General features: G+C 41.9%; 1 long non-coding RNA gene across 4 annotated transcripts; it reads right to left on the bottom strand.

Moving 5' to 3' along the window:
* Positions 1-303,453: 303,453 nt before the first annotated feature.
* Positions 303,454-571,297, bottom strand: LOC120363017 (uncharacterized). 4 transcript variants are annotated; one of them, XR_012512243.1, is made up of 9 exons: positions 569,228-569,305; positions 568,147-568,285; positions 563,453-563,552; positions 562,818-563,013; positions 550,650-550,829; positions 535,830-536,622; positions 309,345-309,382; positions 304,083-304,182; positions 303,454-303,643 (listed from the first exon to the last, which is right to left on the bottom strand). It is a non-coding gene; the product is annotated as an uncharacterized LOC120363017 (long non-coding RNA). The 4 variants fall into 4 exon arrangements; XR_012512242.1 differs by lacking the exons at positions 309,345-309,382; positions 569,228-569,305 and adding an exon at positions 571,034-571,297; XR_012512241.1 differs by lacking the exon at positions 309,345-309,382.
* Between the last annotated feature and the right edge of the window lie 5,419 nt (positions 571,298-576,716).

Genomic DNA, 576,716 nt, shown 5'->3' with positions numbered 1-576,716 from the left:
TTTTGTGTGTTAACTTCCAGGAGAGGTAATAGAATCAATCCAAAATCAAAGATGTATTCAACTCCAGATTGACAAGTCAAATCAAGAAAGCAGGCACTGAGTCAGAAGAGGTATCTTTTCCCAGTAGGCCTTAAGGCCCACATAAATCCCTGTGAAGGAATCGGGAAACAGAGACAGAAAGGGACTCGCCTAAGGCTTGTCACTTGAAAGGGCCTGGCAGACTGACTGGCAGAGGGCTGGAAATCAAATCGAAATCTTCGGTCGTGTAATTCCACAGGGTACACCGCCTCCCCCAAGCCCAATGTGACACTTCAATGGCTTAAGGAGAGCTTGAAGTGATGGATGTCAACATGAAGAGACATTAGATTCCATCGGACCTGTCTTTGGCTCATTGTCTCTAAGGAGAATGTGCCTGGTTCAAATTCTCACTTTGCTTCTCACCTGAGAGATGTGACCTCAGTGGTCAATGGGAAATGAGCTGGTTTCAGTCACCACCCTCTCACTCTTCATCAAGAAAATTTCCTTCAACCATACATTTATAGTGTTTTCAGGAGTGCTGGGCTTCATCCACAGTTCTGAGTAACATGCTAAAAGAGGAAAGAAGATTTGCTGCTCAGGAATGGAGACAGAAACACAGACACACAGACCCTCAGACAGACAGACACACACACACACACACACACACACACACACACATGACACAAAAATCACCCAAACACAGGCCGCACACACAACTGCTCGTGTTCAGCAAAATACTTAGTGGTATGAGGTGGGATTTGAACCCGTCCATGTTCCAAAGGAAGACACACCTTTTGCTATTTCACCCGTCTATTCTCGTAGGGAATGTGAATAATTCTTTCAGACATGGCTCATGATGACAGGGACCACTCTCATTTCACCCTCAGAGGCAGACAAGAGGACTGCAAAGGACTCAGGTGTCGTCCCTGCTGACTGAAGAGGACTCCCATTTCCCCTCGAACCCAGAGACACAGCAAAAGTAGCTTTCTCTTTGAAGAGCACACAACTTTTTCAAAATACACAGCTAAAACGGTCCCCGCTTTAAGTGCTAAAGCACTTAAATCGGGGACCGTTTTAGCTGTGTATTCTGAAAAACATGTCTAGCATTCGAAGCACGGACAGTTTTAGCTGTGTATTTTCAAAAAGTTGTCTCTACCTGCCATAGCTCATGAAGTCAAAACGAGTGAGCTGTGTCCCCTTGATTTGAGCATTCTTTTAGTAAGAAAGGATTAAGTTCAATTTGAATTTTGGAAAACTGCTTCTCATCTTGTCAATCAGCTGTCAGTTTTTTGTGTTAATTTCTAGGAGAGGTAATAGAGTCAATCCAAAACCAAAGGTGTATTCAAGTCCAGAGTGACAAGTCAAACCAAGAAAGCAGGCACTGAGCTGGCAGAGGGATCTATTCCCAGTGGGCGTTAAGGCCCACATAAATCCCTGTGAAGGAATCGGGAATCAGAGACAGAAAGGGACTCGCCTAAGGCTTGTCACATGAAAGTGCCTGGCAGACTGACTGGCAGAGGGCTGGAAATCAAATCCAAATCTTCGGACGTGTAATTTCACAGGGTGCACCGCCTCCCCCAGGCCCAATGTAACACTTCAATGGCTTAACGAGGGCTTGACGGGATGGATGTCGACATGAAAAGACATTCGATTCCATCGGAAATGTCTTTGGCCCATTGTCTCTAAGGAGAATGTGCCTGGTTCAAATTCTCACTTTGCTTCTCACTTGAGAGATGTGACCTCAGTGGTCAATGGGAAATGAGCTGGTTTCAGTCACCAACTTCTCACTCATCACCAAGAAAATTTCCTTCAACCATACATGGATTGTGTTTTCAGGAGTGCTGGGCTTCATCCACAGTTGTGAGTAACATGCTAAAAGAGGAAAAAAGATTTGCTGCTCAGGAATGGAGACAGAAATACAGACACACACACACAGACACACACACACACACACACACACACGACACAAAAATCACCCAAACACAGGCCGCACACACAACTGCTCGTGTTCAGCAAAATACTTAGTGGTATGAGGTGGGCTTTGAACCCGTCCATGCTCCAAAGGAAGACACACCTTTTGCTATTTCACCCGTCTATTCTCGTAGGGAATGTGAATAATTCTTTCAGACATGGCTCAGGATGACAGGGACCACTCTCATTTCACCGTCAGAGGCAGACAAGAGGACTGCAAAGGACTCAGTTGTCGTCCCTGCTGACTGAAGAGGACTCCCATTTCCCCTCGAACCCAAAGACACAGCAAAATTAGCTTTCTCTTTGAAGAGCACACAACTTTTTCAAAATACACAGCTAAAACGGTCCCGCTTTAAGTGCTAAAGCACTGAAAACTGAAAAACATGTCTAGCATTCAAAGCACGGACAGTTTTAGCTGTGTATTTTCAAAAAGTTGTCTCTACCTGCCATAGCTCATGAAGTCAAAACGAGTGAGCTGTGTCCCCTTGATTTGAGCATTCTTTTAGTAAGAAAGGATTAAGTTCAATTTGAATTTTGGAAAGCTGCTTCTCATCTTGTCAATCAGCTGTCAGTTTTGTGTGTTAATTTCTCGGAGAGGTAATAGAGTCAATCCAAAACCAAAGGTGTATTCAAGTCCAGATTGACAAGTCAAACCAAGAAAGCAGGCACTGAGCTGGCAGAGGGATCTATTCCCAGTGGGCGTTAAGGCCCACATAAATCCCTGTGAAGGAATCGGGAATCAGAGACAGAAAGGGACTCGCCTAAGGCTTGTCACATGAAAGTGCCTGGCAGACTGACTGGCAGAGGGCTGGAAATCAAATCCAAATCTTCGGACGTGTAATTTCACAGGGTGCACCGCCTCCCCCAGGCCCAATGTGACACTTCAATGGCTTAACGAGGGCTTGACGGGATGGATGTCGACATGAAAAGACATTCGATTCCATCGGACCTGTCTTTGGCCCATTGTCTCTAAGGAGAATGTGCCTGGTTCAAATTCTCACTTTGCTTCTCACTTGAGAGATGTGACCTCAGTGGTCAATGGGAAATGAGCTGGTTTCAGTCACCAACCTCTCACTCATCACCAAGAAAATTTCCTTCAACCATACATGGATTGTGTTTTCAGGAGTGCTGGGCTTCATCCACAGTTGTGAGTAACATGCTAAAAGAGGAAAAAAGATTTGCTGCTCAGGAATGGAGACAGAAATACAGACACACACACACAGACACACACACACACACACACACACACACACACGACACAAAAATCACCCAAACACAGGCCGCACACACAACTGCTCGTGTTCAGCAAAATACTTAGTGGTATGAGGTGGGCTTTGAACCCGTCCATGCTCCAAAGGAAGACACACCTTTTGCTATTTCACCAGTCTATTCTCGTAGGGAATGTGAATAATTCTTTCAGACATGGCACATGATGACAGGGACCACTCTCATTTCACCCTCAGAGGCAGACAAGAGGACTGCAAAGGACTCAGGTGTCGTCCCTGCTGACTGAAGAGGACTCCCATTTCCCCTCGAACCCAAAGACACAGCAAAAGTAGCTTTCTCTTTGAAGAGCACACAACTTTTTCAAAATACACAGCTAAAACGGTCCCCGCTTTAAGTGATTTAGCACTTAAAGCGGGGACCGTTTTAGCTGTGTATTCTGAAAAACATGTCTAGCATTCAAAGCACGGACAGTTTTAGCTGTGTATTTTCAAAAAGTTGTCTCTACCTGCCATAGCTCATGAAGTCAAAACGAGTGAGCTGTGTCCCCTTGATTTGAGCATTCTTTTAGTAAGAAAGGATTAGGTTCAATTTGAATTTTGGAAAAATGTTTCTCATCTTGTCAATCAGCTGTCACTTTTGTGTGTTAATTTCTAGGAGAGGTAATAGAGTCAATCCAAAACCAAAGGTGTATTCAAGTCCAGATTGACAAGTCAAACCAAGAAAGCAGGCACTGAGCTGGCAGAGGGATCTTTTCCCAGTGGGCGTTAAGGCCCACATAAATCCCTGTGAAGGAATCGGGAATCAGAGACAGAAAGGGACTCGCCTAAGGCTTGTCACATGAAAGTGCCTGGCAGACTGACTGGCAGAGGGCTGGAAATCAAATCCAAATCTTCGGACGTGTAATTTCACAGGGTGCACCGCCTCCACCAGGCCCAATGTGACACTTCAATGGCTTAACGATGGCTTGACGGGATGGATGTCAACATGAAAAGACATTCGATTCCATCGGACCAGTCTTTGGCCCATTGTCTCTAAGGAGAATGTGCCTGGTTCAAATTCTCACTTTGCTTCTCACCTGAGAGATGTGACCTCAGTGGTCAATGGGAAATGAGCTGGTTTCAGTCACCAACCTCTCTTTCATCACCAAGAAAATTTCCTTCAACCATACATGGATTGTGTTTTCAGGAGTGCTGGCCTTCATCCACAGTTGTGAGTAACATGCTAAAAGAGGAAAAAAGATTTGCTGCTCAGGAATGGAGACAGAAATACAGACACACACACACACACACACACACACACACACACACACTCACACACACACACATATTACACAAAAATCACCCAAACACAGGCCGTACACACAACTGCTCGTGTTCAGCAAAATACTTAGTGGTATGAGGTGGGCTTTGAACTCGTCCATGCTCCAAAGGAAGACCCAACTTTTGCTATTTCACCCGTCTATTCTCGTAGGGAATGTGAATAATTCTTTCAGACATGGCTCATGATGACAGGGACCACTCTCATTTCACCCTCAGAGGCAGACAAGAGGACTGCAAAGGACTCAGGTGTCGTCCCTGCTGACTGAAGAGGACTCCCATTTCCCCTCGAACCCAAAGACACAGCAAAAGTAGCTTTCTCTTTGAAGAGCACACAACTTTTTCAAAATACACAGCTTCAACGGTCCCGCTTTAACTGCTAAAGCACTTAAAACTGAAAAACATGTCTAGCATTCAAAGCACGGACAGTTTTAGCTGTGTATTTTCAAAAAGTTGTCTCTACCTGCCATAGCTCATGAAGTCAAAACGAGTGAGCTGTGTCCCCTTGATTTGAGCATTCTTTTAGTAAGAAAGTATTAAGTTCAATTTGAATTTTGGAAAACTGCTTCTCATCTTGTCAATTAGCTGTCAGTTTTGTGTGTTAATTTCTCAGAGAGGTAATAGAGTCAATCCAAAACCAAAGGTGTATTCAAGTCCAGATTGACAAGTCAAACCAAGAAAGCAGGCACTGAGCTGGCAGAGGGATCTTTTCCCAGTGGGCGTTAAGGCCCACATAAATCCCTGTGAAGGAATCGGGAATCAGAGACAGAAAGGGACTAGCCTTAGGCTTGTCACATGAAAGTGCCTGGCAGACTGACTGGCAGAGGGCTGGAAATCAAATCCAAATCTTCGGACGTGTAATTTCACAGGGTGCACCGCATCCCCCAGGCCCAATGTGACACTTCAATGGCTTAACGAGGGCTTGACGGGATGGATGTCAACATGAAAAGACATTCGATTCCATCGGACCTGTCTTTGGCCCATTGTCTCTAAGGAGAATGTGCCTGGTTCAAATTCTCACTTTGCTTCTCACCTGAGAGATGTGACCTCAGTGGTCAATGGGAAATGAGCTGGTTTCAGTCACCAACCTCTCACTCATCACCAAGAAAATTTCCTTCAACCATACATGGATTGTGTTTTCAGGAGTGCTGGGCTTCATCCACAGTTGTGAGTAACATGCTAAAAGAGGAAAAAAGATTTGCTGCTCAGGAATGGAGACAGAAATACAGACACACACACACAGACACACACACACACACACACACACACACACGACACAAAAATCACCCAAACACAGGCCGCACACACAACTGCTCGTGTTCAGCAAAATACTTAGTGGTATGAGGTGGGCTTTGAACCTGTCCATGCTCCAAAGGAAGACACACCTTTTGCTATTTCACCCGTCTATTCTCGTACGGAATGTGAATAATTCTTTCAGACATGGCTCATGATGACAGGGACCACTCTCATTTCACCCTCAGAGTCAGACAAGAGGACTGCAAAGGACTCAGATGTCGTCCCTGCTGACTGAAGAGGACTCCCATTTCCCCTCGAACCCAAAGACACAGCAAAAGTAGCTTTCATTTTGAAGAGCACACAATTTTTCAAAATACACAGCTAAAACGGTACCCGCTTTAATTGCTAAAGCACTTATGCGGGGACCGTTTAAGCTCTGTATTCTGAAAAACATGTCTAGCATTCAAAGCACGGACAGTTTTAGCTGTGTATTTTCAAAAAGTTGCCTCTACCTGCCATAGCTCATGAAGTCAAAACGAGTGAGCTGTGTCCCCTTGATTTGAGCATTCTTTTAGTAAGAAAGGATTAAGTTCAATTTGAATTTTGGAAAACTGCTTCTCATCTTGTCAATCAGCTGTCACTTTTGTGTGTTAATTTCTAGGAGAGGTAATAGAGTCAATCCAAAACCAAAGGTGTATTCAAGTCCAGATTGACAAGTCAAAGCAAGAAAGCAGGCACTGAGCTGGCAGAGGGATCTTTTCCCAGTGGGCGTTAAGGCCCACATAAATCCCTGTGAAGGAATCGGGAATCAGAGACAGAAAGGGACTCGCCTAAGGCTTGTCACATGAAAGTGCCTGGCAGACTGACTGGCAGAGGGCTTGAAATCAAATCCAAATCTTCGGACGTGTAATTTCAAAGGGTGCACCGCCTCCCCCAGGCCCTATGTGACACTTCAATGGCTTAACGAGGGCTTGAGGGGATGGATGTCAACATGAAAAGACATTCGATTCCATCGGACTTGTCTTTGGCCCATTGTCTCTAAGGAGAATGTGCCTGGTTCAAATTCTCACTTTGCTTCTTACCTGAGAGATGCGACCTCAGTGGTCAATGGGAAATGAGCTGGTTTCAGTCACCAAACTCTCACTCATCACCAAGAAAATTTCCTTCAACCATACATGGATTGTGTTTTCAGGAGTGCTGGGCTTCATCCACAGTTGTGAGTAACATGCTAAAAGAGGAAAAAAGATTTGCTGCTCAGGAATGGAGACAGAAATACAGACACACACACACAGACACACACACACAGACACACACACACACACACACACATGACACAAAAATCACCCAAACACAGGCCGCACACACAACTGCTCGTGTTCAGCAAAATACTTAGTGGTATGAGGTGGGCTTTGAACCCGTCCATGCTCCAAAGGAAGACACACCTTTTGCTATTTCACCCGTCTATTCTCGTAGGGAATGTGAATAATTCTTTCAGACATGGCTCATGATGACAGGGACCACACTCATTTCACCCTCAGAGGCAGACAAGAGGACTGCAAAGGAATCAGGTGTCGTCCCTGCTAACTGAAGAGGACTCCCATTTCCCCTCGAACCCAAAGACACAGCAAAAGTAGCTTTCTCTTTGAAGAGCACACAACTTTTTCAAAATACACAGCTAAAACGGTCCCCGCTTTAAGTGCTTTAGCACTTGAACCGGGGACCGTTTTAGCTGTGTATTCTGAAAAACATGTCTAGCATTCAAAGCACGGACAGTTTTAGCTGTGTATTTTCAAAAAGTTGTCTCTACCTGCCATAGCTCATGAAGTCAAAACGAGTGAGCTGTGTCCCCTTGATTTGAGCATTCTTTTAGGAAGAAAGGATTAAGTTCAATTTGAATTTTGGAAAACTGCTTCTCATCTTGCCAATCAGCTGTCAGTTTTGTGTGTTAATTTGTCAGAGAGGTAATAGAGTCAATCCAAAAGCAAAGGTGTATTCAAGTCCAGATTGAACAAGTCAAACCAAGAAAGCAGGCACTGAGCTGGCAGAGGGATCTTTTCCCAGTGGGCGTTAAGGCCCACATAAATCCCTGTGAAGGAATCGGGAATCAGAGACAGAAAGGGACTTGCCTTAGGCTTGTCACATGAAAGTGCCTGGCAGACTGACTGGCAGAGGGCTGGAAATCAAATCCAAATCTTCGGACGTGTAATTTCACAGGGTGCACCGCCTCCCCCAGGCCCAATGTGACACTTCAATGGCTTAACGAGGGCTTGACGGGATGCATGTCAACATGAAAAGACATTCGATTCCATCGGACCTGTCTTTGGCCCATTGTCTCTAAGGAGAATGTGCCTGGTTCAAATTCTCACTTTGCTTCTCACCTGAGAGATATGACCTCAGTGGTCAATGGGAAATGAGCTGGTTTCAGTCACCAACCTCTCACTCATCACCAAGAAAATTTCCTTCAACCATACATGGATTGTGTTTTCAGGAGTGCTGGGCTACATCCACATTTGTGAGTAACATACTAAAAGAAGAAAAAAGATTTGCTGCTCAGGAATGGAGACAGAAATACAGACACACACACACAGACACACAGACACACACACACACAACGACACACACACACAAACATCACACAAAAATCACCCAAACACAGGCCGCACACACAACTGCTCGTGCTCAGCAAAATACTTAGTGGTATGAGGTGGGATTTGAACCCGTCCATGCTCCAAAGGAAGACACACCTTTTGCTATTTCACCCGTCTATTCTCGTAGGGAATGTGAATAATTCTTTCAGACATGGCTCATGATGACAGGGACCACTCTCATTTCACCCTCAGAGTCAGACAAGAGGACTGCAAAGGACTCAGATGTCGTCCCTGCTGACTGAAGAGGACTCCCATTTCCCCTCGAACCCAAAGACACAGCAAAAGTAGCTTTCTCTTTGAAGAGCACACAATTTTTCAAAATACACAGCTAAAACGGTAACCGCTTTAATTGCTAAAGCACTTATGCGGGGACCGTTTAAGCTGTGTATTCTGAAAAACATGTCTAGCATTCAAAGCACGGACAGTTTTAGCTGTGTATTTTCAAAAAGTTGCCTCTACCTGCCATAGCTCATGAAGTCAAAACGAGTGAGCTGTGTCCCCTTGATTTGAGCATTCTTTTAGTAAGAAAGGATTAAGTTCAATTTGAATTTTGGAAAACTGCTTCTCATCTTGTCAATCAGCTGTCAGTTTTGTGTGTTAATTTCTAGGAGAGGTAATAGAGTCAATCCAAAACCAAAGGTGTATTCAAGTCCAGATTGACAAGTCAAAGCAAGAAAGCAGGCACTGAGCTGGCAGAGGGATCTTTTCCCAGTGGGCGTTAAGGCCCACATAAATCCCTGTGAAGGAATCGGGAATCAGAGACAGAAAGGGACTCGCCTAAGGCTTGTCACATGAAAGTGCCTGGCAGACTGACTGGCAGAGGGCTTGAAATCAAATCCAAATCTTCGGACGTGTAATTTCAAAGGGTGCACCGCCTCCCCCAGGCCCTATGTGACACTTCAATGGCTTAACGAGGACTTGAGGGGATGGATGTCAACATGAAAAGACATTCGATTCCATCGGACTTGTCTTGGGCCCATTGTCTCTAAGGAGAATGTGCCTGGTTCAAATTCTCACTTTGCTTCTTACCTGAGAGATGCGACCTCAGTGGTCAATGGGAAATGAGCTGGTTTCAGTCACCAAACTCTCACTCATCACCAAGAAAATTTCCTTCAACCATACATGGATTGTGTTTTCAGGAGTGCTGGGCTTCATCCACAGTTGTGAGTAAAATGCTAAAAGAGGAAAAAAGATTTGCTGCTCAGGAATGGAGACAGAAATACAGACACACACACACAGACACACACACACAGACACACACACACACACACACACATGACACAAAAATCACCCAAACACAGGCCGCACACACAACTGCTCGTGTTCAGCAAAATACTTAGTGGTATGAGGTGGGCTTTGAAACCGTCCATGCTCCAAAGGAAGACACACCTTTTGCTATTTCACCCGTCTATTCTCGTAGGGAATGTGAATAATTTTTTCAGACATGGCTCATGATGACAGGGACCACACTCATTTCACCCTCAGAGGCAGACAAGAGGACTGCAAAGGAATCAGGTGTCGTCCCTGCTAACTGAAGAGGACTCCCATTTCCCCTCGAACCCAAAGACACAGCAAAAGTAGCTTTCTCTTTGAAGAGCACACAAATTTTTCAAAATACACAGCTAAAACGGTCCCCGCTTTAAGTGCTTTAGCACTTGAACCGGGGACCGTTTTAGCTGTGTATTCTGAAAAACATGTCTAGCATTCAAAGCACGGACAGTTTTAGCTGTGTATTTTCAAAAAGTTGTCTCTACCTGCCATAGCTCATGAAGTCAAAACGAGTGAGCTGTGTCCCCTTGATTTGAGCATTCTTTTAGTAAGAAAGGATTAAGTTCAATTTGAATTTTGGAAAACTGTTTCTCATCTTGTCAATCAGCTGTCAGTTTTGTGTGTTAATTTCTAGGAGAGGTAATAGAGTCAATAAAAAACCAAAGGTGTATTCAAGTCCAGATTGACAAGTCAAACCAAGAAAGCAGGCACTGAGCTGGCAGAGGGATCTTTTCCCAGTGGGCGTTAAGGCCCACATAAATCCCTGTGAAGGAATCGGGAATCAGAGACAGAAAGGGACTCGCCTAAGGCTTGTCACATGAAAGTGCCTGGCAGACTGACTGGCAGAGGGCTGGAAATCAAATCCAAATCTTCGGACGTGTAATTTCACAGGGTGCACCGCCTCCCCCAGGCCCAATGTGACACTTCAATGGCTTAACGAGGGCTTGACGGGATGGATGTCAACATGAAAAGACATTCGATTCCATCGGACCTGTCTTTGGCCCATTGTCTCTAAGGAGAATGTGCCTGGTTCAAATTCTCACTTTGCTTCTCACCTGAGAGATGTGATCTCAGTGGTCAATGGGAAATGAGCTGGTTTCAGTCACCAACCTCTCACTCATCACCAAGAAAATTTCCTTCAACCATACATGGATTGTGTTTTCAGGAGTGCTGGGCTTCATCCACAGTTGTGAGTAACATGCTAAAAGAGGAAAAAAGATTTGCTGCTCCGGAATGGAGACAGAAATACAGACACACACACACACACACACACACACACACACACACACTCACACACACACACATGACACAAAAATCACCCAAACACAGGCCGCACACACAACTGCTCGTGTTCAGCAAAATACTTAGTGGTATGAGGTGGGTTTTGAACCCGTCCATGTTCCAAAGGAAGACACACCTTTTGCTATTTCACCCGTCTATTCTCGTAGGGAATGTGAATAATTCTTTCAGACATGGCTCATGATGACAGGGACCACTCTCATTTCACCATCAGAGGCAGACAAGAGGACTGCAAAGGACTCAGGTGTCGTCCCTGCTGACTGAAGAGGACTCCCATTTCCCCTCGAACCAAGAGACACAGCAAAAGTAGCTTTCTCTTTGAAGAGCACACAACTTTTTCAAAATACACAGCTAAAACGGTCCCCGCTTTAAGTGCTAAAGCATTTAAAGCGGGGACCGTTTTAGCTGTGTATTCTTAAAAACATGTCTAGCATTCAAAGCACGGACAGTTTTAGCTGTGTATTTTCAAAAAGTTGTCTCTACCTGCCATAGCTCATGAAGTCAAAACGAGTGAGCTGTGTCCGCTTGATTTGAGCATTCTTTTAGTAAGAAAGTATTAAGTTCAATTTGAATTTTGGAAAACTGTTTCTCATCTTGTCAATCAGCTGTCAGTTTTGTGTGTTAATTTCTAGCAGAGGTAATAGAGTCAATCCAAAACCAAAGGTGTATTCAAGTCCAGATTGACAAGTCAAACCAAGAAAGCAGGCACTGAGCTGGCAGAGGGATCTTTTCCCAGTGGGCGTTAAGGCCCACATAAATCCCTGTGAAGGAATCGGGAATCAGAGACAGAAAGGGACTCGCCTAAGGCTTGTCACATGAAAGTGCCTGGCAGATTGACTGGCAGAGGGCTGGAAATCAAATCCAAATCTTCGGACGTGTAATTTCACAGGGGGCACCGCCTCCCCCAGGCCCAATGTGACACTTCAATGACTTAACGAGGGCTTGACGGGATGGATGTCAACATGAAAAGACATTCGATTCCATCGGACCAGTCTTTGGCCCATTGTCTCTAAGGAGAATGTGCCTGGTTCAAATTCTCACTTTGCTTCTCACCTGAGAGATGTGACCTCAGTGGTCAATGTGAAATGAGCTGGTTTCAGTCACCAACCTCTCACTCATCACCAAGAAAATTTCCTTCAACCATACGTGGATTGTGTTTTCAGGAGTGCTGGGCTTCATCCACAGTTGTGAGTAACATGCTAAAAGAGGAAAAAAGATTTGCTGCTCCGGAATGGAGACAGAAATACAGACACACACACACAGACACACACACACAAACACACACACACACTCACACACACACACATGACACAAAAATCACCCAAACACAGGCCGCACACACAACTGCTCGTGTTCAGCAAAATACTTAGTGGTATGAGGTGGGATTTGAACCCGTCCATGTTCCAAAGGAAGACACACCTTTTGCTATTTCACCCGTCTATTCTCGTAGGGAATGTGAATAGTTCTTTCAGACATGGCTCATGATGACAGGGACCACTCTCATTTCACCCTCAGAGGCAGACAAGAGGACTGCAAAGGACTCAGGTGTCGTCCCTGCTGACTGAAGAGGACTCCCATTTCCCCTCGAACCCAGAGACACAGCAAAAGTTGCTTTCTCTTTGAAGAGCACACAACTTTTTCAAAATACACAGCTAAAACGGTCCCCGCTTTAAGTGCTTTAGCACTTAAAGCGGGGACCGTTTTAGCTGTGTATTCTGAAAAACATGTCTAGCATTCGAAGCACGGACAGTTTTAGCTGTGTATTTTCAAAAAGTTGTCTCTACCTGCCATAGCTCATGAAGTCAAAACGAGTGAGCTGTGTCCGTTTGATTTGAGCATTCTTTTAGTAGGAAAGGATTAAGTTCAATTTGAATTTTGGAAAACTGCTTCTCATCTTGTCAATCAGCTGTCAGTTTTGTGTGTTAATTTCTAGGAGAGGTAATAGAGTCAATCCAAAACCAAAGGTGTATTCAAGTCCAGATTGACAAGTCAAACCAAGAAAGCAGGCACTGAGCTGGCAGAGGGATCTTTTCCCAGTGGGCGTTAAGGCCCGCATAAATCCCTGAGAAGGAATCGGGAATCAGAGACAGAAAGGGACTCGCCTAAGGCTTGTCACATGAAAGTGCCTGGCAGACTGACTGGCAGAGTACTGGAAATCAAATCCACATCTTCGGACGTGTAATTTCACAGGGGGCACCGCCTCCCCCAGGCCCAATGTGACACTTCAATGGCTTAACGAGGGCTTGACGGGATGGATGTCAACATGAAAAGACATTCGATTCCATCGGACCTGTCTTTGGCCCATTGTCTCTAAGGAGAATGTGCCTGGTTCAAATTCTCACTTTGCTTCTCACCTGAGAGATGTGACCTTAGTGGTCAATGGGAAATGAGCTGGTTTCAGTCACCAACCTCTCACTCATCACCAAGAAAATTTCCTTCAACCATACATGGATTGTGTTTTCAGGAGTGCTGGGCTTCATCCACAGTTGTGAGTAACATGCTAAAAGAGGAAAAAAGATTTGCTGCTCAGGAATGGAGACAGAAATACAGACACACACACACAGACACACACACACACACACACACACACACACAAACATGACACAAAAATCACCCAAACACAGGCCGCACACACAACTGCTCGTGTTCAGCAAAATACTTAGTGGTATGAGGTGGGCTTTGAACCTGTCCATGCTCCAAAGGAAGACACACCTTTTTCTATTTCACCCATCTATTCTCGTACGGAATGTGAATAATTCTTTCAGACATGGCTCATGATGACAGGGACCACTCTCATTTCACCCTCAGAGGCAGACAAGAGGACTGCAAAGGACTCAGGTGTCGTCCCTGCTGACTGAAGAGGACTCCCATTTCCCCTCGAACCCAAAGACACAGCAAAAGTAGCTTTCTCTTTGAAGAGCACACAACTTTTTCAAAATACACAGCTAAAACGGTCCCCGCTTTAGCTGTGTATTCTGAAAAACATGTCTAGCATTCAAAGCACGGACAGTTTTAGCTGTGTATTTTCAAAAAGTTGTCTCTACCTGCCATAGCTCATGAAGTCAAAACGAGTGAGCTGTGTCCCCGTGATTTGAGCATTCTTTTCGGAAGAAAGGATTAAGTTCAATTTGAATTTTGGAAAACTGCTTCTCATCTTGTCAATCAGCTGTCAGTTTTGTGTGTTAATTTCTAGGAGAGGTAATAGAGTCAATCCAAAACCAAAGGTGTATTCAAGTCCAGATTGACAAGTCAAACCAAGAAAGCAGGCACTGAGCTGGCAGAGGGATCTTTTCCCAGTGGGCGTTAAGGCCCACATAAATCCCTGTGAAGGAATCGGGAATCAGAGACAGAAAGGGACTCGCCTAAGGCTTGTCACATGAAAGTGCCTGGCAGACTGACTGGCAGAGGGCTGGAAATCAAATCCAAATCTTCGGACGTGTAATTTCACAGGGTGCACCGCCTCCCCCAGGCCAATGTGACACTTCAATGGCTTAACGAGGGCTTGACGGGATGGATGTCAACATGAAAAGACATTCGATTCCATCGGACCTGTCTTTGGCCCATTGTCTCTAAGGAGAATGTGCCTGGTTCAAATTCTCACTTTGCTTCTTACCTGAGAGATGTGTCCTCAGTGGTCAATGGGCAATGAGCTGGTTTCAGTCACCAACCTCTCACTCATCACCAAGAAAATTTCCTTCAACCATACATGGATTGTGTTTTCAGGAGTGCTGGGCTTCATCCACAGTTGTGAGTAACATGCTAAAAGAGGAAAAAAGATTTGCTGCTCAGGAATGGAGACAGAAATACAGACACACACACACAGACACACACACACACACACACACACACACACACACACACACGACACAAAAATCACCCAAACACAGGCCGCACACACAACTGCTCGTGTTCAGCAAAATACTTAGTGGTATGAGGTGGGCTTTGAACCCGTCCATGCTCCAAAGGAAGACGCACCTTTTGCTATTTCACCCGTCTATTCTCGTAGGGAATGTGAATAATTCTTTCAAACATGGCTCATGATGACAGGGACCACTCTCATTTCACCCTCAGAGGCAGACAAGACGACTGCAAAGGACTCAGGTGTTGTCCCTGCTGACTGAAGAGGACTCCCATTTCCCCTCGAACCCAAAGACACAGCAAAAGTAGCTTTCTCTTTGAAGAGAACACAACTTTTTCAAAATACACACCTAAAACGGTCCCCGCTTTAAGTGCTTTAGCACTTAAAACTGAAAAACATGTCTAGCATTCAAAGCACGAAAAGTTTTAGCTGTGTATTTTCAAAAAGTTTTCTCTACCTGCCATAGCTCATGAAGTCAAAACGAGTGAGCTGTGTCCCCTTGATTTGAGCATTCTTTTAGTAAGAAAGGATTAAGTTCAATTTGAATTTTGGAAAACTGCTTCTCATCTTGTCAATCAGCTGTCAGTTTTGTGTGTTAATTTCTAGGAGAGGTTATAGAGTCAATCCAAAACCAAAGGTGTATTCAAGTCCAGATTGACAAGTCAAACCAAGAAAGCAGGCACTGAGCTGGCAGAGGGATCTTTTCCCAGTGGGCGTTAAGGCCCACATAAATCCCTGTGAAGGAATCGGGAATCAGAGACAGAAAGGGACTCGCCTAAGGCTTGTCACATGAAAGTGCCTGGCAGACTGACTGGCAGAGGGCTGGAAATCAAATCCAAATCTTCGGACGTGTAATTTCACAGGGTGCACCGCCTCCCCCAGGCCCAATGTGACACTTCAATGGCTTAACAAGGGCTTGACGGGATGGATGTCAACATGAAAAGACATTCGATTCCATCGGACCTGTCTTTGGCCCATTGTCTCTAAGGAGAATGTGCCGGGTTCAAATTCTCACTTTGCTTCTCACCTGAGAGATGTGATCTCAGTGGTCAATGGGAAATGAGCTGGTTTCTGTCACCAACCTCTCACTCATCACCAAGAAAATTTCCTTCAACCATACATGGATTGTGTTTTCAGGAGTGCTGGGCTTCATCCAGAGTTGTGAGTAACATGCTAAAAGAGGAAAAAAGATTTGCTGCTCAGGAATGGAGACAGAAATACAGACACACACACACAGACACACACACACACACACACACTCACACACACACACATGACACAAAAGTCACCCAAACACAGGCCGCACACACAACTGCTCGTGTTCAGCAAAATACTTAGTGGTATGAGGTGGGCTTTGAACCCGTCCATGCTCCAAAGGAAGACACAAATTTCGCTATTTCACCCATCTATTCTCGTAGGGAATGTGAATAATTCTTTCAGACATGGCTCATGATGACAGGGACCACTCTCATTTCACCTTCAAAGGCAGACAAGAGGACTGCAAAGGACTCAGGTGTCGTCCCTGCTGACTGAAGAGGACTCCTATTTCCCCTCGAACCCAAAAACACAGCAAAAGTAGCTTTCTCTTTGAAGAGCACACAACTTTTTCAAAATACACAGCTAAAACGGTCCCGCTTTAAGTGCTAAAGCACTTAAAACTGAAAAACATGTCTAGCATTCAAAGCACGGACAGTTTTAGCTGTGTATTTTCAAAAAGTTGTCTCTACCTGCCATAGCTCATGAAGTCAAAACGAGTGAGCTGTGTCCCCTTGATTTGAGCATTCTTTTAGTAAGAAAGGATTAAGTTCAATTTGAATTTTGGAAAATTGCTTCTCATCTAGTCAATCAGCTGTCAGTTTTGTGTGTTAATTTCTTGGAGAGGTAATAGAGTCAATCCAAAACCAAAGGTGTATTCAAGTCCAGAGTGACAAGTCAAACCAAGAAAGCAGGCACTGAGCTGGCAGAGGGATCTTTTCCCAGTGGGCGTTAAGTCCCACATAAATCCCTGTGAAAGAATCGGGAATCAGAGACAGAAAGGGACTCGCCTAAGGCTTGTCACATGAAAGTGCCTGGCAGACTGACTGGCAGAGGGCTGGAAATCAAATCCAAATCTTCGGACGTGTAATTTCACAGGGTGCACCGCCTCCCCCAGGCCCAATGTGACACTTCAATGGCTTAACGAGGGCTTGACGGGATGGATGTCAACATGAAAAGACATTCGATTCCATCGGACCTGTCTTTGGCCCATTGTCTCTAAGGAGAATGTGCCTGGTTCAAATTCTCACTTTGCTTCTCACCTGAGAGATGTGACCTCAGTGGTTAATGGGAAATGAGCTGGTTTCATTCACCAACCTCTCACTCATCACCAAGAAAATTTCCTCCAACCATACATGGATTGTGTTTTCAGGAGTGCTGGGCTTCATCCACAGTTGTGAGTAACATGCTAAAAGAGGAAAAAAGATTTGCTGCTCAGGAATGGAGACAGAAATACAGACACACACACACAGACACACACACACACAAACACACACACACACGCACATGACACAAAAATCACCCAAACACAGGCCGCACACACAACTGCTCGTGTTCAGCAAAATATTTAGTGGTATGAGGTGGGCTTTGAACCCGTCCATGCTCCAAAGGAAGACACACCTTTTGCTATTTCACCCGTCTATTCTCGTAGGGAATGTGAATAATTCTTTCAGACATGGCTCATGATGACAGGGACCACTCTCATTTCACCCTCAGAGGCAGATAGGAGGACTGCAAAGGACTCAGGTGTCGTTCCTGCTGACTGAAGAGGACTCCCATTTCCCCTCGAACCGAAAGACACAGCAAAAGTAGCTTTTTCTTTGAAGAGCACACAACTTTTTCAAAATACACAGCTAATAAAGCACTTAAAGCGGGGACCGTTTTAGCTTTGTATTCTGAAAAACATGTCTAGCATTCAAAGCACGGACAGTTTTAGCTCTGTATTTTCAAAAAGTTGTCTCTACCTGCCATAGCTCATGAAGTCAAAACGAGTGAGCTGTGTCCCCTTGATTTGAGCATTCTTTTAGTAAGAAAGGATTAAGTTCAATTTGAATTTTGAAAAACTGCTTCTCATCTTGTCAATCAGCTGTCAGTTTTGTGTGTTAATTTCTAGGAGAGATAATGGAGTCAATCCAAAACCAAAGGTGTATTCAAGTCCAGAGTGACATGTCAAACCAAGAAAGCAGGCACTGAGCTGGCAGAGGGATCTTTTCCCAGTGGGCGTTAAGGCCCACATAAATCCCTGTGAAGGAATCGGGAATCAGAGACAGAAAGGGACTCGCCTAAGGCTTGTCACATGAAAGTGCCTGGCAGACTGACTGGCAGAGGGCTGGAAATCAAATCCAAATCTTCGGACGTGTAATTTCACAGGGTGCACCGCCTCCCCCAGGCCCAATGTGACACTTCAATGGCTTAACGAGGGCTTGACGGGATGGATGTCAACATGAAAAGACATTCGATTCCATCGGACCTGTCTTTGGCCCATTGTCTCTAAGGAGAATGTGCCTGGTTCAAATTCTCACTTTGCTTCTCACCTGAGAGATGTGACCTCAGTGGTCAATGGGAAATGAGCTGGTTTCAGTCACCAACCTCTCACTCATCACCAAGAAAATTTCCTTCAACCATACATGGATTGTGTTTTCAAGAGTGCTGGGCTTCATCCACAGTTTTGAGTAACATGCTAAAAGAGGAAAAAAGATTTGCTGCTCAGGAATGGAGACAGAAATACAGACACACACACACAGACACACACACACACACACACACACACACACGCACATGACACAAAAATCACCCAAACACAGGCCGCACACACAACTGCTCGTGTTCAGCAAAATACTTAGTGGTATGAGGTGGGCTTTGAACCCGTACATGCTCCAAAAGAAGACACACCTTTTGCTATTTCACCCGTCTATTCTCGTAGGGAATGTTAATAATTCTTTCAAACATGGCTCATGATGACAGGGACCACTCTCTTTTCACCCTCAGAGGCAGACAGGAGGACTGCAAAGGACTCAGGTGTCATCCCAGATGACTGAAGAGGACTCCCATTTCCCTTCGAACCCAAAGACACAGCAAAAGTAGCTTTCTCTTTGAAGAGCACACAACTTTTTCAAAATACACAGCTAAAACGGTCCCCGCTTTAGCTGTGTATTCTGAAAAACATGTCTAACATTCAAAGCACGACAGTTTTAGCTGTGTATTTTCAAAAAGTTGTCTCTACCTGCCATAGCTCATGAAGTCAAAACGAGTGAGCTGTGTCCCCTTGATTTGAGCATTCTTTTAGTAAGAAAGGATTAAGTTCAATTTGAATTTTGGAAAACTGATTCTCATCTTGTCAATCAGCTGTCAGTTTTGTGTGTTAATTTCTAGGAGAGGTAATAGAGTCAATCCAAAACCAAAGGTGTATTCAAGTCCAGATTGACAAGTCAAACCAAGAAAGCAGGCACTGAGCTGGCAGAGGGATCTTTCAAAGTGGGCGTTAAGGCCCACCTAAATCCCTGTGAAGGAATCGGGAATCAGAGACAGAAAGGGACTCGCCTAAGGCTTGTCACATGAAAGTGCCTGGCAGACTGACTGGCAGAGAACTGGAAATCAAATCCAAATCTTCGGACGTGTAATTTCACAGGGTGCACCGCCTCCCCTAGGCCCAATGTGACACTTCAATGGCTTAACGAGGGCTTGACGGGATGGATGTCAACATGAAAAGACATTCGATTCCATCGGACCTGTCTTTGGCCCATTGTCTTTAAGGAGAATGTGCCTGGTTCAAATTCTCACTTTGTTTCTCACCTGAGAGATGTGACCTCAGTGGTCAATGGGAAATGAGCTGGTTTCAGTCACCAACCTCTCACTCATCACCAAGAAAATTTCCTTCAACCATACATGGATTGTGTTTTCAGGAGTGCTGGGCTTCATCCACAGTTGTGAGTAACATGCTAAAAGAGGAAAAAAGATTTGCTGCTCAGGAATGGAGACAGAAATACAGACACACACACACAGACACACAGACACACACACACACACACACACACACAAACATCACACAAAAATCACCCAAACACAGGCCGCACACACAACTGCTCGTGTTCAGCAAAATACTTAGTGGTATGAGGTGGGCTTTGAACCCGTCCATGCTCCAAAGGAAGACACACCTTTTGCTATTTCACCCGTCTGTTCTCGTAGGGAATGTGAATAATTCTTTCAGACATGGCTCATGATGACAGGGACCACTCTCATTTCACCCTCAGAGGCAGACAAGAGGACTGCAAAGGACTCAGGTGTCGTCCCTGCTGACTGAAGAGGACTCCCATTTCCCCTCGAACCAAAACACACAGCAAAATTACCTTTATCTTTGAAGAGAACACAACTTTTTCAAAATACACAGCTAAAACGGTCCCCGCTTTAAGTGCTTTAGCACTTTAAGCGGGGACCGTTTTTGCTGTGTATTCTGAAAAACATGTCTGGCATTCAAAGCACGGACAGTTTTAGCTGTGTATTTTCAAAAAGTTGTCTCTACCTGCCATAGCTCATGAAGTCAAAACGAGTGAGCTGTGTCCCCTTGATTTGAGCATTCTTTTAGTAAGAAAGGATTAAGTTCCATTTGAATTTTGGAAAACTGCTTCTCATCTTGTCAATCAGCTGTCAGTTTTGTGTGTTAATTTCTAGGAGAGGTAATAGAGTCAATCCAAAACCAAAGGTGTATTCAAGTCCAGATTGACAAGTCAAACCAAGAAAGCAGGCACTGAGCTGGCAGAGGGATCTTTTCCCAGTGGGCGTTAAGGCCCACATAAATCCCTGTGAAGGAATCGGGAATCAGAGACAGAAAGGGACTCGCCTAAGGCTTGTCACATGAAAGTGCCTGGCAGACTGACTGGCAGAGGGCTGGAAATCAAATCCAAATCTTCGGACGTGTAATTTCACAGGGTGCACCGCCTCCCCCAGGCCCAATGTGACACTTCAATGGCTTAACGAGGGCTTGACGGGATGGATGTCAACATGAAAAGACATTCGATTCCATCGGACCTGTCTTTGGCCCGTTGTCTCTAAGGAGAATATGCCTGGTTCAAATTCTCACTTTGCTTCTCACCTGAGAGATGTGACCTCAGTGGTCAATGGGAAATGAGCTGGTTTCAGTCACCAACCTCTCACTCATCACCAAGAAAATTTCCTTCAACCATACATGGATTGTGTTTTCAGGAGTGCTGGGCTTCATCCACATTTGTGAGTAACATGCTAAAAGAGGAAAAAAGATTTGCTGCTCAGGAATGGAGACAGAAATACAGACACACACACACAGACACACACACACACACACACACACACACACACAAACACACATGACACAAAAATCACCCAAACACAGGCCGCATACACAACTGCTCGTTTTCAGCAAAATACTTAGTGGTATGAGGTGGGCTTTGAACCCGTCCATGCTCCAAAGGAAGACACACCTTTTGCTATTTCACCCGTCTGTTCTCGTAGGGAATGTGAATAATTCTTTCAGACATGGCTCATGATGACAGGGAACACTCTCATTTCACCCTCAGAGGCAGACAAGAGGACTGCAAAGGACTCAGGTGTCATCGTGCTGACTGAAGAGGACTGCCATTTCCCCTCGAACCCAAAGACACAGCAAAAGTAGCTTTCTCTTTGAAGAGCACACAACTTTTTCAAAATACACAGCTAAAACGGTCCCCGCTTTAAGTGCTTCAGCACTTAAAGCGGGGACCGTTTTAGCTGTGTATTCTGAAAAACATGTCTAGCATTCAAAGCACGGACAGATTTAGCTGTGTATTTTCAAAAAGTTGTCTCTACCTGCCATAGCTCATGAAGTCAAAACGAGTGAGCTGTGTCCCCTTGATTTGAGCATTCTTTTAGGAAGAAAGGATTAAGTTCAATTTGAATTTTGGAAAACTGCTTCTCATCTTGTCAATCAGCTGTCAGTTTTGTGTGTTAATTTCTAGGAGAGGTAATAGAGTCAATCCAAAACCAAAGGTGTATTCAAGTCCAGATTGACAAGTCAAACCAAGAAAGCAGGCACTGAGCTGGCAGAGGGATCTTTTCCCAGTGGGCGTTAAGGCCCACATAAATCCCTGTGAAGGAATCGGGAATCAGAGACAGAAAGGGACTCGCCTAAGGCTTGTCACATGAAAGTGCCTGGCAGACTGACTGGCAGAGGGCTGGAAATCAAATCCAAATCTTCGGACGTGTAATTTCACAGGATGCACCGCCTCCCCTAGGCCCAATGTGACACTTCAATGTCTTAACGAGGGCTTGACGGGATGGATGTCAACATGAAAAGACATTCGATTCCATCGGACCTGTCTTTGGCCCATTGTCTCTAAGGAGAATGTGCCTGGTTCAAATTCTCACTTTGCTTCTCACCTGAGAGATGTGAACTCAGTGGTCAATGGGAAGTGAGCTGGTTTCAGTCACCAACCTCTCACTCATCGCCAAGAAAATTTCATTCAACCATGCATGGATTGTGTTTTGAGGAGTGCTGGGCTTTATCCACAGTTGTGAGTAACATGCTAAAAGAGGAAAAAAGATTTGCTGCTCAGGAATGGAGACAGAAATACAGACACACACACACAAACACACACACACACACACACACACACACACACACACATGACACAAAAATCACCCAAACACAGGCCGCACACACAACTGCTCCTGTTCAGCAAAATACTTAGTGGTATGAGGTGGGCTTTGAACCCGTCCATGCTCCAAAGGAAGACACACCTTTTGCTATTTCACCCGTCTATTCTCGTAGGGAATGTGAATAATTCTTTCAGACATGGCTCATGATGACAGGGACCACTCTCATTTCACCCTCAGAGGCAGACAAGAGGACTGCAAAGGACTCAGGTGTCGTCCCTGCTGACTGAAGAGGACTCCCATTTCCCCTCGGACCCAAAGAAACAGCAAAAGTAGCTTTCTCTTTGAAGAGCACACAACTTTTTCAAAATACACAGCTAATAAAGCACTTAAAGCGGGGACCATTTTAGCTGTGTATTCTGAAAAACATGTCTAGCATTCAAAGCACGGACACTTTTAGCTGTGTATTTTCAAAAAGTTGTCTCTACCTGCCATAGCTCATGAAGTCAAAACGAGTGAGCTGTGTCCCCTTGATTTGAGCATTCTTTTAGTAAGAAAGGATTAAGTTCAATTTGAATTTTGGAAAATTGCTTCTCATCTAGTCAATCAGCTGTCAGTTTTGTGTGTTAATTTCTAGGAGAGGTAATAGAGTCAATCCAAAACCAAAGGTGTATTCAAGTCCAGAGTGACAAGTCAAACCAAGAAAGCAGGCACTGAGCTGGCAGAGGGATCTTTTCCCAGTGGGCGTTAAGTCCCACATAAATCCCTGTGAAAGAATCGGGAATCAGAGACAGAAAGGGACTCGCCTAAGGCTTGTCACATGAAATTGCCTGGCAGAGTGACTGGCAGAGGGCTGGAAATCAAATCCAAATCTTCGGACGTGTAATTTCACAGGGTGCACCGCCTCCCCCAGGCCCAATGTGACACTTCAATGGCTTAACGAGGGCTTGACGGGATGGATGTCAACATGAAAAGACATTCGATTCCATCGGACCTGTCTTTGGCCCATTGTCTCTAAGGAGAATGTGCCTGGTTCAAATTCTCACTTTGCTTCTCACCTGAGAGATGTGACCTCAGTGGTTAATGGGAAATGAGCTGGTTTCATTCACCAACCTCTCACTCATCACCAAGAAAATTTCCTCCAACCATACATGGATTGTGTTTTCAGGAGTGCTGGGCTTCATCCACAGTTGTGAGTAACATGCTAAAAGAGGAAAAAAGATTTGCTGCTCAGGAATGGAGACAGAAATACAGACACACACACACAGACACACACACACACACACACACACACACGCACATGACACAAAAATCACCCAAACACAGGCCGCACACACAACTGCTCGTGTTCAGCAAAATATTTAGTGGTATGAGGTGGGCTTTGAACCCGTCCATGCTCCAAAGGAAGACACACCTTTTGCTATTTCACCCGTCTATTCTCGTAGGGAATGTGAATAATTCTTTCAGACATGGCTCATGATGACAGGGACCACTCTCATTTCACCCTCAGAGGCAGATAGGAGGACTGCAAAGGACTCAGGTGTCGTTCCTGCTGACTGAAGAGGACTCCCATTTCCCCTCGAACCGAAAGACACAGCAAAAGTAGCTTTCTCTTTGAAGAGCACACAACTTTTTCAAAATACACAGCTAATAAAGCACTTAAAGCGGGGACCGTTTTAGCTTTGTATTCTGAAAAACATGTCTAGCATTCAAAGCACGGACAGTTTTAGCTCTGTATTTTCAAAAAGTTGTCTCTACCTGCCATAGCTCATGAAGTCAAAACGAGTGAGCTGTGTCCCCTTGATTTGAGCATTCTTTTAGTAAGAAAGGATTAAGTTCAATTTGAATTTTGGAAAACTGCTTCTCATCTTGTCAATCAGCTGTCAGTTTTGTGTGTTAATTTCTAGGAGAGATAATGGAGTCAATCCAAATCCAAAGGTGTATTCAAGTCCAGAGTGACAAGTCAAACCAAGAAAGCAGGCACTGAGCTGGCAGAGGGATCTTTTCCCAGTGGGCGTTAAGGCCCACATAAATCCCTGTGAAGGAATCGGGAATCAGAGACAGAAAGGGACTCGCCTAAGGCTTTTCACATGAAAGTGCCTGGCAGACTGACTGGCAGAGGGCTGGAAATCAAATCCAAATCTTCGGACGTGTAATTTCACAGGGTGCACCGCCTCCCCCAGGCCCAATGTGACACTTCAATGGCTTAACGAGGGCTTGACGGGATGGATGTCAACATGAAAAGACATTCGATTCCATCGGACCTGTCTTTGGCCCATTGTCTCTAAGGAGAATGTGCCTGGTTCAAATTCTCACTTTGCTTCTCACCTGAGAGATGTGACCTCAGTGGTCAATGGGAAATGAGCTGGTTTCAGTCACCAACCTCTCACTCATCACCAAGAAAATTTCCTTCAACCATACATGGATTGTGTTTTCAAGAGTGCTGGGCTTCATCCACAGTTGTGAGTAACATGCTAAAAGAGGAAAAAAGATTTGCTGCTCAGGAATGGAGACAGAAATACAGACACACACACACAGACACACACACACACACACACACACGCACATGACACAAAAATCACCCAAACACAGGCCGCACACACAACTGCTCGTGTTCAGCAAAATACTTAGTGGTATGAGGTGGGCTTTGAACCCGTCCATGCTCCAAAAGAAGACACACCTTTTGCTATTTCACCCGTCTATTGTCGTAGGGAATGTTAATAATTTTTTCAAACATGGCTCATGATGACAGGGACCACTCTCTTTTCACCCTCAGAGGCAGACAGGAGGACTGCAAAGGACTCAGGTGTCATCCCAGATGACTGAAGAGGACTCCCATTTCCCTTCGAACCCAAAGACACAGCAAAAGTAGCTTTCTCTTTGAAGAGCACACAACTTTTTCAAAATACACAGCTAAAACGGTCCCCGCTTTAGCTGTGTATTCTGAAAAACATGTCTAACATTCAAAGCACGACAGTTTTAGCTGTGTATTTTCAAAAAGTTGTCTCTACCTGCCATAGCTCATGAAGTCAAAACGAGTGAGCTGTGTCCCCTTGATTTGAGCATTCTTTTAGTAAGAAAGGATTAAGTTCAATTTGAATTTTGGAAAACTGCTTCTCATCTTGTCAATCAGCTGTCAGTTTTGTGTGTTAATTTCTAGGAGAGGTAATAGAGTCAATCCAAAACCAAAGGTGTATTCAAGTCCAGATTGACAAGTCAAACCAAGAAAGCAGGCACTGAGCTGGCAGAGGGATCTTTCACAGTGGGCGTTAAGGCCCACATAAATCCCTGTGAAGGAATCGGGAATCAGAGACAGAAAGGGACTCGCCTAAGGCTTGTCACATGAAAGTGCCTGGCAGACTGACTGGCAGAGGGCTGGAAATCAAATCCCAATCTTCGGACGTGTAATTTCACAGGGTGCACCGCCTCCCCTAGGCCCAATGTGACACTTCAATGGCTTAACGAGGGCTTGACGGGATGGATGTCAACATGAAAAGACATTCGATTCCATCGGACCTGTCTTTGGCCCATTGTCTCTAAGGAGAATGTGCCTGGTTCAAATTCTCACTTTGTTTCTCACCTGAGAGATGTGACCTCAGTGGTCAATGGGAAATGAGCTGGTTTCTGTCACCAACCTCTCAATCATCACCAAGAAAATTTCCTTCAACCATACATGGATTGTGTTTTCAGGAGTGCTGGGCTTCATCCACAGTTGTGAGTAACATGCTAAAAGAGGAAAAAAGATTTGCTGCTCAGGAATGGAGACAGAAATACAGACACACACACACAGACACACAGACACACACACACACACACACACACACGAACATCACACAAAAATCACCCAAACACAGGCCGCACACACAACTGCTCGTGTTCAGCAAAATACTTAGTGGTATGAGCTGGGCTTTGAACCCGTCCATGCTCCAAAGGAAGACACACCTTTTGCTATTTCACCCGTCTATTCTCGTAGGGAATGTGAATAATTCTTTCAGACATGGCTCATGATGACAGGGACCACTCTCATTTCACCCTCAGAGGCAGACAAGAGGACTGCAAAGGACTCAGGTGTCGTCCCTGCTGACTGAAGAGGACTCCCATTTCCCCTCGAACCAAAACACACAGCAAAATTACCTTTATCTTTGAAGAGCACACAACTTTTTCAAAATACACAGCTAAAACGGTCCCCGCTTTAAGTGCTTTAGCACTTTAAGCGGGGACCGTTTTTGCTGTGTATTCTGAAAAACATGTCTGGCATTCAAAGCACGGACAGTTTTAGCTGTGTATTTTCAAAAAGTTGTCTCTACCTGCCATAGCTCATGAAGTCAAAACGAGTGAGCTGTGTCCCCTTGATTTGAGCATTCTTTTAGTAAGAAAGGATTAAGTTCCATTTGAATTTTTGAAAACTGCTTCTCATCTTGTCAATCAGCTGTCAGTTTTGTGTGTTAATTTCTAGGAGAGGTAATAGAGTCAATCCAAAACCAAAGGTGTATTCAAGTCCAGATTGACAAGTCAAACAAAGAAAGCAGGCACTGAGCTGGCAGAGGGATCTTTTCCCAGTGGGCGTTAAGGCCCACATAAATCCCTGTGAAGGAATCGGGAATCAGAGACAGAAAGGGACTCGCCTAAGGCTTGTCACATGAAAGTGCCTGGCAGACTGACTGGCAGAGGGCTGGAAATCAAATCCAAATCTTCGGACGTGTAATTTCACAGGGTGCACCGCCTCCCCCAGGCCCAATGTGACACTTCAATGGCTTAACGAGGGCTTGACGGGATGGATGTCAACATGAAAAGACATTCGATTCCATCGGACCTGTCTTTGGCCCGTTGTCTCTAAGGAGAATATGCCTGGTTCAAATTCTCACTTTGCTTCTCACCTGAGAGATGTGACCTCAGTGGTCAATGGGAAATGAGCTGGTTTCAGTCACCAACCTCTCACTCATCACCAAGAAAATTTCCTTCAACCATACATGGATTGTGTTTTCAGGAGTGCTGGGCTTCATCCACAGTTGTGAGTAACATGCTAAAAGAGGAAAAAATATTTGCTGCTCAGGAATGGAGACAGAAATACAGACACACACACACAGACACACACACACACACACACACACACACACAAACACACATGACACAAAAATCACCCAAACACAGGCCGCACACACAACTGCTCGTTTTCAGCAAAATACTTAGTGGTATGAGGTGGGCTTTGAACCCGTCCATGCTCCAAAGGAAGACACACCTTTTGCTATTTCACCCGTCTGTTCTCGTAGGGAATGTGAATAATTCTTTCAGACATGGCTCATGATGACAGGGAACACTCTCATTTCACCCTCAGAGGCAGACAAGAGGACTGCAAAGGACTCAGGTGTCATCGTGCTGACTGAAGAGGACTCCCATTTCCCCTCGAACCCAAAGACACAGCAAAAGTAGCTTTCTCTTTGAAGAGCACACAACCTTTTCAAAATACACAGCTACAACGGTCCCCGCTTTAAGTGGTTTAGCACTTAAAGCGGGGACCGTTTTAGCTGTGTATTCTGAAAAACATGTCTAGCATTCAAAGCACGGACAGTTTTAGCTGTGTATTTTCAAAAAGTTGTCTCTACCTGCCATAGCTCATGAAGTCAAAACGAGTGAGCTGTGTCCCCTTGATTTGAGCATTCTTTTAGTAAGAAAGGATTAAGTTCAATTTGAATTTTGGAAAACTGCTTCTCATCTTGTCAATCAGCTGTCAGTTTTGTGTGTTAATTTCTAGGAGAGGTAATAGAGTCAATCCAAAACCAAAGGTGTATTCAAGTCCAGATTGACAAGTCAAACCAAGAAAGCAGGCACTGAGCTGGCAGAGGGATCTTTCAAAGTGGGCGTTAAGGCCCACCTAAATCCCTGTGAAGGAATCGGGAATCAGAGACAGAAAGGGACTCGCCTAAGGCTTGTCACATGAAAGTGCCTGGCAGACTGACTGGCAGAGGGCTGGAAATCAAATCCCAATCTTCGGACGTGTAATTTCACAGGGTGCACCGCCTCCCCCAGGCCCAATGTGACACTTCAATGGCTTAACGAGGGCTTGACGGGATGGATGTCAACATGAAAAGACATTCGATTCCATCGGACCTGTCTTTGGCCCATTGTCTCTAAGGAGAATGTGCCTGGTTCAAATTCTCACTTTGTTTCTCACCTGAGAGATTTGACCTCAGTGGTCAATGGGAAATGAGCTGGTTTCAGTCACCAACCTCTCACTCATCACCAAGAAAATTTCCTTCAACCATACATGGATTGTGTTTTCAGGAGTGCTGGGCTTCATCCACAGTTGTGAGTAACATGCTAAAAGAGGAAAAAAGATTTGCTGCTCAGGAATGGAGACAGAAATACAGACACACACACACAGACACACAGACACACACACACACACACACACACACACAAACATCACACAAAAATCACCCAAACACAGGCCGCACACACAACTGCTCGTGTTCAGCAAAATACTTAGTGGTATGAGGTGGGCTTTGAACCCGTCCATGCTCCAAAGGAAGACACACCTTTTGCTATTTCACCCGTCTATTCTCGTAGGGAATGTGAATAATTCTTTCAGACATGGCTCATGATGACAGGGACCACTCTCATTTCACCCTCAGAGGCAGACAAGAGGACTCCAAAGGACTCAGCTGTCGTCCCTGCTGACTGAAGAGGACTCCCATTTCCCCTCGAACCCAAAGACAGAGCAAAAGTAGCTTTCTCTTTGAAGAGAACACAAATTTTTCAAAATACACAGCTAAAACGGTCCCCGCTTTAAGTGCTTTAACACTTAATGCGGGGACAGTTTTAGCTGTGTATTCTGAAAAACATGTCTAGCATTCAAAGCACGGACAGTTTTAGTTGTGTATTTTCAAAAAGTTGTCTCTACCTGCCATAGCTCATGAAGTCAAAACGAGTGAGCTGTGTCCCCTTGATTTGAGCATTCTTTTAGGAAGAAAGGATTAAGTTCAATTTGAATTTTGGAAAACTGCTTCTCATCTTGTCAATCAGCTGTCAGTTTTGTGTGTTAATTTCTAGGAGAGGTAATAGAGTCAATCCAAAACCAAAGGTGTATTCAAGTCCAGGTTGACAAGTCAAACCAAGATAGCAGGCACTGAGCTGGCAGAGGGATCATTTCCCAGTGGGCGTTAAGGCCCACATAAATCCCTGTGAAGGAATCGGGAATCAGAGACAGAAAGGGACTCGCCTAAGGCTTGTCACATGAAAGTGCCTGGCAGACTGACTGGCAGAGGGCTGGAAATCAAATCCAAATCTTCAGACGTGTAATTTCACAGGGTGCACCGCCTCCTTCAGGCCCAATGTGACACTTCAATGGCTTAACGAGGGCTTGACGGGATGGATGTCAACATGAAAAGACATTCGATTCCATCGGAACTGTCTTTGGCCCATTGTCTCTAAGGAGAATGTGCCTGGTTCAAATTCTCCGTTTGCTTCTCACCTGAGAGATGTGACCTCAGTGGTCAATGGGAAATGAGCTGGTTTCAGTCACCAACCTCTCACTCATCACCAAGAAAATTTCCTTCAACCATACATGGATTGTGTTTTCAGGAGTGCTGGGCTTCATCCACAGTTGTGAGTAACATGCTAAAAGAGGAAAAAAGATTTGCTGCTCAGGAATGGAGACAGAAATACAGACACACACACACAGACACACACACACACACACACACACACTCACACGACAAAAAAATCACCCAAACACAGGCCGCACACACAACTGCTCGTGTTCAGCAAAATACTTAGTGGTATGAGGTGGGCTTTGAAACCGTCCATGCTCCAAAGGAAGACACACCTTTTGCTATTTCACCCGTCTATTTTCGTAGGGAATGTGAATAATTCTTTCAGACATGGCGCATGATGACAGGGATCACTCTCATTTCACACTCAGAGGCAGACAATAGGACTGCAGAGGACTCAGGTGTCGTCCCTGCTGACTGAAGAGGACTCCCATTTCCCCTCGAACCCAAAGACACAGCAAAAGTAGCTTTCTCTTTGAAGAGCACACAACTTTAAGTGCTTTAGCACTTAAAGAGGGGACCGTTTTAGCTGTGTATTCTGAAAAACTTGTCTAGCATTCAAAGCACGGACAGTTTTAGCTGTGTATTTTCAAAAAGTTGTCTCTACCTGCCATAGCTCATGAAGTCAAAACGAGTGAGCTGTGTCCCCTTGATTTGAGCATTCTTTTAGGAAGAAAGGATTAAGTTCAATTTGAATTTTGGAAAACTGCTTCTCATCTTGTCAATCAGCTGTCAGTTTTGTGTGTTAATTTCTAGGAGAGGTAATAGAGTCAATCCAAAACCAAAGGTGTATTCAAGTCCAGATTGACAAGTCAAACCAAGAAAGCAGGCACTGAGCTGGCAGAGGGATCTTTTCCCAGTGGGCGTTAAGGCCCACATAAATCCCTGTGAAGGAATCGGGAATCAGAGACAGAAAGGGACTCGCCTAAGGCTTGTCACATAAAAGTGCCTGGCAGACTGACTGGCAGAGGGCTGGAAATCAAATCCAGATCTTCGGACGTGTAATTTCACAGGGTGCACCGCCTCCCCCAGGCCCAATGTGACACTTCAATGGCTTAAAGAGGGCTTGACGGGATGGATGTCAACATGAAAAGACATTCGATTCCATCGGACCTGTCTTTGGCCCGTTGTCTCTAAGGAGAATGTGCCTGGTTCAAATTCTCACTTTGCTTCTCACCTGAGTGATGTGACCTCTGTGGTCAATGGGAAATGAGCTGGTTTCAGTCACCAACCTCTCACTCATCACCAAGAAAATTTCCTTCAACCATACATGGATTGTGTTTTCAGGAGTGCTGGTCTTCATCCACAGTTGTGAGTAACATGCTAAAAGAGGAAGAAAGATTTGCTGCTCAGGAATGGAGACAGAAATACAGACACACACACACACAGACACAGACACACACACACACACACACCCCCACACACGACACAAAAATCACCGAAACACAGGCCGCACACACAACTGCTAGTGTTCAGCAAAATACTTAGTGGTATGAGGTGGGCTTTGAACCCGTCCATGCTCCAAAGGAAGACACACCTTTTGCTATTTCACCCGTCTATTCTCGTAGGGAATGTGAATAATTCTTTCAGACATGGCTCATGATGACAGGGACCGCTCTCATTTCAACCTCAGAGGCAGACAAGAGGACTGCAAAGGACTCAGGTGTCGTCCCTGCTGACTGAAGAGGACTCCCATTTCCCCTCGAACCCAAAGACACAGCAAAAGTAGCTTTCTCTTTGAAGAGCACACAAATTTTTCAAAATACACAGCTAAAACGGTCCCCGCTTTAAGGGCTTTAACACTTAAAGCGGGGACCGTTTTAGCTGTGTATTCTGAAAAACATGTCTAGCATTCAAAGCACGGACAGTTTTAGCTGTGTATTTTCAAAAAGTTGTCTCTACCTGCCATAGCTCATGAAGTCAAAACGAGTGAGCTGTGTCCCCTTGATTTGAGCATTCTTTTAGTAAGAAAGGATTAAGTTCAATTTGAATTTTGGAAAACTGCTTCTCATCTTGTCAATCAGCTGTCAGTTTTGTGTGTTAATTTCTAGGAGAGGTAATAGAGTCAATCCAAAACCAAAGGTGTATTCAAGTCCAGGTTGACAAGTCAAACCAAGAAAGCAGGCACTGAGCTGGTAGAGGGATCATTTCCCAGTGGGCGTTAAGGCCCACATAAATCCCTGTGAAGGAATCGGGAATCAGAGACAGAAAGGGACTCGCCTAAGGCTTGTCACATGAAAGTGCCTGGCAGACTGACTGGCAGAGGGCTGGAAATCAAATCCAAATCTTCGGACGTGTAATTTCACAGGGTGCACCGCCTCCTTCAGGCCCAATGTGACACATCAATGGCTTAACGAGGGCTTGACGGGATGGATGTCAACATGAAAAGACATTCGATTCCATCGGACCTGTCTTTGGCCCATTGTCTCTAAGGAGAATGTGCCTGGTTCAAATTCTCACTTTGCTTCTCACCTGACAGATGTGACCTCAGGGGTCAATGGGAAATGAGCTGGTTTCAGTCACCAACCTCTCACTCATCACCAAGAACATTTCCTTCAACCATACATGGATTGTGTTTTCAGGAGTGCTGGGCTTCATCCACAGTTGTGAGTAACATGCTAAAAGATGAAAAAAGATTTGCTGCTCAGGAATGGAGACAGAAATACAGACACACACACACAGACACACACACACACACACACCCACACACGACACAAAAATCACCCAAACACAGGCCGCACACACAACTGCTAGTGTTCAGCAAAATACTTAGTGGTATGAGGTGGGCTTTGAACCCGTCCATGCTCCAAAGGAAGACACACCTTTTGCTATTTCACCCGTCTATTCTCGTAGGGAATGTGAATAATTCTTTCAGACATGGCTCATGATGACAGGGACCACTCTCATTTCACCCTCAGAGGCAGACAAGAGGACTGCAAAGGACTCAGGTGTCGTAACTGCTGACTGAAGAGGACTCCCATTTCCCCTCGAACCCAAAGACACAGCAAAAGTAGCTTTCTCTTTGAAGAGCACACAACTTTAAGTGCTTTAGCACTTAAAGAGGGGACCGTTTTAGCTGTGTATTCTGAAAAACATGTCTAGCATTCAAAGCACGGACAGTTTTAGCTGTGTATTTTCAAAAAGTTGTCTCTACCTGCCATAGCTCATGAAGTCAAAACGAGTGAACTGTGTCCCCTTGATTTGAGCATTCTTTTAGTAAGAAAGGATTAAGTTCAATTTGAATTTTGGAAAACTGCTTCTCATCTTGTCAATCAGCTGTCAGTTTTGTGTGTTAATTTCTAGGAGAGGTAATAGAGTCAATCCAAAACCAAAGGTGTATTCAAGTCCAGATTGACAAGTCAAACCAAGAAAGCAGGCACTGAGCTGGCAGAGGGATCTTTTCCCAGTGGGCGTTAAGGCCCACATAAATCCCTGTGAAGGAATCGGGAATCAGAGACAGAAAGGGACTCGCCTAAGGCTTGTCACATAAAAGTGCCTGGCAGACTGACTGGCAGAGGGCTGGAAATCAAATCCAGACCTTCGGACGTGTAATTTCACAGGGTGCACCGCATCCCCCAGGCCCAATGTGACACTTCAATGGCTTAAAGAGGGCTTGACGGGATGGATGTCAACATGAAAAGACATTCGATTCCATCGGACGTGTCTTTGGCCCGTTGTCTCTAAGGAGAATGTGCCTGGTTCAAATTCTCACTTTGCTTCTCACCTGAGTGATGTGACCTCTGTGGTCAATGGGAAATGAGCTGGTTTCAGTCACCAACCTCTCACTCATCACCAAGAAAATTTCCTTCAACCATACATGGATTGTGTTTTCAGGAGTGCTGGTCTTCATCCACAGTTGTGAGTAACATGCTAAAAGAGGAAGAAAGATTTGCTGCTCAGGAATGGAGACAGAAATACAGACACACACACACACAGACACAGACACACACACACACACACACCCCCACACACGACACAAAAATCACCGAAACACAGGCCGCACACACAACTGCTAGTGTTCAGCAAAATACTTAGTGGTATGAGGTGGGCTTTGAACCCGTCCATGCTCCAAAGGAAGACACACCTTTTGCTATTTCACCCGTCTATTCTCGTAGGGAATGTGAATAATTCTTTCAGACATGGCTCATGATGACAGGGACCGCTCTCATTTCACCCTCAGAGGCAGACAAGAGGACTGCAAAGGACTCAGGTGTCGTCCCTGCTGACTGAAGAGGACTCCCATTTCCCCTCGAACCCAAAGACACAGCAAAAGTAGCTTTCTCTTTGAAGAGCACACAAATTTTTCAAAATACACAGCTAAATCGGTCCCCGCTTTAAGGGCTTTAACACTTAAAGCGGGGACCGTTTTAGCTGTGTATTCTGAAAAACATGTCTAGCATTCAAAGCACGGACAGTTTTAGCTGTGTATTTTCAAAAAGTTGTCTCTACCTGCCATAGCTCATGAAGTCAAAACGAGTGAACTGTGTCCCCTTGATTTGAGCATTCTTTTAGTAAGAAAGGATTAAGTTCAATTTGAATTTTGGAAAACTGCTTCTCATCTTGTCAATCAGCTGTCAGTTTTGTGTGTTAATTTCTAGGAGAGGTAATAGAGTCAATCCAAAACCAAAGGTGTATTCAAGTCCAGATTGACAAGTCAAACCAAGAAAGCAGGCACTGAGCTGGCAGAGGGATCTTTTCCCAGTAAGCGTTAAGGCCCACATAAATCCCTGTGAAGGAATCGGGAAACAGAGACAGAAAGGGACTCGCCTAAGGCTTGTCACATGAAAGTGCCTGGCAGACTCACTGGCAGAGGGCTGGAAATCAAATCCAAATCTTCGGACGTGTAATTTCACAGGGTGCACCGCCTCCCCCAGGCCCAATGTGACACTTCAATGGTTTAACGAGGGCTTGACGGAATGGATGTCAACATGAAAAGACATTCGATTCCATCAGACCTGTCTTTGGCCCATTGTCTCTAAGGAGAATGTGCCTGGTTCAAATTCTCACTTTGCTTCTCACCTGAGAGATGTGACCTCAGTGGTCAATGGGAAACGAGCTGGTTTCAGTTACCAACCTCTCACTCATCACCAAGAAAATTTCCTTCTACCAAACATGGATTTTGTTTTCAGGAGTGCTGGGCGTCATCCAGAGTTGTGAGTAACATGCTAAAAGAGGAAAAAAGATTTGCTGTTCAGGAATGGAGACAGAAATACAGACACACACACACAGACACACACACACACACACACACACACACACTCACACACACACACATGACACAAAAATCACCCAAACACATGCCGCACACACAACTGCTCGTGTTCAGCAAAATACTTAGTGGTATGAGGTGGGCTTCGAACCCGTCCATGCTCCAAAGGAAGACACACGTTTTGCTATTTCACCCGTCTATTCTCGTAGGGAATGTGAATAATTCTTTCAGACATGGCTCATGATGACAGGGACCACTCTCATTTCACCCTCAGAGGCAGACAAGAGGACTGCAAAGGACTCAGGTGTCGTAACTGCTGACTAAAGAGGACTCCCATTTCCCCTCGAACCCAAAGACACAGCAAAAGTAGCTTTCTCTTTGAAGAGCACACAAATTTTTCAAAATACACAGCTAAAACGGTCCCCGCTTTAGCTGTGTATTCTGAAAAACATGTCTAGCATTCAAATCACGAACAGTTTTAGTTGTGTATTTTCAAAAAGTTGTCTCTACCTGCCATAGCTCATGAAGTCAAAACGAGTGAGCTGTGTTCCCTTGATTTGAGCATTCTTTTAGTAAGAAAGGATTAAGTTCAATTTGAATTTTGGAAAACTGCTTCTCATCTTGTCAATCAGCTGTCAGTTTTGTGTCTTAATTTCTAGGAGAGGTAATAGAGTCAATCCAAAACCAAAGGTGTATTCAAGTCCAGATTGACAAGTCAAACCAAGAAAGCAGGCACTGAGCTGGCAGAGGGATCTTTTCCCAGTGGGCGTTAAGGCCCACATAAATCCCTGTGAAGGAATCGGGAATCAGAGACAGAAAGGGACTCGCCTAAGGCTTGTCACATGAAAGTGCCTGGCAGACTGACTGGCAGAGGGCTGGAAATCAAATCCAAATCTTCGGACGTGTAATTTCACAGGGTGCACCGCCTCCCCCAGGCCCAATGTGACACTTCAATGGCTTAACGAGGGCTTGACGGGATGGATGTCAACATGAAAAGACATTCGATTCCATCGGACCTGTCTTTGGCCCGTTGTCTCTAAGGAGAATGTGCCTGGTTCAAATTCTCACTTTGCTTCTCACCTGAGAGATGTGACCTCAGTGGTCAATGGGAAATGAGCTGGTTTCAGTCACCAACCTCTCACTCATCACCAAGAAAGTTTCCTTCAACCATACATGGATTGTGTTTTCAGGAGTGCTGGTCTTCATCCACAGTTGTGAGTAATATGCTAAAAGAGGAAAAAAGATTTGCTGCTCAGGAATGGAGACAGAAATACAGACACACACACACACAGACACACACACACACACACCCACACACGACACAAAAATCACCCAAACACAGGCCGCACACACAACTGCTAGTGTTCAGCAAAATACTTAGTGGTATGAGGTGGGCTTTGAACCCGTCCATGCTCCAAAGGAAGACACACCTTTTGCTATTTCACCCGTCTATTCTCGTAGGGAATGTGAATAATTCTTTCAGACATGGCTCATGATGACAGGGACCACTCTCATTTCACCCTCAGAGGCAGACAAGAGGACTGCAAAGGACTCAGGTGTCGTCCCTGCTGACTGAAGAGGACTCCCATTTCCCCTCGAACCCAAAGACAGAGCAAAAGTAGCTTTCTCTTTGAAGAGCACACAAATTTTTCAAAATACACAGCTAAAACGGTCCCCGCTTTAAGTGTTTTAACACTTAAAGCGGGGACCGTTTTAGCTGTGTATTCTGAAAAACATGTCTAGCATTCAAAGCACGGACAGTTTTAGCTGTGTATTTTCAAAAAGTTGTCTCTACCTGCCATAGCTCATGAAGTCAAAACGAGTGAGCTGTGTCCTGTTGATTTGAGCATTCTTTTAGTAAGAAAGGATTAAGTTCAATTTGAATTTTGGAAAACTGCTTCTCATCTTGTCAATCAGCTGTCAGTTTTGTGTGTTAATTTCTAGGAGAGGTAATAGAGTCAATCCAAAACCAAAGGTGTATTCAAGTCCAGGTTGACAAGTCAAACCAAGAAAGCAGGCACTGAGCTGGCAGAGGGATCTTTTCCCAGTGGGCGTTAAGGCCCACATAAATCCCTGTGAAGGAATCGGGAATCAGAGACAGAAAGGGACTCGCCTAAGGCTTGTCACATGAAAGTGCCTGGCAGACTGACTGGCAGAGGGCTGGAAATCAAATCCAAATCTTCGGACGTGTAATTTCACAGGGTGCACCGCCTCCTTCAGGCCCAATGTGACACTTTAATGGCTTAACGAGGGCTTGACGGGATGGATGTCAACATGAAAAGACATTCGATTCCATCGGAACTGTCTTTGGCCCATTGTCTCTAAGGGGAATGTGCCTGGTTCAAATTCTCACTTTGCTTCTCACCTGAGAGATGTGACCTCAGTGGTCAATGGGAAATGAGCTGGTTTCAGTCACCAACCTCTCACTCATCACCAAGAAAATTTCCTTCAACCATACATGGATTGTGTTTTCAGGAGTGCTGGGCTTCATCCACAGTTGTGAGTAACATGCTAAAAGAGGAAAAAAGATTTGCTGCTCAGGAATGGAGACAGAAATACAGACACACACACACAGACACACACAGACACACACACACACACACACACACACACACGACACAAAAATCACCCAAACACAGGCCGCACACACAACTGCTCGTGTTCAGCAAATTACTTAGTGGTATGAGGTGGGCTTTGAACCCGTCTATGCTCCAAAGGAGGACACACCTTTTGCTATTTCACTCGTCTATTCTCGTAGGGAATGTGAATAATTCTTTCAGACATGGCGCATGATGACAGGGACCACTCTCATTTCACCCTCAGAGGCAGACAAGAGGACTGCAAAGGACTCAGGTGTCGTCCCTGCTGACTGAAGAGGACTCCCATTTCCCCTCGAACCCAAAGACACAGCAAAAGTAGCTTTCTCTTTGAAGAGCACACAACTTTAAGTGCTTTAGCACTTAAAGAGGGGACGGTTTTAGCTGAGTATTCAGAAAAACATGTCTAGCATTCAAAGCACGGACAGTTTTAGCTGTGTATTTTCAAAAAGTTGTCTCTACCTGCCATAGCTCATGAAGTCAAAACGAGTGAGCTGTGTCCCCTTGATTTGAGCATTCTTTTAGGAAGAAAGGATTAAGTTCAATTTGAATTTTGGAAAACTGCTTCTCATCTTGTCAATCAGCTGTCAGTTTTGTGTGTTAATTTCTAGGAGAGGTAATAGAGTCAATCCAAAACCAAAGGTGTATTCAAGTCCAGATTGACAAGTCAAACCAAGAAAGCAGGCACTGAGCTGGCAGAGGGATCTTTTCCCAGTGGGCGTTAAGGCCCACATAAATCCCTGTGAAGGAATCGGGAATCAGAGACAGAAAGGGACTCGCCTAAGGCTTGTCACATAAAAGTGCCTGTCAGACTGACTGGCAGAGGGCTGGAAATCAAATCCAGAACTTCGGACGTGTAATTTCACAGGGTGCACCGCCTCCCCCAGGCCCAATGTGACACTTCAATGGCTTAAAGAGGGCTTGACGGGATGGATGTCAACATGAAAAGACATTCGATTCCATCGGACGTGTCTTTGGCCCGTTGTCTCTAAGGAGAATGTGCCTGGTTCAAATTCTCACTTTGCTTCTCACCTGAGTGATGTGACCTCTGTGGTCAATGGGAAATGAGCTGGTTTCAGTCACCAACCTCTCACTCATCACCAAGAAAATTTCCTTCAACCATACATGGATTGTGTTTTCAGGAGTGCTGGTCTTCATCCACAGTTGTGAGTAACATGCTAAAAGAGGAAAAAAGATTTGCTGCTCAGGAATGGAGACAGAAATACAGACACACACACACACACAGACACAGACACACACACACACACACACACACACACACGACACAAAAATCACCGAAACACAGGCCGCACACACAACTGCTCGTGTTCAGCAAAATACTTAGTGGTATGAGGTGGGCTTTGAACCCGTCCATGCTGAAAAAGAAGACACACCTTTTGCTATTTCACCCGTCTATTCTCGTAGGGAATGTGAATAATTCTTTCAGACATGGCTCATGATGACAGGGACCGCTCTCATTTCACCCTCAGAGGCAGACAAGAGGACTGCAAAGGACTCAGGTGTCGTCCCTGCTGACTGAAGAGGACTCCCATTTCCCCTCGAACCCAAAGACACAGCAAAAGTAGCTTTCTCTTTGAAGAGCACACAAATTTTTCAAAATACACAGCTAAATCGGTCCCCGCTTTAAGGGCTTTAACACTTAAAGCGGGGACCGTTTTAGCTGTGTATTCTGAAAAACATGTCTAGCATTCAAAGCACGGACAGTTTTAGCTGTGTATTTTCAAAAAGTTGTCTCTACCTGCCATAGCTCATGAAGTCAAAACGAGTGAACTGTGTCCCCTTGATTTGAGCATTCTTTTAGTAAGAAAGGATTAAGTTCAATTTGAATTTTGGAAAACTGCTTCTCATCTTGTCAATCAGCTGTCAGTTTTGTGTGTTAATTTCTAGGAGAGGTAATAGAGTCAATCCAAAACCAAAGGTGTATTCAAGTCCAGATTGACAAGTCAAACCAAGAAAGCAGGCACTGAGCTGGCAGAGGGATCTTTTCCCAGTGGGCGTTAAGGCCCACATAAATCCCTGTGAAGGAATCGGGAATCAGAGACAGAAAGGGACTCGCCTAAGGCTTGTCACATAAAATTGCCTGTCAGACTGACTGGCAGAGGGCTGGAAATCAAATCCAGAACTTCGGACGTGTAATTTCACAGGGTGCACCGCCTCCCCCAGGCCCAATGTGACACTTCAATGGCTTAAAGAGGGCTTGACGGGATGGATGTCAACATGAAAAGACATTCGATTCCATCGGACGTGTCTTTGGCCCGTTGTCTCTAAGGAGAATGTGCCTGGTTCAAATTCTCACTTTGCTTCTCACCTGAGTGATGTGACCTCTGTGGTCAATGGGAAATGAGCTGGTTTCAGTCACCAACCTCTCACTCATCACCAAGAAAATTTCCTTCAACCATACATGGATTGTGTTTTCAAGAGTGCTGGTCTTCATCCACAGTTGTGAGTAACATGCTAAAAGAGGAAAAAAGATTTGCTGCTCAGGAATGGAGACAGAAATACAGACACACACACACACACAGACACAGACACACACACACACACACACACACACACGACACAAAAATCACCGAAACACAGGCCGCACACACAACTGCTCGTGTTCAGCAAAATACTTAGTGGTATGAGGTGGGCTTTGAACCCGTCCATGCTGAAAAAGAAGACACACCTTTTGCTATTTCACCCGTCTATTCTCGTAGGGAATGTGAATAATTCTTTCAGACATGGCTCATGATGACAGGGACCACTCTCATTTCACCCTCAGAGGCAGACAAGAGGACTGCAAAGGACTCAGGTGTCGTAACTGCTGACTAAAGAGGACTCCCATTTCCCCTCGAACCCAAAGACACAGCAAAAGTAGCTTTCTCTTTGAAGAGCACACAAATTTTTCAAAATACACAGCTAAAACGGTCCCCGCTTTAGCTGTGTATTCTGAAAAACATGTCTAGCATTCAAATCACGAACAGTTTTAGCTGTGTATTTTTAAAAAGTTGTCTCTACCTGCCATAGCTCATGAAGTCAAAACGAGTGAGCTGTGTCCCCTTGATTTGAGCATTCTTTTAGGAAGAAAGGATTAAGTTCAATTTGAATTTTGGAAAACTGCTTCTCATCTTGTCAATCAGCTGTCAGTTTTGTGTGTTAATTTCTAGGAGAGGTAATAGAGTCAATCCAAAACCAAAGGTGTATTCAAGTCCAGATTGACAAGTCAAACCAAGAAAGCAGGCACTGAGCTGGCAGAGGGATCTTTTCCCAGTGGGCGTTAAGGCCCACATAAATCCCTGTGAAGGAATCGGGAATCAGAGACAGAAAGGGACTCGCCTAAGGCTTGTCACATAAAAGTGCCTGTCAGACTGACTGGCAGAGGGCTGGAAATCAAATCCAGAACTTCGGACGTGTAATTTCACAGGGTGCACCGCCTCCCCCAGGCCCAATGTGACACTTCAATGGCTTAAAGAGGGCTTGACGGGATGGATGTCAACATGAAAAGACATTCGATTCCATCGGACGTGTCTTTGGCCCGTTGTCTCTAAGGAGAATGTGCCTGGTTCAAATTCTCACTTTGCTTCTCACCTGAGTGATGTGACCTCTGTGGTCAATGGGAAATGAGCTGGTTTCAGTCACCAACCTCTCACTCATCACCAAGAAAATTTCCTTCAACCATACATGGATTGTGTTTTCAGGAGTGCTGGTCTTCATCCACAGTTGTGAGTAACATGCTAAAAGAGGAAAAAAGATTTGCTGCTCAGGAATGGAGACAGAAATACAGACACACACACACACACAGACACAGACACACACACACACACACACACACACACACGACACAAAAATCACCGAAACACAGGCCGCACACACAACTGCTCGTGTTCAGCAAAATACTTAGTGGTATGAGGTGGGCTTTGAACCCGTCCATGCTGAAAAAGAAGACACACCTTTTGCTATTTCACCCGTCTATTCTCGTAGGGAATGTGAATAATTCTTTCAGACATGGCTCATGATGACAGGGACCGCTCTCATTTCACCCTCAGAGGCAGACAAGAGGACTGCAAAGGACTCAGGTGTCGTCCCTGCTGACTGAAGAGGACTCCCATTTCCCCTCGAACCCAAAGACACAGCAAAAGTAGCTTTCTCTTTGAAGAGCACACAAATTTTTCAAAATACACAGCTAAATCGGTCCCCGCTTTAAGGGCTTTAACACTTAAAGCGGGGACCGTTTTAGCTGTGTATTCTGAAAAACATGTCTAGCATTCAAAGCACGGACAGTTTTAGCTGTGTATTTTCAAAAAGTTGTCTCTACCTGCCATAGCTCATGAAGTCAAAACGAGTGAACTGTGTCCCCTTGATTTGAGCATTCTTTTAGTAAGAAAGGATTAAGTTCAATTTGAATTTTGGAAAACTGCTTCTCATCTTGTCAATCAGCTGTCAGTTTTGTGTGTTAATTTCTAGGAGAGGTAATAGAGTCAATCCAAAACCAAAGGTGTATTCAAGTCCAGATTGACAAGTCAAACCAAGAAAGCAGGCACTGAGCTGGCAGAGGGATCTTTTCCCAGTAAGCGTTAAGGCCCACATAAATCTCTGTGAAGGAATCGGGAAACAGAGACAGAAAGGGACTCGCCTAAGGCTTGTCACATGAAAGTGCCTGGCAGACTCACTGGCAGAGGGCTGGAAATCAAATCCAAATCTTCGGACGTGTAATTTCACAGGGTGCACCGCCTCCCCCAGGCCCAATGTGACACTTCAATGGTTTAACGAGGGCTTGACGGAATGGATGTCAACATGAAAAGACATTCGATTCCATCAGACCTGTCTTTGGCCCATTGTCTCTAAGGAGAATGTGCCTGGTTCAAATTCTCACTTTGCTTCTCACCTGAGAGATGTGACCTCAGTGGTCAATGGGAAACGAGCTGGTTTCAGTTACCAACCTCTCACTCATCACCAAGAAAATTTCCTTCTACCAAACATGGATTTTGTTTTCAGGAGTGCTGGGCGTCATCCAGAGTTGTGAGTAACATGCTAAAAGAGGAAAAAAGATTTGCTGCTCAGGAATGGAGACAGAAATACAGACACACACACACAGACACACACACACACACACACACACACACACTCACACACACACACATGACACAAAAATCACCCAAACACATGCCGCACACACAACTGCTCGTGTTCAGCAAAATACTTAGTGGTATGAGGTGGGCTTCGAACCCGTCCATGCTCCAAAGGAAGACACACGTTTTGCTATTTCACCCGTCTATTCTCGTAGGGAATGTGAATAATTCTTTCAGACATGGCTCATGATGACAGGGACCACTCTCATTTCACCCTCAGAGGCAGACAAGAGGACTGCAAAGGACTCAGGTGTCGTAACTGCTGACTAAAGAGGACTCCCATTTCCCCTCGAACCCAAAGACACAGCAAAAGTAGCTTTCTCTTTGAAGAGCACACAAATTTTTCAAAATACACAGCTAAAACGGTCCCCGCTTTAGCTGTGTATTCTGAAAAACATGTCTAGCATTCAAATCACGAACAGTTTTAGTTGTGTATTTTCAAAAAGTTGTCTCTACCTGCCATAGCTCATGAAGTCAAAACGAGTGAGCTGTGTTCCCTTGATTTGAGCATTCTTTTAGTAAGAAAGGATTAAGTTCAATTTGAATTTTGGAAAACTGCTTCTCATCTTGTCAATCAGCTGTCAGTTTTGTGTCTTAATTTCTAGGAGAGGTAATAGAGTCAATCCAAAACCAAAGGTGTATTCAAGTCCAGATTGACAAGTCAAACCAAGAAAGCAGGCACTGAGCTGGCAGAGGGATCTTTTCCCAGTGGGCGTTAAGGCCCACATAAATCCCTGTGAAGGAATCGGGAATCAGAGACAGAAAGGGACTCGCCTAAGGCTTGTCACATGAAAGTGCCTGGCAGACTGACTGGCAGAGGGCTGGAAATCAAATCCAAATCTTCGGACGTGTAATTTCACAGGGTGCACCGCCTCCCCCAGGCCCAATGTGACACTTCAATGGCTTAACGAGGGCTTGACGGGATGGATGTCAACATGAAAAGACATTCGATTCCATCGGACCTGTCTTTGGCCCGTTGTCTCTAAGGAGAATGTGCCTGGTTCAAATTCTCACTTTGCTTCTCACCTGAGAGATGTGACCTCAGTGGTCAATGGGAAATGAGCTGGTTTCAGTCACCAACCTCTCACTCATCACCAAGAAAGTTTCCTTCAACCATACATGGATTGTGTTTTCAGGAGTGCTGGTCTTCATCCACAGTTGTGAGTAATATGCTAAAAGAGGAAAAAAGATTTGCTGCTCAGGAATGGAGACAGAAATACAGACACACACACACACAGACACACACACACACACACCCACACACGACACAAAAATCACCCAAACACAGGCCGCACACACAACTGCTAGTGTTCAGCAAAATACTTAGTGGTATGAGGTGGGCTTTGAACCCGTCCATGCTCCAAAGGAAGACACACCTTTTGCTATTTCACCCGTCTATTCTCGTAGGGAATGTGAATAATTCTTTCAGACATGGCTCATGATGACAGGGACCACTCTCATTTCACCCTCAGAGGCAGACAAGAGGACTGCAAAGGACTCAGGTGTCGTCCCTGCTGACTGAAGAGGACTCCCATTTCCCCTCGAACCCAAAGACAGAGCAAAAGTAGCTTTCTCTTTGAAGAGCACACAAATTTTTCAAAATACACAGCTAAAACGGTCCCCGCTTTAAGTGTTTTAACACTTAAAGCGGGGACCGTTTTAGCTGTGTATTCTGAAAAACATGTCTAGCATTCAAAGCACGGACAGTTTTAGCTGTGTATTTTCAAAAAGTTGTCTCTACCTGCCATAGCTCATGAAGTCAAAACGAGTGAGCTGTGTCCTGTTGATTTGAGCATTCTTTTAGTAAGAAAGGATTAAGTTCAATTTGAATTTTGGAAAACTGCTTCTCATCTTGTCAATCAGCTGTCAGTTTTGTGTGTTAATTTCTAGGAGAGGTAATAGAGTCAATCCAAAACCAAAGGTGTATTCAAGTCCAGGTTGACAAGTCAAACCAAGAAAGCAGGCACTGAGCTGGCAGAGGGATCTTTTCCCAGTGGGCGTTAAGGCCCACATAAATCCCTGTGAAGGAATCGGGAATCAGAGACAGAAAGGGACTCGCCTAAGGCTTGTCACATGAAAGTGCCTGGCAGACTGACTGGCAGAGGGCTGGAAATCAAATCCAAATCTTCGGACGTGTAATTTCACAGGGTGCACCGCCTCCTTCAGGCCCAATGTGACACTTTAATGGCTTAACGAGGGCTTGACGGGATGGATGTCAACATGAAAAGACATTCGATTCCATCGGAACTGTCTTTGGCCCATTGTCTCTAAGGAGAATGTGCCTGGTTCAAATTCTCACTTTGCTTCTCACCTGAGAGATGTGACCTCAGTGGTCAATGGGAAATGAGCTGGTTTCAGTCACCAACCTCTCACTCATCACCAAGAAAATTTCCTTCAACCATACATGGATTGTGTTTTCAGGAGTGCTGGGCTTCATCCACAGTTGTGAGTAAAATGCTAAAAGAGGAAAAAAGATTTGCTGCTCAGGAATGGAGACAGAAATACAGACAAACACACACAGACACACACAGACACACACACACACACACACACACACACACGACACAAAAATCACCCAAACACAGGCCGCACACACAACTGCTCGTGTTCAGCAAATTACTTAGTGGTATGAGGTGGGCTTTGAACCCGTCTATGCTCCAAAGGAAGACACACCTTTTGCTATTTCACTCGTCTATTCTCGTAGGGAATGTGAATAATTCTTTCAGACATGGCTCATGATGACAGGGACCACTCTCATTTCACCCTCAGAGGCAGACAAGAGGACTGCAAAGGACTCAGGTGTCGTCCCTGCTGACTGAAGAGGACTCCCATTTCCCCTCGAACCCAAAGACACAGCAAAAGTAGCTTTCTCTTTGAAGAGCACACAACTTTAAGTGCTTTAGCACTTAAAGAGGGGATGGTTTTAGCTGTGTATTCAGAAAAACATGTCTAGCATTCAAAGCACGGACAGTTTTAGCTGTGTATTTTCAAAAAGTTGTCTCTACCTGCCATAGCTCATGAAGTCAAAACGAGTGAGCTGTGTCCCCTTGATTTGAGCATTCTTTTAGGAAGAAAGGATTAAGTTCAATTTGAATTTTGGAAAACTGCTTCTCATCTTGTCAATCAGCTGTCAGTTTTGTGTGTTAATTTCTAGGAGAGGTAATAGAGTCAATCCAAAACCAAAGGTGTATTCAAGTCCAGATTGACAAGTCAAACCAAGAAAGCAGGCACTGAGCTGGCAGAGGGATCTTTTCCCAGTGGGCGTTAAGGCCCACATAAATCCCTGTGAAGGAATCGGGAATCAGAGACAGAAAGGGACTCGCCTAAGGCTTGTCACATAAAAGTGCCTGTCAGACTGACTGGCAGAGGGCTGGAAATCAAATCCAGAACTTCGGACGTGTAATTTCACAGGGTGCACCGCCTCCCCCAGGCCCAATGTGACACTTCAATGGCTTAAAGAGGGCTTGACGGGATGGATGTCAACATGAAAAGACATTCGATTCCATCGGACGTGTCTTTGGCCCGTTGTCTCTAAGGAGAATGTGCCTGGTTCAAATTCTCACTTTGCTTCTCACCTGAGTGATGTGACCTCTGTGGTCAATGGGAAATGAGCTGGTTTCAGTCACCAACCTCTCACTCATCACCAAGAAAATTTCCTTCAACCATACATGGATTGTGTTTTCAGGAGTGCTGGTCTTCATCCACAGTTGTGAGTAACATGCTAAAAGAGGAAAAAAGATTTGCTGCTCAGGAATGGAGACAGAAATACAGACACACACACACACACAGACACAGACACACACACACACACACACAGACACACGACACAAAAATCACCGAAACACAGGCCGCACACACAACTGCTCGTGTTCAGCAAAATACTTAGTGGTATGAGGTGGGCTTTGAACCCGTCCATGCTGAAAAAGAAGACACACCTTTTGCTATTTCACCCGTCTATTCTCGTAGGGAATGTGAATAATTCTTTCAGACATGGCTCATGATGACAGGGACCACTCTCATTTCACCCTCAGAGGCAGACAAGAGGACTGCAAAGGACTCAGGTGTCGTAACTGCTGACTAAAGAGGACTCCCATTTCCCCTCGAACCCAAAGACACAGCAAAAGTAGCTTTCTCTTTGAAGAGCACACAAATTTTTCAAAATACACAGCTAAAACGGTCCCCGCTTTAGCTGTGTATTCTGAAAAACATGTCTAGCATTCAAATCACGAACAGTTTTAGCTGTGTATTTTCAAAAAGTTGTCTCTACCTGCCATAGCTCATGAAGTCAAAACGAGTGAGCTGTGTTCCCTTGATTTGAGCATTCTTTTAGTAAGAAAGGATTAAGTTAAATTTGAATTTTGGAAAACTGCTTCTCATCTTGTCAATCAGCTGTCAGTTTTGTGTCTTAATTTCTAGGAGAGGTAATAGAGTCAATCCAAAACCAAAGGTGTATTCAAGTCCAGATTGACAAGTCAAACCAAGAAAGCAGGCACTGAGCTGGCAGAGGGATCTTTTCCCAGTGGGCGTTAAGGCCCACATAAATCCCTGTGAAGGAATCGGGAATCAGAGACAGAAAGGGACTCGCCTAAGGCTTGTCACATGAAAGTGCCTGGCAGACTGACTCTCAGAGGGCTGGAAATCAAATCCAAATCTTCGGACGTGTAATTTCACAGGGTGCACCGCCTCCCCCAGGCCCAATGTGACACTTCAATGGCTTAACGAGGGCTTGACGGGATGGATGTCAACATGAAAAGACATTCGATTCCATCGGACCTGTCTTTGGCCCGTTGTCTCTAAGGAGAATGTGCCTGGTTCAAATTCTCACTTTGCTTCTCACCTGAGAGATGTGACCTCAGTGGTCAATGGGAAATGAGCTGGTTTCAGTCACCAACCTCTCACTCATCACCAAGAAAGTTTCCTTCAACCATACATGGATTGTGTTTTCAGGAGTGCTGGTCTTCATCCACAGTTGTGAGAAACATGCTAAAAGAGGAAAAAAGATTTGCTGCTCAGGAATGGAGACAGAAATACAGACACACACACACACAGACACACACACACACACACCCACACACGACACAAAAATCACCCAAACACAGGCCGCACACACAACTGCTAGTGTTCAGCAAAATACTTAGTGGTATGAGGTGGGCTTTGAACCCGTCCATGCTCCAAAGGAAGACACACCTTTTGCTATTTCACCCGTCTATTCTCGTAGGGAATGTGAATAATTCTTTCAGACATGGCTCATGATGACAGGGACCACTCTCATTTCACCCTCAGAGGCAGACAAGAGGACTGCAAAGGACTCAGGTGTCGTCCCTGCTGACTGAAGAGGACTCCCATTTCCCCTCGAACCCAAAGACAGAGCAAAAGTAGCTTTCTCTTTGAAGAGCACACAAATTTTTCAAAATACACAGCTAAAACGGTCCCCGCTTTAAGTGCTTTAACACTTAAAGCGGGGACCGTTTTAGCTGTGTATTCTGAAAAACATGTCTAGCATTCAAAGCACGGACAGTTTTAGCTGTGTATTTTCAAAAAGTTGTCTCTACCTGCCATAGCTCATGAAGTCAAAACGAGTGAGCTGTGTCCTGTTGATTTGAGCATTCTTTTAGTAAGAAAGGATTAAGTTCAATTTGAATTTTGGAAAACTGCTTCTCATCTTGTCAATCAGCTGTCAGTTTTGTGTGTTAATTTCTAGGAGAGGTAATAGAGTCAATCCAAAACCAAAGGTGTATTCAAGTCCAGGTTGACAAGTCAAACCAAGAAAGCAGGCACTGAGCTGGCAGAGGGATCCTTTCCCAGTGGGCGTTAAGGCCCACATAAATCCCTGTGAAGGAATCGGGAATCAGAGACAGAAAGGGACTCGCCTAAGGCTTGTCACATGAAAGTGCCTGGCAGACTGACTGGCAGAGGGCTGGAAATCAAATCCAAATCTTCGGACGTGTAATTTCACAGGGTGCACCGCCTCCTTCAGGCCCAATGTGACACTTTAATGGCTTAACGAGGGCTTGACGGGATGGATGTCAACATGAAAAGACATTCGATTCCATCGGAACTGTCTTTGGCCCATTGTCTCTAAGGAGAATGTGCCTGGTTCAAATTCTCACTTTGCTTCTCACCTGAGAGATGTGACCTCAGTGGTCAATGGGAAATGAGCTGGTTTCAGTCACCAACCTCTCACTCATCACCAAGAAAATTTCCTTCAACCATACATGGATTGTGTTTTCAGGAGTGCTGGGCTTCATCCACAGTTGTGAGTAACATGCTAAAAGAGGAAAAAAGATTTGCTGCTCAGGAATGGAGACAGAAATACAGACACACACACACAGACACACACACACACACACACACACACACACACACACACACACACGACACAAAAATCACCCAAACACAGGCCGCACACACAACTGCTCGTGTTCAGCAAATTACTTAGTGGTATGAGGTGGGCTTTGAACCCGTCTATGCTCCAAAGGAAGACACACCTTTTGCTATTTCACTCGTCTATTCTCGTAGGGAATGTGAATAATTCTTTCAGACATGGCTCATGATGACAGGGACCACTCTCATTTCACCCTCAGAGGCAGACAAGAGGACTGCAAAGGACTCAGGTGTCGTCCCTGCTGACTGAAGAGGACTCCCATTTCCCCTCGAACCCAAAGACACAGCAAAAGTAGCTTTCTCTTTGAAGAGCACACAACTTTAAGTGCTTTAGCACTTAAAGAGGGGACCGTTTTAGCTGTGTATTCAGAAAAACATGTCTAGCATTCAAAGCACGGACAGTTTTAGCTGTGTATTTTCAAAAAGTTGTCTCTACCTGCCATAGCTCATGAAGTCAAAACGAGTGAGCTGTGTCCCCTTGATTTGAGCATTCTTTTAGGAAGAAAGGATTAAGTTCAATTTGAATTTTGGAAAACTGCTTCTCATCTTGTCAATCAGCTGTCAGTTTTGTGTGTTAATTTCTAGGAGAGGTAATAGAGTCAATCCAAAACCAAAGGTGTATTCAAGTCCAGATTGACAAGTCAAACCAAGAAAGCAGGCACTGAGCTGGCAGAGGGATCTTTTCCCAGTGGGCGTTAAGGCCCACATAAATCCCTGGGAAGGAATCGGGAATCAGAGACAGAAAGGGACTCGCCTAAGGCTTGTCACATAAAAGTGCCTGGCAGACTGACTGGCAGAGTGCTGGAAATCAAATCCAGAACTTCGGACGTGTAATTTCACAGGGTGCACCGCCTCCCCCAGGCCCAATGTGACACTTCCATGGCTTAAAGAGGGCTTGACGGGATGGATGTCAACATGAAAAGACATTCGATTCCATCGGACGTGTCTTTGGCCCGTTGTCTCTAAGGAGAATGTGCCTGGTTCAAATTCTCACTTTGCTTCTCACCTGAGTGATGTGACCTCTGTGGTCAATGGGAAATGAGCTGGTTTCAGTCACCAACCTCTCACTCATCACCAAGAAAATTTCCTTCAACCATACATGGATTGTGTTTTCAGGAGTGCTGGACTTCATCCACAGTTGTGAGTAACATGCTAAAAGAGGAAAAAAGATTTGCTGCTCAGGAATGGAGACAGAAATACAGACACACACACACACACAGACACAGACACACACACACACACACACCCACACACGACACAAAAATCACCGAAACACAGGCCGCACACACAACTGCTCGTGTTCAGCAAAATACTTAGTGGTATGAGGTGGACTTTGAACCCGTCCATGCTGAAAAATAAGACACACCTTTTGCTATTTCACCCGTCTATTCTCGTAGGGAATGTGAATAATTCTTTCAGACATGGCTCATGATGACAGGGACCACTCTCATTTCACCCTCAGAGGCAGACAAGAGAACTGCAAAGGACTCAGGTGTCGTCCCTGCTGACTGAAGAGGACTCCCATTTCCCCTCGAACCCAAAGACAGAGCAAAAGTAGCTTTCTCTTTGAAGAGCACACAAATTTTTCAAAATACACAGCTAAAACGGTCCCCGCTTTAAGGGCTTTAACACTTAAAGCGGGGACCGTTTTAGCTGTGTATTCTGAAAAACATGTCTAGCATTCAAAGCACGGACAGTTTTAGCTGTGTATTTTCAAAAAGTTGTCTCTACCTGCCATAGCTCATGAAGTCAAAACGAGTGAGCTGTGTCCCCTTGATTTGAGCATTCTTTTAGGAAGAAAGGATTAAGTTCAATTTGAATTTTGGAAAACTGCTTCTCATCTTGTCAATCAGCTGTCAGTTTTGTGTGTTAATTTCTAGGAGAGGTAATAGAGTCAATCCAAAACCAAAGGTGTATTCAAGTCCAGATTGACAAGTCAAACCAAGAAAGCAGGCACTGAGCTGGCAGAGGGATCTTTTCCCAGTGGGCGTTAAGGCCCACATAAATCCCTGTGAAGGAATCGGGAATCAGAGACAGAAAGGGACTCGCCTAAGGCTTGTCACATGAAAGTGCCTGGCAGACTGACTGGCAGAGGGTTGGAAATCAAATCCAAATCTTCGGACGTGTAATTTCACAGGGTGCACCGCCTCCCCCAGGCCCAATGTGACACTTCAATGGCTTAACGAGGGCTTGACGGGATGGATGTCAACATGAAAAGACATTCGATTCCATCGGACCTGTCTTTGGCCCATTGTCTCTAAGGAGAATGTGCCTGGTTCAAATTCTCACTTTGCTTCTCACCTGAGAGATGTGACCTCAGTGGTCAATAAGAAATGAGCTGGTTTCAGTCACCAACCTCTCACTCCTCACCAAGAAAATTTCCTTCAACCATACATGGATTGTGTTTTCAGGAGTGCTGGGCTTCATCCACAGTTGTGAGTAACATGCTAAAAGAGGAAAAATGATTTGCTGCTAAGGAATGGAGACAGAAATACAGACACACACACACACACACACATACACACACACACACACACACAAGACACAAAAATCACCCAAACACAGGCAGCACACACAACTGCTCGTTTTCAGCAAAATACTTAGTGGTATGAGGTGGGCTTTGAACCCGTCCATGCAACAAAGGAAGACACACCTTTTGCTATTTCACCCGTCTATTCTCGTAGGAAATGTGAATAATTCTTTTAGACATGGCTGATGATGACAGGGACCACTCTCATTTCACCCTCAGAGGCAGACAAGAGGACTGCAAAGGACTCAGGTGTCGTCCCTGCTGACTGAAGAGGACTCCCATTTCCCCTCGAACCCAAAGACACAGCAAAAGTAGCTTTCTCTTTGAAGAGCACACAACTTTTTCAAAATACACAGCCAAAACGGTCCCCGCTTTAAGTGCTTTAGCACTTAAACAAGTTACCGTTTTAGCTGTGTATTCTGAAAAACATGTCTAGCATTCAAAGCACGGACAGTTTTAGCTGTGTATTTTCAAAAAGTTGACTCTACCTGCCATAGCTCATGAAGTCAAAACGAGTGAGCTGTGTCCCCTTGATTTGAGCATTCTTTTAGTAAGAAAGGAATAAGGTCAATTTGAATTTTGGAAAACTGCTTCTCATCTTGTCAATCAGCTGTCAGTTTTGTGTGTTAATTTCTAGCAGAGGTAATAGAGTCAATCAAAAACCAAAGGTGTATTCAAGTCCAGATTGACAAGTCAAACCAAGAAAGCAGGCAATGAGCTGGCATAGGGATCTTTTCTCAGTGGTCGTTAAGGCCCACATAAATCCCTGTGAAGGAATCGGGAATCAGAGACAGAAAGGGACTCGCCTAAGGCTTGTCACATGAAAGTGCCTGGCAGACTGACTGGCAGAGGGCTGGAAATCAAATCCAAATCTTCGGACGTGTAATTTCACAGGGTGCACCGCCTCCCCAAGGCCCAATGTGACACTTCAATGGCTTAACGAGGGCTTGACGGGATGGATGTCAACATGATAAGACATTCGATTCCATCGGACCTGTCTTTGGCCCATTGTCTCTAAGGAGAATGTGCCTGGTTCAAATTCTCACTTTGCTTCTCACCTGAGAGATGTGACCTCAGTGGTCAATGGGAAATGAGCTGGCTTCAGTCACCAACCTCTCACTCATCACCAAGAAAATTTCCTTCAAACATACATGGATTGTGTTTTCAGGAGTGCTGGGCTTCATCCACAGTCGCGAGTAACATGCTAAAAGAGGAAAAAAGATTTGCTGCTCAGGAATGGAGACAGAAATACAGACACACACACACAGACACACACACACACACACACACACACACAGACACATGACACAAAAATCACCCAAACACAGGCCGCACACACAACTGCTCGTGTTCAGCAAAATACTTAGTGGTATGAGGTGGGCTTTGAACCCTTCCATGCTCCAAAGGAAGACACATCTTTTGCTATTTCACCCGTCTATTCTCGTAGGGAATGTGAATAATTCTTTCAGACATGGCTCATGATGACCGGGACCACTCTCATTTCACCCTCAGATGCAGACAAGAGGACTGCAAAGGACTCAGGTGTCGTCCCTGCTGACTGAAGAGGACTCCCATTTCCCCTCGAACCCAAAGACACAGCAAAAGTAGCTTTCTTTTTGAAGAGCACACAACTTTTTCAAAATACACAGCTAAAACTGTCCCCGCTTTAAGTGCTTTAACACTTAAAGCGGGGACTGTTTTAGCAGTGTATTCTGAAAAACATGTCTAGCATTCAAAGCACGGACAGTTTTGGCTGTGTATTTTCAAAAATTTGTCTCTACCTGCCATAGCTCATGAAGTCAAAACGAGTGAGCTGTGTCCCTTTGATTTGAGCATTCTTTTAGTAAGAAAGGATTAAGTTCAATTTGAATTTTGGAAAACTGCTTCTCATCTTGTCAATCAGCTGTCAGTTTTGTGTGTTAATTTCTAGGAGAGGTAATACAGTAAATCCAAACCAAAGGTGTATTCAAGTCCAGGTTGAGAAGTCAAACCAAGAAAGCAGGCACTGAGCTGGCAGAGGGATCTTTTCCCAGTGGGCATTAAGGCCCACATAAATCCCTGTGAAGGAATCGGGAATCAGAGACAGAAAGGGACTCGCCTAAGGCTTGTCACATGAAAGTGCCTGGCAGACTGACTGGCAGAGGGCTGGAAATCAAATCCAAATCTTCGGACGTGTAATTTCACAGGGTGCACCGCCTCCCCAAGGCCCAATGTGACACTTCAATGGCTTAACGAGGGCTTGACGGGATGGATGTCAACATGAAAAGACATTCGATTCCATCGGACCTGTCTTTGGCCCATTGTCTCTAAGGAGAATGTGCCTGGTTCACATTCTCACTTTGCTTCTCACCTGAGAGATGTGACCTCAGTGGTCAATGGGAAATGAGCTGGTTTCAGTCACCAACCTCTCACTCATCACCAAGAAAATTTCCTTCAACCATACATGGATTGTGTTTTCAGGAGTGCTGGGCTTCATCCACAGTTGTGAGTAACATGCTAAAAGAGGAAAAAAGATTTGCTGCTCAGGAATGGAGACAGAAATACAGACACACACACACAGACACACAGACACACACACACACACACACACACACACACATGACACAAAAATCACCCAAACAGAGGCCGCAAACACAACTGCTCGTGTTCAGCAAAATTCTTAGTGGTATGAGGTGGGCTTTGAACCCGTTCATGCTCCAAAGGAAGACACACCTTTTGCTCTTTCACCCGTCTATTATCGTAGGGAATGTGAATAATTCTTTCAGACATGGCTCATGATGACAGGGACCACTCTCATTTCACCCTCAGAGGCAGACAAGAGGACTGCAAAGGACTCAGGTGTCATCCCTGCTGACTGAAGAGGACTCCCATTTCCCCTCGAACCCAAAGACACAGCAAAAGTAGCTTTCTCTTTGAAGAGCACACAACTTTTTCAAAATACACAGCTAAAACGGTGCCGCTTTAAGTGCTAAAGCACTTAAAACTGAAAAACATGTCTAGCATTCAAAGCACGGACAGTTTTAGCTGTGTATTTTCAAAAAGTTGTCTCTACCTGCCATAGCTCATGAAGTCAAAACGAGTGAGCTGTGTCCCCTTGATTTGAGCATTCTTTTAGTAAGAAAGGATTAAGTTCAGTTTGAATTTTGGAAAACTGCTTCTCATCTTGTCAATCAGCTGTCAGTTTTGTGTGTTAATTTCTAGGAGAGGTAATAGAGTCAATCCAAAACCAAAGGTGTATTCAAGTCTAGATTGACAAGTCAAACCAAGAAAGCAGGCACTGAGCTGGCAGAGGGATCTTTTCCCAGTGGGCGTTAAGGCCCACATAAATCCCTGTGAAGGAATCGGGAATCAGAGACAGAAAGGGACTCGCCTAAGGCTTGTCACATGAAAGTGCCTGGCAGACTGACTGGCAGAGGGCTGGAAATCAAATCCAAATCCTCGGACGTGTAATTTCACAGGGTGCACCGCCTCCCCCAGGCCCAATGTGACACTTCAATGGCTTAACGAGGGCTTGACGGGATGGATGTCAACATGAAAAGACATTCGATTCCATCGGACCTGTCTTTGGCCCATTGTCTCTAAGGAGAATGTGCCTGGTTCAAATTCTCACTTTGCTTCTCACCTGAGAGATGTGACCTCAGTGGTCAATGGGAAATGAGCTGGTTTCAGTCACCAACCTCTCACTCATCACCAAGAAAATTTCCTTCAACCATACATGGATTGTGTTTTCAGGAGTGCTGGGCTTCATCCACAGTTGTGAGTAACATGCTAAAAGAGGAAAAAAGATTTGCTGCTCAGGCATGGAGACAGAAATACAGACACACACACACAGACACACAGACACACAAACACACACACACACACACATGACACAAAAATCACCCAAACACAGGCCTCACACACAACTGCTCGTGTTCAGCAAAATACTTAGTGGTATGAGGTGGGTTTTGAACCTGTCCATGCTCCAAAGGAAGACACAACTTTTGCTATTTCACCCGTCTATTCTCGTAGGGAATGTGAATAATTCTTTCAGACATGGCTCATGATGACAGGGACCACTCTCATTTCACCCTCAGAGGCAGACAAGAGGACTGCAAAGGACTCAGGCGTCATCCCTCCTGACTGAAGAGGACTCCCTTTTCCCCTCGAACCCAAAGACACAGCAAAAGTAGCTTTCTCTTTGAAGAGCACACAACTTTTTCAAAATACACAGCTAAATCGGTCCCGCTTTAAGTGCTAAAGCACTTAAAACTGAAAAACATGTCTAGCATTCAAAGCACGGACAGATTTAGCTGTGTATTTTCAAAAAGTTTTCTCTACCTGCCATAGCTCATGAAGTCAAAACGAGTGAGCTGTGTCCCCTTGATTTGAGCATTCTTTTAGTAAGAAAGGGTTAAGTTCAATTTGAATTTCGGGAAAACTGCTTCTCATCTTGTCAATCAGCTGTCAGTTTTGTGTGTTAATTTCTAGGAGAGGTAATAGAGTCAATCCAAAACCAAAGGTGTATTCAAGTCCAGATTGACAAGTCAAACCAAGAAAGCAGGCACTGAGCTGGCAGAGGGATCTTTTCCCAGTGGGCGTTAAAGCCCACATAAATCCCTGTGAAGGATTCAGGAATCAGAGACAGAAAGGGACTCGCCTAAGGCTTGTCACATGAAAGTGCCTGGCAGACTGACTGGCAGAGGGCTGGAAATCAAATCCAAATCTTCGGACGTGTAATTTCACAGGGTGCACCGCCTCCCCCAGGCCCAATGTGACACTTCAATGGCTTAACGAGGGCTTGACGGGATGGATGTCAACATGAAAAGACATTCGATTCCATCGGACCTGTCTTTGGCCCATTGTCTCTAAGGAGAATGTGCCTGGTTCAAATTCTCACTTTGCTTCTCACCTGAGAGATGTGACCTCAGTGGTCAATGGGAAATGAGCTGGTTTCAGTCACCAAACTCTCACTCATCACCAAGAAAATTTCCTTCAACCATACATGGATTGTTTTTTCAGGAGTGCTGGGCTACATCCACAGTTGTGAGTAACATGCTAAAAGAGGAAAAAAGATTTGCTGCTCAGGAATGGAGACAGAAATACAGACACACACACACAGACACACACACACACACACACAAACACACACACACGACTCAAAAATCACCCAAACACAGGCCGCACACACAACTGCTCGTGTTCAGCAAAATACTTAGTGGTATGAGGTGGGCTTTGAAACAGTCCATGCTCCAAAGGAAGACAAAACTTTTGCTATTTCACCCGTCTATTCTCGTAGGGAATGTGAATAATTCTTTCAGACATGGCTCATGATGACAGGGACCACTCTCATTTCACCCTCAGAGGCAGACAAGAGGACTGCAAAGGACTCAGGTGTCGTCCCTGCTGACTGAACAGGACTCCCATTTCCCCTCGAATCCAACGATACAGCAAAAGTAGCTTTCTCTTTGAAGAGCACACAACTTTTTCAAAATACACAGCTAAAACGGTCCCCGCTTTAGCTGTGTTTTCTGAAAAACATGTCTAGCATTCAAAGCACGGACAGTTTTAGCTGTGTATTTTCAAAAAGTTGTCTCTACCTGCCATAGCTCATGAAGTCAAAACGAGTGAGCTGTGTCCCCTTGATTTGAGCATTCTTTTAGTAAGAAAGGATTAAGTTCAATTTGAATTTTGGAAAACTGCTTCTCATCTTGTCAATCAGCTGTCAGTTTTGTGTGTTAATTTCTAGGAGAGGTAATAGAGTCAATCCAAAACCAAAGGTGTATTCAAGTCCAGATTGACAAGTCAAACCAAGAAAGCAGGCACTGAGCAGGCAGAGGGATCTTTTCCCAGTGGGCGTTAAGGCCCACATAAATCCCTGTGAAGGAATCGGGAATCAGAGACAGAAAGGGACTCGCCTAAGGCTTGTCACATGAAAGTGCCTGGCAGACTGACTGGCAGAGGGCTGGAAATCAAATCCAAATCTTCGGACGTGTAATTTCACAGGGTGCACCGCCTCCCCCAGGCCCAATGTGACACTTCAATGGCTTAACGAGGGCTTGACGGGATGGATGTCAACATGAAAAGACATTCGATTCCATCGGACCTGTCTTTGGCCCATTGTCTCTAAGGAGAATGTGCCTGGTTCAAATTCTCACTTTGCTTCCCACCTGAGAGATGTGACCTCAGTGGTCAATGGGAAATGAGCTGGTTTCAGTCACCAACCTCTCACTCATCACCAAGAAAATTTCCTTCAACCATACATGGATTGTGTTTTCAGGAGTGCTGGGCTTCATCCACAGTTGTGAGTAACATGCTAAAAGAAGAAAAAAGATTTGCTGCTCAGGCATGGAGACAGAAATAAAGACACACACACACAGACACACACACACACACACATGACACAAAAATCACATAAACACAGGCCGCACACACAACTGCTCGTGTTCAGCAAAATACTTAGTGGTATGAGGTGGGCTTTGAACCCGTCCATGCTCCAAAGGAAGACACACCTTTTGCTATTTCACCCGTCTATTCTCGTAGGGAATGTGAATAATTCTTTCAGACATGGCTCATGATGACAGGGACCACTCTCATTTCACCCTCAGAGGCAGACAAGAGAACTGCAAAGGACTCAGCTGTCGTCCCTGCTGACTGAAGAGGACTCCCATTTCCCCTCGAACCCAAAGACATAGCAAAAGTAGCTTTCTCTTTGAAGAGCACACAACTTTTTCAAAATACACAGCTAAAACGGTCCCGCTTTAAGTGCTAAAGCACTTAAAACTGAAAAGCATGTCTAGCATTCAAAGCACGGACAGTTTTAGCTGTGTATTTTCAAAAAGTTGTTTCTACCTGCCATAGCTCATGAAGTCAAAACGAGTGAGCTGTGTCCCCTTGATTTGAGCATTCTTTTAGTAAGAAAGGATTAAGTTCAATTTGAATTTTGGAAAACTGCTTCTCATCTTGTCAATCAGCTGTCAGTTTTGTGTGTTAATTTCTAGGAGAGGTAATAGAGTCAATCCAAAACCAAAGGTGTATTCAAGTCCAGATTGACAAGTCAAACCAAGAAAGCAGGCACTGAGGTGGCAGAGGGATCTTTTCCCAGTGGGCGTTAAGGCCCACATAAATCCCTGTGAAGGAATCGGGAATCAGAGACAGAAAGGGACTCGCCTAAGGCTTGTCACATGAAAGTGCCTGACAGACTGACTGGCAGAGGGCTGGAAATCAAATCCAAATCTTCGGACGTGTAATTTCACAGGGTGCACCGCCTCCCCCAGGCCCAATGTGACACTTCAATGGCTTAACGAGGGCTTGACGGGATGGAAGTCAACATGAAAAGACATTCGATTCCATCGGACCTGTCTTTGGCCCATTGTCTCTAAGGAGAATGTGCCTGGTTCACATTCTCACTTTGCTTCTCACCTGAGAGATGTGACCTCAGTGGTCAATGGGAAATGAGCTGGTTTCAGTCACCAACCTCTCACTCATCACCAAGAAAATTTCCTTCAACCATACATGATTTGTGTTTTCAGGAGTGCTGGGCTTCATCCACAGTTGTGAGTAACATGCTAAAAGAGGAAAAAAGATTTGCTGCTCAGGAATGGAGACAGAAATACAGACACACACACACAGACACACACACACTCATAACACACACACACACACACACGACACAAAAATCACCCAAACACAGGCCGCACACACAACTGCTCGTGTTCAGCAAAATACTTAGTGGTATGAGGTGGGCTTTGAACCCGTCCATGCTCCAAAGGAAGACACACCTTTTGCTATTTCACCCGTCTATTCTCGTAGGGAATGTGAATAATTCTTTCAGACATGGCTCATGATGACAGGGACCACTCTCATTTCACCCTCAGAGGCAGACAAGAGGACTGCAAAGGACTCAGGTGTCGTCCCTGCTGACTGAAGAGGACTCCCATTTCCCCTCGAACCCAAAGACACAGCAAAAGTAGCTTTCTCTTTGAAGAGCACACAACTTTTTCAAAATACACAGCAAAAACGGTCCCCGCTTTAAGTGATTTAGCACTTAAAGCGGGGACCTTTTTAGCTGTGTATTCTGAAAAACATGTCTAGCATTCAAAGCACGGACAGTTTTAGCTGTGTATTTTCAAAAAGTTGTCTCTACCTGCTATAGCTCATGAAGTCAAAACGAGTGAGCTGTGTCCCCTTGATTTGAGCATTCTTTTAGTAAGAAAGGATTAAGTTCAATTTGAATTTTGGAAAACTGCTTCTCATCTTGTCAATCAGCTGTCAGTTTTGTGTGTTAATTTCTAGGAGATGTAATAGAGTCAATCCAAAACCAAAGGTGTATTCAAGTCCAGATTGACAAGTCAAACCAAGAAAGCAGGCACTGAGCTGGCAGAGGGATCTTTTCCCAGTGGGCGTTAAGGCCCACATAAATCCCTGGGAAGGAATCGGGAATCAGAGACAGAAAGGGACTCGCCTAAGGCTTGTCACATGAAAGTGCCTGGCAGACTGACTGGCAGAGGGCTGGAAATCAAATCCAAATCTTCGGACGTGTAATTTCACAGGGTGCACCGCATCCCCCAGGCCCTATGTGACACTTCAATGGCTTAACGAGGGCTTGACGGGATGGATGTCAACATGAAAAGACATTCGATTCCATCGGACTTGTCTTTGGCCCACTGTCTCTAAGGAGAATGTGCCTGGTTCAAATTCTCACTTTGCTTCTCACCTGAGAGATGCTACCTCAGTGGTCAATGGGAAATGAGCTGGTTTCAGTCACCAACCTCTCACTCATCACCAAGAAAATTTCCTTCAACCATACATGGATTGTGTTTTCAGGAGTGCTGGGCTTCATCCACAGTTGTGAGTAACATGCTAAAAGAGGAAAAAAGATTTGCTGCTCAGGAATGGAGACAGAAATACAGACACACACTCACAGACACACAGACACACACACACACACACACACACACAAACATCACACAAAAATCACCCAAACACAGGCCGCACACACAACTGCTCGTGTTCAGCAAAATACTTAGTGGTATGAGGTGGGCTTTGAACCCGTCCATGCGCCAAAGGAAGACACACCTTTTGCTATTTCACCCGTCTATTCTCGTAGGGAATGTGAATAATTCTTTCAAACATGGCTCATGATGACAGGGACCACTCTCATTTCACCCTCAGAGGCAGACAAGGCGACTGCAAAGGACTCAGGTGTTGTCCCTGCTGACTGAAGAGGACTCCCATTTCCCCTCGAACCCAAAGACACAGCAAAAGTAGCTTTCTCTTTGAAGAGAACACAACTTTTTCAAAATACACAGCTAAAACGGTCCCCGCTTTAAGTGCTTTAGCACTTAAGTGCTTTAGCACTTAAAGCGGGGACCGTTTTAGCTGTGTATTCTGAAAAACATGTCTAGCATTCAAAGCACCGACAGTTTTAGCTGTGTATTTTCAAAATGTTGTCTCTACCTGCCATAGCTCATGAAGTCAAAACGAGTGAGCTGTGTCCCCTTGATTTGAGCATTCTTTTAGTAAGAAAGGATTAAGTTCAATTTGAATTTTGGAAAACTGCTTCTCATCTTGTCAATCAGCTGTCAGTTTTGTGTGTTAATTTCTATGAGAGGTAATAGAGTCAATCCAAATCCAAAGGTGTATTCAAGTCCAGATTGACAAGTCAAACCAAGAAAGCAGGCACTGAGCTGGCAGAGGGATCTTTTCCCAGTGGGCGTTAAGGCCCACATAAATCCCTGTGAAGGAATCGGGAATCAGAGACAGAAAGGGACTCGCCTAAGGCTTGTCACATGAAAGTGCCTGGCAGACTGACTGGCAGAGGGCTGGAAATCAAATCCAAATCTTCGGACGTGTAATTTCACAGGGTGCACCGCCTCCCCCAGGCCCAATGTGACACTTCAATGGCTTAACGAGGGCTTGACGGGATGGATGTCAACATGAAAAGACATTCGATTCCATCGGACCTGTCTTTGGCCCATTGTCTCTAAGGAGAATGTGCCTGTTTCAAATTCTCACTTTGCTTCTCACCTGAGAGATGTGACCTCAGTGGTCAATGGGAAATGAGCTGGTTTCAGTCACCAACCTCTCACTCATCACCAAGAACATTTCCTTCAACCATACATGGATTGTGTTTTCAGGAGTGCTGGGCTTCATCCACAGTTGTGAGTAACATGCTAAAAGAGGAAAAAAGATTTGCTGCTCAGGAATGGAGACAGATATACAGACGCACACACACAGACACACACACACACACACACACACACACACAAACATGACACAAAAATCACCCAAACACAGACCGCACACACAACTTCTCGTGTTCAGCAAAATACTTAGTGATATGAGGTGGGCTTTGAACCCGTCCATGCTCCAAAAGAAGACACACCTTTTTCTATTTCACCCGTCTATTCTCGTAGGGAATGTGAATAATTCTTTCAGACATGGCTCATGATGACAGGGACCACTCTCATTTCACCCTCAGAGGCAGACAAGAGGACTGCAAAGGACTCAGGTGTCGTCCCTGCTGACTGAAGAGGACTCCCATTTCCCCTCGAACCCAAAGACACAGCAAAAGTAGCTTTCTCTTTGAAGAGCACACAACTTTTTCAAAATACACAGCTAAAACGGTCCCCGCTTTAAGTGCTTTAGCACTTAAAGCGGGGACCGTTTTAGCTGTGTATTCTGAAAAACAAGTCTAGCATTCAACGCACGGACAGTTTTAGCTGTGTATTTTCAAAAAGTTGTCTCTACCTGCCATAGATCATGAAGTCAAAACGAGTGAGCTGTGTCCCCTTGATTTGAGCATTCTTTTAGGAAGAAAGGATTAAGTTCAATTTGAATTTTGGAAAACTGCTTCTCATCTTGTCAATCAGCTGTCAGATTTGTGTGTTAATTTCTAGGAGATGTAATAGAGTCAATCCAAAACCAAAGGTGTATTCAAGTCCAGATTGACAAGTCAAACCAAGAAAGCAGGCACTGAGCTGGCAGAGGGATCTTTTCCCAGTGGGCGTTAAGGCCCACATAAATCCCTGGGAAGGAATCGGGAATCAGAGACAGAAAGGGACTCGCCTAAGGCTTGTCACATGAAAGTGCCTGGCAGACTGACTGGCAGAGGGCTGGAAATCAAATCCAAATCTTCGGACGTGTAATTTCACAGGGTGCACCGCATCCCCCAGGCCCTATGTGACACTTCAATGGCTTAACGAGGGCTTGACGGGATGGATGTCAACATGAAAAGACATTCGATTCCATCGGACTTGTCTTTGGCCCACTGTCTCTAAGGAGAATGTGCCTGGTTCAAATTCTCACTTTGCTTCTCACCTGAGAGATGCTACCTCAGTGGTCAATGGGAAATGAGCTGGTTTCAGTCACCAACCTCTCACTCATCACCAAGAAAATTTCCTTCAACCATACATGGATTGTGTTTTCAGGAGTGCTGGGCTTCATCCACAGTTGTGAGTAACATGCTAAAAGAGGAAAAAAGATTTGCTGCTCAGGAATGGAGACAGAAATACAGACACACACTCACAGACACACAGACACACACACACACACACACACACACAAACATCACACAAAAATCACCCAAACACAGGCCGCACACACAACTGCTCGTGTTCAGCAAAATACTTAGTGGTATGAGGTGGGCTTTGAACCCGTCCATGCGCCAAAGGAAGACACACCTTTTGCTATTTCAAACGTCTATTCTCATAGGGAATGTGAATAATTCTTTCAAACATGGCTCATGATGACAGGGACCACTCTCATTTCACCCTCAGAGGCAGACAAGGCGACTGCAAAGGACTCAGGTGTTGTCCCTGCTGACTGAAGAGGACTCCCATTTCCCCTCGAACCCAAAGACACAGCAAAAGTAGCTTTCTCTTTGAAGAGAACACAACTTTTTCAAAATACACAGCTAAAACGGTCCCCGCTTTAAGTGCTTTAGCACTTAAGTGCTTTAGCACTTAAAGCGGGGACCGTTTTAGCTGTGTATTCTGAAAAACAAGTCTAGCATTCAACGCACGGACAGTTTTAGCTGTGTATTTTCAAAAAGTTGTCTCTACCTGCCATAGCTCATGAAGTCAAAACGAGTGAGCTGTGTCCCCTTGATTTGAGCATTCTTTTAGTAAGAAAGGATTAAGTTCAATTTGACTTTTGGAAAACTGCTTCTCATCTTGTCAATCAGCTGTCAGTTTTGTGTGTTAATTTCTAGGAGAGGTAATAGAGTCAATCCAAAACCAAAGGTGTATTCAAGTCCAGATTGACAAGTCAAACCAAGAAAGCAGGCACTGAGCTGGCAGAGGGATCTTTTCCCAGTGGGCGTTAAGGCCCACATAAATCCCTGTGAAGGAATCGGGAATCAGAGACAGAAAGGGACTCGCCTAAGGCTTGTCACATGAAAGTGCCTGGCAGACTGACTGGCAGAGGGCTGGAAATCAAATCCAAATCTTAGGACGTGTAATTTCACAGGGTGCACCGCCTCCCCCAGGCCCAATGTGACACTTCAATGGCTTAACGAGGGCTTGACGGGATGGATGTCAACATGAAAAGACATTCGATTCCATCGGACCTGTCTTTGGCCCATTGTCTCTAAGGAGAATGTGCCTGGTTCAAATTCTCACTTTGCTTCTCACCTGAGAGATGTGACCTCAGTGGTCAATGGGAAATGAGCTGGTTTCAGTCACCAACCTCTCACTCATCACCAAGAAAATTTCCTTCAACCATACATGGATTGTGTTTTCAGGAGTGCTGGGCTTCATCCACAGTTGTGAGTAACATGCTAAAAGAGGAAAAAAGATTTGCTGCTCAGGAATGGAGACAGAAATAAAGACACACACACACACACACACACACACACACATGACACAAAAATCACCCAAACACAGGCCGCACACACAACTGCTCGTGTTCAGCAAAATACTTAGTGGTATGATGTGGGCTTTGAACCCGTCCATGCTCCAAAGGAAGACACACCTTTTGCTATTTCACCCGTCTATTCTCGTAGGGAATGTGAATAATTCTTTCAGACATGGCTCATGATGACAGGGACCACTCTCATTTCACCCTCAGAGGCAGACAAGAGGACTGCAAAGGACTCAGGTGTCGTCCCTGCTGACTGAAGAGGACTCCCATTTCCCCTCGAACCCAAAGACACAGCAAAAGTAGCTTTCTCTTTGAAGAGCACACAACTTTTTCAAAATACACGCTAAGAAAGCACTTAAAGCGGGGACCATTTTAGCTGTGTATTCTGAAAAACATGTCTAGCATTCAAAGCACGGACAGTTTTAGCTGTGTATTTTCAAAAAGTTGTCTCTACCTGCCATAGCTCATGAAGTCAAAACGAGTGAGCTGTGTCCCCTTGATTTGAGCATTCTTTTAGTAAGAAAGGATTAAGTTCAATTTGAATTTTGGAAAACTGCTTCTCATCTTGTCAATCAGCTGTCAGATTTGTGTGTTAATTTCTAGGAGAGGTAATAGAGTCAATCCAAAACCAAAGGTGTATTCAAGTCCAGAGTGACAAGTCAAACCAAGAAAGCAGGCACTGAGCTGGCAGAGGGATCTTTTCCCAGTGGGCGTTAAGGCCCACATAAATCCCTGTGAAGGAATCGGGAATCAGAGACAGAAAGGGACTCGCCTAAGGCTTGTCACATGAAAGTGCCTGGCAGACTGACTGGCAGAGGGCTGGAAATCAAATCCAAATCTTCGGACGTGTAATTTCACAGGGTGCACCGCCTCCCCCAGGCCCAATGTGACACTTCAATGGCTTAACGAGGGCTTGACGGGATGGATGTCAACATGAAAAGACATTCGATTCCATCGGACCTGTCTTTGGCCCATTGTCTCTAAGGAGAATGTGCCTGGTTCAAATTCTCACTTTGCTTCTCACCTGAGAGATGTGACCTCAGTGGTCAATGGGAAATGAGCTGGTTTCATTCAACAACCTCTCACTCATCACCAAGAAAATTTCCTCCAACCATACATGGATTGTGTTTTCAGGAGTGCTGGGCTTCATCCACAGTTGTGAGTAACATGCTAAAAGAGGAAAAAAGATTTGCTGCTCAGGAATGGAGACAGAAATACAGACACACACACACACACACACACACACACACAAACACACACACACACACACGCACATGACACAAAAATCACCCAAACACAGGCCGCACACACAACTGCTCGTGTTCAGCAAAATATTTAGTGGTATGAGGTGGGCTTTGAACCCGTCCATGCTCCAAAGGAAGACACACCTTTTGCTATTTCACCCGTCTATTCTCGTAGGGAATGTGAATAATTCTTTCAGACATGGCTCATGATGACAGGGACCACTCTCATTTCACCCTCAGAGGCAGATAGAAGGACTGCAAAGGACTCAGGTGTCGTCCCTGCTGACTGAAGAGGACTCCCAATTCCCCTCCAACCGAAAGACACAGAAAAAGTAGCTTTCTCCTTGAAGAGCACACAACTTTTTCAAAATACACAGCTAATAAAGCACTTAAAGCGGGGACCGTTTTAGCTTTGTATTCTGAAAAACATGTCTAGCATTCAAAGCACGGACAGTTTTAGCTGTGTATTTTCAAAAAGTTGTCTCTACCTGCCATAGCTCATGAAGTCAAAACGAGTGAGCTGTGTCCCCTTGATTTGAGCATTCTTTTAGTAAGAAAGGATTAAGTTCAATTTGAATTTTGGAAAACTGCTTCTCATCTTGTCAATCAGCTGTCAGTTTTGTGTGTTAATTTCTAGGAGAGGTAATAGAGTCAATCCAAAACCAAAGGTGTATTCAAGTCCAGAGTGACAAGTCAAACCAAGAAAGCAGGCACTGAGCTGGCAGAGGGATCTTTTCCCAGTGGGCGTTAAGGCCCACATAAATCCCTGTGAAGGAATCGGGAATCAGAGACAGAAAGGGACTCGCCTAAGGCTTGTCACATGAAAGTGCCTGGCAGACTGACTGGCAGAGGGCTGGAAATCAAATCCAAATCTTCGGACGTGTAATTTCACAGGGTGCACCGCCTCCCCCAGGCCCAATGTGACACTTCAATGGCTTAACGAGGGCTTGACGGGATGGATGTCAACATGAAAAGACATTCGATTCCATCGGACCTGTCTTTGGCCCATTGTCTCTAAGGAGAATGTGCCTGGTTCAAATTCTCACTTTGCTTCTCACCTGAGAGATGTGATCTCAGTGGTCAATGGGAAATGAGCTGGTTTCAGTCACCAACCTCTCACTCATCACCAAGAACATTTCCTCCAACCATACATGGATTGTGTTTTCAGGAGTGCTGGGCTTCATCCACAGTTGTGAGTAACATGCTAAAAGAGGAAAAAAGATTTGCTGCTCAGGAATGGAGACAGAAATACAGACACACACACACACACACAGACACACACACAAACACACACACACACACACGCACATGACACAAAAATCACCCAAACACAGGCCGCACACACAACTGCTCGTGTTCAGCAAAATATTTAGTGGTATGAGGTGGGCTTTGAACCCGTCCATGCTCCAAAGGAAGACACACCTTTTGCTATTTCACCCGTCTATTCTCGTAGGGAATGTGAATAATTCTTTCAGACATGGCTCATGATGACAGGGACCACTCTCATTTCACCCTCAGAGGCAGATAGGAGGACTGCAAAGGACTCAGGTGTCGTCCCTGCTGACTGAATAGGACTCCCATTTCCCCTCGAACCGAAAGACACAGAAAAAGTAGCTTTCTCCTTGAAGAGCACACAACTTTTTCAAAATACACAGCTAATAAAGCACTTAAAGCGGGGACCGTTTTAGCTTTGTATTCTGAAAAACATGTCTAGCATTCAAAGCACGGACAGTTTTAGCTGTGTATTTTCAAAAAGTTGTCTCTACCTGCCATAGCTCATGAAGTCAAAACGAGTGAGCTGTGTCCCCTTGATTTGAGCATTCTTTTAGTAAGAAAGGATTAAGTTCAATTTGAATTTTGGAAAACTGCTTCTCATCTTGTCAATCAGCTGTCAGTTCTGTGTGTTATTTTCTAGGAGAGGTAATAGAGTCAATCCAAAACCAAAGGTGTATTCAAGTCCAGAGTGACAAGTCAAACCAAGAAAGCAGGCACTGAGCTGGCAGAGGGATCTTTTCCCAGTGGGCGTTAAGGCCCACATAAATCCCTGTGAAGGAATCGGGAATCAGAGACAGAAAGGGACACGCCTAAGGCTTGTCACATGAAAGTGCCTGGCAGACTGACTGGCAGAGGGCTGGAAATCAAATCCAAATCTTCGGACGTGTAATTTCACAGGGTGCACTGCCTCCCCCAGGCCCAATGTGACACTTCAATGGCTTAACGAGGGCTTGACGGGATGGATGTCAACATGAAAAGACATTCGATTCCATCGGACCTGTCTTTGGCCCATTGTCTCTAAGGAGAATGTGCCTGGTTCAAATTCTCACTTTGCTTCTCACCTGAGAGATGTGACCTCAGTGGTCAATGGGAAATGAGCTGGTTTCAGTCACCAACCTCTCACTCATCACCAAGAAAATTTCCTTCAACCATACATGGATTGTGTTTTCAGGAGTGCTGGGCTTCATCCACAGTTGTGAGTAACATGCTAAAAGAGGAAAAAAGATTTGCTGCTCAGGAATGGAGACAGAAATACAGACACAGACACACAGACACACACACACACACACACACACACACACACACACACGACACAAAAACCACCCAAACACAGGCCGCACACACAACTGCTCATGTTCAGCAAAATACTTAGTGGTATGAGGTGGGCTTTGAACCCGTCCATGCTCCAAAGGAAGACACACCTTTTGCTATTTCACCCGTCAATTCTCGTAGGGAATGTGAATAATTCTTTCAGACATGGCTCATGATGACAGGGACCACTCTCATTTCACCCTCAGAGGCAGACAAGAGGACTGCAAAGGACTCAGGTGTCGTCCCTGCTGACTGAAGAGGACTCCCATTTCCCCTCGAACCCAAAGACACAGCAAAAGTAGCTTTCTCTTTGAAGAGCACACAACTTTTTCAAAATACACAGCTAAACGGTCCCCACTTTAAGTGATTTAGCACTAAAAGCGGTGACCGTTTTTGCTGTGTATTCTGAAAAACATGTCTAGCATTCAAAGCACGGACAGTTTTAGCTGTGTATTTTCAAAAAGTTGTCTCTACCTGCCATAGCTCATGAAGTCAAAACGAGTGAGCTGTGTCCGCTTGATTTGAGCATTCTTTTAGTAAGAAAGGATTAAGTTCAATTTGAATTTTGGAAAACTGCTTCTCATCTTGTCAATCAGCTGTCAGTTTTGTGTGTTAATTTCTAGGAGAGGTAATAGAGTCAATCCAAAACCAAAGGTGTATTCAAGTCCAGATTGACAAGTCAAACCAAGAAAGCAGGCACTGAGCTGGCAGAGGGATCTTTTCCCAGTGGGCGTTAAGGCCCACATAAATCCCTGTGAAGGAATCGGGAATCAGAGACAGAAAGGGACTCGCCTAAGGCTTGTCACATGAAAGTGCCTGGCAGATTGACTGGCAGAGGGCTGGAAATCAAATCCAAATCTTCGGACGTGTAATTTCACAGGGTGCACCGCCTCCCCCAGGCCCAATGTGACACTTCAATGTCTTAACGATGGCTTGACGGGATGGATGTCAACATGAAAAGACATTCGATTCCATCGGACCTGTCTTTGGCCCATTGTCTCTAAGGAGAATGTGCCTGGTTCAAATTCTCACTTTGCTTCTCACCTGAGAGATGTGACCTCAGTGGTCAATGGGAAATGAGCTGGTTTCAGTCACCAACCTCTCACTCATCACCAAGAAAATTTCCTTCAACCATACATGGATTGTGTTTTCAGGAGTGCTGGGCTTCATCCACAGTTGTGAGTAACATGCTAAAAGAGGAAAAAAGATTTGCTGCTCAGGAATGGAGACAGAAATACAGACACACACACACAGACACACACACACACAAACACACACACACACACACGCACATGACACAAAAATCACCCAAACACAGGCCGCACACACAACTGCTCGTGTTCAGCAAAATACTTTGTGGTATGAGGTGGGCTTTGAACCCGTCCATGCTCCAAAGGAAGACACACCTTTTGCTATTTCACCCGTCTATTCTCGTAGGGAATGTGAATAATTCTTTCAGACATGGCTCATGATGACAGGGACCACACTCATTTCACCCTCAGAGGCAGACAAGAGGACGGCAAAGGACTCAGGTGTCGTCCCTGCTGACTAAAGAGGACTCCCATTTCCCCTCGAACCCAAAGACACAGCAAAAGTAGCTTTCTCTTTGAAGAGCACACAACTTTTTCAAAATACACAGCTAATAAAGCACTTAAAGCGGGGACCGTTTTAGCTGTGTATTCTGAAAAACATGTCTAGCATTCAAAGCACGGACAGTTTTAGCTGTGTATTTTCAAAAAGTTGTCTCTACCTGCCATAGCTCATGAAGTCATAACGAGTGAGCTGTGTCCCCTTGATTTGAGCATTCTTTTAGTAAGAAAGGATTAAGTTCAATTTGAATTTTGGAAAACTGTTTCTCATCTTGTCAATCAGCTGTCAGTTTTGTGTGTTAATTTCTAGGAGAGGTAATAGAGTCAATCCAAAACCAAAGGTGTATTCAAGTCCAGATTGACAAGTCAAACCAAGAAAGCAGGCACTGAGCTGGCAGAGGGATCTTTTCCCAGTGGGCGTTAAGGCCCACATAAATCCCTGTGAAGGAATCGGGAATCAGAGACAGAAAGGGACTCGCCTAAGACTTGTCACATGAAAGTGCCTGGCAGACTGACTGGCAGAGGGCTGGAAATCAAATCCAAATCTTCGAACGTGTAATTTCACAAGGTGCACCGCTTCCCCAGGCCCAATGTGACACTTCAATGGCTTAACGAGGGCTTGACGGGATGGATGTCAACATGAAAAGACACTTGATTCCATCGGACCTGTCTTTGGCCCATTGTCTCTAAGGAGAATGTGCCTGGTTCAAATTCTCACTTTGCTTCTCACCTGAGAGATGTGTCCTCAGTGGTCAATGGGAAATGAGCTGGTTTCAGTCACCAACCTCTCACTCATCACCAAGAAAATTTCCTTCAACCATACATGGATTGTGTTTTCAGGAGTGCTGGGCTTCATCCACAGTTGTGAGTAACATGCTAAAAGAGGAAAAAAGATTTGCTGCTCAGGAATGGAGACAGAAATACAGACACACACACACAGACACACACACACACACACACACACGACACAAAAATCACCCAAACACAGGCCGCACACACAAATGCTCGTGTTCAGCAAAATACTTAGTGGTATGAGGTGGGCTTTGAACCCGTCCATGCTCCAAAGGAAGACACACCTTTTGCTATTTCACCCGTCTATTCTCGTAGGGAATGTGAATAATTCTTTCAGACATGTCTCATGATGACAGGGACCACTCTCATTTCACCCTCAGAGGCAGACAAGAGGACTGCAAAGGACTCAGGTGTCGTCCCTGCTGACTGAAGAGGACTCCCATTTCCCCTCGAACCCAAAGACACAGCAAAAGTAGCTTTCTCTTTGAAGAGCACACAAATTTTCAAAATATACTGCTAAAACGGTCCCCGCTTTAAGTGCTTTAGCACTTAAAGCGGGGACCGTTTTAGCTGTGTATTCTGAAAAACATGTCTAGCATTCAAAGCACGGACAGTTTTAGCTGTGTATTTTCAAAAAGTTGTCTCTAACTGCCATAGCTCATGAAGTCAAAACGAGTGAGCTGTGTCCCCTTGATTTGAGCATTCTTTTAGGAAGAAAGGATTAAGTTCAATTTGAATTTTGGAAAACTGCTTCTCATCTTGTCAATCAGCTGTCAGTTTTGTGTGTTAATTTCTAGGAGAAGTAATAGAGTCAATCCAAAACCAAAGGTGTATTCAAGTCCAGATTGACAAGTCAAACCAAGAAAGCAGGCACTGAGCTGGCAGAGGGATCTTTTCCCAGTGGGCGTTAAGGCCCACATAAATCCCTGTGAAGGAATCGGGAATCAGAGACAGAAAGGGACTCGCCTAAGACTTGTCACATGAAAGTGCCTGGCAGACTGACTGGCAGAGGGCTGGAAATCAAATCCAAATCTTCGAACGTGTAATTTCACAGGGTGCATCGCTTCCCCAGGCCCAATGTGACACTTCAATGGCTTAACGAGGGCTTGACGGGATGGATGTCAACATGAAAAGACATTCCATTCCAGCGGACCTGTCTTTGGCCCATTGTCTCTAAGGAGAATGTGCCTGGTTCAAATTCTCACTTTGCTTCTCACCTGAGAGATGTGACCTCAGTGGTCAATGGGAAATGAGCTGGTTTCAGTCACCAACCTCTCACTCATCACCAAGAAAATTTCCTTCAACCATACATGGATTGTGTTTTCAGGAGTGCTGGGCTTCATCCACAGTTGTGAGTAACATGCTAAAAGAGGAAAAAAGATTTGCTGCTCAGGAATGGAGACAGAAATACAGACACACACACACAGACACACACACACACACACACACGACACAAAAATCACCCAAACACAGGCCGCACACACAACTGCTCGTGTTCAGCAAAATACTTAGTGGTATGAGGTGGGCTTTGAACCCGTCCATGCTCCAAAGGAAGACACACCTTTTGCTATTTCACCCGTCTATTCTCGTACAGAATGTGAGTAATTCTTTCAGACATGGCTCATGATGACAGGGACCACTCTCATTTCACCCTCAAAGTCAGACAAGAGGACTGCAAAGGACTCAGGTGTCGTCCCTGCTGACTGAAGAGGACTCCCATTTCCCCTCGAACCCAAAGACACAGCAAAAGTAGCTTTCTCTTTGAAGAGCACACAATTTTTCAAAATACACAGCTAAAACGGTACCCGCTTTAAGTGCTAAAGCACTTATGCAAGGACCGTTTAAGCTGTGTATTCTGAAAAACATGTCTAGCATTCAAAGCACGAAAAGTTTTAGCTGTGTATTTTCAAAAAGTTTTCTCTACCTGCCATAGCTCATGAAGTCAAAACGAGTGAGCTGTGTCCCCTTGATTTGAGCATTCTTTTAGTAAGAAAGGATTAAGTTCAATTTGAATTTTGGAAAACTGCTTCTCATCTTGTCATTCAGCTGTCAGTTTTGTGTGTTAATTTCTAGGAGAGGTAATAGAGTCAATCCAAATCCAAAGGTGTATTCAAGTCCAGATTGACAAGTCAAACCAAGAAAGCAGGCACTGAGCTGGCAGAGGGATCTTTTCCCAGTGGGCGTTAAGGCCCACATAAATCCCTGTGAAGGAATCGGGAATCAGAGACAGAAAGGGACTCGCCTAAGGCTTGTCACATGAAAGTGCCTGGCAGACTGACTGGCAGAGGGCTGGAAATCAAATCCAAATCTTCGGACGTGTAATTTCACAGGGTGCACCGCCTCCCCCAGGCCCAATGTCACACTTCAATGGCTTAACGAGGGCTTGACGGGATGGATGTCAACATGAAAAGACATTCGATTCCATCGGACCTGTCTTTGGCCCATTGTCTCTAAGGAGAATGTGCCTGGTTCAAATTCTCACTTTGCTTCTCACCTGAGAGATGTGACCTCAGTGGTCAATGGGAAATGAGCTGGTTTCAGTCACCAACCTCTCACTCATCACCAAGAAAATTTCCTTCAACCATACATGGATTGTGTTTTCAGGAGTGCTGGGCTTCTTCCAGAGTTGTGAGTAACATGCTAAAAGAGGAAAAAAGATTTGCTGCTCTGGAATGGAGACAGAAATACAGACACACACACACAGACACACACACAGACACACACACACACACACACACACGACACAAAAATCACCCAAATACAGGCCGCACACACAACTGCTCGTGTTCAGCAAAATACTTAGTGGTATGAGGTGGGCTTTGAACCCGTCCATGCTCCAAAGGAAGACACACCTTTTGCTATTTCACCCGTCTATTCTCGTAGGGAATGTGAATAATTCTTTCAGACATGGCTCATGATGACAGGGACCACTCTCATTTCACCCTCAGAGGCAGACAGGAGGACTGCAAAGGACTCAGGTGTCGTCCCTGCTGACTGAAGAGGACTCCCATTTCCCCTCGAACCCAAAGACACAGCAAAAGTAGCTTTCTCTTTGAAGAGCACACAACTTTTTCAAAATACACAGCTAAAACGGTCCCCGCTTTAAGTGCTAAAGCACTTAAAACTGAAAAACATGTCTAGCATTCAAAGCACGAAAAGTTTTAGCTGTGTATTTTCCAAAAGTTTTCTCTACCTGCCATAGCTCATGAAGTCAAAACGAGTGAGCTGTGTCCCCTTGATTTGAGCATTCTTTTAGGAAGAAAGGATTAAGTTCAATTTGAATTTTGGAAAACTGCTTCTCATCTTGTCAATCAGCTGTCAGTTTTGTGTGTTAATTTCTAGGAGAGGTAATAGAGTCAATCCAAATCCAAAGGTGTATTCAAGTCCAGATTGACAAGTCAAACCAAGAAAGCAGGCCCTGAGCTGGCAGAGGGATCTTTTCCCAGTGGGCGTTAAGGCCCACATAAATCCCTGTGAAGGAATCGGGAATCAGAGACAGAAAGGGACTCGCCTAAGGCTTGTCACATGAACGTGCCTGGCAGACTGACTGGCAGAGGGCTGGAAATCAAATCCAAATCTTCGGACGTGTAATTTCACAGGGTGCACCGCCTCCCCCAGGCCCAATGTGACACTTCAATGGCTTAACGAGGGCTTGACGGGATGGATGTCAACATGAAAAGACATTCGATTCCATCGGACCTGTCTTTGGCCCATTGTCTCTAAGGAGAATGTGCCTGGTTCAAATTCTCACTTTGCTTCTCACCTGAGAGATGTGACCTCAGTGGTCAATGGGAAATGAGCTGGTTTCAGTCACCAACCTCTCACTCATCACCAAGAAAATTTCCTTCAACCATACATGGATTGTGTTTTCAGGAGTGCTGGGCTTCATCCACAGTTGTAACATGCTAAAAGAGGAAAAAAGATTTGCTGCTCTGAAATGGAGACAGAAATACAGACACACACACACAGACACACACACACACACACACACACGACACAAAAATCACCCAAACACAGGCCGCACACACAACTGCTCGTGTTCAGCAAAATACTTAGTGGTATGAGGTGGGCTTTGAACCCGTCCATGATCCAAAGGAAGACACACCTTTTGCTATTTCACCCGTCTATTCTCGTAGGGAATGTGAATAATTCTTTCAGACATGGCTCATGATGACAGGGACCACTCTCATTTCACCCTCCGAGGCAGACAAGAGGACTGCAAAGGACTCAGGTGTCGTCCCTGCTGACTGAAGAGGACTCCCATTTCCCCTCGAACACAAAGACACAGCAAAAGTAGCTTTCTCTTTGAAGAGCACACAAATTTTTCAAAACACACAGCTAAAACGGTCCCCGCTTTAAGTGCCAAAGCACTTAAAGCGGGGACTGTTTTAGCTGTGAATTCTGAAAAACATGTCTAGCATTCAAAGCACGGACAGTTTTAGCTGTGTATTTTCAAAAAGTTGTCTCTACCTGCCATAGCTCATGAAGTCAAAACGAGTGAGCTGTGTCCCCTTGATTTGAGCATTCTTTTAGTAAGAAAGGATTAAGTTCAATTTGAATTTTGGAAAACTGCTTCTCATCTTGTCAATCAGCTGTCAGTTTTGTGTGTTAATTTCTAGGAGAGGTAATAGAGTCAATCCAAATCCAAAGGTGTATTCAAGTCCAGATTGACAAGTCAAACCAAGAAGGCAGGCCCTGAGCTGGTAGAGGGATCTTTTCCCAGTGGGCGTTAAGGCCCACATAAATCCCTGTGAAGGAATCGGGAATCAGAGACAGAAAGGGACTCGCCTAAGGCTTCTCACATGAACGTGCCTGGCAGACTGACTGGCAGAGGGCTGGAAATCAAATCCAAATCTTCGGACGTGTAATTTCACAGGGTGCACCGCCTCCCCCAGGCCCAATGTGACACTTCAATGGCTTAACGAGGGCTTGACGGGATGGATGTCAACATGAAAAGACATTCGATTCCATCGGACCTGTCTTTGGCCCAGTGTCTCTAAGGAGAATGTGCCTGGTTCAAATTCTCACTTTGCTTCTCACCTGAGAGATGTGACCTCAGTGGTCAATGGGAAATGAGCTGGTTTCAGTCACCAACCTCTCACTCATCACCAAGAAAATTTCCTTCAACCATACATGGATTGTGTTTTCTGGAATGCTGGGCTTCATCCACAGTTGTGAATAACATGCTAAAAGAGGAAAAAAGATTTGCTGCTCTGGAATGGAGACAGAAATACAGACACACACACACAGACACACACACACACACACACACACACTCACACACACACACATGACACAAAAATCACCGAAACACAGGCCGCACACACAACTGCTCGTGTTCAGCAAAATACTTAGTGGTATGAGGTGGGCTTTGAAGCCGTCCATGCTCCAAAGGAAGACACACCTTTTGCTATTTCACCCGTCTATTCTCGTAGGGAATGTGAATAATTCTTTCAGACATGGCTCATGATGACAGGGACCACTCTCATTTCACCCTCCGAGGCAGACAAGAGGACTGCAAAGGACTCAGGTGTCGTCCCTGCTGACTGAAGAGGACTCCCATTTCCCCTCGAACCCAAAGACACAGCAAAAGTAGATTTCTCTTTGAAGAGTACACAACTTGTTCAAAATACACAGCTAATAAAGCACTTAAAGCGGGGACCATTTTAGCTGTGTATTCTGAAAAACATGTCTAGCATTCAAAGCACGGACAGTTTTAGCTGTGTATTTTCAAAAAGTTGTCTCTACCTGCCCATAGCTCATGAAGTCAAAACGAGTGAGCTGTGTCCCATTGATTTGAGCATTCTTTTAGGAAGAAAGGATTAAGTTCAATTTGAATTTTGGAAAACTGCTTCTCATCTTGTCAATCAGCTGTCAGTTTTGTGTGTTAATTTCTAGGAGAGGTAATAGAGTCAATCCAAAACCAAAGGTGTATTCAAGTCCAGATTGACAAGTCAAACCAAGAAAGCAGGCACTGAGCTGGCAGAGGGATCTTTTCCCAGTGGGCGTTAAGGCCCACATAAATCCCTGGGAAGGAATCGGGAATCGGAGACAGAAAGGGACTCGCCTAAGGCTTGTCACATGAAAGTGCCTGGCAGACTGACTGGCAGAGGGCTGGAAATCAAATCCAAATCTTCGGACGTGTAATTTCACAGGGTGCACCGCCTCCACCAGGCCCAATGTGACACTTCAATGGTTTAACGAGGGCTTGACGGGATGGATGTCAACATGAAAAGACAATCGATTCCATCGGACCAGTCTTTGGCCCATTGTCTATAAGGAGAATGTGCCTGGTTCAAATTCTCACTTTGCTTCTCACCTGAGAGATGTGACCTCAGTGGTCAATGGGAAATGAGCTGGTTTCAGTCACCAACCTCTCACTCATCACCAAGAAAATTTCCTTCAACCATACATGGATTGTGTTTTCAGGAGTGCTGGGCTTCATCCACAGTTGTGAGTAACATGCTAAAAGAGGAAAAAAGATTTGCTGCTCAGGAATGGAGACAGAAATACAGACACACACACACAGACACACTCACACACACACACACTCACACACACACACATGAAACAAAAATCACCCAAACACAGGCCGCACACACAACTGCTCGTGTTCAGCAAAATACTTAGTGGTATGAGGTGGGCTTTGAACCTGTCCATGCTCCAAAGGAAGACACACCTTTTGCTATTTCACCCGTCTATTCTCGAACGGAATGTGAATAATTCTTTCAGACATGGCTCATGATGACAGGGACCACCCTCATTTCACCATCAGAGGCAGACAAGAGGACTGCAAAGGACTCAGGTGTCGTCCCTGCTGACTGAAGAGGACTCCCATTTCCCCTCGAACCCAAAGACACAGCAAAAGTAGCTTTCTCTTTGAAGAGCACACAAATTTTCAAAATACACTGCTAAAACATGTCTAGCATTCAAAGCACGGACAGTTTTAGCTGTGTATTTTCAAAAAGTTGTCTCTACCTGCCATAGCTCATGAAGTCAAAACGAGTGAGCTGTGTCCCCTTGATTTGAGCATTCTTTTAGGAAGAATTGATTAAGTTCAATTTGAAATTTGGAAAACTGTTTCTCATCTTGTCAATCAGCTGTCAGTTTTGTGTGTTAATTTCTAGGAGAGGTAATAGAGTCAATCCAAAACCAAAGGTGTATTCAAGTCCAGATTGACAAGTCAAACCAAGAAAGCAGGCACTGAGCTGGCAGAGGGATCTTTTCCCAGTGGGCGTTAAGGCCCACATAAATCCCTGGGAAGGAATCGGGAATCAGAGACAGAAAGGGACTCGCCTAAGGCTTGTCACATGAAAGTGCCTGGCAGACTGACTGGCAGAGGGCTGGAAATCAAATCCAAATCTTCGGACGTGTAATTTCACAGGGTGCACCGCATCCCCCAGGCCCAATGTGACACTTCAATGGCTTAACGAGGGCTTGACGGGATGGATGTCAACATGAAAAGACATTCGATTCCATCGGACTTGTCTTTGGCCCATTGTCTCTAAGGAGAATGTGCCTGGTTCAAATTCTCACTTTGCTTCTCACCTGAGAGATGCGACCTCAGTGGTCAATGGGAAATGAGCTGGTTTCAGTCACCAACCTCTCACTCATCACCAAGAAAATTTCCTTCAACCATACATGGATTGTGTTTTCAGGAGTGCTGGGCTTCATCCACAGTTGTGAGTAACATGCTAAAAGAGGAAAAAAGATTTGCTGCTCAGGAATGGAGACAGAAATACAGACACACACACACAGAAACACACACACACACACACACACACACACACATGACACAAAAATCCCCCAAACACAGGCCGCACACACAACTGTTCGTGTTCAGCAAAATACTTAGTGGTATGAGGTGGGCTTTGAACCCGTCCATGCGCCAAAGGAAGACACACCTTTTGCTATTTCACCCGTCTATTCTCGTAGGAAATGTGAATAATTCTTTCAGACATGGCTCATGATGACAGGGACCACTCTTATTTCACCCTCAGAGGCAGACAAGAGGACTGCAAAGGACTCAGGTGTCGTCCCTGCTGACTGAAGAGGACTCCCATTTCCCCTCGAACCCAAAGATACAGCAAAAGTAGCTTTCTCTTTGAAGAGCACACAACTTTTTCAAAATACACAGCTAAAACGGTCCCCGCTTTAAGTGCTTTAGCACTTAAAGCGGGGACCGTTTTAGCTGTGTATTCTGAAAAACATGTCTAGCATTCAAAGCACAGACAGTTTTAGCTGTGTATTTTCAAAAAGTTGTCTCTATCTGCCATAGCTCATGAAGTCAAAACGAGTGAGCTGTGTCCCCTTGATTTGAGCATTCTTTTAGTAAGAAAGGATTAAGTTCAATTTGAATTTTGGAAAGCTGCTTCTCATCTTGTCAATCAGCTGTCAGTTTTGTGTGTTAATTTCTAGGAGAGGTAATAGAGTCAATCCAAAACCAAAGGTGTATTCAAGTCCAGATTGACAAGTCAAACCAAGAAAGCAGGCACTGAGCTGGCAGAGGGATCTTTTCCCAGTGGGCGTTAAGGCCCACATAAATCCCTGTGAAGGAATCGGGAATCAGAGACAGAATGGGACTCGCCTAAGGCTTGTCACATGAAATTGCCTGGCAGACTCACTGGCAGAGGGCTGGAAATCAAATCCAAATCTTTGGACGTGTAATTTCAAAGGGTGCACCACCTCCCCCAGGCCCAATGTGACACTTCAATGGCTTAACGAGGGCTTGACGGGATGGATGTCAACATGAAAAGACATTCGATTCCATCGGAACTGTCTTTGGCCCATTGTCTCTAAGGAGAATGTGCCTGGTTCAAATTCTCACTTTGCTTCTCACCTGAGAGATGTGACCTCAGTGTTCAATGGGAAATGAGCTGGTTTCAGTCACCAACCTCTCATTCATCACCAAGAAAATTTCCTTCAACCATACATGGATTGTGTTTTCAGGAGTGCTGGGCTTCATCCACAGTTGTGAGTAACATGCTAAAAGAGGAAAAAAGATTTGCTGCTCAGGAATGGAGACAGAAATACAGACACACACACACAGACACACACACACACACACACACACACACACACACACGACACAAAAATCACCCAAACACAGGCCGCACACACAACTGCTCGTGTTCAGCAAAATACTTAGTGGTATGAGGTGGGCTTTGAACCTGTCCATGCTCCAAAGGAAGACACAACTTTTGCTATTTCACCCGTCTATTCTCGTAGGGAATGTGAATAATTCTTTCAGACATGGCTCATGATGACAGGGACCACTCTCATTTCACCCTCAGAGGCAGACAAGAGGACTGCAAAGGACTCAGGTGTCGTCCCTGCTGACTGAAGAGGACTCCCATTTCCCCTCGAACCCAAAGACACAGCGAAAGTAGCTTTCTCTTTGAAGAGCACACAACTTTTTCAAAATACACAGCTAAAACGGTCCCCGCTTTAAGTGCTTTAGCACTTAAAGCGGGGACCGTTTTAGCTGTGTATTCTGAAAAAAATGTCTAGCATTCAAAGCACGGACAGTTTTAGCTGTGTATTTTCAAAAAGTTGTCTCTACCTGCCATAGCTCATGAAGTCAAAACGAGTGAGCTGTGTCCCCTTGATTTGAGCATTCTTTTAGGAAGAAAGGATTAAGTTCAATTTGAATTTTGGAAAACTGCTTCTCATCTTGTCAATCAGCTGTCAGTTTTGTGTGTTAATTTCTAGGAGAGGTAATAGAGTCAATCCAAAACCAAAGGTGTATTCAAGTCCAGATTGACAAGTCAAACCAAGAAAGCAGGCACTGAGCTGGCAGAGGGATCTTTTCCCAGTGGGCGTTACGGCCCACATAAATCCCTGGGAAGGAATCGGGAATCAGAGACAGAAAGGGACTCGCCTAAGGCTTGTCACATGAAAGTGCCTGGCAGACTGACTGGCAGAGGGCTGGAAATCAAATCCAAATCTTCGGACGTGTAATTTCACAGGGTGCACCACATCCCCCAGGCCCAATGTGACACTTCAATGGCTTAACGAGGGCTTGACGGGATGGATGTCAACATGAAAAGACATTCGATTCCATCGGACTTGTCTTTGGCCCATTGTCTCTAAGGAGAATGTGCCTGGTTCAAATTCTCACTTTGCTTCTCACCTGAGAGATGCGACCTCAGTGGTCAATGGGAAATGAGCTGGTTTCAGTCACCAACCTCTCACTCATCACCAAGAAAATTTCCTTCAATCATACATGGATTGTGTTTTCAGGAGTGCTGGGCTTCATCCACAGTTGTGAGTAACATGCTAAAAGAGGAAAAAAGATTTGCTGCTCAGGAATGGAGACAGAAATACAGACACACACTCACAGACACACAGACACACACACACACACACACACAAACATGACACAAAATTCACCCAAACACAGGCCGCACACACAACTGCTCGTGTTCAGCAAAATACTTAGTGGTATGAGGTGGGCTTTGAACCCGTCCATGCTCCAAAGGAAGACACACCTTTTGCTATTTCACCCGTCTATTCTCGTAGGGAATGTGAATAATTCTTTCAGACATGGCTCATGATGACAGGGACCACTCTCGTTTCACCCTCAGAGGCAGACAAGAGGACTGCAAAGGACTCAGGTGTCGTCCCTGCTGACTGAAGAGGACTCCCATTTCCCCTCGAACCCAAAGACACAGCAAAAGTAGCTTTCTCTTTGAAGAGCACACAACTTTTTCAAAATACACAGCTAAAACGGTCCCCGCTTTAAGTGCTTTAGCACTTAAAGCGGGGACCGTTTTAGCTGTGTATTCTGAAAAACATGTCTAGCATTCAAAGCACGGACAGTTTTAGCTGTGTATTTTCAAAAAGATGTCTCTACCTGCCATAGCTCATGAAGTCAAAACGAGTGAGCTGTGTCCCCTTGATTTGAGCATTCTTTTATTCAGAAAGGATTAAGTTCAATTTGCATTTTGGAAAACTGCTTCTCATCTTGTCAATCAGCTGTCAGTTTTGTGTGTTAATTTCTAGGAGAGGTAATAGAGTCAATCCAAATCCAAAGGTGTATTCAAGTCCAGATTGACAAGTCAAACCAAGAAAGCAGGCACTGAGCTGGCAGAGGGATCTTTTCCCAGTGGGCGTTAAGGCCCACATAAATCCCTGTGAAGGAATCGGGAATCAGAGACAGAAAGGGACTCGCCTAAGGCTTGTCACATGAAAGTGCCTGGCAGACTGACTGGCAGAGGGCTGGAAATCAAATCCAAATCTTCGGACGTGTAATTTCACAGGGTGCACCGCCTCCCCCAGGCCCAATGTCACACTTCAATGGCTTAACGAGGGCTTGACGGGATGGATGTCAACATGAAAAGACATTCGATTCCATCGGACCTGTCTTTGGCCCATTGTCTCTAAGGAGAATGTGCCTGGTTCAAATTCTCACTTTGCTTCTCACCTGAGAGATGTGACCTCAGTGGTCAATGGGAAATGAGCTGGTTTCAGTCACCAACCTCTCACTCATCACCAAGAAAATTTCCTTCAACCATACATGGATTGTGTTTTCAGGAGTGCTGGGCTTCTTCCAGAGTTGTGAGTAACATGCTAAAAGAGGAAAAAAGATTTGCTGCTCTGGAATGGAGACAGAAATACAGACACACACACACAGACACACACACAGACACACACACACACACACACACACACGACACAAAAATCACCCAAACACAGGCCGCACACACAACTGCTCGTGTTCAGCAAAATACTTAGTGGTATGAGGTGGGCTTTGAACCCGTCCATGCTCCAAAGGAAGACACACCTTTTGCTATTTCACCCGTCTATTCTCGTAGGGAATGTGAATAATTCTTTCAGACATGGCTCATGATGACAGGGACCACTCTCATTTCACCCTCAGAGGCAGACAGGAGGACTGCAAAGGACTCAGGTGTCGTCCCTGCTGACTGAAGAGGACTCCCATTTCCCCTCGAACCCAAAGACACAGCAAAAGTAGCTTTCTCTTTGAAGAGCACACAACTTTTTCAAAATACACAGCTAAAACGGTCCCCGCTTTAAGTGCTAGAGCACTTAAAACTGAAAAACATGTCTAGCATTCAAAGCACGAAAAGTTTTAGCTGTGTATTTTCCAAAAGTTTTCTCTACCTGCCATAGCTCATGAAGTCAAAACGAGTGAGCTGTGTCCCCTTGATTTGAGCATTCTTTTAGGAAGAAAGGATTAAGTTCAATTTGAATTTTGGAAAACTGCTTCTCATCTTGTCAATCAGCTGTCAGTTTTGTGTGTTAATTTCTAGGAGAGGTAATAGAGTCAATCCAAATCCAAAGGTGTATTCAAGTCCAGATTGACAAGTCAAACCAAGAAAGCAGGCCCTGAGCTGGCAGAGGGATCTTTTCCCAGTGGGCGTTAAGGCCCACATAAATCCCTGTGAAGGAATCGGGAATCAGAGACAGAAAGGGACTCGCCTAAGGCTTGTCACATGAACGTGCCTGGCAGACTGACTGGCAGAGGGCTGGAAATCAAATCCAAATCTTCGGACGTGTAATTTCACAGGGTGCACCGCCTCCCCCAGGCCCAATGTGACACTTCAATGGCTTAACGAGGGCTTGACGGGATGGATGTCAACATGAAAAGACATTCGATTCCATCGGACCTGTCTTTGGCCCATTGTCTCTAAGGAGAATGTGCCTGGTTCAAATTCTCACTTTGCTTCTCACCTGAGAGATGTGACCTCAGTGGTCAATGGGAAATGAGCTGGTTTCAGTCACCAACCTCTCACTCATCACCAAGAAAATTTCCTTCAACCATACATGGATTGTGTTTTCAGGAGTGCTGGGCTTCATCCACAGTTGTAACATGCTAAAAGAGGAAAAAAGATTTGCTGCTCTGAAATGGAGACAGAAATACAGACACACACACACAGACACACACACACACACACACACACGACACAAAAATCACCCAAACACAGGCCGCACACACAACTGCTCGTGTTCAGCAAAATACTTAGTGGTATGAGGTGGGCTTTGAACCCGTCCATGATCCAAAGGAAGACACACCTTTTGCTATTTCACCCGTCTATTCTCGTAGGGAATGTGAATAATTCTTTCAGACATGGCTCATGATGACAGGGACCACTCTCATTTCACCCTCCGAGGCAGACAAGAGGACTGCAAAGGACTCAGGTGTCGTCCCTGCTGACTGAAGAGGACTCCCATTTCCCCTCGAACCCAAAGACACAGCAAAAGTAGCTTTCTCTTTGAAGAGCACACAAATTTTTCAAAACACACAGCTAAAACGGTCCCCGCTTTAAGTGCCAAAGCACTTAAAGCGGGGACTGTTTTAGCTGTGAATTCTGAAAAACATGTCTAGCATTCAAAGCACGGACAGTTTTAGCTGTGTATTTTCAAAAAGTTGTCTCTACCTGCCATAGCTCATGAAGTCAAAACGAGTGAGCTGTGTCCCCTTGATTTGAGCATTCTTTTAGTAAGAAAGGATTAAGTTCAATTTGAATTTTGGAAAACTGCTTCTCATCTTGTCAATCAGCTGTCAGTTTTGTGTGTTAATTTCTAGGAGAGGTAATAGAGTCAATCCAAATCCAAAGGTGTATTCAAGTCCAGATTGACAAGTCAAACCAAGAAGGCAGGCCCTGAGCTGGTAGAGGGATCTTTTCCCAGTGGGCGTTAAGGCCCACATAAATCCCTGTGAAGGAATCGGGAATCAGAGACAGAAAGGGACTCGCCTAAGGCTTCTCACATGAACGTGCCTGGCAGACTGACTGGCAGAGGGCTGGAAATCAAATCCAAATCTTCGGACGTGTAATTTCACAGGGTGCACCGCCTCCCCCAGGCCCAATGTGACACTTCAATGGCTTAACGAGGGCTTGACGGGATGGATGTCAACATGAAAAGACATTCGATTCCATCGGACCTGTCTTTGGCCCAGTGTCTCTAAGGAGAATGTGCCTGGTTCAAATTCTCACTTTGCTTCTCACCTGAGAGATGTGACCTCAGTGGTCAATGGGAAATGAGCTGGTTTCAGTCACCAACCTCTCACTCATCACCAAGAAAATTTCCTTCAACCATACATGGATTGTGTTTTCTGGAGTGCTGGGCTTCATCCACAGTTGTGAATAACATGCTAAAAGAGGAAAAAAGATTTGCTGCTCTGGAATGGAGACAGAAATACAGACACACACACACAGACACACACACACACACACACACACACACTCACACACACACACATGACACAAAAATCACCGAAACACAGGCCGCACACACAACTGCTCGTGTTCAGCAAAATACTTAGTGGTATGAGGTGGGCTTTGAAGCCGTCCATGCTCCAAAGGAAGACACACCTTTTGCTATTTCACCCGTCTATTCTCGTAGGGAATGTGAATAATTCTTTCAGACATGGCTCATGATGACAGGGACCACTCTCATTTCACCCTCCGAGGCAGACAAGAGGACTGCAAAGGACTCAGGTGTCGTCCCTGCTGACTGAAGAGGACTCCCATTTCCCCTCGAACCCAAAGACACAGCAAAAGTAGATTTCTCTTTGAAGAGTACACAACTTGTTCAAAATACACAGCTAATAAAGCACTTAAAGCGGGGACCATTTTAGCTGTGTATTCTGAAAAACATGTCTAGCATTCAAAGCACGGACAGTTTTAGCTGTGTATTTTCAAAAAGTTGTCTCTACCTGCCCATAGCTCATGAAGTCAAAACGAGTGAGCTGTGTCCCATTGATTTGAGCATTCTTTTAGGAAGAAAGGATTAAGTTCAATTTGAATTTTGGAAAACTGCTTCTCATCTTGTCAATCAGCTGTCAGTTTTGTGTGTTAATTTCTAGGAGAGGTAATAGAGTCAATCCAAAACCAAAGGTGTATTCAAGTCCAGATTGACAAGTCAAACCAAGAAAGCAGGCACTGAGCTGGCAGAGGGATCTTTTCCCAGTGGGCGTTAAGGCCCACATAAATCCCTGGGAAGGAATCGGGAATCGGAGACAGAAAGGGACTCGCCTAAGGCTTGTCACATGAAAGTGCCTGGCAGACTGACTGGCAGAGGGCTGGAAATCAAATCCAAATCTTCGGACGTGTAATTTCACAGGGTGCACCGCCTCCACCAGGCCCAATGTGACACTTCAATGGTTTAACGAGGGCTTGACGGGATGGATGTCAACATGAAAAGACAATCGATTCCATCGGACCAGTCTTTGGCCCATTGTCTATAAGGAGAATGTGCCTGGTTCAAATTCTCACTTTGCTTCTCACCTGAGAGATGTGACCTCAGTGGTCAATGGGAAATGAGCTGGTTTCAGTCACCAACCTCTCACTCATCACCAAGAAAATTTCCTTCAACCATACATGGATTGTGTTTTCAGGAGTGCTGGGCTTCATCCACAGTTGTGAGTAACATGCTAAAAGAGGAAAAAAGATTTGCTGCTCAGGAATGGAGACAGAAATACAGACACACACACACAGACACACTCACACACACACACACACACAAATATGACACAAAAATCACCCAAACACAGGCCGCACACACAACTGCTCGTGTTCAGCAAAATACTTAGTGGTATGAGGTGGGCTTTGAACCTGTCCATGCTCCAAAGGAAGACACACCTTTTGCTATTTCACCCGTCTATTCTCGTACGGAATGTGAATAATTCTTTCAGACATGGCTCATGATGACAGGGACCACCCTCATTTCACCATCAGAGGCAGACAAGAGGACTGCAAAGGACTCAGGTGTCGTCCCTGCTGACTGAAGAGGACTCCCATTTCCCCTCGAACCCAAAGACACAGCAAAAGTAGCTTTCTCTTTGAAGAGCACACAAATTTTCAAAATACACTGCTAAAACGGTCCCCGCTTTAAGTGCTTTAGCACTTAAAGCGGGGACCGTTTTAGCTGTGTATTCTGAAAAACATGTCTAGCATTCAAAGCACGGACAGTTTTAGCTGTGTATTTTCAAAAAGTTGTCTCTACCTGCCATAGCTCATGAAGTCAAAACGAGTGAGCTGTGTCCCCTTGATTTGAGCATTCTTTTAGGAAGAATTGATTAAGTTCAATTTGAAATTTGGAAAACTGTTTCTCATCTTGTCAATCAGCTGTCAGTTTTGTGTGTTAATTTCTAGGAGAGGTAATAGAGTCAATCCAAAACCAAAGGTGTATTCAAGTCCAGATTGACAAGTCAAACCAAGAAAGCAGGCACTGAGCTGGCAGAGGGATCTTTTCCCAGTGGGCGTTAAGGCCCACATAAATCCCTGGGAAGGAATCGGGAATCAGAGACAGAAAGGGACTCGCCTAAGGCTTGTCACATGAAAGTGCCTGGCAGACTGACTGGCAGAGGGCTGGAAATCAAATCCAAATCTTCGGACGTGTAATTTCACAGGGTGCACCGCATCCCCCAGGCCCAATGTGACACTTCAATGGCTTAACGAGGGCTTGACGGGATGGATGTCAACATGAAAAGACATTCGATTCCATCGGACTTGTCTTTGGCCCATTGTCTCTAAGGAGAATGTGCCTGGTTCAAATTCTCACTTTGCTTCTCACCTGAGAGATGCGACCTCAGTGGTCAATGGGAAATGAGCTGGTTTCAGTCACCAACCTCTCACTCATCACCAAGAAAATTTCCTTCAACCATACATGGATTGTGTTTTCAGGAGTGCTGGGCTTCATCCACAGTTGTGAGTAACATGCTAAAAGAGGAAAAAAGATTTGCTGCTCAGGAATGGAGACAGAAATACAGACACACACACACAGAAACACACACACACACACACACACACACACACACATGACACAAAAATCCCCCAAACACAGGCCGCACACACAACTGTTCGTGTTCAGCAAAATACTTAGTGGTATGAGGTGGGCTTTGAACCCGTCCATGCTCCAAAGGAAGACACAACTTTTGCTATTTCACCGGTCTATTCTCGTAGGGAATGTGAATAATTCTTTCAGACATGGCTCATGATGACAGGGACCACTCTCATCTCACCCTCAGAGGCAGACAAGAGGACTGCAAAGGACTCAGGTGTCGTCCCTGCTGACTGAAGAGGACTCCCATTTCCCCTCGAACCCAAAGACACAGCAAAAGTAGCTTTCTCTTTGAAGAGCACACAACTTTTTCAAAATACACAGCTAAAACGGTCCCGCTTTAAGTGCTAAAGCACTTAAAACTGAAAAACATGTCTAGCACTCAAAGCACGGACAATTTTAGCTGTCTATTTTCAAAAAGTTGTCTCTACCTGCCATAGCTCATGACGTCAAAACGAGTGAGCTGTGTCGCCTTGATTTGAGCATTCTTTTAGTAAGAAAGGATTAAGTTCAATTTGAATTTTGGAAAACTGCTTCTCATCTTGTCAATCAGCTGTCAGTTTTGTGTGTTAATTTCTAGGAGAGGTAATAGAGTCAATCCAAAACCAAAGGTGTATTCAAGTCCAGATTGACAAGTCAAACCGAGAAAGCAGGCACTGAGCTGGCAGAGGGATCTTTTCCCAGTGGGCGTTAAGGCCCACATAAATCCCTGTGAAGGAATCGGGAATCAGAGACAGAAAGGGACTCGCCTAAGGCTTGTCACATGAAGTGCCTGGCAGACTGACTGGCAGAGGGCTGGAAATCAAATCCAAATCTTCGGACGTGTAATTTCACAGGGTGCACCGCCTCCCCCAGGCCCAATGTGACACTTCAATGGCTTAACGAGAGCTTGACGGGATGGATGTCAACATGAAAACACATTCCATTCCATCGGACCTGTCTTTGGCCCATTGTCTCAAAGGAGAATGTGCCTGGTTCAAATTCTCACTTTGCTTCTCACCTGAGAGGTGTGACCTCAGTGGTCAATGGGAAATGAGCTGGTTACAGTCACCAAACTCTCACTCATCACCAAGAAAATTTCCTTCAACCATACATGGATTGTGTTTTCAGGAGTGCTGAGCTTCATCCACAGTTGTGAGTAACATGCTAAAAGAGGAAAAAAGATTTGCTGCTCAGGAATGGAGACAGAAATACAGACACACACACACAGACACAAACACACACACACACACACACACACGACACAAAAATCACCCAAACACAGGCCGCACACACAACTGCTCGTGTTCAGGAAAATACTTAGTGGTATGAGGTGGGCTTTAAACCCGTCCATGCTCCAAAGGAAGACACACCTTTTGCTATTTCACCCGTCTGTTCTCGTAGGGAATGTGAGTAATTCTTTCAGACATGGCTCATGATGACAGGGACCACTCTCATTTCACCCTCAGAGGCAGACAAGAGGACTGCAAAGGACTCAGGTGTCGTCGCTGCTGACTGAAGAGGACTCCCATTGCCCCTCGAACCCAAAGACACAGAAAAAGTAGCTTTCTCTTTGAAGAGCACACAAATTTTTCAAAATACACAGCTAATAAAGCACTTAAAGCGGGGACCATTTTAGCTGTGTATTCTGAAAAACATGTCTAGCATTCAAAGCATGGACAGTTTTAGCTGTGTATTTTCAAAAAGTTGTCCTACCTGCCATAGCTCGTGAAGTCAAAACGAGTGAGCTGTGTCCCCTTGATTTGAGCATTCTTTTAGTAAGAAAGGATTAAGTTCAATTTGAATTTTGGAAAACTGCTTCTCATCTTGTCAATCAGCTGTCAGTTTTGTGTGTTAATTTCTAGGAGAGGTAATAGAGTCAATCCAAAACCAAAGGTGTATTCAAGTCCAGATTGACAAGTCAAACCGAGAAAGCAGGCACTGAGCTGGCAGAGGGATCTTTTCCCAGTGGGCGTTAAGGCCCACATAAATCCCTGTGAAGGAATCGGGAATCAGAGACAGAAAGGGACTCGCCTAAGGCTTGTCACATGAAAGTGCCTGGCAGACTGACTGGCAGAGGGCTGGAAATCAAATCCAAATCTTCGGACGTGTAATTTCACAGGGTGCACCGCCTCCCCCAGGCCCAATGTGACACTTCAATGGCTTAACGAGGGCTTGACGGGATGGATGTCAACATGAAAAGACATTCGATTCCATCGGACCTGTCTTTGGCCCATTGTCTCTAAGGAGAATGTGCCTGGTTCAAATTCTCACTTTGCTTCTCACCTGAGAGATGTGACCTCAGTGGTCAATGGGAAATGAGCTGGTTTCAGTCACCAACCTCTCACTCATCACCAAGAAAATTTCCTTCAACCATACATGGATTGTGTTTTCAGGAGTGCTGGGCTTCATCTACAGTTGTGAGTAACATGCTAAAAGAGGCAAAAAGATTTGCTGCTCAGGAATGGAGACAGAAATACAGACACACACACACAGACACACACACACACACACACACACACACACGACACAAAAATCACCCAAACACAGGCCGCACACACAACTGCTCGTGTTCAGGAAAATTCTTAGTGGTATGAGGTGGGCTTTGAACCCGTCCATGCTCCAAAGGAAGACACACCTTTTGCTATTTCACCCGTCTATTCTCGTTGGGAATGTGAATAATTCTTTCAGACATGGCTCATGATGACAGGGACCACTCTCATTTAACCCTCAGAGGCAGACAAGAGGACTGCAAAGGACTCAGGTGTCGTCCCTGCTGACTGAAGAGGACTCCCATTTCGCCTCGAACCCAAAGACACAGCAAAAGTAGCTTTCTCTTTGAAGAGCACACAACTTTTTCAAAATACACAGCAAAAACGGTCCCCACTTTAAGTGATTTAGCACTTAAGGCGGGGACCGTTTTAGCTGTGTATTCTGAAAAACATGTCTAGCATTCAAAGCACGGACAGTTTTAGCTGTGTATTTTCAAAAAGTTGTCTCTACCTGCCATAGCTCATGAAGTCAAAACGAGTGAGCTGTGTCCCCTTGATTTGAGCATTCTTTTAGGAAGAAAGGATTAAGTTCAATTTGAATTTTGGAAAACTGCTTCTCATCTTGTCAATCAGCTGTCAGTTTTGTGTGTTAATTTCTAGGAGAGGTAATAGAGTCAATCCAAAACCAAAGGTGTATTCAATTTCAGATTGACAAGTCAAACCAAGAAAGCAGGCACTGAGCTGGCAGAGGGATCTTTTCCCAGTGGGCGTTAAGGCCCACATAAATCCCTGTGAAGGAATCGGGAATCAGAGACAGAAAGGGACTCGCCTAAGGCTTGTCACATGAAAGTGCCTGGCAGACTGACTGGCAGAGTGCTGGAAATCAAATCCAAATCTTCGGACGTGTAATTTCACAGGGTGCACCGCCTCCCCCAGGCCCAATGTGACACTTCAATGGCTTAACGAGGGCTTGACGAGATGGATGTCAACATGAAAAGACATTCGATACCATCGGACCTGTCTTTGGCCCATTGTCTCTAAGGAGAATGTGCCTGGTTCAAATTCTCACTTTGCTTCTCACCTGAGAGATGTGACCTCAGTGGTCAATGGGAAATGAGCTGGTTTCAGTCACCAACCTCTCACTCATCACCAAGAAAATTTCCTTCAACCATACATGGATTGTGTTTTCAGGAGTGCTGGGCTTCATCCACAGTTGTGAGTAACATGCTAAAAGAGGAAAAAAGATTTGCTGCTCAGGAATGGAGACAGAAATACAGACACACACACACACACACACACACACAAAGACACACACACACACACGCACATGACACAAAAATCACCCAAACACAGGCCGCACAAACAACTGCTCGTGTTCAGCAAAATACTTAGTGGTATGAGGTGGGCTTTGAACCCGTCCATGCTCCGAAGGAAAACACACCTTTTGCTATTTCACCCGTCTATTCTCGTAGGGAATGCGAATAATTCTTTCAGACATGGCTCATGATGACAGGGACCACTCTCATTTCACCCTCAGAGGCAGACAAGAGGACTGCAAAGGACTCAGGTGTCGTCCCTGCTGACTGAAGAGGACTCCCATTTCCCCTCGAACCCAAAGACACAGCAAAAGTAGCTTTCTCTTTGAAGAGCACATAACTTTTTCAAAATACACAGCTAATAAAGCACTTAAAGCGGGGACCGTTTTAGCTGTGTATTCTGAAAAACTTGTCTAGCATTCAAAGCACGGACAATTTTAGCTGTGTATTTTCAAAAAGTTGTCTCTACCTGCCATAGCTCATGAAGTCAAAACGAGTGAGCTGTGTCCCCTTGATTTGAGCATTCTTTTAGTAAGAAAGGATTAAGTTCAATTTGAATTTTGGAAAACTGCTTCTCATCTTGTCAATCAGCTGTCAGTTTTCTGTGTTAATTTCTAGGAGAGGTAATAGAGTCAATCCAAAACCAAAGGTGTATTCAAGTCCAGATTGACAAGTCAAACCAAGAAAGCAGGCACTGAGCTGGCAGAGGGATCTTTTCCCAGTGGGCGTTAAGGCCCACATAAATCCCTGTGAAGGAATCGGGAATCAGAGACAGAAAGGGACTCGCCTAAGGCTTGTCACATGAAAGTGCCTGGCAGACTGACTGGCAGAGGGCTGGAAATCAAATGCAAATCTTCGGACGTGTAATTTCACAGGGTACACCGCCTCCCCCAGGCCCAATGTGAAACTTCAATGGCTTAACGAGGGCTTGACGGGATGGATGTCAACATGAAAAGACATTCGATTCCATCGGACCTGTCTTTGGCCCATTGTCTCTAAGGAGAATGTGCCGGGTTCAAATTCTCACTTTGCTTCTCACCTGAGAGATGTGACCTCAGTGGTCAATGGGAAATGAGCTGGTTTCAGTCACCAACCTCTCACTCATCACCAAGAAAATTTCCTTCAAACATACATGGATTGTGTTTTCAGGAGTGCTGGGCTTCATCCACAGTTGTGAGTAACATGCTAAAAGAGGAAAAAAGATCTGCTGCTCAGGAATGGAGACAGAAATACAGACACACACACACAGACACACACACACACACACTCACACACACACACATGACACAAAAATCACCCAAACACAGGCCGTACACACAACTGCTCGTGTTCAGCAAAATACTTAGTGGTATGAGGTGGGCTTTGAACCCGTCCATGCTCCAAAGGAAGACCCAACTTTTGCTATTTCACCCGTCTATTTTCGTAGGGAATGTGAATAATTCTTTCAGACATGGCTCATGATGACAGGGACCACTCTCATTTCACCCTCAGAGGCAGACAAGAGGACTGCAAAGGACTCAGGTGTCGTCCCTGCTGACTGAAGAGGACTCCCATTTCCCCTCGAACCCAAAGACACAGCAAAAGTAGCTTTCTGTTTGAAGAGCACACAAATTTTTCAAAATACACAGCTAATAAAGCACTTAAAGCGGGGACCATTTTAGCTGTGTATTCTGAAAAACATGTCTAGCATTCAAAGCACGGACAGTTTTAGCTGTGTATTTTCAAAAAGTTGTCTCTACCTGCCATAGCTCATGAAGTCAAAACGAGTGAGCTGTGTCCCCTTGATTTGAGCATTCTTTTAGTAAGAAACGATTAAGTTCAATTTAAATTTTGGAAAACTGCTTCTCATCTTGTCAATCAGCTGTCAGTTTTGTGTGTTAATTTCTAGGAGAGGTAATAGAGTCAATCCAAAACCAAAGGTGTATTCAAGTCCAGAGTGACAAGTCAAACCAAGAAAGCAGACACTGAGCTGGCAGAGGGATTTTTTCCCAGTGGGCGTTAAGGCCCACATAAATCCCTGTGAAGGAATCGGGAATCAGAGACAGAAAGGGACTCGCCTAAGGCTTGTCACATGAAAGTGCCTGGCAGACTGACTGGCAGAGGGCTGGAAATCAAATCCAAATCCTCGAACGTGTAATTTCACAGGGTGCGCCGCCTCCTCCAGGCCAAATGTGACACTTCAATGGCTTAAAGAGGTCTTGACGGGATGGATGTCAACATGAAAAGACATTCGATTCCATCGGACCTGTCTTTGGCCCATTGTCTCTAAGGAGAAAGTGCCTGGTTCAAATTCTCACTTTGCTCTCACCTGGGAGACGTGACCTCAGTGGTCAATGGGAAATGAGCTGGTTTCATTCACCAACCTCTCACTCATCACCAAGAAAATTTCCTCCAACCATACATGGATTGTGTTTTTAGGAGAGCTGGGCTTCATCCACAGTTGTGAGTAACATGCTAAAAGAGGAAAAAAGATTTGCTGCTCAGGAATGGAGACAGAAATACAGACACACACACACAGACACACACACACACAAACACACACACACACACACGCACATGACACAAAAATCACCCAAACACAGGCCGCACACACAACTGCTCGTGTTCAGCAAAATATTTAGTGGTATGAGGTGGGCTTTGAACCCGTCCATGCTCCAAAGGAAGACACACCTTTTGCTATTTCACCCGTCTATTCTCGTAGGGAATGTGAATAATTCTTTCAGACATGGCTCATGATGACAGGGACCACCCTCATTTCACCCTCAGAAGCAGATAGGAGGACTGCAAAGGACTCAGGTGTCGTCCCAGCTGACTGAAGAGGACTCCCATTTCCCCTCGAACCGAAAGACACAGCAAAAGTAGCTTTCTCTTTGAAGAGCACACAACTTTTTCAAAATACACAGCTAATAAAGCACTTAAAGCAGGGACCGTTTTAGCTTTGTATTCTGAAAAACATGTCTAGCATTCAAAGCACGGACAGTTTTAGCTGTGTATTTTCAAAAAGTTGTCTCTACCTGCCATAGCTCATGAAGTCAAAACGAGTGAGCTGTGTCCCCTTGATTTGAGCATTCTTTTAGGAAGAAAGGATTAAGTTCAATTTGAATTTTGGAAAACTGCTTCTCATCTTGTCAATCAGCTGTCAGTTTTGTGTGTTAATTTCTAGGAGAGGTAATAGAGTCAATCCAAAACCAAAGGTGTATTCAAGTCCAGAGTGACAAGTCAAACCAAGAAAGCAGGCACTGAGCTGGCAGAGGGATCTTTTCCCAGTGGGCGTTAAGGCCCACATAAATCCCTGTGAAGGAATCGGGAATCAGAGACAGAAAGGGACTCGCCTAAGGCTTGTCACATGAAAGTGCCTGGCAGACTGACTGGCAGAGGGCTGGAAATCAAATCCAAATCTTCGGACGTGTAATTTCACAGGGTGCACCGCCTCCCCCAGGTCCAATGTGACAATTCAATGGTTTAACGAGGGCTTGACGGGATGGATGTCAACATGAAAATACATTCGATTCCATCGGACCTGTCTTTGGCCCATTGTCTCTAAGGAGAATGTGCCTGGTTCAAATTCTCACTTTGCTTCTCACCTGAGAGATGTGACCTCAGTGGTCAATGGGAAATGAGCTGGTTTCAGTCACCAACCTCTCACTCATCACCAAGAAAATTTCCTTCAACCATACATGGATTGTGTTTTCAGGAGTGCTGGGCTTCATCCACAGTTGTGAGTAACATGCTAAAAGAGGAAAAAAGATTTGCTGCTCAGGAATGGAGACAGAAATACAGACACACACACACGGACACACACACACACACACACACACACACACACACGCACATGACACAAAAATCACCCAAACACAGGCCGCACACACAACTGCTCGTGTTCAGCAAAATACTTAGTGGTATGAGGTGGGCTTTGAACCCGTCCATGCTCCAAAGGAAGACACACCTTTTGCTATTTCACCCGTCTATTCTCGTAGGGAATGTGAATAATTCTTTCAGACATGGCTCATGATGACAGGGACCACTCTCATTTCACCCTCAGAGGCAGACAAGAGGACTGCAAAGGACTCAGGTGTTTTCCCGGCTGACTGAAGAGGACTCCCATTTCCCCTCGAACCCAAAGACACAGCAAAAGTAGCTTTCTCTTTTAAGAGCACACAACTTTTTCAAAATACACAGCTAATAAAGCACTTAAAGCGGGGACCGTTTTAGCTGTGTATTCTGAATAACTTGTCTAGCACTCAAAGCACGGACAATTTTAGCTGTGTATTTTCAAAAAGTTGTCTCTACCTGCCATAGCTCATGACGTCAAAACGAGTGAGCTGTGTCCCCTTGATTTGAGCATTCTTTTAGTAAGAAAGGATTAAGTTCAATTTGAATTTTGGAAAACTGCTTCTCATCTTGTCAATCAGCTGTCAGTTTTCTGTGTTAATTTCTAGGAGAGGTAATAGAGTCAATCCAAAACCAAAGGTGTATTCAAGTCCAGATTGACAAGTCAAAGCAAGAAAGCAGGCACTGAGCTGGCAGAGGGATCTTTTCCCAGTGGGCGTTAAGGCCCACATAAATCCCTGTGAAGGAATCGGGAATCGGAGACAGAAAGGGACTCGCCTAAGGCTTGTCACATGAAAGTGCCTGGCAGACTGACTGGCAGAGGGCTGGAAATCAAATCCAAATCTTCGGACGTGTAATTTCACAGGGTGCACCGCCTCCCCCAGGCCCAATGTGACACTTCAATGGCTTAACGAGGGCTTGACGGGATGGATGTCAACATGAAAAGACATTCGATTCCATCGGACCTGTCTTTGGCCCATTGTCTCTAAGGAGAATGTGCCTGGTTCAAATTCTCACTTTGCTTCTCACCTGAGAGATGTGACCTCAGTGGTCAATGGGAAATGAGCTGGTTTCAGTCACCAACCTCTCACTCATCACCAAGAAAATTTCCTTCAACCATACATGGATTGTGTTTTCAGGAGTGCTGGGCTTCATCCACAGTTGTGAGTAACATGCTAAAAGAGGAAAAAAGATTTGCTTCTCAGGAATGGAGACAGAAATACAGACACTCACACACAGACACACACACACACACACACACACACGACTCAAAAATCACCCAAACACGGGCCGCACACACAACTGCTCGTGTTCAGCAAAATACTTAGTGGTATGAGGTGGGCTTTGAACCCGTCCATGCTCCAAAGAAAGACACACCTTTTGCTATTTCACCCGTCTATTCTCGTAGGGAATGTGAATAATTCTTTCAGACATGGCTCATGATGACAGGGACCACTCTCATTTCACCCTCAGAGGCAGACAAGAGGACTGCAAAGGACTCAGGTGTCGTCCCTGCTGACTGAAGAGGACTTCCAATTCCCTTCGAACCCAAAGACACAGCAAAAGTAGCTTTCTCTTTGAAGAGCACACAACTTTTTCAAAATACACAGCTAAAACGGTCCCCGCTTTAAGTCCTAAAGCACTTAAAGCGGGGACCGTTTTAGCTGTGTATTCTGAAAACCATGTCTAGCATTCAAAGCACGGACAGTTTTAGCTGTGTATTTTCAAAAAGTTGTCTCTACCTGCCATAGCTCATGAAGTCAAAACGAGTGAGCTGTGTCCCCTTGATTTGAGCATTCTTTTAGTAAGAAAGGATTAAGTACAATTTGAATTTTGAAAAAACTGCTTCTCATCTTGTCAATCAGCTGTCAGTTTTGTGTGTTAATTTCTAGGAGAGGTAATAGAGTCAATCCAAAACCAAAGGTGTATTCAAGTCCAGATTGACAAGTCAAACCAAGAAAGCAGGCACTGAGCTGGCAGAGGGATCTTTTCCCAGTGGGCGTTAAGGCCCACATAAATCCCTGTGAAGGAATCGGGAAACAGAGACAGAAAGGGACTCGCCTAAGGCCTGTCACATGAAAGTGCCTGGCAGACTGACTGGCAGAGGGCTGGAAATCAAATCCAAATCTTCGGACGTGTAATTTCACAGGGTGCACCGTCTCCCACAGGCCCAATGTGACACTTCAATGGCTTAACGAGGGCTTGACGGGATGGATGTCAACATGAAAAGACATTCGATTCCATCGGACCTGTCTTTGGCCCATTGTCTCTAAGGAGAATGTGCCTGGTTCAAATTCTCACTTTGCTTCTCACCTGAGAGATGTGACCTCAGTGGTCAATGGGAAATGAGCTGGTTTCAGTCACCAACCTCTCACTCATCACCAAGAAAATTTCCTTCAACCATACATGGATTGTGTTTTCAGGAGTGCTGGGCTTCATCCACAGTTGTGAGTAAAATGCTAAAAGAGGAAAACAGATTTGCTGCTCAGGAATGGAGACAGAAATACAGACACACACACACAGACACACACACACACACACACACACACACACACATGACACAAAAATCACCCAAACACAGGCCGCACACACAACTGCTCGTGTTCAGCAAAATACTTAGTGGTATGAGGTGGGCTTCGAACCCGTCCATTCTCCAAAGGAAGACACACCTTTTGCTATTTCACCCGTCTATTCTCGTAGGGAATGTGAATAATTCTTTCCGACATGGCTCATTATGACAGGGACCACTCTCATTTCACCCTCAGAGGCAGACAAGAGGACTGCAAAGGACTCAGGTGTCGTCCCTGCTGACTGAAGAGGACTCCCATTTCCCCTCGAACCCAAAGACACAGCAAAAGTAGCTTTCTCTTTGAAGAGCACACAACTTTTTCAAAATACACAGCTAAAACGGTCCCCGCTTTAGCTGTGTATTCTGAAAAACATGTCTAGCATTCAAAGCACGGACAGTTTTAGCTGTGTATTTTCAGAAAGTTGTCTCTACCTGCCATAGCTCATGAAGTCAAAACGAGTGAGCTGTGTCCCCTTGATTTGAGCATTCTTTTAGTAAGAAAGGATTAAGTTCAATTTGAATTTTGGAAAACTGCTTCTCATCTTGTCAATCAGCTGTCAGTTTTGTGTGTTAATTTCTAGGAGAGGTAATAGAGTCAATCCAAAACCAAAGGTGTATTCAAGTCCAGATTGACAAGTCAAACGAAGAAAGCAGGCACTGAGAAGGCAGAGGGATCTTTTCCCTGTGGGCGTTAAGGCCCACATAAATCCCTGTGAAGGAATCGGGAATCAGAGACAGAAAGGGACTCGCCTAAGGCTTGTCACATGAAATTGCCTGTCAGACTGACTGGCAGAGGGCTGGAAATCACATACACAGACACACACACACACACACACATGACACAAAAATCACCCAAACACAGGCCGCACACACAACTGCTCGTGTTCAGCAAAATACTTAGTGGTATGAGGTGGGCTTTGAACCCGTCCATGCTCCAAAGGAAGACACACCTTTTGCTATTTCACCCGTCTATTCTCGTAGGGAATGTGAATAATTCTTTCAGACATGGCTCATGATGACAGGGACCACACTCATTTCACCCTCAGAGGCAGACAACAGGACTGCAAAGGACTCAGGTGTCGTACCTGCTGACTGAAGAGGACTCCCATTTCCCCTCGAACCCAAAGACACAGCAAAAGTAGCTTTCTCTTTGAAGAGCACACAACTTTTTCAAAATACACAGCTAAAACGGTCCCCGTTTTTAAGTGCTTTAGCACTTAATGCGGGGACCGTTTTAGCTGTGTATTCTGAAAAACATGTCTAGCATTCAAAGCACGGACAGTTTTAGCTGTGTATTTTCAAATAGTTGTCTCTACCTGCCATAGCTCATGAAGTCAAAACGAGTGAGCTGTGTCCCCTTGATTTGAGCATTCTTTTAGTAAGAAAGGATTAAGTTCAATTTGAATTTTGGAAAACTGCTTCTCATCTTGTCAATCAGCTGTCAGTTTTGTGTGTTAATTTCTAGGAGAGGTAATAGAGTCAATCCAAAACCAAAGGTGTATTCAAGTCCAGATTGACAAGTCAAACCAAGAAAGCAGGCACTGAGCTGGCAGAGGGATATTTTCCCAGTGGGCCTTAAGGCCCACATAAATCCCTGTGAAGGAATCGGGAATCAGAGACAGAAAGGGACTCGCCTAAGTCTTGTCACATGAAATTGCCTGGCAGACTGACAGGCAGAGGGCTGGAAATCAAATCCAAATCTTCGGACGTGTAATTTCACAGGGTGCACCGCCTCCCCCAGGCCCAATGTGACACTTAAATGGCTTAACGAAGGCTTGACGGGATGGATGTCAACATGAAAAGACATTCGATTCCATCGGACCTGTCTTTGGCCCATTGTCTCTAAGGAGAATGTGCCTGGTTCAAATTCTCACTTTGCTTCTCACCTGAGAGATGTGACCTCAGTGGTCAATGGGAAATGAGCTGGTTTCAGTCACCAACATCTCACTCATCACCAAGAAAATTTCCTTCAACCATACACGGATTGTGTTTTCAGGAGTGCTGTGCTTCATCCACAGTTGTGACTAACATGCTTAAAGAGGAAAAAAGATTTGCTGCTCAGGAATGGAGACAGAAATACAGACACACACACACACACACACACACACACACACACAAACACACTGGACACAAAAATCACCCAAACACAGGCCGCACACACAACTGCTCGTGTTCAGCAAAATACTTAGTGGTATGAGGTGGGCTTTGAACCCGTCCATGCTCCAAAGGAAGACACACCTTTTGCTATTTCACCCGTCTATTCTCGTAGGGAATGTGAATAATTCTTTCAGACATGGCTCATGATGACAGGGACCCCTCTCATTTCACCCTCAGAGGCAGACAAGAGGACTGCAAAGGACTCAGGTGTCGTCCCTGCTGACTGAAGAGGACTCCCATTTCCCCTCGAACCCAAAGACACAGAAAAAGTAGCTTTCTCTTTGAAGAGCACACAACTTTTTCAAAATACACAGCTAAAACGGTCCCCGCTTTAAGTGCTTTAGCACATAAAGCGGGGACCGTTTTAGCTGTGTATTCTGAAAAACATGTCTAGCATTCAAAGCACGGACAGTTTTAGCTGTGTATTTTCAAAAAGCTTTCTCTACCTGCCATAGCTCGTGAAGTCAAAACGAGTGAGCTGTGTCCCCTTGATTTGAGCATTCTTATAGTAAGAAAGTATTAAGTTCAATTTGAATTTTGGAAAACTGCTTCTCATCTTGTCAATCAGCTGTCAGTTTTGTGTGTTAATTTCTAGGAGAGGTAATAGAGTCAATCCAAAACCAAAGGTGTATTCAAGTCCAGATTGACAAGTCAAACCAAGAAAGCAGGCACTGAGCTGGCAGAGAGATCTTTTCCCAGTGGGCGTTAAGGTCCACATAAATCCCTGTGAAGGAATCGGGAATCAGAGACAGAAAGGGACTCGCCTAAGGCTTGTCACATGAAAGTGCCTGGCAGACTGACTGGCAGAGGGCTGGAAATCAAATCCAAACATTCGGACGTGTAATTTCACAGGGTGCACCGCCTCCCCCAGGCCCAATGTGACACTTCAATGGCTTAACGAGGGCTTGACGGGATGGATGTCAACATGAAAAGACATTCGATTCCATCGGACTTGTCTTTGGCCCACTGTCTCTAAGGAGAATGTGCCTGGTTCAAATTCTCACTTTGCTTCTCACCTGAGAGATGTGACCTCAGTGGTCAATGGGAAATGAGCTGGTTTCAGTCACCAACCACTCCCTCATCACCAAGAAAATTTCCTTCAACCATACATGGATTGTGTTTTCAGGAGTGCTGGGCTTCATCCACAGTTGTGAGTAACATGCTAAAAGAGGAAAAAAGATTTGCTGCTCAGGAATGGAGACAGAAATACAGACACACACACACAGACACACACACACACACACACATGACACAAAAATCACCCAAACACAGGCCGCACACACAACTGCTCGTGTTCAGCAAAATACTTAGTGGTATGAGGTGGGCTTTGAACCCGTCCATGCTCCAAAGGAAGACACACCTTTTGCTCTTTCACCCGTTTATTCTCGTAGGGAATGTGAATAATTCTTTCAGACATGGCTCATGATGACAGGGACCACTCTCATTTCACCCTCAGAGGCAGACAAGAGGACTGCAAAGGACTCAGGTGTCGTCCCTGCTGACTGAAGAGGACTCCCATTTCCCCTCGAACCCAAAGACACAGCAAAAGTAGCTTTCTCTTTGAAGAGCACACAACTTTTTCAAAATACACAGCTAAAACGGTCCCCGTTTTTAAGTGCTTTAGCACTTAAAGCGGGGACCTTTTTAGCTGTGTATTCTGAAAAACATGTCTAGCATTCGAAGCATGGACAGTTTTAGCTGTGTATTTTCAAAAAGTTGTCTCTACCTGCCATAGCTCATGAAGTCAAAACGAGTGAGCTGTGTCCCCTTGATATGAGCATTCTTTTAGGAAGAAAGGATTAAGTTCAATTTGAATTTTGGAAAACTGCTTCTCATCTTGTCAATCAGCTGTCAGTTTTGTGTGTTAATTTCTAGGAGAGGTAATAGAGTCAATCCAAAACCAAAGGTGTATTCAAGTCCAGATTGACAAGTCAAACCAAGAAAGCAGGCACTGAGCTGGCAGAGGGATCTTTTCCCAGTGGGCGTTAAGGCCCACATAAATCCCTGTGAAGGAATCGGGAATCAGAGACAGAAAGGGTCTAGCCTAAGGCTTGTTACATGAAAGTGCCTGGCAGACTGACGGGCAGAGGGCTGGAAATCAAATCCAAATCTTCGGACGTGTAATTTCACAGGGTGCACCGCCTCCCCCAGGCCCAATGTGACACTTCAATGGCTTAACGAGGGCTTGACGGGATGGATGTCAACATGAAAACACATTCCATTCCATCGGACCTGTCTTTGGCCCATTGTCTCAAAGGAGAATGTGCCTGGTTCAAATTCTCACTTTGTTTCTCACCTGAGAGATGTGACCTCAGTGGTCAATGGGAAATGAGCTGGTTTCAGTCACCAACCTCTCACTCATCACCAAGAAAATTTCCTTCAACCATACATGGATTGTGTTTTCAGGAGTGCTGGGCTTCATCCACAGTTGTGAATAACATGCTAAAAGAGTAAAAAAGATTTGCTGCTCAGCAATGGAGACAGAAATACAGACACATACACACAGACACACACACACACACACACACACACACATGACACAAAAATCACCCAAACACAGGCCGCACACACAACTGCTCGTGTTCACCAAAATACTTAGTGGTATGAGGTGGGCTTTGAACCCTTCCATGCTCCAAAGGAAGACACACCTTTTGCTATTTCACCCGTCTATTCTCGTAGGGAATGTGAATAATTCTTTCAGGCATGGCTCATGATGACAGGGACCACTCTCATTTCACCCTCAGAGGCAGACAGGAGGACTGCAAAGGACTCAGGTGTCGTCCCTGCTGACTGAATAGGACTCCCATTTCAACTCGAACCCAAAGACACAGCAAAAGTAGCTTTCTCTTTGAAGAGCACACAACTTTTTCAAAATACACAGCTAAAACGGTCCCCGCTTTAAGTGTTTAACACTTAAAGGGGGGACCGTTTTTGCTGGGTATTCTGAAAAACATGTCTAGCATTCAAAGCACGGACAGTTTTGGCTGTGTATTTTCAAAAATTGTCTCTACCTGCCATAGCTCATGAAGTCAAAACGAGTGAGCTGTGTCCCCTTGATTTGAGCATTCTTTTAGTAAGAAAGGATTAAGTTCAATTTGAATTTTGGAAAACTGCTTCTCATCTTGTCAATCAGCTGTCAGTTTTGTGTGTTAATTTCTAGGAGAGGTAATAGAGTCAATCCAAAACCAAAGGTGTATTCAAGTCCAGATTGACAAGTCAAACCAAGAAAGCAGGCACTGAGCTGGCAGAGGGATCTTTTCCCAGTGGGCGTTAAGGCCCACATAAATCCCTGTGACGGAATCGGGAATCAGAGACAGAAAGGGACTCGCCTAAGGCTTGTCACATGAAAGTGCCTGGCAGACTGACTGGCAGAGGGCTGGAAATCAAATCCAAATCTTCGAACGTGTAATTTCACAGGGTGCACCGCCTCCCCCAGGCCCAATGTGACACTTCAATGGCTTAACGAGGGCTTGACGGGATGGATGTCAACATGAAAAGACATTCGATTCCATCGGACCTGTCTTTGGCCCATTGTCTCTAAGGAGAATGTGCCTGGTTCAAATTCTCACTTTGCTTCTCACCTGAGAGATGTGACCTCAGTGGTCAATGGGAAATGAGCTGGTTTCAGTCACCAACCTCTCACTCATCACCAAGAAAATTTCCTTCAACCATACATGGATTGTGTTTTCAGGAGTGCTGAGCTTCATCCACAGTTGTGAGTAACATGCTAAAAGAGGAAAAAAGATTTGCTGCTCAGGAATGGAGACAGAAATACAGACACACACACACACACACACACACACACACACACACACACATGACACAAAATTCACCCAAACACAGGCCGCACACACAACTGCTCGTGTTCAGCAAAATACTTAGTGGTATGTGGTGGGCTTTGAACCCGTCCATGCTCCAAAGGAAGACACACCTTTTGCTATTTCACCCGTCTATTCTCGTAGGGAGTGTGAATAATTCTTTCAGACATGGCTCATGATGACAGGGACCACTCTCATTTCACCATCAGAGGCAGACAAGAGGACTGCAAAGGACTCAGGTGTCGTCCCTGCTGACTGAAGAGGACTCCCATTTCCCCTCGAACCCAAAGACACAGCAAAAGTAGCTTTCTCTTTGAAGAGCACACAACTTTTTCTAAATACACAGCTAAAACGTTCCCTGCTTTAAGTGCCTTAGCACTTAAAGCGGGGACCGTTTTAGCTGTGTATTCTGAAAAACATGTCTAGCATTCAAAGCACGGACAGTTTTAGCTGTGTATTTTCAAAAAGTTGTCTCTACCTGCTATAGCTCATGAAGTCAAAACGAGTGAGCTGTGTCCCCTTGATTTGAGCATTATTTTAGTAAGAAAGGATTAAGTTCAATTTGAATTTTGGAAAACTGCTTCTCATCTTGTCAATCAGCTGTCAGTTTTGTGTGTTAATTTTTAAGAGAGGTAATAGAGTCAATCCAAAACCAAAGGTGTATTCAAGTCCAGATTGACAAGTCAAACCAAGAAAGCAGGCACTGAGCTGGCAGAGGGAACTTTTCCCAGTGGGCGTTAAGGCCCACATAAATCCCTGTGTAGGAATCGGGAATCAGAGACAGAAAGGGACTAGCCTAAGGCTTGTCACATGAAAGTGCCTGGCAGACTGACTGGCAGAGGGCTGGAAATCAAATCCAAATCTACGGACGTGTAATTTCACAGGGTGCACCGCCTCCCCCAGGCCCAATGTGACACTTCAATGGCTTAACGAGGGCTTGACGGGATGGATGTCAACATGAAAAGACATTCGATTCCATCGGAACTGTCTTTGGCCCATTGTCTCTAAGGAGAATGTGCCTGGTTCAAATTCTCACTTTGCTTCTCACCTGAGAGATGTGACCTCAATGGTCAATGGGAAATGAGCTGGTTTCAGTCACCAACCTCTCACTCATCACCAAGAAAATTTCCTTCAACCATACATGGATTGTGTTTTCAGGAGTGCTGGGCTTCATCCACAGTTGTGAGTAACATGCTAAAAGAGGAAAAAAGATTTGCTGCTCAGGAATGGAGACAGAAATAAAGACACACACACACACACACACACACACACACACACACACACGACACAAAAATCACCCAAACACAGGCCGCACACACAACTGCTCGTGTTCAGCAAAATACTTAGTGGTATGAGGTGGGCTTTGAACCCGTCCATGCTCCAAAGGAAGACACAACTTTTGCTATTTCACCCGTCTATTCTCGTAGGGAATGTGAATAATTCTTTCAGACATGGCTCATGATGACAGGGACCACTCTCATTTCACCCTCAGAGGCAGACAAGAGGACTGCAGAGGACTCAGGTGTCGTCCCTGCTGACTGAATAGGACTCCCATTTCCCCTCGAACCCAAAGACACAGCAAAATTAGCTTTCTCTTTGAAGAGCACACAACTTTTTCAAAATACACAGCTAAAACGGTCCCCGCTTTAAGTGTTTTAGCTGTGTATTCTGAAAAACATGTCTAGCATTCAAAGCACGGCCAGTTTTAGCTGTGTATTTTCAAAAAGTTGTCTCTACCTGCCATAGCTCATGAAGTCAAAACGAGTGAGCTGTGTCCCCTTGATTTGAGCATTCTTTTAGGAAGAAAGGATTAAGTTCAATTTGAATTTTGGAAAACTGCTTCTCATCTTGTCAATCAGCTGTCAGTTTTGTGTGTTAATTTCTAGGAGAGGTAATAGAGTCAATCCAAAACCAAAGGTGTATTCAAGTCAAGATTGACAAGTCAAACCAAGAAAGCAGGCACTGAGCTGGCAGAGGGATCTTTTCCCAGTGGGCGTTAAGGCCCACATAAATCCCTGTGAAGGAATCGGGAATAAGAGACAGAAAGGGACTCGCCTAAGGCTTGTTACATGAAAGTGCCTGGCAGACTGACTGGCAGAGGGCTGGAAATCAAATCCAAATCTTCGGACGTGTAATTTCACAGGGTGCACCGCCTCCCCCAGGCCCAATGTGACACTTCAATGGCTTAACGAGGGCTTGACGGGATGGATGTCAACATGAAAACACATTCCATTCCATCGGACCTGTCTTTGGCCCATTGTCTCAAAGGAGAATGTGCCTGGTTCAAATTCTCACTTTGCTTCTCACCTGAGAGTTGTGACCTCAGTGGTCAATGGGAAATGAGCTGGTTTCAGTCACCAACCTCTCACTCATCACCAAGAAAATTTCCTTCAACCATACATGGATTGTGTTTTCAGGAGTGCTGGGCTTCATCCACAGTTGTGAATAACATGCTAAAAGAGGAAAAAAGATTTGCTGCTCAGGAATGGAGACAGAAATACAGACACATACACACAGACACACACACACACACACACACACACACATGACACAAAAATCACCCAAACACAGGCCGCACACACAACTGCTCGTGTTCAGCAAAATACTTAGTGGTATGAGGTGGGCTTTCAACCCTTCCATGCTCCAAAGGAAGACACACCTTTTGCTATTTCACCCGTCTATTCTCGAAGGGAATGTGAATAATTCTTTCAGGCATGGCTCATGATGACAGGGACCACTCTCATTTCACCCTCAGAGGCAGACAGGAGGACTGCAAAGGACTCAGGTGTCGTCCCTGCTGACTGAAGAGGACTCCCATTTCCCCTCGAACCCAAAGACACAGCAAAAGTAGCTTTCTCTTTGAAGAGCACGCAACTTTTTCAAAATACACAGCTAAAACGGTCCCCGCTTTAAGTGTTTAACACTTAAAGGGGGGACCATTTTAGCTGGGTATTCTGAAAAACATGTCTAGCATTCAAAGCACGGACAGTTTTGGCTGTGTATTTTCAAAAATTGTCTCTACCTGCCATAGCTCATGAAGTCAAAACGAGTGAGCTGAGTCCCTTTGATTTGAGCATTCTTTTAGTAAGAAAGGATTAAGTTCAATTTGAATTTTGGAAAACTGCTTCTGATCTTGTCAATCAGCTGTCAGTTTTGTGTGTTAATTTCTAGGAGAGGTAATAGAGTCAATCCAAAACCAAAGGTGTATTCAAGTCCAGATTGACAAGTCAAACCAGGAAAGCAGGCACTGAGCTGGCAGAGGGATCTTTTCCCAGTGGGCGTTAAGGCCCACATAAATCCCTGTGAAGGAATCGGGAATCAGAGACAGAAAGGGACTTCCCTAAGGCTTGTCACATGAATGTGCCTGGCAGACTGACTGGCAGAGGGCTGGAAATCAAATCCAAATCTTCGGACGTGTAATTTCACAGGGTGCACCACCTCCCCCAGGCCCAATGTGACACTTCAATGGCTTAACGAGGGCTTGACGGGATGGATGTCAACATGAAAAGACATTCGATTCCATCGGACCTGTCTTTGGCCCATTGTCTCTAAGGAGAATGTGCCTGGTTCAAATTCTCACTTTGCTTCTCACCTGAGAGATGTGACCTCAGTGGTCAATGGGAAATGAGCTGGTTTCAGTCACCAACCTCTCACTCATCACCAAGAAAATTTCCTTCAACCATACATGGATTGTGTTTTCAGGAGTGCTGGGCTTCATCCACAGTTGTGAGTAACATGCTAAAAGAGGAAAAAAGATTTGCTGCTCAGGAATGGAGACAGAAATACAGACACACACACACAGACACACACACACACACACACTCACACACACACACATGACACAGAAATCACCCAAACACAGGCCGCACACACAACTGCTCGTGTTCAGCAAAATACTTAGTGGTATGAGGTGGGCTTTGAACCCGTCCATGCTCCAAAGGAAGACACACCTTTTGCTATTTCACCCTTCTATTCTCGTAGGGAATGTGAATAATTCTTTCAGACATGGCTCATGATGACAGGGACCACTCTCATTTCACCCTCAGAGGCAGACAAGAGGACTGCAAAGGACTCAGGTGTCGTCCCTGCTGATTGAAGAGGACTCCAATTTCCCCTCGAACCCAAAGACACAGCAAAAGTAGCTTTCTCTTTGAAGAGCACACAACTTTTTCAAAATACACTGCTAAAACGTTCTTCCCTTTAAGTGCTTTAGCACTTAAAGCGGGGACCGTTTTAGGTGTGTATTCTGAAAAACATGTCTAGCATTCAAAGCACAGACAGTTTTAGCTGTGTATTTTCAAAAAGTTGTCTCTACCTGCCATAGCTCATGAAGTCAAAACGAGTGAGCTGTGTCCCCTTGATTTGAGCATTCTTTTAGTAAGAAAGGATTAAGTTCAATTTGAATTTTGGAAAACTGCTTCTCATCTTGTCAATCAGCTGTCAGTTTTGTGTGTTAATTTCTCGGAAAGGTAATAGAGTCAATCCAAAACCAAAGGTGTATTCAAGTCCAGATTGACAAGTCAAACCAAGAAAGCAGGCTCTGAGAAGGCAGAGGGATCTTTTCCCAGAGGGCATTAAGGCCCACATAAATCACTGTGAAGGAATCGGGAATCAGAGACAGAAAGGGACTCGCCTAAGTCTTGTCACATGAAAGTGCCTGGCAGACTGACTGGCAGAGGGCTGGAAATCAAATCCAAATCTTCGGACGTGTAATTTCACTGGGTGCACCGCCTCCCCCAGGCCCAATGTGGCACTTCAATGGCTTAACGAGGGCTTGACGGGATGGATGTCAACATGAAAAGACATTCGATTCCATCGGACCTGTCTTTGGCCCATTGTCTCTAAGGAGAATGTGCCTGGTTCAAATTCTCACTTTGCTTCTCACCTGAGAGATGTGACCTCAGTGGTCAATGGGAAATGAGCTGGTTTCAGTCACCAACCTCTCACTCATCACCAAGAAAATTTCCTTCAACCATACATGGATTGTGTTTTCAGGAGTGCTGGGCTTCATCCACATTTGTGAGTAACATGCTAAAAGAGGAAAAAAGATTTGCTGCTCAGGAATGGAGACAGAAATACAGACACACAGACACACACACAAACACACACACACACACACACACATGACACAAAAATCACCCATACACAGGCCGCACACACAACTGCTCGTGTTCAGCAAAATACTTAGTGGTATGAGGTGGGCTTTGAACCCGTCCATGCTCCAAAAGAAGACACACATTTTGCTATTTCACCCGTCTATTCTCGTAGGGAATGTGAATAATTCTTTAAGACATGGCTCATGATGACAGGGACCACTCTCATTTCACCCTCAGAGGCAGACAGGAGGACTGCAAAGGACTCAGGTGTCGTCCCTGCTGACTGAAGAGGACTCCCATTTCCCCTCGAACCCAAAGACACAGCAAAAGTAGCTTTCTCTTTGAAGAGCACACAACTTTAAGTGCTTTAGCACTTAAAGAGGGGACCGTTTTAGCTGTGTATCCTGAAAAACATGTCTAGCATTCAAAGCACGGACAGTTTTAGCTGTGTATTTTCAAAAAGTTGTCTCTACCTGCCATAGCTCATGAAGTCAAAACGAGTGAGCTGTGTCCCCTTGATTTGAACATTCTTTTAGTAAGAAAGGATTAAGTTCAATTTGAATTTTGGAAAACTGCTTCTCATCTTGTCAATCAGCTGTCAGTTTTGTGTGTTAATTTCTAGGAGAGGTAATAGAGTCAATCCAATCCAAAGGTGTATTCAAGTCAAGATTGACAAGTCAAACCAAGAAAGCAGGCACTGAGCTGGCAGAGGGATCTTTTCCCAGTAAGCGTTAAGGCCCACATAAATCCCTGTGAAGGAATCGGGAATCAGAGACAGAAAGGGACTCGCCTAAGGCTTGTCACATGAAAGTGCCTGGCAGACTGACTGGCAGAGGGCTGGAAATCAAATCCAAATCTTCGGACGTGTAATTTCACAGGGTGCACCGCCTCCCCCAGGCCCAATGTGACACATCAATGGCTTAACGAGGGCTTGACGGGATGGATGTCAACATGAAAAGACATTCGATTCCATCGGACCTGTCTTTGGCCCATTGTCTCTAAGGAGAATGTGCCTGGTTCAAATTCTCACTTTGCTTCTCACCTGAGAGATGTGACCTCAGTGGTCAATGGGAAATGAGCTGGTTTCAGTCACCAACCTCTCACTCATCACCAAGAAAATTTCCTTCAACCATACATGGATTGTGTTTTCAGGAGTGCTGGGCTTCATCCACAGTTGTGAGTAACATGCTAAAAGAGGAAAAAAGATTTGCTGCTCAGGAATGGAGACAGAAATACAGACACACATACACAGACACACACACACACACACACACACACACACACACACACACACGACACAAAAATCACCCAAACACAGGCCGCACACACAACTGCTCGTGTTCAGCAAAATACTTAGTGGTATGAGGTGGGCTTTGAACCCGTCCATGCTCCAAAGGAAGACACACCTTTTGCTATTTCACCCGTCTGTTCTCGTAGGGAATGTGAATAATTCTTTCAGACATGGCTCATGATGACAGGGACCACTCTCATTTCACCCTCAGAGGCAGACAAGAGGACTGCAAAGGACTCAGGTGTCCTCCCGGCTGACTGAAGAGGACTCCCAATTCCCCTCGAACCCAAAGACACAGCAAAAGTAGCTTTCTCTTTAAAGAGCACACAAATTTATCAAAATACACAGCACTTAAAGCGGGGACCGTTTTAGCTGTGTATTCTGAAAAACATGTCTAGCATTCAAAGCACGGACAGTTTTAGCTGTGTATTTTCAAAAAGTTGTCTCTACCTGCCATAGCTCATGAAGTCAAAACGAGTGAGCTGTGTCCCCTTCATTTGAGCATTCTTTTAGTAAGAAAGGATTAAGTTCAATTTGAATTTTGGAAAACTGCTTCTCATCTTGTCAATCAGCTGTCAGTTTTGTGTGTTAATTTCTAGGAGAGGTAATAGAGTCAATCCAAATCCAAAGGTGTATTCAAGTCCAGATTGACAAGTCAAACCAAGAAAGCAGGCACTGAGCTGGCAGAGGGATCTTTTCCCAGTGGGCGTTAAGGCCCACATAAATCCCTGTGAAGGAATCGGGAATCAGAGACAGAAAGGGACTCGCCTAAGGCTTGTCACATGAAAGTGCCTGGCAGACTGACTGGCAGAGGGCAGGAAATCAAATCCAAATCTTCGGACCTGTAATTTCACAGGGTGCACCGCCTCCCCCAGGCCCAATGTGACACTTCAATGGCTTAACGAGGACTTGACGGGATAGATGTCAACATGAAAAGACATTCGATTCCATCGGACCTGTCTTTGGCCCATTGTCTCTAAGGAGAATGTGCCTGGTTCAAATTCTCACTTTGCTTCTCACCTGAGAGATGTGACCTCAGTGGTCAATGGGAAATGAGCTGGTTTCAGTCACCAACCTCTCACTCATCACCAAGAAAATTTCCTTCAACCATACATGGATTGTGTTTTCAGGAGTGCTGGGCTTCATCCACAGTTGTGAATAACATGCTAAAAGAGGAAAAAAGATTTGCTGCTCAGGAATGGAGACAGAAATACAGACACATACACACAGACACACACACACACACACACACACACACACACACACATGACACAAAAATCACCCAAACACAGGCCGCACACACAACTGCTCATGTTCAGCAAAATACTTAGTGGTATGAGGTGGGCTTTGAACCCTTCCATGCTCCAAAGGAAGACACACCTTTTGCTATTTCACCCGTCTATTCTCGTAGGGAATGTGAATAATTCTTTCAGGCATGGCTCATGATGACAGGGACCACTCTCATTTCACCCTCAGAGGCAGACAGGAGGACTGCAAAGGACTCAGGTGTCGTCCCTGCTGACTGAATAGGACTCCCATTTCAACTCGAACCCAAAGACACAGCAAAAGTAGCTTTCTCTTTGAAGAGCACACAACTTTTTCAAAATACACAGCTAAAACGGTCCCGGTTTCTAAGTGCTTTAGCACTTAAAGCGGGGACCGTTTTAGCTGTGTATTCTGAAAAAACATGTCTAGCATTCAAAGCACCGACAGTTTTAGCTGTGTAATTTCAAAAAGTTGTCTCTACCTGCCATAGCTCATGAAGTCAAAACGAGTGAGCTGTGTCCCCTTGATTTGAGCATTCTTTTAGTAAGAAAGGATTAAGTTCAATTTGAATTTTGGAAAACTGCTTCTCATCTTGTCAATCAGCTGTCAGTTTTGTGTGTTAATTTCTAGGAGAGGTAATAGATTCAATCCAAAACCAAAGGTGTATTCAAGTCCAGATTGACAAGTCAAACCAAGAAAGCAGGCACTGAGCTGGCAGAGGGATCTTTTCCCAGTGGGCGTTAAGGCCCACATAAATCCCTGTGAAGGAATCGGGAATCAGAGACAGAAAGGGACTCGCCTAAGGCTTGTCACATGAAAGTGCCTGGCAGACTGACTGGCAGAGGGCTGGAAATCAAATCCAAATCTTTGGACGTGTAATTTCACAGGGTGCACCGCCTCCCCCAGGCCCAATGTGACACTTCAATGGCTTAACGAGGGCTTGACGGGATGGATGTCAACATGAAAAGACATTCGATTCCATCGGACCTGTCTTTGGCCCATTGTCTCAAAGGAGAATGTGCCTGGTTCAAATTCTCACTTTGCTTCTCACCTGAGAGATGTGACCTCAGTGGTCAATGGGCAATGAGCTGGTTTCAGTCACCAACCTCTCACTCATCACCAAGAAAATTTCCTTCAACCATACATGGATTGTGTTTTCAGGAGTGCTGGGCTTCATCCACAGTTGTGAGTAACATGCTAAAAGAGGAAAAAAGATTTGCTGCTCAGGAATGGAGACAGAAATACAGACACACACACACACACACACATACACACACACACACACACAAGACACAAAATTCACCCAAACACAGGCCGCAAACACAACTGCTCGTGTTCAGCAAAATACTTAGTGTTATGAGGTGGGCTTTAACCCGTCCATGCTCCAAAGGAAGACACACCTTTTGCTATTTCACCCGTCTATTCTCGTAGGGAATGTGAATAATTCTTTCAGACATGGCTCATGATGACAGGGACCACTCTCATTTCACCCTCAGAGGCAGACAAGAGGACTGCAGAGGACTCAGGTGTCGTCCCTGCTGACTGAAGAGGTCTCCCATTTCCCCTCGAACCCAAAGACACAGCAAAAGTAGCTTTCTCTTTGAAGAGCACACAACTTTTTCAAAATACACAGCTAAAAAGGTCCCCGCTTTAAGTGCTTTAGCACTTTAAGCGGGGACCGTTTTAGCTGTATATTCTTAAAAACATGTCTAGCATTCAAAGCACGGACAGTTTTAGCTGTGTATTTTCAAAAAGTTGTCTCTACCTGCCATAGCTCATGAAGTCAAAACGAGTGAGCTGTGTCCCCTTGATTTGAGCATTCTTTTAGTAAGAAAGGACTAAGTTCAATTTGAATTTTGGAAAACTGCTTCTCATCTTGTCAATCAGCTGTCAGTTTTGTGTGTTAATTTCTAGGAGAGGTAATAGAGTCAATCCAAAACCAAAGGTGTATTCAAGTCCAGATTGACAAGTCAAAGCAAGAAAGCAGGCACTGAGCTGGCAGAGGGATCTTTTCCCATTGGGCGTTAAGGCCCACATAAATCCCTGTGAAGGAATCGGGAATCAGAGACAGAAAGGGACTCGCCTAAGGCTTGTCATATGAAAGTGCCTGGCAGACTGACTGGCAGAGGGCTGGAAATCAAATCCAAATCTTCGGACGTGTAATTTCACAGGGGGCACCGCCTCCCCCAGGCCCAATGTGACACATCAATGGCTTAACGAGGGCTTGACGGGATGGATGTCAACATGAAAAGACATTCGATTCCATCGGACCTGTCTTTGGCCCATTGTCTCTAAGGAGAATGTGCCTGGTTCAAATTCTCACTTTGCTTCTCACCTGAGAGATGTGACCTCAGTGGTCAATGGGAAATGAGCTGGTTTCAGTCACCAACCTCTCACTCATCACCAAGAAAATTTCCTTCAACCATACATGGATTGTGTTTTCAGGAGTGCTGGGCTTCATCCACAGTTGTGAGTAACATGCTAAAAGAGGAAAAAAGATTTGCTGCTCAGGAATGGAGACAGAAATACAGACACACATACACAGACACACACACACACACACACACACACACACACACACACGACACAAAAATCACCCAAACACAGGCCGCACACACAACTGCTCGTGTTCAGCAAAATACTTAGTGGTATGAGGTGGGCTTTGAACCCGTCCATGCTCCAAAGGAAGACACACCTTTTGTATTTCACCCGTCTGTTCTCGTAGGGAATGTGAATAATTCTTTCAGACATGGCTCATGATGACAGGGACCACTCTCATTTCACCCTCAGAGGCAGACAAGAGGACTGCAAAGGACTCAGGTGTCCTCCCGGCTGACTGAAGAGGACTCCCAATTCCCCTCGAACCCAAAGACACAGCAAAAGTAGCTTTCTCTTTAAAGAGCACACAAATTTATCAAAATACACAGCACTTAAAGCGGGGACCGTTTTAGCTGTGTATTCTGAAAAACATGTCTAGCATTCAAAGCACGGACAGTTTTAGCTGTGTATTTTCAAAAAGTTGTCTCTACCTGCCATAGCTCATGAAGTCAAAACGAGTGAGCTGTGTCCCCTTCATTTGAGCATTCTTTTAGTAAGAAAGGATTAAGTTCAATTTGAATTTTGGAAAACTGCTTCTCATCTTGTCAATCAGCTGTCAGTTTTGTGTGTTAATTTCTAGGAGAGGTAATAGAGTCAATCCAAATCCAAAGGTGTATTCAAGTCCAGATTGACAAGTCAAACCAAGAAATCAGGCACTGAGCTGGCAGAGGGATCTTTTCCCAGTGGGCGTTAAGGCCCACATAAATCCCTGTGAAGGAATCGGGAATCAGAGACAGAAAGGGACTCGCCTAAGGCTAGTCACATGAAAGTGCCTGGCAGACTGACTGGCAGAGGGCTGGAAATCAAATCCAAATCTTCGGACGTGTAATTTCACAGGGTGCACCGCCTGCCCCAGGCCCAATGTGACACTTCAATGGCTTAACGAGGGCTTGACGGGATGGATGTCAACATGAAAAGACATTCGATTCCATCGGACCTGTCTTTGGCCCATCGTCTCTAAGGAGAATGTGCCTGGTTCAAATTCTCACTTTGCTTCTCACCTGAGAGATGTGACCTCAGTGGTCAATGGGAAATGAGCTGGTTTCAATCACCAACCTCTCACTCATCACCAAGAAAATTTCCTTCAACCATACATGGATTGTGTTTTCAGGAGTGCTGGGCTTCATCCACAGTTGTGAGTAACATGCTAAAAGAGGAAAAAAGATTTGCTGCTCAGGAATGGAGACAGAAATACAGACACACACACACACACAGACACACACACACACACACACACACACACACACACATGACACAAAAATCACCCAAACACAGGCCGCACACAGAACTGCTGGTGTTCAGCAAAATACTTAGTGGTATGAGGTGAGCTTTGAACCCATCCATGCTCCAAAGGAAGACACACCTTTTGCTATTTCACCCGTGTATTCTCGTAGGGAATGTGAATAATTCTTTCAGACATGGCTCATGATGACAGGGACCACTCTCATTTCACACTCAGAGGCAGACAAGAGGACTGCAAAGGACTCAGGTGTCGTCCCTGCTGACTGAAGAGGACTCCCATTTCCCCTCGAACCCAAAGACACAGCAAAAGTAGCTTTCTCTTTGAAGAGCACACAACTTTTTCAAAATACACAGCTAAAACGGCCCCCGCTTTAAGTTGTTTAGCACTTAAAGCGGGGACCGTTTTAGCTGTGTATTTTGAAAAACATGTCTAGCATTCAAAGCACGGACAGTTTTAGCTGTGTATTTTCAAAAAGTTGTCTCTACCTGCCATAGCTCATGAAGTCAAAACGAATGAGCTGTGTCCCCTTGATTTGAGCATTCTTTTAGTAAGAAAGGATTAAGTTCAATTTGAATTTTGGAAAACTGCTTCTCATCTTGTCAATCAGCTGTCAGTTTTGTGTGTTAATTTCTAGGAGAGGTAATAGAGTCAATCCAAAACCAAAGGTGTATTCAAGTCCAGATTGACAAGTCAAACCAAGAAAGCACGCTCTGAGCTGGCAGAGGGATCTTTTCCAAGTGGGCGTTAAGGCCCACATAAATCCCTGTGAAGGAATCGGGAATCAGAGACAGAAAGGGACTCGCCTAAGTCTAGTCACATGAAAGTGCCTGGCAGACTGACTGGCAGAAGGCTGGAAATCAAATCCAAATCTTCAGACGTGTAATTTCACAGGGTGCACCGCCTCCCCCAGGCCCAATGTGACACTTCAATGGCTTAACGAGGGCTTGTCGGGATGGATGTCAACATGAAAAGACATTCGATTCCATCGGACCTGTCTTTGGCCCACTGTCTCTAAGGAGAATGTGCCTGGTTCAAATTCTCACTTTGCTTCTAACCTGAGAGATGTGACCTCAGTGGTCAATGGGAAATGAGCTGGTTTCAGTCACCAACCTCTCACTCATCACCAAGAAAATTTCCTTCAACCATACATGGATTGTGTATTCAGGAGTGCTGGGCTTCATCCACAGTTGTGAGTAACATGCTAAAAGAGGAAAAAAAGATTTGCTGCTCAGGAATGGAGACAGAAATACAGACACACACACACAGACACACACAGACACACACACACACACACACACTCACACACACACACATGAAACAAAAATCACCCAAACACAGGCCGCACACACAACTGCTCGTGTTCAGCAAAATACTTAGTGGTATGAGGTGGGCTTTGAACCCGTCCATGCTCCAAAGGAAGACACACCTTTTGCTATTTCACCCGTCTATTCTCGTAGGGAATGTGAATAATTCTTTCAGACATGGCTCATGATGACAGGGATCACTCTCATTTCACCCTCAGAGGCAGACAAGAGGACTGCAAATTACTCAGGTGTCGTCCCTGCTGACTGAAGAGGACTCCCATTTTCCCTCGAACCCAAAGACACAGCAAAAGTAGCTTTCTCTTTGAAGAGCACACAACTTTTTCAAAATACACAGCTAAAACGGTCCCCGCTTTAAGTGCTACAGCACTTAAGGCGGGGACCGTTTTAGCTGTGTATTCTGAAAAACATGTCTAGCATTCAAAGCACGGACAGTTTTAGCTGTGTATTTTCAAAAAGTTGTCTCTACCTGCCATAGCTCATGAAGTCACAACGATTGAACTGTGTCCCCTTGATTTGAGCATTCTTTTCGGAAGAAAGTATTAAGTTCAATTTGAATTTTGGAAAACTGCTTCTCATCTTGTCAATCAACTGTCAGTTTTGTGTGTTAATTTCTATGAGAGGTAATAGAGTCAATCCAAAACCAAAGGTGTATTCAAGTCCAGATTGACAAGTCAAACCAAGAAAGCAGGCACTGAGCTGGCAGAGGGATCTTTTCCCAGTGGGCGTTAAGGCCCACATAAATCCCTGTGAAGGAATCGGGAATCAGAGACAGAAAGGGACTCGCCTAAGGCTTGTCACATGAAAGTGCCTGGCAGACTGACTGGCAGAGGGCTGGAAATCAAATCCAAATCTTCGGACGTGTAATTTCACAGGGTGCACCGCCTCCCCCAGGCCCAATGTGACACTTCAATGGCTTAACGAGGGCTTGACGGGATGGATGTCAACATGAAAAGACATTCGATTCCATCGGACCTGTCTTTGGCCCATTGTCTCTAAGGAAAATGTGCCTGGTTCAAATTCTCACTTTGCTTCTCACCTGAGAGATGTGACCTCAGTGGTCAATGGGAAATGAGCTGGTTTCAGTCACCAACCTCTCACTCATCACCAAGAAAATTTCCTTCAACCATACATGGATTGTGTTTTCAGGAGTGCTGCGCTTCATCCACAGTTGTGAGTAACATGCTAAAAGAGGAAAAAAGGTTTGCTGCTCAGAAATGGAGACAGAAATACAGACACACACACAGAGACACACACACACACACACACAAACACACACCCACGACACAAAAATCACCCAAACACAGGCCGCACACACAACTGCTCATGTTCAGCAAAATACTTAGTGGTATGAGGTGGGCTTTGAACACGTCCATGCTCCAAAGGAAGACACACCTTTTGCTATTTCACCCGTCTATTCTCGTAGGGAATGTGAATAATTCTTTCAGACACGGCTCATGATGACAGGGACCACTCTCATTTCACCCTCAGAGGCAGACAAGAGGACTGAAAAGGACTCAGGTGTCGTCCCTGCTGACTGAAGAGGACTCCCATTTCCCCCCGAACCCAAAGACACAGCAAAATTAGCTTTCTCTTTGAAGAGCACACAACTTTTTCAAAATACACAGCTAAAACAGTCCCGCTTTAAGTGCTAAAGCACTTAAAACTGAAAAACATGTCTAGCATTCAAAGCACGGACAGTTTTAGCTGTGTATTTTCAAAAAGTTGTCTCTACCTGCCATAGCTCATGATGTCAAAACGAGTGAGCTGTGTCCCGTTGATTTGAGCATTCTTTTAGTAAGAAAGGATTAAGTTCAATTTGAATTTTGGAAAACTGCTTCTCATCTTGTCAATCAGCTGTCAGTTTTGTGTGTTAATTTCTAGGAGAGGTAATAGAGTCAATCCAAAACCAAAGGTGTATTCAAGTCCAGATTGACAAGTCAAACAAAGAAAGCAAGCACTGAGCTGGCAGAGGGATCTTTTCCCAGTGGGCGTTAAGGCCCACATAAATCCCTGTGAAGGAATCGGGAATCAGAGACAGAAAGGGACTCGCCTAAGGCTTGTCACATGAAAGTGCCTGGCAGACTGACTGGCAGAGGGCAGGAAATCAAATCCAAATCTTCGGACGTGTAATTTCACAGGGTGCACCGCCTCCCCCAGGCCCAATGTGACACTTCAATGGCTTAACGAGGACTTGACGGGATAGATGTCAACAAGAAAAGACATTCGATTCCATCGGAACTGTCTTTGGCCCATTGTCTCTAAGGAGAATGTGCCTGGTTCAAATTCTCACTTTGCTTCTCACCTGAGAGATGTGACCTCAGTGGTCAATGGGAAATGAGCTGGTTTCAGTCACCAACCTTTCACTCATCACCAAGAAAATTTCCTTCAACCATACATGGATTGTGTTTTCAGGAGTGCTGGGCTTCATCCACAGTTGTGATTAACATGCTACAAGAGGAAAAAATATTTGCTGCTCAGGAATGAAGACAGAAATACAGACACACACACACAGACACACACACAAACACACACACACACGACACAAAAATCACCCAAACACAGGCCGCACACACAACAGCTCGTGTTCAGCAAAATACTTAGTGGTATGGGGTGGGCTTTGAACCCGTCCATGCTCCAAAGGAAGACACACCTTTTGCTATTTCACCCGTCTATTCTCGTAGGGAATGTGAATAATTCTTTCAGACATGGCTCATGATGACAGGCACCACTCTCATCTCACCCTCAGAGGCAGACAAGAGGACTGCAAAGGACTCAGGTGTCATCCCTGCTGACTGAAGAGGACTCCCATTTCCCCTCGAACCCAAAGACACAGCAAAAGTAGCTTTCTCTTTGAAGAGCACACAAATTTTTCAAAATACACAGCTAAAACGGTCCCCGCTTTAAGTGCTTTAGCACTTAAAGCGGGGACCGTTTTAGCTGTGTATTCTGAAAAACATGTCTAGCATTCAAAGCACGGACAGTTTTAGCTGTGTATTTTCAAAAAGTTGTCTCTACCTGCCATAGCTCATGAAGTCAAAACGAGTGAGCTGTGTCCCCTTGATTTGAGCATTCTTTTAGTAAGAAAGGATTAAGTTCAATTTGAATTTTGGAAAACTGCTTCTCATCTTGTCAATCACCTGACAGTTTTGTGTGTTAATTTCTAGGAGAAGTAATAGAGTCAATCCAAAACCAAAGGTGTATTCAAGTCCAGATTGACAAGTCAAACCAAGAAAGCAGGCACTGAGCTGGCAGAGGGATCTTTTCCCAGTGGGCGTTAAGGCCCACATAAATCCCTGTGAAGGAATCGGGAATCAGAGACAGAAAGGGACTCGCCTAAGTCTAGTCACATGAAAGTGCCTGGCAGACTGACTGGCAGAGGGCTGGAAATCAAATCCAAATCTTCGGACGTGTAATTTCACAGGGTGCACCGCCTGCCCCAGGCCCAATGTGACACTTCAATGGCTTAACGAGGGATTGACGGGATGGATGTCAACATGAAAAGACATTCGATTCCATCGGACCTGTCTTTGGCCCATTGTCTCTAAGGAGAATGTGCCTGGTTCAAATTCTCACTTTGCTTCTCACCTGAGAGATGTGACCTCAGTGGTCAATGGGAAATGAGCTGGTTTCAATCACCAACCTCTCACTCATCACCAAGAAAATTTCCTTCAACCATACATGGATTGTGTTTTCAGGATTGCTGGGCTTCATCCACAGTTGTGAGTTACATGCTAAAAGAGGAAAAAAGATTTGCTGCTCAGGCATGGAGACAGAGATACAGACACACACACACAGACACACACACACACACACATGACACAAAAATCACCCAAACACAGGCCGCACACACAACTGCTCGTGTTCAGCAAAATACTTACTGGTATGAGGTGGGCTTTGAACCCGTCCATGCTCCAAAGGAAGACACACCTTTTGCTATTTCACCCGTCTATTCTAGTAGGGAATGTGAATAATTCTTTCAGACACGGCTCATGATGACAGGGACCACTCTCATTTCACCCTCAGAGGCAGGCAAGAGGACTGCAAAGGACTCAGGTGTCGTCCCTGCTGACTGAAGAGGACTCCCATTACCCCTCGAACCCAAAGACACAGCAAAAGTAGCTTTCTCTTTGAAGAGCACACAACTTTTTCAAAATACACAGCTAAAACGGTCCCGCTTTAAGTGCTAAAGCACTTAAAACTGAAAAGCATGTCTAGCATTCAAAGCACGGACAGTTTTAGCTGTGTATTTTCAAAAAGTTGTCTCTACCTGCCATAGCTCATGAAGTCAAAACGAGTGAGCTGTGTCCCCTTGATTTGAGCATTCTTTTAGTAAGAAAGGACTAAGTTCAATTTGAATTTTGGAAAACTGCTTCTCATCTTGTCAATCACCTGACAGTTTTGTGTGTTAATTTCTAGGAGAAGTAATAGAGTCAATCCAAAACCAAAGGTGTATTCAAGTCCAGATTGACAAGTCAAACCAAGAAAGCAGGCACTGAGCTGGCAGAGGGATCTTTTCCCAGTGGGCGTTAAGGCCCACATAAATCCCTGTGAAGGAATCGGGAATCAGAGACAGAAAGGGACTCGCCTAAGTCTAGTCACATGAAAGTGCCTGGCAGACTGACTGGCAGAGGGCTGGAAATCAAATCCAAATCTTCGGACGTGTAATTTCACAGGGTGCACCGCCTGCCCCAGGCCCAATGTGACACTTCAATGGCTTAACGAGGGATTGACGGGATGGATGTCAACATGAAAAGACATTCGATTCCATCGGACCTGTCTTTGGCCCATTGTCTCTAAGGAGAATGTGCCTGGTTCAAATTCTCACTTTGCTTCTCACCTGAGAGATGTGACCTCAGTGGTCAATGGGAAATGAGCTGGTTTCAATCACCAACCTCTCACTCATCACCAAGAAAATTTCCTTCAACCATACATGGATTGTGTTTTCAGGATTGCTGGGCTTCATCCACAGTTGTGAGTTACATGCTAAAAGAGGAAAAAAGATTTGCTGCTCAGGCATGGAGACAGAGATACAGACACACACACACAGACACACACACACACACACATGACACAAAAATCACCCAAACACAGGCCGCACACACAACTGCTCGTGTTCAGCAAAATACTTACTGGTATGAGGTGGGCTTTGAACCCGTCCATGCTCCAAAGGAAGACACACCTTTTGCTATTTCACCCGTCTATTCTAGTAGGGAATGTGAATAATTCTTTCAGACACGGCTCATGATGACAGGGACCACTCTCATTTCACCCTCAGAGGCAGGCAAGAGGACTGCAAAGGACTCAGGTGTCGTCCCTGCTGACTGAAGAGGACTCCCATTACCCCTCGAACCCAAAGACACAGCAAAAGTAGCTTTCTCTTTGAAGAGCACACAACTTTTTCAAAATACACAGCTAAAACGGTCCCGCTTTAAGTGCTAAAGCACTTAAAACTGAAAAGCATGTCTAGCATTCAAAGCACGGACAGTTTTAGCTGTGTATTTTCAAAAAGTTGTCTCTACCTGCCATAGCTCATGAAGTCAAAACGAGTGAGCTGTGTCCCCTTGATTTGAGCATTCTTTTAGTAAGAAAGGACTAAGTTCAATTTGAATTTTGGAAAACTGCTTCTCATCTTGTCAATCAGCTGTCAGTTTTGTGTGTTAATTTCTAGGAGAGGTAATAGAGTCAATCCAAAACCAAAGGTGTATTCAAGTCCAGATTGACAAGTCAAACCAAGAAAGCAGGCACTGAGCTGGCAGAGGGATCTTTTCCCATTGGGCGTTAAGGCCCACATAAATCCCTGTGAAGGAATCGGGAATCAGAGACAGAAAGGGACTCGCCTAAGGCTTGTCACATGAAAGTGCCTGGCAGACTGACTGGCAGAGGGCTGGAAATCAAATCCAAATCTTCGGACGTGTAATTTCACAGGGGTAACCGCCTCCCCCAGGCCCAATGTGACACTTCAATGGCTTAACGAGGGCTTGACGGGATGGATGTCAACATGAAAAGACATTCGATTCCATCGGACCTGTCTTTGGCCCATTGTCTCTAAGGAGAATGTGCCTGGTTCAAATTCTCACTTTGCTTCTCACCTGAGAGATGTGACCTCAGTGGTCAATGGGAAATGAGCTGGTTTCAGTCACCAACCTCTCACTCATCACCAAGAAAATTTCCTTCAACCATACATGGATTGTGTTTTCAGGAGTGCTGGGCTTCATCCACAGTTGTGAGTAACATGCTAAAAGAGGAAAAAAGATTTGCTGCTCAGGAATGGAGACAGAAACACAGAAACACACACACAGACACAGACACACACACACACACACACACACGACACAAAAATCACCCAAACACAGGCCGCACTCAGAACTGCTGGTGTTCAGCAAAATACTTAGTGGTATGAGGTGAGCTTTGAACCCGTCCATGCTCCAAAGGAAGACACACCTTTTGCTATTTCACCCGTGTATTCTCGTAGGGAATGTGAATAATTCTTTCAGACATGGCTCATGATGACAGGGACCACTCTCATTTCACACTCAGAGGCAGACAAGAGGACTGCAAAGGACTCAGGTGTCGTCCCTGCTGACTGAAGAGGACTCCCATTTTCCCTCGAACCCAAAGACACAGCAAAAGTAGCTTTCTCTTTGAAGAGCACACAACTTTTTCAAAATACACAGCTAAAACGGCCCCCGCTTTAAGTTGTTTAGCACTTAAAGCGGGGACCGTTTTAGCTGTGTATTCTGAAAAACATGTCTAGCATTCAAAGCACGGACAGTTTTAGCTGTGTATTGTCAAAAAGTTGTCTCTACCTGCCATAGCTCATGAAGTCAAAACGAGTGAGCTGTGTCCCCTTGATTTGAGCATTCTTTTAGTAAGAAAGGATTAAGTTCAATTTGAATTTTGGAAAACTGCTTCTCATCTTGTCAATCTGCTGTCAGTTTTGTGTGTTATTTTCTAGGAGAGGTAATAGAGTCAATCCAAAACCAAAGGTGTATTCAAGTCCAGATTCACAAGTCAAAGCAAGAAAGCAGGCACTGAGCTGGCAGAGGGATCTTTTCCCAGTGGGCGTTAAGGCCCACGTAAATCCCTGTGAAGGAATCGGGAATCAGAGACAGAAAGGGACTCGCCTAAGGCTTGTCACATGAAAGTGCCTGGCAGACTGACTGGCAGAGGGCTGGAAATCAAATCCAAATCTTCGGACGTGTAATTTCACAGGGTGCACCGCCTCCCCCAGGCCCAATGTGACACTTCAATGGCTTAACGAGGGCTTGACGGGATGGATGTCAACATGAAAAGACATTCGATTCCATCAAACTTGTCTTTGGCCCATTGTCTCTAAGGAGAATGTGCCTGGTTCAAATTCTCACTTTGCTTCTCACCTGAGAGATGCGACCTCAGTGGTCAATGGGAAATGAGCTGGTTTCAGTCACCAACCTCTCACTCATCACCAAGAAAATTTCCTTCAACCATACATGGATTGTGTTTTCAGGAGTGCTGGGCTTCATCCACAGTTGTGAGTAACATGCTAAAAGAGGAAAAAAGATTTGCTGCTCAGGAATGGAGACAGAAATACAGACACACACACACAGACACACACACACAGACACACACAGACACACACATACATGACACAAAAATCAACCAAACACAGGCCGCACACACAACTGCTCGTGTTCAGCAAAATACTTAGTGGTATGAGGTGGGCTTTGAACCCGTCCATGCTCCAAAGGAAGACACACCTTTTGCTATTTCACCCGTCTATTCTCGTAGGGAATGTGAATAATTCTTTCAGACATGGCTCATGATGACAGGGACCACACTCATTTCACCCTCAGAGGCAGGCAAGAGGACTGCAAAGGAATCAGGTGTCGTCCCTGCTAACTGAAGAGGACTCCCATTTCCCCTCGAACCCAAAGACACAGCAAAAGTAGCTTTCTCTTTGAAGAGCACACAACTTTTTCAAAATACACAGCTAAAACGGGGACCGTTTTAGCTGTGTATTCTGAAAAACATGTCTAGCATTCAAAGCACGGACAGTTTTAGCTGTGTATTTTCAAAAAGTTGTCTCTACCTGCCATAGCTCATGAAGTCAAAACAAGTGAGCTGTGTCCCCTTGATTTGAGCATTCTTTTAGTAAGAAAGGATTAAGTTCAATTTGAATTTTGGAAAACTGCTTCTCATCTTGTCAATCAGCTGTCAGTTTTGTGTGTTAATTTCTAGGAGAGGTAATAGAGTCAATCCAAAACCAAAGGTGTATTCAAGTCCAGATTGACAAGTCAAACCAAGAAAGCAGGCACTGAGCTGGCAGAGGGATCTTTTCCCAGTGGGCGTTAAGGCCCACATAAATCCCTGTGAAGGAATCGGGAATCAGAGACAGAAAGGGACTCGCCTTAGGCTTGTCACATGAAAGTGCCTGGCAGACTGACTGACAGAGGGCTGGAAATCAAATCCAAATCTTCGGACGTGTAATTTCACAGGGTGAACCGCCTCCCCCAGGCCCAATGTGACACTTCAATGGCTTAACGAGGGCTTAACGGGATGGATGTCAACATGAAAAGACATTCGATTCCATCGGACCTGTCTTTGGCCCATTGTCTCTAAGGAGAATGTGCCTGTTTCAAATTCTCACTTTGCTTCTCACCTGAGAGATGTGACCTCAGTGGTCAAAGGGAAATTAGCTGGTTTCAGTCACCAACCTCTCACTCATCACCAAGAAAATTTCCTTCAACCATACATGGATTGTGTTTTCAGGAGTGCTGGGCTTCATCCACAGTTGTGAGTAACATGCTAAAAGAGGAAAAAAGATTTGCTGCTCAGGAATGGAGACAGAAATACAGACACACACACACAGACACACACACACAGACACACACACACACACACACACATGATACAAAAATCAACCAAACATAGGCCGCACACACAACTGCTCGTGTTCAGCAAAATACTTAGTGGTATGAGGTGGGCTTTGAACCCGTCCATGCTCCAAAGGAAGACACACCTTTTGCTATTTCACCCGTCTATTCTCGTAGGGAATGTGAATAATTCTTTCAGACATGGCTCATGATGACAGGGACCACTCTCATTTCACCCTCAGAGGCAGACAAGAGGACTGCAAAGGACTCAGGTGTCGTCCCTGCTGACTGATGAGGACTCCCATTTCCCCTCGAACCCAAAGACACAGCAAAAGTAGCTTTCTCTTTGAAGAGCACAGAATTTTTCAAAATACACAGCTAAAACGGTACCCGCTTTAAGTGCTAAAGCACTTATGCGGGGACCGTTTAAGCTGTGTATTCTGAAAAACATGTCTAGCATTCAAAGCACGGACAGTTTTAGCTGTGTATTTTCAAAAAGTTGCCTCTACCTGCCATAGTTCATGAAGTCAAAACGAGTGAGCTGTGTCCCCTTGATTTGAGCATTCTTTTAGTAAGAAAGGATTAAGTTCAATTTGAATTTTGGAAAACTGCTTCTCATATTATCAATCAGCTGTCATTTTTGTGTGTTAATTTCTAGGAGAGGTAATAGAGTCAATCCAAAACCAAAGGTGTATTCAAGTCCAGATTGACAAGTCAAAGCAAGAAAGCAGGCACTGAGCTGGCAGAGGGATCTTTTCCCAGTGGGCGTTAAGGCCCACATAAATCCCTGTGAAGGAATCGGGAATCAGAGACAGAAAGGGACTCGCCTAAGGCTTGTCACATGAAATTGCCTGGCAGACTGACTGGCAGAGGGCTTGAAATCAAATCCAAATCTTCGGACGTGTATTTTCAAAGGGTGCACCGCCTCTCCCAGGCCCAATGTGACACTTCAATGGCTTAACGAGGGCTTGACGGGATGGATGTCAACATGAAAAGACATTCGATTCCATCGGACTTGTCTTTGGCCCATTGTCTCTAAGGAGAATGTGCCTGGTTCAAATTCTCACTTTGCTTCTCACCTGAGAGATGCGACCTCAGTGGTCAATGGGAAATGAGCTGGTTTCAGTCACCAAACTCTCACACATCACCAAGAAAATTTCCTTCAACCATACATGCATTGTGTTTTCAGGAGTGCTGGGCTTCATCCACAGTTGTGAGTAACATGCTAAAAGAAAAAAAAAGATTTGCTGCTCAGGAATGGAGACAGAAATACAGACACACACACACAGACACACACACACAGACACACACACACACACATGACACAAAAATCAACCAAACACAGGCCGCACACACAAATGCTCGTGTTCAGCAAAATACTTAGTGGTATGAGGTGGGCTTTGAACCCGTCCATGCTCCAAAGGAAGACACACCTTTTGCTATTTCACCCGTCTATTCTCGTAGGGAATGTGAATAATTCTTTCAGACATGGCTCATGATGACAGGGACCACACACATTTCACCCTCAGAGGCAGACAAGAGGACTGCAAAGGACTCAGGTGTCGTCCCTGCTAACTGAAGAGGACTGCCATTTCCCCTCGAACCCAAAGACACAGCAAAAGTAGCTTTCTCTTTGAAGAGCACACAACTTTTTCAAAATACACAGCTAAAACGGTCCCGCTTTAAGTGCTAAAGCACTTAAAACTGAAAAACATGTCTAGCATTCAAAGCACGGACAGTTTTAGCTGTGTATTTTCAAAAAGTTGTCTCTACCTGCCATAGCTCATGAAGTCAAAACGAGTGAGCTGTGTCCCCTTGATTTGAGCATTCTTTTAGGAAGAAAGGATTAAGTTCAATTTGAATTTTGGAAAGCTGCTTCTCATCTTGTCAATCAGCTGTCAGTTTTGTGTGTTAATTTCTAGAAGAGGTAATAGAGTCAATCCAAAACCAAAGGTGTATTCAAGTCCAGATTGACAAGTCAAACCAAGAAAGCAGGCACTGAGCTGGCAGAGGGATCTATTCCCAGTGGGCGTTAAGGCCCACATAAATCCCTGTGAAGGAATCGGGAATCAGAGACAGAAAGGGACTCTCCTAAGGCTTGTCACATGAAAGTGCCTGGCAGACTGACTGGCAGAGGGCTGGAAATCAAATCCAAATCTTCGGACGTGTAATTTCACAGGGTGCACCGCCTCCCCCAGGCCCAATGTGACACTTCAATGGATTAACGAGGGCTTGACGGGATGGATGTCAACAAGAAAAGACATTCGATTCCATCGGACCTGTCTTTGGCCCATTGTCTCTAAGGAGAATGTGCCTGGTTCAAATTCTCACTTTGCTTCTCACCTGAGAGATGTGACCTCAGTGGTCAATGGGAAATGAGCTGGTTTCAGTCACCAACCTCTCACTCATCACCAAGAAAATTTCCTTCAACCATACATGGATTGTGTTTTCAGGAGTGCTGGGCTTCATCCACAGTTGTGATTAACATGCTAAAAGAGGAAAAAATATTTGCTGCTCAGGAATGGAGACAGAAATACAGACACACACACACAGACAGACACACAAACACACACACACACGACACAAAAATCACCCAAACACAGGCCGCACACACAACTGCTCGTGTTCAGCAAAATACTTAGTGGTATGGGGTGGGCTTTGAACCCGTCCATGATCCAAAGGAAGACACACCTTTTGCTATTTCACCCGTCTATTCTCGTAGGGAATGTGAATAATTCTTTCAGACATGGCTCATGATGACAGGGACCACTCTCATCTCACCCTCAGAGGCAGACAACAGGACTGCAAAGGACTCAGGTGTCGTCCCTGCTGACTGAAGAGGACTCCCATTTCCCCTCGAACCCAAAGACACAGCAAAAGTAGCTTTCTCTTTAAAGAGCACACAAATTTATCAAAATACACAGCACTTAAAGCGGGGACCGTTTTAGCTGTGTATTCTGAAAAGCATGTCTAGCATTCAAAGCACGGACAGTTTTAGCTGTGTATTTTCAAAAAGTTGTCTCTACCTGCCATAGCTCATGAAGTCAAAACGAGTGAGCTGTGTCCCCTTGATTTGAGCATTCTTTTAGTAAGAAAGGACTAAGTTCAATTTGAATTTTGGAAAACTGCTTCTCATCTTGTCAATCAGCTGTCAGTTTTGTGTGTTAATTTCTAGGAGAGGTAATAGAGTCAATCCAAAACCAAAGGTGTATTCAAGTCCAGATTGACAAGTCAAAGCAAGAAAGCAGGCACTGAGCTGGCAGAGGGATCTTTTCCCATTGGGCCTTAAGGCCCACATAAATCCCTGTGAAGGAATCGGGAATCAGAGACAGAAAGGGACTCGCCTAAGGCTTGTCACATGAAAGTGCCTGGCAGACTGACTGGCAGAGGGCTGGAAATCAAATCCAAATCTTCGGACGTGTAATTTCACAGGGTGCACCGCCTCCCCCAGGCCCAATGTGACACTTCAATGGCTTAACGAGGGCTTGACGTGATGGATGTCAACATGAAAAGACTTTCGATTCCATCGGACCTGTCTTTGGCCCATTGTCTCTAAGGAGAATGTGCCTGGTTCAAATTCTCACTTTGCTTCTCACCTGAGAGATGTGACCTCAGTGGTCAATGGGAAATGAGCTGGTTTCAGTCACCAACCTCTCACTCATCACCAAGAAAATTTCCTTCAACCATACATGGATTGTGTTTTCAGGAGTGCTGGGCTTCATCCACAGTTGTGAGTAACATGCTAAAAGAGGAAAAAAGATTTGCTGCTCAGGAATGGAGACAGAAATACAGACACACATACACAGACACACACACACACACACACACACACACACACACGACACAAAAATCACCCAAACACAGGCCGCACACACAACTGCTCGTGTTCAGCAAAATACTTAGTGGTATGGGGTGGGCTTTGAACCCGTCCATGATCCAAAGGAAGACACACCTTTTGCTATTTCACCCGTCTATTCTCGTACGGAATGTGAATAATTCTTTCAGACATGGCTCATGATGACAGGGACCACTCTCATCTCACCCTCAGAGGCAGACAAGAGTACTGCAAAGGACTCAGGTGTCGTCCCTGCTGACTGAAGAGGACTCCCATTTCCCCTCGAACCCAAAGACACAGAAAAAGTAGCTTTCTCTTTGAAGAGCACACAACTTTTTCAAAATACACAGCTAAAACGGTCCCCGCTTTAAGTGCTTTAGCACTTAAAGCGGGGACCGTTTTAGCTGTGTATTCTGAAAAACATGTCTAGCATTCAAAGCACGGACAGTTTTAGCTGTGTATTTTCAAAAAGTTGTCTCTACCTGCCATAGCTCATGAAGTCAAAACGAGTGAGCTGTGTCCCCTTGATTTGAGCATTCTTCTAGGAAGAAAGGATTAAGTTCAATTTGAATTTTGGAAAACTGCTTCTCATTTTGTCAATCAGCTGTCAGTTTTGTGTGTTAATTTCTAGGAGAGGTAATAGAGTCAATCCAAAACCAAAGGTGTATTCAAGTCCAGATTGACAAGTCAAACCAAGAAAGCAGGCACTGAGCTGGCAGAGGGATCTTTTCCCAGTGAGCGTTAAGGCCCACATAAATCCCTGTGAAGGAATCGGGAATCAGAGACAGAAAGGGACTCGCCTAAGGCTTGTCACATGAAAGTGCCTGGCAGACTGACTGGCAGAGGGCTGGAAATCAAATCCAAATCTTCGGACGTGTAATTTCACAGGGTGCACCGCCTCCCCCAGGCCCAATGTGACACTTCAATTGCTTAACGAGGGCTTGACGGGATGGATGTCAACATGAAAAGACATTCGATTCCATCGGACCTGTCTTTGGCCCATTGTCTCTAAGGAGAATGTGCCTGGTTCAAATTCTCACTTTGCTTCTCACCTGAGAGATGTGACCTCAGTGGTCAATGGGAAATGAGCTGGTTTCAATCACCAACCTCTCACTCATCAGCAAGAAAATTTCCTTCAACCATACATGGATTGTGTTTTCAGGAGTGCTGGGCTTCATCCACAGTTGTGAGTAACATGCTAAAAGAGGAAAAAAGATTTGCTGCTCAGGCATGGAGACAGAAATACAGACACACACACACAGACACACACACAAACACACATGACACAAAAATCACCCAAACACAGGCCGCACACACAACTGCTCGTGTTCAGCAAAATACTTAGTGGTATGAGGTGGGCTTTGAACCCGTCCATGCTCCAAAGGAAGACACACCTTTTGCTATTTCACCCGTCTATTCTCGTAGGGAATGTGAATAATTCTTTCAGACATGGCTCATGATGACAGGGACCACTCTCATTTCACCCTCAGAGGCAGACAAGAGGACTGCAAAGGACTCAGGTGTCGTCCCTGCTGACTGAAGAGGACTCCCATTTCCCCTCGAACCCAAAGACACAGCAAAAGTAGCTTTCTCTTTGAAGAGCACACAACTTTTTCAAAATACACATCTAAAACTGTCCCGCTTTAAGTGCTAAAGCACTTAAAACTGAAAAGCATGTCTAGCATTCAAAGCACGGACAGTTTTAGCTGTGTATTTTCAAAAAGTTGTCTCTACCTGCCATAGCTCATGAAGTCAAAACGAGTGAGCTGTGTCCCCTTGATTTGAGCATTCTTTTAGGAAGAAATGACTAAGTTCAATTTGAATTTTGGAAAACTGCTTCTCATCTTGTCAATCAGCTGTCAGTTTTGTGTGTTAATTTCTAGGAGAGGTAATAGAGTCAATCCAAAACCAAAGGTGTATTCAAGTCCAGATTGACAAGTCAAACCAAGAAAGCAGGCACTGAGCTGGCAGAGGGATCTTTTCCCAGTGGGCGTTAAGGCCCACATAAATCCCTGTGAAGGAATCGGGAATCAGAGACAGAAAGGGACTCGCCTAAGGCTTGTCACATGAAAGTGCCTGGCAGACTGACTTTCAGAGGGCTGGAAATCAAATCCAAATCTTCGGACGTGTAATTTCACAGGGGGCACCGCCTCCCCCAGGCCCAATGTGACACTTCAATGGCTTAACGAGGGCTTGACGGGATGGATGTCAACATGAAAAGACATTCGATTCCATCGGACCTGTCTTTGGCCCATTGTCTCTAAGGAGAATGTGCCTGGTTCAAATTCTCACTTTGCTTCTCACCTGAGAGATGTGACCTCAGTGGTCAATGGGAAATGAGCTGGTTTCAGTCACCAACCTCTCACTCATCACCAAGAAAATTTCCTTCAACCATACATGGATTGTGTTTTCAGGAGTGCTGGGCTTCATCCACAGTTGTGAGTAACATGCTAAAAGAGGAAAAAAGATTTGCTGCTCAGGAATGGAGACAGAAATACAGACACACATACACAGACACACACACACACACACACACACACACACACACGACACAAAAATCACCCAAACACAGGCCGCACACACAACTGCTCGTGTTCAGCAAAATACTTAGTGGTATGAGGTGGGCTTTGAACCCGTCCATGCTCCAAAGGAAGACACAACTTTTGCTATTTCACCCGTCTGTTTTCGTAGGGAATGTGAATAATTCTTTCAGACATGGCTCATGATGACAGGGACCACTCTCATTTCACCCTCAGAGGCAGACAAGAGGACTGCAAAGGACTCAGGTGTCGTCCCTGCTGACTGAAGAGGACTCCCAATTCCCCTCGAACCCAAAGACACAGCAAAAGTAGCTTTCTCTTTAAAGAGCACACAAATTTATCAAAATACACAGCACTTAAAGCGGGGACAGTTTTAGCTGTGTATTCTGAAAAACATGTCTAGCATTCAAAGCACGGACAGTTTTAGCTGTGTATTTTCAAAAATTGTCTCTACCTGCCATAGCTCATGAAGTCAAAACGAGTGAGCTGTGTCAGCTTGATTTGAGCATTCTTTTAGTAAGAAAGGATTAAGTTCAATTTGAATTTTGGAAAACTGCTTCTCATCTTGTCAATCAGCTGTCAGTTTTGTGTGTTAATTTCTAGGAGAGGTAATAGAGTCAATCCAAATCCAAAGGTGTATTCAAGTCCAGATTGACAAGTCAAACCAAGAAATCAGGCACTGAGCTGGCAGAGGGATCTTTTCCCAGTGGGGGTTAAGGCCCACATAAATCCCTGTGAAGGAATCGGGAATCAGAGACAGAAAGGGACTCGACTAAGGCTTGTCACATGAAAGTGCCTGGCAGACTGACTGGCAGAGGGCAGGAAATCAAATCCAAATCTTCGGACGTGTAAATTCACAGGGTGCACCGCCTCCCCCAGGCCCAATGTGACACTTCAATGGCTTAACGAGGACTTGACGGGATAGATGTCAACAAGAAAAGACATTCGATTCCATCGGACCTGTCTTTGGCCCATTGTCTCTAAGGAGAATGTGCCTGGTTCAAATTCTCACTTTGCTTCTCACCTGAGAGATGTGACCACAGTGGTCAATGGGAAATGAGCTGGTTTCAGTCACCAACCTCTCACTCATCACCAAGAAAATTTCCTTCAACCATACATGGATTGTGTTTTCAGGAGTGCTGGGCTTCATCCACAGTTGTGATTAACATGCTAAAAGAGGAAAAAATATTTGCTGCTCAGGAATGGAGACAGAAATACAGACACACACACACAGACACACACACAAACACACACACACACGACACAAAAATCACCCAAACACAGGCCGCACACACAACAGCTCGTGTTCAGCAAAATACTTAGTGGTATGGGGTGGGCTTTGAACCCGTCCATGATCCAAAGGAAGACACACCTTTTGCTATTTCACCCGTCTATTCTCGTAGGGAATGTGAATAATTCTTTCAGACATGGCTCATGATGACAGGGACCACTCTCATCTCACCCTCAGAGGCAGACAAGAGGACTGCAAAGGACTCAGGTGTAATCCCTGCTGACTGAAGAGGACTCCCATTTCCCCTCGAACCCAAAGACACAGCAAAAGTAGCTTTCTCTTTGAAGAGCACACAACTTTTTCTAAATACACAGCTAAAACGGTCCCCGCTTTAAGTGCTTTAGCACTTAAAGCGGGGACCGTTTTATCTGTGTATTCTCAAAAACATGTCTAGCATTCAAAGCACGGACAGTTTTAGCTGTGTATTTTCAAAAAGTTGTCTCTACCTGCCATAGCTCATGAAGTCAAAACGAGTGAGCTGTGTCCCCTTGATTTGAGCATTCTTTTAGTAAGAAAGGATTAAGTTCAATTTGAATTTTGGAAAACTGCTTCTCATCTTGTCAATCACCTGACAGTTTTGTGTGTTAATTTCTAGGAGAGGTAATAGAGTCAATCCAAAACCAAAGGTGTATTCAAGTCCAGATTGACAAGTCAAACCAAGAAAGCAGGCACTGAGCCGGCAGAGGGATCTTTTCCCAGTGGGCGTTAAGGCCCACATAAATCCCTGTGAAGGAATCGGGAATCAGAGACAGAAAGGGACTCGCCTAAGGCTTGTCACATGAAAGTGCCTGGCAGACTGACTGGCAGAGGGCTGGAAATCAAATCCAAATCTTCGGACGTGTAATTTCACAGGGTGCACCGCCTCCCCCAGGCCCAATGTGACACTTCAATGGCTTAACGAGGGCTTGACGGGATGGATGTCAACATGAAAAGACATTCGATTCCATCGGACCTGTCTTTGGCCCATTGTCTCTAAGGAGAATGTGCCTGGTTCAAATTCTCACTTTGCTTCTCACCTGAGAGATGTGACCTCAGTGGTCAATGTGAAATGAGCTGGTTTCAATCACCAAACTCTCACTCATCACCAAGAAAATTTCCTTCAACCATACATGGATTGTGTTTTCAGGAGTGCTGGGCTTCATCCACAGTTGTGAGTAACATGCTAAAAGAGGAAAAAAGATTTGCTGCTCAGGCATGGAGACAGAAATACAGACACACACACACAGACACACACACACACACACATGACACAAAAATCACCCAAACACAGGCCGCACACACAACTGCTCGTGTTCAGCAAAATACTTAGTGGTATGAGGTGGGCTTTGAACCCGTCCATGCTCCAAAGGAAGACACACCTTTTGCTATTTCACCCGTCTATTCTCGTAGGGAATGTGAATAATTCTTTCAGACATGGCTCATGATGACAGGGACACTCTCATTTCACCCTCAGAGGCAGACAAGAGGACTGCAAAGGACTCAGGTGTCGTCCCTGCTGACTGAAGAGGACTCCCATTTCCCCTCGAACCCAAAGACACAGCAAAAGTAGCTTTCTCTTTGAAGAGCACACAACTTTTTCAAAATACACAGCTAAAACGGTCCCGCTTTAAGTGCTAAAGCACTTAAAACTGAAAAGCATGTCTAGCATTCAAAGCACGGACAGTTTTAGCTGTGTATTTTCAAAAAGTTGTCTCTACCTGCCATAGCTCATGAAGTCAAAACGAGTGAGCTGTGTCCCCTTGATTTGAGCATTCTTTTAATAAGAAAGGACTAAGTTCAATTTGAATTTTGGAAAACTGCTTCTCATCTTGTCAATCAGCTGTCAGTTTTGTGTGTTAATTTCTAGGAGAGGTAATAGAGTCAATCCAAAACCAAAGGTGTATTCAAGTCCAGATTGACAAGTCAAAGCAAGAAAGCAGGCACTGAGCTGGCAGAGGGATCTTTTCCCAGTGGGCGTTAAGGCCCACATAAATCCCTGTGAAGGAATCGGGAATCAGAGACAGAAAGGGACTCGCCTAAGGCTTGTCACATGAAAGTGCCTGGCAGACTGACTGGCTGAGGGCTGGAAATCAAATCCAAATCTTCGGACGTGTAATTTCACAGGGGGCACCGCATCCCCCAGGCCCAATGTGACACTTCAATGGCTTAACGAGGGCTTGACGGGATGGATGTCAACATGAAAAGACATTCGATTCCATCGGACCTGTCTTTGGCCCATTGTCTCTAAGGAGAATGTGCCTGGTTCAAATTCTCACTTTGCTTCTAACCTGAGAGATGTGACCTCAGTGGTCAATGGGAAATGAGCTGGTTTCAGTCACCAACCTCTCACTCATCACCAAGAAAATTTCCTTCAACCATACATGGATTGTGTTTTCAGGAGTGCTGGGCTTCATCCACAGTTGTGAGTAACATGCTAAAAGAGGAAAAAAGATTTGCTGCTCAGGAATGGAGACAGAAATACAGACACACATACACAGACACACACACACACACACACACACACACACACGACACAAAAATCACCCAAACACAGGCCGCACACACAACTGCTCGTGTTCAGCAAAATACTTAGTGGTATGAGGTGGGCTTTGAACCCGTCCATGCTCCAAAGGAAGACACACCTTTTGCTATTTCACCCGTCTATTCTCGTAGGGAATGTGAATAATTCTTTCAGACATGGCTCATGATGACAGGGAACACTCTCATTTCACCCTCAGAGGCAGACAAGAGGACTGCAAAGGACTCACGTGTCGTCCCTGCTGACTGAAGAGGACTCCCATTTCCCCTCGAACCCAAAGACAGAGCTAAAGTAGCTTTCTCTTTGAAGAGCACACAAATTTATCAAAATACACAGCACTTAAAGCGGGGACCGTTTTAGCTGTGTATTCTGAAAAACATGTCTAGCATTCAAAGCACGGACAGTTTTAGCTGTGTATTTTCAAAAAGTTGTCTCTACCTGCCATAGCTCATGAAGTCAAAACGAGTGAGCTGTGTCCCCTTGATTTGAGCATTCTTTTAGTAAGAAAGGATTAAGTTCAATTTGAATTTTGGAAAACTGCTTCTCATCTTGTCAATCAGCTGTCACTTTTGTGTGTTAATTTCTAGGAGAGGTAATAGAGTCAATCCAAAACCAAAGGTGTATTCAAGTCCAGATTGACAAGTCAAAGCAAGAAAGCAGGCAATGAGCTGGCAGAGGGATCTTTTCCCAGTGGGCGTTAAGGCCCACATAAATCCCTGTGAAGGAATCGGGAATCAGAGACAGAAAGGGACTCGCCTAAGGCTTGTCACATGAAAGTGCCTGGCAGACTGACTGGCAGAGGGCTGGAAATCAAATCCAAATCTTCGGACGTGTAATTTCAAAGGGTGCACCGCCTCCCCCAGGCCCTATGTGACACTTCAATGGCTTAACGAGGGCTTGACGGGATGGATGTCAACATGAAAAGACATTCGATTCCATCGGACTTGTCTTTGGCCCATTGTCTCTAAGGAGAATGTGCCTGGTTGAAATTCTCACTTTGCTTCTTACCTGAGAGATGCGACCTCAGTGGTCAATGGGAAATGAGCTGGTTTCAGTCACCAAACTCTCACTCATCACCAAGAAAATTTCCTTCAACCATACATGGATTGTGTTTTCAGGAGTGCTGGGCTTCATCCACAGTTGTGATTAACATGCTAAAAGAGGAAAAAATATTTGCTGCTCAGGAATGGAGACAGAAATACAGACACACACACACAGACACACACACACAGACACACACACACACACACACACACATGACACAAAAATCAACCAAACACAGGCCGCACACACAACTGCTCGTGTTCAGCAAAATACTTAGTGGTATGAGGTGGGCTTTGAACCCGTCCATGCTCCAAAGGAAGACACACCTTTTGCTATTTCACCCGTCTATTCTCGTAGGGAATGTGAATAATTCTTTCAGACATGGCTCATGATGACAGGGACCACACTCATTTCACCCTCAGAGGCAGACAAGTGGACTGCAAAGGATTCAGGTGTCGTCCCTGCTAACTGAAGAGGACTCCCATTTCCCCTCGAACCCAAAGACACAGCAAAAGTAGCTTTCTCTTTGAAGAGCACACAATTTTTCAAAATACACAGCTAAAACGGTCCCCGCTTTAAGTGCTTTAGCACTTGAACCGGGGACCGTTTTAGCTGTGTATTCTGAAAAACATGTCTAGCATTCAAAGCACGGACAGTTTTAGCTGTGTATTTTCAAAAAGTTGACTCTACCTGCCATAGCTCATGAAGTCAAAACGAGTGAGCTGTGTCCCCTTGATTTGAGCATTCTTTTAGTAAGAAAGGATTAAGTTCAATTTGAATTTTGGAAAACTGCTTCTCATCTTGTCAATCAGCTGTCAGTTTTGTGTGTTAATTTCTAGGAGAGGTAATAGAGTCAATCCAAAACCAAAGGTGTATTCAAGTCCAGATTGACAAGTCAAACCAAGAAAGCAGGCACTGAGCTGGCAGAGGGATCTATTCCCAGTGGGCGTTAAGGCCCACATAAATCCCTGTGAAGGAATCGGGAATCAGAGACAGAAAGGGACTCGCCTAAGGCTTGTCACATGAAAGTGCCTGGCAGACTGACTGGCAGAGGGCTGGAAATCAAATCCAAATCTTCGGACGTGTAATTTCACAGGGGGCACCGCCTCCCCCAGGCCCAATGTGACACTTCAATGGCTTAACGAGGGCTTGACGGAATGCATGTCAACATGAAAAGACATTCGATTCCATCGGACCTGTCTTTGGCCCATTGTCTCTAAGGAGAATGTGCCTGGTTCAAATTCTCACTTTGCTTCTCACCTGAGAGATGTGACCTCAGTGGTCAATGGGAAATGAGCTGGTTTCAGTCACCAACCTCTCACTCATCACCAAGAAAATTTCCTTCAACCATACATGGATTGTGTTTTCAGGAGTGCTGGGCTTCATCCACAGTTGTGAGTAACATGCTAAAAGAGGAAAAAAGATTTGCTGCTCAGGAATGGAGACAGAAATACAGACACACACACACAGACACACAGACACACACACACACACACACACACAAACATGACACAAAAATCACCAAAACACAGGCCGCACACACAACTGCTCGTGTTCAGCAAAATACTTAGTGGTATGAGGTGGGCTTTGAACCTGTCCATGCTCCAAAGGAAGACTCACCTTTTGCTATTTCACCCGTCTATTCTCGTACGGAATGTGAATAATTCTTTCAGACATGGCTCATGATGACAGGGACCACTCTCATTTCACCCTCAGAGGCAGACAAGAGGACTGCAAAGGACTCAGGTGTCGTCCCTGCTGACTGAAGAGGACTCCCATTTCGCCTCGAACCCAAAGACACAGCAAAAGTAGCTTTCTCTTTGAAGAGCACACAACTTTTTCAAAATACACAGCTAAAACAGTCCCGCTTTAAGTGCTAAAGCACTTAAAACTGAAAAACATGTCTAGCATTCAAAGCACGGACAGTTTTAGCTGTGTATTTTCAAAAAGTTGTCTCTACCTGCCATAGCTCATGAAGTCAAAACGAGTGAGCTGTGTCCCCTTGATTTGAGCATTCTCTTAGTAAGAAAGGATTAAGTTCAATTTGAATTTTGGAAAACTGCTTCTCATCTTGTCAATCAGCTGTCACTTTTGTGTGTTAATTTCTAGGAGAGGTAATAGAGTCAATCCAAAACCAAAGGTGTATTCAAGTCCAGATTGACAAGTCAAAGCAAGAAAGCAGGCACTGAGCTGGCAGAGGGATCTTTTCCCAGTGGGGGTTAAGGCCCACATAAATCCCTGTGAAGGAATCGGGAATCAGAGACAGAAAGGGACTCGCCTAAGGCTTGTCACATGAAAGTGCCTGGCAGACTGACTGGCATTGGGCTGGAAATCAAATCTAAATCTTCGGACGTGTAATTTCAAAGGGTGCACCGCCTCCCCCAGGCCCTATGTGACACTTCAATGGCTTAACGAGGGCTTGACGGGATGGATGTCAACATGAAAAGACATTCGATTCCATCGGACTTGTCTTTGGCCCATTGTCTCTAAGGAGAATGTGCCTGGTTCAAATTCTCACTTTGCTTCTTACCTGAGAGATGCGACCTCAGTGGTCAATGGGAAATGAGCTGGTTTCAGTCACCAAACTCTCACTCATCACCAAGAAAATTTCCTTCAACCATACATGGATTGTGTTCTCAGGAGTGCTGGGCTTCATCCACAGTTGTGAGTAACATGCTAAAAGAGGAAAAAAGATTTGCTGCTCAGGAATGGAGACAGAAATACAGACACACACACACAGACACACACACACAGACACACACACACACACACACACGACACAAAAATCAACCAAACACAGGCCGCACACACAACTGCTCGTGTTCAGCAAAATACTTAGTGGTATGAGGTGGGCTTTGAACCCGTCCATGCTCCAAAGGAAGACACACCTTTTGCTATTTCACCCGTCTATTCTCGTAGGGAATGTGAATATTTCTTTCAGACATGGCTCATGATGACAGGGACCACACTCATTGCACCCTCAGAGGCAGACAAGAGGACTGCAAAGGAATCAGGTGTCGTCCCTGCTGACTGAAGAGGACTCCCATTTCCCCTCGAACCCAAAGACACAGCAAAAGTACCTTTCTCTTTGAAGAGCACACAACTTTTTCAAAATACACAGCTAAAACGGTCCCCGCTTTAGCTGTGTATTCTGAAAAACATGTCTAGCATTCAAAGCACGGACAGTTTTAGCTGTGTATTTTCAAAAAGTTGTCTCTACCTGCCATAGCTCATGAAGTCAAAACGAGTGAGCTGTGTCCCCTTGATTTGAGCATTCTTTTAGTAAGAAAGGATTAAGTTCAATTTGAATTTTGGAAAACTGCTTCTAATCTTGTCAATCAGCTGTCAGTTTTGTGTGTTAATTTCTAGGAGAGGTAATAGAGTCAATCCAAAACCAAAGGTTTGTTCAAGTCCAGATTGACAAGTCAAACCAAGAAAGCAGGCACTGAGCTGGCAGAGGGATCTTTTCCCAGTAAGCGTTAAGGCCCACATAAATCCCTGTGAAGGAATCGGGAATCAGAGACAGAAAGGGACTCGCCTAAGGCTTGTCACATGAAAGTGCCTGGCAGACTGACTGGCAGAGGGCTGGAAATCAACTCCAAATCTTCGGACGTGTAATTTCACAGGGTGCACCGCCTCCCCCAGGCCAATGTGACACTTCAATGGCTTAACGAGGGCTTGACGGGATGGATGTCAACATGAAAAGACATTCGATTCCATCGGACCTGTCTTTGGCCCATTGTCTCTAAGGAGAATGTGCCTGGTTCAAATTCTCACTTTGCTTCTTACCTGAGAGATGTGTTCTCAGTGGTCAATGGGAAATGAGCTGGTTTCAGTCACCAAACTCTCACTCATCACCAAGAAAATTTCCTTCAACCATACATGGATTGTGTTTTCAGGAGTGCTGGGCTTCATCCACAGTTGTGAGTAACATGCTAAAAGAGGAAAAAAGATTTGCTGCTCAGGAATGGAGACAGAAATACAGACACACACACACAGACACACACACACACACACACACACACACACACACACACACACGACACAAAAATCACCCAAACACAGGCCGCACACACAACTGCTCGTGTTCAGCAAAATACTTAGTGGTATGAGGTGGGCTTTGAACCCGTCCATGATCCAAAGGAAGACACACCTTTTGCTATTTCACCCGTCTATTCTCGTAGGGAATGTGAATAATTCTTTCAGACATGGCTCATGATGACAGGGACCACTCTCATTTCACCCTCAGAGGCAGACAAGAGGACTGCAAAGGACTCAGGTGTCGTCCCTGCTGACTGAAGAGGACTCCCATTTCCCCTCGAACCCAAAGACACAGCAAAAGTAGCTTTCTCTATGAAGAGCACACAAATTTTTCAAAATACACAGCTAAAACGGTCCCCGCTTTAAGTGCCAAAGCACTTAAAGCGGGGACCGTTTTAGCTGTGTATTCTGAAAAACATGTCTAGCATTCAAAGCACGGACAGTTTTAGCTGTGTATTTTCAAAAAGTTGTCTCTACCTGCCATAGCTCATGAAGTCAAAACGAGTGAGCTGTGTCCCCTTGATTTGAGCATTCTTTTAGTAAGAAAGGATTAAGTTCAATTTGAATTTTGGAAAACTGCTTCTCATCTTGTCAATCAGCTGTCAGTTTTGTGTGTTAATTTCTAGGAGAGGTAATAGAGTCAATCCAAAACCAAAGGTGTATTCAAGTCCAGATTGACAAGTCAAACCAAGAAAGCAGGCACTGAGCTGGGAGAGGGATCTTTTCCCAGTGGGCATTAAGGCCCACATAAATCCCTGTGAAGGAATCGGGAATCAGAGACAGAAAGGGACTCGCCTAAGGCTTGTCACATGAACGTGCCTGGCAGACTGACTGGCAGAGGGCTGGAAATCAAATCCAAATCTTCGGACGTGTAATTTCACAGGGGGCACCGCCTCCCCCAGGCCCAATGTGACACTTCAATGGCTTAACGAGGGCTTGACGGGATGGATGTCAACATGAAAATACATTCGATTCCATCGGACCTGTCTTTGGCCCATTGTCTCTAAGGAGAATGTGCCTGGTTCAAATTCTCACTTTGCTTCGCACCTGAGAGATGTGACCTCAGTGGTCAATGGGAAATGAGCTGGTTTCAGTCACCAACCTCTCACTCATCACCAAGAAAATTTCCTTCAACCATACATGGATTGTGTTTTCTGGAGTGCTGGGCTTCATCCACAGTTGTGAGTAACATGCTAAAAGAGGAAAAAAGACTTGCTGCTCCGGAATGGAGACAGAAATACAGACACACACACACAGACACACACACACACACACACACACACTCACACAAACACACATGACACAAAAATCACCCAAACACAGGCCGCACACACAACTGCTCGTGTTCAGCAAAATACTTAGTGGTATGAGGTGGGATTTGAACCCGTCCATGCTCCAAAGGAAGACCCAACTTTTGCTATTTCACTCGTCTATTCTCGTAGGGAATGTGAATAACTCTTTCAGACATGGCTCATGATGACAGGGACCACTCTCATTTCACCCTCAGAGGCAGACAAGAGGACTGCAAAGGACTCAGGTGTCGTCCCTGCTGACTGAAGAGGACTCCCATTTCCCCTCGAACCCAAAGACACAGCAAAAGTAGCTTGCTCTTTGAAGAGCACACAACTTTTTCAAAATACACAGCTAAACGGTCCCGCTTTAAGTGCTAAAGCACTTAAAACTGAAAAACATGTCTAGCATTCAAAGCACGAAAAGTTTTAGCTGTGTATTTTCAAAAAGTTGTCTCTACCTGCCATAGCTCATGAAGTCAAAACGAGTGAGCTGTGTCCCCTTGATTTGAGCATTCTTTTAGTAAGAAAGGATTAAGTTCAATTTGAATTTTGGAAAACTGCTTCTCATCTTGTCAATCAGCTGTCACTTTTGTGTGTTAATTTCTAGGAGAGGTAATAGAGTCAATCCAAAACCAAAGGTGTATTCAAGTCCAGATTGACAAGTCAAAGCAAGAAAGCAGGCACTGAGCTGGCAGAGGGATCTTTTCCCAGTGGGCGTTAAGGCCCACATAAATCCCTGTGAAGGAATCGGGAATCAGAGACAGAAAGGGACTCGCCTAAGGCTTGTCACATGAAAGTGCCTGGCAGACTGACTGGCAGAGGGCTGGAAATCAAATCCAAATCTTCGGACGTGTAATTTCAAAGGGTGCACCGCCTCCCCCAGGCCCTATGTGACACTTCAATGGCTTAACGAGGGCTTGACGGGATGGATGTCAACATGAAAAGACATTCGATTCCATCGGACTTGTCTTTGGCCCATTGTCTCTAAGGAGAATGTGCCTGGTTCAAATTCTCACTTTGCTTCTTACCTGAGAGATGCGACCTCAGTGGTCAATGGGAAATGAGCTGGTTTCAGTCACCAAACTCTCACTCATCACCAAGAAAATTTCCTTCAACCATACATGGATTGTGTTCTCAGGAGTGCTGGGCTTCATCCACAGTTGTGAGTAACATGCTAAAAGAGGAAAAAAGATTTGCTGCTCAGGAATGGAGACAGAAATACAGACACACACACACAGACACACACACACAGACACACACACACACACACACACGACACAAAAATCAACCAAACACAGGCCGCACACACAACTGCTCGTGTTCAGCAAAATACTTAGTGGTATGAGGTGGGCTTTGAACCCGTCCATGCTCCAAAGGAAGACACACCTTTTGCTATTTCACCCGTCTATTCTCGTAGGGAATGTGAATAATTCTTTCAGACATGGCTCATGATGACAGGGACCACACTCATTTCACCCTCAGAGGCAGACAAGAGGACTGCAAAGGACTCAGGTGTCGTCCCTGCTGACTGAAGAGGACTCCCATTTCCCCTCGAACCCAAAGACACAGCAAAAGTAGCTTTCTCTTTGAAGAGCACACAACTTTTTCAAAATACACAGCTAAAACGGTCCCCGCTTTAAGTGATTTAGCACTTAAATCGGGGACCGTTTTAGCTGTGTATTCTGAAAAACATGACTAGCATTCAAAGCACGGACAGTTTTAGCTGTGTATTTTCAAAAAGTTGTCTCTACCTGCCATAGCTCATGAAGTCAAAACGAGTGAGCTGTGTCCCCTTGATTTGAGCATTCTTTTAGTAAGAAAGGATTAAGTTCAATTTGAATTTTGGAAAGCTGCTTCTCATCTTGTCAATCAGCTGTCAGTTTTGTGTGTTAATTTCTAGGAGAGGTAATAGAGTCAATCCAAAACCAAAGGTGTATTCAAGTCCAGATTGACAAGTCAAACCAAGAAAGCAGGCACTGAGCTGGCAGAGGGATCTATTCCCAGTGGGCGTTAAGACCCACATAAATCCCTGTGAAGGAATCGGGAATCAGAGACAGAAAGGGACTCGCCTAAGGCTTGTCACATGAAAGTGCCTGGCAGACTGACTGGCAGAGGGCTGGAAATCAAATCCAAATCTTCGGACGTGTAATTTCACAAAGTGCACCGCCTCCCCCAGGCCCAATGTGACAATTCAATGGCTTAACGAGGGCTTGACGGGATGCATGTCAACATGAAAAGACATTCGATTCCATCGGACCTGTCTTTGGCCCATTGTCTCTAAGGAGAATGTGCCTGGTTCAAATTCTCACTTTGCTTCTCACCTGAGAGATGTGACCTCAGTGGTCAATGGGAAATGAGCTGGTTTCAGTCACCAACCTCTCACTCATCACCAAGAAAATTTCCTTCAACCATACATGGATTGTGTTTTCAGGAGTGCTGGGCTTCATCCACAGTTGTGAGTAACATGCTAAAAGAGGAAAAAAGATTTGCTGCTCAGGAATGGAGACAGAAATACAGACACACACACACAGACACACAGACACACACACACACACACACACACAAACATGACACAAAAATCACCCAAACACAGGCCGCACACACAACTGCTCGTGTTCAGCAAAATACTTAGTGGTATGAGGTGGGCTTTGAACCTGTCCATGCTCCAAAGGAAGACTCACCTTTTGCTATTTCACCCGTCTATTCTCGTACGGAATGTGAATAATTCTTTCAGACATGGCTCATGATGACAGGGACCACTCTCATTTCACCCTCAGAGGCAGACAAGAGGACTGCAAAGGACTCAGGTGTCGTCCCTGCTGACTGAAGAGGACTCCCATTTCGCCTCGAACCCAAAGACACAGCAAAAGTAGCTTTCTCTTTGAAGAGCACACAACTTTTTCAAAATACACAGCTAAAACGGTCCCGCTTTAAGTGCTAAAGCACTTAAAACTGAAAAACATGTCTAGCATTCAAAGCACGGACAGTTTTAGCTGTGTATTTTCAAAAAGTTGTCTCTACCTGCCATAGCTCATGAAGTCAAAACGAGTGAGCTGTGTCCCCTTGATTTGAGCATTCCTTTAGCAAGAAAGGATTAAGTTCAATTTGAATTTTGGAAAACTGTTTCTCATCTTGTCAATCATCTCTCAGTTTTGTGTGTTAATTTCTAGGAGAGGTAATAGAGTCAATCCAAAACCAAAGGTGTATTCAAGTCCAGATTGACAAGTCAAACCAAGAAAGCAGGCACTGAGCTGGCAGAGGGATCTTTTCCCAGTAAGCGTTAAGGCCCACATAAATCCCTGTGAAGGAATCGGGAATCAGAGACAGAAAGGGACTCGCCTAAGGCTTGTCACATGAAAGTGCCTGGCAGACTGACTGGCAGAGGGCTGGAAATCAACTCCAAATCTTCGGACGTGTAATTTCACAGGGTGCACCGCCTCCCCCAGGCCAATGTGACACTTCAATGGCTTAACGAGGGCTTGACGGGATGGATGTCAACATGAAAAGACATTCGATTCCATCGGACCTGTCTTTGGCCCATTGTCTCTAAGGAGAATGTGCCTGGTTCAAATTCTCACTTTGCTTCTTACCTGAGAGATGTGTCCTCAGTTGTCAATGGGAAATGAGCTGGTTTCAGTCACCAACCTCTCACTCATCACCAAGAAAATTTCCTTCAACCATACATGGATTGTGTTTTCAGGAGTGCTGGGCTTCATCCACAGTTGTGAGTAACATGCTAAAAGAGGAAAAAAGATTTGCTGCTCAGGAATGGAGACAGAAATACAGACACACACACACAGACACACACACACACACACACACACACACACACACACACACGACACAAAAATCACCCAAACACAGGCCGCACACACAACTGCTCGTGTTCAGCAAAATACTTAGTGGTATGAGGTGGGCTTTGAACCCGTCCATGATCCAAAGGAAGACACACCTTTTGCTATTTCACCCGTCTATTCTCGTAGGGAATGTGAATAATTCTTTCAGACATGGCTCATGATGACAGGGACCACTCTCATTTCACCCTCAGAGGCAGACAAGAGGACTGCAAAGGACTCAGGTGTCGTCCCTGCTGACTGAAGAAGACTCCCATTTCCCCTCGAACCCAAAGACAGAGCAAAAGTAGCTTTCTCTATGAAGAGCACACAAATTTTTCAAAATACACAGCTAAAACGGTCCCCGCTTTAAGTGCCAAAGCACTTAAAGCGGGGACCGTTTTAGCTGTGTATTCTGAAAAACATGTCTAGCATTCAAAGCACGGACAGTTTTAGCTGTGTATTTTCAAAAAGTTGTCTCTACCTGCCATAGCTCATGAAGTCAAAACGAGTGAGCTGTGTCCCCTTGATTTGAGCATTCTTTTAGTAAGAAAGGATTAAGTTCAATTTGAATTTTGGAAAACTGCTTCTCATCTTGTCAATCAGCTGTCAGTTTTGTGTGTTAATTTCTAGGAGAGGTAATAGAGTCAATCCAAAACCAAAGGTGTATTCAAGTCCAGATTGACAAGTCAAACCAAGAAAGCAGGCACTGAGCTGGGAGAGGGATCTTTTCCCAGTGGGCGTTAAGGCCCACATAAATCCCTGTGAAGGAATCGGGAATCAGAGACAGAAAGGGACTCGCCTAAGGCTTGTCACATGAACGTGCCTGGCAGACTGACTGGCAGAGGGCTGGAAATCAAATCCAAACCTTCGGACGTGTAATTTCACAGGGGGCACCGCCTCCCCCAGGCCCAATGTGACACTTCAATGGCTTAACGAGGGCTTGACGGGATGGATGTCAACATGAAAAGACATTCGATTCCATCGGACCTGTCTTTGGCCCATTGTCTCTAAGGAGAATGTGCCTGGTTCAAATTCTCACTTTGCTTCTCACCTGAGAGATGTGACCTCAGTGGTCAATGGGAAATGAGCTGGTTTCAGTCACCAACCTCTCACTCATCACCAAGAAAATTTCCTTCAACCATACATGGATTGTGTTTTCAGGAGTGCTGGGCTTCATCCACAGTTGTGAGTAACATGCTAAAAGAGGAAAAAAGATTTGCTGCTCAGGAATTGAGACAGAAATACAGACACACACACACAGACACACACACACACACACACACACACACAAACACACTCACACACACACACATGACACAAAAATCACCCAAACACTGGCCGCACACACAACTGCTCGTGTTCAGCAAAATACTTAGTGGTATGAGGTGGGCTTTGAACCCGTCCATGCTCCAAAGGAAGACACAAATTTCGCTATTTCATCCGTCTATTCTCGTAGGGAATGTGAATAATTCTTTCAGACATGGCTCATGATGACAGGGACCACTCTCATTTCACCTTCAGAGGCAGACAAGAGGACTGCAAAGGACTCAGGTGTCGTCCCTGCTGACTGAAGAGGACTCCTATTTCCCCTCGAACCCAAAGACACAGCAAAAGTAGCTTTCTCTTTGAAGAGCACACAACTTTTTCAAAATACACAGCTAAAACGGTCCCGCTTTAAGTGCTAAAGCACTTAAAACTGAAAAACATGTCTAGCATTCAAAGCACGGACAGTTTTAGCTGTGTATTTTCAAAAAGTTGTCTCTACCTGCCATAGCTCATGAAGTCAAAACGAGTGAGCTGTGTCCCCTTGATTTGAGCATTCTTTTAGTAAGAAAGGATTAAGTTCAATTTGAATTTTGGAAAACTGCTTCTCATCTTGTCAATCAGCTGTCAGTTTTGTGTGTTAATTTCTAGGAGAGGTAATAGAGTCAATCCAAAACCAAAGGTGTATTCAAGTCCAGATTGACAAGTCAAACCAAGAAAGCAGGCACTGAGCTGGCAGAGGGATCTTTTCCCAGTGGGCGTTAAGGCCCACATATATCCCTGTGAAGGAATCGGGAATCAGAGACAGAAAGGGACTCGCCTAAGGCTTGTCACATGAAAGTGCCTGGCAGACTGACTGGCAGAGGGCTGGAAATCAAATCCAAATCTTCAGACGTGAAATTTCACAGGGTGCACGGCCTCCCCCAGGCCCAATGTGACACTTCAATGGCTTAACGAGGGCTTGACGGGATGGATGTCAACATGAAAAGACATTCGATTCCATCGGACCTGTCTTTGGCCCATTGTCTCTAAGGAGAATGTGCCTGGTTCAAATTCTCACTTTGCTTCTCACCTGAGAGATGTGACCTCAGTGGTCAATGGGAAATGAGCTGGTTTCAGTCACCAAAATCTCAATCATCACCAAGAACATTTCTTTCAACCATACATGGATTGTGTTTTCAGGAGTGCTGGGCTTCATCCACAGTTGTGAGTAACATGCTAAAAGAGGAAAAAAGATTTGCTGCTCAGGAATGGAGACAGAAATACAGACACACACACACAGACACACACACACACACACACACACACACACACGACCCAAAAATCACCGAAACACAGGCGGCACACACAACTGCTCGTGTTCAGAAAATACTTAGTGGTATGAGGTGGGCTTAGAACCCGTCCATGCTCCAAAGGAAGACACACCTTTTGCTATTTCACCCGTCTATTCTCGTAGGGAATGTGAATAATTCTTGCAGACATGGCTCATGATGACAGGGACCACTCTCATTTCACACTCAGAGGCAGACAAGAGGACTGCAGAGGACTCAGGTGTCGTCCCTGCTGACTGAAGAGGACTCCCATTTCCCCTCGAACCCAAAGACACAGCAAAAGTAGCTTTCCCTTTGAAGAGCACACAACTTTTTCAAAATACACAGCTAAAACGGTCCCCGCTTTATGTGCTTTGGCACTTAAAGCGGGGACCGTTTTAGCTGTGTATTCTGAAAAACATGTCTAGCATTCAAAGCACGGACAGTTTTAGCTGTGTATTTTCAAAAAGTTGTCTCTACCTGCCATAGCTCATGAAGTCAAAACGAGTGAGCTGTGTCCCCTTGATTTGAGCATTCTTTTAGTAAGAAAGGATTAAGTTCAATTTGAATTTTGGAAAACTGCTTCTCATCTTGTCAATCAGCTGTCAGTTTTGTGTGTTAATTTCTAGGAGAGGTAATAGAGTCAATCCAAAACCAAAGGTGTATTCAAGTCCAGGTTGACAAGTCAAACCAAGAAAGCAGGCACTGAGCTGGCAGAGGGATCATATCCCAGTGGGCGTTAAGGCCCACATAAATCCCTGTGAAGGAATCGGGAATCAGAGACAGAAAGGGACTCGCCTAAGGCTTGTCACATGAAAGTGCCTGGCAGACTGACGGGCAGAGGGCTGGAAATCAAATCCAAATCTTCGGACGTGTAATTTCACAGGGTGCACCACCTCCTTCAGGCCCAATGTGACACTTCAATGGCTTAACGAGGGCTTGACGGGATGGATGTCAACATGAAAAGACATTCGATTCCATCGGAACTGTCTTTGGCCCATTGTCTCTAAGGAGAATGTGCCTGGTTCAAATTCTCACTTTGTTTCTCACCTGAGAGATGTGACCTCAGTGTTCAATGGGAAATGAGCTGGTTTCAGTCACCAACCTCTCACTCATCACCAAGAACATTTCCTTCAACCATACATGGATTGTGTTTTCAGGAGTGCTGGGCTTCATCCACAGTTGTGAGTAACGTGCTAAAAGAGGAAAAATGATTTGCTGCTCAGGAATGGAGACAGAAATACAGACACACACACACAGACACACACACACACACACACACACACACACGACAAAAAAATCACCCAAACACAGGCTGCACACACAACTGCTCGTGTTCAGCAAAATACTTAATGGTATGAGGTGGGCTTTGAAACCGTCCATGATCCAAAGGAAGACACACCTTTTGCTAATTCACCCGTCTGTTTTCGTAGGGAATGTGAATAATTCTTTCAGACATGGCTCATGATGACAGGGACCACTCTCATTTCACCCTCAGAGGCAGACAAGAGGACTGCAGAGGACTCAGGTGTCGTCCCTGCTGACTGAAGAGGACTCCCATTTCCCCTCGAACCCAAAGACACAGCAAAAGTAGCTTTCTCTTTGAAGAGCACACAACTTTAAGTGTTTTAGCACTTAAAGAGGGGACCGTTTTAGCTGTGTATTCTGAAAAACATGTCTAGCATTCAAAGCACGGACAGTTTCAGCTGTGTATTTTCAAAAAGTTGTCTCTACCTGCCATAGCTCATGAAGTCAAAACGAGTGAGCTGTGTCCCCTTGATTTGAGCATTCTTTTAGTAAGAAAGGATTAAGTTCAATTTGAATTTTGGAAAACTGCTTCTCATCTTGTCAATCAGCTGTCAGTTTTGTGTGTTAATTTCTAGGAGAGGTAATAGAGTCAATCCAAAACCAAAGGTGTATTCAAGTCCAGATTGACAAGTCAAACCAAGAAAGCAGGCACTGAGCTGGCAGAGGGATCTTTTCCCAGTGGGCGTTAAGGCCCACATATATCCCTGTGAAGGAATCGGGAATCAGAGACAGAAAGGGACTCGCCTAAGGCTTGTCACATGAAAGTGCCTGGCAGACTGACTGGCAGAGGGCTGTAAATCAAATCCAAATCTTCAGACGTGAAATTTCACAGGGTGCACGGCCTCCCCCAGGCCCAATGTGACACTTCAATGGCTTAACGAGGGCTTGACGGGATGGATGTCAACATGAAAAGACATTCGATTCCATCGGACCTGTCTTTGGCCCATTGTCTCTAAGGAGAATGTGCCTGGTTCAAATTCTCACTTTGCTTCTCACCTGAGAGATGTGACCTCAGTGGTCAATGGGAAATGAGCTGGTTTCAGTCACCAACCTCTCAATCATCACCAAGAACATTTCTTTCAACCATACATGGATTGTGTTTTCAGGAGTGCTGGGCTTCATCCACAGTTGTGAGTAACATGCTAAAAGAGGAAAAAAGATTTGCTGCTCAGGAATGGAGACAGAAATACAGACACACACACACAGACACACACACACACACACACACACACACACACGACCCAAAAATCACCGAAACACAGGCGGCACACACAACGGCTCGTGTTCAGAAAATACTTAGTGGTATGAGGTGGGCTTAGAACCCGTCCATGCTCCAAAGGAAGACACACCTTTTGCTATTTCACCCGTCTATTCTCGTAGGGAATGTGAATAATTCTTGCAGACATGGCTCATGATGACAGGGACCACTCTCATTTCACACTCAGAGGCAGACAAGAGGACTGCAGAGGACTCAGGTGTCGTCCCTGCTGACTGAAGAGGACTCCCATTTCCCCTCGAACCCAAAGACACAGCAAAAGTAGCTTTCCCTTTGAAGAGCACACAAATTTTTCAAAATACACTGCTAAAACGGTCCCCGCTTTAAGTGCTTTGGCACTTAAAGCGGGGACCGTTTTAGCTGTGTATTCTGAAAAACATGTCTAGCATTCAAAGCACGGACAGTTTTAGCTGTGTATTTTCAAAAAGTTGTCTCTACCTGCCATAGCTCATGAAGTCAAAACGAGTGAGCTGTGTCCCCTTGATTTGAGCATTCTTTTAGGAAGAAAGGATTAAGTTCAATTTGAATTTTGGAAAACTGCTTCTCATCTTGTCAATCAGCTGTCAGTTTTGTGTGTTAATTTCTAGGAGAGGTAATAGAGTCAATCCAAAACCAAAGGTGTATTCAAGTCCAGATTGACAAGTCAAACCAAGAAAGCAGGCACTGAGCTGGCAGAGGGATCTTTTCCCAGTGGGCGTTAAGGCCCACATAAATCCCTGTGAAGGAATCGGGAATCAGAGACAGAAAGGGACTCGCCTAAGGCTTGTCACATGAAAGTGCCTGGCAGACTGACTGGCAGAGGGCTGGAAATCAAATCCAGATCTTTGGACGTGTAATTTCACAGGGTGCACCGCCTCCCCCAGGCCCAATGTGACACTTCAATGGCTTAACGAGGGCTTGACGGGATGGATGTCAACATGAAAAGACATTCGATTCCATCGGACCTGTCTTTGGCTCGTTGTCTCTAAGGAGAATGTGCCTGGTTCAAATTCTCACTTTGCTTCTCACCTGACAGATGTGACCTCAGTGGTCAATGGGAAATGAGCTGGTTTCAGTCACCAACCTCTCACTCATCACCAAGAAAATTTCCTTCAACCATACATGGATTGTGTTTTCAGGAGTGCTGGTCTTCATTAACAGTTGTGAGTAACATGCTAAAAGAGGAAAAAAGATTTGCTGCTCAGGAATGGAGACAGAAATACAGACACACAAACACACAGACACACACACACACACACACACCCACACAGGACACAAAAATCACCGAAACACAGGCCGCACACACAACTGCTAGTGTTCAGCAAAATACTTAGTGGTATGAGGTGGGCTTTGAACCCGTCCATGCTCCAAAGGAAGACACACCTTTTGCTATTTCACCCGTCTATTCTCGTAGGGAATGTGAATAATTCTTTCAGACATGGCTCATGATGACAGGGACCACTCTCATTTCACCCTCAGAGGCAGACAAGAGGACTGCAAAGGACTCAGGTGTCGTCCCTGCTGACTGAAGAGGACTCCCATTTTCCCTCGAACCCAAAGACACAGCAAAAGTAGCTTTCTCTTTGAAGAGCACACAACTTTTTCAAAATACACAGCTAATAAAGCACTTAAAGCGGGCACCGTTTTAGCTGTGTATTCTGAAAAACATGTCTAGCATTCAAAGCACGGACAGTTTTAGCTGTGTATTTTCAAAAAGTTGTCTCTACCTGCCATAGCTCATGAAGTCAAAACGAGTGAGCTGTGTCCCCTTGATTTGAGCATTCTTTTAGGAAGAAAGGATTAAGTTCAATTTGAATTTTGGAAAACTGCTTCTCATCTTGTCAATCAGCTGTCAGTTTTGTGTGTTAATTTCTAGGAGAGGTAATAGAGTCAATCCAAAACCAAAGGTGTATTCAAGTCCAGGTTGACAAGTCAAACCAAGAAAGCAGGCACTGAGCTGGCAGAGGGATCATATCCCAGTGGGCGTTAAGGCCCACATAAATCCCTGTGAAGGAATCGGGAATCAGAGACAGAAAGGGACTCGCCTAAGGCTTGTCACATGAAAGTGCCTGGCAGACTGACGGGCAGAGGGCTGGAAATCAAATCCAAATCTTCGGACGTGTAATTTCACAGGGTGCACCACCTCCTTCAGGCCCAATGTGACACTTCAGTGGCTTAACGAGGGCTTGACGGGATGGATGTCAACATGAAAAGACATTCGATTCCATCGGAACTGTCTTTGGCCCATTGTCTCTAAGGAGAATGTGCCTGGTTCAAATTCTCACTTTGCTTCTCACCTGAGAGATGTGACCTCAGTGTTCAATGGGAAATGAGCTGGTTTCAGTCACCAACCTCTCACTCATCACCAAGAACATTTCCTTCAACCATACATGGATTGTGTTTTCAGGAGTGCTGGGCTTCATCCACAGTTGTGAGTAACATGCTAAAAGAGGAAAAATGATTTGCTGCTCAGGAATGGAGACAGAAATACAGACACACACACACAGACACACACACACACACACACACACACACACACGACAAAAAAATCACCCAAACACAGGCCGCACACACAACTGCTCGTGTTCAGCAAAATACTTAATGGTATGAGGTGGGCTTTGAAACCGTCCATGATCCAAAGGAAGACACACCTTTTGCTAATTCACCCGTCTGTTTTCGTAGGGAATGTGAATAATTCTTTCAGACATGACTCATGATGACAGGGACCACTCTCATTTCACCCTCAGAGGCAGACAAGAGGACTGCAGAGGACTCAGGTGTCGTCCCTGCTGACTGAAGAGGACTCCCATTTCCCCTCGAACCCAAAGACACAGCAAAAGTAGCTTTCTCTTTGAAGAGCACACAACTTTAAGTGTTTTAGCACTTAAAGAGGGGACCGTTTTAGCTGTGTATTCTGAAAAACATGTCTAGCATTCAAAGCACGGACAGTTTTAGCTGTGTATTTTCAAAAAGTTGTCTCTACCTGCCATAGCTCATGAAGTCAAAACGAGTGAGCTGTGTCCCCTTGATTTGAGCATTCTTTTAGTAAGAAAGGATTAAGTTCAATTTGAATTTTGGCAAACTGCTTCTCATCTTGTCAATCAGCTGTCAGTTTTGTGTGTTAATTTCTAGGAGAGGTAATAGAGTCAATCCAAAACCAAAGGTGTATTCAAGTCCAGATTGACAAGTCAAACCAAGAAAGCAGGCACTGAGCTGGCAGAGGGATCTTTTCCCAGTGGGCGTTAAGGCCCACATAAATCCCTGTGAAGGAATCGGGAATCAGAGACAGAAAGGGACTCGCCTAAGGCTTGTCACATGAAAGTGCCTGGCAGACTGACTGGCAGAGGGCTGGAAATCAAATCCAGATCTTTGGACGTGTAATTTCACAGGGTGCACCGCCTCCCCCAGGCCCAATGTGACACTTCAATGGCTTAACGAGGGCTTGACGGGATGGATGTCAACATGAAAAGACATTCGATTCCATCGGACCTGTCTTTGGCTCGTTGTCTCTAAGGAGAATGTGCCTGGTTCAAATTCTCACTTTGCTTCTCACCTGAGAGATGTGACCTCAGTGGTCAATGGGAAATGAGCTGGTTTCAGTCACCAACCTCTCACTCATCACCAAGAAAATTTCCTTCAACCATACATGGATTGTGTTTTCAGGAGTGCTGGTCTTCATTAACAGTTGTGAGTAACATGCTAAAAGAGGAAAAAAGATTTGCTGCTCAGGAATGGAGACAGAAATACAGACACACAAACACACAGACACACACACACACACACACACACCCAAACAGGACACAAAAATCACCGAAACACAGGCCGCACACACAACTGCTAGTGTTCAGCAAAATACTTAGTGGTATGAGGTGGGCTTTGAACCCGTCCATGCTCCAAAGGAAGACACACCTTTTGCTATTTCACCCGTCTATTCTCGTAGGGAATGTGAATAATTCTTTCAGACATGGCTCATGATGACAGGGACCACTCTCATTTCACCCTCAGAGGCAGACAAGAGGACTGCAAAGGACTCAGGTGTCGTCCCTGCTGACTGAAGAGGACTCCCATTTTCCCTCGAACCCAAAGACACAGCAAAAGTAGCTTTCTCTTTGAAGAGCACACAACTTTTTCAAAATAAACAGCTAATAAAGCACTTAAAGCGGGGACCGTTTTAGCTGTGTATTCTGAAAAACATGTCTAGCATTCAAAGCACGGACAGTTTTAGCTGTGTATTTTCAAAAAGTTGTCTCTACCTGCCATAGCTCATGAAGTCAAAACGAGTGAGCTGTGTCCCCTTGATTTGAGCATTATTTTAGTCAGAAAGGATTAAGTTCAATTTGAATTTTGGAAAACTGCTTCTCATCTTGTCAATCAGCTGTCAGTTTTGTGTGTTAATTTCTAGGAGAGGTAATAGAGTCAATCCAAAACCAAAGTTGTATTCAAGTCCAGATTGACAAGTCAAACCAAGAAAGCAGGCACTGAGCTGGCAGAGGGATCTTTTCCCAGTTGGCCTTAAGTCCCACATAAATCCCTGTGAAGGAATCGGGAATCAGAGACAGAAAGGGACTCGCCTAAGGCTTGTCACATGAAAGTGCCTGGCAGACTGACTGGCAGAGGGCTGGAAATCAACTCCAAATCTTCGGACGTGTAATTTCACAGGGTGCACCGCCTCCCCCAGGCCAATGTGACACTTCAATGGCTTAACGAGGGCTTGACGGGATGGATGTCAACATGAAAAGACATTCGATTCCATCGGACCTGTCTTTGGCCCATTGTCTCTAAGGAGAATGTGCCTGGTTCAAATTCTCACTTTGCTTCTTACCTGAGAGATGTGTCCTCAGTTGTCAATGGGAAATGAGCTGGTTTCAGTCACCAACCTCTCACTCATCACCAAGAAAATTTCCTTCAACCATACATGGATTGTGTTTTCAGGAGTGCTGGGCTTCATCCACAGTTGTGAGTAACATGCTAAAAGAGGAAAAAAGATTTGCTGCTCAGGAATGGAGACAGAAATACAGACACACACACACAGACACACACACACACACACACACACACACACACACACACGACACAAAAATCACCCAAACACAGGCCGCACACACAACTGCTCGTGTTCAGCAAAATACTTAGTGGTATGAGGTGGGCTTTGAACCCGTCCATGATCCAAAGGAAGACACACCTTTTGCTATTTCACCCGTCTATTCTCGTAGGGAATGTGAATAATTCTTTCAGACATGGCTCATGATGACAGGGACCACTCTCATTTCACCCTCAGAGGCAGACAAGAGGACTGCAAAGGACTCAGGTGTCGTCCCTGCTGACTGAAGAAGACTCCCATTTCCCCTCGAACCCAAAGACAGAGCAAAAGTAGCTTTCTCTATGAAGAGCACACAAATTTTTCAAAATACACAGCTAAAACGGTCCCCGCTTTAAGTGCCAAAGCACTTAAAGCGGGGACCGTTTTAGCTGTGTATTCTGAAAAACATGTCTAGCATTCAAAGCACGGACAGTTTTAGCTGTGTATTTTCAAAAAGTTGTCTCTACCTGCCATAGCTCATGAAGTCAAAACGAGTGAGCTGTGTCCCCTTGATTTGAGCATTCTTTTAGTAAGAAAGGATTAAGTTCAATTTGAATTTTGGAAAACTGCTTCTCATCTTGTCAATCAGCTGTCAGTTTTGTGTGTTAATTTCTAGGAGAGGTAATAGAGTCAATCCAAAACCAAAGGTGTATTCAAGTCCAGATTGACAAGTCAAACCAAGAAAGCAGGCACTGAGCTGGGAGAGGGATCTTTTCCCAGTGGGCGTTAAGGCCCACATAAATCCCTGTGAAGGAATCGGGAATCAGAGACAGAAAGGGACTCGCCTAAGGCTTGTCACATGAACGTGCCTGGCAGACTGACTGGCAGAGGGCTGGAAATCAAATCCAAACCTTCGGACGTGTAATTTCACAGGGGGCACCGCCTCCCCCAGGCCCAATGTGACACTTCAATGGCTTAACGAGGGCTTGACGGGATGGATGTCAACATGAAAAGACATTCGATTCCATCGGACCTGTCTTTGGCCCATTGTCTCTAAGGAGAATGTGCCTGGTTCAAATTCTCACTTTGCTTCTCACCTGAGAGATGTGACCTCAGTGGTCAATGGGAAATGAGCTGGTTTCAGTCACCAACCTCTCACTCATCACCAAGAAAATTTCCTTCAACCATACATGGATTGTGTTTTCAGGAGTGCTGGGCTTCATCCACAGTTGTGAGTAACATGCTAAAAGAGGAAAAAAGATTTGCTGCTCAGGAATTGAGACAGAAATACAGACACACACACACAGACACACACACACACACACACACACACACACACAAACACACTCACACACACACACATGACACAAAAATCACCCAAACACTGGCCGCACACACAACTGCTCGTGTTCAGCAAAATACTTAGTGGTATGAGGTGGGTTTTGAACCCGTCCATGCTCCAAAGGAAGACACAAATTTCGCTATTTCACCCGTCTATTCTCGTAGGGAATGTGAATAATTCTTTCAGACATGGCTCATGATGACAGGGACCACTCTCATTTCACCTTCAGAGGCAGACAAGAGGACTGCAAAGGACTCAGGTGTCGTCCCTGCTGACTGAAGAGGACTCCTATTTCCCCTCGAACCCAAAGACACAGCAAAAGTAGCTTTCTCTTTGAAGAGCACACAACTTTTTCAAAATACACAGCTAAAACGGTCCCGCTTTAAGTGCTAAAGCACTTAAAACTGAAAAACATGTCTAGCATTCAAAGCACGGACAGTTTTAGCTGTGTATTTTCAAAAAGTTGTCTCTACCTGCCATAGCTCATGAAGTCAAAACGAGTGAGCTGTGTCCCCTTGATTTGAGCATTCTTTTAGGAAGAAAGGATTAAGTTCAATTTGAATTTTGGAAAACTGCTTCTCATCTTGTCAATCAGCTGTCAGTTTTGTGTGTTAATTTCTAGGAGAGGTAATAGAGTCAATCCAAAACCAAAGGTGTATTCAAGTCCAGATTGACAAGTCAAACCAAGAAAGCAGGCACTGAGCTGGCAGAGGGATCTTTTCCCAGTGGGCGTTAAGGCCCACATATATCCCTGTGAAGGAATCGGGAATCAGAGACAGAAAGGGACTCGCCTAAGGCTTGTCACATGAAAGTGCCTGGCAGACTGACTGGCAGAGGGCTGGAAATCAAATCCAAATCTTCAGACGTGAAATTTCACAGGGTGCACGGCCTCCCCCAGGCCCAATGTGACACTTCAATGGCTTAACGAGGGCTTGACGGGATGGATGTCAACATGAAAAGACATTCGATTCCATCGGACCTGTCTTTTGCCCATTGTCTCTAAGGAGAATGTGCCTGGTTCAAATTCTCACTTTGCTTCTCACCTGAGAGATGTGACCTCAGTGGTCAATGGGAAATGAGCTGGTTTCAGTCACCAAAATCTCAATCATCACCAAGAACATTTCTTTCAACCATACATGGATTGTGTTTTCAGGAGTGCTGGGCTTCATCCACAGTTGTGAGTAACATGCTAAAAGAGGAAAAAAGATTTGCTGCTCAGGAATGGAGACAGAAATACAGACACACACACACAGACACACACACACACACACACACACACACACACGACCCAAAAATCACCGAAACACAGGCGGCACAGACAACTGCTCGTGTTCAGAAAATACTTAGTGGTATGAGGTGGGCTTAGAACCCGTCCATGCTCCAAAGGAAGACACACCTTTTGCTATTTCACCCGTCTATTCTCGTAGGGAATGTGAATAATTCTTGCAGACATGGCTCATGATGACAGGGACCACTCTCATTTCACACTCAGAGGCAGACAAGAGGACTGCAGAGGACTCAGGTGTCGTCCCTGCTGACTGAAGAGGACTCCCATTTCCCCTCGAACCCAAAGACACAGCAAAAGTAGCTTTCCCTTTGAAGAGCACACAACTTTTTCAAAATACACAGCTAAAACGGTCCCCGCTTTAAGTGCTTTGGCACTTAAAGCGGGGACCGTTTTAGCTGTGTATTCTGAAAAACATGTCTAGCATTCAAAGCACGGACAGTTTTAGCTGTGTATTTTCAAAAAGTTGTCTCTACCTGCCATAGCTCATGAAGTCAAAACGAGTGAGCTGTGTCCCCTTGATTTGAGCATTCTTTTAGTAAGAAAGGATTAAGTTCAATTTGAATTTTGGAAAACTGCTTCTCATCTTGTCAATCAGCTGTCAGTTTTGTGTGTTAATTTCTAGGAGAGGTAATAGAGTCAATCCAAAACCAAAGGTGTATTCAAGTCCAGGTTGACAAGTCAAACCAAGAAAGCTGGCACTGAGCTGGCAGAGGGATCATATCCCAGTGGGCGTTAAGGCCCACATAAATCCCTGTGAAGGAATCGGGAATCAGAGACAGAAAGGGACTCGCCTAAGGCTTGTCACATGAAAGTGCCTGGCAGACTGACGGGCAGAGGGCTGGAAATCAAATCCAAATCTTCGGACGTGTAATTTCACAGGGTGCACCACCTCCTTCAGGCCCAATGTGACACTTCAATGGCTTAACGAGGGCTTGACGGGATGGATGTCAACATGAAAAGACATTCGATTCCATCGGAACTGTCTTTGGCCCATTGTCTCTAAGGAGAATGTGCCTGGTTCAAATTCTCACTTTGCTTCTCACCTGAGAGATGTGACCTCAGTGTTCAATGGGAAATGAGCTGGTTTCAGTCACCAACCTCTCACTCATCACCAAGAACATTTCCTTCAACCATACATGGATTGTGTTTTCAGGAGTGCTGGGCTTCATCCACAGTTGTGAGTAACATGCTAAAAGAGGAAAAATGATTTGCTGCTCAGGAATGGAGACAGAAATACAGACACACACACACAGACACACACACACACACACACACACACACACGACAAAAAAATCACCCAAACACAGGCTGCACACACAACTGCTCGTGTTCAGCAAAATACTTAATGGTATGAGGTGGGCTTTGAAACCGTCCATGATCCAAAGGAAGACACACCTTTTGCTAATTCACCCGTCTGTTTTCGTAGGGAATGTGAATAATTCTTTCAGACATGGCTCATGATGACAGGGACCACTCTCATTTCACCCTCAGAGGCAGACAAGAGGACTGCAGAGGACTCAGGTGTCGTCCCTGCTGACTGAAGAGGACTCCCATTTCCCCTCGAACCCAAAGACACAGCAAAAGTAGCTTTCTCTTTGAAGAGCACACAACTTTAAGTGTTTTAGCACTTAAAGAGGGGACCGTTTTAGCTGTGTATTCTGAAAAACATGTCTAGCATTCAAAGCACGGACAGTTTCAGCTGTGTATTTTCAAAAAGTTGTCTCTACCTGCCATAGCTCATGAAGTCAAAACGAGTGAGCTGTGTCCCCTTGATTTGAGCATTCTTTTAGTAAGAAAGGATTAAGTTCAATTTGAATTTTGGAAAACTGCTTCTCATCTTGTCAATCAGCTGTCAGTTTTGTGTGTTAATTTCTAGGAGAGGTAATAGAGTCAATCCAAAACCAAAGGTGTATTCAAGTCCAGATTGACAAGTCAAACCAAGAAAGCAGGCACTGAGCTGGCAGAGGGATCTTTTCCCAGTGGGCGTTAAGGCCCACATATATCCCTGTGAAGGAATCGGGAATCAGAGACAGAAAGGGACTCGCCTAAGGCTTGTCACATGAAAGTGCCTGGCAGACTGACTGGCAGAGGGCTGTAAATCAAATCCAAATCTTCAGACGTGAAATTTCACAGGGTGCACGGCCTCCCCCAGGCCCAATGTGACACTTCAATGGCTTAACGAGGGCTTGACGGGATGGATGTCAACATGAAAAGACATTCGATTCCATCGGACCTGTCTTTGGCCCATTGTCTCTAAGGAGAATGTGCCTGGTTCAAATTCTCACTTTGCTTCTCACCTGAGAGATGTGACCTCAGTGGTCAATGGGAAATGAGCTGGTTTCAGTCACCAACCTCTCAATCATCACCAAGAACATTTCTTTCAACCATACATGGATTGTGTTTTCAGGAGTGCTGGGCTTCATCCACAGTTGTGAGTAACATGCTAAAAGAGGAAAAAAGATTTGCTGCTCAGGAATGGAGACAGAAATACAGACACACACACACAGACACACACACACACACACACACACACACACACGACCCAAAAATCACCGAAACACAGGCGGCACACACAACTGCTCGTGTTCAGAAAATACTTAGTGGTATGAGGTGGGCTTAGAACCCGTCCATGCTCCAAAGGAAGACACACCTTTTGCTATTTCACCCGTCTATTCTCGTAGGGAATGTGAATAATTCTTGCAGACATGGCTCATGATGACAGGGACCACTCTCATTTCACACTCAGAGGCAGACAAGAGGACTGCAGAGGACTCAGGTGTCGTCCCTGCTGACTGAAGAGGACTCCCATTTCCCCTCGAACCCAAAGACACAGCAAAAGTAGCTTTCCCTTTGAAGAGCACACAAATTTTTCAAAATACACAGCTAAAACGGTCCCCGCTTTAAGTGCTTTGGCACTTAAAGCGGGGACCGTTTTAGCTGTGTATTCTGAAAAACATGTCTAGCATTCAAAGCACGGACAGTTTTAGCTGTGTATTTTCAAAAAGTTGTCTCTACCTGCCATAGCTCATGAAGTCAAAACGAGTGAGCTGTGTCCCCTTGATTTGAGCATTCTTTTAGGAAGAAAGGATTAAGTTCAATTTGAATTTTGGAAAACTGCTTCTCATCTTGTCAATCAGCTGTCAGTTTTGTGTGTTAATTTCTAGGAGAGGTAATAGAGTCAATCCAAAACCAAAGGTGTATTCAAGTCCAGATTGACAAGTCAAACCAAGAAAGCAGGCACTGAGCTGGCAGAGGGATCTTTTCCCAGTGGGCGTTAAGGCCCACATAAATCCCTGTGAAGGAATCGGGAATCAGAGACAGAAAGGGACTCGCCTAAGGCTTGTCACATGAAAGTGCCTGGCAGACTGACTGGCAGAGGGCTGGAAATCAAATCCAGATCTTTGGACGTGTAATTTCACAGGGTGCACCGCCTCCCCCAGGCCCAATGTGACACTTCAATGGCTTAACGAGGGCTTGACGGGATGGATGTCAACATGAAAAGACATTCGATTCCATCGGACCTGTCTTTGGCTCGTTGTCTCTAAGGAGAATGTGCCTGGTTCAAATTCTCACTTTGCTTCTCACCTGAGAGATGTGACCTCAGTGGTCAATGGGAAATGAGCTGGTTTCAGTCACCAACCTCTCACTCATCACCAAGAAAATTTCCTTCAACCATACATGGATTGTGTTTTCAGGAGTGCTGGTCTTCATTAACAGTTGTGAGTAACATGCTAAAAGAGGAAAAAAGATTTGCTGCTCAGGAATGGAGACAGAAATACAGACACACAAACACACAGACACACACACACACACACACACACCCACACAGGACACAAAAATCACCGAAACACAGGCCGCACACACAACTGCTAGTGTTCAGCAAAATACTTAGTGGTATGAGGTGGGCTTTGAACCCGTCCATGCTCCAAAGGAAGACACACCTTTTGCTATTTCACCCGTCTATTCTCGTAGGGAATGTGAATAATTCTTTCAGACATGGCTCATGATGACAGGGACCACTCTCATTTCACCCTCAGAGGCAGACAAGAGGACTGCAAAGGACTCAGGTGTCGTCCCTGCTGACTGAAGAGGACTCCCATTTTCCCTCGAACCCAAAGACACAGCAAAAGTAGCTTTCTCTTTGAAGAGCACACAACTTTTTCAAAATACACAGCTAATAAAGCACTTAAAGCGGGGACCGTTTTAGTTGTGTATTCTGAAAAACATGTCTAGCATTCAAAGCACGGACAGTTTTAGCTGTGTATTTTCAAAAAGTTGTCTCTACCTGCCATAGCTCATGAAGTCAAAACGAGTGAGCTGTGTCCCCTTGATTTGAGCATTCTTTTAGTAAGAAAGGATTAAGTTCAATTTGAATTTTGGAAAACTGCTTCTCATCTTGTCAATCAGCTGTCAGTTTTGTGTGTTAATTTCTAGGAGAGGTAATAGAGTCAATCCAAAACCAAAGGTGTATTCAAGTCCAGGTTGACAAGTCAAACCAAGAAAGCAGGCACTGAGCTGGCAGAGGGATCATATCCCAGTGGGCGTTAAGGCCCACATAAATCCCTGTGAAGGAATCGGGAATCAGAGACAGAAAGGGACTCGCCTAAGGCTTGTCACATGAAAGTGCCTGGCAGACTGACGGGCAGAGGGCTGGAAATCAAATCCAAATCTTCGGACGTGTAATTTCACAGGGTGCACCACCTCCTTCAGGCCCAATGTGACACTTCAGTGGCTTAACGAGGGCTTGACGGGATGGATGTCAACATGAAAAGACATTCGATTCCATCGGAACTGTCTTTGGCCCATTGTCTCTAAGGAGAATGTGCCTGGTTCAAATTCTCACTTTGCTTCTCACCTGAGAGATGTGACCTCAGTGTTCAATGGGAAATGAGCTGGTTTCAGTCACCAACCTCTCACTCATCACCAAGAACATTTCCTTCAACCATACATGGATTGTGTTTTCAGGAGTGCTGGGCTTCATCCACAGTTGTGAGTAACATGCTAAAAGAGGAAAAATGATTTGCTGCTCAGGAATGGAGACAGAAATACAGACACACACACACAGACACACACACACACACACACACACACACACACGACAAAAAAATCACCCAAACACAGGCCGCACACACAACTGCTCGTGTTCAGCAAAATACTTAATGGTATGAGGTGGGCTTTGAAACCGTCCATGATCCAAAGGAAGACACACCTTTTGCTAATTCACCCGTCTGTTTTCGTAGGGAATGTGAATAATTCTTTCAGACATGGCTCATGATGACAGGGACCACTCTCATTTCACCCTCAGAGGCAGACAAGAGGACTGCAGAGGACTCAGGTGTCGTCCCTGCTGACTGAAGAGGACTCCCATTTCCCCTCGAACCCAAAGACACAGCAAAAGTAGCTTTCTCTTTGAAGAGCACACAACTTTAAGTGTTTTAGCACTTAAAGAGGGGACCGTTTTAGCTGTGTATTCTGAAAAACATGTCTAGCATTCAAAGCACGGACAGTTTTAGCTGTGTATTTTCAAAAAGTTGTCTCTACCTGCCATAGCTCATGAAGTCAAAACGAGTGAGCTGTGTCCCCTTGATTTGAGCATTCTTTTAGTAAGAAAGGATTAAGTTCAATTTGAATTTTGGCAAACTGCTTCTCATCTTGTCAATCAGCTGTCAGTTTTGTGTGTTAATTTCTAGGAGAGGTAATAGAGTCAATCCAAAACCAAAGGTGTATTCAAGTCCAGATTGACAAGTCAAACCAAGAAAGCAGGCACTGAGCTGGCAGAGGGATCTTTTCCCAGTGGGCGTTAAGGCCCACATAAATCCCTGTGAAGGAATCGGGAATCAGAGACAGAAAGGGACTCGCCTAAGGCTTGTCACATGAAAGTGCCTGGCAGACTGACTGGCAGAGGGCTGGAAATCAAATCCAGATCTTTGGACGTGTAATTTCACAGGGTGCACCGCCTCCCCCAGGCCCAATGTGACACTTCAATGGCTTAACGAGGGCTTGACGGGATGGATGTCAACATGAAAAGACATTCGATTCCATCGGACCTGTCTTTGGCTCGTTGTCTCTAAGGAGAATGTGCCTGGTTCAAATTCTCACTTTGCTTCTCACCTGAGAGATGTGACCTCAGTGTTCAATGGGAAATGAGCTGGTTTCAGTCACCAACCTCTCACTCATCACCAAGAACATTTCCTTCAACCATACATGGATTGTGTTTTCAGGAGTGCTGGGCTTCATCCACAGTTGTGAGTAACATGCTAAAAGAGGAAAAATGATTTGCTGCTCAGGAATGGAGACAGAAATACAGACACACACACACAGACACACACACACACACACACACACACACACACGACAAAAAAATCACCCAAACACAGGCCGCACACACAACTGCTCGTGTTCAGCAAAATACTTAATGGTATGAGGTGGGCTTTGAAACAGTCCATGATCCAAAGGAAGACACACCTTTTGCTAATTCACCCGTCTGTTTTCGTAGGGAATGTGAATAATTCTTTCAGACATGGCTCATGATGACAGGGACCACTCTCATTTCACCCTCAGAGGCAGACAAGAGGACTGCAGAGGACTCAGGTGTCGTCCCTGCTGACTGAAGAGGACTCCCATTTCCCCTCGAACCCAAAGACACAGCAAAAGTAGCTTTCTCTTTGAAGAGCACACAACTTTAAGTGTTTTAGCACTTAAAGAGGGGACCGTTTTAGCTGTGTATTCTGAAAAACATGTCTAGCATTCAAAGCACGGACAGTTTTAGCTGTGTATTTTCAAAAAGTTGTCTCTACCTGCCATAGCTCATGAAGTCAAAACGAGTGAGCTGTGTCCCCTTGATTTGAGCATTCTTTTAGTAAGAAAGGATTAAGTTCAATTTGAATTTTGGCAAACTGCTTCTCATCTTGTCAATCAGCTGTCAGTTTTGTGTGTTAATTTCTAGGAGAGGTAATAGAGTCAATCCAAAACCAAAGGTGTATTCAAGTCCAGATTGACAAGTCAAACCAAGAAAGCAGGCACTGAGCTGGCAGAGGGATCTTTTCCCAGTGGGCGTTAAGGCCCACATAAATCCCTGTGAAGGAATCGGGAATCAGAGACAGAAAGGGACTCGCCTAAGGCTTGTCACATGAAAGTGCCTGGCAGACTGACTGGCAGAGGGCTGGAAATCAAATCCAGATCTTTGGACGTGTAATTTCACAGGGTGCACCGCCTCCCCCAGGCCCAATGTGACACTTCAATGGCTTAACGAGGGCTTGACGGGATGGATGTCAACATGAAAAGACATTCGATTCCATCGGACCTGTCTTTGGCTCGTTGTCTCTAAGGAGAATGTGCCTGGTTCAAATTCTCACTTTGCTTCTCACCTGAGAGATGTGACCTCAGTGGTCAATGGGAAATGAGCTGGTTTCAGTCACCAACCTCTCACTCATCACCAAGAAAATTTCCTTCAACCATACATGGATTGTGTTTTCAGGAGTGCTGGTCTTCATTAACAGTTGTGAGTAACATGCTAAAAGAGGAAAAAAGATTTGCTGCTCAGGAATGGAGACAGAAATACAGACACACAAACACACAGACACACACACACACACACACACACCCAAACAGGACACAAAAATCACCGAAACACAGGCCGCACACACAACTGCTAGTGTTCAGCAAAATACTTAGTGGTATGAGGTGGGCTTTGAACCCGTCCATGCTCCAAAGGAAGACACACCTTTTGCTATTTCACCCGTCTATTCTCGTAGGGAATGTGAATAATTCTTTCAGACATGGCTCATGATGACAGGGACCACTCTCATTTCACCCTCAGAGGCAGACAAGAGGACTGCAAAGGACTCAGGTGTCGTCCCTGCTGACTGAAGAGGACTCCCATTTTCCCTCGAACCCAAAGACACAGCAAAAGTAGCTTTCTCTTTGAAGAGCACACAACTTTTTCAAAATAAACAGCTAATAAAGCACTTAAAGCGGGGACCGTTTTAGCTGTGTATTCTGAAAAACATGTCTAGCATTCAAAGCACGGACAGTTTTAGCTGTGTATTTTCAAAATGTTGTCTCTACCTGCCATAGCTCATGAAGTCAAAACGAGTGAGCTGTGTCCCCTTGATTTGAGCATTATTTTAGTAAGAAAGGATTAAGTTCAATTTGAATTTTGGAAAACTGCTTCTCATCTTGTCAATCAGCTGTCAGTTTTGTGTGTTAATTTCTAGGAGAGGTAATAGAGTCAATCCAAAACCAAAGTTGTATTCAAGTCCAGATTGACAAGTCAAACCAAGAAAGCAGGCACTAGGCTGGCAGAGGGATCTTTTCCCAGTTGGCCTTAAGTCCCACATAAATCCCTGTGAAGGAATCGGGAATCAGAGACAGAAAGGGACTCGCCTAAGGCTTGTCACATGAAAGTGCCTGGCAGACTGACTGGCAGAGGGCTGGAAATCAAATCCAAATCTTCGGACGTGTAATTTCACAGGGTGCAGCGCCTCCCCCAGGCCCAATGTGACACTTCAATGTCTTAACGAGGGCTTGACGGGATGGATGTCAACATGAAAAGACATTCGATTCCTTCGGACCTGTCTTTGGCCCATTGTCTCTAAGGAGAATGTGCCTGGTTCAAATTCTCACTTTGCTTCTCACCTGAGAGATGTGACCTCAGTGGTCAATGGGAAATGAGCTGGTTTCAGTCACCAACCTCTCACTCATCACCAAGAAAATTTCCTTCAACCATACATGGATTGTGTTTTCAGGAGTGCTGGGCTTCATCCACAGTTGTGAGTAACATGCTAAAAGAGGAAAAAAGATTTGCTGCTCCGGAATGGAGACAGAAATACAGACACACACACACAGACACACACACACAGACACACACACACACACACACACTCACACACACACACATGACACAAAAATCACCCAAACACAGGCCGCACACACAACTGCTCGTGTTCAGCAAAATACTTAGTGGTATGAGGTGGGATTTGAACCCGTCCATGTTCCAAAGGAAGACACACCTTTTGCTATTTCACCCGTCAATTCTCGTAGGGAATGTGAATAATTCTTTCAGACATGGCTCATGATGACAGGGACCACTCTCATTTCACCCTCAGAGGCAGACAAGAGGACTGCAAAGGACTCAGGTGTCGTCCCTGCTGACTGAAGACGAATCCCATTTCCCCTCGAACCCAAAGACACAGCTAAAGTAGCTTTCTCTTTGAAGAGCACACAACTTTTTCAAAATACACAGCTAAAACGGTCCCGCTTTAACTGCTAAAGCACTTTAAACTGAAAAACATGTCTAGCATTCAAAGCACGGACAGTTTTAGCTGTGTATTTTCAAAAAGTTTTCTCTACCTTCCATAGCTCATGAAGTCAAAACGAGTGAGTTGTGTCCCCTTGATTTGAGCATTCTTTTAGTAAGAAAGGATTAAGTTCAATTTGAATTTTGGAAAACTGCTTCTCATCTTGTCAATCAGCTGTCAGTTTTGTGTGTTAATTTCTAGGAGAGGTTATAGAGTCAATCCAAAACCAAAGGTGTGTTCAAGTCCAGATTGACAAGTCAAACCAAGAAAGCAGGCACTGAGCTTTCAGAGGGATCTTTCCCCAGTGGGCGTTAAGGCCCACATAAATCCCTGTGAAGGAATCGGGAATCAGAGACAGAAAGGGACTCGCCTAAGGCTTGTCACATGAAAGTGCCTGGCAGACTGACTTGCAGAGGGCTGGAAATCCACTCCAAATCTTCGGACGTGTAATTTCACAGGGTGCACCGCCTCCCCCAGGCCCAATGTGACACTTCAATGGCTTAACGAGGGCTTGACGGGATGGATGTCAACATGAGAAGACATTCGATTCCATCGGACCTGTCTTTGGCCAATTGTCTCTAAGGAGAATGTGCCGGGTTCAAATTCTCACTTTGCTTCTCACCTGAGAGATGTGTTCTCAGTGGTCAATGGGAAATGAGCTGGTTTCTGTCACCAACCTCTCACTCATCACCAAGAAAATTTCCTTCAACCATACATGGATTGTGTTTTCAGGAGTGCTGGGCTTCATCCACAGTTGTGAGTAACATGCTAAAAGAGGAAAAAAGATTTGCTGCTCAGGAATGGAGACAGAAATACAGACACACACACACAGACACACACACACACACACACACACACACACACACACGACACAAAAATCACCCAAACACAGGCCGCACACACAACTGCTCGTGTTCAGCAAAATACTTAGTGGTATGAGGTGGGCTTTGAACCCGTCCATGATCCAAAGGAAGACACACCTTTTGCTATTTCACCCATCTATTCTCGTAGGGAATGTGAATAATTCTTTCAGACATGGCTCATGATGACAGGGACCACTCTCATTTCACCCTCAGAGGCAGACAAGAGTACTGCAAAGGACTCAGGTGTCGTCCCTGCTGACTGAAGAGGACTCCCATTTCCCCTCGAACCCAAAGACACAGCAAAAGTAGCTTTCTCTTTGAAGAGCACACAAGTTTTTCAAAATACACAGCTAAAACGTTCCCCGCTTTAAGTTCTTTAGCACTTAAAGCGGGGACCGTTTTAGCTGTGTATTCTAAAAAACATGTCTAGCATTCAAAGCACGGACAGTTTTAGCTGTGTATTTTCAAAAAGTTGTCTCTACCTGCCGTAGCTCATGAATCAAAACGAGTGAGCTGTGTCCCCTTGATTTGAGCATTCTTTTAGTAAGAAAGGATTAAGTTCAATTTGAATTTTGGAAAACTGCTTCTCATCTTGTCAATCAGCTGTCAGTTTTGTGTGTTAATTTCTAGGAGAGGTAATAGAGTCAATCCAAAACCAAAGGTGTATTCAAGTTCAGATTGACAAGTCAAACCAAGAAAGCAGGCACTGAGCTGGCAGAGGGATCTTTTCCCAGTGGGCGTTAAGGCCCACATAAATCCCTGTGAAGGAATCGGGAATCAGAGACAGAAAGGGACTCGCCTAAGGCTTGTCACATGAAAGTGCCTGGCAGACTGACTGGCAGAGTGCTGGAAATCAAATCCAAATCTTCGGACGTGTAATTTCACAGGGTGCACCGCCTCCCCCAGGCCCAATGTGACACTTCAATGGCTTAACGAGGGCTTGACGGGATGGATGTCAACATGAAAAGACATTCGATTCCATCGGACCTGTCTTTGGCCCATTGTCTCTAAGGAGAATGTGCCTGGTTCAAATTCTCACTTTGCTTCTCACCTGAGAGATGTGACCTCAGTGGTCAATGGGAAATGAGCTGGTTTCAGTCACCAACCTCTCACTCATCACCAAGAAAATTTCCTTCAACCATACATGGATTGTGTTTTCTGGAGTGCTGGGCTTCATCCACAGTTGTGAGTAACATGCTAAAAGAGGAAAAAAGATTTGCTGCTCCGGAATGGAGACAGAAATACAGACACACACACACAGACACAAACACACACACACACACACACTCACACACACACACATGAAACAAAAATCACCCAAACACAGGCCGCACACACAACTGCTCGTGTTCAGCAAAATACTTAGTGGTATGAGGTGGGCTTTGAACCCGTCCATGCTCCAAAGGAAGACACAAATTTCGCTATTTCACCCATCTATTCTCGTAGGGAATGTGAATAATTCTTTCAGACATGGCTCATGATGACAGGGACCACTCTCATTTCACCTTCAGAGGCAGACAAGAGGACTGCAAAGGACTCAGGTGTCGTCCCTGCTGACTGAAGAGGACTCCTATTTTCCCTCGAACCCAGAGACACAGCAAAAGTAGCTTTCTCTTTGAAGAGCACACAACTTTTTCAAAATACACAGCTAAAACGGTCCCGCTTTAAGTGCTAAAGCACTTAAAACCGAAAAACATGTCTAGCATTCAAAGCACGGACAGTTTTAGCTGTGTATTTTCAAAAAGTTGTCTCTACCTGCCATATCTCATGAAGTCAAAACGAGTGAGCTGTGTCCGCTTGATTTGAGCATTCTTTTAGGAAGAAAGGATTAAGTTCAATTTGAATTTTGGAAAACTGCTTCTCATCTTGTCAATCAGCTGTCAGTTTTGTGTGTTAATTTCTAGGAGAGGTAATAGAGTCAATCCAAAACCAAAGGTGTATTCAAGTCCAGATTGACAAGTCAAACCAAGAAAGCAGGCACTGAGCTGGCAGAGGGATCTTTTCCCAGTGGGATTTAAAGCCCACATAAATCCCTGTGAAGGAATCGGGAATCAGAGACAGAAAGGGACTCGCCTAAGGCTTGTCACATGAAAGTGCCTGGCAGATTGACTGGCAGAGGGCTGGAAATCAAATCCAAATCTTTGGACGTGTAATTTCATAGGGGGCACCGCCTCCCCCAGGCCCAATGTGACACTTCAATGACTTAACGAGGGCTTGACGGGATGGATGTCAACATGAAAAGAAATTCGATTCCATCGGACCTGTCTTTGGCCCATTGTCTCTAAGGAGAATGTGCCTGGTTCAAAATCTCACTTTGCTTCTCACCTGAGAGATGTGACCTCAGTGGTCAATGGGAAATGAGCTGGTTTCAGTCACCAACCTCTCACTCATCACCAAGAAAATTTCCTTCAACCATACATGGATTGTGTTTTCAGGAGTGCTGGGCTTCATCCACAGTTGTGAGTAACATGCTAAAAGAGGAAAAAAGATTTGCTGCTCAGGAATGGAGACAGAAATACAGACACACACACACAGACACACACACACACAAACACACACACACACACACGCACATGACACAAAAATCACCCAAACACAGGCCGCACACACAACTGCTCGTGTTCAGCAAAATACTTAGTGGTATGAGGTGAGCTTTGAACCCGTCCATGCTCCAAAGGAAGACACACCTTTTGCTATTTCACCCGTCTATTCTCGTAGGGAATGTGAATATTTCTTTCAGACATGGCTCATGATGACAGGGACCACTCTCATTTCACCCTCAGAGGCAGACAAGAGGACTGCAAAGGACTCAGGTGTCGTCCCTGCTGACTGAAGAGGACTCCCATTTCCCCTCGAACCCAAAGACACAGCAAAAGTAGCTTTCTCTTTGAAGAGCACACAACTTTTTCAAAATACACAGCTAATAAAGCACTTAAAGCGGGGACCGTTTTAGCTGTGTATTCTGAAAAACTTGTCTAGCATTCAAAGCACGGACAATTTTAGCTGTGTATTTTCAAAAAGTTGTCTCTACCTGCCATAGCTCATGAAGTCAAAACGAGTGAGCTGTGTCCCCTTGATTTGAGCATTCTTTAAGTAAGAAAGGATTAAGTTCAATTTGAATTTTGGAAAACTGCTTCTCATCTATTCAATCAGCTGTCAGTTTTGTGTGTTAATATCTAGGAGAGGTAATAGAGTCAATCCAAAACCAAAGGTGTATTCAAGTCCAGAGTGACAAGTCAAACCAAGAAAGCAGTCACTGAGCTGGCAGAGGGATCTTTTCCCAGTGGGCGTTAAGTCCCACATAAATCCCTGTGAAGGAATCGGGAATCAGAGACAGAAAGGGACTCGCCTAAGGCTTGTCACATGAAAGTGCCTGGCAGACTGACTGGCAGAGGGCTGGAAATCAAATCCAAATCTTCGGACGTGTAATTTCACAGGGTGCACCGCCTCCCCCAGGCCCAATGTGACACTTCAATGGCTTAAAGAGGGCTTGACGGGATGGATGTCAACATGAAAAGACATTCGATTCCATCGGACCTGTCTTTGGCCCATTGTCTCTAAGGAGAATGTGCCTGGTTCAAATTCTCACTTTGCTTCTCACCTGAGCGATGTGACCTCAGTGGTTAATGGGAAATGAGCTGGTTTCATTCAACAACCTCTCACTCATCACCAAGAAAATTTCCTCCAACCATACATGGATTGTGTTTTCAGGAGTGCCGGGCTTCATCCACAGTTGTGAGTAACATGCTAAAAGAGGAAAAAAAGATTTGCTGCTCAGGAATGGAGACAGAAATACAGACACACACACACAGACACACACACACACAAACACACACACACACGCACATGACACAAAAATCACCCAAACACAGGCCGCACACACAACTGCTCGTGTTCAGCAAAATATTTAGTGGTATGAGGTGGGCTTTGAACCCGTCCATGCTCCAAAGGGAGACACACCTTTTGCTATTTCACCCGTTTATTCTCGTAGGGAATGTGAATAATTCTTTCAGACATGGCTCATGATGACAGGGACCACTCTCATTTCACCCTCAGAGGCAGACAAGAGGACTGCAAAGGACTCAAGTGTCGTTCCTGCTGACTGAAGAGGACTCCCATTTCCCCTCGAACCGAAAGACACAGCAAAAGTAGCTTTCTCTTTGAAGAGCACACAACTTTTTCAAAATACACAGCTAATAAAGCACTTAAAGCGGGGACCGTTTTAGCTTTGTATTCTGAAAAACATGTCTAGCATTCAAAGCACGGACAGTTTTAGCTGTGTATTTTCAAAAAGTTGTCTCTACCTGCCATAGCTCATGAAGTCAAAACGAGTGAGCTGTGTCCCCTTGATTTGAGCATTCTTTTAGTAAGAAAGGATTAAGTTCAAATTGAATTTTGGAAAACTGCTTCTCATCTTGTCAATCAGCTGTCAGTTTTGTGTGTTAATTTCTAGGAGAGGTAATAGAGTCAATCCAAAACCAAAGGTGTATTCAAGTCCAGATTGACAAGTCAAACCAAGAAAGCAGGCACTGAGCTGGCAGAGGGATCTTTTCCCAGTGGGCGTTAAGGCCCACCTAAATCCCTGTGAAGGAATCGGGAATCAGAGACAGAAAGGGACTCGCCTAAGGCTTGTCACATGAAAGTGCCTGGCAGACTGACTGGCAGAGGGCTGGAAATCAAATAGAGATCTTCGGACGTGTAATTTCACAGGGTGCACCGCCTCCCCCAGGCCCAATGTGACACTTCAATGGCTTAACGAGGGCTTGACGGGATGGATGTCAACATGAAAAGACATTCGATTCCATCGGACCTGTCTTTGGCCCTTTGTCTCTAAGGAGAATGTGCCTGGTTCAAATTCTCACTTTGCTTCTCACCTGAGAGATGTGACCTCAGTGGTCAATGGGAAATGAGCTGGTTTCAGTCACCAACCTCTCACTCATCACCAAGAAAATTTCCTTCAACCATACATGGATTGTGTTTTCAGGAGTGCTGGGCTCCATCCACAGTTGTGAGTAACATGCTAAAAGAGGAAAAATGATTTGCTGCTCAGGAATGGAGACAGAAATACAGACACACACACACAGACACACACACACACACACACACACACACGACACAAAATTCACCCAAACACAGGCCGCACACACAACTGCTCGTGTTCAGCAAAATACTTAGTGGTATGAGGTGGGCTTTGAACCCGTCCATGCTCCAAAAGAAGACACACCTTTTGCTATTTCACCCATCTATTCTCGTAGGGAATGTTAATAATTCTTTCAAACATGGCTCATGATGACAGGGACCACTCTCTTTTCACCCTCACAGGCAGACAGGAGGACTGCAAAGGACTCAGGTGTCATCCCAGATGACTGAAGAGGACTCCCATTTCCCTTCGAACCCAAAGACACAGCAAAAGTAGCTTTCTCTTTGAAGAGCACACAACTTCTTCAAAATACACAGCTAAACCGGTCCCCGCTTTAGCTGTGTATTCTGAAAAACATGTCTAACATTCAAAGCACGGACAGTTTTAGCTGTGTATTTTCAAAAAGTTGTCTCTACCTGCCATAGCTCATGAAGTCAAAACGAGTGAGCTGTGTCCCCTTGATTTGAGCATTCTTTTATTAAGAAAGGATTAAGTTCAATTTGAATTTTGGAAAACTGCTTCTCATCTTGTCAATCAGCTGTCAGTTTTGTGTGTTAATTTCTAGGAGAGGTAATAGAGTCAATCCAAAACCAAAGGTGTATTCAAGTCTAGATTGACAAGTCAAACCAAGAAAGCAGGCACTGAGCTGGCAGAGGGATCTTTTCCCAGTGGGCGTTAAGGCCCACATAAATCCCTGTGAAGGAATCGGGAATCAGAGACAGAAAGGGACTCGCCTAAGGCTTGTCACATGAAAGTGCCTGGCAGACTGACTGGCAGAGGGCTGGAAATCAAATCCAAATCTTCGGACGTGTAATTTCACAGGGTGCACCGCCTCCCCCAGGCCCAATGTGACACTTCAATGGCTTAACGAGGGCTTGACGGGATGGATGTCAACATGAAAAGACATTCGATTCCATCGGACCTGTCTTTGGCCCATTGTCTCTAAGGAGAAAGTGCCTGGTTCAAATTCTCACTTTGCTTCTCACCTGAGAGATGTGACCTCAGTGGTCAATGGGAAACGAGCTGGTTTCAGTCACCAACCTCTCACTCCTCACCAAGAAAATTTCCTTCAACCATACATGGATTGTGTTTTCAGGAGTGCTGGGCTTCATCCACAGTTGTGAGTAACATGCTAAAAAGGGAAAAAAGATTTGCTGCTCAGGAATGGAGACAGAAATACAGACACACACACACACACAGACACACACACACACACACACGCACACACACACAAACACACAGGACACAAAAATCACCCAAACACAGACCGCACACACAACTGCTCGTGTTCAGCAAAATACTTAGTGGTATGAGGTGGGCTTTGAACCCGTCCATGCTCCAAAGGAAGACACACCTTTTGCTATTTCACCCGTTTATTCTCGTAGGGAATGTGAATAATTCTTTCAGACATGGCTCATGATGACAGGGACCACTCTCATTTCACCCTCAGAGGCAGACAAGAGGACTGCAAAGGACTCAGGTGTCGTCCCTGCTGACTGAAGAGGACTCCCATTTCCCCTCGAACCCAAAGACACAGAAAAAGTAGCTTTCTCTTTGAAGAGCACACAACTTTTTCAAAATGCACAGCTAAAACGGTCCCCGCTTTAAGTGCTTTAGCACATAAAGCGGGGACCGTTTTAGCTGTGTATTCTGAAAAACCTGTCTAGCATTCAAAGCACGGACAGTTTTAGCTGTGTATTTTCAAAAAGTTGTCTCTACCTGCCATAGCTCGTGAAGTCAAAACGAGTGAGCTGTGTCCCCTTGATTTGAGCATTCTTTTAGTAAGAAAGGATTAAGTTCAATTTGAATTTTGGAAAACTGCTTCTCATCTTGTCAATCAGCTGTCAGTTTTGTGTGTTAATTTCTAGGAGAGGTAATAGAGTCAATCCAAAACCAAAGGTATATTCAAGTCCAGATTGACAAGTCAAACCAAGAAAGCAGGCACTGAGCTGGCAGAGGGATCTTTTCAAAGTGGGCGTTACGGCCCACCTAAATCCCTGTGAAGGAATCGGGAATCAGAGACAGAAAGGGACTCGCCTAAGGCTTGTCACATGAAAGTGCCTGGCAGACTGACTGGCAGAGGGCTGGAAATCAAATCCAAATCTTCGGACGTGTAATTTCACAGGGTGCACCGCCTCCCCCAGGCCCAATGTGACACTTCAATGGCTTAACGAGGGCTTGACGGGATGGATGTCAACATGAAAAGACATTCGATTCCATCGGACCTGTCTTTGGCCCATTGTCTCTAAGGAGAATGTGCCTGGTTCAAATTCTCACTTTGCTTCTCACCTGAGAGATGTGACCTCAGTGGTCAATGGGAAATGAGCTGGTTTCAGTCACCAACCTCTCACTCATCACCAAGAAAATTTCCTTCAACCATACATGGATTGTGTCTTCAGGAGTGCTGGGCTTCATCCACAGTTGTGAGTAACATGCTAAAAGAGGAAAAAAGATTTGCTGCTCAGGAATGGAGACAGAAACACAGACACACACACACACAGACACACACACACACACACACACACACACACCCATGACACAAAAATCACCCAAACACAGGCCGCACCCACAACTGCTCGTGTTCAGCAAAATACTTAGTGGTATGAGGTGGGCTTTGAACCCGTCCATGCTCCAAAGGAAGACACAACTTTTGCTATTTCACCCGTCTATTCTCGTAGGGAATGTGAATAATTCTTTCAGACATGGCTCATAATGACAGGGACCACTCTCATTTCACCCTCAGAGGCAGACAAGAGGACTGCAAAGGACTCAGGTGTCGTCCCTGCTGACTGAAGAGGACTCCCATTTCCCCTCGAACCAAAAGACACAGCAAAATTAGCTTTCTCTTTGAAGAGCACACAACTTTTTCAAAATACACAGCTAAAACGGTCCCCGCTTTATGTGCTTTAGCACTATAAGCGGGGACCGTTTTAGCTGTGTATTCTGAAAAACATGTCTAGCATTCAAAGCACGGAGAGTTTTAGCTGTGTATTTTCAAAAAGTTGTCTCTACCTGCCATAGCTCATGAAGTCAAAACGAGTGAGCTGTGTCCCCTTGATTTGAGCATTCTTTTAGTAAGAAAGGATTAAGTTCAAATTGAATTTTGGAAAACTGCTTCTCATCTTGTCAATCAGCTGTCAGTTTTGTGTGTTAATTTCTAGGAGAGGTAATAGAGTCAATCCAAAACCAAAGGTGTATTCAAGTCCAGATTGACAAGTCAAACCAAGAAAGCAGGCACTGAGCTGGCAGAGGGATCTTTTCCCAGTGGGCGTTAAGGCCCACATAAATCCCTGTGAAGGAATCGGGAATCAGAGACAGAAAGGGACTCGCCTAAGGCTTGTCACATGAAATTGCCTGGCAGACAGACTGGCAGAGGGCTGGAAATCAAATCCAAATCTTCGGACGTGTAATTTCACAGGGTGCACCACCTCCCCCAGGCCCAATGTGACACTTCAATGGCTTAACGAGGGCTTGACGGGATGGATGTCGACATGAAAAGACATTCGATTCCATCGGACCTGTCTTTGGCCCATTGTCTCTAAGGAGAATGTGCCTGGTTCAAATTCTCACTTTGCTTCTCACCTGAGAGATGTGACCTCAGTGGTTAATGGGAAATGAACTGGTTTCATTCACCAAACTCTCACTCATCACCAAGAAAATTTCCTCCAACCATACATGGATTGTGTTTTCAGGAGTGCTGGGCTTCATCCACAGTTGTGAGTAACATGCTAAAAGAGGAAAAAAGATTTGCTGCTCAGGAATGGAGACAGAAATACAGACACACACACACAGACACACACACACACAAACACACACACACACGCACATGACACAAAAATCACCCAAACACAGACCGCACACACAACTGCTCGTGTTCAGCAAAATATTTAGTGGTATGAGGTGGGCTTTGAACCCGTCCATGCTCCAAAGGAAGACACACCTTTTGCTATTTCACCCGTCTATTCTCGTAGGGAATGTGAATAATTCTTTCAGACATGGCTCATGATGACAGGGACCACTCTCATTTCACCCTCAGAGGCAGATAGGAGGACTGCAAAGGACTCAGGTGTCGTTCCTGCTGACTGAAGAGGACTCCCATTTCCCCTCGAACCCAAAGACACAGCAAAAGTAGCTTTCTCTTTGAAGAGCACACAACTTTTTCAAAATACACAGCTAATAAAGCACTTAAAGCAAGGACCGTTTTAGCTTTGTATTCTGAAAAACATGTCTAGCATTCAAAGCACGGACAGTTTTAGCTGTGTATTTTCAAAAAGTTGTCTCTACCTGCCATAGCTCATGAAGTCAAAACGAGTGAGCTGTGTCCCCTTGATTTGAGCATTCTTTTAGTAAGAAAGGATTAAGTTCAATTTGAATTTTGGAAAACTGCTTCTCATCTTGTCAATCAGCTGTCAGTTTTGTGTGTTAATTTCTAGGAGAGATAATGGAGTCAATCCAAAACCAAAGGTGTATTCAAGTCCAGAGTGACAAGTCAAACCAAGAAAGCAGGCACTGAGCTGGCAGAGGGATCTTTTCCCAGTGGGCGTTAAGGCCCACATAAATCCCTGTGAAGGAATCGGGAATCAGAGACAGAAAGGGACTCGCCTAAGGCTTGTCACATGAAAGTGCCTGGCAGACTGACTGGCAGAGGGCTGGAAATCAAATCCAAATCTTCGGACGTGTAATTTCACAGGGTGCACCGCCTCCCCCAGGCCCAATATGACACTTCAATGGCTTAACGAGGGCTTGACGGGATGGATGTCAACATGAAAAGACATTCGATTCCATCGGACCTGTCTTTGGCCCATTGTCTCTAAGGAGAATGTGCCTGGTTCAAATTCTCACTTTGCTTCTCACCTGAGAGATGTGACCTCAGTGGTCAATGGGAAATGAGCTGGTTTCAGTCACCAACCTCTCACTCATCACCAAGAAAATTTCCTTCAACCATACATGGATTGTGTTTTCAGGAGTGCTGGGCTTCATCCACAGTTGTGAGTAACATGCTAAAAGAGGAAAAAAGATTTGCTGCTCAGGAATGGAGACAGAAATACAGACACACACACACAGACACACACACACACACACACACACACACACATGCACATGACACAAAAATCACCCAAACACAGGCCGCACACACAACTGCTCGTGTTCAGCAAAATACTTAGTGGTATGAGGTGGGCTTTGAACCCGTCCATGCTCCAAAGGAAGACACACCTTTTGCTATTTCACCCGTCTATTCTCGTAGGGAATGTGAATAATTCTTTCAGACATGGCTCATGATGACAGGGACCACTCTCATTTCACCCTCAGAGGCAGACAAGAGGACTGCAAAGGACTCAGGTGTCGTCCCTGCTGACTGAAGAGGACTCCCATTTCCCCTCGAACCCAAAGACACAGAAAAAGTAGCTTTCTCTTTGAAGAGCACACAACTTTTTCCAAATACACAGCTAAAACGGTCCCCGCTTTAGCTCTGTATCCTGAAAAACATGTCTAGCATTCAAAGCACGGACAGTTTTAGCTGTGTATTTTCAAAAAGTTGTCTCTACCTGCCATAGCTCATGAAGTCAAAACGAGTGAGCTGTGTCCCCTTGATTTGAGCATTCTTTTAGGAAGAAAGGATTAAGTTCAATTTGAATTTTGGAAAACTGCTTCTCATCTTGTCAATCAGCTGTCAGTTTTGTGTGTTAATTTCTAGGAGAGGTAATAGAGTCAATCCAAAACCAAAGGTGTATTCAAGTCCAGATTGACAAGTCAAACCAAGAAAGCAGGCACTGAGCTGGCAGAGGGATCTTTTCCCAGTGGGCGTTAAGGCCCACATAAATCCCTGTGAAGGAATCGGGAATCAGAGACAGAAAGGGACTCGCCTAAGGCTTGTCACATGACAGTGCCTGGCAGACAGACTGGCAGAGGGGTGGAAATCAAATCCAAATCTCCGGACGTGTAATTTCACAGGGTGCACCGCCTCCCCCAGGCCCAATGTGACACTTCAATGGCTTAACGAGGGCTTGACGGGATGGATGTCGACATGAAAAGACATTCGATTCCATCGGACCTGTCTTTGGCCCATTGTCTCTAAGGAGAATGTGCCTGGTTCAAATTCTCACTTTGCTTCTCACTTGAGAGATGTGAACTAAGTGGTCAATGGGAAATGAGCTGGTTTCAGTCACCAACCTCTCACTCATCACCAAGAAAATTTCCTTCAACCATACATGGATTGTGTTTTCAGGAGTGCTGGGCTTTATCCACAGTTGTGAGTAACATGCTAAAAGAGGAAAAAAGATTTGCTGCTCAGGAATGGAGACAGAAATACAGACACACACACAGACACACACACACACACACACACACACACACAAACATCACACAAAAATCACCCAAACACAGGTTGCACACACAACTGCTCGTGTTCAGCAAAATACTTAGTGGTATGAGGTGGGCTTTGAACCCGTCCATGCTCCAAAGGAAGACACACCTTTTGCTATTTCACCCGTCTCTGCTCGTAGGGAATGTGAATAATTCTTTCAGACATGGCTCATGATGAGAGGTACCACTCTCATTTCACACTCAGAAGCAGACAAGAGGACTGCAAAGGACTCAGGTGTCGTCCCTGCTGACTGAAGAGGACTCCCATTTCCCCTCGAACCCAAAGACACAGCAAAAGTAGCTTTCTCTTTGAAGAGCACACAACTTTTTCAAAATACACAGCTAAAACATGTCTAGCATTCAAAGCACGGACAGTTTTAGCTGTGTATTTGCAAAACGTTGTCTCTACCTGCCATAGCTCATGAAGTCAAAACGAGTGAGCTGTGTCCCCTTGATTTGAGCATTCTTTTAGTAAGAAAGGATTAAGTTCAATTTGAATTTTGGAAAACTGCTTCTCATCTTGTCAATCAGCTGTCAGTTTTGTGTGTTAATTTCTAGGAGAGGTAATAGAGTAAATCCAAAACCAAAGGTGTATTCAAGTCCAGATTGACAAGTCAAACCAAGAAAGCAGGCACTGAGCTGGCAGAGGGATCTTTTCCCAGTGGGCGTTAAGGCCCACATAAATCCCTGTGAAGGAATCGGGAATCAGAGACAGAAAGGGACTCGCCTAAGGCTTGTCACATGAAAGTGCCTGGCAGACTGACTGGCAGAGGGCTGGAAATCAAATCCAAATCTTCGGACGTGTAATTTCACAGGGTGCACCGCCTCCCCCAGGCCCAATGTGACACTTCAATGTCTTAACGAGGGCTTTACGGGATGGATGTCAACATGAAAAGACATTCGATTCCATCGGACCTGTCTTTGGCCCATTGTCTCTAAGGAGAATGTGCCTGGTTCAAATTCTCACTTTGCTTCTCACCTGAGAGATGTGACCTCAGTGGTCAATGGGAAATGAGCTGGTTTCAGTCACCAACCTCTCACTCATCACCAAGAAAATTTCCTTCAACCATACATGGATTGTGTTTTCAGGAGTGCTGGGCTTTATCCACAGTTGTGAGTAACATGCTAAAAGAGGAAAAAAGATTTGCTGCTCAGGAATGGAGACAGAAATACAGACACACACACAGACACACACACACACACACACACACACACACAAACATCACACAAAAATCACCCAAACACAGGTTGCACACACAACTGCTCGTGTTCAGCAAAATACTTAGTGGTATGAGGTGGGCTTTGAACCCGTCCATGCTCCAAAGGAAGACACACCTTTTGCTATTTCACCCGTCTCTGCTCGTAGGGAATGTGAATAATTCTTTCAGACATGGCTCATGATGAGAGGTACCACTCTCATTTCACACTCAGAAGCAGACAAGAGGACTGCAAAGGACTCAGGTGTCGTCCCTGCTGACTGAAGAGGACTCCCATTTCCCCTCGAACCCAAAGACACAGCAAAAGTAGCTTTCTCTTTGAAGAGCACACAACTTTTTCAAAATACACAGCTAAAACATGTCTAGCATTCAAAGCACGGACAGTTTTAGCTGTGTATTTGCAAAACGTTGTCTCTACCTGCCATAGCTCATGAAGTCAAAACGAGTGAGCTGTGTCCCCTTGATTTGAGCATTCTTTTAGTAAGAAAGGATTAAGTTCAATTTGAATTTTGGAAAACTGCTTCTCATCTTGTCAATCAGCTGTCAGTTTTGTGTGTTAATTTCTAGGAGAGGTAATAGAGTCAATCCAAAACCAAAGGTGTATTCAAGTCCAGATTGACAAGTCAAACCAAGAAAGCAGGCACTGAGCTGGCAGAGGGATCTTTTCCCAGTGGGCGTTAAGGCCCACATAAATCCCTGTGAAGGAATCGGGAATCAGAGACAGAAAGGGACTCGCCTAAGGCTTGTCACATGAAAGTGCCTGGCAGACTGACTGGCAGAGGGCTGGAAATCAAATCCAAATCTTCGGACGTGTAATTTCACAGGGTGCACCGCCTCCCCCAGGCCCAATGTGACACTTCAATGTCTTAACGAGGGCTTTACGGGATGGATGTCAACATGAAAAGACATTCGATTCCATCGGACCTGTCTTTGGCCCATTGTCTCTAAGGAGAATGTGCCTGGTTCAAATTCTCACTTTGCTTCTCACCTGAGAGATGTGACCTCAGTGGTCAATGGGAAATGAGCTGGTTTCAGTCACCAACCTCTCACTCATCACCAAGAAAATTTCCTTCAACCATACATGGATTGTGTTTTCAGGAGTGCTGGGCTTTATCCACAGTTGTGAGTAACATGCTAAAAGAGGAAAAAAGATTTGCTGCTCAGGAATGGAGACAGAAATACAGACACACACACAGACACACACACACACACACACACACACACACAAACATCACACAAAAATCACCCAAACACAGGTTGCACACACAACTGCTCGTGTTCAGCAAAATACTTAGTGGTATGAGGTGGGCTTTGAACCCGTCCATGCTCCAAAGGAAGACACACCTTTTGCTATTTCACCCGTCTCTGCTCGTAGGGAATGTGAATAATTCTTTCAGACATGGCTCATGATGAGAGGTACCACTCTCATTTCACACTCAGAAGCAGACAAGAGGACTGCAAAGGACTCAGGTGTCGTCCCTGCTGACTGAAGAGGACTCCCATTTCCCCTCGAACCCAAAGACACAGCAAAAGTAGCTTTCTCTTTGAAGAGCACACAACTTTTTCAAAATACACAGCTAAAACATGTCTAGCATTCAAAGCACGGACAGTTTTAGCTGTGTATTTGCAAAACGTTGTCTCTACCTGCCATAGCTCATGAAGTCAAAACGAGTGAGCTGTGTCCCCTTGATTTGAGCATTCTTTTAGTAAGAAAGGATTAAGTTCAATTTGAATTTTGGAAAACTGCTTCTCATCTTGTCAATCAGCTGTCAGTTTTGTGTGTTAATTTCTAGGAGAGGTAATAGAGTCAATCCAAAACCAAAGGTGTATTCAAGTCCAGATTGACAAGTCAAACCAAGAAAGCAGGCACTGAGCTGTCAGAGGGATCTTTTCCCAGTGGGCGTTAAGGCCCACATAAATCCCTGTGAAGGAATCGGGAATCAGAGACAGAAAGGGACTCGCCTAAGGCTTGTCACATGAAAGTGCCTGGCAGACTGACTGGCAGAGGGCTGGAAATCAAATCCAAATCTTCGGACGTGTAATTTCACAGGGTGCACCGCCTCCCCCAGGCCCAATGTGACACTTCAATGTCTTAACGAGGGCTTTACGGGATGGATGTCAACATGAAAAGACATTCGATTCCATCGGACCTGTCTTTGGCCCATTGTCTCTAAGGAGAATGTGCCTGGTTCAAATTCTCACTTTGCTTCTCACCTGAGAGATGTGACCTCAGTGGTCAATGGGAAATGAGCTGGTTTCAGTAACCAACCTCTCACTCATCGCCAAGAAAATTTCCTTCAACCATACATGGATTGTGTTTTCAGGAGTCCTGGGCTTCATCCACAGTTGTGAGTAACATGCTAAAAGAGGAAAAAAGATTTGCTGCTCAGGAATGGAGACAGAAATACAGACACACACACACACACACACACACACACACACACACACACACAAACACACGACGCAAAAATCACCCAAACACAGGCCGCACACACAACTGCTCGTGTTCAGCAAAATACTTAGTGGTATGAGGTGGGCTTTGAACCCGTTCATGTTCCAAAGGAAGACACACCTTTTGCTATTTCACCTGTCTATTCTCGTAGGGAATGTGAATAATTCTTTCAGACATGGCTCATGATGACAGGGACCACTCTCATTTCACCCTCAGAGGCAGACAAGAGGACTGCAAAGGACTCAGGTGTCGTCCCTGCTGACTGAAGAGGACTCCCATTTCCCCTCGAACCCAAAGACACAGCAAAAGTAGCTTTCTCTTTGAAGAGCACACAACTTTTTCAAAATACACAGCTAAAACGGTCCCCGCTTTAAGTGCTTTAGCACTTAAAGCGGGGACCGTTTTAGCTGTGTATTCTGAAAAACATGTCTAGCATTCAAAGCACGGACAGTTTTAGCTGTGTATTTTCAAAAAGTTGTCTCTACCTGCCATAGCTCATGAAGTCAAAACGAGTGAGCTGTGTCCCCTTGATTTGAGCATTCTTTTAGTCAGAAAGGATTAAGTTCAATTTGAATTTTGGAAAACTGCTTCTCATCTTGTCAATCAGCTGTCAGTTTTGTGTGTTAATTTCTCGGAGAGGTAATAGAGTCAATCCAAAACCAAAGGTGTATTCAAGTCCAGATTGACAAGTCAAACCAAGAAAGCAGGCACTGAGCTGGCAGAGGGATCTTTTCCCAGTGGGCCTTAAGGCCCACATAAATCCCTGTGAAGGAATCGGGAATCAGAGACAGAAAGGGACTCGCCCAAGGCTTGTCACATGAAAGTGTCTGGCAGACTGACTGGCAGAGGGCTGGAAATCAAATCCAAATCTTCGGACGTGTAATTTCACAGGGTGCACCACCTACCCCAGGCCCAATGTGACACTTCAATGGCTTAACGAGGGCTTGACTGGATGGATGTCAACATGAAAAGACACTCGATTCCATCGGACCTGTCTTTGGCCCATTGTCTCTAAGGAGAATGTGCCTGGTTCAAATTCTGACGTTGCTTCTCACCTGAGAGATGTGTCCTCAGTGGTCAATGGGAAATGAGCTGGTTTCAGTCACCAACCTCTCACTCATCACCAAGAAAATTTCCTTCAACCATACATGGATTGTGTTTTCAGGAGTGCTGGGCTTCATCCACAGTTGTGAGTAACATGCTAAAAGAGAAAAAACGATTTCCGTCTCAGGAATGGAGACAGAAATAAAGACACACACACACACACACACACACACACACACACACACACAAACACACATGACACAAAAATCACCCAAACACAGGCCGCACACAATTGCTCGTTTTCAGCAAAATACTTAGTGGTATGAGGTGGGCTTTGAACCCGTCCATGCTCCAAAGGAAGACACACCTTTTGCTATTTCACCCGTCTGTTCTCGTAGGGAATGTGAATAATTCTTTCAGACATGGCTCATGATGACTGGGACCACTCTCATTTCACCCTCAGAGGCAGACAAGAGGACTGCAAAGGACTCAGGTGTCATCCCTGCTGACTGAAGAGGACTCCCATTTCCCCTCGAACCCAAAGACACAGCAAAAGTAGCTTTCTCTTTGAAGAGCACACAACTTTTTAAAATACACAGCTAAAACGGTGTTCGCTTTAAGTGCTTTAGCCCTTAAAGCGGGGACCGTTTTAGCTGTGTATTCTGAAAAACATGTCTAGCATTCAAAGCACGGACAGTTTTAGCTGTGTATTTTCAAAAAGTTCTCTCTACCTGCCATAGCTCATGAAGTCAAAACGAGTGAGCTGTGTCCCCTTGATTTGAGCATTCTTTTAGTAAGAAAGGATTAAGTTCAATTTGAATTTTGGAAAACTGCTTCTCATCTTGTCAATCAGCTGTCAGTTTTGTGTGTTAATTTCTAGGAGAGGTAATAGAGTCAATCCAAAACCAAAGGTGTATTCAAGTCCAGATTGACAAGTCAAACCAAGAAAGCAGGCACTGAGCTGGCAGAGGGATCTATTCCCAATGGGCGTTAAGGCCCACATAAATCCCTGTGAAGGAATCGGGAATCAGAGACAGAAAGGGACTCGCCTAAGGCTTGTCACATGAAAGTGCCTGGCAGACTGACTGGCAGAGGGCTGGAAATCAAATCCAAATCTTCGGACGTGTAATTTCACAGGGTGCACGGCCTCCCCCAGGCCCAATGTGACACTTCAATGGCTTAACGAGGGCTTGACGGGATGGATGTCAACATGAAAAGACATTCGATTCCATAGGACTTGTCTTTGGCCCATTGTCTCTAAGGAGAATGTGCCTGGTTCAAATTCTCACTTTGCTTCTCACCTGAGAGATGTGACCTCAGTGGTCAATGGGAAATGAGCTGGTTTCAGTCACGAACCTCTCACACATCACCAAGAAAATTTCATTCAACCATACATGGATTGTGTTTTCAGGAGTGCTGGGCTTCATCAACAGTTGTGAGTAACATGCTAAAAGAGGAAAAAAGATTTGCTGCTCAGGAATGGAGACAGAAATACAGACACACACACACAGACACACACACACACACACACACACACACACACACACACACGCACATGACACAAAAATCACCCAAACACAGGCCGCACACACAACTGCTCGTGTTCAGCAAAATACTTAGTGGTATGAGGTGGGCTTTGAACCCGTCCATGCTCCAAAGGAAGACACACCTTTTGCTATTTCACCCGTCTCTGCTCGTAGGGAATGTGAATAATTCTTTCAGACATGGCTCATGATGAGAGGGACCACTCTCATTTCACCCTCAGAAGCAGACAAGAGCACTGCAAAGGACTCAGGTGTCGTCCCTGCTGACTGAAGAGGACTCCCATTTGCCCTCGAACCCAAAGACACAGCAAAAGTAGCTTTCACTTTGAAAAGCACACAACTTTTTCAAAATACACAGCTAAAACATGTCTAGCATTCAAAGCACGGACAGTTTTAGCTGTGTATTTTCAAAAAGTTGTCTCTACCTGCCATAGCTCATGAAGTCAAAACGAGTGAGCTGTGTCCCCTTGATTTGAGCATTCTTTTAGTAAGAAATGATTAAGTTCAATTTGAATTTTGGAAAACTGCTTCTCATCTTGTCAATCAGCTGTCAGTTTTGTGTGTTAATTTCTAGGAGAGGTAATAGAGTCAATCCAAAACCAAAGGTGTATTCAAGTCCAGATTGACAAGTCAAACCAAGAAAGCAGGCACTGAGCTGGCAGAGGGATCTTTTCCCAGTGGGCGTTAAGGCCCACATAAATCCCTGTGAAGGAATCGGGAATCAGAGACAGAAAGGGACTCGCCTAAGGCTTGTCACATGAAAGTGCCTGGCAGACTGACTGGCAGAGGGCTGGAAATCAAATCCAAATCTTCGGACGTGTAATTTCACAGGGTGCACCGCCTCCCCCAGGCCCAATGTGACACTTCAATGGCTTAACGAGGGCTTGACGGGATGGATGTCAACATGAAAAGACATTCGATTCCATCGGACCTGTCTTTGGCCCATTGTCTCTAAGGAGAATGTGCCTGGTTCAAATTCTCACTTTGCTTCTCACCTGAGAGATGTGACCTCAGTGGTCAATGGGAAATGAGCTGGTTTCAGTCACTAACCTCTCACTCATCACCAAGAAAATTTCCTTCAACCATACATGGATTGTGTTTTGAGGAGTGCTGGGCTTCATCCACAGTTGTGAGTAACATGCTAAAAGAGGAAAAAAGATTTGCTGCTCAGGAATGGAGACAGAAATACAAACACACACACACAGACACAAACACACACACACACACACAAACATGACACAAAAATCACCCAAACACAGGCCGCACACACAACTGCTCGTGTTCAGCAAAATACTTAGTGGTATGAGGCGGGCTTTGAACCCGTCCATGCTCCAAAGGAAGACACACCTTTTGCTATTTCACCCGTCTATTCTCGTAGGGAATGTGAATAATTCTTTCAGACATGGCTCATCATGACAGGGACCACTCTCATTTCACCCTCAGAGGCAGACAAGAGGACTGCAAAGGACTCAGGTGTCGTCCCTGCTGACTGAAGAGGACTCCCATTTCCCCTCGAACCCAAAGACACAGCAAAAGTAGCTTTCTCTTTGAAGAGCACACAACTTTTTCAAAATACACAGCTAAAACATGTCTAGCATTCAAAGCACGGACAGTTTTAGCTATGTATTTTCAAAAAGTTGTCTCTACCTGCCATAGCTCATGAAGTGAAAACGAGTGAGCTGTGTCCCCTTGATTTGAGCATTCTTTTAGTAAGAATGGATTAAGTTCAATTTGAATTTTGAAAAAACTGCTTCTCATCTTGTCAATCAGCTGTCAGTTTTGTGTGTTAATTTCTAGGAGAGGTAATAGAGTCAATCCAAAACCAAAGGTGTATTCAAGTCCAGATTGACAAGTCAAACCAAGAAAGCAGGCACTGAGCTGGCAGAGGGATCTTTTCCCTGTAGGCGTTAAGGCCCACATAAATCCCTGTGAAGGAATCGGGAATCAGAGACAGAAAGGGACTCGCCTAAGGCTTGTCACATGAAAGTGCCTGGCAGACTGACTGGCAGAGGGCTGGAAATCAAATCCAAATCTTCGGACGTGTAATTTCACAGGGTGCACCGCCTCCCCCAGGCCCAATGTGACACTTCAATGGCTTAACGAGGGCTTGACGGGATGGATGTCAACATGAAAAGACATTCGATTCCATCGGACCTGTCTTTGGCCCATTGTCTCTAAGGAGAATGTGCCTGGTTCAAATTCTCACTTTGCTTCTCACCTGAGAGATGCGACCTCAGTGGTCAATGGGAAATGAGCTGGTTTCAGTCACCAACCTCTCACTCATCACCAAGAAAATTTCCTTCAACCATACATGGATTGTGTTTTCAGGAGTGCTGGGCTTCATCCACAGTTGTGAGTAACATGATAAAAGAGGAAAAAAGATTTGCTGCTCAGGAATGGAGACAGAAATACACACACACACACACAGACACACACACCACACACACACACACACACCCACACGACACAAAATTCACCCAAACACAGGCCGCACACACAACTGCTCGTGTTCAGCAAAATACTTAGTGGTATGAGGTGGGCTTTGAACCCGTCCATGCTCCAAAAGAAGACACAACTTTTGCTATTTCACCCGTCTATTCTCGTAGGGAATGTTAATAATTCTTTCAGACATGGCCCATGATGACAGGGAACACTCTCTTTTCACCCTCAGAGGCAGACAGGAGGACTGCAAAGGACTCAGGTGTCATCCCAGATGACTGAAGAGGACTCCCATTTCCCTTCGAACCCAAAGACACATCAAAAGTAGCTTTCTCTTTGAAGAGCACACAACTTTTTCAAAATACACAGCTAAAACGGTCCCCCTTTAGCTGTGTATTCTGAAAAACATGTCTAACATTCAAAGCACGGACAGTTTTAGCTGTGTATTTTCAAAAAGTTGTCTATACCTGCCATAGCTCATGAAGTCAAAACGAGTGAGCTGTGTCCCCTTGATTTGAGCATTCTTTTAGTAAGAAAGGATTAAGTTCAATTTGAATTTTGGAAAACTGCTTCTCATCTTGTCAATCAGCTGTCAGTTTTGTGTGTTAATTTCTAGGAGAGGTAATAGAGTCAATCCAAAACCAAAGGTGTATTCAAGTCCAGATTGACAAGTCAAACCAAGAAAGCAGGCACTGAGCTGGCAGAGGGATCTTTTCCCAGTGGGCGTTAAGGCCCACATAAATCCCTGTGAAGGAATCGGGAATCAGAGACAGAAAGGGACTCGCCTAAGGCTTGTCACATGAAAGTGCCTGGCAGACTGACTGGCAGAGGGCTGGAAATCAAATCCAAATCTTCGGACGTGTAATTTCACAGGGTGCACCGCCTCCCCCAGGCCCAATGTGACACTTCAATGGCTTAACGAGGGCTTGACGGGATGGATGTCAACATGAAAAGACATTCGATTCCATCGGACCTGTCTTTGGCCCATTGTCTCTAAGGAGAATGTGCCTGGTTCAAATTCTGACTTTGCTTCTCACCTGAGAGATGTGACCTCAGTGGTCAATGGGAAATGAGCTGGTTTCAGTCACCAACCTCTCACTCATCACCAAGAAAATTTCCTTCAACCATACATGGATTGTGTTTTCAGGAGTGCTGGGCTTCATCCACAGTTGTGAGTAACATGCTAAAAGAGGAAAAAAGATTTGCTGCTCAGGAATGGAGACAGAAATTCAGACACACACACACACACAGACAAACACACAAACACACACACACACACACACACAAACACACATGACACAAAAATCACCCAAACACAGGCCGCACACACAACTGCTCGTTTTCAGCAAAATACTTAGTGGTATGAGGTGGGCTTTGAACCCGTCCATGCTCCAAAGGAAGACACACCTTTTGCTATTTCACCCGTCTGTTCTCGTAGGGAATGTGAATAATTCTTTCAGACATGGCTCATGATGACAGGGAACACTCTCATTTCACCCTCAGAGGCAGACAAGAGGACTGCAAAGGACTCAGGTGTCATCCCTGCTGACTGAAGAGGACTCCCATTTCAACTCGAACCCAAAGACACAGCAAAAGTAGCTTTCTCTTTGAAGAGCACACAACTTTTTCAAAATACACAGCTAAAACGGTCCCCGCTTTAAGTGCTTTAGCACTTAAAGCGGGGACCGTTTTAGCTGTGTATTCTGAAAAACATGTCTAGCATTCAAAGCACGGACAGTTTTAGCTGTGTATTTTCAAAAAGTTGTCTCTACCTGCCATAGCTCATGAAGTCAAAACGAGTGAGCTGTGTCCCCTTGATTTGAGCATTCTTTTAGTAAGAAAGGATTAAGTTCAATTTGAATTTTGGAAAACTGCTTCTCATCTTGTCAATCAGCTGTCAGTTTTGTGTGTTAATTTCTACGAGAGGTAATAGAGTCAATCCAAAACCAAAGGTGTATTCAAGTCCAGATTGACAAGTCAAACCAAGAAAGCAGGCACTGAGCTGGCAGAGGGATCTTTTCCCAGTGGGCGTTAAGGCCCACATAAATCCCTGTGAAGGAATCGGGAATCAGAGACAGAAAGGGACTCGCCTAAGGCTTGTCACATGAAAGTGCCTGGCAGACTGACTGGCAGAGGGCTGGAAATCAAATCCAAATCTTCGGACGTGTAATTTTACAGGGTGCACCGCCTCCCCCAGGCCCAATGTGACACTTCAATGTCTTAACGAGGGCTTGACGGGATGGATGTCAATATGAAAAGACATTCGATTCCATGGGACCTGTCTTTGGCCCATTGTCTCTAAGGAGAATGTGCCTGGTTCAAATTCTCACTTTGCTTCTCACCTGAGAGATGTGACCTCAGTGGTCAATGGGAAATGAGCTGGTTTCAGTCACCAACCTCTCACTCATCACCAAGAAAATTTCCTTCAACCATACATGGATTGTGTTTTCAGGAGTGCTGGGCTCCATCCACAGTTGTGAGTAACATGCTAAAAGAGGAAAAAAGATTTGCTGCTCAGGAATGGAGACAGAAATACAGACACACACACACAGACACACACACACACACACACACACACACAAACATGACACAAAAATCACCCAAACACAGGCCGCACACACAACTGCTCGTGTTCAGCAAAATACTTAGTGGTATGAGGTGGGCTTTGAACCCGTCCATGCTCCAAAGGAAGACACACCTTTTGCTATTTCACGCGTCTCTGCTCGTAGGGAATGTGAATAATTCTTTCAGACATGGCTCATAATGAGAGGGACCACTCTCATTTCACCCTCAGAAGCAGACAAGAGGACTGCAAAGGACTCAGGTGTCGTCCCTGCTGACTGAAGAGGACTCCCATTTCCCCTCGAACCCAAAGACACAGCAAAAGTAGCTTTCTCTTTGAAGAGCACACAACTTTTTCAAAATACACAGCTAAAACATGTCTAGCATTCAAAGCACGGACAGTTTTAGCTGTGTATTTTCAAAAAGTTGTCTCTACCTGCCATAGCTCATGAAGTCAAAACGAGTGAGCTGTGTCCCCTTGATTTGAGCATTCTTTTAGTAAGAAAGGATTAAGTTCAATTTGAATTTTGGAAAACTGCTTCTCATCTTGTCAATCAGCTGTCAGTTTTGTGTGTTAATTTCTAGGAGAGGTAATAGAGTCAATCCAAAACCAAAGGTGTATTCAAGTCCAGATTGACAAGTCAAACCAAGAAAGCAGGCACTGAGCTGGCAGAGGGATCTTTTCCCAGTGGGCGTTAAGGCCCACATAAATCCCTGTGAAGGAATCGGGAATCAGAGACAGAAAGGGACTCGCCTAAGGCTTGTCACATGAAAGTGCCTGGCAGACTGACTGGCAGAGGGCTGGAAATCAAATCCAGATCTTCGGACGTGTAATTTCACAGGGTGCACCGCCTCCCCCAGGCCCAATGTGACACTTCAATGGCTTAACGAGGGCTTGACGGGATGGATGTCAACATGAAAAGACATTCGATTCCATCGGACCTGTCTTTGGCCCATTGTCTCTAAGGAGAATGTGCCTGGTTCAAATTCTCACTTTCCTTCTCACCTGAGAGATGTGACCTCAGTGGTCAATGGGAAATGAGCTGGTTTCAGTCACCAACCTCTCACTCATCACCAAGAAAATTTCCTTCAACCATACATGGATTGTGTTTTCAGGAGTCCTGGGCTTCATCCACAGTTGTGAGTAACATGCTAAAAGAGGAAAAAAGATTTGCTGCTCAGGAATGGAGACAGAAATACAGACACACACACACAGACACACACACACAGACACACACACACACACACACATGACACAAAAATCACCCAAACACAGGCCGCACACACAACTGCTCGTGTTCAGCAAAATACTTAGTGGTATGAGGTGGGCTTTGAACCCGTCCATGCTCCAAAGGAAGACACACCTTTTGCTATTTCACCCGTCTGTTCTCGTAGGGAATGTGAATAATTCTTTCAGACATGGCTCATGATGACAGGGAACACTCTCATTTCACCCTCAGAGGCAGACAAGAGGACTGCAAAGGACTCAGGTGTCATCCCTGCTGACTGAAGAGGACTCCCATTTCCCCTCGAACCCAAAGACACAGCAAAAGTAGCTTTCTCTTTGAAGAGCACACAACTTTTTCAAAATACACAGCTAATAAAGCACTTAAAGCGGGGACCGTTTTAGCTGTGTATTCTGAAAAACATGTCTAGCATTCAAAGCACGGACAGTTTTAGCTGTGTATTTTCAAAAAGTTGTCTCTACCTGCCATAGCTCATGAAGTCAAAACGAGTGAGCTGTGTCCCCTTGATTTGAGCATTCTTTTAGTAAGAAAGGATTAAGTTCAATTTGAATTTTGGAAAACTGCTTCTCATCTTGTCAATCAGCTGTCAGTTTTGTGTGTTAATTTCTAGGAGAGGTAATAGAGTCAATCCAAAACCAAAGGTGTATTCAAGTCCAGATTGACAAGTCAAACCAAGAAAGCAGGCACTGAGCTGGCAGAGGGATCTTTTCCCAGTGGGCGTTAAGGCCCACATAAATCCCTGTGAAGGAATCGGGAATCAGAGACAGAAAGGGACTCGCCTAAGGCTTGTCACATGAAAGTGCCTGGCAGACTGACTGGCAGAGGGCTGGAAATCAAATCCAAATCTTCGGACGTGCAATTTCACAGGGTGCACCGCCTCCCCCAGGCCCAATGTGACACTTCAATGGCTTAACGAGGGCTTGACGGGATGGATGTCAACATGAAAAGACATTCGATTCCATCGGACCTGTCTTTGGCCCATTGTCTCTAAGGAGAATGTGCCTGGTTCAAATTCTCACTTTGCTTCTCACCTGAGAGATGTGACCTCAGTGGTCAATGAGAAATGAGCTGGTTTCAGTCACCAACCTCTCACTCATCACCAAGAAAATTTCCTTCAACCATACATGGATTGTGTTTTCTGGAGTGCTGGGCTTCATCCACAGTTGTGAGTAACATGCTAAAAGAGGAAAAAAGATTTGCTGCTCTGGAATGGAGACAGAAATACAGACACACACACACAGACACACACACACACACACACACACTCTCACACACACACACATGACACAAAAATCACCCAAACACAGGCCGCACACACAACTGCTCGTGTTCAGCAAAATACTTAGTGGTATGAGGTGGGCTTTGAACCCGTCCATGATCCAAAGGAAGACACACCTTTTGCTATTTCACCCGTCTATTCTCGTAGGGAATGTGAATAATTCTTTCAGACATGGCTCATGATGACAGGGACCACTCTCATTTCACCCTCAGAGGCAGACAAGAGGACTGCAAAGGACTCAGGTGTCGTCCCTGCTGACTGAAGAGGACTCAAATTTCCCCTCGAACCCAAAGACACAGCAAAAGTAGCTTTCTCTTTGAAGAGCACACAACTTTTTCAAAATACACAGCTAAAACGGTCCCGCTTTAACTGCTAAAGCACTTAAAACTGAAAAACATGTCTAGCATTCAAAGCACGGACAGTTTTAGCTGTGTATTTTCAAAAAGTTTTCTCTACCTGCCATAGCTCATGAATTCAAAACGAGTGAGCTGTGTCCCCTTGATTTGAGCATTCTTTTAGTAAGAAAGGATTAAGTTCAATTTGAATTTTGGAAAACTGCTTCTCATCTTGTCAATCAGCTGTCAGTTTTGTGTGTTAAATTCTAGGAGAGGTTAAAGGGTCAATCCAAAACCAAAGGTGTATTCAAGTCCAGATTGACAAGTCAAACCAAGAAAGCAGGCACTGAGCTGGCAGAGGGATCTTTTCCCAGTGGGCGTTAAGGCCCACATAAATCCCTGTGAAGGAATCGGTAATCAGAGACAGAAAGGGACTCACCTAAGGCTTGTCACATGAAAGTGCCTGGCAGACTGACTGGCAGAGGGCTGGAAATCAAATCCAAATCTTCGGACGTGTAATTTCACAGGGTGCACCGCCTCCCCCAGGCCCAATGTGACACTTCAATGGCTTAACGAGGGCTTGACGGGATGGATGTCAACATGAAAAGACATTCGATTCCATCGGACCTGTCTTTGGCCCATTGTCTCTAAGGAGAATGTGCCGGGTTCAAATTCTCACTTTGCTTCTCACCTGAGAGATGTGATCTCAGTGGTCAATGGGAAATGTGCTGGTTTCAGTCACCAACCTCTCACTCATCACCAAGAAAATTTCCTTCAACCATACATGGATTGTGTTATCAGGAGTGTTGGGCTTCATCCAGAGTTGTGAGTAACATGCTAAAAGAGGAAAAAAGATTTGCTGCTCAGGAATGGAGACAGAAATACAGACACACACACACAGACACACACACACACACACACACACACACACACGACACAAAAATCACCCAAACACAGGCCGCACACACAACTGCTCGTGTTCAGCAAAATACTTAGTGGTATGAGGTGGGCTTTGAACCCGTCCATGATCCAAAGGAAGACACACCTTTTGCTATTTCACCCATCTATTCTCGTAGGGAATGTGAATAATTCTTTCAGACATGGCTCATGATGACAGGGACCACTCTCATTTCACCCTCAGAGGCAGACAAGAGGACTGCAAAGGACTCAGGTGTCTTCCCTGCTGACTGAAGAGGACTCCCATTTCCCCTCGAACCCAAAGACACAGCAAAAGTAGCTTTCTCTTTGAAGAGCACACAACTTTTTCAAAATACACAGCTAATAAAGCACTTAAAGCGGGGACCGTTTTAGCTTTGTATTCTGAAAAACATGTCTAGCATTCAAAGCACGGACAGTTTTAGCTGTGTATTTTCAAAAAGTTGTCTCTACCTGCCATAGCTCATGAAGTCAAAAAGAGTGAGCTGTGTCTTCTTGATTTGAGCATTCTTTTAGTAAGAAAGGATTAAGTTCAATTTGAATTTTGGAAAACTGCTTCTCATCTTGTCAATCAGCTGTCAGTTTTGTGTGTTAATTTCTAGGAGAGGTAATAGAGTCAATCCAAAACCAAAGGTGTATTCAAGTCCAGAGTGACAAGTCAAACCAAGAAAGCAGGCACTGAGCTGGCAGAGGGATCTTTTCCCAGTGGGCGTTAAGGCCCACATAAATCCCTGTGAAGGAATCGGGAATCAGAGACAGAAAGGGACTCGCCTAAGGCTTGTCACATGAAAGTACCTGGCAGACTGACTGGCAGAGGGCTGGAAATCAAATCCAAATCTTCGGACGTGTAATTTCACAGGGTGCACCGCCTCCCCCAGGCCCAATGTGACACTTCAATGGCTTAACGAGGGCTTGACGGGATGGATGTCAACATGAAAAGACATTCGATTCCATCGGACCTTTCTTTGGCCCATTGTCTCTAAGGAGAATGTGCCTGGTTCAAATTCCCACTTTGCTTCTCACCTGAGAGATGTGACCTCAGTGGTCAATGGGAAATGAGCTGGTTTCAGTCACCAACCTCTCACTCATCACCAAGAAAATTTCCTTCAACCATACATGGATTGTGTTTTCAGGAGTGCTGGGCTTCATCCACAGTTGTGAGTAACATGCTAAAAGAGGAAAAAAGTTTTGCTGCTCAGGAATGGAGACAGAAATACAGACACACACACACACAGACACACACACACACACACACACACACACACGACACAAAAATCACCGAAACACAGGCCGCACACACAACTGCTAGTGTTCAGCAAAATACTTAGTGGTATGAGGTGGGCTTTGAACCCGTCCATGCTCCAAAGGAAGACACACCTTTTGCTATTTCACCCGTCTATTCTCGTAGGGAATGTGAATAATTCTTTCAGACATGGCTCATGATGACAGGTACCAATCTCATTTCACCCACAGAGGCAGACATGAGGACTGAAAAGGACTCAGGTGTCGTCCCTGCTGACTGAAGAGGACTCCCATTTCCCCTCGAACCCAAAGACAGAGCAAAATTAGCTTTCACTTTGAAGAGCACACAAATTTTTCAAAATACACAGCTAAAACGGTCCCCGCTTTAAGTGCTTTAGCAGTTAAAGCGGGGACCGTTTTAGCTGTGTATTCTGAAAAACAAGTCTAGCATTCAAAGCACGGACAGTTTTAGCTGTGTATTTTCAAAAAGTTGTCTCTACCTGCCATAGCTCATGAAGTCAAAACGAGTGAGCTGTGTCCCCTTGATTTGAGCATTCTTTTAGTAAGAAAGGATTAAGTTCAATTTGAATTTTGGAAAACTGCTTCTCATCTTGTCAATCAGCTGTCAGTTTTGTGTGTTAATTTCTAGGAGAGGTTATAGGGTCAATCCAAAACCAAAGGTGTATTCAAGTCCAGATTGACAAGTCAAACCAAGAAAGCAGGCACTGAGCTGGCAGAGGGATCTTTTCCCAGTTTTCGTTAAGGCCCACATAAATCCCTGTGAAGGAATCGGGAATCAGAGACAGAAAGGGACTCGCCTAAGGCTTGTCACATGAAAGTGCCTGGCAGACTGACTGGCAGAGGGCTGGAAATCAAATCCAAATCTTCGGCCGTGTAATTTCACAGGTGCACCGCCTACCCCAGGCCCAATGTGACACTTCAATGGCTTAACGAGGGCTTGACGGGATGGATGTCAACATGAAAAGACATTCGATTCCATCGGACCTGTCTTTGGCCCGTTGTCTCTAAGGAGAATGTGCCTGGTTCAAATTCTCACTTTGCTTCTCACCTGAGAGATGTGACCTCAGTGGTCAATGGGAAATGAGCTGGTTTCAGTCACCAACCTCTCACTCATCACCAAGAAGGTTTCCTTCAACCATACATGGATTGTGTTTTCAGGAGTGCTGTTCTTCATCCACAGTTGTGAGTAACATGCTAAAAGAATAAAAAAGTTTTGCTGCTCAGGAATGGAGACAGAAATACAGACACACACACACACAGACACACACACACACACACACACACACACACGACACAAAAATCACCGAAACACAGGCCGCACACACAACTGCTAGTGTTCAGCAAAATACTTAGTGGTATGAGGTGGGCTTTGAACCCGTCCATGCTCCAAAGGAAGACACACCTTTTGCTATTTCACCCGTCTATTCTCGTATGGAATGTGAATAATTCTTTCAGACATGGCTCATGATGACAGGTACCACTCTCATTTCACCCTCAGAGGCAGACATGAGGACTGCAAAGGACTCAGGTGTCGTCCCTGCTGACTGAAGAGGACTCCCATTTCCCTTCGAACCCAAAGACACAGCAAAAGTAGCTTTCACTTTGAAGAGCACACAAATTTTTCAAAATACACAGCTAAAACGGTCCCCGCTTTAAGTGCTTTAACACTTAAAGTGGGGACCGTTTTAGCTGTGTATTCTGAAAAACATGTCTAGCATTCAAAGCACGGACAGTTTTAGCTGTGTATTTTCAAAAAGTTGTCTCTACCTGCCATAGCTCATGAAGTCAAAACGAGTGAGCTGTGTCGCCTTGATTTGAGCATTCTTTTAGTAAGAAAGGATTAAGTTCAATTTGAATTTTGGAAAACTGCTTCTCATCTTGTCAATCAGCTGTCAGTTTTGTGTGTTAATTTCTAGGAGAGGTAATAGAGTCAATCCAAAACCAAAGGTGTATTCAATCCAGATTGACAAGTCAAACCAAGAAATCAGGCACTGAGCTGGCAGAGGGATCTTTCCCCAGCGGGCGTTAAGGCCCACATAAATCCCTGTGAAGGAATCGGGAATCAGAGACAGAAAGGGACTTGCCTAAGGCTTGTCACATGAAAGTGCCTGGCAGACTGACTGGCAGAGGGCTGGAAATCAAATCCAAATCTTCGGACGTGTAATTTCACAGGGTGTACCGCCTCCCCCAGGCCCAATGTGACACTTCAATGGCTTAACGAGGGCTTGACGGGATGGATGTCAACATGAAAAGACATTCGATTCCATCGGACCTGTTTTTGGCCGATTGTCTCCAAGGAGAATGTGCCTGATTCAAATTCTCACTTTGCTTCTCACCTGAGAGATGTGACCTCAGTGGTCAATGGGAAATGAGCTGGTTTCAGTCACCAAACTCTCACTCATCACCAAGAAAATTTCCTTCAACCATACATGGATTGTGTTTTCAGGAGTGCTGGGCTTCATCCACAGTTGTGAGTAACATGCTAAAAGAGGAAAAAAGATTTGCTGCTCAGGAATGGAGACAGAAATACAGACACACACACACACACACACACACACACACACACACACACACATGACACAAAAATCACCCAAACACAGGCCGCACACACAACAGCTCGTGTTCAGCAAAATACTTAGTGGTATGAGGTGGGCTTTGAACCAGTCCATGCTCCAAAGGAAGACCCAACTTTTGCTATTTCACCCGTCTATTCTCGTAGGGAATGTGAATAATTCTTTCAGACATGGCTCATGATGACAGGGACCACTCTCATTTCACCCTCAGAGGCAGACAAGAGGACTGCAAAGGACTCAGGTGTCGTCCCTGCTGACTCAAGAGGACTCCCATTTCCCCTCGAACCCAAAGACACAGCAAAAGTAGCTTTCTCTTTGAAGAGCACACAACTTTTTCAAAATACACAGCTAAAACGGTCCCCGCTTTAGCTGTGTATTCTGAAAAACATGTCTAGCATTCAAAGCACGGACAGTTTTAGCTGTGTATTTTCAAAAAGTTGTCTCTACCTGCCATAGCTCATGAAGTCAAAACGAGTGAGCTGTGTCCCCTTGATTTGAGCATTCTTTTAGTAAGAAAGGATTAAGTTCAATTTGTATTTTGGAAAACTGCTTCTCATCTTGTCAATCAGCTGTCAGTTTTGTGTGTTAATTTCTAGGAGAGGTAATAGAGTCAATCCAAAACCAAAGGTGTATTCAAGTCCAGATTGACAAGTCAAACCAAGAAAGCAGGCACTGAGCTGGCAGAGGGGTCTTTTCCCAGTGGGCGTTAAGGCCCACATAAATCCCTGTGAAGGAATCGGGAATCAGAGACAGAAAGGGACTCGCCTAAGGCTTGTCACATGAAAGTGCCTGGCAGACTGACTGGCAGAGGGCTGGAAATCAAATCCAAATTTTCGGACGTGTAATTTCACAGGGTGCACCGCCTCCCCCAGGCCCAATGTGGCACTTCAATGGCTTAACGAGGGCTTGACGGGATGGATGTCAACATGAAAAGACATTCGATTCCATCGGACTTTTCTTTGGCCCATTGTCTCTAAGGAGAATGTGCCTGGTTCAAATTCTGACTTTGCTTCTCACCTGAGAGATGTGACTGCAGTGGTCAATGGGAAATGAGCTGGTTTCAGTCACCAACCTCTCACTCATCAAAAAGAAAATTTCCTTCAACCATACATGGATTGTGTTTTCAGGAGTGCTGGGCTTCATCCACAGTTGTGAGTAACATGCTAAAAGAGGAAAAAAGATTTGCTGCTCAGGAATGGAGACAGAAATACAGACACACACACACACAGACACACACACACACACAGACACACACACAAACAAACAGGACACTAAAATCACCCAAACACAGGCCGCACACACAACTGCTCGTGTTCAGCAAAATACTTAGTGGTATGAGGTGGGCTTTGAACCCGTCCATGCTCCAAAGGAAGACACACCTTTTGCTATTTCACCCGTCTATTCTCGTAGGAAATGTGAATAATTCTTTCAGACATGGCTCATGATGACAGGGACCACTCTCATTTCACCCTCAGAGGCAGACAAGAGGACTGCAAAGGACTCAGGTGTCGTCCCTGCTGACTGAAGAGGACTCCCATTTCCCCTCGAACCCAAAGACACAGCAAAAGTAGCTTTCTCTTTGAAGAGCACACAACTTTTTCAAAATACACAGCTAAAACGGTCGCCACTTTAGCTGTGTATTCTGAAAAACATGTCTAACATTCAAAGCACGGACACTTTTAGCTGTGTATTTTCAAAAAGTTGTCTCTACCTGCCATAGCTCATGAAGTCAAAACGAGTGAGCTGTGTCCCCTTGATTTGAGCATTCTTTTAGTAAGAAAGGATTAAGTTCAATTTGAATTTTGGAAAAATGCTTCTCATCTTGTCAATCAGCTGTCAGTTTTGTGTGTTAATTTCTAGGAAAGGTAATAGAGTCAATCCAAAACCAAAGGTGTATTCAAGTCCAGATTGACAAGTCAAACCAAGAAAGCAGGCACTGAGCTGGCAGAGGGATCTTTTCCCAGTGGGCGTTAAGGCCCACATAAATCCCTGTGAAGGAATCGGGAATCAGAGACAGAAAGGGACTCGCCTAAGGCTTGTCACATGAAAGTGCCTGGCAGACTGACTGGCAGAGGGCTGGAAATCAAATCCAAATCTTCGGACGTGTAATTTCACAGGGTTCACCGCCTCCCCCAGGCCCAATGTGACACTTCAATGGCTTAACGAGGGCTTGACGGGATGGATGTCAACATGAAAAGACATTCGATTCCATCGGACCTGATTTTGGCCCATTGTCTCTAAGGAGAATGTGCCTGGTTCAAATTCTCACTTTGCTTCTCACCTGAGAGATGTGACCTCAGTGGTCAATGGGAAATGAGCTGGTTTCAGTCACCAACCTCTCACTCATCACCAAGAAAATTTCCTTCAACCATACATGGATTGTGTTTTCAGGAGTGCAGGGCTTCATCCAGAGTTGTGAGTAACATGCTAAAAGAGGAAAAAAGATTTGCTGCTCAGGAATGGAGACAGAAATACAGACACAAACACACAGACACACACACACACACACACACACACACACACACACACACAAACACACAGGACACAAAAATCACCCAAACACAGGCCGCACACACAACTGCTCGTGTTCAGCAAAATACTTAGTGGTATGAGGTGGGCTTTGAACCCGTCCATGCTCCAAAGGAAGACACACGTTTTGCTATTTCACCCGTCTATTCTCGTAGGGAATGTGAATAATTCTTTCAGACATGGCTCATGATGACAGGGACCACTCTCATTTCACCCTCAGAGGCAGACAAGAGGACTGCAAAGGACTCAGGTGTCGTCCCTGCTGACTGAAGAGGACTCCCATTTCCCCTCGAACCCAAAGACACAGCAAAAGTAGCTTTCTCTTTGAAGAGCACACAACTTTTTCAAAATACACAGCTAAAACGGTCCCCGCTTTAAGTGCTTTAGCACATAAAGCGGGGACTGTTTTAGCTGTGTATTCTGAAAAACCTGTCTAGCATTCAAAGCACGGACAGTTTTAGCTGTGTATTTTCAAAAAGTTGTCTCTACCTGCCATAGCTCGTGAAGTCAAAACGAGTGAGCTGTGTCCCCTTGATTTGAGCATTCTTTTAGTAAGAAAGGATTAAGTTCAATTTGAATTTTGGAAAACTGCTTCTCATCTTGTCAATCAGCTGTCAGTTTTGTGTGTTAATTTCTAGGAGAGGTAATAGAGTCAATCCAAAACCAAAGGTGTATTCAAGTCCAGATTGACAAGTCAAACCAAGAAAGCAGGCACTGAGCTGGCAGAGGGATCCTTTCAAAGTGGGCGTTAAGGCCCACATAAATCCCTGTGAAGGAATCGGGAATCAGAGACAGAAAGGGACTCGCCTAAGGCTTGTCACATGAAAGTGCCTGGCAGACTGACTGGCAGAGGGCTGGAAATCAAATCCAAATCTTCGGAAGTGTAATTTCACAGGGTGCACCGCCTCCCCCAGGCCCAATGTGACACTTCAATGGCTTAACGAGGGCTTGACGGGATGGATGTCAACATGAAAAGACATTCGATTCCATCGGACCTGTCTTTGGCCCATTGTCTCTAAGGAGAATGTGCCTGGTTCAAATTCTCACTTTTCTTCTCACCTGAGAGATGTGACCTCAGTGGTCAATGGGAAATGAGCTGGTTTCAGTCACCAACCTCTCACTCATCACCAAGAAAATTTCCTTCAACCATACATGGATTGTGTTTTCAGGAGTGCTGGGCTTCATCCAGAGTTGTGAGTAACATGCTAAAAGAGGAAAAAAGATTTGCTGCTCAGGAATAGAGACAGAAACACAGACACACACACACACAGACACACACACACACACACACACACACACACACACACATGACACAAAAATCACCCAAACACAGGCCGCACACACAACTGCTCGTGTTCAGCAAAATACTTAGTGGTATGAGGTGGGCTTTGAACCCGTCCATGCTCCAAAGGAAGACACACCTTTTGCTATTTCTCCCGTCTATTCTCGTAGGGAATGTGAATAATTCTTTCAGACATGGCTCATGATGACAGGGACCACTCTCATTTCACCCTCAGAGGCAGACAAGAGGACTGCAAAGGACTCAGGTGTCGTCCCTGCTGACTGAAGAGGACTCCCATTTCCCCTCGAACCCAAAGACACAGCAAAATTAGCTTTCTTTTTGAAGAGCACACAACTTTTTCAAAATACACAGCTAAAACGGTCCCCGCTTTAAGTGCTTTAGCAGTTAAAGCGGGGACCGTTTTAGCTGTGTATTCTGAAAAACAAGTCTAGCATTCAAAGCACGGACAGTTTTAGCTGTGTATTTTCAAAAAGTTGTCTCTACCTGCCATAGCTCATGAAGTCAAAACGAGTGAGCTATGTCCCCTTGATTTGAGCATTCTTTTAGTAAGAAAGGATTAAGTTCAAATTGAATTTTGGAAAACTGCTTCTCATCTTGTCAATCAGCTGTCAGTTTTGTGTGTTAATTTCTAGGAGAGGTAATAGAGTCAATCCAAAACCAAAGGTGTATTCAAGTCCAGATTGACAAGTCAAACCAAGAAAGCAGGCACTGAGCTGGCAGAGGGGTCTTTTCCCAGTGGGCGTTAAGGCCCACATAAATCCCTGTGAAGGAATCAGGAATCAGAGACAGAAAGGGACTCGCCTAAGGCTTGACACATGAAAGTGCCTGGCAGACTGACTGGCAGAGGGCTGGAAATCAAATCCAAATCTTCGGACGTGTAATTTCACAGGGTGCACCGCCTCCCCCAGGCCCAATGTGACACTTCAATGGCTTAACGAGGGCTTGACGGGATGGATGTCAACATGAAAAGACATTCCATTCCATCGGACCTGTCTTTGGCCCATTGTCTCTAAGGAGAATGTGCCTGGTTCAAATTCTCACTTTGCTTCTCACCTGAGAGATGTGACCTCAGTGGTCAATGGGAAATGAGCTGGTTTCAGTCACCAACCTCTCACTCATCACCAAGAAAATTTCCTTCAACCATACATGGATTGTGTTTTCAGGAGTGCTGGGCTCCATCCACAGTTGTGAGTAACATGCTAAAAGAGGAAAAAAGATTTGCTGCTCAGGAATGGAGACAGAAATACAGACACACACACACACACACACACCCACACACACACACACACACATGACACAAAAATCACCCAAACACAGGCCGCACACACAACTGCTCGTGTTCAGCAAAATACTTAGTGGTATGAGGTGGGCTTTGAACCCGTCCATGCTCCAAAGGAAGACACACCTTTTGCTATTTCACCCGTCTATTCTCGTAGGGAATGTGAATAATTCTTTCAGACATGGCTCATGATGACAGGGACCACTCTCATTTCACCCTCAGAGGCAGACAAGAGGACTGCAAAGGACTCAGGTGTCGTCCCTGCTGACTGAAGAGGACTCCCATTTCCCCTCGAACCCAAAGACACAGCAAAAGTAGCTTTCTCTTTGAAGAGCACACAACTTTTTCAAAATACACAGCTAAAACGGTCCCCGCTTTAGCTGTGTATTCTGAAAAACATGTCTAGCATTCAAAGCACGGACAGTTTTAGCTGTGTATTTTCAGAAAGTTGTCTCTACCTGCCATAGCTCATGAAGTCAAAACGAGTGAGCTGTGTCCCCTTGATTTGAGCATTCTTTTAGTAAGAAATTGATTAAGATCAATTTGAATTTTGGAAAACTGCTTCTCATCTTGTCAATCAGCTGTCAGTTTTGTGTGTTAATTTCTAGGAGAGGTAATAGAGTCAATCCAAAACCAAAGGTGTATTCAAGTCCAGATTGACAAGTCAAACCAAGAAAGCAGGCACTGAGTGGCAGAGGGATCTTTTCCCAGTGGGCGTTAAGGCCCACATAAATCCCTGTGAAGGAATCGGGAATCAGAGACAGAAAGGGACTCGCTTAAGGCTTGTCACATGAAATTGCCTGGCAGACTGACTGGCAGAGGGCTGGAAATCAAATCCAAATCTTCGGACGTGTAATTTCACAGGGTGCACCGCCTCCCCCAGGCCCAATGTGACACTTCAATGGCTTAACGAGGGCTTGACGGGATGGATGTCAACATGAAAAGACATTCGATTCCATCGGACTTTTCTTTGGCCCATTGTCTCTAAGGAGAATGTGCTGGTTCAAATTCTGACTTTGCTTCTCACCTGAGAGTTGTGACCTCAGTGGTCAATGGGAAATGAGCTGGTTTCAGTCACCAACCTCTCACTCATCACCAAGAAAATTTCCTTCAACCATACATGGATTGTGTTTTCAGGAGTGCTGGGCTTCATCCATTGTTGTGAGTAACATGCTAAAAGAGGAAAAAAGATTTGCTGCTCAGGAATGGAGACAGAAATACAGACACACACACACACAGACAGACACACACACACAGACACACACACAAACACACAGGACACAAAAATCACCCAAACACAGGCCGCACACACAACTGCTCGTGTTCAGCAAAATACTTAGTGGTATGAGGTGGGCTTTGAACCCTTCCATGCTCCAAAGGAAGACACACCTTTTGCTATTTCACCCGTCTATTCTCGTAGGAAATGTGAATAATTCTTTCACACATGGCTCATGATGACAGGGACCACTCTCATTTCACCCTCAGAGGCAGACAAGAGGACTGCAAAGGACTCAGGTGTCGTCCCTGCTGACTGAAGAGGACTCCCATTTCCCCTCGAACCCAAAGACACAGCAAAAGTAGTTTTCTCTTTGAAGAGCACACAACTTTTTCAAAATACACAGCTAAAACGGTCACCGTTTTTAAGTGCTTTAGCACGTAAAGCGGGGACCGTTTTAGCTGTGTATTCTGAAAAACATGTCTAGCTTCAAAGCACGGACAGTTTTAGCTGTGTATTTTCAAAAAGTTGTCTCGACCTGCCATAGCTCATGAAGTCAAAACGAGTGAGCTGTGTCCCCTTGATTTGAGCATTCTTTTAGTAAGAAAGGATTAAGTTCAATTTGAATTTTGGAAAACTGCTTCTCATCTTGTCAATCAGCTGTCAGTTTTGTGTGTTAATTTCTAGGAGAGGTAATAGAGTCAATCCAAAACCAAAGGTGTATTCAAGTCCAGATTTACAAGTCAAACCAAGAAAGCAGGCACTGCGCTGGCAGAGGGATCTTTTCCCAGTGGGCGATAAGGCCCATATAAATCCCTGTGAAGGAATCGGGAATCAGAGACAGAAAAGGACTCGCCTAAGGCTTGTCACATGAAAGTGCCTGGCAGACTGACTGGCAGAGGGCTGGAAATCAAATCCAAATCTTCGGACGTGTAATTTCCCAGGGTGCACCGCCTCCCCCAGGCCCAATGTGACACTTCAATGGCTTAACGAGGGCTTGACGGGATGGATGTCAACATGAAAAGACATTCGATTCCATCGGACCTGTCTTTGGCCCATTGTCTCTAAGGAGAATGTGCCTGGTTCAAATTCTCACTTTGCTTCTCACCTGAGAGATGTGACCTCAGTGGTCAATGGGAAATGAGCTGGTTACAGTCACCAGCCTCTCACTCATCAACAAGAATATTTCCTTCAACCATACATGGATTGTGTTTTCAGGAGTGCTGGGCTTCATCCACAGTTGTGAGTAACATGCTAAAAGAGGAAAAAAGATTTGCTGCTCAGGAATGGAGACAGAAATACAGACACACACACACAGACACACAGACACAAACACACACACACACACACACACACACACAAACATCACACAAAAATCACCCAAACACAGGCCGCACACACAACTGCTCGTGTTCAGCAAAATACTTAGTGGTATGAGGTGGGCTTTGAACCCGTCCATGCTCCAAAGGAAGACACACCTTTTGCTATTTCTCCCGTCTATTCTCGTAGGGAATGTGAATAATTCTTTAAGACATGGCTCATGATGACAGGGACCACTCTCATTTCACCCTCAGAGGCAGACAAGAGGACTGCAAAGGACTCAGGTGTCGTCCCTGCTGACTGAAGAGGACTCCCATTTCCCCTCGAACCCAAAGACACAGCAAAAGTAGCTTTCTTTTTGAAGAGCACACAACTTTTTCAAAATACACAACTAAAACGGTCCCCGCTTTAAGTGCTTTAGCAGTAAAAGCGGGGACCGTTTTAGCTGTGTATTCTGAAAAACAAGTCTAGCATTCAAAGCACGGACAGTTTTAGCTGTGTATTTTCAAAAAGTTGTCTCTACCTGCCATAGCTCATGAAGTCAAAACGAGTGAGCTATGTCCCCTTGATTTGAGCATTCTTTTAGTAAGAAAGGATTAAGTTCAAATTGAATTTTGGAAAACTGCTTCTCATCTTGTCAATCAGCTGTCAGATTTGTGTGTTAATTTCTAGGAGAGGTAATAGAGTCAATCCAAAACCAAAGGTGTATTCAAGTCCAGATTGACAAGTCAAAACAAGAAAGCAGGCACTGAGCTGGCAGAGGGATCTTTTCCCAGTGGGCGTTAAGGCCCACATAAATCCCTGTGAAGGAATCGGGAATCAGAGAGAGAAAGGGACTAGCCTAAGGCTTGTCACATGAAATTGCCTGGCAGACTGACTGGCAGAGGGCTGGAAATCAAATCCAAATCTTCGGACGTGTAATTTCACAGGGTGCACCGCCTCCCCCAGGCCCAATGTGACACTTCAATGGCTTAACGAGGGCTTGACGGGATGGATGTCAACATGAAAAGACATTCGATTCCATCGGACCTGTCTTTGGCTCATTGTCTCTAAGGAGAATGTGCCTGGTTCAAATTCTCACTTTGCTTCTCACCTGAGAGATGTGACCTCAGTGGTCAATGGGAAATGAGCTGGTTTCAGTCACCAACCTCTCACTCATCACCAAGAAAATTTCCTTCAACCATACATGGATTGTGTTTTCAGGAGTGCTGGGCTTCATCCACAGTTGTGAGTAAAATGCTAAAAGAGGAAAAAAGATTTGCTGCTCAGGAATGGAGACAGAAATACAGACACACACACACAGACACACAGACACACAGACACACACACACACACACACACAAACATCACACAAAAATCACCCAAACACAGGCCGCACACACAACTGCTCGTGTTCAGCAAAATACTTAGTGGTATGAGCTGGGCTTTGAACCCGTCCATGCTCCAAAGGAAGACACACCTTTTGCTATTTCACCCGTATATTCTCGTAGGGAATGTGAATAATTCTTTCAGACATGGCTCATGATGACAGGGACCACTCTCATTTCACCCTCAGAGGCAGACAAGAGGACTGCAAAGGACTCAGGTGTCGTCCCTGCTGACTGGAGAGGACTTCCATTTCCCCTCGAACCAAAAGACACAGCAAAATTAGCTTTCTCTTTGAAGAGCACACAACTTTTTCAAAATACACAGCTAAAATGGTCCCCGCTTTAAGTGCTTTAGCACTTTAAGCGGGGACCGTTTTTGCTGTGTATTCTGAAAAACATCTCTGGCATTCAAAGCACGGACAGTTTTAGCTGTGTATTTTCAAAAAGTTGTCTCTACCTGCCATAGCTCATGAAGTCAAAACGAGTGAGCTGTGTCCCCTTGATTTAAGCATTCTTTTAGTAAGAAAGGATTAAGTTCAAATTGAATTTTGGAAAACTGCTTCTCGTCTTGTCAATCAGCTGTCAGTTTTGTGTGTTAATTTCTAGGAGAGGTAATAGAGTCAATCCAAAACCAAAGGTTTATTCAAGTCCAGATTGACAAGTCAAACCAAGAAAGCAGGCACTGAGCTGGCAGTGGGATCTTTTCCCAGTGGGCGTTAAGGCCCACATAAATCCCTGTGAAGGAATCGGGAATCAGAGACAGAAAGGGACTCGCCTAAGGCTTGTCACATGAAATTGACTGGCAGACTGACTGGCAGAGGGCTGGAAATCAAATCCAAATCTTCGGACGTGTAATTTCACAGGGTGTACCGCCTCCCCCAGGCCCAATGTGACACTTCAATGGCTTAACGAGGGCTTGACGGGATGGATGTCAACATGAAAAGACATTCGATTCCATCGGACCTGTCTTTGGCCCATTGTCTCTAAGGAGAATGTGCCTGGTTCAAATTATCACTTTGCTTCTCACCTGAGAGATGTGACCTCAGTGGTCAATGGGAAATGAGCTGGTTTCAGTCACCAAACTCTCACTCATCACCAAGAAAATTTCCTTCAACCATACATGGATTGTGTTTTCAGGAGTGCTGGGCTTCATCCACAGTTGTGAGTAACATGCTAAAACAGGAAAAAAGATTTGCTGCTCAGGAATGGAGACAGAAATACAGACACACACACACAGACACACACACACACACACACACACACACACACAAACATGACACAAAAATCACCCAAACACAGGTCGCACACACAACTGCTCGTGTTCAGGAAAATACTTAGTGGTATGAGTGGGCTTTGAACCCATCCATGCTCCAAACGAAGACACACCTTTTGCTATTTCACCCGTCTCTGCTCGTAGGGAATGTGAATAATTCTTTCAGACATGGCTCATGATGAGAGGGACCACTCTCATTTCACCCTCAGAAGCAGACAAGAGGACTGCAAAGGACTCAGGTGTCGTCCCTGCTGACTGAAGAGGACTCCCATTTCCCCTCGAACACAAAGACACAGCAAAAGTAGCTTTCTCTTTGAAGAGCACACAACTTTTTCAAAATACACAGCTAAAACATGTCTAGCATTCAAAGCACGGACATTTTTAGCTGTGTATTTTCAAAAAGTTGTCTCTACCTGCCATAGCTCATGAAGTCAAAACGAGTGAGCTGTGTCCCCTTGATTTGAGCATTCTTTTAGTAAGAAAGGATTAAGTTCAATTTGAATTTTGGAAAACTGCTTCTCATCTTGTCAATCAGCTGTCAGTTTTGTGTGTTAATTTCTAGGAGAGGTAATAGAGTCAATCCAAAACCAAAGGTGTATTCTAGTCCAGATTGACAAGTCAAACCAAGAAAGCAGGCACTGAGCTGGCAGAGGGATCTTTTCCCAGTGGGCGTTAAGGCCCACATAAATCCCTGTGAAGGAATAGGGAATCAGAGACAGAAAGGGACTCGCCTAAGGCTTGTCACATGAAAGTGCCTGGCAGACTGACTGGCAGAGGGCTGGAAATCAAATCCAAATCTTCGGACGTGTAATTTCACAGGGTGCACCGCCTCCTCCAGGCCCAATGTGACACTTCAATGGCTTAACGAGGGCTTGACGGGATGGATGTCAACATGAAAAGACATTCGATTCCATCGGACCAGTCTTTGGCCCATTGTCTCTAAGGAGAATGTGCCTGGTTCAAATTCTCACTTTGCTTCTCACCTGAGAGATGTGACCTCAGTGGTCAATGGGAAATGAGCTGGTTTCAGTCACCAACCTCTCACTCATCGCCAAGAAAATTTCCTTCAACCATACATGGATTGTGTTTTGAGGAGTGCTGGGCTTCATCCACAGTTGTGAGTAACATCTTAAAAGAGGAAAAAAGATTTGCTGCTCAGGAATGGAGACAGAAATACAGACACACACACACAGACACAAACACACACACACACACACACACACATGACACAAAAATCACCCAAACACAGGCCGCACACACAACTGCTCGTGTTCAGCAAAATACTTAGTGGTATGAGGTGGGCTTTGAACCCGTCCATGCTCCAAAGGAAGACACACCTTTTGCTATTTCACCCGTCTATTCTCGTAGGGAATGTGAATAATTCTTTCAGACATGGCTCATGATGACAGGGACCACTATCATTTCACCCTCAGAGGCAGACAAGAGGACTGCAAAGGACTCAGGTTTCGTCCCTGCTGACTGAAGAGGACTCCCATTTCCCCTCGAACCCAAAGACACAGCAAAAGTAGCTTTCTCTTTGAAGAGCACACAACTTTTTCAAAATACACAGCTAAAAAGGTCCCCGCTTTAAGTGCTTTATCACTTAAAGCGGGGACCGTTGTAGCTGTGTATTCTGAAAAACATGTCTAGCATTCAAAGCACGGGCAGTTTTAGCTGTGTATTTTCAAAAAGTTGTCTCTACCTGCCATAGCTCATGAAGTCAAAACGAGTGAGCTGTGTCCCCTTGATTTGAGCATTCTTTTACTAAGACAGGATTAAGTTCAATTTGAATTTTGGAAAACTGCTTCTCATCTTGTCAATCAGCTGTCAGTTTTGTGTGTTAATTTCTAGGAGAGGTAATAGAGTCAATCCAAAACCAAAGGTGTACTCAAGTCCAGATGGACAAGTCAAACCAAGAAAGCAGGCACTGAGCTGGCAGAGGGATCTTTTCCCAGTGGGTGTTAAGGCCCACATAAATCCCTGTGAAGAAATCGGGAATCAGAGACAGAAAGGGACTCGCCTAAGGCTTGTCACATGAAAGTGCCTGGCAGACTGACTGGCAGAGGGCTGGAAATCAAATCCAAATCTTCGGACGTGTAATTTCACAGGGTGCACCGCCTCCTCCAGGCCCAATGTGACGCTTCAATGGCTTAACGAGGGCTTGACGGGATGGATGTCAACATGAAAAGACATTCGATTCCATCGGACCTGTCTTTGGCCCATTGTCTCTAAGGAGAATGTGCCTGGTTCAAATTCTCACTTTGCTTCTCACCTGAGAGATGTGACCTCAGTGGTCAATGTGAAATGAGCTGGTTTCAGTCACCAACCTCTCACTCATCACCAAGAAAATTTCCTTCAACCATACATGGATTGTGTTTTCAGGAGTGCTGGGCTTCATCCACAGTTGTGAGTAACATGCTAAAAGAGGAAAAAAGATTTGCTGCTCAGGAATGGAGACAGAAATACAGACACACACACACAGACACACACACACACACACACACACACACGACACAAAATTCACCCAAACACAGGCCGCACACACAACTGCTCGTGTTCAGCAAAATACTTAGTGGTATGAGGTGGGCTTTGAACCCGTCCATGCTCCAAAGGAAGACACACCTTTTGCTATTTCACCCGTCTATTCTCGTAGGGAATGTGAATAATTCTTTCAGACATGGCTCATGATGACAGGGACCACTCTCATTTCACCCTCAGAGGCAGACAAGAGGACTGCAAAGGACTCAGGTGTCGTCCCTGCTGACTGAAGAGGACTCCCATTTCCCCTCGAACCCAAAGACACAGCAAAAGTAGCTTTCTCTTTGAAGAGCACACAACTTTTTCAAAATACACAGCTAAAACGGTCCCCGCTTTAGCTGTGTATTCTGAAAAACATGTCTAGCATTCAAAGCACGGACAGTTTTAGCTGTGTATTTTCAGAAAGTTGTCTCTACCTGCCATAGCTCATGAAGTCAAAACGAGTGAGCTGTGTCCCCTTGATTTGAGCATTCTTTTAGTAAGAAATTGATTAAGATCAATTTGAATTTTGGAAAACTGCTTCTCATCTTGTCAATCAGCTGTCAGTTTTGTGTGTTAATTTCTAGGAGAGGTAATAGAGTCAATCCAAAACCAAAGGTGTATTCAAGTCCAGATTGACAAGTCAAACCAAGAAAGCAGGCACTGAGTGGCAGAGGGATCTTTTCCCAGTGGGCGTTAAGGCCCACATAAATCCCTGTGAAGGAATCGGGAATCAGAGACAGAAAGGGACTCGCTTAAGGCTTGTCACATGAAATTGCCTGGCAGACTGACTGGCAGAGGGCTGGAAATCAAATCCAAATCTTCGGACGTGTAATTTCACAGGGTGCACCGCCTCCCCCAGGCCCAATGTGACACTTCAATGGCTTAACGAGGGCTTGACGGGATGGATGTCAACATGAAAAGACATTCGATTCCATCGGACTTTTCTTTGGCCCATTGTCTCTAAGGAGAATGTGCTGGTTCAAATTCTGACTTTGCTTCTCACCTGAGAGTTGTGACCTCAGTGGTCAATGGGAAATGAGCTGGTTTCAGTCACCAACCTCTCACTCATCACCAAGAAAATTTCCTTCAACCATACATGGATTGTGTTTTCAGGAGTGCTGGGCTTCATCCATTGTTGTGAGTAACATGCTAAAAGAGGAAAAAAGATTTGCTGCTCAGGAATGGAGACAGAAATACAGACACACACACACACAGACAGACACACACACACAGACACACACACAAACACACAGGACACAAAAATCACCCAAACACAGGCCGCACACACAACTGCTCGTGTTCAGCAAAATACTTAGTGGTATGAGGTGGGCTTTGAACCCTTCCATGCTCCAAAGGAAGACACACCTTTTGCTATTTCACCCGTCTATTCTCGTAGGAAATGTGAATAATTCTTTCACACATGGCTCATGATGACAGGGACCACTCTCATTTCACCCTCAGAGGCAGACAAGAGGACTGCAAAGGACTCAGGTGTCGTCCCTGCTGACTGAAGAGGACTCCCATTTCCCCTCGAACCCAAAGACACAGCAAAAGTAGTTTTCTCTTTGAAGAGCACACAACTTTTTCAAAATACACAGCTAAAACGGTCACCGTTTTTAAGTGCTTTAGCACGTAAAGCGGGGACCGTTTTAGCTGTGTATTCTGAAAAACATGTCTAGCTTCAAAGCACGGACAGTTTTAGCTGTGTATTTTCAAAAAGTTGTCTCGACCTGCCATAGCTCATGAAGTCAAAACGAGTGAGCTGTGTCCCCTTGATTTGAGCATTCTTTTAGTAAGAAAGGATTAAGTTCAATTTGAATTTTGGAAAACTGCTTCTCATCTTGTCAATCAGCTGTCAGTTTTGTGTGTTAATTTCTAGGAGAGGTAATAGAGTCAATCCAAAACCAAAGGTGTATTCAAGTCCAGATTTACAAGTCAAACCAAGAAAGCAGGCACTGCGCTGGCAGAGGGATCTTTTCCCAGTGGGCGATAAGGCCCATATAAATCCCTGTGAAGGAATCGGGAATCAGAGACAGAAAAGGACTCGCCTAAGGCTTGTCACATGAAAGTGCCTGGCAGACTGACTGGCAGAGGGCTGGAAATCAAATCCAAATCTTCGGACGTGTAATTTCCCAGGGTGCACCGCCTCCCCCAGGCCCAATGTGACACTTCAATGGCTTAACGAGGGCTTGACGGGATGGATGTCAACATGAAAAGACATTCGATTCCATCGGACCTGTCTTTGGCCCATTGTCTCTAAGGAGAATGTGCCTGGTTCAAATTCTCACTTTGCTTCTCACCTGAGAGATGTGACCTCAGTGGTCAATGGGAAATGAGCTGGTTACAGTCACCAGCCTCTCACTCATCAACAAGAATATTTCCTTCAACCATACATGGATTGTGTTTTCAGGAGTGCTGGGCTTCATCCACAGTTGTGAGTAACATGCTAAAAGAGGAAAAAAGATTTGCTGCTCAGGAATGGAGACAGAAATACAGACACACACACACAGACACACAGACACAAACACACACACACACACACACACACACACAAACATCACACAAAAATCACCCAAACACAGGCCGCACACACAACTGCTCGTGTTCAGCAAAATACTTAGTGGTATGAGGTGGGCTTTGAACCCGTCCATGCTCCAAAGGAAGACACACCTTTTGCTATTTCTCCCGTCTATTCTCGTAGGGAATGTGAATAATTCTTTAAGACATGGCTCATGATGACAGGGACCACTCTCATTTCACCCTCAGAGGCAGACAAGAGGACTGCAAAGGACTCAGGTGTCGTCCCTGCTGACTGAAGAGGACTCCCATTTCCCCTCGAACCCAAAGACACAGCAAAAGTAGCTTTCTTTTTGAAGAGCACACAACTTTTTCAAAATACACAACTAAAACGGTCCCCGCTTTAAGTGCTTTAGCAGTAAAAGCGGGGACCGTTTTAGCTGTGTATTCTGAAAAACAAGTCTAGCATTCAAAGCACGGACAGTTTTAGCTGTGTATTTTCAAAAAGTTGTCTCTACCTGCCATAGCTCATGAAGTCAAAACGAGTGAGCTATGTCCCCTTGATTTGAGCATTCTTTTAGTAAGAAAGGATTAAGTTCAAATTGAATTTTGGAAAACTGCTTCTCATCTTGTCAATCAGCTGTCAGATTTGTGTGTTAATTTCTAGGAGAGGTAATAGAGTCAATCCAAAACCAAAGGTGTATTCAAGTCCAGATTGACAAGTCAAAACAAGAAAGCAGGCACTGAGCTGGCAGAGGGATCTTTTCCCAGTGGGCGTTAAGGCCCACATAAATCCCTGTGAAGGAATCGGGAATCAGAGAGAGAAAGGGACTAGCCTAAGGCTTGTCACATGAAATTGCCTGGCAGACTGACTGGCAGAGGGCTGGAAATCAAATCCAAATCTTCGGACGTGTAATTTCACAGGGTGCACCGCCTCCCCCAGGCCCAATGTGACACTTCAATGGCTTAACGAGGGCTTGACGGGATGGATGTCAACATGAAAAGACATTCGATTCCATCGGACCTGTCTTTGGCTCATTGTCTCTAAGGAGAATGTGCCTGGTTCAAATTCTCACTTTGCTTCTCACCTGAGAGATGTGACCTCAGTGGTCAATGGGAAATGAGCTGGTTTCAGTCACCAACCTCTCACTCATCACCAAGAAAATTTCCTTCAACCATACATGGATTGTGTTTTCAGGAGTGCTGGGCTTCATCCACAGTTGTGAGTAAAATGCTAAAAGAGGAAAAAAGATTTGCTGCTCAGGAATGGAGACAGAAATACAGACACACACACACAGACACACAGACACACAGACACACACACACACACACACACAAACATCACACAAAAATCACCCAAACACAGGCCGCACACACAACTGCTCGTGTTCAGCAAAATACTTAGTGGTATGAGCTGGGCTTTGAACCCGTCCATGCTCCAAAGGAAGACACACCTTTTGCTATTTCACCCGTATATTCTCGTAGGGAATGTGAATAATTCTTTCAGACATGGCTCATGATGACAGGGACCACTCTCATTTCACCCTCAGAGGCAGACAAGAGGACTGCAAAGGACTCAGGTGTCGTCCCTGCTGACTGGAGAGGACTTCCATTTCCCCTCGAACCAAAAGACACAGCAAAATTAGCTTTCTCTTTGAAGAGCACACAACTTTTTCAAAATACACAGCTAAAATGGTCCCCGCTTTAAGTGCTTTAGCACTTTAAGCGGGGACCGTTTTTGCTGTGTATTCTGAAAAACATCTCTGGCATTCAAAGCACGGACAGTTTTAGCTGTGTATTTTCAAAAAGTTGTCTCTACCTGCCATAGCTCATGAAGTCAAAACGAGTGAGCTGTGTCCCCTTGATTTAAGCATTCTTTTAGTAAGAAAGGATTAAGTTCAAATTGAATTTTGGAAAACTGCTTCTCGTCTTGTCAATCAGCTGTCAGTTTTGTGTGTTAATTTCTAGGAGAGGTAATAGAGTCAATCCAAAACCAAAGGTTTATTCAAGTCCAGATTGACAAGTCAAACCAAGAAAGCAGGCACTGAGCTGGCAGTGGGATCTTTTCCCAGTGGGCGTTAAGGCCCACATAAATCCCTGTGAAGGAATCGGGAATCAGAGACAGAAAGGGACTCGCCTAAGGCTTGTCACATGAAATTGACTGGCAGACTGACTGGCAGAGGGCTGGAAATCAAATCCAAATCTTCGGACGTGTAATTTCACAGGGTGTACCGCCTCCCCCAGGCCCAATGTGACACTTCAATGGCTTAACGAGGGCTTGACGGGATGGATGTCAACATGAAAAGACATTCGATTCCATCGGACCTGTCTTTGGCCCATTGTCTCTAAGGAGAATGTGCCTGGTTCAAATTATCACTTTGCTTCTCACCTGAGAGATGTGACCTCAGTGGTCAATGGGAAATGAGCTGGTTTCAGTCACCAAACTCTCACTCATCACCAAGAAAATTTCCTTCAACCATACATGGATTGTGTTTTCAGGAGTGCTGGGCTTCATCCACAGTTGTGAGTAACATGCTAAAACAGGAAAAAAGATTTGCTGCTCAGGAATGGAGACAGAAATACAGACACACACACACAGACACACACACACACACACACACACACACACAAACATGACACAAAAATCACCCAAACACAGGTCGCACACACAACTGCTCGTGTTCAGGAAAATACTTAGTGGTATGAGTGGGCTTTGAACCCATCCATGCTCCAAACGAAGACACACCTTTTGCTATTTCACCCGTCTCTGCTCGTAGGGAATGTGAATAATTCTTTCAGACATGGCTCATGATGAGAGGGACCACTCTCATTTCACCCTCAGAAGCAGACAAGAGGACTGCAAAGGACTCAGGTGTCGTCCCTGCTGACTGAAGAGGACTCCCATTTCCCCTCGAACACAAAGACACAGCAAAAGTAGCTTTCTCTTTGAAGAGCACACAACTTTTTCAAAATACACAGCTAAAACATGTCTAGCATTCAAAGCACGGACATTTTTAGCTGTGTATTTTCAAAAAGTTGTCTCTACCTGCCATAGCTCATGAAGTCAAAACGAGTGAGCTGTGTCCCCTTGATTTGAGCATTCTTTTAGTAAGAAAGGATTAAGTTCAATTTGAATTTTGGAAAACTGCTTCTCATCTTGTCAATCAGCTGTCAGTTTTGTGTGTTAATTTCTAGGAGAGGTAATAGAGTCAATCCAAAACCAAAGGTGTATTCTAGTCCAGATTGACAAGTCAAACCAAGAAAGCAGGCACTGAGCTGGCAGAGGGATCTTTTCCCAGTGAGCGTTAAGGCCCACATAAATCCCTGTGAAGGAATAGGGAATCAGAGACAGAAAGGGACTCGCCTAAGGCTTGTCACATGAAAGTGCCTGGCAGACTGACTGGCAGAGGGCTGGAAATCAAATCCAAATCTTCGGACGTGTAATTTCACAGGGTGCACCGCCTCCTCCAGGCCCAATGTGACACTTCAATGGCTTAACGAGGGCTTGACGGGATGGATGTCAACATGAAAAGACATTCGATTCCATCGGACCAGTCTTTGGCCCATTGTCTCTAAGGAGAATGTGCCTGGTTCAAATTCTCACTTTGCTTCTCACCTGAGAGATGTGACCTCAGTGGTCAATGGGAAATGAGCTGGTTTCAGTCACCAACCTCTCACTCATCGCCAAGAAAATTTCCTTCAACCATACATGGATTGTGTTTTGAGGAGTGCTGGGCTTCATCCACAGTTGTGAGTAACATCTTAAAAGAGGAAAAAAGATTTGCTGCTCAGGAATGGAGACAGAAATACAGACACACACACACAGACACAAACACACACACACACACACACACACATGACACAAAAATCACCCAAACACAGGCCGCACACACAACTGCTCGTGTTCAGCAAAATACTTAGTGGTATGAGGTGGGCTTTGAACCCGTCCATGCTCCAAAGGAAGACACACCTTTTGCTATTTCACCCGTCTATTCTCGTAGGGAATGTGAATAATTCTTTCAGACATGGCTCATGATGACAGGGACCACTATCATTTCACCCTCAGAGGCAGACAAGAGGACTGCAAAGGACTCAGGTTTCGTCCCTGCTGACTGAAGAGGACTCCCATTTCCCCTCGAACCCAAAGACACAGCAAAAGTAGCTTTCTCTTTGAAGAGCACACAACTTTTTCAAAATACACAGCTAAAAAGGTCCCCGCTTTAAGTGCTTTATCACTTAAAGCGGGGACCGTTGTAGCTGTGTATTCTGAAAAACATGTCTAGCATTCAAAGCACGGGCAGTTTTAGCTGTGTATTTTCAAAAAGTTGTCTCTACCTGCCATAGCTCATGAAGTCAAAACGAGTGAGCTGTGTCCCCTTGATTTGAGCATTCTTTTACTAAGACAGGATTAAGTTCAATTTGAATTTTGGAAAACTGCTTCTCATCTTGTCAATCAGCTGTCAGTTTTGTGTGTTAATTTCTAGGAGAGGTAATAGAGTCAATCCAAAACCAAAGGTGTACTCAAGTCCAGATGGACAAGTCAAACCAAGAAAGCAGGCACTGAGCTGGCAGAGGGATCTTTTCCCAGTGGGTGTTAAGGCCCACATAAATCCCTGTGAAGAAATCGGGAATCAGAGACAGAAAGGGACTCGCCTAAGGCTTGTCACATGAAAGTGCCTGGCAGACTGACTGGCAGAGGGCTGGAAATCAAATCCAAATCTTCGGACGTGTAATTTCACAGGGTGCACCGCCTCCTCCAGGCCCAATGTGACGCTTCAATGGCTTAACGAGGGCTTGACGGGATGGATGTCAACATGAAAAGACATTCGATTCCATCGGACCTGTCTTTGGCCCATTGTCTCTAAGGAGAATGTGCCTGGTTCAAATTCTCACTTTGCTTCTCACCTGAGAGATGTGACCTCAGTGGTCAATGTGAAATGAGCTGGTTTCAGTCACCAACCTCTCACTCATCACCAAGAAAATTTCCTTCAACCATACATGGATTGTGTTTTCAGGAGTGCTGGGCTTCATCCACAGTTGTGAGTAACATGCTAAAAGAGGAAAAAAGATTTGCTGCTCAGGAATGGAGACAGAAATACAGACACACACACACAGACACACACACACACACACACACACACACGACACAAAATTCACCCAAACACAGGCCGCACACACAACTGCTCGTGTTCAGCAAAATACTTAGTGGTATGAGGTGGGCTTTGAACCCGTCCATGCTCCAAAGGAAGACACACCTTTTGCTATTTCACCCGTCTATTCTCGTAGGGAATGTGAATAATTCTTTCAGACATGGCTCATGATGACAGGGACCACTCTCATTTCACCCTCAGAGGCAGACAAGAGGACTGCAAAGGACTCAGGTGTCGTCCCTGCTGACTGAAGAGGACTCCCATTTCCCCTCGAACCCAAAGACACAGCAAAAGTAGCTTTCTCTTTGAAGAGCACACAACTTTTTCAAAATACACAGCTAAAACGGTCCCGCGTTAAGTGCTAAAGCACTTAAAAATGAAAAACATGTCTAGCATTCAAAGCACGGACAGTTTTAGCTGTGTATTTTCAAAAAGTTGTCTCTACCTGCCATAGCTCATGAAGTCAAAACGAGTGAGCTGTGTCCCCTTGATTTGAGCATTCTTTTAGTAAGAAAGGATTAAGTTCAATTTGAATTTTGGAAAACTGCTTCTCATCTTGTCAATCAGCTGTCAGTTTTGTGTGTTAATTTCTAGGAGAGGTAATAGAGTCAATCCAAAACCAAAGGTGTATTCAAGTCCAGATTGGCAAGTCAAACCAAGAAAGCAGGCACTGAGCTGGCAGAGGGATCTTTTCCCAGTGGGCGTTAAGGCCAACATAAATCCCTGTGAAGGAATCGGGAATCAGAGACAGAAAGGGACTCGCCTAAGGCTTGTCACATGAAAGTGCCTGGCAGACTGACTGGCAGAGGGCTGGAAATCAAATCCAAATCTTCGGACGTGTAATTTCACAGGGTGAACCGCTTCCCCAGGCCCAGTGTGACACTTCAATGGCTTAACGAGGGCTTGACGGGATGGATGTCAACATGAAAAGACATTAGATTCCATCGGACCAGTCTTTGGCCCATTGTCTCTAAGGAGAATGTGCCTGGTTCAAATTCTCACTTTGCTTCTCACCTGAGAGATGTGACCTCAGTGGTCAATGGGAAATGAGCTGGTTTCAGTCACCAACCTCTCACTCATCACCAAGAAAATTTCCTTCAACCATACATGGATTGTGTTTTCAGGAGTGCTGGGCTTCATCCACAGTTGTGAGTAAAATGCTAAAAGAGGAAAAAAGATTTGCTGCTCAGGAATGGAGACAGAAATACAGACACACAAACACAGACACACAGACACACACACACACACACACACACGACACAAAAATCACCCAAACACAGGCAGCACACACAACTGCTCGTGTTCAGCAAAATACTTAGTGGTATGAGGTGGGCTTTGAACCCTTCCATGCTCCAAAGGAAGACACACCTTTAGCTATTTCACCCGTCTATTCTCGTAGGGAATGTGAATAATTCTTTCAGACATGGCTCATGATGACAGGGACCACTCTCATTTCACCCTCAGAGGCAGACAAGAGGACTGCAAAGGACTCAGGTGTCGTCCCTGCTGACTGAAGAGGACTCCCATTTCCCCTCGAACCCAAAGACACAGCAAAAGTAGCTTTCTCTTTGAAGAGCACACAACTTTTTCAAAATACACAGCTAAAACGGTCCCGCTTTAACTGCTAAAGCACTTAAAACTGAAAAACATGTCTAGCATTCAAAGCACGGACAGTTTTAGCTGTGTATTTTCAAAAAGTTTTCTCTACCTGCCATAGCTCATGAATTCAAAACGAGTGAGCTGTGTCCCCTTGATTTGAGCATTCTTTTAGTAAGAAAGGATTAAGTTCAATTTGAATTTTGGAAAACTGCTTCTCATCTTGTCAATCAGCTGTCAGTTTTGTGTGTTAAATTCTAGGAGAGGTTATAGGGTCAATCCAAAACCAAAGGTGTATTCAAGTCCAGATTGACAAGTCAAACCAAGAAAGCAGGCACTGAGCTGGCAGAGGGATCTTTTCCCAGTGGGCGTTAAGGCCCACATAAATCCCTGTGAAGGAATCGGGAATCAGAGACAGAAAGGGACTCACCTAAGGCTTGTCACATGAAAGTGCCTGGCAGACTGACTGGCAGAGGGCTGGAAATCAAATCCAAATCTTCGGACGTGTAATTTCACAGGGTGCACCGCCTCCCCCAGGCCCAATGTGACACTTCAATGGCTTAACGAGGGCTTGACGGGATGGATGTCAACATGAAAAGACATTCGATTCCATCGGACCTGTCTTTGGCCCATTGTCTCTAAGGAGAATGTGCCGGGTTCAAATTCTCACTTTGCTTCTCACCTGAGAGATGTGATCTCAGTGGTCAATGGGAAATGTGCTGGTTTCAGTCACCAACCTCTCACTCATCACCAAGAAAATTTCCTTCAACCATACATGGATTGTGTTATCAGGAGTGTTGGGCTTCATCCAGAGTTGTGAGTAACATGCTAAAAGAGGAAAAAAGATTTGCTGCTCAGGAATGGAGACAGAAATACAGACACACACACACAGACACACACACACACACACACACACACACACACGACACAAAAATCACCCAAACACAGGCCGCACACACAACTGCTCGTGTTCAGCAAAATACTTAGTGGTATGAGGTGGGCTTTGAACCCGTCCATGATCCAAAGGAAGACACACCTTTTGCTATTTCACCCATCTATTCTCGTAGGGAATGTGAATAATTCTTTCAGACATGGCTCATGATGACAGGGACCACTCTCATTTCACCCTCAGAGGCAGACAAGAGGACTGCAAAGGACTCAGGTGTCTTCCCTGCTGACTGAAGAGGACTCCCATTTCCCCTCGAACCCAAAGACACAGCAAAAGTAGCTTTCTCTTTGAAGAGCACACAACTTTTTCAAAATACACAGCTAATAAAGCACTTAAAGCGGGGACCGTTTTAGCTTTGTATTCTGAAAAACATGTCTAGCATTCAAAGCACGGACAGTTTTAGCTGTGTATTTTCAAAAAGTTGTCTCTACCTGCCATAGCTCATGAAGTCAAAAAGAGTGAGCTGTGTCTTCTTGATTTGAGCATTCTTTTAGTAAGAAAGGATTAAGTTCAATTTGAATTTTGGAAAACTGCTTCTCATCTTGTCAATCAGCTGTCAGTTTTGTGTGTTAATTTCTAGGAGAGGTAATAGAGTCAATCCAAAACCAAAGGTGTATTCAAGTCCAGAGTGACAAGTCAAACCAAGAAAGCAGGCACTGAGCTGGCAGAGGGATCTTTTCCCAGTGGGCGTTAAGGCCCACATAAATCCCTGTGAAGGAATCGGGAATCAGAGACAGAAAGGGACTCGCCTAAGGCTTGTCACATGAAAGTACCTGGCAGACTGACTGGCAGAGGGCTGGAAATCAAATCCAAATCTTCGGACGTGTAATTTCACAGGGTGCACCGCCTCCCCCAGGCCCAATGTGACACTTCAATGGCTTAACGAGGGCTTGACGGGATGGATGTCAACATGAAAAGACATTCGATTCCATCGGACCTTTCTTTGGCCCATTGTCTCTAAGGAGAATGTGCCTGGTTCAAATTCCCACTTTGCTTCTCACCTGAGAGATGTGACCTCAGTGGTCAATGGGAAATGAGCTGGTTTCAGTCACCAACCTCTCACTCATCACCAAGAAAATTTCCTTCAACCATACATGGATTGTGTTTTCAGGAGTGCTGGGCTTCATCCACAGTTGTGAGTAACATGCTAAAAGAGGAAAAAAGTTTTGCTGCTCAGGAATGGAGACAGAAATACAGACACACACACACACAGACACACACACACACACACACACACACACACGACACAAAAATCACCGAAACACAGGCCGCACACACAACTGCTAGTGTTCAGCAAAATACTTAGTGGTATGAGGTGGGCTTTGAACCCGTCCATGCTCCAAAGGAAGACACACCTTTTGCTATTTCACCCGTCTATTCTCGTAGGGAATGTGAATAATTCTTTCAGACATGGCTCATGATGACAGGTACCAATCTCATTTCACCCACAGAGGCAGACATGAGGACTGAAAAGGACTCAGGTGTCGTCCCTGCTGACTGAAGAGGACTCCCATTTCCCCTCGAACCCAAAGACAGAGCAAAATTAGCTTTCACTTTGAAGAGCACACAAATTTTTCAAAATACACAGCTAAAACGGTCCCCGCTTTAAGTGCTTTAGCAGTTAAAGCGGGGACCGTTTTAGCTGTGTATTCTGAAAAACAAGTCTAGCATTCAAAGCACGGACAGTTTTAGCTGTGTATTTTCAAAAAGTTGTCTCTACCTGCCATAGCTCATGAAGTCAAAACGAGTGAGCTGTGTCCCCTTGATTTGAGCATTCTTTTAGTAAGAAAGGATTAAGTTCAATTTGAATTTTGGAAAACTGCTTCTCATCTTGTCAATCAGCTGTCAGTTTTGTGTGTTAATTTCTAGGAGAGGTTATAGGGTCAATCCAAAACCAAAGGTGTATTCAAGTCCAGATTGACAAGTCAAACCAAGAAAGCAGGCACTGAGCTGGCAGAGGGATCTTTTCCCAGTTTTCGTTAAGGCCCACATAAATCCCTGTGAAGGAATCGGGAATCAGAGACAGAAAGGGACTCGCCTAAGGCTTGTCACATGAAAGTGCCTGGCAGACTGACTGGCAGAGGGCTGGAAATCAAATCCAAATCTTCGGCCGTGTAATTTCACAGGTGCACCGCCTACCCCAGGCCCAATGTGACACTTCAATGGCTTAACGAGGGCTTGACGGGATGGATGTCAACATGAAAAGACATTCGATTCCATCGGACCTGTCTTTGGCCCGTTGTCTCTAAGGAGAATGTGCCTGGTTCAAATTCTCACTTTGCTTCTCACCTGAGAGATGTGACCTCAGTGGTCAATGGGAAATGAGCTGGTTTCAGTCACCAACCTCTCACTCATCACCAAGAAGGTTTCCTTCAACCATACATGGATTGTGTTTTCAGGAGTGCTGTTCTTCATCCACAGTTGTGAGTAACATGCTAAAAGAATAAAAAAGTTTTGCTGCTCAGGAATGGAGACAGAAATACAGACACACACACACACAGACACACACACACACACACACACACACACACGACACAAAAATCACCGAAACACAGGCCGCACACACAACTGCTAGTGTTCAGCAAAATACTTAGTGGTATGAGGTGGGCTTTGAACCCGTCCATGCTCCAAAGGAAGACACACCTTTTGCTATTTCACCCGTCTATTCTCGTATGGAATGTGAATAATTCTTTCAGACATGGCTCATGATGACAGGTACCACTCTCATTTCACCCTCAGAGGCAGACATGAGGACTGCAAAGGACTCAGGTGTCGTCCCTGCTGACTGAAGAGGACTCCCATTTCCCTTCGAACCCAAAGACACAGCAAAAGTAGCTTTCACTTTGAAGAGCACACAAATTTTTCAAAATACACAGCTAAAACGGTCCCCGCTTTAAGTGCTTTAACACTTAAAGTGGGGACCGTTTTAGCTGTGTATTCTGAAAAACATGTCTAGCATTCAAAGCACGGACAGTTTTAGCTGTGTATTTTCAAAAAGTTGTCTCTACCTGCCATAGCTCATGAAGTCAAAACGAGTGAGCTGTGTCGCCTTGATTTGAGCATTCTTTTAGTAAGAAAGGATTAAGTTCAATTTGAATTTTGGAAAACTGCTTCTCATCTTGTCAATCAGCTGTCAGTTTTGTGTGTTAATTTCTAGGAGAGGTAATAGAGTCAATCCAAAACCAAAGGTGTATTCAATCCAGATTGACAAGTCAAACCAAGAAATCAGGCACTGAGCTGGCAGAGGGATCTTTCCCCAGCGGGCGTTAAGGCCCACATAAATCCCTGTGAAGGAATCGGGAATCAGAGACAGAAAGGGACTTGCCTAAGGCTTGTCACATGAAAGTGCCTGGCAGACTGACTGGCAGAGGGCTGGAAATCAAATCCAAATCTTCGGACGTGTAATTTCACAGGGTGTACCGCCTCCCCCAGGCCCAATGTGACACTTCAATGGCTTAACGAGGGCTTGACGGGATGGATGTCAACATGAAAAGACATTCGATTCCATCGGACCTGTTTTTGGCCGATTGTCTCCAAGGAGAATGTGCCTGATTCAAATTCTCACTTTGCTTCTCACCTGAGAGATGTGACCTCAGTGGTCAATGGGAAATGAGCTGGTTTCAGTCACCAAACTCTCACTCATCACCAAGAAAATTTCCTTCAACCATACATGGATTGTGTTTTCAGGAGTGCTGGGCTTCATCCACAGTTGTGAGTAACATGCTAAAAGAGGAAAAAAGATTTGCTGCTCAGGAATGGAGACAGAAATACAGACACACACACACACACACACACACACACACACACACACACACACATGACACAAAAATCACCCAAACACAGGCCGCACACACAACTGCTCGTGTTCAGCAAAATACTTAGTGGTATGAGGTGGGCTTTGAACCAGTCCATGCTCCAAAGGAAGACCCAACTTTTGCTATTTCACCCGTCTATTCTCGTAGGGAATGTGAATAATTCTTTCAGACATGGCTCATGATGACAGGGACCACTCTCATTTCACCCTCAGAGGCAGACAAGAGGACTGCAAAGGACTCAGGTGTCGTCCCTGCTGACTGAAGAGGACTCCCATTTCCCCTCGAACCCAAAGACACAGCAAAAGTAGCTTTCTCTTTGAAGAGCACACAACTTTTTCAAAATACACAGCTAAAACGGTCCCCGCTTTAGCTGTGTATTCTGAAAAACATGTCTAGCATTCAAAGCACGGACAGTTTTAGCTGTGTATTTTCAAAAAGTTGTCTCTACCTGCCATAGCTCATGAAGTCAAAACGAGTGAGCTGTGTCCCCTTGATTTGAGCATTCTTTTAGTAAGAAAGGATTAAGTTCAATTTGTATTTTGGAAAACTGCTTCTCATCTTGTCAATCAGCTGTCAGTTTTGTGTGTTAATTTCTAGGAGAGGTAATAGAGTCAATCCAAAACCAAAGGTGTATTCAAGTCCAGATTGACAAGTCAAACCAAGAAAGCAGGCACTGAGCTGGCAGAGGGGTCTTTTCCCAGTGGGCGTTAAGGCCCACATAAATCCCTGTGAAGGAATCGGGAATCAGAGACAGAAAGGGACTCGCCTAAGGCTTGTCACATGAAAGTGCCTGGCAGACTGACTGGCAGAGGGCTGGAAATCAAATCCAAATCTTCGGACGTGTAATTTCACAGGGTGCACCGCCTCCCCCAGGCCCAATGTGACACTTCAATGGCTTAACGAGGGCTTGACGGGATGGATGTCAACATGAAAAGACATTCCATTCCATCGGACCTGTCTTTGGCCCATTGTCTCTAAGGAGAATGTGCCTGGTTCAAATTCTCACTTTGCTTCTCACCTGAGAGATGTGACCTCAGTGGTCAATGGGAAATGAGCTGGTTTCAGTCACCAACCTCTCACTCATCACCAAGAAAATTTCCTTCAACCATACATGGATTGTGTTTTCAGGAGTGCTGGGCTTCATCCACAGTTGTGAGTAACATGCTAAAAGAGGAAAAAAGATTTGCTGGTCAGGAATGAAGACAGAAATACAGACACACACACACACACACACACCCTCACACACACACACACACATGACACAAAAATCACCCAAACACAGGCCGCACACACAACTGCTCGTGTTCAGCAAAATACTTAGTGGTATGAGGAGGGCTTTGAACCCGTCCATGCTCCAAAGGAAGACACACCTTTTGCTATTTCACCCGTCTATTCTCGTAGGGAATGTGAATAATTCTTTCAGACATGGCTCATGATGACAGGGACCACTCTCATTTCACCCTCAGAGGCAGACAAGAGGACTGCAAAGGACTCAGGTGTCGTCCCTGCTGACTGAAGAGGACTCCCATTTCCCCTCGAACCCAAAGACACAGCAAAAGTAGCTTTCTCTTTGAAGAGCACACAACTTTTTCAAAATACACAACTAAAACGGTCCCCGCTTTAGCTGTGTATTCTGAAAAACATGTCTAGCATTCAAAGCACGGACAGTTTTAGCTGTGTATTTTCAGAAAGTTGTCTCTACCTGCCATAGCTCATGAAGTCAAAACGAGTGAGCTGTGTCCCCTTGATTTGAGCATTCTTTTAGTAAGAAAGGATTAAGTTCAATTTGAATTTTGGAAAACTGCTTCTCATATTGTCAATCAGCTGTCAGTTTTGTGTGTTAATTTCTAGGAGAGGTAATAGAGTCAATCCAAAACCAAAGGTGTATTCAAGTCCAGATTGACAAGTCAAACCAAGAAAGCAGGCACTGAGCTGGCAGAGGGATCTTTTCCCAGTGGGCGTTAAGGCCCACATAAATCCCTGTGAAGGAATCGGGAATCAGAGACAGAAAGGGACTCGCCTAAGGCTTGTCACATGAAAGTGCCTGGCAGACTGACTGGCAGAGGGCTGGAAATCAAATCCAAATTTTCGGACGTGTAATTTCACAGGGTGCACCGCCTCCCCCAGGCCCAATGTGGCACTTCAATGGCTTAACGAGGGCTTGACGGGATGGATGTCAACATGAAAAGACATTCGATTCCATCGGACTTTTCTTTGGCCCATTGTCTCTAAGGAGAATGTGCCTGGTTCAAATTCTGACTTTGCTTCTCACCTGAGAGATGTGACTGCAGTGGTCAATGGGAAATGAGCTGGTTTCAGTCACCAACCTCTCACTCATCAAAAAGAAAATTTCCTTCAACCATACATGGATTGTGTTTTCAGGAGTGCTGGGCTTCATCCACAGTTGTGAGTAACATGCTAAAAGAGGAAAAAAGATTTGCTGCTCAGGAATGGAGACAGAAATACAGACACACACACACACAGACACACACACACACACAGACACACACACAAACACACAGGACACTAAAATCACCCAAACACAGGCCGCACACACAACTGCTCGTGTTCAGCAAAATACTTAGTGGTATGAGGTGGGCTTTGAACCCGTCCATGCTCCAAAGGAAGACACACCTTTTGCTATTTCACCCGTCTATTCTCGTAGGAAATGTGAATAATTCTTTCAGACATGGCTCATGATGACAGGGACCACTCTCATTTCACCCTCAGAGGCAGACAAGAGGACTGCAAAGGACTCAGGTGTCGTCCCTGCTGACTGAAGAGGACTCCCATTTCCCCTCGAACCCAAAGACACAGCAAAAGTAGCTTTCTCTTTGAAGAGCACACAACTTTTTCAAAATACACAGCTAAAACGGTCGCCACTTTAGCTGTGTATTCTGAAAAACATGTCTAACATTCAAAGCACGGACACTTTTAGCTGTGTATTTTCAAAAAGTTGTCTCTACCTGCCATAGCTCATGAAGTCAAAACGAGTGAGCTGTGTCCCCTTGATTTGAGCATTCTTTTAGTAAGAAAGGATTAAGTTCAATTTGAATTTTGGAAAAATGCTTCTCATCTTGTCAATCAGCTGTCAGTTTTGTGTGTTAATTTCTAGGAAAGGTAATAGAGTCAATCCAAAACCAAAGGTGTATTCAAGTCCAGATTGACAAGTCAAACCAAGAAAGCAGGCACTGAGCTGGCAGAGGGATCTTTTCCCAGTGGGCGTTAAGGCCCACATAAATCCCTGTGAAGGAATCGGGAATCAGAGACAGAAAGGGACTCGCCTAAGGCTTGTCACATGAAAGTGCCTGGCAGACTGACTGGCAGAGGGCTGGAAATCAAATCCAAATCTTCGGACGTGTAATTTCACAGGGTTCACCGCCTCCCCCAGGCCCAATGTGACACTTCAATGGCTTAACGAGGGCTTGACGGGATGGATGTCAACATGAAAAGACATTCGATTCCATCGGACCTGATTTTGGCCCATTGTCTCTAAGGAGAATGTGCCTGGTTCAAATTCTCACTTTGCTTCTCACCTGAGAGATGTGACCTCAGTGGTCAATGGGAAATGAGCTGGTTTCAGTCACCAACCTCTCACTCATCACCAAGAAAATTTCCTTCAACCATACATGGATTGTGTTTTCAGGAGTGCAGGGCTTCATCCAGAGTTGTGAGTAACATGCTAAAAGAGGAAAAAAGATTTGCTGCTCAGGAATGGAGACAGAAATACAGACACAAACACACAGACACACACACACACACACACACACACACACACACACACACAAACACACAGGACACAAAAATCACCCAAACACAGGCCGCACACACAACTGCTCGTGTTCAGCAAAATACTTAGTGGTATGAGGTGGGCTTTGAACCCGTCCATGCTCCAAAGGAAGACACACGTTTTGCTATTTCACCCGTCTATTCTCGTAGGGAATGTGAATAATTCTTTCAGACATGGCTCATGATGACAGGGACCACTCTCATTTCACCCTCAGAGGCAGACAAGAGGACTGCAAAGGACTCAGGTGTCGTCCCTGCTGACTGAAGAGGACTCCCATTTCCCCTCGAACCCAAAGACACAGCAAAAGTAGCTTTCTCTTTGAAGAGCACACAACTTTTTCAAAATACACAGCTAAAACGGTCCCCGCTTTAAGTGCTTTAGCACATAAAGCGGGGACTGTTTTAGCTGTGTATTCTGAAAAACCTGTCTAGCATTCAAAGCACGGACAGTTTTAGCTGTGTATTTTCAAAAAGTTGTCTCTACCTGCCATAGCTCGTGAAGTCAAAACGAGTGAGCTGTGTCCCCTTGATTTGAGCATTCTTTTAGTAAGAAAGGATTAAGTTCAATTTGAATTTTGGAAAACTGCTTCTCATCTTGTCAATCAGCTGTCAGTTTTGTGTGTTAATTTCTAGGAGAGGTAATAGAGTCAATCCAAAACCAAAGGTGTATTCAAGTCCAGATTGACAAGTCAAACCAAGAAAGCAGGCACTGAGCTGGCAGAGGGATCCTTTCAAAGTGGGCGTTAAGGCCCACATAAATCCCTGTGAAGGAATCGGGAATCAGAGACAGAAAGGGACTCGCCTAAGGCTTGTCACATGAAAGTGCCTGGCAGACTGACTGGCAGAGGGCTGGAAATCAAATCCAAATCTTCGGAAGTGTAATTTCACAGGGTGCACCGCCTCCCCCAGGCCCAATGTGACACTTCAATGGCTTAACGAGGGCTTGACGGGATGGATGTCAACATGAAAAGACATTCGATTCCATCGGACCTGTCTTTGGCCCATTGTCTCTAAGGAGAATGTGCCTGGTTCAAATTCTCACTTTTCTTCTCACCTGAGAGATGTGACCTCAGTGGTCAATGGGAAATGAGCTGGTTTCAGTCACCAACCTCTCACTCATCACCAAGAAAATTTCCTTCAACCATACATGGATTGTGTTTTCAGGAGTGCTGGGCTTCATCCAGAGTTGTGAGTAACATGCTAAAAGAGGAAAAAAGATTTGCTGCTCAGGAATAGAGACAGAAACACAGACACACACACACACAGACACACACACACACACACACACACACACACACACACATGACACAAAAATCACCCAAACACAGGCCGCACACACAACTGCTCGTGTTCAGCAAAATACTTAGTGGTATGAGGTGGGCTTTGAACCCGTCCATGCTCCAAAGGAAGACACACCTTTTGCTATTTCTCCCGTCTATTCTCGTAGGGAATGTGAATAATTCTTTCAGACATGGCTCATGATGACAGGGACCACTCTCATTTCACCCTCAGAGGCAGACAAGAGGACTGCAAAGGACTCAGGTGTCGTCCCTGCTGACTGAAGAGGACTCCCATTTCCCCTCGAACCCAAAGACACAGCAAAATTAGCTTTCTTTTTGAAGAGCACACAACTTTTTCAAAATACACAGCTAAAACGGTCCCCGCTTTAAGTGCTTTAGCAGTTAAAGCGGGGACCGTTTTAGCTGTGTATTCTGAAAAACAAGTCTAGCATTCAAAGCACGGACAGTTTTAGCTGTGTATTTTCAAAAAGTTGTCTCTACCTGCCATAGCTCATGAAGTCAAAACGAGTGAGCTATGTCCCCTTGATTTGAGCATTCTTTTAGTAAGAAAGGATTAAGTTCAAATTGAATTTTGGAAAACTGCTTCTCATCTTGTCAATCAGCTGTCAGTTTTGTGTGTTAATTTCTAGGAGAGGTAATAGAGTCAATCCAAAACCAAAGGTGTATTCAAGTCCAGATTGACAAGTCAAACCAAGAAAGCAGGCACTGAGCTGGCAGAGGGGTCTTTTCCCAGTGGGCGTTAAGGCCCACATAAATCCCTGTGAAGGAATCAGGAATCAGAGACAGAAAGGGACTCGCCTAAGGCTTGACACATGAAAGTGCCTGGCAGACTGACTGGCAGAGGGCTGGAAATCAAATCCAAATCTTCGGACGTGTAATTTCACAGGGTGCACCGCCTCCCCCAGGCCCAATGTGACACTTCAATGGCTTAACGAGGGCTTGACGGGATGGATGTCAACATGAAAAGACATTCCATTCCATCGGACCTGTCTTTGGCCCATTGTCTCTAAGGAGAATGTGCCTGGTTCAAATTCTCACTTTGCTTCTCACCTGAGAGATGTGACCTCAGTGGTCAATGGGAAATGAGCTGGTTTCAGTCACCAACCTCTCACTCATCACCAAGAAAATTTCCTTCAACCATACATGGATTGTGTTTTCAGGAGTGCTGGGCTCCATCCACAGTTGTGAGTAACATGCTAAAAGAGGAAAAAAGATTTGCTGCTCAGGAATGGAGACAGAAATACAGACACACACACACACACACACACCCACACACACACACACACACATGACACAAAAATCACCCAAACACAGGCCGCACACACAACTGCTCGTGTTCAGCAAAATACTTAGTGGTATGAGGTGGGCTTTGAACCCGTCCATGCTCCAAAGGAAGACACACCTTTTGCTATTTCACCCGTCTATTCTCGTAGGGAATGTGAATAATTCTTTCAGACATGGCTCATGATGACAGGGACCACTCTCATTTCACCCTCAGAGGCAGACAAGAGGACTGCAAAGGACTCAGGTGTCGTCCCTGCTGACTGAAGAGGACTCCCATTTCCCCTCGAACCCAAAGACACAGCAAAAGTAGCTTTCTCTTTGAAGAGCACACAACTTTTTCAAAATACACAGCTAAAACGGTCCCCGCTTTAGCTGTGTATTCTGAAAAACATGTCTAGCATTCAAAGCACGGACAGTTTTAGCTGTGTATTTTCAGAAAGTTGTCTCTACCTGCCATAGCTCATGAAGTCAAAACGAGTGAGCTGTGTCCCCTTGATTTGAGCATTCTTTTAGTAAGAAATTGATTAAGATCAATTTGAATTTTGGAAAACTGCTTCTCATCTTGTCAATCAGCTGTCAGTTTTGTGTGTTAATTTCTAGGAGAGGTAATAGAGTCAATCCAAAACCAAAGGTGTATTCAAGTCCAGATTGACAAGTCAAACCAAGAAAGCAGGCACTGAGTGGCAGAGGGATCTTTTCCCAGTGGGCGTTAAGGCCCACATAAATCCCTGTGAAGGAATCGGGAATCAGAGACAGAAAGGGACTCGCTTAAGGCTTGTCACATGAAATTGCCTGGCAGACTGACTGGCAGAGGGCTGGAAATCAAATCCAAATCTTCGGACGTGTAATTTCACAGGGTGCACCGCCTCCCCCAGGCCCAATGTGACACTTCAATGGCTTAACGAGGGCTTGACGGGATGGATGTCAACATGAAAAGACATTCGATTCCATCGGACTTTTCTTTGGCCCATTGTCTCTAAGGAGAATGTGCTGGTTCAAATTCTGACTTTGCTTCTCACCTGAGAGTTGTGACCTCAGTGGTCAATGGGAAATGAGCTGGTTTCAGTCACCAACCTCTCACTCATCACCAAGAAAATTTCCTTCAACCATACATGGATTGTGTTTTCAGGAGTGCTGGGCTTCATCCATTGTTGTGAGTAACATGCTAAAAGAGGAAAAAAGATTTGCTGCTCAGGAATGGAGACAGAAATACAGACACACACACACACAGACAGACACACACACACAGACACACACACAAACACACAGGACACAAAAATCACCCAAACACAGGCCGCACACACAACTGCTCGTGTTCAGCAAAATACTTAGTGGTATGAGGTGGGCTTTGAACCCTTCCATGCTCCAAAGGAAGACACACCTTTTGCTATTTCACCCGTCTATTCTCGTAGGAAATGTGAATAATTCTTTCACACATGGCTCATGATGACAGGGACCACTCTCATTTCACCCTCAGAGGCAGACAAGAGGACTGCAAAGGACTCAGGTGTCGTCCCTGCTGACTGAAGAGGACTCCCATTTCCCCTCGAACCCAAAGACACAGCAAAAGTAGTTTTCTCTTTGAAGAGCACACAACTTTTTCAAAATACACAGCTAAAACGGTCACCGTTTTTAAGTGCTTTAGCACGTAAAGCGGGGACCGTTTTAGCTGTGTATTCTGAAAAACATGTCTAGCTTCAAAGCACGGACAGTTTTAGCTGTGTATTTTCAAAAAGTTGTCTCGACCTGCCATAGCTCATGAAGTCAAAACGAGTGAGCTGTGTCCCCTTGATTTGAGCATTCTTTTAGTAAGAAAGGATTAAGTTCAATTTGAATTTTGGAAAACTGCTTCTCATCTTGTCAATCAGCTGTCAGTTTTGTGTGTTAATTTCTAGGAGAGGTAATAGAGTCAATCCAAAACCAAAGGTGTATTCAAGTCCAGATTTACAAGTCAAACCAAGAAAGCAGGCACTGCGCTGGCAGAGGGATCTTTTCCCAGTGGGCGATAAGGCCCATATAAATCCCTGTGAAGGAATCGGGAATCAGAGACAGAAAAGGACTCGCCTAAGGCTTGTCACATGAAAGTGCCTGGCAGACTGACTGGCAGAGGGCTGGAAATCAAATCCAAATCTTCGGACGTGTAATTTCCCAGGGTGCACCGCCTCCCCCAGGCCCAATGTGACACTTCAATGGCTTAACGAGGGCTTGACGGGATGGATGTCAACATGAAAAGACATTCGATTCCATCGGACCTGTCTTTGGCCCATTGTCTCTAAGGAGAATGTGCCTGGTTCAAATTCTCACTTTGCTTCTCACCTGAGAGATGTGACCTCAGTGGTCAATGGGAAATGAGCTGGTTACAGTCACCAGCCTCTCACTCATCAACAAGAATATTTCCTTCAACCATACATGGATTGTGTTTTCAGGAGTGCTGGGCTTCATCCACAGTTGTGAGTAACATGCTAAAAGAGGAAAAAAGATTTGCTGCTCAGGAATGGAGACAGAAATACAGACACACACACACAGACACACAGACACAAACACACACACACACACACACACACACACAAACATCACACAAAAATCACCCAAACACAGGCCGCACACACAACTGCTCGTGTTCAGCAAAATACTTAGTGGTATGAGGTGGGCTTTGAACCCGTCCATGCTCCAAAGGAAGACACACCTTTTGCTATTTCTCCCGTCTATTCTCGTAGGGAATGTGAATAATTCTTTAAGACATGGCTCATGATGACAGGGACCACTCTCATTTCACCCTCAGAGGCAGACAAGAGGACTGCAAAGGACTCAGGTGTCGTCCCTGCTGACTGAAGAGGACTCCCATTTCCCCTCGAACCCAAAGACACAGCAAAAGTAGCTTTCTTTTTGAAGAGCACACAACTTTTTCAAAATACACAACTAAAACGGTCCCCGCTTTAAGTGCTTTAGCAGTAAAAGCGGGGACCGTTTTAGCTGTGTATTCTGAAAAACAAGTCTAGCATTCAAAGCACGGACAGTTTTAGCTGTGTATTTTCAAAAAGTTGTCTCTACCTGCCATAGCTCATGAAGTCAAAACGAGTGAGCTATGTCCCCTTGATTTGAGCATTCTTTTAGTAAGAAAGGATTAAGTTCAAATTGAATTTTGGAAAACTGCTTCTCATCTTGTCAATCAGCTGTCAGATTTGTGTGTTAATTTCTAGGAGAGGTAATAGAGTCAATCCAAAACCAAAGGTGTATTCAAGTCCAGATTGACAAGTCAAAACAAGAAAGCAGGCACTGAGCTGGCAGAGGGATCTTTTCCCAGTGGGCGTTAAGGCCCACATAAATCCCTGTGAAGGAATCGGGAATCAGAGAGAGAAAGGGACTAGCCTAAGGCTTGTCACATGAAATTGCCTGGCAGACTGACTGGCAGAGGGCTGGAAATCAAATCCAAATCTTCGGACGTGTAATTTCACAGGGTGCACCGCCTCCCCCAGGCCCAATGTGACACTTCAATGGCTTAACGAGGGCTTGACGGGATGGATGTCAACATGAAAAGACATTCGATTCCATCGGACCTGTCTTTGGCTCATTGTCTCTAAGGAGAATGTGCCTGGTTCAAATTCTCACTTTGCTTCTCACCTGAGAGATGTGACCTCAGTGGTCAATGGGAAATGAGCTGGTTTCAGTCACCAACCTCTCACTCATCACCAAGAAAATTTCCTTCAACCATACATGGATTGTGTTTTCAGGAGTGCTGGGCTTCATCCACAGTTGTGAGTAAAATGCTAAAAGAGGAAAAAAGATTTGCTGCTCAGGAATGGAGACAGAAATACAGACACACACACACAGACACACAGACACACAGACACACACACACACACACACACAAACATCACACAAAAATCACCCAAACACAGGCCGCACACACAACTGCTCGTGTTCAGCAAAATACTTAGTGGTATGAGCTGGGCTTTGAACCCGTCCATGCTCCAAAGGAAGACACACCTTTTGCTATTTCACCCGTATATTCTCGTAGGGAATGTGAATAATTCTTTCAGACATGGCTCATGATGACAGGGACCACTCTCATTTCACCCTCAGAGGCAGACAAGAGGACTGCAAAGGACTCAGGTGTCGTCCCTGCTGACTGAAGAGGACTCCCATTTCCCCTCGAACACAAAGACACAGCAAAAGTAGCTTTCTCTTTGAAGAGCACACAACTTTTTCAAAATACACAGCTAAAACATGTCTAGCATTCAAAGCACGGACATTTTTAGCTGTGTATTTTCAAAAAGTTGTCTCTACCTGCCATAGCTCATGAAGTCAAAACGAGTGAGCTGTGTCCCCTTGATTTGAGCATTCTTTTAGTAAGAAAGGATTAAGTTCAATTTGAATTTTGGAAAACTGCTTCTCATCTTGTCAATCAGCTGTCAGTTTTGTGTGTTAATTTCTAGGAGAGGTAATAGAGTCAATCCAAAACCAAAGGTGTATTCTAGTCCAGATTGACAAGTCAAACCAAGAAAGCAGGCACTGAGCTGGCAGAGGGATCTTTTCCCAGTGGGCGTTAAGGCCCACATAAATCCCTGTGAAGGAATAGGGAATCAGAGACAGAAAGGGACTCGCCTAAGGCTTGTCACATGAAAGTGCCTGGCAGACTGACTGGCAGAGGGCTGGAAATCAAATCCAAATCTTCGGACGTGTAATTTCACAGGGTGCACCGCCTCCTCCAGGCCCAATGTGACACTTCAATGGCTTAACGAGGGCTTGACGGGATGGATGTCAACATGAAAAGACATTCGATTCCATCGGACCAGTCTTTGGCCCATTGTCTCTAAGGAGAATGTGCCTGGTTCAAATTCTCACTTTGCTTCTCACCTGAGAGATGTGACCTCAGTGGTCAATGGGAAATGAGCTGGTTTCAGTCACCAACCTCTCACTCATCGCCAAGAAAATTTCCTTCAACCATACATGGATTGTGTTTTGAGGAGTGCTGGGCTTCATCCACAGTTGTGAGTAACATCTTAAAAGAGGAAAAAAGATTTGCTGCTCAGGAATGGAGACAGAAATACAGACACACACACACAGACACAAACACACACACACACACACACACACATGACACAAAAATCACCCAAACACAGGCCGCACACACAACTGCTCGTGTTCAGCAAAATACTTAGTGGTATGAGGTGGGCTTTGAACCCGTCCATGCTCCAAAGGAAGACACACCTTTTGCTATTTCACCCGTCTATTCTCGTAGGGAATGTGAATAATTCTTTCAGACATGGCTCATGATGACAGGGACCACTATCATTTCACCCTCAGAGGCAGACAAGAGGACTGCAAAGGACTCAGGTTTCGTCCCTGCTGACTGAAGAGGACTCCCATTTCCCCTCGAACCCAAAGACACAGCAAAAGTAGCTTTCTCTTTGAAGAGCACACAACTTTTTCAAAATACACAGCTAAAAAGGTCCCCGCTTTAAGTGCTTTATCACTTAAAGCGGGGACCGTTGTAGCTGTGTATTCTGAAAAACATGTCTAGCATTCAAAGCACGGGCAGTTTTAGCTGTGTATTTTCAAAAAGTTGTCTCTACCTGCCATAGCTCATGAAGTCAAAACGAGTGAGCTGTGTCCCCTTGATTTGAGCATTCTTTTACTAAGACAGGATTAAGTTCAATTTGAATTTTGGAAAACTGCTTCTCATCTTGTCAATCAGCTGTCAGTTTTGTGTGTTAATTTCTAGGAGAGGTAATAGAGTCAATCCAAAACCAAAGGTGTACTCAAGTCCAGATGGACAAGTCAAACCAAGAAAGCAGGCACTGAGCTGGCAGAGGGATCTTTTCCCAGTGGGTGTTAAGGCCCACATAAATCCCTGTGAAGAAATCGGGAATCAGAGACAGAAAGGGACTCGCCTAAGGCTTGTCACATGAAAGTGCCTGGCAGACTGACTGGCAGAGGGCTGGAAATCAAATCCAAATCTTCGGACGTGTAATTTCACAGGGTGCACCGCCTCCTCCAGGCCCAATGTGACGCTTCAATGGCTTAACGAGGGCTTTACGGGATGGATGTCAACATGAAAAGACATTCGATTCCATCGGAACTGTCTTTGGCCCATTGTCTCTAAGGAGAATGTCCCTGGTTCAGATTCTCACTTTGGTTCTCACCTGGGAGATGTGACCTCAGTGGTCAATGGGAAATGAGCTGGTTTCAGTCACCAACCTCTCACTCATCACCAAGAAAATTTCCTTCAACCATACATGGATTGTGTTTTCAGGAGTGCTGGGCTTCATCCACAGTTGTGAGTAACATGCTAAAAGAGGAAAAAAGATTTGCTGCTCAGGAATGGAGACAGAAATACAGACACACACACACAGACACACACACACACACACACACACACACACGACAAAAAAATCACCCAAACACAGGCCGCACACACAACTGCTCGTGTTCAGCAAAATACTTAGTGGTATGAGGTGGGCTTTGAAACCGTCCATGCTCCAAAGGAAGACACACCTTTTGCTATTTCACCCGTCTATTCTCGTAGGGAATGTGAATAATTCTTTCAGACATGGCTCATGATGACAGGGACCACTCTCATTTCACCCTCAGAGGCAGACAAGAGGACTGCAAAGGACTCAGGTGTCGTCCCTGCTGACTGAAGAGGACTCCCATTTCCCCTCGAACCCAAAGACACAGCAAAAGTAGCTTTCTGTTTGAAGAGCACACAACTTTTTCAAAATACACAGCTAAAACGGTCCCCGCTTTAGCTGTGTATTCTGAAAAACATGTCTAGCATTCAAAGCACGGACAGTTTTAGCTGTGTATTTTCAAAAAGTTGTCTCTACCTGCCATAGCTCATGAAGTAAAAACGAGTGAGCTGTGTCCCCTTGATTTGAGCATTCTTTTAGTAAGAAAGGATTAAGTTCAATTTGTATTTTGGAAAACTGCTCCTCATCTTGTCAATCAGCTGTCAGTTTTGTGTGTTAATTTCTAGGAGAGGTAATAGAGTCAATCCAAAACCAAAGGTGTATTCAAGTCCAGATTTACAAGTCAAAGCAAGAAAGCAGGCACTGAGCTGGCAGAGGGATCTTTTCCCAGTGGGCGTTAAGGCCCACATAAATCCCTGTGAAGGAATCGGGAATCAGAGACAGAAAGGGACTCGCCTAAGGCTTGTCACATGAAAGTGCCTGGCAGACTGACTGGCAGAGGGCTTGAAATCAAATAGAAATCTTCGGACGTGTAATTTCACAGGGTGCACCGCATCCCCCAGGCCCAATGTGACACTTCAATGGCTTAACGAGGGCTTGACGGGATGGATGTCAACATGAAAAGACATTCGATTCCATCGGACCTGTCTTTGGCCCATTGTCTCTAAGGAGAATGTGCCTGGTTCAAATTCTCACTTTGCTTCTCACCTGAGAGATGTGACCTCAGTGGTCAATGGGATATGAGCTGGTTTCAGTCACCAACCTCTCACTCATCACCAAGAAAATTTCCTTCAACCATACATGGATTGTGTTTTCAGGAGTGCTGGGCTTCATCCACAGTTGTGAGTAACATGCTAAAAGAGGAAAAATGATTTGCTGCTAATGAATGGAGACAGAAATACAAACACACACACACAGACACACACACTCACACACACACACACACACGACACAAAAATCACCCAAACACAGGCCGCACACACAACTGCTCATGTTCAGCAAAATACTTAGTGGTATGAGGTGGGCTTTGAACCCGTCCATGCTCCAAAAGAAGACACACCTTTTGCTCTTTCACCCGTCTATTCTCGTAGGAAATGTGAATAATTCTTTCAGACATGGCTCATGATGACAGGGACCACTCTCATTTCACCCTCAGAGGCAGACAAGAGGACTGCAAAGGACTCAGGTGTCGTCCCTGCTGACTGAAGAGGACTCCCGTTTCCCCTCGAACCCAAAGACACAGCAAAAGTAGCTTTCTCTTTGAAGAGCACACAACTTTTTCAAAATACACAGCTAAAACGGTCCCCGCTTTAAGTGCTTTAGCACTTAAAGCGGGGACCGTTTTAGCTGTGTATTCTGAAAAACATGTCTAGCATTCAAAGCACGGACAGTTTTAGCTGTGTATTTTCAAAAAGTTGTCTCTACCTGCCATAGCTCATGAAGTCAAAACGAGTGAGCTGTGTCCCCTTGATTTGAGCATTCTTTTAGTAAGAAAGGATTAAGTTCAATTTGAATTTTGGAAAACTGCTTCTCATCTTGTCAATCAGCTGTCAGTTTTGTGTGTTAATTTCTAGGAGAGGTAATAGAGTCAATCCAAAACCAAAGGTGTATTCAAGTCCAGATTGACAAGTCAAACCAAGAAAGCAGGCACTGAGCTGGCAGAGGGATCTTTTCCCAGTGGGCGTTAAGGCCCACATAAATCCCTGTGAAGGAATCGGGAATCAGAGACAGAAAGGGACTCGCCTAAGGCTTGTCACATGAAAGTGCCTGGCAGACTGACTGGCAGAGTGCTGGAAATCAAATCCAAATCTTCGGACGTGTAATTTCACAGGGGGCACCGCCTCCCCCAGGCCCAATGTGACACTTCAATGGCTTAACGAGGGCTTGACGGGATGGATGTCAACATGAAAAGACATTCGATTCCATCGGACCTGTCTTTGGCCCATTGTCTCTAAGGAGAATGTGCCTGGTTCAAATTCTCACTTTGCTTCTCACCTGAGAGATGTGACCTCAGTGGTCAATTGGAAATGAGCTGGTTTCAGTCACCAAACTCTCACTCATCACCAAGAAAATTTCCTTCAACCATACATGGATTGTGTTTTCAGGAGTGCTGGGCTTCATCCACAGTTGTGAGTAACATGCTAAAAGAGGAAAAAAGATTTGCTGCTCAGGAATGGAGACAGAAATACAGACACACACACACAGACACACACACACACACGCACACACACACACACACAAGACACAAAAATCACCCAAACACAGGCCGCACACACAACTGCTCGTGTTCAGCAAAATACTTAGTGGTATGAGGTGGGCTTTGAACCCGTCCATGCTCCAAAGGAAGACACACCTTTTGCTATTTCACCCGTCTATTCTCGTAGGGAATGTGAATAATTCTTTCAAACATGGCTCATGATGACAGGGACCACTCTCATTTCACCCTCAGAGGCAGACAAGAGGACTGCAAAGGACTCAGGTGTTGTCCCTGCTGACTGAAGAGGACTCCCATTTCCCCTCGAACCCAAAGACACAGCAAAAGTAGCTTTCTCTTTGAAGAGCACACAACTTTTTCAAAATACACAGCTAAAACGGTCCCGCTTTAAGTGCTAAAGCACTTAAAACTGAAAAACATGTCTAGCATTCAAAGCACGAAAAATTTTAGCTGTGTATTTTCAAAAAGTTTTCTCTACCTGCCATAGCTCATGAAGTCAAAACGAGTGAGCTGTGTCCCCTTGATTTGAGCATTCTTTTAGTAAGAAAGGATTAAGTTCAATTTGAATTTTGGAAAACTGCTTCTCATCTTGTCAATCAGCTGTCAGTTTTGTGTGTTAATTTCTAGGAGAGGTAATAGAGGCAATCCAAATCCAAAGGTGTATTCAAGTCCAGATTGAAAAGTCAAACCAAGAAAGCAGGCACTGAGCTGGCAGAGGGATCTTTTCCCAGTGGGCGTTAAGGCCCACATAAATCCCTGTGAAGGAATCGGGAATCAGAGACAGAAAGGGACTCGCCTAAGACTTGTCACATGAAAGTGCCTGGCAGACTGACTGGCAGAGGGCTGGAAATCAAATCCAAATCTTCGGACGTGTAATTTCACAGGGTGCACCGCCTCCCCCAGGCCCAATGTGACACTTCAATGGCTTAACGAGAACTTGACGGGATGGATGTCAACATGAAAAGACATTCAATTCCATCGGACCTGTCTTTGGCCCATTGTCTCTAAGGAGAATGTGCCTGGTTCAAATTCTCACTTTGCTTCTCACCTGAGAGATGTGACCTCAGTGGTCAATGGGAAATGAGCTGATTTCAGTCACCAACCTCTCACTCATCACCAAGAAAATTTCCTTCAACCATACATGGATTGTGTTTTCAGGAGTGCTGGGCTTCATCCAGAGTTGTGAGTAACATGCTAAAAGAGGCAAAAAGATTTGCTGCTCAGGAATGGAGACAGAAATACAGACACACACACACAGACACACACACACACACACACACACACACACACACACGACACAAAAATCACCCAAACACAGGCCGCACACACAACTGCTCGTGTTCAGCAAAATACTTAGTGGTATGAGGTGGGCTTTGAACCCGTCCATGATCCAAAGGAAGACACACCTTTTGCTCTTTCACCCGTCTATTCTCGTAGGGAATGTGAATAATTCTTTCAGACATGGCTCATGATGACAGGGACCACTCTCATTTCACCCTCAGAGGCAGACAAGAGGACTGCAAAGGACTCAGGTGTCGTCCCTGCTGACTGAAGAGGACTCCCATTTCCCCTCGAACCCAAAGACACAGCAAAAGTAGCTTTCTCTTTGTAGAGCACACAACTTTTTCAAAATACACAGCTAAAACGGTCCCCGCTTTAAGTGCTTTAGTACTTAAAACGGGGACCGTTTTAGCTGTGTATTCTGAAAAACATGTCTAGCATTCAAAGCACGGACAGTTTTAGCTGTGTATTTTCAAAAAGTTGTCTCTACCTGCCATAGCTCATGAAGTCAAAACGAGTGAGCTGTGTCCCCTTGATTTGAGCATTCTTTTAGGAAGAAAGGATTAAGTTCAATTTGAATTTTGGAAAACTGCTTCTCATCTTGTCAATCAGCTGTCAGTTTTGTGTGTTAATTTCTAGGAGAGGTAATAGAGTCAATCCAAAACCAAAGGTGTATTCAAGTCCAGGTTGACAAGTCAAACCAAGAAAGCAGGCACTGAGCTGGCAGAGGGATCTTTTCCAAGTGGGCGTTAATGCCCACATAAATCCCTGTGAAGGAATCGGGAATCAGAGACAGAAAGGGACTCGCCTAAGGCTTGTCACATGAAAGTGCCTGGCAGACTGACTGGCAGAGGGCTGGAAATCAAATCCAAATATTCGGCCGTGTAATTTCACAGGGTGCACCGCCTCCCCCAGGCCCAATGTGACACTTCAATGGCTTAACGAGGGCTTGACGGGATGGATGTCAACATGAAAAGACATTCGATTCCATCGGACCTGTCTTTGGCTCATTGTCTCTAAGGAGAATGTGCCTGGTTCAAATTCTCACTTTGCTTCTCACCTGAGAGATGTGACCTCAGTGGTCAATGGGAAATGAGCTGGTTTCAGTCACCAACCTCTCACTCATCACCAAGAAAATTTCCTTCAACCATACATGGATTGTGTTTTCAGGAGTGCTGGGCTTCATCCACAGTTGTGAGTAACATGCTAAAAGAGGAAAAAAGATTTGCTGCTCAGGAATGGAGACAGAAATACAGACACACACACACAGACACACACAGACACACACACACATGACACAAAAATCACCCAAACACAGGCCGCACACACAACTGCTCGTGTTCAGCAAAATACGTAGTGGTATGAGGTGGGCTTTGAACCCGTCCATGCTCCAAAGGAAGACACACCTTTTGCTATTTCACCCGTCTATTCTCGTAGGGAATGTGAATTATTCTTTCAGATATGGCTCATGATGACAGGGACCACACTAATTTCACTCTCAGAGGCAGACAAGGGGACTGCAAAGGACTCAGGTGTCGTCCCTGCTGACTGAAGAGGACTCCCATTTCCCCTCGAACCAAAAGACACAGCAAAAGTAGCTTTCTCTTTGAAGAGCACACAACTTTTTCAAAATACACAGCTAAAACGGTCCCGCTTTAAGTGCTAAAGCACTTAAAACTGAAAAACAGGTCTAGCATTCAAAGCACGGACAGTTTTAGCTGTGTATTTTCAAAAAGTTGTCTCTACCTGCCATAGCTCATGAACTCAAAACGAGTGAGCTGTGTCCCCTTGATTTGAGCATTCTTTTAGTAAGAAAGGATTAAGTTCAATTTGAATTTTGGAAAACTGCTTCTCATCTTGTCAATCAGCTGTCAGTTTTGTGTGTTAATTTCTAGGAGAGGTAATAGAGTCAATCCAAAACCAAAGGTGTATTCAAGTCCAGATTGACAAGTCAAAGCAAGAAAACAGGCACTGAGCTGGCAGAGGGATCTTTTCCCAGTGGGCGTTAAGGCCCACATAAATCACTGTGAAGGAATCGGGAATCAGAGACAGAAAGGGACTCGCCTAAGGCTTGTCACATGAAAGTGCCTGGCAGACTGACTGGCAGAGGGCTGGAAATCAAATCCAAATCTTCGGACGTGTAATTTCACAGGGTGCACCGCCTCCCCCAGGCCCAATGTGACACTTCAATGGCTTAACGAGGACTTGACGGGATGGATGTCAACAAGAAAATACATTCGATTCCATCGGACCTGTCTTTGGCCCATTGTCTCTAAGGAGAATGTGCCTGGTTCAAATTCTCACTTTGCTTCTCACCTGAGAGATGTGACCTCAGTGGTCAATGGGAAATGAGCTGGTTTCAGTCACCAACCTCTCACTCATCACCAAGAAAATTTCCTTCAAAAAATACATGGATTGTGTTTTCAGGAGTGCTGGGCTTCATCCACAGTTGTGAGTAACATGCTAAAAGAGGAAAAAAGATTTGCTGCTCAGGAATGGAGGCAGAAATACAGACACACACACACAGACACACACACACACACACACACACACACACACACAAACACACACATGACACAAAAATCACCCAAACACAGGCCGCACACACAACTGCTCGTGTTCAGCAAAATACTTAGTGGTATGAGGTGGGCTTTGAACCCTTCCATGCTCCAAAGGAAGACACACCTTTTGCTATTTCACCCGTCTATTCTCGTAGGGAATGTGAATAATTCTTTCAGACATGGCTCAAGATGACAGGGACCACTCTCATTTCACACTCAGAGGCAGACAAGAGGACTGCAAAGGACTCAGGTGTCGTCCCTGCTGACTGAAGAGGACTCCCATTTCCCCTCGAACCCAAAGACACAGCAAAAGTAGCTTTCTCTTTGAAGAGCACACAACTTTTTCAAAATACACAGCTAAAACGGTCCCGCTTTAAGTGCTAAAGCACTTAAAACTGAAAAACATGTCTAGCATTCAAGGCACGGACAGTTTTAGCTGTGTATTTTCAAAAAGTTGTCTCTACCTGCCATAGCTCATGAAGTCAAAACGAGTGAGCTGTGTCCCCTTGATTTGAGCATTCTTTTAGTAAGAAAGGATTAAGTTCAATTTTACTTTTGGAAAACTGCTTCTCATCTTGTCAATCAGCTGTCAGTTTTGTTTGTTAATTTCTAGGAGAGGTAATAGAGTCAATCCAAAACCAAAGGTGTATTCAAGTCCAGATTGACAAGTCAAACCAAGAAAGCAGGCACTGAGCTGGCAGAGGGATCTTTTCCCAGTGGGCGTTAAGGCCCACATAAATCCCTGTGAAGGAATCGGGAATCAGAGACAGAAAGGGACTCGCCTAAGGCTTGTCACATGAAAGTGCCTGGCAGACTGACTGGCAGAGGGCTGGAAATCAAATCCAAATCTTCGGACGTGTAATTTCACAGGGTGCACCGCCTCCCCGAGGCCCAATGTGACACTTCAATGGCTTAACTAGGGCTTGACGGGATGGATGTCAACGTGAAAAGACATTCGATTCCATCGGACCTGTCTTTGGCCCATTGTCTCTAAGGAGAATGTGCCTGGTTCAAATTCTCACTTTGCTTCTCACCTGAGAGATGTGACCTCAGTGGTCAATGGGAAATGAGCTGGTTTCAGTCACCAACCTCTCACTCATCACCAAGAACATTTCCTTCAACCATATATGGATTGTGTTTTCAGGAGTGCTTGCTTCATCCACAGTTGTGAGTAACATGCTAAAAGAGGAAAAAAGATTTGCTGCTCAGGAATGGAGACAGAAATACAGACACACACACAAACACACACACACACACACACACACGACACAAAAATCACCCAAACACAGGCCGCACACACAACAGCTCGTGTTCAGCAAAATACTTAGTGGTATGTGGTGGGCTTTGAACCCGTCCATGCTCCAAAGGAAGACACACCTTTTGCTATTTCACCCGTCTATTCTCGTAGGGAATGTGAATAATTCTTTCAGACATGGCTCATGATGACAGGGACCACTCTCATTTCACCCTCAGAGGCAGACAAGAGGACTGCAAAGGACTCAGGTGTCGTCCCTGCTGACTGAAGAGGACTCCCATTTCCCCTCGAACCCAAAGACACAGCAAAAGTAGCTTTCTCTTTGAAGAGCACACAACTTTTTCAAAATACACAGCTAAAACGGTCCCCGTTTTTAAGTGCTTTACCACTTAAAGCGGGGACCGTTTTAGCTGTGTATTCTGAAAAACATGTCTAGCATTCAAAGCACGGACAGTTTTAGCTGTGTATTTTCAAAAAGTTGTCTCTACCTGCCATAGCTCATGAAGTCAAAACGAGTGAGCTGTGTCCCCTTGATTTGAGCATTCTTTTATGAAGAAAGTATTAAGTTCAATTTGAATTTTGGAAAACTGCTTCTCATCTTGTCAATCAGCTGTCAGTTTTGTGTGTTAATTTCTAGGAGAGGTAATAGAGTAAATCCAAAACCAAAGGTGTATTCAAGTCCAGATTGACAAGTCAAACCAAGAAAGCAGGCACTGAGCTGGCAGAGGGATCTTTTCCCAGTGGGCGTTAAGGCCCACATAAATCCCTGTGACGGAATCGGGAATCAGAGACAGAAAGGGACTCGCCTAAGGCTTGTCACATGAAAGTGCCTGGCAGACTGACTGGCAGAGGGCTGGAAATCAAATCCAAATCTTCGAACGTGTAATTTCACAGGGTGCACCGCCTTCCCCAGGCCCAATGTGACACTTCAATGGCTTAACGAGGGCTTGACGGGATGGATGTCAACATGAAAAGACATTCGATTCCATCGGACCTGTCTTTGGCCCATTGTCTCTAAGGAGAATGTGCCTAGTTCAAATTCTCACTTTGCTTCTCAACTGAGAGATGTGACCTCAGTGGTCAATGGGAAATGAGCTGGTTTCAGTCACCAACCTCTCACTCATCACCAAGAAAATTTCCTTCAACCATACATGGATTGTGTTTTCAGGAGTGCTGAGCTTCATCCACAGTTGTGAGTAACATGCTAAAAGAGGAAAAAAGATTTGCTGCTCAGGAATGGAGACACAAATACAGACACACACACACAGACACACACACACACACACGACACAAAAATCACCCAAACACAGGCCGCACACACAACTGCTCGTGTTCAGCAAAATACTTAGTGGTATGAGGTGGGCTTTGAACCCGTCCATGCTCCAAAGGAAGACACACCATTTGCTATTTCACCCGTCTATTCTCGTAGGGAGTGTGAATAATTCTTTCAGACATGGCTCATGATGACAGGGACCACTCTCATTTCACCATCAGAGGCAGACAAGAGGACTGCAAAGGACTCAGGTGTCGTCCCTGCTGACTGAAGAGGACTCCCATTTACCCTCGAACCCAAAGACACAGCAAAAGTAGCTTTCTCTTTGAAGAGCACACAACTTTTTTAAAATACACAGCTAAAATGGTCCCCGCTTAAAGCACTTAAAGCGGGGACCGTTTTAGCTGTGTATTCTGAAAAACATGTCTAGCAATCAAAGCACGGACAGTTTTAGCTGTGTATTTTCAAAAAGTTGTCTCTACCTGCCATAGCTCTTGAAGTCAAAACGAGTGAGCTGTGTCCCCTTGATTTGAGCATTCTTTTAGTAAGAAAGGATTAAGTTCAATTTGAATTTTGGAAAACTGCTTCTCATCTTGTCTATCAGCTGTCAGTTTTGTGTGTTAATTTCTAGGAGAGGTAATAGAGTCAATCCAAAACCAAAGGTGTATTCAAGTCCAGATTGACAAGTCAAACCAAGAAAGCAGGCACTGAGCTGGCAGAGGGATCTTTTCCCAGTGGGCGTTAAGGCCCACATAAATCCCTGTGAAGGAATCGGGAATCAGAGACAGAAAGGGACTCGCCTAAGGCTTGTCACATGAAAGTGCCTGGCAGACTGACTGGCAGAGGGCTGGAAATCAAATCCAAATCTTCGGACGTGTAATTTCACAGGGTGCACCGCCTCCCCCAGGCCCAATGTGACACTTCAATGGCTTAACGAGGGCTTGACGGGATGGAAGTCAACATGAAAAGACATTCGATTCCATCGGACCTGCCTTTGGCCCATTGTCTCTAAGGAGAATGTGCCTGGTTCAAATTCTCACTTTGCTTCTCACCTGAGAGATGTGACCTCAGTGGTCAATGGGAAATGAGCTGGTTTCAGTCACCAACCTCTCACTCATCACCAAGAAAATTTCCTTCAACCATACATGGATTGTGTTTTCAGGAGTGCTGGGCTTCATCCACAGTTGTGAGTAACATGCTAAAAGAGGAAAAAAGATTTGCTGCTCAGGAATGGAGACAGAAATACAGACACACACACACAGACACACACACACACACACACACACACACGACACAAAAATCACCCAAACATAGGCCGCACACACAACTGCTCGTGTTCAGCAAAATTCTTAGTGGTATGAGGTGGGCTTTGAACCCGTCCATACTCCAAAGGAAGACACTCCTTTTGCTATTTCAACCGTCTATTCTCGTAGGGAATGTGAATAATTCTTTCAGACTTGGCTCATGATGACAGGGACCACTCTCATTTCAACCTCAGAGGCAGACAGGAGGACTGCAAAGGACTCAGGTGTCGTCCCTGCTGACTGAAGAGGACTCCCATTTCCCCTCGAACCCAAAGACACAGCAAAAGTAGCTTTCTCTTTGAAGAGCACACAACTTTTTCAAAATACACAGCTAAAACGGTCCCCGCTTTAAGTGCTTTAACACTTAAAGCGGGGACCGTTTTAGCTGTGTATTCTGAAAAACATGTCTAGCATTCAAAGCACGGACAGTTTTAGCTGTGTATTTTCAAAAAGTTGTCTCTACCTGCCATAGCTCATGAAGTCAAAACGAGTGAGCTGTGTCCCCTTGATTTGAGCATTCTTTTAGTAAGAAAGGATTAAGTTCAATTTGAATTTTGGAAAACTGCTTCTCATCTTGTCAATCAGCTGTCAGTTTTGTGTGTTAATTTCTAGGAGAGGTAATAGAGTCAATCCAAAACCAAAGGTGTATTCAAGTCCATGTTGACAAGTCAAACCAAGAAAGCAGGCACTGAGCTGGCAGCGGGATCTTTTCCCAGTGGGCGTTAAGGCGCACATAAATCCCTGTGAAGGAATCGGGAATCAGAGACAGAAAGGGACTCGCCTAAGGCTTGTCACATGAAAGTGCCTGGCAGACTGACTGGCAGAGGGCTGGAAATCAAATCCAAATCTTCGGACGTGTAATTTCACAGGGTGCACCGCCTCCCCCAGGCCCAATGTGACACTTCAATGGTTTAACGAGGGCTTGACGGGATGGATGTCAACATGAAAAGACATTCGATTCCATCGGAACTGTCTTTGGCCCATTGTCTCTAAGGAGAATGTGCCTGGTTCAAATTCTCACTTTGCTTCTCACCTGAGAGATGTGACCTCAGTGGTCAATGGGAAATGAGCTGGTTTCAGTCACTAACCTCTCACTCATCACCAGGAAAATTTCCTTCAACCATACATGGATTGTGTTTTCAGGAGTGCTGGGCTTCATCCACAGTTGTGAGTAACATGCTAAAAGAGGAAAAAAGATTTGCTGCTCAGGAATGGAGACAGAAATACAGACACACACACACAGACACACACACACACACACACACACACACACGACACAAAAATCACCCAAACACAGGCCGCACACACAACTGCTCGTGTTCAGCAAAATACTTAGTGGTATGAGGTGGGCTTTGAACCCGTCCATGCTCCAAAGGAAGACACAACTTTTGCTATTTCACCCGTCTATTCTCGTAGGGAATGTGAATAATTCTTTCAGACATGGCTCATGATGACAGGGACCACTCTCATTTCACCCTCAGAGGCAGACAGGAGGACTGCAAAGGACTCAGGTGTCGTCCCTGCTGACAGAAGAGGACTCCCATTTCCCCTCGAACCCAAAGACACAGCAAAAGTAGCTTTCTTTTTGAAGAGCTCACAACTTTTTCAAAATACACAGCTAAATCGGTCCCCGCTTTAAGTGCTTTAACACTTAAAGCGGGGACCGTTTTAGCTGTGTATTCTGAAAAACATGTCTAGCATTCAAAGCGCGGACAGTTTTGGCTGTGTATTTTCAAAAATTTGTCTCTACCTGCCATAGCTCATGAAGTCAAAATGAGTGAGCTGTGTCCCCTTGATTTGAGCATTCTTTTAGTAAGAAAGGATTAAGTTCAATTTGAATTTTGGAAAACTGCTTCTCATCTTGTCAATCAGCTGTCAGTTTTGTGTGTTAATTTCTAGGAGAGGTAATAGAGTCAATCCAAAACCAAAGGTGTATTCAAGTCCAGATTGACAAGTCAAAGCAAGAAAGCAGGCACTGAGCTGGCAGAGGGATCTTTTCCCAGTGGGCGTTAAGGCCCACATAAATCCCTGTGAAGGAATCAGGAATCAGAGACAGAAAGGGACTCGCCTAAGGCTTGTCACATGAAAGTGCCTGGCAGACTGACTGGCAGAGGGCTGGAAATCAAATCCAAATATTCGGACGTGTAATTTCACAGGGTGCACCGCCTCCCCCAGGCCCAATGTGACACTTCAATGGCTTAACGAGTGCTTGACGGGATGGATGTCAACATGAAAAGACATTCGATTCCATCGGGCTTGTCTTTGGCCCATTGTCTCTAAGGAGAATGTGCCTGGTTCAAATTCTCACTTTGCTTCTCACCTGAGAGATGCGACCTCAGTGGTCAATGGGAAATGAGCTGGTTTCAGTCACCAACCTCTCACTCATCACCAAGAAAATTTCCTTCAACCATACATGGATTGTGTTTTCAGGAGTGCTGGGCTTCATCCACAGTTGTGAGTAACATGCTAAAAGAGGAAAAAAGATTTGCTGCTCAGGCATGGAGACAGAAATACAGACACACACACACAGACACACACACACACACACACACACATATGACACAAAAATCACCCAAACACAGGCCGCACACACAACTGCTCGTGTTCAGCAAAATACTTAGTGGTATGAGGTGGGCTTTGAACCCGTCCATGCTCCAAAGGAAGACACACCTTTTGCTATTTCACCCGTCTACTCTCGTAGGGAATGTGAATAATTCTATCAGACATTGTTCATGATGACAGGGACCACTCTCATTTCACCCTCAGAGGCAGACAAGAGGACTGCAAAGGACTCAGGTGTCGTCCCTGCTGACAGAAGAGGACTCCCATTTCCCCTCTAACCCAAAGACACAGCAAAAGTAGCTTTCTCTTTGAAGAGCACACAACTTTTTCAAAATACACAGCTAAAACGGTCCCCACTAAAGCACTTAAAGCGGGGACCGTTTTAGCTGTGTATTCTGAAAAACATGTCTAGCATTCAAAGCACGGACAATTTTAGCTGTGTATTTTCAAAAAGTTGTCTCTACCTGCCATAGCTCATGAAGTCAAAACGAGTGAGCTGTGTCCCCTTGATTTGAGCATTCTTTTAGTAAGAAAGGATTAAGTTCAATTTGAATTTTGGAAAACTGCTTCTCATCTTGTCAATCAGCTGTCAGTTTTGTGTGTTAATTTCTAGGAGAGGTAATAGAGTCAATCCAAAACCAAAGGTGTATTCAAGTCCAGATTGACAAGTCAAAGCAAGAAAGCAGGCACTGAGCTGGCAGAGGGATCTTTTCCCAGTGGACGTTAAGGCCCACATAAATCCCTGTGAAGGAATCGGGAATCAGAGACAGAAAGGGACTCGCCTAAGGCTTGTCACATGAAAGTGCCTGGCAGACTGACTGGCAGAGGGCTGGAAATCAAATCCAAATCTTCGGACGTGTAATTTCACAGGGTGCACCGCCTCCCCCAGGCCCAATGTGACACTTCAATGGCTTAACGAGGGCTTGAAGGGATGGATGTCAACATGAAAAGACATTCGATTCCATCGGACCTGTCTTTGGCCCATTGTCTCTAAGGAGAATGTCCCTGGTTCAAATTCTCACTTTGGTTCTCACCTGAGAGATGTGACCTCAGTGGTCAATGGGAAATGAGCTGGTTTCAGTCACCAACCTCTCACTCATCACCAAGAAAATTTCCTTCAACCATACATGGATTGTGTTTTCAGGAGTGCTGGGCTTCATCCACAGTTGAGAGAAACATGCTAAAAGAGGAAAAAAGATTTGCTGCTCAGGAATGGAGACAGAAATACAGACACACACATACAGACACACACACACACACACACACACACACACACACACACATGACACAGAAATCACCCAAACAGAGGCCGCACACACAACTGCTCGTGTTCAGCAAAATACTTAGTGGTATGAGGTGGGCTTTGAACCCGTCCATGCTCCAAAGGAAGACACACCTTTTGCTATTTCACCCGTCTATTCTCGTAGGGAATGTGAATAATTCTTTCAGACATGGCTCATGATGACAGGGACCACTCTCATTTCACCCTCAGAGGCAGACAAGAGGACTGCAAAGGACTCAGGTGTCGTCCCTGCTGACTGAAGAGGACTCCCATTTCCCCTCGAACCCAAAGACACAGCAAAAGTAGCTTTCTCTTTGAAGAGCACACAAATTTTTCAAAATACACAGCTAAAACGGTCCCCGCTTTAAGTGCTTTAACACTTAAAGCGGGGACCGTTTTAGCTGTGTATTCTGAAAAACATGTCTAGCATTCAAAGCACGGACAGTTTTAGCTGTGTATTTTCAAAAAGTTGTCTCTACCTGCCATAGCTCATGAAGTCAAAACGAGTGAGCTGTGTCCCCTTGATTTCAGCATTCTTTTAGGAAGAAAGGATTACGTTCAATTTGAATTTTGGAAAACTGCTTCTCATCTTGTCAATCAGCTGTCAGTTTTGTGTCTTAATTTCTAGGAGAGGTAATAGAGTCAATCCAAAACCAAAGGTGTATTCAAGTCCAGATTGACAAGTCAAACCAAGAAAGCAGGCACTGAGCTGGCAGAGGGATCTTTTCCCAGTGGGCGTTAAGGCCCACATAAATCCCTGTGAAGGAATCGGGAATCAGAGTCAGAAAGGGACTCGCCTAAGGCTTGTCACATGAAAGTGCCTGGCAGACTGACTGGCAGAGGGCTGGAAATCAAATCCAGATCTTCGGACGTGTAATTTCACAGGGTGCACCGCCTCCCCCAGGCCCAATGTGACACTTCAATGGCTTAACGAGGGCTTGACGGGATGGATGTCAACATGAAAAGACATTCGATTCCATCGGACCCGTCTTTGGCTCATTGTCTCTAAGGAGAATGTGCCTGGTTCAAATTCTCACTTTGCTTCTCACCTGAGAGATGTGACCTCAGTGGTCAATGGGAAATGAGCTGGTTTCAGTCACCAACCTCTCACTCATCACCAAGAAAATTTCCTTCAACCATACATGGATTCTGTTTTCAGGAGTGCTGGGCTTCATCCACAGTTGTGAGTAACATGCTAAAAGAGGAAAAAAGATTTGCTGCTCAGGAATGGAGAGAGAAATACAGACACACACACACAGACACACACACACACACACACACACACACACACACTCACACACACACACATGACACAAAAATCACCCAAACACAGGCCGCACACACAACTGCTCGTGTTCAGCAAAATACTTAGTGGTATGAGGTGGGCTTTGAACCCGTCCATGCTCCAAAGGAAGACACACCTTTTGCTATTTCACCCGTCTATTCTCGTAGGGAATGTGAATAATTCTTTCAGACATGGCTCATGATTACAGGGACCACTCTCATTTCACCCTCAGAGGCAGACTAGAGGACTGCAAAGGACTCAGGTGTCGTCCCTGCTGACTGAAGAGGACTCCCATTTCCCCTCGAACCCAAAGACACAGCAAAAGTAGCTTTCTCTTTGAAGAGCACACAACTTTTTCAAAATACACAGCTAAAACGGTCCCCGCTTTAAGTGGTTTAGCACTTAAAGCGGGGACCGTTTTAGCTGTGTATTCTGAAAAACATGTCTAGCATTCAAAGCACGGACAGTTTTAGCTGTGTATTTTCAAAAAGTTGTCTCTACCTGCCATAGCTCATGAAGTCAAAACGAGTGAGCTGTGTCCCCTTGATTTGAGCATTCTTTTACGAAGAAAGGATTAAGTTCAATTTGAATTTTGGAAAACTGCTTCTCATCTTGTCAATCAGCTGTCAGTTTTGTGTGTTAATTTCTAGGAGAGGTAAAAGAGTCAATCCAAAACCAAAGGTGTATTCAAGTCCAGATTGACAAGTCAAACCAAGAAAGCACGCTCTGAGCTGGCAGAGGGATCTTTTCCCAGTGGGCATTAAGGCCCACATAAATCCCTGTGAAGGAATCGGGAATCAGAGACAGAAAGGGACTCGCCTAAGGCTTGTCACATGAAAGTGCCTGGCAGACTGACTGGCAGAGGGCTGGAAATCAAATCCAGATCTTTGGACGTGTAATTTCACAGGGTGCACCGCCTCCCCCAGGCCCAATGTGACACTTCAATGGCTTAACGAGGGCTTGACGGGATGGATGTCAACATGAAAAGACATTCGATTCCATCGGACCTGTCTTTGGCCCGTTGTCTCTAAGGAGAATGTGCCTGGTTCAAATTCTCACTTTGCTTCTCACCTGAGAGATGTGACCTCAGTGGTCAATGGGAAATGAGCTGGTTTCAGTCACCAACCTCTCACTCATCACCAAGAAAATTTCCTTCAACCATACATGGATTGTGTTTTCAGGAGTGCTGGTCTTCATCCACAGTTGTGAGTAACATGATAAAAGAGGAAAAAAGATTTGCTGCTCAGGAATGGAGAGAGAAATACAGACACACACACACACAGACACACACACACACACACACACACCCACACACGACACAAAAATCACCGAAACACAGGCCGCACACACAACTGCTAGTGTTCAACAAAATACTTAGTGGTATGAGGTGGGCTTTGAACCCGTCCATGCTCCAAAGGAAGACACACCTTTTGCTATTTCACCCGTCTATTCTCGTAGGGAATGTGAATAATTCTTTCAGACATGGCTCATGATGACAAGGACCACTCTCATTTCACCCTCAGAGGCAGACAAGAGGACTGCCAAGGACTCAGGTGTCATCCCTGCTGACTGAAGAGGACTCCCATTTCCCCTCGAACCCAAAGACACAGCAAAAGTAGCTTTCTCTTTGAAGAGCACACAACTTTTTCAAAATACACAGCTAAAACGGTCCCCACTTTATCTGTGTATTCTGAAGAACATGTCTAGCATTCAAAGCACGGACAGTTTTAGCTGTGTATTTTCAAAAAGTTGTCTCTACCTGCCATAGCTCATGAAGTCAAAACGAGTGAGCTGTGTCCCCTTGATTTGAGCATTCTTTTAGTAAGAAAGGATTAAGTTCAATTTGAATTTTGGAAAACTGCTTCTCATCTTGTCAATCAGCTGTCAGTATTGTGTGTTAATTTCTAGGAGAGGCAATAGAGTCAATCCAAAACCAAAGGTGTATTCAAGTCCAGATTGACAAGTCAAACCAAGAAAGCAGGCACTGAGCAGGCAGAGGGATCTTTTCCCAGTGGGCGTTAAGGCCCACATAAATCCCTGTGAAGGAATCGGGAATCAGAGACAGAAAGGGACTCGCCTAAGGCTTGTCACATGAATGTGCCTGGCAGACTGACTGGCAGAGGGCTGGAAATCAAATCCAAATCTTCGGACGTGTAATTTCACAGGGTGCACCGCCTCCCCCTGGCCCAATGTGACACTTCAATGGCTTAACGAGGGCTTGACGGGATGGATGTCAACATGAAAAGACATTCGATTCCATCGGACCTGTCTTTGGCCCATTGTCTCTAAGGAGAATGTGCCTGGTTCAAATTCTCACTTTGCTTCTCACCTGAGAGATGTGACCTCAGTGGTCAATGGGAAATGAGCTGGTTTCAGTCACCAACCTCTCACTCATCACCAAGAAAATTTCCTTCAACCATACATGGATTGTGTTTTCAGGAGTGCTGGGCTTCATCCACAGTTGTGAGTAACATGCTAAAAGAGGAAAAAAGATTTGCTGACCAGGAATGGAGACAGAAATACAGACACACACACACACAGACACACACACACACACACACACACACACACAAACACACATGACACAAAAATCACCCAAACACAGGCCGCACACACAACTGCTTGTGTTCAGCAAAATACTTAGTGGTATGAGGTGGGCTTTGAACCCGTCCATGCTCCAAAGGAAGACACAACTTTTGCTATTTCACCCGTCTATTCTCGTAGGGAATGTGAATAATTCTTTCAGACATGGCTCATGATGACAGGGACCACTCTCATTTCACTCTCAGAGGCAGACAGGAGGACTGCAAAGGACTCAGGTGTCGTCCCTTCTGACTGAAGAGGACTCCCATTTCCCCTCGAACACAAAGACACAGCAAAATTAGCTTTCTCTTTGAAGAGCACACAACTTTTTCAAAATACACAGCTAAAACGGTCCCCACTTTAGCTGTGTATTCTGAAAAACATGTCTAGCATTCAAAGCACGGACAGTTTTAGCTGTGTATTTTCAAAAAGTTGTCTCTACCTGCCATAGCTCATGAAGTCAAAACGAGTGAGCTGTGTCCCCTTGATTTGAGCATTCTTTTAGTAAGAAAGGATTAAGTTCAATTTGAATTTTGGAAAACTGCTTCTCATCTTGTCAATCAGCTGTCAGTTTTGTGTGTTAATTTCTAGGAGAGGTAATAGAGTCAATCCAAAACCAAAGGTGTATTCAAGTCCAGATTGACAAGTCAAACCAAGAAAGCAGGCACTGAGCTGGCAGAGGGATCTTTTCCCAGTGGGCGTTAAGGCCCACATAAATCCCTGTGAAGGAATCGGGAATCAGAGACAGAAAGGGACTCGCCTAAGGCTTGTCACATGAAAGTGCCTGGCAGACTGACTGGCAGAGGGCTGGAAATCAAATCCAAATCCTCGGACGTGTAATTTCACAGGGTGTACCGCCTCCCACAGGCCCAATGTGACACTTCTATGGCTTAACGAGGGCTTGACGGGATGGATGTCAACATGAAAAGACATTCGATTCCATCGGACCTGTCTTTGGCCCATTGTCTCTAAGGAGAATGTGCCTGGTTCAAATTCTCACTTTGCTTCTCACCTGAGAGATGTGACCTCAGTGGTCAATGGGAAATGAGCTGGTTTCAGTCACCAACCTCTCACTCATCACCAAGAAAATTTCCTTCAACCATACATGGATTGTATTTTCAGGAGTGCTGGGCTTCATCCACAGTTGTGAGTAACATGCTAAAAGAGGAAAAAAGATTTGCTGCTCAGGAATGGAGACAGAAATACAGACACACACTCACAGACACACAGACACACAAACACACACACACACACACACACAAATATCACACAAAAATCACCCAAACACAGGCCGCACACACAACTGCTCGTGTTCAGCAAAATACTTAGTGGTATGAGGTGGGCTTTGAACCCATCCATGCGCCAAAGGAAGACACACTTTTTGCTATTTCACCCGTCTATTCTCGTAGGGAATGTGAATAATTCTTTCAGACGTGGCTCATGATGACAGGGACCACTCTCATTTCACCCTCAGCGGCAGACAAGAGGACTGCAAAGGACTCAGGTGTCGTCCCTGCTGACTGAAGAGGACTCCCATTTCCGCTCGAACCCAAAGATACAGCAAAAGTAGCTTTCTCTTTGAAGAGCACACAACTTTTTTAAAATACACAGCTAATAAAGCACTTAAAGCGGGGACCGTTTTAGCTTTGTATTCTGAAAAACATGTCTAGCATTCAAAGCACGGACAGTTTTAGCTGTGTATTTTCAAAAAGTTGTCTCTACCTGCCATAGCTCATGAAGTCAAAACGAGTGAGCTGTGTCCCCTTGATTTGAGCATTCTGTTAGTAAGAAAGGATTAAGTTCAATTTGAATTTTGTAAAACTGCTTCTCATCTTGTCAATCAGCTGTCAGTTTTGTGTGTTAATTTCTAGGAGAGGTAAAAGAGTCAATCCAAAACCAAAGGTGTATTCAAGTCCAGAGTGACAAGTCAAACCAAGAAAGCAGGCACTGAGCTGGCAGAGGGATCTTTTCCCAGTGGGCGTTAAGGCCCACATAAATCCCTGTGAAGGAATCGGGAATCAGAGACAGAAAGGGACTCGCCTAAGGCTTGTCACATGAAAGTGCCTGGCAGACTGACTGGCAGAGGGCTGGAAATCAAATCCAAATCTTCGGATGTGTAATTTCACAGGGTGCACCGCCTCCCCCAGGCCCAATGTGACACTTCAAGGGCTTAACGAGGGCTTGACGGGATGGATGTCAACATGAAAAGACATTCGATTCCATCGGACCAGTCTTTGGCCCATTGTCTCTAAGGAGAATGTGCCTGGTTCAAATTCTCACTTTGCTTCTCACCTGAGAGATGTGACCTCAGTGGTCAATGGGAAATGAGCTGGTTTCAGTCACCAACCTCTCACTCATCACCAAGAAAATTTCCTTCAACCATACATGGATTGTGTTTTCAGGAGTGCTGGGCTTCATCCACAGTTGTGAGTAACAGGCTAAAAGAGGCAAAAAGATTTGCTGCTCAGGAATGGAGACAGAAATACAGACACACACACACAGACACACACACACACACACACACACACACGACACAAAAATCACCCAAACACAGGACGCACACACAACTGCTCGTGTTCAGCAAAATACTTAGTGGTATGAGGTGGGCTTTGAACCCGTCCATGCTCCAAAGGAAGACACACCTTTTGCTATTTCACCCGTCTATTCTCGTAGGGAATGTGAATAATTCTTTCAGACATGGCTCATGATGACAGGGACCACTCTCATTTCACCCTCAGAGGCAGACAAGAGGACTGCAAAGGACTCAGGTGTCGTCCCTGCTGACTGAAGAGGACTCCCATTTCCCCTCGAACCCAAAGACATAGCAAAAGTAGCTTTCTCTTTGAAGAGCAAACAACTTTTTCAAAATACACAGCTAAAACGGTCCCGCTTTATGTGCTAAAACACTTAAAACTGAAAAGCATGTCTAGCATTCAAAGCACGGACAGTTTTAGCTGTGTATTTTCAAAAAGTTGTCTCTACCTGCCATAGCTCATGAAGTCAAAACGAGTGAGCTGTGTCCCCTTGATTTGAGCATTCTTTTAGTAAGAAAGGATTAAGTTCAATTTGAATTTTGGAAAACTGCTTCTCATCTTGTCAATCAGCTGTCAGTTTTCTGTGTTAATTTCTAGGAGAGGTAATAGAGTCAATCCAAAACCAAAGGTGTATTCAAGTCCAGGTTGACAAGTCAAACCAAGAAAGCAGGCACTGAGCTGGCAGAGAGATCTATTCCCAGTGGGCGTTAAGGCCCACATAAATCCCTGTGAAGGAATCGGGAATCAGAGACAGAAAGGGACTCGCCTAAGGCTTGTCACATGAAAGTGCCTGGCAGACTGACTGGCAGAGGGCTGGAAATCAAATCCAAATCTTCGGACATGTAATTTCACAGGGTGCACCGCCTCCCCCAGGCCTAATGTGACACTTCAATGGCTTAACGAGGGCTTGACGGGATGGATGTCAACATGAAAAGACATTCGATTCCATCGGACCTGTCTTTGGCCCATTGTCTCTAAGGAGAATGTCCCTGGTTCAAATTCTCACTTTGCTTCTCAACTGAGAGATGTGACCTCAGTGGTCAATGGGAAATGAGCTGGTTTCAGTCACCAACGTCTCACTCATCACCAAGAAAATTTCCTTCAACCATACATGGATTGTGTTTTCAGGAGTGCTGGTCTTCATCCACAGTTGTGAGTAACATGCTAAAAGAGGAAAAAAGATTTGCTGCTCAGGAATGAGAGAAATACAGACACACACACACAGACAAACACACACACACACACATGACACAAAAATCACCCAAACACAGGCCGCACACACAACTTCTCGTGTTCAGCAAAATACTTAGTGGTATGAGGTGGGCTTTGAACCCGTCCATGCTCCAAAGGAAGACACACCTTTTGCTATTTCACCCGTCTATTCTCGTAGGGAATGTGAATAATTCTTTCAGACATGGCTCATGATGACAGGGACCACTCTCATTTCACCCTCAGAGGCAGACAAGAGGACTGCAAAGGACTCAGGTGTCGTCCCTGCTGACTGAAGAGGACTCCCATTTCCCCTCGAACCCAAAGACACAGCAAAAGTAGCTTTCTCTTTGAAGAGCACACAACTTTTTCAAAATACACAGCTAAAACGGTCCCCGTTTTTAAGTGCTTTAGCACTTAAAGCGGGGTCCGTTTTAGCTGTGTATTCTGAAAAACATGTCTAGCATTCAAAGCACGGACAGTTTTAGCTGTGTATTTTCAAAAAGTTGTCTCTACCTGCCATAGCTCATGAAGTCAAAACGAGTGAGCTGTGTCCCCTTGGTTTGAGCATTCTTTTAGGAAGAAAGGATTAAGTTCAATTTGAATTTTGGAAAACTGCTTCTCATCTTGTCAATCAGCTGTCAGTTTTGTGTGTTAATTTCTAGGAGAGGTAATAGAGTCAATCCAAAACCAAAGGTGTATTCAAGTCCAGATTGACAAGTCAAACCAAGAAAGCAGGCACTGAGCTGGCAGAGGGATCTTTTCCCAGTGGGCGTTAAGGCCCACATAAATCCCTGTGAAGGAATCGGGAATCAGAGACAGAAAGGGACTCGCCTAAGGCTTGTCACATGAAAGTGCCTGGCAGACTGACTGGCAGAGGGCTGGAAATCAAATCCAAATCTTCGGACGTGTAATTTCACAGGGTGCACCGCATCCCCCAGGCCCAATGTGACACTTCAATCGCTTAACGAGGGCTTGGCGGGATGGATGTCAACATGAAAAGACATTCGATTCCATCGGACCTGTCTTTGGCTCATTGTCTCTAAGGAGAATGTGCCTGGTTCAAATTCTCACTTTGCTTCTCACCTGAGAGATGTGACCTCAATGGTCAATGGGAAATGAGCTGGTTTCAGTCACCAACCTCTCACTCATCACCAAGAAAATTTCCTTCAACCATACATGGATTGTGTTTTCAGGAGTGCTGGGCTTCATCCACAGTTGTGAGTAACTGGCTAAAAGAGGCAAAAAGATTTGCTGCTCAGGAATGGAGACAGAAATACAGACACACACACACAGACACACACACACACACACACACACACGACACAAAAATCACCCAAACACAGGCCGCACACACAACTGCTCGTGTTCAGCAAAATACTTAGTGGTATGAGGTGGGCTTTGAACCCGTCCATGCTCCAAAGGAAGACACACCTTTTGCTATTTCACCCGTCTATTCTCGTAGGGAATGTGAATAATTCTTTCAGACATGGCTCATGATGACAGGGACCACTCTCATTTCACCCTCAGAGGCAGACAAGAGGACTGCAAAGGACTCAGGTGTCGTCCCTGCTGACTGAAGAGGACTCCCATTTCCCCTCGAACCCAAAGACATAGCAAAAGTAGCTTTCTCTTTGAAGAGCACACAACTTTTTCAAAATACACAGCTAAAACGGTCCCGCTTTATGTGCTAAAGCACTTAAAACTGAAAAGCATGTCTAGCATTCAAAGCACGGACAGTTTTAGCTGTGTATTTTCAAAAAGTTGTCTCTACCTGCCATAGCTCATGAAGTCAAAACGAGTGAGCTGTGTCCCCTTGATTTGAGCATTCTTTTAGTAAGAAAGGATTAAGTTCAATTTGAATTTTGGAAAACTGCTTCTCATCTTGTCAATCAGCTGTCAGTTTTCTGTGTTAATTTCTAGGAGAGGTAATAGAGTCAATCCAAAACCAAAGGTGTATTCAAGTCCAGTTTGACAAGTCAAACCAAGAAAGCAGGCACTGAGCTGGCAGAGGGATCTTTTCCCAGTGGGCGTTAAGGCCCACATAAATCCCTGTGAAGGAATCGGGAATCAGAGACAGAAAGGGACTCGCCTAAGGCTTGTCACATGAAAGTGCCTGGCAGATTGACTGGCAGAGGGCTGGAAATCAAATCCAAATCTTCGGACGTGTAATTTCACAGGGTGCACCGCCTCCCCCAGGCCCAATGTGACACTTCAATGGCTTAACGAGGGCTTGACGGGATGGATGTCAACATGAAAAGACATTCGATTCCATCGGACCTGTCTTTGGCCCATTGTCTCTAAGGAGAATGTCCCTGGTTCAAATTCTCACTTTGCTTCTCAACTGAGAGATGTGACCTCAGTGGTCAATGGGAAATGAGCTGGTTTCAGTCACCAACCTCTCACTCATCACCAAGAACATTTCCTTCAACCATACATGGATTGTGTTTTCAGGAGTGCTGGTCTTCATCCACAGTTGTGAGTAACATGCTAAAAGAGGAAAAAAGATTTGCTTCTCAGGAATGGAGACAGAAATACAGACACACACACACAGACACACACACACACACACACATAACACAAAAATCACCCAAACACAGGACGCACACACAACTGCTCGTGTTCAGCAAAATACTTAGTGGTATGAGGTGGGCTTTGAACCCGTCCATGCTCCAAAGGAAGACACACCTTTTGCTATTTCACCCGTCTATTCTCGTAGGGAATGTGAATAATTCTTTCAGACATGGCTCATGATGACAGGGACCACTCTCATTTCACCCTCAGAGGCAGACAAGAGGACTGCAAAGGACTCAGGTGTCGTCCCTGCTGACTGAAGAGGACTCCCATTTCCCCTCGAACCCAAAGACACAGCAAAAGTAGCTTTCTCTTTGAAGAGCACACAACTTTTTCAAAATACACAGCTAAAACGGTCCCCGTTTTTAAGTGCTTTAGCACTTAAAGCGCGGACCGTTTTAGCTGTGTATTCTGAAAAACATGTCTAGCATTCAAAGCACGGACAGTTTTGGCTGTGTATTTTCAAAAAGTTGTCTCTACCTGCCATAGCTCATGAAGTCAAAACGAGTGAGCTGTGTCCCCTTGATTTGAGCATTCTTTTAGTAAGAAAGGATTAAGTTCAATTTGAATTTTGGAAAACTGCTTCTCATCTTGTCAATCAGCTGTCAGTTTTGTGTGTTAATTTCTAGGAGAGGTAATAGAGTCAATCCAAAACCAAAGGTGTATTCAAGTCCAGATTGACAAGTCAAACCAAGAAAGCAGGCACTGAGCTGGCAGAGGGATCTTTTCCCAGTGGGCGTTAAGGCCCACATAAATCCCTGTGAAGGAATCGGGAATCAGAGACAGAAAGGGACTCGCCTAAGGCTTGTCACATGAAAGTGCCTGGCAGACTGACTGGCAGAGGGCTGGAAATCAAATCCAAATCTTCGGACGTGTAATTTCACAGGGTGCACCGCCTCCCCCAGGCCCAATGTGACACTTCAATGGCTTAACGAGGGCTTGACGGGATGGATGTCAACATGAAAAGACATTCGATTCCATCGGACCTGTCTTTGGCCAATTGTCTCTAAGGAGAATGTGCCTGGTTCAAATTCTCACTTTGCTTCTCACCTGAGAGATGTGACCTCAGTGGTCAATGGGAAATGAGCTGGTTTCAGTCACCAACCTCTCACTCATCACCAAGAAAATTTCCTTCAACCATACATGGATTGTGTTTTCAGGAGTGCTGGGCTTCATCCACAGTTGTGAGTAACAGGCTAAAAGAGGCAAAAAGATTTGCTGCTCAGGAATGGAGACAGAAATACAGACACACACACACACAGACACACACACACACACACACACACACACACGACACAAAAATCACCCAAACACAGGCCGCACACACAACTGCTCGTGTTCAGCAAAATACTTAGTGGTATGAGGTGGGCTTTGAACCCGTCCATGCTCCAAAGGAAGACACACCTTTTGCTATTTCACCCGTCTATTCTCGTAGGGAATGTGAATAATTCTTTCAGACATGGCTCATGATGACAGGGACCACTCTCATTTCACCCTCAGAGGCAGAAAAGAGGACTGCAAAGGACTCAGGTGTCGTCCCTGCTGACTGAAGAGGACTCCCATTTCCCCTCGAACCCAAAGACAGAGCAAAAGTAGCTTTCTCTTTGAAGAGCACACAACTTTTTCAAAATACACAGCTAAAACGGTCCCGCTTTAAGTGCTAAAGCACTTAAAACTGAAAAACATGTCTAGCATTCAAAGCACGGACAGTTTTAGCTGTGTATTTTCAAAAAATTGTCTCTACCTGCCATAGCTCATGAAGTCAAAACGAGTGAGCAGTGTCCCCTTCATTTGAGCATTCTTTTAGGAAGAAAGGATTAAGTTCAATTCGAATTTTGGAAAACTGCTTCTCATCTTGTCAATCAGCTGTCAGTTTTGTGTGTTAATTTCTAGGAGAGGTAATAGAGTCAATCCAAAACCAAAGGTGTATTCAAGTCCAGATTGACAAGTCAAACCAAGAAAGCAGGCACTGAGCTGGCAGAGGGATCTTTTCCCAGTGGGCGTTAAGGCCCACATAAATCCCTGTGAAGGAATCGGGAATCAGAGACAGAAAGGGACTCGCCTAAGGCTTGTCACGTGAAAGTGCCTGGCAGACTGACTGGCAGAGGGCTGGAAATCAAATCCAAATCTTCGGACGTGTAATTTCACAGGGTGCACCGCCTCCCCCAGGCCCAATGTGACACTTCAATGGCTTAACGAGGGCTTGACGGGATGGATGTCAACATGAAAAGACATTCGATTCCATCGGACCCGTCTTTGGCCCATTGTCTCTAAGGAGAATGTGCCTGGTTCAAATTCTCACTTTGCTTCTCACCTGAGAGATGTGACCTCAGTGGTCAATGGGAAATGAGCTGGTTTCAGTCACCAACCTCTCACTCATCGCCAAGAAAATTTCCTTCAACCATACATGGATTGTGTTTTCAGGAGTGCTGGGCTTCATCCACAGTTGTGAGTAACATGCTAAAAGAGGAAAAAAGATTTGCTGCTCAGGAATGGAGACAGAAATACAGACACACACACACAGACACACACACACACACACACACGACACAAAAATCACCCAAACACAGGCCGCACACACAACTGCTCGTGTTCAGCAAAATACTTAGTGGTATGAGGTGGGCTTTGAACCCGTCCATGCTCCAAAGGAAGACACACCTTTTGCTATTTCACCCGTCTATTCTCGTAGGGAATGTGAATTATTCTTTCAGACATGGCTCATGATGACAGGGACCAATCTCATTTCACCCTCAGAGGCAGACAGGAGGACTGCAAAGGACTCAGGTGACGTCCCTGCTGACTGAAGAGGACTCCCATTTTCCCTCGAACCCAAAGACACAGCAAAAGTAGCTTTCTATTTGAAGAGCACACAACTTTTTCAAAATACACAGCTAAAACGGTCCCCGCTTTACGTGCTAAAGCACTTAAAGCGGGGACCGTTTTAGCTGTGTATTCTGAAAAACATGTCTAGCATTCAAAGCACGGACAGTTTTAGCTGTGTATTTTCAAAAAGTTGTCTCTACCTGCCATAGCTCATGAAGTCTAAACGAGTGAGCTGTGTCCCCTTGATTTGAGCATTCTTTTAGTAAGAAAGGATTAAGTTCAATTTGAATTTTGGAAAACTGCTTCTCATCTTGTCAATCAGCTGTCAGTTTTGTGTGTTAATTTCTAGGAGAGGTAATAGAGTCAATCCAAAACCGAAGGTGTATTCAAGTCCAGGTTGACAAGTCAAACCAAGAAAGCAGGCACTGAGCTGGCAGAGGGATCTTTTCCCAGAGGGCGTTAAGGCCCACATAAATCCCTGTGAAGGAATCAGGAATCAGAGACAGAAAGAGACTCGCCTAAGGCTTGTCACATGAAAGTGCCTGGCAGACTGACTGGCAGAGGGCTGGAAATCAAATCCAAATCTTCGGACGTGTAATTTCACAGGGTGCACCGCCTCCCCCAGGCCCAATGTGACACTTCAATGGCTTAACGAGTGCTTGACGGGATGGATGTCAACATGAAAAGACATTCGATTCCATCGGACCTGTCTTTGGCCCATTGTCTCTAAGGAGAATGTGCCGGGTTCAAATTCTCACTTTGCTTCTCACCTGAGAGATGTGACCTCAGTGGTCAATGGGAAATGAGCTGGTTTCAGTCACCAACCTCTCACACATCACCAAGAAAATTTCCTTCAACCATACATGGATTGTGTTTTCAGGAGTGCTGGGCTTCATCCACAGTTGTGAGTAACATGCTAAAAGAGGAAAAAAGATTTGCTGCTCAGGAATGGAGACAGAAACGCAGAAACATACACACAGACACAGACACACACACACACACACACACACACACACGACACAAAAATCACCCAAACACAGGCCGCACACAGAACTGCTGGTGTTCAGCAAAATATTTATTGGTATGAGGTGAGCTTTGAACCCGTCCATGCTCCAAAGGAAGACACAACTTTTGCTATTTCACCCGTCTATTCTCGTAGGGAATGTGAATAATTCTTTCAGACATGGCTCATGATGACAGGGACCACTCTCATTTCACCCTCAGAGGCAGACAAGAGGACTGCAAAGGACTCAGGTGTCGTCCCTGCTGACTGAAGAGGACTCCCATTTCCCCTCGAACCCAAAGACACAGCAAAGGTAGCTTTCTCTTTGAAGAGCACACAACTTTTTCAAAATACACAGCTAAAATGGTCCCGCTTTAAGTGCTAAAGCACTTAAAACTGAAAAACATGTCTAGCATTCAAAGCACGGACAGTTTTAGCTGTGTATTTTCAAAAAGTTGTCTCTACCTGCCATAGCTCATGAAGTCAAAACGAGTGAGCTGTGTCCCCTTGATTTGAGCATTCTTTTAGGAAGAAAGGATTAAGTTCAATTTGAATTTTGGAAAACTGCTTCTCATTTTGTCAATCAGCTGTCAGTTTTGTGTGTTAATTTCTAGGAGAGGTAATAGAGTCAATCCAAAACCAAAGGTGTATTCAAGTCCAGATTGACAAGTCAAACCAAGAAAGCAGGCACTGAGCTGGCAGAGGGATCTTTTCCCAGTGGGCGTTAAGGCCCACATAAATCCCTGTGAAGGAATCGGGAATCAGAGACAGAAAGGGTCTCGCCTAAGGCTTGTCACATGAAAGTGCCTGGCAGACTGACTGGCAGAGGGCTGTAAATCAAATCCAAATCTTCGGACGTGTAATTTCACAGGGTGCACCGCCTCCCCAGGCCCAATGTGACACTTCAATGGCTTAACGAGGGCTTGACGGGATGGATGTCAACATGAAAAGACATTCGATTCCATCGAACCTGTCTTTGGCCCATTGTCTCTAAGGAGAATGTGCCTGGTTCAAATTCTCACTTTGCTTCTCACCTGAGAGATGTGACCTCAGTGGTCAATGGGAAATGAGCTGGTTTCAGTCACCAACCTCTCACTCATCACCAAGAAAATTTCCTTCAACCATACATGGATTGTGTTTTCAGGAGTGCTGGGCTTCATCCACAGTTGTGAGTAACATGCTAAAAGAGAAAAAAAGATTTGCTGCTCAGGCATGGAGACAGAAATACAGACACACACACAGACACCAGACACACACACACACACACACACACACACATGACACAAAAATCACCCAAACACAGGCCGCACACACAACTGCTCGTGTTCAGCAAAATACTTAGTGGTATGAGGTGGGCTTTGAACCCGTCCATCTTCCAAAGGAAGACACACCTTTTGCTATTTCACCCGTCTATTCTCGTAGGGAATGTGAATAATTCTTTCAGACATTGCTCATGATGACAGGGACCACTCTCATTTCACCCTCAGAGGCAGAAAAGAGGACTGCAAAGGACTCAGGTGTCGTCCCAGCTGACTGAAGAGGACTCCCATTTCCCCTCGAACCCAAAGACAGAGCAAAAGTAGCTTTCTCTTTGAAGAGCACACAACTTTTTCAAAATACACAGCTAAAACGGTCCCGCTTTAAGTGCTAAAGCACTTAAAACTGAAAAACATGTCTAGCATTCAAAGCACGGACAGTTTTAGCTGTGTATTTTCAAAAAATTGTCTCTACCTGCCATAGCTCATGAAGTCAAAACGAGTGAGCAGTGTCCCCTTCATTTGAGCATTCTTTTAGGAAGAAAGGATTAAGTTCAATTTGAATTTTGGAAAACTGCTTCTCATCTTGTCAATCAGCTGTCAGTTTTGTGTGTTAATTTCTAGGAGAGGTAATAGAGTCAATCCAAAACCAAAGGTGTATTCAAGTCCAGATTGACAAGTCAAACCAAGAAAGCAGGCACTGAGCTGGCAGAGGGATCTTTTCCCAGTGGGCGTTAAGGCCCACATAAATCCCTGTGAAGGAATCGGGAATCAGAGACAGAAAGGGACTCGCCTAAGGCTTGTCACATGAAAGTGCCTGGCATACTGACTGGCAGAGGGCTGTAAATCAAATCCAAATCTTCGGACGTGTAATTTCACAGGGGGCACCGCCTCCCCCAGGCCCAATGTGACACTTCAATGGCTTAACGAGGGCTTGACGGGATGGATGTCAGCATGAAAAGACATTCGATTCCATCGGACATGTGTTTGGCCCATGTCTCTAAAAAGAATGTGCCTGGTTCAAATTCTCACTTTGCTTCTCACCTGAGAGATGTGACCTCAGTGGTCAATGGGAAATGAGCTGGTTTCAGTCACCAACCTCTCACTCATCACCAAGAAAATTTCCTTCAACCATACATGGATAGTGTTTTCAGGAGTGCTGGGCTTCATCCACAGTTGTGAGTAACATGCTAAAAGAGGAAAAAAGATTTGCTGCTCAGGAATGGAGACAGAAAAACAGACACACACACACAGACACACACACACACACACACACACACACACACACGACACAAAAATCCCCCAAACACAGGCCGCACACACAACTGCTCGTGTTCAGCAAAATACTTAGTGGTATGAGGTGGGCTTTGAACCCGTCCATGCTCCAAAGGAAGACACAACTTTTGCTATTTCACCCATCTATTCTCGTAGGGAATGTGAATAATTCTTTCAGACATGGCTCATGATGACAGGGACCACTCTCATTTCACCCTCAGAGGCAGACAAGAGGAATGCAAAGGACTCAGGTGTCGTCCCTGCTGACTGAAGAGGACTCCCATTTCCCCTCGAACCCAAAGACACAGCAAAAGTAGCTTTCTCTTTGAAGAGCACACAACTTTTTCAAAATACACAGCTAAAACGGTCCCCGCTTCAAGTGCTTTAGCACTTAAAGCGGGGACCGTTTTAGCTGTGTATTCTGAAAAACATGTCTAGCATTCAAAGCACGGACAGTTTTAGCTGTGTATTTTCAAAAAGTTGTCTCTACCTGCCATAGCTCATGAAGTCAAAACGAGTGAGCTGTGTCCCCTTGATTTGAGCATTCTTTTAGTAAGAAAGGATTAAGTTCAATTTGAATTTTGGAAAACTGCTTCTCATCTTGTCAATCAGCTGTCAGTTTTGTGTGTTAATTTCTAGGAGAGGTAATAGAGTCAATCCAAATCCAAAGGTGTATTCAAGTCCAGATTGACAAGTCAAACCAAGAAATCAGGCTCTGAGCTGGCAGAGGGATCTTTTCCCAGTGGGCGTTAAGGCCCACATAAATCCCTGTGAAGGAATCGGGAATCAGAGACAGAAAGGGACTCGCCTAAGGCTTGTCACATGAAAGTGCCTGGCAGACTGACTGGCAGAGGGCAGGAAATCAAATCCAAATCTTCGGACGTGTAATTTCACAGGGTGCACCGCCTCCCCCAGGCCCAATGTGACACTTCAATGGCTTAACGAGGACTTGACGGGATAGATGTCAACAAGAAAAGACATTCGATTCCATCGGACCTGTCTTTGGCCCATTGTCTCTAAGGAGAATGTGCCTGGTTCAAATTCTCACTTTGCTTCTCACCTGAGAGATGTGACCTCAGTGGTCAATGGGAAATGAGCTGGTTTCAGTCACCAACCTCTCACTCATCACCAAGAAAATTTCCTTCAACCATACATGGATTGTGTTTTCAGGAGTGCTGGGCTTCATCCACAGTTGTGATTAACATGTTAAAAGAGGAAAAAATATTTGCTGCTCAGGAATGGAGACAGAAATACAGACACACACACACAGACACACACACACACACACACACAGACATGACACAAAAATCACCCAAACATGGGCCGCACACACAACTGCTCGTGTTCAGCAAAATACTTGGTGGTATGAGGTGGGCTTTGAACCTGTCCATGCTCCAAAGGAAGACACACCTTTTGCTATTTCACCCGTCTATTCTCGTAGGGAATGTGAATAATTCTTTCAGACATGGCTCATGATGACAGGGACCACTCTCATTTCACCCTCAGAGGCAGACAAGGGGACTGCAAAGGACTCAGGTGTCGTCCCTGCTGACTGAAGAGGACTCCCATTTCCCCTCGAGCCCAAAGACACAGCAAAAGTAGCTTTCTCTTTGAAGAGCACACAATTTTTCAAAATACAGAGCTAAAACGGTACCCGCTTTAAGTGCTAAAGCACTTATGCGGGGACCGTTTTAGCTGTGTATTCTGAAAAACATGTCTAGCATTCAAAGAACGGACAGTTTTAGCTGTGTATTTTCAAAAAGTTGTCTCTACCTGCCATAGCTCATGAAGTCAAAACGAGTGAGCTGTGTCCCCTTGATTTGAGCATTCTTTTAGTAAGAAAGGATTAAGTTCAATTTGAATTTTGGAAAACTGCTTCTCATCTTGTCAATCAGCTGTCAGTTTTGTGTGTTAATTTCTAGGAGAGGTAATAGAGTCAATCCAAAACCAAAGGTGTATTCAAGTCCAGATTGACAAGTCAAACCAAGAAAGCAGGCACTGAGCTGGCAGAGGGATCTTTTCCCAATGGGCATTAAGGCCCACATAAATCCCTGTGAAGGAATCGGGAATCAGAGACAGAAAGGGACTCGCCTAAGGCTTGTCACATGAAAGTGCCTGGCAGACTGACTGGCAGAGGGCTGGAAATCAAATCCAAATCTTCGGACGTGTAATTTCACAGGGTGCACCGCCTCCCCCAGGCCCCATGTGACACTTCAATGGCTTAACGAGGGCTTGACGGGATGGATGTCAACATGAAAAGACATTCGATTCCATCGGACCTGTCTTTGGCCCATTGTCTCTAAGGAGAATGTGCCTGGTTCAAATTCTCACTTTGCTTCTCACCTGAGAGATGTGACCTCAGTGGTCAATGGGAAATGAGCTGGTTTCAGTCACCAACCTCTCACTCATCACCAAGAAAATTTCCTTCAACCATACATGGATTGTATTTTCAGGAGTGCTGGGCTTCATCCAGAGTTTTGAGTAACATGCTAAAAGAGGAAAAAAGATTTGCTGCTCAGGAATGGAGACAGAAATACAGACACACACACACAGAAACACACACACACACACACACACACACACACACGACACAAAAATCACCCAAACACAGGCCGCACACACAACTGCTCATGTTCAGCAAAATACTTAGTGGTATGAGGTGGGCTTTGAACCCGTCCATGCTCCAAAGGAAGACACACCTTTTGCTATTTCACCCGTCTATTCTCGTAGGGAATGTGAATAATTCTTTCAGACATGGCTCATGATGACAGGGACCACTCTCATTTCACCCTCAGAGGCAGACAGTAGGACTGCAAAGGACTCAGGTGTCGTCCCTGCTGACTGAAGAGGACTCCCATTTCCCCTCGAACCCATAAGACACAGCAAAAGTAGCTTTCTCTTTGAAGAGCACACAACTTTTTCAAAATACACAGCTAAAACGGTCCCCCCTTAAGCACTTAAAGCGGGGACCGTTTTAGCTGTGTATTCTGAAAAACATGTCTAGCCTTCAAAGCACGGACAGTTTTAGCTGTGTATTTTCAAAAAGTTGTCTCTACCTGCCATAGCTCATGAAGTCAAAACGAGTGAGCTGTGTCCCCTTTATTTGAGCATTCTTTTAGGAAGAAAGGATTAAGTTCAATTTGAATTTTGGGAAACTGCTTCTCATCTTGTCAATCAGCTGTCAGTTTTGTGTGTTAATTTCTAGGAGAGGTAATAGAGTCAATCCAAAATCAAAGGTGTATTCAAGTCCAGATTTACAAGTCAAACCAAGAAAGCAGGCACTGAGCTGGCAGAGAGATCTTTTCCCAGTGGGCGTTAAGGCCCACATAAATCCCTGTGAAGGAATCGGGAATCAGAGACAGAAAGGGACTCGCCTAAGGCTTGTCACATGAAAGTGCCTGGCAGACTGACTGGCAGAGGGCTGGAAATCAAATCCAAATCTTCGGACGTGTAATTTCACAGGGTGCACCGCCTCCCCCAGGCCCAATGTGACACTTCAATGGCTTAACGAGGGCTTGACGGGATGGATGTCAACATGAAAAGACATTCGATTCCATCGGACCTGTCTTTGGCCCATTGTCTCTAAGGAGAATGTGCCTGGTTCAAATTCTCACTTTGCTTCTCACCTGAGAGATGTGACCTCAGTGGTCAATGGGAAATGAGCTGGTTTCAGTCACCAACCTCTCACTCATCACCAAGAAAATTTCCTTCAACCATACATGGATTGTGTTTTCAGGAGTGCTGGGCTTCATCCACAGTTGTGAGTAACATGCTAAAAGAGGAAAAAAGGTTTGCTGCTCAGGAATGGAGACAGAAATACAAACACACACACACAGACACATACGCACACACACAAACATGACACAAAAATCACCCAAACACAGGCCGCACAAACAACTGCTCGTGTTCAGCAAAATACTTAGTGGTATGAGGTAGGCTTTTAACCCGTCCATGCTCCAAAGGAAGACACACCTTTTGCTATTTCACCTGTCTATTCTCGTAGGGAATGTGAATAATTCGTTCAGACATGGCTCATGATGACAGGGACCACTCTCATTTCACCCTCAGAGGCAGACAAGAGGACTGCAAAGGACTCAGGTGTCATCCCTGCTGACTGAAGAGGACTCCCATTTCCCCTCGAACCCAAAGACACAGAAAAAGTAGCTTTCTCTTTGAAGAGCACACAACTTTTTCAAAATACACAGCTAAAACGGTCCCCGTTTTTAAGTGCTTTAGCACTTAAAGCGGGGACCGTTTTAGCTGTGTATTCTGAAAAACATGTCTAGCATTCAAAGCACGGACAGTTTTAGCTGTGTATTTTCAAAAAGTTGTCTCTACCTGCCATAGCTCATGAAGTCAAAACGAGTGAGCTGTGTCGCCTTGATTTGAGCATGCTTTTAGTAATAAAGGATTAAGTTCAATTTGAATTTTGGAAAACTGCTTCTCATCTTGTCAATCAGCTGTCAGTTTTGTGTGTTAATTTCTAGGAGAGGTAATAGAGTCAATCCAAAACCAAAGGTGTATTCAAGTCCAGATTGACAAGTCAAACCAAGAAAGCAGGCACTGAGCTGGCAGAGGGATCTTTTCCCAGTGGGCGTTAAGGCCCACATAAATCCCTGTGAAGGAATCGGGAATCAGAGACAGAAAGGGACTGGCCTAAAGCTTGTCACATGAAAGTGCCTGGCAGACTGACTGGCAGAGGGCTGGAAATCAAATCCAAATCTTCGGACGTGTAATTTCACAGGGTGCACCGCCTCCCCCAGGCCCAATGTGACACTTCAATGGCTTAACGAGGGCTTGACGGGATGGATGTCAACATGAAAAGACATTCGATTCCATCGGACCAGTCTTTGGCCCATTGTCTCTAAGGAGAATGTGCCTGGTTCAAATTCTCACTTTGCTTCTCACCTGAGAGATGTGACCTCAGTGGTCAATGGGAAATGAGCTGGTTTCAGTCACCAACCTCTCACTCATCACCAAGAAAATTTCCTTCAACCATACATGGATTGTGTTTTCAGGAGTGCTGGGCTTCATCCACAGTTGTGAGTAACATGCTAAAAGAGGAAAAAAGATTTGCTGCTCTGGAATGGAGACAGAAATACAGACACACACACACAGACACACACACACACACACACACACACACAGACATGACACAAAAATCACCCAAACACGGGCCGCACACACAACTGCTCGTGTTCAGCAAAATACTTAGTGGTATGAGGTGGGTTTTGAACCTGTCCATGCTCCAAAGGAAGACACACCTTTTGCTATTTCACCCGTCTATTCTCGTAGGGAATGTGAATAATTCTTTCAGACATGGCTCATGATGACAGGGACCACTCTCATTTCACCCTCAGAGGCAGACAAGAGGACTGCAAAGGACTCAGGTGTCGTCCCTGCTGACTGAAGAGGACTCCCATTTCCCCTCGAACCCAAAGACACAGCAAAAGTAGCTTTCTCTTTGAAGAGCACACAATTTTTCAAAATACACAGCTAAAACGGTACCCGCTTTAAGTGCTAAAGCACTTATGCGGGGACCATTTTAGCTGTGTATTCTGAAAAACATGTCTAGCATTCAAAGCACGGACAGTTTTAGCTGTGTATTTTCAAAAAGTTGTCTCTACCTGCCATAGCTCATGAAGTCAAAACGAGTGAGATGTGTCCCCTTGATTTGAGCATTCTTTTAGTAAGAAAGGATTAAGTTCAATTTGAATTTTGGAAAACTGCTTCTCATCTTGTCAATCAGCTGTCAGTTTTGTGTGTTAATTTCTAGGAGAGGTAATAGAGTCAATCCAAAACCAAAGGTGTATTCAAGTCCAGATTGACAAGTCAAACCAAGAAAGCAGGCACCGAGCTGGCAGAGGGATCTTTTCCCAGAGGGCGTTAAGGCCCACATAAATCCCTGTGAAGGAATCGGGAATCAGAGACAGAAAGAGACTCGCCTAAGGCTTGTCACATGAAAGTGCCTGGCAGACTGACTGGCAGAGGGCTGGAAATCAAATCCAAATCTTCGGACGTGTAATTTCTCAGGGTGCACCGCCTCCCCCAGGCCCAATGTGACACTTCAATGGCTTAACGAGTGCTTGACGGGATGGATGTCAACATGAAAAGACATTCGATTCCATCGGACCTGTCTTTGGCCCATTGTCTCTAAGGAGAATGTGCCTGGTTCAAATTCTCACTTTGCTTCTCACCTGAGAGATGTGACCTCAGTGGTCAATGGGAAATGAGCTGGTTTCAGTCACCAACCTCTCACTCATCACCAAGAAAATTTCCTTCAACCATACATGGATTGTGTTTTCAGGAGTGCTGGGCTTCATCCATAGTTGTGAGTAACATGCTAAAAGAGGAAAAAAGATTTGCTGCTCAGGAATGGAGACAGAAACACAGAAACACACACACAGACACAGACACACACACACACACACACACACACACGACACAAAAATCACCCAAACACAGGCCGCACACAGAACTGCTGGTGTTCAGCAAAATATTTAGTGGTATGAGGTGAGCTTTGAACCCGTCCATGCTCCAAAGGAAGGCACAACTTTTGCTATTTCACCCGTCTATTCTCGTAGGGAATGTGAATAATTCTTTCAGACATGGCTCATGATGACAGGGACCACTCTCATTTCACCCTCAGAGGCAGACAAGAGGACTGCAAAGGACTCAGGTGTCGTCCCTGCTGACTGAAGAGGACTCCCATTTCCCCTCGAACCCAAAGACACAGCAAAGGTAGCTTTCTCTTTGAAGAGCACACAACTTTTTCAAAATACACAGCTAAAATGGTCCCGCTTTAAGTGCTAAAGCACTTAAAACTGAAAAACATGTCTAGCATTCAAAGCACGGACAGTTTTAGCTGTGTATTTTCAAAAAGTTGTCTCTACCTGCCATAGCTCATGAAGTCAAAACGAGTGAGCTGTGTCCCCTTGATTTGAGCATTCTTTTAGGAAGAAAGGATTAAGTTCAATTTGAATTTTGGAAAACTGCTTCTCATTTTGTCAATCAGCTGTCAGTTTTGTGTGTTAATTTCTAGGAGAGGTAATAGAGTCAATCCAAAACCAAAGGTGTATTCAAGTCCAGATTGACAAGTCAAACCAAGAAAGCAGGCACTGAGCTGGAAGAGGGATCTTTTCCCAGTGGGCGTTAAGGCCCACATAAATCCCTGTGAAGGAATCGGGAATCAGAGACAGAAAGGGACTCGCCTAAGGCTTGTCACATGAAAGTGACTGGCAGACTGACTGGCAGAGGGCTGGAAATCAAATCCAAATCTTCGGACGTGTAATTTCACAGGGTGCACCGCCTCCCCAGGCCCAATGTGACACTTCAATGGCTTAACGAGGGCTTGACGGGATGGATGTCAACATGAAAAGACATTCGATTCCATCGAACCTGTCTTTGGCCCATTGTCTCTAAGGAGAATGTGCCTGGTTCAAATTCTCACTTTGCTTCTCACCTGAGAGATGTGACCTCAGTGGTCAATGGGAAATGAGCTGGTTTCAGTCACCAACCTCTCACTCATCACCAAGAAAATTTCCTTCAACCATACATGGATTGTGTTTTCAGGAGTGCTGGGCTTCATCCACAGTTGTGAGTAACATGCTAAAAGAGAAAAAAAGATTTGCTGCTCAGGCATGGAGACAGAAATACAGACACACACACACAGACACCAGACACACACACACACACACACACACACACATGACACAAAAATCACCCAAACACAGGCCGCACACACAACTGCTCGTGTTCAGCAAAATACTTAGTGGTATGAGGTGGGCTTTGAACCCGTCCATCCTCCAAAGGAAGACACACCTTTTGCTATTTCACCCGTCTATTCTCGTAGGGAATGTGAATAATTCTTTCAGACATGGCTCATGATGACAGGGACCACTCTCATTTCACCCTCAGAGGCAGACAAGAGGACTGCAAAGGACTCAGGTGTCGTCCCTGCTGACTGAAGAGGACTCCCATTTCCCCTCGAACCCAAAGACACAGCAAAAGTAGCTTTCTCTTTGAAGAGCACACAACTATTTCAAAATACACAGCTAAAACTGTCCCGCTTTAAGTGCTAAAGCACTTAAAACTGAAAAACATGTCTAGCATTCAAAGCACGGACAGTTTTAGCTGTGTATTTTCAAAAAGTTGTCTCTACCTGCCATAGCTCATGAAGTCAAAACGAGTGAGCTGTGTCCCCTTGATTTGAGCATTCTTTTAGGAAGAAAGGATTAAGTTCAATTTGAATTTTGGAAAACTGCTTCTCATCTTGTCAAACAGCTGTCAGTTTTGTGTGTTAATTTCTAGGAGAGGTAATAGAGTCAATCCAAAACCAAAGGTGTATTCAAGTCCAGATTGACAAGTCAAACCAAGAAAGCAGGCACTGAGCTGGCAGAGGGATCTTTTCCCAGTGGGCGTTAAGGCCCACATAAATCCCTGTGAAGGAATCGGGAATCAGAGACAGAAAGGGACTCGCCTAAGGCTTGTCACATGAAAGTGCCTGGCAGACTGACTGGCAGAGGGCTGGAAATCAAATCCAAATCTTCGGACGTGTAATTTCACAGGGTGCACCGCCTCCCCCATGCCCAATGTCACACTTCAATGGCTTAACGAGGGCTTGACGGGATGGATGTCAACATGAAAAGACATTCGATTCCATCGGACCTGTCTTTGGCCCATTGTCACTAAGGAGAATGTGCCTGGTTCAAATTCTCACTTTGCTTCTCACCTGAGAGATGTGACCTCAGTGGTCAATGGGAAATGAGCTGGTTTCAGTCACCAACCTCTCACTCATCACCAAGAAAATTTCCTTCAACCATACATGGACTGTGTTTTCAGGAGTGCTGGGCTTCATCCACAGTTGTGAGTAACATGCTAAAAGAGGAAAAAAGATTTGCTGCTCAGGCATGGAGACAGAAATACAGACACACACACACAGACACACAGACACACACACACACACACACACACACACATGACACAAAAATCACCCAAACACAGGCCTCACACACAACTGCTCGTGTTCAGCAAAATACTTAGTGGTATGAGGTGGGTTTTGAACCCGTCCATGCTCCAAAGGAAGACACACCTTTTGCTATTTCACCCGTCTATTCTCGTAGGGAATGTGAATAATTCTTTCAGACATGGCTCATGATGACAGGGACCACTCTCATTTCACCCTCAGAGGCAGACAAGAGGACTGCAAAGGACTCAGGTGTCGTCCCTCCTGACTGAAGAGGACTCCCATTTCCCCTCGAACCCAAAGACACAGCAAAAGTAGATTTCTCTTTGAAGAGCACACAACTTTTTCAATATACACAGCTAAAACGGTCCCCGCTTTAGCTGTGTATTCTGAAAAACATGTCTAGCATTCAAAGCACGGACAGTTTTAGCTGTGTATTTTCAGAAAGTTGTCTCTACATGCCATAGCTCATGAAGTCAAAACGAGTGAGCTGTGTCCCCTTGATTTGAGCATTCTTTTAGTAAGAAAGGATTAAGTTCAATTTGAATTTTGGAAAACTGCTTCTCATCTTGTCAATCAGCTGTCAGTTTTGTGTGTTAATTTCTCGGAGAGGTAATAGAGTCAATCCAAAACCAAAGGTGTATTCAAGTCCAGATTGACAAGTCAAACCAAGAAAGCAGGCACTGAGCTGGCAGAGGGATCTTTTCCCAGTGGGCGTTAAGGCCCACATAAATCCCTGTGAAGGAATCGGGAATCAGAGACAGAAAGGGACTCGCCTAAGGCTTGTCACATGAAAGTGCCTGGCAGACTGACAGGCAGAGTACTGGAAATCAAATCCAAATCTTCGGACGTGTAATTTCACAGGGTGCACCGCCTCCCCCATTCCCAATGTGACACTTCAATGGCTTAACGAGGGCTTGACGGGATGGATGTCAACATGAAAAGACATTTTATTCCATCGGACCTGTCTTTGGCCCATTGTCTCTAAGGAGAATGTGCCTGGTTCAAATTCTCACTTTGCTTCTCACCTGAGAGATGTGACCTCAGTGGTCAATGGGAAATGAGCTGGTTTCAGTCACCACCCTCTCACTCATCACCAAGAAAATTTCCTTCAACCATACATGGATTGTGTTTTCAGGAGTGCTGGGCTTCATCCACAGTTGTGAGTAACATGCTAAAAGAGGAAAAATGATTTGCTGCTCAGGAATGGAGACAGAAATACAGACACACACAGACACACACACACACACACACACACACTCACAAACACACACATGACACAACAATCACCCAAACACAGGCCGCACACACAACTGCTCGTGTTCAGCAAAATACTTAGTGGTATGAGGTGGGCTTTGAACCCGTCCATGCTCCAAAGGAAGACCCAACTTTTGCTATTTCACCCGTCTATTCTCGTAGGGAATGTGAATAATTCTTTCAGACATGGCTCATGATGACAGGGACAACTCCCATTTCACCCTCAGAGGCAGACAAGAGGACTGCAAAGGACTCAGGTGTCGTCCCTGCTGACTGAAGAGGACTCCCATTTCCCCTCGAACCCAAAGACACAGCAAAAGTAGCTTTCTCTTTGAAGAGCACACAACTTTTTCAAAATACACAGCTAAAACGGTCCCGCTTTAAGTGCTAAAGCACTTAAAACTGAAAAACATGTCTAGCATTCAAAGCACGGACAGTTTTAGCTGTGTATTTTCAAAAAGTTGTCTCTACCTGCCATAGCTCATGAAGTCAAAACGAGTGAGCTGTGTCCCCTTGATTTGAGCATTCTTTTAGGAAGAAAGGATTAAGTTCAATTTGAATTTTGGAAAACTGCTTCTCATCTTGTCAATCAGCTGTCAGTTTTGTGTGTTAATTTCTAGGAGAGGTAATAGAGTCAATCCAAAACCAAAGGTGTATTCAAGTCCAGATTGACAAGTCAAACCAAGAAAGCAGGCACTGAGCTGGCAGAGGGATCTTTTCCCAGTGGGCGTTAAGGCCCACATAAATCCCTGTGAAGGAATCGGGAATCAGAGACAGAAAGGGACTCGCCTAAGGCTTGTCACATGAAAGTGCCTGGCAGACTGACTGGCAGAGGGCTGGAAATCAAATCCAAATCTTCGGACGTGTAATTTCACAGGGTGCACCGCCTCCCCCAGGCCCAATGTGACACTTCCATGGCTTAACGAGTGCTTCACGGGATTGATGTCAACATGAAAAGACATTCGATTCCATCGGACCTGTCTTTGGCCCATTGTCTCTAAGGAGAATGTGCCTGGTTCAAATTCTCACTTTGCTTCTCACCTGAGAGATGTGACCTCAGTGGTCAATGGGAAATGAGCTGGTTTCAGTCACCAACCTCTCACTCATCACCAGGAAAATTTCCTTCAACCGTACATGGATTGTGTTTTCAGGAGTGCTGGGCTTCATCCACAGTTGTGAGTAACATGCTAAAAGAGGAAAAAAGATTTGCTGCTCAGGAATGGAGACAGAAATACAGACACACACACACAGACACACACACACACACACACGACACAAAAATCACCCAAACACAGGCCGCACACACAACTGCTCGTGTTCAGCAAAATACTTAGTGGTATGAGGTGGGCTTTGAACCCGTCCATGCTCCAAAAGAAGACACACCTTTTGCTATTTCACCCGTCTATTCTCGTAGGGAATGTGAATAATTCTTTAAGACATGGCTCATGATGACAGGGACCACTCTCATTTCACCCTCAGAGGCAGACAGGAGGACTGCAAAGGACTCAGGTGTCGTCCCTGCTGACTGAAGAGGACTCCCATTTCCCCTCGAACCCAAAGACACAGCAAAAGTAGCTTTCTTTTTGAAGAGCACACAACTTTTTCAAAATACACAGCTAAAACGGTCCCCGCTTTAGCTGTGTATTCTGAAAAACATGTCTAGCATTCAAAGCACGGACAGTTTTAGCTGTGTATTTTCAAAAAGTTGTCTCTACCTGCCATAGCTCATGAAGTCAAAACGAGTGAGCTGTGTCGCTTTGATTTCAGCATTCTTTTAGGAAGAAAGGATTAAGTTCAATTTGAATTTTGGAAAACTGCTTCTCATCTTGTCAATCAGTTGTCAGTTTTGTGTGTTAATTTCTCGGAGAGGTAATAGAGTCAATGCAAAACCAAAGGTGTATTCAAGTCCAGATTGACAAGTCAAACCAAGAAATCAGGCACTGAGCTGGCAGAGGGATCTTTTCCCAGTGGGCTTTAAGGCCCACATAAATCCCTGTGAAGGAATCGGGAATCAGAGACAGAAAGGGACTCGCCTAAGGCTTGTCACATGAAAGTGCCTGGCAGACTGACTGGCAGAGGGCTGGAAATCAAATCCAAATCTTCGGACGTGTAATTTCAAAGGGTGCACCGCCTCCCCCAGGCCCAATGTGACACTTCAATGGCTTAACCAGGGCTTGACGGGATGGATGTCAACATGAAAAGACATTCGATTCCATCGGACCTGTTTTTGTCCCATTGTCTCCAAGGAGAATGTGCCTGATTCAAATTCTCACTTTGCTTCTCACCTGAGAGATGTGACCTCAGTGGTCAATGGGAAATGAGCTGGTTTCAGTCACCAACCTCTCACTCATCGCCAAGAAAATTTCCTTCAACCATACATGGATTGTGTTTTCAGGAGTGCTGGGCTTCATCCACAGTTGTGAGTAACATGCTAAAAGAGGAAAAAAGATTTGCTGCTCAGGAATGGAGACAGAAATACAGACACACACACACACACACACACACACACACACACACACACACATGACACAAAAATCACCCAAACACAGGCCGCACACACAACAGCTCGTGTTCAGCAAAATACTTAGTGGTATGAGGTGGGCTTTGAACCCGTCCATGCTCCAAAGGAAGACACACCTTTTGCTATTTCACCCGTCTATTCTCGTAGGGAATGTGAATAATTCTTTCAGACATGGCTCATGATGACAGGGACCACTCTCATTTCACCCTCAGAGGCAGACAAGAGGACTGCAAAGGACTCAGGTGTCGTCCCTGCTGACTGAAGAGGACTCCCATTTCCCCTCGAACCCAAAGACACAGCAAAAGTAGTTTCTCTTTGAAGAGCACACAACTTTTTCAAAATACACAGCTAAAACGGTCCCCGCTTTAGCTGTGTATTCTGAAAAACATGTCTAGCATTCAAAGCACGGACAGTTTTAGCTGTGTATTTTCAGAAAGTTGTCTCTACATGCCATAGCTCATGAAGTCAAAACGAGTGAGCTGTGTCCCCTTGATTTGAGCATTTTTTTAGTAAGAAAGGATTAAGTTCAATTTGAATTTTTGAAAACTGCTTCTCATCTTGTCAATCAGCTGTCAGTTTTGTGTGTTAATTTCTAGGAGAGGTAATAGAGTCAATCCAAAACCAAAGGTGCATTCAAGTCCAGATTGACAAGTCAAACCAAGAAAGCAGGCACTGAGCTGGCAGAGGGATCTTTTCCCAGTGGGCGTTAATGCCCACATAAATCCCTGTGAAGGAATCGGGAATCAGAGACAGAAAGGGACTCGCCTAAGGCTTGTCACATGAAAGTGCCTGGCAGACTGACTGGCAGAGGGCTGGAAATCAAATCCAAATCTTCGGACGTGTAATTTCACAGGGTGCACCGCCTCCCCCAGGCCCAATGTGACACTTCAATGGCTTAACGAGGGCTTGACGGGATGGATGTCAACATGAAAAGACATTCGATTCCATCGGACCTGTCTTTGGCCCATTGTCTCTAAGGAGAATGTGCCTGGTTCAAATTCTCACTTTGCTTCTCACCTGAGAGATGTGACCTCAGTGGTCAATGGGAAATGAGCTGGTTTCAGTCACCAACCTCTCACTCATCACCAAGAAAATTTCCTTCAACCATACATGGATTGTGTTTTCAGGAGTGCTGTGCTTCATCCACAGTTGTGAGTAACATGCTAAAAGAGGCATAAAGATTTGCTGCTCAGGAATGGAGACAGAAATACAGACACACACACACAGACACACACACACACACACACATGACACAAAAATCACCCAAACACAGGCCGCACACACAACTGCTCGTGTTCAGCAAAATACTTAGTGGTATGAGGTGGGCTTTGAACCCGTCCATGCTCCAAAGGAAGACACACCTTTTGCTATTTCACCCGTCTATTCTCGTAGGGAATGTGAATAATTCTTTCAGACATGGCTCATGATGACAGGGACCACTCTCATTTCACCCTCAGAGGCAGACAAGAGGACTGCAAAGGACTCAGGTGTCGTCCCTGCTGACTGAAGAGGACTCCCATTTCCCCTCGAACCCAAAGACACAGCAAAAGTAGCTTTCTCTTTGAAGAGCACACAACTTTTTCAAAATACACATCTAAAACGGTCCCCGCTTTAAGTGCTTTAGCACTTAAAGCGGGGACCGTTTTAGCTGTGTATTCTGAAAAACATGTCTAGCATTCAAAGCACGTACAGTTTTAGCTGTGTATTTTCAAAAAGTTGTCTCTACCTGCCATAGCTCATGAAGTCAAAACGAGTGAGCTGTGTCCCTTTGATTTTAGCAGTCTTTTAGTTAGAAAGGATTAAGTTAAATTTGAATTTTGGAAAACTGCTTCTCATCTTGTCAACCAGCTGTCAGTTTTGTGTGTTAATTTCTAGGAGAGGTAATAGAGTCAATCCAAAACCAAAGGTGTATTCAAGTCCAGATTGACAAGTCAAACCAAGAAAGCAGGCACTGAGCTGGCAGAGGGATCTTTTCCCAGTGGGCGTTAAGGCCCACATAAATCCCTGTGAAGGAATCGGGAATCAGAGACAGAAAGGGACTCGCCTAAGTCTTGTCACATGAAAGTGCCTGGCAGACTGACTGGCAGAGGGCTGGAAATCAAATCCAAATCTTCGGACGTGTAATTTCACAGGGTGCACCGCCTCCCCCAGGCCCAATGTGACACTTCAATGGCTTAACGAGGGCTTGACGGGATGGATGTCAACATGAAAAGACATTCGATTCCATCGGACCTGTCTTTGGCCCATTGTCTCTAAGGAGAATGTGCCTGGTTCAAATTCTCACTTTGCTTCTCACCTGAGAGATGTGACCTCAGTGGTCAATGGGAAATGAGCTGGTTTCAGTCACCAACCTCTCACTCATCACCAAGAAAATTTCCTTCAACCATACATGGATTGTGTTTTCAGGAGTGCTGTGCTTCATCCACAGTTGTGAGTAACATGCTAAAAGAGGCATAAAGATTTGCTGCTCAGGAATGGAGACAGAAATACAGACACACACACACAGACACACACACACACACACACATGACACAAAAATCACCCAAACACAGGCCGCACACACAACTGCTCGTGTTCAGCAAAATACTTAGTGGTATGAGGTGGGCTTTGAACCCGTCCATGCTCCAAAGGAAGACACACCTTTTGCTATTTCACCCGTCTATTCTCGTAGGGAATGTGAATAATTCTTTCAGACATGGCTCATGATGACAGGGACCACTCTCATTTCACCCTCAGAGGCAGACAAGAGGACTGCAAAGGACTCAGGTGTCGTCCCTGCTGACTGAAGAGGACTCCCATTTCCCCTCGAACCCAAAGACACAGCAAAAGTAGCTTTCTCTTTGAAGAGCACACAACTTTTTCAAAATACACATCTAAAACGGTCCCCGCTTTAAGTGCTTTAGCACTTAAAGCGGGGACCGTTTTAGCTGTGTATTCTGAAAAACATGTCTAGCATTCAAAGCACGTACAGTTTTAGCTGTGTATTTTCAAAAAGTTGTCTCTACCTGCCATAGCTCATGAAGTCAAAACGAGTGAGCTGTGTCCCTTTGATTTTAGCAGTCTTTTAGTTAGAAAGGATTAAGTTAAATTTGAATTTTGGAAAACTGCTTCTCATCTTGTCAACCAGCTGTCAGTTTTGTGTGTTAATTTCTAGGAGAGGTAATAGAGTCAATCCAAAACCAAAGGTGTATTCAAGTCCAGATTGACAAGTCAAACCAAGAAATCAGGCACTGAGCTGGCAGAGGGATCTTTTCCCAGTGGGCGTTAAGGCCCACATAAATCCCTGTGAAGGAATCGGGAATCAGAGACAGAAAGGGACTCGCCTAAGTCTTGTCACATGAAAGTGCCTGGCAGACTGACTGGCAGAGGGCTGGAAATCAAATCCAAATCTTCGGACGTGTAATTTCACAGGGTGCACCGCCTCCCCCAGGCCCAATGTGACACTTCAATGGCTTAACGAGGGCTTGACGGGATGGATGTCAACATGAAAAGACATTCGATTCCATCAGACCTGTCTTTGGCCCATTGTCTCTAAGAAGAATGTGCCTGGTTCAAATTCTCACTTAGCTTCTCACCTGAGAGATGTGACCTCAGTGGTCAATGGGAAATGCGCTGGTTTCAGTCACCAACCTCTCACTCATCACCAAGAAAATTTCCTTCAACCATACATGGATTGTGTTTTCATGAGTGCTGGGCTTCATCCACAGTTCTGAGTAACATGCTAAAAGAGGAAAAAAGATTTGCTGCTCAGGAATGGAGACAGAAATACAGACACACAAACACAGACACACACACACACACACACACACACACACACACACGACACAAAAATCACCCAAACACAGGCCGCACACACAACTGCTCGTGTTCAGCAAAATACTTAGTGGTATGAGGTGGGCTTTGAACCCGTCCATGCTCCAAAGGAAGACACACCTTTTGCTATTTCACCCGTCTATTCTCGTAGGGAATGTTAATAATTCTTTCAGACATGGCTCATGATGACAGGGACCACTCTCATTTCACCCTCAGAGGCAGACAAGAGGACTGCAAAGGACTCAGGTGTCGTCCCTGCTGACTGAAGAGGACTCCCATTTCCCCTCGAACCCAAAGACACAGCAAAAGTAGCTTTCTCTTTGAAGAGCACACAACTTTTTCAAAATACACAGCTAAAACGGTCCCGCTTTAAGTGCTAAAGAACTTAAAACTGAAAAACATGTCTAGCATTCAAAGCACGGACAGTTTTAGCTGTGTATTTTCAAAAAGTTGTCTCTACCTGCCATAGCTCATGAAGTCAAAACGAGTGAGCTGTGTCCTCTTGAGTTGAGCATTCTTTTAGTAAGAAAGTAAATACAACACCAAGCTGTGTTATTGTCAAAAATACAAATACAACACTTAGCTGTATCTTGGAATATAATACAAATACACTCCCAATCTGTGATATTTACAAAAATACAAATACAACCCTTAGCTGTATCTTGGAAAATAATACAAATACACCCCCAATCTGTGTTATTTTCAAAAACACAAATACGACCCTTAGCTGTATCTTGGAATATAATACAAATACAACCCCGAGCTGTGTTATTTTCAAAAATTCAAATACAACACTTAGCTGTATCTTGGAAAATAATGCAAATACACAACCAAGCTGTGTTATTTTCAAAAACACAAATACAACCCTTAGCGTTATCTTGGAAAATAATGCAAATATAGCCCCAAGCTGTGTTATTTTAAAAAATACAAATACAACCCTTAGCTGTGTCTTGGAATATAATACAAATACACCCCTAAGCTCTGTTATTTTCAAAAATACAAGTACAACCCTTAGCTGTAACTTTGAAAATAATACAAATACAACCACAAGCTGTGTTATTGTCAAAAATACAAATACAACCCTTAGCGGTATCTTTGAAAATAACACAAATACACACTCAAGCTGTGTTACTGTCAAAAATACAAATACAACCCTTAGCTGTATCTTTGAAAATAACACAAATACACGCACAAGCTGTGTTATTGTCAAAAATACAAATACAACTCTTAGCTGTATCTTGAAAAATAATACAAATACCCCCCAAACCTCTGTTATTGTCAAAAATACAAACACAACCCATAACTGTATCTTTGAAACTAATACAAATACATCCCCAAGCTGTGTTATTTTCAAAAATACAAATACAACCCTTAGCTGTATATTGGAAAATAATACAAATACACCCCGAAGCTGTGTTATTTTCCAAAATACAAATACAACCCATAGATGTATCTTGAAAAATAACACAAATACACCCTCAAGCTGTGTTATTTTCAAAAATACCAATAAAACCCTTAGCTGTATCTTGGAAAATAATGCAAATACACTCACAAGCTCTGTTATTTTCAAAAATACAAATACAACCCATAGCTCTTTCTTGGAAAATAATACAAATAACCCCCCCAAGCTGAATTATTTTCAAAAATACAAATACAACCCTTAACTGTATATTCGAAAATAATACAAATACACCCAGAAGTTGTGTTATTTTCATAAATACAAATAGAAACCTTAGCTGTATCTTGGAAAATAATTCAAATACACACCCAAGCAGTGTTATTCTCAAAAATTCAAATACAACCCTTAGCTGTATTTTGAAAATAATTCAAATACACTCCAAAGCTCTGTTACTGTCAAAAATACAATTACAACCCTTAGCTGTATCTTTGAAAATAGCACAAATACACCCACAATCTGTGTTATTGTCAAAAATACAAACACAACCCTTAGCTCTATCTTGTAAAATAATACAAATACCCCTCCAAGCTCTGTGATTGTTAAAAATACAAATACAACCCATAACTGTAATTTTGAAAATAATACAAATACACCCCATAGCTGTGTTATTTTCAAAAATACAAATACATCCCTTAGCTGTATTACACCCACAATCTGTGTAATTTTCAAAAATAACAATAAAACCCCTAACTCTATCGTGGAAAATAATGCAAATACAACCCTAAGCTGTGTTATTTTCAAAAATACAAATACAACTCTGAGCTGTATCTTGGAAAATAACACAAATACAACCACAAGCTGTGTTATTTTCAAAAATACAAATACAATCCTTACCTGTATCTTTGAAAATAATACAAATACAACCCAAGCTGAGTTATTGTCAAAAATACAAATACAACCCTTAGCTGTATCTTTGAAAATAATACAAATACACCCCCAAGCCGCGTTATTGTGAAAAATACAAATACAACCCTTAGTTGTATCTTTGAAAATAATACAAATACACCCCCATGCTGTGTTATTTTCAAAAATACAAATACAACCCTTAGCTATATCTTTGAAAATAATACAAATAGAAGCCCAAGCTGTGTTATTTCCAAAAATACAAATACAACCCTTAGCTGTATCTTGGATAATAATACAAATACAACCCCAAGCTGTGTTATTTTCAAAAATACAGAACTTAGCCGTAATTCAGAAAATAAGCCAAATACACCCCAATCTGTGTTAATTTCAAAAATACAAATACAACCCTTAGCTGTACCTTGGAAAATAATACAAATACAAACCCAAGCTGTGTTATTTTCAAAAATACCAATACAATCCTTAGCTGTATCTTGCAAAATACTACAAAAATCCCCCCAAGCTCTGTGATTGTCAAAAATACAAATACAACCCATAACTATATTTTTGAAAATAATACAAATACACACCAAATCTGTGTTATTTTCGAAACTGCAAATACAACCCTCAGCTGTATCTTGGAAAATAATAGAAATACACCCCCAAGCCGTGTTATTTTCCAAAATACAAGTACAGCCATTAGCTGTATCTTGGAAAAAAACACAAATACACCCCCAAGCTGTGTAATTTTCAAAAATACCAATACAACCCTTAGCTGTATCTTGGAAAATAATCCAAATACAACCCCAAGCTATGTTATTTTCAAAAATACAAATACAACCCTTAGCTGTACCTTCATAAATAATACAAATACACCCCCAAGATGTGTTATTTTCAAAAAGACAAATACAACCCTTAGCTGTATCTTTGAAAATAATACAAATACACCCCAATCTGAGTTACTGTCAAAAATACAAATACAACCCTTAGCTGTATCTTTGAAAATAATACAAAAACACTCCCAAGCTGCGTTATTGTGAAAAATACAAATAAAACCCTTAGTTGTATCTTTGAAAATAATACAAATACACCCCAATGCTGTGTTATTTTCAAAAACACAAATACAACCCTTAGCTCTATTTTTGAAAATAATACAAATACAACCTCAAGTTGTGTTATTTTCAAAAATACAAACCAAACCCTTAGCTGTATCTTGGAAAATAATACAAATACACCCCCCCAGCTGTGTTATTGTCAAAAATACAAACACAACACTTAGCTCTATCTTGGAAAGTAATACAAATACACCACCAAGCCGTCTTATTTACAAAAATACAAATACAAACGTTAGCTGTATCTTGGAAAGTAATACAAATACACCCCAAAGCTGTGTTATTTTCAAAAATACATATACAACTCTTAGCTGTATCTTGGAAAGTAATACAAATACACCCCAAAGCTGTGTTATTGTCAAAAATACAGATGTAATTCATAGCGTTATCTTGGAAAATAATACAAATACACCCCCAAGCTGTGTTATTTGCAAAAATACAAATAGAACCCTTAGCTGTATCTTGGAAAATAATGGAAATACAGCCACAAGCTGTGTTGTTTTCAAAAATACAAATACAAACCTTAGCTGTATCTTGGAAAATAATACAAATACAACCCCAAGCTGTGTTATTTTCAAAGATACAAATACAACCCTTAGCTGTATCTTTGAAAATGATACAAATACACCCCCAAGCTGTGTTATTTTCAAAAATACAAATACGACACTTAGCTGTATCTTGGAAAATAATACAAATACACCCCCAAGCTGTGTTATTTTCAAAAATACAAATACGAACCTTAGCTCTATCTTGGAATATAATACAATTACATCCCCAAGCCGTGTTATTTTCCAAAATACAAGTACAACCCTTAGCTGTATCTTGGAGAAAAACACAAATACACCCTCAGGCTGTGTTATTTTCAAAAAGACAAATACAACCCTTAGCTGTATCTTGGAAAATAATACAAATATGTCCCCAAGCTGTATTATTTTCAGAAATACAAATACAACCCTTATCTCTATCTTGGAAAATAATACAGATACACCCCCAAGCTGTGTTATTGTCAAAAATACAAATACAACCCTTAGCTGTATCTTTGAAAATAATACAAATACACCGCCAAGCAGCATTATTTTCAAAAATACAAATACAACCCTTAGCTGTATCTTGGAAAATAACAGAAATACACCGCCAAGCTGTGTTATTTTCAAAAATACAAATACAACCCTTAGCTGTATCTTGGAAAATAATACAAATACACCCCCAAGCTGTGTTATTTTCAAGAATACAAATAAAACCCTTAGCTGTATCTTGGAAAATAATACAAATTCACCCACATGCTGTGTTATTTTCAAAAATACAAATAAAACCCTTAGCTGTATCTTGGAAAATAATACAAATACACCCCCAAGCTGTGTTATTTTCAAAAATACAAATACAACTCTTAGCTGTATCTTGTAAAATAATACAAATACACCCCCAAGCTGTGTCAGTGTAAAAAATACAAATGCAACCCAAAGATGTATCTTGGAATGTAATACAAATATACCCCAAGCTGTGTTATTTTCAAAAATGCAAATACAACCCTTAGCTGTATCTTGGAAAATAATACAAATACACCCTCAAGCTGTGTTATTGTCAAAAATACAAATACAACCCTTAGCTGTATCTTGGAAAGTAATACAAATACACTCCCAAGCTGTGTTATTTTCAAAAATACAAATACAACCCTTAGCTGTATGTTCGAAAATAATACAAATACACCCCCAAGCTGTGTTATTTTCAAAAATATAAAAATACAGAACTTAGCCGTAATTCAGAAAATAAGACAAATACACTACCAAGCTGTGTTAATTTCAAAAATACAAATACAACCCTTAGCTTTATCTCGGAAAATAATACAAATACACCCCCAGTCTGTGTTATTTTCAAAAATACAAATACAACCCTTAGCTGTATCTTGGAAAATAATACAAATACAACCCCAAGATGTGTTATTTTCAAAAATACAAATACAACCCTTAGCCGTATATTGGAAAATAATACAAATACACCCCCAAGCTGTGTTATTGTCAAAAATACAAATACAACCCTTAGCTGTATCTTGTAAAGTAATACAAATACACTCCCAAGCTGTGTTATTATCAAAAATACAAATACCACCCTTAGCTGTATCTTGGAAAATAATACAAATACACCCCCAAGCTGTGTTATTGTCAAAAATACAAATACAACCCTTAGCTGTATCTTGGAATGTAATACAAATACACTCCAAAGCTGTGTTATTTTCAAAAATACAAATACAAACCTCAGCTGTATCTCAGAAAATAATACAAATACACCCCCAAGCTGTGTTATTGTCAAAAATACAAATACAACCCTTAGCTGTATCTCGAAAAATAATACAAATACACCCCCAAGCTGTGTTATTTTCAAAAATACAAATACAACCCTTAGCTGTATCTAGGAAAATAATACAAATCACCTCCAAGCTTTGTTATTTCCAAAAATACAAATACAACCATTAGCTGTATCTCGGAAAATAATACAAATACACACCCAAGCTGTGTTATTTTCAAAAATACAAATACAACCCTTAGCTCTATCGCAGAAAACAATACAAATAAACCCACAAGCGGTGTTATTTTCAAAAATACAAATACAACCGTTTGCTGTATTTCGGAAAATAATATAAATACACCCCCAAGCTGTGTTATTTTCAAAAATACAAACACAGCCCTTAGCTGTATCTAGGAAAATAATACAAATACACCCCCAAGTGCTGTTATTTTCAAAAATGCAAATACAACCCTTAGCTTTATCTTGGAAAATAATACAAATTCAACCCGAAGCAGTATTATTTTTAAAAATACAAAAATACAGCCCTTAGATGTAATTCAGAATACAATACAAATACACAAACAAGCTGTGTTATTTTCAAAATACAAACACAACCCTTAGCTGTATCTTGGAAAATAATACAAATACACCCCCAAGCAGTGTTATTTTCAAAAATATGTAAATACAGCCCTTAGCCTTAATTCAGAAAATAATACAAATACACTCACAAGCTGTGGTATATTCAAAAATACAAATAAAACCCTTAGCTGTATCTCGGAAAATAATACAGATACACACCAAAGCTGTGTTATTTTCAAAAATAAACATACAACCCTTAGCTGTATCTTGGAAAATAATACAAATACACCCCCAAGCTGTGTTATTTTCAAAAATATGAAAATACAGCCCTTAGCTTTAATTCAGAAAATAATACAAATACACCCACAAGCTGTGGTATTTTCAAAAATACAAATAAAACCCTTAGCTGTATCTCGGAAAATAATACAGATACACACCAAAGCTGTGTTATTTTCAAAAATAAAAATACAACCCTTAGCTGTATCTTGGAAAATAATACAAATACACCCCCAAGCCGTGTTATTTTCAAAAATACATATAAAACCCTTAGCTCTATCTCCGAAAATAATACAAATACACACACAAGCTGAGTTATTTTGAAAAATTCAAATACAACCCTTAGCTCTATCTTGGAAAATAATACAAACACACCCCCAAGCTGTGTTATTTTCAAAAATACAAACACAACCCTTAGCTGTATCTTGGAAAATAATACAAATACACCCCAAAGCGGTGTTATTTTCAAAAACACAAACACAACCCTTAGCTGTATCTCGGAAAATAATACAAATACACCCACAAGCTGTGTTATTTTCAAAAACAAAAATACAACCCTTAGCTGTATCTCGGAAAATAATACAAATAAACCCGCAAGCTGTGTTATTGTCAAAAATACAAATGCAACACTTAGCTGTATCTTTGTAAGTAATACAAATACACACCCAAGCTGTGTTATTGTCAAAAATACAAATACAACCCTTACCTGTATCTTTGAAAATAATACAAATATACCCACAAGCTGTGTTATTTCTCAAAAATACAAATGCAACCCTTAGCTGTATCTCGGAAAATAATACAAATACACCCGCAAGCTGTGTTATTGTCAAAAATACAAATACAACCATTAGCTGTAACTTGGAAAATAATACAAATACACACACAAGCTGTGTTGTTTTCAAAAATACAAATACAAACCTTAGCTGTATCTTTGAAAATAATACAAATACACCCCCAAGCTGTGTTATTGTCAAAAATACAAATACAACAATTTGCTGTATCTTGGAAAATAATACAAATACACCCGCAAGCTGTGTTATTTCCAAAAATACAAATACAACCCTTAGCAGTATTTTGGAAAATAATACAAATACACCCCCAAGCTGTGTTATTCACGAAAATACAAATACAACCCTTAGCTGTATCTTGGAATATAATACAAATACACCCCCAAGCTGTGTTATTTTCAAAAAGACAAATAAAACCCTTAGCTGTATCTCGGAAAATAATACAAATACACCCCCAAGCTGTGCTATTTTCAAAAATACAAATACAACCCATAGCTGTATCTGGCAAAATAATACAAATACAACACCAAGCTGTGTTATTTTGAAAAATACAAATAGAACCCATAGCTTTGTCTTGGAAAATAATATCAATACACCCCCAAGCTGTGTTATTTTCAAAAATACAAATACAACACCTAGCTGTTTCTCAGAAAATAATACAAATACACCCCCAAGCTGTGTTATTTTCAAAAATACAAATACAATCCTTAGCTGTATCTCGGAAAAAAATACCAATACTCTCCCAAGCTGTGTTATTTTTAAAAATACAAATACAACCCTTAGCTTTATCTCGGAAAATAATACAAATACACCCCCAAGCTGTGCTATTTTCAAAAAACAAATACAACCCTTAGCTGTATCTTGGAAAATAATTCAAATACACCACCGGCTTTCTTATTGTCAAAAATAAAAATACAACCCCTAGCTGTATCTTGTAAAATAATTCAAATACACCCCCAAGCTGTGTTTTTTTGAAAAAAAAAAATACAACCATTAGCTGTATCTTGGAAAATAATACAAATACACCCCCAGGCTGTGTTATTTTAAAAAAGAACAATACAACCCTTAGCTGTATCTCGGAAAATAATACAAATACACCCCCAAGCTGTGTTATTTTCAAAAATACAAACACAGCCCTTAGTTGTATCTAGGAAAATAATACAAATACACCCCCAAGCGCTGTTAGTTTCAAAAATACAAATACAACCCTTAGCTTTATCTTGGAAAATAATACAAATTCAACCCCAAGCGGTGTTATTTTCAAAAATACGAAAATACAGCCCTTAGCCGTAATTCAGAAAATAATACAAATACACACACAAGCTGTGTTATTTTCAAAATACAAATACTACCCTTAGCTGTATCTCGAAAAATAATACAAATACACATCCATGCTGTGTTATTTTCAAAAATACAAATACAACTCTTAGGTGTATCTAGGAAAATAATACAAATACACCCCCAAGCTGTGTTATTTCTCAAAAATACAAATACAAACCTTAGCTGTATCTCGAAAAATAATACAAATACACCCCCATGCTGTGTTATTTTCAAAAATACAAATACAATCCTTAGCCTTATATTGGAAAATAATACAAATACAACCCCAAGCTTTGTTATTGTCAAAAATACAAATACAATCCTTAGCTGTATCTTGGAAAGTAATACAAATACACTCCCAAGCTGTGTTATTTTCAAAAATACAAATACAACCCTTAGCTGTGTCTTGGAAAATAATACAAATACACCCCCAAGCTGTGTTATTTTCGAAAATACAAATACAACCCTTAGCTGTATCTTTGAAAATAATACAAATACACCCACTTGCTGTGTTATTTTCAAAAATAAAAATACAACCCTTAGCTGTATCTCGGAAAATAATTCAAATAAACCCGCAATCTATGTTATTTTCAAAAATACAAATACAACCCTTAGCTGTATCTTGGAAAATAATACAAATACACCCACAAGCTGTGTTATTATCAAAAATACAAATACAACCCTTAGCTGTATCTCGGAAAATAATACAAATACAGACCCAAGCTGTGTTATTGTCAAAAATTCAGATACAACCCTAAGCTGTTTCTCGGAAAATAATACAAAGACACCCCCAAGCTGTGTTATTTTCAAAACTACAGATAAAACCCTTAGCTTTATCTCGCAAATTAATACAAATACACGAACAAGCTGTTTTATAGTCAAAAATACGTATACAACCCTTAGCTGTAACTCGGAAAATACTACAAATACACCACCAAGCAGTGTTATTTCAAAAATACAAATACAACCCCTAGCTGTATCTTGGAAAATAATACAAATACAGCCCCAAGATGTTTTATTATGAAAAATACAAATACAACCCTTAGCTGTATTTTGGAAAATAATACAAATACACCCCCTAGCTGAGTTATTGTCAAAAATACAAATACAATCCTTAGCTGTATCTTGGAAAATAATAAAAATACACCCACACGCTGTGTTATTGTCAAAAATACAAATACAACTTTTAGCTGTATCTTGGAAAATAGTACAAATACACCCCCGGCTTTGTTATTGTCAAAAATACAAATACAACACTTAGCTGTAACTTTGAAATTAATACAAATACACCCCCAACCTGTGTTATTGTCAAAAATACACATAAAACCCTTAGCTGTATCTTTGAAAATAATACAAATACGCCCCCATGCTGTGTTATTGTCAAAAAAGAAATACAACCCTTAGCTCTATCTTGGAAAATAATACAAATACAACCCGAAGCTGTGTTATTTTCAAAAATACAAACACAATCCTTAGCCGTATCTCGGAAAATAAAACAAATACACCCCCAAGCTTTGTTATTGTCAAAAATACAATTACAACCCTTAGCCGTATGTCAGAATATAATACAAATAAACCCCCAAGCTGTGTTATTTTCAAAAAAACAAATTCAACCCTTAGCTGTATCTCAGAAAATAATACAAATACACCCCCAAACTGTGTTATTTTCAAAAATAGATATACAACCCTTAGCAGTATCTCGGAAAATAATACAAATACACCCCCAAGCTGTGTGATTTTCAAAAATACAAATACAACCCTTAGATATATCTTGGAAAATAATACAAATACAACCCCAAGCTCTGTTATTTTCAAAAATACAAATACAACCCTTAGCAGTATCTTGGAAAGTAATACAAATACACTCCCAAGCTGTGTTATTTTCAAAAATACAAATACAACCCTTAGCTGTATCTTGGAAAATAATACAAATACACAAACAAGCTGTGATATTTTCAAAAATACAAATACAACCCTAAACTGTATCTCGGAAAATAATACAGATACACCCCAAAGCTGTGTTATTTTCAAAAATAAAAATAAAACCCTTAGCTCTATCTTTGAAAATAATACAAAGAGACTCCCAAGCTGTGTTATTTTCAAAAATAAAAATACAACCCTTAGCTGTATCACGGAAAATAATACAAAGAGACCCCCAAGCTGTTTTATTTTCAAAAATACAAATACAACCCTTAGCTGTATCTCGGAAAATAATACAAATACACCACCAATCTGTGTAATTTTCAAAAATACAAATACAACCCTTAGCTGTATCTTGGAAAATAATACAAATACAACCCGAAGCTGTGTTATTTTCAAAAATAGAAATAGAACCCTTAGCTGTATCTTGGAAAATAATACAAATACACCCACAAGCTGTGTTATTTTCAAAAATACAATTACAATCCTTAGCCGTATGTCAGAAAATAATACAAATACACTCCCAAGCTGTGTTATTTTAAAAAAAAAAACAAATTCAACCCTTAGCTGTATGTCGGAAAATAATACAAATACACCCCCAAGCTGTGTTATTTTCAAAAATACAAATAAAATCCATAGCTGTATCTTTGAAAATAATACAAATACACCCAAAAGTTGTGTTATTTTCAAAAATAAAAATAAAACCCTTAGCTGTATCTCCGAATATAATACAAATACACCCCCAAGCTGTGTTATTTTCAAAAATAGAAATACAACCCTTAGCTGTATCTCGGAAAATAATACAAATACACCCACAAGCCGTGTGATTTTCAAAAATACAAATACAACCTTTAGCTGTATCTCGGAAAATAATACAAATACACCCCTAAGCCGTGTTATTGTCAAAAATACAAATAAAACCCTTAGCTGTATCTCGGAAAATAATACAAATACACCCCCAAGCGGTGTTATTTTCAAAAATACAAGTACAACCCTTAGCTGTATCAGGAAAATAATACAAATACACCCCCAAGCGCTGTTATTTAAAAAAAATACAAAAACAACACTTATCTGTATCTCTGAAAGTAATACAAATACAACCCCAACCGGTGTTATTTTCAAAAATACAAATACACCCTTAGCTGTATCTTGGAAAGTAATACAAATACACCCCCAAGCTGTGTTATTTTCAAAAATACAAATACAACCCTTAGCTGTATCTTGGAAAATAATACAAATACACCCCAAAGCTGTGTTATTGTCAAAAATACAAATACAAACCTTAGCTGTATCTTGGAAAGTAATACACATACACTCCCAAGCTGTGTTATTTTCAAAAATACAAACACAACCCTTAGCTGTATCTTTGAAAATAATACAAATACACCCCCAAGCTGTGTTATTTTCAAAAATACAAAAATACAGAACTTAGCCGTAATTCAGAAAATAAGACAAATACACCCCCAAGCTGTGTTAATTTCAAAATACAAATACAACCCTTAGCTGTATCTCGGAAAATAATACAAATACATACCCAAGCTGTGTTATTTTCAAAAATACAAATACAACCCTAAGCTATATCTCGGAAAATAATACAAATACACCCCCAAGCAGTGTTATTTTCAAAAATACAAATGCGACCCTTAGCTGTATCTCGGAAAGTAATACAAATACACCCCAAGCTGTGTTATTTTCACAGAAAGATCGCTTGAGGTCAGGAGTTCGATACCAGCTTGCCCAACATGGTGAAACCCCGGTACCTGTAATCTCAGTTACTTGGGAGGCTGAGACACAAGAATTGCTTGAACCCAGGAGGCAGAGGTTCCAGTGAGTAGTTGTCAGGCCTCTGCACTCCAGCCCGGCCGACAGAGCAAGACCTATCTCAAAATAAAAAAGAAAGAAAACCAAAATACCTAGGAGTGGCAGGTGCAGTGGCTCACGCCTGTAATCCCAGCACTATGGGGAGTTGAGGCAAGCAAATCAACTGAGGTTGAGAGTTTGAGACCCGCCTGACCATTGTGGAGAAACAACATCTCTATAAAAAATACAAAAAATTTGCCGGGCGTGGTGGCACAGGTCTGTAATCCCAGCTAGTCAGAAGGCTCAGGGAGAAGAATCGCATGAACCCTGGAGGTGGAAGTTGCAGTGAGCCGATATTGCACTAATGCACTCCTGCCTGGGTGACACAGCAACAGTAATACACCATCTCAAAAATCAATAAATAAATACAGAAAATTGGCTGGGCATGGTACTGGGAGTATGTAATGTCAGCTACTTGGCAGGCTGAGGCAGGAGAATCATCTGAAACCAGGAGGTAGAGGTTGCCATGAGCCGAGATCACACTACTGCACTCCAGCCAGGGAAACAGAGCTAGACTCTGTCCATCTCATGAAAAAAAAAAAAAAAAAAAAAAAAAAAAAAAAAAAAAAAAAAGATAGGGGGAACACAACCCACAGAAAGGAAGAAAATATTTGTGCATTACATGTCTAACAGTCTGTTAGCCACGATGTGTTATTTGTATAAATCAACAACAAAAACAACCAAATTACTAAATGGAGAAACAGCTGAACCCACACTCCGCCAATAAAACACTGAAATGTAAAACAGGCACATAAGAGATGGGTAATATCATTATCATTAGGGCCATCTTAACTGTATGACATACTCAATGTCATACACAATGACATACACACGCTTTGCCAAAAATACATGTTAATGGAAAACAAGCACATAAAAAGATGATCACTATCATGACTATGGCCATCTAAACTGAAACTATGACATACTCCCGCACACACACTAGAAAGGATATAATCCAACAAATGTTAATTAACAAGTGTTGGCAAGGTGAGAGAGAAACCACAATCTTTAAATACTGTACAGGGAACAAAATCGGTGCATCCTGTGTTTCACATAGTTCGGTAATTCCTCAAAAAGAAAAAAAAAAAACTAGCTGGGCACGTCAGTTGATGCCTGTAATCCCAGCACAAGGGGAAGCTGAGGCAGGTGCATTGCGTGACTCCAGGAGTTCAAGACCAGCAAGGATGACAAAGCAAAACCACCTCTCTACTGGAAATACAAAAATTAGCCAGTTCATAGTGGCACACACCTTCAGTCCAGCTTGGGTGCCAGCATAAGATCCTGTCTCAAAAAAGAAAGCATGGCCATGGTGGTTCATGCCTGTAATCCCAGCACAAGGGGAAGCTGATGCAGGTGCATCATGTGACTCCAGGAGTTCAAGACCAGCAAGGACGACATAGCAAAACCACCTCTCTACTGAAAATGCCCAAATTAGCCAGTTCATGGTGACACACACCTGTAATCCCAGCACTTTGGTAGGCTGAGACGGACAAATCATTTAACATTCGGAGTTCAAGACCAGCTTGGCCAATATGGCCACTCAGACCCTGGATTCTACCTCTGCAGCCCACCTGCACCTGAACCCTCCTCCCCACATCGGTAAAAGCCTGGAACTCTCAGAACAGCAGACCTCACCAGCCATGGAACTTGATAGTCCTCAAGTTCCTGAGGATGGAGCTGCTGAGCCGGGCCCTCAAGTCCTTCTGCCTCATTTGCTCTCCTGGGATTGGAGGGGAGAGAGAGATGAAGACACGGCTGGTCCAGAATTATCCCCTGCACCCTGACAGTCACCCTGCAGAAAATCCCACTGATCTCACCAAGTGTGTCCCAAAGCTGCCTGCCTCTCCGCATCTCTGACCCTCAGTCCTGATCCATCCACCGTTATCCTGTGTCTGGACTCCTGCAGGAGCTGACCCAGGAGCGTTTCCCCAGGGAGGCAGCTTCTGATGCCCAGAGAACAGAGGCTGCCCCTGAGCCCACCTGTGGATGGCACTATCAGAAAGGCTACCTGGAGGTGAGTAATGCCTGAGCTACATCTTTTTTTCTTCCTTTCACATTTTTGGTGGGGTTTGGGGAGGGGGGAGATCTCACTATGTTGCTCTGGCTGGCCTCAAGCTCTTGAGCTCAAGTGATCCTCTGCCCTAGGCCTCCTAAAGTGCTGGGATTACAGCCTGAGCTACACATAAAATGACCAGGAGGTGGACACCAGGAAGGCAGAGGATGGGGCTGGGAAGAGGGAAGGGAGGCTTTGAGACAGGGAACAGCATGACTCAGAGGACACAGTGCGGCCAGAGGAGTGTGTGGGAAGAGTCACTTGGCACTTTCGGGTCAGGCAGGAATTTGGGGTCTCCTGTGCTTCACTGGGTGAGGGGGGCATCATCAGAAGGCAGCTGCCTGGAGAAGAATTTTTATTTTTTGAGATGGAGTCTTGCTCTTACCAGGCTGGAGTGTAGTGATGCAATCTCAGCTCACTGCAACCTCCGCCTCCTGTGTTCAAGCGGTTCCCCTGCCTGAGATTCTGGAGTAGCTGAGATGATAGGTGCCTGCCACCATGCTTAGCTAATCTTTGTAGTTTTTAATAGAAATAGCATTTTGCCATGTTGGCCAGGCTGCTTTTGAACTCCTGATCTCAGGTGATCCGCCTGCCTCCACCTCCCAAAGTGCTGGGATTACAGGTGTGAGCCACCATGCCTGAAGGAGGCCACGCAGGAGGCTGGAGAAACAGTCCAAGTGACAGATGGACATTGGGACAGCTGGGCATAGAGAGGAAATAAACTCCTTCCCTTCATGCCCCTTGCCTCCCTCCCTCTCTCCCGCCTTTCTTTCCTTTCTTCCCTACTCCTTTCTTCTGCTCTCCCGCCCTTTCTTTCTTCCCTTTTTTCCTTTCCTCCCTCCCCCCTCTCTTCCTTCTCTCCCTCATTCCTTCTCTTCCTCCTTCAACTCTTTCCTTCCCTCCATCTGTCCTCCCCTTTCCTATGTGTCCTTGCCTCCCTCCTCTTCACTCCTCCCCTCCTCTCCTTTCTCCCCTCCCTCCTTTCTTCCCTTCATCTCTCCCTCCCTTCTCTCCACCCTCCTATCTTCTGTAGTTCTCAAACACTGATCCAGCACCTTCTGCATGAGGAGCACTAACTAGATACTGAGTCTGCCACAGGGAGTGGCCCGTGCTGCTGTGGAGCTTCCAGTCTAAGGAGAGCGAGGCCATCGGCCCCTGCCAGGAGCCTCCTGCAGGGCCCTTTAGGAAGTGCGAAGTGCTGGGGAAAAGCAAAAACAAACCCAGGACAGGCCAAGGAAGGGAGCTGCTGGGAGGAGAGGGATGGGCGGGCCATGTCCTTGCTGGATGGTGGTGAGGGAGGCAGCCCTGACTGCAGGGGGTGCTGGAGGGGACAATGGTCTTCTGGAAGGAGGGTGGTCCAGGTGGAGGGAACAGCTAAAGCAGATGCCTGGAGGGATGTGTGAACATCAGGCAGGTGTGAGGATGGGGAAGAATGGTAGGTGGAAAACGGAGGGAGACTGGTGGAAGGTGAGGCTGGAGGCAATGAGGCAGCCCAGGGTGAGCCTGGTGGGCCACTCTGGGGCCTTTGGCTCAGATCGAGAAAAATGGGGCCGCTGTGGGTCTGAGCAGAGGAGGGTGCAATGGATTCAGCTCACACAGGTCTCCTGTGGCTGGAAGGGCAGAGAGGCTGGGACAGAAGTAGGGAGTGAGCCAGGGCCTTGCTTCTGGATGCATTTTCAAGGTGATGCCAAGCACATCTTCTGACTAACGGGGTGCAGGAGAAAAAGGCATTGATCTGACCCAGGGCCCGGGGCCTGAACACTAGAGAGAGGAGTCCCCATCCATTGCGATGGGGAAGGAGCGGGGCAGATCTGCACAATGGGCAACTCACAGAGACAAGAACAAAGACAGACCCACCGGCTCCCACTCAGCTCTCCCCTCCCCATCGCCCATGCCAGGGCCTGTGTCTCCCTCCCTACTGCCTGCCTGGTCCATCCCTTTCCCAAAAGCCAAACCTAACAGCGATTCCTCTTCTTGGTGATGAAGAAATTCAGAAGGAGGAGGTTCAGGAAGACAGCGATGGCAGTGAGGGAGGAGGGCACAGAGGGCACAGAATGTCAGGAGATCCCAAGGAGCCCAGCTGCCAGAGGTGTGTGAACCACAGCAACTGCATCTTGAATAGGAGATGGATAAAAGGAGGCTGAGACCTACTGGGCTGCGTTCCCAGGCGGGGAAGGCATTCTAAGTCACAGGATGACATAGGAGGTCAGCACAAGATACAGGTCACAGAGACATTGTCGATAAAACAGGCTGCAGTAAAGAAGCCAATCCAAAACCCATCAAAACCAAGATGGCCAGGAGAGTGACCTCTGGTCGTCCTCGCTGCCACATTGCCACCAGTGCCTTGACAGTTTATAAATGCCATGGCAACATCAGAAAGTTGCCCTGTATGATCTAAAAAAGGGGAGTCATGAATAATCTACCCCCCCATTCAGCATGTCATGAAGAAATAACCCTAAAGATGGGCACCAGTGCCCTCTGGGCTGCTCTATGGAGTAACCATTCTATCTTTACTTTCCTAAAAAACTTGCTTGTCTAGGAAAGCATAAACTTGCTCTGTGGCTCACACCTGTAACCCCAGCACTTTGGGAGGCTGAGGGAGGCGGATCACCTGAGGTCAAGAGTTTGAGAGCAGCCTGGCCAACATGGTGAAACCCCATCTCTACTAAAAATATAAAAATTAGCCAGGTGTGGTGGCAAGCACCTGTGATCCCAGCTACTTAGGAGACTGAAGCAGAAAAATCACTTGAACCCCAGAGGAGTAGGTTGTAGTGAGCCAAGATCACACCACTGCCCTCTATCTAGCCTGGGCAACAGAGTGAGACTCCATCTGAAAAACAAACAAAAAAAAAAACCACCAACCAAACAAAAAAAAAAAAAATGTGTTTTCACTTTATGTACTCACCCCGAGTTGTTTCTTGCACGAGATTCAAGAACCCTCCCTTGGGGTCTGGATCGGGTCCCCTTTCCTGTAACACAGCTGCAGATCCTGCAGGGGGTCAGACTTGGGTCCTAAGATGCAGTCGGGGAATGTCATAATGGCAGCCACCAGGTCTCAGGGATCTGGGCTCATGGGGGTCTGCTGGGTCAGGAGGCACCTGCTGAATATGGGGTTCTTCAATGTCAGGGAGGGGAATGGTCCACTTACACGATGGGGAGAGGGTTATATTCAAGACAGAACATGCACGCACATGGCGGACTATGAGATGTTCCTGGCCACAACAGTGAAATTGGGACCTCTGGAATCAGGACCAGGTTCAAATCCTGACTCTGACGCTTGTGAGTGTGGCCTTGGGGCAAGCCACCTCCCTAATGTGCAATTCTCTTGTCTGTACAATGGGAACAGAGTTGTCTTTATTTTGCATGTTTGCTTATTACATTTAATTATTTCCCTAATCTTCATTTTACCCTCATGAGGGTTGTCAGACTTAGCAAAGCATCATACAGATGCACAGTTACCTTCGAAGACAAAGAGTAAATAAGGTTTTAGTTTAAGTCTCGTGCATTATTTGAGACATACACGAAGAGTCCAAAACTCACACTTCACTGGATGTCCTGTGTTTTCTCTGGCAACCCGGCTCCCCACCGACGTGGTGCTTTTGGGATAGTTATCTCCCGCTCTCAGCTTTGGTTTCTATATCTGGAAAATGTGGAAGTGGGAGGTAGAATAAATGATTTTGAAGTTGCTGTGACTTTCTGAGAGTCCTTCACATGTTACTTGAACCCATTCTCTTGCCAAGCCCAAGCCCCACCCCAACTCCAGTCTGCATGCCTCAGTTTCCCCTCTCAGTCCTTAGGAATACTGTTTTTTTTAAAAAAACTGGAGTCTCGCTTTGTTACCCAGGCTAAAGGGCAGTGTCCCGATCTTGGCTCACTGCAACCTCTGCTTCCCAACCAATGCTGTCTCAGCCTCCCGAGTAGCTGGGATTATAGGCGTGAATCATTATGCCTGGCTATTTTTTATATTTTTAGTATAAAAATTAGGGTTTCACCATATAGGGTTTCACCATGTTGCCAGGCTGGTCTCGAACTACTGGCCTCAAGTCAACTACCCATCTCAGCCTCCCTAAGTACTGGGATTACAGGTTTGACCCACCCCACCCAGCTCAAAGACAATGGAACACTACTTTCTAATCTTGAGTCAGTTTCACTTATGCAGCAATGGAGCCAGCTGGTGGCTCCATGGAGAAGTGCCCTGAGGGTAAACTGCCCGCAGCAGGGATCGGAAAAACACTCAAAGGAATCTGACAGAAGATTAGCATCTCTGGGAGAAAAAATGGTTCAATAAACTGTAGCAACCCCAGTATCCACACCTCCTTCACCAGGATCTCATGGTGATGTTAGGAGCTGTCTACCAAGAGGCAGGAAAAATGCACAGGGATAGTGACACAGTGCATTATCTGCAGGTATCTTGGTCTTCTCTGATTTTTTTTTTTTTTTTTTTTTTTTTTTTTTTTTTTTTTGGTGGAGTCTTGCAATGTCCCTCAGGCTGGAGTGCAGTGGTGTAATCTCATCTAACTGCAACTTACACCTCCCGGGTTCAACTGATTCTCCTGCCTCAGCCTCCTTAGTAGCTGGGATTACAGGGGCCTGCCACACCATGCCTGGCTAAGTTTTGTATTTTCAGTAGAGATGAGGTTTTGCCATGTTGTCCAGGCTGGTCTTGAACTCCTGACATCAAGTGATCCACCTGCCTCAGACTCCTAAAGTGCTGAAATTACAGGCATGAGCAACCACACACAGCCTGGTCTCCTCTGATTTTAGCAATGATGGTGTCGACCTGATCAATTGCCCTGAATTTTCCCTTGTTCTTCCTGTCTGTCTCTTTCTTCCTAATGAAGACAAGTATGCACTACACATCAATCACTGTCTGAGTGCCTTCTATTGAATTTGCTAAGCACCTAATGTTTGCAAGGCCCTAGAATACAAGGTGAAGGAATTAGAAAAAAGTCCTGGCCCCTAGTCCTGCCAAAAACAATCATATGTATGCGCATTTGATTTTTTAAAAAGTATTCAATTATAATCAAAATGCCACTAACATCTTCACAAGGTCAGGCGCAGTGGCTCACACCTGTAATCTCAGCACTTTGAGAGGCCAAGATGGGTGTATCATTTGAGGTCAGGAGTTGGAGGCCAGCCTGGCTGACGTGGTGAAACCTGGTGTCTACTAAAAATACAAAAATGAGCCAAACCCAGTGGCACACGCCTATAATCCCAGCTCCTCAGGGGGCCGAGACTGGAGAACTGTTTGAACCCAAGAGGCAGAGGTTGCAGTGAACTGAGATTGTACCACTGCACTCCAGCCTGGGTGATGTAGCCAGACTCTGTCTCAAGAAAATAAAACATTTTTTACTATTTTTAGAAAGAGTGTCTTGCTCTGTCTCAGAGCTGGAATTCAGTGGCGTGATCACAGTTCACTGAAACCTTGAACTGCTGGGCTCAAGGGATCCTCCTGCCTCAGCCTCCCAAGTAGTTAGTACTATAGGTGCACACTATAACCAACATGCCCAGTTAATATAATTCTTTTTTTTGTAAAGATAAGATCTCTCTGGTTGGTATGTTACTCAGACTAGCCTTGATCTCCTGGCATCCAGTGATCCTCCCACCTCAGCCTCCATATGCCATTATACCTTAATGGTACCTAGCCAGGGCTTAGTACTTAAATGTACTTAGTATTTAAATGTACTTAGCCAGAATCACCTATACCTGTGATCCCAGTACTTTGGGAAGCCAAGGTAGGATGATCACCTGAGGCCAGGAGCTTGAGAGCACCTGCCCAACGTACTGAAACCACATCTCTACTAAAAATACAAAAAAATTATCTGGGTGTGGTAGTGCCTGTAATCCCAGCTACTAGGGAGGCTGAGGCACATGAATTGCTTGAACGTTGGAGGTGGAGGTTGCAGTGAGCTGAGATCACACCATTGCATCAGCCTGGCCAACAGAGGGAGACCCTGTCTCAAACAAACAAACATCTAGCCAGGGCTCTGGAAACCATGGCATATAGTATCTACACAGGAGACATAGAGATCCCACCATCTGTTTTTTTTTTTTTTTTTTTTTTTTTTTTTTTTTTTTTTTTTTTTTTGAGACGGAGTTTCGCTCTTGTTACCCAGGCTGGAGTGCAATGGCGCTGTCTCGGCTCACCGCAACCTCCGCCTCCTGGGTTCAGGCAATTCTCCTGCCTCAGCCTCCTCAGTAGCTGGGATTACAGGCATGTGCCACCATGCCCAGCTAATTTTTTGTATTTTTAGTAGAGACAGGGTTTCACCATGTTGACCAGGATGGTCTCGATCTCTCAACCTCGTGATCCACCCACCTCGGCCTCCCAAAGTGCTGGGATTACAGGCTTGAGCCACTGCGCCCAGCTCACCATCTGTTTTTATACAGCTCATGAGCTGCCCAAGAATGTTTATTGGTTTTATATTTTTAAATACTTGAAAAAATCAGACTGGGCACAGTGGCTCACACCTGCAATCCCAGCACTTTGGGAGGCTAAAGTGGGAGGATCACCTGAGATCAGGAGTTGGAGACCAGCCTGGTTAACATGGTGAAACCCCATCTCTACTAAAATACAAAAATTAGCCAGGCCTGGTGGCACACACCTGTAATCCCAGACTATAGTGCAGTGGTTCAGTCTTGGCTCACTGCAATCTCTGCCTCCTGGGTTCAAGTAGTTCTCCTGCCTCAGCCTCCCAAGTAGCTAGGACTACAGGTGTGTACCACCATGCCCACCATTTTTTTTTTTGTATTATTAGTAGAGATGGAGTTTCACCATGTTGGGGAGGATGGTCTCGATCTCCTGACCTCATGATCTGCCCACCGCAGCCTCCCAAAGTGATGGGATTACAGGCATGAGCCCCAGTTTTTTTTTTTTTTTTTTTTTTTTTTTTTTTTTTTTTTTTTTTTTTTGAGAGGGTCTCGCTCTGTGGAGGTGCAGGCTGTGCTGAGTTCTGACTGTACTACTGCACCCAGGCTGGAGTGCAGAAGTGACATAATGGCTCACTGCAGCCTCCACCTTCCCTGGATTCAAACGATCCTCCCCCTTCAGCCTCGTGAGTAGCTGGCTACAAGACCATGCCAACATGCCTGGCTAATTTTTTTGTGTTTTTTGTAGAGACTGGGTCCCTCTATGTTATGCACGCTGGTCTCAAACACCTGGCTTCAAGCAGTCCCCCTGCCTTAGCCTCCCAAAGTCTGGAAGTCTGGATATTACAGCGGTGAGCCACTGTACTCAGTCTGTATTATCCTTACAAACGATTTTTTTTTTTCTTTTTTGAAGACAGGGTCTCAGTCTGTCATCCAGGCTCACTGCATCCAGGTGCAATTGTGGCTCACTGCAGCCTCCACCTCTCAGGCTCAAGCAGTCCTCCTGCTTCAGCCTCCCAGTAGCTGGGACCACAGGTGCACCACCATGTAAGACTAACTTATTTTTTGTAGAGATGGGCTTTCACCCTCCTGCCTGGGCTGATCTCAAACAGCTGGACTCAAACGATCCTCCAGCCTCAGCCTCCCAAAGTGCTGGGATTACAGATGAGAGCTGCGAAACCCAACCTGTTTTATTGCTTATAATAGTTACCTGTATTAGAAGACATTCCAAGCCGGGCGCAGTGGCTCAAGCCTGTAATCCCAGCACTTTGGGAGGCTGAGGCGGGTGGATCACGAGGTCAAGAGATCGAGACCATTCTGGTCAGCATGGTGAAACCCCGTCTCTACTAAAAAATACAAAAAATTAGCTGGGCATGGTGGCACGTGCCTGTAATCCCAGCTACTCAGGAGGCTGAGGCAGGAGAATTGCCTGAACCCAGGAGGCAGAGGTTGCGGTGAGCTGAGATGGCGCCATTGCACTCCAGCCTGGGTAAACAAGAGCGAAAACTCCGTCTCAAAAAAAAAAAAAAAAAAAAGAAGACATTCCATTGTGTTCAATCCCCTGGCTGACCAAAAACTCCACGGCCATCACTCTGAGCCTGCTTATAGAGAAGACTAGTAGGGGTTGCATTGCCTTTTCTTTTTTCTTTTGAGATGGAGTCTTCTCTGGCCCCAGGCTTAAGTGCAGTGGCGTGATCTAAGCTCACTGCTAGCTCCACCTTCAGGGTACAAGTGATTCTCCTGCCTCGGTCTCCCAATTAGCTGGGATTACAGGCACATGCAACCATACCCGGTTCATTTTTGTATTTTTAGTAGAGCCAAGGTTTTGCCATGTTAGCCAGGCTGATCTTGAACTCCTGACCTCAAGTGATGTGCCCACCTCAGCCTCCCAAAGTGCTGGGATTACAGGCATGCACCCCCATGCGTGGCAGAAGGATCGGATTTTCTCATTTTATTTTTTAGATGGAGTCTCACTCTGTCACCCAGGCTGGAGTACAATGGTGTGGTCTCGGCTCACTGCAACCTCCACCTCCCGGGATTCTCAGGCCTCAGCCTCTTGAGTAGCTGGGACTACAGGCATGTGCCACCACACCTGGCTAATTTCTGTATTTTTAGTAGAGATGGGGTTTCTATGTTGGCCGTGATGGCCTCGAACTCCTGACCTCTGGTGATCTTCTCACCTCCACCTTCTAAAGTGCTGAGATTACAGGTGTAAACCACCGTGCTGAGCCATGGGTTTTCTTGAACCAAGGCATATTCCTTGTCATGTTTAACAAAATTGTGCCCCAGCCCTGTACTTTCCTTGATTCATCCCCTTTGAATAGCGAACCTCTCAAAAGCTGTAAGAAACATGGAAGAGCCACTGGCCAGGTGGGCTGGGGTCCCAAGCAGTTGCCACCGCCTTTCCCAGGATGTACACGGGGTCTCATGTACCTGTCCTGTTATCTCCTAGGTCAGCTCGTCGACACCGTCTGGGTGAAAAAAGGAGACCAGACCTTGTTTTCTTCCATGTTCACAGCCAGTATGACCATCCACAACATTGCTGTCAGTGCATGCCTGACCCAGCAGTTTCCTGGAAATATTTAGACCTGGTTTATTAACCATACACCTGCCAGACCCAACCCAGCCAAAACACTAAATCGACTGAATGCAGTGACCCACACCTGTAATCCCATCACTTTGGGAGGCCGAGGCCGGTGGATCTCCTGAGGTCAGGAGTTTGAGACCAGCCTGGCCAACATGGTGAAATCCCATCTCTACTGAAAATATAAAAATGAGTCAGGTGTGGGGGTGCACACCTGTAATCCCAGCTACTTGGGAGGCTGAGGTGGGAGAATCACTTGAACACAGGAGGTGGAGTTGCAATGAGCTGAGATTGAACCACCGCACTCCAGCCCGGGTAGAGCATGACACTCCATCTCAAAAAAATTCTAGGAGAGGTAACAGAGTCAATCCAAAACCAAAGGTGTATTCAAGTCCAGATTGACAAGTCAAACCAAGAAAGCAGGCACTGAGCTGGCAGAGGGATCTTTTCCCAGTGGGCGTTAAGGCCCACATAAATCCCTGTGAAGGAATCGGGAATCAGAGACAGAAAGGGACTCGCCTAAGGGTTGTCACATGAAAGTGCCTGGCAGACTGACTGGCAGAGGGCTGGAAATCAAATCCAAATCTTCGGACGTGTAATTTCACAGGGTGCACCGCCTTCCCCAGGCCCAATGTGACACTTCAATGGCTTAACGAGGGCTTGACGGGATGGATGTCAACATGAAAAGACATTCGATTCCATCGGACCTGTCTTTGGCCCATTGTCTCTAAGGAGAATGTGCCTGGTTCAAATTCTCACTTTGCTTCTCACCTGAGAGATGTGACCTCAGTGGTCAATGGGAAATGAGCTGGTTTCAGTCACCAACCTCTCACTCATCACCAAGAAAATTTCCTTCAACCATACATGGATTGTGTTTTCAGGAGTGCTGGGCTTCATCCACAGTTTTGAGTAACATGCTAAAAGAGGAAAAAAGATTTGCTGCTCAGGAATGGAGACAGAAATACAGACACACACACACAGACACACACACACACACGACACAAAAATCACCCAAACACAGGCCGCACACACAACTGCTCGTGTTCAGCAAAATACTTAGTGGTATGAGGTGGGCTTTGAACCCGTCCATGCTCCAAAGGAAGACACACCTTTTGCTATTTCACCCGTCTATTCTCGTAGGGAATGTGAATAATTCTTTCAGACATGGCTCATGATGACAGGGACCACTCTCATTTCACCCTCAGAAGCAGACAAGAGGACTGCAAAGGACTCAGGTGTCGTCCCTGCTGACTGAAGAGGACTCCCATTTCCCCTCAAACCCAAAGACACAGCAAAAGTAGATTTCTCTTTGAAGAGCACACAACTTTTTCAAAATACACAGCTAAAACGGTCCCGCTTTAAGTGCTAAAGCACTTAAAACTGAAAAGCATGTCTAGCATTCGAAGCACGGACAGTTTTAGCTGTGTATTTTCAAAAAGTTGTCTCTACCTGCCATAGCTCATGAAGTCAAAACGAGTGAGCTGTGTCCCCTTGATTTGAGCATTCTTTTAGTAAGAAAGGATTAAGTTCAATTTGAATTTTGGAAAACTGCTTCTCATCTTGTCAATCAGCTGTCAGTTTTGTGTGTTAATTTCTAGGAGAGGTAATAGAGTCAATCCAAAACCAAAAATATATTCAAGTCCAGATTGACAAGTGAAACCAAGAAAGCAGGCACTGAGCTGGCAGAGGGATCTTTTCCCAGTGGGCGTTAAGGCCCACATAAATCCCTGTGAAGGAATCGGGAATCAGAGACAGAAAGGGACTCGCCTAAGGCTTGTCACATGAAAGTGCCTGGCAGACTGACTGGCAGAGGGCTGGAAATCAAATCCAAATCTTCGGACGTGTAATTTCACAGGGTGCACCGCCTCCCCCAGGCCCAATGTGACACTTCAATGGCTTAACGAGGGCTTGACGGGATGGATGTCAACGTGAAAAGACATTCGATTCCATCGGACCTGTCTTTGGCCCATTGTCTCTAAGGAGAATGTGCCTGGTTCAAATTCTCACTTTGCTTCTCACCTGAGAGATGTGACCTCAGTGGTCAATGGGAAATGAGCTGGTTCCAGTCACCAACCTCTCACTCATCACCAAGAAAATTTCCTTCAACCATACATGGATTGTGTTTTCAGGAGTGCTGGGCTTCATCCACAGTTGTGAGTAACATGCTAAAAGAGGAAGAAAGATTTGCTGCTCAGGAATGGAGACAGAAATACAGACACACACACAGACACACACACACACACACACAAACACACGACACAAAAATCACCCAAACACAGGCCGCACACACAACTGCTCGTGTTCAGCAAAATACTTAGTGGTATGAGGTGGGCTTTGAACCCGTCCATGCTCGAAAGGAAGACACACCTTTTGCTATTTCACCCGTCTATTCTCGTAGGGAATGTGAATAATTCTTTCAGACATGTCTCATGATGACAGGGACCACTCTCATTTCACCCTCAGAGGCAGACAAGAGGACTGCAAAGGACTCAGGTTTCGTCCCTGCTGACTGAAGAGGACTCCCATTTCCCCTCGAACCCAAAGACACAGCAAAAGTAGCTTTCTCTTTGAAGAGCACACAACTTTTTCAAAATTTCACAGGGTGCACCGCCTCCCCCAGGCCCAATGTGACACTTCAATGGCTTAACGAGGGCTTGACGGGATGGATGTCAACATGAAAAGACATTCGATTCCATCGGACCTGTCTTTGGCCCATTGTCTCTAAGGAGAATGTGCCTGGTTCAAATTCTCACTTTGCTTCTCACCTGAGAGATGTGACCTCAGTGGTCAATGGGAAATGAGCTGGTTTCAGTCACCAACCTCTCACTTATCACCAAGAAAATTTTCTTCAACCATACATGGATTGTGTTTTCAGGAGTGCTGGGCTTCATCCACAGTTGTGAGTAACATGCTAAAAGAGGAAAAAAGATTTGCTGCTCAGGAATGGAGACAGAAATACAGACACACACACACAGACACACACACACACACACACAAACACACACACACACACACACGAAACCAAAATCACCCAAACACAGGCCGCACACACAACTGCTCGTGTTCAGCAAAATACTTAGTGGTATGAGGTGGGCTTTGAACCCGTCCATGCTCCAAAGGAAGACACACCTTTTGCTATTTCACCCGTCTATTCTCGTAGGGAATGTGAATAATTCTTTCAGACATGGCTTATGATGACAGGGACCACTCTCATTTCACCCTCAGAGGCAGACAAGAGGACTGCAAAGGACTCAGGTGTCGTCCCTGCTGACTGAAGAGGACTCCCATTTCCCCTCGAACCCAAAGACGCAGCAAAAGTAGCTTTCTCTTTGAAGAGCACACAACTTTTTCAAAATACACAGCTAAAACGGTCCCCGCTTTAAGTGTTAAAGCATTTAAAGCGGGGACGGTTTTAGCTGTGTATTCTGAAAAACATGTCTAACATTCAAAGCACGGACAGTTTTAGCTGTGTATTTTCAAAAAGTTGTCTCTACCTGCCATAGCTCATGAAGTCAAAACGAGTGAGCTGTGTCCCCTTGATTTGAGCATTCTTTTAGTAAGAAAGGATTAAGTTCAATTTGAATTTTGGAAAACTGCTTCTGATCTTGTCAATCAGCTGTCAGTTTTGTGTGTTAATTTCTAGGAGTGGTAATAGAGTCAATCCAAAATCAAAGGTGTATTCAAGTCCAGATTGACAAGTCAAACCAAGAAAGCAGGCACTGAGCTGGCAGAGGGATCTTTCCCCAGTGGGCGTTAAGGCCCACATAAATCCCTGTGAAGGAATCGGGAATCAGAGACAGAAAGGGACTCGCCTAAGGCTTGTCACATGAAAGTGCCTGGCAGACTGACTGGCAGAGGGCTGGAAATCAAATCCAAATCTTCGGACGTGTAATTTCATAGGGTGCACCGCCTCCCCCAGGCCCAATGTGACACTTCAATGGCTTAACGAGGGCTTGACGGGATGGATGTCAACATGAAAAGATATTCGATTCCATCGGACCTGTCTTTGGCCCATTGTCTCTAAGGAGAATGTGCCTGGTTCAAATTCTCACTTTGCTTCTCACCTGAGAGATGTGACCTCAGTGGTCAATGGGAAATGAGCTGTTTTCAGTCACCAACCTCTCACTCATCACCAAGAAAATTTCCTTTTAGCACTTAAAGCGGGGACCGTTTTAGCTGTGTATTCTGAAAAACATGTCTAGCATTCAAAGCACGGACAGTTTTAGCTGTGTATTTTCAAAAAGTTGTCTCTACCTGCCATAGCTCATGAAGTCAAAACGAGTGAGCTATGTCCCCTTGATTTGAGCATTCTTTTAGGAAGAAAGGATTAAGTTCAATTTGAATTTTGGAAAACTGCTTCTCATCTTGTCAATCAGCTGTCAGTTTTGTGTGTTAATTTCTAGGAGATGTAATAGAGTCAATCCAAAACCAAAGGTGTATTCAAGTCCAGATTGACAAGTCAAACCAAGAAAGCAGGCACTGAGCTGGCAGAGGGATCTTTTCCCAGTGGGCGTTAAGGCCCACATAAATCCCTGTGAAGGAATCGGGAATCAGAGACAGAAAGGGACTCGCCTAAGTCTTGTCACATGAAAGTGCCTGGCAGACTGACTGACAGAGGGCTGGAAATCAAATCCAAATCTTCGGACGTGTAATTTCACAGGGTGCACCGCCTCCCCCAGGCCCAATGTGACACTTCAATGGCTTAACGAGGGCTTGACGGGATGGATGTCAACATGAAAAGACATTCGATTCCATCGGACCTGTCTTTGGCCCATTGTCTCTAAGGAGAATGTGCCTGGTTCAAATTCTCACTTTGCATCTCACCTGAGAGATGTGACCTCAGTGGTCAATGGGAAATGAGCTGGTTTCAGTCACCAACCTCTCACTCATCACCAAGAAAATTTCCTTCAACCATACATGATTTGTGTTTTCAGGAGTGCTGGGCTTCATCCACAGTTGTGAGTAACATGCTAAAAGAGAAAAAAAGATTTCCTGCTCAGGAATGGAGACAGAAATACAGACACACACACACACACACACACACACACACACTCACACACACACACATGAAACAAAAATCACCCAAACACAGGCCGCACACACAACTGCTCGTGTTCAGCAAAATACTTAGTGGTATGAGGTGGGCTTTGAACCCGTCCATGCTCCAAAGGAAGACACACCTTTTGCTATTTCACCCGTCTATTCTCGTAGGGAATGTGAAAAATTCTTTCAGACATGGCTCATGATGACACGGACCACTCTCTTTTCACCCTCAGAGGCAGACAAGAGGACTGCAAAGGACTCAGGTGTCGTCCCTGCTGACTGAAGAGGACTCCCATTTCCCCTCGAACCCAAAGACACAGCAAAAGTAGCTTTCTCTTTGAAGAGCACACAACTTTTTCAAAATACACAGCTAAAACGGTCCCCGCTTTAAGTGCTTTAGCACGTAAAGCGGGGACCGTTTTAGCTGTGTATTCTGAAAAACATGTCTAGCATTCAAAGCACGGACAGTTTTAGCTGTGTATTTTCAAAAAGTTGTCTCTACCTGCCATAGCTCATGAAGTCAAAACGAGTGAGCTGTGTCCCCTTGATTTGAGCATTCTTTTAGTAAGAAAGGATTAAGTTCCATTTGAATTTTGGAAAACTGCTTCTCATCTTGTCAATCAGCTGTCAGTTTTGTGTGTTAATTTCTAGGAGAAGTAATAGAGTCAATCCAAAACCAAAGGTGTATTCAAGTCCAGATTGACAAGTCAAACCAAGAAAGCAGGCACTGAGCTGGCAGAGGGATCTTTTCCCAGTGGGCGTTAAGGCCCACATAAATCCCTGTGAAGGAATCGGGAATCAGAGACAGAAAGGGACTAGCCTAAGGCTTGTCACATGAAAGTGCCTGGCAGAATGACTGGCAGAGGGCTGGCAATCAAATCCAAATCTTCGGACGTGTAATTTCACAGGGTGCACCGCCTCCCCCAGGCCCAAAGTGACACTTCAATGGCTTAACGAGGGCTTGACGGGATGGATGTCAACATGAAAAGACATTCGATTCCATCGGACCTGTCTTTGGCCCATTGTCTCTAAGGAGAATGTGCCTGGTTCAAATTCTCACTTTTCTTCTCACCTGAGAGATGTGACCTCAGTGGTCAATGGGAAATGAGCTGTTTTCAGTCACCAACCTCTCACTCATCACCAAGAAAATTTCCTTTTAGCACTTAAAGCGGGGACCGTTTTAGCTGTGTATTCTGAAAAACATGTCTAGCATTCAAAGCACGGACAGTTTTAGCTGTGTATTTTCAAAAAGTTGTCTCTACCTGCCATAGCTCATGAAGTCAAAACGAGTGAGCTGTGTCCCCTTGATTTGAGCATTCTTTTAGGAAGAAAGGATTAAGTTCAATTTGAATTTTGGAAAACTGCTTCTCATCTTGTCAATCAGCTGTCAGTTTTGTGTTTTAATTTCTAGGAGAGGTAATAGAGTCTATCCAAATCCAAAGGTGTATTCAAGTCCAGATTGACAAGTCAAACGAAGAAAGCAGGCACTGAGCTGGCAGAGGGATCTTTTCCCAGTGGGCGTTAAGGCCCACATAAATCCCTGTGAAGGAATCGGGAATCAGAGACAGAAAGGGACTCGCCTAAGGCTTGTCACATGAAAGTGCCTGGCAGCCTGACTGGCAGAGGGCTGGAAATCAAATCCAAATCTTCGGACGTGTAATTTCACAGGGTGCACCGCCTCCCCCAGGCCCAATGTGACACTTCAATGGCTTAACGAGGGCTTGACGGGATGGATGTCAACATGAAAAGACATTCGATTCCATCGGACCTGTCTTTGGCCCATTGTCTCTAAGGAGAATGTGCCTGGTTCAAATTCTCACTTTGCTTCTCACCTGAGAGATGTGACCTCAGTGGTCAATGGGAAATGAGCTGGTTTCAGTCACCAACCTCTCACTCATCACCAAGAAAATTTCCTTCAACCATACATGGATTGTGTTTTCAGGAGTGCAGGGCTTCATCCACAGTTGTGTGTAATATGCTAAAAGAGGAAAAAAGATTTGCTGCTCAGGAATGGAGACAGAAATACAGACACACACACACAGACACACACACACACACGACACAAAAATCACCCAAACACAGGCCGCACACACAACTGCTCGTGTTCAGCAAAATACTTAGTGGTATGAGGTGGGCTTTGAACCTGTCCATGCTCCAAAGGAAGACACACTTTTGCTATTTCACCCGTCTATTCTCGTAGGGAATGTGAATAATTCTTTCAGACATGGCTCATGATGACAGGGACCACTCTCATTTCACCCTCAGAAGCAGACAAGAGGACTGCAAAGGACTCAGGTGTCGTCCCTGCTGACTGAAGAGGACTCCCATTTCCCCTCAAACCCAAAGACACAGCAAAAGTAGTTTTCTCTTTGAAGAGCACACAACTTTTTCAAAATACACAGCTAAAACGGTCCCGCTTTAAGTGCTAAAGCACTTAAAACTGAAAAGCATGTCTAGCATTCGAAGCACGGACAGTTTTAGCTGTGTATTTTCAAAAAGTTGTCTCTACCTGCCATAGCTCATGAAGTCAAAACGAGTGAGCTGTGTCCCCTTGATTTGAGCATTCTTTTAGTAAGAAAGGATTAAGTTCAATTTGAATTTTGGAAAACTGCTTCTCATCTTGTCAATCAGCTGTCAGTTTTGTGTGTTAATTTCTAGGAGAGGTAATAGAGTCAATCCAAAACCAAAAATATATTCAAGTCCAGATTGACAAGTGAAACCAAGAAAGCAGGCACTGAGCTGGCAGAGGGATCTTTTCCCAGTGGGCGTTAAGGCCCACATAAATCCCTGTGAAGGAATCGGGAATCAGAGACAGAAAGGGACTCGCCTAAGGCTTGTCACATGAAAGTGCCTGGCAGACTGACTGGCAGAGGGCTGGAAATCAAATCCAAATCTTCGGACGTGTAATTTCACAGGGTGCACCGCCTCCCCCAGGCCCAATGTGACACTTCAATGGCTTAACGAGGGCTTGACGGGATGGATGTCAACGTGAAAAGACATTCGATTCCATCTGACCTGTCTTTGGCCCATTGTCTCTAAGGAGAATGTGCCTGGTTCAAATTCTCACTTTGCTTCTCACCTGAGAGATGTGACCTCAGTGGTCAATGGGAAATGAGCTGGTTCCAGTCACCAACCTCTCACTCATCACCAAGAAAATTTCCTTCAACCATACATGGATTGTGTTTTCAGGAGTGCTGGGCTTCATCCACAGTTGTGAGTAACATGCTAAAAGAGGAAGAAAGATTTGCTGCTCAGGAATGGAGACAGAAATACAGACACACACACAGACACACACACACACACACAAACACACGACACAAAAATCACCCAAACACAGGCCGCACACACAACTGCTCGTGTTGAGCAAAATACTTAGTGGTATGAGGTGGGCTTTGAACCCGTCCATGCTCGAAAGGAAGACACACCTTTTGCTATTTCACCCGTCTATTCTCGTAGGGAATGTGAATAATTCTTTCAGACATGTCTCATGATGACAGGGACCACTCTCATTTCACCCTCAGAGGCAGACAAGAGGACTGCAAAGGACTCAGGTTTCGTCCCTGCTGACTGAAGAGGACTCCCATTTCCCCTCGAACCCAAAGACACAGCAAAAGTAGCTTTCTCTTTGAAGAGCACACAACTTTTTCAAAATTTCACAGGGTGCACCGCCTCCCCCAGGCCCAATGTGACACTTCAATGGCTTAACGAGGGCTTGACGGGATGGATGTCAACATGAAAAGACATTCGATTCCATCGGACCTGTCTTTGGCCCATTGTCTCTAAGGAGAATGTGCCTGGTTCAAATTCTCACTTTGCTTCTCACCTGAGAGATGTGACCTCAGTGGTCAATGGGAAATGAGCTGGTTTCAGTCACCAACCTCTCACTTATCACCAAGAAAATTTTCTTCAACCATACATGGATTGTGTTTTCAGGAGTGCTGGGCTTCATCCACAGTTGTGAGTAACATGCTAAAAGACGAAAAAAGATTTGCTGCTCAGGAATGGAGACAGAAATACAGACACACACACACAGACACACACACACACACACACACACACACACACACACACACGAAACCAAATTCACCCAAACACAGGCCGCACACACAACTGCTCGTGTTCAGCAAAATACTTAGTGGTATGAGGTGGGCTTTGAACCCGTCCATGCTCCAAAGGAAGACACAACTTTTGCTATTTCACCCGTCTATTCTCGTAGGGAATGTGAATAATTCTTTCAGACATGGCTTATGCTGACAGGGACCACTCTCATTTCACCCTCAGAGGCAGACAAGAGGACTGCAAAGGACTCAGGTGTCGTCCCTGCTGACTGAAGAGGACTCCCATTTCCCCTCGAACCCAAAGACGCAGCAAAAGTAGCTTTCTCTTTGAAGAGCACACAACTTTTTCAAAATACACAGCTAAAACGGTCCCCGCTTTAAGTGTTAAAGCATTTAAAGCGGGGACCGTTTTAGCTGTGTATTCTGAAAAACATGTCTAACATTCAAAGCACGGACAGTTTTAGCTGTGTATTTTCAAAAAGTTGTCTCTACCTGCCATAGCTCATGAAGTCAAAACGAGTGAGCTGTGTCCCCTTGATTTGAGCATTCTTTTAGTAAGAAAGGATTAAGTTCAATTTGAATTTTGGAAAACTGCTTCTGATCTTGTCAATCAGCTGTCAGTTTTGTGTGTTAATTTCTAGGAGTGGTAATAGAGTCAATCCAAAATCAAAGGTGTATTCAAGTCCAGATTGAAAAGTCAAACCAAGAAAGCAGGCACTGAGCTGGCAGAGGGATCTTTTCCCAGTGGGCGTTAAGGCCCACATAAATCCCTGTGAAGGAATCGGGAATCAGAGACAGAAAGGGACTCGCCTAAGGCTTGTCACATGAAAGTGCCTTGCAGACTGACTGGCAGAGGGCTGGAAATCAAATCCAAATCTTCGGACGTGTAATTTCATAGGGTGCACCGCCTCCCCCAGGCCCAATGTGACACTTCAATGGCTTAACGAGGGCTTGACGGGATGGATGTCAACATGAAAAGATATTCGATTCCATCGGACCTGTCTTTGGCCCATTGTCTCTAAGGAGAATGTGCCTGGTTCAAATTCTCACTTTGCTTCTCACCTGAGAGATGTGACCTCAGTGGTCAATGGGAAATGAGCTGGTTTCAGTCACCAACCTCTCACTCATCACCAAGAAAATTTCCTTCAACCATACATGGATTGTGTTTTCAGGAGTGCTGGGCTTCATCCACAGTTGTGAGTAACATGCTAAAAGAGGAAAAAAGATTTGCTGCTCAGGAATGGAGACAGAAATACAGACACACACACACAGACACACACACACTCACACACACACACACACACACATAACACAAAAATCACTCAAACACAGGCCGCACACACAACTGCTCGTGTTCAGCAAAATACTTAGTGGTATGAGGTGGGCTTTGAACCCGTCCATGCTCCAAAGGAAGACACACCTTTTGCTATTTCACCCGTCTATTCTCGTAGGGAATGTGAATAATTCTTTCAGACATGGCTCATGATGACAGGGACCACTCTCATTTCACCCTCAGAGGCAGACAAGAGGACTGCAAAGGACTCAGGTGTCGTCCCTGCTGACTGAAGAGGACTCCCATTTCCCCTCGAACCCAAAGACACAGCAAAAGTAGCTTTCTCTTTGAAGAGCACACAACTTTTTCAAAATACACAGCTAAAACGGTCACCACTTTAAGTGATTTAGCACTTAAAGCGGAAACCGTTTTAGCTGTGTATTCTGAAAAACATGTCTAGCATTCGAAGCACGGACAGTTTTAGCTGTGTATTTTCAAAAAGTTGTCTCTACCTGCCATAGCTCATGAAGTCAAAACGAGTGAGCTGTGTCCCCTTGATTTGAGCATTCTTTAAGGAAGAAAGGATTAAGTTCAATTTGAATTTTGGAAAACTGCTTCTCATCTTGTCAATGAGCTGTCAGTTTTGTGTGTTAATTTCTAGGAGAGGTAATAGAGTCAATCCAAAACCAAAGGTGTATTCAAGTCCAGATTGACAAGTCAAACCAAGAAAGCAGGCACTGAGCTGGCAGAGGGATCTTTTCCCAGTGGGCGTTAAGGCCCACATAAATCCCTGTGAAGGAATCGGGAATCAGAGACAGAAAGGGACTAGCCTAAGGCTTGTCACATGAAAGTGCCTGGCAGACGGACTGGCAGAGGGCTGGAAATCAAATCCAAATCTTCGGACGTGTAATTTCACAGGGTGCACCGCCTCCCCCAGGCCCAATGTGACACTTCAATGGCTTAACGAGGGCTTGACGGGATGGATGTCAACATGAAAAGACATTCGATTCCATCGGACCTGTCTTTGGCCCATTGTCTCTAAGGAGAATGTGCCTGGTTCAAATTCTCACTTTTCTTCTCACCTGAGAGATGTGACCTCAGTGGTCAATGGGAAATGAGCTGTTTTCAGTCACCACCCTCTCACTCATCACCAAGAAAATTTCCTTCAACCATACATGATTTGTGTTTTCAGGAGTGCTGGGCTTCATCCACAGTTGTGAGTAACATGCTAAAAGAGAAAAAAAGATTTCCTGCTCAGGAATGGAGACAGAAATACAGACACACACACACACACACACACACACACACACACTCACACACACACACATGAAACAAAAATCACCCAAACACAGGCCGCACACACAACTGCTCGTGTTCAGCAAAATACTTAGTGGTATGAGGTGGGCTTTGAACCTGTCCATGCTCCAAAGGAAGACACACCTTTTGCTATTTCACCCGTCTATTCTCGTAGGGAATGTGAAAAATTCTTTCAGACATGGCTCATGATGACACGGACCACTCTCTTTTCACCCTCAGAGGCAGACAAGAGGACTGCAAAGGACTCAGGTGTCGTCCCTGCTGACTGAAGAGGACTCCCATTTCCCCTCGAACCCAAAGACACAGCAAAAGTAGCTTTCTCTTTGAAGAGCACACAACTTTTTCAAAATACACAGCTAAAACGGTCCCCGCTTTAAGTGCTTTAGCACTTAAACCAGGGACCGTTTTAGCTGTGTATTCTGAAAAACATGTCTAGCATTCAAAGCACGGACAGTTTTAGCTGTGTATTTTCAAAAAGTTGTCTCTACCTGCCATAGCTCATGAAGTCAAAACGAGTGAGCTGTGTCCCCTTGATTTGAGCATTCTTTTAGTAAGAAAGGATTAAGTTCCATTTGAATTTTGGAAAACTGCTTCTCATCTTGTCAATCAGCTGTCAGTTTTGTGTGTTAATTTCTAGGAGAGGTAATAGAGTCAATCCAAAACCAAAGGTGTATTCAAGTCCAGATTGACAAGTCAAAGCAAGAAAGCAGGCACTGAGCTGGCAGAGGGATCTTTTCCCAGTGGGCGTTAAGGCCCACATAAATCCCTGTGAAGGAATCGGGAATCAGAGACAGAAAGGGACTAGCCTAAGGCTTGTCATATGAAAGTGCCTGGCAGAATGACTGGCAGAGGGCTGGCAATCAAATCCAAATCTTCGGACGTGTAATTTCACTGGGTGCACCGCCTCCCCCAGGCCCAATGTGACACTTCAATGGCTTAACGAGGGCTTGACGGGATGGATGTCAACATGAAAAGACATTCGATTCCATCGGACCTGTCTTTGGCCCATTGTTTCTAAGGAGAATGTGCCTGGTTCAAATTCTCACTTTTCTTCTCACCTGAGAGATGTGACCTCAGTGGTCAATGGGAAATGAGCTGTTTTCAGTCACCAACCTCTCACTCATCACCAAGAAAATTTCCTTTTAGCACTTAAAGCGGGGACCGTTTTAGCTGTGTATTCTGAAAAACATGTCTAGCATTCAAAGCACGGACAGTTTTAGCTGTGTATTTTCAAAAAGTTGTCTCTACCTGCCATAGCTCATGAAGTCAAAACGAGTGAGCTGTGTCCCCTTGATTTGAGCGTTCTTTTAGGAAGAAAGGATTAAGTTCAATTTGAATTTTGGAAAACTGCTTCTCATCTTGTCAATCAGCTGTCAGTTTTGTGTGTTAATTTCTAGGAGAGGTAATAGAGTCTTTCCAAATCCAAAGGTGTATTCAAGCCCAGATTGACAAGTCAAACCAAGAAAGCAGGCACTGAGCTGGCAGAGGGATCTTTTCCCAGTGGGCGTTAAGGCCCACATAAATCCCTGTGAAGGAATCGGGAATCAGAGACAGAAAGGGACTCGCCTAAGGCTTGTCACATGAAAGTGCCTGGCAGCCTGACTGGCAGAGGGCTGGTAATCAAATCCAAATCTTCGGACGTGTAATTTCACAGGGTGCACCGCCTCCCCCAGGCCCAATGTGACACTTCAATGGCTTAACGAGGGCTTGACGGGATGGATGTCAACATGAAAAGACATTCGATTCCATCGGACCTGTCTTTGGCCCATTGTCTCTAAGGAGAATGTGCCTGGTTCAAATTCTCACTTTGCTTCTCACCTGAGAGATGTGACCTCAGTGGTCAATGGGAAATGAGCTGGTTTCAGTCACCAACCTCTCACTCATCACCAAGAAAATTTCCTTCAACCATACATGGATTGTGTTTTCAGGAGTGCAGGGCTTCATCCACAGTTGTGTGTAATATGCTAAAAGAGGAAAAAAGATTTGCTGCTCAGGAATGGAGACAGAAATACAGACACACAAACACAGACACACACACACACACGACACAAAAATCACCCAAACACAGGCCGCACACACAACTGCTCGTGTTCAGCAAAATACTTAGTGGTATGAGGTGGGCTTTGAACCCGTCCATGCTCCAAAGGAAGACACACCTTTTGCTATTTCACCCGTCTATTCTCGTAGGGAATGGGAATAATTCTTTCAGACATGGCTCATGATGACAGGGACCACTCTCATTTCACCCTCAGAAGCAGACAAGAGGACTGCAAAGGACTCAGGTGTCGTCCCTGCTGACTGAAGAGGACTCCCATTTCCCCTCAAACCCAAAGACACAGCAAAAGTAGTTTTCTCTTTGAAGAGCACACAACTTTTTCAAAATACACAGCTAAAACGGTCCCGCTTTAAGTGCTAAAGCACTTAAAACTGAAAAGCATGTCTAGCATTCGAAGCACGGACAGTTTTAGCTGTGTATTTTCAAAAAGTTGTCTCTACCTGCCATAGCTCATGAAGTCAAAACGAGTGAGCTGTGTCCCCTTGATTTGAGCATTCTTTTAGTAAGAAAGGATTAAGTTCAATTTGAATTTTGGAAAACTGCTTCTCATCTTGTCAATCAGCTGTCAGTTTTGTGTGTTAATTTCTAGGAGAGGTAATAGAGTCAATCCAAAACCAAAAATATATTCAAGTCCAGATTGACAAGTCAAACCAAGAAAGCAGGCACTGAGCTGACAGAGGGATCTTTTCCCAGTGGGCGTTAAGGCCCACATAAATCCCTGTGAAGGAATCGGGAATCAGAGACAGAAAGGGACTCGCCTAAGGCTTGTCACATGAAAGTGCCTGGCAGACTGACTGGCAGAGGGCTGGAAATCAAATCCAAATCTTCGGACGTGTAATTTCACAGGGTGCACCGCCTCCCCCAGGCCCAATGTGACACTTCAATGGCTTAACGAGGGCTTGACGGGATGGATGTCAACGTGAAAAGACATTCGATTCCATCGGACCAGTCTTTGGCCCATTGTCTCTAAGGAGAATGTGCCTGGTTCAAATTCTCACTTTGCTTCACACCTGAGAGATGTGACCTCAGTGGTCAATGGGAAATGAGCTGGTTCCAGTCACCAACCTCTCACTCATCACCAAGAAAATTTCCTTCAACCATACATGGATTGTGTTTTCAGGAGTGCTGGGCTTCATCCACAGTTGTGAGTAACATGCTAAAAGAGGAAGAAAGATTTGCTGCTCAGGAATCGAGACAGAAATACAGACACACACACAGACACACACACACACACACACAAACACACGACACAAAAATCACCCAAACACAGGCCGCACACACAACTGCTCGTGTTCAGCAAAATACTTAGTGGTATGAGGTGGGCTTTGAACCCGTCCATGCTCGAAAGGAAGACACACCTTTTGCTATTTCACCCGTCTATTCTCGTAGGGAATGTGAATAATTCTTTCAGACATGGCTCATGATGACAGGGACCACTCTCATTTCACCCTCAGAGGCAGACAAGAGGACTGCAAAGGACTCAGGTTTCGTCCCTGCTGACTGAAGAGGACTCCCATTTCCCCTCGAACCCAAAGACACAGCAAAAGTAGCTTTCTCTTTGAAGAGCACACAACTTTTTCAAAATTTCACAGGGTGCACCGCCTCCCCCAGGCCCAATGTGACACTTCAATGGCTTAACGAGGGCTTGTCGAAATGGATGTCAACATGAAAAGACATTCGATTCCATCGGACCTGTCTTTGGCCCATTGTCTCTAAGGAGAATGTGCCTGGTTCAAATTCTCACTTTGCTTCTCACCTGAGAGATGTGACCTCAGTGGTCAATGGGAAATGAGCTGGTTTCAGTCACCAACCTCTCACTTATCACCAAGAAAATTTTCTTCAACCATACATGGATTGTGTTTTCAGGAGTGCTGGGCTTCATCCACAGTTGTGAGTAACATGCTAAAAGACGAAAAAAGATTTGCTGCTCAGGAATGGAGACAGAAATACAGAAACACACACACAGACACACACACACACACACACACACACACACACACACGAAACCAAAATCACCCAAACACAGGCCGCACACACAACTGCTCGTGTTCAGCAAAATACTTAGTGGTATGAGGTGGGCTTTGAACCCGTCCATGCTCCAAAGGAAGACACACCTTTTGCTATTTCACCCGTCTATTCTCGTAGGGAATGTGAATAATTCTTTCAGACATGGCTTATGATGACAGGGACCACTCTCATTTCACCCTCAGAGGCAGACAAGAGGACTGCAAAGGACTCAGGTGTCGTCCCTGCTGACTGAAGAGGACTCCCATTTCCCCTCGAACCCAAAGACGCAGCAAAAGTAGCTTTCTCTTTGAAGAGCACACAACTTTTTCAAAATACACAGCTAAAACGGTCCCCGCTTTAAGTGTTAAAGCATTTAAAGCGGGGACCGTTTTAGCTGTGTATTCTGAAAAACATGTCTAACATTCAAAGCACGGACAGTTTTAGCTGTGTATTTTCAAAAAGTTGTCTCTACCTGCCATAGCTCATGAAGTCAAAACGAGTGAGCTGTGTCCCCTTGATTTGAGCATTCTTTTAGTAAGAAAGGATTAAGTTCAATTTGAATTTTGGAAAACTGCTTCTGATCTTGTCAATCAGCTGTCAGTTTTGTGTGTTAATTTCTAGGAGTGGTAATAGAGTCAATCCAAAATCAAAGGTGTATTCAAGTCCAGATTGACAAGTCAAACCAAGAAAGCAGGCACTGAGCTGGCAGAGGGATCTTTCCCCAGTGGGCGTTAAGGCCCACATAAATCCCTGTGAAGGAATCGGGAATCAGAGACAGAAAGGGACTCGCCTAAGGCTTGTCACATGAAAGTGCCTTGCAGACTGACTGGCAGAGGGCTGGAAATCAAATCCAAATCTTCGGACGTGTAATTTCACAGGGTGCACCGCCTCCCCCAGGCCCAATGTGACACTTCAATGGCTTAACGAGGGCTTGACGGGATGGATGTCAACATGAAAAGATATTCGATTCCATCGGACCTGTCTTTGGCCCATTGTCTCTAAGGAGAATGTGCCTGGTTCAAATTCTCACTTTTCTTCTCACCTGAGAGATGTGACCTCAGTGGTCAATGGGAAATGAGCTGTTTTCAGTCACCAACCTCTCACTCATCACCAAGAAAATTTCCTTTTAGCACTTAAAGCGGGGACCGTTTTAGCTGTGTATTCTGAAAAACATGTCTAGCATTCAAAGCACGGACAGTTTTAGCTGTGTATTTTCAAAAAGTTGTCTCTACCTGCCATAGCTCATGAAGTCAAAATGAGTGAGCTGTTTCCCCTTGATTTGAGCATTCTTTTAGGAAGAAAGGATTAAGTTCAATTTGAATTTTGGAAAACTGCTTCTCATCTTGTCAATCAGCTGTCAGTTTTGTGTGTTAATTTCTAGGAGATGTAATAGAGTCAATCCAAAACCAAAGGTGTATTCAAGTCCAGATTGACAAGTCAAACCAAGAAAGCAGGCACTGAGCTGGCAGAGGGATCTTTTCCCAGTGGGCGTTAAGGCCCACATAAATCCCTGTGAAGGAATCGGGAATCAGAGACAGAAAGGGACTCGCCTAAGGCTTGTCACATGAAAGTTCCTGGCAGACTGACTGACAGAGGGCTGGAAATCAAATCCAAATCTTCGGACGTGTAATTTCACAGGGTGCACCGCCTCCCCCAGGCCCAATGTGACACTTCAATGGCTTAACGAGGGCTTGACGGGATGGATGTCAACATGAAAAGACATTCGATTCCATCGGACCTGTCTTTGGCCCATTGTCTCTAAGGAGAATGTGCCTGGTTCAAATTCTCACTTTGCATCTCACCTGAGAGATGTGACCTCAGTGGTCAATGGGAAATGAGCTGGTTTCAGTCACCAACCTCTCACTCATCACCAAGAAAATTTCCTTCAACCATACATGGATTGTGTTTTCAGGAGTGCTGGGCTGCATCCACAGTTGTGAGTAACATGCTAAAAGAGAAAAAAAGATTTCCTGCTCAGGAACGGAGACAGAAATACAGACACACACACACAGACACACACACACACACACACACACACACACTCACACACACACACATGAAACAAAAATCACCCAAACACAGGCCGCACACACAACTGCTCGTGTTCAGCAAAATACTTAGTGGTATGAGGTGGGCTTTGAACCCGTCCATGCTCCAAAGGAAGACACACCTTTTGCTATTTCACCCGTCTAATCTCGTAGGGAATGTGAATAATTCTTTCAGACATGGATCATGAAGACAGGGACCACTCTAATTTCACCCTCAAAGGCAGACAAGAGGACTGCAAAGGACTCAGGTGTCGTCCCTGCTGACTGAAGAGGACTCCCATTTCCCCTCGAACCCAAAGACACAGCAAAAGTAGCTTTCACCTTGAAGAGCACACAACTTTTTCAAAATACACAGCTAAAACGGTCCCCGCTTTAAGTGCTTTAACACTTAAAGCGGGGACCGTTTTAACTGTGTAGTCTGAAAAACATGTCTAGCATTCAAAGCACGCACAGTTTTAGCTGTGTATTTTCAAAAAGTTCTCTCTACCTGCCATAGCTCATGAAGTCAAAACGAGTGATCTGTGTCCACTTGATTTGAGCATTCTTTTAGTAAGAAAGGAATAAGTTCAATTTGAATTTTGGAAAACTGCTTCTCATCTTGTCAATCAGCTGTCAGTTTTGTGTGTTAATTTCTAGGAGAGGTAATAGAGTCAATCCAAAACCAAAGGTGTATTCAAGTCCAGATTGACAAGTCAAACCAAGAAAGCAGGCACTGAGCTGGCAGAGGGATCTTTTCCCAGTGGGCGTTAAGGCCCACATAAATCCCTGTGAAGGAATCGGGAATCAGAGACAGAAAGGGTCTCGCCTAAAGCTTGTCACATGAAAGTGACTGGCAGACTGACTGGCAGAGGGCTGGAAATCAAATCCAAATCTTCGGACGTTTAATTTCACAGGGTGCACCGCCTCCCCCAGGCCCAATGTGACACTTCAATGGCTTAAGGAGGGCTTGACAGGATGGATGTCAACATGAAAAGACATTCCATTCCATCGGACCTGTCTTTGGCCCATTGTCTCTAAGGAGAATGTGCCTGGTTCAAATTCTCACTTTGCTTCTCACCTGAGAGATGTGACCTCAGTGGTCAATGGGAAATGAGCTGGTTTCAGTCACCAACCTCTCACTCATCACCAAGAAAATTTCCTTCAACCATACATGGATTGTGTTTTCAGGAGTGCTGGGCTTCATCCACAGTTGTGAGTAACATGCTAAAAGAGGAAGAAAGATTTGCTGCTCAGGAATGGAGACAGAAATACAGACACACACACACACAGACACACACACACACATACACACACACACACACACACACACACATGACACAAAAATCACCCAAACTCAGGCCGCACACACAACTGCTCGTGTTCAGCAAAATACTTAGTGGTATGAGGTGGGCTTTGAACCCGTCCATGCTCCAAAGGAAGACACACCTTTTGCTATTTCACCCGTCTATTCTCGTAGGGAATGTGAATAATTCTTTCAGACATGGCTCATGATGACAGGGACCACTCTCATTTCACCCTCAGAGGCAGACATGAGGACTGCAAAGGACTCAGGTGTCGTCCCTGCTGACTGAAGAGGACTCCCATTTCCCCTCGAACCCAAAGACACAGCAAAAGTAGCTTTCTTTTTGAAGAGCACACAACTTTTCCAAATACACAGCTAAAACGGTCCCCGCGTTAAGTGCTTTAACACTTAAAGTGGGGACTGTTTTAGCTGTGTATTCTGAAAAACATGTCTAGCATTCAAAGCACGGACAGTTTTAGCTGTGTATTTTCAAAAAGTTGCCTCTACCTGCCATAGCTCATGAAGTCAAAACGAGTGAGCTGTGTCCCCTTGATTTGAGCATTCTTTTAGTAAGAAAGGATTAAGTTCAATTTGAATTTTGGAAAACTGCTTCTCATCTTGTCAATCAGCTGTCAGTTTTGTGTGTTAATTTCTAGGAGAGGTAATAGAGTCAATCCAAAACCAAAGGTGTATTCAAGTCTAGATTGACAAGTCAAACCAAGAAAGCAGGCACTGAGCTGGCAGAGGGATCTTTTCCCAGTGGGCGTTAAGGCCCACATAAATCCCTGTGAAGGAATCGGGAATCAGAGACAGAAAGGGACTCGCCTAAGGCTTGTCACATGAAAGTGCCTGGCAGACTGACTGGCAGAGGGCTGGAAATCAAATCCAAATCTTCGGACGTGTAATTTCACAGGGTGCACCGCCTCCCCCAGGCCCAATGTGACACTTCAATGGCTTAACGAGGGCTTGACGGGATGGATGTCAACATGAAAAGACATTCGATTCCATCGGACCTGTCTTTGGCCCATTGTCTCTAAGGAGAATGTGCCTGGTTCAAATTCTCACTTTGCTTCTCACCTGAGAGATGTGACCTCAGTGGTCAATGGGAAATGAGCTGGTTTCAGTCACCAACCTCTCACTCATCACCAAGAAAATTTCCTTCAACCATACATGGATTGTGTTTTCAGGAGTGCTGGGCTTCATCCACAGTTGTGAGTAACATGCTAAAAGAGGAAAAAAGATTTGCTGCTCAGGAATGGAGACAGAAATACAGACACACACACACAGACACACACACACACACACACACACAAACACACACACACACACGACACAAAAATCACCCAAACACAGGCCGCACACACAACTGCTCGTGTTCAGCAAAATACTTAGTGGTATGAGGTGGGCTTTGAACCCGTCCATGCTCCAAAGGAAGACACACCTTTTGCTCTTTCACCCGTCTATTCTCGTAGGGAATGTGAATAATTCTTTCAGACATGGCTCATGATGACAGGGACCACTCTCATTTCACCCTCAGAGGCAGACCAGAGGACTGCAAAGGACTCAGATGTCGTCCCTGCTGACTGAAGAGGACTCCCATTTCCCCTCGAACCCAAAGACAGAGCAAAAGTAGCTTTCTCTTTGAAGAGCACACAACTTTTTCAAAATACACAGCTAAAACGGTCCCCGCTTGTGGATTCTGAAAAACATGTCTAGCATTCAAAGCACGGACAGTTTTAGCTGTGTATTTTCAAAAAGTTGTCGCTACCTGCCATAGCTCATGAAGTCAAAACGAGTGAGCTGTGTCCACTTGATTTGAGCATTCTTTTAGTAAGAAAGGATTAAGTTCAATTTGAATTTTGGAAAACTGCTTCTCATCTTGTCAATCAGCTGTCAGTTTTGTGTGTTAATTTCTAGGAGAGGTAATAGAGTCAATCCAAAACCAAAGGTGTATTCAAGTCCAGATTGACAAGTCAAACCAAGAAAGCAGACACTGAGCTGGCAGAGGGATCTTTTCCCAGTGGGCGTTAAGGCCCACATAAATCCCTGTGACGGAATCGGGAATCAGAGACAGAAAGGGACTCGCCTAAGGCTTGTCACATGAATGTGCCTGGCAGACTGACTGGCAGAGGGCTGGAAATCAAATCCAAATCTTCGGACGTGTAATTTCACAGGGTGCACCGCCTCCCCCAGGCCCAATGTGACACTTCAATGGCTTAACGAGGGCTTGACGGGATGGATGTCAACATGAAAAAACATTCGATTCCATCCGACCTGTCTTTGGCCCATTGTCTCTAAGGAGAATGTGCCTGGTTCAAATTCTCACTTTGCTTCTCACCTGAGAGATGTGTCCTCAGTGGTCAATGGGAAATGAGCTGGTTTCAGTCACCAACCTCTCACTCATCACCAAGAAAATTTCCTTCAACCATACATGGATTGTGTTTTCAGGAGAGCTGGGCTCCATCCACAGTTGTGAGTAACATGCTAAAAGAGGAAAAAAGATTTGCTGCTCAGGAATGGAGACAGAAATACAGACACACACGCACAGACACACACACACACACACACACACACACGACACAAAAATCACCCAAACACAGGCCGCACACACAACTGCTCGTGTTCAGCAAAATACTTAGTGGTATGAGGTGGGCTTTGAACCCGTCCATGCTCCAAAGGAAGACACACCTTTTGCTATTTCACCCGTCTATTCTCGTAGGGAATGTGAATAATTCTTTCAGACATGGCTCATGATGACAGGGACCACTCTCATTTCACCCTCAGAGGCAGACAAGAGGACTGCAAAGGACTCAGGTGTCGTCCCTGCTGACTGAAGAGGACTCCCATTTCCCCTCGAACCCAAAGACACAGCAAAAGTAGCTATCTCTTTGAAGAGCACACAACTTTTTCAAAATACACAGCTGAAACGGTCCTTGCTTGTGTATTCTGAAAAACATGTCTAGCATTCAAAGCACGGACAGTTTTATCTGTGTATTTTCAAAAAGTTGTCTCTACCTGCCATAGCTCATGAAGTCAAAACGAGTGAGCTGTGTCCCCTTGATTTGAGCATTCTTTTAGTAAGAAAGGATTAAGTTCAATTTGAATTTTGGAAAACTGCTTCTCATCTTGTCAATCAGCTGTCAGTATTGTGTGTTAATTTCTAGGAGAGGTAATAGAGTCAATCCAAAACCAAAGGTGTATTCAATTCTAGATTTGACAAGTCATACCAAGAAAGCAGGCACTGAGCTGGCAGAGGGATCTTTTCCCAGTTGGCGTTAAGGCCCACATAAATCCCTGTGAAGGAATCGGGAATCAGAGACAGAAAGGGACTCGTCTAAGGCTTGTCACATGAAAATGCCTGGCAGTCTTACTGGCAGAGGGCTGGAAATCAAATCCAAATCTTCGGACGTGTAATTTCACAGGGTGCACCGCCTCCCCCAGGCCCAATGTGACACTTCAATGGCTTGACGAGGGCTTGAAATGATGGATGTCAACATGAAAAGACATTCGATTCCATCGGACCTGTCTTTGGCCCATTGTCTGTAAGGAGAATGTGCCTGGTTCAAATTCTCACTTTGCTTCTCACCTGAGAGATGTGACCTCAGTGGTCAATGGGAAATGAGCTGGTTTCAGTCACCAACCTCTCACTCATCACCAAGAAAATTTCCTTCAACCATACATGGATTGTGTTTTCAGGAGTGCTTTGCTTCATCCACAGTCGTGAGTAACATGCTAAAAGAGGAAATAAGATTTGCTGCTCAGGAATGGAGACAGAAATACAGACACACACACACAGACACTCACACACACACACACACACACACACATGACACAAAAATCACCCAAACACAGGCCGCACACACAACTGCTCGTGTTCAGCAAAATACTTAGTGGTATGAGGTGGGCTTTGAACCCGTCCATGCTCCAAAGAAGACACACCTTTTGCAATTTCACCAGTCTATTCTCGTAGGGAATGTAAATAATTCTTTCAGACATGGCTCATGATGACAGGGACCACTCTCATTTCACCCTCAGAGGCAGGCAAGAGGACTGCAAAAGACTCAGGTGTCTTCCCTGCTGACTGAAGAGGACTCCCATTTCCCCTCGAACCCAAAGACACAGCAAAAGTAGCTTTCTCTTTGAAGAGCACACAACTTTTTCAAAATACACAGCTAAAACGGTCCCCGCTTTAAGTGCTTTAGCACTTAAAGCGGGGACCGATTTTGCTTTGTATTCTGAAAAACATGTCTAGCATTCAAAGCACGGACAGTTTTAGCTGTGTATTTTCAAAAAGTTGTCTCTACCTGCCATAGCTCATGAAGTCAAAACGAGTGAGCTGTGTCCCCTTGATTTGAGCATTCTTTTAGTAAGAAAGGATTAAGTTCAATTTGAATTTTGGAAAACTGCTTCTCATCTTGTCAATCAGCTGTCAGTTTTGTGTGTTAATTTCTAGGAGAGGTAATAGAGTCAATACAAAACCGAAGGTGTATTCAAGTCCAGATTGACAAGTCAAACCAAGAAAGCAGGCACTGAGCTGGCAGAGGGATCTTTTCCCAGTGGGCGTTAAGGCCCACATAAATCCCTGTGAAGGAATCGGGATTCAGAGACAGAAAGGGACTCGCCTAAGGCTGGACACATGAAAGTGCCTGGCAGACTGACTGGCAGAGGGCTGGAAATCAAATCCAAATCTTCGGACGTGTAATTTCACAGGGTGCACCGCCTCCCACAGGCCCAATGTGACACATCAATGGCTTAACGAGGTCTTGACGGGATGGATGTCAACATGAAAAGACATTCGATTCCATCGGACCTGTCTTTGGCCCATTGTCTCTAAGGAGAATGTGCCTGGTTCAAATCCTCACTTTGCTTCTCACCTGAGAGATGTGACCTCAGTGGTCAATGGGAAATGAGCTGGTTTCAGTCACTAACCTCTCACTCATCACCAAGAAAATTTCTTTCAAACATACATGGATTGTGTTTTCAGGAGTGCTGGGCTTCATCCACAGTTGTGAGTAACATGCTAAAGGAGGAAAAAAGATTTGCTGCTCAGGAATGGAGACAGAAATACAGACATACAAACACAGACACACACACACACACACACACAAACACACACACACACACACACACGACACAAAAATCACCCAAACACAGGCCGCACACACAACTGCTCGTGTTCAGCAAAATACTTAGTGGTATGAGGTGGGCTTTTTACCCTTCCATGCTCTAAAGGAAGACACACCTTTTCCTATTTCACCCGTCTATTCTCGTAGGGAATGTGAATAATTCTTTCAGACATGACTCATGATGACCGGGACCACTCTCATTTCACCCTCAGAGGCAGACAAGAGGACTGCAAAGGACTCAGGTGTCGTCCCTGCTGACTGAAGAGGACTCCCATTTCCCCTCGAACCCAAAGACACAACAAAAGTAGCTTTCTCTTTGAAGAGCACACAACTTTTTCAAAATACACAGCTAAAACGGTTTCCGCTTTAGCTGTGTATTCTGAAAAACATGTCTAGCATTCAAAGCACGGACAGTTTTAGCTGTGTATTTTCAAAAAGTTGTCTCTACCTGCCATAGCTCATGAAGTCAAAATGAGTGAGCTGTGTCCCCTTGATTTGAGCATTCTTTTAGTAAGAAAGGATTAAGTTCAATTTGAATTTTGGAAAACTGCTTCTCATCTTGTCAATCAGCTGTCAGTTTTGTGTGTTAATTTCTAGGAGAGGTAATAGAGTCAATCCAAAACCAAAGGTGTATTCAAGTCCAGATTGACAAGTCAAACCAAGAAAGCAGGCACTGAGCTGGCAGAGGGATCTTTTCCCAGAGGGCGTTAAGGCCCACATAAATCCCTGTGAAGGAATCGGGAATCAGAGACAGAAAGGGACTCTCCTAAGGCTTGTCACATGAAAGTGCCTGGCAGACAGACTGGCAGAGGGCTGGAAATCAAATCCAAATCTTCGGACGTGTAATTTCACAGGGTGCACCACCTCCCCCAGGCCCAATGTGACACTTCAATGGCTTAACGAGGGCTTGACGGGATGGATGTCAACATGAAAAGACATTCGATTCCATCGGACCTGTCTTTTGCCCATATTCTTTAAGGAGAATGTGCCTGGTTCAAATTCTGACTTTGCTTCTCACCTGAGAGATGTGACCTCAGTGGTCAATGGGAAATGAGCTGGTTTCAGTCACCAACCTCTCACTCATCACCAAGAAAATTTCCTTCAACCATACATGGATTGTGTTTTCAGGAGTGCTGGGCTTCATCCACAGTTGTGAGTAACATGCTAAAAGAGGAAAAAAGATTTGCTGCTCAGGAATGGAGACAGAAATACACACACACACACACAGACACACACACACACACACACACACACACACACGACACAATAATCACCCAAACACAGGCCGCACACACAACTGCTCGTGTTCAGCAAAATACTTAGTGGTATGAGGTGGGTTTTGAACCCGTCCATGCTCCAAAGGAAGACACACCTTTTGCTATTTCACCCGTCTATTCTCGTAGGGAATGTAAATAATTCTTTCAGACATGGCTCATGATGACAGGGACCACTCTCATTTCACCCTCAGAGGCAGACAAGAGGACTGCAAAGGACTCAGGTGTCGTCCCTGCTGACTGAAGAGGACTCACATTTCCCCTTGAACCCAAAGACACAGCAAAAGTAGCTTTCTCTTTGAAGAGCACACAACTTTTTCAAAATACACAGCTAAAACGGTCCCCGCTTTAAGTGCTTTAGCACCTAAAGCGGGGACCGTTTTAGCTGTGTATTCTGAAAAACATGTCTAGCATTCGAAGCACGGACAGTTTTAGCTGTGTATTTTCAGAAAGTTGTCTCTACCTGCCATAGCTCATGAAGTCAAAACGAGTGAGCTGTGTTCCCTTGATTAGAGCAGACTTTTAGTAAGAAAGGATTAAGTTCAATTTGAATTTTGGAAAACTGCTTCTCATCTTGTCAATCAGCTGTCAGTTTTGTGTGTTAATTTCTAGGAGAGGTAATAGAGTCAATCCAAAACCAAAGGTGTATTCAAGTCCAGATTGACAAGTCAAACCAAGAAAGCAGGCACTGAGCTGGCAGAGGGATCTTTTCCCAGTGGTCGTTAAGGCCCACATAAATCCCTGTGAAGGAATCGGGAATCAGAGACAGAAAGGGACTCGCCTAAGGCTTGTCACATGAAAGTGTCTGGCAGACTGACTGGCAGAGGGCTGGAAATCAAATCCAAATCTTCGGACGTGTAATCTCACAGGGTGCACCGCCTCCCCCAGGCCCAATGTGACACTTCAATGGCTTAACGAGGGCTTGACGGGATGGATGTCAACATGAAAAGACATTCGATTCCATCGGACCAGTCTTTGGCCCATTGTCTCTAAGGAGAATGTGCCTGGTTCAAATTCTCACTTTGCTTCACACCTGAGAGATGTGACCTCAGTGGTCAATGGGAAATGAGCTGGTTTCAGTCACCAACCTCTCACTCATCACCAAGAAAATTTCCTTCAACCATACATGGATTGTGTTTTCAGGAGTGCTGGGCTTCATCCACAGTTGTGAGTAACATGCTAAAAGAGGAAAAAAGAGTTGCTGCTCAGGAATGGAGACAGAAATACAGACACACACACACAGACACACACACACACACACACACACACACACACACACACGACACAAAAATCACCCAAACACAGGCCGCACACACAACTGCTCGTGTTCAGCAAAATACTTAGTGGTATGAGGTGGGCTTTGAACCCGTCCATGCTCCAAAGGAAGACACACCTTTTGCTATTTCACCCGTCTATTCTCGTAGGGAATGTGAATAATTCTTTCAGACATGGCTCATGATGACAGGGACCACTCTCATTTCACCCTAAGAGGCAGACAAGAGGACTGCAAAGGACTCAGGTGTCGTCCCTGCTGACTGAAGAGGACTCCCATTTCCCCTCGAACCCAAAGACACAGCAAAAGTAGCTTTCTCTTTGAAGAGCACACAACTTTTTCAAAATACACAGCTGAAACGGTCCTTGCTTGTGTATTCTGAAAAACATGTCTAGCATTCAAAGCACGGACAGTTTTAGCTGTGTATTTTCAAAAAGTTGTCTCTACCTGCCATAGCTCATGAAGTCAAAACGAGTGAGCTGTGTCCCCTTGATTTGAGCATTCTTTTAGTAAGAAAGGATTAAGTTCAATTTGAATTTTGGAAAACTGCTTCTCATCTTGTCAATCAGCTGTCAGTTTTGTGTGTTAATTTCTAGGAGAGGTAATAGAGTCAATACAAAACCGAAGGTGTATTCAAGTCCAGATTGACAAGTCTAACCAAGAAAGCAGGCACTGAGCTGGCAGAGGGATCTTTTCCCAGTGGGCGTTAAGGCCCACATAAATCCCTGTGAAGGAATCGGGAATCAGAGACAGAAAGGGACTCGCCTAAGGCTGGACACATGAAAGTGCCTGGCAGACTGACTGGCAGAGGGCTGGAAATCAAATCCAAATCTTCGGACGTGTAATTTCACAGGGTGCACCGCCTCCCACAGGCCCAATGTGACACATCAATGGCTTAACGAGGTCTTGACGGGATGGATGTTAACATGAAAAGACATTCGATTCCATCGGACCTGTCTTTGGCCCATTGTCTCTAAGGAGAATGTGCCTGGTTCAAATCCTCACTTTGCTTCTCACCTGAGAGATGTGACCTCAGTGGTCAATGGGAAATGAGCTGGTTTCAGTCACTAACCTCTCACTCATCACCAAGAAAATTTCTTTCAAACATACATGGATTGTGTTTTCAGGAGTGCTGGGCTTCATCCACAGTTGTGAGTAACATGCTAAAGGAGGAAAAAAGATTTGCTGCTCAGGAATGGAGACAGAAATACAGACATACAAACACAGACACACACACACACACACACAAACACACACACACACACACACACGACACAAAAATCACCCAAACACAGGCCGCACACACAACTGCTCGTGTTCAGCAAAATACTTAGTGGTATGAGGTGGGCTTTTTACCCTTCCATGCTCCAAAGGAAGACATATCTTTTGCTATTTCACCCGTCTATTCTCGTAGGGAATGTGAATAATTCTTTCAGACATGACTCATGATGACCGGGACCACTCTCATTTCACCCTCAGAGGCAGACAAGAGGACTGCAAAGGACTCAGGTGTCGTCCCTGCTGACTGAAGAGGACTCCCATTTCCCCTCGAACCCAAAGACACAACAAAAGTAGCTTTCTCTTTGAAGAGCACACAACTTTTTCAAAATACACAGCTAAAACGGTTTCCGCTTTAGCTGTGTATTCTGAAAAACATGTCTAGCATTCAAAGCACGGACAGTTTTAGCTGTGTATTTTCAAAAAGTTGTCTCTACCTGCCATAGCTCATGAAGTCAAAACGAGTGAGCTGTGTCCCCTTGATTTGAGCATTCTTTTAGGAAGAAAGGATTAAGTTCAATTTGAATTTTGGAAAACTGCTTCTCATCTTGTCAATCAGCTGTCAGTTTTGTGTGTTAATTTCTAGGAGAGGTAATAGAGTCAATCCAAAACCAAAGGTGTATTCAAGTCCAGATTGACAAGTCAAACCAAGAAAGCAGGCACTGAGCTGGCAGAGGGATCTTTTCCCAGAGGGCGTTAAGGCCCACATAAATCCCTGTGAAGGAATCGGGAATCAGAGACAGAAAGGGACTCGCCTAAGGCTTGTCACATGAAAGTGCCTGGCAGACTGACTGGCAGAGGGCTGGAAATCAAATCCAAATCTTCGGACGTGTAATTTCACAGGGTGCACCGCCTCCCCCAGGCCCAATGTGACACTTCAATGGCTTAACGAGGGCTTGACGGGATGGATGTCAACATGAAAAGACATTCGATTCCATCGGACCTGTCTTTGGCCCATTGTCTCTATGGAGAATGTGCCTGGTTCAAATTCTCACTTTGCTTCTCACCTGAGAGATATGACCTCAGTGGTCAATGGGAAATGAGCTGGTTTCAGTCACCAACCTCTCACTCATCACCAAGAAAATTTCCTTCAACCATACATGGATTGTGTTTTCAGGAGTGCTGGGCTTCATCCACAGTTGTGAGTAACATGCTAAAAGAGGAAAAAAGATTTGCTGCTCAGGAATGGAGACAGAAATACAGACACACACACAGACACACACACACACACACACACACACACACGACACAATAATCACCCAAACACAGGCCGCACACAAAACTGCTCGTGTTCAGCAAAATACTTAGTGGTATGAGGTGGGCTTTGAACCCGTCCATGCTCCAAAGGAAGACACACCTTTTGCTATTTCACCCGTCTATTCTCGTAGGGAATGTGAATAATTCTTTCAGACATGGCTCATGATGACAGGGACCACTCTCATTTCACCCTCAGAGGCAGACAAGAGGACTGCAAAGGACTCAGGTGTCGTCCCTGCTGACTGAAGAGGACTCACATTTCCCCTTGAACCCAAAGACACAGCAAAAGTAGCTTTCTCTTTGAAGAGCACACAACTTTTTCAAAATACACAGCTAAAACGGTCCCCGCTTTAAGTGCTTTAGCACCTAAAGCGGGGACCGTTTTAGCTGTGTATTCTGAAAAACATGTCTAGCATTCGAAGCACGGACAGTTTTAGCTGTGTATTTTCAGAAAGTTGTCTCTACCTGCCATAGCTCATGAAGTCAAAACGAGTGAGCTGTGTTCCCTTGATTAGAGCAGACTTTTAGTAAGAAAGGATTAAGTTCAATTTGAATTTTGGAAAACTGCTTCTCATCTTGTCAATCAGCTGTCAGTTTTGTGTGTTAATTTCTAGGAGAGGTAATAGAGTCAATCCAAAACCAAAGGTGTATTCAAGTCCAGATTGACAAGTCAAACCAAGAAAGCAGGCACTGAGCTGGCAGAGGGATCTTTTCCCAGTGGTCGTTAAGGCCCACATAAATCCCTGTGAAGGAATCGGGAATCAGAGACAGAAAGGGACTCGCCTAAGGCTTGTCACATGAAAGTGTCTGGCAGACTGACTGGCAGAGGGCTGGAAATCAAATCCAAATCTTCGGACGTGTAATCTCACAGGGTGCACCGCCTCACCCAGGCCCAATGTGACACTTCAATGGCTTAACGAGGGCTTGACGGGATGGATGTCAACATGAAAAGACATTCGATTCCATCGGACCAGTCTTTGGCCCATTGTCTCTAAGGAGAATGTGCCTGGTTCAAATTCTCACTTTGCTTCTCACCTGAGAGATGTGACCTCAGTGGTCAATGGGAAATGAGCTGGTTTCAGTCACCAACCTCTCACTCATCACCAAGAAAATTTCCTTCAACCATACATGGATTGTGTTTTCAGAAGTGCTGGGCTTCATCCACAGTTGTGAGTAACATGCTAAAAGAGGAAAAAAGATTTGCTGCTCAGGAATGGAGACAGAAATACAGACACACACACACACAGACACACACACACACACACACACACACACACACACGACACAAAAATCACCCAAACACAGGCCGCACACACAACTGCTCGTGTTCAGCAAAATACTTAGTGGTATGAGGTGGGCTTTGAACTCTTCCATGCTCCAAAGGAAGACACAACTTTTGCTATTTCACCCGTCTCTTCTCGTAGGGAATGTGAATAATTCTTTCAGACATGGCTCATGATGACAGGAACCACTCTCATTTCACCCTCAGAAGCAGACAGGAGGACTGCAAAGGACTCAGGTTTCGTCCCTGCTGACTGAAGAGGACTCCCATTTCCCCCCGAAACCAAAGACACAGCAAAAGTAGCTTTCTTTTTGAAGAGCACACAATTTTTCAAAATACACAGCCAAAACGGTCCCCGCTTTAAGTGCTTTAGCACTTAAAGAGGGACCGTTTTGGCTGTGTATTCTGAAAAACATGTCTAGCATTCAAAGCACGGACAGTTTTAGCTGTGTATTTTCAAAAAGTTGTCTCTACCTGCCATAGCTCATGAAGTCAAAACGAGTGAGCTCTGTCCCCTTGATTTGAGCATTCTGTTAGTAAGAAAGGATTAAGTTCAATTTGAATTTTGGAAAACTGCTTCTCATCTTGTCAATCAGCTGTCAGTTTTGTGTGTTAATTTCTAGGAGAGGTAATAGAGTCAATCCAAAACCAAAGGTGTATTCAAGTCCAGATTAACAAGTCAAACCAAGAAAGCAGGCACTGAGCTGGCAGAGTGATCTTTTCCCAGTGGCCGATACGGCCCACATAAATCCCTGTGAAGGAATCGGGAATCAGAGACAGAAGGGACTCGCCTAAGTCTTGTCACATGAAAGTGCCTGGCAGACTGACTGGCAGAGGGCTGGAAATCAAATCCAAATCTTCGGACGTGTAATTTCACAGGGTGCACCGCCTCCCCCAGGCCCAATGTGACACTTCAATGGCTTAACGAGGGCTTGACCGGATGGATGTCAACATGAAAAGACATTCGATTCCATCGGACCTGTCTTTGGCCCATTGTCTCTAAGGAGAATGTGCCTGGTTCAAATTCTCACTTTGCTTCTCACCTGAGAGATGTGACCTCAGTGGTCAATGGGAAATGAGCTGGTTTCAGTCACCAACCTCTCACTCATCACCAAGAAAATTTCCTTCAACCATACATGGATTGTGTTTTCAGGAGTGCTGGGCTTCATCCACAGTTGTGAGTAACATGCTAAAAGAGGAAAAAAGATTTGCTGCCCAGGAATGGAGACAGAAATACAGACACACACACACACAGACACACACACACACACACACACAAACACACATGACACAAAAATCACCGAAACACAGGCCGCACACACAACTGCTCGTGTTCAGCAAAATACTTAGTGGTATGAGGTGGGCTTTGAACCCGTCCATGCTCCAAAGGAAGACACACCTTTTGCTATTTCACCCGTCTATTCTCGTAGGGAATGTGAATAATTCTTTCAGACATGGCTCATGATGACAGGGACCACTCTCATTTCACTCTCAGAGGCAGACAAGAGGACTGCAAAGGACTCAGGTGTCGTCCCTGCTGACTGAAGAGGACTCCCATTTCCCCTCGAACCCAAAGACACAGCAAAAGTAGCTTTCTCTTTGAAGAGGACACAACTTTTTTAAAATACACAGCTAAAACGGTCCCGCTTTAAGTGCTAAAGCACTTAAAACTGAAAAACATGTCTAGCATTCAAAGCACGGACACTTTTAGCTGTGTATTTTCAAAAAGTTGTCTCTACCTGCCATAGCTCATGAAGTCAAAACGAGTGAGCTGTGTTCCCTTGATTTGAGCATTCTTTTAGTAAGAAAGGATTAAGTTCAATTTGAATTTTGGAAAACTGCTTCTCATCTTGTCAATCAGCTGTCAGTTTTTTGTGTTAATTTCTAGGAGATGTAATAGAGTCAATCCAAAACCAAAGGTGTATTCAAGTACAGATTGACAAGTCAAACCAAGAAAGCAGGCACTGAGCTGGCAGAGGGGTTTTTTCCCAGTGGGCGTTAAGGCCCACATAAATCCCTGTGAAGGAATCGGGAATCAGAGACAGAAAGGGACTCGCCTAAGGCTTGTCACATGAAAGTGCCTGGCAGACTGACTGGCAGAGGGCTGGAAATCAAATCCAAATCTTCGGACGTGTAACTTCACAGGGTGCACCGCCTCCCCCAGGCCCAATGTGACACTTCAATGGCTTAACGAGGGCTTGACGGGATGGATGTCAACATGAAAAGACATTCGATTCCATCGGACCTGTCTTTGGCCCATTGTCTCTAAGGAGAATGTGCCTGGTTCAAATTCTCACTTTGCTTCTCACCTGAGAGATGTGACCTCAGTGGTCAATGGGAAATGAGCTGGTTTCAGTCACCAACCTCTCACTCATCACCAAGAAAATTTCCTTCAACCATACATGGATTGTGTTTTCAGGAGTGCTGGGCTTCATCCACAGTTGTGAGTAACATGCTAAAAGAGGAAAAAAGATTTGCTGCTCAGGAATGGAGACAGAAATACAGACAGACACACACACACACACACACACACACACACACATGACACAAAAATCACCCAAACACAGGCCGCACACACAACTGCTCGTGTTCAGCAAAATACTTAGTGGTATGAGGTGGGCTTTGAACCCGTCCATGCTCCAAAGGAAGACACACCCTTTGCTATTTCACCCGTCTATTCTCGTAGGGAATGTGAATAATTCTTTCAGACATGGCTCATGATGACAGGGACCACCGTCATTTCACCCTCAGAGGTAGACAATAGGACTGCAAAAGACTCAGGTGTCGTGCCTGCTGACTGAAGAGGACTCCCAATACCCCTCGAACCCAAAGACACAGCAAAAGTAGCTTTCTCTTTGAAGAGCACACAACTTTTTCAAAATAAACAGCTAAAACGGTCCCGCTTTAAGTGCTAAAGCACTTAAAACTGAAAAACATGGCTAGCATTCAAAGCACGGACAGTTTTAGCTGTGTATTTTCAAAAAGTTGTCTCTACCTGCCATAGCTCATGAAGTCAAAACGAGTGAGCTGTGTCCCCTTGATTTGAGCATTCTTTTAGTAAGAAAAAATTAAGTTCCATTTGAATTTTGGAAAACTGCTTCTCATCTTGTCAATCAGCTGTCAGTTTTGTGTGTTAATTTCTAGGAGAGGTAATAGAGTCAATCCAAATCCAAAGGTGTATTCAAGTCCAGATTGACAAGTCAAACCAAGAAAGCAGGCACTGAGCTGGCAGAGGGATCTTTTCCCAGTGGGCTGTAAGGCCCACATAAATCCCTGTGAAGGAATCGGGAATCAGAGACAGAAAGGGACTCGCCTAAGGCTTGTCACATGAAAGTGCCTGGCAGACTGTCTGGCAGAGGGCTGGAAATCAAATCCAAATCTTCGGACGTGTAATTTCACAGGGTGCACCGCCTCCCCCAGGCCCAATGTGACACTTCAATGGCTTAACGAGGGCTTGACGGGATGGATGTCAACATGAAAAGACATTCGATTCCATCGGACCTGTCTTTGGCCCATTGTCTCTAAGGAGAATGTGCCTGGTTCAAATTCTCACTTTGCTTCTCACCTGAGAGATGTGACCTCAGTGGTCAATGGGAAATGAGCTGGTTTCAGTCACCAACCTCTCACTCATCACCAAGAAAATTTCCTTCAACCATACATGGATTGTGTTTTCAGGAGTGCGGGGCTTCATCCACAGTTGTGAGTAACATGCTAAAAGAGGAAAAAAGATTTCCTGCTCAGGAATGGAGACAGAAACACAGAAACACACACACAGACACACACACACACACACACACACACACAAACGACACAAAAATCACCCAAACAGAGGCCGCACACAGAACTGCTGGTGTTCAGCAAAATACTTAGTGGTATGAGGTGGGCTTTGAACCCGTCCATGCTCCAAAGGAACACACACCTTTTGCTATTTCACCCGTCTATTCTCGTAGGGAATGTAAATAATTCTTTCAGACATGGCTCATGATGAAAGGGACCACTCTCATTTCACCCTCAGAGGCAGACAAGAGGACTGCAAAGGACTCAGGTGTTGTCCCTGCTGACTGAAGAGGACTCCCATTTCCCCTCGAACCCAAAGACACAGCAAAAGTAGCTTTCTCTTTGAAGAGCACACAACTTTTTCAAAATACACAGCTAAAACGGTCCCGCTTTAAGTGCTAAAGCACTTAAAACTGAAAAACATGTCTAGCATTCAAAGCACGGACAGTTTTAGCTGTGTATTTTCAAAAAGTTGTCTCTACCTGCCATAGCTCATGATGTCAAAACGAGTGAGCTGTGTCCCGTTGATTTGAGCATTCCTTTAGTAAGAAAGGATTAAGTTCAATTTGAATTTTGGAAAACTGCTTCTCATCTTGTCAATCAGCTGTCAGTTTTGTGTGTTAATTTCTAGGAGAGGTAATAGAGTCAATCCAAAACCAAAGGTGTATTCAAGTCCAGATTGACATGTCAAACCAAGAAAGCAGGCACTGAGCTGGCAGAGGGATCTTTTCCCAGTGGGCGTTAAGGCCCACATAAATCTCTGTGAAGGAATCGGGAATCAGAGACAGAAAGGGACTCGCCTAAGGCTTGTCCCATGAAAGTGCCTGGCAGACTGACTGGCAGAGGGCTGGAAATCAAATCCAAATCTTCGGACGTGTAATTTCAAAGGGTGCACCGCCTCCCCCAGGCCCAATGTGACACTTCAATGGCTTAACGAGGGCTTGACGGGATGGATGTCAACATGAAAAGACATTCGATTCCATCGGACCTGTCTTTGGCCCATTGTCTCTAAGGAGAATGTGCCTGGTTCAAATTCTCACTTTGCTTCTCACCTGAGAGATGTGACCTCAGTGGTCAATGGGAAATGAGCTGGTTTCAGTCACCAACCTCTCACTCATCACCAAGAAAATTTCCTTCAACCATACATGGATTGTGTTTTCAGGAGTGCTGGGCTTCATCCACAGTTGTGAGTAACATGCTAAAAGAGGAAAAAAGATTTGCTGCTCAGGAATGGAGACAGAAATACAGACACACACACACAGACACACAGACACAAACACACACACACACACACACACACACAAACATCACACAAAAATCCCCCAAACACGGGCCGCACACACAACTGCTTGTGTTCAGCAAAATACTTAGTGGTATGAGGTGGGCTTTGAACCCGTCCATGCTCCAAAGGAAGACACACCTTTTGCTATTTCACCCGTCTATTCTCGTAGGGAATGTGAATAATTCTTTCAGACATGGCTCATGATGACAGGGACCACTCTCATTTCACCCTCAGAGGCAGACAAGAGGACTGCAAAGGACTCAGGTGTCGTCCCTGCTGACTGAAGAGGACTCTCATTTCCCCTCGAACCCAAAGACACAGCAAAAGTAGCTTTCTCTTTGAAGAGCACACAACTTTTTCAAAATACACAGCTAAAACGGTCCCCGCTTTAAGTGCTAAGCACTTAAAGCGGGGACCGTTTTAGCTGTGTATTCTGAAAAACATGTCTAGCATTCAAAGCACGGACAGTTTTAGCTGTGTATTTTCAAAAAGTTGTCTCTACCTGCCATAGCTCATGAAGGCAAAACGAGTGAGCTGTGTCCCGTTGATTTGAGCATTCCTTTAGTAAGAAAGGATTAAGTTCAATTTGAATTTTGGAAAACTGCTTCTCATCTTGTCAATCAGCTGTCAGTTTTGTGTGTTAATTTCTAGGAGAGGTAATAGAGTCAATCCAAAACCAAAGGTGTATTCAAGTCCAGACTGACAAGTCAAAACAAGAAAGCAGGCACTGAGCTGGCAGAGGGATCTTTTCCCAGTGGGCGTTAAGGCCCACATAAATCCCTGTGAAGGAATCGGGAATCAGAGACAGAAAGGGACTCGCCTAAGGCTTGTCACATGAAATTGCCTGGCAGACTGACTGGCAGAGGGCTGGAAATCAAATCCAAATCTTCGGACGTGTAATTTCAGAGGGTGCACCGCCTCCCCCAGGCACAATATGGCACTTCAATGGCTTAACGAGGGCTTGACGGCATGGATGTCAACATGAAAAGACATTCGATTCCATCGGACCTGTCTTTGGCTCATTGTCTCTAAGGAGAATGTGCCTGGTTCAAATTCTCACTTTGCTTCTCACCTGAGAGATGTGACCTCAGTGGTCAATGGGAAATGAGCTGGTTTCAGTCACCAACCTCTCACTCATCACCAAGAAAATTTCCTTCAACCATACATGGATTGTGTTTTCAGGAGTGCTGGGCTTCATCCACAGTTGTGAGTAACATGCTAAAAGAGGAAAAAAGATTTGCTGCTCATGAATGGAGACAGAAATACAGACACACAGACACACACACAAACACACACACACACACACACACACACACACACACATGACACAAAAATCACCCAAACACAGGCCGCACACACAACTGCTCGTGGTCAGCAAAATGCTTAGTGGTATGAGGTGGGCTTTGAACCCGTCCATGCTCAAAAAGAAGACAAACTTTTGCTATTTCACCCGTCTATTCTGGTAGGGAATGTGAATAATTCTTTCAGACATGGCTCATGATGACAGGGACCACTCTCATTTCACCCTCAGAGGCAGACAGGAGGACTGCAAAGGACTCAGGTGTCGTCCCTGCTGATTGAAGAGGACTCCCATTTCCCCTCGAACACAAAGACACAGCAAAAGTAGCTTTCTCTTTGAAGAGCACACAAATTTTTAAAATACACTGCTAAAGCGGTCCCCGCTTTAAGTGCTTTAGCACTTAAAGCGCGGACCGTTTTCGCTGTGTATTCTGAAAAACATGTCTAGCATTCAAAGCACGGACAGTTTTAGCTGTGTATTTTCAAATAGTTGTCTCTACCTGCCATAGCTCATGAATTCAAAACGAGTGAGCTGTGTCCCCTTGATTTGAGCATTCTTTTAGTAATAAAGGATTAAGTTCAATTTGAATTTTGGAAAGCTGCTTCTCATCTTGTCAATCAGCTGTCAGTTTTGTGTGTTAATTTCTAGGAGAGGTAATAGAGTCAATCCAAAACCAAAGGTGTATTCAAGTCCAGATTGACAAGTCAAACCAAGAAAGCAGGCACTGAGCTGGCAGAGGGATCTTTTCCCAGTGGGCGTTAAGGCCCACATAAATCCCTGTGAAGGAATCGGGAATCAGAGACAGAAAGGGACTCGCCTAAGGCTTGTCACATGAAATTGCCTGGCAGACTGACTGGCAGAGGGCTGGAAATCAAATCCAAATCTTCGGACGTGTAATTTCAAAGGGTGCACCGCCTCCCCCAGGCCCAATGTGACACTTCAATGGCTTAACGAGGGCTTGACGGGATGGATGTCAACATGAAAAGACATTCGATTCCATCGGACCTGTCTTTGGCCCATTGTCTCTAAGGAGAATGTGCCTGGTTCAAATTCTCACTTTGCTTCTCACCTGAGAGATGTGACCTCAGTGGTCAATGGGAAATGAGCTGGTTTCAGTCACCAACCTCTCACTCATCACCAAGAAAATTTCCTTCAACCATACATGGATTGTGTTTTCAGGAGTGCTGGGCTTCATCCACAGTTGTGAGTAACATGCTAAAAGAGGAAAAAAGATTTGCTGCTCAGGAATGGAGACAGAAATACAGACACACACACACAGACACACAGACACAAACACACACACACACACACACACACAAACATCACACAAAAATCCCCCAAACACGGGCCGCACACACAACTGCTTGTGTTCAGCAAAATACTTAGTGGTATGAGGTGGGCTTTGAACCCGTCCATGCTCCAAAGGAAGACACACCTTTTGCTATTTCACCCGTCTATTCTCGTAGGGAATGTGAATAATTCTTTCAGACATGGCTCATGATGACAGGGACCACTCTCATTTCACCCTCAGAGGCAGACAAGAGGACTGCAAAGGACTCAGGTGTCGTCCCTGCTGACTGAAGAGGACTCTCATTTCCCCTCGAACCCAAAGACACAGCAAAAGTAGCTTTCCCTTTGAAGAGCACACAACTTTTTCAAAATACACAGCTAAAACGGTCCCCGCTTTAAGTGCTAAGCACTTAAAGCGGGGACCGTTTTAGCTGTGTATTCTGAAAAACATGTCTAGCATTCAAAGCACGGACAGTTTTAGCTGTGTATTTTCAAAAAGTTGTCTCTACCTGCCATAGCTCATGAAGTCAAAACGAGTGAGCTGTGTCCCGTTGATTTGAGCATTCCTTTAATAAGAAAGGATTAAGTTCAATTTGAATTTTGGAAAACTGCTTCTCATCTTGTCAATCAGCTGTCAGTTTTGTGTGTTAATTTCTAGGAGAGGTAATAGAGTCAATCCAAAACCAAAGGTGTATTCAAGTCCAGACTGACAAGTCAAAACAAGAAAGCAGGCACTGAGCTGGCAGAGGGATCTTTTCCCAGTGGGCGTTAAGGCCCACATAAATCCCTGTGAAGGAATCGGGAATCAGAGACAGAAAGGGACTCGCCTAAGGCTTGTCACATGAAAGTGCCTGGCAGACTGACTGGCAGAGGGCTGGAAATCAAATCCAAATCTTCGGACGTGTAATTTCAGAGGGTGCACCGCCTCCCCCAGGCCCAATATGGCACTTCAATGGCTTAACGAGGGCTTGACGGCATGGATGTCAACATGAAAAGACATTCGATTCCATCGGACCTGTCTTTGGCTCATTGTCTCTAAGGAGAATGTGCCTGGTTCAAATTCTCACTTTGCTTCTCACCTGAGAGATGTGACCTCAGTGGTCAATGGGAAATGAGCTGGTTTCAGTCACCAACCTCTCACTCATCACCAAGAAAATTTCCTTCAACCATACATGGATTGTGTTTTCAGGAGTGCTGGGCTTCATCCACAGTTGTGAGTAACATGCTAAAAGAGGAAAAAAGATTTGCTGCTCATGAATGGAGACAGAAATACAGACACACAGACACACACACAAACACACACACACACACACACACACACACACACATGACACAAAAATCACCCAAACACAGGCCGCACACTCAACTGCTCGTGGTCAGCAAAATGCTTAGTGGTATGAGGTGGGCTTTGAACCCGTCCATGCTCAAAAAGAAGACAAACTTTTGCTATTTCACCCGTCTATTCTGGTAGGGAATGTGAATAATTCTTTCAGACATGGCTCATGATGACAGGGACCACTCTCATTTCACCCTCAGAGGCAGACAGGAGGACTGCAAAGGACTCAGGTGTCGTCCCTGCTGATTGAAGAGGACTCCCATTTCCCCTCGAACACAAAGACACAGCAAAAGTAGCTTTCTCTTTGAAGAGCACACAAATTTTTAAAATACACTGCTAAAGCGGTCCCCGCTTTAAGTGCTTTAGCACTTAAAGCGCGGACCGTTTTCGCTGTGTATTCTGAAAAACATGTCTAGCATTCAAAGCACGGACAGTTTTAGCTGTGTATTTTCAAATAGTTGTCTCTACCTGCCATAGCTCATGAATTCAAAACGAGTGAGCTGTGTCCCCTTGATTTGAGCATTCTTTTAGTAATAAAGGATTAAGTTCAATTTGAATTTTGGAAAGCTGCTTCTCATCTTGTCAATCAGCTGTCAGTTTTGTGTGTTAATTTCTAGGAGAGGTAATAGAGTCAATCCAAAACCAAAGGTGTATTCAAGTCCAGATTGACAAGTCAAACCAAGAAAGCAGGCACTGAGCTGGCAGAGGGATCTTTTCCCAGTGGGCGTTAAGGCCCACATAAATCCCTGTGAAGGAATCGGGAATCAGAGACAGAAAGGGACTCGCCTAAGGCTTGTCACATGAAATTGCCTGGCAGACTGACTGGCAGAGGGCTGGAAATCAAATCCAAATCTTCGGACGTGTAATTTCACAGGGGGCACCGCCTCCCCCAGTCCCAATGTGACACTTCAATGGCTTAACGAGGGCTTGACGGGATGGATGTCAACATGAAAAGACATTCGATTCCATCGGACCTGTCTTTGGCCCATTGTCTCTAAGGAGAATGTGCCTGGTTCAAATTCTCACTTTACTTCTCAACTGAGAGATGTGACCTCAGTGGTCAATGGGAAATGAGCTGGTTTCAGTCACCAACCTCTCACTCATCACCAAGAAAATTTCCTTCAACCATACATGGATTGTGTTTTCTGGAGTGCTGGGCTTCATCCACAGTTGTGAGTAACATGCTAAAAGAGGAAAAAAGATTTGCTGCTCAGGAATGGAGACAGAAACACAGACACACACACACACAGACACACACACACACACACACACACACACACACACATGACACAAAAATCACCCAAACACAGGCCGCACACACAACTGCTCGTGTTCAGCAAAATACTTAGTGGTATGAGGTTGGCTTTGAACCCGTCCATGCTCCAAAGGAAGACACACCTTTTGCTATTTCACCCGTCTATTCTCGTAGGGAATGTGAATAATTCTTTCAGACATGGCTCATGATGACAGGGACCACTCTCTTTTCACCCTCAGAGGCAGACAAGAGGACTGCAAAGGACTCAGGTGTCGTCCCTGCTGACTGAAGAGGACTCCCATTTCCCCTCGAACCCAAAGACACAGCAAAAGTAGCTTTCTCTTTGAAGAGCACACAACTTTTTCAAAATACACAGCTAAAACGGTCCCCGCTTTAAGTGCTTTAGGACTTAAAGCGGGGACCGTTTTAGCTGTGTATTCTGAAAAACATGTCTAGCATTCAAAGCACGGACAGTTTTAGCTGTGTATTTTCAAAAAGTTGTCTCTACCTGCCATAGCTCATGAAGTCAAAACGAGTGAGCTGTGTCCCCTTGATTTGAGCATTCTTTTAGTAAGAAAGGATTAAGTTCAAATTGAATTTTGGAAAACTGCTTCTCATCTTGTTAATCAGCTGTCAGTTTTGTGTGTTAATTTCTAGGAGAGGTAATAGAGTCAATCCAAAACCAAAGGTGTATTCAAGTCCAGATTGACAAGTCAAACCAAGAAAGCAGGCACTGAGCTGGCAGAGGGATCTTTTCCCAGTGGGCGTTAAGGCCCACATAAATCCCTGTGAAGGAATCGGGAATCAGAGACAGAAAGGGACTCGCCGTAGGCTTGTCACATGAAAGTGCCTTGCAGACTGACTGGCAGAGGGCTGGAAATCAAATCCAAATCTTCGGACGTGTAATTTCACAGGGTGCACCGCCTCCCCCAGGCCCAATGTGACACTTCAATGGCTTAACGAGGGCTTGACGGGATGGATGTCGACATGAAAAGACATTCGATTCCATCGGACCTGTCTTTGGCCCATTGTCTCTAAGGAGAATGTGCCTGGTTCAAATTCTCACTTTGCTTCTCACCTGAGAGATGTGACCTCAGTGGTCAATGGGAAATGAGCTGGTTTCAGTCACCAACCTCTCACTCATCACCAAGAACATTTCCTTCAACCATACATGGATTGTGTTTTCAGGAGTGCTGGGCTTCATCCACAGTTGTGAGTAACATGCTAAAAGAGGAAAAAAGATTTGCTGCTCAGGAATGGAGACAGAAATACAGACACACACACACAGACACACACACACACACACACACACACACACACACACGACACAAAAATCACCCAAACACAGGCCGCATACACAACTGCTCGTGTTCAGCAAAATACTTAGTGGTATGAGGTGGGCTTTGAACCCGTCCATGCTCCAAAGGAAGACACACCTTTTGCTATTTCACCCGTCTCTGCTCGTAGGGAATGTGAATAATTCTTTCAGACATGGCTCTTGATGAGAGGGACCACTCTCATTTCACCCTCAGAGGCAGACAAGAGGACTGCAAAGGACTCAGGTGTCGTCCCTGCTGACTGAAGAGGACTCCCATTTCCCCTCGAACCCAAAGACACAGCAAAAGTAGCTTTCTCTTTGAAGAGCAAACAACTTTTTCAAAATACACAGCTAAAGCGGTCCCCGCTTTAAGTGCTTTAGCACTTATGCGGGGACCGTTTTAGCTGTGTATTCTGAAAAACATGTCTAGCATTCAAAGCACGGACAGTTTTAGCTGTGTATTTTCAAAAAGTTGTCTCTACCTGCCATAGCTCATGAAGTCAAAACGAGTGAGCTGTGTCCCCTTGATTTGAGCATTCTTTTAGTAAGAAAGGATTAAGATCAATTTGAATTTTGGAAAACTGCTTCTCATCATGTCAATCAGCTGTCAGTTTTGTGTGTTAATTTCTAGGAGAGGTAATAGAGTCAATCCAAAACAAAAGGTGTATTCAAGTCCAGATTGACAAGTCAAACCAAGAAAGCAGGCACTGAGCTGGCAGAGGGATCTTTTCCCAGTGGGCGTTAAGGCCCACATAAATCCCTGTGAAGGAATCGGGAATCAGAGACAGAAAGGGACTCGCCTAAGGCTTGTCACATGAAAGTGCCTGGCAGACTGACTGGCAGAGGGCTGGAAATCAAATCCAAATCTTCAGACGTGTAATTTCACAGGGGGCACCGCCTCCCCCAGGCCCAATGTGACACTTCAATGGCTTAACGAGGGCTTGACGGGATGGATGTCAACATGAAAAGACATTCCATTCCATCGGACCTGTCTTTGGCCCATTGTCTCTACGGAGAATGTGCCTGGTTCAAATTCTCACTTTGCTTCTCACCGGAGAGATGTGACCTCAGTGGTCAATGGGAAATGAGCTGGTTTTAGTCACCAACCTCTCACTCATCACCAAGAAAATTTCCTTCAACCATACATGGATTGTGTTTTCAGGAGTGCTGGGCTTCATCCACAGTTGTGAGTAACATGCTAAAAGAGGAAAAAAGATTTGCTGCTCAGGAATGGAGTCAGAAATACAGACACACACACGCAGACACACACACCCACACATGACACAAAAATCACCCAAACACAGGCCGCACACACAACTGCTCGTGTTCAGCAAAATACTTAGTGTTATGAGGTGGGCTTGGAACCCGTCCATGCTCCAAACGAAGACACACCTTTTGCTATTTCACCCGTCTATTCTCGTAGGGAATGTGAATAATTCTTTCAGACATGGCTCATGATGACAGGGACCACTCTCATTTCACCCTCAGAGGCAGGCAAGAGGACTGCAAAGGACTCAGGTGTCGTCCCTGCTGACTGAAGAGGACTCCCATTTCCCCTCGAACCCAAAGACACAGCAAAAGTAGCTTTCTCTTTGAAGAGCACACAACTTTCTCAAAATACACAGCTAAAACGGTCCCCGAATTAAGTGATTTAGCACTTAAAGCGGGGACCGTTTTAGCTGTGTATTCTGAAAAACATGTCTAGCATTCAAAGCACGGAGAGTTTTAGCTGTGTATTTTCAAAAAGTTGTCTCTACATGCTATAGCTCATGAAGTCAAAACGAGTGAGCTGTTTCCCCTTGATTTGAGCATTCTTTTAGTAAGAAAGGATTAAGTTCAATTTGAATTTTGGAAAACTGCTTCTCATCTTGTCAATCAGCTGTCAGTTTTGTGTGTTAATTTCTAGGAGAGGTAATAGAGTCAATCCAAAACCAAAGGTGTATTCAAGTCCAGATTGACAAGTCAAACCAAGAAAGCAGGCACTGAGCTGGCAGAGGGATCTTTTACCAGTGGGCGTTAAGGCCCACATAAATCCCTGTGAAGGAATCGGGAATCAGAGACAGAAAGGGACTCGCCTAAGGATTGTCACATGAACGTGCCTGGGAGACTGACTGGCAGAGGGCTGGAAATCAAATCCAAATCTTCGGACGTGTAATTTTACAGGGTGCACCGCCTCCCCCCGGGCCAATGTGACACTTCAATGGCTTAACGAGGGCTTGACGTGATGGATGTCAACATGAAAAGACATTCGATTCCATCGGACCTGTCTTTGGCCCATTGTCTCTAAGGAGAATGTGCCTGGTTCAAATTCTCACTTTGCTTCTCACCTGAGAGATGTGACCTCAGTGGTCAATGGGAAATGAGCTGGTTTCAGTCACCAAACTCTCACTCATCACCAAGAAAATTTCCTTCAACCATACATGGATTGTGTTTTCAGGAGTGCTGGGCTTCATCCACAGTTGTGAGTAACATGCTAAAAGAAGAAAAAAGATTTGCTGCTCAGGAATGGAGACAGAAATACAGACACACACACAGACATACACACACACACACACACACACACACACACACACACGACACAAAAATCACCCAAACACAGGCCGCACACACAACTGCTCATGTTCAGCAAAATACTTAGTGGTATGAGGTGGGCTTTGAACCCTTCCATGCTCCAAAGGAAGACACACCTTTTGCTATTTCACCCGTCTATTCTCGTAGGGAATGTGAATAATTCTTTCAGACATGGCTCATGATGACAGGGACCACTCTCATTTCAACCTCAGAGGCAGACAGGAGGACTGCAAAGGACTCAGGTGTCGTCCCTGCTGACTGAAGAGGACTCCCATTTCCCCTCGAACCCAGAGACACAGCAAAAGTAGCTTTCTTTTTGAAGAGCACACAATTTTTCAAAATACACAGCTAAAACGGTCCCAGCTTTAAGTGCATTAACACTTAAAGCGGGGACCGTTTTAGCTGTGAATTCTGAAAAACATGTCTAGCATTCAAAGCACGGACAGTTTTAGCTATGTATTTTCAAAAAGTTGTCTCTACCTGCCATAGCTCATGAAGTCAAAAGGAGTGAGCTGTGTCCTCTTGATTTGAGCATTCTTTTAGTAAGAAAGTATTAAGTTCAATTTGAATTTTGGAAAACTGCTTCTCATCTTGTCAATCAGCTGTCAGTTTTGTGTGTTAATTTCTAGGAGAGGTAATAGAGTCAATCCAAAACCAAAGGTGTATTCAAGTCCAGATTGACAAGTCAAACCAAGAAAGCAGGCACTGAGCTGGCAGAGGGATCTTTTCCCAGTGGGCGTTTAGGCCCACATAAATCCCTGTGAAGGAATCGGGAATCAGAGACAGAAAGGGACTCGCCTAAGGCTTGTCACATGAAAGTGCCTGGCAGACTGACTGGCAGAGGGCTGGAAATCAAATCCAAATCTTCGGACGTGTAATTTCACAGGGTGCACCGCCTCCCCCAGGCGCAATGTGACACTTCAATGGCTTAACGAGGGCTTGACGGGATGGATGTCAACATGAAAAGACATTCGATTCCATCGGACCTGTCTTTGGCCCATTGTCTCTAAGGAGAATGTGCCTAGTTCAAATTCTCAATTTGCTTCTCACCTGAGAGATGTGACCTCAGTGGTCAATGGGAAATGAGCTGGTTTCAGTCACCAACCTCTCACTCATCACCAAGAGAATTTACTTCAACCATACATGGATTGTGTTTTCAGGAGTGCTGGGCTTCATCCACAGTTGAGAGTAACATGCTAAAAGAGGAAAAAAGATTTGCTGCTCAGGAATGGAGACAGAAATACAGACACACACACACACACAAACACACACACACACGACACAAAAATCACCCCAACACAGGCCGCACACACAACTGCTCGTGTTCAGCAAAATACTTAGTGGTATGAGGTGGGCTTTGAACCCGTCCATGCTCCAAAGGAAGACACACCTTTTGCTATTTCACCCGTCTATTCTCGTAGGGAATGTGAATAATTCTTTCAGACATGGCTCATGATGACAGGGACCACTCTCAATTCACCCTCAGAGGAAGACAGGAGGACTGCAAAGTACTCAGGTGTCGTCCCTGCTGACTGAAAAGGACTCCCATTTCCCCTCGAACCCAAAGACACAGCAAAAGTAGCAATCTCTTTGAAGAGCACACAACTTTTTCAAAATACACAGCTAAAACGGTAACCGCTTTAAGTGCTTTAGCACTTAAAGTGGGGACCGTTTTAGCTGTGTATTCTGAAAAACATGTCTAGCATTCAAAGCACGGACAGTTTCAGCTGTGTATTTTCAAAAAGTTGTCTCTACCTGCCATAGCTCATGGAGTCAAAACGAGTGAGCTGTGTCCCCTTGATTTGAGCATTCTTTTAGTAAGAAAGGATTAAGTTCAATTTGAATTTTGGAAAACTGCTTCTCATCTTGTCAATCAGCTGTCAGTTTTGTGTGTTAATTTCTAGGAGAGGTAATAGAGTCAATCCAAAACCAAAGGTGTATTCAAGTCCAGATTGACAAGTCAAACCAAGAAAGCAGGCACTGAGCTGGCAGAGGGATCTTTTCCCAGTGGGCGTTAAGGCCCACATAAATCCCTGTGAAGGAATCGGGAATCAGAGACAGAAAGGGACTCGCCTAAGGCTTGTCACATGAAAGTGCCTGGCAGACTGACTGGCAGAGGGCTGGAAATCAAATCCAAATCTTCGGAAGTGTAATTTCACAGGGTGCACCGCCTCCCCCAGGCCCAATGTGACACTTCAATGGCTTAACGAGGGCTTGACGGGATGGATGTCAACATGAAAAGACATTCGATTCCATCGGACCTTTCTTTGGCCCATTGTCTCTAAGGAGAATGTGCCTGGTTCAAATTCTCACTTTGCTTCTCACCTGAGAGATGTGACCTCAGTGGTCAATGGGAAATGAGCTGGTTTCAGTCACCAACCTCTCAGTCATCACCAAGAAAATTTCCTTCAACCATACATGGATTGTGTTTTCAGGAGTGCTGGGCTTCATCCACAGTTGTGAGTAACATGCTAAAAGAGGAAAAAAGATTTGCTGCTCAGGAATGGAGACAGAAATACAGACACACACACACAGACACACAGACACAAACACACACACACAGACACACACACACAAACATCACACAAAAATCACCCAAACACAGGCCGCACACAAAACTGCTCGTGTTCAGCAATATACTTAGTGGTATGAGGTGGGCTTTGAACCCGTCCATGCTCCAAAGGAAGACACACCTTTTGCTATTTAACCCGTCTATTCTCGTTGGGAATGTGAATAATTCTTTCAGACATGGCTCATGATGACAGGGACCACTCTCATTTCACCCTCAGAGGCAGACAAGAGGACTGCAAAGGACTCAGGTGTCGTCCCTGATGACAGAAGAGGACTCCCATTATCCCTCGAACCCAAAGACACAGCAAAAGTAGCTTTCTCTTTGAAGAGCACACAACTTTTTCAAAATACACAGCTATAACGGTCCCCGCTTTAGCTGTGTATTCTGAAAAACATGTCTAGCATTCGAAGCACGGACAGTTTTAGCTGTGTATTTTCAAAAAGTTGTCTCTACATGCTATAGCTCATGAAGTCAAAACGAGTGAGCTGTGTCCCCTTGATTTGAGCATTCTTTTAGTAAGAAAGGATTAAGTTCAATTTGAATTTTGGAAAACTGCTTCTCATCTTGTCAATCAGCTGTCAGTTTTGTGTGTTAATTTCTAGGAGAGGAAATAGAGTCAATCCAAAACCAAAGGTGTATTCAAGTCCAGACTGACAAGTCAAAGCAAGAAAGCAGGCACTGAGCTGGCAGAGGGATCTTTTCCCAGTGGGCGTTAAGGCCCACATAAATCCCTGTGAAGGAATCGGGAATCAGAGACAGAAAGGGACTCGCCTAAGGCTTGTCACATGAACGTGCCTGGCAGACTGACTGGCAGAGGGCTGGAAATCAAATCCAAATCTTCGGACGTGTAATTTCACAGGGTGCACCGCCTCCCCCAGGCCCAATGTGACACTTCAATGGCTTAACGAAGGCTTGACGGGATGGATGTCAACATGAAAAGACATTCGATTCCGTCGGTCCTGTCTATGGCCCATTGTCTCTAAGGAGAATGTGCCTGGTTCAAATTCTCACTTTGCTTCTCACCTGAGAGATGTGACCTCAGTGGTCAATGGGAAATGAGCTGGTTTCAGTCACCAACCTCTCACTCATCACCAAGAAAATTTCCTTCAACCATACATGGATTGTGTTTTCAGGAGTGCTGGGCTTCATCCACAGTTGTGAGTAACATGCTAAAAGAAGAAAAAAGATTTGCTGCTCAGGAATGGAGACAGAAATACAGACACACACACACAGACACACACACACACACACACACACACACACACGACACAAAAATCACCCAAACACAGGCCGCACACACAACTGCTCGTGTTCAGCAAAATACTTAGTGGTATGAGGTGGGCTTGGAACCCGTCCATGCTCCAAACGAAGACACACCTTTTGCTATTTCACCCGTCTATTCTCGTAGGGAATGTGAATAATTCTTTCAGACATGGCTCATGATGACAGGGACCACTCTCATTTCACCCTCAGAGGCAGGCAAGAGGACTGCAAAGGACTCAGGTGTCGTCCCTGCTGACTGAAGAGGACTCCCATTTCCCCTCGAACCCAAAGACACAGCAAAAGTAGCTTTCTCTTTGAAGAGCACACAACTTTCTCAAAATACACAGCTAAAACGGTCCCCGCATTAAGTGATTTAGCACTTAAAGCGGGGACCGTTTTAGCTGTGTATTCTGAAAAACATGTCTAGCATTCAAAGCACGGACAGTTTTAGCTGTGTATTTTCAAAAAGTTGTCTCTACATGCTATAGCTCATGAAGTCAAAACGAGTGAGCTGTTTCCCCTTGATTTGAGCATTCTTTTAGTAGGAAAGGATTAAGTTCAATTTGAATTTTGGAAAACTGCTTCTCATCTTGTCAATCAGCTGTCAGTTTTGTGTGTTAATTTCTAGGAGAGGTAATAGAGTCAATCCAAAACCAAAGGTGTATTCAAGTCCAGATTGACAAGTCAAACCAAGAAAGCAGGCACTGAGCTGGCAGAGGGATCTTTTCCCAGTGGGCGTTAAGGCCCACATAAATCCCTGTGAAGGAATCGGGAATCAGAGACAGAAAGGGACTCGCCTAAGGATTGTCACATGAACGTGCCTGGGAGACTGACTGGCAGAGGGCTGGAAATCAAATCCAAATCTTCGGACGTGTAATTTTACAGGGTGCACCGCCTCCCCCCGGCCCAATGTGACACTTCAATGGCTTAACGAGGGCTTGACGGGATGGATGTCAACATGAAAAGACATTCGATTCCATCGGACCTGTCTTTGGCCCATTGTCTCTAAGGAGAATGTGCCTGGTTCAAATTCTCACTTTGCTTCTCACCTGACAGATATGACCTCAGTGGTCAATGGGAAATGAGCTGGTTTCAGTCACCAAACTCTCACTCATCACCAAAAAAATTTCCTTCAACCATACATGGATTGTGTTTTCAGGAGTGCTGGGCTTCATCCACAGTTGTGAGTAACATGCTAAAAGAAGAAAAAAGATTTGCTGCTCAGGAATGGAGACAGAAATACAGACACACACACACAGACACACACACACACACACACACACATGACACAAAAATCACCCAAACACAGGCCGCACACACAACTGCTCGTATTCAGCAAAGTACTTAGTGGTATCAGGTGGGCTTTGAACCCGTCCATGCTCCAAAGGAAGACACACCATTTGCTATTTCACCCGTCTATTCTCGTAGGGAATGTGAATAATTCTTTCAGACATGGCTCATGATGACAGGATCCACTCTCTTTTCACCCTCAGAGGCAGAAAAGAGGAATGCAAAGGACTCAGGTGTCGTCCCTGCTGACTGAAGAGGACTCCCATTTCCCCTCGAACACAAAGACACAGCAAAAGTAGCTTTCTCTTTGAAGAGCACACAAATTTTTAAAATACACTGCTAAAGCGGTCCCCGCTTTAAGTGCTTTAGCACTTAAAGCGCGGACCGTTTTCGCTGTGTATTCTGAAAAACATGTCTAGCATTCAAAGCACGGACAGTTTTAGCTGTGTATTTTCAAATAGTTGTCTCTACCTGCCATAGCTCATGAATTCAAAACGAGTGAGCTGTGTCCCCTTGATTTGAGCATTCTTTTAGTAATAAAGGATTAAGTTCAATTTGAATTTTGGAAAGCTGCTTCTCATCTTGTCAATCAGCTGTCAGTTTTGTGTGTTAATTTCTAGGAGAGGTAATAGAGTCAATCCAAAACCAAAGGTGTATTCAAGTCCAGATTGACAAGTCAAACCAAGAAAGCAGGCACTGAGCTGGCAGAGGGATCTTTTCCCAGTGGGCGTTAAGGCCCACATAAATCCCTGTGAAGGAATCGGGAATCAGAGACAGAAAGGGACTCGCCTAAGGCTTGTCACATGAAATTGCCTGGCAGACTGACTGGCAGAGGGCTGGAAATCAAATCCAAATCTTCGGACGTGTAATTTCACAGGGGGCACCGCCTCCCCCAGGCCCAATGTGACACTTCAATGGCTTAACGAGGGCTTGACGGGATGGATGTCAACATGAAAAGACATTCGATTCCATCGGACCTGTCTTTGGCCCATTGTCTCTAAGGAGAATGTGCCTGGTTCAAATTCTCACTTTACTTCTCAACTGAGAGATGTGACCTCAGTGGTCAATGGGAAATGAGCTGGTTTCAGTCACCAACCTCTAACTCATCACCAAGAAAATTTCCTTCAACCATACATGGATTGTGTTTTCAGGAGTGCTGGGCTTCATCCACAGTTGTGAGTAACATGCTAAAAGAGGAAAAAAGATTTGCTGCTCAGGAATGGAGACAGAAACACAGACACACACACACACAGACACACACACACACACACACACACACACACACATGACACAAAAATCACCCAAACACAGGCCGCACACACAACTGCTCGTGTTCAGCAAAATACTTAGTGGTATGAGGTTGGCTTTGAACCCGTCTATGCTCCAAAGGAAGACACACCTTTTGCTATTTCACCCGTCTATTCTCGTAGGGAATGTGAATAATTCTTTCAGACATGGCTCATGATGACAGGGACCACTCTCATTTCACCCTCAGAGGCAGACAAGAGGACTGCAAAGGACTCAGGTGTCGTCCCTGCTGACTGAAGAGGACTCCCATTTCCCCTCGAACCCAAAGACACAGCAAAAGTAGCTTTCTCTTTGAAGAGCACACAACTTTTTCAAAATACACAGCTAAAACGGTCCCCGCTTTAAGTGCTTTAGGACTTAAAGCGGGGACCGTTTTAGCTGTGTATTCTGAAAAACATGTCTAGCATTCAAAGCACGGACAGTTTTAGCTGTGTATTTTCAAAAAGTTGTCTCTACCTGCCATAGCTCATGAAGTCAAAACGAGTGAGCTGTGTCCCCTTGATTTGAGCATTCTTTTAGTAAGAAAGGATTAAGTTCAAATTGAATTTTGGAAAACTGCTTCTCATCTTGTTAATCAGCTGTCAGTTTTGTGTGTTAATTTCTAGGAGAGGTAATAGAGTCAATCCAAAACCAAAGGTGTATTCAAGTCCAGATTGACAAGTCAAACCAAGAAAGCAGGCACTGAGCTGGCAGAGGGATCTTTTCCCAGTGGGCGTTAAGGCCCACATAAATCCCTGTGAAGGAATCGGGAATCAGAGACAGAAAGGGACTCGCCGAAGGCTTGTCACATGAAAGTGCCTTGCAGACTGACTGGCAGAGGGCTGGAAATCAAATCCAAATCTTCGGACGTGTAATTTCACAGGGTGCACCGCCTCCCCCAGGCCCAATGTGACACTTCAATGGCTTAACGAGGGCTTGACGGGATGGATGTCGACATGAAAAGACATTCGATTCCATCGGACCTGTCTTTGGCCCATTGTCTCTAAGGAGAATGTGCCTGGTTCAAATTTTCACTTTGCTTCTCACCTGAGAGATGTGACCTCAGTGGTCAATGGGAAATGAGCTGGTTTCAGTCACCAACCTCTCACTCATCACCAAGAACATTTCCTTCAACCATACATGGATTGTGTTTTCAGGAGTGCTGGGCTTCATCCACAGTTGTGAGTAACATGCTAAAAGAGGAAAAAAGATTTGCTGCTCAGGAATGGAGACAGAAATACAGACACACACACACAGACACACACACACACACACACACACACACACACGACACAAAAATCACCCAAACACAGGCCGCATACACAACTGCTCGTGTTCAGCAAAATACTTAGTGGTATGAGGTGGGCTTTGAACCCGTCCATGCTCCAAAGGAAGACACACCTTTTGCTATTTCACCCGTCTCTGCTCGTAGGGAATGTGAATAATTCTTTCAGACATGGCTCTTGATGAGAGGGACCACTCTCATTTCACCCTCAGAGGCAGACAAGAGGACTGCAAAGGACTCAGGTGTCGTCCCTGCTGACTGAAGAGGACTCCCATTTCCCCTCGAACCCAAAGACACAGCAAAAGTAGCTTTCTCTTTGAAGAGCAAACAACTTTTTCAAAATACACAGCTAAAGCGGTCCCCGCTTTAAGTGCTTTAGCACTTATGCGGGGACCGTTTTAGCTGTGTATTCTGAAAAACATGTCTAGCATTCAAAGCACGGACAGTTTTAGCTGTGTATTTTCAAAAAGTTGTCTCTACCTGCCATAGCTCATGAAGTCAAAACGAGTGAGCTGTGTCCCCTTGATTTGAGCATTCTTTTAGTAAGAAAGGATTAAGATCAATTTGAATTTTGGAAAACTGCTTCTCATCATGTCAATCAGCTGTCAGTTTTGTGTGTTAATTTCTAGGAGAGGTAATAGAGTCAATCCAAAACCAAAGGTGTATTCAAGTCCAGATTGACAAGTCAAACCGAGAAAGCAGGCACTGAGCTGGCAGAGGGATCTTTTCCCAGTGGGCGTTAAGGCCCACATAAATCCCTGTGAAGGAATCGGGAATCAGAGACAGAAAGGGACTCGCCTAAGGCTTGTCACATGAAAGTGCCTGGCAGACTAACTGGCAGAGGGCTGGAAATCAAATCCAAATCTTCGGACGTGTAATTTCACAGGGGGCACCGCCTCCCCCAGGCCCAATGTGACACTTCAATGGCTTAACGAGGGCTTGACGGGATGTATGTCAAAATGAAAAGACATTCCATTCCATCGGACCTGTCTTTGGCCCATTGTCTCTACGGAGAATGTGCCTGGTTCAAATTCTCACTTTGCTTCTCACCGGAGAGATGTGACCTCAGTGGTCAATGGGAAATGAGCTAGTTTTAGTCACCAACCTCTCACTCATCACCAAGAAAATTTCCTTCAACCATACATGGATTGTGTTTTCAGGAGTGCTGGGCTTCATCCACAGTTGTGAGTAACATGCTAAAAGAGGAAAAAAGATTTGCTGCTCAGGAATGGAGTCAGAAATACAGACACACACACGCAGACACACACACACACACACATGACACAAAAATCACCCAAACACAGGCCGCACACACAACTGCTCGTGTTCAGCAAAATACTTAGTTGTATGAGGTGGTCTTGGAACCCGTCCATGCTCCAAACGAAGACACACCTTTTGCTATTTCACACGTCTATTCTCGTAGGGAATGTGAATAATTCTTTCAGACATGGCTCATGATGACAGGGACCACTCTCATTTCACCCTCAGAGGCAGGCAAGAGGACTGCAAAGGACTCAGGTGTCGTCCCTGCTGACTGAAGAGGACTCCCATTTCCCCTCGAACCCAAAGACACAGCAAAAGTAGCTTTCTCTTTGAAGAGCACACAACTTTCTCAAAATACACAGCTAAAACGGTCCCCGCATTAAGTGATTTAGCACTTAAAGCGGGGACCGTTTTAGCTGTGTATTCTGAAAAACATGTCTAGCATTCAAAGCACGGACAGTTTTAGCTGTGTATTTTCAAAAAGTTGTCTCTACATGCTATAGCTCATGAAGTCAAAACGAGTGAGCTGTTTCCCCTTGATTTGAGCATTCTTTTAGTAAGAAAGGATTAAGTTCAATTTGAATTTTGGAAAACTGCTTCTCATCTTGTCAATCAGCTGTCAGTTTTGTGTGTTAATTTCTAGGAGAGGTAATAGAGTCAATCCAAAACCAAAGGTGTATTCAAGTCCAGATTGACAAGTCAAACCAAGAAAGCAGGCACTGAGCTGGCAGAGGGATCTTTTCCCAGTGGGCGTTAAGGCCCACATAAATCCCTGTGAAGGAATCGGGAATCAGAGACAGAAAGGGACTCGCCGAAGGCTTGTCACATGAAAGTGCCTTGCAGACTGACTGGCAGAGGGCTGGAAATCAAATCCAAATCTTCGGACGTGTAATTTCACAGGGTGCACCGCCTCCCCCAGGCCCAATGTGACACTTCAATGGCTTAACGAGGGCTTGACGGGATGGATGTCGACATGAAAAGACATTCGATTCCATCGGACCTGTCTTTGGCCCATTGTCTCTAAGGAGAATGTGCCTGGTTCAAATTTTCACTTTGCTTCTCACCTGAGAGATGTGACCTCAGTGGTCAATGGGAAATGAGCTGGTTTCAGTCACCAACCTCTCACTCATCACCAAGAACATTTCCTTCAACCATACATGGATTGTGTTTTCAGGAGTGCTGGGCTTCATCCACAGTTGTGAGTAACATGCTAAAAGAGGAAAAAAGATTTGCTGCTCAGGAATGGAGACAGAAATACAGACACACACACACAGACACACACACACACACACACACACACGACACAAAAATCACCCAAACACAGGCCGCATACACAACTGCTCGTGTTCAGCAAAATACTTAGTGGTATGAGGTGGGCTTTGAACCCGTCCATGCTCCAAAGGAAGACACACCTTTTGCTATTTCACCCGTCTCTGCTCGTAGGGAATGTGAATAATTCTTTCAGACATGGCTCTTGATGAGAGGGACCACTCTCATTTCACCCTCAGAGGCAGACAAGAGGACTGCAAAGGACTCAGGTGTCGTCCCTGCTGACTGAAGAGGACTCCCATTTCCCCTCGAACCCAAAGACACAGCAAAAGTAGCTTTCTCTTTGAAGAGCAAACAACTTTTTCAAAATACACAGCTAAAGCGGTCCCCGCTTTAAGTGCTTTAGCACTTATGCGGGGACCGTTTTAGCTGTGTATTCTGAAAAACATGTCTAGCATTCAAAGCACGGACAGTTTTAGCTGTGTATTTTCAAAAAGTTGTCTCTACCTGCCATAGCTCATGAAGTCAAAACGAGTGAGCTGTGTCCCCTTGATTTGAGCATTCTTTTAGTAAGAAAGGATTAAGATCAATTTGAATTTTGGAAAACTGCTTCTCATCATGTCAATCAGCTGTCAGTTTTGTGTGTTAATTTCTAGGAGAGGTAATAGAGTCAATCCAAAACCAAAGGTGTATTCAAGTCCAGATTGACAAGTCAAACCGAGAAAGCAGGCACTGAGCTGGCAGAGGGATCTTTTCCCAGTGGGCGTTAAGGCCCACATAAATCCCTGTGAAGGAATCGGGAATCAGAGACAGAAAGGGACTCGCCTAAGGCTTGTCACATGAAAGTGCCTGGCAGACTAACTGGCAGAGGGCTGGAAATCAAATCCAAATCTTCGGACGTGTAATTTCACAGGGGGCACCGCCTCCCCCAGGCCCAATGTGACACTTCAATGGCTTAACGAGGGCTTGACGGGATGTATGTCAAAATGAAAAGACATTCCATTCCATCGGACCTGTCTTTGGCCCATTGTCTCTACGGAGAATGTGCCTGGTTCAAATTCTCACTTTGCTTCTCACCGGAGAGATGTGACCTCAGTGGTCAATGGGAAATGAGCTAGTTTTAGTCACCAACCTCTCACTCATCACCAAGAAAATTTCCTTCAACCATACATGGATTGTGTTTTCAGGAGTGCTGGGCTTCATCCACAGTTGTGAGTAACATGCTAAAAGAGGAAAAAAGATTTGCTGCTCAGGAATGGAGTCAGAAATACAGACACACACACGCAGACACACACACACACACACATGACACAAAAATCACCCAAACACAGGCCGCACACACAACTGCTCGTGTTCAGCAAAATACTTAGTTGTATGAGGTGGTCTTGGAACCCGTCCATGCTCCAAACGAAGACACACCTTTTGCTATTTCACACGTCTATTCTCGTAGGGAATGTGAATAATTCTTTCAGACATGGCTCATGATGACAGGGACCACTCTCATTTCACCCTCAGAGGCAGGCAAGAGGACTGCAAAGGACTCAGGTGTCGTCCCTGCTGACTGAAGAGGACTCCCATTTCCCCTCGAACCCAAAGACACAGCAAAAGTAGCTTTCTCTTTGAAGAGCACACAACTTTCTCAAAATACACAGCTAAAACGGTCCCCGCATTAAGTGATTTAGCACTTAAAGCGGGGACCGTTTTAGCTGTGTATTCTGAAAAACATGTCTAGCATTCAAAGCACGGACAGTTTTAGCTGTGTATTTTCAAAAAGTTGTCTCTACATGCTATAGCTCATGAAGTCAAAACGAGTGAGCTGTTTCCCCTTGATTTGAGCATTCTTTTAGTAAGAAAGGATTAAGTTCAATTTGAATTTTGGAAAACTGCTTCTCATCTTGTCAATCAGCTGTCAGTTTTGTGTGTTAATTTCTAGGAGAGGTAATAGAGTCAATCCAAAACCAAAGGTGTATTCAAGTCCAGATTGACAAGTCAAACCAAGAAAGCAGGCACTGAGCTGGCAGAGGGATCTTTTCCCAGTGGGCGTTAAGGCCCACATAAATCCCTGTGAAGGAATCGGGAATCAGAGACAGAAAGGGACTAGCCTTAGGCTTGTCACATGAACGTGCCTGGGAGACTGACTGGCAGAGGGCTGGAAATCAAATCCAAATCTTCGGACGTGTAATTTTACAGGGTGCACCGCCTCCCCCCGGCCCAATGTGACACTTCAATGGCTTAACGAGGGCTTGACGGGATGGATGTCAACATGAAAAGACATTCGATTCCATCGGACCTGTCTTTGGCCCATTGTCTCTAAGGAGAATGTGCCTGGTTCAAATTCTCACTTTGCTTCTCACCTGAGAGATGTGACCTCAGTGGTCAATGGGAAATGAGCTGGTTTCAGTCACCAACCTCTCACTCATCACCAAGAAAATTTCCTTCAACCATACATGGATTGTGTTTTCAGGAGTGCTGGGCTTCATCCACAGTTGTGAGTAACATGCTAAAAGAAGAAAAAAGATTTGCTGCTCAGGAATGGAGACAGAAATACAGACACACACACACAGACATACACACACACACACACACACACACACACACACACACACGACACAAAAATCACCCAAACACAGGCCGCACACACAACTGCTCATGTTCAGCAAAATACTTAGTGGTATGAGGTGGGCTTTGAACCCTTCCATGCTCCAAAGGAAGACACACCTTTTGCTATTTCACCCGTCTATTCTCGTAGGGAATGTGAATAATTCTTTCAGACATGGCTCATGATGACAGGGACCACTCTCATTTCAACCTCAGAGGCAGACAGGAGGACTGCAAAGGACTCAGGTGTCGTCCCTGCTGACTGAAGAGGACTCCCATTTCCCCTCGAACCCAGAGACACAGCAAAAGTAGCTTTCTTTTTGAAGAGCACACAATTTTTCAAAATACACAGCTAAAACGGTCCCAGCTTTAAGTGCATTAACACTTAAAGCGGGGACCGTTTTAGCTGTGAATTCTGAAAAACATGTCTAGCATTCAAAGCACGGACAGTTTTAGCTATGTATTTTCAAAAAGTTGTCTCTACCTGCCATAGCTCATGAAGTCAAAAGGAGTGAGCTGTGTCCCCTTGATTTGAGCATTCTTTTAGTAAGAAAGGATTAAGTTCAATTTGAATTTTGGAAAACTGCTTCTCATCTTGTCAATCAGCTGTCAGTTTTGTGTGTTAATTTCTAGGAGAGGTAATAGAGTCAATCCTAAACCAAAGGTGTATTCAAGTCCAGATTGACAAGTCAAACCAAGAAAGCAGGCACTGAGCTGGCAGAGGGATCTTTTCCCAGTGGGCGTTTAGGCCCACATAAATCCCTGTGAAGGAATCGGGAATCAGAGACAGAAAGGGACTCGCCTAAGGCTTGTCACATGAAAGTGCCTGGCAGACTGACTGGCAGAGGGCTGGAAATCAAATCCAAATCTTCGGACGTGTAATTTCACAGGGTGCACCGCCTCCCCCAGGCGCAATGTGACACTTCAATGGCTTAACGAGGGCTTGACGGGATGGATGTCAACATGAAAAGACATTCGATTCCATCGGACCTGTCTTTGGCCCATTGTCTCTATGGAGAATGTGCCTAGTTCAAATTCTCAATTTGCTTCTCACCTGAGAGATGTGACGTCAGTGGTCAATGGGAAATGAGCTGGTTTCAGTCACCAACCTCTCACTCATCACCAAGAGAATTTACTTCAACCATACATGGATTGTGTTTTCAGGAGTGCTGGGCTTCATCCACAGTTGAGAGTAACATGCTAAAAGAGGAAAAAAGATTTGCTGCTCAGGAATGGAGACAGAAATACAGACACACACACACACACAAACACACACACACACGACACAAAAATCACCCCAACACAGGCCGCACACACAACTGCTCGTGTTCAGCAAAATACTTAGTGTTATGAGGTGGGCTTTGAACCCGTCCATGCTCCAAAGGAAGACACACCTTTTGCTATTTCACCCGTCTATTCTCGTAGGGAATGTGAATAATTCTTTCAGACATGGCTCATGATGACAGGGACCACTCTCATTTCACCCTCAGAGGAAGACAGGAGGACTGCAAAGTACTCAGGTGTCGTCCCTGCTGACTGAAAAGGACTCCCATTTCCCCTCGAACCCAAAGACACAGCAAAAGTAGCAATCTCTTTGAAGAGCACACAACTTTTTTAAAATACACAGCTAAAACGGTAACCGCTTTAAGTGCTTTAGCACTTAAAGTGGGGACCGTTTTAGCTGTGTATTCTGAAAAACATGTCTAGCATTCAAAGCACGGACAGTTTTAGCTGTGTATTTTCAAAAAGTTGTCTCTACCTGCCATAGCTCATGAAGTCAAAACGAGTGAGCTGTGTCCCCTTGATTTGAGCATTCTTTTAGTAAGAAAGGATTAAGTTCAATTTGAATTTTGGAAAACTGCTTCTGATCTTGTCAATCAGCTGTCAGTTTTGTGTGTTAATTTCTAGGAGAGGTAATAGAGTCAATCCAAAACCAAAGGTGTATTCAAGTCCAGATTGACAAGTCAAACCAAGAAAGCAGGCACTGAGCTGGCAGAGGGATCTTTTCCCAGTGGGCGTTAAGGCCCACATAAATCCCTGTGAAGGAATCGGGAATCAGAGACAGAAAGGGACTCGCCTAAGGCTTGTCACATGAAAGTGCCTGGCAGACTGACTGGCAGAGGGCTGGAAATCAAATCCAAATCTTCGGACGTGTAATTTCACAGGGTGCACCGCCTCCCCCAGGCCCAATGTGACACTTCAATGGCTTAACGAGGGCTTGACGGGATGGATGTCAACATGAAAAGACATTCGATTCCATCGGACCTTTCTTTGGCCCATTGTCTCTAAGGGGAATGTGCCTGGTTCAAATTCTCACTTTGCTTCTCACCTGAGAGATGTGACCTCAGTGGTCAATGGGAAATGAGCTGGTTTCAGTCACCAACCTCTCAGTCATCACCAAGAAAATTTCCTTCAACCATACATGGATTGTGTTTTCAGGAGTGCTGGGCTTCATCCACAGTTGTGAGTAACATGCTAAAAGAGGAAAAAAGATTTGCTGCTCAGGAATGGAGACAGAAATACAGACACACACACACAGACACACAGACACAAACACACACACACAGACACACACACACAAACATCACACAAAAATCACCCAAACACAGGCCGCACACAAAACTGCTCGTGTTCAGCAATATACTTAGTGGTATGAGGTGGGCTTTGAACCCGTCCATGCTCCAAAGGAAGACACACCTTTTGCTATTTCACCCGTCTATTCTCGTAGGGAATGTGAATAATTCTTTCAGACATGGCTCATGATGACAGGGACCACTCTCATTTCACCCTCAGAGGCAGACAAGAGGACTGCAAAGGACTCAGGTGTCGTCCCTGATGACAGAAGTGGACTCCCATTATCCCTCGAACCCAAAGACACAGCAAAAGTAGCTTTCTCTTTGAAGAGCACACAACTTTTTCAAAATACACAGCTATAACGGTCCCCGCTTTAGCTGTGTATTCTGAAAAACATGTCTAGCATTCGAAGCACGGAGAGTTTTAGCTGTGTATTTTCAAAAAGTTGTCTCTACATGCTATAGCTCATGAAGTCAAAACGAGTGAGCTGTGTCCCCTTGATTTGAGCATTCTTTTAGTAAGAAAGGATTAAGTTCAATTTGAATTTTGGAAAACTGCTTCTCATCTTGTCAATCAGCTGTCAGTTTTGTGTGTTAATTTCTAGGAGAGGAAATAGAGTCAATCCAAAACCAAAGGTGTATTCAAGTCCAGACTGACAAGTCAAAGCAAGAAAGCAGGCACTGAGCTGGCAGAGGGATCTTTTCCCAGTGGGCGTTAAGGCCCACATAAATCCCTGTGAAGGAATCGGGAATCAGAGACAGAAAGGGACTCGCCTAAGGCTTGTCACATGAACGTGCCTGGCAGACTGACTGGCAGAGGGCTGGAAATCAAATCCAAATCTTCGGACGTGTAATTTCACAGGGTGCACCGCCTCCCCCAGGCCCAATGTGACACTTCAATGGCTTAACGAAGGCTTGACGGGATGGATGTCAACATGAAAAGACATTCGATTCCATCGGTCCTGTCTATGGCCCATTGTCTCTAAGGAGAATGTGCCTGGTTCAAATTCTCACTTTGCTTCTCACCTGAGAGATGTGACCTCAGTGGTCAATGGGAAATGAGCTGGTTTCAGTCACCAACCTCTCACTCATCACCAAGAAAATTTCCTTCAACCATACATGGATTGTGTTTTCAGGAGTGCTGGGCTTCATCCACAGTTGTGAGTAACATGCTAAAAGAAGAAAAAAGATTTGCTGCTCAGGAATGGAGACAGAAATACAGACACACACACACAGACACACACACACACACACACACACACACACACGACACAAAAATCACCCAAACACAGGCCGCACACACAACTGCTCGTGTTCAGCAAAATACTTAGTGGTATGAGGTGGGCTTGGAACCCGTCCATGCTCCAAACGAAGACACACCTTTTGCTATTTCACCCGTCTATTCTCGTAGGGAATGTGAATAATTCTTTCAGACATGGCTCATGATGACAGGGACCACTCTCATTTCACCCTCAGAGGCAGGCAAGAGGACTGCAAAGGACTCAGGTGTCGTCCCTGCTGACTGAAGAGGACTCCCATTTCCCCTCGAACCCAAAGACACAGCAAAAGTAGCTTTCTCTTTGAAGAGCACACAACTTTCTCAAAATACACAGCTAAAACGGTCCCCGCATTAAGTGATTTAGCACTTAAAGCGGGGACCGTTTTAGCTGTGTATTCTGAAAAACATGTCTAGCATTCAAAGCACGGACAGTTTTAGCTGTGTATTTTCAAAAAGTTGTCTCTACATGCTATAGCTCATGAAGTCAAAACGAGTGAGCTGTTTCCCCTTGATTTGAGCATTCTTTTAGTAGGAAAGGATTAAGTTCAATTTGAATTTTGGAAAACTGCTTCTCATCTTGTCAATCAGCTGTCAGTTTTGTGTGTTAATTTCTAGGAGAGGTAATAGAGTCAATCCAAAACCAAAGGTGTATTCAAGTCCAGATTGACAAGTCAAACCAAGAAAGCAGGCACTGAGCTGGCAGAGGGATCTTTTCCCAGTGGGCGTTAAGGCCCACATAAATCCCTGTGAAGGAATCGGGAATCAGAGACAGAAAGGGACTCGCCTAAGGATTGTCACATGAACGTGCCTGGGAGACTGACTGGCAGAGGGCTGGAAATCAAATCCAAATCTTCGGACGTGTAATTTTACAGGGTGCACCGCCTCCCCCCGGCCCAATGTGACACTTCAATGGCTTAAGGAGGGCTTGACGGGATGGATGTCAACATGAAAAGACATTCGATTCCATCGGACCTGTCTTTGGCCCATTGTCTCTAAGGAGAATGTGCCTGGTTCAAATTCTCACTTTGCTTCTCACCTGAGAGATATGACCTCAGTGGTCAATGGGAAATGAGCTGGTTTCAGTCACCAAACTCTCACTCATCACCAAAAAAATTTCCTTCAACCATACATGGATTGTGTTTTCAGGAGTGCTGGGCTTCATCCACAGTTGTGAGTAACATGCTAAAAGAAGAAAAAAGATTTGCTGCTCAGGAATGGAGACAGAAATACAGACACACACACACAGACATACACACACACACACACACACACACACACACACACGACACAAAAATCACCCAAACACAGGCCGCACACACAACTGCTCATGTTCAGCAAAATACTTAGTGGTATGAGGTGGGCTTTGAACCCTTCCATGCTCCAAAGGAAGACACACCTTTTGCTATTTCACCCGTCTATTCTCGTAGGGAATGTGAATAATTCTTTCAGACATGGCTCATGATGACAGGGACCACTCTCATTTCACCCTCAGAGGCAGACAGGAGGACTGCAAAGGACTCAGGTGTCGTCCCTGCTGACTGAAGAGGACTCCCATTTCCCCTCGAACCCAGAGACACAGCAAAAGTAGCTTTCTTTTTGAAGAGCGCACAATTTTTCAAAATACACAGCTAAAACGGTCCCAGCTTTAAGTGCTTTAACACTTAAAGCGGGGACCGTATTAGCTGTGAATGCTGAAAAACATGTCTAGCATTCAAAGCACGGACAGTTTTAGCTATGTATTTTCAAAAAGTTGTCTCTACCTGCCATAGCTCATGAAGTCAAAAGGAGTGAGCTGTGTCCCCTTGATTTGAGCATTCTTTTAGTAAGAAAGTATTAAGTTCAATTTGAATTTTGGAAAACTGCTTCTCATCTTGTCAATCAGCTGTCAGTTTTGTGTGTTAATTTCTAGGAGAGGTAATAGAGTCAATCCTAAACCAAAGGTGTATTCAAGTCCAGATTGACAAGTCAAACCAAGAAAGCAGGCACTGAGCAGGCAGAGGGATCTTTTCCAAGTGGGCGTTTAGGCCCACATAAATCCCTGTGAAGGAATCGGGAATCAGAGACAGAAAGGGACTCGCCTAAGGCTTGTCACATGAAAGTGCCTGGCAGACTGACTGGCAGAGGGCTGGAAATCAAATCCAAATCTTCGGACGTGTAATTTCACAGGGTGCACCGCCTCCCCCAGGCCCAATGTGACACTTCAATGGCTTAACGAGGGCTTGACGGGATGGATGTCAACATGAAAAGACATTCGATTCCATCGGACCTGTCTTTGGCCCATTGTCTCTAAGGAGAATGTGCCTAGTTCAAATTCTCAATTTGCTTCTCACCTGAGAGATGTGACCTCAGTGGTCAATGGGAAATGAGCTGGTTTCAGTCACCAACCTCTCACTCATCACCAAGAGAATTTACTTCAACCATACATGGATTGTGTTTTCAGGAGTGCTGGGCTTCATCCACAGTTGAGAGTAACATGCTAAAAGAGGAAAAAAGATTTGCTGCTCAGGAATGGAGACAGAAATACAGACACACACACACAGACACACACACACACACACACACACATGACACAAAAATCACCCAAACACAGGCCGCACACACAACTGCTCGTATTCAGCAAAGTACTTAGTGGTATCAGGTGGGCTTTGAAACCGTCCATGCTCCAAAGGAAGACACACCATTTGCTATTTCACCCGTCTATTCTCGTAGGGAATGTGAATAATTCTTTCAGACATGGCTCATGATGACAGGGTCCACTCTCTTTTCACCCTCAGAGGCAGAAAAGAGGACTGCAAAGGACTCAAGTGTCGTCCCTGCTGACTGAAGAGGACTCCCATTTCCCCTCGAACCCAAAGACACAGCAAAAGTAGCTTTCTCTTTGAAGAGCACACAACTTTTTCAAAATACACAGCTAAAACGGTCACCGCTTTAATTGCTAAAGCACTTAAAGCGGGGACCGTTTTAGCTGTGTATTCTGAAAAACATGTCTAGCATTCAAAGCACGGACAGTTTTAGCTGTGTATTTTCAAAAAGTTGTCTCTACCTGCCATAGCTCATGAAGTCAAAACGAGTGAGCTGTGTCCCCTTGATTTGAGCAATCTTTTAATAAGAAAGGATTAAGTTCAATTTCAATTTTGGAAAACTGCTTCTCATCTTGTCAATCAGCTGTCAGTTTTGTGTGTTAATTTCTAGGAGAGGTAATAGAGTCAATCCAAAACCAAAGGTGTATTCAAGTCCAGATTGACAAGTCAAACCAAGAAAGCAGGCACTGAGCTGGCAGAGGGATGTTTTCCCAGTGGGCGTTAAGGCCCACATAAATCCCTGTGAAGGAATCGGGAATCAGAGACAGAAAGGGACTCGCCTAAGGCTTGTCACATGAAAGTCCCTGGCAGACTGACTGGCAGACGGCTGGAAATCAAATCCAAATCTTCGGACGTGTAAATTCACAGGGTGCACCGCCTCCCCAAGTCCCAATGTGACACTTCAATGGCTTAACGAGGACTTGACGGGATGGATGTCAACAAGAAAAGACATTCGATTACATCGGACCTGTCTTTGGCCCATTGTCTCTAAGCAGAATGTGCCTGGTTCAAATTCTCACTTTGCTTCTCACCTGAGAGATGTGACCTCAGTGGTCAATGGGAAATGAGCTGGTTTCAGTCACCAACCTCTCACTCATCACCAAGAAAATTTCCTTCAACCATACATGGATTGTGTTTTCAGGAGTGCTGGGCTTCATCCACAGTTTTGAGTAACATGCAAAAAGAGGAAAAAAGATTTGCTGCTCAGGAATGGAGACAGAAATACAGACACACACACAAAGACACACACACACACACACACACACACACACACTCACACGACACAAAAATCACCCAAACACAGGCCGCACACACAACTGCTCGTGTTCAGCAAAATACTTAGTGGTATGAGGTGGGCTTTGAACCCGTCCATGCTCCAAAGGAAGACACACTTTTTGCTATTTCACCCGTCTATTCTCGTAGGGAATGTGAATAATTCTTTCAGACATGGCTCATGATGACAGGGACCACATTCATTTCACCCTCAGAGGCAGACAAGAGGACTGCAGAGGACTCAGGTGTCGTCCCTGCTGACTGAAGAGGACTCCCATTTCCCCTCGAACCCAAAGACACAGCAAAAGTAGCTTTCTCTTTGAAGAGCACACAACATTTTCAAAATACACAGCTAAAACGGTCCCCGCTTTAAGTGCTTTAGCTGTGTATTCTGAAAAACATGTCTAGCATTCAAAGCACGGACAGTTTTAGCTGTGTATTTTCAAAAAGTTGTCTCTACCTGCCATAGCTCATGAAGTCAAAACCAGTGAGCTGTGTCCCCTTGATTTGAGCATTCTTTTAGTAAGAAGGATTAAGTTCAAATTGAATTTTAAAAAACTGCTTCTCATCTTGTCAATCAGCTGTCAGTTTTGTGTGTTAATTTCTAGGAGAGGTAATAGAGTCAATCCAAAACCAAAGGTGTATTCAAGTCCAGATTGACAAGTCAAAGCAAGAAAGCAGGCACTTAGCTGGCAGAGGGATCTTTTCCCAGTGGGTGTTAAGGCCCAAATAAATCCCTGTGAAGGAATCGGGAATCAGAGACAGAAAGGGACTCGCCTAAGGCTTGTCACATGAAAGTGCCTGGCAGACTGACTGGCAGAGGGCTGGAAATCAAATCCAAATCTTCGGACGTGTAATTTCACAGGGTGCACCGCCTCCCCCAGGCCCAATGTGACACTTCAATGGCTTAACGAGGGCTTGACGGGATGGATGTCAACATGAAAAGACATTCGATTCCATCGGACCTGTCTTTGGCCCATTGTCTCTAAGGAGAATGTGCCTGGTTCAAATTCTCACTTTGCTTCTCACCTGAGAGATGTGACCTCAGTGGTCAATGGGAAATGAGCTGGTTTCAGTCACCAACCTCTCACTCATCACCAAGAAAATTTCCTTCAACCATACATGGATTGTGTTTTCAGGAGTGCTGGGCTTCATCCACAGTTGTGAGTAACATGCTAAAAGAGGAAAAAAGATTTGCTGCTCAGGAATGGAGACAGAAATACAGACACACACACACACACACACACACACACACACACACACACACACATGACACAAAAATCACCCAAACACAGGCCGCACACACAACTGCTCGTGTTCAGCAAAATACTTAGTGGTATGAGGTGGGCTTTGAACCCGTCCATGCTCCAAAAGAAGACACACCTTTTGCTATTTCACCCGTCTATTCTCGTAGGGAATGTGAATAATTCTTTAATACATGGCTCATGATGACCGGGACCACTCTCATTTCACCCTCAGAGGCAGACAGGAGGACTGCAATGGACTCAGGTGTCGTCCCTGCTGACTGAAGAGGACTCCCATTTCCCCTCGAACCCAAAGACACAGCAAAAGTAGCTTTCTCTTTGAAGAGCACACAACTTTTTCAAAATACACAGCTAAAACGGTCCCCGCTTTAAGTGGTTTAGCACTTAAAGCCGGGACCGTTTTAGCTGTGTATTCTGAAAAACATGTCTAGCATTCAAAGCACGGACAGTTTTAGCTGTGTATTTTCAAAAAGTTGTCTCTACCTGCCATAGCTCATGAAGTCAAAACGAGTGAGCTGTGTCCCCTTGATTTGAGCATTCTTTTAGTAAGAAAGGATTAAGTTCAATTTGAATTTTGGAAAACTGCTTCTCATTTTGTCAATCAGCTGTCAGTTTTGTGTGTTAATTTCTAGGAGAGGTAATAGAGTCAATCCAAAACCAAAGGTGTATTCAAGTCCAGATTGACAAGTCAAACCAAGAATGCAGGCACTGAGCTGGCAGAGGGATCTTTTCCCAGTGGGCGTTAAGGCCCACATAAATCCCTGTGAAGGAATCGGGAATCAGAGACAGAAAGGGACTCGCCTAAGGCTTGTCACATGAAAGTGCCTGGCAGACTGACTGGCAGAGGGCTGGAAATCAAATCCAAATCTTCGGACGTGTAATTTCACAGGGTGCACCGCCTCCCCAAGGTCCAATGTGACACTTCAATGGCTTAACGAGGGCTTGACGGGATGGATGTCAACATGAAAAGACATTCGATTCCATCGGACCTGTCTTTGGCCCATTGTCTCTAAGGAGAATGTGCCTGGTTCAAATTCTCACTTTGCTTCTCACCTGAGAGATGTGACCTCAGTGGTCAATGGGAAATGAGCTGGTTTCAGTCACCAACCTCTCACTCATCTCCAAGAAAATTTCCTTCAACCATACATGGATTGTATTTTCAGGAGTGCTGGGCTTCATCCACAGTTGTGAGTAACATGCTAAAAGAGGAAAAAAGATTTGCTGCTCAGGAATGGAGACAGAAATACAGACACACACACACAGACACACACACACACACACACACACACACACACACACGACACAAAAATCACCCAAACACAGGCCGCACACACAACTGCTCGTGTTCAGCAAAATACTTAGTGGTATGAGGTGGGCTTTGAACCCGTCCATGCTCCAAAGGAAGACACAACTTTTTCTATTTCACCCGTCTATTCTCGTAGGGAATGTGAATAATTCTTTCAGACATGGCTCATGATGACAGGGACCACTCTCATTTCACCCTCAGAGGCAGACAAGAGGACTGCAAATGACTCAGGTGTCGTCCCTGCTGACTGAAGAGGACTCCCATTTCCCCTCGAACCCAAAGACACAGCAAAAGTAGCTTTCTCTTTGAAGAGCAAACAACTTTTTCAAAATACACAGCTAAAACGGTCCCCGCTTTAAGTGCTTTAGCTGTGTATTCTGAAAAACATGTCTAGCATTCAAAGCACGGACAGTTTTAGCTGTGTATTTTCAAAAAGTTGTCTCTACCTGCCATAGCTCATGAAGTCAAAACGAGTGAGCTGTGTCCCCTTGATTTGAGCATTCTTTTAGTAAGAAAAGTTTAAGTTCAATTTGAATTTTGGAAAACTGCTTCTCATCTTGTCAATCAGCTGTCAGTTTTGTGTGTTAATTTCTAGGAGAGGTAATAGAGTCAATCCAAAACCAAAGGTGTATTCAAGTCCAGATTGACAAGTCAAACCAAGAAAGCAGGCACTGAGCTGGCAGTGGGATGTTTTCCCAGTGGGCGTTAAGGCCCACATAAATCCCTGTGAAGGAATCGGGATTCAGAGACAGAAAGGGACTCGCCTAAGGCTTGTCACATGAAAGTGCCTGGCAGACTGACTGGCAGAGGGCTGGAAATCAAATCCAAATCTTCGGACGTGTAATTTCACAGGGTGCACCGCCTCCCCCAGGCCCAATGTGACACTTCAATGGCTTAACGAGGGCTTGACAGGATGGATGTCAACATGAAAAGACATTCGATTCCATCGGACCTGTCTTTGGCCCATTGTCTCTAAGGAGAATGTGCCTGGTTCAAATTCTCACTTTGCTTCTCACCTGAGAGATATGACCTCAGTGGTCAATGGGAAATGAGCTGGTTTCAGTCACCAACCTCTCACTCATCACCAAGAAAATTTCCTTCAACCATACATGGACTGTGTTTTCAGGAGTGCTGGGCTTCATCCACAGTTGTGAGTAACATGCTAAAAGAGGAAAAAAGATTTGCTGCTCAGGAATGGAGACAGAAATACAGACACACACACACAGACACACACACACAAACACACACACTCACAAACACACACATGACACAAAAATCACCCAAACACAGGCCGCACACACAACTGCTCGTGTTCAGCAAAATACTTAGTGGTATGAGGTGGGCTTTGAACCCGTCCATGCTCCAAAGGAAGACACACCTTTTGCTATTTCACCCGTCTATTCTCGTAGGCAATGTGAATAATTCTTTCAGACATGGCTGATGATGACAGGGACCACTCTCATTTCACCCTCACAGGCAGACAAGAGGACTGCAAAGGACTCAGGTGTCATCCCTGCTGACTGAATAGGACTCCCATTTCCCCTCGAACCCAAAGACACAGCAAAAGTAGCTTTTTCTTTGAAGAGCACACAACTTTTTCAAAATACACAGCTAAAACGGTCCCGCTTTAAGTGCTAAAGCACTTAAAACTGAAAAACAAGTCTAGCATTCAAAGCACGGACAATTTTAGCTGTGTATTTTCAAAAAGTTGTCTCTACCTGCCATAGCTCATGAAGTCAAAACGAGTGAGCTGTTTCCCCTTGATTTGAGCATTCTTTTAGTAAGAAAGGATTAAGTTCAATTTGAATTTTGGAAAACTGCTTCTCATCTTTTCAATCAGCTGTCAGTTTTGTGTGTTAATTTTTAGGAGAGGTAATAGAGTCAATCCAAAACCAAAGGTGTATTCAAGTCCAGATTGACAAGTCAAACCAAGAAAGCAGGCACTGAGCTGGCAGAGGGATCTTTTCCCAGTGGGCGTTAAGGCCCACATAAATCCCTGTGAAGGAATCGGGAATCAGAGACAGAAAGGCACTCGCCTAAGGATTGTCACATGAAAGTGCCTGGCAGACTGACTGGCAGAGGGCTGGAAATCAAATCCAAATCTTCGGACGTGTAATTTCACAGGGTGCACCGCCTCCCCCAGGCCCAATGTGACACTTCAATGGCTTAACGAGGGCTTGACGGGATGGATGTCAACATGAAAAGACATTCGATTCCATCGGACCTGTCTTTGGCCCATTGTCTCTAAGGAGAATGTGCCTGGTTCAAATTCTCACTTTGCTTCTCACCTGAGAGATGTGACCTCAGTGGTCAATGGGAAATGAGCTGGTTTCAGTCACCAAACTCTCACTCATCACCAAGAAAATTTCCTTCAACCATACATGGATTGTGTTTTCAGGAGTGCTGGGCATCATCCACAGTTGTGAGTAACATGCTAAAAGAGGAAAAAAGATTTGCTGCTCAGGAATGGAGACAAAAATACAGACACACACACACAGACACACACACACACACACACACTCACAAACACACACATGACACAAAAATAACCCAAACACAGGCCGTACACACAACTGCTCGTGTTCAGCAAAATACTTAGTGGTATGAGGTGGGCTTTGAACCCCTCCATGCTCCAAAGGAAGACACACCTTTTGCTATTTCACCCGTCTATTCTCGTAGGGAATGTGAATAATTCTTTCAGACATGGCTGATGATGACAGGGACCACTCTCATTTCACCCTCAGAGGAAGACAAGAGGACTGCAAAGGACTCAGGTGTCGTCCCTGCTGACTGAAGAGGACTACCATTTCCCCTCGAAACCAAAGACACAGCAAAAGTAGCTTTCTCTTTGAAGAGCACACAACTTTTTCAAAATACACAGCTAAAACGGTCCCCGCTTTAATTGCTAAAGCACTTAAAGTGGGGACCGTTTTAGCTGTGTATTCTGAAAAACATGTCTAGCATTCAAAGCACGGACAGTTTTAGCTGTGTATTTTCAAAAAGTTGTCTCTACCTGCCATAGCTCATGAAGTCAAAACGAGTGAGCTGTGTCCCCTTGATTTGAGCATTCTTTTAGTAAGAAAGGATTAAGTTCAATTTGAATTTTGGAAAACTGCTTCTCATCTTGTCAATCAGCTGTCAGTTTTGTGTGGTAATTTCTAGGAGAGGTAATAGAGTCAATCCAAAACCAAAGGTGTATTCAAGTCCAGATTGACAAGTCAAACCAAGAAAGCAGGCACTGAGCTGGCAGAGGGATTTTTCCCAGTGGGCGTTAAGGCCCACATAAATCCCTGTGAAGGAATCGGGAATCAGAGACAGAAAGGGACTCGCCTAAGGCTTGTCACATGAAAGTGCCTGGCAGACTGACTGGCAGAGGGCTGGAAATCAAATCCAAATCTTCGGACGCGTAATTTCACAGGGTGCACGGCCTCCCCGAGGCCCAATGTGACACTTCAATGGCTTAACGAGGGCTTGACGGGATGGATGTCAACATGAAAAGACATTCGATTCCATCGGACCTGTCTTTTGCCCATATTCTTTAAGGAGAATGTGCCTGGTTCAAATTCTGACTTTGCTTCTCACCTGAGAGATGTGACCTCAGTGGTCAATGGGAAATGAGCTGGTTTCAGTCACCAACCTCTCACTCATCACCAAGAAAATTTCCTTCAACCATACATGGATTGTGTTTTCAAGAGTGTTGGGCTTCATCCACAGTTGTTAGTAACATGCTAAAAGAAGAAAAAAGATTTGCTGCTCAGGAATGGAGACAGAAATACAGACACACACACACACAGACACACACACACACACACACACACATGACACAAAAATCACCCAAACACAGGCCGCACACACAACTGCTCGTGTTCAGCAAAATACTTAGTGGTATGAGGTGGGCTTTGAACCCGTCCGTGCTCCAAAAAAGACACACCATTTGCTATTTCACCCATCTATTCTCGTAGGGAATGTGAATAATTCTTTCAGACATGGCTCATGATGACAGGGACCACTCTCATTTCACCCTCAGAGGCAGACAAGAGGACTGCAGAGGACTCAGGTGTCGTCCCTGCTGACTGAAGAGGACTCCCATTTCCCCTCGAACCCAAAGATACAGCAAAAGTAGCTTTCTCTTTGAAGAGCACACAACTTTTTCAAAATACACAGCTAAAACGGTCCCCGCTTTAGCTGTGTATTCTGAAAACCATGTCTAGCATTCAAAGCACGGACAGTTTTAGCTGTGTATTTTCAAAAAGTTGTCTCTACCTGCCATAGCTCATGAAGTCAAAACGAGTGAGCTGTGTCCCCTTGATTTGAGCATTCTTTTAGTAAGAAAGGATTAAGTTCAATTTGAATTTTGGAAAACTGCTTTTCATCTTGTCAATCAGCTGTCAGTTTTGTGTGTTAATTTCTAGGAGAGGTAATAGAGTCAATCCAAAACCAAAGGTGTATTCAAGTCCAGATTGACAAGTCAAACCAAGACAGCAGGCACTGAGCTGGCAGAGGGATCTTTTCCCAGTGGGCGTTAAGGCCCACATAAATCCCTGTGAAGGAATCGGGAATCAGAGACAGAAAGGGACTCGCCTAAGGCTTGTCACATGAAAGTGCCTGGCAGACTGACTGGCAGAGGGCTGGAAATCAAATCCAAATCTTCAGACGTGTAATTTCACAGGGTGCACGGCCTCCCCCAGGCCCAATGTGACTCTTCAATGGCTTAACGAGGGCTTGACGGGATGGATGTCAACATGAAAAGACATTCGATTCCATCGGACCTGTCTTTGGCCCATTGTCTCTAAGGAGAATGTGCCTGGTTCAAATTCTCACTTTGCTTCTCACCTGAGAGATGTGTCCTCAGTGGTCAATGGGAAATGAGCTGGTTTCAGTCACCAACCTCTCACTCATCACCAAGAAAATTTCCTTCAACCATACATGGATTGTGTTTTCAGGAGTGCTGGGCTTCATCCACAGTTGTGAGTAACATGCTAAAAGAGGAAAAAAGATTTGCTGCTCAGGAATGGAGACAGAAATACAGACACACACACACAGACACACACACACACACACACACACAAACACACGACACAAAAATCACCCAAACACAGGCCGCACACACAACTGCTCGTGATCAGCAAAATACTTAGTGGTATGAGGTGGGCTTTGAACCCGTCCATGCTCCAAAGGAAGACACACCTTTTGCTATTTCACCCGTCTATTCTAATAGGGAATGTGTATAATTCTTTCAGACATGGCTCATGATGACAGGGACCACTCTCATTTCACACTCAGAGGCAGACTAGAGGACTGCAAAGGACTCAGGTGTCGTCCCTGCTGACTGAAGAGGACTCCCATTTCCCCTCGAACCCAAAGACACAGCAAAAGTAGCTTTCTCTTTGAAGAGCACACAACTTTTTCAAAATACACAGCTAAAACGGTCCCCGCTAAAGCACTTAAAAGCGGGGACCGTTTTAGCTGTTTATTCTGAAAAACATGTCTAGCATTCAAAGCACGGACAGTTTTAGCTGTGTATTTTCAAAAAGTTGTCGCTACCTGCCATAGCTCATGAAGTCAAAACGAGTGAGCTGTGTCCCCTTGATTTGAGCATTCTTTTCGGAAGAAAGGATTAAGTTCAATTTGAATTTTGGAAAACTGATTCTCATCTTGTCAATCAGCTGTCAGTTTTGTGTGTTAATTTCTAGGAGAGGTAATAGAGTCAATCCAAAACCAAAGGTGTATTCAAGTCCAGATTGACAAGTCAAACCAAGAAAGCAGACACTGAGCTGGCAGAGGGATCTTTTCCCAGTGAGCGTTAAGGCCCACATAAATCCCTGTGACGGAATCGGGAATCAGAGACAGAAAGGGACTCGCCTAAGGCTTGTCACATGAAAGTGCCTGGCAGACTGACTGGCAGAGGGCTGGAAATCAAATCCAAATCTTCGGACGTGTAATTTCACAGGGTGCACCGCCTCCCCCAGGCCCAATGTGACACTTCAATGGCTTAACGAGGGCTTGACGGGATGGATGTCAACATGAAAAGACATTCGATTCCATCGGACCTGTCTTTGGCCCATTGTCTCTAAGGATAATGTGCCTGGTTCAAATTCTCACGTTGCTTCTCACCTGAGAGATGTGACCTCAGTGGTCAATGGGAAATGAGCTGGTTTCAGTCACCAACCTCTCACTCATCACCAAGAAAATTTCCTTCAACCATACATGGATTGTGTTTTCAGGAGTGCTGGGCTTCATCCACAGTTGTGAGTAACATGCTAAAAGAGGAAAAAAGATTTGCTGCTCAGGAATGGAGACAGAAATACAGACACACACACACAGACACACACACACACACACACACACACATGACACAAAAATCACCCAAACACATGCCGCACACACAACTGCTCGTGTTCAGCAAAATACTTAGTGGTATGAGGTGGGCTTTGAACCCTTCCATGCTCCAAAGGAAGACACACCTTTTGCCATTTCACCGGTCTATTCTCGTAGGGAATGTGAATAATTCTTTCAGACATGGTTCATGATGACAGGGACCACTCTCATTTCACCCTCAGAGGCAGAAAAGAGGACTGCAAAGGACTCAGGTTTCGACCCTGCTGACAGAAGAGGACTCCCATTTCCCCTCTAACCCAAAGACACAGCAAAAGTAGCTTTCTCTTTGAAGAGCACACAACTTTTTCAAAATACACAGCTAAAACGGTCCCCGCTAAAGCACTTAAAGCGGGGACCGTTTTAGCTGTGTATTCTGAAAAACATGTCTAGCATTCAAAGCACGGACAGTTTTAGCTGTGTATTTTCAAAAAGTTGTCTCTACCTGCCATAGCTCATGAAGTCAAAACGAGTGAGCTGTGTCCCCTTGATTTGAGCATTCTTTTAGTAAGAAAGAATTAAGTTCAATTTGAATTTTGGAAAACTGCTTCTCATCTTGTCAATCAGCTGTCAGTTTTGTGTGTTAATTTCTAGGAGAGGTAATAGAGTCAATCCAAAACCAAAGGTGTATTCAAGTCCAGATTGACAAGTCAAACCAAGAAAGCAGGCACTGAGCTGGCAGAGGGATCTTTTCCCAGTGGGCTTTAAGGCCCACATAAATCCCTGTGAAGGAATCGGGAATCAGAGACAGAAAGGGACTCGCCTAAGGCTTGTCACATGAAAGTGCCTGGCAGACTGACTGGCAGAGGCCTGGAAATCAAATCCAAATCTTCGGACGTGTAATTTCACAGGGGGCACCGCCTCCCCCAGGCCCAATGTGACACTTCAATGGCTTAACGAGGGCTTGACGGGATGGATGTCAACATGAAAAGACATTCGATTCCATCGGACCTGTCTTTGGCCCATTGTCTCTAAGGAGAATGTGCCTGGTTCAAATTCTCACTTTGCTTCTCACCTGAGAGATGTGACCTCAGTGGTCAATGGGAAATGAGCTGGTTTCAGTCACCAACCTCTCACTCATCACCAAGAAAATTTCCTTCAACCATACATGGATTGTGTTTTCAGGAGTGCTGGGCTTCATCCACAGTTGTGAGTAAAATGCTAAAAGAGGAAAAAAGATTTGCTGCTCAGGCATGTTGACAGAAATACAGACACACACACACAGACACACAGACACACACACACACACACACACACATGACACAAAAATCACCCAAACACAGGCCGCACACACAACTGCTCGTGTTCAGCAAAATACTTAGTGGTATGAGGTGGGCTTTGAACCCGTCCATGCTCCAAAGGAAGACACACCTTTTGCTATTTCACCCATCTATTCTCGTAGGGAATGTGAATAATTCTTTCAGACATGGCTCATGATGACAGGGACCACTCTCATTTCACCCTCAAAGGCAGAAAAGAGGACTGCAAAGGACTCAGGTGTCGTCCCTGCTGACTGAAGAGGACTCCCATTTCCCCTCGAACCCAAAGACACAGCAAAAGTAGCTTTCTCTTTGAAGAGCACACAACTTTTTCAAAATACACAGATAAAACGGTCCCGATTTAAGTGCTAAAGAACTTAAAACTGAAAAACATGTCTAGCATTCAAAGCACGGACAGTTTTAGCTGTGTATTTTCAAAAAGTTGTCTCTACATGCCGTAGCTCATGAAGTCAAAACGAGTGAGCTGTGTCCCCTTGATTTGAGCATTCTTTTAGTAAGAAAGGATTAAGTTCAATTTGAATTTTGGAAAACTGCTTCTCATCTTGTCAATCAGCTGTCAGTTTTGTGTGTTAATTTCTAGGAGAGGTAATAGAGTCAATCCAAAACCAAAGGTGTATTCAAGTCCAGATTGACAAGTCAAACCAAGGAAGCAGGCACTGAGCTGGCAGAGGGATCTTTTACCAGTGGGCGTTAATGCCCACATAAATCACTGTGAAGGAATCGGGAATCAGAGACAGAAAGGGACTCGCCTAAGGCTTGTCCATGAAAGTGCCTGGCAGACTGACTGGCAGAGGGCTGGAAATCAAATCCAAATCTTCGGACGTGTAATTTCACAGGGTGCACCGCCTCCCCCAGGCCCAATGTGACACTTCAATGGCTTAACGAGGACTTGACGGGATGGATGTCAACAAGAAAAGACATTCGATTCCATCGGACCTGTCTTTGGCCCATTGTCTCTAAGGAGAATGTGCCTGGTTCAAATTCTCACTTTGCTTCTCACCTGAGAGATGTGACCTCAGTGGTCAATGGGAAATGAGCTGGTTTCAGTCACCAACCTCTCACTCATCACCAAGAAAATTTCCTTCAACCATACATGGATTGTGTTTTCAGGAGTGCTGGGCTTCATCCACATTTGTGAGTAACATGTTAAAAGAGGAAAAAAGATTTGCTGCTCAGGAATGGAGACAGAAATACAGACACACACACACAGACACACACACACAAACACATGACACAAAAATCACCCAAACACAGGCCGCACACACAACTGCTCGCTTTCAGCAAAATATTTTGTGGTATGATTTGGGCTTTGAACCCGTCCATGCTCCAAAGGAAGACACAACTTTTGCTATTTCACCCGTCTATTCTCGTAGGGAATGTGAATAATTCTTTCAGACATGGCTCATGAGGACAGGGACCACTCTCATTTCACCCTCAGAGGCAGACAAGAGGACTGCAAAGGACTCAGGTGTCGTCCCTGCTGACTGAAGAGGACTCCCATTTCCCCTCGAACCCAAAGACACAGCAAAAGTAGCTTTCTCTTTGAAGAGCACACAACTTTTTCAAAATACACAGCTAAAACGGTCCCGCTTTAAGTGCTAAAGCACTTAAAACTGAAAAGCATGTCTAGCATTCAAAGCACGGACAGTTTTAGCTGTGTATTTTCAAAAAGTGGTCTCTACCTGCCATAGCTCATGAAGTCAAGACGAGTGAGCTGTGTCCCCTTTATTTGAGCATTCTTTAATAAGAAAGGATTAAGTTCCATTTGAATTTTGGAAAACTGCTTCTCATCTTGTCAATCAGCTGTCAGTTTTGTGTGTTAATTTCTAGGAGAGGTAATAGAGTCAATCCAAAACCAAAGGTGTATTCAAGTCCAGATTGACAAGTCAAACCAAGAAAGCAGGAACTGAGCTGGCAGAGGGATCTTTTCCCAGTGGGCGTTAAGGCCCACATAAATCCCTGTGAAGGAATCGGGAATCAGAGACAGAAAGGGACTCGCCTAAGGCTTGTCACATGAAAGTGCCTGGCAGACTGACTGGCAGAGGGCTGGAAATCAAATCCAAATCTTCGGACGTGTAATTTCACAGGGTGCACCGCCTCCCCCAGGCCCAATGTGACACTTCAATGGCTTAACGAGGGCTTGACGGGATGGATGTCAACATGAAAAGACATTCGATTCCATCGGACCTGTCTTTGGCCCATTGTCTCTAAGGAGAATGTCCCTGGTTCAAATTCTCACTTTGCTTCTCACCTGAGAGATGTGACCTCAGTGGTCAATGGGAAATCAGCTGGTTTCAGGCAACAACCTCACACTCATCACCAGGAAAATTTCCTTCAACCATACATGGATTGTGTTTTCAGGAGTGCTGGGCCACATCCACAGTTGTGAGTAACATGCTAAAAGAGGAAAAAAGATTTTCTTCTCAGGAATGGAGACAGAAATACAGACACACACACACAGACACACACACACACACACACACACACACACACACATGACACAAAAATCACCCAAACACAGGCCGCACACACAACTGCTCGTGTTCAGCAAAATACATAGTGGTATGAGGTGGGCTTTGAAACCGTCCATGCTCCAAAGGAAGACACACCTTTTGCTATTTCACCCGTCTATTCTCGTAGGGAATGTGAATAATTCTTTCAGACATGGCTCATGATGACAGGGACCACTCTAATTTCACCCTCAGAGGCAGACAAGAGGACTGCAAAAGACTCAGGTGTCGTCCCTGCTGACTGAGGAGGACTCCCATTACCCCTCGAACCCAAAGACACAGCAAAAGTAGCTTTCTCTTTGAAGAGCACACAACTTTTTCAAAATACACAGCTAAAACGGTCCCCACTTTAAGTGCTTTAGCACTTAAAGCGGGGACCGTTTTAGCTGTGTATTCTGAAAAACATGTCTAGCATTCAAAGCACGGACAGTTTTAGCTGTGTATTTTCAAAAAGTTGTCTCTACCTGCCATAGCTCATGAAGTCAAAACGAGTGAGCTGTGTCCCCTTGATTTGAGCATTCTTTTAGTAAGAAAGGATTAAGTTCAATTTGAATTTTGGAAAACTGCTTCTCATCTTGTCAATCAGCTGTCAGTTTTGTGTGTTAATTTCTCGGAGAGCTAATAGAGTCAATCCAAAACCAAAGGTGTATTCAAGTCCAGATTGACAAGTCAAACCAAGAAAGCAGGCACTGATCTGGCAGAGGGATCTTTTCCCAGTGGGCGTTAAGGCCCACATAAATCCCTGTGAAGGAATCGGGAATCAGAGACAGAAAGGGACTCGCCTAAGGCTTGTCACATGAAAGTGCCTGGCAGACTGACTGGCAGAGGGCTGGAAATCAAATCCAAATCTTCGGACGTGTAATTTCACAGGGTGCACCGCCTCCCCCAGGCCCAATGTGACACTTCGATGGCTTAACGAGGGTTTGACGGGATGGATGTCAACATGAAAAGACATTCGATTCCATCGGACCTGTCTTTGGCCCATTGTCTCTAAGAAGAATATGCCTGGTTCAAATTCTCACTTTGCTTCTCACCTGAGAGATGTGACCTCAGTGGTCAATGGGAAATGAGCTGGTTTCAGTCACCAACCTCTCACTCATCACCAAGAAAATTTCCTTCAACCATACATGGATTGTGTTTTCAGGAGTGCTGGGCTTCATCCACAGTTGTGAGTAACATGCTAAAAGAGGAAAAAAGATTTGCTGCTCAGGAATGGAGACAGAAATACAGACACACACACACACAGACACACACACACACACACAAACACACTCACAAACACACACATGACAAAAAAATCACCCAAACACAGGTCGCACACACAACTGCTCGTGTTCAGCAAAATACTTAGTGGTATGAGGTGGGCTTTGAACCCGTCCATGCTCCAAAGGAAGACACAACTTTTGCTATTTCACCCGTCTATTTTCGTAGGCAATGTGAATAATTCTTTCAGACATGGCTGATGATGACAGGGACCACTCTCATTTCACCCTCAGAGGCAGACAAGAGGACTGCAAAGCACTCAGGTGTCATCCCTGCTGACTGAAGAGGACTCCCATTTCCCCTCGAACACAAAGACACAGCAAAAGTAGCTTTTTCTTTGAAGAGCACACAACTTTTTCAAAATACACAGCTAAAACGGTCCCGCTTTAAGTGCTAAAGCACTTAAAACTGAAAAACATGTCTAGCATTCAAAGCACGGACAGTTTTAGCTGTGTATTTTCAAAAAGTTGTCTCTACCTGCCATAGCTCATGAAGTCAAAACGAGTGAGCTGTGTCCCCTTGATTTGAGCATTCTTTTAGTAAGAAAGGATTAAGTTCAATTTGAATTTTGGAAAACTGCTTCTCATCTTGTCAATCAGCTGTCAGTTTTGTGTGTTAATTTTCAGGAGAGGTAATAGAGTCAATCCAAAACCAAAGGTGTATTCAAGTCCAGATTGACAAGTCAAACCAAGAAAGCAGGCACTGAGCTGGCAGAGGGATCTTTTCCCAGTGGGCGTTAAGGCCCACATAAATCCCTGTGAAAGAATCGGGAATCAGACACAGAAAGGCACTCGCCTAAGGCTTGTCACATGAAAGTGCCTGGCAGACTGACTGGCAGAGGGCTGGAAATCAAATCCAAATCTTCGGACGTGTAATTTCACAGGGTGCACCGCCTCCCCCAGGCCCAATGTGACACTTCAATGGCTTAACGAGGGCTTGACGGGATGGATGTCAACATGAAAAGACATTCGATTCCATCGGACCTGTCTTTGGCCCATTGTCTCTAAGGAGAATGTGCCTGGTTCAAATTCTCACTTTGCTTCTCACCTGAGAGATGTGACCTCAGTGGTCAATGGGAAATGAGCTGGTTTCAGTCACCACCCTCTCACTCATCACCAAGAAAATTTCCTTCAACCATACATGGATTGTGTTTTCAGGAGTGCTGGGCATTATCCACAGTTGTGAGTAACATGCTAAAAGAGGAAAAAAGATTTGCTGCTCAGGAATGGAGACAAAAATACAGACACACACACACAGACACACACACACACACACACACTCACAAACACACACATGACACAAAAATAACCCAAACACAGGCCGCATACACAACTGCTCGTGTTCAGCAAAATACTTAGTGGTATGAGGTGGGCTTTGAACCCGTCCATGCTCCAAAGGAAGACACACCTTTTGCTATTTCACCCGTCTATTCTCGTAGGGAATGTGAATAATTCTTTCAGACATGGCTCATGATGACAGGGACCACTCTAATTTCACCCTCAGAGGCAGACAAGAGGACTGCAAAGGACTCAGGTGTCGTCCCTGCTGACTGAAGAGGACTCCCATTTCCCCTCGAACCCAAAGACACAGCAAAAGTAGCTTTCTCTTTGAAGAGCACACAACTTTTTCAAAATACACAGCTAAAACGGTCCCCACTTTAAGTGCTTTAGCACTTAAAGCGGGGACCGTTTTAGCTGTGTATTCTGAAAAACATGTCTAGCATTCAAAGCACGGACAGTTTTAGCTGTGTATTTTCAAAAAGTTGTCTCTACCTGCCATAGCTCATGAAGTCAAAACGAGTGAGCTGTGTCCCCTTGATTTGAGCATTCTTTTAGTAAGAAAGGATTAAGTTCAATTTGAATTTTGGAAAACTGCTTCTCATCTTGTCAATCAGCTGTCAGTTTTGTGTGTTAATTTCTAGGAGAGGTAATAGAGTCAATCCAAAACCAAAGGTGTATTCAAGTCCAGATTGACAAGTCAAACCAAGAAAGCAGGCACTGAGCTGGCAGAGGGATCTTTTCCCAGTGAGCGTTAAGGCCCACATAAATCCCTGTGAAGGAATCGGGAATCAGAGACAGAAAGGGACTCGCCTAAGGCTTGTCACATGAAAGTGCCTGGCAGACTGACTGGCAGAGGGCTGGAAATCAAATCCAAATCTTCGGACGCGTAATTTCACAGGGTGCACCGCCTCCCCGAGGCCCAATGTGACACTTCAATGGCTTAACGAGGGCTTGACGGGATGGATGTCAACAGGATAAGACATTCGATTCCATCGGACCTGTCTTTTGCCCATATTCTTTAAGGAGAATGTGCCTGGTTCAAATTCTGACTTTGCTTCTCACCTGAGAGATGTGACCTCAGTTGTCAATGGGAAATGAGCTGGTTTCAGTCACCAACCTCTCACTCATCACCAAGAAAATTTCCTTCAACCATACATGGATTGTGTTTTCAAGAGTGTTGGGCTTCATCCACAGTTGTGAGTAACATGCTAAAAGAAGAAAAAAGATTTGCTGCTCAGGAATGGAGACAGAAATACAGACACACACACACACAGACACACACACACACACACACACACATGACACAAAAATCACCCAAACACAGGCCGCACACACAACTGCTCGTGTTCAGCAAAATACTTAGTGGTATGAGGTGGGCTTTGAACCCGTCCGTGCTCCAAAAAAGACACACCATTTGCTATTTCACCCATCTATTCTCGTAGGGAATGTGAATAATTCTTTCAGACATGGCTCATGATGACAGGGACCACTCTCATTTCACCCTCAGAGGCAGACAAGAGGACTGCAGAGGACTCAGGTGTCGTCCCTGCTGACTGAAGAGGACTCCCATTTCCCCTCGAACCCAAAGATACAGCAAAAGTAGCTTTCTCTTTGAAGAGCACACAACTTTTTCAAAATACACAGCTAAAACGGTCCCCGCTTTAGCTGTGTATTCTGAAAACCATGTCTAGCATTCAAAGCACGGACAGTTTTAGCTGTGTATTTTCAAAAAGTTGTCTCTACCTGCCATAGCTCATGAAGTCAAAACGAGTGAGCTGTGTCCCCTTGATTTGAGCATTCTTTTCGGAAGAAAGGATTAAGTTCAATTTGAATTTTGGAAAACTGCTTCTCATCTTGTCAATCAGCTGTCAGTTTTGTGTGTTAATTTCTAGGAGAGGTAATAGAGTCAATCCAAAACCAAAGGTGTATTCAAGTCCAGATTGACAAGTCAAACCAAGAAAGCAGACACTGAGCTGGCAGAGGGATCTTTTCCCAGTGAGCGTTAAGGCCCACATAAATCCCTGTGACGGAATCGGGAATCAGAGACAGAAAGGGACTCGCCTAAGGCTTGTCACATGAAAGTGCCTGGCAGACTGACTGGCAGAGGGCTGGAAATCAAATCCAAATCTTCGGACGTGTAATTTCACAGGGTGCACCGCCTCCCCCAGGCCCAATGTGACACTTCAATGGCTTAACGAGGGCTTGACGGGATGGATGTCAACATGAAAAGACATTCGATTCCATCGGACCTGTCTTTGGCCCATTGTCTCTAAGGAGAATGTGCCTGGTTCAAATTCTCACGTTGCTTCTCACCTGAGAGATGTGACCTCAGTGGTCAATGGGAAATGAGCTGGTTTCAGTCACCAACCTCTCACTCATCACCAAGAAAATTTCCTTCAACCATACATGGATTGTGTTTTCAGGAGTGCTGGTCTTCATCCACAGTTGTGAGTAACATGCTAAAAGAGGAAAAAAGATTTGCTGCTCAGGAATGGAGACAGAAATACAGACACACACACACAGACACACACACACACACACACACACACACATGACACAAAAATCACCCAAACACATGCCGCACACACAACTGCTCGTGTTCAGCAAAATACTTAGTGGTATGAGGTGGGCTTTGAAACCTTCCATGCTCCAAAGGAAGACACACCTTTTGCCATTTCACCCGTCTATTCTCGTAGGGAATGTGAATAATTCTTTCAGACATGGTTCATGATGACAGGGACCACTCTCATTTCACCCTCAGAGGCAGAAAAGAGGACTGCAAAGGACTCAGGTGTCGACCCTGCTGACAGAAGAGGACTCCCATTTCCCCTCTAACCCAAAGACACAGCAAAAGTAGCTTTCTCTTTGAAGAGCACACAACTTTTTCAAAATACACAGCTAAAACGGTCCCCGCTAAAGCACTTAAAGCGGGGACCGTTTTAGCTGTGTATTCTGAAAAACATGTCTAGCATTCAAAGCACGGACAGTTTTAGCTGTGTATTTTCAAAAAGTTGTCTCTACCTGCCATAGCTCATGAAGTCAAAACGAGTGAGCTGTGTCCCCTTGATTTGAGCATTCTTTTAGTAAGAAAGGATTAAGTTCAATTTGAATTTTGGAAAACTGCTTCTCATCTTGTCAATCAGCTGTCAGTTTTGTGTGTTAATTTCTAGGAGAGGTAATAGAGTCAATCCAAAACCAAAGGTGTATTCAAGTCCAGATTGACAAGTCAAACCAAGAAAGCAGGCACTGAGCTGGCAGAGGGATCTTTTCCCAGTGGGCGTTAAGGCCCACATAAATCCCTGTGAAGGAATCGGGAATCAGAGACAGAAAGGGACTCGCCTAAGGCTTGTCACATGAAAGTGACTGGCAGACTGACTGGCAGAGGGCTGGAAATCAAATCCAAATCTTCGGACGTTTAATTTCACAGGGTGCACCGCCTCCCCCAGGCCCAATGTGACACTTCAATGGCTTAACGAGGACTTGACGGGATGGATGTCAACATGAAAAGACATTCCATACCATCGGACCTGTCTTTGGCCCATTGTCTCTAAGGAGAATGTGCCTGGTTCAAATTCTCACTTTGCTTCTCACCTGAGAGATGTGACCTCAGTGGTCAATGGGAAATGAGCTGGTTTCAGTCACCAACCTCTCACTCATCACCAAGAAAATTTCCTTCAACCATACATGGATTGTGTTTTCAGGAGTGCTGGGCTTCATCCACAGTTGTGAGTAACATGCTAAAAGAGGAAAAAAGATTTGCTGCTCAGGAATGGAGACAGAAATACAGACACACACACACAGACACACACAGACACACACACACACACACACACATGACACAAAAATCACCCAAACACAGGCCGCACACACAACTGCTCGTGTTCAGCAAAATACTTAGTGGTATGAGGTGGGCTTTGAACCCGTCCATGCTCCAAAGGAAGACACACCTTTTGCTATTTCACCCGTCTATTCTCGTAGGGAATGTGACTAATTCTTTCAGACATGGCTCATGATGACAGGGACCACTCTCATTTCACCCTCAGAGGCAGACAAGAGGACTGCAAAGGACTCAGGTGTCGTCCCTGCTGACTGAAGAGTACTCCCATTTCCCCTCGAACCCAAAGACACAGCAAAAGTAGCTTTCTCTTTGAAGAGCACACAACTTTTTCAGAATACACAGCTAAAACGGTCCCTGCTTTAAGTGCTAAAGCACTTAAAACTGAAAAACATGTCTAGCATTCAAAGCACGGACAGTTTTAGCTGTGTATTTTCAAAAAGTTGTCTCTACCTGCCATAGCTCATGAAGTCAAAACGAGTGAGCTGTGTCCCCTTGATTTGAGCATTCTTTTAGGAAGAAAGGATTAAGTTCAATTTGAATTTTGGAAAAGTGCTTCTCATCTTGTCAATCAGCTGTCAGTTTTGTGTGTTAATTTCTAGGAGAGGTAATAGAGTCAATCCAAAACCAAAGGTGTATTCAAGTCCAGATTGACAAGTCAAACCAAGAAACCAGGCACTGAGCTGGCAGAGGGATCTTTTCCCAGTGGGCGTTAAGGCCCACATAAATCCCTGTGAAGGAATCGGGAATCAGAGACAGAAAGGGACTCGCCTAAGGCTTGTCACATGTAAGTGCCTGGCAGACTGACTGGCAGAGGGCTGGAAATCAAATCCAAATCTTCGGACGTGCAATTTCACAGGGTGCACCGCCTCCCCCAGGCCCAATGTGGCATTTCAATGGCTTAACGAGGGCTTGACGGGATGGATGTCAACATGAAAAGACATTCGATTCCATCGGACCTGTCTTTGGCCCATTGTCTCTAAGGAGAATGTGCCTGGTTCAAATTCTCACTTTGCTTCTCACCTGAGAGATGTGACCTCAGTGGTCAATGGGAAATGAGCTGGTTTCAGTCAACAACCTCTCACTCATCACCAAGAAAATTTCCTTCAACCATACATGGATTGTGTTTTCAGGAGTGCTGGGCTTCATCCACAGTTGTGAGTAACATGCTAAAAGAGGAAAAAAGATTTGCTGCTCAGGAATGGAGACAGAAATACAGACACACACACACAGACACACACACACGCACACACACACACACACACACGACACAAAAATCACCCAAACACTGGCCGCACACACAACTGCTCGTGTTCAGCAAAATACTTAGTGGTATGAGGTGGGCTTTGAACCCGTCCATGCTCCAAAGGAAGACACACCTTTTGCTATTTCACCCGTTTTTCTCGTAGGGAATGTGAATAATTCTTTCAGACATGGCTCATGATGACAGGGACCACTCTCATTTCACCCTCAGAGGCAGACAAGAGGACTGCAAAGGACTCAGGTGTCGTCCCTGCTGACTGAAGAGGACTCCCATTTCCCCTCGAACCCAAAGACACAGCAAAAGTAGCTTTCTCTTTGAAGAGCACACAACTTTTTCAAAATACACAGCTAAAACGGTCCCCGCTTTAGCTGTGTATTCTGAAAAACATGTCTAGCATTCAAAGCACGGACAGTTTTAGCTGTGTATTTTCAGAAAGTTGTCTCTACCTGCCATAGCTCATGAAGTCAAAACGAGTGAGCTGTGTCCCCTTGATTTGAGCATTCTTTTAGTAAGAAAGGATTAAGTTCAATTTGAATTTTGGAAAACTGCTTCTCATCTTGTCAATCAGCTGTCAGTTTTGTGTGTTAATTTCTAGGAGAGGTAATAGAGTCAATCCAAAACCAAAGGTGTATTCAAGTCCAGATTGAGAAGTCAAACCAAGAAACCAGGCACTGAGCTGGCAGAGGGATCTTTTCCCAGTGGGCGTTAAGGCCCACATAAATCCCTGTGAAGGAATCCGGAATCAGAGACAGAAAGGGACTCGCCTAAGGCTTGTCACATGAAAGTGCCTTGCAGACTGACTGGCAGAGGGCTGGAAATCAAATCCAAATCTTCGGACGTGCAATTTCACAGGGTGCACCGCCTCCCCCAGGCCCAATGTGTCACTTCAATGGCTTAACGAGGGCTTGACGGGATGGATGTCAACATGAAAAGACATTCGATTCCATCGGACCTGTCTTTGGCCCATTGTCTCTAAGGAGAATGTGCCTGGTTCAAATTCTCACTTTGCTTCTCACCTGAGAGATGTGACCTCAGTGGTCAATGGGAAATGAGCTGGTTTCAGTCACCAACCTCTCACTCATCACCAAGAAAATTTCCTTCAACCATACATGGATTGTGTTTTCAGGAGTGCTGGGCTTCATCCACAGTTGTGAGTAACATGCTAAAAGAGGAAAAAAGATTTGCTGCTCAGGAATGGAGACAGAAATACAGACACACACACACAGACACACAGACACAAACACACACACACACACACACACACACAAACATCACACAAAAATCTCCCAAACACAGGCCGCACACACAACTGCTCGTGTTCAGCAAAATACTTAGTGGTATGAGCTGGGCTTTGAACCCGTCCATGCTCCAAAGGAAGACACACCTTTTGCTATTTCACCCGTCTATTCTCGTAGGGAATGTGAATAATTCTTTCAGACATGTCTCATGACGACAGGGACCACTCTCATTTCACCCTCAGAGGCAGACAAGAGGACTGCAAAGGACTCAGGTGTCGTCCCTGCTGACTGAAGAGGACTCCCATTTCCCCTCGAACCCAAAGACACAGCAGAAGTAGCTTTCTCTTTGAAGAGCACACAACTTTTTCAAAATACACAGCTAAAACGGTCACCGTTTTAGCTGTGTATTCTGAAAAACATGTCTAGCATTCAAAGCACGGACAGTTTCAGCTGTGTATTTTCAAAAAGTTGTCTCTACCTGCCATAGCTCATGGAGTCAAAACGAGTGAGCTGTGTCCCCTTGATTTGAGCATTCTTTTAGTAAGAAAGGATTAAGTTCAATTTGAATTTTGGAAAACTGCTTCTCATCTTGTCAATCAGCTGTCAGTTTTGTGTGTTAATTTCTAGGAGAGGTAATAGAGTCAATCCAAAACCAAAGGTGTATTCAAGTCCAGATTGACAAGTCAAACCAAGAAAGCAGGCACTGAGCTGGCAGAGGGATCTTTTCCCAGTGGGCGTTAAGGCCCACATAAATCCCTGTGAAGGAATCGGGAATCAGAGACAGAAAGGGACTCGCCTAAGGCTTGTCACATGAAAGTGCCTGGCAGACTGACTGGCAGAGGGCTGGAAATCAAATCCAAATCTTCGGACGTGTAATTTCACAGGGTGCACCGCCTCCCCCCGGCCCAATGTGACACTTCAATGGCTTAACGAGGGCTGGACGGGATGGATGTCAACATGAAAAGACATTTGATTCCATCGGACCTGTCTTTGGCCCATTGTCTCCAAGGAGAATGTGCCTGGTTCAAATTCTCACTTTGCTTCTCACCTGAGAGATGTGACCTCAGTGGTCAATGGGAAATGAGCTGGTTTCAGTCACCAACCTCTCACTCATCACCAAGAAAATTTCCTTCAACCATACATGGATTGTGTTTTCAGGAGTGCTGGTCTTCATCCACAGTTGTGAGTAACATGCTAAAAGAGGAAAAAGATTTGTTGCTCAGGAATGGAGACAGAAATACAGACACACACACACACAGACACACACACACACACACACACACACACACACAAACACACAGGACACAAAAATCACCCAAACACAGGCCGCACACACAACTGCTCGTGTTCAGCAAAATACTTAGTGGTATGAGGTGGGCTTTGAACCCGTCCATGCTCCAAAGGAAGACACACCTTTTGCTATTTCACCCGTCTATTCTCGTAGGGAATGTGAATAATTCTTTCAGACATGGCTCATGATGACAGGGACCACTCTCATTTCACCCTCAGAGGCAGACAAGAGGACTGCAAAGGACTCAGGTGTCGTCCCTGCTGACTGAAGAGGACTCCCATTTTCACTCGAACCCAAAGACACAGCAAAAGTAGCTTTCTCTTTGAAGAGCACACAACTTTTTCAAAATACACAGCTAAAACGGTCCCCGCTTTAAGTGATTTAGCACTTAAAGCGGGGACCGTTTTAGCTGTGTATTCTGAAAAACATGTCTAGCATTCAAAGCACGGACAGGTTTAGCTATGTATTTTCAAAAATTTGTCTCTACCTGCCATAGCTCATGAAGTCAAAACGAGTGAGCTGTGTCCCCTTGATTTGAGCATTCTTTTAGGAAGAAAGGATTAAGTTCAATTTGAATTTTGGAAAACTGATTCTCATCTTGTCAATCAGCTGTCAGTTTTGTGTGTTAATTTCTAGGAGAGGTAATAGAGTCAATCCAAAACCAAAGGTGTATTCAAGTCCAGATTGACAAGTCAAACCAAGAAAGCAGGCACTGAGCTGGTAGAGGGATCTTTTCCCAGTGGGCGTTAAGGCCCACATAAATCCCTGTGAAGGAATCGGGAATCAGAGACAGAAAGGGACTCGCCTAAGGCTTGTCACATGAAATTGCCTGGCAGACTGACTGGCAGAGGGCTGGAAATCAAATCCAAATCTTCGGACGTGTAATTTCACAGGGGGCACCACCTCCCCCAGGCCCAATGTGACACTTCAATGGCTTAACGAGGACTTGACGGGATGGATGTCAACATGAAAAGACATTCGATTCCATCGGACCTGTCTTTGGCCCATTGTCTCTAAGGAGAATGTGCCTGGTTCAAATTCTCACTTTGCTTCTCACCTGAGAGATGTGACCTCAGTGGTCAATGGGAAATGAGCTGGTTTCAGTCACCAACCTCTCACTCATCACCAAGAAAATTTCCTTCAACCATACATGGATTGTGTTTTCAGGAGTGCTGGGCTTCATCCACAGTTGTGAGTAACATGCTAAAAGAGGAAAAAAGATTTGCTGCTCAGGAATGGAGACAGAAATACAGACACACACACACAGACACACAGACACAAACACACACACACACACACACACACACACACACAAACATCACACAAAAATCACCCAAACACAGGCCGCACACACAACTGCTCGTGTTCAGCAAAATACTTAGTGGTATGAGGTGGGCTTTGAACCCGTCCATGCTCCAAAGGAAGACACACCTTTTGCTATTTCACCCGTCTATTCTCGTAGGGAATGTGAATAATTCTTTCAGACATGGCTCATGACGACAGGGACCACTCTCATTTCACCCTCAGAGGCAGACAAGAGGACTGCAAAGGACTCAGGTGTCGTCCCTGCTGACTGAAGAGGACTCCCATTTCCCCTCGAACCCAAAGACACAGCAAAAGTAGCTTTCTCTTTGAAGAGCACACAACTTTTTCAAAATACACAGCTAAAACGGTCACTGTTTTAGCTGTGTATTCTGAAAAACATGTCTAGCATTCAAAGCACGGACAGTTTTAGCTGTGTATTTTCAAAAAGTTGTCTCTACCTGACATAGCTCATGAAGTCAAAACGAGTGAGCTGTGTCCCCTTGATTTGAGCATTCTTTTAGTAAGAAAGTATTAAGTTCAATTTGAATTTTGGAAAACTGCTTCTCATCTTGTCAATCAGCTGTCAGTTTTGTGTGTTAATTTCTAGGAGAGGTAATAGAGTCAATCCAAAACAAAAGGTGTATTCAAGTCCAGATTGACAAGTCAAACCAAGAAAGCAGGCACTGAGCTGGCAGAGGGATCTTTTCCCAATGGGCGTTAAGGCCCACATAAATCCCTGTGAAGGAATCGGGAATCAGAGACAGAAAGGGACTCGCCTAAGGCTTGTCACATGAAAGTGCCTGGCAGACTGACTGGCAGAGGGCTGGAAATCAAATCCAAATCTTCGGACGTGTAATTTCACAGGGTGCACCGCCTCCCCCAGGCCCAATGTGACACTTCAATGGCTTACCGAGGGCTGGACGGGATGGATGTCAACATGAAAAGACATTCGATTCCATCGGACCTGTCTTTGGCCCATTGTCTCTAAGGAGAATGTGCCTGGTTCAAATTCTCACTTTGCTTCTCACCTGAGAGATGTGACCTCAGTGGTCAATGGGAAATGAGCTGGTTTCAGTCACCAACCTCTCACTCATCACCAAGAAAATTTCCTTCAACCATACATGGATTGTGTTTTCAGGAGTGCTGGGCTTCATCCACAGTTGTGAGTAACATGCTAAAAGAGGAAAAAAGATTTGCTGCTCAGGAATGGAGACAGAAATACTGATACACACACACAGACACACACACACACACAAACACACACACACACACACGACACAAAAATCACCCAAACACAGGCCGCACACAAAACTGCTCGTGTTCAGCAAAATACTTAGTGGTATGGGGTGGGCTTTGAACCCGTCAATTCTCCAAAGGAAGACACACCTTTTGCTATTTCACCCGTCTATTCTCGTAGGGAATGTGTATAATTCTTTCAGACATGGCTCATGATGACAGGGACCACTCTCATTTCACCCTCAGAGGCAGACAAGAAGACTGCAAAGGACTCAGGTGTCGTCCCTGCTGACTGAAGAGGACTCCCATTTCCCCTCGAACCCAAAGACACAGCAAAAGTAGCTTTCTCTTTGAAGAGCACACAACTTTTTCAAAATACACAGCTAAAACGGTCCCGCTTTAAGTGCTAAAGCACTTAAAACTGAAAAACATGTCTAGCATTCAAAGCACGGACAGTTTTAGCTGTGTATTTTCAAAAAGTTGTCTCTACCTGCCATAGCTCATGAATTCAAAACGAGTGAGCTGTGTCCCCTTGATTTGAGCATTCTTTTAGTAAGAAAGGATTTAGTTCAATTTGAATTTTGGAAAACTGCTTCTCATCTTGTCAATCAGCTGTCAGTTTTGTGTGTTAATTTCTAGGAGAGGTAATAGAGTCAATCCAAAACCAAAGGTGTATTCAAGTCCAGATTGACAAGTCAAACCAAGAAAGCAGGCACTGAGCTGGCAGAGGGATCTTTTCCCAGTGGGCGTTAAGGCCCACATAAATCCCTGTGAAGGAATCGGGAATCAGAGACAGAAAGGGACTCGCCTAAGGCTTGTCACATGAAAGTGCCTGGCAGACTGACTGGCAGAGGGCTGGAAATCAAATCCAAATCTTCGGACGTGTAAGTTCACAGGGTGCACCGCCTCCCCCAGGCCCAATGTGACACTTCAATGGCTTAACGAGGGCTTGACGGGATGGATGTCAACATGAAAAGACATTCGATTCCATCGGACCTGTCTTTGGCCCATTGTCTCTAAGGAGAATGTGCCTGGTTCAAATTCTCACTTTGCTTCTCACCTGAGAGATGTGACCTCAGTGGTCAATGGGAAATGAGCTGGTTTCAGTCACCAACCTCTCACTCATCACCAAGAAAATTTCCTTCAACCATACATGGATTGTGTTTTCAGGAGTGCTGTGCTTCATCCACAGTTGTGAGTAACATGCTAAAAGAGGAAAAAAGATTTGCTGCTCAGGAATGGAGACAGAAATACAGACATACACACACAGACACACAGACAAAAACACACACACACACACACACACACAAACATCACACAAAAATCTCCCAAACACAGGCCGCACACACAACTGCTCGTGTTCAGCAAAATACTTAGTGGTATGAGCTGGGCTTTGAACCCGTCCATGCTCCAAAGGAAGACACACCTTTTGCTATTTCACCCGTCTATTCTCGTAGGGAATGTGAATAATTCTTTCAGACATGTCTCATGACGACAGGGACCACTCTCATTTCACCCTCAGAGGCAGACAAGAGGACTGCAAAGGACTCAGGTGTCGTCCCTGCTGACTGAAGAGGACTCCCATTTCCCCTCGAACCCAAAGACACAGCAAAAGTAGCTTTCTCTTTGAAGAGCACACAACTTTTTCAAAATACACAGCTAAAACGGTCACCGTTTTAGCTGTGTATTCTGAAAAACATGTCTAGCATTCAAAGCACGGACAGTTTCAGCTGTGTATTTTCAAAAAGTTGTCTCTACCTGCCATAGCTCATGGAGTCAAAACGAGTGAGCTGTGTCCCCTTGATTTGAGCATTCTTTTAGTAAGAAAGGATTAAGTTCAATTTGAATTTTGGAAAACTGCTTCTCATCTTGTCAATCAGCTGTCAGTTTTGTGTGTTAATTTCTAGGAGAGGTAATAGAGTCAATCCAAAACCAAAGGTGTATTCAAGTCCAGATTGACAAGTCAAACCAAGAAAGCAGGCACTGAGCTGGCAGAGGGATCTTTTCCCAGTGGGCGTTAAGGCCCACATAAATCCCTGTGAAGGAATCGGGAATCAGAGACAGAAAGGGACTCGCCTAAGGCTTGTCACATGAAAGTGCCTGGCAGACTGACTGGCAGAGGGCTGGAAATCAAATCCAAATCTTCGGACGTGTAATTTCACAGGGTGCACCGCCTCCCCCAGGCCCAATGTGACACTTCAATGGCTTAACGAGGGCTTGACGGGATGGATGTCAACATGAAAAGACATTCGATTCCATCGGACCTGTCTTTGGCCCATTGTCTCCAAGGAGAATGTGCCTGGTTCAAATTCTCACTTTGCTTCTCACCTGAGAGATGTGACCTCAGTGGTCAATGGGAAATGAGCTGGTTTCAGTCACCAACCTCTCACTCATCACCAAGAAAATTTCCTTCAACCATACATGGATTGTGTTTTCAGGAGTGCTGGTCTTCATCCACAGTTGTGAGTAACATGCTAAAAGAGGAAAAAGATTTGTTGCTCAGGAATGGAGACAGAAATACAGACACACACACACACAGACACACACACACACACACACACACACACACACAAACACACAGGACACAAAAATCACCCAAACACAGGCCGCACACACAACTGCTCGTGTTCAGCAAAATACTTAGTGGTATGAGGTGGGCTTTGAACCCGTCCATGCTCCAAAGGAAGACACACCTTTTGCTATTTCACCCGTCTATTCTCGTAGGGAATGTGAATAATTCTTTCAGACATGGCTCATGATGACAGGGACCACTCTCATTTCACCCTCAGAGGCAGACAAGAGGACTGCAAAGGACTCAGGTGTCGTCCCTGCTGACTGAAGAGGACTCCCATTTTCACTCGAACCCAAAGACACAGCAAAAGTAGCTTTCTCTTTGAAGAGCACACAACTTTTTCAAAATACACAGCTAAAACGGTCCCCGCTTTAAGTGCTTTAGCACTTAAAGCGGGGACCGTTTTAGCTGTGTATTCTGAAAAACATGTCTAGCATTCAAAGCACGGACAGGTTTAGCTGTGTATTTTCAAAAATTTGTCTCTACCTGCCATAGCTCATGAAGTCAAAACGAGTGAGCTGTGTCCCCTTGATTTGAGCATTCTTTTAGGAAGAAAGGATTAAGTTCAATTTGAATTTTGGAAAACTGCTTCTCATCTTGTCAATCAGCTGTCAGTTTTGTGTGTTAATTTCTAGGAGAGGTAATAGAGTCAATCCAAAACCAAAGGTGTATTCAAGTCCAGATTGACAAGTCAAACCAAGAAAGCAGGCACTGAGCTGGTAGAGGGATCTTTTCCCAGTGGGCGTTAAGGCCCACATAAATCCCTGTGAAGGAATCGGGAATCAGAGACAGAAAGGGACTCGCCTAAGGCTTGTCACATGAAATTGCCTGGCAGACTGACTGGCAGAGGGCTGGAAATCAAATCCAAATCTTCGGACGTGTAATTTCACAGGGGGCACCACCTCCCCCAGGCCCAATGTGACACTTCAATGGCTTAACGAGGACTTGACGGGATGGATGTCAACATGAAAAGACATTCGATTCCATCGGACCTGTCTTTGGCCCATTGTCTCTAAGGAGAATGTGCCTGGTTCAAATTCTCACTTTGCTTCTCACCTGAGAGATGTGACCTCAGTGGTCAATGGGAAATGAGCTGGTTTCAGTCACCAACCTCTCACTCATCACCAAGAAAATTTCCTTCAACCATACATGGATTGTGTTTTCAGGAGTGCTGGGCTTCATCCAGAGTTGTGAGTAACATGCTAAAAGAGGAAAAAAGATTTGCTGCTCAGGAATGGAGACAGAAATACAGACACACACACACAGACACACAGACACAAACACACACACACACACACACACAAACATCACACAAAAATCACCCAAACACAGGCCGCACACACAACTGCTCGTGTTCAGCAAAATACTTAGTGGTATGAGGTGGGCTTTGAACCCGTCCATGCTCCAAAGGAAGACACACCTTTTGCTATTTCACCCGTCTATTCTCGTAGGGAATGTGAATAATTCTTTCAGACATGGCTCATGACGACAGGGACCACTCTCATTTCACCCTCAGAGGCAGACAAGAGGACTGCAAAGGACTCAGGTGTCGTCCCTGCTGACTGAAGAGGACTCCCATTTCCCCTCGAACCCAAAGACACAGCAAAAGTAGCTTTCTCTTTGAAGAGCACACAACATTTTCAAAACACACAGCTAAAACGGTCCCCGTTTTAAGTGCTTTAACACTTAAAGCGGGGACCGTTTTAGCTGTGTATTCTTAAAAACATGTCTAGCATTCAAAGCACGGACAGTTTTGGCTGTGTATTTTCAAAAAGTTGTCTCTACCTGCCATAGCTCATGAAGTCAAAACGAGTGAGCTGTGTCCCCTTGATTTGAGCATTCTTTTAGTAAGAAAGGATTAAGTTCAATTTGAATTTTGGAAAACTGCTTCTCATCTTGTCAATCAGCTGTCAGTTTTGTGTGTTAATTTCTAGGAGAGGTAATAGAGTCAATCCAAAACCAAAGGTGTTTTCAAGTCCAGATTGACAAGTCAAACCAAGAAAGCAGGCACTGAGCTGGCAGAGGGATCTTTTCCCAGTGGGCGTTAAGGACCACATAAATCCCTGTGAAGGAATCGGGAATCAGAGACAGAAAGGGACTCGCCTAAGGCTTGTCACATGAAAGTGCCTGGCAGACTGACAGGCAGAGGGCTGGAAATCAAATCCAAATCTTCGGACGTGTAATTTCACAGGGTGCACCGCCTCCCCCAGGCCCAATGTGACACTTCAATGGCTTAACGAGGGCTTGAAGGGATGGATGTCAACATGAAAAGACATTCGACTCCATCGGACCTGTCTTTGGCCCATTGTCTCTAAGGAGAATGTGCCTGGTTCAAATTCTCACTTTGCTTCTCACCGGAGAGATGTGACCTCCGTGGTCAATGGGAAATGAGCTGGTTTCAGTCACCAACCTCTCACTCATCACCAAGAAAATTTCCTTCAACCATACATGGATTGTGTTTTCAGGAGTGCTGGGCTTCATCCAGAGTTGTGAGTAACATGCTAAAAGAGGAAAAAAGATTTGCTGCTCAGGAATGGAGACAGAAATACAGACACACACACACAGACACACACACACACACACACACACACACGACACAAAAATCACCCAAACACAGGCCGCACACACAACTGCTCGTGTTCAGCAAAATACTTAGTGGTATGAGGTGGGCTTTGAACCCGTCCATACTCCAAATGAAGACACAAATTTTGCTATTTCACCCGTCTATTCTCGTAGGGAATGTGAATAATTCTTTCAGACATGGCTCATGATGACAGGGACCACTCTCATTTCACCTTCAGAGGCAGACAAGAGGACTGCAAAGGACTCAGGTGTCGTCCCTGCTGACTGAAGAGGACTCCCATTTCCCCTCGAACCCAAACACACAGCAAAAGTAGCTTTCTCTTTGAAGAGCACACAACTTTTTCAAAATACACAGCTAAAACGGTCTTCGCTTTACGTGCTAAAGCACTTAAAGCGGGGACCGTTTTAGCTGTGTATTCTGAAAAACATGTCTAGCATTCAAAGCACGGACAGTTTTAGCTGTGTATTTTCAAAAAGTTGTCTCTACCTGCCATAGCTCATGAAGTCAAAACGAGTGAGCTGTGTCCCCTTGATTTCAGCATTCTTTTAGGAAGAAAGGATTAAGTTCAATTTGAATTTTGGAAAACTGCTTCTCATCTTGTCAATCAGCTGTCAGTTTTGTGTGTTAATTTCTAGGAGAGGTAATAGAGTCAATTCAAAACCAAAGGTGTATTCAAGTCCAGATTGACAAGTCAAACCAAGAAAGCAGGCACTGAGCTGGCAGAGGGATCTTTTCCCAGTGGGCGTTAAGGCCCACATAAATCCCTGTGAAGGAATCGGGAATCAGAGACAGAAAGGGACTCGCCTAAGGCTTGTCACATGACAATGCCTGGCAGACTGACTGGCAGAGGGCTTGAAATCAAATCCAAATCTTCAGACATGTAATTTCACAGGGTGCACCGCCTCCCCCAGGCCCAATGTGACACTTCAATGGCTTAACGAGGGCTTGACGGGATGGATGTCAACATGAAAAGACATTCGATTCCATCGGACCTGTCTTTGGCCCATTGTCTCTAAGGAGAATGTGCCTGGTTCAAATTCTCACTTTGCTTCTCACCTGAGAGATGTGACCTCAGTGGTCAATGGGAAATGAGCTGGTTTCAGTCACCAACCTCTCACTCATCACCAAGAAAATTTCCTTCAACCATACATGGATTGTGTTTTCAGGAGTGCTGGGCTTCATCCACTGTTGTGAATAACATGCTAAAAGAGGAAAAAAGATTTGCTGCTCAGGAATGGAGACAGAAATACAGACACACAAACACAGACACACAGACACACACACACACAAACACACACACACACACAAACATCACACAAAAATCACCCAAACACAGGCCGCACACACAACTGCTCGTGTTCAGCAAAATACTTAGTGGTATGAGGTGGGCTTTGAACCCGTCCATGCTCCAAAGGAAGACACACCTTTTGCTATTTCACCCGTCTATTCTCGTAGGGAATGTGAATAATTCTTTCAGACGTGGCTCATGATGACAGGGACCACTCTCATTTAACCCTCAGAGGCAGACAAGAGGACTGCAAAGGACTCAGGTGTCGTCCCTGCTGACTGAAGAGGACTCCCATTTCCCCTCGAACCCAAAGACACAGCAAAAGTAGCTTTCTCTTTGAAGAGCACACAACTTTTTCAAAATACACAGCTAAAACGGTCCCCGCTTTAAGTGCTTTAGCCAAGAAAGCAGGCACTGAGCTGGCAGAGGGATCTTTTCCCAGTGGGCGTTAAGGCCCACATAAATCCCTGTGAAGAAATCGGGAATCAGAGACAGAAAGGGACTCGCCTAAGGCTTGTCACATGAAAGTGCCTGGCAGACTGACTGGCAGAGGGCTGGAAATCAAATCCAAACCTTCGGACGTGTAATTTCACAGGGTGCACCGTCTCCCCCAGGCCCAATGTGACACTTCAATGGCTTAACGATTGCTTGACGGGATGGATGTCAACATGAAAAGACATTCGATTCCATCGGACCTGTCTTTGGCCCATTGTCTCTAAGGAGAATGTGCCTGGTTCAAATTCTCACTTTGCTTCTCACCTGAGAGATGTGACCTCAGTGGTCAATGGGAAATGAGCTGGTTTCAGTCACCAACCTCTCACTCATCACCAAGAACATTTCCTTCAACCATACATGGATTGTGTTTTCAGGAGTGCTGGGCTTCATCCACAGTTGTGAGTAACATGCTAAAAGAGGAAAAATGATTTGCTGCTCAGGAATGGAGACAGAAATACAGACACACACACACAGAGACGCACACACACACACACACACACACACACGACACAAAAATCACCCGAACACAGGCCGCACACACAACTGCTCGTGTTCAGCAAAATACTTAGTGGTATGAGGTGGGCTTTGAACCCGTCCATGCTCCAAAGGAAGACACACCTTTTGCGATTTCACCCGTCTATTCTCGTAGGGAATGTGAATAATTCTTTCAGACATGGCTCATGATGACAGGGACCACTCTCATTTCACCCTCAGAGGCAGACAAGAGGACTGCAAAGGACTCAGGTGTCGTCCCTGCTGACTGAAGAGGACTCCCATTTCCCCTCGAACCCAAAGACACAGCAAAAGTAACTTTCTCTTTGAAGAGCACACAACTTTTTCAAAATACACAGATAAAACGGTCCCCGCTTTAAGTGCTTTAGCTGTGTATTCTGAAAAACATGTCTAGCATTCAAAGCACGGACAGTTTTAGCTGTGTATTTTCAAAAAGTTGTCTCTACCTGCCATAGCTCATGAAGTCAAAACGAGTGAGCTGTGTCCCCTTGATTTGAGCATTCTTCTAGGAAGAAAGGATTAAGTTCAATTTGAATTTTGGAAAACTGCTTCTCATTTTGTCAATCAGCTGTCAGTTTTGTGTGTTAATTTCTAGGAGAGGTAATAGAGTCAATCCAAAACCAAAGGTGTATTCAAGTCCAGATTGACAAGTCAAACCAAGAAAGCAGGCACTGAGCTGGCAGAGGGATCTTTTCCCAGTGAGCGTTAAGGCCCACATAAATCCCTGTGAAGGAATCGGGAATCAGAGACAGAAAGGGACTCGCCTAAGGCTTGTCACATGAAAGTGCCTGGCAGACTGACAGGCAGAGGGCTGGAAATCAAATCCAAATCTTCGGACGTGTAATTTCACAGGGTGCACGGCCTCCCCCAGGCCCAATGTGACACTTCAATGGCTTAACGAGGGCTTGACGGGATGGATGTCGACATGAAAAGGCATTCGATTCCATCGGACCTGTCTTTGGCCCATTGTCTCTAAGGAGAATGTGCCTGGTTCAAATTCTCACTTTGCTTCTCACCTGAGAGATGTGACCTCAGTGGTCAATGGGAAATGAGCTGGTTTCAGTCACCAACCTCTCACTCATCACCAAGAAAATTTCCTTCAACCATACATGGATTGTGTTTTCAGGAGTGCTGGGCTTCATCCACAGTTGTGAGTAACATTCTAAAAGAGGAAAAAAGATTTGCTGCTCAGGAATGGAGACAGAAATACAGACACACACACACAGACACACACACACACACACACACACACACGACACAAAAATCACCCAAACACAGGCCGCACACACAACTGCTCGTGTTCATCAAAATACTTAGTGGTATGAGGTGGGCTTTGAACCCGTCCATGCTCCAAAGGAAGACACACCTTTTGCTATTTCACCCGTTTATTCTCGTAGGGAATGTGAATAATTCTTTCAGACATGGCTCATGATGACAGGGACCACTCTCATTTCACCCTCAGAGGCAGACAAGAGGACTGCAAAGGACTCAGGTGTCGTCCTTGCAGACTGAAGAGGACTCCCATTTCCCCTCGAACCCAAAGACACAGCAAAAGTAGCTTTCTCTTTGAAGAGCACACAACTTTTTCAAAATACACAGCTAAAACGGTCCCCGCTTTAGCTGTGTATTCTGAAAAACATGTCTAGCATTCAAAGCACGGACAGTTTTAGCTGTGTATTTTCAAAAAGTTGTCTCTACCTGCCATAGCTCATGAAGTCAAAACGAGTGAGCTGTGTCCCCTTGATTTGAGCATTCTTCTAGGAAGAAAGGATTAAGTTCAATTTGAATTTTGGAAAACTGCTTCTCATCTTGTCAATCAGCTGTCAGTTTTGTGTGTTAATTTCTAGGAGAGGTAATAGAGTCAATCCAAAACTAAAGGTGTATTCAAGTCCAGATTGACAAGTCAAAGCAAGAAAGCAGGCACTGAGCTGGCAGAGGGATCTTTTCCCAGTGGGCATTAAGGCCCACATAAATCCCTGTGAAGGAATCGGGAATCAGAGACAGAAAGGGACTCGCCTAAGGCTTGTCACATGAAAGTGCCTGGCAGACTGACTGGCAGAGGGCTGGAAATCAAATCCAAATCTTCGGACGTGTAATTTCACAGGGTGCACCGCCTCCCCCAGGCCCAATGTGACACTTCAATGGCTTAACGAGGCCTTGACGGGATGGATGTCAACAAGAAAAGATATTCGATTCCATCGGACCTGTCTTTGGCCCATTGTCTCTAAGGAGAATGTGCCTGGTTCAAATTCTCACTTTGCTTCTCACCTGAGAGATGTGACCTCAGTGGTCAATGGGAAATGAGCTGGTTTCAGTCACCAAACTCTCACTCATCACCAAGAACATTTCCTTCAACCATACATGGATTGTGTTTTCAGGAGTGCTGGGCTTCATCCACAGTTGTGAGTAACGTGCTAAAAGAGGAAAAAAGATTTGCTGCTCATTAATGGAGACAGAAATACTGACACACACACACAGACACACACACACAAACACACACACACACACACACACACACGACACAAAAATCACCCAAACACAGGCCGCACACAAAACTGCTCATGTTCAGCAAAATACTTAGTGGTATGGGGTGGGCTTTGAACCCGTCCATGCTCCAAAGGAAGACACACCTTTTGCTATTTCACCCGTCTATTCTCGTAGGGAATGTGAATAATTCTTTAAGACATGGCTCATGATGACAGGGACCACTCTCATTTCACCCTCAGAGGCAGACAAGAGGACTGCAAAGGACTCAGGTGTCGTCCCTGCTGACTGAAGAGGACTCCCATTTCTCCTCGAACCAAAAGACACAGCAAAAGTAGCTTTCTCTTTGAAGAGCACACAACTTTTTCAAAATACACAGCTAAAACGGTCCCGCTTTAAGTGCTAAAGCACTTAAAACAGAAAAACATGTCTAGCATTCAAAGCACGGACAGTTTTAGCTGTGTATTTTCAAAAAGTTGTCTCTACCTGCCATAGCTCATGAAGTCAAAACGAGTGAGCTGTGTCCCATTGATTTGAGCATTCTTTTAGTAAGAAAGGATTAAGTTCAATTTGAATTTTGGAAAACTGCTTCTCATCTTGTCAATCAGCTGTCAGTTTTGTGTGTTAATTTCTAGGAGAGGTAATAGAGTCAATCCAAAACCAAAGGTGTATTCAAGTCCAGATTGACAAGTCAAACCAAGAAAGCAGGCACTGAGCTGGCAGAGGGATCTTTTCCCAGTGGGCGTTAAGGCCCACATAAATCCCTGTGAAGGAATCGGGAATCAGAGACAGAAAGGGACTCGCCTAAGGCTTGTCACATGAAAGTGCCTGGCAGACTGACTGGCAGAGGGCTGGAAATCAAATCCAAATCTTCGAACGTGTAATTTCACAGGGTGCACCGCCTCCCCCAGGCCCAATGTGACACTTCAATGGCTTAACGAGTGCTTGACGGGATGGATGTCAACATGAAAAGACATTCGATTCCATCGGACCAGTCTTTGGCCCATTGTCTCTAAGGAGAATGTGCCTGGTTCAAATTCTCACTTTGCTTCTCACCTGAGAGATGTGACCTCAGTGGTCAATGGGAAATGAGCTGGTTTCAGTCACCAACCTCTCACTCATCACCAAGAAAATTTCCTTCAACCATACATGGATTGTGTTTTCAGGAGTGCTGGGCTTCATCCACAGTTGTGAGTAACATGCTAAAAGAGGAAAAAAGATTTGCTGCTCAGGAATGGAGACAGAAATACAGACAGACACACACAGACAAACACACACACACACACACACACACGACACAAAAATCACCCAAACACAGGCCGCACACACAACTGCTCGTGTTCAGCAAAATACTTAGTGGTATGAGGTGGGCTTTGAACCCGTCCATGCCCCAAAGGAAGACACACGTTTTGCTATTTCACCCGTCTATTCTCGTAGGGAATGTGAATAATTCTTTCAGACATGGCTCATGATGACAGGGACCACTCTCATTTCACCCTCAGAGGCAGACAAGAGGACTGCAAAGGACTCAGGTGTCGTCCCTGCTGACTGAAGAGGACTCCCATTTCCCCTCGAACCCAAAGACACAGCAAAAGTAGCTTTCTCTTTGAAGAGCACACAACTTTTTCAAAATACACAGCTAAAACGGTCCCCGCTTTAGCTGTGTATTCTGAAAAACATGTCTAGCATTCAAAGCACGGACAGTTTTAGCTGTGTATTTTCAAAAAGTTGTCTCTACCTGCCATAGCTCATGAAGTCAAAACGAGTGAGCTGTGTCCCCTTGATTTGAGCATTCTTTTAGTAAGAAAGGATTAAGTTCAATTTGAATTTTGGAAAACTGCTTCTCATCTTGTCAATCAGCTGTCAGTTTTGTGTGTTAATTTCTAGGAGAGGTAATAGAGTCAATCCAAAACCAAAGGTGTATTCAAGTCCAGATTGACAAGTCAAACCAAGAAAGCAGGCACTGAGCTGGCAGAGGGATCTTTCCCCATTGAGCGTTAAGGCCCAAATAAATCCCTGTGAAGGAATCGGGAATCAGAGACAGAAAGGGACTCGCCTAAGGCTTGTCACATGAAAGTGCCTGGCAGACTGACTGGCAGAGGGCTGGAAATCAAATCCAAATCTTCGGACGTGTAATTTCACAGGGTGCACCGCCTCCCCCAGGCCCAATGTGACACTTCAATGGCTTAACGAGGGCTTGACGGGATGGATGTCAACATGAAAAGACATTCGATTCCATCGGACCTGTGTTTGGCCCATTGTCTCCAAGGAGAATGTGCCTGATTCAAATTCTCACGTTGCTTCTCACATGAGAGATGTGACCTCAGTGGTCAATGGGAAATGAGCTGGTTTCAGTCACCAACCTCTCACTCATCGCCAAGAAAATTTCCTACAACCATACATGGATTGTGTTTTCAGGAGTGCTGGGCTTCATCCACAGTTGTGAGTAAGATGCTAAAAGGGGAAAAAAGATTTGCTGCTCAGGAATGGAGACAGAAATACAGACACAGACACAAACACACACACACACACACACACACACACACACATACACACACATGACACAAAAATCACCCAAACACAGGCCGCACACACAACTGCTCATGTTCAGCAAAATACTTAGTGGTATGAGGTGGGCTTTGAACCCGTCCATGCTCCAAAGGAAGACACACCTTTTGCTATTTCACCCGTCTATTCTCGTAGGCAATGTGAATAATTCTTTCAGACATGGCTCATGATGACAGGGACCACTCTCATTTCACCCTCAGAGGCAGACAAGAGGACTGCAAAGGACTCAGGTGTCGTCCCTGCTGACTGAAGAGGACTCCCATTTCCCCTCGAACCCAAAGACACAGCAAAAGTAGCTTTCTCTTTGAAGAGCACACAACTTTTTCAAAATACACAGCTAAAACGGTCCCCGCTTTAGCTGTGTATTCTGAAAAACATGTCTAGCATTCAAAGCACGGACAGTTTTAGCTGTGTATTTTCAAAAAGTTGTCTCTACCTGCCATAGCTCATGAAGTCAAAACGAGTGAGGTGTGTCCCCTTGATTTGAGCATTCTTTTAGTAAGAAAGGATTAAGTTCAATTTGAATTTTGGAAAACTGCTTCTCATCTTGTCAATCAGCTGTCAGTTTTGTGTGTTAATTTCTAGGAGAGGTAATAGAGTCAATCCAAATCCAAAGGTGTATTCAAGTCCAGATTGACAAGTCAAACCAAGAAAGCAGGCACTGAGCTGGCAGAGGGATCTTTTCCCAGTGGGCGTTAAGAACCACATAAATCCCTGTGAAGGAATCGGGAATCAGAGACAGAAAGGGACTCGCCTAAGGCTTGTCACAGGAATGTGACTGGCAGACTGACTGGCAGAGGGCTGGAAATCAAATCCAAATCTTCGCACGTGTAATTTCACAGGGTGCACCGCCTACCCCAGGCCCAATGTGACACTTCAATGGCTTAACGAGGTCTTGACGGGATGGATGTCAACATGAAAAGACATTCGTTTCCATCGGACCAGTCTTTGGCCCATTGTCTCTAAGGAGAATGTGCCTGGTTCAAATTCTCACTTTGCTTCTCACCTGAGAGATGTGACCTCAGTGGTCAATGGGAAATGAGCTGGTTTCAGTCACCAAACTCTCACTCATCACCAAGAACATTTCCTTCAACCATACATGGATTGTGTTTTCAGGAGTGCTGGGCTTCATCCACAGTTGTGAGTAACATGCTAAAAGAGGAAAAAAGATTTGCTGCTCATTAATGGATACAGAAATACTGACACACACACACAGACACACACACACACACAAACACACACACACACACACACACACACGACACAAAAATCACCCAAACACAGGCCGCACACAAAACTGCTCATGTTCAGCAAAATACTTAGTGGTATGGGGTGGGCTTTGAACCCGTCCATGCTCCAAAGGAAGACACACCTTTTGCTATTTCACCCGTCTATTCTCGTAGGGAATGTGAATAATTCTTTAAGACATGGCTCATGATGACAGGGACCACTCTCATTTCACCCTCAGAGGCAGACAAGAGGACTGCAAAGGACTCAGGTGTCGTCCCTGCTGACTGAAGAGGACTCCCATTTCCCCTCGAACCAAAAGACACAGCAAAAGTAGCTTTCTCTTTGAAGAGCACACAACTTTTTCAAAATACACAGCTAAAACGGTCCCGCTTTAAGTGCTAAAGCACTTAAAACAGAAAAACATGTCTAGCATTCAAAGCACGGACAGTTTTAGCTGTGTATTTTCAAAAAGTTGTCTCTACCTGCCATAGCTCATGAAGTCAAAACGAGTGAGCTGTGTCCCCTTGATTTGAGCATTCTTTTAGTAAGAAAGGATTAAGTTCAATTTGAATTTTGGAAAACTGCTTCTCATCTTGTCAATCAGCTGTCAGTTTTGTGTGTTAATTTCTAGGAGAGGTAATAGAGTCAATCCAAAACCAAAGGTGTATTCAAGTCCAGATTGACAAGTCAAACCAAGAAAGCAGGCACTGAGCTGGCAGAGGGATCTTTTCCCAGTGGGCGTTAAGGCCCACATAAATCCCTGTGAAGGAATCGGGAATCAGAGACAGAAAGGGACTCGCCTAAGGCTTGTCACATGAAAGTGCCTGGCAGACTGACTGGCAGAGGGCTGGAAATCAAATCCAAATCTTCGAACGTGTAATTTCACAGGGTGCACCGCCTCCCCCAGGCCCAATGTGACACTTCAATGGCTTAACGAGTGCTTGACGGGATGGATGTCAACATGAAAAGACATTCGATTCCATCGGACCAGTCTTTGGCCCATTGTCTCTAAGGAGAATGTGCCTGGTTCAAATTCTCACTTTGCTTCTCACCTGAGAGATGTGACCTCAGTGGTCAATGGGAAATGAGCTGGTTTCAGTCACCAACCTCTCACTCATCACCAAGAAAATTTCCTTCAACCATACATGGATTGTGTTTTCAGGAGTGCTGGGCTTCATCCACAGTTGTGAGTAACATGCTAAAAGAGGAAAAAAGATTTGCTGCTCAGGAATGGAGACAGAAATACAGACAGACACACACAGACAAACACACACACACACACACACACATGACACAAAAATCACCCAAACACAGGCCGCACACACAACTGCTCGTGTTCAGCAAAATACTTAGTGGTATGAGGTGGGCTTTGAACCCGTCCATGCCCCAAAGGAAGACACACGTTTTGCTATTTCACCCGTCTATTCTCGTAGGGAATGTGAATAATTCTTTCAGACATGGCTCATGATGACAGGGACCACTCTCATTTCACCCTCAGAGGCAGACAAGAGGACTGCAAAGGACTCAGGTGTCGTCCCTGCTGACTGAAGAGGACTCCCATTTCCCCTCGAACCCAAAGACACAGCAAAAGTAGCTTTCTCTTTGAAGAGCACACAACTTTTTCAAAATACACAGCTAAAACGGTCCCCGCTTTAGCTGTGTATTCTGAAAAACATGTCTAGCATTCAAAGCAAGGACAGTTTTAGCTGTGTATTTTCAAAAAGTTGTCTCTACCTGCCATAGCTCATGAAGTCAAAACGAGTGAGCTGTGTCCCCTTGATTTGAGCATTCTTTTCGGAAGAAAGGATTAAGTTCAATTTGAATTTTGGAAAACTGCTTCTCATCTTGTCAATCAGCTGTCAGTTTTGTGTGTTAATTTCTAGGAGAGGTAATAGAGTCAATCCAAAACCAAAGGTGTATTCAAGTCCAGATTGACAAGTCAAACCAAGAAAGCAGGCACTGAGCTGGCAGAGGGATCTTTCCCCATTGAGCGTTAAGGCCCAAATAAATCCCTGTGAAGGAATCGGGAATCAGAGACAGAAAGGGACTCGCCTAAGGCTTGTCACATGAAAGTGCCTGGCAGACTGACTGGCAGAGGGCTGGAAATCAAATCCAAATCTTCGGACGTGTAATTTCACAGGGTGCACCGCCTCCCCCAGGCCCAATGTGACACTTCAATGGCTTAACGAGGGCTTGACGGGATGGATGTCAACATGAAAAGACATTCGATTCCATCGGACCTGTGTTTGGCCCATTGTCTCCAAGGAGAATGTGCCTGATTCAAATTCTCACGTTGCTTCTCACATGAGAGATGTGACCTCAGTGGTCAATGGGAAATGAGCTGGTTTCAGTCACCAACCTCTCACTCATCACCAAGAAAATTTCCTTCAACCATACATGGATTGTGTTTTCAGGAGTGCTGGGCTTCATCCACAGTTGTGAGTAAGATGCTAAAAGGGGAAAAAAGATTTGCTGCTCAGGAATGGAGACAGAAATACAGACACAGACACACACAAACACACACACACACACACACACATACACACACATGACACAAAAATCACCCAAACACAGGCCGCACACACAACTGCTCATGTTCAGCAAAATACTTAGTGGTATGAGGTGGGCTTTGAACCCGTCCATGCTCCAAAGGAAGACACACCTTTTGCTATTTCACCCGTCTATTCTCGTAGGCAATGTGAATAATTCTTTCAGACATGGCTCATGATGACAGGGACCACTCTCATTTCACCCTCAGAGGCAGACAAGAGGACTGCAAAGGACTCAGGTGTCGTCCCTGCTGACTGAAGAGGACTCCCATTTCCCCTCGAACCCAAAGACCCAGCAAAAGTAGCTTTCTCTTTGAAGAGCACACAACTTTTTCAAAATACACAGCTAAAACGGTCCCGCTTTAAGTGCTTTAGCACTTAAAGCGGGACCGTTTTAGCTGTGTATTCTGAAAAACATGTCTAGCATTCAAAGCACGGACAGTTTTAGCTGTGTATTTTCAAAAAGTTGTCTCTACCTGCCATAGCTCATGAAGTCAAAACGAGTGAGCTGTGTCCCCTTGATTTGAGCATTCTTTTAGTAAGAAAGGATTAAGTTCAATTTGAATTTTGGAAAACTGCTTCTCATCTTGTCAATCAGCTGTCAGTTTTGTGTGTTAATTTCTAGGAGAGGTAATAGAGTCAATCCAAAACCAAAGGTGTATTCAAGTCCAGATTGACAAGTCAAACCAAGAAAGCAGGCACTGAGCTGGCAGAGGGATCTTTTCCCAGTGGGCGTTAAGGCCCACATAAATCCCTGTGAAGGAATCGGGAATCAGAGACAGAAAGGGACTCGCCTAAGGCTTGTCACATGAAAGTGCCTGGCAGACTGACTGGCAGAGGGCTGGAAATCAAATCCAAATCTTCGGACGTGTAATTTCACAGGGTGCACCGCCTCCCCCAGGCCCAATGTGACACTTCAATGGCTTAACGAGGGCTTGACGGGATGGATGTCAACATGAAAAGACATTCGATTCCATCGGACCTGTCTTTGGCCCATTGTCTCTAAGGAGAATGTGCCTGGTTCAAATAATCACTTTGCTTCTCACCTGAGAGATGTGACCTCAGTGGTCAATGGGAAATGAGCTGGTTTCAGTCACCAACCTCTCACTCATCACCAAGAAAATTTCCTTCAACCATACATGGATTGTGTTTTCAGGAGTGCTGGGCTTCATCCACAGTTGTGAGTAACATGCTAAAAGAGGAAAAAAGATTTGCTGCTCAGGAATGGAGACAGAAATACAGACACACACACACAGACACGCACACACACACACACACACACACACACACACGACACAAAAATCACCCAAACACAGGCTGCACACACAACTGCTCATGTTCAGCAAAATACTTAGTGGTATGAGGTGGGCTTTGAATCCTTCCATGCTCCAAAAAAAGACACACCTTTTGCTATTTCACCCGTCTATTCTCGTAGGGAATGTGAATAATTCTTTCAGACATGGCTCATGATGACAGGGACCACTCTCATTTCACCCTCAGAGGCAGACAAGAGGACTGCAGAGGACTTAGGTGTCGTCCCTGCTGACTGAAGGGGACTCCCATTTCCCCTCGAACCCAAAGACACAGCAAAAGAAGCTTTCTCTTTGAAGAGCACACAAATTTTTCAAAATACACAGCTAAAACGGTCCCCGTTTTAAGTGCTTTGGCACTTAAAGCGGGGACCGTTTTAGCTGTGTATTCTGACAAAAATGTCTAGCATTCAAAGCACGGACAGTTTTAGCTGTGTATTTTCAAAAGGTTGTCTCTACCTGCCATAGCTCATGAAGTCAAAACGAGTGAGCTGTGTCCCCTTGATTTGAGCATTCTTTTAGTAAGAAAGGATTAAGTTCAATTTGAATTTTGGAAAACTGCTTCTCATCTTGTCAATCAGCTGTCAGTTTTGTGTGTTAATTTCTAGCAGAGGTAATAGACTCAATCCAAAACCATAGGTGTATTCAAGTCCAGATTGACAAGTCAAACCAAGAAAGCAGGCACTGAGCTGGCAGAGGGATCTTTTCCCAGTGGGCGTTAAGGCCCACATAAATCCCTGTGAAGGAATCGGGAATCAGAGACAGAAAGGGACTCGCCTAAGGCTTGTCACATGAAAGTGCCTGGCAGACTGACTGGCAGAGGGCTGGAAATCAAATCCAAATCTTCAGACGTGTAATTTCACAGGGTGCACCGCCTCCCCCAGGCCCAATGTGACACTTCAATGGCTTAACGAGGGCTTGACGGGATGGATGTCAACATGAAAAGACATTCGATTCCATCGGACCTGTCTTTGGCCCATTGTCTCTAAGGAGAATGTGCCTGGTTCAAATAATCACTTTGCTTCTCACCTGAGAGATGTGACCTCAGTGGTCAATGGGAAATGAGCTGGTTTCAGTCACCAACCTCTCACTCATCACCAAGAAAATTTCCTTCAACCATACATGGATTGTGTTTTCAGGAGTGCTGGGCTTCATCCACAGTTGTGAGTAACATGCTAAAAGAGGAAAAAAGATTTGCTGCTCAGGAATGGAGACAGAAATACAGACACACACACACAGACGCACACACACACACAACACACACACACACTCACACACACACACATGACACAAAAATCACCCAAACACAGGCCGCACACACAACTGCTCGTGTTCAGCAAAATACTTACTGGTATGAGGTGGGCTTTGAACCCGTCCATGCTCCAAAGGAAGACACACCTTTTGCTATTTCACCCGTCTATTCTCGTAGGGAATGTGAATAATTCTTTCAGACATGGCTCATGATGACAGGGACCACTCTCATTTCACCCTCAGAGGCAGACAAGAGGACTGCATCGGACTCAGGTGTCGTCCCTGCTGACTGAAGAGGACTCCCATATCCCCTCGAACCCAGAGACACAGCAAAAGTAGCTTTCTCTTTGAAGAGCACACAACTTTTTCAATATACACAGCTAAAACGGTCCCCGCTTTAAGTGCTTTAGCACTTAAAGCGGGGACCGTTTTAGCTGAGTATTCTAAAAAACATGTCTAGCATTCAAAGCACGGACAGTTTTAGCTGTGTATTTTCAAGAAGTTGTCTCTACCTGCCATAGCTCATGAAGTCAAAACGAGTGAGCCGTGTCCCCTTGATTTGAGCATTCTTTTAGTAAGAAAGGATTAAGTTCAATTTGAATTTTGGAAAACTGCTTCTCATCTTGTCAATCAGCTGTCAGTTTTGTGTGTTAATTTCTCGGAGAGTCAATAGATTCAATCCAAAACCAAAGGTGTATTCAAGTCCAGATTGACAAGTCAAACCAAGAAAGCAGGCACTGAGCTGGCAGAGGGATCTTTTCCCAGTGGGCGTTAAGGCCCACATAAATCCCTGTGAAGGAATCGGGAATCAGAGACAGAAAGGGACTCGCCTAAGACTTGTCACATGAAAGTGCCTGGCAGACTGACTGGCAGAGGGCTGGAAATCAAATCCAAATCTTCGCACGTGTAATTTCACAGGGTGCACGGCCTCCCCCAGGCCCAATGTGACTCTTCAATGGCTTAACGAGGGCTTTACGGGATGGATGTCAACATGAAAAGACATTCGATTCCATCGGACCTGTCTTTGGCCCATTGTCTCTAAGGAGAATGTGCCTGGTTCAAATTCTCACTTTGCTTCTCACCTGAGAGATGTGACCTCAGTGGTCAATGGGAAATGAGCTGGTTTCAGTCACCAACCTCTCACTCATCACCAAGAAAATTTCCTTCAACCATACATATATTGTGTTTTCAGGAGTGCTGGGCTTCATCCACAGTTGTGAGTAACATGCTAAAAGCGGAAAAAAGATTTGCTGCTCAGGAATGGAGACAGAAATACAGACACACACACACAGACACACACACACACACACACACACATGACACAAAAATCACCCAAACACAGGCCGCACACACAACTGCTCGTGTTCAGCAAAATACTTACTGGTATGAGGTGGGCTTTGAACCCGTCCATGCTCCAAGGGAAGACACACCTTTTGCTATTTCACCCGTCTATTCTCGTAGGGAATGTGAATAATTCTTTCAGACATGGCTCATGATGACAGGGACTACTCTCATTTCACCCTCAGAGGCAGACAAGAGGACGGCAAAGGACTCAGGTGTCGTCCCTGCTGTCTGAAGAGGACTCCCATTTCCCCTCGAACCCAAAGACACAGCAAAAGTAGCTTTCTCTTTGAAGAGCACACAAGTTTCTCTAAATACACAGTCAAAACGAGTGAGCTGTGTCCCCTTGAGTTGAGCATTCTTTTAGTAAGAAAGTAAATACAACACCAAGCTGTGTTATTGTCAAAAATACAAATACAACACTTAGCTGTATCTTGGAATATAATACAAATACACTCCCAATCTGTGATATTTTCAAAAATACAAATACAACCCTTAGCTGTATCTTGGAAAATAATACAAATACACCCCCAATCTGTGTTATTTTCAAAAACACAAATACGACCCTTAGCTGTATCTTGGAATATAATACAAATACAACCCCGAGCTGTGTTATTTTCAAAAATTCAAATACAACACTTAGCTGTATCTTGGAAAATAATGCAAATACACACCCAAGCTGTGTTATTTTCAAAAACACAAATACAACCCTTAGCGTTATCTTGGAAAATAATGCAAATATACCCCCAAGCTGTGTTATTTTCAAAAATACAAATACAACCCTTAGCTGTGTCTTTGAATATAATACAAATACACCCCTAAGCTCTGTTATTTTCAAAAATACAAGTACAACCCTTAGCTGTAACTTTGAAAATAATACAAATACAACCCCAAGCTGTGTTACTGTCAAAAATACAAATACAACCCTTAGCGGTATCTTTGAAAATAACACAAATACACACTCAAGCTGTGTTACTGTCAAAAATACAAATACAACCCTTAGCTGTATCTTTGAAAATAACACAAATACACCCACAAGCTGTGTTATTGTCAAAAATACAAATACAACTCTTAGCTGTATCTTGAAAAATAATACAAATACCCCCCAAACCTCTGTTATTGTCAAAAATACAAACACAACCCATAACTGTATCTTTGAAACTAATACAAATACACCCCCAAGCTGTGTTATTTTCAAAAACACAAATACAACCCTTAGCTGTATATTGGAAAATAATACAAATACACCCCCAAGCTGTGTTATTTTCCAAAATACAAATACAACCCATAGATGTATCTTGAAAAATAACACAAATACACCCCCAAGCTGTGTTATTTTCAAAAATACCAATAAAACCCTTAGCTGTATCTTGGAAAATAATGCAAATACACTCACAAGCTCTGTTATTTTCAAAAATACAAAAACAACCCATAGCTCTTGCTTGGAAAATGATACAAATAACCCCCCCAAGCTGAATTATTTTCAAAAATACAAATACACCCCTTAGCTCTATATTGGAAAATAATACAAATACACCCAGAAGTTGTGTTATTTTCATAAATACAAATAGAAACCTTAGCTGTATCTTGGAAAATAATTCAAATACACACCCAAGCTGTGTTATTCTCAAAAATTCAAATACAACCCTTAGCTGTATTTTGAAAATAATTCAAATACACTCCAAAGCTGTGTTACTGTCAAAAATACAATTACAACCCTTAGCTGTATCTTTGAAAATAGCACAAATACACCCACAATCTGTGTTATTGTCAAAAATACAAACACAACCCTTAGCTCTATCTTGTAAAATAATACAAATACCCCTCCAAGCTCTGTGATTGTTAAAAATACAAATACAACCCATAACTGTAATTTTGAAAATAATACAAATACACCCCATAGCTGTGTTATTTTCAAAAATACAAATACATCCCTTAGCTGAATTACACCCACAATCTGTGTAATTTTCAAAAATAACAATAAAACCCCTAGCTCTATCGTGGAAAATAACGCAAATACAACCCTAAGCTGTGTTATTTTCAAAAATACAAATACAACTCTGAGCTGTATCTTGGAAAATAACACAAATACAACCACAAGCTGTGTTATTTTCAAAAATACAAATACAATCCTTACCTGTATCTTTGAAAATAATGCAAATACAACCCAAGCTGAGTTATTGTCAAAAATACAAATACAACCCTTAGCTGTATCTTTGAAAATAATACAAATACACCCCCAAGCCGCGTTATTGTGAAAAATACAAATACAAGCCTTAGTTGTATCTTTGAAAATAGTACAAATACACCCCCATGCTGTGTTATTTTCAAAAATACAAATACAACCCTTAGCTATATCTTTGAAAATAATACAAATAGAAGCCCAAGCTGTGTTATTTCCAAAAATACAAATACAACCCTTAGCTGTATCTTGGATAATAATACAAATACAACACCAAGCTGTGTTTTTTTCAAAAATACAGAACTTAGCCGTAATTCAGAAAATAAGACAAATACACCCCAATCTGTGTTAATTTCAAAAATACAAATAAAACCCTTAGCTGTACCTTGGAAAATAATACAAATACAACCCCAAGCTGTGTTATTTTCAAAAATACCAAAACAATCCTTAGCTGTATCTTGCAAAATACTACAAAAATCCCCCCAAGCTCTGTGATTGTCAAAAATACAAATACAACCCATAACTATATTTTTGAAAATAATACAAATACACACCAAATCTGTGTTATTTTCAAAACTGCAAATACAACCCTCAGCTGTATCTTGGAAAATAATAGAAATACACCCCCAAGCCGTGTTATTTTCCAAAATACAAGTACAGCCATTAGCTGTATCTTGGAAAAAAACACAAATACACCCCCAAGCTGTGTAATTTTCAAAAACACCAATACAACCCTTAGCTGTATCTTGGAAAATAATCCAAATACAACCCCAAGCTATGTTATTTTCAAAAATACAAATACAACCCTTAGCTGTACCTTGATAAATAGTACAAATACACCCCCAAGATGTGTTATTTTCAAAAAGACAAATACAACACTTAGCTGTATCTTTGAAAATAATACAAATACACCCCAATCTGAGTTACTGTCAAAAATACAAATACAACCCTTAGCTGTATCTTTGAAAATAATACAAAAACACTCCCAAGCTGCGTTATTGTGAAAAATACAAATAAAACCCTTAGTTGTATCTTTGAAAATAATACAAATACACCCCAATGCTGTGTTATTTTCAAAAACACAAATACAACCCTTAGCTCTATCTTTGAAAATAATACAAATACAACCTCAAGTTGTGTTATTTTAAAAAATACAAACCAAACCCTTAGCTGTATCTTGGAAAATAATACAAATACACCCCCCCAGCTGTGTTATTGTCAAAAATACAAACACAACACTTAGCTCTATCTTGGAAAGTAATACAAATACACCACCAAGCCGTCTTATTTACAAAAATACAAATACAAACGTTAGCTGTATTTTGGAAAGTAATACAAATACACCCCAAAGCTGTGTTATTTTCAAAAATACATATACAACTCTTAGCTGTATCTTGGAAAGTAATACAAATACACCCCAAAGCTGTGTTATTGTCAAAAATACAGATGTAATTCATAGCGTTATCTTGGAAAATAATACAAATACACCCCCAAGCTGTGTTATTTGCAAAAATACAAATAGAACCCTTAGCTGTATCTCGGAAAATAATGGAAATACAGCCACAAGCTGTGTTGTTTTCCAAAATACAAATACAAACCTTAGCTGTATCTTGGAAAATAATACAAATACAACCCCAAGCTGTGTTATTTTCAAAGATACAAATACAACCCTTAGCTGTATCTATGAAAACAATACAAATACACCCACAAGCTGTGTTATTTTCAAAAGTACAAATACAATCCTTAGCTGTATCTTTGAAAATGATACAAATACAGCCCCAAGCTGTGTTATTTTCAAAAATACAAATACGACACTTAGCTGTATCTTGGAAAATAATACAAATACACCCCCAAGCTGTGTTATTTTCAAAAATACAAATACGAACCTTAGCTCTATCTTGGAATATAATACAATTACATCCCCAAGCCGTGTTATTTTCCAAAATACAAGTACAACCCTTAGCTGTATCTTGGAGAAAAACACAAATACACCCTCAGGCTGTGTTATTTTCAAAAAGACAAATACAACCCTTAGCTGTATCTTGGAAAATAATACAAATACGTCCCCAAGCTGTATTATTTTCAGAAATACAAATACAACCCTTATCTCTATCTTGGAAAATAATACAGATACACCCCCAAGCTGTGTTATTGTCAAAAATAGAAATACAACACTTAGTTGTATCTTTGAAAATAATACAAATACACCGCCAAGCTGCATTATTTTCAAAAATACAAATACAACCCTTAGCTGTATCTTGGAAAATAACAGAAATACACCGCCAAGCTGTGTTATTTTCAAAACTACAAATACAACCCTTAGCTGCATCTTGGAAAATAAAACAAATACACACGAAAGCTGTGTTATTTTCAAAAATACAAATACAACCCTTAGTTGTATCTTGAAAAATAATACAAATACACACCCAAACTGTGTTATTTTCAAAAATACAAATACAACCCTTAGCAGTATCTTGGAAAATAATACAAATACACCCCCAAGCTGTGTTTTTTTCAAAAATACAAATACATCCCTTAGCTGTATCTTGGAAAATAATACATATACACCCGAAACTGTGTTATTTTCATAAATATAACACTTACCTTTATCTTGGAAAGTAATACATATACACCAAAAAGCTGAGTTATTTTCAAAAATACAAATAAAACCCTTAGCTCTACCTTGGCAAATAATACAAATACACAATCAATCTTTGTTATTTTAAAAAATACAAATAAAACTCTTAGCTGTATCTTCGAAAATAATACAAATACATACCCACGCTGTGTTATTTTCGAAAATACAAATAAAACCCTTAGCCGTATCTTTGAAAATGATACAAATACTCCCCCAAGCTGTGTTATTTTCAAAAATAAATATACAACCCTTTGCTGTATCTAGAAAAATGATAGAAATACACCCCCAAACTGTGTTATTTTCAAAAATACAAATACAACCCTTAGCAGTATCTTGTAAAATACTACAAATACACCCCCAAGGTGTGTTATTTTCAAAAATACAAATACAACCATTAGCTGTATCTTGGAAAATAATTCAATTACACCCCCAAGCTGTGTTATTGTCAAAAATACAAATACAACCCTTAGCTGTATCTTGGAAAATAATCCAAATACAACCCCAAGCTATGTTATTTTCAAAAATACAAATACAACCCTTAGCTGTACCTTGATAAATAGTACAAATACACCCCCAAGATGTGTTATTTTCAAAAAGACAAATACAACACTTAGCTGTATCTTTGAAAATAATACAAATACACCCCAATCTGAGTTACTGTCAAAAATACAAATACAACCCTTAGCTGTATCTTTGAAAATAATACAAAAACACTCCCAAGCTGCGTTATTGTGAAAAATACAAATAAAACCCTTAGTTGTATCTTTGAAAATAATACAAATACACCCCAATGCTGTGTTATTTTCAAAAATACAAATAAAACCCTTAGTTGTATCTTTGAAAATAATACAAATACACCCCAATGCTGTGTTATTTTCAAAAACACAAATACAACCCTTAGCTCTATCTTTGAAAATAATACAAATACAACCTCAAGTTGTGTTATTTTAAAAAATACAAACCAAACCCTTAGCTGTATCTTGGAAAATAATACAAATACACCCCCCCAGCTGTGTTATTGTCAAAAATACAAACACAACACTTAGCTCTATCTTGGAAAGTAATACAAATACACCACCAAGCCGTCTTATTTACAAAAATACAAATACAAACGTTAGCTGTATTTTGGAAAGTAATACAAATACACCCCAAAGCTGTGTTATTTTCAAAAATACATATACAACTCTTAGCTGTATCTTGGAAAGTAATACAAATACACCCCAAAGCTGTGTTATTGTCAAAAATACAGATGTAATTCATAGCGTTATCTTGGAAAATAATACAAATACACCCCCAAGCTGTGTTATTTGCAAAAATACAAATAGAACCCTTAGCTGTATCTCGGAAAATAATGGAAATACAGCCACAAGCTGTGTTGTTTTCAAAAATACAAATACAAACCTTAGCTGTATCTTGGAAAATAATACAAATACACCCACAAGCTGTGTTATTTTCAAAAGTACAAATACAATCCTTAGCTGTATCTTTGAAAATGATACAAATACAGCCCCAAGCTGTGTTATTTTCAAAAATACAAATACGACACTTAGCTGTATCTTGGAAAATAATACAAATACACCCCCAAGCTGTGTTATTTTCAAAAATACAAATACGAACCTTAGCTCTATCTTGGAATATAATACAATTACATCCCCAAGCCGTGTTATTTTCCAAAATACAAGTACAACCCTTAGCTGTATCTTGGAGAAAAACACAAATACACCCTCAGGCTGTGATATTTTCAAAAAGACAAATACAACCCTTAGCTGTATCTTGGAAAATAATACAAATACGTCCCCAAGCTGTATTATTTTCAGAAATACAAATACAACCCTTATCTCTATCTTGGAAAATAATACAGATACACCCCCAAGCTGTGTTATTGTCAAAAATAGAAATACAACACTTAGTTGTATCTTTGAAAATAATACAAATACACCGCCAAGCTGCATTATTTTCAAAAATACAAATACAACCCTTAGCTGTATCTTGGAAAATAACAGAAATACACCGCCAAGCTGTGTTATTTTCAAAACTACAAATACAACCCTTAGCTGCATCTTGGAAAATAAAACAAATACACACGAAAGCTGTGTTATTTTCAAAAATACAAATACAACCCTTAGTTGTATCTTGAAAAATAATACAAATACACACCCAAACTGTGTTATTTTCAAAAATACAAATACAACCCTTAGCAGTATCTTGGAAAATAATACAAATACACCCCCAAGCTGTGTTTTTTTCAAAAATACAAATACATCCCTTGGCTGTATCTTGGAAAATAATACATATACACCCGAAACTGTGTTATTTTCATAAATATAACACTTACCTTTATCTTGGAAAGTAATACATATACACCAAAAAGCTGAGTTATTTTCAAAAATACAAATAAAACCCTTAGCTCTACCTTGGCAAATAATACAAATACACAATCAATCTTTGTTATTTTAAAAAATACAAATAAAACTCTTAGCTGTATCTTCGAAAATAATACAAATACATACCCACGCTGTGTTATTTTCGAAAATACAAATAAAACCCTTAGCCGTATCTTTGAAAATGATACAAATACTCCCCCAAGCTGTGTTATTTTCAAAAATAAATATACAACCCTTTGCTGTATCTAGAAAAATGATAGAAATACACCCCCAAACTGTGTTATTTTCAAAAATACAAATACAACCCTTAGCAGTATCTTGTAAAATACTACAAATACACCCCCAAGGTGTGTTATTTTCAAAAATACAAATACAACCATTAGCTGTATCTTGGAAAATAATTCAATTACACCCCCAAGCTGTGTTATTGTCAAAAATACAAATACAACCCTTAGCTGTATCTTGGAAAATCATACAAATACACCACCAAGCTGTGTTATTTTCAAAAAAGCAAATACAACCCTAAGCTATACCTTGGAAAATAATACAAATACACCCCCAAGCTGTGTTATTTTCAAAAACACAAATACAACACTTAGCTGTATCTTGGAAAATAATACAAATACAAACCCAAGCTGTGTTATTTTCAAAAATACAAATACAAGCCTTAGCTGTATCTTGGAAAATAATTCAAATACACCACCGGCTTTGTTATTGTCAAGAATACAAATAAAATCCTTAGCTGTATCTTGTAAAATAATTCAAATACACTCCCAAGCTGTGTTTTTTTAAAAAACACCAATACAACCCTTAGCTATATCTCAGAAAATAATACATATACAACCCCAAGCTGTGTTATTTTCAAAAATACAAATACAACCCTTAGCTGTATCTTGGACAATAATACAAATACAACCGCAAGCTTTGTTATTTTCAAAAATACAAATACAACCCTAAGCTGTATCTTAGAAAATAATACAAATACACCCCCAAGCTGTGTTATTTTCAAAAACACAAATACAACACTTAGCTGTATCTTGCAAAATAATACAAATACACTCACAAAATGTTCTATTTTCAAAAATACAAATACAACCCTTAGCTGTATCTTGGAAAATAATGCAAATGCACACCCAAGCTGTGTTATTTTAAAAAACACAAATACAAGTTTTAGCTGTATCTTGGAAAATAATACAAGTACTCCCCAAAGCTGTGTTATTTTCAAAACTAAAAATACAACCCTTAGCTGTATTTTGGAAAATAATACAAATACACCCCCTAGCTGTGTTACTGTAAAAAATACAAATGCAACCCAAAGATGTATCTTGGAAATTAATACAAATATACCCCAAGCTGTGTTATTTTCAAAAATACAAATACAAACTTTAGCTATACCTTGGAAAATAATACAAATACACCCACAGGTTTTGTTATTGTCAAAAATACAAATACAACCCTTAGCTGTATCTGTAAAATAATACAAATACACCTTCAAGCTGTGTTATTTTCAAAAAGACAAATACAACCATTAGCTGTATCTTGGAAAATAACACAAACACACCCCCAATCTGTGTTATTTTCAAAAACACAAATAGAACCCTTAGCTGTATTTGGGCAAATAATACAAATACACTCCCAAGCTGGGTTATTTTCAAAAATATAAATACAACCCATAGCTGTATAGGGCAAAATAATACAAATACAATCCCAAGCTGTGTTATTTTCAAAAATACAAATATAACCCATAGCTTTGTCTTGGAAAATAATATAAATACACCAGCAAGCTGTGTTATTTTTAAAAATACAAATACAACCCTTAGCTGTATCTCAGAAAATAATACAAATACACCCACAAGCTGTGTTATTTTCAAAAATAAAAATACAACCCTTACCTGTATCTCGGAAAAAAATACAAATACTATTCCAAGCAGTGTTATTTTCAAAAATACAAATACAACCCTTAGGTGTATCTCCGAAAATAATACAAATACACACCCAAGCTGTGTTATTTTAAAAATTACAAATAAAACCCTTAGCTGTATCCTGGAAAATAATAGAAATACACCCCCAAGCTGCGTTATTTTCAAAAATACAAATAAAATCCTTAGCTGTATCTCAGAAAATAATACAAATACAACCCCAAGCTGTGTTATTTTCAAAAATACCAAAACAACCCATAGCTGAATCTTGGAAAACAATTCAAATACACCACCGGCTTTGTTATTGTCAAAAATACAAATAAAACCCTTAGCTGTATCTTGTAAAATAATTCAAAAACAACCCCAAGCAGTGGTTTTTTGAAAAAAAAAAAAAATACAACCCTTAGCTGTATCTTGGAAAATAATACAAATACACCCCCAAGCTGTGTTATTTTCAAAAACACAAATACAACCCTTATCTGTATCTTGGAATATAATAAAAATACACCCCCAAGCTGTGTTATTTTAAAAAAGACAAATAAAACCCTTAGCTGTATCTTTGAAAATAATACAAATACAACCCCAAGCTGTGTTATTTTCAAAAATACAAATACAACCCTTAGCTGTATCATCGAAAATAATACAAATACACCCCCAAGCTGTGTTATTTTTAAAACTACAAATACAACCCTAAGCTGTATCTTGCAAAATAATACAAATACAACACCAAGCTGTGTAATTTTCAAAAACACAAATAAAACCCTTAGCTGTATCGTGTAAAATAATACAAATACACCCACAAAATGTGTTATTTTCAAAAATACAAATACAACCATTAGGTGTATCTTGGAAAATAATGCAAATGCACACCCAAGCTCTGTTGTTTTCAAAAACACAAATACAAGCCTTAGCTGTATCTTGGAAAATAATACAAATACACCATAAAGCTGTGTTATTTTCAAAACTAAAGATACAACACTTAGCTGTGTCTTTGAAAATAATAAAAATACACCTCCAAGCTGTGTTATTGTCAAAAATACAAATACAACCCTTAGCTGTATCTTGGAAAATAATACAAACACACCGCCAAGCTGTGTTAGCGTCAAAAATACAAATACACCCAAAGATGTATCTTGGAAAATAATACAAATACACCTCAAGCTGTGTTATTTTCAACAATACAAATACAAACATTAGCTATACCTTGGAAAATAATACAAATACACCCACAGGCTTTGGTATTGTCAAAAATACAAATACAACCCTTAGCTGTATCTGTAAAATAATACAAATACACCTTCAAGCTGTGTTATTTTCAAAAATACAAATAGAACCCATAGCTTTGTCTTGGAAAATAATATAAATACACCACCAAGCTGTGTTATTTTCAAAAAAAAAATACAACCCTTAGCTGTATCTCAGAAAATAATACAAATACACCCCCAAACCGTGTTATTTTCAAAAACACAAATACAACCCATAGCTGTATCTCGGAAAAAAATACAAATACTCTCGCAAGCTGTACTTTTTTCAAAAATACAAATACAACCCTTAGCTGTATCTTGGAAAATAATACAAATACACCCCCAAGCTATGTTATTTTCAAAAACACAAATACAACCCTTAGCTGTATCTTGGAATATAATACAAATACACCCCCAAGCTATGTTATTTTCAAAAACACAAATACAACCCTTAGCTGTATCTCGGAAAATAATACAAATACACCCCCAAGCTGTGCTATTTTCAAAAATACAAATACAACCCATAGCTGTATCTGGCAAAATAATACAAATACAACACCATGCTGTGTTATTTTCAAAAATACAAATAGAACCCATAGCTTTGTCTTGGAAAATAATATCAATACACCCCCAAGCTGTGTTATTTTCAAAAATAAAAATACAACACCTAGCTGTTTCTCAGAAAATAATACAAATACACCCCCAAGCTGTGTTATTTTCAAAAATACAAATACAATCCTTAGCTGTATCTAGGAAAAAAATACAAATACTCTCCCAAGCTGTGTTATTTTCAAAAATACAAATACAAACCTTAGCTTTATCTCGGAAAATAATACAAATACACCCCCAAGCTGTGCTATTTTCAAAAATCAAATACAACCCTTAGCTGTATCTTGGAAAATAATACAAATACAGCCACAAGCTGTGTTATTTTCAAAGAAGCAAACACAACCCTTAGCTGTATCTTGGAAAATAATACAAACACACCCCCAAGCTGTGTTATTTTCAAAAACACTAATACAACCCTTAGCTGTATCTTGGAATATAATACAAATACACACCCAAGCTGTGTTATTTTCAAAAATACAAATAAAACCCTAAGCTGTATCTCGGAAAATAATACAAATACACCTCCAAGCTGTGTTAATTTCAAAAATACAAATACAACCCATAGCTGTATCTGGCAAAATAATACAAATACAACCCCAAGCTGTGTTATTTTCAAAAATACAAATAGAACCCATAGCTTTGTCTTGGAAAATAATATAAATACAGCCCCAAGCAGTGTTATTTTCAAAAAAGCAAAAACAACCCTTAGCTGTATCCTGGAAAATAATACAAATAAACCCCCAAGCAGTGTTATTTGCAAAAATACAAATACAATCCTTAGCTGTATCTTGGAAAATAATTCAAATACACCACCGGCTTTCTTATTGTCAAAAATAAAAATACAACCCTTAGCTGTATCTTGTAAAATAATTCAAATACACACCCAAGCTGTGTTTTTTTGAAAAAAAAAAAAACAACCATTAGCTGTATCCTGGAAAATAATAAAAATACACCCCCAGGCTGCGTTATTTTAAAAAAGAACAATACAACCCTTAGCTGTATCTCGGAAAATAATACAAATACAGCCACAAGCTGTGTTATTTTCAAAAATACAAACACAACACTTAGCTGTATCTCGGAAAATAATACAAATACACCCCCAAGCTGTGTGATTTTCAAAAATACAAATACAACCCTTAGCTGTATCTCGGAAAACAATACAAAAACACCCCCAAGCTGTGTTATTGTCAAAAATACAAATATAACCCTTAGCTGTATCTCGGAAAATAATACAAATACACCCCCAAACTGTGTTATTTTCAAAAATACAAATACAACCCTTAGCTGTATCTAGGAAAATAATACAAATACACCTCCAAGCTGTGTTATTTCCAAAAATACAAATACAACCCTTAGCTGTTTCTTGGAAAGTAATATAAATACACCCCCAAGAAGTGTTATTTTCCGAAAAACAAATACAACCCTTAGCTGTATCACAGAAAATAATACAAATACACCCCGAATCGGTGTTATTTTCAAAAATACAAGTGCAAACCTTAGCTGTATTTCGGGAAATAATAAAAATACACCCCCAAGCTGGGTTATTTTCAAAAATACAAACACAACCCTTAGCTGTATCTAGGAAAAAAATACAAATACACCCCCAAGCGCTGTTATTTTAAAAAATACAAATACAACAATTAGCTGTATCTCGGAATATAATACAAATACAACCCCAAGCGGTTTTATTGTCAAAAATACAAATAAAACCCTTAGCTGTATCTTGTAAGGTAATACAAATACACTCCCAAGCTGTGTTATTTTCAAAAATACAAATAAAACCCTTAGTTGTATCTTGGAATATAATACAAATAAACCCCAAGCTGTGTTATTTTCAAAAATACAAAAATACAGAACTTAGCCGTAATTCAGAAAATAAGACAAATACACACCCAAGCTGTGTTAATTTGAAAAATACAAATACAACCCTCAGCTGTATCTCGGAAAATAATACAAATACACCACCAAGCTGTGTTATTGTCAAAAATACAAATATAACCCTTAGCTGTATCTCGGAAAATAATACAAATACACCCTCAAGCTGTGTTATTTTCAAAAAACAAATAAAACCCTTAGCTGTATATAGGAAAATAATACAAATACACTTCCAAGCTTTGTTATTCCCAAAAATACAAATACAACCCTTAGCTGTATCTCGGAAAATAATACAAATACACACCCAAGCTGTGTTATTTTCAAAAATACAAATACAACTCTTAGCTGTATCACAGAAAATAATACAAATACACCCCCAAGCGGTGTTATTTTAAAAAATACAAGTACAACCCTTTGCTGTATGTAGGAAAATAATACAAATAAACCCCCAAGCTGTGTTATTTTCAAAAATACAAACACAGCCCTTAGTTGTATCTAGGAATATAATACAAATACACCCCCAAGCGCTGTTAGTTTCAAAATTACAAATACAACCCTTAGCTTTATCTTGGAAAATAATACAAATTCAACCCCAAGCGGTGTTATTTTCAAAAATACGAAAATACAGCCCTTAGCCGTAATTCAGAAAATAATACAAATACACACACAAGCTGTGTTATTTTCAAAATACAAATACAACCCTTAGCTGTAAATCGAAAAATAATACAAATACACACCCATGCTGTGTTATTTTCAAAAATACAAATACAACTCTTAGGTGTATCTAGGAAAATAACACAAATACACCCCCAAGCTGTGTTATTTCTCAAAAATACAAATACAAACCTTAGCTGTATCTCGAAAAATAATACAAATACACCCCCATGCTGTGTTATTTTCAAAAATACAAATACAACCCTTAGCCTTATATTGGAAAATAATACAAATACACCCCCAAGCTTTGTTATTGTCAAAAATACAAATACAATCCTTAGCTGTATCTTGGAAAGTAATACAAATACACTCACAAGCTATGTTATTTTCAAAAATACAAATACAACCCTTAGCTGTGTCTTGGAAAATAATACAAATACACCCCCAAGCTGTGTTATTTTCGAAAATACAAATACAACCCTTAGCTGTATCTTTGAAAATAATACAAATACACCCACCTGCTGTGTTATTTTCAAAAATAAAAATACAACCCTTAGCTGCATCTCGGAAAATAATTCAAATAAACCCGCAATCTATGTTATTTTCAAAAATACAAATACAACCCTTAGCTGTATCTTGGAAAATAATACAAATACACCCACAAGCTGTGTTATTTTCAAAAATACAAATACAACCCTTAGCTGTATCTCGGAAAATAATACAAATACAGACCCAAGCTTTGTTATTGTCAAAAATTCAGATACAACCCTAAGCTGTATCTCGGAAAATAATACAAATACACCCCCAAGCTGTGTTATTTTCAAAACTACAGATACAACCCTTAGCTTTATCTCGCAAATTAATACAAATACACGAACAAGCTGTTTTATAGTCAAAAATACGTATACAACCCTTAGCTGTAACTCGGAATATACTACAAATACACCACCAAGCAGTGTTATTTTCAAAAATACAAATACAACCCCTAGCTGTATCTTGGAATATAATACAAATACAGCCCCAAGATGTTTTATTATGAAAAATACAAATACAACCCTTAGCTGTATTTTGGAAAATAATACAAATACACCCCCTAGCTGTGTTATTGTCAAAAATACAAATACAATCCTTAGCTGTATCTTGGAAAATAATAAAAATACACCCACACGCTGTGTTATTGTCAAAAATACAAATACAACTTTTAGCTGTATCTTGGAAAATAATACAAATACACACACAGCTTTGTTATTGTCAAAAATACAAATACAACACTTAGCTGTAACTTTGAAATTAATACAAATACACCCCCAACCTGAGTTATTGTCAAAAATACACATAAAACCCTTAGCTGTATCTTTGAAAATAATACAAATACGCCCCCATGCTGTGTTATTGTCAAAAAAGAAATACAACCCTTAGCTCTATCTTGGAAAATAATGCAAATACACCCACAAGGTGTGTTATTTTCAAAAATACAAATACAATCCTTAGCTGTATCTCGGAAAATAATACAAATATATCCCCAAGCTGTGTTATTTTCAAAAATACAAACAACCCTTAGCTGTATCTCGGAAAATAATACAAATACACCACCAAGCTGTGTAATTTTCTAAAATACAAATACAACCCTTAGCTGTATCTTGGAAAATAATACAACGACAACCCGAAGCTGTGTTATTTTCAAAAATACAAATACAACCCTTAGGTCTATCGCAGAAAACAATACAAATACACCAACAAGCGGTGTTATTTTCAAAAATACAAGTACAACAGTTTGCTGTATGTCGGAAAATAATATAAATACATCCCCAAGCTGTGTTATTTTCAAAAATACAAATACAACCCTTAGCTGTATGTCAGAAAATAATACAAATACACCCCCAAGCTGTGTTATTTTCAAAAATACAAATACAACCCTTAGCTGTATCTCAGAAAATAGTACAAATACACCCCCATGCTGTGTTATTTTCAAAAATACAAATACAACCCTTTGCTGTATATTTGAAAATAATACAAATACACCCACAAGTTGTGTAATTTTCAAAAATAAAAATACAACCCTTAGCTGTATCTCGGAAAATAATACAAATACACCCCCAAGCTGTGTGATTTTCAAAAATACAAATACAACCCTTAGCTGTATCTATGAAAATACTACAAATACACCCCCAAGCCGTGTTATTGTCAAAAATACAAATAAAACCCTTAGCTGTATCTCGGAAAATAATACAAATACACCCCCAAGCAGTGTTATTTTCAAAAATACAGAAATACAGAACTTAGGGGTAATTCAGAAAATAAGACTAATTCAAACCCAAGCTGTGTTAATTTTAAAAATACAAACACAACCCTTAGCTCTATCTCGGAAAATAATACAAATACATCCCCAAGCTGTGTTAGTTTCAAAAATATATATATAACCCTTAGCTGTATCTTGGAATATAATACAAATACAATCCCAAACTGTGTTATTTTCAAAAATACAAATAAAACCCTTAGCTGTATTTCAGAAAATAATACAAATACATCCCCAAGCTGTGTTATTTTCAAAAATACAAATACAACCCTTAGCTGTATTTCGGAAAATAATACAAACACACACCCAAGCGGTGTTATTTCCAAAAATACAAATACAACACTTAGCTGTATCACGGAAAATAATGCAAATACACGCCCAAGCTCTGTTATTGTCAAAAATACAAAAACAACAATTAACTGTATCTTGGAAAAGAATACAAATACAACCCCAAGGTGTGTTATTTTCAAAAACACAAATATAACCCTTAGCTGTATCTCAGAAAATAATACAAATACACCCCCAAACGGTGTTATTTTCAAAAATACAAATACATCCCTTAGCTGAATGTCGTAAAATAATATAAATACACCCCCAAGACGTGTTACTTTCAAAAATACAAATACAACCCTTAGCGGTATCTCGGAAAATAATACAAATACACCCCCAAACGGTTTTATTTTCAAAAATACAAATACAACCCTTAGCTATATCTAGGAATATAATACAAATACACCCCCAAGCTGTGTTATTTTCAAAAATACAAATACAACCCTTAGCTGTATCTCGGAAAATAATACACATACACCCCAAATCTGTGATATTTTCAAGAATAAAAATACACCCCTTAGCTGTATCTTTGAAAATAATACAAAGACACCCCCAAGCTGTATTATTTTCAAAAATAAAAATACAACCCTTAGCTCTAACTTGGAAAATAATACAAATACACCCCCAAGCTGTGTTATTTTCAAAAATACAAATACAACCCTTAGCTGTATCTCGGAAAATAATACAAATACACCCATAAGCTCTGTTATTTTCCAAAATACAAATACAACCCTTAGTTCTATCTCGCAAAAAAATACAAATATGCATACAAGCTCTTTTATAGTCAAAAATACATATACAACCTTTAGCTGTAACTCGGAAAATAATACAAATACACACGCAAGCTGTGTTATTGTCAAAAATACAGATAAAACCCTAAGCTGTATCTCGGAAAATTATACAAATACACCCCCAAGCTGTGTTATTTTCAAAAATACAGATACAACACTTAGCTGTATCTCGCAAAATAAAACAAATACACCCCCAAGCTGTGTTAATTTCAAAAATACAAATACAACCCTTAGCTTTATCTCGGAAAATAATACAAATACACCCACAGTCTGTGTTATTTTCAAAAATAGAAATAAAACCCTTAGCGGTATCTCGCAAAATAATACAAATACACACCCAAGCTGTTTTATAGTCAAAAATAACTTTATAACACTTAGCTGTAACTCGGAAAATAATACAAATACACACCCAAGTAGTGTTATTGTCAAAAATACAGAAACAACCCTTAGCTGTGTCTCGTAAAACAATACAAATAAACCCGCAAGCTCTGATATTGTAAAAAATAAAGATACAACCCTTAGCTGTATCTCGGAAAATAATACAAATACACCCCCAAGCTGTGTTATTTTAAAAAATACAAATACAACCCTTAGCTGTATCTCGGAAAATAATACAAATACACCACCAAGCGGTATAATTTTCAAAAATACAAATACAACCCATAGCTGTATCTTGGTAAATAATACAAATACAACCCGAAGCTGTGTTATTTTCAAAAATACAAATACAACCCTTAGCCGTATGTCAGAAAATAATACAAATACACCCCCAAGCTGTGTTATTTTCAAAAATACAAATTCAACCCTTAGCTGTATCTCGGAAAATAGTACAAATACACCCCCAAGCTGTGGTATTTTCAAAAATACAAATACAACCCTTTGCTGTATCTTTGAAAATAATACAAATACACCCACAAGTTGTATTATTTTCAAAAATAAAAATACAACCCTTAGCTGTATCTCGGAAAATAATACAAATACACACACAAGCTGTGTTATTTACAAAAATAGAAATACAACCCTTAGCTGTATCTCGGAAAATAATACAAATACACCCCCAAGCTGTGTTATTTTCAAAAATAGAAATAAAACCCTTAGCTGTATCTCGGAAAATAATACAAATACACCTCCAAGCTGTGTGATTTTCAAAAATACAAATACAACCCTTAGCTGTATCTCGGAAAATAATACCAATACACCACCAAGCTGTGTTATTTTCAAAAATACAATTACAACCCTTAGCCGTATGTCAGAAAATAATACAAATCCACCCCCAAGCTGTGTTATTTTCAAAAATACAAATTCAACCCTTAGCTGTATCTCGGAAAATAGTACAAATACACACGCAAGCTGTGATATTCTCAAAAATACAAATACAACCCTTCGCTGTATCTTTGAATATAATACAAATACACCTACAGGTTGTGTTATTTTCAAAAATAAAAATACAACCCTTAGCTGTTTCTTGGAAAATAATACAAATACACGCACAAGCTGTGTTATTTACAAATATAGAAATACAATCCGTGGCTCTATCTCGGAAAATAATACAAATACACCCACAAGCGGTGTTATTTTCAAAAATAGAAATAAAACCCTTAGCTGTATCTAGGAAAATAATACAAATACACCCCCAAGCTGTGTGATTTTCAAAAATAAAAATACAACCCTTAGCTGTATCTAGGAAAATAATACAAATACACCCCCAAGCCGCGTTATTGTCAAAAATACAAATAAAACCCTTAGCTGTATCTCGGAAAATAATACAAATACACCCCCAAGCTGTGTTATTTTCAAAAATACAGAAATACAGACCTTAGCCGTAATTCAGAAAATAAGACTAATACACCCCCAAGCTGTGTTAATTTCAAAAATACAAACACAACCATTAGCTCTATCTCGGAAAATAATACAAATACATCCCCAATCTGTGTTAGTTTCAAAAATATAAATATAACCCTTAGCTGTATCTTGGAAAATAATACAAATACAACCCCAAACTGTGTTATTTTCAAAAATACAAATAAAACCCTTAGCTGTATTTCGGAAAATAATACAAATACATCCCCAAGCTGTGTTATTTTCAAAAATACAAATACAACCCTTATCTGTATTTCGGAAAATAATACAAACACACACCCAAGCGGTGTTATTTCCAAAAATACAAATACAACACTTAGCTGTATCTCGGAAAATAATGCAAATACACCCCCAAGCTCTGTTATTGTCAAAAATACAAATACAACAATTAACTGTATCTTGGAAAAGAATACAAATACAACCCCAAGGTGTGTTATTTTCAAAAACACAAATACAACCCTTAGCTGTATCTCAGAAAATAATACAAATACACCCCCAAACGGTGTTATTTTCAAAAATACAAATACAACCCTTGGCTGAATCTCGGAAAATAATACAAATACACCCCCAAGTTGTGTTATTTTCAAAAATACAAATACAACCCTTAGCGGTATCTCGGAAAATAATAAAAATACACCGCCAAGGTGTGTTATTTCAAAAATACAAATACAACCCTTAGCTGTATCTCGGAAAATAATACAAATACACCCCAAAGCTGTGTTATTTGCAAAAATAAAAATACAACCCTTAGCTGTATCTTGGAAAATAATACAAAGACACCCCCAAGCTGTGTTATTTTCAAAAATAAAAATACAACCTTTATCTCTAACTTGGAAAATAATACAAATACACCCCCAAGCTGTATTATTTTCAAAAATACAAATAAAACCCTTAGCTGTATCTCGGAAAATAATACAATTACACCCACAAGCTCTGCTATTTTCCAAAATACAAATACAACACTTAGCTCTATCTCGGAAAATAATACAAATACACACACAAGCTGTGTTATTTTCAAAAATACAAATACAACCCATAGCTGTCTCTCAGAAAATAATACAAATACACCCCCAAACGGTTTTATTTTCAAAAATACAAATACAACCCTTAGCTGTATCTCGGAATATAATACAAATACACCCCCAAGCAGTGTTATTTTCAAAAATACAAATACAACCCTTAGCTGTATGTCAGAAAATATTACAAATACACCCTCAAGCTGTGGTATTTTCAAAAATACAAATTCAACCCTTAGCTGTATCTCGGAAAATAATACAAATACACCCCCAAGCTGTGTTATTTTCAAAAATACAAATAAAATCCTTAGTTGTATCTTTGAAAATAATACAAATACACACTCTAGCTGTGTTATTTTCAAAAATAAAAATATAACCCTTAGCTGTATCTCGGAAAATAATACAAATATACCCCGAAGTTGTGTTATTTTCAAAAATACAAATACAACCCTTAGCTGTATCTCGGAAAATAATACAAAAACACCCACAAGCTGTGTTATTTTCAGAAATACAAATTCAACCCTTAGCTGTATCTCGCAAAAAAATACAAATACGCACCCAAGCTCTTTTATAGTAAAAAATACATATACAACCTTTAGCTGTAACTCGGAAAATAATACAAATACACACGCAAGCTGTGTTATTGTCAAAAATACAGATAAAACCCTAAGCTGTATCTCGGAAAATTATACAAATACTCCCCCAAGCTATGTTATTTTCAAAAATACAGATACAACCCTTAGCTGTATCTCGCAAAATAATACAAATAAACACCCAAGCTGTTTTATAGTCAAAAATACATATACAACCTTTATCTGTAACTCGGAAAATAATACAAATTCACCCCCAAGCTGTGTTATTTCCAAAAATACAAATACAACACTTAGCTGTATCTCGGAAAATAATGCAAATACACCCCCAAGCTCTGTTATTGTCAAAAATACAAATACAACAATTAACTGTATCTTGGAAAAGAATACAAATACAACCCCAAGGTGTGTTATTTTCAAAAACACAAACACAACCCTTAGCTGTATCTCAGAAAATAATACAAATACACCACCAAACGGTGTTATTTTCAAAAATACAAATACAACCCTTAGCTTTATCTCGGAAAATTATACAAATAAACCCCCAAGTTGTGTTATTTTCAAAAATTCAAATACAACCCTTGGCGGTATCTTGGAAAATAATAAAAATACACCCCCAAGGTGTGATATTTCAAAAATACAAAAACAACCCTTAGCTGTATCTCGGAAAATAATACAAATACACCCCAAAGCTGTGTCATTTTCAAAAATAAAAATGCAACCCTTAGCTGTGTCTTTGAAAATAATACAAAGACACCCCCAAGCTGTGTTATTTTCAAAAATAAAAATACAACCCTTAGCTCTAACTTGGAAAATAATACAAATACACCCCCAAGCTGTGTTATTTTCAAAAATACAAATACAACCCTTAGCTGTATGTCAGGAAATATTACAAATACACCCTAAAGCTGTGGTATTTTCAAAAATACAAATTCAACCCTTAGCTGTATCCTGGAAAATAATACAAATACACACCCAAGCTGTGTTATTTTCCAAAAGACAAATACAACCCTTACCTGTATGTTTCAAAATAATACAAATACACACTCTAGCTGTGTTATTTTCAAAAATAAAAATAGAACCCTTAGCTGTATCTCGGAAAATAATACAAATAAACCCCCAAGCTGTGTTATTTTCAAAAATACAAATACAACCCTTAGCTGTATCTCGGAAAATAATACAAAAACACCCACAAGCTGTGTTATTTTCAGAAATACAAATTCAACCCTTAGCTGTATCTCACAAAAAAATACAAATACGCACCCAAGCTCTTTTATAGTCAAAAATACATATACAACCTTTAGCTGTAACTCTGAAAATAATACAAATACACACGCAAGCTGTGTTATTGTCAGAAATACAGATAAAACCCTAAGCTGTATCTCGGAAAATTATACAAATACACCCCCAAGCTGTGTTATTTTCAAAAATACAGATACAACCCTGAGCTGTATCTCGCAAAATAATACAAATACACACCCAAGCTGTTTTACAGTCAAAAATACATATACAACCTTTTTCTATAACTCGGAAAATAATACAAATACACACCCAAGCTGTGTTATTGTCAAAAATACAGATACAACCCTTAGCTGTATCTCGTAAAATAATACAAATAAACCCCCAAACTGTGTTATTGTCAAAAATACAAATACAACAATTAGCTGTATCTCGTAAAGTAATACAAATACACCCCCAAGCTGTGTTAATTTCAAAAATACAAATACAACCCTTAGCTTTATCTCGGAAAATAATACAAATACACCCACAGTCTGTGTTATTTTCAAAAATAGAAATAAAACCCTTAGCGGTATCTCGCAAAATAATACAAATACACACCCAAGCTGTTTTATAGTCAAAAATAACTTTATAACACTTAGCTGTAACTCGGAAAATAATACAAATACACACCCAAGTAGTGTTATTGTCAAAAATACAGAAACAACCCTTAGCTGTGTCTCGTAAAACAATACAAATAAACCCGCAAGCTCTGATATTGTAAAAAATAAAGATACAACCCTTAGCTGTATCTCGGAAAATAATACAAATACACCCCCAAGCTGTGTTATTTTAAAAAATACAAATACAACCCTTAGCTGTATCTCGAAAAATAATACAAATACACCACCAAGCGGTATAATTTTCAAAAATACAAATACAACCCATAGCTGTATCTTGGTAAATAATACAAATACAACCCGAAGCTGTGTTATTTTCAAAAATACAAATACAACCCTTAGCCGTATGTCAGAAAATAATACAAATACACCCCCAAGCTGTGTTATTTTCAAAAATACAAATTCAACCCTTAGCTGTATCTCGGAAAATAGTACAAATACACCCCCAAGCTGTGGTATTTTCAAAAATACAAATACAACCCTTTGCTGTATCTTTGAAAATAATACAAATACACCCACAAGTTGTATTATTTTCAAAAATAAAAATACAACCCTTAGCTGTATCTCGGAAAATAATACAAATACACACACAAGCTGTGTTATTTACAAAAATAGAAATACAACCCTTAGCTGTATCTCGGAAAATAATACAAATACACCCCCAAGCTGTGTTATTTTCAAAAATAGAAATAAAACCCTTAGCTGTATCTCGGAAAATAATACAAATACACCTCCAAGCTGTGTGATTTTCAAAAATACAAATGCAACCCTTAGCTGTATCTCGGAAAATAATACCAATACACCACCAAGCTGTGTTATTTTCAAAAATACAATTACAACCCTTAGCCGTATGTCAGAAAATAATACAAATCCACCCCCAAGCTGTGTTATTTTCAAAAATACAAATTCAACCCTTAGCTGTATCTCGGAAAATAGTACAAATACACACGCAAGCTGTGATATTCTCAAAAATACAAATACAACCCTTCGCTGTATCTTTGAATATAATACAAATACACCCACAGGTTGTGTTATTTTCAAAAATAAAAATACAACCCTTAGCTGTTTCTTGGAAAATAATACAAATACACCCACAAGCTGTGTTATTTACAAATATAGAAATACAACCCGTGGCTCTATCTCGGAAAATAATACAAATACACCCACAAGCGGTGATATTTTCAAAAATAGAAATAAAACCCTTAGCTGTATCTAGGAAAATAATACAAATACACCCCCAAGCTGTGTGATTTTCAAAAATAAAAATACAACCCTTAGCTGTATCTAGGAAAATAATACAAATACACCCCCAAGCCGCGTTATTGTCAAAAATACAAATAAAACCCTTAGCTGTATCTCGGAAAATAATACAAATACACCCCCAAGCTGTGTTATTTTCAAAAATACAGAAATACAGACCTTAGCCGTAATTCAGAAAATAAGACTAATACACCCCCAAGCTGTGTTAATTTCAAAAATACAAACACAACCATTAGCTCTATCTCGGAAAATAATACAAATACATCCCCAATCTGTGTTAGTTTCAAAAATATAAATATAACCCTTAGCTGTATCTTGGAAAATAATACAAATACAACCCCAAACTGTGTTATTTTCAAAAATACAAATAAAACCCTTAGCTGTATTTCGGAAAATAATACAAATACATCCCCAAGCTGTGTTATTTTCAAAAATACAAATACAACCCTTATCTGTATTTCGGAAAATAATACAAACACACACCCAAGCGGTGTTATTTCCAAAAATACAAATACAACACTTAGCTGTATCTCGGAAAATAATGCAAATACACCCCCAAGCTCTGTTATTGTCAAAAATACAAATACAACAATTAACTGTATCTTGGAAAAGAATACAAATACAACCCCAAGGTGTGTTATTTTCAAAAACACAAATACAACCCTTAGCTGTATCTCAGAAAATAATACAAATACACCCCCAAACGGTGTTATTTTCAAAAATACAAATACAACCCTTGGCTGAATCTCGGAAAATAATACAAATACACCCCCAAGTTGTGTTATTTTCAAAAATACAAATACAACCCTTAGCGGTATCTCGGAAAATAATAAAAATACACCGCCAAGGTGTGTTATTTCAAAAATACAAATACAACCCTTAGCTGTATCTCGGAAAATAATACAAATACACCCCAAAGCTGTGTTATTTGCAAAAATAAAAATACAACCCTTACCTGTATCTTGGAAAATAATACAAAGACACCCCCAAGCTGTGTTATTTTCAAAAATAAAAATACAACCTTTAGCTCTAACTTGGAAAATAATACAAATACACCCCCAAGCTGTATTATTTTCAAAAATACAAATAAAACCCTTAGCTGTATCTCGGAAAATAATACAATTACACCCACAAGCTCTGCTATTTTCCAAAATACAAACACAACCCTTAGCTCTATCTCGGAAAATAATACAAATACACACACAAGCTGTGTTATTTTCAAAAATACAAATACAACCCATAGCTGTCTCTCAGAAAATAATACAAATACACCCCCAAACGGTTTTATTTTCAAAAATACAAATACAACCCTTAGCTGTATCTCGGAATATAATACAAATACACCCCCAAGCAGTGTTATTTTCAAAAATACAAATACAACCCTTAGCTGTATGTCAGAAAATATTACAAATACACCCTCAAGCTGTGGTATTTTCAAAAATACAAATTCAACCCTTAGCTGTATCTCGGAAAATAATACAAATACACCCCCAAGCTGTGTTATTTTCAAAAATACAAATAAAATCCTTAGTTGTATCTTTGAAAATAATACAAATACACACTCTAGCTGTGTTATTTTCAAAAATAAAAATATAACCCTTAGCTGTATCTCGGAAAATAATACAAATATACCCCGAAGTTGTGTTATTTTCAAAAATACAAATACAACCCTTAGCTGTATCTCGGAAAATAATACAAAAACACCCACAAGCTGTGTTATTTTCAGAAATACAAATTCAACCCTTAGCTGTATCTCGCAAAAAAATACAAATACGCACCCAAGCTCTTTTATAGTAAAAAATACATATACAACCTTTAGCTGTAACTCGGAAAATAATACAAATACACACGCAAGCTGTGTTATTGTCAAAAATACAGATAAAACCCTAAGCTGTATCTCGGAAAATTATACAAATACTCCCCCAAGCTATGTTATTTTCAAAAATACAGATACAACCCTTAGCTGTATCTCGCAAAATAATACAAATAAACACCAAAGCTGTTTTATAGTCAAAAATACATATACAACCTTTATCTGTAACTCGGAAAATAATACAAATTCACCCCCAAGCTGTGTTATTTCCAAAAATACAAATACAACACTTAGCTGTATCTCGGAAAATAATGCAAATACACCCCCAAGCTCTGTTATTGTCAAAAATACAAATACAACAATTAACTGTATCTTGGAAAAGAATACAAATACAACCCCAAGGTGTGTTATTTTCAAAAACACAAACACAACCCTTAGCTGTATCTCAGAAAATAATACAAATACACCACCAAACGGTGTTATTTTCAAAAATACAATTACAACCCTTAGCTTTATCTCGGAAAATTATACAAATAAACCCCCAAGTTGTGTTATTTTCAAAAATTCAAATACAACCCTTGGCGGTATCTTGGAAAATAATAAAAATACACCCCCAAGGTGTGATATTTCAAAAATACAAAAACAACCCTTAGCTGTATCTCGGAAAATAATACAAATACACCCCAAAGCTGTGTCATTTTCAAAAATAAAAATGCAACCCTTAGCTGTGTCTTTGAAAATAATACAAAGACACCCCCAAGCTGTGTTATTTTCAAAAATAAAAATACAACCCTTAGCTCTAACTTGGAAAATAATACAAATACACCCCCAAGCTGTGTTATTTTCAAAAATACAAATACAACCCTTAGCTGTATGTCAGGAAATATTACAAATACACCCTAAAGCTGTGGTATTTTCAAAAATACAAATTCAACCCTTAGCTGTATCCTGGAAAATAATACAAATACACACCCAAGCTGTGTTATTTTCCAAAAGACAAATACAACCCTTACCTGTATGTTTCAAAATAATACAAATACACACTCTAGCTGTGTTATTTTCAAAAATAAAAATAGAACCCTTAGCTGTATCTCGGAAAATAATAAAAATAAACCCCCAAGCTGTGTTATTTTCAAAAATACAAATACAACCCTTAGCTGTATCTCGGAAAATAATACAAAAACACCCACAAGCTGTGTTATTTTCAGAAATACAAATTCAACCCTTAGCTGTATCTCGCAAAAAATACAAATACGCACCCAAGCTCTTTTATAGTCAAAAATACATATACAACCTTTAGCTGTAACTCTGAAAATAATACAAATACACACGCAAGCTGTGTTATTGTCAGAAATACAGATAAAACCCTAAGCTGTATCTCGGAAAATTATACAAATACACCCCCAAGCTGTGTTATTTTCAAAAATACAGATACAACCCTGAGCTGTATCTCGCAAAATAATACAAATACACACCCAAGCTGTTTTACAGTCAAAAATACATATACAACCTTTATCTATAACTCGGAAAATAATACAAATACACACCCAAGCTGTGTTATTGTCAAAAATACAGATACAACCCTTAGCTGTATCTCGTAAAATAATACAAATAAACCCCCAAACTGTGTTATTGTCAAAAATACAAATACAACAATTAGCTGTATCTCGTAAAGTAATACAAATACACACGCAAGCTGTGTTACTGTCAAAAATACAGATACAACCCTTAGCTGCATCTCGGAAAATAATTCAAAAACACACCCAATCACTGTTATTTTCAAAAATACAAGTACAACCCTTAGCTGTATTTCGGAAAATAACACAAATACACACCCAAGCGGTGTTATTTTCAAAAATACAAATATAACCCTTAGCTGTATCTCAGAAAATAATACAAATACACACCCAAGCTGTGTTATTTTCAAAAATTCATATACGACCCTTAGCACTATCTCGGAAAATAATACAAATACCCCCCCAAGCTGTGTTATTTTCAAAAATACAAATACAACCCTTAGCTGTATCTTGGAAAATAATACAAATACAACCACACGGTGTCTTATGTTCAAATATACCAATACAACCCTTAGCTGTATCTCGAAAAATAATACAAACACACACCCAAGCTGTGTTATTTTCAAAAATAAAAATAAAAACCTTAGCTGTATATCAGAAAATAATACAAATACACCCCCAAGCTGTGTTATTTTCAAAAACACAAATACAACCCTTAGCTGTATCTCGGAAAATAATACAAATACACCCACAAGCTGTGTTATTTTCAAAAATAAAAATATAACCCTTAGCTGTATCTCGGAAAATAATACAAATACACGCCCAAACTGTGTTATTGTCAAAAATACGTATACAACCCTTAGCTCCATCTCTGAAAATAATACACACAAACCCCCAAGTTTAGGTATTCTCAAAAATACAGATAGAACCCGTAGTTGTATCTTTGAAAATAATACAAATACAACCCAAAGCTGTGTTATTGTCAGGAATACAAATACATCCCTTAGCTGTATCTTGGAAAATAATACAAATACACCCCCAAGCTGGGTTATTGTCAAAAATACAAATACAACCATTAGCTGTATCTTGGAAAATAATTCAAATACACCCACAAGCTGTGTTATTGTCACAAATACAAATAAAACCCATAGCTGTATCTTGGAAAATAATACAAATACACCCCCAAGCTGTGTTATTGTCAAAAATACAAAGAGAATCCTTAGCTGTATCTTGGAAAATAATATAAATACACCCCCTAGCTGCGTTATTGTCAAAAATACAAATACAACCCTTAGCTGTATCTTGGAAAATAATAAAAATACACCCCCAAGCTGTGATATTGTCAAAAATACAAATACAACGATTAACTGTATGTTGGAAAATAATACAAAAACACTCACAAGCTGTGTTATTGTCAAAAATACAAATACAACCCTTAGCTCTATCTCTGAAAACAATACACATACACTTCCAAGCTGTGTTATTGTCAAAAATACAGATACAACCCTTAGCTGTATCTTTGAAAATAATACAAATACACCCCAAAGCTGTGTTTTTTTCAGGAATACAAATACATCACTTAGCTGTATCTTGGAAAATAATACAAATACACCCCCAAACTGTGTTATTTTGAAAAATACAAATACAACTCTTAACTATTTTTTGGAAAATAATACAAATACTTTCCCAAGATTTGTTATTGTGAAAAATACAAATACAACGCTTAGCTGTGTCTAGAAAAGTAATACAAACAGACTCCCAAGCTGTGTTATTTTCAAAAATACAAAAATTCAGCCCTTAGCCGTAATTCGGAAAATAATACAAATACACCCACAAGCTGTGTTATTTTCAAAAATACAAATACATCCCTTAGCTCTATCTTGGAACATAATACAAATACACCCCCAAGCTGTGTTATTGTCAAAAATAAAAATACAATCCTTAGCTGTATCTTGGAAAATAATAGAAATACACCCCCAAGCTCTGTTATTGTCAAAAATACAAATACAACTTTTAGCTGTATCTTGGAAAATAATAAAAATACACCCCCAAGCTTTCTTATTGTCAAAAATACAAATATAACCCTTAGCTGTAACTTTGAAATTAATACAAATACACCCCGAAGCTGTGTTATTGTCAAAAATACAAATACAAAGCTTAGCTGTATCTTTGAAAATAATACAAATACGCCACCAAGCTGTGTTACCGTCAAAAATAAAAATGCACCCCTTAGCTGTATCTTGGAAAATAATACAAATACGCCCCCATGCTGTGTTATTTTCAAAAATACAAAATACATCCCTTAGCTGTATCTCGGAAAATAATACAAACACACGCCCAAGGTGTCTTATTTTCAAAAATACAAATACAACCCTTAGCTCTATGTCGGAAAATAATACAAATACATCAACAAGGTGTGTTATTTTCAAAAATGCAAACACAACCCTTAGCTGTATCTCGGAAAATAATACAAATACACACCCATCGGTGTTATTTTCAAAAATACAAATATAACCCTTAGCTGTATCTCGGAAAATAATACAAATACACCACCAAGCTGTGTTATTTTCAAAAATAGAAATAAAACCCTTATCTGTATCTCGGAAAATAATACAAATACACTTCCAAGCTGTGTGATTTTCAAAAATACAAATACAACCCTTAGCTGTATCTGGGAAAATAATACAAATACACCCCCAAGCAGTGTTATTGTCAAAAATACAAAAAAAAACCCTTAGCTGTATCTCGGAAAATAATACAAATACATCCCCAAGCTCTGTTATTTCCAAAAATACAAATACAACCCTTAGCTGTATCTAGGAAAATAATACAAATACACCTCCAAGCTGTGTTATTTCCAAAAATACAAATACAACCCTTAGCTGTATCGCAGAAAATAATAAAAAATACACCCCCAAGCAGTTTTATTTTCAAAAATACAAATACAACCCTTAGCTGTATCGCAGAAAATAATACAAATACACCCCCAAGCAGTTTTATTTTCAAAAATAAAAGTACAACCCTTAGCTGTATGTCGGAAAATAATACAAATACACCCCCAATCTGTGTTATTTTAAAAAATACAAACAAAACCCTTAGCTGTATCTAGGAAAATAATACAAATACACCCCGAAGCGCTGTTATTTTAAAAAATGCAAATACAACACTTAGCTGTATCTCGGAAAATAATAGAAATACAACCCTAAGCGGTGTTATTTTCAAAAATACAAATACAACCCTTAGCTGTATCTTGGAGAGTAATACAAATACACTTGCAAGCTGTGTTGTTTTCAAAAATACAAATACAACCCTTAGCTGTATCTTGAAAAATAATACAAATAAACCCCCAAGCCGTGTTATTGTCAAAAATACAAATACAACCCTAAGCTGTATCTTGGAAAGTAATACAAATACACTCCCAAGCTGTGTTATTTTCAAAAATACAAATACAACCCTTAGCTGTATCTTGGAAAATAATACAAACACACCCCCAAGCTGTGTTATTTTTAAAAATACAAAAATACAGAACTTAGCCGTAATTCAGAAAATAAGACAAATACACCCCCAAGCTGTATTAATTTCAAAATATAAATACAACCCTTACCTGTACCTTGGAAAATAATACAAATACACCCCCAGGCTGTGTTATTTTCAAAAATACAAATACAACCCTTAGCTGTGTCTTGGCAAATAATACAAATACAACACCAAGCTGTGTTATTTTCAAAAATACAAATACAACCCTTAGCTGTATCTAGGAAAATAATACAAATACACCTCGATATTGTTTTATTTCCAAAAATACAAATACAACCCTTAGCTGTATCGCAGAAAATAATACAAATACACCCCCAAGCGGTGTTATTTTCAAAAACACATGTACAACACTTAGCTGTATGTCGGAAAATAATACAAATACACACCCAAGCTGTGTTATTTTCAAAAATACAAACACAACCCTTAGCTGCATGTAGGAAAATAATACAAATACACCCCCAAGCGCTGTTATTTTAAAAAATACAAATACAACACTTAGCTGTATCTCGAAAATAATACAAATACAACCCCAAGTGGTGTTATTTTCAAAAATGCAAATACAACCCTTAGCTGTATCTTGGAAAGTAATACAAATACACCCCCAAGCTGTGTTATTTTCAAAAATACAAATAAAACCCTTAGCTGTATCTAGGAAAATAATACAAATACACCACCAAGCGCTGTTATTTTAAAAAATACAAATACAACACCTAGCTGTATCTCGGAAAATAATACAAATACAACCCCAAACGGTGTTATTTTCAAAAATACAAATACAACCCTTAGCTGTATCTCGGAAAGTAATACAAATACACCCCCAGACTGTGTTATTGTCAAAAATACAAATACAACCCTTAGCTGTATCTTGGAAAGTAATACAAATACACTCCCAAGCTGTGTTATTTTCAAAAATACAAATACAACCCTTAGCTGTATCTTGGAAAATAATACAAATACACCCCCAAGCTGTGTTATTTTCAAAAATACAGAAATGCAGAACTTAGCCGTAATTCACAAAATAAGACTAATACACACCCAAGCTGTGTTAATTTCAAAAATACAAACACAACCCTTAGCTCTGTCTCGGAAAATAATACAAATACACCGCCAAGCTGTGTTATTTTCAAAAATACAAATACAACCCGTAGCTGTATCTAGGAAAATAATACAAATACACCCCTAAGCTGTGTTATTTTCAAAAATACAAATAGAACCCTTAGCTGTATCTCGGAAAATAATACAAATACTCCCCAAAGCTGTATTATTTTCAAAAATACAAATACAACCCTTAGCTCTATGTTAGAAAATAATACAAACACACCCCCAAGCTGTGTTATTTTCAAAAATATAAATTCAAAAATGAGCTGTGTTATTTTAAAAAATACCAATACATCCCTTAGCTGTATCTTGGAAAATAATACAAATACACCCCCAAGCTGTGTTATTTTCAAAAATACAAATACAACCCTTAGCTGTATCTTGGAAAATAATACAAATACACCCCCAAGCTGTGTTATTTTCAAAAATACAAAATACATCCCTTAGCTGTATCTCGGAAAATAATACAAACACACGCCCAAGGTGTGTTATTTTCAAAAATACAAATACAACCCTTAGCTCTATGTCAGAAAATAATACAAATACATCCACAAGCTGTGTTATTTTCAAAAATGCAAACTCAACCCTTAGCTGTATCTCGGAAAATAATACAAATACACACCCAAGCGTTGTTATTTTCAAAAATACAAATAATTCCCTTAGCTGTATCTTGGAAAATAATACAAATACACCCCCAAGCTGTGTTATTTTCAAAAATACAAATACAACCCTTAGCTGTATCTTGGAAAATAATACAAATACACACACAAGTTCTGTTACTTTAAAAAATACAAATACAACCCTTAGCTGTATTTGAAAATAACTCAAATACAACCCCAAGCTGTGTTATTGTCAAAAAAACAAATACAACCCTTAGCTGTATCTTTGAAAATAATACAAATACACCCCCAAGCTGTTTTATTGTCAAAAATACAAATAGAACTCTTAGCTGTATATTTGAAAATAACACAAAAACACCCACAAGCTGTGTTATTGTCAAAAATACAAATGCAACACTTAGCTGTATCTTTGAATATAATACAAATACACCCCCAAGCTGTGTTATTGTCAAAAATACAAATACAACCCTCAGCTGTATCTTGGAAAATAATACAATACACCCCCACGCTGTGTTATTTTCAAAAATACAAATAGAACCCTTAGCTGTATCTTTGAAAATAACATAAATACACCCCCAAGCTGTGTTAATGTCAAAAACACAAATACAACCCTTAGCTGTATCTTGGAAAATAATACAAATACACCCCTAATCTGTGTTTCTGTCAAAAATACAAATACAACCATTAGCTGTATCTTGGAAAATAATACAAATACACACCCAAGCTGTGTTGTTTTCAAAAATACAAATACAAACCTTAGCTGTATCTTGGAAAATAATACAAATACACCCCAAGCTGTGTTATTGTCAAAAATACAAATACAACAATTAGCTGTATCTTGGAAAATAATACAAAGACACCGGCAAGCTGTGTTTTTTCCAAAAATACAAATGCAACCCTTAGCAGTATCTTGGAAAATAACACAAATACACCCCCAAGCTGTATTACTGACGAAAATACAAATACAACCCTTAGAAGTATCTTGGAAAATAATACAAATACACCTCCAATCTGTGTTATTTTCAAAATTAATATTACAACCCTTAGCTGTATCTTGGAAAATAAAACAAATACACCCTAAAGCTGTGTTATTTTCAAAAATACAAATACAACCCTTAGCTGTGTCTTGGAAAATAATTCAATACACCCCCAAGCTGGGTTATTTTCAAAAATACAAATACAACCCTTCGCAGTATCTTGGAAGATAATACAAATACACCCCCAAGCTGTGTTATTTTCAAAAATACAAATACAACCCTTAGCTGTATCTTGGAAAATAATTCAATAAACCCCTAAGCGGTGTTATTTTCAAAAATACAAATACAACCCTTAGCTATATCTTGGAACATAATACAAATACACCCCCAAGCTGTGTTATTTTCAAAAATATGTAAATATAGCCCTTAGCCGTAATTCAGAAAATAATACAAATACACCCAAAAGCTGTGTTATTTTCAAAAATACAAATATATCCCTTACCTGTATCTTTGAAAATAATACAAATACACCCACAAGCTGTGTTATTTTCAAAAATAAAAATACAACCCATAGCTGTATCTCGGAAAATAATACAAATAAACCTGCAAGCTGTGTTATTTTCAAAAATACAAATACAACCCTTAGCTGTATCTCAGAAAATAATAAAAATACACACCCAAGCTGTGTTATTGTCAAAAATTCAGATAAAACCCTAAGCTGTATCTCGGAAAATAATACAAATACACACCCAAGCTGTTTTATAGTCAAAAATACATATACAACCCTTAGATGTAACTCGGAAAATAATACAAATACACCCCCAAGATTTGTTATTTTCAAAAATACAAATACAACCCTTAGCTGTATCTTGGAAAATAATACAAATACACCCCCAAGATGTTTTACTATGAAAAATACAAATACAACCCTTAGCTCTATCTTGGAAAATAATACAAATACACACTCAAGCTGTGTTATTGTCAAAAATACAAATACAACCCTTAGCTGTATCTGGGAAAATAATATAAATACACCCCGAAGGTGTGTTATTTTCAAAAATACAAATACAACCCTTAGCTCTTTCTTGGAAAATAATACAAAAACCCCCCCAATCTGTGTTATTGTCAAAAATACAAATACAATCCTTAGCTGTATCTAGCAAAATAATAAAAATACAACCCCAAGCTGTGTTATTGTCAAAAATACAAATACAAACCTTATCTGTATCTTGGAAAATAATACAAAAACACCCCCAGATTTGTTATTTTCAAAAATACAAATAGAACACTTAGCTGTAACTTTGAAATTAATACAATTACACCCCCAACCTGTGTTATTGTCAAAAATACAAATAAAACCCTTAGCTGTATCTTTGAAAATAATACAAATACGCCCCCATGCTGTGTTATTGTCAAAAAAGAAATACAAACCTTAGCTGTATCTTGGAAAATAATACAAATACACACCCAAGCTGTGTTATTTTCAAAAATACAAACAACCCTTAGCTGTATCTCGGAAAATATTACAAATACACAACCAAGCTGTGTAATTTTCAAAAATACAAATACAACCCTTAGCTGTATTTGGAAAATAATACAAATACAACACGAAGCTGTGTTATTTTCAAAAATACAAATACAACCCTTAGCTGTATCTCGGAAAATAATACAAATACACCTCCAAGCTGTGTTATTTCCAAAATTACAAATACAACCCGTAGCTGTATCTCGGAAAATAATTCAAATACAACCCCAAGCGGTGTTATTTTCAAAACTACAAACACAACCCTTAGCTGTAATTGTAAAGTAATACAAATACACTCCCAAGCTGTGTTATTTTCAAAAATACAAAAATACAGACCATAGCCGTAATTCAGAAAATAAGACAAATACACCCCCAAACTGTGTTAATTTCAAAAATACAAATAAAACCCTTAGCTGTATCTCGGAAAATAATACAAGTACACCCCCAGTCTGTGTTATTTTCAAAAATACAAGTACAACCCACAGCTGTATCTTGGAAAATAATACAAATACACCCACAAGCTGTGTTATTTTCAAAAATACAAATAAAACTCTTAACTGTATCTCGGAAAATAATACAGATACACCCCAAAGCTGTGTTATTTTCAAAAATACAAATACAAACCTTAGCTGTATCTCAGAAAATAATACAGATACACCCACAAGCTGTGTTATTTTCAAAAATACAAATACAACCCTTAGCTGTATCTCAAAAAATAATACAAACACACGCCCAAGCTGTGTTATTTTCAAAAATAAAAATACAACCCTTAGCTGTATCTTGGAAAATAATACAAATACAACCACAAGCTGTGTTATTTTCAAAAATATAAAAATACAGCCCTTAGTTGTAATTGAGAAAATAATACAAATACACACACAAGCTGTGTTATTTTCAAAAATAGAAATAAAACCCTTAGCTGTATCTCGGAAAATAATACAGATACACCCCAAAGCTGTGTTATTTTCAAAAATACAAATAAAACCCTTAGCTGTATCTCGGAAAATAATACAGATACACCCACAAGCTCTGTTATTTTCAAAAATGCAAATACAACCCTTAGCTGTATCTCAAAAAATAATACAAACACACCCCCAAGCGGTGATATTTTCAAAAATACAAATACAACCCTTAGCTGTATCTCGGAAAATAATACAAATACACTCACAAGCTGTGTTATTTTCAAAAATACAAATACATCCCTTAGCTGTATGTCAGAAAATAGTACAAATACACCCCCAAGCTTTGTTATTTTCCAAAATACAAATACATCCCTTAGCTGTATCTTGGAAAATAATACAAATACACCCCCAAGCTGTGTTATTGTCAAAAATACAAATACAACCCTTAGCTGTATCTTAGAAAGTAATACAAATACACTCCCAAGCTGTGTTATTTTCAAAAATACAAATACAACCATTAGCTGTATCTTCGAAAATAATACAAACACACAGCCAAGCTGTGTTATTTTCAAAAATACAAAAATACAGATCTCAGCCGTAATTCAGAAAATAAGACAAATACTCCAACAAGCTGAGTTAATTTCAAAAATACAAATACAACCCTTAGCTGTATCTCGGAAAAAAATTCAAATACACCCGCAAGCTGTGTTATTTTCAAAAATTCAAACACAACCCTTAGCTGTATCTAGGAAAAAAATACAAATACACCTCCAAGCTGTGTTATTTCCAAAAATACAAATACAACCCTTAGCTGTATCTCGGAAAATAATACAAACACACCCCCAAACTGTGTTATTTTCAAAAATACAAATACAACCCTCAGCTATATCTAGGAAAATAATACAAATACACCTCCAGGCTGTGTTATTTCCAAAATTACAAATACAACCCTTAGCTGTATCTCGGAAAATAATACAAATACACCCCCAAGCTGTATTATTTTCAAAAGTACAAATACAACCCTTAGCTCTATCTAGGAAAATAATACAAATACACCTCCAAGCTGTGTTATTTCCAAAAATACAAATACAACACTTAGCTATATCTCGGAAAATAATACAAATTCAACCCCAAGCGGTGTTATTTTCAAAAATACAAATACAACCCTTAGTTGTATCTCGGAAAGTAATACAAATACACCCCCAAGCGGTGTTATTTTCAAAAATGCAAATACAACCCTTAGCTGTATCTCGGAAAATAATAAAAATACACCCCCAAGCTGTGTTACTGTCAAAAATACAAATACAACCCTTAGCTGTATCTTGGAAAGTAATACAAATACACTCCCAAGCTGTGTTATTTTCAAAAATACAAATACATCCCTTAGCTGTATCTTGGAAAATAATACAAATACACCCCCAAGCTGTGTTATTTTAAAAAATACAAAAATACAGAACTTACCCGTAATTCAGAAATTAAGACAAATACACCACCAAGCTGTGTTAATTTCAAAAATACAAATAAAACCCTTAGCTGTATCTCGGAAAATAATACAAATACACCCCCAGTTTGTGTTATTTTCAAAAAAACAAATAAAACCCTTGGCTGTATTTTGGAAATTAATACAAATACAACCCCAAGCTGTGTTATTTTCAAAAATACAAATACAACCCTTAGCTGTATCTTGGAAAATAATACAAATACACCCCCAAGTTGTGTTATTGTCAAAAATACAAATACAACTCTTTGCTGTATCTTGGAAAGTAATACAAATACACTCCCAAGCTGTGTTATTTTCAAAAATACAAATACAACCCTTAGCTGTATCTTGGAAAATAATACAAATACACCCCCAAGCTGTGTTATTTCTCAAAAATACAAATACAAACCTTAGCTGTATCTCAGAAAATAATACAAATACACCCAAAAGCTGTGTTATTGTCAAAAATACAAATGGAACAATTTGCTGTATCTTGGAAAGTAATACAAATACACTCCCAAGCTGTGTTATTTTCAAAAATACAAATACAACCCTTAGCTCTATCTTGGAAAGTAATACAAATACACACTCAAGCTGTATTATTTTCAAAAATATGAAAATACAGACCTTAGCCGTAAATCAGAAAATAATACAAATACACCCACAAGATGTGTTATTTTCAAAAAGACAAATACAACCCTTAACTGTATCTCGGAAAATAATACAGATACACCCCAAAGCTGTGTTATTTTCAATAATAAAAATGCAACCCTTTGCTGTATCTTTGAAAATAATACAAAGACACGCCCAAGCTGTGTTATTTTCAAAAATAAAAATAGAACTCTTAGTTCTATCTTGGAAAATAATACAAATACACCCCCAAGCTGTGTTATTTTCAAGAATACAAATGCAACCCTTAGCTGTATGTCAGAAAATAATACAAATACTCACCCAAGCTGTGATATTTTCAAAAATACAAATTCAACCCTTAGCTGTATCTCGGAAAATAATACAGATACACCACCAAGCTCTGTTATTTTCAAAAATACAAATACAACCCTTAGCTGTATCTTTGAAAATAATACAAACACACCCACCAGCTGTGTTATTTTCAAAAATAAAAATACAACCCTTAGCTGAATCTTGGAAAATAATACAAATACACCCCCAAGCTGTGTTATTGTCAAAAATACAAATACAACCCTTAGCTGTATCTTGGAAAGTAATACAAATACACTCCAAAGCTGTGTTATTTTCAAAAATACAAATACAAACCTCAGCTGTATCTCGGAAAATAATACAAATACACCCCCAAGCTGTGTTATTGTCAAAAATACAAATACAACCCTTAGCTGTATCTCGAAAAATAATACAAATACACCCCCAAGCTGTGTTATTTTCAAAAATACAAATACAACCCTTAGCTGTATCTAGGAAAATAATACAAATCACCTCCAAGCTTTGTTATTTCCAAAAATACAAATACAACCATTAGCTGTATCTTGGAAAGTAATACAAATAAAACCCCAAGTTGTGTTATTTTCAAAAATACAAATACAACCCTTAGCTCTATCGCAGAAAACAATACAAATACACCCACAAGCGGTGTTATTTTCAAAAATACAAGTACAACCGTTTGCTGTATGTCGGAAAATAATATAAATACACCCCCAAGCTGTGTTATTTTCAAAAATACAAACACAGCCCTTAGCCGTATCTAGGAAAATAATACAAATACACCCCCAAGTGCTGTTATTTTCAAAAATGCAAATACAACCCTTAGCTTTATCTTGGAAAATAATACAAATTCAACCCGAAGCAGTATTATTTTTAAAAATACAAAAATACAGCCCTTAGATGTAATTCAGAATATAATACAAATACACACACAAGCTGTGTTATTTTCAAAATACAAACACAACCCTTAGCTGTATCTTGGAAAATAATACAAATACACCCCCAAGCAGTGCTATTTTCAAAAATATGTAAATACAGCCCTTAGCCTTAATTCAGAAAATAATACAAATACACCCACAAGCTGTGGTATTTTCAAAAATACAAATAAAACCCTTAGCTGTATCTCGGAAAATAATACAGATACACACCAAAGCTGTGTTATTTTCAAAAATAAAAATAAAACCCTTAGCTGTATCTTGGAAAATAATACAAATACACCCCCAAGCTGTGTTATTTTCAAAAATATGAAAATACAGCCCTTAGCTTTAATTCAGAAAATAATACAAATACACCCACAAGCTGTGGTATTTTCAAAAATACAAATAAAACCCTTAGCTGTATCTCGGAAAATAATACAGATACACACCAAAGCTGTGTTATTTTCAAAAAAAAAAATACAACCCTTAGCTGTATCTTGGAAAATAATACAAATACACCCCCAAGCTGTGTTATTTTCAAAAATACATATACAACCCTTAGCTCTATCTCCGAAAATAATACAAATACACCCACAAGCTGAGTTATTTTGAAAAATTCAAATACAACCCTTAGCTCTATCTTGGAAAATAATACAAACACACCCCCAAGCTGTGTTATTTTCAAAAATACAAACACAACCCTTAGCTGTATCTTGGAAAATAATACAAATACACACCCAAGCGGTGTTATTTTCAAAAACACAAACACAACCCTTAGCTGTATCTCGGAAAATAATACAAATACACCCAGAAGCTGTGTTATTTTCAAAAACAAAAATACAACCCTTAGCTGTATCTCGGAAAATAATACAAATAAACCCGCAAGCTGTGTTATTGTCAAAAATACAAATGCAACACTTAGCTGTATATTTGTATATAATACAAATACACACCCAAGCTCTATTATTGTCAAAAATACAAATACAACCCTTACCTGTATCTTTGAAAATAATACAAATATACCCACAAGCTGTGTTATTTCTCAAAAATACAAATGCAACCCTTAGCTGTATCTCGGAAAATAATACAAATACACCCGCAAGCTGTGTTATTGTCAAAACTACAAATACAACCATTAGCTGTAACTTGGAAAATAATACAAATACACACACAAGCTGTGTTGTTTTCAAAAATACAAATACAAACCTTAGCTGTATCCTTGAAAATAATACAAATACACCCCCAAGCTGTGTTATTGTCAAAAATACAAATACAACAATTTGCTGTATCTTGGAAAATAATACAAATACACAAGCAAGCTGTGTTATTTCCAAAAATACAAATACAACCCTTAGCAGTATTTTGGAAAATAATACAAATACACCCCCAAGCTGTGTTATTCACGAAAATACAAATACAACCCTTAGGAGTATCCTGGAAAATAATACATATACACCCCCAATCTGTGTTATTTTCAAAACTACAAATACAACCCTTAGCTGCATCTTGGAAAATAAAACAAATACACACGAAAGCTGTGTTATTTTCAAAAATACAAATACAACCCTTAGTTGTATCTTGAAAAATAATACAAATACACCCCCAAACTGTGTTATTTTCAAAAATACAAATACAACCCTTAGCAGTATCTTGGAAAATAATACAAATACACCCCCAAGCTGTGTTTTTTTCAAAAATACAAATACATCCCTTAGCTGTATCTTGGAAAATAATACATATACACCCGAAACTGTGTTATTTTCATAAATATAACACTTACCTTTATCTTGGAAAGTAATACATATACACCAAAAAGCTGTGTTATTTTCAAAAATACAAATAAAACCCTTAGCTCTACCTTGGCAAATAATACAAATACACAATCAATCTTTGTTATTTTAAAAAATACAAATAAAACTCTTAGCTGTATCTTCGAAAATAATACAAATACATCCCCATGCTGTGTAATTTTCGAAAATAAAAATACAACCCTTAGCCGTATCTTTGAAAATGATACAAATACTCCCCCAAGCTGTGTTATTTTCAAAAATAAATATACAACCCTTTGCTGTATCTAGAAAAATGATAGAAATACACCACCAAACTGGGTTATTTTCAAAAATACAAACACAACCCTTAGCAGTATCTTGTAAAATAATACAAATACACCCCCAAGGTGTGTTATTTTAAAAAATACAAATACAACACTTATCTCTATCTAGGAAAATAATACAAATACACCCCAAAGCTGTGTTATTTGCCAAAATACCAATACAACCCTTAGCTGTATCTTGGAAAATAATACAAATACATCCCCAAGCTGTGTTATTTTCAAAAATAAAAATACATCCCTTAGCTGTATCTTGGAAAATAATACAAATACACCCCCAAGCTGTGTTATTTTCAAAAATACAAATACAACCCTTATTTGTATGTTGGAAAATAATATAAATACACCCACAAGTTGTGTTATTTTAAAAAATACAAATACAACCCTTAGCTATATATTGAAAATAATTCAAATACAACCCCAAGCTGTGTTATTGTCAAAAATACAAATACAACCCTTAGCTGTATCTTGTAAAGTAATACAAATACACTCCGAAGCGGTGTTATTTTCAAAAATACAAATACAACCCTTAGCAGTATATTGGAAAATAATACAAATACCCCCCCAAGCTGTGTTATTGTCAAAAATACAAATACAACCCTTAGCTGTATCTTGGAAAGTAATACAAATACACTCCAAACCTGTGTTATTTTCAAAAATACAAATAAAACCCTTAGCTGTATCTCGGAAAATAATACAAAGACACCCCCAAGCTGTGTTATTTTCAAAAATACAAACAACCCTTAGCTGTATCTCGGAAAATAATACAAATACACCACCAAGTTGTTTAATTTTCAAAAAACAAATACAACCCTTAGCTGTATCTTGGAAAATAATACAAATACAACCCGAAGCTGTGTTATTTTCAAAAATACAAATACAAACCTTAGCTGTATCTCGGAAAATAATACAAATACACCCCAAACTGTGTTATTTTCAAAAATACAAATACAACCCTTAGCTCTATCGCAGAAAACAATACAAATACACCCACAAGCGGTGTTATTTTCAAAAATACAAGTACAACAGTTTGCTGTATGTCGGAAAATAATATAAATACACCCCCAGGCTGTGTTATTTTCAAAAATACAAATACAACCCTTAGCTGTATCTCGGAAAATAGTACAAATACACCCCCAAGCTGTGTTATTTTCAAAAATACAAAAATACCGAACTTAGCCGTAATTCAGAAAATAAGACAAATACACCCCCAAGCTGTGTTAATTTCAAAAATACAAATACAACCCTTAGCTGTATCTCGGAAAATAATACAAATACACCCCAAGTCTGTGTTATTTTCAAAAATACAAATACAACCCTTAGCTGTATCTTGGAATATAATACAAATACAACCCGAAGCTGTGTTATTTTCAAAAATACAAATACAACCCTTAGCTGTATTTCGGAAAATAATACAAACACACACCCAAGCGGTGTTATTTCCAAAAATACAAATACAACACTTAGCTTTATCACGGAAAATAATGCAAATACACCCACAAGCTCTGTTATTGTCAAAAATACAAAAACAACAATTAAATGTATCTTGGAAAAGAATACAAATACAACCCCAAGGTGTGTTGTTTTCAAAAACACAAATATAACCCTTAGCTGTATCTCAGAAAATAATACAAATACACCCCCAAACGGTGTTATTTTCAAAAATACAAATACATCCCTTAGCTGAATGTCGGAAAATAATACAAATACACCCCCAAGTTGTGTTATTTTCTAAAATACAAATACAACCCTTAGCTATATCTAGGAATATAATACAAATACACCCCCAAGCTGTGTTATTTTCAAAAATACAAATACAACCCTTAGCTGTACCTCGGAATATAATACACATACACACCAAAGCTGTGTTATTTTCAAAAATAAAAATACACCCCTTAGCTGTATCTTTGAAAATAATACAAAGACACCCCGAAGCTGTATTATTTTCAAAAATAAAAATACAACCCTTAGCTCTAACTTGGAAAATAATACAAATACACCCCCAAGCTGTGTTATTTTCAAAAATAAAAATACAACCCTTAGCTGTATCTCGGAAAATAATACAAATACACCCACAAGCTCTGTTATTTACCAAAATACAAATACAACCCTTAGTTCTATCTCGGAAAATAATACAAATACACACCCAAGCTGTGTTATTTTCAAAAATACAAATACAACCCATAGCTGTATCTCAGAAAATAATACAAATACACCCCCAAACGGTTTTATAGTCAAAAATACAAATACAACCCTTAGCTGTATCTAGGAATATAATACAAATACACCCCCAAGCTGTGTTATTTTCAAAAATACAAATGCAACCCTTAGCTGTATGTCAGAAAATATTAAAAATACACCCTCAAACTATGGTATTTTCAAAAATACAAATTCAACCCTTAGCTGTATCTCGTAAAATAATACAAATACACCCCCAAGCTGTGTTATTTTCAAAAATACAGGTACAACCCTTAGCTGTATCTCGCAAAATAATACAAATACACACCCAATCTGTTTTATAGTCAAAAATACATATACAACATTTATCTGTAACTCGGAAAATAATACAAATTCACCCCCAAGCTGTGTTATTTCCAAAAATACAAATACAACACTTAGCTGTATCTCGGAAAATAATGCAAATACACCCCCAAGCTCTGTTATTGTCAAAAATACAAATACAACAATTAACTGTATCTTGGAAAAGAATACAAATACAACCCCAAGGTGTGTTATTTTCAAAAATACAGATACAACCCTTAGCTGTATCTCGCAAAATAATACAAATACACACCCAAGCTGTTTTACAGTCAAAAATACATATACAACCTTTATCTATAACTCGGAAAATAATACAAATACACACCCAAGCTGTGTTATTGTCAAAAATACAGATACAACCCTTAGCTGTATCTCGTAAAATAATACAAATACCCCCCCAAGCTGTGTTATTTTCAAAAATACAAATACAACCCTTAGCTGTATCTCGGAAAATAATACAAATACACCCCCAAGCTGTGTTATTTTCAAAAATACAAATACAACCCTTAGCTGTTTCTTGGAAAATAATACAAATACAACCACACGGTGTCTTATTTTCAAAAATACCAATACAACCCTTAGCTGTATCTCAGAAAATAATACAAACACACACCCAAGCTGTGTTATTTTCAAAAATAAAAATAAAAACCTTAGCTGTATCTCGGAAAATAATACAAATACACCCACAAGCTGTGTTATTTTCAAAAATAAAAATATAATCCTTAGCTGTATATCGGAAAATAATACAAATACACGCCCAAACTGTGTTATTGTCAAAAATACATATACAACCCTTATCTCTATCTCTGAAAATAATACACATAAACCCCAAGTTTTGTTATTGTCAAAAATACAGATAGAACCCTTAGTTGTATCTTTGAAAATAATACTAATACAACCCAAAGCTGTGTTATTGTCAGGAATACAAATACATCCCTTAGCTGTATCTTGGAAAATAATACAAATACACCCCCAAGCTGGGTTATTGTCAAAAATACAAATACAACCATTAGCTGTATCTTGGAAAATAATTCAAATACACCCACAAGCTGTGTTATTGTCACAAATACAAATAAAACCCATAGCTGTATCTTGGAAAATAATACAAATACACCCCCAAGCTGTGTTATTGTCAAAAATACAAAGAGAATCCTTAGCTGTATCTTGGAAAATAATATAAATACACCCCCTAGCTGTGTTATTGTCAAAAATACAAATACAACCCTTAGCTGTATCTTGGAAAATAATACAAATACACCCCCAAGCTGTGATATTGTCAAAAATACAAATACAACGATTAACTGTATGTTGGAAAATAATACAAAAACACTCACAAGCTGTGTTATTGTCAAATATACAAATACTACCCTTAGCTCTATCTCTGAAAACAATACACATACACCTCCAAGCTGTGTTATTGTCAAAAATACAGATACAACCCTTAGCTGTATCTTTGAAAATAATACAAATACACCCCAAAGCTGTGTTTTTGTCAGGAATACAAATACATCACTTAGCTGTATCTTGGAAAATAATACAAATACACCCCCAAACTGTGTTATTTTGAAAAATACAAATACAACTCTTAACTGTTTTTTGGAAAATAATACAAATACTCCCCCAAGATTTGTTATTGTGAAAAATACAAATACAACGCTTAGCTGTGTCTAGAAAAGTAATACAAATAGACTCCCAAGCTGTGTTCTTTTCAAAAATACAAAAATTCAGCCCTTAGCCGTAATTCGGAAAATAATACAAATACACCCACAAGCTGTGTTATTTTCAAAAATACAAATACATCCCTTAGCTCTATCTTGGAACATAATACAAATACACCCCCAAGCTGTGCTTGTCAAAAATACAAATACAATCCTTTGCTGTATCTTGGAAAATAATAGAAATACACACCCAAGCTCTGTTATTGTCAAAAATACAAATACAACAATTAACTGTATCTTGGAAAAGAATACAAATACAACCCCAAGGTGTGTTATTTTCAAAAACACAAATACAACCCTTAGCTGTATCTCAGAAAATAATACAAATACACCACCAAACGGTGTTATTTTCAAAAATACAAATACAACCCTTAGCTTAATCTCGGAAAATAATACAAATAAACCCCCAAGTTGTGTTATTTTCAAAAATTCAAATACAACCCTTAGCGGTATCTCGGAAAATAATAAAAATACACCCCCAAGGTGTGACATTTCAAAAATACAAAAACAACCCTTAGCTGTATCTCGGAAAATAATACAAATACACCCCAAAGCTGTGTCATTTTCAAAAATAAAAATACAACCCTTAGCTGTATCTTTGAAAATAATACAAAGACACCCCCAATCTGTGTTATTTTCAAAAATAAAAATACAACCCTTAGCTCTAACTTGGAAAATAATACAAATACACCCCCAAGCTGTGTTATTTTCAAAAATACAAATACAACCCTTAGCTGTATGTCAGAAAATATTACAAATACACCCTAAAGCTGTGGTATTTTCAAAAATACAAATTCAACCCTTAGCTGTATCTTGGAAAATAATTCAAATACACCCCCAAGCTGTGTTATTTTCCAAAAGACAAATACAACCCTTACCTGTATGTTTCAAAATAATACAAATACACACTCTAGCTGTGTTATTTTCAAAAATAAAAATAGAACCCTTAGCTGTATCTCGGAAAATAATACAAATAAACCCCCAAGCTGTGTTATTTTCAAAAATACAAATACAACCCTTAGCTGTATCTCGGAAAACAATTCAAAAACACCCACAGGCTGTGTTATTTTCAGAAATACAAATTCAACCCTTAGCTGTATCTCGCAAAAAAAAACAAATACGCACCCAAGCTCTTTTATAGTCAAAAATACATACACAACCTTTAGCTGTAACTCGGAAAATAATACAAATACACACACAAGCTGTGTTATTGTCAGAAATACAGATAAAACCCTAAGCTGTATCTCGGAAAATTATACAAATACACCCCCAAGCTGTGTTATTTTCAAAAATACAGATACAACCCTTAGCTGTATCTCGCAAAATAATACAAATACACACCCAAGCTGTTTTACAGTCAAAAATACATATACAACCTTTATCTATAACTCGGAAAATAATACAAATACACACCCAAGCTGTGTTATTGTCAAAAATACAGATACAACCCTTAGCTGTATCTCGTAAAATAATACAAATAAACCCCCAAACTGTGTTATTGTCAAAAATACAAATACAACAATTAGCTGTATCTCGTAAAGTAATACAAATACACACCCAAGCTGTGTTACTGTCAAAAATACAGATACAACCCTTAGCTGCATCTCGGAAAATAATTCAAAAACACACCCAATCACTGTTATTTTCAAAAATACAAGTACAACCCTTAGCTGTATCTCGGAAAATAACACAAATACAAACCCAAGCGGTGTTATTTTCAAAAATACAAATATAACCCTTAGCTGTATCTCTGAAAATAATACAAATACACACCCAAGCTGTGTTATTTTCAAAAATTCATATACGACCCTTAGCACTATCTCGGAAAATAATACAAATACCCCCCCAAGCTGTGTTATTTTCAAAAATACAAATACAAACCTCAGCTGTATCTCAGAAAATAATACAAATACACCCCCAAGCTGTGTTATTTTCAAAAATACAAATACAACCCTTAGCTGTATCGTGGAAAATAATACAAATACAACCGCACGGTGCCTTATTTTCAAAAATACCAATACAACCCTTAGCTGTATCTCAGAAAATAATACAAACACACACCCAAGCTGTGTTATTTTCAAAAATAAAAATAAAAACCTTAGCTGTATCTCGGAAAATAATACAAATACACCCCCAAGCTGTGTTATTTTCAAAAACACAAATACAACCCTTAGCTGTATCTCGGAAAATAATACAAATACACCCACAAGCTGTGTTATTTTCAAAAATAAAAATATAACCCTTTGCTGTATATCGGAAAATAATACAAATACACGCCCAAACTGTGTTATTGTCAAAAATACATATACAACCCTTATCTCTATCTCTGAAAATAATACACATAAACCCCAAGTTTTGTTATTGTCAAAAATACAGATAGAACCCTTAGCTGTATCTTTGAAAATAATACTAATACAACCCAAAGCTGTGTTATTGTCAGGAATACAAATATATCCCTTAGCTGTATCTTGGAAAATAATACAAATACACCCCAAAGCTGGGTTATTGTCAAAAATACAAATACAACCCTTAGCTGTATCTTGGAAAATAATACAAATACACCCGCAAGCTGTGTTATTTCCAAAAATACAAATACAACCCTTAGCAGTATCTTGGAAAATAATACAAATACAACCACAAGCTGTGTTATTGACGAAAATACAAATACAACCCTTAGAAGTATCTTGGAAAATAATACAAATACACCCCAAATCTGTGTTATTTTCAAAAATAGAAATACAACCCTTAGCTGTATCTCGGAAAATAATACAAATACACCACGAAGCTGGGTTATTTTCAAAAATACAAATACAACCCTTAGCAGTATCTTGGAAAATAATACAAATACACCCCCAAGCTGTGTTATTTTCAAAAATACAAATACAACCCTTAGCTGTATCTTGGAAAATAATACAATACACCCCCAACCTGTGTTATTTTCAAAAATACAAATAGAACCCATAGCTGTATCTTTGAAAATAACATAAATACACCCCCAAGCTGTGTTATTGTCAAAAATACAAATAAAACGCTTAGCTTTATCTTTGAAAATAATACAAATACACCCCCAAGCTGTGTTATTGTCAAAAATACAAATACAACAATTAGCTGTATCTCGTAAAGTAATACAAATACACACCCAAGCTGTGTTACTGTCAAAAATACAGATACAACCCTTAGCTGCATCTCGGAAAATAATTCAAAAACACACCCAATCACTGTTATTTTCAAAAATACAAGTACAACCCTTAGCTGTATCACGGAAAATAATACAAATACAAACCCAAGCGGTGTTATTTTCAAAAATACAAATATAACCCTTAGCTGTATCTCTGAAAATAATACAAATACACACCCAAGCTGTGTTATTTTCAAAAATTCATATACGACCCTTAGCACTATCTCGGAAAATAATACAAATACCCCCCCAAGCTGTGTTATTTTCAAAAATACAAATACAAACCTTAGCTGTATCTCAGAAAATAATACAAACACACCCCCAAGCTGTGTTATTTTCAAAAATACAAATACAACCCTTAGCTGTATCGTGGAAAATAATACAAATACAACCGCACGGTGCCTTATTTTCAAATATACCAATACAACCCTTAGCTGTATCTCAGAAAATAATACAAACACACACCCAAGCTGTGTTATTTTCAAAAATAAAAATACAGCCCTTAGCTGTATCTCGGAAAATAATACAAATACCCAAACAAGCGTTGTTATTTTCCAAAATACAAATACAAACCTTAGCTGTATCTGGGAAAATAATACAAATACACCCCCAAGCTGTGTTATTTTCAAAAATACAAATAAAACCCATAGCTGTATCTCGGAAAATAATACAAATACACCCCCAAGCTGTGTTATTTTCAAAAATACAAATTCAACCCTTAGCTGTATCTCGTAAAATAATACAAATAAACCCCCAAACTGTGTTATTGTCAAAAATACAAATACAACCCTTAGCTGTATCTCGTAAAGTAATACAAATACACACCCAAGCTGTGTTACTGTCAAAAATACAGATACAACCCTTAGCTGCATCTCGGAAAATAATTCAAAAACACACCCAATCACTGTTATTTTCAAAAATACAAGTACAACCCTTAGCTGTATCTCGGAAAATAACACAAATACAAACCCAAGCGGTGTTATTTTCAAAAATACAAATATAACCCTTAGCTGTATCTCTGAAAATAATACAAATACACACCCAAGCTGTGTTATTTTCAAAAATTCATATACGACCCTTAGCACTATCTCGGAAAATAATACAAATACCCCCCCAAGCTGTGTTATTTTCAAAAATACAAATACAAACCTCAGCTGTATCTCAGAAAATAATACAAATACACCCCCAAGCTGTGTTATTTTCAAAAATACAAATACAACCCTTAGCTGTATCGTGGAAAATAATACAAATACAACCGCACGGTGCCTTATTTTCAAAAATACCAATACAACCCTTAGCTGTATCTCAGAAAATAATACAAACACACACCCAAGCTGTGTTATTTTCAAAAATAAAAATAAAAACCTTAGCTGTATCTCGGAAAATAATACAAATACACCCCCAAGCTGTGTTATTTTCAAAAACACAAATACAACCCTTAGCTGTATCTCGGAAAATAATACAAATACACCCACAAGCTGTGTTATTTTCAAAAATAAAAATATAACCCTTTGCTGTATATCGGAAAATAATACAAATACACGCCCAAACTGTGTTATTGTCAAAAATACATATACAACCCTTATCTCTATCTCTGAAAATAATACACATAAACCCCAAGTTTTGTTATTGTCAAAAATACAGATAGAACCCTTAGCTGTATCTTTGAAAATAATACTAATACAACCCAAAGCTGTGTTATTGTCAGGAATACAAATATATCCCTTAGCTGTATCTTGGAAAATAATACAAATACACCCCAAAGCTGGGTTATTGTCAAAAATACAAATACAACCCTTAGCTGTATCTTGGAAAATAATACAAATACACCCGCAAGCTGTGTTATTTCCAAAAATACAAATACAACCCTTAGCAGTATCTTGGAAAATAATACAAATACAACCACAAGCTGTGTTATTGACGAAAATACAAATACAACCCTTAGAAGTATCTTGGAAAATAATACAAATACACCCCAAATCTGTGTTATTTTCAAAAATAGAAATACAACCCTTAGCTGTATCTCGGAAAATAATACAAATACACCACGAAGCTGGGTTATTTTCAAAAATACAAATACAACCCTTAGCAGTATCTTGGAAAATAATACAAATACACCCCCAAGCTGTGTTATTTTCAAAAATACAAATACAACCCTTAGCTGTATCTTGGAAAATAATACAATACACCCCCAACCTGTGTTATTTTCAAAAATACAAATAGAACCCATAGCTGTATCTTTGAAAATAACATAAATACACCCCCAAGCTGTGTTATTGTCAAAAATACAAATAAAATGCTTAGCTTTATCTTTGAAAATAATACAAATACACCCCCAAGCTGTGTTATTGTCAAAAATACAAATACAACAATTAGCTGTATCTTGTAAAGTAATACAAATACACACCCAAGCTGTGTTACTGTCAAAAATACAGATACAACCCTTAGCTGCATCTCGGAAAATAATTCAAAAACACATCCAATCACTGTTATTTTCAAAAATACAAGTACAACCCTTAGCTGTATCACGGAAAATAATACAAATACAAACCCAAGCGGTGTTATTTTCAAAAATACAAATATAACCCTTAGCTGTATCTCTGAAAATAATACAAATACACACCCAAGCTGTGTTATTTTCAAAAATTCATATACGACCCTTAGCACTATCTCGGAAAATAATACAAATACCCCCCCAAGCTGTGTTATTTTCAAAAATACAAATACAAACCTTAGCTGTATCTCAGAAAATAATACAAATACACCCCCAAGCTGTGTTATTTTCAAAAATACAAATACAACCCTTAGCTGTATCGTGGAAAATAATACAAATACAACCGCACGGTGCCTTATTTTCAAATATACCAATACAACCCTTAGCTGTATCTCAGAAAATAATACAAACACACACCCAAGCTGTGTTATTTTCAAAAATAAAAATACAGCCCTTAGCTGTATCTCGGAAAATAATACAAATACCCAAACAAGCGTTGTTATTTTCCAAAATACAAATACAAACCTTAGCTGTATCTGGGAAAATAATACAAATACACCCCCAAGCTGTGTTATTTTCAAAAATACAAATAAAACCCATAGCTGTATCTCGGAAAATAATACAAATACACCCCCAAGCTGTGTTATTTTCAAAAATACAAATACAACCCTTAGCTGTATCTCGGAAAATAATACAAATACACACCCAAGCTGTGCTATTTTCAAAAATACAACTACAACCCTTAGCTGTATCTCGGAAAATAATACAAAAAGAAGCCCAAGCTCTCTTATTTTCAAAAATAGAAATACAACCCTTAGCTGTATCTATGAAAATAATACAAATAGACCCCCAAGCTGCGTTATTTTCAAAAATACAAATACAACCCTTAGCTGTATCTCGGAATATAATACAAATACACCACAAAGCTGCGCTATTTTCAAAAATACAAATACAAGCCTTAGCTGTATCTCGGAAAACAATAAAAAACATCCCCAAGCTGCGTTATTTTCCAAAATACAAATACAACCCTTAGCTGTATCTCGGAAAGTAATACAAATACACCCCAAGCTGCGTTATTTTCAAAAATACAAATACAACCCTTAGCTGTATCTCGGAAAATAATACAAATACACCCCAGGGCTATGTTATTTTCAAAAATAAAAATACAACCCTGAGCTGTATCTCTGAAAATAATAAAAATACACACCCAAGCTGCATTATTTTGAAAAATGCAAATACAACCCAGAGCTGTATCTCGGAAAATAATACAAATACAGCCCTAAGTTGTGTTATTTCCAAAAATACAAATACAGCCCTTAGCTGTATCTCGGAAAATAATACACATACACCCCCAAGCTGTTTTATTTTCCAAAATACATATACAAACCTTAGCTGTATCTCGGAAAATAATACAAATACACACCCAAGCTGCGTTATTTTCAAAAATACAAATACAAACTTAGCTGTATCTCGGAAAGTAATACAAATACACCCCCAATGTGCGTTATTTTCAAAAATACAAATACAACCATTAGCTATATCTCAGAAAAGAATACAAATACACCCCCAAGCTGTTTTACTTTCCAAAATACAAATAAAACCCTTAGCTGTATCTCGGAAAATAATGCAAATACACCCCCATGCTGGGTTATTTTCAAAAATAGAAATACAACCCTGAGCTGTATCTTGGAAAATAATACAAATACACCCCCAAGCTTTGTTATTTTCAAAAATACAAATACAAACCTTAGCTGTATCTGGGAAAATAATACAAATAAACACCCAAGCTGTGTCATTTTCAAAAATACAAATACAACCATGAGGTGTAACTCAGAAAATAATACAAATACACCCACAAGCTGCGTTATTTTCAAAAATACAAATACAACCCTTAGCTGTATCTCGGAAAATAATACAAATATAACCACAATCTATGTTATTTTCAAAAATACAAATAGAATCCTGAGCTCTATCTCGAAAAATAATACAAAAACACCTTCAAGCTGTGTTATTCTTAAAAATACAAAGACAACCCTTAGCTGTATCTAGGAAAATAATTCAAATACACCCCCAATTTGTGTTACTTTCGAAAATACAAACACAACCCTTAGCTGTATCTCGGAAAATAATACAAATACACCCCCAAGCTGCGTTATTTTCAAAAATACAAATACAAACCTTAGCTGTATCTCGGAAAATAATACAAATACATCCCCAAGCTTCATTATTTTCAAAAATAGAAATACAACCGTTAGCTGTATCTCGAAAAATAATACAAATACACACCCAAGCTGTGTCATTTTCAAAAATACAAATACAACACTGAGCTGTATCTCGGAAAGTAATACAAATACACCCCCAAGCTGTGTTATTTTCCAAAATACAAATACAAACCTTAGCTGTATCTGGGTAAATAACACAAATACACCACCAAGCTGTGTTATTTTCAAAAATACAAATACAAACCTTAGCTGTATCTCGGAAAATAATACAAATACACACCCAAGATGCGTTATTTTCAAAAATACAAATACAACCCTTAGCTGTATCTCGGAAAATAATACAAATACACCCCCAAGCTGTGTTATTTTCAAAAATACAAATACAATCCTGAGCTGTATCTCGGAAAATAATACAAAAACACCCCCAAGCTGTGTTATTTTCAAAAATACAAATACAACGCTTAGCTGTATCTCGGAAAATAATACAAATACACCCCCAAGTTGTGTTATTTTCAAAAATAAAAATACAGCCCTTATCTGTATCTCGGAAAATAATAAAAACCACCCCCAAGCTGTGTTATTTTCCAAAATACAAATACAAACCTTAGCTTTATCTCGGAAAATAATACAAATACAGCCACACGCTGTGTTATTTTCAATAATACAAATACAAACCTTAGCTGTATCGGAGAAAATAATAAAAATACACCCCCAAGCTGTGTTATTTTCCAAAATATAAATACAAAACTTAGCTGTATCTGGGAAAATAATACAAGTACACCCCCAAGATGTGTTATTTTCAAAAATAAATATACAAACTTAGCTGTATCTGGGAAAATAATACAAATACACCCCCAAGCTGTGTTATTTTCAAAAATACAAATACAACCCTGTGCTGTATCTCCGAAAATAATACAAATACTCCCCCAAGCTGTGTTATTTTCAAAAATACAAATACAACCCTTAGCTGTATCTCGGATAATAATACAAATACACCCCAAAGCTGCGTTATTTTCAAAAATACAAATACAACCCTTAGCTGTATCTCGGAAAATAATACAAATACACCCCCAAGCTGCGTTATTTTCAAAAATAAAACACAACCCTTAGCTGTATCTCGGAAAATAATACAAATACATACCCAGGCTGCGTTATTTTCAAAAATACAAATACAACACTGAGCTGGATCTCGGAAAATAATACAAATACACCCCCAAGCTGTTTTATTTTCAAAAATACAAATACAAACCTTAGCTGTATCTCGGAAAATAATACAAATACACCCCCAAGCTGTGTTATTTTCAAAAATACAAATACAATCCTGAGCTGTATCTAGGAAAATAATACAAAAAGACCCACAAGCTGTGTTATATTCAAAAATACAAATACAAAGCTTAGTTGTATCTCGGAAAATAATACAAATACACCCCCAAGTTGTTTTATTTTCAAAAATAAAAATACAGCCCTTATATGTATCTCGGAAAATAATTAAAAAAAACCCCCAAGCTGTGTTATTTTCCAAAATGCAAATACAAACCTTACCTTTATCTCGGAAAATAATACAAATACACCCCCACGCTGTGTTATTTTCAAAAATACAAATACAAACCTTAGCTGTATCTGGGAAAATAATAAAAATACACCCCCAAGCTGTGTTATTTTCCAAAGTATAAATAAAAAACTTATCTGTATCTGGGAAAATAATACAAGTACACACCAAGATGTGTTATTTTCAAAAATACAAATACAAACCTTAGCTGTATCTGGGAAAGTAATACAAATACACCCCCAAGCTGTGTTATTTTCAAAAATACAAATACAAACTTGATCTGTATCTCGGAAAATAATACAAATACATCCCCAAGCTGTATTATTTTCAAAAATACAAATACAACCCATAGCTGTATCTTGGAAAATAATACAAGTACACCCAGAGGATGTGTTATTTTCAAAAATGCAAATACAACCCTTAGCTGTATCTGAGAAAATAATACAAGTACACCCCCAACGTGTGTTATTTTCAAAAATACAAATACAACCCTTAGCTGTATCTCGGATAATAATACAAATACACCCCAAAGCTGCGTTATTTTCAAAAATACAAATACAACTCTTAGCTGTATCTCGGAAAATAATACAAATACACCCCCAAGCTGCGTTATTTTCAAAAATAAAATACAACCCTTAGCTGTATCTCGGAAAATAATACAAATACACCCCCAAGCTGTGTTATTTTCAAAAATACAAATACAACCCTTAGCTGTATCTCGGAAAAGAATACAAATACACCCCCAAGCAGTTTTATTTATCAAAATACAAATACAACCCATAGCTATATCTCGGAAAATAATACAAATACACCCCCAAGCTGTGTTATTTTCAAAAACACAAATTCAACCCTTAGCTGTATCTCGCAAAATAACACAAATACACCGCCAAGCTGTGTTATTTTCAAAAATACAAATACAAACTTGATCTGTATCTCGGAAAATAATACAAATACATCCCCAAGCTGTATTATTTTCAAAAATACAAATACAACCCATAGCTGTATCTTGGAAAATAATACAAGTACACCCAGAGGATGTGTTATTTTCAAAAATGCAAATACAACCCTTAGCTGTATCTCGGAAAATAATACAAATACACCCACAAGCTGAGTTATTTTCAAAAACACAAATTCAACCCTTGGCTGTATCTCGCAAAATAATACAAATACACGGCCAAGCTGCGTTATTTTCAAAAATACAAATACAACCCTTAGCTGTATCTCGGAAAATAATACAAATACACCCCCAAGCTGTATTATTTTCAAAAATACAAATACAACCCATAGCTATATCTTGGATAATAATACAAGTACACCCACCAGATGTGTGATTTTCAAAAATGCAAATACAACCCTTAGCTGTATCTCAGAAAATAATACAAATACACCCCCAATCTGTGTTATTTTCAAAAATGCAAATACAATCCTTAGCTGTATCTCGGAAAATAATACAAATACACCACCAAGATGTGTTATTTTCAAAACTACAAATACAAACTTTAGCTGTATCTGGGAAAATAATACAAATACACCCCGAAGCTGTGTTATTTTCCAAAATACTAATACAACCCTTAGCTGTATCTGGGTAAATAATACAAATACACCACCAAGCTGTGTTATTTTCAAAAATACAAATACAACCCTTAGCTGTATCTCGGAAAATAATACAAATACACACACAAGCTGTGCTATTTTCAAAAATACAAATAAAACCCTTAGCTGTATCTCGGAAAATAATACAAAAAGAAGCCCAAGCTCTGTTATTTTCAAAAATAGAAATACAACCCTTAGCTGTATCTATGAAAATAATACAAATAGACCCCCAAGCTGCGTTATTTTCAAAAATACAAATACAACCCTTAGCTGTATCTCGGAATATAATACAAATACACCACAAAGCTGCGCTATTTTCAAAAATACAAATACAAGCCTTAGCTGTATCTCGGAAAACAATAAAAAACATCCCCAAGCTGCGTTATTTTCCAAAATACAAATACAACCCTTAGCTGTATCTCGGAAAGTAATACAAATACACCCCAAGCTGCGTTATTTTCAAAAATACAAATACAACCCTTAGCTGTATCTCGGAAAATAATACAAATACACCCCAGGGCTATGTTATTTTCAAAAATAAAAATACAACCCTGAGCTGTATCTCTGAAAATAATAAAAATACACACCCAAGCTGCATTATTTTGAAAAATGCAAATACAACCCAGAGCTGTATCTCGGAAAATAATACAAATACAGCCCTAAGTTGTGTTATTTCCAAAAATACAAATACAGCCCTTAGCTGTATCTCGGAAAATAATACACATACACCCCCAAGCTGTTTTATTTTCCAAAATACATATACAAACCTTAGCTGTATCTCGGAAAATAATACAAATACACACCCAAGCTGCGTTATTTTCAAAAATACAAATACAAACTTAGCTGTATCTCGGAAAGTAATACAAATACACCCCCAATGTGCGTTATTTTCAAAAATACAAATACAACCATTAGCTATATCTCAGAAAAGAATACAAATACACCCCCAAGCTGTTTTACTTTCCAAAATACAAATAAAACCCTTAGCTGTATCTCGGAAAATAATGCAAATACACCCCCATGCTGGGTTATTTTCAAAAATAGAAATACAACCCTGAGCTGTATCTTGGAAAATAATACAAATACACCCCCAAGCTTTGTTATTTTCAAAAATACAAATACAAACCTTAGCTGTATCTGGGAAAATAATACAAATAAACACCCAAGCTGTGTCATTTTCAAAAATACAAATACAACCATGAGGTGTAACTCGGAAAATAATACAAATACACCCACAAGCTGCGTTATTTTCAAAAATACAAATACAACCCTTAGCTGTATCTCGGAAAATAATACAAATATAACCACAATCTATGTTATTTTCAAAAATACAAATAGAATCCTGAGCTCTATCTCGAAAAATAATACAAAAACACCTTCAAGCTGTGTTATTCTTAAAAATACAAAGACAACCCTTAGCTGTATCTAGGAAAATAATTCAAATACACCCCCAATTTGCGTTACTTTCGAAAATACAAACACAACCCTTAGCTGTATCTCGGAAAATAATACAAATACACCCCCAAGCTGCGTTATTTTCAAAAATACAAATACAAACCTTAGCTGTATCTCGGAAAATAATACAAATACACCCCCAAGCTTCATTATTTTCAAAAATAGAAATACAACCGTTAGCTGTATCTCGAAAAATAATACAAATACACACCCAAGCTGTGTCATTTTCAAAAATACAAATACAACACTGAGCTGTATCTCGGAAAATAATACAAATACACCCCCAAGCTGTGTTATTTTCCAAAATACAAATACAAACCTTAGCTGTATCTGGGTAAATAACACAAATACACCACCAAGCTGTGTTATTTTCAAAAATACAAATACAAACCTTAGCTGTATCTCGGAAAATAATACAAATAAACACCCAAGATGCGTTATTTTCAAAAATACAAATAAAACCCTTAGCTGTATCTCGGAAAATAATACAAATACACCCCCAAGCTGTGTTATTTTCAAAAATACAAATACAATCCTGAGCTGTATCTCGGAAAATAATACAAAAACACCCCCAAGCTGTGTTATTTTCAAAAATACAAATACAACGCTTAGCTGTATCTCGGAAAATAATACAAATACACCCCCAAGTTGTGTTATTTTCAAAAATAAAAATACAGCCCTTATCTGTATCTCGGAAAATAATAAAAATCACCCCCAAGCTGTGTTATTTTCCAAAATACAAATACAAACCTTAGCTTTATCTCGGAAAATAATACAAATACAGCCACACGCTGTGTTATTTTCAATAATACAAATACAAACCTTAGCTGTATCGGAGAAAATAATAAAAATACACCCCCAAGCTGTGTTATTTTCCAAAATATAAATACAAAACTTAGCTGTATCTGGGAAAATAATACAAGTACACCCCCAAGATGTGTTATTTTCAAAAATACAAATACAAACTTAGCTGTATCTGGGAAAATAATACAAATACACCCCCAAGCTGTGTTATTTTCAAAAATACAAATACAACCCTGTGCTGTATCTCCGAAAATAATACAAATACTCCCCCAAGCTGTGTTATTTTCAAAAATACAAATACAACCCTTAGCTGTATCTCGGATAATAATACAAATACACCCCAAAGCTGCGTTATTTTCAAAAATACAAATACAACCCTTAGCTGTATCTCGGAAAATAATACAAATACACCCCCAAGCTGCGTTATTTTCAAAAATAAAACACAACCCTTAGCTGTATCTCGGAAAATAATACAAATACATACCCAGGCTGCGTTATTTTCAAAAATACAAATACAACACTGAGCTGGATCTCGGAAAATAATACAAATACACCCCCAAGCTGTTTTATTTTCAAAAATACAAATACAAACCTTAGCTGTATCTCAGAAAATAATACAAATACACCCCCAAGCTGTGTTATTTTCAAAAATACAAATACAATCCTGAGCTGTATCTAGGAAAATAATACAAAAAGACCCACAAGCTGTGTTATATTCAAAAATACAAATACAAAGCTTAGTTGTATCTCGGAAAATAATACAAATACACCCCCAAGTTGTTTTATTTTCAAAAATAAAAATACAGCCCTTATATGTATCTCGGAAAATAATAAAAAAAAACCCCCAAGCTGTGTTATTTTCCAAAATACAAATACAAACCTTAGCTGTATCTGGGAAAATAATAAAAATACACCCCCAAGCTGTGTTATTTTCCAAAGTATAAATAAAAAACTTATCTGTATCTGGGAAAATAATACAAGTACACACCAAGATGTGTTATTTTCAAAAATACAAATACAAACCTTAGCTGTATCTGGGAAAGTAATACAAATACACCCCCAAGCTGTGTTATTTTCAAAAATACAAATACAAACTTGATCTGTATCTCGGAAAATAATACAAATACATCCCCAAGCTGTATTATTTTCAAAAATACAAATACAACCCATAGCTGTATCTTGGAAAATAATACAAGTACACCCAGAGGATGTGTTATTTTCAAAAATGCAAATACAACCCTTAGCTGTATCTGGGAAAATAATACAAGTACACCCCCAACGTGTGTTATTTTCAAAAATACAAATACAACCCTTAGCTGTATCTCGGATAATAATACAAATACACCCCAAAGCTGCGTTATTTTCAAAAATACAAATACAACTCTTAGCTGTATCTCCGAAAATAATACAAATACACCCCCAAGCTGCGTTATTTTCAAAAATAAAATACAACCCTTAGCTGTATCTCGGAAAATAATACAAATACACCCCCAAGCCGTGTTATTTTCAAAACTACAAATACAACCCTTAGCTGTATCTCGGAAAAGAATACATATACACCCCCAAGCAGTTTTATTTATCAAAATACAAATACAACCCATAGCTATATCTCGGAAAATAATACAAATACACCCCCAAGCTGTGTTATTTTCAAAAACACAAATTCAACCCTTAGCTGTATCTCGCAAAATAACACAAATACACCGCCAAGCTGTGTTATTTTCAAAAATACAAATACAAACTTGATCTGTATCTCGGAAAATAATACAAATACATCCCCAAGCTGTATTATTTTCAAAAATACAAATACAACCCATAGCTGTATCTTGGAAAATAATACAAGTACACCCAGAGGATGTGTTATTTTCTAAAATGCAAATACAACCCTTAGCTGTATCTCGGAAAATAATACAAATACACCCACAAGCTGTGTTATTTTCAAAAACACAAATTCAACCCTTGGCTGTATCTCGCAAAATAATACAAATACACGGCCAAGCTGCGTTATTTTCAAAAATACAAATACAACCCTTAGCTGTATCTCGGAAAATAATACAAATACACCCCCAAGTTGTATTATTTTCAAAAATACAAATACAACCCATAGCTATATCTTGGATAATAATACAAGTACACCCACCAGATGTGTGATTTTCAAAAATGCAAATACAACCCTTAGCTGTATCTCAGAAAATAATACAAATACACCCCCAATCTGTGTTATTTTCAAAAATGCAAATACAATCCTTAGCTGTATCTCGGAAAATAATACAAATACACCACCAAGATGTGTTATTTTCAAAACTACAAATACAAACTTTAGCTGTATCTGGGAAAATAATACAAATACACCCCGAAGCTGTGTTATTTTCCAAAATACTAATACAACCCTTAGCTGTATCTGGGTAAATAATACAAATACACCACCAAGCTGTGTTATTTTCAAAAATACAAATACAAACCTTAGCTGTATCTCGGAAAATAATACAAATACACACCCAAGCTGTGTTATTTTCAAAAATACAAACACAACCGTTAGCTCTATTTCGGAAAATAATACAAATACACACCCAAGCTGTGTTATTTTCGAAAATATAAACACAACCCTTACCTGTATCTCGGAAAATAATAGAAATACACCCCCAAGCTGCATTATTCTCAAAAATACAAATACAACCCTGAGCTGTATCTCCGAAAAAAATACAAATACACCCCCAAGCTGTGTTATTTTCAAACATACAAATACAACCCTGAGCTGTATCTCGGAAAATAATATAAATACAACCCCAAGCTGTGTTATTTTCCAAAACACAAATACAACCCTTAGATGTATCTCGGAAAATAGTACAAATACACCCTCAAGATGCGTTACGGTCAGAAATACAAATAAAAACCTTAGCTGTATCTTTGAAAATATTACAAATACACCCCCAAGCTGCGTTACTTTCAAAAATACAAATACAACCCTGAGCTGTATATCGGAAAATGATACAAATACACCCACAAGCTGTTTTATTTTCAAAAATACAAATACAACCCTTAGCTCTATCTCGGAAAATGATACAAATACACTCCCAGGCTGCGTTATTTTGAAAAATACAAATACAACACTTAGTTGTATCTCAGAAAATAATACAAATACACCCACAAGCTGTTTTATTTTCAAAAATACAAATACAACCCTTAGCTGTATCTCTGAAAATAATACAAATACACCGCCAAGTTGTGTTATTTTCAAAAATTCAAATACAGCCCTTAGCTGTATCTCGGAAAATAATACAAATACACCCCCAAGCTGTGTTATTTTCCAAAACACAAATACAAAACGTAGCTGTATCTGGAAAAATAATACAAGTACACCCCCAAGCTGTGTTACTTTCAAAAACAAAAATACACTCTTAGCTCTATCTGGGAAATAATACAAATACACACCCAAGTTGTGTTATTTTCAAAATACAAATACAACCCTTAGCTGTATATCGGGAAATAATACAAATACACCCCCAAGCTGTGTTATTTTCAAAAATACAAACAAAACCCTGAGCTGTATCTCCGAAAATAATACAAATACAACACCAAACTGTGTTATTATCAAAAATACAAATACAACCCTGAGCTGTATCTGGGAAAATAATACAAATACACCCCCAAGTTGTGTGATTTTCCAAAATACAAATACAACCCTTAGCTGTATCTTGGAAAATAATACAAATACACACACAAGCTGGGTTATTTTCAAAAATACAAATACAACCCTTAGCTCTATCTCAGAAAATAGTACAAATACACACCCACGCTGCGTGATTTTCAAAAATACAAATACAACCCTTAGCTGTATCTCTGAAAAAAATACAAATACACCCCCAAGCTGAATTATTTTCTAAAATACAAATACAACCCATAGCTGTATCTTGGAAATAATACAAGTACACCAACAAGATGTGTTATTTTCAAAAATGCAATACAACCCTTAGCTGTATCTCGGAAAATAATACAAATACACGACCAAGCTGTGTTATTTTCCAAAATACAAATACAAACCTTAGCTGTATCTCGGAAAATAATACAAATACACCCCCAAGCTGTGTTATTTTCTAAAATACAAATACAACCCTTAGCTGTATCTTGGAAAATAATACAAATACACACACAAGCTGGGTTATTTTCAAAAATAAAAATACAAACCTTAGCTGTATCTCTGACAATAATACAAATACACCCCAAAGCTGTGTTATTTTCAAAAATACAAATGCAACACTTAGCTATATCTCGGAAAATAATACAAATACACCCGAAGCTGTGTTATTTTCAAAAACACAAATTTAACCCTTAGCTGTATCTCGCAAAATAATACAAATACACCACCAAGCTGTGTTATTTTCAAAAATACAAATAAAACCCTTAGCTGTTTCTCGGAAAATAATACAAATACAACACCAAGCTGTACTATTTTCTAAAATACAAATACAACCCATAGCTGTATCTTGGAAATAATACAAGTACACCCACAAGCTGTGTTATTTTCAAAAATGCAAATACAACCCTTAGCTGTATTTCGGAAAATAATACAAATACACCCCCAAGCTGTGTTATTTCCAAAAATACAAATACAACCCTTAGCTGTATCTGGGAAAATAATACAAATACCCCCCCACCAACAAGCTGTGTTATTTTCCAAAATACAAATACAAACCTTAGCTGTATCTCGGAAAATAATACAAATACACACCCAAGCTGTGTTATTTTCAAAAACACAAATAAAACCCACAGCTGTATCTTGGAAAATAATACAAATACACTCACAAGTTGTGTAATTTTCAAAAATAGAAATAGAACCCTGAGCTTTATCTCGGAAAATGATAAAAATACACCCCCAAGCTGTGTTATTTTCAAAAATACAAATACAACCCATAGCTGTATCTCGGAAATAATACAAATACACATCCAAGCTGTGTTATTTTCAAAAATACAAATACAACCCTTAGCTGTATCTCCGAAAATAATACAAATACACCCTCAAGCTGTGTTATTTTCAAAATACAAATACAACCCTGAGCTGTATCTCGGAAAATAATACAAAAAAATCCTCAAGCTGTGTTATTTTCTAAAATACAAATACAACCTTTAGCTGTATCTCGTAAAATAATACAAACACACCCCCAAGCTCTGTTATTTTCAAAAATACAAATACAACCCTTAGCTGTATCTTGGAAATTAATATAAATATACCAAAAAGCTGTGTTATTTTCAAACATAGAAATACAACCCTTAGCTGTATCTCGGAAAATAATACAAATACACGCCAAGCTGTGTTATTTTCAAAAATAAAAATACAAAACTTAGCTATATCTCGGAAAACAATATAAATAAACCGCCATGCTGTTTATTTTCAAAAATACAAATACAACCCTTAGCTGTATCTCGGAAAATAATACATAAACACCCCCAAGCTGTGTTATTTTACAAAATACAAATACAAACCTTAGCTGTATCTCGGAACATAATACAAATACACCCCCAAGCTGTGTTATTTTCAAAAATGGAAGTACAACCCTTAGCTGTATCTCGGAAAATAATACAAATACACCCCCAAGCTGCATTATTTTCAAAAATACAAATACAACCCTTAGCTGTATCTAGGAAAATAATACAAATACACCCCCAAGCTGTGTTATTTTCAAAAATACAAATACAACCCTGAGCTGTATCTCGGAAAATAATACAAATACACACCCAAGCTGTGTTATTTCCCAAAATACAAATACAATCCTTAGCTGTATCTCGGAAAATAATACAAATACACCCCCAAGCTGAGATATTTTCAAAAATACAAATACCAACCGTAGCTGTATCTGGGAAAATAATACAAATACACACCCAACCTGTGTTATTTTCAAAAATACAAATAGAACCCTTAGCTGTATGTCAGAAAATAATACATATACACCCACAAGCTTTGCTGTTTTCAAAAATACAAATACAAACATTAGCTGTATCTGGGAAAATAATAAAAATACACCCCCAAACTGTGTTATTGTCAAAAATACAAATATAACCCTGAGCTGTATCTCCGAAAATAATGCAAATACACCCCCAATCTGTGTTATTTTCAAAAATACAAATACAACACTGAGCTGTATCTCGGAAAATAATACAAATACACCGCCAAGCTGTTTTATTTTCAAAACTACAAATACAACCCTTAGCTGTATTTCGGAAAATAGTACAAATACACCCCCAAGCTGCGTTATTTTCAAAAATACAAATACAAAAATTATCTGTATCTCGGAAAATAATACAAATACACCGCCAAGCTGCGTTACCTTCAAAAATACAAATACAAGCCTTAGCTGTATCAAGGAAAACAATACAAATACACCCCCAAGCTGTGTTATTTTCAGAAATGCTAATACAACCCTGAGCTGGATCTCGGAAAATAATACAAAAAAACCCCCAAGCTGTTTTATTTTCAAAAATACAAATACAACCCATAACTGTATCTTGGAAAATATTACAAATACACTCACAAGCTCTGTTATTTTCAAAAATACAAATACAACCCTGAGCTGTATCTCGGAAAACGATACAAACACACCACCAAGCTGTGTTATTTTCAAAAATACATATACAACCCATAGCTGTATCTCGGAAAATAATACAAAAACACCCCCAAGCTGTGTTATTTTCAAAAATACAAATAAAACCCTTAGCTGTGTCTCGGAAAATAATACAAATACACACCCAAGTTGTGTTATTTTCAAAAATACAAATACAACCCTGAGCTGAATCTCGGAAAATAATACAAAAACACCCCCAAGCTCTGTTATTTTCTAAAATACAAATACAAACCTTAGCTGTAACTAGGAAAATAATACAAACACACCCCTAAGCTCAAATATTTTCAAAAATACAAATACAACCCTTAGCTGTATCTTGGAAAATAATACAAATACACCCATAAGCTGTGTTATTTTCCAAAATAGAAATACAATCCTTAGCTGTATCGGGGAAAATAATACAAATACACCCTCAAGCTGTGTTATTTTCAAAAATACAAATAAATACCTTAGCTGTATCTCGGAAAATAGTACAAATAAACACCCAAGCTGCGTTATTTTCAAAAATACAAACACAACCCTTAACTGTATGTCGGAAAATAATACAAATACACCCCAAAGCTGTGTTATTTTCCAAAACACAAATACAAACCTTAGCTGTATCTGGGAAAATAATACAAATACACCCCCAAGCTGTGTTATTTTCAAAAATTCAAATAAAATGCTAAGCTGTATCTCGGATAATACTACAAATAAACCCCCAAGCTGCGTTATTTTCAAAGATACAAATACAAACCTGAGCTGTATCTCTAAAATAATACAAATACTCCCCCAAGCTGTGTTATTTTCAAAAATACAAATACAACACATAGCTATATCTTGGAAAATAATGCAAATACACTAACAAGCTGTGTTATTTTCAAAAATACAAATACAACCCTGAGCTGTATCTCCGAAAATGATACAAATACACCCCCAAGCTGTGTTATTTACAAAAATGCACATACAACCCATAGCTTTATCTCGGAAAATAATACAAATACACCCCCAACCTCTGTTATTTTCAAAAATACAAATACAACCCTTAGTTGTATCTTGGAAAATAATACAAATACACCCAAAGCTGTGTTATTTTCAAAGATAGAAATACAACCCTTCGCTGTATCTCGGAAAATAATACAAAAACACCCACAAGCTGTGTTATTTTCAAAAATACAAATACAACCCTTAGCTCTATCTAGGAAAATAATACATATACACCCCCAAGTTATGTTATTTTCAAAAATACACATACAACACTGAGCTGTATCTCGGAAAATAATACAAAAACACCCCCAAGCTCTGTTATTTTCTAAAATACAAATACAACCCTTAGCTGTATCTCCGAAAATACTACAAACACACCCCCAAGCTCTGGTATTTTCAAAAATACAAATACAACCTTTAGCTGTATCTCGGAAAATAATACAAATTCACCACCAAGCTGTGTTATTTTCAAAGATAGAAATACAACCCTTAGCTGTATCTCGGAAAATAATAAAAATACACCCCCAAGCTGTGTCATTTTCAAAAATACAAATACAACCCTGAGCTGTATCTCGGAAAAGAATACAAATACACCCCCAAGCTGTGATATTTTCCAAAATACAAATACAAACCTTAGCTGTATCTGGGAAAATATTACAAATACACCCCCAAGCTGTGTTATTTTCAAAAATAAAATTACAACCCTGAGCTGTGTCTCGGAAAATAATACAAATACACACCCAAGCTGTGTTATTTCCCAAAATACAAATACAAACCTTAGCTGTATCTCGGAAAATAATACAAATACACCCCCAAGCTGAGATATTTTCAAAAATACAAATACAAACCGTAGCTGTATCTGGGAAAATAATACAAATACACCCCCAAGCCGTGTTATTTTCAAAAATACAAATACAACCCTTTGCTGTATCTCGGAAAATAATACAAATACACCCTCATGCTGTGTTATTTTAAAAAATACAATTACAAACCTTAGTTGTATCTGGGAAAATGATACAAATATACCCCCAACTGTGTTATTTTCCAAAATACAAATACAAACCTTAGCTCTATCTGGGAAATAATACAAGTACACCCCAAATCTGTGTTATTTTCAAAAATACAAATACAAACCTTAGCTGTATATGGGAAAATAATACAAATACACACCCAACCTGTGTTATTTTCAAAAATACAAATAGAACCCTTAGCTGTATGTCAGAAAATAATACATATACACCCACAAGCTTTGTTGTTTTCAAAAATACAAATACAAACCTTAGCTGTATCTGGGAAAATAATAAAAATACACCCCCAAGCTGTGTTATTTTCAAAAATACATATAAAACCCTGAGCTGTATCTCCGAAAATAATGCAAATACACCCCCAAGCGGTGTTATTTTCAAAAATACAAATACAACACTGAGCTGTATCTCGGAAAATAATACAAATACACCGCCAAGCTGTGTTATTTTCAAAAATACAAATACAACCCTTAGCTGTATTTCGGAAAATAGTACAAATACACCCCCAAGCTGCATTATTTTCAAAAATACAAATACAAAAATTATCTGTATCTCGGAAAATAATACAAATACACCCTCAAGCTGCGTTACCTTCAAAAATACAAATACAAGCCTTAGCTGTATCAAGGAAAAAAATACAAATACACCCCCAAGCTGTGTTATTTTCAGAAATGCTAATACAACCCTGAGCTGGATATCGGAAAATAATACAAATAAACCCGCAAGCTGTTTTATTTTCAAATATACAAATACAACCCATACCTGTATCTTGGAAAATATTACAAATACACTCACAAGCTCTGTTATTTTCAAAAATACAAATACAACCCTGAGCTGTATCTCGGAAAACGATACAAACACACCACCAAGCTGTGTTATTTTCAAAAATACATATACAACCCATAGCTGTATCTTGGAAAATAATACAAAAACACCCCCAAACTGTGTTATTTTCAAAAATACAAATACAACCCTGAGCTGAATCTCGGAAAATAATACAAAAACACCCCCAAGCTCTGTTATTTTCTAAAATACAAATACAACCCTTAGCTGTATCTCGGAAAATAATACAAACACACCCCCAAGCTCAATTATTTTCAAAAATACAAATACAACCCTTAGCTGTATCTCGGAAAATAATACAAATATAACCCCAATCTGTGTTATTTTCAAAAATACAAATAGAATCCTGAGCTGTATCTCGGAAAATAATACAAAAACACCCCCAAGCTGTGTTATTTTTAAAAATACAAGACAACCCTTAGCTTTATCTCGGAAAATAATACAAATACACCCCCAATTTGTGTTATTTTCGAAAATACAAACACAACCATTAGCTGTATCTCGGAAAATAATACAAATACACCCCCAAGATGTATTATTTTCAAAAATACCAATACAACCCATAGCTGTATCTTGGAAAATAATACAAGTACACCCACAAGATGTGTTATTTTCCAAAATGCAAATACAACCCTTAGCTGTATCTCGGAAAATAATACAAATACACCCACATTCTGTGTTATTTTCAATAATACAAATACAAATCTTAGCTGTATCTCGGCCAATAATACAAATACATACCAAGCTGAGTTATTTTCGAAAAAACAAATACAAACCTTAGCTGAATCTGGGAAAATAATAAAAATACACCCCCAAGCTGTGTTATTTTTCAAAATATAAATACAAAACTTAGCTGTATGTGGGAAAATAATACAAGAACACCCCCAAGACGTGTTATTTTCAAAAATACAAATACAAACCTTAGCTGTATCTGGGAAAATAATACAAATACACCCCCAAGCTGTGTTATTTTCAAAAATACAAATACAACCCTTAGCTGTATCTCGGATAATAATACAAATACACCCCAAAGCTGCGTTATTTGCAAAAATACAAATACAACCCTTAGCTGTATCTCGGAAAATAATACAAATACAACCCCAAGCTGCGTTATTTTCAAAAATACAAATATAACCCTGAGCTGGATCTCGGAAAATAATACAAATACACCCCCAAGCTGCGTTATTTTCAAAAATACAAATACAACCCATAGCTGTATATTGGAAAATATTACAAATACACTCACAAGCTGTGTTATTTTCAAAAATACAAATACAACCCTGAGCTGTATCTCGGAAAACGATACAAACACACAACCAAGTTGTGTTATTTTCAAAAATACATATACAACCCATAGCTGTATCTCGGAAAATAATACAAAAACACCCCCAAGCTGTGTTATTTTCAAAAATACAAATACAACCCTTAGCTGTATCTCGGAAATTAATACAAATACACCCCCAAGCTGTGCAATTTTCAAAAATACAAATACAACCCTGTGCTGTATCTCGGAAAATAATACAAATACACCCCCAAGCTGTGTTATTAGCCAAAATACAAATACAAACCTTAGCTGTATCTCGGAAAAGAATACAAATACACCCCCAAGCTGTGTTATTTATCAAAATACAAATACAACCCATAGCTATATCTCGGAAAATAATACAAATACACCCCCAAGCTTTGTTATTTTCAAAAACACAAATTCAACCCTTAGCTGTATCTCGCAAAATAACACAAATACACCGCCAAGCTGTGTTATTTTCAAAAATACAAATACAATCCTGAGCTGTATCTCGGAAAATAATACAAAAACATCCCCAAGCTGTATTATTTTCAAAAATACAAATACAACCCATAGCTGTAACTTGGAAAATAATACAAGTACACCCACAGGATGTGTTATTTTCAAAAATGCAAATACAACCCTTAGCTGTATCTCGGAAAATAATACAAATACACCAACAAGCTGTGTTATTTTAAAAAATACAAATAAAACCCTGTGCTGTATCTCCGAAACTAATACAAATAAACCCCCAAGCTGTGTTATTTTCAAAAATACAAATACAACCCTTAGCTGTATCTCGGAAAATAATACAAATACACCCCCAATTTGTGTTATTTTCGAAAATACAAACACAACCCTGAGCTGTATCTCGGAAAATAATACAAATACACTCACAAGCTGTGTTATTTTCCAAAATACAAATACAACCCTTAGCTGTATCTCAGAAAATAATAAAAATACACCCACAAGCTGCGTTATTTTCAAAAATACAAATACAACCCTTAGCTATATCTCGGAATATAATACAAATACAGCCCCAAGCTGTGTTATTTTCCAAAGCACAAATAAAGCCCTTAGCTGTATATCGGAAAATAATACAAATACACCCCCATTCTGTGTTATTTTCAAAAATAGAAATACAACCCTGAGCTGTATCTTGGAAAATAATACAAATACACCCCCAAGCTGTGTTATTTTCAAAAATACAAATACAAACCTTAGATCTATCTAGGAAAATAATATAAATACACCCCCATGCTGTGTTATTTTCAAAAGTAGAAATACAACCCTGAGCTGTATCTCGGAAAATAATACAAATAAACACCCAACCTGTGCAATTTTCAAAAATACAAATACAACCCTGAGCTGTATCTCGGAAAATAATACAAAAACACCGCAAGCTGTGTTATTTTCCAAAATAAAAATACAAACCTTAGCTGTATCTGGGAAAATAATAAAAATACAGTCCAAAGCTGTGGTATTTTCAAAAATACATATACAAACCTTAGCTGTATCTGGGAAAATAATACAAATACACCCCCAAGCTGTGTTATTTTCAAAAATACAAATATAAACCTTAGTTGTATCTCGGAAAATAATACAAATACACACCCAAGCTGTGTTATTTTCAAAAACACAAATACAAACTTTGGCTGTATCTGGGAAAATAATACAAATACACCCCCAAGCTGTGTTATTTTCAAAAATACAAATACAACCCTGCGCTGTATCTCCGAAAATAATACAAAAACAACCCCAAGCTGTGTTCTTTTAAAAATACAAATACCACCCTGAGCTGTATCTCCGAAAATAATACAAATACACCCAAAAGCTGTGTTATTTTCAAAAATAGAAGTAAAACCCTTAGCTGTATCTCGGAAAATAATACAAATACACACCCAAGCTGCGTTATTTTCAAAAATACAAATACAACCATTAGCTGTATCTCGGAAAATAATACAAATATAACCCCAATCTGTGTTATTTTCAAAAATACAAATAGAATCCTGAGCTGTATCTCGGAAAATAATACAAAAACACCCCCAAGCTGTGTTATTTTTAAAAATACAAGACAACCCTTAGCTTTATCTCAGAAAATAATACAAATACACCACCAATTTGTGTTATTTTCGAAAATACAAACACAACCCTTAGCTGTATCTCGGAAAATAATAGAAATACACTTCCAAGCTGCATTATTTTCAAAAATACAAATACAAACCTTAGCTGTATCTCGGAAAATAATACAAATACACCCCCAAGCTGCATTATTTTCAAAAATAGAAATACAACCGTTAGCTGTATCTCGAAAAATAATACAAATACACACCCAAGCTGTGTCATTTTCAAAAATACAAATAAAACCCTGAGCTGTATCTCGGAAAATAATACAAATACACACCCAAGCTGTGTTATTTTCCAAAATACAAATACAAACCTTAGCTGTATCTGCGTAAATAATACAAATACACGACCAAGCTGTGTTATTTTCAAAAATACAAATACAAACCTTAGCTGTATCTCGGAAAATAATACAAATACACACCCAAGATGCGTTATTTTCAAAAATACAAATACAACCCTTAGCTCTATGTCGGAAAATAATACAAATACACCACCAAACCGTGTTATTTTCAAAAATACAAATACAATCCTGAGCTGTATCTCGGAAAATAATACAAAAACACCCCCAAGCTGTGTTATTTTCAAAAATAGAAATGGAAAACTTAGCTGTATCTCGGAAAATAATACAAGTACACCCCCAAGCTGCGTTATTTTCAAAAATACAAATAAAACCCTGAGCTGTATCTCGGAAAATAATACAAATACACTCCCAAGCTGTGTTATTTTCAAAAATACAAATACAACCCTTAGCTGTATCTCCGAAAATAATACAAATAAACAACCAAGCTGTGTTATTTTCAAAAATACAAATACAACCCTTAGCTGTATCTCGGATAATAATACAAATACACCCTAAAGCTGCGTTATTTTCAAAAATACAAATACAACCCTTAGCTGTATCTGGGAAAATAATACAAATACACCCCCAAGCTGTGTAATTTTCAAAAACAAAAATACAACCCATAGCTGTATCTTGGAAAATAATAGAAATACACCCCCAAGCTGTGTTATTTTCAAAAATACAAATACAACCAATAGCTGTATCACGGAAAATAATACAAATACACCCTCAAGCTGTGTTATTTTCAAAAATACAAATAAAATCCTTAGCTGTATCCTGGAAATTAATACAAATACACCCCTAAGCTACGTTATTTTCGAAAATACAAATACAACCCTGAGCTGTACCTCGGATAATAATAGAAATACACCCTCAAGCTGTGTTATTTTCAAAAATACAAATACAACCCACAGCTGTATCTCGGAAAATAATAGAAATACACCACCAAGCTGTGCTATTTTCAAAAATACAAGTACAGCCCTTAGCTGTATCTCGGAAAATAATACAAATACACCCCAAGCTCGTTTATTTTCAAAAATACAAATACAACCATTAGCTGTATCTCAGAAAATAATAAAAATACACCGCAAAGCTGCAATATTTTCAAAAATACAAAAACAAACCTTAGCTGTATCTCGGAAAATAATACAAATACACCCGCAAGTTGTGTTATTTTCAAAAATAAAAATACAGCCCTTAGCTGTATATCGGAAAATAATACAAATACAACCACAAGCTGTGTTATTTAAAAAAATACAAATACAAACCTTAGCTGTATCTTGGAAAATAATATAAATACACCCCCAAGCTGTGTTATTTTCAAAAATACAAATACAGCCCATAGCTGTACATCTGAAAATAATACAAATACACCCCCAAGCAGTGTTATTTTCCAAAATACAAATACAAACCTTATCTGTATCTGGGAAAATAATACAAATACAACCCCAAGCTGTGTTATTTTCAAAAATAAAAATAAAACCCATAGATGTATCTCGGAAAATAATACAAATAAACCACCAAGCTGTGTTATTCTCAAAAATACAAATACAACCCTTAGCTATATCTAGAAAAATAGTACAAATACACCCCGAAGCTGTGTTATTTTCAAAAATACAAATACAACCATGAGCTGTAACTCGGAAAATAATAAAAATACACCCCAAAGCTGTGTTATTTTCAAAAATACAAATACAACACTTAGCTGTATCTCAGAAAATAATACAAATACACAGACAAGCTCTGTTATTTTCAATAATACAAATACAACCCTTAGCTGTATCTCTGAAAATGATACAAATACACCACCAAGCTGTGTTATTTTCAAAAATAGAAATAAAACCCTTAGCTCTATCTCGGAAAATAATACAAATACAACCCCAAGCTGTGTTATTTTAAAAAATACAAATACAAACCTTAGCTATATCTCGGAAAATAATATAAATACACCCCCAAGCTGTGTTATTTTCAAAAATACAAATACAACTCTTAGCTGTATCTCGGAAAATAATAAAAATACACCCCCAAGCTGTGTTATTTTCCAAAATACAAATACAACCTTTAGCTGTATCTTGGAAAATGATACAAATACACCCCCAAGTTGTGTTATTTTCCAAAATACAAATACAACCCTGAACAGTATCTCAGAAAGTAATAGAAATACACCCCCAAGCTGTGTTATTTTCAAAAATACAAATACAAACCATAGCTGTATCTCGGAAAATAATACAAATACACCCCCAAGCTGTGTTATTTTCAAAAATACAAATACAACACTGAGCTGTAAATGGGAAAATAATACAAATACACAACCAAGCTGTGTTATTTTCAAAAATACAAATACAACCGATAGCTGTATCTGGGGTGTATTTGTATTATTTTGCGAGATACAGCAATTAGTTCTATTTGTAATTTTGAAAATAACACAGCTTGGGGGTGTATTTCTATTATTTTCGAAGATACAGCTATGGGTTATATTTTTGTTTTTGAAAATTACACAGCTTGGGGGTGTATTTGTATTATTTTCCCAGATACAGCTCAGGGTTGTATTTGTATTTTTGAAAATAACTCAGCTTGGGGGTGAATTTTTATTATTTTCCGAGATTCTGTTAAGGTTTGTTTATGTATTTTTAAAAATATCACAGCTTTGTGTTGTATTTGTATTATTTTCTGAGATACAGCTAATGGTTGTATTTTTATTTTTGAAAATAACTCAGCTTGGGGGTGTATTTGTATTATTTTCCAAGATACAGCTCAGGGTTGTATTTGTATTTTTGAAAATAACACAGCTTGGGGGTGTATTTGTATTATTTTCCGAGATACAGCTAAGTTTTCCATTGCTATTTTTGAAAATAACACAGATTGGGGGTGTATTTGTAGTATTTTCCGAGATACAGCTAAAGGTTTTATTTGTATTACTGAAAATAAGAGAGAATGGGGGTGGAATTGTTTTATTTTCCGAGATACAGCTAAGGGTTTTATTTGTATTTTTGAAAATAACACAACTTGTGGGTGTTTTTGTATTATTTTCCGAGATACAGCTCAGGGTGGTATTTGTATATTTGAAAATAACACAGCTTGGGGGTGTATTTGTATTATTTTCCGAGTTACAGCTCAGGGTTGTATTTGTATTTTAGAAAATAACACAGCTTTTTGGTGTATTTGTAATATTTTCCGAGATACAGCTAAGGATTGTATTTGTATTTTTGAAAATAACACAGCTTGTGGGTGTATTTGTATTGTTTTTCGAGATACAGCTATGGGTTGTATTTGTATTTTTGAAAATAACACAGCTTGGGGATGTATTTCTATTATTATCTGAGATACAGCTCAGGGTTTTATTTGTATTTTGGAAAATAACACAGCTTGGGGGTGTATTTGTATTATTTTCTGAGATACAGCTAAGAGTTGTACTTGTATTTTTGAAAATAACTCAGCTTGGGGGTGTATTTGTATTATTTTCGAAGATACAGCTAAGGGATGTATTTTTATTTTTGAAAATAACACAGCTTGGGAATGTATTTGTATTATTTTCCGAGATAATCCTATGGGTTGTAGTTGCATTTTTGAAAATAACACAGCTTGGGGGGGTATTTGTATTATTTTCCGAGATATAGGTCAGTGTTGTATTTGTATTTTTGAAAATAACACAGCTTGTGGGTGTATTTGTATTATTTTCCGAGATACAGCTCAGGGTTTTATTTGTATTTTTGAAAATAACACAGCTTGGGGGTGTATTTATATTATTTTCCAAAATACAGCAAACGGTTGTACTTGTATTTTTGAAAATAACACAGCTTGTGGGTGTATTTGTATTATTTTCCAAGATACAGCTATGGGTTGTATTTTTGTTTTTGAAAATTACACACCCTGGGGGTGTATTTGTATTATTTTCCCAGATACAGCTCAGGGTTGTATTTGTATTTTTGAAAATAACACAGCTTGGGTGTGTATATGTATTATTTTTCGAGATACAGCTAAGGGTTGTATTTGTATTTTTGAAAATAACAGTGCTTGGGCGTGTATTTGTATTATTTTCCGAGATACAGCTAAGGGTTGTATTTGTATGTTTGAAATAACACAGCTTGGGAGTGTATTTGTATTATTTTCCGAGATACAGCTAAGGGTTGTATTTGTATTTTTGAAAATAACACAGCTTGTGGGTGTATTTGTATTATTTTCCAAGATACAGCTATGGGTTGTATTTTTGTTTTTGAAAATTACACACCCTGGGGGTGTATTTGTATTATTTTCCCAGATACAGCTCAGGGTTGTATTTGTATTTTTGAAAATAACGCAACTTTGGGTTGTATTTTTATTATTTTCCGAGATACAGCTAAGGTTTGTTTTTGTATTTTTGAAAATATCGCAGCTTTGGGGTGTATTTGTATTATTTTCTGAGATACAGCTTATGGTTGTATTTGTATTTTTGAAAATAAACGAGCTTGGGGTGTATTTGTTTTATTTTCCGAGGTACAGCTAAGGGCTGTATTTGTATTTTTGAAAATAACACAGCTTGGTGGTGTATTTCTATTATTTTCTGAGATACAGCTGTGGGTTGTATTTGTATTTTTGAAAATAACACAGCTTGGGGGTGTATTTCTATTATTATCCGAGATACAGCTCAGGGTTTTATTTGAATTTTGGAAAATAACACAGCTTGGGGGTGTATTTGTATTATTTTCCGAGATACAGCTAAGAGTTGTATTTGTATTGTGGAAAATAACACAGCTTGGGGGTGTATTTATATTATTTTCCGAGATACAGCTAAGGATTGTATTTCTATTTTTTAAAATAACACAGCTTAGGGTTGAATTTGTATTATTTTCCGAGATAGAGCTAAGGGTTATTTGTATTATTTGTATTATTTTCCCAGATACAGCCAAAATTTGTATTTGTGTTTTTGAAAATAACACAGCTTGGGTGTGTATTTGTATTATTTTCCGAGATACAACTAAGGTTTATATTTGTATTTTTGAAAATAACACAGCTTGGGGGTGTATTTGTATTATTTTCCCAGATACAGCTAAGGTTTGTATATGTATTTTTGAAAATACCACAGCTTTGGACTGTATTTTTATTATTTTCCCAGATACAGCTAAGGTTTGTATTTTTATTTTGGAAAATAACACAGCTTGCGGTGTTTTTGTATTATTTTCCGAGATACAGCTCAGGGTTGTATTTGTATTTTTGAAAATGGCACAGGTTGGGTGTTTATTTGTATTATTTTCCGAGATACAGCTAAGGGTTGTATTTCTACTTTTGAAAATAACACAGCATGGGGGTGTATTTATATTATTTTCCTAGATAGAGCTAAGGTTTGTATTTGTATTTTTGAAAATAACACAGCTTGGGGGTGTATTTGTATTATTTTCCAAGATACAGCTCAGGGTTGTATTTCTATTTTTGAAAATAACACAGAATGGGGGTGTATTTGTATTATTTTCCGATATACAGCTAAGGGCTTTATTTGTGCTTTGGAAAATAACACAGCTTGGGGCTGTATTTGTATTATATTCCGAGATATAGCTAAGGGTTGTATTTGTATTTTTGAAAATAACGCAGCTTGTGGGTGTATTTTTATTATTTTCTGAGATACAGCTAAGGGTTGTATTTGTATTTTGGAAAATAACACAGCTTGTGGGTGTATTTGTATTATTTTCCGAGATACAGCTCAGGGTTGTGTTTGTATTTTCGAAAATAACACAAATTGGGGGTGTATTTGTATTATTTTCCGAGATACAGCTAAGGGTTGTATTTGTATTTTTGAAAATAACACAGCTTGGGGGTTTATTTGTATTAGTTTCGGAGATACAGCACAGGGTTTTATTTGTATTTTTTAAAATAACACAGCTTGTTGGTGTTTTTGTATTATTTTCCGAGATACAGCTAAGGGTTGTATTTGCATTTTTGAAAATAACACATCCTGTGGGTGTACTTGTATTATTTTCCAAGTTACAGCTATGGGTTGTATTTGTATTTTTGAAAATAATACAGCTTGGGGATGTTTTTGTATTATTTTCCGAGATACAGCTCAGGATTGTATTTGTATTTTTGAAAATAACACAGCTTGGCGGTGTATTTGTGTTATTTTGCGAGATACAGCTAAGGGTTGAATTTGTGTTTTTGAAAATAACAAAGCTTGGGGGTGTATTTGTATTATTTTCCGAGATATAGCTATGGGTTGTATTTGTATTTTGATAAATAACACAGCTTGGGGGTGTATTTGTATTCTTTTCCGAGATACAGCTAAGGTTTGTATTTGTATTTTGGAAAATAACACAGCTTGGGGGTGTATTTGTATTATTTTCCGAGATACAGCACAGGGTTGTATTTGTATTTTTGAAAATTGCACAGCATGGGGGTGTATTTGTATTAATTTCCGAGATACAGCTAAGGGTTGTATTTGTATTTTTGAAAATAACACAGCTTGGGGGTGTTTTTGTATTATTTTCCGAGATACAGCTATGGGTTGTATATGTATTTTTGAAAATAACACAACTTGGTTGTGTGTTTGTATCGTTTTCCGAGATACAGCTCAGGGTTGTATTTGTATTTTTGAAAATAACACAGCTTGTGAGTGTATTTGTAATATTTTCCAATATACAGCTATGGGTTGTATTTGTATTTTTGAAAATAACGCAGCTTGGGGGTTTATTTGTATTATTTTCCGAGATCCAGCTCAGGGTTGTATTTGTATTTTTGAAAATAACGCAGCTTGGGGTTGTATTCGTATTATTTTCCGAGATACAGCTAAGGGTTGTATTTGTATTTTTGAAAATAACGCAGCTTTGGGGTGTATTTGTATTATTATCCGAGATACAGCTAAGGGTTGTATTTGTATTTTTGAAAATAACACAGCTTGGGGGTGTATTTGTATTATTTTCCCAGATACAGCTAAGGTTTGTATTTGTATTTTTGAAAATAACACATCTTGGGGGTGTTCTTGTATTATTTTCCCACATACAGCTAAGTTTTGTATTTATATTTTGAAAAATAACACAGCTTGGGGGTGTATTTTTATTATTTTCCCAGATTCAGCTAAGGTTTGTATTTGTTTTTTCGAAAATAACTCAGCTTGGTATGTATTTGTATTATTGGCCGAGATACAGCTAAGATTTGTATTTGTATTTTTGAAAATAACACAGAATGTGGGTGTATTTGTATTATTTTCCGAGATACAGCTAAGGGTTGTATTTGCATTTTTGAAAATAACACATCTTGTGGGTGTACTTGTATTATTTTCCAAGATACAGCTATGTGTTGTATTGGTATTTTTGAAAATAATACAGCTTGGGGGTGTATTTGTATTATTTTCCGAGATACAGCTAATGGTTGTGTTTGTATTTTCGAAAATAACACAAATTGGGGGTGTATTTGTATTATTTTCCGAGATAAAGCTAAGGGTTTTCTTGTATTTTTAAAAATAACACAGCTTGGGGGTGTTTTTGTATTATTTTCCGAGATACAGCTCAGGATTCTATTTGTATTTTTGAAAATAACACAGATTGGGGTTATATTTGTATTATTTTCCGAGATACAGCTAAGGGTTGTATTTGTATTTTTGAAAATAACGCAGCTTGGGGGTGTATTTGTATTATTTTCCGAGATAGAGCTAAGGGTTTTACTTCTATTTTTGAAAATAACACAGCTTTTGGGTGTATTTGTATTATTTTCGGAGATACAGCTCAGGGTGGTATTTGTATTTTTAAAAGAACCCAGCTTGGGGTTGTTTTTGTATTATTTTCGGAGATAAAGCTCAGGGTTGTGTTTGTATTTTTGAAAATATCACAGCTTGGGGGTGTATTTGTATTATTTTCCCATATACAGCTAAGGTTTGTATCTGTATTTTGGAAAATAACACAGCTTGGGGGTGTATTTGTATTATTTTCCCAGATACAGCCAAAATTTGTATTTGTGTTTTTGAAAATAACACAGCTTGGGTGTGTATTTCTATTATTTTCCGAGATACAACTAAGGTTTATATTTGTATTTTTGAAAATAACACAGCTTGGGGGTGTATTTGTATTATTTTCCCAGATACAGCTAAGGTTTGTATATGTATTTTTGAAAATAACACAGCTTTGGACTGTATTTGTATTATTTTCCCAGATACAGCTAAGGTTTGTATTTGTATTTTGGAAAATAACACAGCTTGCGGTTATACAAATAATACAATACACCCCCAAGCTGTGTTATTTTCAAAAATACAAATACAACCCTTAGCTGTATCTCTGAAAATAATACAAATAAACAACCAAGCTGTGTTATTTTCAAAAATACAAATACAACCCTTAGCTGTATCTCGGATAATAATACAAATACACCCCAAAGCTGCGTTATTTTCAAAAATACAAATACAACCCTTAGCTGTATCTGGGAAAATAATACAAATACACCCCCAAGCTGTGTAATTTTCAAAAACAAAAATACAACCCATAGCTGTATCTTGGAAAATAATAGAAATACACCCCCAAGCTGTGTTATTTTCAAAAATACAAATACAACCAATAGCTGTATCTCGGAAAATAATACAAATACACCCTCAAGCTGTGTTATTTTCAAAAATACAAATAAAATCCTTAGCTGTATCCTGGAAATTAATACAAATACACCCCTAAGCTACGTTATTTTCGAAAATACAAATACAACCCTGAGCTGTACCTCGGATAATAATAGAAATACACCCTCAAGCTGTGTTATTTTCAAAAATACAAATACAACCCACAGCTGTATCTCGGAAAATAATAGAAATACACCACCAAGCTGTGCTATTTTCAAAAATACAAATACAGCCCTTAGCTGTATCTCGGAAAATAATACAAATACACCCCAAGCTCGTTTATTTTCAAAAATACAAATACAACCATTAGCTGTATCTCAGAAAATAATAAAAATACACCGCAAAGCTGCAATATTTTCAAAAATACAAAAACAAACCTTAGCTGTATCTCGGAAAATAATAAAAATACAACCCCAAGTTGCATTAGTTTCAAAAATACAAATACAACCCTGAGCTGTATCTGGGAAAATAATACAAATACACCACCAAGGTGTGTAATTTTCAAAAACAAAAATACAACCCATAGCTGTATCTTGAAAAATAATACAAATACACCCCCAAGCTCTGTTATTTTCAAAAATACAAATACAACCCTGAACTGTATCTCGGATAATAATACAATTACAACCCCAAACTGTGTTATTTTCAAAAATACAAATACAACCCATAGCTGTATCTCGGAAAATAATACAAATACACCCCCAAGCTGTGTTATTTTCAAAAATACAAATACAACCCTGAGCTGTAACTAGGAAAATAATACAAATACACACCCAAGCTGTGTTATTTTCAAAAATACAAATACAACCGATAGCTGTATCTCGGAAAATAATACAAGTACAATCACAAGATATGTTATTTTCAAAAATGCAAATACAACCCTTAGCTGTATCTTTGAAAATAATACAAATACACGCAGAAGCTGTGTTATTTTCAAAAATACAAATACAACATTTAGCTGTATCTCGGAAAATAATACAAATACACCCAAAGCTGTGTTATTTTCAAAAATACAAATACAACCCTTAGCTGTATCTCGGAAAATAATACAAATACACCCCCAAGCTATGTTATTTTCAAAAATACAAATACAACCCTTAGCTGTATCTCGGAAAATAATACAAATACACCCGCAAGTTGTGTTATTTTCAAAAATAAAAATACAGCCCTTAGCTGTATATCGGAAAATAATACAAATACAACCACAAGCTGTGTTATTTAAAAAAATACAAATACAAACCTTAGCTGTACCTTGGAAAATAATATAAATACACCCCCAAGCTGTGTTATATTCAAAAATACAAATACAGCCCATAACTGTACATCTGAAAATAATACAAATACACCCCCAAGCAGTGTTATTTTCCAAAATACAAATACAAACCTTATCTGTATCTGGGAAAATAATACAAATACAACCCCAAGCTGTGTTATTTTCCAAAATACAAATAAAACCCTGAGTTGTATCTCGGAAAATAATATAAATACACCCCCAAGCTGTGTTATTTTCAAAAATACAAATACAACTCTTAGCTATATCTCGAAAAATAATACAAATACACACCCAAGCTGTGTTATTTTCCAAAATTCAAATAAAACCCTGAGCTGTATCTCGGATGATAATAGAAATACACCCCCAAGCTGCGTTATTTTCAAAAATACAAATACAACCAATAGCTGTACCTCGGAAAATAATACAAATACACCCCCAAGCTGTGTTATTTTCAAAAATACAAATACAACCCATAGCTATATCTCGAAAAATAGTACAAATATACCCCGAAGCTGTGTTATTTTCAAAAATACAAATACAACCATGAGCTGTAACTCGGAAAATAATACAAATACACCCACAAGCTGTGTTATTTTCGAAAATACATATACATCCCTGAGCTGTATCTCGGAAAATAATACAAATACACCCACAAGCTGTGTTATTTTCAAAAATACAAATACAACCATGAGCTGTAACTCGGAAAATAATACAAATACACCCAGAAGCTGTGTTATTTTCAAAAATACAAATACATTCCTTAGCTGTGTCTCGGAAAATAATACAAATACACCCCCAAGCTGTGTTATTTTCAAAAATACAAATACAACCTTTAGCTGCTAATCGGAAAATAATACAAATACACCCCAAAGTTGTGTAATTTTCAAAAATACATATACAACCCTTAGCTGTATCTCAGAAAATAATACAAATACACCCCCAAGCTGAGTTATTTTCAAAAACACAAATAAAGCCCTTAGCTGTATCTCGGAAAATAATACAAATAAACCCCAAGCTCGGTTATTTTGAAAAATACAATTACAACCCTTAGCTGTATCTCGGAAAATAATACAAATACACAACCAAGTTGTGTGATTTTCAAAAATACAAATACAACCCTGAGCTTTATCTCGGAAAATTATATAAATACACCCACAAGCTGTGTTATTTTCAAAAATACAAATACAACTCTTAGCTGTATCTCGGAAAATAATACAAATACACCCCCAAGCTCTGTTATTTTCCAAAATACAAATAAAACCCTGAGCTATATCTCGGATAATAATAGAAATACACCCCCAAGCTGTGTTATTTTCAAAAATACAAATACAACCCTGAGCTGTAACTCCGAAAATAATACAAATACACCCCCAAGCTGTGTTATTTTCAAAAATGCAAATACAACCATTAGCTGTATCTCGGAAAATAATAGAAATACACCCCCAAGCTGTGTTATTTTCAAAAATACAAATACAACCCTGAGCTGTAACTCGGAAAATAATACAAATACACCCCCAAGCTGTGTTATTTTCAAAAATGCAAATACAACCATTAGCTGTATCTCGGAAAATAACACAAATACACCCGCAAGTTGTGTTATTTTCAAAAATACAAACAGCCCTTAGCTGTATATCGGAAAATAATACAAATACACCCCCAAGCTGTGTTATGTTCCAAAATACAAATACAAACATTTTCTGTATCTGAGAAAATAATACAAATACAACCCCAAGCTGTGTTATTTTCAAAAATACAAATACAACCCATAGATATATCTCGGAAAATAATACAAATAAACCCCCAAGCTGTGTTATTTTCAAAAATACAAATACAACCCTGAGCTGTATCTCGGAAAATAATACAAACAGACCCCCAAGCTGTGTTATTTTCATAAATACAAATACAACCCTTAGCTGTATCTCAGAAAATAATACAAATACAACCCAAAGCTGTGATATTTTTAAAAATATATAAACAAACCTTAACTGAATCTTGGAAAATAATAAAAATACACCCCCAAGCTGCGTTATTTTCAAAAATTCAAATACAACCCTGAGCTGTATCTTGGAAAATAATAGAAATACGCCCCCAAGGTCTGTTATTTTCAAAAATACAAATAGAACCAATAGCTCTATCTCGAAAAACAATACAAATATACCACCAAGCTTTGTTATTTTCAAAAATACAAATACAGCCCTTAGCTGTATCTCGGAAAATAATACAAATACACACCCAAGCTCGTTTATTTTCAAAAATACAAATACAACCATTAGCTGTATCTCAGAAAATAATACAAATACACCCCCAAGCTGTGTTATTTTCAAAAATACAAATACAAACCTTATCTGTATCTGGGAAAATAATACAAATACAACCCCAAGCTGTTATTTTCAAAAATAAAAATACAACCCATAGATGTATCTCGGAAAATAATACAAATAAACCTCCAAGCTGTGTTATTTTCAAAAATACAAATACAACCCTTAGCTATATCTAGAAAAATAGTACAAATACACCCCGAAACTGTGTTACTTTCAAAAATAAAAATAGAACCATGAGCTGTAACTCGGAAAATAATACAAATACACCCCCAAGCTGTGTTATTTTCAAAAATACAAATACAACCCTTAGCTGTATCTCAGAAAATATTACAAATACACAGACAAGCTCTGTTATTTTCAATAATACAAATAAAACCCTTAGCTGTATCTCGGAAAATGATACAAATACACCACCAAGCTGTGTTATTTTCAAAAATAGAAATAAAACCCTTAGCTCTATCTCGAAAAATAATACAAATACAACCCCAAGCTGTGTTATTTTAAAAAATACAAATACAAACCTTAGCTGTATCTCGGAAAATAATATAAATACACCCCCAAGCTGTGTTATTTTCAAAAATACAAATACAACTCTTAGCTGTATCTCGGAAAATAATACAAATACACCCCCAAACTGTGTTATTTTCCAAAATACAAATACAACCAATAGCTGTACCTCGGAAAATAATACAAATACCCCCCCAAGCTGTGTTATTTTCAAAAATGCACATACAACCCATAGCATTATCTCGAAAAATAATACAAATACACCCCCAAGCTGAGTTATTTTCAAAAATACAAATACAACACTTAGCTGTATCTCGGAAAATAATACAAATACACACCCAAGCTGTGTTATTTTCAATAATACAAATAAAACACTGAGCTTTATCTCGGATAATAATAGAAATACACCCCCAAGCTGTGTTATTTTCAAAAATACAAACACAACCCATCGCTGTAACTCGGAAAATAATACAAATACACCCCCAAGCCGTGTTATTTTCAAAAATACAAATACAATCCTTAGCTGTATCTCGGGAATATAATACAAATACACCCCCAAGCTGTGTTATTTTCCAAAATACAAATAAAACCCTGAGCTGTAACTCGGAAAATAATACAAATATACCCCCAAGCTGTGTTATTTTCAAAATACAAATAGCACCCTGAGCTGTATCTCGGAAAATAATACAAAAACACCCCCAAGCTGTGTTATTTTCAAAAATACAATTACAACCCTTAGCTGTATCTTGGAAAATAATACAAATACACCCCCAATCTCTGTTATTTTCAGTAATACAAATACAAACTTAAGCTGTATCTCGGAAAATAATACAAATACACCCACAATCTGTGTTATTTTCAAAAATAGAAATGGAAAACTTAGCTGTATCTCGGAAAATAATACACAAACACCCCCAAGCTGTGTTATTTTCAAAAATACAAATACAACCCTGAGCTGTATCTCGGAAAATAATACAAATACACCCCCAAGCTGTGTTATTTTCAAAAATACAAATACAACCATTAGCTGTATCTCAGAAAATAATACAAATACAACACAAAGCTGTGATATTTTCAAAAATACATAAACAAACCTTAACTGAATCTCGGAAAATAATAAAAATACACCCCCAAGCTGCGTTATTTACAAAAATACAAATACAACCCTGAGCTGTATCTGAGAAAATAATACAAATACACCCCCAAGCTGTGTAATTTTCAAAAACAAAAATACAACCCATAGCTGTATCTTGGAAAATAATAGAAATACACACGCAAGCTGTGTTATTTTCAAAAATACAAATACAACCTTTAGCTGCATCTCGGAAAATAATACAAATACACCCCCAAGTTGTGTAATTTTCAAAAATACAAATACAACCCTTAGCTGTATCTCAGAAAATAATACAAATACACCTGCAAGTTGTGTTATTTTCAAAAATACAAACAGCCCTTAGGTGTATATAGGAAAATAATACAAATACACCCCAAGCTGTGTTATTTTCAAAAATACAAATACAACCCTGACCTGTATCTCGGAAAATAATACAAATAACCCCCAAGCTGTGTTACTTTCAAATATGCACATTCAACCCATAGCATTATCTCGGAAAATAATACAAATACACCCGCAAGCTGAGTTATTTTCAATAATACAAACACAACTCTTAGCTGTATCTCGGAAAATAATACAAATACACCCCCAAGCTGTGTTATTTTCAATAATACAAATAAAACACTGAGCTGTATCTCGGATAATAATAGAAATACACCCCCAAGCTGTGTTATTTTCAAAAATACAAATACAAGCCATAGCTGTAACTCGGAAAATAATACAAATACACCCCCAATCTGTGTTATTTTCAAAAATACAAATACAATCCTTAGCTGTATCTCGGAAAATAATACAAATACACCCTCATGCTGTGTTATTGTCCAAAATACAAATAAAACCCTGAGCTGTAACTTGGAAAATAATACAAATACACCCCCAAGCTGTGTTATTTTCAAAATACAAATACCACCCTGAGCTGTATCTCGGAAAATAATACAAAAACACCCCCAAGCTGTGTTATTTTCAAAAATACAAATACAACCCTTAGCTGTATCTTGGAAAATAATACAAATACACCCCCAATCTCTGTTATTTTCAGTAATACAAATACAACCTTTAGCTGTATCTCGGAAAATAATACAAATACACCAACAATCTGTGTTATTTTCAAAAATAGAAATGGAAAACTTAGCTGTATCTCGGAAAATAATACAAAAACACCCCCAAGCTGTGTTATTTTCAAAAATACAAATACAACCCTGAGCTGTATCTCGGAAAATAATACAAATACACCCCCAAGCTGTGTTATTTTCAAAAATACAAATACAACCCTTAGCTGTATCTCAGAAAATAATACAAATACAACACAAGGCTGCGATATTTTTAAAAATTCATCAACAAAACTTAACTGAATCTCGGAAAATAATAAAAATACACCCCCAAGCTGCGTTATTTTCAAAATTACAAATAAAACCCTGAGCTGTATCTGGGAAAATAATACAAATACACCCCCAAGCTGTGTAATTTTCAAAAACAAAAATACAACCCATAGCTGTATCTTGGAAAATAATAGAAATACACCCCCAAGATGTGTTATTTTCAAAAATACAAATACAACCAATAGCTGTATCTCGGAAAATAATACAAATACACCCCCAATCTGTGTTATTTTCAAAAATACAAATTCAATCCTTAGCTGTATCCTGGAAATTAATACAAATACACCCCTAAGCTACGTTATTTTCAAAAATACAAATGCACCCCTGAGCTGTATCTCGGAAAATGATACTAATAAAACCCCAAGCTGTGTTATTTTCAAAAATACAAATACAACCCACAGCTGTTTCTCGGAAAATAATAGAAATACACCACCAAGCAGTGTTATTTTCAAAAATACAAATACAGCCCTTAGCTGTTTCTCGGAAAATAATACAAATACACCACCAAGCTGTGTTATTTTCAAAAATACAAATACAACCATTAGCTGTATCTCAGAAAATAATAAAAATACACCGCAAAGCTGCAATATTTTCAAAAATACAAAAACAAACCTTAGCTGTAACTCGGAAAATAATAAAAATACAACCCCAAGTTGCGTTAGTTTCAAAAATACAAATACAACCCTGAGCTGTATCTGGGAAAATAATACAAATACACCGCCAAGCTGTGTAATTTTCAAAAACAAAAATACAACCCATAGCTGTATCTTGGAAAATAATACAAATACACCCCCAAGCTGTGTTATTTTCAAAAATACAAATACAACCCTGAACTGTATCTCGGATAATAATAAAATTACACCCCCAAGCTGTGTTATTTTCAAAAATACAAATACAACCCATAGCTGTACCTCGGAAAATAATACAAATACACCCCCAAGCTGTGTTATTTTCAAAAATACAAACACAACCCTGAGCTGTAACTCGGAAAATAATACAAATACACACCCAAGCTGTGTTATTTTCAAAAATACAAATACAACCGATAGCTGTATCTCGGAAAATAATACAAGTACAATCACAAGATATGTTATTTTCAAAAATGCAAATACAACCCTTAGCTGTATCTTTGAAAATAATACAAATACACGCAGAAGCTGTGTTATTTTCAAAAATACAAATACAACCTTTAGCTGTATCTCGGAAAATAATACAAATACACACAAAAGCTGTGTTATTTTCAAAAATACAAATACAACCCTTAGCTGTATCTCGGAAAATAATACAAACACACCCCCAAGCTATGTTATTTTCAAAAATACAAATACAACCCTTAGCTGTATCTCGAAAAATAATATATAAACACCCCCAAGCTGTGTTATTTTCAAAAATACAAATACAACCCATAGCTGTATCTCAGAAAATAATACAAATACACCCCCAAGCTGTGTTATTTTCAAAAATACAAATACAATCCTTAGCTGTATCTCGGAAAATAATACAAATACACCCCCAAGCTGTGTTATTTTCAAAAATACAAATACAACCCTGAGCTGTAACTCGGAAAATAATACAAATACACCCCTAAGCTGTGTTATTTTCAAAAATACAAATACAACCCTGAGCTGTATCTCGGAAAATAATACAAAAACACCACCAAGCTATGTTATTTTCAAAAATACAAATACAACCCTTAGCTGTATCTCAGAAAATAATACAAATACACCCGCAAGTTGTGTTATTTTCAAAAATAAAAATACAGCCCTTAGCTGTATATCAGAAAATAATACAAATACAACCACAACCTGTGTTATTTAAAAAAATACAAATACAAACCTTAGCTGTATCTTGGAAAATAATATAAATACACCCCCAAGCTGTGTTATTTTCAAAAATACAAATACAGCCCATAGCTGTACATCTGAAAATAATACAAATACACCCCCAAGCAGTGTTATTTTCCAAAATACAAATACAAACCTTATCTGTATCTGGGAAAATAATACAAATACAACCCCAAGCTGTGTTATTTTCAAAAATAAAAAATACAACCCATAGATGTATCTCGGAAAATAATACAAATAAACCCCCAAGCTGTGTTATTTTCAAAAATACAAATACAACCCTTAGCTATATCTAGAAAAATAGTACAAATACACCCCGAAGCTGTGTTATTTTCAAAAATACAAATACAACCATGAGCTGTAACTCGGAAAATAATAAAAATACACCCCAAAGCTGTGTTATTTTCCAAAATACAAATACAACCTTTAGCTGTATCTTGGAAAATAATACAAATACACCCAAAAGCTGTGTTATTTTCAAAAATACAAATACATTCCTTAGCTGTGTCTCGGAAAATAATACAAATACACCCCCAAACTGTGTTATTTTCAAAAATACAAATACAACCTTTAGCTGCAAATCAGAAAATAATACAAATACACCCCAAAGTTGTGTAATTTTCAAAAATACATATACAACCCTTAGCTGTATCTCAGAAAATAATACAAATACACCCCCAAGCTGAGTTATTTTCAAAAATACAAATACAACCCTTAGCTGTATCTCGGAAAATAATACAAATAAACCCCAAGCTCGGTTATTTTGAAAAATACAATTACAACCCTTAGCTGTATCTCGGAAAATAATACAAATACACAACCAAGTTGTGTGATTTTCAAAAATACAAATACAACCCTGAGCTGTATCTGGGAAAATAATAAAAATACACCCCCAAGGTGTGTAATTTTCAAAAACAAAAATACAACCCATAGCTGTATCTTGGAAAATAATACAAATACACCCCCAAGCTGTGTTATTTTCAAAAATACAAATACAACCCTGAACTGTATCTCGGAAAATAATACAAATACACCCCCAAGCTGTGTTATTTTCAAAAATACAAATACAACCCTTAGCTGTATCTTTGAAAATAATACAAATACACACCCAAGCTGTGTTATTTTCAAAAATACAAATACAACCTTTAGCTGTATCTCGGAAAATAATACAAATACACCCAAAAGCTGTGTTATTTTCAAAAATACAAATACAACCCTTAGCTGTATCTCGGAAAATAATACAAATACACCCCCAAGCTATGTTATTTTCAAAAATACAAATACAACCCTGCTGTATCTCGAAAAATAATACATGTACACCCTCAAGCTGTGTTATTTTCAAAAATACAAATAAAGCCCTTAGCTGTATCTCGGAAAATAATACAAATACACCCACAAGCTCGGTTATTTTAAAAAATACAATTACAACCCTTAGCTGTATCTCGGAAAATAATACAAATACACCACCAAGCTGTGTTATTTACAAAAATACAAACACAACCCTGACCTTTATCTCGGAAAATAATACAAATACACCCAGAAACTGTTTTATTTCCCAAAATACAAATACAACCCTTAGCTGTATCTCGGAAAATAATACAAATACACCCAGAAGCTGTGTTATTTTCAAAAATACAAATACAACTCTTAGCTGTATCTCGGAAAATAATACAAATACACAGACAAGCTCTGTTATTTTCAATAATATATATACAACCCTTAGCTGTATCTCGGAAAATGATAAAAATACACCACCAAGCTGTGTTATTTTTAAAAATAGAAATAATACCCTTAGCTCTATCTCGGAAAATAATACAAATACAACACCAAGCAGTGTTATTTTAAAAAATACAAATACAAACCTAGCTGTATCTCGGAAAATAATATAAATACACCCCCAAGCTGTGTTATTTTCAAAAATACAAATACAACCATGAGCTGTAACTCGGAAAATAATACAAATACACCCCCAAGCTGTGTTATTTTCAAAAATATATATACATCCCTGAGCTGTATCTCGGAAAATAATACAAAATCAAACCCAAGCTGTGTTATTTTCAAAAATACAAATACAACCCTTAGCTGTATCTCAGAAAATAATACAAATACACAGACAAGCTCTGTTATTTTCAATAATACAAATACAACCCTTAGCTGTATCTCAGAAAATGATACAAATACACCACCTAGCTGTGTTATTTTCAAAAATAGAAATAAAACCCTTAGCTCTATCTCGGAAAATAATACAAATTCAACCCCAAGCTGTGTTATTTTAAAAAATACAAATACAAACCTTAGCTGTATCTCGGAAAATAATATAAATACACCCCCAAGCTGTGTTATTTTCAACAATACAAATACAACTCTTAGCTGTATCTCGGAAAATAATACAAATATCCCCCCAAGATGTGTGATTTTCCAAAATTCAAATAAAACCCTGAGCTGTATCTCGGATAATAATAGAAATACACCCCCAAGCTGTGTTACTTTCAAAAATACAAATACAACCCACAGCTCTATCTCGGAAAATAATAGAAATACACCAGCAAGCTGTGTTATTTTCAAAAATACAAATACAGCTCTTAGCTGTATCTCGGAAAATAAAACAAATACACCCCAAGCTCGTTTATTTTCAAAAATACAAATACAACCATAAGCTGTATCTCAGAAAATAATACAAATACACCCCAAAGCTGCGATATTTTCAAAAATACAAAAACAAACCTTAGCTGTATCTCAGAAAATAATAAAAATACAACCCAAAGTTGCGTTATTTTCAAAAATACAAATACAACCCTGAGCTGTATCTGGGAAAATAATACAAATACACCCCCAAGGTGTGTAATTTTCAAAAACAAAAATACAACCCATAGCTGTATCTTGGAAAATAATACAAATACACCCCCAAGCTGTGTTATTTTCAAAAATACAAATACAACCCTGAACTGTATATCGGATAATAATACAAATACACCCCCAAGCTGTGTTATTTTCAAAAATACAAATACAACCCATAGCTGTATCTCGGAAAATAATACAAATACACCCCCAAGCTGTGTTATTTTCAAAAATACAAATACAACCCTGAGCTGTAACTCGGAAAATAATACATATACACACCCAAGCTGTGTTATTTTCAAAAATCCAAATACAACCGATAGCTGTACCTCGGAAAATAATATAAGTACAACCACAAGATATGTTATTTTCAAAAATGCAAATACAACCCTTAGCTGTGTCTTTGAAAATAATAGAAATACACGCCGAAGCTGTGTTATTTTCAAAAATACAAATACAACCTTTAGCTGTATCTCGGAAAATAATACAAATACAACCCCAAGCAGTGTTATTTTAAAAAATACAAATACAAACATAGCTGTATCTCGGAAAATAATATAAATACACCCCCAAGCTGTGTTATTTTCAAAAATACAAATACAACCATGAGCTGTAACTCGGAAAATAATACAAATACACCCCCAAGCTGTGTTATTTTCAAAAATATATATACATCCCTGAGCTGTATCTCGGAAAATAATACAAAGTCAAACCCAAGCTGTGTTATTTTCAAAAATACAAATACAACCCTTAGCTGTATCTCAGAAAATAATACAAATACACAGACAAGCTCTGTTATTTTCAATAATACAAATACAACCCTTAGCTGTATCTCGGAAAATGATACAAATACACCACCAAGCTGTGTTATTTTCAAAAGTAGAAATAAAACCCTTAGCTCTATCTCGGAAAATAATACAAATTCAACCCCAAGCTGTGTTATTTACAAAAATACAAATACAACCCACAGCTGTATCTCGGAAAATAATAGAAATACACCACCAAGCTGTGTTATTTTCAAAAATACAAATACAGCCCTTAGCTGTATCTGGGAAAATAATACAAATACACCCCCAGGGTGTGTAATTTTCAAAAACAAAAATACAACCCATAGCTGTATCTTGGAAAATAATACAAATACACCCCCAAGCTGTGTTATTTTCAAAAATACAAATACAACCCTGAACTGTATATAGGATAATAATACAAATACACGCCCAAGCTGTGTTATTTTCAAAAATACAAATACAACCCATACCTGTATCTCGGAAAATAATACAAATACACCCCCAAGCTGTGTTATTTTCAAAAATACAAATACAACCCTGAGCTGTAACTCGGAAAATAATACATATACACACCCAAGCTGTGTTATTTTCAAAAATACAAATACAACCGATAGCTGTACCTCGGAAAATAATATAAGTACAACCACAAGATATGTTATTTTCAAAAATGCAAATACAACCCTTAGCTTTATCTTTGAAAATAATACAAATACACGCCGAAGCTGTGTTATTTTCAAAAATACAAATACAACCTTTAGCTGTATCTCGGAAAATAATACAAATACACCCCCAATCTGTGTTATTTTCAAAAATAGATATGGAAAACTTAGCTGTATCTCGGAAAATAATACAAAAACACCCCCAAGCTGTGTTATTTTCAAAAATACAAATACAACCCTGAGCTGTATCTCAGAAAATAATAAAAATACAACCCAAAGCTGTGATATTTTTAAAAATACATAAACAAAACTTAACTGAATCTCGGAAAATAATAAAAATACACTCCCAAGCTGCGTTATTTTCAAAAATACAAATACAACCCTGAGCTGTATCTGGGAAAATAATACAAATACACCCCCAAGCTGTGAAATTTTCAAAAACAAAAATACAACCCATAGCTGTATCTTGGAAAGTAATACAAATACACCCCCAAGCTGTGTTATTTTCAAAAATACAAATACAACCCTGAACTCTATCTCGGATAATAATACAAATACACCCCCAAGCTGTGTTATTTTCAAAAATACAAATACAACCCTTAGCTGTATCTCGAAAAATAATACATATACACCCCCAAGCTGTGTTATTTTCAAAAATACAAATAAAGCCCTTAGCTGTATCTCGGAAAATAATACAAATACACCCCCAAGCTCGGTTATTTTAAAAAATACAATTACAACCCTTAGCTCTGTCTCGGAAAATAATACAAATACACCCCCAAGCTGTGTTATTTTCAAAAATACAAATACAACCCTGAGCTTTATCTCGGAAAATAATACAAATACACCCAGAAGCTGTGTTATTTCCCAAAATACAAACACAACCCTTAGCTGTATCTCGGAAAATAATACAAATACTCCCACAAGCTGTGTTATTTTCAAAAATACAAATACAACCCTTAGCTGTATCTTGGAAAATAATACAAATACACCCGCAAGTTGTGTTATTTTCAAAAATACAAATACAGCCCTTAGCTGTATATCTGAAAATAATACAAATACACCCCAAAGTTGTGTTATTTTCCAAAATACAAATACAAAACTTATCTGTATCTGGGAAAATAATACAAATACAACCCCAAGCTGTGTTATTTTCAAAAATAAAAATACAACCCATAGATGTATCTCGGAAAATAATACAAATAAAACTCCAAGATGTGTTATTTTTAAAAATACAAATACAACCCTTAGCTATATCTCGAAAAATACTACAAATATACCCGGAAGCTGTGTTATTTTCAAAAATTCAAATACAACCATGAGCTATAACTCGGAAAATAATACAAATACACCCCCAAGCTGTGTTATTTTTGAAAATACATATACATCCCTGACCTGTGTCTCGGAAAATAATACAAAAACACCCACAAGCTGTGTTATTTTCAAAAATACAAATACAACCCTTAGCTTTATCTCGGAAAATAATACAAATACACAGACAAGCTCTGTTATTTTCAATAATACAAATACAACCCTTAGCTGTATCTCGGAAAATGATACAAATACACCATCAAGCTGTGTTATTTTCAAAAATAGAAATAAAACCCTTAGCTCTATCTCGGAAAATAATACAAATACAACCCCAAGCTGTGTTATTTTAAAAAATACAAATACAAACCTTAGCTGTCTCTCGGAAAATAATATAAATACACCCCCAAGCTGTGTTATTTTCAAAAATACAAATACAACTCTTAGCTTTATCTCGGAAAATAATAAAAATACACCTCCAAGCTGTGTTATTTTCCAAAATACAAATAAAACCCTGAGCTGTATCTCGGAAAATAATATAAATACACTCCCAAGCTGTGTTATTTTCAAAAATACAAATACAACTCTTAGCTTTATCTCGGAAAATAATACAAATACACCCCCAAGCTGTGTTATTTTCCAAAATACAAATAAAGCCCTGAGCTGTATCTAGGATAATAATAGAAATACACCCCCAAGCTGTGTTATTTTCAAAAATACAAATACAACCCATAGCTGTATCTCGGAAAATAATACAAATACACCCCCAAGCTGTGTTATTTTCAAAAATACAAATACAATCCTTAGCTGTATCTCGGAAAATAATACAAATACTCCAACAAGCTGTGTTATTTTCAAAAATACAAATACAACCCTGAGCTGTAACTCGGAAAATAAGACAAATACACCCCCAAGGTGTGTTATTTTCAAAAATACAAATACAACCCTTAGCTGTATCTCGGAAAATAATACAAATACACCCGCACGTTGTGTTATTTTCAAAAATACAAACAGCGCTTAGCTGTATATCAGGAAATAATACAAATACACCCCCAAGCTGTGTTATTTTCCAAAATACAAATACAAATCTTATCTCTATCTGAGAAAATAATAAAAATACAACCCCAAGCTGTGGTATTTTCAAAAATACAAATACAACCCATAGATATATCTCGGAAAATAATACAAATAAACCCCTAAGCTGTGTTATTTTCAAAAATACAAATACAACCCTTAGCTATATCTCGAAAAATAATACAAATACACCCACAAGCTGTGTTATTTTCCAAAATACAAATAAAACCCTGAGCTCTATCTCGGATAATAATAGAAATACACCCCCAAGCTGTGTTATTTTCAAAAATACAAATACAACCCATAGCTGTATCTCGGAAAATAATACAAATACACCCCCAAGCTGTGTTATTTTCAAAAATACAAATACAATCCTTAGCTGTATCTCCGAAAATAATACAAATACACCAACAAGCTGTCTTATTTTCAAAAATACAAATAAAAAACTGAGCTGTAACTCGAAAAATAAAACAAATACACCCCCAAGCTGTGTTATTTTCATAAATACAAATACAACCCTTAGCTGTATCTCAGAAAATAATACAAATACACCCGCAAGTTGTGTTATTTTCAAAAATACAAACAGCCCTTAGCTGTATATCGGAAAATAATACTAATACACCCCCAAGCTGTGTTATTTTCCAAAATACAAATACAAACCTTATCTGTATCTGGGAAAATAATACAAATACAAACCCAAGCTCTGTTATTTTCAAAAATACAAAGAAAACCCATAGATATATCTTGGAAAATAATACAAATAAACACCCAAGCTGTGTTATTTTCAAAAATACAAATACAACCCTTAGCTATATCTCGAAAAATAATACAAATACACCCACAAGCTGTGTTATTTTCAAAAATACACATACAACCATGAGCTGTAACTCGGAAAATAATACAAATACACCCCCAAGCTGTGTTATTTTCAAAAATACTTATACATCACTGAGCTGTATCTCGGAAAATAATACAAAAACACCGTAAGCTGTGTTATTTTGAAAAATACAAATACAACCCTTAGCTGTATCTCGGATAATAATACAAATACACATCCAAGCTTGTTTATTTTCAAAAATACAAATACAACCCTAAGCTGTATCTCGGAAAACAATAAAAATACAAGCCCAAGCTGTGTTATTTTCCAAAATACAAGTAAAACCCTGAGCTGTATCTCGGAAAATAATACAAATACACCCCCAAGCTGTGTTATTTTCAAAAATACAAATACAACCCTGAGCTGTACCTCGGATAATAATAGAAATACACCCCCAAGCTGTGTTATTTTCAAAAATACAAATACAACCCTTAGCTGTATCTCAGAAAATAATACAAATACACCCCAAAGCTGCGATATTTTCCAAAATACAAAAACAAACCTTAGCTTTATCTCGGAAAATAATAAAAATACAACACCATGTTGCGTTATTTTCAAAAATACAAATACAACCCTTAGCTGTATCTGGGAAAATAATACAAATACACCCACAAGGTTTGTAATTTTCAAAAACAAAAATACAACCCATAGCTGTATCTTGGAAAATAATACAAATACACCCCCAAGCTGTGTTACTTTCAAAAATACAAATACAACCCTTAGCTTTATCTCGGAAAATAATACAAATAAACCCGCAAGTTGTGTTATTTTCAAAAATACAAATACAATCCTTAGCTGTATCTCGGAAATTAATACAAATACACCCCCAATCTATGTTATTTTCAAAAATACAAATACAACCCTGAGCTGTACCTCGTATAATAATAGAAATACACCCCCAAGCTGTGTTATTTTCAAAAATACAAATACAACCCACAGCTGTATCTCGGAAAATAATAAAAATACACCACCAAGCTGTGTTATTTTCAAAAATACAAAAACAGCCCTTAGCTGCATTTCGGAACATAATACAAATACACATCCAAGCTCGTTTATTTTCAAAAATGCAAATACAACGCATAGCTGTATCTCGGAAAATAATAAAAATACAAGACGAAGCTGTGTTATTTTCCAAAATACAAGTACAACCCTGAGCTGTATCTCATAAAATAATACAAATATAACCCCAAGCTGTGTTATTTTCAAAAATACAAATACAACCCTTAGCTGTATCTCAGAAAATAATACAAATACACCCCAAAGTGGATATATTTTCAAAAATACAAAAACAAACCTTAGCTGTATCTCGGAAAATAATAAAAATACAACCCCAAGTTGCGTTATTTTCAAAAATACAAATACAACCCGGAGCTTTATCTGGGAAAATAATACAAATACACCCCCAAGGTGTGTAATTTTCAAAAACAAAAATACAACCCATAGCTGTATCTTAGAAAATAATACAAATACACCCCCAAGCTCTGTTATTTTCAAAAATACAAATACAACCCTGAAGTGTATCTCGGATAAGAATACAAATACACCCCAAATCTGTGTTATTTTCAAAAATACAAATACAACCCATAGCTGTATCTCGGAAAATAATATAAATACTCCCCCAAGCTGTGTTATTTTCAAAAATACGAATACAACCCTTAGCTGTATCTCTGAAAATAATACAAATACACCCCCAAGCTCTGTTATTTTCAATAATACAAATACAACGCTGAGCTGTAACTCGGAAAATAATACAAATACACACCCAAGCTGTGTTATTTTCAAAAATACAAATACAGCCCTTAGCTGTATATCGGAAAATAATACAAATACACCCCCAAGCTGTGTTATTTTCCAGAATACAAATACAAACCTTATCTGTATCTGGGAAAATAATACAAATACAACCCCAAGGTGGGTTATTTTCAAAAATACAAATACAACCCTTACCTATATCTCGAAAAATAATACAAATACACCCCTAAGCTGTGTTATTTTCAAAAATACAAATACAACCATGAGCTGTAACTCGGAAAATGATTCAAATACACCCCCAAGCTGTGTTATTTTCAAAAATACATATACATACCTGAGCTGTATCTCAGAAAATAATACAAAAACACCCCCAAGCTGTGTTATTTTCAAAAATACATATACAACCCTTAGCTGTATCTCGGAAAATTATACAAATACACACCCAAACTCTGTTATTTTCAGTAATACAAATACAACCCTTAGCTGTATCTCGGAAAATGATACAAATACACCCACAAACTATGTTATATTCAAAAATAGAAATAAAACCCTTAGCTCTATCTCAGAAAATAATACAAATACAATCCCAAGCTGTGTTATTTTAAAAAATACAAATACAATCCTTAGCTGTATCTCGGAAAATAATATAAATACACCCCCAAGCTCTGTTATTTTCAAAAATACAAATACAACCCTTAGCTGTATCTCAGGAAATAGTAAAAAATACACCCCCAAGATGTGTTATTTTTAAAATTACAAATACACCCCTTAGTTGTGGCTCGGAAAATAATACAAATACACCCCCAAGCTGTGTTATTTTCAAAAATACAAATATAACCGTTAGCTGTATCTCGGAAAATAATACAAATACACCCCCAAGTTGTGTAATTTTCAAAAATACAAATACAACCCTTAGCTGTATCTCGAAAAATAATACAAATACACCCCCAAGCACTGTTATTTTCAAAAATACAAATACAACCCATAGCTGTATCTCGAAAAATAATACATATACAACCCCAAGCTGTGTGATTTTCAAAAATACAAATACAAACCTGAGCTGTATCTCGGAAAATAATACAAATACACCCACAAGCTGTTTTACTTCCCAAAATACAAATAAAACCCGTAGCTGTATCTCGGAAAATAATACAAATACATCGCCAAGCTGTGTTATTTTCAAAAATACAAATTCAACCCTTAGCTGTATCTCGGAAAATAATACAAATACACCCGCAAGTTGTGTTATTTTCAAAAATACAAAAAGAACCGATAGATGTATCTCGGAAAATAATACAAATACACCCGCAAGCTGTGTTATTTTCAAAGATACAAATATAACCCTGAGCTGTTTCTTGGAAAATAATACAAATACACCCCCAAGCTGTGGTATTTTCAAAAATAGAAATAGAAAACTTAGCTGTATCTCGGAAAATAATACAAAAACACCCCAAAGCTGTGTTATTTTAAAAAATACAAATACAACCCTGAGCTGTATCTCGGAAAATAATACAAATACACCCCCAAGCTGTGTTATTTTCAAAAATACAAATACAACCCACAGCTGTATCTCGGAAAATAATAAAAATACACCACCAAGCTGTGTTATTTTCAAAAATACAAATACAGCCCTTAGCTGTATCTCGGAAAATAATACAAATACACATCCAAGCTCGTTTATTTTCAAAAATACAAATACAACCATTAGCTGTATCTAGGAATACAATAAAAATACAAGCCCAAGCTGTGTAATTTTCCAAAATACAAGTACAACCATGAGCTGTATCTCGGAAAATAATACATATACACCCCCAAGCTGTGTTATTTTCAAAAATACAAATACAACTCTTAGCTGTATCTCAGAAAATAATACAAATACACCCCCAAGCTGCGATATTTTCAAAAATACAAAAACAAACCTTAGCTGTGTCTCGGAAAATAATAAACATACAACACCAAGTTGCGTTATTTTCAAAAATACAAACACAACCCTGAGCTGTATCTGGGAAAATAATACAAATACACCCCCAAGGTTAGTAATTTTCAAAAACAAAAATACAACCCATAGCTGTATTTCGGAAAATAATACAAGTACAAACACAAGATATGTTATTTTCAAAAATACAAATACAACCCTGAGGTGTATCTAGGGAAATAATATAAAAACACCCCTAAGCTGTGTTATTTTCAAAAATACAAATACAACCCTTAGCTGTATCTCGGAAAATAATACAAATACACCCCCAATCTCTGTTATTTTCAGTAATACAAATACAAACCTTAGCTGTATCTTGGAAAATAATACAAATACACCCCCAATCTGTGTTATTTTCAAAAACAGAAATAGAAAACTTAGCTGTAAATTGGAAAATAATACAAAAACACCCCCAAGCTGTGTTATTTTCAAAAATACAAATACAGCCCTTAGCTGTATCTCGGAAAATAATACAAATACACCCCCAAGATGTGTGATTTTCAAAAATACAAAAACAACCCTTAGCTGTATCTCTGAAAATAATACAGATACACCCCCAAGCTGTGTTATTTTCAAAAATACAAATACAACTCTTAGCTTTATCTCGGAAAATAATACAAATGCACCCCCAAGCTCGTTTATTTTCAAATACACAAATACAACCCTTAGCTGTATCTCGGAAAATAATAAAACTACAAGACCAAGCTCTGTTATTTGCCAAAATACAAATACAACCCTGAGCTGTATCTCGGAAAATAATACAAATACTCCCCCCAAGCTGTGTTATTTTCAAAAATACAAATACAACCCTTAGCTGTATCTCAGAAAATAATACAAATACACGCCAAAGCTGCGATATTTTCAAAAATACATAAACAAACCTTAGCTGTATCTCTGAAAATAATAAAAATACACCACAAAGCTTCGTTATTTTCAAAAATACAAATACAACCCAGATCTGTATCTGGGAAAATAATACAAATACACCACCAAGCTGTTTAATTTTCAAAAACAAAAATACAACCCATAGCTCTATCTTGGAAAATAATACAAATACACCCCCAAGCTGTGTTATTTTCAAAAATACAAATACAACCCTGAACTGTATCCAGGATAATAATTCAAATACACCCCAAGCTGTGTTATTTTCAAAAATAAAAATACAACCCATAGCTGTATATCGGAAAATAATACAAATACACCCCCAAGCTGTGTTATTTTCAAAAATAAAAATACAACCCTTAGCTGTATCTTGGAAAATAATACAAATACACCCCCAAGCTGTGTTATTTTCAAAAATACAAATACAACCCTGAGCTGTAACTCGGAAAATAATACAAATACACACCCAAGCTGTGTTATTTTCAAAAATACAAATACAACCGATAGCTGTATCTCAGAAACTAATACAAGTACAACCACAAGATATGTTATTTTCAAAAATGCAAATACTACCCTTAGTGTATCTTTAAAAATAATACAAATACACGCCCAAGCTGTGTTATTTTCAAAAATACAAATACAACCTTTAGCTGTATCTCGGAAAATAATACAATTACACCCAAAAGCTGTGTTATTTTCAAAAATACAAATACAACCCTTAGCTGTGTCTCGGAAAATAATACAAATTCACCCCCAAGCTGTGTTATTTTCAAAAATACAAATACAACCTTTAGCTGCACCTCGTAAAATCATACAAATACACCCCCAAGTTGTGTAATTTTCAAAAATACAAATACAACCCTTAGCTGTATCTCGGAAAATAATACAAATACACCCCCAAGCTATGTTATTTTCAAAAATAAAAATACAACCCTTAGCTGTATCTCGGAAAATAATACATATACACCCCCAAGCTGTGTTATTTTCAAAAATACAAATACAGCCCTTAGCTGTATCTCTGAAAATAATACAAATACACCCCCAAGCTCGGTTATTTTAAAAAATACAATTAAAACCCTTACGGGTATATCGGAAAATAATACAAATACACCCCCAAGCTGTGTTATTTTCAAAAATACATATACATCCCTGAGCTGTATCTCGGAAAATAATACAAAAACACCACCAAGCTGTGTTATTTTCAAAAATACATATAGAACCCTTAGCTTTATCTCGGAAAATAATACAAATACACAGCCAAGCTCTGTTATTTTCAATAATACAAAGACAACCCTTGGCTGTATCTCGAAAAATGATACAAATACACCCCCAAGCTGTGTTATTTTCAAAAATAGAAATAAAACCCTTAGCTCTATCACGGAAAATAATACAAATACAACCACAAGCTGTGTTATTTTATAAAACACAAATACAAACCTTAGCTGTATCTCGGAAAATAATATAAATACACCCCCAAGCTGTGTTATTTTCAAAAATATAAATACAACCCTTAGCTGTATCTCGGAAAATAATACAAATACATCCCCAAGCTCTGTTAATTTCAAAAATACAAATACAACCCACAGCTGTATCTCGGAAAATAATACAAAAACACCCCAAAGCTGTGTTATTTTCAAAAATACAAATACAGCCCTTAGCTGTATCTCAGAAAATAATACAAATACACCCACAAGCTCGTTTATTTTCAAAAATACAGATACAACCCTTAGCTGTATCTCGGAAAATAATACAAGTACACCCCCTAGCTGTGTTATTTTCCAAAATAAAAATACAACCCTTAGCTGTATCTCGAAAAATAATACAAATACACCCCCAAGCTGTGTTATTTTCAAAAATACAAATACAACCCATAGCTGTATCTCGGAAAATAATACAAATACAATCCCAAGCTGTGTTATTTTCCAAAATACAAATACAACCCTGAGCTGTATCTGGGAAAATAATACAAATACACCCCCACGCTGTGTAGTTTTCAAAAACAAAAATACAACCCATAGCTGTATCTTGGAAAATAATAGAAATACATCCCCATCTGTGTTATTTTCAAAAATACAAATACAACCAATAGCTGTATCTCCGAAAATAATACAAATACACCCCCAAGCTGTGTTATTTTCAAAAATACAAATACAATCCTTAGCTGTATCTCAGAAAATAATACAAATATACCCCCAAGCTATGTTATTTTCAAAATTACAAATACAACCCTGAGCTGTACCTCGGATAATAATAGAAATACAACCCCAAGCTGTGTTATTTTCAAAAATACAAATACAACCCACAGCTGTATCTCGAAAAATAATAAAAATACACCTCAAATCTGCGATATTTTCAAAAATACAAAAACCTTAGCTGTATCTCGAAAAATAATAAAAATACAACCCCAAGCTGCGTTATTTTCAAAAATACAAATGCAACCCTGAGCTGTAACTCGGAAAATATACAAATACACCTTCAAGCTGTGTTATTTTCAAAAATACAAATACAACCATGAGCTGTAACGCGGAAAATAATACAAAGACTCACCCAAGCCCTGTTATTTTCAAAAATACATATACATCCCTGGGCTGTATCTCGGAAAATAATACAAAAACACCCCCAAGCTGTGTTATTTTCAAACATACAAATACAACCCTTACCTATATCTCAGAAAATAATACAAATACACCCACAAGCTCTGTTATTTTCAATAATACAAATACAACCCTTAGCTGTATCTCGGAAAATGATAAAAATACACCCCCAAGCTGTGTTATTTTCAAAAATACAAATAAAACCCTTAGCTGTATCTCGGAAAATAATACAAATACACCCGCAAGTTGTGTTATTTTCTGAAATACAAATACAAACCTTATCTCTATCTGGGAAAATAATACAAAGAAAACCCCAAGCTGTGTTATTTTCAAAAATACAAATACAACCCATAGACGTATCTAGGAAAATAATACAAATAAACCCCTAAGCTGTGTTATTTTCAAAAATACAAATACAACCCTTAGCTATATCTCGAAAAATAATACAAATACTCCCCTATGCTGTGTTATTTTCAAAAATACAAATACATCCATGAGCTGTAACTCGGAAAATAATACAAATACACCCCCAAGCTGTGTTATTTTCAAAAATACATATACATTCCTGAGCTGTATCTCGGAAAATAATACAAAAACACCACCAAACTGTGTTATTTTCAAAAATACAAATACAACCCTTAGCTTTATCTCGGAAAATAATACAAATACACAGCCAAGCTCTGTTATTTTCAATAATACAAATACAACCTTTAGCTGTATCTCGACAAATGATACAAATACACCCCAAAGCTGTGTTATTTTCAAAAATAGAAATAAAACCCTTAGCTCTATCTCGGAAAATAATACATATACAACCACAAGCTGTGTTATTTTAAAAAATACAAATACAAACCTTAGCTGTATCTCGGAAAATAATATAAATACACCCCCAAGCTGTGTTATTTTCAAAAATACAAATACCACCCTTAGCTGTATCTCAGAAAATAATAAAAAATACACCGCCAAGCTGTGTTATTTTCAAAAATACAAATACAACCCTTAGCTGTATCTCGGAAAATAATAAAAATACAAGCCTAAGCTGTGTTATTTTCCAAAATACAAGTACAACCCTGAGCTGTATCTCGGAAAGTAATACAAATACACCCCCAAGCTGTGTTATTTTCAAAAATACAAATACATCCCTGAGCTGTATCTGGGAAAATAATACAAATACACCCCCAAGGTGTGTAATTTTCAAAAACAAAAATACAACCCATAGCTGTATCTTGGAAAATAATACAAATACACCCCCAAGCTGTGTTATTTTCAAAAATAAAAATAAAACCCTGAACTGTATCTCGGATAATAATACAAATACACCCCCAAGCTGTGTTATTTTCAAAAATACAAACACAACCCATAGCTGTATCTTGGAAAATAATACAAATACACCCCCAGACTGTGTTATTTTCAAAAATACAAATACAACGCTTAGCTGTATCTCGGAAAATAATACAAATACACCCCCAAGCTGTGATATTTTCAAAAATACAAATACAACGCTGAGCTGTAACTCGGAAAATAATACAAATACACACCCAAGCTGTGTTATTTTCAAAAATACAAATACAACAGATAGCTGTATCTCGGAAAATAATACAAGTTCAACCACAAGCTGCGTTATTTTCAAAAATACAAATACAACCCTGAGCTGTATCTGGGAAAATAATACAAATACACCCCCAAGCTGTGTAATTTTCAAAAACAAAAATACAACCCATAGCTGTATCTCGGAAAATAATAGAAATACACCCCCAAGCTGTGTTATTTTCAAAAATACAAATACAACCAATAGCTGTATCTCGGAAAATAATACAAATACACACCCAAGCTGTGTTATTTTCAAAAATACAAATACAATCCTTAGCTGTATCTCGGAAATTAATACAAATACATCCGCAACCTATGTTATTTTCAAAAATACAAATACAACCCTGAGCTGTACCTCGGATAATAATAGAAATACACCCCCAAGCTGTGTTATTTTCAAAAATACAAATACAACCCACAGCTGTATCTCGGAAAATAATAAAAATACACCACCAAGCTGTGTTATTTACAAAAATACAAATACAGCCCTTAGCTGTATCTCGGAAAATAATACAAATACACATCCAAGCTCGTTTATTTTCAAAAATACAAATACTACCCTTAGCTGTATCTCGGAAAATAATAAAAATACAAGCCCAAGCTGTGTTATTTTCCAATATACAAATACAACCCTGAGCTGTATCTCGGAGAATAATACAGAAACACCCCCAAGCTGTGTTATTTTCATAAATACAAATACAACCCTTAGCTGTATCTCGGAAAATAATACAAATACACAGCCAAGCTCTGTTATTTTCAATAATACAAATACAACCCTTAGCTATATCTCGGAAAATGATACAAATACACCCACAAGCTGTGTTTTTTTCAAAAATAGAAATAAAACCCTTAGCTCTATCTCGGAAAATAATACAAATACAACCCCAAGCTCTGTTATTTTAAAAAATACAAATACAAAACTTAGCTGTATCTCAAAAGATAGTAAAAAATACACCCCCAGGATGTGTTATTTTCAAAAACACAAATACAACCCTTAGCTGTATCTTGGAAAATAATACAAATACACCCCCAAGGTCTGTTAATTTTAAAAATACAAATACAACCCACAGCTGTATCTCGGAAGATAATACAAATACACCCACAAGCTGCGTTATTTTCAAAAATACAAATACAGCCCTTAGCTGTACCTCAGAAAATAATACAAATACACCCCCAAGCTCGTTTATTTTCAAAAATACAGATACAACCCATAGCTGTATCTCGGAAAATAATACAAGTACTCCCCCAAGCTGTGTTATTTTCAAAAATACAAATACAACCAATAGCTGTATCTCGGAAAATAATACAAATACACACCCAAGCTGTGTTATTTTCAAAAATACAAATACAACCCTTAGCTGTATCTCGGAAAATAATACAAATACACCCCCAAATTTGTGATTTTCAAAAATACAAATACAAACCTTAGCTGTATCTCTGAAAATAATACAGATACACCCCCAAGCACTTTTATTTTCAAAAATACAAATACATCCCAGAGAATGTATCTCGGAAAATAATAAAAATACACCACCAAGCTGTTTTATTTTCAAAAATACAAATACAGCCCTTAACTGTATCTCGGAAAATAATACAAATGCACCCCCAAGCTCTTTTATTTTCATAAATACAAATACAACCCTTAGCTCTATCTCGGAAAATAATAAAAATACAAGACCAAGCTGTGTTATTTTCCAAAATACAAATACAACCCTGAGCTGTATCTCGGAAAATAATACAAATACTCCCCCAAGCTGTGTTATTTTCAAAAATACAAATACAACCCTTAGCTTTATCTCAGAAAATAATACAAATACACCCCAAAGCTGCGATATTTTCAAAAATACATAAACAAACCTTAGCTGTATCTCGGAAAATAATAAAAATACACCCCAAAGCTGCGTTATTTTCAAAAATACAAATACAACCCTGAGCTGTATCTGGGAAAATAATACAAATACAGCCCCAAGCTGTGTAATTTTCAAAAACAAAAATACAACCCATAGCTGTATCTTGGAAAATAATAGAAATACACCCCCAAGCTGTTTTATTTTCAAAAATACAAATACAACCAATAGCTGTATCTCGGAAAATAATACAAATGCACCCCCAAGCTGTGTTATTTTCAAAAATACAAATACAATACTTAGCTGTATCTCGGAAAATAATCCAAATACAGCCCCAAGCTATGTTATTTTCAAAAATACAAATACAACCCTGAGCTGTACCTCGGATAATAATAGAAATACACCCCCAAGCTGTGTTATTTTCAAAAATAAAAATACAACCCATAGCTGTATATCGGAAAATAATACAAATACACCCACAAGCTGTGTTATTTCCAAAAATACAAGTACAATCCTTAGCTGTATCTCGGAAAATAAAACAAATATACCCCCAAGCTGTGTTATTTTCAAAAATACAAATACAACCCTTAGCTATATCTCGAAAAATAATACAAATACACCCCCAAGCTGTGTTATTTTCAAAAATAAACATACAACCATGAGCTGTAACTTGGAAAATAATACAAATACACACCCAAGCTATGTTATTTTCAAAAATACTTATACATCCCTGAGCTGTATCTCGGAAAATAATACAAATACACCCAGAAGCTGTGTTATTTCGCAAAATGCAAATACAACCCTTAGCTGTATCTCGGAAAATAATACAAATACACCCACAAGCTGTGTTATTTTAAAAAATACAAATACAACCAATAGCTGTATCTCGGAAAATAATACAAATACACCCACAAGCTGTGTTATTTTCAAAAATACAAATACAATCCTTAGCTGTATCTCGGAAATTAATACAAATACACCCCCAAGCTATGTTATTTTTAAAAATACAAATACAACCCTGAGCTGTACCTCAGATAATAATAGAAATACACCCCCAAGCTGTGTTATTTTCAAAAATACAAATAGAACCCACAGCTGTATCTCGGAAAATAATAAAAATACACCACCAAGCTGTGTTATTTTCAAAAATACAAATACAGCCCTTAGCTGTATCTAGGAAAATAATACAAATACACATCCAAGCTCGTTTAATTTCAAAAATACAAATACAACCCTTAGCTTTATCTCGGAAAATAATAAAAATACAAGCCCAAGCTGTGTTATTTTCCAAAGTACAAGTACAACCCTGAGCCTTATCTCTGAAAATAATACAAATACACCCCCAAGCTGTGTTATTTTCAAAAATACATATACAACCCTTAGCTGTGTCACAGAAAATAATACAAATACACCCCAAAGCTGCGATATTTTCAAAAATGCAAAAACAAACCTCAGCTGTATCTCGGAAAATAATAAAAATACAACCCCAAGTTGCGTTATTTTCAAAAATACAAATACAACCCTGAGCTGTATCTGGGAAAATAATAAAAATACACCCCCAAGCTGTGTAATTTTCAAAAACAAAAATACAACCCATAGCTGTATCTTCGAAAATAATACAAATACACACCCAAGCTGTGTTATTTTCAAAAATAAAAATAAAACCCTGAACTGTATCTCGGATAATAATACAAATATACCCCCAAGCTGTGTTATTTTCAAAAATACAAATACAACGCTTAGCTGTATCTCGGAAAATAATTAATATACACCCCCAAACTGTGATATTTTCAAAAATACAAATACAACGCTGAGCTGTAACTCGGAAAATAATACAAATACACACCCAAGCTGTGTTATTTTCAAAAATACAAATACAACCGATAGCTGTATCTTGGAAAATAATACAAGTACAACCAGAAGCTGCGTTATTTTCAAAAATACAAATACAACCCTGAGCTGTATCTGGGAAAATAATACAAATACACCCCCAAGCTCTGTAATTTTCAAAAACAAAAATACAACCCATAGCTGTATCTCGGAAAATAATAGAAATACACCCCCAAGCTGTGTAATTTTCAAAAATACAAATACAATCCTTACCTGTATCTCGGAAATTAATAAAAATACACCACCAAGCTGTGTTATTTTCAAAAATACAAATACAACCATGAGCTGTAACTCGGAAAATGATTCAAATACACCCCCAAGCTGTGTTATTTTCAAAAATACAAATACAACCAATAGCTGTATCTTGGAAAATAATAGAAGTACACCCCCTAGCTGTGTTATTTTCAAAAATAAAAATACAACCCTTAGCTGTATCTCGAAAAATAATACAAATACACCCCCAAGCTGTGTTATTTTCAAAAATACAAATACAACCCATAGCTGTATCTTGGAAAATAATACAAATACACACCCAAGCTGTGTTATTTTCAAAAATACAAATACAACCCTGACCTGTATTTCGGAAAAAAATACAAATACACCCCCAAGCTGTGTTATTTTCAAAAATGCAAATACAACCCATTGCATTATCTGGAAAATAATACAAAAACATCCCCAAGCTGTGTTATTTTCAAAAATAAAAATACAACCCTTAGCTGTATCTCGGAATATAATACAAATACACCCCCAAGCTAAGTTATTTTCAAAAATACAAATACAACTCTTAGCTGTATCTCAGAAAATAATACAAATACACCCCCAAGCTGTGTTATTTTCCAAAATACAAATAAAACCCTGAGCTGTATCTCGGATAATAATAGAAATACACCCCCAAGCTGTGTTATTTTCAAAAATACAAATACAACCCATAGCTGTATTTCGGAAAATAATACAAATACACCCCCAAGCTGTGTTATTTTCAAAAATACAAATACAATCCTTAGCTGTATCTCGGAAAATAATACAAATACACCAACAAGCTGTGTTATTTTCAAAAATACAAATACAACCCTGAGCTGTAACTCGGAAAATAATACAAATACACCCCCAAGCTGTGTTATTTTCAAATATACAAATACCACCCTGAGCTGTATCTCGGAAAATAATACAAAAACACCCCCAAGCTGTGTTATTTTCAAAAATACAAATACAACCCTTAGCTGCACCTCGGAAAATAATACAAATACACCCCCAATCTCTGTTATTTTCAGTAATACAAATACAACCCTTAGCTGTATCTCGGAAAATAATGCAAATACACCCCCAATCTGTGTTATTTTCAAAAATAGAAATAGAAAACTTAGCTGTATCTCGGAAAATAATAGAAAAACACCCCCAAGCTGTGTTATTTTCAAAAATACAAATACAACCCTGAGCTGTATCTAGGAAAATAATACAAAAACACCCCCAAGCTGTGTTATTTTCAAAAACACAAATACAACCCATAGCTGTATCTTGGAAAATAATAGAAATACACCCCCAAAATGTGTTTTTTTCAAAAATACAAATATAATCCTTAGCTGTATCTCGGAAAACAATACAAATACACACCCAAGCTGTGTTATTTTCAAAAATGCAAATACAACCCATAGCATTATCTCGGAAAATAATACAAATAAATCCCCAAGCTGTGTTATTTTTAAAAATAAAAATACAACCATTAGCTGTATCTCGGAAAATAATACAAATACACCCCCAAGCTGAGTTATTTTCAAAAATACAAATACAACTCTTAGCTGTATCTCAGAAAATAATACAAATACTCCCCCTAGCTGTTTTATTTTCCAAAATACAAATAAAACCCTGAGCTGTATCTCGGATAATAATAGAAATACACCCCCAAGCTGTGTTATTTTCAAAAATACAAATAAAACCCATAGCTGTATCTCGGGAAATAATACAAATACACCCCCAAGCTGTGTTATTTTCAATTATACAAATACCACCCTGAGCTGTATCTCGGAAAATAATACAAAAACACCCCCAAGCTGTGTTATTTTCAAAAATACAAATACAACCCTTAGCTGTACCTCGGAAAATAATACAAATACACCCCCAATCTCTGTTATTTCCAGTAATACAAATACAACCCTTAGCTTTATCTCGGAAAATAATACAAATACACCCCCAATCTCTGTTATTTTCAAAAATAGAAATAGAAACCTTAGCTGTATCTTGGAAAATAATACAAAAACACCCCCAAGCTGTGTTATTTTCAAAAATACAAATATAACCCTGAGCTGTATCTCGGAAAATAATACAAATACACGCCCAAGCTGTGTTATTTTCAAAAATACAAATACAACCCTTAGCTGTATCTCAGAAAATAATACAAATACACCCCAAAGCTGTGATATTTTCAAAAATACATAAACAAACCTTAACTGAATCTCGGAAAATAATAAAAATACACCCCCAAGCTGCGTTATTTTCAAAAATACCAATACAACCCTGAGCTGTATCTGGGAAAATAATACAAATACACCCCCAAGCTGTGTAATTTTCAAAAACAAAAATACAACCCATAGCTGTATCTTGGAAAATAATAGAAATACACCCCCAAGCTGTGTTATTTTCAAAAATACAAATACAACCAATAGCTGTATCTCGGAAAATAATACAAATACACCCCCAAGCTGTGTTATTTTCAAAAATACAAATACAATCCTTAGCTGTATCTCGGAAAATAATCCAAGCTATGTTATTTTCAAAAATACAAATACAACCCTGAGCTGTACCTCGGATAATAATAGAAATACACCCCCAAGCTGTGTTATTTTCAAAAATAAAAATACAACCCATAGCTGTATCTCGGAAAATAATACAAAAACACCCACAAGCGGTGTTATTTCCAAAAATACAAATACAACCCTTAGCTGTATCTCGGAAAATAATACAAATACACCCCAAAGCTCTGTTATTTTCAATAATACAAATACAACCCTTAGCTGTATCTTTGAAAATAATACAAATACACCCCCAAGCTGTGTGATTTTCTAAAATACAAATACAACCCTTAGCTGTATCTCGGAAAATAATACAAATACACCCGCAAGTTGTGTTATTTTCAAAAATACAAATACAGCCCTTAGCTGTATATCGGAAAATAATACAAATACACACCCAAGCTGTGTTATTTTCCAAAATACAAATACAAACCTTATCTGTATCTGGGAAAATAATACAAATACACCCCCAAGCTCGGTTATTTTAAAACATACAATTACAACCCTTAGCTGTATCTCGGAAAGTAATACAAATACACCCCCAAGCTGTGTTATTTTCAAAAATACAAATAAACCCATAGATGTATCTCGGAAAATAATACAAATAAACCCCCAAGCTGTGTTATTTTCAAAAATACAAATACAACCCTTAGCTATATCTCGAAAAATAATACAAATACACCCCGAAGCTGTGTTATTTTCAAAAATACAAATACAACCATGAGCTGTAACTCGGAAAATAATACAAATACACCCCCAAGCTGTGTTATTTTCAAAAATACATATACATCCCTGAGCTGTATGTCGGAAAATAATACAAATACACAGCCAAGCTCTGTTATTTTCAATAATACAAATACAACCCTTAGCTGTTTCTCAGAAAATGATACAAATACACCCCCAAGCTGTGTTATTTTCAAAAATAGAAATAAAACCCTTAGCTCTATCTCGGGAAAATAATACAAATACAACCCCAATCTGTGTTATTTTAAAAAATACAAATACAAACCTTAGCTGTATCTCGGAAAATAATATAAATACACCCCCAAGCTGTGTTATTTTCAAAAATACAAATACAACTCTTAGCTGTATCTCGGAAAATAATACAATTACACCCTCAGGCTGTGTTATTTTCAAAAATACAAATACTACCCATAGCTGTATCTCGGAAAACAATACAAATAGAACTCAGAGCTCTGTTGTTTTCAAAAATTCAAACACAACCCTGAGCTGTATCGCGGAATATAATACAAATACACCCCCAAGCTGTGTTACTTTCAAAAATACAAATACAACTTTTAGCTCTATGTCGGAAAATAATACAAATACACCCCCACGCTGTGTTATTTCAAAAATACAAATAACACCCTTAGCTGTATGTTGGAAAATAATACAAATACACCCACAAGCTGTGTTATTTTAAAAAATACAAATACAACCCATAACTGTATCTCGGAAAATAATACAAATACACCCCCAAGCTGTGTTATTTTCAAAAATACAAATACAACCCTTAGCTGTATCTCGGAAAATAATAGAAATACACCCCCAAGCTGTGTTATTTTCAAAAATACAAATAAAACCCATAGCTGTATCTTCGAAAATAATACAAGTTCACCCACAAGATATGTTATTTTCAAAAATGCAAATACAACCCTTCGCTCTATCTTGGAAAATAATACAAATACACCCACAAGCTGTGTTATTTTCAAAAATACAAATACAACCTTGAGCTGTATCTCCCAAAATAATACAAATACACCCCCAAGCTGTGTTATTTTCTAAAATACAAATACAACCCTTAGCTCTATCTTGGAAAATAATACAATACACCCCGAAGCTGTGTTATTTTCAAAAATACAAATAAACCCTTAGCTGTATCTTGGAAAATAATACAAATACACCCCCAAGCTGTGTTATGTTCAAAAATACAAATACAACCCTTAGCTGTATCTTGGAAAATAATACAAATACACCTCCAGGCTGTGTTATTTTAAAAAATACAAATACAACCCTTAGCTGTATCTTGTAAAATAATAGAAATACACCCCAGGCTGTGTTATTTTCAAAAATACAAATACAACCCTTAGCTGTCTCTTGGAAAATAATACAAATACACGCCCAGGCTGTGTTATTTTCAAAAATACATATACATCCCTTAGCTGTATCTCGGAAAATAATACAAATACACCCCCAAGCTGTGTTATTTTCAAAAATACAAATACCACCCTTAGCTCTATCTTGGAAAATAATACAATTACACCCCCAGGCTGTGTTATTTTCAAAAATACAAATACTACCCTTAGCTGTATCCTGGAAAATAATACAAATACACCCCCAGGCTGTGTTATTTTCAAAAATAGAAATACAACCCTTAGCTGTATCTTGGAAAATAATGCAAATGCACCCCCAGGCTCTGTTATTTTCAAAAATACAAATTCAACCGTAAGCTGTATCTTGGAAAATAATACAAATACCCGCCCAGGCTGTGTTATTTTCAAAAATACAAATACAACCCTTAGATGTATCTTTGAAAATAATACAAATACCCTCCTCCCCAGGCTCTGTTATTTTCGAAAATACAAATACAACCCTTAGCTGTATCTTTGAGAATAATACAAATACCCCCCCAGGCTGTGTTATTTTCAAAAATACAAATACAACCCTTAGCCTTATCTTTTAAAATATTACAATTAACCCCCTCTCCCAGGCTGTGTTACTTTCAAAAATACAAATACAACCCTTAGCTGTATCTTTGAAAATAATACAAGTACCCCCCCAGGCTGTGTTATTTTCTAAAATACAAATACAACCCTTAGTGTTATCTTTGTAAATAATACACATACCCCCCCAGGCTGTGTTATTTTCAAAAATACAAATAAAACCCTTTGCTGTATCTTTGAAAATAATACGAATACACTCCAGGCTGTGTTATTTTCAAAGATACAAATACAACCCTTAGCTGTATCTTTGAAAATAATACAAATACCCCCCCAGGCTGTGTTATTTTCAAAAATACATATACAACCCTTAGCTGTATCTTTGAAAATAATACAAATACCCCCCCCAGGCTGCGTTATTTTCAAAAATACAAATACAACCCTTAGCTGTATGTTGGAAAATAATAAATATACACCCCCAACCTGCGTTATTTTCAAAAATACAAATACAACCCTTAGCTGTATCTTGCAAAATAATACAAATACACCCCCAGACTGTGTTATTTTCAAAAATACAAATACATCTCTTAGCTTTATCTTGGAAAATAATACAAATACACCCCCAATCTGCGTTATTTTCAAACATACAAATTCAACGCTTAGCTGTATCTTGGAAAGTAATTCAAATACACCCTCAAGCTGTGTTATTTTCAAAATTACAAATACAACCGTTAGCTGTATCTTGGAAAATAATACAAATACACCCCCATGCTGTCTTATTTTGAAAAATACAAATACAACCCTTAGCTGTATCTTGGAATATAATACAAATTCACCCCCTAGCTCTGCTATTTTCAAAAATACAAATACATCCCTTAGCTGTATCTTGGAAATTAATACAAATACACCCCCAAGCTGTGTTAATTTCAAAAATACAAATACAACCCTTAGCTGTATCTTAGAAAATAATACAAATACACCCCCTCGCTGTGTTATTTTCAAAAATACAAATACATCCCTTAGCTATTTCTTTGAAAATCACACAAATACCCCCCCCAAGCTGTGTTATTTTCCAAAATACAAATACAACCCTTAGCTGTATCTTTGAAAATAATACAAATACACCACCTAGCTGTGTTATTTTCAAAAATACAAATACTAAAGCACTTAAAGCGGGGACCACTTTACCTGTGTATTCTGAGAAACTTGTCTTGCATTCAAAGCACGGTCAGTTTTAGCTGTGTATTTTCAAAAAGTTGTCTCTACCTCCCATAGCTCATGAAGTCAAAACGAGTGATCTGTGTCCCCTTGAGTTCAGCATTCTTTTAGTAAGAGAGGATTAAGTTCTATTTGAATTCTGGAAAACTGCTTCTCATCTTGTCAATCAACTGTCATTTTTTGTGTTAATTTCTTGGAGATGTAATAGAGTCAATCCAAAACCAAAGGTGTATTCAACTCCAGATTGACAAGTCAAATCAAGAAAGCAGGCACTGAGCTGGAAGACGGATCTTTTCCCTGTTGGCCTTAAGGCCCACATAAATCCCTGTGAAGGAATCGGGAAACAGAGACAGAAAGGGACTCGCCTAAGGCTTCTCACTTGAAAGTGCCTGGCAGACTGACTGGCAGAGGGCTGGAAATCAAATCCAAATCTTCAGACGTGTAATTTCACAGGGTGCGCCGCCTCCCCCAGGCCCAATGTGACACTTCAACGGCTTAACGAGAGCTTGACGGGATTGATGTCAACATGAAAAGACATTAGATTGCATCGGACGTGTCTTTGGCCCATTGTCTCTAAGGAGAATGTGCCTGGTTCAAATTCTCACTTTGCTTCTCACCTGAGAGATGTGGCCTCAGTGGTCAATGGGAAATGAGCTGGTTTCAGTCACCACCCTCTCACTCATCATCAAGAAAAATTCCTTCAACCATACATGGGTTGTATTTTCAGGAGTGTTGGGCTTCATCCACGGTTCTGAGTAACATGCTAAAAGAGGAAAAAAGATTTGCTGCTCAGGAATGGAGACAGAAACACAGACACACACACACACACACACACACACACACAGACACACACACACAGTGACACAAAAAACACCCAAACACAGGGCGCACAAACTACTGCTCGTGTTCAGCAAAATGCTTAGTGGTATGAGGTGGGCTTTGAACCTGTCCATGCTCCAAAGGAAGACACACCTTTCGCTATTTCACCCGACTATTCTTGTTGGAAATGTGAATAATTCTTTCATACATGGCTCATGATGACAGGGACCACTCTCATTTCACCCTCAGAGGTAGACAAGAGGACTGCAAAGGACTCAGGTGTCGTCCCTGCTGACTGAAGAGGACTCCCATTTCCCCTCGAACCCAAAGTCACAGCAAAAGTAGCTTTCTCTTTGAAGAGCACACAACTTTTTCAAAATACACAGCTAAAACGGTCCCCGATTTAAGTACTAAAGCACTTAAAGGGGGACCGTTTTAGCTGTGTATTCTGAAAAACTTGTCTAGCATTCAAAGCACGGACAGTTTTAGCTGTGTGTTTTGAAAAAGTTGTCTCTACCTGCCATATGTCATGAAGTCAAAACGAGTGATCTGTGTCCCTTTGAGTTGAGCATTCTTTGAGTAAGAAAGTATTAAGTTCTATTTGAATTCTGGAAAACTGCTTCTCATTTTGTCAATCAACGGTCAGTTTTGTGTGTCAATTTCTAGGAGAGGTAATAGAGTCGATCCAAAACCAAAGGTGTATTCAAGTCCACATTGACAAGTCAAATCAAGAAAGCCGGCACTGAGCTGGAAGAGGGATCTTTTCCCAGTGGGCCTCAAGGCCCACATAAATCCCTGTGAAGGAATTGGGAAACAGAGACAGAAAGGGACTTGCCTAAGTCTTGTCACTTGAAAGTGCCTGGCAGACTGACTGGCAGAGGGCTGGAAATCAAATCCAAATCTTAGGACGTGTAATTCCACAGGGTGCGCCGCCTCCCCCAGGCCCAATGTGACACTTCAATGGCTTAACGATAGCTTGACAGGATTGATGTCAACATGAAAAGACATTATATTCCATCGGACCTGTCTTGTGCCCATTGTCTCTAGGGAGAATGTGCCTGGTTCAAATTCTCACTTTGCTTCTCACCTGAGAGATGTGGCCTCAGTGGTCAATGGGAAATGAGCTGATTTCAGTCACCACCCTCTCACTCATCATCAAGAAAAATTCCTTCAACCATACATGGATTGTGTTTTCTGGAGTGCTGGGCTACATCCACAGTTCTGAGTAACATGCTAAAAGAGGAAAAATGATTTGCTGCTCAGGAATGGAGACAGAAACACAGACAAACACACAAACACACACACACACAGAGTGACACAAAAAACACCCAAACACAGGCCGCACACACAACTGCTCATGTTCAGCAAAATACTTAGTTGTATGAGGTGGGCTTTGAACCCATCCATGCTCCAAAGGAAGACACACCTTTCGCTATTTCACCCGTCTATTCTCGTACGAAATGTGAATAATTCTTTCAGACATGGCTCATGATGACAGGGACCACTCTCATTTCACCCTCAGAGGCAGACAAGAGGACTGCAAAGGACTCAGGTGTCGTCCCTGCTGACTGAAGAGGACTCCCATTTCCCCTCGAACCCAAAGTCACAGCAAAAGTAGCTTTCTCTTTGAAGAGCACACAACTTTTTCAAAACACACAGCTAAAATGGTCCCCGCTTTAAGTGTTAAAGAAAAAAAAAGAAAAAAAAATACTTAGGAATATATCTAACAAAAGGGTGGACAGACCTCTAGTAGGAAAACTACATAACACGAATGAACGAAAACATAGATGACACAAAGAAATGAAAACACATCACATGGCCCTGGATGGGTAGAATCAATATTGTAAAAATGAGCATACTGCAATGTACAAATACATGCAATGTATAAACACGATGCAATTCCCATCAAAATTTTACCATCATTCTTCACAGAGTTAGAAAAATAGTTCTAAGGCCGGGCGTGGTGGCTCATGCCTGTAATCCGAGCATTTTGGAGGCCAAGGCGGGTGGATCACCTGAGGTCGGGAGTTCAAGAAAAGCAGTTCTAAAATTCATATGGAAACAAACAAGAGCCAACATAGCCAAAGCACGACTCAGTAAAAGGAACAAATCTGGAGGCATCACACTTCCTGATTTCAAACTGTAAGGCCATGGTCACCAAAACAGCATGGTACTGGTATAAAAACAGGCACGTAGATCAATGGGAACAGAATAGAAAATCCAGAAATAAAACCAAATACTTACAGCCAACTGATCTTCAGTAAAGCAAGCAAAAACATCAAGTGGAGAAAGGACACCCTTTTCAACAAATGGTGCTGAGATAACTGGCCAGCCACATGTCGGAGAATAAAGCTGAATCCTCATCTCTCACCTTATACAAAAATCAACTCAGGACAGATTAAAGACTTAAACCTAAAACCTGAAACTATAAAAATTCCAGAAGATAACACTGGAAGAACCCTTTTAGGCATTGGCTTAGGCAAAGATTTTATGACTAAAAACCCAAAAGCAATTGCAACATAAACAAAGATAAATAGCTGAGAGATAACTAAAGAGCTTTTGCATGGCAAAAATAACAGTCAGCAGAATAAACAGTTAACCCACAGAGTGAGAGAAAATGTTCACAATATATACTTCTGACAAAGGACTCATATCCAGAATCCACAACAAACTCAAACAAATCAATAAGAAAAATTCAATCAACCACATCCAAAAGTGGGCTAAGACATGAATAGACAATTCTCCAAAGAAGACATACAAATGGCTAGCAAATAATTTAATAAATGCTCAACATCACTAATGATGTGGGAAATGTAAATCAAAACAACAATGCAATACCACCTTACTCCTGCAAGAATGGTCATAATCAAAGAATGTAAAAACAACAACGACAACAACAACAACAGTAGATGTTGGCATGGTTGTGGCAATTAGGGAACACTTCTACACTGCTAGAAGAAATATAAACTAGTACGGCTACTACGGAAAACAGGGCGGAGTTCCTTAAAGAACTAAAAGTAGAATTACCATTTGATCAAGCAATACCACTACTGGATATCTACTCAGAAAAAAAGTCATTATTTGAGAAAAGATACTTGCACATGCATGTTTATAGCAACACAATTCACGACTGCAAAATCATGGGACCAACCCAAATACCCATCAATAAATGAGTGGATAAAGAAACTGGCATACATATACATGATGGAATACTACTCAGCCAAAAAAGGAATAAATTAGCAGCATTTGCCATAACCTAGATGAGATTGGTGACTTATTCTAAGTGAAGCCACTCGAGAATGGAAAACCAAATATTGTATGTTCTCACCGATATGCGGGAACTAAGCTATGAGTACACAAAGGCTTAAGAATGACACAGTGGACTTCGATGACTTGGTGGAGGGGGGGAGGCACAAGGGACAAAAGCAACAAATACAATGCCGTGTATACTGCTCAGGCGATGGGTGCACTAGGATCTCACACATTACTAAAGAATTTACTCATGTAACCAAATACCACCTGCACCCCAATAACTTGTGGAAAATAAAATAAAATAACAAAGAATCTTTCTATGAAGTATTTGTTATGCACTAGGCATGGTTCTAAGAGGTTTACGTATATTGATTTATTTAATATTCTCACCAACCACCCTCAGGGGACACTATTGTCAACCTCATTTTACAGATGAGGGAATGAGACGTAGAAAAGTTAAATTGCTTACTCAATGTTACACATAATATGTGGCAAAGACAAGATTTAAACTAATTAATAATGTGACCGTATTTTAGGGGAAAGTTCAATTGACTTGAGGAAATAAATGTGAAATGCATCAGCATTTTCTTTGTGTTTCAGCAGATAATGCATTGTGCCCCACTGCCACTGATGAACCACGTAGGAAGCTAGATGAGACCAAAGCCGGGATTAACCAGCAGTCTGCTGGTCAGGAGAAGGGTGAGAAGGTGCCAGTGGGGTCCTACCCATTCTCTATCAGCTTATCTAGGACTCTCCAATCTCTCTACTTTCTCATTCTGCCTAATACAAAATACATTACAAAACCTGTCTTCCTGAGACTAAAATAATTCACCCATGCTTGGTGTCCAGGGCCCACGTTAATCATGTCTGAAACTTGGTTTAACAAATGCACAATGAATCATCATCGCTTTCATTTCTTTAAACTATGACGCAGTCATTAAAACATACCTAACTTGACTTCAAGATGCGCAGGGTAGAGAATCAGAGGGTTGGATGGGCATGGGGAGCTGGGTGCAGGCTCAGTCTCATCTGGCCTTCACTTGCCTTCCTCTAAGCCAGATTGCCTGAGGGGAGGAGCAGTGTAACATCTGCTTCCAGTGATGAAAATCCACCCTACCAACAGAATGGCCATACATTGAGAAGAGGGAAGTACTGAGTTCTGAAACTCAGTACTTCATGAGTGAAGACTCATCCCAAACTCCTTCGATGTAAGTTTACTATCTATCTGTGGATGTTATCAGACTACATAATCTTGTAAATTTATTTAGACCATCTTTCAGTTATTTTGAGTGAGTTATGCTTTTTCAATTAGTTGATGGTTGTTTTTTTAAAACTGGGAAGAAATGCAGATAACTGTTTTCTCACCATAAACTGAGCACATATGATGCTTCAAGCCATATAAATGTTTCATGGGTTTTGTGAACTGTACTGGTAGGAAGAGAATTCTGACATGTCACCTCGTATTTCTTTGTGTAAAATCAACATGACAACAGCTTGAAATTGAAATCTAAGTTCAAACCTGATTAATAGTTTCATAAAATCTACAGTGGTAGTAAGTGATTGCAGGAAGGAAAAAATTATCTGGGTAGTTTTCAGCCATACTGATGTGTACAATGAATCTAGGGGTGATTAAATGTTGAGTGCATAAACAAATGAGCTAATATGTAAGTGGAATGTTGATAAATTATTGATCGATGGCCTAAATAGTACATACGACTTAGTTATATCACTGACTATCTAGATGATTCTGCTTTCCTGAATTGGTTTTTCTAGCTCCATTCTTTCCAAATCATCAGGAATGCTTGATTTACTACCTGGCTAACCAGGAGCTCACAGGTATTTTCTCATCCTTGAGCCAAGGGCCTTCACTCATCACTGTTTCTTTCCTTGATTATTACTTGCAAGTGATAAATGTACTTGCTTTTCATCATCTCTTCTTCCAATACATGCCCCATGATGAGAAGGACTCAGCCTGGCTTGTTATTCCCATAAGGACAAAGGCCAACTAAAAATAAGAAGCTCGACTCTATGTAAAGGACTGAATTGTGCCCCACACTAAATTTGCATGTGGAAGTCCTACCCTCCAGTGTGACTTTATTGGAAGAGAGGGCCTTTAAAGAGTTAATTAAGGTTAGATGAGATGACAAGGATTGGGCTTCAGTATGATAAGACTGGTGTTCTTCTAAGAGGAGAAAGAGACACAAGAGATCTCTCTCCCTGTGCATGGGGAAAAGGCCACATGGGAGGGAGTGAAAAGGTAACTGTCTCCAAGATAGGAAGAGCAGTCTCACCAAAAGCCAACCCCACTGGCACCTTCGTCTTAGACTTTCGGCCTCAAGAACAGTGAGGAAACAAATATCTGTTGTTTAACTTACCCAATCTGTAGTATTTTGTTAGAAGCCTATAATTACTAACTGACTCATATATTCTCCATGTTAAAAATAAGAAAAGAAGCACCTTTTGCTTAGGGCATTTATTTTAGAAAGCTTGTACATCTTTGTCATATTGAAATGTATGTAAATATTCTTAAAAGATAACTTAGTCTCATTAGTTTTAAGACCCAAAGATGCTGTTCTGAAAGCCTGGGAATCATCACTTTGAAAATTATCAAGGAAGATAACACCTCCATTTCTCAGGTTCAGTAGGAGGCTGGGAGGGTAAGTTCCGCAGGTATCTTACTCCAAGTTGCAAGACAACCTCCTTTTATAAAGACATAAGAAGTTTATTTTTTCTTTGGAAAAGCCAATTGTCTAACAGAGACGGTTACCCCAATTGCTAAGAACGCTTAAGATGAAAGGTGTGTGACAAATGGGACTGTAAAGTCCCCTTGAGGACAAGTTATTGCTTACCTTGAGAATTTGTATGTTAAAGGTTGTATCTGCTTTTTATATAAAAAGGTGAGAGTTTTTTTTTTTTTTTTCTGTCTTTGCAACTGCTGAGCTGATTTCCTGAGAAGTGCATCTCACTCTGGTTTCATGCCAAAAGAAATAAAGGTTATTCAATTAGAAAAAGAGGAAGTCAAATTGTCTCTATTTGCAGATGACATGATTGTATATTTAAAGGACCCCATTGTCTCAGCCCAAATCTCCTTAAGTTGATAAGCAACTTCAGCAAAGTCTCAGGATACAAAAACAATGTGCAAAAATTATGAGCATTCCTGTACATCAGCAACAGACACACAGAGAGCCAAATCATGAGTGACCTCCCATTCACAGTTGCTACAAAGAGAATAAAATACCTAGAAATACAAGTAACAAAACATGTGAAGGACCTCTTCAAAAAGAAGGACAAACCACTGCTTAAGAAAATAAGAGAGGACAGAAACAGATATAAAAACATTTCATACTCATGGTCAGGAGGAATCGATATTGTGAAACTGGCCATACTGCCCAAAATAATTTACATATTCAATGCTATCCCCATCAAGCTACCAATGACTTTCTTCACAGAATTGGAAAATAAACACCTTAAGCTTTATACGGAACCAAAAGAGAACCTACATAGCCAAGACAATCCTAAGCACACAATTATGGAGACATCATACTACCCGACTTCAAACTGTACTACAAGGCCACAGTAGTAAAAACACCGTGGTACTGGTACCAAAACAGATATGTAGACCAACGGGACAGAACAGAGGCCTCGAAAGTAACACCACACAGCTACAACTGTCTGATCTTTGACAAACCTGACAAAAACAAGCCATGGGGAAAGGATACCCTAGGTAACAAATGGTGTTGGAAAACTGGCTAGCCACATGCAGAAAGATGAAACTGGATCCCTTCCTTGCACCTTATATAAAAATCAACTCCGGATGGATTCAAGACTTAAACATAAGACTTAACACCATAAAAAACCTAGGCAGTACCATTCTGGACATAAGCATAGGCAAGGACTTCATGACTAAAACAGCAAAAGCAATGGCAACAGAAGCCAAAACAGACAAATGAGATCTAAACTTAAGAACTTCTGCACAGCAAAAGAAATTAGCATTAGAGTGAACTGGCAACCAAAAGAATGGGCAAAAAATTTTGTGACAGAGATGAAGAGACACTTTTCAAAAGAAGACATTCATGCAGCCAACAAGCATAAAAAAAAAAAGCCCATCATCACTGATAACTAGAGAAATGCATATCAAAACCACTTTGAGGTACCATCTCATGCCAATTAGAATGGCAATCATTAAAAAATCTGGAGACAACAGATGTTGGAGACAATGTGGAGAAACAGGAATGCTTTTACACTGCTGTTGAGAGTGTAAATTGTTCAACCATTGTGGAAGACAGTGTGGTGATTCCTTCAGGATCTAGAAATAGAAATATTGTTGGACCCAGGAATCCCATTATTAGATATGTACCCAAAGGATTATAACACTTTCAATTATAAAGACACGTGTACACGTATGTTTATTGTGGCACTGTTTACCATAGCAAAGACTTTGAACTAACCCAAATGCCCATCATAGATAGACTGGACAAGGAAAATATGTCACACATACACCATGGAATACTGCGCAGCCATAAAAAATAACTTCATGTCCTTTGCTGGAACATGGATGAAGCTGAAAACCATCATTCTCAGCAAACTGACACAAGAACAGAAAACCCAACATTGCATGTTCTCACTCATAAGTGGGTGCTGAATAATGAGAACACACAGACACAGGTGGGGGAACATCACACACTGGGGCCCAGGGGCTGAGGGGCTAGGGGAGGAATAGCAGGGTGTGGGCGAATTGGGGAGGGATAGCATTAGGAGAAATACCTAATGTACATGACGGGGCAATGGATGAAGTAACAACCACCATGGCATGTGTATACCTATTGAACAAGCCTACATGATTTCCACATGTATTGCAGAACTTAAAACATATTTTTTCTAAAATATAAGTGGATGGTGAACAATGAGACCACATGGACACAGGGAGGGGAACATCACACACTGGGGCTTGTGGGTGGTGGGGGAGGGGTGGGGAGGAACAGGTAGGGGTGGGGGGATTGGGAAGGGATAACACGAGAAATACCTAGTGTAGTTGATGGGAGGATCAGATGCAGCAAAGCACCAAGATGTGTGGATACCTATGTAACAAAATGCACGTTCTGCACATGCACCCCAGAAATTAAAGTGTAATAATAGTATTTCTTTCTCTTCTACCTTCGTGGAGAAGTTTTCTTGGTTGGGGGGAGATTTCGTTTTCAATTATGTGTCTCTAACACCTCCCAGTCTCAGTGAGAATGTTAAACATATATACATATATACATATATATGCATATGTATGTGTATATATATATATATATTTATATATATGTATATAAACATCTTCTAAATTAATACTTTATCTCTTCATCTGTATTAGTCCAATTTGCATTGCTGTAATAAAGGGATACCTGAGGCTGGGTAATTTATAGGGAAATGAGGGTGATTAGACTCATGGTTGTGCAGACTGTCCAAGAAGCATGGCACCAGCATCTGCTTCTTGTGAGACCTCAGGGAGCTTACAACCATGGCAGAAGGCAAAGGGGAGCTGGCACCTAACATAGTGAGAGAGGAAGCAAGAGAGAGACGGGGGCAGTATCACACTTTAACAACCAGATCTCAGTGAGTGAAGAGAGCAGGAATTCAGCCATTACTGTGAGGAGGGCACCAAGCCATTCAGGAAGGATCTGCCCGATGAGCCAACACCTCCCTCCCAGCAGGCCCTACCTCCAACACTGGGGATCACATTTCAACATGAAACTTGAAGGGCCCAAACATTCAAACGATATCACCATCTCTGTTACTACTGTATCTACACAGGTAATGAGGGGTTCTGTTAGACTTCATTACATCTTAATTCTGCTGCCCATATCAGATAAACAATGGTAGGCTGGTAATGAGGAATCAGAAGTGGAGGCCAAAAGTGGTTTTACTCAGATGGCCATAGCATCATTTTAAATGTTTGGAAAAATTAGATTTCTTGGGTTAGTGCACTGATTAGTGGAAAATGCCCTGCGCTTGCAGTTGGAAGAATGTGGATCTGAACTCCGTTCCACCACTGACTCTCTCTGTGAGTCTTACCAGTCTCCTAATTTCACCCTGAAGCCCAATCTCCTCATCTGAAAACGTCTCTTGTTTCTTCTAGGGTCACTGAGAGACCAGATGAAATATTACAGGTGTGCTTTGCGTGATGAACACTTGTACCCTAGTGTTTTCTTAGTATTCACTAACCTTGCCATCTAAAGGGACTGTGACATTTACCAGCTAGTTTCCAAAGGGGCTTACTCCTAAAGGAAAGGAAAACTGATCTTTCCATTTCCAGTTCATCTGTCCATTCTTCTACTCCTTTAAACTTCTTCATAAAGACTTTCTTGCCTTTCAGCATTATATTCTATCTTTAATAACATAGGACATGGTGCTCACAGTTTTGCACATTTAATTTGTTCTGCATTGGGGGTTATGGTTCCTAAGGGGGATGCCCTATCAAGTTACCCTGTCTTTTCAGCTCAAGAATTCAAGGTGTTTATAAACTGAGGAAATACAATGGCTTCAAGTAGAAAATAAAATGAGGAATAACTGCATACTACAAGATAGCAGTGCAATTTAGAGCTAGAACAGGCCTAGTGTGTTCTAAATCTAGCATAAACACATTTTATGTTATAAATATGGATTTTAAGTAAAAAACCAAGCTTTCTGTTCTGATTTATTTATTTAGGTTTCTCTCTAATTTGGTCGAGGTCTCTCTTTAAAGGAGGCCAGAAGCCAACCCATCTCCAGGAGAGCCCTGGCCAGGAGGAAAGGCAGGCTCTGGGGTGTCAGTCAGGTAAGGCACAAGGAGGAGGCAACACCAAAACACAGGAACAGAAGAAATCTCTAACTTACACATCCTGGAGAAGGTCGGGGAGCGTCTGGAGCCCGAGGGGCAGTCTGAAGGCCGTGAGGAACCAGAGAGCAGAGGGAGGGCCTGAAGCTTTCTTCTCGGGCTTTCCCGTGAGGGTGTGGCTTTGCTGATTTAAGAGAACACGTGGAGCTGGGCTTATTTACAGGGCTCTGGTGTCGACCATTAGGTTTTATCATGACCAGCAGCTGTGTGATGGGTGTGTTCTGACTCAGCGGGATGAAGAACAAATGGGCCACATCACGACCACCCAGGGAGGGGGAGGGTTACCCAGATCGGAGGGGATACAGTGAGACTGGGCTTCAGACAACTTAGGTCAGGTCTGAAAATGGATGCTGAGGCAGCAACTATTAAACACATTTATGGCAGCTTTCCCCGAAACCTGGCTTTTAAATCATTTATATTACACATGAACAAAAACTAAACTGAAAATATTTGGAAATAACCCCTTTGGTTTGCACTAATAAGCGGGAATCAAGTTTCTAGGTTGTCCTGTTTTAAGTCAAATGACAATGTTATTTAAGTTCTCCTATTCGTAGGTTCTCCTATTATAAGTAAAATGACAATGTCATTTCATCTTAAAGCTAAGATATGAAAATAGAGAGGGAAATATGTAGCCCTTTACCTGAGGTGTCAAAGTGTTTCTGTTCATAAAGGCCGTTTTAAGTTTTAGTTTCAGATTTATCTTGTTACTTTAGTGCAGTCTAGGTGAAAATATTCTTTTGAGGCTGTAAGACACATGTTCCCATTTGGAAAAAAAGATATTTCATTGACCATATATGTTTCTACTATGATTGTCGAGTGTTTCTTTTATCTAGAGGTTTATATTGCTAAAGAAGTTGCCTATGGTTACAGTTTGCAGCCAACAAGTTACCCTGAATTAGCACAGGTGGCTCTTGCTATAGGAATGCTGTGGCGTGAGGCTTAACCATAGTTCTCATATTGTGGTTCCCGAACCAGCAGCATCAGTTGTGTCTGAGAACTTATTATAAATGCAGATTCTCAGACCCCACCCAGACCTACTGAATAAGAAACTCTGAGTGGAAACCAGCAATCTGTGGCCCAACACGCCCTACAGGTGATTCTGGACTGCACTAGAGAGCCATCAATTTAATGTTACAGAAACCCCTTTAGGGTTTCTGTAGCACATTGCTTCAGTAATATAAATGTTGACTTTATTTTACTTAATGGCATATGTGATATAAATGGTATATTAATGTCATATAAATGACTATAAATGGTAGCACATTACTTAAATAATATAAATGGTCAACATTTTAAAATTCTTTTAGCTGGTACTGAAAACCACTATCCTGTTTAACAAGGGTTCAGCCTAACAACAGTGGTGGTCATCACAATTCACAGTTTTGGCCAGTTGGTCCTGTTCATAGGCACAGTCAGTGATTCACCCAGAGGACTCACAATGAGTTGCAAACACGTCCCTTCTGCAGAGCTCAGACCGGGATGCCTTTTGAGGTGCTAACTGGCAAAAAAAATTTACATGTCGTTGCGATTTACCCTGCCCTCATCTTCACCCTCATTCTGGGTCTTTGCTTTCCTTGAAACAGTCGCTTTCTCTGTGACCTTATTTATCCTCTCTCACTGTGTGCCCTTCCTCAAACTTGCGGAGAATCCACAAGATTCAGTAATCACCTTCTGAAGGTAGCTTCAGAACTGACTGCTCTCTTAGCTATATCTCTATCTTAGTAAACACAGTCACTTAGATGTCCTCCTGTTAACATCAGCACAAATAAATAAAACTGAATGTGTGCCTCACATCAGCTTCCTATCTGAGCGTCCACATTTTTGTCAGTGGGAGGTTGCACAGATCTACAAGTTACCCTGATTCCCCTTTCTCCTTTGCTGGCTTGACCCTGGAATGAGCTATAGATTTTCATAATATATATCACATTTATCCATTTCTCCATTACTGTATTTAGAATGTAAACACCGGAAATGGGAAACTGTTTTCCAAAAGGCCTTCTTCTGTCCCTTTCTTATTCCCTCCCTCTCTTTCTCCTTTCTTCCCTTTCTCTTAATTCCGTCCTTTTTTCCTTCTCTCCTCCTTTCTTTCCTCCCCTTCCTTCCACAAACAGACGGCAAAAGAAATGATTTAGCTCCTCTCCTTGTAGGTGTCCCACTGACTAAGAGCAGCCTTTGCATTCTTGAGCCTCAAAGTTCTCCACGTTCTGCTGACAATCTACTTCTTTCATCTCCCCTCCATCCACTTCCTGTATTGACTCTTATTGGGTCTCAAACTCAGACACACCGAAAAGCCTGATTGAAAGAGACATTTGAGACCAAATCCTAGGGTTTCTGACACAGTAGTTTCATGGTAAATCCCAAGATTTAACATTTCTAAAAAGTTTTCATGTGCTACAGATAGAATGTTGGTATCTCCCACAAATTCATATGTCCAAGTCCTAACCCCACAGTGTGTCTGTATTTAGAGATGGGGTCTCTAAGGAAGTCAGTCAAGTTAAATGAAGTCATAGGGTTGGGCCCTGGCCTGATGAGATTAGTGTCCTTATAAAATAAGGTGTTCTTATAAAATAAAACACCAGAGAAAGGAAAGGAAAGGAAAGGAGAAAGGAAAGGAAAGGAAAGAAGAAAGAAAATGAAAGGAAAGGAAAGGAAAGCAAAATCAGATGTGGGTGTAATGCACACTAGCATGAGCAGGGGTGCGGTGTTGGTGGCGGATAAGATAATCAGGGAAGCCTTCTCTGTGAATGTGATAGAAGTGAGGGATGAGCCCTGGGAACTAATTTGAAGTTTCTTCAAATGGTTGCAAGTAGATTTACCGTATGACTCAGTGATTCCATTGCTAGCTATATGCCCCAAAGACCTGAAAACAGGTGTTCAAACAAAAACTTGTATGCTCTTTAAATGTGTCAAGATCATAAATATGCAGGAAAGTCTTGGAAACAGTGTCAGGAAAACTGGATCAGAATGAAAAAACATATTTTACTCCCAAGCGGGGCAAGAGGTAAAAGGTAAATGAGTTTGTGAACTGAATTATCATGTAGGAACCATGCTGATTTCTTGATCTAGGGGTTATGCGGTGGTAACCTAAGAGAGTTTCCACACTTTGGATAAAATATACCGGAGTATTTTGTGGGATGTTGCAAATCTGGCACAGCAATAACTGGTGGGGACTCTAAGAAAAGAAACAGGTTATATTTTGCACTGCTACTGGAAGTTTCCTAGAAGTATGACATTATTAAAAAGTAAATTACTTTTTAAAACAACCATATCAATACTATGCCAGAAAAGCAGAGACGTCACCAAAATCCACTATAGAGGCTACTCTTCATCCAAAGCTGTGAACCCTTATAAAAGCCTCAATGTCAACCAACTCCACTTAGTAGATATTATTATACTTAGTAGTATTAGAGGCTGCTGTGTGGACACATTAGTTTTACTGCACAGTGTGGATATTAGTGTTAGGGCACAGTGTACATATTATATTGGTGTTGGAGAACAGTGCAGATATTACATTAACATCAGGGAACCATATGGATAGTATTACATTAGCATTAGAAGCAACAGTGTGGATATCAGATTAGCGTTAGAATATTATATTGGTGTGGATATTATGTTGGTGTTAGTGTACGGTATGGATATCATAGTAATGTTAGGGCACGGTGTGATTATTATATTAGAGGCCACTGTGAGAACATATCTTAGCAGCCACTGTGTCTGGATATTGACAATGATATCAGGATGTAGTCGTAATGATGGGATTTGGGGATTTCATTTTTCTAGATGAATTTCTTCCTTTGCTGAGTACTCTAAAGACTCTCTTCTCTGCACTCAGGGCCGTGGAAAGGAAGCTTTTTACTCACCAATGAACAAGACTTAGTTGACACCACCGTCGTGCTGCCCCGAGGAAGTCTTCGGGCACCTCAGAGGGAAGTTGGTCAGGGGTGGGTTCGTGCGCCCTCTGGTGGCACCAGAGCTCAGCACAGATACTCTTGCTCAGTTTCTCAGCAGACGTGCACCCCCGCCTGGCTGTCCTGAAATACCTATAAAATTCAATATTGAGTTTACTCAATGTAATAATTTTAGAAATTCAAACCAAAATGAAGCCCACTGTAGCCATTCCTTCCCAAAGACGGTGATGGAAGACTTTGGAAGCCATGTCGAATCAAATGAATATATACACAAATTAAGAAAAACAAAAACCTACTCAAAATAGTCCAGAGACTGTAATTTTAAATGCAAAACTATAAAAAATCTAAAAGAAAATCTATATGACGTTGAGTTTGGTGTTGACTTGTAACACAAAACATCAAATGCCAATTCATGAAAATATTGATAACGGACTTCATAAAACTAAGTATTCTACTGTGCAAAACTGTATGCAGAGAACAAAAAGAAAAGAGAGATGTGAGAAGATAATGACAAAACACACACGTGATTTTAAAACTGGGTAAATATCTGAACAGATACCTAACCGAAGCAAATATACTGATAGTAGGCAGGACATGGTGGCTCATGCCTGTCACCCCACATCTTTCGAAGGCTTAGACGGGTAAATATTCTGAGGTCAGAGTTCCAGACCAGCCTGGCCAACATGGCGAAACCCGTCTCAACTAAAAATACAAAAAATTAGCCACGCGTGCTGGTGGGCACCTGTAATCCCAGCTGCTTGGGAGGCTGAAGCAGGAGAATCGCTTAAACATGGGAGATGGAGAGTGCAATGAGCCAGTATCGTGTCATTGCACTCCAACCTGGGTTACAGAGCAAGAAAGACTCCATCTCAAATATATATATATATATATATATATATATATATATATATATATATATATACTGTTAACAACACATCTCATACATGTTGATATGTTTATACGAGGGGAAACTAGTTCGGGTCTACACAGGAAATCTGCATTTTCCTCCCAATTTCGGTGTGATTCTAAAACTAATTTAACATAAAACCTTTATTTAAAAATTGTAATTTTTAAAAATATCTCCTTAATTATTTGTACTAATAAGAAGCAGTAATTGACACTAACTACTCCTACTTTTCAAAACAAGGGCATTCATGATGCTGCAAAGTAATTTATGCAAACATACGTAATTTCAATGAAATGCCTATTTTACAAGATTTATGTTAAAATACATCCATGTAAACATATTTATCATATATTTTTTTCTTGTGGTGTGGTTCACTTTCTAGGAAATCTGGTCACCTTAGAACCAAGGAAAGACTTCAGATTTTGGACACTATTTCAATTTACAGCAGGACGTTTTCAAAAGTATAACTTAAAAAAAATTAAAATAGCAATTGATTGTGACTGAATCACCTATTATAATGAATGCCTGTCTTTGTTTTGTTTCCCAGCATTCCTTTTAGCTACAATACAACAAAAGCAAATATTTGCCACTGGAAAAAAATATTCAAAGAAAGACTGTAAAGGGAATTTGTGACCACAATTATTCAATGTTTCATGATGATGCTTTCTAATACTGAAAAGTTTAAAGGGTTACTCAAAGTTATCCCCCCAAAGATGCTTTGAAGCAATCGATGAAACTAGAGAAACAAAAGTGGCAGGACAATCAATGCAACTTTAGATGTCACTGTGTCTCGTGAGAAAAAGCAATTTACCTTTAGAGGATTGCTAAGAATTACTGGAAACCCAGACTCTGGAATGCATCTAAATTTAGTTGTCAATATCACTAGCAATGAAGGTGATAAAAAGGGATCTGTGTTTTATTTCTGTAATACAATACCAATGCAGTATTTAATGCTCCAAGGAAAATAAGTTATACCTGAAATACAGTTGACAATATCAGAATCAAAATAAGCTTCCTGACCAGGCACAGTGGCTCATGCCTATAATCCCAACACTTTGAGGGGCCTAAGCAGGTGGATAATCTGAGGTAGGGAGATGAGACCCGCCTGACAAACACGGAGCAACCCCATCTCTACTAAAAATACAAAAATTACCCAGGCTTGGTGGTGCATGCCTGTAATCCCAGCTACTGGGGAGGATGCGGCAAGACAATCGCTTAAACCAGGGAGGAGGTGGGTGTGCTGGGCCAAGATCACACCATTCCTCTGCCCTACTGTATGTGTAAAAATGCAAATACACGGAACCAGACTAAATTGTATTCAGTGAAAGGCTGATCAAAAAATTCAAAAGAATGCAACTTTTGTTTTATCTACTTCTGACCTAGAACCACCCCCCACCCCGCCTTCCTACCTCCAGTTGTTCCACCTCACTGAACCGAATGACTTTACATCTTGCACATATTGATTGGTGTCTCATGTCTCTCTAAAATATATAAAAGCAAGCTCTACCCTGACCACCTTGGGCCCATGTTGTCAGGACCTCCTGAGGCTGTGTCATGGGTATGTCCATAACCTTGGCGAAATAAGCTTTCTACTTGACTGAGACCTGACTCAGATATTTAGGGATCACAATCCACAATCACCATGGTGTGACATTTGACTACAGCACTGAAGTACAGAGATGAGCTGTACAGGTATGGTATGTAGCCTGAAAGCAAGAAGCTATACCATATCACTTACACCATCCAGGTTTTACAAGGACACTTGATGGTGTGTGCACAAAGATGAAATCACTAAGGACACATTTCTTAGAAAGTATCCACATTGTTAGGAGACGCTTGAGTGTATTTTAAATGGTTAAAGCCTAGGAGGAAAAAAAAAAAAAAAGCAACTGAACTCCTGTTATGGTTTAATAACAAAGCTTAATAGAGTTAACATATTTCATCTAATCTAAGATGCTAATAATCAACACACATTATTTTATGCAACATCACAAATAGGCTGCCAATTAAACCAACTTTCTGAATGACAACAAAAATGTAAACTTTCTTCTATTAATGCCAGGAAAGTAAAATGAATATGAACCATGGTTTTGACATGTTAAAGCAAAAAAGGGGAAAGCTGTTAGCCTGAGGTCTTCCCTAAGCAAACGAAACCGAACTTCGAGGCATGCAAACTGACTTAAAAACGTTAACCAACCAACCAGTCAATGACAAAATACCCAGCTGCCAGCTGGCTGTATGACTATTGACGCTGAGGGAACCATCCCCACAACCGGCGGTCGCCCAGCTGGAGCCAATGAGAAACCTCACTCAGCTGCCGCCGCTGAGAGCTGGAAGACCCAAGCCCTGTTTCTCACTCTGGTGCTTCAGGCACGATTCAAGCATCATTCTTTCCTTCAAATTTGCCTAAAATTCTTCTAACCCCTAAATTCTAACTTTTAACCCTAACCCTTAGCCCTAATCCTCACCCTAAACCCTAACGATACGTTAGTTTCTACATTTGCACTGATATGTCAGTGTTGATTATTAAAACTTGCACTGCAGCCACCGGGCCTTGGGCGGGGAGAACCTAGGTGCGAAGGATTCAGAGGAGCTTTCGGTGTCCAGTTTTCCATACTGAGATCTTACCAGTCTCTGACCATAAGCATTGAAGGGCTGCAAACAGGAAGGAATTTACTCACTGTAGACGTGGCCCAGAGTTGTAGCGAGGCTATGCCCGCTAGGCCTGTGCCATGGAGCATGCAGCTCCACACTCACGGTTCCCCACAGATATATACTGAGAAGACTGCAACCCCGCAGACCGGCAGGATGCCGCGTGATGCACGCCAGGGCCTGGACGCCACACCACGCAAGCCGGCGCTGGGACGATGCACCACATGCCCCTAACCCCAACCCACCCCTAATCCCTAACCCCTAACCCTAACCCTGAGCCTAACCACGTTAAGTACAGGTTGCAATGAACACAGATTGTGCTAATGCTCTCCACCTTTGGCAACAGAGCTACACTCTGTCTCAAAAAGGAAAAATACAAAAAATTAGCTAGGCATGGTAGTAGGAGACTAATCTCAACTACTTTAGGGGGCTGAGGCAGGGGACTTTTTTGAACCCAGGTAACGAAGGTTACAGTGAACTGAGATCGCCCCACTACACTCGAACCTGGACAACAGTGCAAGACTTCATCTGCAAAGGAAAATAGAGACACGGTTAAACACACACTGCACTAATAAGACATGCAAACAGACATCAGGCACATAACAAGATGATCAGTATCATTACCATTATGACCATCTACACCCAAACCACAATGGCATATACCTTTGACACACACTAGAAAGGCTATAATCTAAAGAAATGTAAAATAACAAGTGTTAGCAAGGTCTGAGAGAAATGACCATCCTTAAATACCGTATGGGGAATATAAAATAGTGCAGCCTTTTTTGCTTAAATATGTATGTTACTGCGATTTAGGTTTTGGGGTACATTTGAAGAATATTCAAGATTGTCACATAGGTACATACTTGGCAATGTGGTTTGCTGCCTTTCTCCCTATCACCTATAGCTGGCATTTGTCCCCATGATATCCCTCCCCAACTCCCACTACATGCCCTCCACAGACCCCAGTGTGTGATGCTCACCTCCCTTTGTCCATGTGTTCTCACTGTTTAACACCCGCCTATGAGTGAGAACATGCAGTGTTTGATTTTCTGTTCTTCTGTCAGTTTGCCGAGATTGATGCTTTCCAGGTTCATCCGTGTCCGTACAAAGGACACGAACTCGTCGTTTTCTATGTATATGTGCCACATTTTCCCTGTCCAGTCTATCATCGTTGGGCATTTGGGTTGGTTCCAAGTCTTTGCTATTGTAAACCATGCTGCAATGAACATTCGTGTGCCCATGTCCTTGTAATAGAACCATTTATAATCCTTTGGATATATACTCAGTAATGGGATTGCTAGGTCAAATGGAATTTCTATTTCTAGGTCCTTGAGGAATTGGCACACTGTCTTCCACAATGGTTGAACTAATTTGCACTCCCACCAACAGTGTAAAAGTGTTCCTATTTCTCCACATCCTCTCCAGCATCTGTCGTCTCTAGATTTTTTAACGATGGCCATTCTAACTGGCGTGAGATGGTATCTCAATGTAGTGTTGATTTGCATTTCTCTACTGCAGCCTATTTTTAACACAGTTTGCTGATTCCTCAAAAAGTTAAAAATACGCCGGGCATGATAGCTAATGCCTATAATCACAGCACACTGGGAGACAGAGACAGGTGGATCACATGAGTCCGGGAGTTAAAAGCTAGCCAGGATGACACAGCAAAACCCAACCTCTACTAGAAATACAAAAATTAGCCACGCACGGTGGCACACACCTGTAGTCCTAGCTACATGGGAGGTTGAGACAGGAGGATTGCGTGAGCCCAGAATGTGGAGGCTGCAGTAAGCTGAGATTGCATCACTGCACTGCAGCCTAGGAGACAGCACAAGACCTCATCTCAAAATGGAAAGGCCAAACATGGTGACTCACACCTGTAATCCCAGCACTTTGAGGGGTGGAGGCAGAAGGATCTCTTGAAGTCAGCAGTTAAAAACCACCTTGGCCAGCATGGCAAAACCCGGTCTCTACTAAAAACATGAAAATTATCCGGGTGTGGTTGTATGCACCTGTAATCCCAGCTACTTTGGAGGCTGAGGCAGGAGAATTGCTTGAACCCAAGAGACTGAGGTTCCAGTGAGCTGTTATCAGGCCACTGCACTCCAGCCTGGCCAACAGAGGCAAGATCGCACCAAAAAAAAAAAAAAAAAAAAAATGAAAGAAAGAAAGAAAAAGAAAGAAAAGAAAAGAAAACTATAATGCCTGGGACTGGAGGAGTGTAGTGGCTCACGCCTATAATCCAGCACTTTGGCAGACTGAGACGAGCATGTACCTCAGGTTGGGAGTTTGAGACCAGCCTTACCAACATAGAGAAACCTCGTCTCTACTGAAAATACAAAAATTAACTGGGCGTGGTGGTGCTCACCTGAGGAATCACTTGAACTTGGGAGGTGGAAGTTGCAGTAAGCCGATTGTGCTACTACACTCCAGGCCTGGGTGTCAGAGCGAGACTCCATCTCCAAAAGAAAAAAAAAATACAAAAACTTAGCTGGGCATGTTAACAGGAGCCTGTAATCTCAGCTACTCGAAAGGTGAGACACAAGAGTCATGTGAACCCAAGAGTGGGAGGTTGCAGTGAGCCGAGATCGCACCACTGCACTTTAGCCTGGGTAAAAGTGCAAGACTCCATCTCAAATTAAAAAAAGAAAGTGAAAAGACAGCACACAGTGCATTATATATCTAACAACAGTCTGTTAACCACAGTGTATAATTTGTCTGACTCAACAACAAAAGCAACCAAATTACAAAATCTAAAAACAGCTGAACACACACTTCAACAATATGACATGCAAATGGAAAACAAGCACATAACAGGATGATCAATATAACTCTCATTATGGCAATCTACATGGAAGCCACAATGATAAACTCCTTTAACACACACTCAAAAGGCTATAATCCAAATAAATAGAAAATAACAAGTGTTAGCAAGGTCAGAGAGAAATCACCATCCTTAAATACCATATGTGAATATAAAATGGTGCAGCCTATTTTTAACATAGTTTCGTATTTACTCACAAGTGAAAAATAGTCTGGGCACAATAGCTGATGCCTGCAACCACAGCACATTGGGAGGCCGAGACAGGTAAATCACGTTGAGTCCAGCAGTTCAAGATCACCCAGGATGACTTAGCAAAACCCCGTCTCAACTAAAAATACAAAAATTAGCCAGTCATGGTGGCACACACCTGTAGTCACAGCTACTGGAGAGGCTGACACAGGATTGCTTGAGCCCAGAATGTGGAGGTTGCAGTAAGCCGAGATTACACCACTGCACTCCAGCCTGGGAGACAGCACAAGACCCTGTCTCAAAAAAGAAAGGCCGGGCATGGCAGCTCATGCCTGTAATCCCAGCATTTTGGGAGGCCGAAGCAGAAAGATCGCTTGAGGTCAGGAGTTCGAGACCAGCTTGCCCAACATGGTGAAACCCTGGTACCTGTAATCACAGCTACTTGGGAGGCTGAGGCACAAGAATTGCTTGAACCCAGGAGGCAGAGGTTCCAGTGAGTAGTTGTCAGGCCACTGCACTCCAGCCCAGCCAACAGAGCAAGACCTATCTCAAAATAAAAAAGAAAGAAAACCAAAATACCTAGGAGTGGCAGGTGCAGTCGCTCACGCCTGTAATCCCAGCACTATGGGGAGTTGAGGCAAGCAAATCAACTGAGGTTGAGAGTTTGAGACCAGCCTGACCATTGTGGAGAAACAACATCTCTATAAAAAATACAAAAAATTTGCCAGGCGTGGTGGCACAGGTCTGTAATCCCAGCTAGTCAGAAGGCTCAGGGAGAAGAATCGCATGAACCCTAGAGGTGGAAGTTGCAGTGAGTCGATATTGCACTAATGCACTCCTGCCTGGGTGACACAGCAACAGTAATACACCATCTCAAAAATCAATAAATAAATACAGAAAATTGGCTGGGCATGGTACTGGGAGTATGTAATGTCAGCTACTTGGCAGGCTGAGGCAGGAGAATCATCTGAAACCAGGAGAGCCGTGAGCCGAGATCACACTACTGCACTCCAGCCAGGGAAACAGAGCTAGACTCTGTCCATCTCATGAAAAAAAATAATAATAAAAAAAAATAAAGAGATAGGTGGAACACAAGCCACAGAAAGGAAGAAAATATTTGTGCATTACATGTCTAACAGTCTGTTAGCCACGATGTGTTATTTGTATAAATCAACAACAAAAACAACCAAATTACTATGGAGAAACAGCTGAACCCACACTCCGCCAATAAAACACTGAAATGTAAAACAGGCACATAAGAGATGGATAATATCATTATCATTAGGGCCATCTTAACTCTATGACATACTCAATGTCATACACAATGACATACACACGCTTTGCCAAAAATACGTGTTAATGGAAAACAAGCACATAAAAAGATGATCACTATCATGACTATGGCCATCTAAACTGAAACTATGACATACTCCCTCACACACACTAGAAAGGATATAATCCAACAAATGTTAATTAACAAGTGTTGGCAAGGTGAGAGAGAAACCACAATCTTTAAATACTGTACAGGGAACAAAAACGGTGCATCCTGTGTTTCACATAGTTCGGTAATTCCTCAAAAAGAAAAAAAAAAAAAACTAGCTGGGCACATCAGTTGATGCCTGTAATCCCAGCACAAGGGGAAGCTGAGGCAGGTGCATCGCGTGACTCCAGGAGTTCAAGACCAGCAAGGATGACAAAGCAAAACCACCTCTCTACTGGAAATACAAAAATTAGCCAGTTCATGGTGGCACACACCTTCAGTCCTAGCTATTTGGGAGGCCAAAACGAGAGGACTGCTTGAGCCCACAATGTGGAGGTCACAGTAAGCCAGGATCACAGCCCTGCACTCCAGCTTGGGTGCCAGCATAAGATCCTGTCTCAAAAAAGAAAGCATGGCCATGGTGGTTCATGCCTGTAATCCCAGCACAAGGGGAAGCTGATGCAGGTGCATCATGTGACTCCAGGAGTTCAAGACCAGCAAGGACGACATAGCAAAACCACCTCTCTACTGAAAATACCAAAATTAGCCAGTTCATGGTGACACACACCTGTAATCCCAGCACTTTGGTAGGCTGAGACGGACAAATCATTTAACATTCGGAGTTCAAGACCAGCTTGGCCAATATGGCCACTCAGACCCTGGATTCTACCTCTGCAGCCCACCTGCACCTGAACCCTCCTCCCCACATCGGTAAAAGCCTGGAACTCTCAGAACAGCAGACCTCACCAGCCATGGAACTTGATAGTCCTCAAGTTCCTGAGGATGGAGCTGATGAGCCGGGCCCTCAAGTCCTTCTGCCTCATTTGCTCTCCTGGGATTGGAGGGGAGAGAGAGATGAAGACACGGCTGATCCAGAATTATCCCCTGCACCCTGACAGTCACCCTGCAGCAAATCCCACTGATCTGACCAAGTGTGTCCCAAAGCTGCCTGCCTCTCCGCATCTCTGACCCTCAGTCCTGATCCATCCACCGTTATCCTGTATCTGGACTCCTGCAGGAGCTGACCCAGGAGCGTTTCCCCGGGGAGGCAGCTTCTGATGCCCAGAGAACAGAGGCTGCCCCTGAGCCCACCTGTGGATGGCACTATCAGAAAGGCTACCTGGAGGTGAGTAATGCCTGAGCTACATCTTTTTTTCTTTCACATTTTTGGTGGGGTTTGGGGGTGGGGGGGATCTCACTATGTTGCTCTGGCTGGCCTCAAGCTCTTGAGCTCAAGTGATCCTCTGCCCTAGGCCTCCTAAAGTGCTGGGATTACACCCTGAGCTACACATAAAAATGACCAGGAGGTGGACACCAGGAAGGCAGAGGATGGGCCTGGGAAGAGGGAGGGGAGGCTTTGAGACAGGGAACAGCATGACTCAGAGGACACAGTGCGGCCAGAGGAGTGCGTGGGCAGGGTCACTTGGCACTTTCGGGTCAGGCAGGAATTTTGGGTCTCCCGTGCTTCACTGGGTGAGGGAGGCATCATCAGAAGGCAGCTGCCTGGAGAAGGATTTTTATTTTTTGAGATGGAGTCTTGCTCTTACCAGGCTGGAGTGTAGTGATGCAATCTCAGCTCACTGCAACCTCCGCCTCCTGTGTTCAAGCGGTTCTCCTGCCTGAGATTCTGGAGTAGCTGAGATGATAGGTGCCTGCCACCATGCTTAGCTAATCTTTGTAGTTTTTAATAGAAATAGCATTTTGCCATGTTGGCCAGGCTGCTTTTGAACTCCTGATCTCAGGTCATCCACCTGCCTCCACCTCCCAAAGTGCTGGGATTACAGGTGTGAGCCACCATGCCTGAAGGAGGCCACACAGGAGGCTGGAGAAACAGTCCAAGTGACAGATGGACATTGGGACAGCTGGGCATAGAGAGGAAATAAACTCCTTCCCTTCATGCCCCTTGCCTCCCTCCCTCTCTCCCGCCTTTCTTTCCTTTCTTTCCTACTCCTTTCTTCTGCTCTCCCACCCTTTCTTTCTTCCTTTTTTTCCTTTCCTCCCTCCCCCCTCTCTTCCTTCTCTCCCTCATTCCTTCTCTTCCTCCTTCAACTCTTTCCTTCCCTCCATCTGTCCTCCCCTTTCCTATGTGTCCTTGCCTCTCTCCTCTTCACTCCTCCCCTCCTCTCCTTTATCCCCTCCCTCCTTTCTTCCCTTCATCTCTCCCTCCCTTCTCTCCACCCTCCTATCTTCTGTAGTTCTCAAACACTGATCCAGCACTTTCTGCATGCGGAGCACTAACTAGACACTGAGTCTGCCACAGGGAGTGGCCCGTGCTGCTGTGGAGCTTCCAGTCTAAGGAGAGCGAGGCCATCGGCCCCTGCCAGGAGCCTCCTGCAGGGCCCTTTAGGAAGTGCGAAGTGCTGGGGAAAAGCAAAAACAAACCCAGGACAGGCCAAGGAAGGGAGCTGCTGGGAGGAGAGGGATGGGCGGGCCATGTCCTTGCTGGATGGTGGTGAGGGAGGCAGCCCTGACTGCAGGGGGTGCTAGAAGGGACAATGGTCTTCTGGAAGGAGGGTGGTCCAGGTGGAGGGAACAGCTAAAGCAGATGCCTGGAGGGATGTGTGAACATCAGGCAGGTGTGAGGATGGGGAAGAATGGTAGGTGGAAAACGGAGGGAGACTGGTGGAAGGTGAGGCTGGAGGCAATGAGGCAGCCCAGGGTGAGCCTGGTGGGCCACTCTGGGGCCTTTGGCTCAGATCAAGAAAAATGGGGCCGCTGTGGGTCTGAGCAGAGGAGGGTGCAATGGATTCAGCTCACACAGGTCTCCTGTGGCTGGAAGGGCAGAGAGGCTGGGACAGAAGTAGGGAGTGAGCCAGGGCCTTGCTTCTGGATGCATTTTCAAGGTGATGCCAAGCAAATCTTCTGACTAACGGAGTGCAGGAGAAAAAAGACATTGATCTGACCCAGGGCCCGGGGCCTGAACACTAGAGAGAGGAGTCCCCATCCATTGCGATGGGGAAGGAGCGGGGCAGATCTGCACAATGGGCAACTCACAGAGACAAGAACAAAGACAGACCCACCGGCTCCCACTCAGCTCTCCCCTCCCCATCGCCCATGCCAGGGCCTGTGTCTCCCTCCCTACTGCCTGCCTGGTCCATCCCTTTCCCAAAAGCCAAACCTAACAGCGATTCCTCTTCTTGGTGATGAAGAAATTCAGAAGGAGGAGGCTCAGGAAGACAGCGATGGCAGTGAGGGAGGAGGGCACAGAGGGCACAGAATGTCAGGAGATCCCAAGGAGCCCAGCTGCCAGAGGTGTGTGAACCACAGCAACTGCATCTTGAATAGGAGATGGGTAAAAGGAGGCTGAGACCTACTGGGCTGCGTTCCCAGGCAGTGAAGGCATTCTAAGTCACAGGATGACATAGGAGGTCAGCACAAGATACAGGTCACAGAGACATTGTCGATAAAACAGGCTGCAGTAAAGAAGCCAATCCAAAACCCATCAAAACCATGATGGCCAGGAGAGTGACCTCTGGTCGTCCTCACTGCCACATTGCCACCAGTGCCTTGACAGTTTATAAATGCCATGGCGACATCAGAAAGTTGCCCTGTATGATCTAAAAAAGGGGAGTCATGAATAATCTACCCCCCCTATTCAGCATGTCATGAAGAAATAACCCTAAAGATGGGCACCAGTGCCCTCTGGGCTGCTCTATGGAGTAACCATTCTATCTTTACTTTCCTAAAAAACTTGCTTGTCTAGGAAAGCATAAACTTGCTCTGTGGCTCACACCTGTAACCCCAGAACTTTGGGAGGCTGAGGGAGGCGGATCACCTGAGGTCAAGAGTTTGAGAGCAGCCTGGCCAACATGGTGAAACCCCATCTCTACTAAAAATATAAAAATTAGCCAGATGTGGTGGCAAGCACCTGTGATCCCAGCTACTTAGGAGACTGAAGCAGAAAAATCACTTGAACCCCAGAGGAGTAGGTTGTAGTGAGCCAAGATCACACCACTGCCCTCTATCTAGCCTGGGCAACAGAGTGAGACTCCATCTGAAAAACAAACAAACAAAAAAAACCACCAACCAAACAAAAAAAAATGTGTTTTCACTTTATGTACTCACCCCGAGTTGTTTCTTGCACGAGATTCAAGAACCCTCCCTTGGGGTCTGGATCGGGTCCCCTTTCCTGTAACACAGCTGCAGATCCTGCAGGGGGTCAGACTTGGGTCCTAAGATGCAGTCGGGGAATGTCATAATGGCAGCCACCAGGTCTCAGGGATCTGGGCTCATGGGGGTCTTCTGGGTCAGGAGGCACCTGCTGAATATGGGGTTCTTCAATGTCAGGGAGGGGAATGGTCCACTTACACGATGGGGAGAGGGTTATATTCAAGACAGAACATGCACGCACATGGCCGACTATGAGATGTTCCTGGCCACAACAGTGAAATTGGGACCTCTGGAATCAGGACCAGGTTCAAATCCTGACTCTGACGCTTGTGAGTGTGGCAATGGGGCAAGCCACCTCCCTAATGTGCAATTCTCTTGTCTGCACAATGGGAACAGAGTTGTCTTTATTTTGCATGTTTGCTTATTACATTTAATTATTTCCCTAATCTTCATTTTACCCTCATGAGGGTTGTCAGACTTAGCAAAGCATCATGCAGATGCACAGTTACCTTCGAAGACAAAGAGTAAATAAGGTTTTAGTTTAAGTGTCGTGCATTATTTGAGACATACACGAAGAGTCCAAAACTCACACTTCACTGGATGTCCTGTGTTTTCTCTGGCAACCCAGCTCCCCACCGACGTGGTGCTTTTGGGATAGTTATCTCCCGCTCTCAGCTTTGGTTTCTATATCTGGAAAATGTGGAAGTGGGAGGTAGAATAAATGATTTTTAAGTTGCTGTGACTTTGAGAGTCCTTCACATGTTACTTGAACCCATTCTCTTGCCAAGCCCAAGCCCCACCCCAACTCCAGTCTGCATGCCTCAGTTTCCCCTCTCAGTCCTTAGGAATACTGTTTTTTTTTTTTAAACTGGAGTCTCGCTTTGTTACCCAGGCTAAAGGGCAGTGTCACGATCTTGGCTCACTGCAACCTCTGCTTCCCAACCAATGCTGTCTCAGCCTCCCGAGTAGCTGGGATTATAGGCGTGAATCATTATGCCTGGCTAATTTTTATATTTTTAGTATAAAAATTAGGGTTTCACCATATAGGGTTTCACCATGTTGCCAGGCTGGTCTCGAACTACTGGCCTCAAGTGAACTACCCGTCTCAGCCTCCCTAAGTACTGGGATTACAGGTTTGACCCACCCCACCCAGCTCAAAGACAATGGAACACTACTTTCTAATCTTGAGTCAGTTTCACTTATGCAGCAATGGCGCCAGCTGGTGGCTCCATGGAGAAGTGCCCTGAGGGTAAACTGCCCACAGCAGGGATCGGAAAAACACTCAAAGGAATCTGACAGAAGATTAGCATCTCTGGGAGAAAAAATGGTTCAATAAACTGTAGCAACCCCAGTATCCACACCTCCTTCACCAGGATCTCATGGTGATGTTAGGAGCTGTCTACCAAGAGGCAGGAAAAATGCACAGGGAAAGTGACACAGTGCATTATCTGCAGGTATCTTGGTCTTCTCTGATTTTTTTTTTTTTTTTTTTTTTTTTTTTTTGAGGTGGAGTCTTGCAATGTCCCTCAGGCTGGAGTGCAGTGGTGTAATCTCATCTAACTGCAACTTACACCTCCCGGGTTCAACTGATTCTCCTGCCTCAGCCTCCTTAGTAGCTGGGATTACAGGGGCCTGCCACACCATGCCTGGCTAATTTTTGTATTTTCAGTAGAGATGAGGTTTTGCCATGTTGTCCAGGCTGGTCTTGAACTCCTGACATCAAGTGATCCACCTGCCTCAGACTCCTAAAGATTGTACCACTGCACTCCAGCCTGGGTGATGTAGCCAGACTCTGTCTCAAGAAAATAAAACATTTTTTACTATTTTTAGAAAGAGTGTCTTGCTCTGTCTCAGAGCTGGAATTCAGTGGCGTGATCACAGTTCTCTGAAACCTTGAACTGCTGGGCTCAAGGGATCCTCCTGCCTCAGCCTGCCAAGTAGTTAGTACTATAGGTGCACACTATAACCAACATGCCCAGTTAATATAAAAATTTTTTTTTGTAAAGATAGGATCTCTCTGGTTGGTATGTTACTCAGACTAGCCTTGATCTCCTGGCATCCAGTGATCCTCCCACCTCAGCCTCCATATGCCATTATACCTTAAAGGTACCTAGCCAGGGCTTAGTACTTAAATGTACTTAGTATTTAAATGTACTTAGCCAGAATCACCTATACCTGTGATCCCAGTACTTTGGGAAGCCGAGGTAGGATGATCACCTGAGGCCAGGGGCTTGAGAGCACCTGCCCAACGTACTGAAACCACATCTCTACTAAAAATACAAAAAAATTATCTGGGTGTGGTAGTGCCTGTAATCCCAGCTACTAGGGAGGCTGAGGCACATGAATTGCTTGAACGTTGGAGGTGGAGGTTGCAGTGAGCTGAGATCACACCATTGCATCAGCCTGGCCAACAGAGGGAGACTCTGTCTCAAACAAACAAACATCTAGCCAGGGCTCTGGAAACCATGGCATATAGTATCTACACAGGAGACAGAGATCCCACCATCTGTTTTTTGTTGTTGTTGTTGTTGTTTTTTGTTTTGTTTTGTTTTTTTTGAGACGGAGTTTCGCTCTTGTTACACAGGCTGGAGTGCAATGGCGCTGTCTCGGCTCACCGCAACCTCCGCCTCCTGGGTTCAGGCAATTCTCCTGCCTCAGCCTCCTCAGTAGCTGGGATTACAGGCATGTGCCACCATGCCCAGCTAATTTTTTGTATTTTTAGTAGAGACAGGGTTTCACCATGTTGACCAGGATGGTCTCGATCTCTCGACCTCGTGATCCACCCGCCTCGGCCTCCCAAAGTGCTGGGATTACAGGCTTGAGCCACTGCGCCCGGCTCACCATCTGTTTTTATACAGCTCATGAGCTGCCCAAGAATGTTTATTGGTTTTATATTTTTAAATACTTGAAAAAAATCAGACTGGGCACAGTGGCTCACACCTGCAATCCCAGCACTTTGGGAGGCTGAAGTGGGAGGATCACCTGAGATCAGGAGTTGGAGACCAGCCTGGCTAACATGGTGAAACCCCATCTCTACTAAAATACAAAGATTAGCCAGGCCTGGTGGCACACACCTGTAATCCCAGACTATAGTGCAGTGGTTCAGTCTTGGCTCACTGCAATCTCTGCCTCCTGGGTTCAAGTAGTTCTCCTGCCTCAGCCTCCCAAGTAGCTAGGACTACAGGTGTGTACCACCATGCCCACCTTTTTTTTTTGTATTATTAGTAGAGATGGAGTTTCACCATGTTGGGGAGGATGGTCTCGATCTCCTGACCTCATGATCTGCCCACCACAGCCTCCCAAAGTGATGGGATTACAGGCATGAGCCCCAGCATTTTTTTTTTTTTTTTTTTTTTTTAAGAGAGGGTCTCGCTCTGTGGAGGTGCAGGCTGTGCTGAGTTCTGACTGTACTACTGCACCCAGGCTGGAGTGCAGAAGTGACATAACGGCTCACTGCAGCCTCCACTTTCCCTGGATTCAAACGATCCTCCCCCTTCAGCCTCGTGAGTAGCTGGCTACAAGAACATGCCAACATGCCTGGCTAATTTTTTTGTGTTTTTTTTGTAGAGACTGGGTCCCTCTATGTTATGCACGCTGGTCTCAAACACCTGGCTTCAAGCAGTCCCCCTGCCTTAGCTTCCCAAAGTCCTGAAGTCTGGATATTACAGCGGTGAGCCACTGTACTCAGTCTGTATTATCCTTACAAATGAATATTTTTTTTTCTTTTTTGAAGACAGGCTCTCAGTCTGTCATCCAGGCTCACTGCATCCAGGTGCAATTGTGGCTGACTGCAGCCTCCAACTCTCAGGCTCAAGCAGTCCTCCTGCTTCAGCTTCCCAGTAGCTGGGACCACAGGTGCACCACCATGTAAGACTAACTTATTTTTTGTAGAGATGGGCTTTCACCCTCCTGCCTGGGCTGATCTCAAACAGCTGGACTCAAATGATCCTCCTGCCTCAGCCTCCCAAAGTGCTGGGATTACAGATGAGAGCTGCCAAACCCAACCTGTTTTATTGCTTATAGTAGTTACCTGTATTAGAAGACATTCCAAGCCGGGCGCAGTGGCTCAAGCCTGTAATCCCAGCACTTTGGGAGGCTGAGGCGGGTGGATCACGAGGTCAAGAGATCGAGACCATTCTGGTCAGCATGGTGAAACCCCGTCTCTACTAAAAAATACAAAAAATTAGCTGTGCATGGTGGCACGTGCCTGTAATCCCAGCTACTCAGGAGGCTGAGGCAGGAGAATTGCCTGAACCCAGGAGGCAGAGGTTGCGGTGAGCTGAGATCGCGCCATTGCACTCCAGCCTGGGTAAACAAGAGTGAAAACTCTGTCTCAAAAAAAAAAAAAAAAAAAAAAAAAAAAAAAAAAAAAAAAAAAAAAAAAGAAGACATTCCATTGTGTTCAAGCCCCTGGCTGACCAAAAACTCCACGGCCATCACTCTGAGCCTGCTTATAGAGAAGACTAGTAGGGGTTGCATTGCCTTTTCTTTTTTCTTTTGAGATGGAGTCTTCTCTGGTCCCAGGCTTAAGTGCAGTGGCGTGATCTAATCTCACTGCTAGCTCCACCTTCGGGGTTCAAGTGATTCTCCTGCCTCGGTCTCCCAGTTAGCTGGGATTGCAGGCACATGCAACCATGCCCGGTTCATTTTTGTATTTTTAGTAGAGCCAAGGTTTTTGCCATGTTAGCCAGGCTGATCTTGAACTCCTGACCTCAAGTGATGTGCCCACCTCAGCCTCCCAAAGTGCTGGGATTACAGGCATGCACCCCCATGCGTGGCAGAAGGATCGGGTTTTCTCATTTTAATTTTTAGATGGAGTCTCACTCTGTCACCCAGGCTGGAGTACAATGGTGTGGTCTCGGCTCACTGCAACCTCCACCTCCCAGGATTCTCAGGCCTCAGCCTCTTGAGTAGCTGGGACTACAGGCATGTGCCACCACACCTGGCTAATTTCTGTATTTTTAGTAGAGATGGGGTTTCTATGTTGGCCGTGATGGCCTCGAACTCCTGACCTCTGGTGATCTTCTCACCTCCACCTTCTAAAGTGCTGAGATTACAGGTGTAAACCACCGTGCTGAGCCATGGGTTTTCTTGAACCAAGGCATATTCCTTGTCATGTTTAACAAAATTGTGCCCCAGCCTTGTACTTTCCTTGATTCATCCTCCTTTGAATAGCGAACCTCTCAAAAGCTGTAAGGAACATGGAAGAGCCACTAGCCAGGTGGGCTGGGGTCCCAAGCAGTTGCCACCGCCTTTCCCAGGATGTACACGGGGTCTCATGTACCTGTCCTGTTATCTCCTAGGTCAGCTCGTCGACACCGTCTGGGTGAAAAAAGGAGACCAGACCTTGTTTTCTTCCATGTTCAAAGCCAGTATCACCATCCACAACATTGCTGTCAGTGCGTGCCTGACCCACCAGTAGCCTGGAAATATTTAGACCTGGTTTATTAACCACACACCTGCCAGACCCAACCCAGCCAAAACACTAAATTGACCGAACGCAGTGACCCACACCTGTAATCCCATCACTTTGGGAGGCCGAGGCCGGTGGATCTCCTGAGGTCAGGAGTTTGAGACCAGCCTGGCCAACATGGTGAAATCACATCTCTACTGAAAATATAAAAAGGAGCCAGGTGTGGGGGTGCACACCTGTAATCCCAGCTACTTGGGAGGCTGAGGTGGGAGAATCACTTGAACACAGGAGGTGGAGTTGCAGTGAGCTGAGACTGAACCACCGCACTCCAGCCCGGGCAAAGCATGACACTCCATCTCAAAAAACAACAGTAACGAGGCTGGGCCCGGTGGCTCACGCCTGTAACCCCAGCACTTTGGGAAGCCAAGGCGGGTGGATCACGAGGTCAAGAGATTGAGACCATCCTGGTCAACATGGTGAAACCCCGTCTCTACTAAAAAATATTTAAAAAAATAGCTGGGCATGGTGGCACATGCCTGTAATCCCAGCTACTCAGGAGGCTGAGGCAGGACAATTGCCTGAACCCAGGAGGCGGACGTTGCGGTGAGCCGAGATCGTGCCATTGCACTACAGCCTGGGTAACAAGAGCGAAACTCCGTCTAAAAAAAAAGACGGCGACAACAACAACAACAACAACAACAGTAACAACAACAAAAACACAAACTCAAACTCCAGCCCTTTTTTTTTTTTTTTTTTTTAAGAGATAGATAGGGACTTCCTGTGTTGTTCAGGCTACAGTGCAGTGGTATAATCATAGCCCACTGCAGCCTCTTACTCCCAGGATCAAGCAGTCCTCCCACCTTAGCCTCCTGAGTAGCTGGGATTACAGGTGAATGCTACCATGCCCAACTAATATTTGTGTGTGTGTGTGTGTGTGGAGATGGGGTCTCACCATGTTGGCCAGGCTGGCCTCAAACTCTGAGCTTCAAGTGATCCTCCCATCTCAGCCTTCCAAAGTCCTGGGATTACAGGTATGAGCGTCTGCTCCTGGCCAAAACCTAATTACACATTCGTGAATGACAGAGAGCATGAGCTTCTGTGTCCTTTAACAATGAAATGCAAAACCCATCGGTATGCTGCATCCAGACCCATCTCACATGCAGGGATACACAAAGACTCAACATAAATGGATGGAGAAAGATTTACCAACCAACTTGAGAGCAAAAATAAGTTAATTAATAAAAAGCAGGAGTTGCAATTCTCGCCTCTGATACAATAAACTTTAAAGCAACAAAGATCAAAAGAGGCAAAGAAGGACATTACATAATGGTCAAAGGATCAATGCAACGAGAAGAGCTAACGATCCTAAATATATACGCACCCAATACAGGAACACCCAGATTACGTAAGACTTATAAAGAGACAGACTCCCACACAATAATAGGGGGAGACTTCAACATCAATATTAGACAGATCAACGAGACAGAAAATTAACAAGGATATCCAGGACTTGAACTCACATCCGGACCAAGTAAACTTAATAAACATTTATAGAACTCTCCATTTTAAATACACAAAATATACACTCTTATCAGTACCACATCATACCTACTTACAGGTTTAAATGAATTATGGGTTGGCTGCTTGTTTGTTACTTTCTTTCCTCATTTTTTCCCTGTCTCCATTATTAAGCAAAACTACTGGCATAAAAGACGTTTTCAATACCCGTTTTTAGACTGCATTCTAGCCTGGGCAATAAAGCAACACTCCCGTTCATTCTCCCTCTTCCTCTTTCTTCCTCTCCTTCATTCTTTTTAATTAATCTTTTTTCTTTCTTTCTTTCCTTTTTTTTTCCTTAAAAACAACAATGGCCGGACACGGTGGCTCAAGCCTGTAATCCCAGCACTTTGGGAGGCAGAGGCGGGTGGATCACGAGGTCAAGAGATCGAGACCATCCTGGTCAACATGGTGAAATCCCGTCTCTACTAAAAATACAAAAAATTAGCTGGGCATGGTGGCGCGTGCCTGTAATCCCAGCTACTGAGGAGGCTGAGGCAGCAGAATTGCCTGAACCCAGGAGGCGGAGGTTGCGGTGAGCCGAGATCGTGCCATTGCTCTCCAGCCTGGGTAACAAGAGCGAAACTCAGTCTCAAAAACAACAACAACAACAACAACAACAACAACAACAACAACAATGAAACGGATTATTCGTTGGATATAACTTTGCTGGGGATGCTGTAACAAAGTGCCACAAACTAAGTGGCTTAGAATAAGACAAATTTGTTGTCTCAGGCCAGATGCCGTGGCTCATGTCTGTAATCCCTGTACTTTGGGAGCATTAGTGAGAGGATAACTTCAGGTCAGGAGTTCAATACCAGCCAGGCCAACAGGATGAAACCCCACCTGTACTAAAAACAATACAGCCGGGAGTGGTGGCTCACACCTGTAATCCTAGAACTTTGGGAGGCTGAGGTTGGCAGATCAAGAGGTCAGGAGATTGAGACCAGCATAGCCAACATGGTGAAACCCCATCTCTACTAAAAATATAAAAATAAGCTGGCTGTGGGGGTGCAAGCCTGCAATCCTAGCTACTCAGGAGGCTGAGGCAGGAGAACTGCTTGAACCCAGAGGTGGAGGTTGCAGTGAGCTGAGATTGCACCACTGCACTCCAGACTGGAGGAAAGAGCAAGAATCCATCTCGGGGAAAAAAAAAAAACAAACAAACAAAAAAAAAACAGCCAGGTATGGTTGCATGTACCTGTGTTCCCAAGCTACTCAGGAGGCTGAGGTCGGAGGATTGCTTGAGTCAGGGAGGATGAGGCTGCAGTGAGTTGAGATCACACCACTTCACTCCAGCCTGGGTGACAGAACAAGACCGTGTCTCAAGGAAAAAATATTTTATTCTTTCTTTTTCTTTCACAGGCAACAAATTTTTCATTTAGTAAGGACAACAGTTAAACCTCCAAGCTGTGTTATTTTCAAAAATACAAATACAACCCTTAGCTGTATCTCGGAAAATAATACAAAAACAACCCAAAGCTGCGTTATTTTCAAAAATACAAATACAACCCTTAGCTGTATCTCGGAATATAATACAAATACACCACCAAGCTGCGTTATTTTCAAAAATACAAATACAACCCTTAGATGTATCTCGGAAAATAATACAAATACACCCCCAAGCTGCGTTATTTTCAAAAATAGAAATACAACCCTTAGACGTATATTGCAAAATAATACAAATACACCCCCAAGCTGTGTTATTTTCAAAAATACAAATACAACGCTTAGCTCTATCTTGGAAAATAATACAAATACACCCCCAAGGTGTGTTATTTTCAAATACACAAATAAAAACTTCAGCTCTGTCTTGGAAAATAATACAAATACAACACCAAGCTGGGTTAGTTTCAAAAATAGAAATACAACCCTTAGCCGTATCTTTAAAAATAATACAGATACTCCCCCCAAGCTGTGTTATTGTCAAAAATACAAATGAAACCCTTAACTGTATCTGGGAAATTATACAAATCTACGCCCAAGCTGTGTTATTTTCAAAAATACAAACACAACCCTTAGCTGTATCTTGGAAAATAATACCAATACACCCCCAAGCTATGTTATTTTCAAAAATACAAATAGAACCCTTAGCTCTATCTTGGAAAATAATACAAATACACCCCCAAGCTGTGTTATTTTCAAAAATACAAACACATCCCTTAGCTGTATCTTGGAAAATAATACAAATACAAACCCAAGCTCTGATATTTTCAAAAAGACAAATACAACTCTTAGACGTATCTTGGAAAATAATACAGATACATCCCCAAGCTGTGTTATTTTCAAAAAGACAAATACAACCCTTAGCTGTATTTGGAAAATAACATAAATACACACCCAAGCTGTGTTATTTTCAAAAAGACAAATACAACCCTTTGCTTTATCTTTGAAAATAATACAAATACACTCCCAAACTGTGTTATTTTCAAAAAGACAAATTCAACCCTTAGCTGTATCTTTGAAAATAATACAAACACAATCTCAAGCTGTGTTATTGTCAAAAATACAAATACGACCCTTAGCTGTATCTTTGAAAATAATATATATACACGCCCAAGCTGCGTTATTGTGAAAAATACAAATAAAACAGGTAGCTGAATTTTTGAAAATAATACAAATACACCCTCAAGCTGTGTTATTGTCAAAAATACAAATACAGTTCTGAGTTGTGTCTTGGAAAATAATACAAATACACAACCAAGCTGTGTTATCTTCAAAAAGGCAAATACAACCCTTAGCTGTATGTTGGAAAATAATACAAATACACCCCAAAGCTGTGTTATTTTCAAAAATACAAATACAACCCTTAGCTGTATCTTTGAAAATAATGCAAATACACCCCGAAGCTGTGTTATTTTCAAAAATACAAATACAACCCTTAGCTTTATCTTTGAAAATAATACAAATACACTCTCAAACTTTGTTATTGTCAAAAATACAAAAACAACTCGTAGCTGTATCTTTGAAAATAATACAAATACACCCCCAAGCTGCGTTATTGTCAAAAATACAAATACAACCCATAGCTGTATCTTTCAAAATAATACAAATACACCCCCAAGCTGTGTTATTGTCAAAAATACAAATACAGTCCTTAGCTCTATGTTGGAAAATAATACAAATACACCCCCAAGCAGTGTTATTTTCAAAAATAAAAATACAACCCTTAGCTGTATCTTGGAAAATAATACAAATACACCCCCAAGTTGTGTTATTTTCAAAAATACAAATACAACGCTTAGCTCAATCTTGGAAAATAATACGAAAGCACCCCCAAGCTGTGTTATTCTCAAAAATACAAACACAACCCACAGCTGTATCTTGGAAAATAATACAAATACACCCCCAAGCTGTGATAGTGTCAAAAATACACATACAACCCTTAGCTATATCTTAGAAAATAATACAAATAAACTCCCAAGCTGTGTTATTTTCAAAAATACAAATACAACCCTTAGCTGTATCTTTGAAAATAATACAAAAACACACCCAGGCTGTGTTATTTTCAAAAATACAAATACAACCCTTAGCTGTATCTTTGAAAATAATACAAATACACCTACAAGCTGTGTTATTTTCAAAAATACAAATACAACCCTTAGCTGTATCTTGGAAAATAATACAAATACACACCCAAGCTGTTATATTTTCAAAAATACAAATACAACCCTTAGCAGTATCTTTAAATATAATACAAATTGACCACAACCTGTGTTATTTTCAAAAATACAAATACAACTCTAAGCTCTATTTTGGAAAATAATACAAATACACCCCCAAGCTGTGTTATTTACAAAAATACAAATACAACCCTTAGCTGTATCTTGGAAAATAATACAAATACACCCCCAAGCTGTGTTATTGTCAAAAATGCAAATACAACCCTAAGCTATATCTTAGAAAATAATACAAATACACTCCCAAGCTGTGTTATTGTCAAAAATACAAATACAACCCTTAGTTGTATCTTTGAAAATAATACAAATACACCCCCCAAGCTGTGTTATTGTCAAAAATACAAATACAACCATAATCTAAATCATGGAAAATAATACAAAGATACCCCCAAGCTGTGTTATTTTCAAAAATACAAATACGACCCTTAGCTGTATATTGGAAAATAATACAAATACTCCCCCAAGCTATGTTATTGTCAAAAATACAAATACAACCCTTAACTGTACCTTGGAAAATAATACAAATACAACCCCAAGCTGTGTTATTTTCAAAAAGACAAATACAACCATTAGCTGTATCTTGGAAAGTAATGCAAATACACACCCAAGCTGTGTTATTTTCAAAAAGAAAAATACAACCCTTAACTGTATTTGTAAAATACTACAAATACACATCCAAGCTGTGTTATTTTCAAAAAGACAAATACAACCCTTAGTTTTATCTTTGAAAATAATTCAAAAACACCCCTAAGCTGTGTTATTTTCAAAAACACAAATACAACCCTTAGCTGTATCTTGGAAAATAATATAAATACACCCCAAAGCTGTGTTATTGTCAAAAATACAAATACAACAATTAGTTGTATCTTGGAAAATAATACAAATACACCCCCAAGCTGTGTTATTTTCAAAAATACAAATACAATTCTGAGCTCCATCTTGAAAAATAATACAAAGACACCCCAAAGCTGTGTTATTTTCAAATATAAAAATACACCGCTTATCTTTATCTTGGAAAATAATACAAATATACCCTCAAGCTGTTTTATTTTCAAAAATACAAATACAACACTTGGCTGTATCTTGGAAAATAATAGAAATACACCCCCAAGCTATGTTATTTTCAAAAAGACAAATACAATCCTTAGCTCTATCTTTGAAAATAATACAAAAACACCCTAATTCTGTGTTATTTTCAAAAATACAAATACATCCCTTAGCTGTATCTTTGAAAATAATACAAATACACCACAATCTGTATTATCTTCAGAAATACAAATACAACCCTTAGCTGTATCTTGGAAAATAATACAAATACAACCCCAAGCTGTGTTATTTTCAAAAAGACAAATACAACCCATAGCTGTATCTTGGAAAATAATACAAATACACCCGCAAGCTGTATTATTTTCAAAAAGACAAATACAACCCTTAGCTGTATTTGTAAAATAATATAATTACACACCCAAGCTGTGTTATTTTCAAAAAGACAAATAAAATCCTTACCATTATCTTTGAAAATAATACAAATACACCCCCAAGCTGTGTTATTTTCAAAAATACAAATACAACCCTTAGCTGTATCTTGGAAAATAATACAAATACACCCCCAAGCTGTGTTATTTTCAAAAATACAAACACAACCCTCCGATGTATCTTGAAAAATAATACAAATACACCCCCATGCTCTGTTATTTTCAAAAATACAAATACAACACTTAGCTGTATCTTTGAAAATAATACAAATACACCCCCAAGCTGTGTTATTTTCAAAAATACAAATACAACCCTTAGCTGTATTTTTGAAAATAATACAAATACACCCCCAACGTGTGTTATTTTCAAAAATACAAATAAAACCCTTAGCTCTATCTTTGAAAATAATACAAATACAATCCCAAGCTGTATTATTGTCAAAAATACAAATACAACCCTTAGCTGTATCTTAGAAAATAATACAAATACACCCCCAAGATGCGATATTGTCAAAAATAAAAATACAAGCCTTAGCTGTATCTTTGAAAATAATACAAATAGACAAACAAGCTGTGTTATTGTCAAAAATACAAATACAGTCCTTAACTGTATCTTGAAAAATAATACAAATACACCCCCAAGCTGTGTTATTTTCAAAAATACAAATAAAACACTTAGTAGTATCTTTGAAAATAATACAAATACACCCCCAAGCTTTGTTATTGTCAAAAACGCAAATACAAAACTTAGCTGTATCTTTTAAAATAATACAAATACACCCCCCAAGCTGTGTATTGTCAAAAATACAAATACAACCCTTAGCTGTATCTTGGAAAATAACACACATACACCCCCAAGCTGTGTTATTGTCAAAAATACAAAAACAACCCTTAGCTGTATCTTTGAAAATAATACAAATACAATCCCAAGCTGTGTTATTGTTAAAAATACAAATACAACCCTTAGCTGGATCTTTGAAAATAATACAAATACACCCGTAACCTGTGTTATTTTCAAAAAGAGAAATACAAACCTTAGCTGTATTTGGAAAATAATATAATTACACACCCAAGCTGTGTTATATTCAAAAAGACAAATACAACCCTAAGCTTTATCTTTGAAAATAATACAAATACACCCCCAAGCTCTGTTATTTTCAAAAATACAAATACAACCCTTAGCTGTATCTTGGAAAGTAATACAAATACACCCCCAAGCTGTGTTATTTTCAAAAAGACAAATACAAACCTTAACTGTGTTTGGAAAATAATACAAATACACACCCAAGCTGTCTTATTTTCAAAAAGACAAATACAACCCTTAGTTTTATCTTTGAAAATAATACAAAGGCACCCTTAAGCTGTGTTATTTTCAAAAAGACAAATTCAACCCTTAGCTGTATCTTTGAAAATAATACAAATACAATCCCAAGCTGTGTTATTGTTAAAAATACAAATACAACCCTTAGCTGAATCTTTGAAAAAAATACAAATACACCCCCAATCTGTGTCATTTTCAAAAAGACAAATAAAACCCTTACCTGTATCTTTGAAAATAATACAAATATACCCCAAAGCTGTGTTATTTTCAAAAATACAAACACAACCTTTAGCTGTACCTTGGAAAATTATACAAATACACCCACAAGCTGTGTTATTTTCAAAAAGACAAATACATCCCTTAGCTGTATCTTTGAAAATAATACAAATACACCCCCAAGCTGTGTTA

Source organism: Saimiri boliviensis, chromosome 10 (genome assembly GCF_048565385.1).
Source record: "Saimiri boliviensis isolate mSaiBol1 chromosome 10, mSaiBol1.pri, whole genome shotgun sequence".
Classification (NCBI taxonomy): domain Eukaryota; kingdom Metazoa; phylum Chordata; class Mammalia; order Primates; family Cebidae; genus Saimiri; species Saimiri boliviensis.
This window is presented reverse-complemented; position numbering and strand designations above follow the sequence as displayed.